The 576,716-nt window shown below is 40.4% G+C and overlaps 1 protein-coding gene, 1 non-coding gene and 1 pseudogene across 6 annotated transcripts; 2 read left to right on the forward strand and 1 right to left on the reverse strand.

Moving 5' to 3' along the window:
- The first annotated feature begins 7,410 nt into the window (after positions 1-7,410).
- On the forward strand, positions 7,411-438,412 carry CA10 (carbonic anhydrase 10). 5 transcript variants are annotated; one of them, XM_036222010.1, is made up of 10 exons: positions 7,411-7,507; positions 9,076-9,705; positions 74,793-74,867; positions 171,950-172,092; positions 337,357-337,542; positions 415,195-415,290; positions 419,663-419,735; positions 432,698-432,852; positions 435,044-435,218; positions 436,783-438,090. In XM_036222010.1, exons 2-10 carry the CDS (start codon positions 9,645-9,647, stop codon positions 436,803-436,805), a joined length of 987 nt encoding a protein of 328 aa, XP_036077903.1. In that variant the 5' UTR covers positions 7,411-7,507; positions 9,076-9,644; the 3' UTR covers positions 436,806-438,090. The 5 variants fall into 5 exon arrangements, with proteins under 5 accessions (XP_036077903.1, XP_036077902.1, XP_036077904.1 ...); XM_036222009.1 differs by lacking the exon at positions 7,411-7,507 and adding an exon at positions 7,819-8,169; XM_036222011.1 differs by lacking the exon at positions 7,411-7,507 and adding an exon at positions 7,819-8,169 and having other exon boundaries at positions 9,079-9,705.
- An 18,622-nt stretch (positions 438,413-457,034) lies between these two features.
- Positions 457,035-457,153, forward strand: LOC118604477 (annotated as a pseudogene).
- A 76,249-nt stretch (positions 457,154-533,402) lies between these two features.
- LOC118604436 lies at positions 533,403-533,504 on the reverse strand. The gene has a single exon (XR_004951743.1). It is a non-coding gene; the product is annotated as a small nucleolar RNA SNORD20 (small nucleolar RNA).
- Positions 533,505-576,716: the final 43,212 nt, after the last annotated feature.

Genomic DNA, 576,716 nt, shown 5'->3' on the forward strand with positions numbered 1-576,716 from the left:
AATGGTTAGGCTGAGATTCTTCAGTTACCTCACCTCTAGTTACCTTCACTTTGATCATTGTTTCTCCGCAGGGATCCATGCTGACTCAAGGTTGCTCCCTGCTGGTTTAAAGTGGATAGCTGGTAGCAGTTAATGGAAAGCGGCTCTCCCCATAGAGTCCAGTGGCCAGTTTGGATGAAAATCAATCTCTGAATCATTATAGACCCTACTTCTTTATATCCAATGAGCCCATCCAAGCTTTCCATCATTTGATTTTGTGCCCTTCATCTCCTTAAGAGTCATTGTAATTGATACACATTAAAGTCAATTTTCTTTGAAAATGTTATGAAACTCCGGAAAGTAAATGAGACACTTCTAAGAGTGACACTCACATTCCTCTTGATAAGGAGCCCGATTCTCTTTCTTTGGTGAACGAGGACTATTGAACACGCCAACTCAAGTAGTTATCGATTAAACTGAAGCCAAGGGTCTGAAAAATATTAGGACCACACTCCCACAATTACCACCACCTCCTTCTGAATTCACTTCAGCAAGAGGAGAAAATAGGGCTCATTCTGCTCATTTTCTTTCTAACAAAAAACCTGAAGTGAAGATGAAAGGATCCCAGTCTGTTTTCCATTTAATGGGAAGGATAGTGAGAAATAGCCACCAGGAACTCCCATTTTATTATGAGAGAAGTTAGCAACTTGAAGAGAATGCTCTTTTTTTTTTTTTTTAATAACTGATCATTTGAAATACATTTAAGATTTCATTCCCATCCATTTAAAATCCATTTTCCCAAAGAAATAATAATTTATGGGAGATTAAAATAAAATGTATTTTCAGGTATATTTTCTATGTCATTCTCCCTCCCCAGAGGAAGGACTCAGCATAAGATAATATTAGCTCATAAGGGTTTTAAATAGTCATTAAGAGAAAGTATTTGAACTAGTGAGATGAAAACCATCACTTCATTGTAAGTTCAGTGGCGTTTACCACAACCTTTATGTCTATAGTATCTAACAATGGCACGTTTATATTTTTGTGGTGAAGGCGCTAGTCTTACAACCCGCTTTGGTCTCAGCTGTTAACTCCGTCATAGGATTACTGCCGCTCATACCTCTCCTGTTCTCTTTGGCGGGAGGTTCTTTTTGATTAACTGAGTTTTCTCCTGTCTAGCAGCAATCAGAGAACATACTCAGAACTTTTGGGTTTCTTACCGTGATAACTCAATTCCTGCTTTATTAAATCCACACAGTGGTATTAGGGAGAAAAATTCTGCTGTTAAATTTGGGTAAAAATTGGAAATCCTATTTGCAGGAGAAGAAAATAAGTTAGATGTGGAGACCTCTATGGCAGGGTCCCATCCTCTGTGTTGATTTAGAAATAGGATTTCTTATAGAGCCTTCTAGTCGCGACACTTCTCGCTTATTGAACATCTTTGATAATTTGAATTAAAGGAACGTTATTTCACACAAGCATTTGATGTTTAGTACCGTTAAGTGGAGAGAAGGGAATGGATACTGGTTGCTTAAGGGTAGACTGCAGTGCTGGTACCTAGAACTGAGCGTGTGGCCAAGGAATCACTCTTTAAGCATGTGCGGAACATGCATGGACTTAAGGCACTTGAGTTTGATACATCTCATATAAGTATGAAAGACCCCACATGAGACTCTTGGCAATGTGTGTCAGTGTCAAGAGTGGAAAAGGAAGGAGGAAGAAAGACTATCAGATTTAATCTTGACCTGGGCCTCCAAATATTTGGAATGGGTCTGTCTGCCACATTCACTATTTTGCAGATTTGCCTAATAAATAAATGGGACAGATGATTCTATAATCCGGCACATAGAAAATGCTGAGTAGTGAACCAGAATGTGTTTTTCAAGGAAAAAAAAATTAAAAGAGAAACTTAATAGTTGTAATTTTAATACTAATCATTGGGGAGGCAACATGAAAAAAAATCTCGGCGAGTAATTTAAAAACCTAATGCATTAGTTGCTAATTCTGAAATTACACAAGCTGAGATGGGAACAGACTGCTGTCCTAATTAAAGCCTTTCTTTAAACTGGAAGACCGTTATGAAACTAAAATCTTCTGTATTGATCTATAACTGCTACCTACAGGTACTGCAGCTGGCTTGAGAAGAGGAAAGGATTCTTGTTTGTATAAAACCTCACTGAAAAAAATGTTTACGGTAAAAGAAATACATACTACAAAGGCGCGCGCACACACACACACACACACACACACACACACACACATGATGGGGTGGAGTAGAAAGTTCACTGGATAGCAAACAAAAAATCTGGGAAAATCATTTTCCATTAAGTCGTATGGATTTGGATAATGTATTTTCTGTGTCTCAGCTGCTGCAATGTGTTACTTGGTAACAACAAAAAGAATGATGGGGATGGGAAGCTGTTGGAGAGGGTAGGTCACTGAGAGGGTGTGTCAGCTGGCTGACATAAGAGCTGGAGCAGGGAAATGAGAGGCTCCTTGCCCCATCCCCTGTCCATTGAATGAAAGTTCCACCCACCAGTCCCACCCTCAGGTTCATCTCAAGGATGCAGCCTTGAGAGAATAAGGTGTTGAGACCATCTGGAGAGTATACATGACTGAATCCAATTAAACCTTTATTAACATTTTAAGATTCTGGCAGGTAGGTACAGAGATCTACTGGTCTTGTGACACCCCCTTCCCTCCCCGCCCCCTCCGCCAAAGACAAACCTTACATGTAATTCTCTTGCTTATTAAAAGTGCCATCTACCAATTTGGAGTGCGCCTGCCTCTTTCCTAGGTTTCTTCTTGCCCTCTGTGTATAGGGGCAAGTTTGAAAACCAACAAATGTTTAAAAATAAGTAATTAGGAAGGTTTGAGTCGAGTTCTGCCTCTGCCTCTACTTCTGTCTGTATGTGAACTTGGACACATCGTTTAACCTCACCTTGCGCCTCTATCTTCTCACCTGAAAATTAAGAGGGTTAGACTAGATGAGGTCTGAAATTGTATTAACGTGCTCTTGAAATATACTATGAAACATTTACCATGTAATCATGACAAAAATGCAAGAAAGACAAGAAATTGAAGCTAATCAATTTTTTAGCAAATTTACAGAGTGCCTGCTATTTATTCATTGCAAATAAGTCTTCCATTTGTAAGATCTTGAGTTCAGGAGGCTAGATATTTGAGACAGATTAATTTTGATGAAAAGAAGAAAGGTAAAGCACAGGTTTCACTAACTTCCAAACCAAAACCCAAATCTTTAGTATCATTTCCTAATCGTTAATATTAGTATCATTTCCTAGTCATTAATCACCTCCAAATTTAAATAGCAAAGAAGACACAGTGTTTTATAGAAACAAAATGACCACTATCTTCTTTAAAAAAAAATTCACTGTGTTGGTTACAAATTATAATATGGGTGAGAAGAAATCCTGTTTCAAAAATATAATGAGCACTGTTGGAAACTAACCTATTATCAGGTCTGATGTCAAAGACAGTAAGTTACCTGTTCTCCTGGTGATATTTGCTGTTTCACCATCTTCACATCCTATGTCCAGAGAAGTGAACTGCATCCACTCAAATATGCTAACATCTCCTCTTGGTTGGCTCATTTATAGAGAACAAGGTCTCATGCCAATGCCTCAAATAACCCATGTGAACTCACTGTTGAAAAATATAAGGTACATTACTGAATAGTATTGAAAAGTGGCAAGCTTTTTTTTTTTTCCCAATTGCTTCACAAGAAGCTCCATTGCTCTACATTCGGTATTTTGCATGTGACCCAAATGTCTACCTGCTTGTCGTAGGCAGAATAATGCCTGCTCCCTCCTTAGATCCACACTCTAATCTCTAGAAACTGTGACTGTGTCCCTTACATGGCGAAAGGGATTCTGCAGATGCAATTAAATTAAGGATTTGAGATGGGAGATTATCCTGGATTATCCAAGAGGCCCAATGTAATCACAGGGCTCAAATAAGGGAAAAAAGAGAGTTAGGGAGTCAGAGAAGGTGATGATGGAAGCAGAAATTGGAGTAAAGCCATAGCTGCAAGGGAGCCATGAGCAAAGGAATGTGGACAACTTCTCGAAGCTGGAAAGAGCAAGGAACAGATTTTCCTCTCGAGCCTGCAGATAGAATGCAGCCATCCAGACAACGATGATATTGGCCCCATAAAACTCATTTGAGACTTCCAATCTCTAGAGCTGTAAGATGAAATCTTTGTGCTATTTTATTTTAAGCCACTACATAATATAATGTTTCTCACAGCTGCAACGGGAAATGCATACACCGTGTGAGGACCTCAACCTGCCTGCTGAATCCTAGTCCCCTTTTGAGGTTCTCCCTCCTACTAACTCCTGAGGAGTCCCTGCGGGGATGAGGCATCTGTGCGCACAATCCATGTCATCACCATGGTCTTCACCATCACCCACTTCTTTCTTCCATATAGTTCTCTATTCTGCAATAGTCTGCCCTTTGTGTCACACTCTGCAGTTCGAGGTACCACCAAGAGCTTGCTCCTGTTTCTTCTACCATCTCCACATTGGTTTTAGAACTGCTGCAATCCCACTTACCATTGTAGCCCAAGGGTTGGCACAGAAATTTTCCCACAATATGTTACAATGTTTATTAGTAGTCATCTGAAGTGACAGGGGAAAGGAAAAACATTCAGAGATTAACTTTTAACTAGTTACTAGAAATGATTACTCTCGGATAACTGAATCATGTGCCATTCTTATTGGTTTCCCTTGGCATATGTTCCTGCCTTACTATAAGGCTCCTTTCTGCCTAGTTCACAGTCCACATCTTAGTGGTGGATTCCAGCTTTCTTCTTGCCATTAAACATGTGCCTGAGTAGCCTCCTTGGCCACTCATCCAGTGAAAAGGAAGTATTCCTTGCTCAGCTCCACTCTAAGGCTTGTCTTCCAAATCCTCATTTCTGTCCCAAGATCTGCCTCTCTCTAGGACTAACTGGATAATTTCTGTTACCTTCAAGAAAAATCTCCCTACTCAATAATAAGGGATCATATCCTATGTCCCCAACAGAGTAATTACATTACAACATAATAGTCCAATACCTGTAAGACAGATAAAGATACTGATATATTAGAACTACTTTATACAACAGCTTCCAAGTTAAAGAAAGAACAATTGAGAAAGAAAGCAGGTAAAGAACCCAAAGGATTTTAATATTGTTCTCTCCTGGGGAATGCATCTGTAATCCCTTGTTTTCTATGGGACAGCTGGAGTTGGCCCTCACACTTGGCTCAGCCAATATTTTCTGTTATATGTGCAACATACTTGCTCTCAGTTTGTAGTGGACAAATGTAGAGTAGAAAAGAAACAAAAGATGAAGGCCGATATAATAAAGATTCTTTGTAGTTAACACGTGTGCAAGCTCGTTAAAATATAAAAGTGCTAAAATAAATATTTTCTAGCTTCACAGTTTTTTCCCCATTTCTTTTGTTTATTTTGTGGGTTAAAAGATAAGCACTTCAAGGGTAAAGACAGAAGTTTTCTACTTCATGTTTTTACTGAGTTCCTTTCTGGATTAAGACAGAGATTTTCTTAGAAAACAGGTTAAGCCTAGAAATGACTCAAGAAAATATTGTGTTTTTTTTTCTTCTGGAAAAGTCTAACATAGAAACTCCATGTTGAGGAACTATCATGTTCAGTACTGTATTTGAAGAACAGAATTGGCACGTAGCAGGCACTCAGATTCTTTAATTAGAAACCTTTGATTACTCCTAATCCTCAGTGATCTTTTCTTTCTCCCATTTCTACAGTAGTTAAATTCTTAGTCATAAGTTTAAAACATTCTACTGTAGTTAAATTCTAAACTGCATAATCTGCAATTGCATTTCATCCTGCCTTTAATTTACTTCTAGCTGTGTCATGTGTGGACCTAGGCTCTACCTAAGTACAAAATGACCTTCTCAAGAGGATACTTTTCATTTTACAGAGCATAAGGGGAGACGTTGCAGCATGGCCTCTGAGTTTGGAATGCCTGGCTATGACCTCTACACTACTAATTAGTAGCCGTCAGAGCTTGGGCAAACTGCTACTCTGGGCCTCTGTTTTATCATCTGCAAAATATAAATAATAATATTTCTCTCAGATGGATGTTATGATGAGTAAATAATTCATGTCAGGCATTTGGCAATACCTGGCACATAGAAAACAATACATGCATGCAGTTATTGTTACTTAAACAAAAACTATCGTGAGTTGATAGTTTTTATTTTTGCGCTATTTTTAAATTGAAAGTATATGGTGGCAGAGAATGGATTAAATATTTCTGAGAGGGCCGAAGGTGAGTGTACAGGCTGAAAAGGGGGAAAAATAAGTATTATTTTACTGGCATCGGCTGTTAAGGCAAAATGTAGATGCGGATATAGTCTGTAAGCTTTTTGAAAGCAAGGATTATAGATTTTCAATTACAAAACTCCAGCATTTTGTCACAGTGCTTGACACACATAAGGCACGCACTTAATATCTGCATAATTCGTTAATAAATAAATGAGTCGTGGTATAAAAATCCAGGCACCCTGTTTCTGCTTCCAGAGAGCGCTCTCCTGCTGGCTTCAAATCTGGCTCCCAAATGCAGAAGGTAGGTCACTGTCCTTGGTTCCAAACCCTCGCTAGGTTGGAATCTGTTCATCTTTGGCAAACTGCTGTCTTCTCTCCTTTCAGAAAGTCCTCTCTTGAAGCGGACTTTCAAGGCATGGAGACAAACAGCCCCTACACGTTTCCCAAATGGGCTAATTCTCACTATCTCATATTCTTTTAATGTTCTGAGGTCTCAATGTCTTTCCTGCTGAACCTCGAGCTCTCTACATGAGAATCCTGGTCTTTCTACATCTGGGCCTAGATTTCTAATGCGTTGACCACCTGGAATCCTTGGCCATCATCTCAGAAAACAGATCCCTCGGCCACACCTCCTTCTTAAAGAGGAGGCAAGTCTGCCGGCGGTCCTTTTTTCGAATCTCTGGAGGCAGCAGGAACACGCGGCTGTGGCTCCCAAAGCCTGCCCAGCCCGGGAGGCTCCTGCTGTTCGGCTCCACTCCTTCCCACATAGCCCCCCGCCGCCCCCAGCCACTCTGCAAAAGCCCCGCCAGACTCCTGGGCAGTTGGAGGCAGTTCAAGAATCCTGGGAACGCTGCAGTGTAACTCTTTTGGCTCCAACACCACCCTCAGATGCCACACAGCGTGGAGGACTTGCTCAATTGACTGTGCGGAATAACGGCACCTTCTCCTCCCTCTCTACGCGTCTACCTTTTTTTTTTTTTTTTTTTTTTTGCAATTATTAGACCGAGACTCACACTGCAATGGGTTCTAAACATCAAAAATAAAAATGTGCAAAAAAAATCCCCTGCAGGTTACGTGTGTGTTTGCATTTGTTGTGTGTCCATCCGCGCTTGTGCAAAATCTCCAAACGTCACAGTTTGCAATCCGAACAAGCGCGCCGAAGAATCCGAGATCTTCCCAGGGATTCCCTCTTCCTGCCTCCTCTGCTTCAGCACTCCAAGAGGTAGGTCTGGGGCTTTCTCAAACCGCCGCTGCAGCTATAGAAGCGACACGTATCAGCGGCGACTTCCCCTCTTCTTTCGCTCCCAGCCCTCTCCCGAGTCCCGAGCGCAGGGTTTCCTTCCAGTTCCCCTGTTCTACAGTGCAACCGGCTGACCAGGGTAAAGTGCTTCCCTGGCCTCTAGACCAGCGGACCCGCGGGACTCGGCGCTCCAGCCTGGGCGGTGGGTGGTGCTCCCGCCGCCCCCACCTTCCCCTGGGGCCCGAGAAGCCGCGCGCTGGGCGTGTGTGCGCGCGCGCGCGCGGAATTGGTAGGGAAACGTTCTGTAGAAGCAGCCGAGTGTCGCGGGCAGAGAGCATTCTGGAGCTCAGCAAAAGCCTCCAAAGCACTTGAGCTTCCCGAAAGAAAAGAAAAGAAAAGAAAGAAAGAAAAAAACAAAACAAAACAGACTAAAGGAAAGAAAAGAAGGGAAGCCCATTCCTTTAAACCACGGGTTTCCAATAGTCTTGGATCCTCCCGGAGCTGGGCAGAGGCGCAATTGGCCGCGGCCGCCGCTCGCACCGGGAGTTGAACAGACGCTTTTTCCCCCTTTCGGGTGGAGGGAGGTGAGGGACTTGCAGGCAAGAGTTGCACCTGCTCTAGGAACCTGCAGAGAGAACTCTGGGGTAAGTAGTGTTCTGGCATTGGAGCGGAAAGGGGGAGGAGGGTGGAGGAGAGGGACGAGAGGGAGAGGGCAGGGAATGAATTATGCAAAAAAAAAAAAAAAAATCTCCGATATTCCGCAGCAGAGGGAGAGCACAGCTCAACACTCCTAGGATGAGTCCTGCCTGGGGCTCCCGCGCCGAAACGGTTGGCGCGAAGTTCTATTAGAGGAAAAGAGAAACTCCCCAAATCCCCGAGGGTGACAGAGGCAGCCGGGGCGGGGCGGAGTGCGGAGTCGCAGCCGGACTGGGGCCCAGGCGGCTGCCGCGGTGGCCCGAAGCTCCGACGCCCAACGCTCCCGTCCTCCCAATGGCCTCGAGGAGCCTCACCTCCCCACCCCGGCCTTCCGCCCCCGCCTCCGGGAGCTGGCGGCCGAGCTCCCGTGGGGACTACAGCTGCGGCCAGGACACTCACCTGGCCGAGCCTCCCCCCCTCCTCCCGCCCCCACCCGCCCTCCTCCCCTCGGAATCAGGAAGCGTCGGGATCCGTAGGCGAGGAAATAACGACCCCTGCAGTTGCATTGCGGAAAATCGCGGCGGCGGCGGCGGCGGCGGCGGCGCTAGTCGCTGGCGATGGTAGCAAGGGTTCTGGGGAGCCCAGGAAAATAGCAGAGGAACCGAAAGCGCGCGCGCGACGTGGAGAGCCCGCGGCCCCCGACGCGCCCGGGCCCCCGGCTCCCCGCCGTTCGCGCCCGGAGTCCTGAACGCGCCGCCGAGCCCGGCTCGGAGGCGGCGGGCAGCGCGCGGACTTGGGCGCAGGGAGGGTCGGCGGAGGCTCCCGGCGGCCGGCGGTTTCGGGCAATAATCCCTGCCTCTCTTTCTCTGTCTCCCTGTCTGCTGCGTCTGCTCCTCCCCCCGCCCCCCCGGAAGCAGGAGAACGGCCCCGGAGCGGAGCAGCCACCCTCTGACCATGGCTCGGTGAGGGGGGCGGACTTCGAGGGCAACTTGTCGCGGACTGCCTGGGCTCAGCCAGAGAGCTGCCAGCGGCCGGGGGCCCGGACTGCGCCGCGCGGCCCGGCGGGGGTCTATCGTCTATGTCTTCTTGGGGCGCCAGGCGGATCGGGGTCTCGTTTTCGCAGAAAGAGTCCGGCGCTGGTGGCTTCAGGTGGCTGCCGCCGCCGCTGCTAGTGCTGTTTTCGCCGCTCCGGCGAGAAGCAGAGACCGGCGAGCGGGGACACCTCCGGGGCAGCGAGGCATCGGACATGTGTCAGCACATCTGGGGCGCACATCCGTCGAGCCCGAGGGGAGATTTGCCGGAACAATTCAAACTGCGATATTGATCTTGGGGGTGACTGTGCCTGGCCGGCTGTCGGGTGGGAGTGCGAGTGTGCGCTCTCTTGGAAGTGTGTGCTCGTGTGTATGTGTGTGTGCCGTGTCGGGCTCCCCCCTTCCCCCCCTGTTTTCCCGTCGAGTGATGCACTTGGAATGAGAATCAGAGGATGGAAATAGTCTGGGAGGTGCTTTTTCTTCTTCAAGCCAATTTCATCGTCTGCATATCAGGTATGGGACGCGCTGGAGTCACGGGCGGGTTTGTGTTACGTTATAGTGTTTGGAATGTTTGGGGTTTTATTGTGTGTACGACACTCAAGTGGCCTCGCGGGGTGGGAGGGGAGGGGGTTGATAGCAAGAGACCCTTCCAGCTCTGCGGTTTGCTGCCCTCAGAATTAAAAACCTAAGCCCGAGGAAGGGATGGGCGTGTGTGTGTGTGTGTGTGTGTGTGTGTGTGTGTGTGTCGGGGGTAGTATCTGTAGGAAGTCCTGGAGTGTGTAAGGGGTGGGGAATGAGAAGAAAAAAAAAAAAAAGAGGAAGACGGGTGTTGATTTTCTACTGCTTTCTGGCTGAGAACTCTGGCGCCGAAATCTGAGCCTTGGCAAACCCCACCCCCAACCCCTGGCTTTCAAAGTTCCCAAACTCGGTGATTCCTGCTGGCAAAATGGACGCAGAGCTCTGCTCTGTTATCTAGGCACTTTCAAGAGACTGCGGGAGGATGCGGGACTGGAGAGTACCAGCAGGGCCCAGAGGGATATGGAGGTTCTCCATGCCTTCCCCAAACTCATCAGGACTGGTGGTCACGGTCTGAAACATGCTAGGTCACTCCCCTCCACCCCAAATAAAAGCAAAACCCATCTGAAACAACACATCATCATAAATATCATGTTAGATCATATTTTTTCCTAATTCCCAGTGGCAAGGGTGTGCTGGCTCAGGCTCACTGACCTCAGGCTACTTGTGCCAGTCTGTGGTTTTAGCAGCTAATGGGAATTCGATTGAGGTGAATGAGGTAGGACTTGTGCCTGCTTACACCTGTGTGTCTGTGTCTTGGGAGGGATTCTGATTTCCAAGCAGTGTCTTTGTGGATGCAGGGAGTTGGGGGTGTGTAGGGGAACTCTGAGAAAAAGCCCTAGGATCAATAGTATTCCACAGTTCGATTCAGTGCCTCCTCCCATTGACAGTGCCCCTGCACCCCCATTTCCCTTCACCTTTGTCATTTAGATACCCTGGGTAAGGCCCATTTGTAGTGCTCCCCTCTGCCTGCATTCCCTCTGCAGAATTGGGGACTCAGCCAACTTCCCATGAAGTCACCAGAAGAGGAGAGCAGGAGCCTGCCCCCATGAGCAGACACATTTGAGCAGCAGTGGGGTGCAGGGACATTACCTTCATCTTCTTGCAACCTAGCCAGTCCCCACTCTCTAAGCTAGACCTGGTTCTGGATATTGAAAACCCTTGTCTGCCCAGTTCCAAATACCACTATTTGATTTCAATGTTCTCATAAGGCAGGAATAGAAAATCTTTGGTTCAAAATCATTCTGTTTGGGGCTTGGCCACCCTCCTAAGAAAATTGCCTCTGTAATACCTTAGAGATATGTTATGCACCTGGCAGATAATAAAAAGTGCCCTAAAATCCCCTGGTGGGATCTCTTACTCTATCCTATATCTGAAGGAAAAATTCCCAAGTGACTTATAAAGGTTTATATCAGACATATGTCCAGGAATGGACTGGGTGGCATCTTACAAGGCCACATTTTATATCTTTCTCTTTTCTGCATGTCCATTTCAAACTCTCTCTTGTTCCATAATATTTCACTAGTTATAAAGCAGCTGTTCCTTATCTCCCTCCAGCATCATAAATAATTTTCAGATGAGAAAAACCATCTGAATTCTTTTAAGATTTACAAAGGGTTACCGTAATTGAGGCTCTCGATCCCCCCTTCCCCCAACATCCTCTATTTCCAGCCCCTACCCTGCATTTGGTCAGTCACCACAGGGGACCCAGCTAAGAACGGGTCTGTTTTTAGTCTCCAAAAGAGGCATTAGTGGTTTACCTGTCACAGCTATACTTGGTTTGGTGTATCAGCAACTAAATTATATAAATAGAAGCATTAGAGGGGCTTATTTCCAACCCAGGAGGGGTGCTATGGAGTACGTGGCCTTTCGCATGTATTTACTAAATAATCATCATTGCTATGTAATGAGAGGATAAACGTGTTAGTGAAATTGCTAGCTATTAGCTGAACACAGACAACTGGGTTAGCGTTCCAAATGCCTAGTTAGGATCTGCATTAATTTGCACTTTATGAAGACATTTAGGCGGAGATGCACCATTATGTACTTTAAATTTATACATCCATTAACTTAACTTTAAAAGGCCATTCTTTCTTCAGGGCCAAGCTGACCTCGGCCCTCCATAAGCAGAGCTACTCATTCAGTGATGTCTATGTATGCCACAATTCTGATTAGTAATATAATTATGACTCACAGTTTGGGAAACTTCCCCACCTCCCCAATCTGGCAGCCTTAAGAGGTACAGGAATGCAGTGCACTAAGATAGAATTATTGTGTTTCAAGGAGAGTTTAGTAGGTCTTTCATTTCTGTTTCCATGATTTGCAGTTTTAATTTACCCATGACTGAGCTTTACTAAAAGGAACATAACCTCTGATCATAGAACCAACTCAATCTTAAATTTAAAAAGAAATTAAACACAAACACCTCTCTACCATCTTTGGATAAATTGCCCCACCCAGGAAATGGGTACTAACTCCTACTGAGTTACCAGGCATCAATGTTTGATGCATTGGTAGGGTTCGTTTCATTACTGAGGAATATCAAAGTAGAAAAGACCAGCAAAAGTCTGCAGTGTAAATATTTTGCAGAATGAAAATTTTGGTAGTAGATCTGGCCTGGAGAAGGTATTTTGCCTAAATTTCAGTTCGTCACATTTGCTTTCAGGAATACTCTGATGCTTTGTAGCTTAGTGTTTTGCCCACCCTCACCCCAGCCCATCCCCCAAATTAAAAATATATGCAAGGAGTTTTCTCCCTGGGCCTGTGTAGGTGTATTCCTTAAAATACAGAGACCTGGACTTGGTATGTTTGATGGCTCTGCACTAATCATTTGGTTATGATGAAGCTGTGATACACCCCAAGGTTGTTGATCCTGCAGGGTAATTGTAAGGAACAAAATACTCTTTGTAAAATGCCTAGTGTAGTGTGTAGAATGAAGTAATCACTTGCCACAAATGGGATTGGGGATCTGCTTGGCCAGGTTTAGCTAGCTGCTGGGGAAGTAGTATGTATGCCTTTTATTTGAGAGATCATATCAATTTTAGCTACTTAAGGACAACACAGCTAGGCTGAAGAGGGAATGCCATGATCTGGGAGTTCGTGGGGCTCGACGGTAGATGCAGATCTCATTTCACTGAAAATATAAGGCAGCCAAGATCTGTGAAGAGATGAGAGAGAAAAACCAGGATGCTATTTCCCTGTGCTAGCAAGAACACCATTGCATTTTTACAAAGCAGCTCAGATCAGTGAGAGTGAATGCCCAGCAGCACCACGAGAGAATTTCCTGGTCCAAAACCAGCTGTCTGGTCTAATTTACACAATGCATCCTACTTGCCTATATGTAACTTCACTTCTTTGCCAGTTTATTCATAATAGTAACAGCAATAACAATTAAAATTATGTGGTGCTTTCACATATATTACATAACATTGCACATATTTTAACACATCAATTCTTAGAATTTGTAGGTTAATTTTATATATAAGGCAGCCAGAGCCCACAGAAGTTCAGCCTGGAGGATTCATAGCAAAGTCCAAGTCAAAACTGAGTGTATCATTTATCTTTTGCTTCAAGATTTCTCTTAAATATTTTTATTCAGTATTTTTTATTTTGATGTTCCAGTTGAAAGAATAAATTGTGTTAAATGGGTGTAAATCTTAGAGAGTTTGGAAGTGGAGATTTAGTGTGATTGTGGTCTAGGGCTAGAAATAAGTTGGTATTTGAGTTGTACATGACTCTGTCAATCAATCAGATGAGACTATTACCCAAGTTTGTCCCCAACATCTTATGATAAGCAGTCCCTACAAGCGGGGAATATTTCATACATTATTTTCCTTATCTGAAAAATAAAACAGTTTAACTTCAGCTTCTTTAAAGGTAAAAAGGGAATAATAAGTACATACCCCACGCATTTGTTATATGGATTAAATGAGATAATATATTCAGTGATTTTCTCTTAGCACAGTTTTGAAACATAGTGAGCTTGCAGTAATGTAATTCTTTCTGATGAATCTGTCATTGCACGAGTTTATGGGGCCATGATGAATAGAGCCTTTACCTTCCTTCCCTTGTTTAAAAGCAAAAACAAAATTCGCAAGAACATTTCACGGCATTGAGCGTGAATCCTACTTTCAAGGAGACCTTGGTGTAACAACTTTGAAATGTCTCTTAATTTTGTTTTTCATATAAACGAGACTGGCAGGCAGCATTAAGCATTGGTGCATAGTCATGAGTGTCACCCACTTTATTCCTGTGAGCCCACTATTGAGGTGAGGCTTGGAAGGTTTAATGAATCACCTGGGAACAATGTAGTACTTATGACCCAGGAGAGCAACAGAAGTTCCTCTGTAAATTAGGACTTGGTATAGAACCTAACTTTAAAGTGCTTTCCCAATGGCAAACTACTGATGCTATCAATATGGTTTGAAATAGAACATTTCATTATATAAATAACAGCCACACCCAAACAAAGGACACTTATCTTATGATCTTATTAGCAATATGGTTTCTCGAAATCCAGTTTCCTTATACGATGTCATATAGCCCAGTCACTGACAGATGCCATCATCATATATGAGACTCTCCGGGCAGTGAGATAAGAGTTTTCCTGAGTAATAGAAAATCCCTGGGGAGACAGGGATGGATTGCTATCTTAGGCAGTCTAAAATCTCAACTTTTCACCTCAAATAAGCATTACATATTTGGGCCTAGAGTTTAGGTCAACGAGAGATTCAGGCGCCATTAAAAGTGTATGATAGCAAGCCATTGTGGAAACAGTATGGATGTTAGAAGACCCAACCTGCCATCTAACTCTTCCTTAATTACCTGGATAACTTTGGGCAATTCTCTTAGCCTCACAGTCTCTCAGTTTCCTCATCTGTAATATGAAAATTAAATCGTCTTTGCCTATTTCAAGGAACTGTTTATCATATTATGGAGTGATCCATGCTTAAGATATAGTTATAAAATCAAAGTTGGGATACATACACAATGTAGAGTAACATAAAATAATATGAGTAATGCTTAATTGTTAAGATGCAGTTATAAAAGTAAAGTTGTGATGCATAAACTATTGTGAGATAAAACAATAAGAATAATACCTAATTATTTAATAAAGGACACAAATGCTATAGAAGAGAGAAGTCTAGATATGAGGGAAAAGGACAATATTTGATAAGTATTGGAGGTTGGGGTAGAAGAGATGGAGGGGACCACATCAACAAAAGGAGAGGACTGAGTGAGGACTGTCTCAGATGGAATAAAAGGTTCACTTTAGGAGATACTGGAAAGTTGGGATGGGCCCACTTAGGGGATCATGGAATTGAGAGAATATGGAGTGTCCTAATATATTTAATTTTTTGGTGATTTTTATTTTTTCTTATTAGGTATCTTTGCATTGATTCAATGGACTGAACTTGGTTAAAATGTGTTTGAGATTCTAACATCTCTGGATTTTAAATTTGTGTGGCACGTCTCTAACTACTGTACTTTGCATGGTTTGTAGCCTATTTGGGTTATAGACAGTTGAGTTTTCAGGTGACTTCAGCTTTCTTTTCTATAGAGTAGAGATGCTATTCCCAAAGTTGTTGATCCTACAGGGTAATTGTAAGGAACAAAACACTGTTTGTAAAATGCCTAGCATGGTGTCTGGGGTATAGTAACCCCCATCCAAATTGCACATATTATATGAGAGTTATCATGGGCTTTGGAACCAAGATAGGCCTACATGTGCATCTTAACCTTCCAGATTCACTCTCTGTGTGGTCTTGGAGAAGTTCCTTAAGTTCTCTGAGGCTCTGTAAGGTTTGAAAAAATGAAGATTGGAGAGAATGTACATGAGATCCTGCCAGAGTGCCTGGCACATGGCAGTCACTCAGTGAATTGGGGCTGCTCCCATAAAATTATCATCACCAACATTATCAATAACGATGCTGTTATTGACACTTTGCAACTGTTCCTGTAAATTCCGTTTAATTATTCAGTCATTTCTTATTTGTTCAACAAAATAGTGTTATCAGCTAACTATGTGCCAGAGATAAGAATCATAAAAATGAACACCTGGTTCTTGGTATTTGTAAGATGGTACATGTTGTGAGTTGAGGTGTGTATAAGATACTATGGGAGTATAAGAGGGGAGCAGTTAACTCTGTCATTGGTGAATGCAAGTGGGAAATGGGAAAGGCTTAGAGAGGAAGAAAAGCTTTCAAATAGACCTGGAAAGATATAAGAGATTTCATGAGAACAGAAGAAGAAAAAAAGGACATACCATGAGGCAAGAATAGTATGTTCACAGCCAAGAAGTGAAAAAATACATGAAGTAGATGGGTTGAGTTAAGTGACTGTATATAGGGCTAGAAAATAACTGGGGCTGATATGAACAAACTTGCAAGCTAAGTTCAGACCATTACTTTTAGTTATGAGGAGCTAATGTAGAGACGAGGAAACTAACATAATCATGTTCGTGTGCAATTTAATAAGATAATTCTGTGCTTTGATTGCAATAAGCAATAATTTAGAAACCCAACTTCTTGTGTTCTTGCTCACAAAATCCATTTTTTAAAAAAAGACTGGCCTAATAGATTAAGTAGGCCATTAGTGGACATTCTGAGTAAAAGACTTAAAAAAAAAAAAAAAAAAGACTATTATCCTACCTCTTAAGGACCTGATTTACCCCAGTCTTTGAGATTTGGTATTTTCATGTTAAACAAATACAAATGTCTCCAATTTTGTACTTGGGTAATAATAATAATAATAATAACAACAACAACAACAACAATAATAATAATTTAATAATAATATCATCTTTGGCATTCAGTGAAACCTAAGAGAAATGAATCATCCATGCATTCATTTGTGTTGTGAAGATTATATGCCACGCAGTAGATGCACTATGTGACGTGAAACAGACACTCGAAACACTGAAAAGCATTTTATAGCAGTTTTACCTCATATTCTATACAACTCTTATTTCCAATAGGCTGCATGTTCATTCACATGGGAGCGCATTCTCATGGTCCCTTAAATTATGTATCTGTTTTACCTCTCAATGGTCTAGTTATTAGAGAGTGAGTGTTGAGACCTAAAATGATATGGCTTCCTTTTCCCACTTAACCATTCAATATTTATGGATGATACCCTATACAGGAGGCCCTGGAGATCCAATAGGAATGAGTAAGATACTGACCTTAACCTCCAGGAATTCATAATCTACTAAGAGACTGATTTAGAAAATCTTAGTAGTTACAGCAGAATGTGATTAGTATTATAATGAAAAGAGATATAGACAGTGTTTGAGTAGAACAGAAGAAGGAAGTCTGATTCCTTCTGGAGGTGGGAGGAGTAGAAGAAGGAGAGTAAATAGTGTTAGAAGGATTTGGGATGAGTCTCGAAGGATGCTAAAGATTTGGCTTGGAAGATTTTGGCCAACCGACCAGGAGGAGTGTGATCAGGGAAGGATGATCATAGGAAACAGCATTTGCAAAGACAGGGAGATCAGATAGGAAATGATGAATTCAGGGAACTGTCAAGAGGTCACTATGGCAACAACTAGAGGGGACTGTGATGGATGAGGGGACTGTGATGGATGCTCTGAGATAGAAGAGCATTTAGAAGATGTGATTCCAATAACAGTAACACATATATAATATATAATACCTATATAATAGTAAAAACCACCCTGTGCCTCTCTGTGCAGGGAAGCCATCCTTTTAAGACCCATGAGGGTACATTTAATTTATACCTTTCTCTTCATTAGGAACAGAATAGTCAGGGTCAAAGCTCTGGCCCAGCTGTGCTCCATTTGGCCCAGATCACTAGTTATTTTCCAGTATCATTTCTAGTTCCAGGTGGCTTCCCAGAAGCTTTTGAGATAACCCAGATAGAGATTACAGAATTTATCTTCTTACTTGGTTTGTCTCTATGTATTTATGCCCTAGGAAAAAGAGCCAGGACTCTATTGTTGACCCTGGATATTGCAGTGTGACAATTATCATCTTGTTCTCTTTCATATAACTTCTTGCTGTTTTCATTTCATGTAACCTTAAACGAAATTTTGAAGGATTCCCAGCATGCAGGTGTTGGGGTGGGAAACTGTAGATGGTAAGAAATGATCTGGGATTGCCTTTCTAATAAACCCATAATTGCTCCTTATTAGCAAGATTGGACTGGTAATGGAGTAGCCAGTGTTTGGGTTTGATTGTGTTTGCATTAAACTGCTATCAGGATGGAGGTGGAGAGATTATCAGTGGTTGTGAAGGAGACAGCCTGAAAATGCCATTCCTTCCTGATCTGGGTGAGGTGGGACCTTTGTCACAGTGAATACAGAATTAATCTTTAACTTCATCCAATACTTCATGCCCAATGGCTGAGGGAGCCGGAGTAGGAAACAAATTTTGTGACTTTCAGGTGAGTTTTTCCAGAGCCAAGTCCTGCTGGCTTCACAACACATTTGGCAGCAACACTAGAGTTGGAGTAAACTCATTACCGAAGGATATGAGTCAACGTATTTCCCTTTTGCTGCCCCCTCTTCTGCCACACACACAGTTACCTTTCACTCTCAAGGAAAACAATTGTGATGGCAGCACATACTGAATGAGCATAGACCATTCCTTCTTTGTGAGGTTAGAGACAAATAAATACCTCATAGGATTCTTGAAATGAACTGATAAAGACATATAGCTACGAAAGGGTCTTTTCCCACTCCCAAGGGGTTTAATGTGTTGGCTCATTAATCCCGCACATGCTAATGCATGCCTCCTATGAGCTAGGCCCTGAGCCAGGCAGAAAGTAAAATGTGATGAGCAAAACAACAATGATCTTTGCCCTCATAGAATATGCATTTAATGATACGCAGATATTGCTTTCTTTTGCCATCGCCAACACAGTACCTGGCATTTAGTAGATGCTCAATAATGAATAATCGAGTTATATGTAAATGAATAACAAAGCGTGATTTAGAATGCCTTTCCTTCCTCAGCAGGAGACTGGGAGATAAGGTTTGGGGCTAGGAGGGAGGAGAAGTGAAGAAGACATCTCTGTTAGATGCCTCTTGCTTCTACTGCATGGGTGTCTTTGAGTATGCAGAGTCAGAGAGAACTGGACCCTTCCCCAGGAGCAACATATTTGATAGTTTTCTACTTCCTTCTCACACTCAACTCATATCTGCATTTGACAAACCAGTATTATTTGGGGGCACTTACATTTGTTTTAAAATGTATTTCAGCTCCTTTGTGTTCTATGATACCGTAATAAAAGACTTTAACTACGATGATTAAAGATCAGTGACATTGTTGTTCCTTTCTCTCTGCTGTCATCTCTGTTCCTGTAATAGGGGATGGCTTAGGACGAGGTGTTTTCTAATTAGGTTCCAGCTTGGGAAAAACCAGCACAAGAGAAAGCTCACAGCCCCTTAGTTAAGTATAGAACTAGACCAGAGGGCTAGAGGGGAAAGCCTACCTCTTTAATCGTGGTGCAGAGCAATGCAGGAAACGGTCCCTAAGGTGTTTCAGTCTTGTGTCTGAATACAGCTTCCCCCTCTAGCCCTTTTGTAACAGAGCTGTGGCGCATCTTACCAGTTCTTACCAGGGAGGAGAGTCAGGCACCTAGAAATTGAAAGAATATAGTGAGTTTGCAGTTCTTGGCTGTGCATTCTGCCTGTAATATCCTAGTTGATCTTAACAGCTGTGAGGAAACGGTCAGTTGGATGCTTTGTTGTTTGCTTATTAATTTAATTACAGAAAAAAAAAAACGAGAGGAGGTTATAGAACAAAGGCCCCTATTATTAACCTCTTACTAGATTCATGGAGATTACACTGATGGCTAGAAAATGAGGCATCTATGAGTAATAAATTTCTGTTGTATGGCCTATGTATAAATAGAACTATGTCACTGTCTTTAAGTCCTATAATACACCATAATGATATCAGCTCTAAAGTCCCAGTGGCTCAAATCCCTGTAGATGAAATATAAAGTAGTGAAGTCATTATTTTTTTTTATGTCTGTGACAGGTTCTATCATGTCTTTTTTTTCACTGCGGTGAAGTTCTTTGTGGCCTTTTAGTTTGGGTCTTTGAAGTGTTGTGTTGTAGTGGCCAAATGAGAGAGCCCTCTGCAGTTTTAGGTGCATGAATTGTTACAGCCCTTTTCTCCCCGCTCCTGCTTTTGGAACTGCTGCTATTAGAGGTTGGCTGAGCCAAGTAAAGGCTTGTAATGTGCCTTACATCTGAAGGTAAGGTGCATCGAACAAATTGATGAATGAGAGTTTTGTTTATGCATTTGCTGTTTAGACTAATCTTGTCTTCAAGTGAAATGCTCTTCCTTGATCAGAGCTTCTTGCAGACCAGAGACTAGATATGCAAATGTTTTAGTGTCATGAGCATGAGTGAGGATGGAAGTCCTTGAGTTAATTTTAATAGCAAAAATGCTACAACAGTATCAAAGGAAATTGAGGAAAACCGATTCCTCATAGACTAAATTTTATTTACCGAAATTTTCAATCGTAACTTTGTCAACCTTAAATTTTTGCCCTTAAAAAAAAAGCATTATATCGTATCTTAAGAATTCCTGCCTATTCCTTCCTACTTATGTTCGTTCAAGAAATCCTGAATTCTGCAACAGATAAATCCCACTATCTCAGTGATACAATACAATAGAAGCTTACTTTCTGCTCATATTAATTGTCCAGTGTGTGTGTGTGTGTGTGTGCGCGTGCGTGCACGTGCACGTGTTTAGAGGCTTGGTTAGGGGGAAGGAATAAAAGGGAAGGAATCCTGTTTTTGTAGTGACGTTGGCTTTTTCAAGGCTGATGGAGGCTCTACTTGTCTTAAGATATGGCTTTCAGTGTTATCCTGAGCACCTGCATCAACAAATAAATTAAAAAAAAAAAAGAAAGAATGTGGGGAGGGATCATGGGAGAGATTTTCATCTGTACATCATTTCTGGTCAGTCATATGGCCACATCTCATTGCAAAAGAACTTGGGAATTGTAGGCTAGCCTTATGCCCAGAAGCAGAGGGAAAACGATTTGGTGAATAATTAGTATCTGCCATTTTAATAATATTCATGATTTTCTTTGTAATAGTTCCACATAGTTTATTCACCTAAAATGGCATGATTCATATTTATCTTTTTTCCTATTTTTGAGCATCTGTATTTCAAATTTTTACAATTTGGGGCATGTGTTTTTATGACTATAGGTATTTATTTTTATTGAATTACTGTTTTTGAAAATAATCCCAGTATTGTGATTACTGGTAAAATGGTATGAAGTTCTTTACAGTTTTACCATATTATATTCTGAAGTAATGTATAACCTCCAGAAATAAACCCGAATCCTTTGAGGAAGTAAACGAGTACATAGAATAATGATTAAAATTTCAAAGACCTTTCAACAGTGGTCCACCTCAGAAACTATTAACAAAAACCAAATTGGTATTTAAGATGTGATTTTGCTTGTAAAGAAGTCAGATCAGAGACAGAAAACCATGGCCAAGAGCAAGCGAATTACCTGTCCTAAGTCCAGAATTTTGAGACTTTTTAAGTATTGTTCCTAGCGCGTATTTCTACAAATTATAAGGAAGAGCAAATAAGGTGGACGGCAGAAATGATCATTGGGATAGAAGTTAGAACATACTGAAGTTAGTGTAGGCTTTGCCACTACTAGCTCTGTGATGTGGGCGGGAAGCCATTTGACTGATCTGGGCCCCAGTTTCCTCTTTTTAAACAGAGATATTGGACTAGGTAATTTCTAGGTCTCTTTTCAACTTGGAAATTTTATGATGTTAAGAGACTTTTATAGAAAATTATCCAAGTTTGCTCTTGACGGTAAAGTTCTCCAGTTTTTGAAATGTTGAGACAGCACGATTAGGTCATAGGAAGAACTTGTAAGACTGTGAGTGAGCAGGAAAGTGGCAAACGGCTTTTGAAATCGGCAAGTGTACAACAAGGCATGATGAGAGAGTAACTCAAACTCTTTGTGGCACGATAACCTCATGGCTCTCTAGTAAGACTCTGGGAAAGAGTCTAGGGCTCACCATGGACTGCTCCATAAAGCATTTACTGAAAATCCTGGAGCCTGCGTATTGGCGTCTTAGAATTCAATCTCAACTCTGCTGTTACTTGTGTAACCTTGGGAAGTTATTTAAAATTTCTAATCCTTAGTGCTCTCTCTATACTAAGGTAAAAACATCTATCTTTGGAGTTAAGGGAGACAGATTTAAAAATGCAGCAAAGTGCTTGGCATACAGAATGTACTTGATAAATGGTGGGTTTTGTATCGTTATGACTGATGCTAAAAGAACAAAAGACACGTTGGGCAAAATTAAGAAGGAATGTGGCAATATCTTGTAAAACATGGGGCTTAAATGAGCCAATTCATGTGAAAGTGTTTAGCACAATGCCTGCACATAACACGTAATCAGTTGAGGTTGGTTGAATCTGATTCACCAGGGGACGATAAGATGTCTGGGGAATATTTTAAAGGTAATAAGAAAGAAGAAAATCATTTCTTTTTCATAAAGTGATCTTCAGAGGCAATTTACTGACCCCGGCCTACATTTTTATTTAATAATTAAAAAATTTTATGCCATATATTTTCATTTTACAGCTAGGATTTGGACTTATCAAGGCCTCTGATGTAGGCATATGACCTCATGTAACTCAGTAAATGCCTGGTCTTGACAATGATGGCAAACAAAATGCTGATTCATTGTTTTTCCTGCTTGATATGTTAGTAAATGTTGGCTTATTGGCCAGAGAATAAAGAATGAGGATTATGATTCAATGAATTTATCATAAAAGATATAATATTTACATGTTTTAGAACTGTCACTTACTCATTTTTACTGGAATTTGGTTACTCTGTGTTCACTACTCTGTCTTGCCAGCTTCCCCACATGATTTACCCACATGATAACCTTAACCATGTTTTTTCAACAAATTTACAACATGAAATGATAGTTTTGATTCATGTTTCATATTCACTTGAGAGAATAATTTTTTAAATGATAATTAAATAGTAGGCTATTCCTGGGATTGCTACATGGTTCCTTTTCAAATATATCTGATCTGAGAATTTCAGCAAAAGGCATAAAAGGAAAACCAACAAGAAATAGGACAGATGACAAATGCTGTACTGATGTTAAGTAAAGACAAGAAAACTGTGACCTACGTGTGTTGGTCTCTAGGGAGCCAGCTTTGGAGCTTTTCTGATCGTTTGGGTTTTTGTGGAATCCCCCGCCACTCCTCCCCACCCCCCAGTCACGCTGGTGGAGGCTGGATTACAACTGAGAATGCAGCGATTAATGGCCTGTTGTGACTAAGCCACTAAACCCCTACTCCTATTACTCTTAAATTGATTGAATTTAGAGAAGCCGAAGATAGACCCACACCAGCTAGCCTGATATTAGATCCCAGTGAATTAATGAGACCTAATAGCTCTAAGTACATGTAACCAGGAATCACAGAACCGTCATGCAACATAGTCACTTTTTACATTAAGGAATTCTTTTATTAGTTGCTTATTAAATTAGATCCCAATGTGTTGTTTCGTCATTTTTTTTAAGAAAACATTTTTACATGATTACATTTAAAAACTATAACATGAATATAACCTTACTTTAAGTTAGAGATAAAAGGAAACAGATCACCTGTAATTGCATAATCTGAATGCAAGTGTTGTTAACAATTTGTTTCCCTCTAGATTTTTATATATAAACATTTTGTTTATTTGAAATTGAATTCTAGTACCCTGTTTGAGTTGAAAGTCATGTGAGATAAATAGATGGTTTGTGTGCATTCAAGAAAGACCCACCTAAAATGTAGACAAAAACAATGTGAAAATAATTATATATGTAGATGGATAGATATGGCATTGATGAAAATCATAACCTTATGCTAATTTAGTGAGTTCAAATTAGATAAAATTTGAACAGAATTGAAATTTCTAAATCTTTAATTATGAATCTGTTGCTCTTGAAAAAAAAATAATTAGAAAGATAAAAGATGAGAAATATAATTATACTATTGGGGGTTTTTGAATAGGAAAAACATTGGAAGAGACAATTTAGAAGTGAGGTTTTTAAAAAATGATTCATTTAACTATTAAAACACAGAAATAATATTTAAATGTACTGAGAAGCCATTTAGGAGAGTGATTAAAAGCTGAAACAGACAGATCTAGGTTTGAACTCACACTCTGCCTCTTCCAAGCTGGATGGCTTTGGGTAAGTTAACTTTTGAATCTCAGTTTTCTAACCTGTAAAATGAGGATAAAAATAACCACCTTAGATTTTTTTTATGTGTTAAATGACATATGAAAGTAAAGCACTCAGTGTGTTATTATCAGGCAGATAATAACGCCTTAATAAATGCGACCCGTTAGTAACATCATATTCATAACATGTAGGATGCAGCCAGCCACATCACATTGCCTTTGTAAGGGAAGAGGATTCTTTGAGTTGCCTGCTTTGTAGAGAGCACGGTACTAGAAGTTCAGAAACTTTCAAAACCTCTAACTACGAAAAGAGTTCACACCTTCAAAACTGATGTTTAAAAGTCTATGATACTCCATAAACACCTTTGCAGCTTTGCTCCAATTTACCTGCTCACTATTCTGTGAGCACACCCCGCACATACTTACCTGTGTCTTTCTTTGCGTTGTGTCTCTCCATCTGGTTTACACATACCTGAATCATACCCATCTCCCAAGTTCAGCCAGGAGGCTCCTTCTCTGCGAATGCTGTTGACATCAGTCCAGTGAGCAGGGGTCTCTTGGTTCCCTACACGCACTTGTCTCTCACTGTCCCCAGTGCTGCTCATCATCCATCTTTCTGCCTCCATCAGATGGAAAACTCACTGCGTGCAGATTCATCTGGTCTCTCCTGTTCCCACTCCTAGCACAATGTGATGATCAATTGGGTTTTACTCCCTAATCTGTAATGACAATTTTAAGAAGCATTTGTTAATTTAAGTTATTGCCTCTTTCTCAATCCACCTAGTCCCTCTTAAAGATACTACAGCTCAAGATGGCTCCACAATTAACAGCCTGAGGGCCAATTTTGGCTTGCTGAAAATTTTCTCGGAACACAGCCCTGCTCATTCATTTATGTCTATGGCTGCTTTTCCACCACAGAGTTGAATAGTTGTAGCAGCAACTATATGGCCTGAAATGCTAAAGTATTTACTCTCTGGCTCTTTATAGAAAAATTTTGCAACCTCTAATGCAAACGATTGATTCAGATGCTTCCAACAAGGAGAATAATAAACTAGGTGCCTGGATAATCCATTTTCTTCAGTGAAAGATTGGTTAAATGTTAGATGAAATATTTTTTTTAAAAAAAAATATTGAGGCTCTAGGAACACCAGAATTATCTTGACTTTTGTGGCTCTCTTGGTAGTTTTTACCATCCCAAGGGGGTTCCTTAAGCACCTACCACAGTCAGAAACCATAAAGGAAATCTCAGCCTGTGCTGATTTGGATTTATAAAGTTCCCTTTGCTGTCAGAGGAGCTTGGCATAGCTCTGGCCTTGCCCAGGCAACATTTTTTTGGGGGGGTGGGGAGGGGAGACACTCTCCCCTAAGGGATAGTGTGTGCTGGGGATGGCAGCTTGGCAGAGAAGGAGCAAGCTTTCTGAGAGTACTGCTGCCAGCTCTTTGAAAAAATAACTTCCTCTTTTGGGAATATGAAGGTCAGGCTACATTCAGAAATAAGAACGTCACCTGAAAAGACAAGCAATTTTAGGAATGACAGCGTGAAAAATCAAACTTTTCCCCCGATGATTGAGACAGGCCAGATACATAACCCAAGCCATGATCAGTTTCTGCACTGGGATGGAGCATTTCCTCCCAAGTAACAAGCTGCAAGAGCTTTACAGAGCTCTGGGAGATGGTCGCTGTCCTCTCTGGACAGATGGGGAAATTGCAGTCAAGAGACAGTGGCTTAGCCTAGCCACAGAGGGTGTGGGTTCTGGCAAGGACCGCATGAGACAAACAGGAGCTGAATTCCCAGCCTTCTTAGACACAGCATTTGCTCTGAGAAGCCCTGAAAGCAGATTTCACAATGCTGCTCTACCGAGTCCCTTCTGAACTCTAGAGCAGGCCTTGGCAAACAGTAGCCCACCAACCAAATCCTGCCTGCTGCCTATTTTTATAAGATGGGGAGCTAAGAATTATTTTTACATTTTTAAATATTTGGGGAAAAATCAAAAGAAGAAGACTGTTTCATGACACATGAAAATTATATGGAACCAAATTTTGGTCCATCAGCGAAATGTTTTGGAAAACAGCCACACCCATTCATTTGTGTCCCGTCTGTTGTCTGTAGCTGCTTCACATTACAAGAGCGGTGTTGAGTCGTCTTATGGCTGGCCCTTCACAGAATAAACGTTGCCAACCCCTGCTCGAGAGTACATGAAATATAATAATTAAAATCAACTTTATTGAAGTATATAGAAAATGTACTCATTTAAAATCTACTGTTTGATGGGTTTGGAAAAAGGACACAGCCACGTAGCCACCTCTATAGTCACAGTATAGACCAGTTCCATCATCCCCACAATCCCCCTGTGCCCCTTCACAGTCATTTGCTCTCTGTTCTTTGAAATCAGGCAACCAGGAGTCTAATGTCTGTCAATAGCGGCAGCTTTTAATATTTGTTTCCTAGCATTTTGGCTCACTAGAGACTATGTTAAAGGAGGGTGATGGTGGGGGTAAAACATGATTTTATTCTTTCATTTGATAATTCCTAATTCATGTTAAACACCCACTCCAAACAGCCACTTAACTGTTTTAGTAGCTAACACGCACTGTGCAGAGGACTCTCCCATCTATTATCACATTTACTCATTTTACCCTAGAAGGAAGTTCTTATCCATCTTCCATTTTATTGAGAGGAGACAGAGGCACCCGGGTTAGCTTGCTGAAGGCCGCGCAGCTGAGAAGATGTCACTTAAGATTTGAACTCTGATAATATGTCTGAATCCAGAGGTTGAGCTTGGCCACCACATCACACATTATTCAGTCTTCTCTGCAAGACTCTTCGGAGGTATAATATCAACATTTTATGGAAGAAGGAATCTCAGAGAGGTTAAATGACTGGTTTAAGCCACCCAGCTAACTGCCAGAGTCAGGATTTGAACTCCTAACTGCAAGCAGAAGGCACAGAATAGAACAACTGAAAAAACATTATTTTAAAAAGTCAGTGTACCCTGTCTTACAAAGGGGTGAACTAAGAGCCAGAGCTGTAGATAATGCAGAGGTGAGAGTGGCAGTGAGTAAAAAGCAGTCTTAAGCCAAATATACTTTTACTTTTTGAACTAATGGATATTCCAAGACTACTTAATTTAATATAAACAACTAATGGCGGTAAAGTGCTTTGAGAAACCCTGAGGGGTACTCGCATGCTGACCAGCATCAATAATCAGAGTATCTCTTCCTATCCCTTCACAAACAACATTATATCTGCGTCGGTCTGTTTAGACTGAGAAGAGACAGAAAATCAAAGTCGCAGAGGAGAGCCACATAGGGCGTTCTCTTTCCGGCCTCTTCCTCACACCTGCTATTACAAAGGGTGATGTTGTTTACCAACCCCTAGTTTGATTGCACTGCAGCTCTTCAGGGCTTTTTTTACGAAGCACTCGGCACCTAAAAGGCACCCAAAAATATTGTTTGTTGTTCCAGTTTTCTAGGAGTACTCCATCAGCCTCTCTGCAGGCTCTTCTTACAAGCCAGGACAGGAGGCTATGGCCACTGGAGTCTTTAGTTGTACATAACAGAACCCTTTTAAGACTACTGTAAACAGAAAAGAAACTCATAAAGCAGTTGTGTGCTCACCAAATCCATGGTTGGGCCACAGAATCAGAATTGGAGGCTAAGCTTACAAGAATATGCTCTGAGATTGTTTTAGAAAAGACCCCTGCTCCTGCTGCTTCTGATCAGAGAGCCAGGTCCCATCATTGATGTGGACTGGTCACTAGATGCCACTGGTGTCCAGAAAGCTGGACAATTCTGCTAGCAACCTTTTCAGAAAGTGGATTCCACATCAGACTTACTTCCTTATGTTCACTTTAGAACTGAAGTCTCAGGCATCTGAGATTGTCGAAACTCAGTCCTATGAAAAGAAAAGTAAAGTTCAGGATTCTACCTGGTGGAATTGAGCACAAAAGGCAGATAATAACTCCAAATAGAGTGGAATGGCTGAATTATGCCCCCCCCCCACCTCCCAAGTTGTCCACATCCTAATCTTGGGGACCTGTGAATATATTACCTTTCAGAGTAAATGGACTTTGCAGGTGTGATTAAGTTAAGGATCTTGAGATGGGGAGATTGTCCTGGGTTATCCAAGTAGGCCCAATGGCATTATCAGGGTCCTTATGAAGAGGGATACAGGATGATCAGTCAGAAAAAGGAGATGTGACCACAGAAGCTGAGGTTGGAGTGATGTGCTCTAAAGATGGAGTTATGGGGACTGTGAGCTAAGCAATGCCAAAGGTCTCTAGTGTCTGGAAAAGGCAAGGAAACAGATTCTCCTCTGGAACCTCAAGAAGGAACACAGCACTGCTGACACCTTGATCTTAGCCCCCTAAGACTCATGTCAGACTACTGAGCCTCGGAACTATTAAGATATAAGATTTGTGTTGTTTAAAGCCAGTAGGGTAATAATTTGTTACAGCGGCAATAGGAAACTAATACATGTGAGAAAAACATTCAGAATGTGACCAGAAAGCAATGACAAATGTCCAGCATAGCAGCATCAAAGAAAAGCTAGAACTGTTGTTCTTCGTATTCAATTCAGAGGGTTTCATCTCTTCACCCTTCGAGCACATTCTGATAGAGTCTGAAGCTAGGGTGGGTGAACCAGCTGAGTAAATTGCTTGTGATTGTTCAGCTTGTTCAACTACTTTATTTATTCCATGATTTATTCAACAAATCTTCCACTCATTAAATAAATATTTGCTGGAGTTAAGTGCCAAGCACTGTGAAAGATCTTATGGTTACAAAGGAAAATGAGAGAGCAAGACTTAGAGCTAACAGTCAAGAAATTCAGAGACAGTTTAGATTTAACTGATTGTCAGTTGTCTCTATAGATCCAATCCCACCAAAAAGCCCCATTAGGGTGGTTTGGAAGAATTGGAGTGAGAATCTCCAGACGATTCCAGGAGAGGAACCCCAGCAATTTACATATAAAGGAGTAAATGTCTATTGTAGCCAACACTTTTTGAGTGCTTTCTCTGTGTTAGAGATAATGTTAAGTATTTTATATGCTTTATTTTCACATAGTTGTCATATGAAGATCTCGACAATTATTATCCTCATTTTATATACAAGAAAACTGAGGCTTAGGAAATGTGGCCAAATTTATATTGCTAGGTAAACAAGAGCTGAGACCTGAAAGGCCATCTGACTTCTGGGTAGACACGTTTTTCTAACCTGCCTTCTTGTGTGCCAAGCACTGGGTTAGGGGCTAGGGATTCACATGTATGAGAGAAAAAAATTCAGACAAGTGAACCTCAAAATTTAGTAGATAAAATTAGCTATGGGAATGTAACAGAGAATTATATAGCTTTCCAAGGTGACTGATTTTAAAGGGGGAAACCATCATTTGGATATATAATTTCTGGTCCATTTGGTTACAAACTATATTAGTTTACAGCTGAGGGAGAAACAACCCCTATGTTGCTTTCACTAACTTAGGTACAAAATACATTCTAGATTATTTCAGTTTTAAAATCATAATCCATAAGGAAGACATATATAAATTATATTCTCTCTTTTCTCATCCTTTCATTCACCCATAGCTGTTAGCAAACGTCAGTCAATGCTTTGGTATTGCTTATATTAATACCCCTTGCAGCATCTTTCCAGAAAGGGTGAGAGTTGGGGTGCAGCTCTCCAGCACCCTTTCCTAAGATAAATGCCTCCCCTTTGCAATGGCTCATCAAGCATCCACAGAAAATGTTGAGGCTGGGCTGGACTGTGAGCAAGGACATGTAGATACCACTTATCACTCCCAGGTTGAGTAGGTAGGGCGTGTAAGATCTCTTGACCACTGAGCCAAGAGCTACGTCTTACCCAAATGGCACCCAAGTGTTCTGCTCACAGGGTTCTGGGAGCTGCTATTTGCTGAGTTACCAATTCAACAGTTCTGTTGACAGATGGCATGACTTTCTCATTAAATCAGGATCCTCTCCATTCCTACGGCCCCAGGCATATTGGAAAACAGACTTGGTGGTGTTTTCTAATGCTGAATTGTCTGCAGCTCAAGAACGTGAAGATAAATATTCTACTTCATTGTGCATCCACTAACTTAGCTTTACTAGGTCTATTCCCTTCACTTTGACAGGGCACATTTAGAAAAGTGAAATGAAGTGCTTTTAGGCTCCCAACTTCTCCATCCATCACTCTTCTCTTGTGCTATACCAGCTTGGTCCTTTTCTCTGAGACTTGTGTTCACACAGTGTTTTCTATCAGTTATATACGGTATCTTGAATCAAAAAGAGACCTTCCTAGTCCAGAGTTCAGGGCTTATAACTCTGTTTTTGAAGCAATATTGTGCAAGGTTTAATTCTTTGGAGAGCTCGTTAGAGAAAAAGACAACCACCTATGCAAAGAGGGCGTCCAGAAATAAACCAGTGGCTCATCAAACATCCACAGAAAATGTAGATAATAAGTGTGATTAGAGAACAACCATGTAAACAAGTTGTGTGTTTATCCTAAGAGCAATGAGAAGCCATGCAAGGGTCTTAAGTGGAGGTGGGGTGAGGGGCAGCGGGGGTGGGAGGATGTTTACATGATCACATTTGAGTTTGAGTTTTAAGAAGACCTCTTTGGCTGCAGAGTGGAGAATTGACTGGGAGTGAAGTGGAGCGAGTGAGTCAGGTAACCTTGAGAGGGGGCAGTCAGGAGATTCTGGTGGTAGATTGAGTTAGATTTGTAGGTAACCTGATGAAGACTGTGGTGGATATGGAGAGCAATGGAGGGACTCGGGAGCTTCTAGGATATGGATCAGTGGAGTTTAGTGCATTGCGTGTGGTGGAAATGAGGAAGAATGCTGGATCAGAAGGAGAACCAAGTTTTTGGCTCATGAACTGGGTGGATGGCAGTGGCATTCATGGATCGAGGTCACAGTGGAAAAGTGGAACCATAATGCATAGCATGCATTCTACGTTGAGTCATGGAGATTGCAAGATACCTTGGAAGGTAGAGGGAGAGGTGGAGTTGGGGAGGGGGAGAAAAGGAAATACTAATGAAAGAAGCCTAGAGCAGTCTCCTCTACCCGAGAGTCTACCAGGGCATAAGACCAAACAAACCTATTATTACTATATCTAACTAGTACTGGCAGCATCAGTATTACTATTAATTGCTTCACATTCATCTAAACCCTAACTAGCTTTCAATTCTTACAAAAAACATGTTGATAGGTATCATTCATCACTCGATATAGTTGAACAGCTGAGGCTCAGATGTCAAGTAATTTAGCTGGAGTTGGAAAGCTAGCAAATGGCTGAGCTATGTTTCGAACCCAAGTATGTCTGGCTCTAAAGAATGTACTCGTAACTCGTAGGGAAAATCATCACCCCAAGGGATAAACAAATAGATGCAGGGTTAAAATGATATAAGTTAAGAATTAAGTGCTGAGATAGTCTGTAGGAGGTCATTTTAGGAATATTTCTTGGAGAAGTTGAGGTCTGCTGGTTTCAGATGAGGCTATACACACCACATCTCTGCGTGCAAGGACATTAGTTTGAAGCAGGGAGCAAATAAATGAGATTAATAACGTGCAGGGCGAAAAGGGCATTGGAGGTAACTTTTTGAAACACCATTCTGCTTTATAACCTTTGATTATGCTACTTTGCCAGTGAGATGAATACCTGGCTTGGCCCATGTGACTCTCATGGACAGGCTGAGATGCTTTTAAAGACTCACCTCCCGCCTCCTCTCTGTGCTCCAGCCACAGAGGATCTTCCCTTCTTCCCTTCTCCCATCTCTCGCTTCCTTCCTTTCTTTCCCTTTTTCTTGCTTCTATATTTCCTTCCTTCCTTCCCTTTTTCCTTTATTCATTCTTTTATTTATTCAGTGATCATAAATCGAGCTCCTATTATGCGCCAGGAACTATACTAAGTCTTGAGGGTCTGGGGACATAAAGATGAATGTCCTCAAGGAGATCATGGTGATCGCAATGCACTAAGTTTGTAATTCGTTGTGTTATACTTGAAATATACATATTACAGGTGTTGGATTGTGTGAAAACAGAGACCAGAAGAGGGTGTGGCTTTGTCTAAAGGTGGTGGACTTTGAACTTGAGTTATGAACAAGTAGAAATTTGTCAGTTATGTCAAGGAATAGGGCTTTTCTAGCAGAGTTAATAACATGTGCCTAAAAAAGCAGCCAGTAATTGGAGAATGGAAAACAGTGTTCTGCAGATGTCAGCCTGAACCATTTCTGAGATGTGACCATTATTTTCCACTGTGTCCACCGTTTGTGTTTCTTTTCCAAAATCCTGAGACCTCTTCTTCCACTGTCTTCTCTTCTGCTTTCTTTCACTCCTGTGCTGACTCTCTAGATGAAACTTTTCATTGCGGATCTCTGATTATTTCTCCCCAGCTTTGCTAACCACTTTAAAAAATAGATATTTAAAAGCGTTCTGTGGGTCTCCCACTATGTTATGGCCCTCATGCCGTGTGAATTGAAGCTCCCTGCCCAGAGGACGTGTGCCCTACTGCTGGGGTCCTGGAGGCCGGGAGGCTTGTGTGGAGATGTGCACCACGGGCTGTTCCAGCTGACAGCTTGGTGTCCACTCCCTGGGGTCAGCTACCTGCCGAGTGCCTGCCTTCGGCAAAGGGCACAGCACCAGATTGCTTGCTCACCAACAGGGTGAGCCTGGACAGGGCAGTGAGGCAGCCCCAAGCGACATGAATCAGATCCAGCCTGACACTCAGCTTTTTTTCTTTTAACCTTCGATGTCACATAATCCTTACCTGCATGCTTAGCATGCCAGTGGTTCTCAGGGCTATGCCTGAGCGGAGGGAATGCTGACTTAGTCTGCCCCACCTCGTGTATTGGGCTCTGCTCCCAGGTACCCACGCTGCTGTCTTGCTCTGGCCCCATGCCTCAGCTGAGCCGTGAAAGTTCACCTGCATCTTGGACCAAATCCCCTGTCTATGGCGTGGTCCTGAATTGGGGCCCAGTGCCTTCATTTCTGCAGGTATTACACAGGGACCTCGGATCTCTAGCCTTAGGGCCCAGTGCCCTCCCTAAATTTGATTCTACCATCCATAGTCTAAGCTGACTGGAACCCACTGGACTCAGGTTGCCAGAGCCCCAGTAAAAGATGCTGAATTCTTAAATCCACTGTGCTTTCATTTCCCATTGCTGTACCCCGTATGCAAGTCAGAAGCCTGGATATCAGATACTGTTCTTTATTCTAATTATCATGAATAATATAGCAGTTAATATGCAGCCAGTCTGCCCCTTACTGTGCTAAGCTTTGAGAAGAATTAACTCACATAGCTTTAAATGGCTCCACAAGCAAGGCATTCCATGTTACTGGGGTTCCAGCTCAGGCAGCCTTGCTCCAAAGCCCATTTTCTTAACCACAGTGCACTTTACTATCTACCTCAGTTGGAGCATGTCCTCTTTTTGTCATGCTCAGTGCTTTTCCAGCCAAACCAACTTTCAATAGCATCTTCCTCTGGGTCTGCCTCACCATTGCTCCCATAGCTCTTATGGGCAAATCTTGTTCCAGTCTGATCTCTTCCTCCGTAACTGGACAATGGCCAATTAAGTAATTGGACCATGTGCAGTTGAGTCTCAAAATGATCGTAGAGTGGACTTAAGAATTCTGAAAGGGCCATTAGTGTCAAATTGTATACCAAGCAGCCAATGAATATTTATTGTGTAATATTTCCGTGCTCAGCTGTTTTCAGTACTATAAAGGGATTCCACAGAAGAAGAGGCCTCAGTGGTTATGCCATGGACTCTAGAACCAGACTGCCCAGACTCAAATACTTGCTTCGCCACACAGTATCCTTGTGAGCTTGAGCAAGTTACCTATCCTCTCTATGCCTCAGTATTTTCTTCTGCAAAATGGGAATAATAACAGTGCCTTCCTTATAGGGTTTTTGTAAAGATTGAGTGAATTCGTTCGTGTAAAGCATTTCTGCAAAAAGTAAGTATTAAGTAATATTTGCTATGATGATGTCGATGATGGTGATTAAGGAAAATACAGCAGTATGCTTCCTATTTCAGGAAGTTTTTTTTTTTGTCTAATAAGACAGATTTTTAATCACCTAAAACAAAACGAGACCATATGTAATTAAATATTAGTTTGGGTAATGAATATCAGAAGTTTAATAAGGTTTTCAATCATTATTGTGGAAAAATGGGAAAGACAGTGTGGAAGAGGAACTTGATCATGGCTTTTGGAATGGGTACGCTGGTGAGAGGCAGAAGGGGAAGCGATGGTTTGGTTTCCTTGATGTGGGGGCTACTTCCTTCAGTAGACCACTGATGGTCCTTGTTACAGTGTCTGTTAGTTAGTTTGTTTGTTTGTTCACCTGTTAGCCAGATTTCCATCCATATAAACAAAACCCAAGATTCTAGGTCTAAGCTGAAATTTGGGGGGCTTGCATTAGTCATAGGAGTAGAGTGTGATTCTCCTTTGGGTAGCAGAGAATGGAATGGAAGGTGATTCAAGAGATAGTGTCCAGGTGTAGAGCCAGCCTAGAAACTGGATGGATAAATCAAGCTTCTACTAAGCAGCTGAGTCGGAAGGCAAAATAAAGGTATGACCCAAAAGATTGGAAGCTGGTAATAAATGTTAGAACAAGAGAGCTTGGAATGAAAGATTAAAAACAGAGCATAGAGATGGGGAGTAGCAAGCCGTGAATGGCTTCAATTGATAAATTAAGGCAAATACATTCTAATTAAGGCATCAGATCCTACATCAGTACAGTCCTAGGAGAATGGGCCATAAAGCAAGTGGTTCTTAATGACAGAGAAGGGGTTAGGAGAGATCTACGTCCAGAGGTCCGAAGTGGGAATAAGCCCAGGGCTGATGAAACAGTAGGTGATCCATGGAGGCCATCATCAGATTCAGCTCTGGGGACACTCAGTGATCCTGGATTGTATGAGAAGACGTTTTCTGAGGTTGAGTGATGAGTATGTCTTTCAAAATATATTCAAGTTTCTACTGTGTTGGAGGTACTGTACTTTTTGAAACAGTGGCGGAGACAGAGGTGACTGGGCCATACATCTTTCAGTTGAGAAGCTAACAGTCTAGAAAATAAAATAAATCCTCTTCACAGATAACTAACACAAGGTAGAAAGCAGCACCTGGTATAAAGGGGCAGAGATAAAGAGCCTTAGGAGGGCAGAGGAGGGAGCGATTGCTTGCAGTGGAGCCTGGTGGCTCACAGCCCCAGAGCTGGCATTGGAATCACCTAGCCTGGGCTTACTTTTCTGCTCCAACTACTTGATAGATGTTGTGACCCTGGGTAGTTACATGCAACCTCTTTGACTATATCGTTATCTGTAAAACGTGGATCAAAGGAGTGCCTATCTAACAGCTATTTCTAGGATTAACCGCGACCATGCATGCAAAGTGTGTGTCACTTAATAAATGATAGTTGCTATTAATTCCAATGGACTGTTTTATTAGGGTCATATCTAAGGGAAATACAGGTCCAGAGGATATCTGATATCAGAGATCTAGGGTCAGCTGAAAATGGAATAAAAGGGTAAAGTAGCATAAAGGAGGAATTAACTTCACTGTAATAGAAAAGGGAGAGTTATTGCCAGGCTGAGCTCGTTCCACACTTTCAGGATTTACCTGCTGAATGGACATATGTACGCAACTCCCAGAGAGCAAGAAGGCACCCACTTTTCCCTCCCCATCCACTTCTTCCCTAAATAGCCCAGGGATGCCTCCTAACAGGGATGGATCTCGTTGGTAAACATGTAAACAGGTATTCCATTATTGGGCAGCAAGTCTGCAGTGTCTATTAAAATTTAAATGAGGAAAAAGATGCATGTTCCTGAAGCTACAATTATACCTCTTAATGTGTACTCTGGAGAAATATGCATACATGAGCACTAGGAAGCATATCCAAAATACTCAGTTTGGCATGGTTTGAACATAAAGACATTGGAAATAACCCAAATATCCATCCATGGGAATGAGATAAACTATGATAAACTATAAAGTGTGGTGGATCCACATCATTACGATACTATGCAATCGTGATAAAGTATGAGGTAGAGTGCTTTGTCCCTGTGTGGCATGGTCTCTAGAATGTATGTTAAGAAAAACTTGCTGGACAGTATGCATAGTGTGCTATTTATATAAAAATACACAGATATGTTTGTAATTACATATCAAAAAGTCTATAAAAGATATACACTAAACTGATTATCTCGTGGTTGGAGTGAAATTTTGATGGGGGAGGTATGAGAGCAACTTGAGCCTTAACAGTTACTGTCAGGATTACTCTGAGAATGTGTTGATATTTTATTGTATAATTACAAACAAATAAACAGGTACATATGTAAGATAAAGAAGGCTGAGTGTTCACCACCATTTGCTATATCTTCATGTCACTCCTAGGGACCTTTCAAAATAGTGAATATTAAGCCCTTCTGTAGCAGATGCAATACAGAAAAGTCATAGCTTAGTTTACTTTATGTACTAACCCTTTTAAAGCTAGTTTTTAAAACTATGTTGTCATTTTTTAAAAATTTTGCAAACAGTTGCAAAATTAAATTTGGTTCCTAAATTTCATAGAGAATGATTTAATGTTCTCCCACACATTGCTGGCATGCACATATGTCCTAAATAAAAATGAGCTACACAGAAATATAAATAACATTTATGTGAGATGGACAGTCCTCTGCAGCTTGTTTTTCCAAATGGGCATGAATATACCCATTTAAAATTTACATTTAGACAAGAAAATTACCATTATCACAATAGTATAAGAAAAAATAATAATCCTAGAAGTTGATGCTTTCAAGTGCACAGCAGTAAACTCACGACTTTTCCAACCTTGCAGATATGTTAACCAAACATTCGGATGCAGACTGAAGCTGTCAGCCAGATATTTATTCATTTTCAGATGTCTAAATGACTGATGGAATTGTTCAAATTCACATATTGGCTCCTGGAGAGGGTAAATAGAGACCACATTACATCGAAATTAAAATAATAATAATAATAGCAGATACTTGCTATGTATTCTGAAATGCATTCATATCCCTGCATACCTGAACCACATAGAAACCCTGCTAGTTATTTAAATCAGATATTATTGACACAATTTTACAGACTACGACATTGAGTTTTAGAGAGATTCAGTAGGTTTGTCCAGGATAGCATGGGCACTATCGTAGCTGCTACTTTTCCTCATAGCCCTTATCACTAATATATATTACATTGTATGTTTATGTTTTTAGTTCTGATTTGACTCCTTCACTAGAATGAAAATTTTATGAGGGCATGGGCTTTGCCCGTTCTCATCATTGCCTAGAATAGTACTTAGTATATAGATAGGAAGTGCTCCATAAATAGCTATTGAGCGAATGAATAAATGAATGAATGAATAGGACCCGAGACTGAGTTAGCAACTAGTTCAGCATTCTTTCTGCCACACTAATCACCCCAAACCTTATAGAGTGGTGATTGCCAAGATGGGAAGGGGATCTCCCATAAGGAAAATCAAGGAGAATATGATCATGGCTTCTCTTCACAGGGAATATATCAAAGAAGAAGAAAATCAAGGGTGACATTGGGAGTCAGTTACAAAGTAGTTATCATGGTTAGGCGGTACCATGATGCAACCTTGACTCAAGGCAGCTTCCTGGAGAAACTGACACCTCAGCTGAGACCTCATGGAGGACTGAGTTGGAATTTTTCCAGCAAAAGGAATGAAGGAGGCTGAAGGAATTGCATGCACAAAGACTTAGAGAGAACTAGTGGTGTGGAAGCGAAAACTGAAGGATGTTCAATATGGATAGAGAATAGTGTGAGAGGCCACGATGAGTTCAGGGACAGAGAAAACTGAGGATGTGAGAGCCGGATCATAAAGAGCCTTGACAAGCTGTGTAGAATGACCTGGACTTTATCCTGAGAGCTATGGGATCCTACTGAAGTAACACAGTGTTATGGGGATAGAGGAGAGCAATCTTCACTCAGAAGATTTCATAAGTCTTTCGCAGGCTCTAGAAGGATGAATAGGAGTTCATCAGGTGAATGGGGTGGGAGGGGCATTGCAGAGGAACCCACATATGGAAAGGCTTGGAAGAATGAAGGCAGAGGATGAAGGATCCTACAAAGTCAGCATGGCTGGGGCAATGTGTGAATAATGGGAGAAGAAGCTGGAAAATTAGACAAGCTAAATTATGAGAATCTTGTATACTATGTTAAAGAATTACTGTTTTATTCCATAGGCACAGAAAGATGGGGGTGCTCCAGTATCTTTAGAACCTTTTCATGTGACTTGTTACATCACTTCCTATGTCAGGCTTAAATCAACTACATGCTCTTTACCAGGCTGAGGTCCTTGATAATATCCTGTACTCATATGAAGATGGTGATAAAGTGCTTGCTTTGGGGAAAGGAGACCTGATTCTGAATCCTGGATCTATCACTTACTGGGAGCCGGGGTCAACATACTTAACTTCTCTGCCCCCTCAGTTTTCCCATTCATAGAAGGGGACCGATAATGGCAACTCTTACTTTGCCAACTTCATGGGATTATTGTGAGGACTGGCTTAAAAAATGAGTAAGAAATTGTCCATGTTGGACTAAATCATGTGTGTGGCAGGGGGTGGAGCAAAGGAGAGGAGGATAAATGCAGAACGATAGAAGTAAGCTTGAGTGGCAGAGAGCCAGGAAGTACAGGAAGGAGCCCCAGAGTCAAAATGTAAAAAATAAGAGGATGTGATCAGAGTCAGATACCAGCTCGAACAAGAGACTAGAGAGTCCAAGTGGGACACATACAAGACAGGAACCTGTGGGACAGAGCATTGGTTGTTAGCCAACAGGTAAAAATGAATAGAGGTGCTTAATAACATAACATCTCTTAATGATTGTTCTTGACAAGATGCCTTCTTTAAAAAAGAGCCTATGGCTCTGCTCTCCTGGGAGGCTTGTATAAATCCTAAAGGCACGGTTTTTGTGTCCTGATGCCTTTTGAAATGTATTCACATGTTAAAACAATGGTGATGAAATGAGGAACTCACTCATTCATTTATTCAATAAACATTTATTGATTCTGCCCTAGGAGGGCTCTCTGCAGTATCCTGGGACACATAGGTGGTTCCTATAACTCAGGGAGCTTATCTTCTATATATTTATATTCAGGTAACCTTGAAAAGCATCTTGAAATGTCCTTTTCTTAATGAAATAATCAAGCTTCAGTCAACAGCCTTTGGCCTCTTGGCCTGCTTACCACATATTCATGAGGCTCTATTCATAAATGTTTGCTTAGAAATTGATATTTCTACCAGTCCTCCTTCAGTCTTCCCCCATAGCTGATTTGTTTTCAACATAACCATGGTTCTGCCTTGGAGTCTTCCAGCCCCAACAAGACAAGGAACTTGGTAATGAGATCTGGATTCTTCTTTGGGTTTTAAATGAAAACAGCACATAATTTTCCTAAATCATCTGTAATCCTGTTACTAGCATACCAAACTATTTTTCTTTTTACATATTTCTTAATTTTCTACAAACCTAAGTGAGAACATGGTATATCTACTGTTTAATATGTCACTTTTCTTTATATTTCATCATAATCATTTTGAGAACTTCTCCAATTTCAGAATATTTGACAAAAAGCTTGATGCCCTCAATGAAGCCGTATAGGCTAATTTGAAGTTCAAATATCTCTGCCTCTGGTCACAATTGTGTCACCTCAGCCTGGCAATCACAGGTTATCTCCTATCGATTAGAAGATAGGATTGGCAGACATAGATATCTTGGCCTATTAAAATGGAAGACAGAATGTATTAATATATTAAATGTCTAACATAAAACATTTTTCCAAATGCAGGGTCTGGTTAGAGGTGGAGGGAAATAATGTCTTAGATGGTGCAAAGATTCAGAATTACTGATTAAAAATGACCTTGTTTTTCAAAACAAGATGCATCATGAAACAGAAATGGAGAAGTTAATGTTAGATTCGGGGCTTCCTGATAACAATCTCTCTTGAATAAAAGCATGGCATTTGAACCTAATGGGAATATTTAACCTGTTTAATAATAACTAAAAACTGGCTTCTATTCCACTGTACTAATTCTGGGACTTCTAATAAAAAAGTTGAGTGGGTAGCAGTATTCTGAAAGGCTGTGTCAGAAGCCAGTATGCTTGCTCTTTCTAGTGGTAGAAGGATGATCAGTAATTTGGAGATGGACAAGGATGGAGGGTGATGTAAAAGAGGACTTTGCTTCTGGCGCACACTTTAAGGGAGAACGAAAAACCAAAAACAAAAACTCAGAAGTCGAGATAAGTAATATTCTAATGAAATATCTTAGGAAATCAAAGTTAGTGTGAAAGCCCATGATGCACACAATATCCAAAGTTTCAATAAAGATAGGATCAGCATTAGATCAGCATTTTTTTCCTTTTGTCTTACTTAGATTCCAAGATGGCTCATCGCAACACCATCGAATTTTTTTCCTATTTAAAATTCAGATATTTTGTTCATGATGGGTTTTTTTTTTTTTGCATTAACTTTAATTGGTTAAAATAGTGCATTAAAATATTAACAGCCTCGGTTTCTGAATTTGGGGGCACACCTTAAATTTTGCCTCCCTCCCACAACCCTAGTCTAGCATCTGTGGGTTCTTGATGTATATTTGACTTTACTCATTTGTATGTTTTTTGTTTGTTTGTTTGTTTGTTTTGATTCTTCCCTTTCCAATCTCTGTTAATAGCTATTTGAGTAGTTCTGACTGAGGTGTGCATGAAGGGATATTTGCTACAGAATAAAAGACATTAAGATGCGTATACCTGTGGAAGAGATTTCAGTTTGCCGGTCTCAGTGGTAAGATGATACTTGTTATATTCTGAGAGATGCACCAGAAGTGGGAGGAATAAGTAGGTAAGGCTGCTAATGACCAGCTTCTTGCCTACAGGTTCCTAGAGGTGGTTAGATGGGAGGGCAGCACAGGTGTGTACAGGGGCAAGCGTGTTGTTTGGGAGATAGATGGGCCTTTATGTAGCAAAACTCATGCTATGTGTTCTGAGTGGCAAATTGTGATAGACCTGGTGCCTTCTTCACAGTTTTGGGGAATTAATATCTGGCATTTTATTTTGCCTTGATGTTGTGTATGTGTGTGCGTGTATGTAAGACAGACAAAAATGCCTTTAATTTTTTCCCCCTTTTATGTAATTGCTAGAGGATGTTTATTGAGAGGCTGCAATTTTCTCTCCTTTCCCATGATGGTCTCTTTCTAGTGAAAATTGTGGAATGGGTTCATGGCTCTACACACCTAAGCTTTGTAGAGCAATTTATGGAACAGCCATTCAGTAGCTTTGTTCTGCATAAACACCTCGCATTGGGCCTTAGTTTGTGTCCTAAGCAGCAGTCGTATTGTTGGGGGCAGAATAGCTTATCACTTATATCTTCTCCCTATTTTAATGCTAATGAACAGTTTTACCAAAAGTAGCAGAATCTGGAGGAGCTCTGATGCCTTCTTTGTCTTCTCATTTTGTTAAACCAGCTGACCAAGAGGTGATTTAGAGAAGGCCAATCCTTTGAGAGTGCTGGAGAGAAACTCTCACTGTGTTTGTCACAGACTACTTGCCATAAGGAAAGCTCTGACAGTACTTGAGTAGATTAGATGCCAAACCACAATGCAAAGATGTAGACATCAGGAAGATTCTAGGAGGCACAGGAGGTGATGGGGGAAGATTTCAAGAGGACAATGGAAGATAGCCAGGTAGACATGGATTCATCACTTAAGCAGTGCTGCCGTAGACAAGATCCCTGGAGGCGGCAGAGCATAGCATTAGAGAGACCCAGTGTCAGGAGCGGGGCGAGGATGTAGAGACCAGATCTAGTTCTCAGAATGGCCGACATGGGTCAACACAAATGGCCTCCAACAGAAAAGCTAGAGTACTTTGAAACCAGGACCTAAAAGGTAGAAGGACAAAGTTAGAATCAAGTTACTAAAATAAGGTCCACTGGGTAGAACCAGGGCTAGAGTAAGATACACACAGGGCCAGAAACAAGATCACCACATAAATAAACTCTGACTTCTTTGTAGGGCTAGTGTTGGCTCCAGAGGAGGCAGGACTGTCCCTGTAACTGGCAAGTTTAGTAATTGAGGAATCCAAGGACAGGGTATTGTTAGGTAACTAGTCAGACATGAGCAACAGGAAACAAAGAAATAGGGGCCCAGCCTAGAGACCGCCCAAAGAACACCCCAGTGGTAGTGGAATTTGGGGTATGCACATGCATACCAGGCAAAGAGTTATATAGCAGCCAAGTGTCAATCAAAATAATCTCACTTGCCAATCACTTAAGAATGTGTTTGGAACAGCCCATCGCCGTCCAAATATAATGCAGGCATTGCCACTTCTAGGGGTCTTTGTGGTCTTTTTTGTGGTGGTTTGTTGTTACAGCGCTCAGTTACAGCTCTTTGCTGAAATCATGTGCTTCCTTGGGGTATGCTTTGTCTTTCTAAAATATACTTTTAATAAATATTTTCTAAACCTCACTGACCTGTGATTCTTCGTCAGTGAGGAAGGACCAAGGAAAAATGCTAACTACACTTCTGAGAACACATTATTAGTTGGGAAAACAAACCTGTTATTTTATCAGAGTTGTTAGGCTGGCCATTGAATATTTTAGTAGGAGACAGAAGAAGGAGATTTGAAATCTCTGCTTGAGCTTTTGACCGAAGGCTTATTCCGGGAATAAAATGAAGAAAAGAAAAAGAAAAACAGTTTTCCTTCAGCATGGCTGCTGTGGAATACCTAGAAAGTGATCTTTCTGCATTTGCAGTAAGTTGTGTTTCAAAGACATTCTAAATTTATGTATGAGAAAGGGCAGAAAGGTGTTTATGTGGTCTTTCCAGCAGGAGAGCCACTGACATATATGGGGAGAAGGAGGAGATTTGATCTTACCGTTTATAATCTTAATGTCTAACAGTTATTGATCCTCTTATATATTCTGGACACTCTTCTAGGTGCTTTGATTGTTATAAACCATTTGATCTTCACATAAACTCTATTTGGTAGGTAGTATTAATTTCCTCATGATCATAATGCTGAAGAACTTTCTCAAGGTAATGGAACTAATATGTGATGGAACCAGTATTTAATCTCAAGGAGTTTGGCTGTAGAGCAAGGATCAGCAAACATTTCCTATAAATGGCCAGATAGCAAATATTTTTGACCTTGTGTGCCAAGGTAGTCTCTGTTTAACCTACTCAGCTTTGCTATCGTAGCATAAAAACAGTGATAGAGGATATATAAATGATGGGCACGACTGTGTTTTAATAAAACTTTATTTATAAAAACAAAGGGCCAGTTTGTGCCCATACTTTGCCAGCCTCAACTCTAGAGCTTAACTGTTTATTCTTCCAAAATTAGAGCCTGCCTACCCCTTTTTCCTGTTACTATGTAAGGGATTAAATTTGTGGGTTATTCGTACCAAAGAGTGGGTATTATTGTTTCTTTTTTCCTTTCTCAAATACCTCATGGTTCTGAGAGAACTAAAATGAAATCTGATGAATCAGGGCAACAGATCCACTTGTTTCAGATACCTGAATCTTTCTAAACTCAACAACTGGTTGTTGGACATTTACTTTCTTGACCTGATGATGATGGTGGTGCTGGTGTCCAGAATGCCTGTTCCCCTTTCATGTGAGGCCTAGAGGCTGCTCACTATTAAGGTTCTCCTAGCACCTGCTGGGACTTGTTTTCTGAGTTCAATTTGGTCCCGACCAATAGAAAGAATATTGGATGGAAGTGCATAGAAAAAAAGAGCTGGCCACTCAACCTGGTTGGGCTCCTTTTTATTTGTCCCCAGTCATTAGAACAGAAGCGAAATCTCTAGAATGGTACAATTAATTCAGGAAGAGATATGGGATCAGGGGATTTGGAGGGTTTTGGACATAAGGTCAATGGTAGAAGAATTAATACTAATAATTGATCTTTGTAAAGTACCTTACAATTTACAAAATGCTTTTCCCCTGCTCCTGTTAATGACCAGCCCAGCTCTCTCCACCCCCTTCCCTGGGTGCTTGGGGATTTGTCTTAATGGTGTTTCAGAGTGTAAGACTGCTGATACAATATAATCTGAGCAGGTACTGGGACCTGAGCACATTACTTATTCATGCATTTGCTGATGGAGATGGAAATCCAAGCATGACATCAGTAGATCCAGAAGGCAATGCCTTTACATCATCTTCTGTCTCTTTAAATCTGGGTCCTTGCATGTCAAGAAGAAAAAAAGTACATCATTTAAAAGTGCATCTGTCACTTATGTGCTTGGAAACATGTCACAGTGAGTGGTGAAACATTATTAATTCTTTTTGCCTTCGAAGAATAATTCATGCACTTACAAGTATAATCTGCATCACAATGAAATATTTGGATGTAAGCGTAGGTGTAATTAACGCCAGGAAATCTCTGAAACAAGGGAAGCAAGGAAATTCACAGCTAAGTTACCTTCAGACATAATCACGGTGCCAAGGAATTTAGGGACATGCTACAGAGTTGTGTAGTCCTAGTAATTATGAGGGCCAGTGAAGGGGAGAAATGTGGAAACTGCCTCCAAGATTTTGGACCTGTAACTGAGACTCGAGCTACTCATGCTGGTTTTGCATACTCTCCATGATCAGGATCCTTTAATTTAATTCAATGTAATACTATTTATTGAGTCCCTGTCATATCAAATGCTCAGATCTAGACATGGGATTTACAAATAGAGTAAGAATAGCATCGTGGGTGCTGTTGGTGCCCTGCCCAGATCTCCCTTACATGGCTGCTCTGAATATTGGCTTCTGTCATCTCACAGCTGCCCTCTTCTCCAGAGAATTGTCCTTAGTTAAATGAGAACTGTTTGGCCATAGAGGATAAGTCCTCCTCTGTCCCCTGCGGGGGGGAAGCCTATGGCCAGTCATTGACTGACATGGAGGGCTTGGATCGGGAGAGGGCGCAGTGAGCTGGATCCATTCCAAGGTGGAACCAACTCTTCAGTGCAGTTAATACTCCAGAGCTCCCTGTGGGATCAGCTGAAGCTAGATTTAAGTTAGCTCCTCCTCCTGCCCTATTTTGCTTCTCTTGCTCCCTTGTTCCTGAGACCTCTCCTTTAATTAAATCATAGATCTTCAAATTCCCGTGTCAGATTTTACTTCTGGAGAGCCCAACTAAGACACAGTGATATATCACTTATGGCATCAATTACTAAGGGGCAAGGCATTGGCTAAACAATTTACGTATATTATCTCATTTGATCTGTACAAATAACTGTTTTACTATTGGAATCGAGGCTCAGAAAGGTTAACTAAGGGCTCAAAGTCACACAGTTAGTAGAGCCAACTTTTCAGGACAAGTCTGTCAGACTCCATAGGCGTCATTTTACCAGCTTCCTCAGTTGAGTAACACACATGATCATACACGCTCCCTACTCACAGGAGCCTATAGTTCAGTAGGTAGAGAAAGCAAATGCAAAACTATCATTAGAGAGATGTAAGAAAAGTTATGGGGATTCAGAGGAGGGAGAGCTCATATCCAGGTGAAAAGCATGACTGTAGAGATTTTTTTTCACATGGTTACACAGTGACCATGCTGTTCTCTCAATTTTTCCAGCTGGACTCATGCTGGTGTCTAGTCTGGTGTATTTTAAGCTTTGTACTTGCAGAATAGTCATATGGATGAGATCGAGGGGGTACGAGCACACATAATTATATCTTATGAGCCCCTACATCGCCTGTTGCAGATAAAACCTGTGAATATGGTACCAAAGGAGGCACAGGATGTGTTGCCTCCTGATTCCAGAGACAACAGGAACAGGGTCTCAACTTCTTTAATAGTCATGTAGGAAGGGGATCCATCTTTGATGAACCTTCTTCTGAAATTGGCTTTCTGAAAGTCATGAAACAACTTTTAGTATGCTAGTATAGTATGGTAATAATAGCAATGGAGAGAATGATAAGATTTGAGACATATCTTGAACTAGAGCTGACAGTTTTTCAAAGATATGCTCATGGTTTTGGATGTGATCTGCATGAAGCTTCCTCTTCATTATTTTCCAGCCCATAGGAATTAATAGCTGCCATTTTGTCCACAGGCCTCATAAAGAACAGTTTAATCTGTATTAATCTGTATAGCTTGCTCCCCAATTAATCAGTGAACTGGGAAGGGATTATGGCTTCCAGTGTTGTTTCCCATACAGTACATTTTAGGTGCTCAATTCACATTTTGGCTGATTGTCACATTGAATAAAACTCTTGTTTTAGAGAAATCAAGATAGACTCAAACAAAAATATTTCTTTTCCCAGATCTGTTGCTCTGGTTTTCTCTTGGTAACCCATAGTTTATTTCTCTTCTTCTCTCCTTGGAAAAGAAGATGCATCCATCTATCCATCCATCCAATATATACATACAACCTAACATACTAAGAAGGACTTACATGGTTTTCTCAGAAAACCCATTAGAGCATGATTTCAAATGTCTGAGAATAGTACTTATATCTATGTGACTTGGTCTTAATAAGTACATAATTTCTTTAGTTTCATCTACAAAATTGGCCCAATGATGCTCCTATCAATCCCCAGTGTTGTTTAAAGAAACAAATGATAGTATGCATCTCAAAGTGACTGGTAGCATAAATAGCTAATTAAATGTAAGGAAGTTATTATTTTTGTTTTTAATTGTTATTACATGGTGAATTTTCACTAGGCTAGATTCATTGTTAGGTCAATTCATTTTTACACTGATGTATGTGGCATATTCATTTTTCCCTCGTAGTGAAAAAGACATTCTTCCAAGCACTGCCTTGCTCTGACTTTCTTCAACACTCTCAGCATTTGTTTCAAGGATGTGGAGGATTGCCCTGTGCTCACCTTGCCTGAGCTAATGTCTTATTTGAACTGTAACCAGGGACTGGGGAGTCCAGCACTAACTGACGCAAGCAAAAGGTTGCCGATGACATTGCAAATCTGCTTTGTAGAAGGAAGTAGTTCAGCTTTTTTCTAAACATTTCTATGTAGGTTCTCAGGGGCAGCTGTCCTTCCTTGAACTTGAAAGGCCTCATCACTTCATCTTTTTTCAAATGATAAGAACCCGTATCTAGAGTCTAGTGTTGGATATTTTTCTCCTCTGTTTTCTAGACAATAAAAATGTTGGGTTTATTCAGACTGTCCATATGAAGATCATTTCAGTTACAGGTATGAGTAGCTATATAAGGGGATTAACCCTTGGTTTTCTAGAAAATTTTTAAAAGGGAAAGAAGAAACCATAAAGAATTTTAGCTGGAATTATCCTTCTAAGAATTTTTCTCCCTGCTATTTATATGTGCTCAGGCTTAGTATGACTTAGATCATAATATGTTGAAATTCAAAGGAACCCTAGAAATGCCATCATGTCGTTTGTTTACTTTATAGCAAGAGTAAAAGTTAGAATCAGGACTAGATCTTAGGGCACTGGGCTCCTAATCTGGGGTGCAGGCTCTACACCCCAGCAGTTGGAGAGACTGAAAAGGTTTCTGGGGCCTGCCTTACTCAGCCTTCTCTTTTCAAAGATGAGAAGACGAGCCCTTATGAACTCAAGTTTCCTGGCTCCTAACTGTATTTCTTCATAAATCAAGTACATGAAATCAGGTGATCTCCTTTCAGGAAGCAGAATACTAAAAAACAGTGCAGACATTTGGGGTTTAGTACACATGGGTCTCTCTGCTATAGTACCAATTGACCTGTAGAAAATATTTTAAAGCCCAGTACTTTTTAAAAATAGCCATAGTTTTTATAGGACCTAGTCAAAGGCAGGTATGTACTACAATTTATGGCCAGTAGAGGGCGATCACGTTAATACAATCTTTTTGAGCTGTTGGGCTTTCAATTAATGTATGGATATGAATAAATAAAACAAAGAACCAAGTTACCCTAAATACTTTAAAACAAACCCTTTAATCAATATTCTTTAAATAGGGGAAATACATTTTGCGTTTTACGCTGTAGTCATCAAGGAGCATTACAGAGTTATAGCGCAGCCCGTAACAGTTCAGTAATGAAGCCCCTGAAATCCAAGCACCTTGCTCCTACATCATTGTCAGGGCTCTGGTGGCCATCAGGTAGAAGACACAGGCATGGGACTTGCCATGTGTTTTTGTGACAGTAATAGAATTTTCATAATAACAACAAAAAAAAGCTATCCTCTGCCAGAGTGAAAGGACCTCATATCAAACGTGATGGGGAGTTAGCTCTTAATTCATTCTTCATACCTCCCTCTCCCTCCCTATTCAATTTTCAAGGACTCGGTGATAAACAAATCTACGGTGGAGGATTCCACCTCCCCGGCTCGCTCCACAGGCAGCATAAATCAGCGCCGCTGTTGATTAGAGCCGTGGGCGGGTTGGCAGCGTTTGGAAACAGAATGAACAGCCCTTTGGTCAGTGAGGTTTTCACCATCTTGAGACATGAACAGGATCAATGCGAGCGTAAAGGCAAGTACAAATTCCCTGGTAATTCATCCATTCACACATTCCGGAAGCATTTGTTGAAACCCTGTTGTGTGCCAGCCACTGTGCTAAAAGCTGCAGAAACAAACCTAAGTTAAGACGTTCAGCCTCATTTAAGAAGCCAAGTTGGATCGTTTTCTTGGATAATAATTGTGACAAAAATACTAAAGGAGTATCAAACTTTATGGAAGGTCTATGATATGTAGTTAGAACAGCTGATATGTTTTGAAAATTTACTATGTACCAGGTCTCTGCTGAACACTTTACATGCAATATTTTGTTGAAGTCTCATGATATACTTAGTCCATAGATGCTGTTTATAATCTCCTGATGCACAGAGGGGTTAAGTAACTGGCCCAAAACTGTCACTTATAGATATGAATATACAATGCTCGCCCACAATAAGGGCCATGTAAATGCTTAAAATGCTAATAATAGCTACCACTTAATGAGACTTGCTCTGTGCTAAGTGATTTTCATCTAATTGACTCTCCATAGACACTTCTGCAGTAGGCATGATTGTGATTGTCATTTTATAGGTGAGGAAGTGGTTAAGTAAGTACCTTACTTAAGGTAATGTGGTAGCACATGTAAGAGTAAGGATGGAAACCTGAGTCTGACTCGAGAGCTGGAGAGCTTCCGAGGAAGCCAGTGGATTTTTAAGCCATAGGGAGTATAAGAATCACCCGGGAGCACATTGATTGGCCCCCTTCTAGAGATTTTACCCTAATCACCAACAAAAATCACCTGGAAAGCTTTTTATATAACGCATTTGGCCCCACCCCAGATCAGTGGAACCAGGAACCCTGGAGGTGGGAGTCTTGGCTTCAGGCGAGTCCCCTCTGCAGCCAGGGGGGTGAACTACTTTCAAGGGTCTGGGGTGGGGCTCAGGAACCTGGATTTCTTACATTAAGCCCAGTGAGAAAAGTTGCCTAAGCTGTACTGTTAATTAATCTAAGCTATATTTAAGTCACTGAGAGAAAGGAAATAGTTGTCCTCAATGTATGTAGCACATGATGAATTGAAGGAATGAAATTTTAGCAGGTCAAGACTAGAGTGAGGTGCCTAGAGATCACAATTTAAGGAAGCATGTGCTCAGGTTTGTAGGATTCGGGAAGAAAGATTTAAAAAAAAAAAAAGGCGGAGGTGTGATATGGACTCTGCCCTCCTTTGTAAGGGGAGCCAAAGGAAGAATGAGCAAGTATTAAGTGCCTAATGTGTGAGCCTAATGTCATCTTATTTAATTCCATTAGACTCCTGACACAGTTATTTTATTATTATCTCCATTTTATAGAGAGTAAATGGAACCTCAATCAAGTGTGGTTATCAGCTCAAGGCCACAGCGCTTTAAGTGACAGGGCTATTTATCCACACTCATTGTTCTCACTTTCTCACTAGCATTCTTTCCCCTTCCCAACTGACCCGGTAGGCTTCCCTCCCCATCATTGCATTAGGGCCACCATTGTCAAGGTTACCAGTGATCTCTGAATTGCCAAATTTGGTGGGCAATGTTCTGTTCTTATTTACCATAACCTACAGCAGCATCAGACACAGTATGTGACTGTCTTCTTGAACTACATCTCTGAGCTCACAAGACTCCATGTCTTTATTTTTCCACTTTTTTTTTTTTTAACTGGACACTCCTCAGACTCCTTTAATCACTCATAAAGGTGGTAACTCCTATGGGTATGCCCTAGGAATTACCCACATTTTTTTCTTATGATCTGTATATAGTTAATTCCTTCGTGTCTGGGTCTAAAAAACCTCAACTTCCATGTCTGAGTGGCCCTGTCTTGCCACCCAGTCCATGGTAGCCTGCTTACCACTCTCTCACCTCTTGCTGTTATTCTTGGCATTTGGCATTCTTCTTTGTCTATTAAGGATTTTTATTGTTTGTTTGTTTTCAGTATATCTGGCTTCTGCACAATATAAGCTACATGACAGAAGGGGCTTTATCTTAGTACTGAAAATGACAAGCGTGCGTGCTCAAGAACACTTTGTAAAAATAACAAATGAAATGTTGTAATGGGGAACCTTAGTTCCCTGGAGGATCACTTTAATTGGACACTGGACCTTTAGATAGGCCAGCAGAAGCTCAGGTGCGTTGTTGGAAGCATATTAGGTAAAATTTCTCTAGAAAACGATCTGGTTCAATAGCAACCAGTTTGCAAACTCATCAGCCTCCAAATTGCTGTGGATGCAAAGTTCTGTGGTTGTAGGAAAACAGACTTGCACAGATGAAAGGTGAGAATGAGTTGACTTTAACCTCAGCCCTTCCTAAAGACACTTAGGAGACTTAGGGCAATATGTGGCCTTAGTGTGACAATTGCCGAAAAGCTGATGTGATATTGAACTGGATTGTGAGCAGTGTTGTGTCAGAACTAGAGGAATGTTAAACCCACTATATTCCAAGCTGGCAAGACCCTTGCTACTCAAAATGTGATGCTCAGACCAGCAGCATCGGCATCACCTCGCAAGGGGTCAGAAACACAGAATCTCAGGTCCCATCCCAGACCTTCTGAATCATAATTTGCATTTTAACATCTTTAAGTGTTTAATACACACATTAAAGTTTGACAAGCATAATGCTAAGACCATTTCCTCTAAGTATTATTTTGGGTGCTATAATTTATGAGGAATAAAGATGAGCCTGAAAGGAAGAGTGTAAGTGGGATGCTGGGAATACCTGAAACCAGGTCACAAATGAAGATAGCCCACGCCCGGGGGTGACAACAGGCCTGGGCACCAACCAGTCAGGACAGGGGCCAGCTGTAGCATAGGAGCAGGGTCATAGAGCCCCCCCGCTGTGCCACCCCTGTAATTAATGCAGACATGTTGAGAGGCTGTCTCTGGAAGGTGCCAGGTGATGGGGTGGGGCTTGTGGCAATGGCTACTTAAAACACATACATTTTATACAGATGTCTTAATATTTTAAGAACTGGTGTGGCAAAACAGTAAAAATCTGTGGACATCATCCTCATTCTGTCCTACTTTTGTTTATAGTATATGCCACTGTTACTAGGCTTACCATGTTATTATGTTTTAGTTGATTTTATGTCTGTCTTGCCTATTAAACCATATCTCCTCGATGGCATGACCAGGTCTTATTCCTGACCTCGGTGAGTACTTAATTAGCGTTTACTGGAATGAATGCATGCATGCATGAATGAAGGAGCAAATGTCCAAATGGATATGTAAGGCACTCATATGAAAGAAAGGTCAGACTTATTCCAGGTCATTCCAGGGTGAATGCAATACTCGGGTAGTGGATGGAAATAGCAATGCAGATTTGGGTTTCACCTTAAGGAAAAACTTCTGAAAATTAAAGATGTGAGAAAATGGATTGAGCTTCTCTGGGAGGAGGAGTCAAATTCCCTGGCACCAGAATTATTCAAATAATATAATGAACCATTTGATGTACAAACTGTATAAACAAGCCTGTGTAAAGATGAAGAAACTCAAATAACCATAAATATATGAAAAATTTGCTCAGCCTTCCTGTGATTCAAGGGAAATTAAAATCACAGTAGCATACCATTTCAAACACATCATATCAGCACACATTTTAAAATCTGATTGTACCAACTGTGAGCAAAGGATATGGTGGTTTAAATTGTTATAACCACTTTAGAAAGGTCTAATTTAATTCAACTTAGGTATACTCTACAATTCAACGATTCTGCTTTTTGGTATCCATTCTAGATTTTTTTTTTTAATGGGATATCTTAGTACAGAAACAATGAGATCTACACAAGGATAGTCACTGCAACACAATCTGAAATATCTAAAAAGGGAGGTGTGTGGAATCCAATGATTTATTAGCAGGGGAATGGACAAATCAATGACAATTTCTCCAATGGCATACTACACAGCAGTTAAAAAATGAAAGAACTGAGTCTGCAATATGAAAAAAGAGAAAATTGAGTTTTCAAGGATGGATGTGGCTGGATACGTTTTAATTAACTCTCATGACACCCCAAACAATAGTATATGGGGATATAGGTAGAAAACCAGAAGGATATAAGCAAATGAACTTCAAACACGAGGTACCTCCAGGGAAGGAGGGGATGAGGAGGAAGGATGGGGAGAAGAGCTTCAGCTCTACCTGAATTGTTCTCTTTTTATAGAGATCCTAGCACATTTAGCATCCCGTCATCTTCTCTTCCAAAAGGGTAGAGGAGACATTGGTGTCTACAATATTATTGCCTGGGCGTTTTGATGTCTTACCACACATAAAGAATTTTAAAAATTAAAAGGAACTGATTGTCATGGAAGTTGAGGGGGTGAGGCTAAGAGCATCAGTTAGATTCCGTTGGAAGCTTGTTCACTCTCTCTGAGCTGGATCCCATCTCTTTCTTCTGTGATCAGACATGCCCGGGTATCCTGGAACTTTTTCTCAAGGGGTACAGAAGGTAGACCTGAGGTTCTGAGTTCCATGGTCATTATCCAGCCAAGCCTTTTAAGGCACTTTCACAGGCTTCTTGTTGAGTCCTCCTTCCTGACAGCAGGTGGTCTGTTTTCATTAGGGGGAACACCCACCAAGCTCCAAAAAGGATATGTAGGTCAGAGAAAATGTGACAGATGGAGAGCAATGAGGTCTTCAAGCTGTGGTGGGGACACTTAGACCTGCTTCTTCACTGACCTCAGCGCATGCACCTGTATATTTGTAGCCAGGTGAATCTTACCACCGTGATTTCTTGTATTTTTCACATACATTGTCCCATGAAATAGTCACAATACCGTGAGATAAGTCATAGCATCCTGGATTTAGAGGCGTGGAGGCAGAAAGGCTCAACAAATGAAGTGGTTTGCTTAAGATCACACAGGTGACGAAGCATAGAGCCAAACTGAAGTTTTCTGGCTGAATATTTTCCTCTTTCTACCACCTTTAACTCTGAACATAGCACCTTATTCCTTTAGTACATTATCCGTGTTATGCCCTCACTTGCATCCATTGAGGTTTTGAGGTGGCAAAAGGCATGCATAGAAGATATTTGTCAAATGGAAATGGGGTTGGAGTTTGGGGAGGGAGGAGCAGAAAGAGAGGCTGGAAGTAAATATTCCAGACCCGGGCCAGGAGAGTGATTGATTTAGTCATGAATTAGTGTGCACATCCTTGCACAAGTGAGACAAGCCACGATATGTGGTCTCATTGTCTGATCGAGGGAATTTCAACAGTACGACAGGAGAGGAATGTCCTCCCTGGAACTCAATTATAAAAAGGAAGGGTCGCATAAATTCTTATATAGGAAGTTATTGTAGCTATAAGTATATTTCTATTCACCATGCTGTCCTCCTTGGGAGACAGTGTTATTTTGTTTGTTTATTGCTTTTTTTATTGAGATATAACATGCAATACACAAATATTAATTATACACACACACATTTCCATGTAATGACCACCAACATCAAAATATAGGACATTTCCAGCACCCCAATAGGTTCCAGTAGGCTCCCCACACTGCTCCTTCCCAGTCATTGAGCAGCCTCTCCATTCCTAATCCTGAGTGGCAAAATCTGTTTAGACTCATAAACATCGACTTGTTTCTCCTGTCCTTAAGCTTGACCTAAATTGTATGCTACAGAATGTTCTCTTTGTGTCTGGCTTCTTCCACTCAGTAATTTGTGAGATTCACCCCCGTTGCCACAGACATCAGTTCATTCTTTTGAATCGATGTGTAGTATAGCATTGTATGAATACACAAAAGTATATTTATTCATTCTGCTGTTGATGGGCATATTAGCTGTTTACGATCTTTATCTGTAATGAATAAAGCTGCTATCAACTTTCTCATGCATGTCTTTTGGTAGATGTGCCTACGAATTTCTTTGGTGTTTGTACTTAGGAATGAAGTTGCTGGGTCATAGAGCAAGTGGAGTTTGTAGTTTGAACTTTAGGAGATACTGCCAAACAATTTTCGAGAGCGATCGTGCCAGTTTAGACTCCCACCAGCAGCACATGAAGATACCAGTTGCTTCACATTGTTGACTGTCCTTGATATTTTCAGTTGTTTTAATTTTAGCCATTCTAGTGGGTGTTGGTGGTATTTCATTGTGGTTTAACTTGCTTGATGAGTCATGACATTGAGCAAATTTTCATTCGTTCACTGGCTCATTGGACGTCCACTTTTGTGAAGGGCCTATTCAAGTCTTTTGCCCATTTTTTTTTTTTTTTAAAGTTGGGTTACTTGTCTATTCCCTGTTCATTTGTAAGAGTATTTAATACATTCTGGATACAAGTCTTTTGCCTAAATGTATCTTCTCCTAATTCATGATTTGCATTTTTGCCCTTTTACTCTTTAGATAATCAGAAGTTCTTGATTTTAATGCAGTTCAGTTTACCAATCTTTTTTCCCCCAGTGGTTAGGACTTTTTGTGTCCTGGTAAACAAATCATGATCTTGACCCATCCCAAGATCCTGAAGATACCTTCATATCTATTTTTCTAGAAGCTTTATTGTTCAGTGTGGCATAAGTTTAAGCACATGTACTTTCTAGTTGAATCTTGGTATCAAGTCCCATCTTCCCTACTTACCAAATGCATAACCCTGATTAAATAATTCTGAGCTTCATCTTTCTAGTGTGTAAATGCGATAAAACCTAATTAATAAATTCATTGCAAGACTTAAGATGTGCATGTGAAGAATCTAGTACAAAGAAGAAGCTCAGCAAATTTACTTATCACCCTTTTCCCATTCTGTCACATAAAAGTTAGTAATACATAGGAGTATTTGTCTCTTGTACTCAAAATATTCATAAATTAAACACTTACTGAGGAGGTACTATTAGAGGAACATAGTAAAGACACCAAGACAGGCTCACTGAGTTGAACAGACAATGACAAGGAAAACGTGAAATAACAATACAAAATTTAAGTTATAATTAAAGTAATTATTATAAATTATTCACCAAAGAGACAGGATAAATAGACAAAAATTGGCATAAGTATTCAGGGAGAAGCAGTTGTTCAGGCTGCTATAGAAAAGGAGGCTTTCAGTGGATTGGTGAAAATTTAGCCAGAATGTAAGCAGCAGAATTACCTCAAATGGAGTCTACTGATGTGAGCAAGAAAACACGTGGCCCATGCAATATGTAGAAGGTACTTTGCTACTTGACTGGAGTAGAAGAATTGTTGAGATGAGGACTGGGAAATAATACTGAGAATTGTTGGTTCATTCATTTAACAGATATTTAGTAGCATCTACTGTATGCTGAGCTCTATGATGCTTGATTTTCTCATCTAAGTGCTCTCATTTAATTCCCTGATATGTTTGTGTGTGTCATATATATATATATGTGTATATATATATATACACACACACACACATATATACATATATATGATATATTAGATATGTATATACACATACATCTCTTTTAAAAGGAAATGACAGAATAATACATATCATACATATAATGCACATATGTGTATAAATGTATATACATTGGATATTACTTAGACATATGTTTATATAATTTTATTTTTTTAAAGAGATATAAATAGAAAGTGGTCGAATGCAATATTACAGACACTAAAAAGAAAGCAAGTTAAGAAGATGAGCTCCAGCATGCTACATCTTTATAGAGTGCAAGTACAGTAAAGACTAGGTCATGGCCATCTGGTCTTAGATATTAAGGAGACCTTTGGAAGGATAAGGTTAGATTGTTTTAGGAACAAATGTCAGATTGGAGGAAGTTTAAAAAGAGCTGATGGGAAGGCAGTAAAGATGGGAGGTGTGGAACGCTGATTGCTCTGCTGTCTTTCTCTTGCCCTTGGGTAGGCCAACTCACATCTTGGGCCATGGGTTTCTCAGCCCCGTAGATTAAGAAGAATAAGCCCTTCCATCACAGAGAAAGTGTCTACTCCAGTGTATCCACAGACTAAGAAAAGTGGTCCCACAGAGGGAGGCCACAGGGGCTCACTACCAAATAGCCATCTTCATCTTCCGTGAGTTGACAGGCCAGACAGACCTGGGTCCAAACTCCATCTCTACCACTTACCTGGGCACTTACCTGTGACTTTAGACAAAATCCTTCTCTGAGCCTGTTTCCCTTTCTTATGGTTGCTAAGTGGCTTGAATGAAATAATGCATATAAAGTAACAAACATAAGGTCAGGCAAAGTAGTTACCCCCAACTTTTGTTGTTTAAATTCCATAAACAAGAAGTAGGAATGCTGTACAGAGAAAGAGACAGAGACAAACACCAAGGAAAACACGGAAAAAGACACACAGAAGAATAAAGACACAAAACAGAGACACATGCAGAGAGAGATAAAGAATGAAAGAGAGAAAGGAGACCCAGGTAGAGAGGGAGGGAATGTGGGAAGGAAGGAAGGGGAGAGGGAGCGGAGAATAAAGAAGAGACACAAGTTCTTTTCACTCATCTCTGCCACAGAGAAATATGAGCGTACGTTGAGATTTATGCAGTTGTTTTAGAAGCACCAGTGTGAAGAGCATTCACCTTTCACAGGTAACATTTATCCCATTCCCCATCCACCTCTCATCTGCACCTCTTATTCAGGAAGCCTCATGAGGCTTCATTAGCTGTGCAGAGAGCAGGGTCTTCCAGGGCACATTTCACTGTGCAGCTGTCATCCTCTTAGGAAGACCTCTCGACATGGAGATGGTCTTTGGGTTTGCTATCAGTATTTAAGATTTCCTGGTAAATTGAATGCTGGCTTAACAGTGAGACCTCCCACAGTGAGGTCTGCCATCATTTAAAAGGGGCAAAGTGAAATTGAGTCCAAAACGTATATTTTCTCAGCTTAGGGCTTAAAGTAACACTCTAGGCTGCCTTCTTAATAATGGCCCTTAAGGAGGTTTCTCTGATTTGACATGTATCTTTTATGCATGAGTCAAAATGAGTAACTAAGAATGAAGGGAAATTGTTTAGCCAGCAGCATATACCCCAGAGTGTGAGAGTGAGAAATTATGCTCAGGACTGATTGTCCTTTGGATTTTCTTGCTGCTATCTGTAGGTCGGAAAATTAAATATTAATGTTGGGGGATCTCATTTTTACCACAAAGAAGAGAAGTTGTCAGGGTCTTTGCTGAAATCTGGGTCACTGGTTCTGGGAAACTCAGCACACAGTGGGATGTTTTGCCTTTTTAATTGTTAACATTTTTTTATCCTCCTCATAAAAAATAAATACATATTATAAGAAACTGTTTGAAAAGACAGAAAAATATAGTTAGAAAATTAACTTTGTAATCTTACTACCTGGAAATAACTTTGCTTAACATTTGGTTGTATTTCCTCTCACAATGCACTGTCCCTTCTCAAAATGGGGATAATTTTTTTTTATATACATTTTTTCCCTTTGTATTCTGATTTTTTTCACATAGTGTTTTTGGTGAGGATTTTTCTGTCTTCAAATAATCTTCAAAAAACATAACTTAATATTACACTGTATGGATATCCTGTGATATATTTAGCTAATGCTCTACTGTTCAATGTTAGATTATTTGTAAATTGATTAATAAGAGTGCAGTCAGCACTCATTTACATAAATCTTTGTCTTCATTGGCTTATGGTAGCCTCCCCTAAGGGATCCCTTTATCTTTTCCTCAGGGAGCCCCAGCCCATCAGGTAATCTACATAAGTCTGTGCTCTAGTTTTAAACCAGGTTCTAGTTCATCTCCAATTGGGACATGACCAGCTTTTGTCTCCATGTCCCTGAATGTTCTATGCTTCTGGTCTACCTAGAGTGCATAAATAACATTTAGGTTTGGGCAAAAAAGGTGACCAACTGTAACTTAAAGTTGCTTTATTTTTGACCCAGGAAAAAACATTTTAAAATTTTATTCACTTAGTTTTTCACATTTTATTTTAAATTTAACTTTTTAATCCATTTAGAACTTATATTGTGATAAACATATCTAACAATTTTTTTACAATTAGTCAGTTTTCTTGGTGATTGTTAAATAACCCACTTCTTTGTTGCAGATTTTGATATTGTCGTTATTATAACTTCTTAATAATTATGCTAGTGAATATTTCAGCACCATCAATGCTGTTTCATTGATCTGTCAATTATTTATCAATAATTCATCATATTATCATAGCTTTATAAAGTTTTGATATTTGAACATGTAAATCACTAGTAGTATCTTTTAAAAGTCTTATGTGTCTATTCTTCCATATAAACTTTGAAAACAGTTTAAGTTACTAGATTATTGAATTAGGTTATCATTAAAGCTATAATTTATTTAGGAAGAATTGGCATCTGCGTTCAGTCTGTCACTTCTGAAACGTGAAAGGATCTTAACCGATCTCTCTCTCACTGACTTGTTTATCTTACTCATCTCTTCTAAGGTTTTTAATTTCCCAGCTGCTTTTCAAAAACAGGTGTTTAAGTATCTAATAACATGTTTATTTACAACCACACCTGTTTTAAAATTATAGATTTTGTAAAGCATACCAGAAAACTACTAAGAATATGTCAAACATCACCTACCACTCTGAAATAGCAAATATTAACTAACATTTTGCCATATTTACTTCGGATATTTTAAAATAAATAAAATTTCAAATCTCTGTTCTTCTTCCTAATTCCATTCCCAACTCTCTCTCCTCTCAAGATATAATTACTTTCTTGAAGATAGTATGTATCCATTTGTAAAGTAACTTTACTATATATACATGTGTGCATAAAATTTATAGTTTTATTTTGTGATATGTATAATGTGTGACACAGTTAATATATTTGTGACATGTAGTTATATATCACTATATAAAACTTACAGTTATATTTTTGTTTTATAAGATATGCACATTATAAATATCATATAATTGTATACTATATATACGTTTCAAATTATTATGTTTTATAAATTACTTTTTCACTTAATATAATTTTTAGTCTATCTTGATACTTATGGACCTAATTCATTGGTTTTAACTACTGTACAGCATTCTGAAAGATAAACATGACCATTAATTGGCCTCTTCCTATAGTGATGAATGTTTAAATTGTTTCCATTATTTACTTATGATCTTTTTTGTGCCATTTTATTTTAGGAGTATCTCTAGAATGTAAAATATTTACATTTTAAAAAGTCCAATATGTGAGTCTATTCCTTAGAAAATGTTGAATTTAAACCATTTACACTTATAGTGATGACTAATATGTTTGAATTCATTTTCCCATTTTGTTTTGTTTTCTGTCTCTATGATTTTCTTTGCTTTTCCCTCACTCCCTCTCTTTTTCCTCTGTGTCTCTTTCTCCACCTGTCTCCTTTCTCCAATCTTGACTCTACTGGATTTTTTCTCCATTGCTTTTTATTTTTTTCTTAGTTGAAAATTATGCATTTCATTTGACATAATATGGTGGACAAATAATAATTTTTTCCACTTCTTTTTAGTAGTTATGGTTGTTATTCCAACCCCCAAGCATTACTGATTGTTCAGAGCTTCCAGGCAGTCTAGAGAGTAAAGCCCATGAGCTTTAGCATCAAACAGCCTTCACTTAAATCCTGTTTTTTGGCACTTAATAGCTTATGACCTGGGACAAGTTATATAATGTTCTTGAATCAATCTCCATGACTTTTTTTCTTTTATAGATTTGTTTTGATTGAAAGAAATGGCATATTTGAGGTGCCTAAAAGGGCGTCTGCCATGCAAAAGTCCCTGAATAAATGTCAGCTTTTACTTATTTGTTGCTGTTTTAATCATCCTTGTCTTATTTCTGATGAGAATGGAAATGCCTATTGATTTATTTCTCCACCTTTGACCCAAATAATTCCACTCGTAAAATGTATCTGGAAGAATTAACCGCATTTGCAGTAAGGCTTCATTCACAAGAATGTCTCTGCAGTTTTGCGAATAGTCATGATAGAATCTTCTGGCAGGAGAAGGACAGTGGTAGAGGAAGGGCGATTTGGTCCTTTCTCTGGGCACCCATCTGAAACTCTTGTCTTTACACGAGTGAATTTTAAACATTGTCTTAGCCGTTTGCTAGAGTTCTGCTTCCCACCTGCCCCCTTTTCTAACAATTCCTCTAGTCTTGGTGACCTCTTAGCTTTATTGCCATCTCAAGTCCTGTTTTACTCTGTGGTATTTGATGACCTTCTTTCTTCTCCTTTTTTTCTTTCTTTCTTTCCCTCTCTGTCTCTCTCTCTTTTTCCCATTCTTTCTTTGTCTTTCTTTCTCACTCCCTCCTTCCTTCCTTTATTTTTTTAATTATAGTTCTCTAAACTCCGACTCTATATGGGAAATAGTTATGGTAATGAAGGGCACAGACTAGGGAGCCAGACTGCCTGAGTGTAAATCTCAGCTCCACCACTTACTACCAGGGAGACCTTGGGCAAATTACTTAACATCTCTCTCTAGTCTTCAATCTCCTCTCCTATAAAATGGGGACTATCATAGTACACTAAAGAGGGTCTATGTGAGCTTAATAAGTCAATATACATAAAGGGCTCAACACGTACCTACCCATAAAAGGTATTTAAATGTTAGCTATTATAATTATTTCTTCTCTTGAATGGCTCTTGGCAGCTAAGAACACCTTGGAATCCAGCTCAATCCCCAAACCCAGTGTCAGCTCACCCTGACCTTGTGATGACACCTCCACACACCGTACACTTACGAAGGCCAGCACTTCTTCATTGAGCAGCCATGCATGACTACACTAGTGACACAAAAACATGCATATGAGTGACACAAAAACTCAGCTAAGGTCAATATTGGTATATTTCATGCAAATTTCTTTGATCTTCCAATCCTATCTTTTTGACCTTGAAAATTAGAGCACAGCGTTTGCTTCAGCAGCATACAGACTCTTTGCGTGTCTGGTTGTGCCTACCTTTTGAAATTCACGATTGCATGACCCTGGATATTCTAAAGGAAGCCGATTTGGAGAATTGTAGAGGGTTAATCTAATGATGAAAGAGCATTTGCTACTTTCTAAACAAAATATGGTCTGGGCAATCTGGCTAGGATGATGAAAGCATTTTATTGACTGAGCTCTAGATAATCCTTTGTGTATTTTTCCACTTTTGTGCTTGGTGATTTTTTTTTTTTTTTCCCAAAAGCTGAGGGTGCTGTGGCTCTTAGGAATGGCATCTGCCACAGCTGGGTGATTTAAAAAGTATTTGTTTGTACGGGCTTTTCTTTTTAATTTCTTAGTTTTGTTATTAGACATCTATATATAACATTTATAACAGACAGGATATTCTTGACATTCCCAGAAATTTGAGCAAACCTATTGTCTGAGGGAAAAAAATGTCATTTTAAAGTGCATTTACCTTTGTTCCTTTAGAAATTAATTTTTTGAAGAGGGTTTTAGAGACAGCAGACTCTCTCTTTTCATTCATAACAGCCTGTCTTTGAATGACAAGTGAGTAAACCTTGAGAGTACATCACACAGAGTTCTAGAGGTGGATGATTAAAGAAAAGGAGCTTTCTGTAACTTATAACTCTGGAACTTGTCAAACTCTGTTCTTCCACTTGGTTTTCCTAAGCAGAGAAGGCACATTCTGTTCCAGAATCCCTTTCCACAGGACAACAAGATAAAAATCTCATCATTGCAGATCTCTTTGGTGGAATTAGTGCATATATTTTTTAGAAAACCTTGACTTTGCTGACTATTGAACTGATAATCCTGAATAACTGAAGTTGGGTGTTCTCTTTAACTGACAACTTATCATTCACTGTACAACTCATTTAAATATCTTTTTATATGTGGTGGAAGAGCAGCATTTTGATCACCAGAAGCCTTATGGCACATGGCTCCTGCTGTTAACTCTTCTGCAGGTTTTCACTCTTGGCCTCAGTTTCTCCGTCTGATAAATGAGGGGGCAGAAAATAGGATTTCAAAACTCCCTTCCACATCTATAATTATATGTCATATTTTCATTTTTTTATAAACAGGCTAATTCATATTTAGAGGAAAATGAAATATAATTAGATAATTTGTTTATAAGGTAATTAGAATTCATTAGATTTAATATCTTATACTAGAACTCATTCCAGCATCCATTCTCACTGTATAGACAGGAATTGAAGGAAGCATTGGGGTCATGTTGAACATTTACAGATGGAGAGAAGTTACTCAGAGAAGGGGGAACCCTTCCCCCATGCAATCCCGTCTCCACCCAACCTCTAATACCTTCGCTAAGTTTATTTCCTTGAAATTTGCCTCTTTTCATCTAATATTTAAATAAAAGAAAAAGTGCCTGGGTCATGTTGCAAGTAATTGAGTCTCTTCTGCGGTCAAATAAATTAGCTTTATTGATTTATCAGCAGGCGAATGGTGAGGAGGATAGCAGGAGAAAGAGAGGGGAGGGGAATGATGCACATTCTTGATTTAGCTTAGAAAACACCCATACGCAGCGAGACACACATCAATAAGTGGATAATCTGGCGTGAATCTAAATGCCTAACAGGCAGATTCTTCAAAATGTCTCGAGCTCTATGTGGCTAAGACTGCTGCACGTGGGGATGACCATGAAATGTATTATTTAAACTGGGATACCTTTGAGAACAAAAGAGGGTCAACTAGGAAATCCTAGGCAAATCAGAAGTTACAGTCAGTCTGGCTGTGTATTCTTCAAAATATATCTTCTCCTTTCCTCGGTCCATCCCAGGGAAATGTGAAGCTTTCAGATCTTCATCCGTATCACTGTGAGATGTGGAAGTTTCTACAAGGCTTGCTTTCATTCTCTTCAGTCAGACACCATTGTGTAGTCCACAGCCGGACATTTCTCTGGCCTCTGTTACATTTAGGTATATTTAGGAGACTAAATTCTAGTCTGTTAAATACAGGCAGAAGTAATGAGTATTATTTCTAGGCTAATGCCATGAAGACAACTTACAAGAGAGTTTCCATGCTGTTTTCCCTTCTGGCTGGATGCACACAGCATGATGGCTCGAATTTGTATGATGCAGATAGCAGAGCCACAAGACAGAAGGAACCCGTGTCCTGAATTCGAGAGCTGTATATACAACAATCAGGAAACCCAGTTTGGGGTTTTTGCATGTGTGAGAAATAAACTTGTTCTATGCCACTGAGATTTTAGAGTTTACATTTAGCAGCAGATAAACTATCATTATCTTAATTAATACATTGTTTAAACATTAGCCCCAAATATATTAAAGATATCTCTTTTGTTCTCAGAATAGGATTTGAATACAGTGAGTACATGCTAAATATTTTTTTTGGATTGGATTGAATTGAATCTTATGGAATTAAATTGAAATGAAATACATAGCACAAAAAATGGTAAGAACTTCATCACATGTCCACAACTAGCTACAGGTGAGGTAGGGAGACAAACCTGTTTTTCCAAAAGCCAGGGATTTTCTTGTTAAAGAAAAAGGGTAAAATGGATATTGGGAGATTATTTACACTGTCTGCCACAGGAACAAAAGACAATTATTGCAGTCACTAGGTCCTGAAAAATCGTGATACTCTATTTAATGGGCTCTGAAAAGGTTGGATGGAACCTGAATGAAAAATCCAGGTGAAGAATATAAATTTCATTCTCAATGAAATAGTAGCTGAGATGGGTTGAACGATCAAGTCCTTCCTACCACAACTCTCCAGATAAGTCAAGTTCCAAACTTTACTTTCATTTCTGTTTTTTAAATAATGCAACTCTAGTTTGGCTTGTCTGCACAGCCCAGATATGCTCATCATTCACTGGCTCCACCACTTGTAAAGTATGTGCCAGCACCTGTCATATCGTGTATGATCAGTACGTCCTGAGTCAGTGAGAATCTGAAAGGACAAAAAGATGTGGAGCTGATGGCATATGAAAAAAAATTGATAAAACCACCTGGCCTTTGCCTAAGGTTAGCATCTGACCTTAAGTCCCACCATAGCTAATTGGGTCCTATTACCTGCTTTCCCATTAGCCCCACTGGGTCTTGGGCTTTCTTTAGTTAGACTTTGTCCTAACAAACAGCAGAGAGTCCATGTGAATTGCCCAAGTCAATGATTTTCTGGCTTCAAGTTTCCTGTTCTGTTTTTGCTGGTTCCTCAGTGATTATACTTTGACTGGCAAATGTCAGGAGTGCCCTCTGGTGCTGCTGGACCCTTCCCTCAGTCAGGCAGGGTAACCTTTTTCCTTCCATGAGCTGGCTCAGAGTTTATGGGAGGGAGTATGCAGATTGATGCTGCTTCAGGCCATGAATTTTTTATTTAATTTAAACCAGAATCAAGTAAAATCATGGCACAGTTTCTGAGGGGTTTTTTTTTTCTGAGCTATTTTCTACTTTTTTCTTTTTGCCAGATTCCCTTTCTGCCTCTGTACCCTCTAACCCCCAATACCAACAATAGTAATATTGAATAATAAAAGTAATGGATGTCATTTGTGGAGCCTGAAGTATTGACTTCTGTACATTATTAGCATATTTCGTTCTTTGGCTGGTCCTTAGAAGTAGTTATTCCCAATTTTCAGGTAAGGACACTGAGGTCATTTGTGTATGTGTTTTAACTGAGCATTTACAAGATGAAATAATTTGTCCTAAGTGTCACAAAATTTAGTAGTGAATTTGGAATTCAACTCAAGGTTGATGTATATTTTCCTTTATTCCACACTGCCTCTCAAAAGGTAGTAACAGTTCTGCTCGCTTCCTTTCTTTTCATTTGACTTAGCTTTGCTGATTGTAAGCTTAAGAGAGATACAAGATTTTATTCTCATTCAGAGCTACTAGTTGATTGAAAGTTTTGTGTAAAATGAGATTAATCCCACAATTGGCAACACATTGATTTTAGGAATTATCACTAGTTTATTAATTATAATTTAAAAATTGATTTATTATAAGAACACCCTTTTAGTAGTCTGAATACAACGCACACACGTTCTTCTCATTGCTATGATTTATGGGAGGCTGGATGAACCCGGGCATAGACTTGAATTTTGCGAGTCTGAAGTTTCATCCATCTGTTTTAAAACATGAATAGACTTTACTGCCAAATTGATCTATAATTAATTCATGGACAGTACATCTATACCTGATTCCAAGATGATGAATAATGGTAAAAATTGTGAAATGCAAAATGTGTCATGACTTAGATGAAATGTTCATCTCATGATTTTGTGACAGAAGATAATCATTCATTGGGCAGAGTTACAGTACTTCTCATTTAGTTGTCTATTTGTCAGAAGTCAAAATTATTTTTAAATTGATTAGCATTATTTTGTCATTATTTGTCTTGAGGTTACCCCAATATCTTCCTTACAAAAATAATCACTTCCATTACAATGGCAGTGCAAATTGCTATAATTTTTTTTACAAAGTAACTTAGCAAAACACTTATGCCTTGTTCTTCAACACTGATTTTGGCATGCTATGCTATAGAAAGGTTCTAAAAGATGAGGAGGAGGGAACGTTCTGGACTTGAATAAGTTAATTGCAATATTCAAACAACCAAATGACTAATAGAAAGAGAATAATTGAGAAATTATGACATGTTTACTAAAAGTGCTATATGTGCACATTAAAAATAAGAATGGAGAAAACAACTCAAAGTAATGTTTGATGAAAGAAGCGGAAAATGAAATTATAGCTACACCTTACAGTTACATAGATTAGAAATAATCTTTTTGTTCTTTTTCTTTTGTGTTCCACTATCGTTATTATTTAAGTTACATGGTTCTTCATAGCTAAGGACTATTTATTATGAAACTTATTTCAGAGAAAAAGAGGAGAGGAGTCTGGAGGTGGGTATTCCTATAAAAGTTATAAATAGCATTTCTAAATGGAGCTTTACATGTCTTTCTCCCTTTCCTAGATTTATTAACAAACATTAAACACTATTACATGTATTGCATCTATTATATGTATTGCAGGGCACAACATCTACCCTTGAGGTAGTTTTAATTTACTTAGGGAGGCAGGGCTATGGGAAAATGCAAATTAAAAATATGTAAAAAAAAATGTCACAGCCATGACAGGACTAAGGAGGCATGACAACTAAATGTAATGAAGGATTCTGGATAAGATCTTGGAACAGAAAGAGGACATTAGGTTAAACGTGTAGGAAATATAGATAAATTTAACATCCTACAGCTGTATTCTCTCTCCCTATGCATGTTCACATTCTTCTATGTGGCCTCTTGTAAACTCTTGGTTTTAAATATCCTGTATATGCCAAAGAGTCATAAACGTATATCTTATTTTATATCCAACTGCTTACTTGACATCTTCCCAGAAGTGCTCATGAGCTATCACAAACAGATCTCTTAACTTCATGCTTCAAAGCTACTCCTCCCCCAGTCTCCCTTGTCATATCAGTAACTATTAACGTACTCACTCAGGTCAAAAATGGTGAGAGTTATTCTTGATCCATGGTCTTTAACTCATCTAACCCATCGCCAGGTCCTATTCGCTCTTCCTCTAAAACATAGGGTCCATTCACTTCTATTTGCACCAACATTATCTTAGTTGAAGCTACCAATCATCTTTCTTCTGGACTGTTAACTAAATCATCAAGCCTCACCTGGAACCTCTCTCCCCATGAATCTACTATGGTCACTTTTAGTTTTCCTGAAAAAGTCAAACTTCTTCCTGCCTCCTCAAGGTTTTTGAATTCATCTGAAATGCTTTCACCGTTGACCTTTCTGAGGCCAGATCTTTTTTGATATTTAAATCTCAGATCAAGTCTCTTAATCTCAAAGGCCATCATCACTGCCACACAATCTAATGTGTCCTTCCTATCACTCTGTTACCTCACCTCTTAAATTACACTGCAGAATACTTTTCTTTATTTTATATTCTCCTTATAGTTTAATTCAGTTATCTGCTTCTTTTCTGTCTCTACCAGTAGAATGTAAGGTCTTAGAAAACAAGGACCTTGTATTCTCAACGCATAGAATACTGCTGACGATCACAGGCACTCAATAAATTCTCGTTGAATTAATGAAAGTGACAAATGAGGACTAGACACTAAAGTCCTGAAATTCACAGAGATGAGAAATTGCAGTGGATCTGGAACGATCAGAAGTTTCTTGAAAAGAGTGGGAATTGGTGAGGCTTTGAGAATCAGTAAATCTAGTCAAGAAGAAGGAGACAAAGAGGGAATTCCAGAAAAAAAAAAAGGTAAAGGTGTGGAGAGAGTAATAAACATGGTATACTTGGGGACAGCAGGGAGAATAGAAATTTTGTAAAGAGTATGAGATGTGAGATCAGAAAGAGTGGTAAATCCAAATTGCAGAGATTCTAGAATTAGTCACGTTAGGGACTTTCCTCCTGTTGATTTTCAGCTCCAGCTACCTTGAGCCTCTAAACCATTATCTCAATTCTAAGGCTTTCAGGTGAAAGTAATAAAGACTGCTCCACCATCAGTTATTTTCTTTCTTTAACTCCCAACACAAATATAATGTTGATGTCAGATTGCTTGGGTCTGGCCAAGTGTGTAAGGTGATTCTAGCTTATATCCATTTTCAGAGTTTGAACAGTCACTTTGTCACCCATTTAGCCAGTGCAATTCCTGATGATCTGAGTTTCTGTCTAGTTTTCATGGTAAGTTGGTGTTGTGTAGGGTAGAATTGGATTTCATCCTTGTCTCACGACTTGAGAAAAAGAGAATGTCAGAAATGTAAATTCTCTCAGGTATGCCATTTCTTCCCCCAACACTCACCGCCATACCTTTAAATGAAACACATTGAGCTAAATAAAGGCGTTTGCTATGGCTTTGATTTCTCCAGGCAGAGTGTCAGCTCCTGGTGCTCTTCCATCTGTCAAGCAAGTGTAGACCTGTCAACCAACTTGAAAACACTTTTGTCCACATTCCCGCTGACCACAAATATAGGCATCACTCCAACAAGTTTTTGGATATAGATTAAAATCTCCCAAGGGCCGTTGGAGCTGAACTGCAATTTAATATAATGTGTGACTTCATTACAGCATTTTTCATGCATTTATCCAACTTTTATTGGGCACCTCTTATACACCAAGCTTTGCATAAATAATGGGATTTCAAGAGAAGACACATTCTCTGACTTCAAGAAAGTTACAGTTTAGTGTGAAAGAATGATATGGAAACAGGTAAGTGCGGGACACTGTCTAAATGCTCAATGTAGGATAACACATAATATCAAAGGTTCCCAGAAGAGGGAGACAACTTAAAAGTCAAGCACTTGTAGAAGAGCATCATCTCTGGCAGGTCCAGTGGGTGCCAAGCAGTGCACTTAGGGAGGTTATTTACATTTCCTCCTCTGGCGAGCTATGTTCTCCTCAGTGCTCCTGCTTTCCACATAGGGGGCAGAATTGGCCCTTAAAGAGAAAATAGTGAAGTCCCGGGGATGTGGGATATGATACTTTGCATCCTGCATCTATTAAAAGCAGGACTTTTTTGCCTTCCAACATCTGGTGTTCCAATAGGCTCAGTGCCTCCTTTCTTGAGTTACCTCCTCAGGCGGGGAAAAGCAGTTTCTTAAGGGAAGAACTGTTCAGGGCTCCTACCGTCATGTTGAAACTGAGTAACCACAGCAGCACAGGTGCTCTGACTGTCTCTTTCATAGACTCGATTCCAGCTTTCCTTCTCATAAACCACCCGGCACAGGTATCATTATACCAAACCAGGGCTTGGAAGCTCAGATTTGCAATGTGCATGCTTACGATTTGGTGCCTTTTGACTGATGGTGGAGTTTATTAAGCAATGTCCCTCCTCCTCCTGGACCCTTTGTGAGGGCTCCTCTGGTCCCTCTCACACATTTCCTTCCCCATCTCACCAGGGCACTGTCAGTCATTGCTCTTAAGTTTTGTTTTCTGTCAGGTCAAGAGACCACTGTAATTCCCACATGGAGATGTTTCGCAGTTGTGTTTTCTCTGTACCTGAGTTAGTTAAGTTACATAATTCTGCCTTGTAGCTGGTGATAGGGATTGAAAAAATATCTATTGGGGCGGGGGAGTGGAGAGTTGTAAAAGTATATGTCAAAATGACATGAAGGAATTAGCATGTGAAAATATAATTACTTTATCTGTGGAAACAGGTAAGAGTCCCAAGAGTCATCTAGAGATGTGCTTTATGGACTTGTGGGAGGAATAAAAGGGCTTCTAGAAATCAGTTAGGTCTCTTATGACTGGTTTGAAAAACCCAGTGTGGAGCTGTGGTGGATGTTTATAGGAGGCCCCTCCCACTTTGGTGGTTTAGCCCAAAGGAAATGAGGTGGGGGTGGGGGACGGGGGGGGGGGCGGACATATTGAAGTTTATGTAGACTCCAGTGACCAATTCAGGAAGTGTGGAAAAGATTTCACATTACACATACTTTCTGCAGTGCTTATTGATCAGATACCATTTACATGTCATTGCATACTCATGTATTTTCAAATTCTTTCTGATTGTCTCTTAAAAGTAGTTCACATCTAAAAATTTGAGTCGGAAGCAGAACTAGATAGCAAAACCCTTTCTAGCTCTAAGACAGGAATCAGCAAACTATGGTCCTCAGGCCAAGTCCAGTCCTGTGTCTGTGTTTCCAAATAAAACTTTACTGGCACACAGCCACATCATTTATTTATGTATTGGATATGGCTGCTTTGTGCTCTAATGGCAGAGTTGAGTAGTTGGGACAGGGACAGTATGACATTCAGAGCCTACAGTATTAACTGTATGGCCATTTAGAGAAAACGTTTGCTGACTCCTGTTCTAAGACCTCATACTTTTTTAAGTGGTATCCCTTCTCTGTGCCTCAGTTTCCTCATCTGTACAGGAAGAGATAGGAGCAAGGAATTCTGTATCTCTTTCAGAATCCTGAGATCCTGAGTTTTCTTTTGAAACTCATAAGTTCTCAAACTGCCACGATGAAAAAAAGGAGAATAAAATGGAGAAATAGGTTTTCTTTACTATCAAGAGAGGGGCCCTTACTCTGTATATCTCCTCATCCACAGTGATGACAACTTTTATTTTCACCATAATTTTTTTGATCATACATCTGGACTATCTTCAGGGGCTGGTTGCATGTTAAGTAAAGAAATCCTGATCCACAGGCAAAGAGAAGCAGAGAACACAGCAGAAGTTAAGGCTACTTTCTGTTTACCAGTTTGCTCTGAGGAATTCTCCATCAGCTCTGCACTCACTGAAAATGATATGCTAATACTGAGGATCTGGTTGAGAGGAGTTAAAAATGGAAATCCAATACTTCTTTTGGTCTCAATCTCAAATAAGCCACTCCTAGGACTGTAGCAGAACCTGAATTGAGATACCTTTTAAATGTGCTGTCCTGTCTTTCAAATTGCCAAACAGTGAGAGGCCAGACTGGGCATATATGGGCATTTGAAAACATTTACACAGAATGCCTTAATTTTCTTCAAGTCTTCGAGCGTAGTTTGTAAGTGATAGCCATCAGATGGGCCCCCGCTTAGGCCGACTGATTTTGGCAGGGTGCATTTGGACCCTTCACAATGCCTGCCGAAGGAAACTAACAGAAACTCAGCAATTTTATCACATGACAGACTTGATTCAAATGGTCTGATTGTCTTGCTGCCTGCTAAAATCTTACATAAATCCACTTCTGAATAGTAGCGGAAGAAGCAATGGTTGGAGAGGAAAAGAAAGCAAAGTGTTTTTGCAACATTCTGGAGGGAACCAAGCTTTTCAAAGATACGTTTGTTAACTTGCAACATTCTTAATTACCCAGGGGCTGTTTTTTCTTCTTCCTTTTAAATGAGGTTTCTTAAATTGACTCTTCAGATAGACTGATAGGTCTTCCTTACAGGGTGTGTGTGTGTACACACACATACAAGACAGACAGGAGGGAGAGAGAACATGAATGTATCTTAGAATCTGAAAATTTAGTCATCTTACTCAGATTATTTTAGACTTAGCTTTCCTTTTTTGCCATTTTAAGAGCAAGCATCTTTGCTTTTTCTTCCTCACTTCTTTCTTCCTCACTGCTTTATCCTTTGGTGGAATTGACAGCTCCTTAAAGATACGGACAAATGGCAGGAAAAAGTAGAAAACATATCTAAATATGTAACGGGGTGGCATGTAACACTACAATTCTCATATATAGGAAAAGATGTATCTTTTATCTAGTTAGTTCAAACATTATCCTTTGATTAGTGTTTAATATAACATTTTACTCTATTTCATTTAACATATATAAGTAGTGCTATAAATAGTCCCTTTAGGTCAGTGATTGTCAAAAGGGGTACCATGGTTCCTGGAGGAGTGTTCTGGAAATGAGTGAGGGTGACTTGAGATGTGTTAATGAGAGATATCCCCAAGTCTTTGGGATTCCCCTGAGGGGCTCAGAGAATGTGCTCTGTAATATGAGTTCCAAACAACGAGACATTGTCCCATGTCCAGCAGACATTCGAGTGAGTGAAAACTGTTTTATTATTTGAGCCTACAATCGAACTTCATTTTGTATATGAAGAGAAAGTATCCCTTACATAGTATTCATAGACTCTTTTCTTTAGCAGTGCAAATACTGTGCAAATCAAGGGAAAGTGGCACTTCATTTTGTTCCAAACTTTTCCAAGAGTTGTTCAGTGTTTTGGAAAAGCAGACTACCGAGAACAAGGCCACACTTGTGGATTCTGGAATCTGCAGTACAATACAACTGTGTTATTTGTACCTCTTTCAATTCAAGATCCAACCTCTTCCTTTTATCTTCTAGTGCATCATACCCAAGTGTTTACACATTGAAATGCATAATATTTTATTACAAATTATATTCTTTGTGGTTCTCCTTTATAGTACAGTTAAAGCATTACATTGATTATATTGATTTTTTTTTTAATTAGGTGTGTAAATTAGCAGTCAACAAGCTTTTTCAGTAAAAGGGCATGTAGGAAACATTCTAGGCTTTGTATGCCAAACGGTCTCTGTTACAGCTACTCAGCCCTACTGTTGTAGTGAGAAAGCAGCCATAGACAATATGTCAGTGGTGGATGTGGCCGTGTTCCAATGTAATTTGATTGATGGAAACTAAAATTTGCATTTAATATAATTTTCACATGTCACTAGATACGATTCTTGGATTTTTAAACTATTTAAAAATGTAAAATCACTCATCTCTGGGGCAGGACAAAAACGGTCAGTGGGCCATCTTTGCTTCGCAGACAATAGTTTACCAATCCCTGTTCTAGTGTATCATGCTCCAGCATTTACACAGTGAAATATATATTGTTATCAATTACATTTTTAATGTCTTCTTTATATTATAGCTAAAGCACAGGTCGATTTTTCGCAATGAATGTGTGTGAATACCGTAAACTGAACTTTTTGTGAAACTACTCGGTAAAAAAATTTAATGTAACACAGCAATTTTTGAGTGCAGATCTTAATTGGGATGATGAAATATATGCAGTAGAGTGTGGCTTCCCCAACAGCTGGCTCTGAAAGTGAAAAGAGAAAGCTGTATTTATGGTTTAACTTGTCCAACAACAGGCATTAATCCTGACTGGATAAAATTTGGTGCGTTTTGATAAAACTCAAAAGTTCCTGATTTTGATAAGGAAAAGCAGCCCTGGCTAATCTCTGATGCAGGGCTGTTAGGTGATGTCCATGCTTTAATGCTTCTGAGCTTTCAGAAATGTGTATCTTTTCCAGGCGTGGGACATGTTCCATATCCAACAGAGCTAAGCTGAACTATCAGAGTTGTTTGTTTTTTTCCTTTCAGTAGAATGTGCTGTCTGTGAATTTGATATGATTATCATCAAGGTGGGCATTACAAAGTGTTTGTTTCACATAAAGGGCCACTGTGACTGAGTGCATTAGGTGACATCCAATCTCACAGATTTCTAAGTCTTTGGGATGCTCCTCTTGCTCCTACGATGACCATCCAATGAGTGCAGAAGGAAGATGAGGGAAAATTGGAATCATTCTGAACTTTAAATAAATGTCCTTTGTTCCACCTTCTGGGTGAACTTTGCAACCATATAACTCTTTATTTGATTTCTCTACTTGGTCAGACCTAAAGGTCTCCTGGTTGTCCTCAGATCTCTTTGTCTCTCCCTGCAGTCTCTGTTGACTCTTCACTTGGCTTTGTGGATGGACAGAACCTCTCCAGCCTCTGCTTGAAGACACTTCTTCCTTTACCTGCTGCCCTAGGGCAGATGTATTGGCTTTTTAACTTAGCTGACTTCAGGATCTTTCTCAAGGGCCATGAGTACATCCAGGCTGTATCCATGCCACATAAGATATCAAAGTGCTGGGAAATCGACTGTACTTTGATATACTTCGAAATGTGCTATATTTCCAGAGCCTTAAAATAAGTTCTTTGCCCCTCTTCTATTTTTTCTAAAGTCCCTTGGCCCCACTGTCAACTCTAGAAGAAGTGGCCCTCTCTTACACTTGTCCTGTGTCATAAACCCTTCTTCATCACTGAGCTGCAAGCCTCATAGATCTGAATGTCATTGTGGTAAAAAGTCTTCTCTACTATGGGAAGATACTTGGAGCTAAGCAATCACAGCTCATATGGAAGCTAAGGGAATTTAGCAAACCCTCTCTCTGTACAAAGCTTCGCTTTCAAGCCCATTACTTTGTGCTATTCTTTCTAACCCAGAATGATGAGTCTGAAAAAAGGAACAAGATTTAAAGAAAGGAAATGAAAGGTTTAACATTTGCTATATACTAGCCAAATTACAAGTCTAGTCGAAATTACCTTATTTTCCTCCAACGTGACTGAAAGCTGAAATATGAATACAGTTTTACTAGTAAAGGCATCAACACAAGTGTATGTGTCACCTATAATTTGAGGTATACACCCACACGTAATGGAATTGCCCCAATTCACCCATCGACTGTCTTAAATGTCAACGGTTATTCTCAGGTTATGTCAGTACAAGCTCACAGATCCCTATGACATGTTCCAGTTTTTTAGATTTTCTCCCCTTTCTCCCTATAGTGTCAAAAGCCCACATCATAATTATTTATATTTTTGTTTTCATTTTCTTAAGATCTTGGGGAAACTGGCTAATTACACCCTTCCGTCTTCTAGCTTAGCCCTTTTAGCAAACTCCCTACCTCTCCATTTCTAAGGGTTTCATGTATGTGTAGGGTTCTCGTTTAGCTTGTGAATGGGATCAGCCTCCTCTCCTCCATTCCAGTGGAGGGTGTGTGTGTGTGTGTGTGTGTAGGGGGCAGATAAGGGACAGAATTGAGTCAGAGGTAGAGATTACGGGAATTCAAGTAGGCTTAAATACACAATTACTATTTCTCTTCAATTAGAAATATTCTAAATGCTTTTCATAAAACTCTGTGACAGCATATTTACAGGTTAATAATCTATTAGGGAAAAAGGAGCAGGGAGTTTGCTATGACATTTTATAGTAAGACTTTTGGGTAGAAAACAATTATTTTATATATATATATATTCATGCTTCTTGCTTAGACAGGACACAGTACTTCTCTGCTGTTATCTTAGTCTTTCTTTCTTGTTTTTCTTTAGCTCAACAGAATTCACCAAAAATCCATGAAGGCTGGTGGGCATACAAGGAGGTGGTCCAGGGAAGCTTTGTTCCAGGTAAAACACATTTGTTTTCATTTTATTTTTAAGAAAAGAATTTGAATGAAATACAGTGTTATTTCTAGAGTTTTACATTTGCTACATGGCATGGAATGTATTGCAAAAGGCAGTATTGTCTGATTTATGTGTTGGAAAAATACTCCATCAAGAGAAAGTGTAAGTGAGTGGCAATTTAACCAAGACTGTGTTTTTCCATTTGAGCCTGAATCCCAAGGTTCTTCCACCTACAGGTGGCTCTGTCAAGGAGAGGGCGATGAAAGATTGAGGTTTGAAGCTCTGTCTACTGGAATTTGGTTAAGCGAGGAAGAGCCCTTTCTTAACATTAATGACACAGGAAGTCTGGAAAGGCTGACCATGGCAATGAGGCTTGCTGGGATGCATGCTGTCACTGATGTCACTTCAGTAGCATCTGTGGTCAGGACAAGACTTAGCAGATTGGGCCAAGCATCAGCTAAAAATAACAGACAAAGTGGGCGATGTCAGCATGGAGGGAGAGAAGCGAAGACAGGTTGGAGCCAGAAACATACCATGCCTTTAGTTTAGAAGCTAGGTGGAAAGTCTGTGTTTCTTCCCACAATTTTTATCCTAATTGTGGTCCTCATCCTGCTGCTGCATCAAGACTTTAGTGGAGAGGGAAGCAAGGGAAAGAGCAAGGATGTTAAAGAGAAGGATGGAAGGGGAGGCCGGTGAGATATTTCAAAGTATTTTAACTGCTTAGATGTGAGAGGGTCAGACATAAAACTCTCAAGTTGAGTCAATGTGAGGTCCTCACTCAGACACTGAGAACAGAGGACCCCAAGTGTTGGCTGAGGTCTTCGTAATCAGTGGCAAGGGGAGAGAGCAGTGGCCCCGGATAACCTGTTTCATCTTAGTTGTGAGATCTTCTCCTCCTGTTGTCTAATGGAGTCCATTACATCAGCTATGCAGAGCTAAGCAAGTTAGTAAACCCCTCTGAGCTTCACTTGTCTCATTTATACTGTTTGACAATAAAACATACTCTAGGAGGTTTCCAATAGGAGAAAAGCAGGCACAGTGACAGAGAGCAGGTGACCCAGAATAAAGCCAACTGACTGCCAAATAGCTGCATTAACTGATATATTAACTTGATAAATTTACTGTGGTACATTTATTCCTTGGCTCAGTGGGATAGAAACAGGAATTGTCAGGTTTCTAATAATCTTATAACAACCTAATTGACACAAGCTATGTTCATATGGCATATATAGATACATGAAATTTGATATTTACAATTGTGACTGTACCTTTCCAGTGGATTGAATGCATGTATACATTTTTCTGAGGGATCCGCTTCTCATATTCAAGCTATCCTGGAAATTACATTTATAATTGTATTCTTGTACTTTGTGATTATGAAATTAGAGCGACAAAGGGCATTTTTCCAGGTTATAAGTCTTGCTAAACTAGTAATAACCTCCCTTATGACTAAAATGCTCATGGATAATACCGGATCGGCACTGTAGAATTTTGCTTCTCTGCCCCACATTTTTTTTAATGTTTACTCCTCTGTCAATACATTGTTTATATGTGTTCAGGCCCTGTTTTGAGTTTGTTACTGCTTCTAATAACCAGAGGAAAGAATTTTTATCTTCCTTTTATGCTGATTTAAAAGTCGGGCGTTCCCTCATTTCCAGTTTTAAATGAGATAATATGTATAAAATCTGCTAGATGGGAAGCAGTAGGTGTGGAGTTCTAAGCATAGATTCTGAAGTCAAAGAGCTTTGGAGTCGAGTCTGACTTCCATGGATATTCCTACTTGTGGGACTGTCAGCAAGGTGCCTATCCACTCTCAACCCCGCCCCCCCGCCCCCCCCCCTGCCGCTCCCCACCACCCCCCGCCCCGCCCGGGGTCTTCATCTGTTGAAACAGAAGTAAGGACCAAATCAGCTTCATGAGGTTTTGTGAGGATTAAATTACGCAAGGAAGGTGAAGTGTGATGGTAATGTCTGGTGCCTGATGTGAGTCAGTACATGTCAGTTGTCCTTGGTATAAGCATCATTTTTTTTATCAGTAACTGGATATTTGATATTTACCCACTTGAGCAAAGGTAAACAGCTAAAATTTGGGAAATGTATTGATGCAAGTGAGAATCTCTCATGACACCTAGAACATGGAAGGTGCTTAGTAAATGTTCCTTGAATTTGTAAACTCAGTGGATCTCTACACTGGCCAACCGAGAGGTAATTTTATCATCCTCTTGGTTTAACAGTTCCGAAGAACATTGGCTTCCTGCTTAAAAAAGATGGGGTATCTGATTATTTCACTTTCTAAACTTTTGGGAACTCCAACGCTGTAAAAAAAAAAAAAAAAGACAGGATCATGAGACTTTTTGAGTTAAGTAATTGGACCTGAGGCTCTAACATCGGACAGACTCCAGGTAACCTACTGTATCTGAGCTTGTGCTTAGGGTAAACAATGGACACTTTATCTCTTATATTACTACGTATAAGGTTAAGAATGTTCTTTACTTTGCCACCGGGTTTTTTTTTCAGGTCATGGATGTGCGAAAGAGAAAACTTTGTATGATTAGACTACTTGGGCAAGTTGTATTGTCCCTTAAGTTCTTTACAAGAGTGTCTAGAAATAATTGTCCTTTGGCATAAATTGTGAATCTATGACTTCAACAAAGCTTGCGACTGATAGAAATATATCATTTCTGTAGCAATAGCAATTCAATAGTATTTATTTATAGAGTAGCCACCTGATGCCGAGTGCAATGTATGGGGCAGTTATTAAAGAGGTAACAATACATGGTTCTTATTCAAGGGCAAACCCACAGTCTAAAGAGGAAGGTAAGCCATAAACCCATGACTCAGTAGAACAAGGGCTCTAGCAGGGTTCATAGAACATGTAAGGGAGGCCATAAGTGTTAGAGTCTGCCTGCCTGGTGTTTAATAGCCTTTTTTGTTTACTTGTTCAAATCCATACTTTCATGCAACCCCACTCATAACCACAGTCCAACCTGTAGGCAGAACCCAATTTTGTGTGACTGTTCACCCTCCACTCAGCCCCAGAAAGCCACTCCTGGGTAATATCTACACTAGTCATGGTGATTTCAGCCTCTTTCTTGACACTGATTGATTTAGACATCATAATGACTAATTTTATTTCAACATGGCTAGTCCACAGTATCCAGAAATTTGCTCAAACATTATTCTAGATTTTCTGTGAAGATAGTTTCTAGATGAGGTTAACATTTACATCTGTAGACTTTGAGTGAAGCAGAGGACCCTCAATAATATTGGTAGGCCTTAAGAGAAAAAGACTGAGCTCTCCCAAGGAAGAGAAAATTCTGCTTCCAGAAGCCCTTGGCCTTGAGCTACATCAACACTTCCTTGCGTCTCCAGTGTGCCAGCCTACCCTGCAAATTCTAGATGTGTCAGTCTCCACAATCACATGAACCAATTCCTTAAAATAAATTTCTGTTTCTGCACGCACACACACACATTCTAGGTTCTTTTTCTCTGGAAAACCCTGACTAATACACTAATGCGGACATGAAAGTATGATTACCAGTTCTATCCATGGCTTTTGAGGGAAAGTCTGCCAAACAAATTGGGAACAAAATCCACACTGACTATGGCAGAATAGAAAGTTAGAAAGAACCCACATCTTTTGTGGTCCAGTTGAGCATTGAATTAACTATGGAACTATTGGCGTTGATTTGCTTAAGTGAGAAAACAAACCTCTTATTGTTGGAACCACTTGGAATCAGGCTTTCTGCCACTTGCAGCCCGATGCATTCTTCCAGATTCAGGTTTCTAAGTACAGGCAGAAGGGAAGGAAGTTGGAACTGGATCTTGACAATGCTGAGGATTACTCCAAGTGGAGGAGGAGAAGATGGGGAATATCAAAGTAAACAGCCCTGGTGTAGAAAGTTGACAGTGCGCTGTGGGGATGCTGAGTGCTTCTGAGTGTCTGAGGGCAGGGTACACAGTGGAGCCTAATAAGAGAGAAAGCCAGCAAGGTCGTCAGCGGCCAGGCCATGCAACTCTTTGTGTGTCATGTCCAAGAACCTAGACATAGACACAATCTCTTTAAAAATAGAGGAATTAGAAGACATTTCTGAGCTCTGGAGAAAATGAAATGTGTATTTCAAAAAGCTACCTATGGATACAATAATGAAGACAGTGTATTTCAGTGAAGATATCAGAGGCAGAAGGATCCATGAGGTGTTCTCTTTTTTCTTTTTCTTTTTTTTTTTATCATCCAGGCAACAGATGGTAAGCACCTATACTCAGACTGTGAAAACCAAACAAAAAAAAAATTGGGTTAATCATGGGGTTTGTTTAGTACCATTTAAAGTATATATCTCTTTCACACATGTATATAACACATTTATAATTTAGCATAAATATATGTATACACATTTAACACATTTCAGAAAAATTTGTGCCAAATACTATCTATTCACATTCCATTTTTCCAAAACAGTAAGGAAATTGGGCATCCTCTTAAGAGGAGGCACTGTGCTAAGAGCTGGGATTCCAAAAAGAGATGTCTTTGGACTTCTTGGAACTTCTAGTCTAGTGGGAGAGACAGTCGTTAAACATAATGAGCAGCCTCTCACCCCAGCACCTGCTTCACCTGGCAGTGTTTGGATGGGGCATATCTTTCTCCCTCTTCAGACTAGGACATCGGAATGGGGCTTGCTTCCATTTTAAAGCTTTAAATCGTAACACTCGGGATATATATATTTCCAACTTTATGAAACCCTAGAGCGGATGAAAAACTTCTTTCATTCCACCACCTCCAAAGAATCAGTCCAGATTGCTCTTGAGCTCACTAGTCCAGCAAGCTCTCTCTGGATGCCTGCTTTTAGCATGGCCAGATTTGGTCCTTGGTGTGTAAAGAAACAAAGGAGGTTCTACTGTGGCCTCAGGAAGCTGAGGATAGTGGGAGAAAGGTGGGGAAACGTGTGTCACTTTATAGTGTCTCCCAGATTGTGTAGAAGGTGTTAGGGCTACCTAGTGTAAAAGAATACAGAAGGCTTCCTAATGAAGGCAGTGCCTAAACTGAGTCCGCAAGGGCAACATGTGTGATTCTGCTAGAAACAGAGGGGAGGAAGTGATGTTTCTGAAAGGAGAACACGTTGGGCAAAGGCCCGGAGGCTGGGAAGAGAGACACTCACTGGAGCAAGAAGAGCTCAGAGGAGTTAGGGCTGTGGAAGGCAGTAAGGGCTCGATCATGGAGGGACGTACCAAGCTGGGAATTTGGATTTACCCTAAAGACATTGGGGCACCAAGGGAGGGATTGCAGCTAGAGAAGAATTCAGGATGAAGGATGAAGGAGATGTGAGAAAGACAGGTGCAGTGGGGACTGTGGGGAAGGTTCAGCTTCTAGGGACAGGAACCATGTCTCCTTTCACCTTCGAATCCTCCACATCATAGCACAAACCTTGCATACATCAGTGTTTGCTAAATTAGCTCGGATAAGAACAGAGGAATTGTTGCTCCTTGAAGCAAGGTGTATATCATTATCATTGTCATCACCACCACCATCATCATCATCACCATCACCATCATCACCATCATCACCATCATGATAACTATCACTATCATCATCATCACCACCACCATCGTCGTCGTCATCGTTGTCATCATCAAAATAAGCATATCACTATGAACTGCAGTACATTCTATAAAGAATTTTGAGAAGTCCAGCAGGAATTGTCTCGAGATCAGGGAAGACCTCCCTGCAGAAGCTGAGACTGGAAGATTAGCTGGACAGCACCAGTGAAGAATGGACTTAGAGGCATGTTCCAAGCAGAGGAGTGAGCTTGAGCAAAGGCTCAGAAGCATGCATGGGCGTGACGTGCATAAGAAGCAGAACAAAATCCACTTGGACCGAAGTGTAGAGTGACAGAGGCAAAGTGGTTTGAGAGTGGAGATGGTCAAGAACCAGATCACACTGAATGTGAGCCACCCTTAAAGTGTTTATGTAGAGATCGTAGGAATAATGGGAGGACGATAAATAGTTAGAAGGAATTTACTCTTCCTTGGGGATCTAGCAAGCACCAAGGGGTCATGAAACTGAGTTTTTAACTGTTTGAATGATTAATAGAACTCGTAGCCTCAGTTCTGATCAGGATGGGATTAGAAAGCTGCCTTGGCCACCTGCATCATCTTCTGGTGTGTTCTGAAAAATCAAGTAGAAATGGTTTACCCAGGCCAATCAATTCTCCCAACATGCAATTTCCACCCCTTCATTGTTAGGTAGTTTTAAAACCTTAAGATTGTTAGAAAACGAGGATAATTATACCTATTGGCAACTACCTGTGGTTTAGCACTGATGCCTAATTACTTCTGTTTTTCAAAATGGCTAATTTTCTTTGCTTAAGAAAGGCTCATATTAGATACTGGTGAGAAACATGAGCTCTCTTTTCTCCCAGCAGTTCTCCTAGGAAGCAAAGCAGGCTGGGTGGTGGGAGGGTACTTGCCATCTTGGACGGCCTGCCAGGGTCATTCATTTCTTTCATTCCTCCACATAGCAAATAGTGCCCGTTAATTAGAAAACTAAACAGTTTTCTATTGCTTGTCACAAAAGACCACATATTTAACAGCTTAAATTGACTCATATTTATTGTCTCGCAGTGTCGGGGAGTCTGGGCATGGCTTAGCTGGGTCCTCTGCTCGGGGTCACACAGTGCTGCAAGTCCATCTATACTCTCTCGGTCCAGCTACACTCTCATCTGAGGCCAAGCTCTTGCAGGTCCTTGGCAGAATTCAAGTCTTTGTGGTTATAGAATAAGGCCCTAGGCTCCTATAGGTTATGTCTTCTCCACAGGCTGTTCACAGCATGGCCGATTGTTTCTTCAGGGCCCATGAGGAAGTGTCTGCTTTCTCTTCCCTTCCTGGATGGTCTTGACTCTCTTTTAAAAGTTAGTCTGACTCACTGTAATCTCCCTTTCCATCGACTTAAAGTGGACTACAGAGGACCTCATTCATATCTTAAAAAATCTCTTCGTCTTTGATTTATAATCTAACCTGATCACAGAAGTGTTTCCATCATATACACAAGCCTCACCCATACAGGAGATGAGGGAATTATATAGCCTGTGTACATCAAGAGGTGGGACTCTTGAGGGCTCTCTTGGAATGGCCAACCACAGTGACCGCCATTCATTTATATAGTAAACTATGCCCTTCCTGCCTTCATATAGCAGAAAACCTTAAAGGGCTGCTAAAATGTTTGATCCAGATCGATCACAGTGTGGCATTTGAAGATGGAGTAGATGTTATTCTAGCCTAACATCTTCAAATCAAGCAGGAGAAAATAATATTCTTTGGGTTTGGAAATTGCTTTTGTTGCCTTTACTTGAAGAATATCCTCAGAAGGAAACAAATACTGTCTTCTCCCACCCCTCCTCAGATTTCTCAGCCAATGTTTTTGGATTTATAACAAAATGTAAGGGGTGAGGGAGAGGTCGGGATTTTATACATGACTCTTAGGTTTCTGGTTTGGGCAACTAGTTGGAAAGCAGAGTCGTTCTCCATTATGGAGACAGGAAAGAAGCAGGTGTCCTTAGGTGAACAGGACAAGGTATGTGGGGGCTCCTGTGGACAGCAGCCTTTAGGGGCTCATCCAGTTGCCACCCCAAATTGCTCTTCCAACCATTTCCCCGAGCCCTCATCTTCCTGGCCTTTTTATCCTCTAGCCCTAGACTCTGGGATCTCATGACTCTCCCTACTCAGGCCCATGTCCTTGTGTTTAGCGACTTCGCCTCGTGGTCTTAGAATCAGTCTCATTGTTTGCTTTCTCCCACCTTCTTGACCTCCTATCCCACTGATGGCATACTGGCTCTGCTGATACTGATGTCAAGTGTACCTCAGGAAACAGGCTTTCTCCCCTCAGGAATTCACTACACCCCAATGATCATCCCAACCCATATTCAGTCTCCCTTTGAAGGGAAGAGGATCCTACAGCCTCTAAGTTTCCCTATCCTCTAGCATCCTTTAATACACCCAGTTGAGTGCTGTATTATGCCATTGTATCAGATTCCTGTGGCTGCTATAACAAATTAACACAAATGGTGACTGAAAACAAGCTTAATATATTGTAATTCTGAAGGTCAGATATTCTAAAATCAATTCTTTCTGATGTCCCACTTTATGACATCAATTTCTTTGTTGCAAAAGTGTATAGAAAACTTTTTGTTTGAGCGTAGCATTTTAACTTCTCTAAGGGATAAAACTAGCATTTTATAGAGTCCTGTGGCATGTTGTTTGGTCAAGGGAATAACCCTCTGTCGTTGGAGTCAATCCTTACTGTGTAGGTTCTTTCTCTTTCGGTTGATTGGTTGAATTTCCTTGAGCAAGGTGTCTGTGGGTGAGCTCATCAGTCCTCTGTCCCTGGAGTTTGCTTTTGTCATTAACATTCTTCCTCTTTTGGGTCATGGAAGCAACGGAATATTGGAAAGTGCTCACTGGCTTTTCTATTCCATGAAATCTTAGGCAAGTCACTTATTATCTTAGGGTCTTGATTTCCTCCGTTATAAAATCAGGATATTGAGCTACATAGTTTTCAAAGACCCATTCTGGCTCCAGTATTCTCTGAGAGTTTGCTAATGTGATATAAAATTGATTGGGGAGATATATTTAGCAGTATGAAGAAATAGAATGTTGATTTTATTCAAAAGATATTTTTATTATCTTCTCAATACCAGGATTTGGAGATAGTGATGTGTGTCTTGCTAGTTTTCTGTTCTTTCATCTCTAAGAGAAAGCAAATGAACTTAATGGATATACTCTTCTCAGGACAGGAGGGCGATGTTACACTGACTCACCCTCAATTATAAATATCTTAGTTATATTATTTCCCAGAAATTGGGATGTGTAGAGATTAAAATTTATTCTGAGCCTGATAGGTGCCAGACACCCTGCTAGACATTGGGGACCCAAATAAGAATAAAGTAATACTCCTGGTCTTCAGGAAGTCATAGGTAAGTTTAGATGTAGACATACAAATCAGGGGTTGCAATCTAGCCTGGTAAGGGATGCGAGACTGAAATGAATGAGGAGACAAAGGAGAAGGCAACTAACTCTGCCTTTGGGATTACAGAAGTTCTGCAGATAAAAACTTCTCTTGATATAGGTCTTAAAAGATGTGTAAGAATTTTCCAGGTGGACAAGATGGAAAAGGGCATTTCTGGTGGATTAAACATAGTGGAATCTGGCCTACTGCTAAATAACAGATGGTAAACTTCTTGTCAAGCAGTAAGCACTCATGTTAATCATCTCATCTGTGACACTCCCCATTATTAGCATACTTTAAAGCTGTGTAGTGCAGAATGCACTGGACTAAAAAGATCATGCTTTTGTGTCCCACCCGATCATGTATGATGTTTCTAAATCATCTACTTTCTAAGAGCCTTGGTTTACTCATCTGTAAAATAAGGACAGTAAACCTATGTCTGAAACACTTTTGTAAAAATTAAATTATATATTAGACCTAGATGCGCCTTACCTAGGTGTGCATACAAAGGTGTGACTATTTTTCTTATTATAATTTTTCATTAGACTGTTTAATGTTGCAAGGAAGAGGCCTGTTCAACTGTACCACTACTCTGAGTTCCCAATACCTCCTTCTGATCCAAGGAGACCCTGTACACCTTTTAAAGATAACGATAGCACATTGTGCCCAAAGATACAACTTGAGCACAAGTACACATTACATCTGCATATGTGCTTCACCACAAAAAGGGTGTGTTTGGGTCAGGTTGCAGCCATTGAATGTGGGACACTCCTGTTGGATGGGCTTTTGCACCAAACCTCAGAGCTATGTGGCTCTCCTGGTGCCACACATAGTAGTCCCTGGTCCAGTCGACACAGGTGGCTCTGGACAGTCACCCACTTGGGAAATACATCTGGGGCTTCAGGACCTATCCAGTCAAGGGTGTATCAAGGGAGGCTCACTGGTCGTGGTCCACTCTGGGTGCAGGCAGGAAGGAACGCGTTGTTTATAGAGAATTTAATGACAATAACGAAACCCACCCAAAGTTCGATCTGCTTTTTATTATCCCCACGTGCTGGAAATTCTAACAATGCCAGTAATAAAATAACTCCTTTCTGAAAGCAATATTTTATTGCTCTAAGCTCTAAACAATTCCTGTGGTTGCTGTATAATCTTTAAGAGAGCACGTTTTTATTACTTATCTTTTCATAAGCGCCGTCTCCACACAATAGTTAATTGGAGAGACCTTCAGATGTTCATTTAGCCTCTAACATATGGGGACTCAGCTGTGTGTGTTCGTTCCCAGAGGACGTTCCTAAGGGTTTGGAGTTGGTGGAGTTCGCTGTCGGAGAGTCCCTGTAGTACTGCCTATTCCTGAATTTAAACAGTTAATTTAAAATAAACAGTGATAGCACTGTGATTGTAAACATGAAGAAACAGAACTTGAGTTACTTCGATTATGTCATTCCGTGTGCCTATTTGGAGTTGTTATTTGTACTTAAAATTTAAAACGCTGAAGCAGAATGTGAATTACAAGGCATAATATTTTGGCTTAGTTAGTGTAGTTTTCGGCTCATCCATGAAATATTTTATTGAACGTGAATAATGCTTCTATCATTGAGATTTTAAATTATTGTTTTAAAATAAGAAAAAAAATAATTGCTATTGAATATGGTGTGATTATTACTGAAAGTAATTATTTTTTAGAGAGGGGTTATTAAAAAATGATCTGCTCCAGACTCAAATACTCTAGTATACTGCCTGAGGTTCAGTAAATTTACGATCACTGAAAACCCATTTGAGGGGTGGGGAACCCATATGCAGGGTTCATGGCTGCCTTCTGGAGATGAAATACATGGTGTCTCTGAGTGAAGCTAACTGGGTTAACATCCACGAGTTGCCCTCCTTATCTCCTGGCTTCCCAGTCAGCTGAAAATCCATTCTTCCCTCCTCCTGGCAAAGCCTCCCTTTTGAAAAACATGCCTTGGTTAGCTTCAGAAGCAACTGATATACCTTTATTGAAAAGCAGCTTGATGAGCTGTTGGGAGGTAACTTGTAAGGGTAAATACTGCTCTTTGAGTTGTTGTGTGATAATGGGGTGTTTACAAAATACCCAGCAGGATGCTTTGCCCTCAAGTTAGACGTTTTCGTCAGGTGGAAAATAATCAAAGGCAGCAAGACCATAACCCCCAACCAGGAATCCTACTTCTTATACCTGCAAAAGGATGACAGGGTGGTGCCTGTGGACTTTGTTACTGAATATAACATTCTATAACATTCTCAAAAAGACAAACTATATAACAAAAGCTTAATGCCGCAAATATTCAGCATGGGATGCTTTGGCTTTGAAGATATGGCAATAGAAGGGAGCCACCTTGCCTCCTCCCGTCCCAGACTGGGTCTCAGGATCCCAGTGTGATGATAAGGGCTGGAAATGGGGCCTCCCGTCTCCCACCAACCCACTCCATGCCTCCGTATGACTAGACCCCAGGGCAGCTGTGATAATTTTTCCATTCCAACTCCAAATTGCCCTGGAAGCTGTCTTCTCCCCTCACGGAACACAATTAGGTCACCACTTCCTGCCAAGTACCAAACCATTGGCTTCTTTTCAGCCTGGACTCCGAACACCAATGATTCTCCTTTCAGATACTTTCTTTTCCTTTCTAGAAGACTGCACATTCCTAGATCAACAGTTTCTAGATATTAGGGCCGTTGCAGTCTTCTCACAGCTACCTGCTTTATGTAAACAACTCCAAAATCTCTGCCGCCAGTTCCAGCCTCTTCCCACTTATGTACTCATTTTCCAAGCCTTTAAACAACTCTGCCTTCCCATCATTTGAGCACTGGAGATTCACAGAGTAGAGCTAATATCATTTATAAACTCTATTATATTTTATTTCAGGCTGTATGTCTCACGCCTGGAGATTTGACTTTTTTCCCCCCAGAATGCTCTTTCTAACACGGTAGCAGTTACCTGAATCATGCCTCATTTTTTATTGTTTTATATTTATTTATACCATGCCTTTCTTCCATTTATTTTTCTTGGGAAAATATTACCCAAGTTAATAACCAGAAGAAACTGTGCCGTCATCTCCTTAGTATGAAAATATTTGTCATATATCATATTATTATATATTATATGATATGCTATAATATATCAGTATCACAATATATTTATACTTCCCAATTTCTAATTATGTATTTTGTGTTATGGCAACTACTTTTTCTTGAAGTCATTTTTCGTGGAATGCTCTAACATTCCGGTCTAATGTAGACTGCTTTCTAAACTTGCTCAGCTATCACGCTGGCTTTTTTTTAAAAAAACTCCTAGGTTATTTCTGCTCTTGTTCACATATTATGGTATACTCTTGAATTCACTTTACGATTTTCTAAATTCTTGTTTAAGCTTTTCTTTACTTTTTACAGAAAGTTGTATGGGTGATTAATTTTCTGGGTCCTCAGATGTCCAATAAAAGGTCTTTATTTTGCCCTTACACTTAAATGATAGTTTGTTTGATCATAGAACTCTAATTTCAAAATTATCTTCCTTCAGCTTTTTCTAGGTATTACCCTATTGTCAACTTGCAAATGATATCCAAGGTGAGATGTCTGATGCCTTTGTAGATAAGTGTCTTTCACCAGGCCAGGTTCCTACTAGCTTTTAGGACATAATCTTTACCCCTGAAGTTCACAGATGTCATGGAACGTATCGAAACATGTATGTCTTTTTTCATTATTTGTGCTCAGCCTGCTGAAATGCAGGTTCTAAGAGGGCAGAGATTTTTTCTGTTTTGTTCACTGACCTGTGAATAGTGCCTGACAAAAAGTAAGAGCTCACTGAATGTTATTGACTAAATAAACTAATATTCAAGTCACTTTTCATTTTAGGGAATTTTTTTATTATTATATTTCTTTATCTTCTCCCAGCTGTTCCTTCTGTTCTCACCTTCTGGACAACTTTTGGAAATTAAAGATTTATCTTCTAAACCTTTCTTTTCTTTCCATATACAATTTCCATATCTATTCCTTGGTCTAATAATTTCTATCTCTGTGTCTTTTTATATTACGTTCTAGGAGATTTTCTTATCTTCCATATTTCTACTTGGCTTTCACCAATGTCTATTCTTTTGTACAGGACTTTTAACTTTTTAAATGTAGCAATCATTTCAATTTCTAAAAACTATTTTTGTTTTTTTGATTTATCTTTTCTAAGACTACTTTCCTATTTGATCTTTCCAAACCCCTACAATGATACCGATTGGATTTTTAAAAGTTTTATCTCCTATGTTATCTCTCTTTGTTTACCTTGGTTCTCTTTCATGCTGTTGATTTCCCTCACATATCTGGTTATCCTTGGCTGTCTGCTCATGTTTTAATTGAAGGACTTAGTTGTTGAGTAGTACTATAAACTGATGTGGGTCATGTGCAGTTATGCATGTCACTTTCTATAATAAGTCTCTGCTTTAAGTGAGAGGATAAAAATGAAGTATGATGATGGGCCATCTTTTCTTCAAGGTATATGAATAGAAGATACAAAGGCAAGCTGGTGAGTCTGTCTACAAAGTCAGGAAGACTTTACGTAGGGAGTGGAGTGTGTGGTTGCATTTCGTTCTTCTGCAGAATTGCCCATTTTATTTTTCATCTCTGTCAGCTGTGTGAAGTTACCTTATGTTTGGTCAGCTTCTCTCTCTGGCCCCATGCACATACTGAGAGGGATCCCTCCCCACCAAACACACATACACAAACACTCACACATTTTGTTGCTCTCTGCTGCATTGGAAGGGCCTTCTCATGGCTTCAGCATGGGAGCAAATACAAGATGCAACCTTAGCGTAAATATGCAAAGGAGGATTAGGAAGAGCAGCTCAGTACTTCCATATACTAAGCTCTAATCATTACCATATATTTGACTTGTTCCTGGTCCTTATACTTCTGCCTGCAGGTTTGGCCTTTCTCTAGGGAGCCATCAAAATGAAAAGTTAGGAAGGAAGGTTATTACTACTGCAGGAAGTTTATTCTCTCTCTTAGTATTCATTTATTCTCTTATTATATCTGATCCTATCTGCTTCATATCTTCTGAAAACTCCTCAAAATTCCTGACCTTGCAAATGGTACTTGTTCATATTTATCAGAGTTGTTATATATTTATCCCTTTTCTAATATCTTTTCTGTAAATGTATCTAGGGAGCATGGGTAGAAGAGAGAGTAAATATGTGTGCCTTGAATGATAATGAACCAAAACCTGAGTAAGTCCTCTTTTCTCACCTAACTACTTCTTTCTCCCCAGCTCCCCCCATTATTTTAGTTGTTCAGAGAGGCAAAGTCATTGGCCATTGATTGATAAGGGTTGGTAATTGCCTGTCTTGCTTGTTTCCTCCTTCCTTCCTTCCTTCTTTCCTTCTTTCCTTCCTTCCTTCCTTCCTTCCTTCCTTCCTTCCTTCCTTCCTTCCTTCCTTCCTTCCTTCTGTGTCAAAAATATATTTTTATCAAGGAACCGGAAAAGAGCTGAGTATATAGCGGTGAGCAAACAAATGTGGTCTTGCCCTCTCAAAGCTTACAGTCTAGTAGAGGAAGTAAATCAACCAATTAACCACACAATTAAATACATGTTTACAAAGAATGATATAGTCCCTGAAGGCAATAAGAGCAGGAAGGCCTTACTGGGCAAATGTCGTATGAAGTGAGCCCTGAAGAGTAAATTGAATTTGACCAACAGACCAAATTCCAGCAAGGTAAGAAAGTTTCAACAAGATGGAGCACAAACATTTGAAGTCGGTGGGGTAAGAAAGGGCTGTTATGTTGGAGGAAGGTAGAGAAATTCAGGAAATATATTAAGGTACTGAATGACATGAAAAAATAATGAGAAGCTGACAAAAAGGGGCCTCGTAGTTCATGTAAGGAATTAAGATTAGGTAATTAAAAAGTATTAACCAGAGAAGTTGCATGCATAATATCTTTTCTAATGATATTTTAGCTATCATAGGGAGAACAGACTAGAAAAGGGCAAGAGAGGACTTAGAGAAACCAGTTAGAAAATTATTACAGAAGTATAGGTGAAAAACAATGATGACTAAAACCAGAGAGACAGGAGTGAAGATGGAGACAAGTGTCCTGATTCTGGAAATGTTTTGGACACAGTGTGGACAGGACATACTGACGTATTAAATGGAAAAGAGAATAATGAAGGATGGATCTTAAGTTTGAAGTTTAAACAACTCAGTGAATGGTGGTGCCATTATCTGAATTGGTGAACTATGAAAGATACGCATTGGAGTGGGCGAGTCTAATATTCTGTTTTTGCCATGTTCGTTTTGACGTGCTTGTGAAACGTTCAAGAGGAGGCAACGTGGTGGCAAGAGAGGTCAGAGGGGATGTATACACGTGCCTCCCGCCACCGTGTAAATGGTCTTTAAAACCACCAAGTGAACGAGATTGCCGAAAGAGAATATATAGGTTAGAAAATGAGAAAAGCCAACATTTTAGGAGATGGACAGAAATGGAAGAACTTTCACCTACTGTGACAACTCACATTAACATAGCATAGCACTACGTAGGCATTTGTGTGTGTTAACATTTACACCACACTGACTTTGTACCAGGCATGGTTCCAGGCATTTGGCAAATGTTAATTCATTTATTCCTCACAACCATCCCATGACTTAGTTATGATTATTAGCCCCATTTTACAAATAAATAAATGGAAGACATATGGAAGTTGATATTTTACTCAAGGTCACATAGCTAGTGAATGACAGAGCCAGGAGTCTAACCCAGGTGTTTGGGCTCTAGAATTCATAACCTAAGATTCTGCCACAGTACTTCTAAGCATCCCATGGTCTCACCTGGGTTTGAGGAGACCCATTTCTAAGTAAATATGGGAGATGGGAATGGAAGGCTCTGTTGGCCTCCCAACTCTTGATACTTTTTAACTCTTGACTCTTAATATCTATCGATTGCCAAAAACTCATAGCTTTTAACTCCAAAATACTTACACCTGTCATTTCATTATATCCCTTCTGCTACCATTCTAATTTCAGACTTCTAAAACATTGTGATAAACTCCAAATGGTTTTTACTGCTCCCCTACTCCAATCACTTTTCCCTATCACAGCCAGATGATTCGAAGCCCAAGCCCATCCTGTTGTCTGTTAGATTAAAACCTTCATGACCTCGTATTCTTTACATAGTAGTGTCTATACTCCCCTCCCCCGAGATCCAAAGCCACCTGTTATTTGGCCTCTATCTCTGAGCTCATCAGTCACAATTTCCAGAGTGTAGCTACTGCTGTCAGCCTGAAGTAAGTATCTATTCCCTGCGTATGTCCTCGCGTTCTCAGCTCAGCAGCATGCTCATGCCTATCAGCCCCATTGAGAGTTTCTTCCTGCTCTACCCACCCCAAAGATTCCTGTGCCTGCCTGCTGGGGACTTCCCCATCATGGTTCTCTGATTTTCACCTGGAATTGACCAAATTAACTTCCACGTTCTTAAACTTTCTTTGTACTCTTCACAATAGTCATTGCATTCTAAATAGTGTAGGAATTTGTACAGATTGTCAACTCCTTGAGGGCAAGTCATCTGTATCTTTCCAACCCCCAATAATGCCTACACTGTGCCTGACTAATGGTTGATGCTTAAAAGTATTTATGTACTAGATAAACAGATGCAGTTCTTCCCTCTCAGCTGCTTTTTCCTGTCTGATTGGTACCTGTGAGCTCTGCTCCTTTGTCTCACTTTCCAGTGGAACGATTCTGCTTCCCACATGCATTCATAACATGGAGTGATTTATGACATGTGTTTCCCAAGCATACACTAAAATCAAGGACGCTAAGTGACTGATTCCTCAGGTAAGCCTTTTGCAGATAGAATGAACTCTGGACAAGGCATTTGCTTTCTACCAGTCCGGTTTTCAGCAAAATTCTTCAGGAGAAATAAATGTTTAAAAACGTGTGTGTGTGTGTGTGTGTGTGTGTGTGTGTGTTTGTGTGTGTGTTGGTGTTGGAGGGGGGTATTGGCCTACGAATGGAAATCAAGTCCTGAAAACTCATTTATTTTCATTTAAATAAAAGCAAATGAAACTTTTTCAGGCTATTGTTTTACTAATGCAATATTTTTTCACCATAAAATATTTTTTAACTGCAATTTATTTTTAAGTTAGAGAGTTATTTTGCAATACTTATGAACTCGATATTTGGGGGTATTCGACCAGGAAAATAAATACCATATATTAAATTTAACTTTATAGTTTTAGTGATAAAAGCAAGAAACTAAATTAAATATATAGTATGATTTACTTTTTTGTATTCTCATAACTGTGTAAAAAAAACACTGGAGGAAAAACAGCAAAATAAAAAAAATGTTTATCTCTGGGTCATAGGGTTTTTTTTTTTTTGGTACATTTCTGCATTTTCTAATTTTTTAATAATTAGCAGACATTATTGTTATGTTAAAAGTTTATTAAAATATAGATTTTTTAAAAAAGAATTTTTGTGGGTAAAGGAGATAGTGCTGAGAGTTTTAATAGACCCTATATGAAATTTAGAACTTGTTAAAAATCTCAGTTTTTAAAATGTGTTTTCTTTTGTTTTTTTGGGTTTTTTTTTTGCAGTACCATTTATGGTAAAATTTTTGTATTTTAAATGTATAATTCCATGAGTTTTGACAAATGTTTACAGTCCTGTAACTAACACTGTAATCATATATAACATTTTCATCATCCTAAGAAATTTCCTTATGGCCTTTATGATTAATGGATCAATTTGTCCTACCCTTTGGTCCCTGGTAACTACTGGTCTGCTTTCTATCAATGTAATTTTACATTTTCTAGAAGTTTATACCAATGGAACTATAGACTATAAGTACATAGATTTGTGCATGATTTCTGTCCTTTAGCAAGATGTTTTTAAGGTGCATCCATGTTGTTGACTGTATCAGAGTTCATTATGTTGCTGAATAGTGATTCGTTCTGTAGGTATACCATATTCACTTACTGATGGACATTTGAGTTGTTTCCTGATTTTAGCTATTTGGAATAAAACTGCTATGAACATTTAGGTACAAGTTCATGGGTGAACATATGTTTTTATTTATTTTGATAAGAGAAGGATTACTGAATCATTTGGTAAGTGTATTTTATTTTAGTAGAAGTTGCTAAACTCTTTTCTAAAATGGCCGTACCGTTTTACATTCCACCCTCAGCGTATGAGAGTCCCAGCACCTACGCATTCTCATCAGTTCTTTTTATTTTATATCTTCTTTTCTTTTTCTTTTTCTTTATTTCTTCTTTTTACAATTTTTTATTTCATCGATTTCTTCTCCAACACTTATTTCCTTCTCTTTAGGGTCAATATGCTTTCCTCTTTCTAGTTTTTTTCTTTTTTTTCTTTTTTCTTTTTAAGGTGGAAAGTAGAAACCTCGCTTGTATTCTTCATTAGTATAAGCATTTAAAGTTACAAATTTTCCTCTAGGTCTGCCTTAGTGGCATCCCACTAATTTCAATATGTTGTGACTTAGTTTTCATTCAGTTCAACTGATTTTTTAATTTCTCTGTGACTTTTTTTTAACCCATTGGTTGTTTGTAAGTATGCTATTTAATTTCCAAATATTTTGGGATTTTCCCAGGTACATTCCCACTATTTATTTGTAGTTCATTTCTGTTGTGATCAGAAATACAACTTGTATATTTTCAGACTTCTTAAAATTTTTATGACTTGTTTTATGTGTCAGAATATGGTCAACTTGGAAAATGTTCCATGTGCACTTGAAAATAATATGTATTCTACTATTGTTTGGTAGAATGTTTTATAAACGTCATTTTGATTCTATTCGTTGAAAGTGTTCAAGATTTCCATATATTAACTGATTGTGTCATTAATTGTTATATCAGTTGTTATATCGATTATTGAAAAAAGTGTTGAAATCTCCAATTATAAATGTGGATTTGTATATTCTTTCCTTTCTATCACTTTTCACTTCGTGCATTTTGAAACTCTCTTAATAGTATATGAAAATTTATAACAGTATACATCCATTTCCTTTCTCCTGGCTTTGTACTATTGATGTCTTACATTTTATTCCTACATATGTTATAAACCCTATTATACATTGTTATTTTTACTTTAAACAGTTGTCTTTTAAAGAGACTAAAAATGAGAAAAATATTTTTTATTCGTTCACCTATTTAACTTTCCTGATGATGTTTATTCCTTTGTGTAGTCCACATTTTCATCTGCTGTCATTTCCCTCTGATTGAAGACCCTCTTTTGATATTTCTTGTAGTGCAGATCTCCTGGCAATGAATATTTTTATATTTTGTTTTTCTGAAAAATACTTTATTTAACATTTACTTATAAAACCTATTCCACTGGGTAACAAATTCTAGTTTTCAGGTCCATTTGTTTACATTTTCCTTTTGGTATTTGATATTGTTCCACTGACGTTTGTCTCACATAGTTTTAAATAAGTTCACTGTCATCCTTATCTTTGTTTCTTTATAATGTATTTTCCTCCCTCTGGCCATTTTAAATATTTTTCTCTTTATCACTAGTTGTCAGAATACAGTTATGAAGCTTCCTTATGTTCAATTGCTCATGGTTCGTTGAGCTTCTTGGACTTGTAGGTCTTCATAAAATTTGAAAAGTTATTGGCTGTCATTTGTTCATAATTTTTACCACCACCTTTCATCTACCATGACTCCTTCTGAGATTCTATAGTTACATGTATTTTAGACTGCTTGATATTATTTCACAAGTCTTTGAGATTGTGTTCAATTAAAAAATTTTTTTTTGCCTCTGTGCTTAATGTTTCATAGTTTCTACTGCTATTTCTTCAAGTTTATGGATCTTTTCTTCCACAGTGTTTAATCTTTTATTAATCTCATGAAGCATGTTTTTCATTTCACATGTTTTATTTCTCATCTCTGGATGATCCCTTTGTATATTTACTGAAGTTTCGTCTTCTCATGATGCTCATGTTTTTCTCTATTCCCTTGAACATATGGCAAATAATTGTAATAGTTGTTTTAATGTTTTTGTCTGCAAATTCTATATTTATATATTTCTGCATCTGTTCTCTAAGGTATAGGTTGTCTTTTCCTGCTTTTTCGTATGACTTGCCATTTTGAATTGATGGCAGATGCTGCAGTTTTTACATTTCTGGTGGCTGGATTTTGCTATACTCTCTTTCTAGCGATGGATTTTGTTCAAGCATGCAGTTAAGTTACTTAGAATTATATGGGTTTTTTGAAGCTTTGCCAGAAAGGTGTTCATTCTATGGCTAATTTAGCTCTACTTCTAAGATTTTACTCTTTTGTGGATTCTACCTGATACTCTGTGTATCAAATGCCTCTGTATTTCCACTTTGGATGTTGGGAATACAGACTGTGCCCAGCCCCATGTGAACTTCAGAAATTGTTGTGACTGTTTCTTTCCAGTGTTTTTCCCTGGCCGTGGGAAAACCTTAAAAAAACATTTTAAGATTAATACCCAGCCAAGGACTCAAGGGACCCCTCTGCACATCTCTGTAGATCCCACTTCTCAATAAACTGCAATATGATTTCTAGCTATGTTGGCACTCCAGAAGTTGAGCAACTTGCCCAAGGTCGTATGATTTAGGCCTTAGAATTCCCACATCCTCAACTCCATGAGGCCACCCGTTTCTGTTTGGGTCCTCCTATCCCACGTTCTTTGTCCTGAAGGTGTTTTTTAGGTGGAGATTTGGGGCACTCATATGACTAATATTGTTTGTCTTCCTTCTTTCAGGGATCACTGTCCTGCACAGCTTGTTGTCCAGTGTCTGAAATCCGTTTTTTAATGTATCGATTTCAGTTTTCTTATTGTTAAAGGCAGGAAGGTAATCTGGTCCCTGCCATTCTATAATGGCCAGAAATGAAAGTTTCTTCATCCATTCACTATTTTGATATTTACATTCAACATCTGTAGACCATAGAGAAGACCTTAAAGGCAAATCAAGAAGCAGATTACTATGACAGAAGAGGACCTGAGGGCCCAAGTACCTCTAATAAAAAAGACATCATTAGTGCAAAACAAAAATGATTGCTTTAAATAGACCAGGTACCTGATGCTGGCTCGTATTTAGAGTTCCATGGTTATAAATGAACAATGAAAGCTACACTTTCTCTCTAAAAGAGGTGGTTTTTCTAAGCTATTGATTTTAAAGGTCTCTTGAGAATAACTCAAAACTGGGGGTGGGGTGAGTAGTTGAAACTTAATACTATAAGGAACCTTTGTTATTTCCACATTATATTATTTCTGAAAGCCAGCCATCCACACTCTGCTTACACATGTTCTGTGTCTAGTCAGTACCACCTCTGGGAAGACTTATTCTAACATAGGAATGATGATTATTTAGAATCTTCTCTGTACCATTCAGCGAAATTTTCTTGTTTTTAATCTTCCTCCTATTTATCTGCTCTGTCTTCCTTGACGACTACTATTGTGGGGTCTCCTTTAAGTCTTTTTTATCTAGATTAAAGTTCTCTGGTTTTTATAGAGAGCATGGCTTTCAGACCCTTTCACCACACTAGTCATTATTCTTTGGACGAACTCTAATGTGTTACTTTTACACTTACCATGTGATTGCCAGAAATAAATACTCTAATTTAAATATAGAGTGAATGGGTCAATTGTTTCCCATGGCAAGGGAACTAGACTTTGATTAATGCAGCTTAAACAGGTATTAACTTTTTCAAATGTGGAGAGATTTAATTTCTAGGTCTGTCTGAAACTACAGGTAACTTGGAACACATTTATTTCCTGCCCCTTTGATATATGGGTGGCAGAGGTGATCACAGGAAGTCATGGTTCATCCATCTCTCTGAACGTTGGTTGGAGAGTCGTGCTAGTTTCAGACTAAAAAAAAAATCAATGTAACTTTCATTCCTCAAATTAAAGCGAGTGCCTACTGTTTAAGATGATCACTTCTCCCCTGAAATTTTTTAACATCTGCTAGCTAATCAAAGGGGCTATGAGGAATAGAAGTATTTTTAAAATCCCTGTCAACAGTGAAGAACGTAGAGTCAATCTAATATTTAGGGGAGAAAGTTGTGCCTCCTGAGTTTCAATGCTGTAATAAGGATCCTTACAGACAGAGGAAGTGGTCTAATATATGTATGTTTCTTCTCACATCATTTCAGGGGCAAGAAAGTAAAGATTTATCCAGATTCTTAGGCATTTAGCTTGGAAGAAAGTGGTGATTAAAACATATTTCACACATCAAATTGATTACCCAAGAGTAAATAATGATAAAATGGAAGAGTTGGGACTTATTTTAGGAATCATTTAAGTGAATTCATTTTACAAGTAAAGAAAGTAAGTCGAGAGAAGGAAAATTATTTCCACATGACCACATAGTTTGTGGTATACAGGCCTTCTGACCTTCCCCTCAGCCAAAATTTCTACTATAGTATTTCAGATGTTTCTTGAAAGAGACCGTCTCTTTAAAATTAATTCTATACAGGGCTCAGAGGAACACTGTGGACTTAATTGTAATCACATTAGTATGATTAAGACAAAAAGAAAAGGATAAACGAAACTTTTGTGAGAAATGTTTCAAAGAAGATAGGGTGGGAGAAAAAGTCAGGAGGGCTGGTATTAATGATCCCTGAGGTACATGTTGCTTGCTTCAGTTTTCAGAATGCTTGCAAAATATGTTGTCATATTTGCTCTTTGAGGTAAATCATCAGGCAGGACATATCTGATTTCTTTTCTTTATGAGGACCCAAAGGCTCAAAGTGGATAAGTGACTTGAACAAGGTAACTCAGCTATAAGTGACAGGGTCATGATTGAAATCTAGATTATTAAACCTTGTTCAGGATTGTTTTCACTGCAGAACTCTCTCCACACAATGATTAATTTTGATCCATCCTTTTAATTATAAATTTACCTGCTCTTGCAATACTGTTGCCCTTTACCAGATCAATTAATGGCCGCCAAGTTTCTATCCACATCTTGTTTAATTTTTAATTCGGCCTAGTCTTGTGCATTCTGATTCAATAAAAGCCCCATACAGTTCCATGGTATTGCAGAATCAGGCTCATTTCAGTGCTGCGACTCACTAGCTATGCGATTTTGGCAACAAATTAGTGGCCTCTCCAAGCTTCTGTGAGCTCATTCATGAAATGGGAATAGTAACAGTTACCTACTTCATAATATTCATGTGAGGATAAAATTTGTGATGAGGATGTGTCTAGTGGTACCTAGAGACTTCTCTTCCTTTGGTAAGCTGTCTGTATTCCCATTTGCTCTCTCCAGTTCTGTTTATCTCACTCAACTCTGCAGTTTTCTTATTTAAATTATTTAAAAATGCTTTTTAAGCACAGTACATTGTTCCCTCCATCCAGTCAATAACTATTTATTGAGCGCCTTCTGTATACTAGGCACTCAGATACAATAGATAAAACTGGATAGAATAGAGACCTAGACAAGTGTGGCCCTTCACCTTGTGCTTACATTCCACAGAAATAACAAAGATTAAAGAAGTAAATAAACAAATAAAGTATAGTTTGTGAAAAAGTACCTTTTAAGGTAATAAACAGAATGTTGGGGCAAAGGATAATGGGGGATGGGCAAGGTGAGAGGGCCTGGCATAGCATAGAAATCAAGCTTAAAGTATGATAAATTTTTCATCATTTTTCGGAAAGATAAAGGAGTTCTAGACTGAGGGAAGAGAATGACCAAAGGCATAAGGGTTTGAAAAGTCATGATTTATATGCGAAAATACAAGACTATCAGTGTGGTTAGAACGATCTTCACGGAAGGGCGTTTGGGGAGGTGAGTCTAGACTACTGTCATCAAAGGCCAGATCACAGAGGGCAAGTAAATCCTTAGGCAGAAAGTAAGAGTAAAATATTAAAATCATTATTCTTGAGGTTTTCTGTTTATTACTTTTTTTTCTTTAGAAACATGTTGGCTCTTTAATTACTGCCTATCACCTTTACCTTCTTATATGCAAATCTGTTGTTCTTTATGAAATGTCTGTGATGAAGTCCATCTAGTGTAAAGTAGATTTTGAAATCGCATCTCCTGGCTCTAAATCCAGAGATCACTGAGTGATCTCTGTTTTGCTTGATCTCTGCCCCAACCCTCTGTTTATTTCCTTAAATGGTACTTTTTCACAAACTATACTTCATTTGTTTATTTACTTCTTTAATCTCTGTCATTTCTGTGGAATGTAAGCACAAGGTGAAGGGCCACACTTGTCTAGGTCTCTATTCTATTGACTGTATCTTCTCGAAACTCTTCTCTCCTAACTGCTAGAACAATGTCTCATGAGTCTTCACTTCCACTTCTCAGTGCTGACTGTATACGCTTCGGTGTGGATCCTCTTCATATATAATATAACTGAGTCATTTAATTCACTTCTGTGGACTTGACTGCCAACTAAGGATCCAAAATTTGTATAGCTGAGATTTTTCTTGAGTTCTAGATAGTTACATTTAGACACCCCACTGATTTTTCAAAGTGACCTTATCTTTTCTTCAAAAGCTGCCTCTCTTTCTTGGTTTACCGCATCATCCATCTATATTGTTCTCCCTTCCTCCAGTTTTAATATAGACCTTAGCCCATCACTCTTCTGACTAAATTCTTCACTGGCTTTGCCTATTGCCTTCATGTGAGAAGAGACTGTTGCAGACAGACCTTCATGGTCTAGCCTTGCCTTTCTCAGTAGCCTTACCCGCACCTCGTACTCCGGGTCTATTCATGACTCTGAACGTATTGTGCTCTGACACACAACTGCACTATGACAGCAGTTGCTCATGTTCATTATCAAATGCTAATTGTATTTCAGGCACAATGTCAAAGCATTTTAAATTCATTGTCTTGTTCACACATCAGCGTATGGAGCTGGTTCTTTTAGTTGTCCCCATTTTTGAAAAAGGACACGGAGGTTTTGAGGTTAAGTAATTCACCCAGGCTTGCAGTTAATACGAGCCAGAGCCAGAATGTCTACTGTTAAGCATGATACTATGTTGTTTCTCACATGCCTTACACAGGCTATTCCCTGCCTGGAATTTCCTCTTCCCATCTGTTTATTTTGACTAGTTGACTACTATTTATCCTTTAAGATGCCTCAGGTGTCACCTCCTTCAAGAAGTCAGATACTTCTCTGTGGCCCCATTGCTTCCTATACTCCCAAAGTCACATGCTGTAATATCTGTTATCTCATTTTCTTCCACTAGACTGCCAGCCCATGTCACATTTCATTTTTTTTATAGCCAGAACCTAGCAAAGCACCCAGGATAAAGTCAGAACTCTGTATATGTTTTTAGAATAAATAAGATTATGATTGAAGCTCTAATTTTCTCACTTATTGGCTATGGAACCTCGTGAAGGAAACTGAATCAATCTCTCTGGATTTTTCTCATGTATGAAATTAAAAAATTGAATCATAACAGTTGTTCCCCAAGTGCAGTATCAGTATCAACATCACCTGGGAACTTTTCGGAAATGCATGTTCTCAAGCTCTACCCCGGATCTGCTGAATGGGAATCTCTGGAGGGTGGGGGGCCCCAAAACCTGTGTTGATGGCAAGCCCTCCAGGTGACTCTGAGGCATGGCCGTTTTTGAGAAACACTAGACTAAGAGTTGGAAAACTCTCTCCTGACGGCTACATTCCACCTGAGGCCTATTAGTCTATTATATGGATTTACTACAATTTATTTTCCATTCTGATGTTGATGAGCATTTAAATTATTTCTAATTATTCACTATTACAAACAATGCACAGTGACCATTCCATATTTATTCTTGGGCACAAATTTAGGTTTATACCAGGAATTTTATTTCTGGATTATAGGGTAAACACATCTCTAATTTTACTAGATACATGTGTAGTGTTCTCCGAATTGGTTGTAATCATATATGGGGCATTAATCCATAGCCTTATCAACATTGGTTATTATCAGGCTTTTGCGTTTTCTCAGTATAATGGGGCTGAACTGGCATCCCCTGGTTGTTTTCTTTGGCTTCACATGGGTGTGAGCCACACGATGCGATTTTATTGCTTTCATACCTTTGTGTTTGCCATTCCATTTTGCCTGGACTGTGTTCCTGTTTCTCCACTTAAGAACATCTACTTTTCCTTCACGGGCCAAATTAAAAATTCCTCTCAAACCGCTGATGCTCACCTTCCTCCAATTGCATTTTGCAGCTTTTTTGTCGTGGTGGTTGTTCCACAGCACTTATATCCTAACTAGGGTTTATTTATGTCTGTAGTCCTTGAACAGTTATTGAGTGCCCGTTTGGTTCTCCAGAGTTATCTAGTTTGACCATAACTCAATGGTGGCCTTGATGTTAACTTCATAATGGCTTTTATTGCAGCTTATTGACACTCCATGTTTGCCCGTTTTTTCCCCCTTGCAAATCTGAGATCTCCTACACCACTAATTTCTTCATTCAAAGTACTGGACTTCTAGTGGTTGCTCAGTAGATATTTGTTTCAGCTAGCCACTTTTTTGCCATCCAGAAGGATGGTTTTCAATCACTCACATTTTATTCTTTTTGAATGGACCTGACTTGGCCCAAACCAACCTTCTTGCCAGGGAGCAGTGTAAAGACCCCTTTCTCTGCAGCGGGCATATTCTATTTTCTTATTAACACTCTGCCGAGAGGAAGGCACCATAAAGTCAATAACTGAAGTAGAAGAAGGAGACTGCTTTATGTTTTGACTTCAAGTTTTATTTAAGAGTTGAGTTTCATGAAATAATTAGAATAAGCCATTGCATTTTCTGCATGTGAAAAGAGATACAAAGGCTTATGGATTAGAATTATTCTGGGAGCTATTAAGTAAACCCATGCAGAAAGGGAATTGCTCTTCAGAGAAGGTGACTTGCCAAGTGAAAATAATAGTAATAAAGTGATATCGATAGCCTTTGGTTGCCATGGAAATACTAGTTCACCTACTCCTGTTAAGTAATGTGGTTCATTTCACTATATTATGTTTAATAGAAAAATCATATACCAAGCTATATTTTTAAACTGTATTTGGGATTGAAAACATTCACTGGGTGGTAATAATAATGGGTGTGCATAGACTTATGCATTTGAGTTTGTGTATTGATATGATCTCCCTGTTGGGTTTAAAAGGCAGAACAGTCAGTGCTTTTAACTTAATCTGTTTTCACTTGTGTGTATAAGATTAGAGATGTTTGCTGTGCCCAGGGCAGCTCCTATAATTTTCAGAGTGCTTCCAATTTTAAATTCTTACCCGTCTGTTAAAACTCTGTATTGCACTGAAATTATGTTCATAGCAATAACGTCTCAAAGATTCCAAGGGACTCAGACATTCTCAATTTCTAATGTTTATCAACTTTATCAGTTTATTCCACCATTCAATTTGTGGATTGAGCAAGGTAGTACAAAGGGGAAAACTGAGACTGGGGGAGTGGGGGGTGTGGGAAGATAGAGCATTTATTGAAACCATGCTATGGCCAAGGAGCCATGTGAAGAACTTTACAATTATTATTGTCTTCAATCCTTAAGGTGTTAGAAATCTTTGATTTTTTCTTATTTTGTGACATTCAGTACTAGAAAAGGGAGATGATTTGCATATAAACCTTTGTATGATTAGTGATAGAACCCATTGTCACCACCACTATATAGTAATGAATTGATGAACATTCTATATATTTTAGAAGTGTAGAAATGTACATTAATGAATGCAGTTAAGTAAATGTGTGTGTGCTTTACATGTCCAAGAGTTGGCGTCGTGTTAACCACCTCGTTATAAGCCAAATGTTTTATTCTTTTTCTTGGTTCATTTTTTGGTATTTATCCAAGGACTGCATATACGGAGTCGAGACAAACGGAATCCATTTTGTACTCCTTTGCTTCCATGTGACCTCTCAGTTCCCATAGGACTTGAAGCAAGCTTCCTTTGTCATCCCGAACACTTTTTCTCACCTCTTCTTCTCCAGAGGGGCCGCTCCTGAGTACACACTCTTTCTCACTTTATTTCATTAATGTTATCCAACAGTTTTGCAACTCATCATGAAGACAGAAAGGTCAACAGGCCCTACTGCATGATCTTTAAAAGGATGATAATGTCAAGATAAATGTGTTCTCTTAAATCTGTTTTTAAAGGCCAGAATCATTCATGCATTTCTGGGAGAGGATAATGACATCAAGATTATTACCAGGAGCCCATTCCTGCAATCATCGGGGCCAGCTAGAATTTACTGCTCAGCTGGACAGAAGCCTCTGTCACCGAAAGCCTGTTTCCATCCTTGGTAGACTCAATTTTAGGGTGCGAAGAGCAAGTCATTACTCTCTGTGCTGTGCAATAAAGCAGTATGTACTCTATGCAAATGAGCAGATGCTCTTGCTTGACATATAAATTCTTGACTTTTAATAAAGCCTTTCTCTCTAGGAGTATTCATATAAAATGTGTGAGACAAATACACATAATATTGTGATACAATAAATTATAGAATAAATCCACTTTTTAGTTCATCCACATGGCTTTTTAATACTTGGTTATGAAATGGGACCTATGGTTAGAAGTTGTAAGTTTTTTAGAAATATTTGTGGTCAGGGTTCAACGGCTCATACTTCTCAATTTCCTTACTTCTCTTTGAAGGTTCAAATTCAAGGTGACTCTGAAGTGTTCATTGTTGACCAGACACCCTGCCAGATACTTTGTATCTCATTAATCTCCCAAAGTAATGATAAGAATGTGATTTACATGATAGGATAAGAATTTTGGGTATTTTACAGATCAAACACACATGAGGCTTTGAGAGGTTGAGCAACTTGCCCAAGGTTGTATGATTTAGGCCTTAGAATTCCCACATCCTGTGCCTTATCCACTGCTTCCATCTCAGTAGGATTGCTGTCAAGGTAAGGCAACAAGATACCCTGAATCAGTGTTGCTTATTCTAGAATAAGAAATAACACTCGAAAGTTGTTTGAATATGGTTGGATTTGTTGACCGAAGGATGTTTTGAGATCATCTCTTGAAAACTTAAGCTTGAAATGATAATCGTCTATCTCCTATGATGGTCCTACCTAAATCAGGCAAGATGGGATCCAGGAAGCCTAACTGGATCCTTCCATTTTTAAGGATGTTATAGAGGAAACATGAGAGAAGTAAAAACTTCAGAGCAACCTCAGCAATGAATAAACAAAAGGGCGCAAGTAATTTTTTAAATTAACTTACAATATCTAAAACTGAAGATGTTTAATGTTTACCAGTTAAAAACCTTAGACACTGTCATGTTTGGGCTATGGCATCACCCTCAAGAGGAATTATCTAGTTGATCTAAAGAATATAATGCAGCACGACTGGAGATGTGTGTAAAACCAGAAAAATATGTTGTCCAGGTCACCAGCTGGGAAGAGAGTTTTAGTGACAAGCTGGGGCAGCAAGGGGAGGAAGGGAGGATAAAAATTGAAACGTAAAAGTTAGCCTTAGCCTCTTCATGACCCTAAAAGTCATGTCATCAAAGCAGAAGTTTTATGAACACCCAAAGAGCTGGAATTTTATAGATGCACTTTGGAGAAATAGACAGTCTAATTCCAAGGTTATGTTCACAGTCTTTTCTTGCTAAGCACTGCCCCTTTGCACTGCAGTGGCTCACAGCACAAGTATGGTTTCCTTCTATAACCCAAGTTGTGGGTTCTAAAGCCAGCCGTGGGCAACAGCTGCCAACATTTACAAGTGATGGACTTGATAGAATCTTATTCCAGGAGAGACCCAATTCTGAAATCTCATTGGTAATTTCAGTTGTACCTTACCTTATACCAAAGGTATGTCCTTGAAAGGCTTTGTATAAGTCATTGTTTTATAATTCCAATTTTACCGAAATGCTACAATGCATGAAACATATCAAAGAAACATCTTTTTAATAAAATCCAGCATAGTTCTGGGAAAGGTATATCTGGATTGATAAAATTACCTATTGGTATACTTTTTCTGTTAATTGGGTTTGCATATAAGGAGTTCATTTGAAAGTGATAGCACACCAGTTGCCAGTTTCATTATTAATAAATACCGATGCCACATCTCTGTTTCCTTCCTTAAAAAATCAGAGGTATAAGATTTTGGCTAAATATAACCTGCATTTTGTTGATAATACCCTAATGGGTTTTTAGCACTTCTGTTAAGGAGAGCTTGTCTGGTTCTTACCTTTATTACCTCATTTGTCTTCCCATCCCTGGGAGGCGTGGAGTCAGATATTATTACTTGCATTTACAGAAGGGAAATGCTGAAAGGTCAGCCAGCATAGAACGATGGTCAGCAAGAGGGCTCCAGGGAGAACACAAGTGAGCCAACATCAGTCTAGCTCACTAGGGTTTGTTGGAGGTGTGATCCCAGAGGCCCCTGGCACAGGGGTCTCAAGGACAGTTGTTTCACCCATTCAAGTACTAACCAGCTCGACTTGCTTAGTTTCTGAGAGCAAGTGCATTTGGGATGGTTTGGCTGTAGACAAGTGAGGTTCTAGCAAGTGATTGGCCTTGTCTCCTACTTGTTCTGTTCAACTACTTATTGGAGACACTGTGTGACCTGAGGGAAATTACTCAACTTCTCTAACTCACAGCTATATTATTGGAAAACAGCAGAGAATAATATCTGCCTCAATTCCAGGAAGAGCTTATTTGCTAGGAAAGATTAGCTCTGGCTCTGATTAAGAGGGAGGGGAAGAAAGGAGTGGAAGTCTGGGTCTTGCTCTTTCTTTAGAAGATGCAAGGTCACTCCTTCATTACCTTAGGGGTTCTTTCCTACCTACATAGTCTTTTTAAAGTTCATTTCTGTGTGAGTTTCTTCTCTCCCCAATTTTATTGCAAGTTTCAACTTTCATATTATCCCATCCTAGAATTTGGAGCAGTAGGATTCAGAATATATATGCTGGTTTAAGAAGGTTGGAATGATATTCACTCTTTGTACTTAAAATTGGAAAAAGCCAGAGAAAATATGGGGTTCTATGCTCCCAGAGTACCTAGCTGGAACAGACTTCAGGAAATGACAGTTCAAGCTCACCTTTTACAGATGGGGGGGAAAAAAAAAAAAACAGAGATTCAGTGAGGGGATTCCAAGAAGAAAGCTAGGTAGTTTCATTTCCTTTCCTGGAGGAAATTTTATCCTGTCACTTGCCTTTATTTATGAAAACATAAGATCACTGGGAGGATTAAGCTAGAAAAATAGGGACTTTGGTGGGTGCCATGACTATGGGAGTTGTGTTAGAGAGGAAGGAGGGTCGCCCAAGTCTGGAAAGATAGTGGCGGTTTGGAGGAGACTCAGGGATGAATTGATTTTACTTACATGCACATTTATAGCACATCCCACTTTGTGAAGTAGGATCCTCACCTCTAGGTGACCCCTGCATCACTCTGCTCCAGTCTAGTAGAAGATTCTTGATAATTCCAAGACTGATTCTTTCACTAACGAATGGGAGCCCATATCTGCCAGAATCTTAACTTTAACCCAATTAGAGAAAGACTGTTTCTTTCTTCTCAATTTAAGAAATATTTTATTTAATTATATATATAATAAATATTTTATTTATTATATATATTTTTGTTATATTTCCTCGGCCTGTGTGTATCTCACCCCCTTTCCTGTTATCATCCCCCTTCTTTACCCACAGCTTGAAAAACAGTCATCCAACCTATTCGTCTCAACAAAGTTGCATATCACATTTTGAAAAGGCTCTTACTTTATCCATTTTTTTTCTTTACTATCAAAAACATTTTAAGATAAATGAGGACAGGAAAGGCGTTCATGAATAGAAATGGCAATGTCCTGATTTTATCTCTTACCACCTAGGTGCCTTATCCATTTGGTTTAAGTGGCAGTTAGATTTTTTTAAAAAAATTATCCCCTTTTAAAAATGCAATTTATTCGAGGCAAAAAAACCCATCCAGTCTCCTGTGAGTGAGCCTTAAGAAATTGCTTTTTATTATCAATATTTTTCAGCAAGAGCCACAAAGAGGAATGTGTCCATTCTGAAGTATGTGCTGTTTCTCCTTCGAGACCTTCCTTATTAATCATTGTGAAATTCTGAGCTACATAAACTAGCATTGAGTTTTATAAGAGCCACTACAGTGAGTGAGTTAGCTTTGTTCCCTCCCTGTTACTACTAGTTATGAGAGACAATGAGGCATGACCATAGTTGTGATGTGTCATGTGTCCCATGGATTCTGTTTGGGGTACTGGTCCCCCAGTATGGAATTGATCCCGTTCCATCAGATGGAGCCTGAGGAGCATGACCACTTTAAAGTAGAACAAATATTTTAAAAGCAAAAAATACTGGAGTCCCCTTTTTATCTTAGAGGAAAAAAAAAACCACGAAGTCAACTGTAACATGTCAGGTCTGTGTACTCTGATAGCCTCTGACTTCTTTCTGATAATAATAATAAATCATTTTCATTTCATGATCATCATCACCAGTCATCAATATGTTCAGCACAATCATCATCATCATCACCATCGCCATTATCATAGCTCTGCCTTATTAAGCAATTACTATGAACGAGACACTATTCTAAGCATTCTGCATATTTATTATTTCTGATCACTTCAAGCCTGTAAGATAATTATTCATGATTTTCAACATTTTAAGAAACCCGAAACATAGAGACAGGAAGTTATCTGCTTATAGAGGGAGACCTGAGCATCCTCTGTGGACAAAGAAGGAGCTTTTAAGGGTCTCAGAGTGCTTTCAGATATCTTCTGTCACTCTGCTTCTCTTTGGTTTGGGAATTCTGTCAATGGCTTTGCCACACCTGACTTCAACTTGTGATTTGGCAGCCCCTTCAGTACCCATGACCACATGGGTTTATAGTGAAGGTCATAGCTCCCTAGTCCTATATGAATGAGCTTTAAGGCAACTAGAGACTAGGATGGCAGATCTAAATTTTATTTAATGGGCTTGAAATTATTACTTTCTTAATTCTTTAAATTAGGCCCCCTCTTCACATATGTGACTGTGTCTAAGTAAGAATAAGCAGATTGTGTGTTCAGTCTTTGGAATTAGTACAGTGTAAGAAGTATCACCTCAGAATGGAATGTTCTTCTGGCTATTGAGGACTACCTTATATTAAGATCAATCTTTTTGCTGAGAACTAGATAGCTTGCAAAAAAATATTTTAAAAATATATCAGAAAGGGTCATAGAGTGACCAAGGTTGCCAAGACCTGAGAGGCCAAGAGCCTTAAGAACCAGAAGAACATTCCCTTCTGAGGGATTTTATTGATTTTATTGATTTGTAAGTGTTCTGGATACTAATATTATGTGATGTCAGTTTTGTGCCCAGCAAATATCTTCTCTCACTCTAAGATTTTTTACTTTGTTTAGAGAGGGAATTTAAAGTTTTAATATGTCACATTTATCTAGTCATCAAACTTTTTCTTTATAGCTCGTAAATTTTATAACTTGGTTTATTAATCTTGCCCTATTTTAATATTGTAAAGTATTCTGTACTTCTCTTCATGTTTTGTAATTTTGTAACTTTGGTGTTTTATCTACATATGTGAAAAAGAAATTCAGTTTTTTTCCACAAAGGGAGTTGACTCAGTACTATTTATTTATTAAGTAATCAGTCTTTCATTCTATGTTGATTTTTAATGCCACATTCATTATATTCGAATTTCCAAAATATATGTGCGTGTGATTGTGACTTTTCCCTCTCACCTTGGTCTAGTTGTCTGCAGTACTTATACAAGTCCCAATGTCTGGCATAATGAGTCATCATTCTTTGTACTTATCAACTTACTCTTTCATAGGAATTGCTATTTCATTAATGTAAAATATGTAACGTTGATTTTTTAAAAATAGAATCTCATACTTTTTTGTAATTTTTTTTAATTCCATTTTCATATATCATGTGGTCATGGATGTCGTAAAACTTCTATTACCTTCTATCATATTTTTCTTTGTTGTGATTTATCTTTGTTTCCTCTAGTTTTCTAGAATTCAAAATTTTTTATTTAATAGTTATCCTCAAACTTAGATCATGCATACAAGAATTAAAAAACCTAAATTTAATCAGTATAGTAGTCTATTCCTGAATATTTAAGTATTTTAGATATTGCAAAAGTAAAAGGAAGTCAGTAAAATACTATCATCAAAGACATAAGAGAAAACTAACACACTCGGGTCATGTCACATCCAAGATATATAGTCCTTGTAGTGTTACAAGTCTGTTTTACATACATTTCCATTATGAAGTGTGAAACTTGCTATCCTGTGTTATTAGAGCATTTAAATGTAGTGAAGAAGAAGGACAGGAGGAGAAGAGGAAAATATCTAAATATGCTTTTGTAAAGTAGACATTTTCTTCCTCATTTGATTTAATAAAGCATCTCATGTTTTATATATTGATTAACATAAATGAATAAATCCTTTAGCATTATTTCCTGTTATGGTGAACTATTCTACTTATGATCAGCTATAAAAGATAAATATCTAAGCCATTGAGAACATAATTTTTACAATTGCCCAAGGTGTATACACAAGAGCATACTGTCATTTTCATGACCCTGAAGACAAACTTACTTCTCTGATCAAAGCAAAAACTCAATTCTAAATTTGCAGGGCTGATCCTATTGTCTTTAAGCCCAGGAGACATTGCTGACTTAGTGAAAAATATCAATCATCATCATCATCATAAATACAATGATAAACGGTCATGATAAATGACTACAGATTATGCTCTAAATAATAGGTGCATGTTACAGTATTAGGAGCCACACATACTCTCCTGTAATCTTCACAAACATTCTTCAAGGTCCAAATTACAATTTTTAATTTTCAGGCCCAGAAATCAAGGCTCAGAAGGACTAAGTGACCTTCTTAGGTTGGTAGTTGACTGACCTAGGAAAGGAGCTTCTTGGCCCCACTGCTTGTTCATTTGTAGCATTCCACTCTGCATGCTACTTCTCATCATTTTCTACAACAAATTTACAAAACTTGGCTTTATTCCCTGATCATAGAACTTACATTACATATCTAATGGTAGAATGAATTTAGCACTTCAGTTCGATGACATCCTCTTTGCTAAATCTAATTGAAACAAGACAACATCCATTGTTCTGAAATAAAAAGATTAATAAATACCCCTTGGAGAAAATATAAAAAATCATACAGGTGGCTTAACATTTTGGTTAAAAAATGTGAATTTTGAATCATAAATGCTTCTTATCATAAATGCTCCTTTAAAATTAAACATTGCAGAGTATAAATTCAGAAGAAAAATACTCTAACAGATTTCAATTGGCCATTGCTTTAGAGATCCTCTTTTGAGGGATCAATTCTGCTTTGAAGGCAAAAGATGCAGCATTTAACGCCCACAGGATGTGTTCTCTCCACTTGACATATTAAAACAATAGTTCAGGAAACTTCATGAAGGCCTTGTGAACACAGTGATTAAATAGTGAAGAAGTGGAAAATTTAATATTTAAAATTTATCTTTATGTTTTAAATTATTTAGTTAGCAGCAAACATTCAATAAATATTTATAATTTGCTTTGCTATATATAAAACACAAATTAGATCCTAGTCTAAGAGTTTTATGGTCTTATAGAAAAGAGACTCTAAGTTCATAAATCACTGTCCTATAACATAGAAAATAATAAGTGATAAAAATAGATATATTAAGCTACTTTACAAAGGAGGAAAGAAATGATTTCCAGTTGGGAGTGTAGAGAAAGGCTCTATAATAGAGGACTGATTCTTAAAGGAGTAAGATTTAGACTCATAGTTCCTTTATGGTCTAGTATTTACATTTTTAGAGATGAGATAGACTAATATTAGTGGAAAAAGGAAGCATTTTTATCTACTCAAGAAACGTTCATCGAGTACTCTTGTGCCAGACACTGTACAGGTGCTAACATCAAAAAGATAAAGAAGCACTTCCTGTTTTCTAGGAGCCCTCAGTTCAGTGTTCAAGTGGGGGAGGGGGATACCACTAGGGAAAAGGTGAAAGAATATAGATAAAGGCTGAAAGAGGCATGAGCTGTTCTGTTTAGAGAAGGGAAGGCTAATGCAGAAGTGGAAGTAAGAAATAAGCTCAGATAGGAAGGCCACTACATTCACGTTTAAATTCAATTTTTTTTTAATTTAATAATTTCAAAAATTATATATATGTAAATTTTTTATATATATAAATTCTTTCTGTATATAAATTCTAATGACACTTGAGACTGAGTGTGTTTCAAAATTTCTTTAAGGGGGAAGTACTGGAAGATCTGAAATTTCTGATGATGTCTACTGCGGATTTCTAGTCAAGATGATGTCGCAAGTTCTTATTTTGAGCCCTCTTCTGCTTCAGACACATGACAGTAACACAAAAAATAAAAAGAGAAATTAGAAAGGCTTAGACAGAGTACTCCCTTAAATTTTTAACATACTTACTTAACCGTAGTGTAAATTATTTAGTTTTTCTACCGTTTCCTCAAAAAGACAGTTATGCACTAGACACTCTAAACTTCACAGCAATTTTTATCTAAAGCCTTACCTTTTCAATAAAAAATAGTTCTAATGATATTTTTATCTAGTTAAGAATTCTGAACATGCTCATCTTAAATTTATTTTTAGCTTCCTGTGTTATTTTCATTCCATCTGGAGTATATTCATATCTTAATTGTTGATTTTATTGAATTCCATTTTAATAACTTTCCTCTAGGGTTTTAGAACTTAGTTTGCAAAGGAATACTCTGGAAAGACGCAGTACTGAAATAAGAAATAAACAAACAAGAGATGATCAACAAAAACAAAACCAGCCTTTTGAAAAATAGACAAACCAAATTGTAGTATAAAATAAATAAGCAAGTTTGATTAAGAAATAAGAGAGACAGCACACATAAAGTATAAGTAATGAAAAAAGTAATATAACTATAGATACAGTGGAGAAAAAATCTTGGTATTTTATAGATCAGTTATTTAAAATTTTAGGAGATGGATCATTTTTTAGAAAAAAATAAAAATAATTTAACATGCTTGAAAAAAAGAACCCATAACCATTACTGAAATGTTTTTTATAGAAAACTATAGATATAAGTGGATTTATGAGTAACGTTAAACATAATTCAAACTGTATCCAAGGGTAGGGAAAATGAGGAAAGCTACCTAACTCATTGTACGAGGCTAATATAATATTAACACCAAAATAGGATAAAGGATAAAAACAGAAAAGAAAAAACTATAAGCTGTTCTCATATATGATCACATATGCAAAATATTAAATAAAACATTAGCAAGTTAAACCAGAATACAAAGAATACACTATATTTCTAAAAGAAAAGTTCATTTTTTCCCCAGGAAAGTAATGATGGGTCGACATAATAGAAATTTCTCATTGTAATTTTCTACATTGATTAAAGAAAAATATTGCATGGTCATCTCAACAGAAGCAGAAAAAGTCTCTAAATTTTAGCATTATTCATAATAAAATTCTTTTGGAGCTAGGGATCAAATAAAACTTCTTTAATCTACTGAGGGATATTCACCAAAACCCTATATCTATCACCTTACATATGGATGAAATGTGAGAGGTATTTTTAATAAAGACAGGTACATGATAAATATTCAGCGCCACTGCTGGCATTTAAATTTATTACTGGAGGTTCCAGCCATGAAAAGACAAGAGAAATAAATATACTGTAGAAGGGTTAGAAAAGAAAAAAGAATAATTGTTATTATTTGAATATGATATGATTATCTATATAGAAATTTGAAAGAGGACTTACAGCCAAACTCTTAAGAGTATTTAACAGGTTTATTGGATAGAAGATTAATATGCAAAAGTAATGAAAACATTTTTGTACATCAGCCAGAACAAAACGGATGATATAATAGGAAAAGAGGTACCATTTACAGTAATGACTATAAGGAACTCACACTCTATATATGTGTGAAAGGCCTTTAACGACAACCACCAAACATATTACTACCTAAAATTGAAGGTTCTAACAGATAGAATGAAAAGAAAAGAATCATAATGAACGTCAATGGCAAGAGAAAATATAATAGAAGCTAATTGTTCCCAGATTAATCAAATCAGTAATATTTTCATCAAAATCCCAAAACATATTTAAAGGAGGTATTTATGCATAAATACTTTACTACACTTAAAATATATGAACTAGGGATGCCCATTTCAACACTGATAAATCTCAACCAATCTTGTGTAAAAAAAGCAAGTTGCAGAATAAATAGTATATGGTTACAACTCAATAAACACTATGTGTTGCGTAGATATACAGACACACACACACACACATACACAGAGAGAGAGAGAGAGAGAGAATATAACAACAGTGATCATAAAGCGGTTTGGGGACATCAGTTACCTCCAGTGAGAGAGGGTAAAAGTAGGCTTAAAAGTGATATAAATGGATCTTTCACCACATTTCCATATTTTTTTCACAAAGAGAGATTTGTTGAAAGAATGACAGATGTCAACATTTGTTAAATCTCAGTGTGTAGAAAGATACATAGCATTTTTATATTATTCTCTGTATTTTCTCTAATATTTTTATAGCAATAATTCATAATTTTAGGTACAAGTGTACCCCATTCCTTTTTTCAGTGTACTTGGTTGAGATTTAAGGGGCAGAGAATAGAGTAAGTTATACATCATGACTTCATCCTTTCTCCTATTGAGAACTGCTTGGGTTAATACTAGAGTGGTCAAGCTGTCAACATGGAATTTTAGGTTTAGGTGGAAGCAGAAATTATATTAGGAGCTATTTCCTTCTAGAGAGACAAAGACCAGCATCTGTGATCATTTTACTGTTGATCAGGGATTTGGGAGTGTGTGCCTTCTGCATCTTTTTCTCTCTGAAACTCCTCACCTCACAGTCTACATCAGACGATGACAGTTGCAAACTGGCATTACCTCTAAGACCCACGGAAGCTCCATGTGAGGTGAAAATGTTTATACTTTAGCAGGCAGTTTTTTCCTCCTCTTTTCACCTCTAACCCTTAATTCAGTTTCCTTTTATCTTTCCTATCTCTTCATTTGTCACTCTTTTCCTTTCACATCCAAACGATGAAAGTAAACTTGACTGGTGAACCACCATTTTCCAGTTCCTCGTTGTTTTTCATGTGACTAGTCAGTATGGGTCAATAGAGTTAAGAGATCGATCCATGTTAGAGAAAGTTCTCTGAAACCAAGAATTTTTGAGGATATAAAAAGATCTATTTGGAAAGCTTATCATTACATTAATATTGCAGATCAAATCCCTACCAGCCCCCCAACAGAGCTACTCTGTCTCATGAAAGTCTGGTAAAGAGTTGTCCATCCATGAAATGGCTTAGACAAACTGCTCTCCAAAACAGTGAAATAGAGCTCTTCTAGACCAGATGCTGTACTCATCGTGTTAGCAAAGTGCCCTGAAGAGCCATAAATGTTTTATGAGCATAATGCTAAAGAGGCATAGACTAGAAACACACTACATGGCTGGTAGTGAAGCCAGTCACTTGGCTGGGGAGTGGCACAGTGGACCGTCCACCCTTTACATTTCAATGAACTGTGGAAGTTATCTATTACTCATTGCTCAGAGAATAACTCTCAAGAGGTAGATACCTAATGGAAATTAAATTTTCTTTTAAGATGCCAGTAAGTTTGTAGTTAATGGTACAGTGGTGGTGTGGAACCATAATAAGGTGTAGAGTTTATTTTGGAAGGAGAATTTATTTTTATGGCTTTATAAATGATTTTATTAGTGTATTTACTTAATCATTAACTAAGTTATTATGTTATACCATACTACATTTTCTGGGGGAAATGATGCGCTATAGAGATATTCATAACTTTGGGGATTCGTGAAGGTCAAGATTTTAATGTTTCTTGATTATATACTTCAGAATAACTTGCAAATAAACCAATGAAGTTCAAAAGCATTTAAATATTTAAGAATGTTAAGGCTTTGTTTTGTTTTTTAGACAAGTTTATGATTTGAATAAGAAAATTAAGAGCCTAGTGTTTGACCTGGCTTAGAGATGTCTGAGAATAGGTAGCAGGTTTCTTTGAGAATAGAGAAACCGTAGAGCCACAAGAGACTATTTACTGACTGAGAAACAGGGATCTGAAGAGAGGATGTGATTTTCTAGCGTTGCTCACATTATGGGTCAGAGTTGGATCAAAGAAGAAGCTAAAAATAAGTTGATATTTTAATAATTTTATACTAAAAATAGAATTTTTTCATTATTAAAAGATGAGATTTAGGTTATTTTGTAAAACAAGAACTAGAGTGATTGACAGTAAACGCTGTCTATCAGTACTTCTTTCTCGTTTTTGAGATTATCTCTGAATCTTTCCAGGCCTCAGCTTCTTTAAAAATTGGAGGAAATACTAATTATTGAAACACGTGGATTTCTTTGAAAGAAATAGTATGAAAATAGTATAAATCAGTGGCATTTCAATTAATCAAAGTTTATCATTTTATTCTAGATCTTGGCTTTCGCCTCATTTTAGTAGCCATAACTCTAGTTAATGTCTGAGGCACAAAATGGTATAGTAAAAATCTCTAATGTCAACTACTAAAAAAATACATACATGTGTCTTTTCCACATTGTTAGTTATAAATCACAGATTTGTTGGTATCAGCAAAATATTGCACTTACTTTAGAAATATACAGCTGGCTTCCTTGTTATATGGGCAGTTTTGTTTTTCTGATTCCTAAAGAGGTTAGATACTCCTCTTTGTACCTCTTGGTTTAAGAAATTATGATATGAGAAATTTGTTCTATTAACTCTTGAAATGCATGTGCATATATAAAATGCATTGTTTGCAATTGACTGCTAAAGGGTAACATAGGGAAATCATATACTTATCATGGGGATTTATTCTGGTGCTGGAAAACAAGATATTAAATTATACCATAAGAAGAAGCATAATTCAATGAATTTTTATGATCTGTAGAGATGGGCAAATTGCATTGCAAATGATAAATGAGTTTTCAGCATCAAGATCTACAAATAAATCATCATAAGTAGGTATTTTGATTTATTAATATAACTAGGAAGCAGCCCCATGGGATGCGCATGTTATTTTTGGTGGTTGCGCTGGTAAGAGATAGCTAACTTATTTATGTGTTATTATGTTCTTTTCCTATAAGGAACTACTCTGCATATTTTTAGGAAAGAGTTTATTCCCTTAGAAAGAAGTTTCCTTGCACATGAAAGTGGGAATAAATGCTAATTTGATTAGCTCAGTACCAACACATAATTCAAAGCTGATAAAATTCAACAGGGCAATTGAGAGGTCTCTTTCTCTGCCTTGTCATTAAAAAAAATCATTGCATCCAAATGCACCCATCTCCCTTATAAGTAAACTCTGGCTGTTTTATTTCCTACCCAAGTTGCAAAATTTGATATCCAATCCCAACCTCTTAAGCTTCTCCTACCCCGACATTATTGGAAGAATAATGAGCATTCATGTGTGTGTTTTCTTCATCAGCTACTATCTAAAACTATTGCCTAAAAATTATTAAACAAGAAAACAAAAGATGTCTTCTACTCATTTCTTTAACAGACACTGACTGCTTATAGGTCAGGGACTATGCTAGAGTCTGGGGCAACAGAATAAACAAAATGCAGCCACTGACTTCAAGGAGGTTATAGAAGAACGAGAGAAAGAAATATCTAAACTGGTTGTCACCATGCAGTGTGCTTAATAAAGGATAAGGTACCATGGGAACCCATAGGACAAATATGTAAACCAGAAGGCATCCTTGAGGGGCCAGGATGGTCGTCACAGTAAAAAGGGTGGTGAGAGTCGACTTCTAGGGGCAGATGATGCTCAAGCTGAATCTTGAAAGATGTAAGAAGCAAATAAGGACATCCGTGCAATGGGGGTAGCCTGTGCCATGGTCCATAGGTTAAAGGGAGTATATTCTGGGGTCAAAAAGGAGCCACATATGTCTTTGTTCAATATTCTTCTTTGCAACCCTTTAAAACTGTGAAAACCATTCTTAACTTTTGGGCCCTAGAGAAACAGGCCTCAAACTGGATTTGGGCCAGAGGACGTAGTTTCCTATTTCCTGGTGTAAACAATAAAAACAACAGCATTACTTAGACTGCTTTTGGCCTAGCGGATGAGGTAGCTTACAAAAAAGGAGTTCTTAGTACATGTTGGGTTGGTATAAACATCTTATTTCTATTAGCTTGTTCAGTCCTTGAAGCAACATTCATGAGACATACTGTACAAATCTACTATTAAGAAACTGAAGGTGGGAACACCATCCCCACCCCGTGCTGAGGCCCTTGGTCATAATGCTGTCCAGATTTTAGTCCCTATTTCCCATTTACCTGCTATGCAACATATGCAGACATTTTAACCTCTCTTAATCTTTAAACTTGAGTTTCCTAATCTCTAAATGAAAGGTATTATTGTTGCCTTTAGAGGTTTCTTTTTCCTTGTTTCTTGATGAAGATTAAATAAGCTAATGTGTGTAGGCAATGTCTAGCACATAGTATATGCTCCATGTCTATCAGCTTTATCATTCTTATATCAGCGGATCAGGTTATTGGTCCTCGTTTTATCTATCACCTGCTGTTGGTCTTTGGAAGTACTTGGTAGCCATATGACCTCGATCAAGTTGTTTATATACTTCGTGCTTATTTCTTCTTCAGTAAAGTGGGCAATAATAGCATTTCAAGATTACCCTGAGGGACCATTGAAGAGAAGTAGGAAAATTCAAATAAACATAAGAATTTAAGAAATAATAATTACCGTTTATTTACTATTATGTGCCAAGTTTCATCCTGAGGTTTCTACATCTGTTATCAATGTGTTTCTCACAGCGACTTCGTAAAGCAGGCATTTCGACAAGTGTGGGCACTAGCTGTGAAAGCACTTGAAAGAAGTAAGGTGTTAAACTGATTTCACTGAATACCAAACTCAGCAACGACACATCTGGCTCTCAACCTTCATCACATCACACACTTCACACAGGTGACTCAGGGCTTGAGGATGCCCTTGAAACATTGTTTGCATCATGAAGTCCAAGATCTGATTTCTAATAATTCTTATCTTTACAACAACATCACCTTTAAATTTAGCTCGTGAATATCCATATGCAAATGACCTACATTGTGATTTATCTGTGAATGAAAAGAAACATCCCTTCACACAATCCTGGGTTGCTGTCCACTTTCACCACGGAGCCACAAGGGACTATTTCCTGATTAAGAAATAGTGATCTGAAGGGAGGAAGTGTTTTCCTAGGATTGCTCACGTTCTGAGACAGAGTTTGATCAAAGACGCAAACCTAATAGGAGCAGTAGAGAATAAGGGATTGTAATAGAGATTGGACCTTGTGCCGTTGTGGGGCCTGGGTAAGCAGTCTGTGTGAGGCTACTACTTCTGTGTCTGGTGCTGAAGGCAGAAGTCCACCTTTAAATCAGTGGAGAAGGGAAGATGAATGTGGAGAGGGGGAAGCAGGGACAAAATGGATGGGCTAGAACTCGTGAGGACAGCCAGAAGCCATATTCATCTCTCACCTCCCCCAAGCCTTCAACTTTGGTGATGGAATTACCTGCAGGAAAAGCTGGCATTCTACCTTCACAGAGCTAAACACCTCCCGCAGGAACTGAATCTGCTGCAGGTACAGGCGCTCCGCATGCTAACAATACAAGTTTGCACATCAGCAACAACCTGCTTGAGCTACAACTGCGCCTCACACCCTGCACTAACCTTGCTCGCACAGAACACATGGCAGCTGCTTCACTTTTTCCTTCTACAACACATGCAGACTGTATCTTGAGGTCCACACTCACCTAGAACTTTGCAGCAAAAGGAATTTGGGGAAACAAAATTATAGCATTGCTAAATTGGCACAATGCATAGCCCCCATTTTCAGTAAGTGTGTGGTGATCCAGTATTTAAACTTGTTTTTCCTACCTCTTTGCCAAGAGTTTTTTTCACAAAGCTCTGCTGCTTCTGAATATCCTTCTCTGTAAACTGAAAGTAATAATGCCTTCCTCATAAAGTGATTACCACACAAAGTAAAGTTTATTCGGTACCCCAAATTATGCTTGGCATTCTAAAAAGTACTCTTTCTCTTTCTTTTTCATGTCTACTTAGGGACCAAGAAAACATAATTTATAAGAAAGAGAAATCTTTTGAAGGAGGAAAATGTATATCGTATTTTCAGTACAAATATGATTGAATTGGAACCAGCCATTATTTCAGATTATCCACTCCATTGATTCCCATTACTAGTAGGGATAATAAAGAGTCAGTGACAATTTCACCAGACCAATTTAAACCCTGGCTTTAGCTCCAGTTTATTTGGAGTGGAAGAAATGTGCTATTCCAATTCAAAGAGAGATGAAAGAGGGAGAGAGACTCATTTGATTACTCTCAGTTTATGTTCTACCTGATACCACTGGATGATTACTGAGAACTATTCTGTGACCAAAATAAGTTGATTAAAACCAGAGTTCTGCTGCTGAAGTAAAATTAAACCCTGCAATGTGATTTTAATACCAGACTCTTTCCCTGTGGTATGTTGCTTAATAGAGACCAATTGAAAAAAATATATATATATATATATATATATAGACAAATAAATATAAAAAAATTGATGAGCTGTGCAGAAATTGGGCTGGGGTGGGGGAGAGACCACAGTGAAAGAAAGTACTGTCAAAGTTGAGAGCAGTATCTTTTAACTGATAAAAAGGAAGTGGAAAGGAAGAAAAATATATCAGAGGAAGATGGGATGGTGCTGTAATTTTATGAGGTTGGTATTTTATGGGATAAGGAATTCTCTGGAACAGGCATTAAAATAAAGTTAAGTTTATCTTTGGCTGACTTCCTCCATGAAGGATCACAGGAGAGCAAGTATTTGTATTTCCTCCTTCTCTAGATGCTCTTTCTCTTGTCTCTAAATATCTATAATACCTGCAGTCTATACATGTAATTGAGCACAAAGTGACTTCACTACTTTTATTGTTTCTTCATTTTCTTGCATGGTATGTCTTTTTAACCCTTGTTCTCCAGAATACAGCCATCTAGCATAAATGAACAAAAAACATGGCAGCCATGGCCTCTGTAAAAGAACATGGATTCTGACCTTGGTCCCAGTGAAAGGAACAACTGAGCTTTTTAGCATCTCCTTTGGCCTTCTTCACCAGGCTGGGTGACCAGAGTGAACTTGGCAGATATTACAGTCAACAGGCTGTCCTCCAGTTTGCCATTTGGTGGCCATAATCCCCAAATACTTTTGTCCCTGTGGTTCCCATTGAGAAGGTGGCCTTGGATTTGCCATTCTAGGCTGATATTGCTAAACAGCTTATGTTGACCCCCTTCTGTTTTTCTGAGTGCTTTTCTCACAGAGAATAGAGTGAGACTATTTCCTTAGTGGTGTCATTCGTCATTTTTTAAAAATAATCTCTAGAGTATCGCCCTGCACTTTGAGTTCCTTAGAGCATGCTATTTTAAATATGAGAGTATTTCTCTTAGGTTGAATCAGATACCATTTAATTGTCCTCACATTACTACATGTAAAAATATTTCTTCCCCATCAAAAATCAGCATGTTTCAAGGAAGAAACCTAAAGCATATTAATTCTGTTCTACTTCAGGATGAATTTTCTGTCCTTCAGAGAGTTTGAAGAGAATTTTGCTGAGCTTGGTTGCAAATTTCAAAGTTCTTTTGTCCTTCTTCCTCTCAGGACTTCCTTGTGGGTCTTCATGCAGACAAAACTTTTGGAAACACTTCAGTACCCTGACATGTGTAGTTCTTCATCAATTATTGATTTATTCAGCAATCAGACTATAATTCTAGTAGACATGTCAACTACTGGGTTTTTTAATGCTTTTAGGTGATCTAGCATGATACAAAATGGGATTAATTCTAGTCATCCAACTCATATTTATTGAAACTCACTCTGTGCCAAGCTAGTACTTGGTAGATAATGAATGAGTAAAACAAAGATGGCCCCTTTCATGGTGAACTTTACAAAATGGTGCAGGAAAAGACAATGAACAAATAAAAAAAATATGTAATGATAAATTAGGGTTAGTGCTATAAAGGAAAAGAACCCAATTTTATGAGAAAGATGATAGCAGGGACTAACCTGGGAAGGACGTCTAGAATGATTTCTTGAAGAGTTTGAACGTAAGCTAAAATTTGAAGCATAAGCAGAAACCAATATATACAGAGAGATTAGAAGTCAGGAAGGTTAGAGTATAATTCAATCTCTGTCATTTAGATGCTCTACAGCCCAGGATGCACCTGTTGGCTGTGAGAAAGTTAGATATTCTGAGAAATGTATTTACATCCTTGGATCTGTGGGAAATAATTGAGCACCGTATAGCCACTCTCTCAGTGACATTTTTACCACATGTGAATGTTTTGTGCTTGGCTAAAGTGTGGTCCTCAGCTGTTATTTAAAAGTCAAGTTTTTGCCCTCGTGTGAAATAGCTTACAGTTGTTGGGAGAGAGGCCATCTGGTAGCCTTATGCAAGTTGGGTGCTGAAAAGGCCAACTGGGCATATTTGGATCTATTGGATAAGAATTTTTCCAAGAAAGATGGAGTCAGATAGAAAAGCATGCCAAGCAGAGACAAGAGCACGCTCAAAATTACAGACAAGTGAAAGAACATGACGTGTTGAGAGAATCAAGAAAGGTTAGGTGTAGCCTGAAGAATGATGTGGGATATGAACCCAGAGAAGTCTGTGAAGGCTAGATTGCAGAAAGTTATATGGCCGTGTGGATGAGATTGAACTCTGTCTTGTGGACACATCAGAGCTGATGGCAGTTTTGGAATCGATGCTGCTTCAGATGAATGTGATATTTTTTGGAGGGAAGACAGTAGTGGCAAAGAGATTATTGTCTTGTGGTCCAGGCAAGATATGAGGGCCTAGTTCCCTGGCAGTCGAGAAGAGATGTCGGAGACATTTTTGAAGTAGAAGTCACCATCTATGTGAAAGGGTAAAAGAGGAGATGGGTATGATGTTGAAGAGTTGGGGACAGGGTGGATGGTCACGCCATGGACAAGAGATGTGGGAGAGTCGCCTCACTTGCATTTGAGTTGCTCCCTCATCTGTGTTCTTATAGCACAAATCTTCCCCTGCAATGAACATCTGCTTATGTTGGCCTCTTGTGGTTGACTGGGAGTTCCTCAAGGGCAGAAATCCTTTATTTATCATTAAATCCCCAGCACAGCTGGCAAGGCATATTTGAGATGTTCGGTAAATAGTAACTACTATTATTATTAGACTTTCAAGTAGTTGTGTTTTAGTAAATGCATGGATGACACACTTTTGACAGTACAATGGTGAGTACTGAAGGCTCCAGAGAGAATAATGGGAAGCTGATTGAGAGAAATGGCTTTGACTCTTTAGGTGGATTTATTTCGAGGAGAAGAAAAGTGGCAGCTCCTAAGGGAAGAAGAAATGTAATATGTGAGGGGACACAATAGCTGACCTAGTTTGGTTCCGTTGCTAAAAGGCAGCCATGGGAAAGGTTTGAAAGCAAGAGTAACACAGGAAATGAGTTCTGAAAATCCAGCTATCTCAGTTGGGTCATCCTGAGTGCTGGATAGACAGAGGATCTTTGCACAAAGAATACATAACTTTTTCGGGTGTTGTAGAAATTTTGATATTAACTTCAGTTACCCTTTTCTCCATTTATATATTCTTTTTGTTAGACTCAGTTCCCTTAGTTAGGGAATGCCAGTGAATGTGAAGACTGAATATAACTTTAATGAAAATGTTAATTTGGCTTGCTAGGGGGGTTGAAATTTTTTAAGCAATTGAACAATGTCTTCTCCTAATGATCAAACTTCAATTACAAGGTAAAATATTATTTGCACAAGTGTTCTTTTTTTAAAGAAATGCTGAGGCACGTGAACGGAATTCTTAGTTGAAAATTCAACAGTCGTGTTTCAGGCATTTTATTTTCTGAATATTTTTACTTATTTGTGATAAGTGAAGCACAGCATAAATGCAATTAATAATTTTAATTAAAGAATGATATTTTTCTAATAATCCAAATGCTGAGTATTGGGTTTTATTTTTTTCTCTTAGTTATTTTGTTTGTATTAGTATTTTATGAACTTGAGAGGTAAAATGAATTACATGGTTTTACTCCCCTAAGATAGCTTTTCATATCAGTCATGAACTTGACATCAGCTTTATTCTATTTTTTTGTGTGTGACTATGCCTATTTGTTTATTTCTGTGTTGCTATCACATTCAATTCTATTTAAGCATCTTCTGTAGGTCTAAGTTTTTGCAAACCATAAGAAGATAATTGATTATGTGTCTTAGAATTCTAGATTTGGAATACGTAGGTAGGTAAGTGATAAGGAACTTCTAGGAATGTAGCTATATGAGAAATAAGATTGTCCTCTCCAACTTGAGTTATCAGATCAACTTATAGACCATCATAAGGAGAAGGAATGGCCCATAAAGTAGTGGAGACTTTATTCAGGAATCAAAAGTTGTAGATAATACACATTTACTGAGCTCTATAAGAAAGAAAAATTGGTGAGTAAGGAGGGTTTTGAAGAATAGAAATTGTGGGAGGTACAAGTTGACAATGCCTCTTTAACACTGTCCTTAGAAAGGGGTTCCTGTCCATCCCATTGAAGGACAGTTCTTAACAGACTGAACTCTACCACGGCGATGGATGCATTTAACTCTACCATGGAGATGGAGACTTGCAGGATCTGATGTCATCAGAAATTTAAATCACTCAATTTCCTTTGTTTTGAGCCCATGCTTAAGTAATCTTTGATTAAAATATAGCTTTCCCTGTAGTTTTTCTGTAAGAAGAAAATTTCCAGGTACATCAACAGAATATTTATTATAAATCAAGAACTTGATTTCTCTATCTCAATCTCATATAAATTTTGTCTGTGTAAATCAGGGACTAAAGTCTCTGTAGCATTGATAAGAAGTTTCCAGACTTGCAAAGCGAGACTCTGATCTATAGTAAATTCACCAAGGTAGCTTTCAGCCTACCTCTCTGAGAGACAGACCAACCTCATTCCTCACTATCAGTCAGAATTTTTGCAAACCTTCAATATGATGTATTCCTACAAAATGCCTTACATTGGAGTTTAAAAAATTAAAATTTAGACCAGGGCTTTAATTTGACAAGGATCACATACAAATTTGGTCTCCTGCCAGGTATATAGTCCTTTCATTATACCACGTGCCTTGTAATATATCATCTTCCTTGGAGAACTGAGGAAACAATTTAACAACTCTAATCGAAATCATAGGGGGAAACAAAAGGTCTGGATTATTTGTTAGTCTAATTCCTACTAGAGTACTGCCATGGATGATGGATGTACATGCCATTTAATTCACCTTGTGCTTTTTTTCTTTTCTTCTGATGGATTCAGTACCTAGGAAATTCCTACTCATTTTTCAAGACTCATTCTATTTGTTACTTTTAATTTCAAAGCCTTCTCAAGTAGGATTAGTCACTCCGTCTTCTGCCCTGTTCATATCTCTATTATGTACTTATCACATGATATTAAATATCTGCATACATATTTTATTGCCTATTAAGATTTGAGCTTCTCTAAAAGAATAACCACAGTTTGTTTTTCTCTGCATACCATCACCCATCACGGTATCTAGCACTTAGTAATTTCACAATAAGAGATGAGATGGATCAAAAGAAAGAGGGAAGGGAGGAAGGGCAGGAGAAAAGAAAGAATCTTCAGTGAATCATCCACAGGGAGAGGCTTCTGTTTTCTCAACAGCAGTTATTAGGATTACATGAGAAGAGGAAGGTGCAGAAAATGTAGGCAGAAACACATATGTGGCTCAAACTAATACTTTAATTTTCCAAGTTGATTCAGAAGACCCTGAATTATTTTCTCTTCCTATTGCCTATGCAGAATACAATTGTAAATTACTAGAATTTTCCTTCATGTTCCACAGTAGGTTTAAATAATAATATCCTTAGAATTGTGGAGGCACTTGGAAAGATTTTTCTCTTGGTTACACAGATGCTAATAAATAACTATTGTTTCTCCAAAGTGACCTCATGTCAGATCTGAAGGATAAATAGGTTCCAGCGGTAACTGAGATGCTGCATCAGTTGCAACAGATGGAAAAGAATCAAAGTATTTGCTCAAGAAGAGGTCCTTATGACATTCAATGTCAGAGACAACAATGGATGTTAAGCCAGCAGAGCTAATTTTATAGTGGGGAGTGAAATATTATTTAATCAGCAGTGCTTCATACATAATTCAATTAACTGCCTTCACTCATCAGTATTAACGAGAACGAGAGCATAGATTAATGTGCAAGAGTCTCATAAAGGAGCTCCCAGCCTACCTAAGTGCTGCCAAAACTTAATAAAGTCCTGCCAATCAAATTGTGGTATCTGGACCCAATGCATCAGTGCACTGATATTACAAATTATCCCGAGCACTCCTCATTGTTTCCTAATTCTTTAATTATGCTGATCTCTGCACTAAAATGTTTAATTAGCGTATGGGGGGAAACGAGTAAGATTGCCTGCCGCTTCCCCGACTATTGGTATTTAGCATCAAGTAAACAAAATAGAATTTTGTTGCAAATAATTTTAAATGGCAAGTTCTGCTTTTTTATGTCTGTAAATCTCAATAATTGAATAGGAGATAGCAACTGGGGTTATAGCAAACTTTTATCTTGAGAGGATACAGAGGACACTAGAAGACTGGATACACATCTGTCCAACGCCTGGTCATCTTTTAATTCAGCTTTCGAACTTCAGGAACCTTAATTTTGTTTCATTCTCTTCTGGAGTCAGGTATTGGAGAAGAATGAGAAACGCTAATAAACAGGTAATCAGGGCCACTTGAAAGAACTAATAGATTATCATTACACTGGATTTTTCAAGGTGAATGAATACTGCCTATGTATTATGGTCAGTTTCCTATTTTAGAGAATTTGTAAAGGCCTATGCCTAATGTGGTTTAAGACTATGCCTGAAATTAGAGAATGGACATCAGTCATTCTAGCTTTTATAGCACCCATTTAATTTATGTGTTTTGTGTGCTGGCTATATATCAGGAACTGGGCAAGCTGTACATATATAGAGGGGAGAGATGTCCCAAATCTCAAAAAGCAAAACTCTACTGGAGGAGACAGACAATGTGCAGAGAAAAATAATAATGACAGTGATGATGTTAATCGTAATGGTGATCATGGTGATGATGAGGATGATTGCCAAGTATTGAGCATTTAACTCATTGTCAGCCATGTTGGATATTTTCTTTTATTTAATTCTCATTACCCTGTAATTATGAGAGATATAGCAACTTCATTTTTCAGAAAGTAAAAATGAAGCTTACTGACTTAATGAGACAGTGATTGCCTCTGAGGAAGAAGGAAGAGAATAGGATTGAAAAGTTCACAACTGTATCTGAAATATTTATAGGTCTTTAAAAACCAGAAACTTGAATAATATGACAAAAGGTCAGCATTCATGAAATCTGAGTGGTTAAAGGCTATTTTACTTGGATTTTTTACTTCTTTTACTTCTCTGTATGTTTGAAGCGTTTTATAATAACAACACCTGATTTGCAGTAAGTGAGGTGAGGTCTGTGATAGAGGATCCTACCGTAGGATGAGAGGGTAGAGCTGGAGCAGTGTCCAAACTGTGGAGTTCATGGAAAGTTGTCCAAAGACATTAGGGATACCTCTCATCAATAAAAGGCATTGTATTTGATGCCCAAGAAGGAAGACGAAAGCGACCCAGACTCTGTTCTAGAGGTATTTACAACATAGTTGTAAGTAGAGCATTGCATGCAAATATTATTTAGCATGAAATGCATCTAAAAAATAAATGCATCTTGGAGGGGAGTGACATGGAAATGTTTGTGGTTGGTCATCGGAAGGTCTAAAATACTGATCCTATCAAGCAGAGCCCTCAAAACTCCTGTGGTTAAGTCTGAAAAGGACTGTAGGAGAATGATCGTGTGATACTATTCACTAGGTACCAGGCTCTGCAGTATATTTTTTCATATCTTTTATTCTCAGTGAATGCTATCAGAAACCCTAGGATGTAAATAAAAATGCCACATTGTTATATATGAAACCTGAGATTCATAGTAGTTAAGTATCTAATCCAAGTTTGCACAGTTAAGTAAGATTTAGAGAGTCTGAGTAACTTCCCCTAAGGACACACAATTTTTAAGTAGGAGAAAGTATATTCACCAGAGGGGAAGGGGAAGGGAGAAGGTAAATGGGATGGGAGATGGGAGAAAATTAAATCAGTTCTTTAATTAAAAAGGTTTTAAAAATTAAATTAAATTTAAAAAAAAGAAAAGGAAAGAACGTGTATTCACACCATAGTGATCTCTATACCCTTTCATAAAAGAACAGACTCTTCTCCCTCTTCGTGGGTCTGCTTGTGTTGGGACAGACAGCTAGGGCCATCCATAATGCAGGTGGTTTTACTAACTCAGGCAAGTTCTTGGAAAAACAGCTGGATGTTAGCACAACTTACCCACAACTCCATGTTCTTGAAAGCATTTCAGCCACTTCAATGTGGTCAACTGAGAAATTAAAGAGAATTAGAAGTGCCAAAGGGAGGAGGAATAAAAAATTGAACCTTTTCCAAAAGGCAGGCATGTTAAATGAGAAAATATAAGTAGAATTAGATTAACTAGATTAGAACAAAAGGCAAGAGAATCTGAAAAGAGGATCACAAATGAATGTGCAATAAAAGTTACCACCCGCATATGAAGAAAGCGGTTGTTCGGACTTGTAATTATCCAGGCATCTTACTTCTTCCTTAAATCTCCTACTTACTTTATGATCATTTCATTAGATCTCACAAGTTCTACTTGTAGAACTCAGACCTGTTAGAGCATCAGTTAGATAACATTTGTCTTTTAAGTAGTTAGGAAGAAACATTTTCTAAGCAAAAATTGGATTGGATAGCATCCATAACTGTCATAAGTATTTGCGTAACATTATGCAAATAACAGACAAAACTGGTGCTTTGACCACCACTCGCCACACAGTGATAACAGGTCGACTAGCGTCCTGAAAACAGGATGAGGGTTGCTCACAAATAATGAAACGTGCATTATATTCCAGGGCATTTGGTCCTGGAAGGACTGTGCTAGTAGAACAAGCAGAAATCTGCCCCTTCCTTCCAAAACTTTTAGTGTATTATGCAATTGTTATGGCGCAAAGATGTGTATGTCCTTGAAGAGCTGAATGTATCTCAAGTAGGAGAAACAGATATTTGTGGTTAAGACACAGGATTCTGGAGGTAGATTAGTTGGTTTAAAATCCCAGCTCCACCAGTTATGAGGTGGTCTTGGGCACATTACATAACTTTCCAGTACCTTTGTTTTCTGCTCGATAAAATGAGCATGAAAGGACTCGTAAAATATTATCACACAGTAACCAGCACATAAGTGGGATTTGGAGAATTGATAGAGATGAAGAGAGAAGAGTGGAGGAAATATTAAGGAACCACTGTAGAAATTCTAGAGGAATTTCTGGACATAGATAGTTTTGCTACTCAATGTGTGCTCTGAGGACCAGCATCATTTGACAGCTTGTTAGAAATATAGATTCTGGTTCAGTAGGTCGAGAGCAGGTACTGAGACTCTGCATTTCTTACACTTCCCTCGGTGATGCTGGTGCTGCTAGTCTCTCTATATACAACTTCACTGTCTGTTGTAGAAGCCCCTTGCCACAACTGGCTATTGAGCACTTGGAGTGAGTATGAGTTGAGATGTACTGGTAAGTGCGAAATACATACCAGATTTTAAAGACGTAGGGAAAAAAGAGGAAATAGCTCATTTGTATTTTTATATTGGTTATATGTTGAAACACTAAAACTTTGTATATACTGTATTATATAAGATGTTATTAAAACTAATTCGATCTGTTCATTATAATGTTTTTCAATGTGCCTACCAGGAAATTTAAAATTATATATGCAGCTCCTATTGTGTTTTTGGACAGTGCAGCTCCAAGACACTTTTACCCATGGGTTTCCCTATTCACATGTGCATCTCCTTAAGTATATTTACTTAGGAGCTGACCCTAGTAGAAAAGTAGACATAAAGAGTATATACTCTTGAGTTAAAATAAGAATCTGATATTTAAAAAATAATTTTTATTTTTTTATTCATTATAACCACCATGTTGTATAGTTATTGCAGTTTTGAAAGATAGAAATAGAAAAAAAAACAAAATTAAATCACCCACAAACCTATTTTATTAAAACAGCCATCATTATTCTGTTTTATATGTATTTAATATTGTATACATTTTAAAATATAGTTTTTAATCTTCTTTTATGAGAATCTTTCTTCACTGCATTCTGAAAACCATCCTATCTTTGTTTTTCCTCTAGTTCGTTGTTATTACTTTTCATTCATTTTCCTTCTTGATTTTCTTCATCTTCCCCACCTACTAGACTTGCAAGTTTAAAAGGTGTCTCAAATTTAATATATCTAACACTCAACTCTTGATTCTAGATTTCTATATCTTACCCAGAATTTTTTTTTTTTTTTTTTTACTTTTTGTAGTGGTTGTTCCTAGGGTTTGCAAAATGCATTTACAACTAATCCAAGTCCACTTTCAAATTACAAACTCTGTACCTTTTTATGGGTAGTGCAAGCTCCTCAGAGTATTTCCAATCCCATCCCTTAAAAAACATAGCTGCCATTAGATTTACTTATCCATTAGCTATAGTCACTGACTACATCATCGCTATTATTATTTGATTCAACTGTTATCTGTTAGAGTAATTGCTTATAAGCAAAATAAAATATTTTATTTTTTACCTTCATATGTTCCTCTTTAATGCTTTTTTTTTCTTTATGTAGATCTAAGTTCTGACCTATATCATTGTCCTTCTAAAGGATTCTTTTAATATTTCTTGTACAATAGATCTGCTGTTGACAGATTCCTTCGATTTTCATTTTTCTTTTAAATTTCAATTTTTATGTCTTTGTGCTTAACTTCTTTTAAATTAGCTTGGCGAATAGTTCATCTATTTTCATGTTTTTAGTATTGCTGTTACTTTTTTTTATGTAGAAAAGAGTATCATATTTAGTCCACAAATTTGCAGTTTTTCTGTCTTCTATTTTCTTATTTTCTGCTTTTGTTTGGAACATAGAAAATTCTGAATAAACATTTGTTCGATGGATTTTTAAGTAAATTTGTCTTCATGTTTTTTGTTCTTTTTGTATCTTTATAGGTTATGATTTATTAATATAGTTTTCTAAACTTTTCTCTAAATGGATTTAAACTATTTTCATAGGTCAAATATGTAACATTTCAATGATTTTATAATCTTTCATTAGAGTTTAATTTTCTTTTTGACACAAGAACTAGTAAAAAGATTTAATTTTAAAAAGCTTGTTATTGTCTCTGTTTTAACCATTTCTACATTTGTTTTTACTTATTGAAGGTGTTTGTGGCTTAAAAATATACAGTAAATTTTTGCAAATGATCCATGGGTACTCGAAGGCTATTTGCCGAGAATAGAATTATACACACACACAAACGCACATAATAGATCAACTTTTCAAATTGTTATTTAGATGCTTCATTTTCTTTCTTCACTTTACCTTTCTAATCACTCAAAAACTGAGAAAGAAGTATAAAATTCTCCTCTACTACTTTGTTTCCTTAACTTTCTCCCTACAATTTTTCTGTATTCTCCATCATTTTCCTTTAGGTATTTCAATGCAATATTCTTTAGTACATAAAAATCCAGAACAATCATGGCTCCAATTTTGACTTTACCCACGAAATTATCTTCTCTTTTCAGTTTAATGCTTTTTGCCTTAAATCAAACTTGGTCCTCTTTTCATATTGTGGCACCGACTTTCTTTTTGTTTGAATTTTGCTTTGTGTGTTTTGTCTATCACATTAGTATACACAATCATAGATGGGTAGATGTACATTTTTTGGTGAAAGGTGCAGTGCTTTTATTTAGCTAGCCATCTAATGGACCAGGAATCCATTAATGGTTGAAAAGTATTAGAAGAGGAATACTATGGGGAAAACAGGTTGAAAAGCAACAGACTAATCATGGTCAACCCTCACATAGAGACTTCAGGGTGGGAATATTTGCCAAACAGAACAGAAGCCAAGGTCCTCCTACCAAAGCAGCTGAGGAAAATCTTCCACCCCATTATGTGGCAAACTCCCCCTCCTTCTCTGAGACCCTCCCTCTCTGAGCCCTAAGCTTGTCTCGGCTTTTGATGTAATTACTTTCATCTTCACCTTCCCCATCAGTCTAGTTGAGTTGCTTTTTTGCCATAGATGATATTTTGCTTCACCTCCACATACCCTTTTTTTCTTAATCATCCTTCACCATATTCTGACCACAAAGCTCCTATAATCACAGTGGTAAGATGACCATGTAACAGACATGTCCAATAATCCAGGGGAACATGGCAATACATGTGCCCCTGAAAATTGTCCTGCAAAAGGTTCTTTTGACCTTTCACAAGGACAAGTCACCCAGACAATGATCCTACTGTTAAATGTTCTTTATTTGTTGGCATAGATTTAAAAATATATATCCATATACATACCTTTAATCATGTACCTAAATATAGTTTTTCCAGTCACGACGGTATGAATGAATAACAAATACTCATCGACTTTTGTTTCCATTGTTGAGTAACTAGACTATCTTGTTGCTGGAGAGTTCTTTGCTAAAATTTTATCTTAATTATAGTATTCTTTACATGCTGGTGTACAGTCATAGGCACTGGCTTATTTTGTTTTGCTTTTGCATAAGATTTTAAATCAATAAAAAGTAAACAAATAAAAGGTGAAATACATATGCAGTCATCTGACAAAAAAAAGAAAGAAAGAAAAACAACTAGAGAAGCTAGGATCCGTGAAAACTAATAAGACCTGCCATTCATTTTTGGAGTTATTTAAGTAGTGTATTATTGCAAATTCAAGAGACAGAGAAGAGGCACTCTAGGTGCAGATAATTCATTGACATTTCTATGGTACTTTTGATATTGCACAATATAGTGGAAGAAATCAATCAAACAAATCAGAAAGCCTGATGTGAGAGAGATTGTGTACATTAATCCCCAATTTGTTTTTAGGAGAGAAAGGAAAGTTATTCATGATGGCAGAAAGCACTCTCTGTTATGAATGTCCTAGAGAGGAATAGAGCTTGAAAAGTGCTCAGGTTTCCTGCCGCCCAGAAAGCTGACAGGGAGCACTAAACAGTGAGTAATGTGGACAGAGTTAGTTTCATGGTGGATAAACGACATACTCTATTAAGGGTGACCAGATATAAAACACGAAAGAGTTTGAAATCGAGAAAATGGAAAAAATATATCATTTCCTATAGCAAAATTGAAAGCCGACTCAAAGGTGTGAAACCAGATTAGGCTGAAGATAAAAAGCAAGATTACTGGAGGGGTCAGCTGGAAAAAAAAAAAAAAAAAAAAAAACAATCCAAAATAACTGACTACCTTGAGCTGAAAGTATCTCATGAAGTTGATGGTGTTCCAAAATTGCTTCTTCATATAGTTCATTTGGTCTTTCATCAAACAGCTCTTTAGCACCTACTGTGAGCTAGGCCACAAGGACATAAAGATTAGTATTACAAAGAGCTCGCCTAGCCTCTAGAAAAGATGGAATTGTGAGCAAATATGTTTAAAATGCCTAAAGTTGATGAGATAATGTTTTGGGGAGAGGCTGTGGTATTTGCACAGCCTGAATGAAAAGCAGGACTTTAATCAGCAGGGGAAACAGGATGGAACATTAGAAATAGACAAAAAAAGATAAAAGAGCACAGTGAGTCTCGAGTACCACGCATAGCTTGCAATGGCCTTGGCAATTACAAAGCAGTCCCAGCAAAAGTTGAACATATAAAACTGGAATCTCCTTTAGTATTTTCTCTTCTTAATGCTTTACCCGTGAAGGTCAAAATGAGTCAGGGCATTAAACCCTCTTTCTTGCAAAAAGCTCCATAACATTTGACAGAATACAGCTGAATACATGGGTAGACCCTGATCACACCAATTAAGTCAACAAAGAAACTGAACATGTTGTTCTTGATAATACTGATTAGAATCTTCTTTACTTACCTGCCACCCCAGGGGAGGTGTGTTGATGCTTACCTAGCCGCCCTAATTCTAAGTGTCTCAGGTAAAAGAGAGGAAAAGTTCAAAAGAATTTTTAGACCCTGTCAGTGAATTATAAGTTAAAATTCATGACTGGGAATCGAGCTCTGCTTCTGTTTTTAGTTTAATCCCTTGTAAAGCTGGATGGCAGTTTTCCAAGTATGCCTTAAATTCTTAATACCTTCACATGGTATGTTCTGCTTATCTGTGGAATATCTTAAGGAAAAGAGACTATAAATAAATTCAGTTGATCTTCTGAATTCAGCCCATTCCTTCTTAACATTTAAATGAGTTATTTTGTTTTAGAGCTATGTACCCAATACTCAGACGAATTTCAGTATCGTCCCAATCTGCTACTTTTATCATCATTTGATGTACATCGTGCATCTCAGCAACAGAAAAAAAAAAGAAGCAAATATCAGCTTTTATTAGTAGCCCTTTTAAAAAATGAGGTATAACCTATGTACAATAAAATGCATATACTTTAACCATAAAGTTCATTGAGTTTTGACAAATGTGAACACCTTACGTAATACATGTCCATCACGATTTATAACATTTCATCACCCTAAAAAGTTTCTTTGTGTACCTTGACAATCAATAACGTCTCTCAGGAAGTAACCAGTGCTCTGATTCCTTTCATCGCAGATTTGCCTTTTCTGCAACTTCGTACAATGTAGTAATTTAGTATGTACTCTTTTCTGTTTGGCTTTAATGTCTTAAATTCACCCATGTTGTTGCATGTAGCAATAGTTCTTTTTTATACCTGCACGATATTCCATGGTATGACTATGAAACCATTTATCAATTCTGTTGATGGTCATTTGGGGGTATTTTCAGTTTGAAATTATGATGAATAAGGCTGATAAGAAGTGAGCTATAATTCTTGTCATTTTCCCCTTGTATGTAATGTGACTTTTCTGACTGCTTTTAACATTTTACTTTCAGTACAGTAGTAAAATAACATCTCAATAGCTTAACTATGATGTACCTTTATCTGATTTTCTTTGTGTTTATTTATCTTGGGATTTGTTCGGCTTATTGCATTTGTGATTTGAAATGTTTCTTCAAATTTAGAAAATTTTTGTTATTAATTCTTTACACATATTTTTACCCGCTCTCTCTCTCTTTTCTCCTTTGGCGCTTCAATTATACACAAGATTTTCCCACAGGTCACTGAGGTTCTATTTCTTTTTCCAAGCTTTTTTTTTTTTTTTTTGAGCTTTAGTTTTTATAGTCTCTTCTATTTTGTTTTTAGGTTCACTAAGCTTTCTAATCTTTCCTATTGCATTGTCCATCTATTTTAAAGGCTGTTGAACTTTTTTTTAATTTTCGACTAGCATTTCCTTTCAGTTATTTTTTAATTTCTTTTTTTTCCTTTTTTTTTTTTTTTTTCTGAGATTCTTCATCTGTTTATTCAATCTTTTAAAAATATTGAGTATATTTATAATAGCTACTTTTAAAGTCCTTATCTGGTATTTATATTATGGTCATATCTCAGTCTTCTTTTATTGATGTTTTCCTTCCTAGTTATGTATCATATTTCCCTGCTTTATTTTCTAGTAGTTTTTAAAATTGTGTTATATATTGTGGTAATCTCATGTTTAGAATCTATTTGTTATTATCTTTCTTTAAAGGACATTGACTCTTTTTTCTGGAAACTAGTTAATTTACTGGGAATCGGCTTTATGTTGGCAAGGCTTTTTGAGGGGCTTCATTAAGATAGCTCTAAAGGATGCTTTGGGGCTAGTGTATCCCTACTCTTCACTTGTGTTTTTTATGAATTGTTAACTGAATGCTTAGGACTTTAAGTGAAATCGTCCCACTCTGACTGACCAGAACTCCAGTGTTTTCCCTCATTATGCAACCATTAAGCTCACAATTCCTCAGAAGTTATTTTATGCCAGAATTCATGAAGTCTTGCCCTGCTCGTGTCTTAGAGACTCTAAGGCCAATTTCTGGAGCCTTATTGGCAAAGCTCCCTCCTCTTCTCTACCTTGCCCTGAAGATTTCAGCCTTCTCATCATCCCTGTAGTCCAGTGTCTGCTTCCTCCCCTCTGGTTAGCCTCCATTTCTATATATGAAGGCTTGGAATGTACCTTCTGACAGAAATTCAGTGTAAATATGGAGCTCACTTTTTGTGTTTTTCTTCTCAAAGATTACAGCCTTGTGCTCTGTCCTGTCAGTATCTGAAAATATTTACTCCCAGTTGTACAGTTGTTTATGGCAGGAAATTTAGTCTGATATTCATCACTCTGGTGTATTAGGAACTGAAAATCCTTATGCTTTAGTAGATTTAGACCCTATAGAATGCTACTGCATCAACTGGTCAATTTCGCAGTGTTTTCTAACTTATTCGAACAGGCAGTATCGAGCCACATCATTCTGAAATTAGGTAAGTGGAAATTTCTCCCTTCGATTCCTTATACTTGCAGTGTGTCCTCATTTTTGTTTAGGTGGCATTTGGATGGTCCCTTGATTTAAGCAATCATATGCTATAGATGATGTCACACAAAAGAGATAAAGCTGGTCATCTTTGACTCTTTCAGTACTACTTAACATGGTTTTGTTACTGTGGGGGTTTTTGTGTATTTTTGTTTGTTTGTTTTTTCTTTGTCACTTCTTCCCTTAGTTACTTATTTTTTTCTATTGTCTTCAGAGGTGAAAAGAGTAACACTCTATGCTAGGTAATATTTTATGTTTTGGCCACCTACTTTAAGATAATAGTTTTCAGGAATGCATGGTAGTTTCACACACTCTCCATTTACTCTCTCATTACAATATCTTAAATTTGTATCCATTTATGAGTTTACTTTCTTCAGTGGATGATAACCATCTGGGGCAGGAGTCTTATTTTATTAATCTCTATATCTATAGCACTACTGCAGACCTTCAAGTATGTAGATGTTCATGAAAGTGTACTGTACAAACTTAATTTAGAATACTATTTATAATCTTGAGTATTCCAAGTTATAGAAACTACATATCAAAGATTCATGAATATCAGTAAACATAATGAGAACAAATTCTGATCACAACATTGTTTTTCATTTGGTGTCCAAAAAGTTTTAGTCTGTAGTATGAACCTCTCCAGACCAGGGAATGAATGAATGAAAGAAAGAAAGAAAGAAAGAAAGAAAGAAAGAAAGAAAGAAAGAAAGAAAGAAAGAAAGAAAGAAAGAAAGAAAGCAGGAAGGCAGGAAGGCAGGAAGGCAGGAAGGCAGGAAGGCAGGAAGGCAGGAAGGCAGGAAGGCAGGAAGGCAGGAAGGCAGGAAGGCAGGAAGGCAAAGGAAGGAAGGAGGAAGGCAGAAGGCAGGAAGGCATAAGGAGGAATGAAGGAAAAGGAGAAGGAAGGAAAAGGAAGGGAACGGGCCTTCCCAGTAAGTCATTTCCTTTCCTCCTCCTTCCCTTCTGTACCTCCTTCCTTTGCCTTCCTTCCTATCTCCTTCCTCCCTTCCTCCTTCCCTCCTTCCCTCCTTCCCTCCTTCCTCCCCTCCCCTCCCCCTTCCCCCCTTCCTCCCCTCCTCCCCTTCCTCCCCTTCACCCCCTTCCTCCCTTCCCTCCCCTCCCCCCCTCCCCTCCCCTCCCCCGCCCACAAAAAACACTACCTCCAAAGAGGAGGTCCAGAGTAAATCTCACGTCTTTTCTGAAACTTGTTCTTTTTCTGATTCCTCAAATAGCATTCTTTCCTTTTGTAACTCTAATTCCACATTTTCTATAATTTCTGATTCTACTTGGTGTCACAATTACACATGTGTATATCTTTTTCTTCCTCCAAAACTGCAAGGTATTTGAGATAAATAATTGTGTTTGGATTCTTTTTTAAAATAGCCCTCTACTTTGGTCAAAAGCACAGTCTGAAAAATTAATTAAAAATCAAGAATAAGAGAACAGTTCATAGTAACTGAGAGTTTTGATTAACCATTTATGGATAAGAAACTGTAAGCTCACAGCTGCCTATAAAATGCATATTAAATTCTAGGTTCATTTTTAGACTCTTCATCATTGGTCTGAGACTCTCCAATGAACAACTCTAGGTCCTTAGCTACTAAATCCTATATGACAAGATTCCAATGAAGTCAAAAATCTGATCTAGAACTTATTTTATAGTGTATTTTGAAATCCATATTTAGATCTCCACCCATTAACAAATTAAATCTGATTACCACGTAATGCCTGTTCAAATATGGAATTTTTAGAGCAATATTTCCCATGCAGGTCCATGATATAGTCAAGTGAATTTTCATCACTTCTTGTTCATTTTGTCTATGGCTTCCCTTCCCAGCCTCAAATCCACCTATTGTTGCTGGTTACTTCTCGACTCTTCTGTATTTCTTTTTCATTCTTGGAATGGAGGTGTTTCACCTTCCAATACAAGTATTGCTTTATTTTTAAAAGGATCTAGTCATAGAGCAAGTGAAACTTATCTGTGACTTTTGATGACCAGAATATGCAAAACAATGAATACTTTTAGAATAAAATTTGTAAAAATCTTTGAAGAATGTGCCTTAGTAACTTTGGAAAAGCCAATGAGTTAGATCATGAAAGGATTAATGCTTATTATACTTATCCTGTGTGAGTTAATACATCAAATAATTCTGAATAAGCTAAATAGTCATTTCACCATTTGAGCAGTGCTACATCTGTGCTTTCTCTCCAAAAATTATGCAGGGTAATAATAGAATCACCTTTCCTTTGTTAAAAGCCATATAGCATAAAATATAAAATATTCTGCAGTGGTAGCTTTTAATTCGTATTTTAGACTTCCCATTCTCTATTCCTCCTTTAGAAGAGGCAAAAAGATATAAATAAAACTAAAAGGATTCTTTTACTTTGTGAAGGGCTTTCTTTTTCCTCTCAATGAAATGCCTTTCTTTGGGTGATTTCCTATGTTTTTCATATGCATTTTTAATCCACACTCCTATAAAATTAAATTGAAGAATTAGACTTTATAGATACCGTAAAAGGATATTTGAGAAGATTGTACTTTAATAGGATTTAAATGAAGTAAAGATTTAGCCTGGGTACCTTGCAATTGGACAAGTTTTTGCCCAGCCTTGCATAGTATTTTTTAAATTAAAAATGCTATAAGAATTCCATTGGAAGTGCAAAACCTTCATTGGCCTGAGGTGTGTGTTTCATTTTCCCCCGGCCCACTCCCTGGGTTAGTTAGCTATTCTGTGAACTTCTGTTACTCTATCAACAGCCCATTCAGTAGCTCCGTGTGCTTTGGTCACCTCACCGCTGTTAATGCATTCAACCCTCACTGTCAGAGACCTGTGAAAGGAAGCAAAGAGAATTTAAGGGGCAGAAAGGTAGTTTCTCAGAGCATAGTTTTTCTTATTCTATTTTCATTCCTTTGTTTATACCCTTTCCTCTGCCTGGAATGGATTCATCTGCTTCTCCTATACTCATTCTCTGAGATGCACATCAAAGTTTCTTAAGGATTCATTCATTCATTTTAATTTTTGGTCTAAGCTTTATGAACACAGTAACTGGTACACAGAGCATGCTCAATAAATATCTCTCTGAGTGTAAGAATAATCATATAGGTGAGTTCAAAAAAGAACTGGGCAATTTCTTATAGTTCAAGTCTATTCTTTCACTCGGTATTCTCACGGCAGTTCAGAGAAGATATTTTAGAGGAACATTGTTCTAAAGTATCTTTATTTTAGCCTTTTGACTAATTATCTTTCTGGCTAAAAGTGAAATGACTATAGATTTTAATCATATATACCTCACAGTGGCACCTACATTTATGTTTGATTAAATAACAAGACAGTAGCCTCACTAAGCTGACCACATAAAACTGACCGTCTCACATCCTATTTTCTTTTATATTTAGTTCCAATTTTTTTCTAATGTTCCTTGAGACTTTCTCTTTGACCAAGGTGTTATTTAGAAGTGTGTTTATTTAATTTTAAAATAATTTTGGGATTTTCAGCATCTTTCTATTATTGATTTCTAGTTTTAATTTTATTATTGTCAGAGAATATGTGTTGTATTATTTCAATCGCTTTAAGTTTTTTAAGGTTGGTTTTATGACCTAAGATCTTCTCTTTCTTGGTGGACATACGACATACACTTGGAAAGTATAGTTATCCAAATGTATTGCATCTACAAAAAAATCAAAAACTGTGTCAGGCAGTGTTATAACTTCTACCTTCAACAGTCATGCATGTTAAAGAGCTTAAGAGTGGGAGGAAATGGCTATTTTATTTACCCAGGTAGTTACCATTTTTGTTGCCCTTCTTTCATTCTTGAAGTTCCACATTTCCCTTTAGTATCATTTCTCTTCTGCCCAAAGAACTTGTTTTATCATTTCTTTTAGAGTAGGTCTGCTGCTATGAATTCTATTGGCTTTTTTTTCTTTTTCTTTTTTCACCTAAGAATGTCTTTATTTCAACTTTTTTCCTGACGGATATTTTTGATAGCCATAGAATCTCGAATTAACAGCTCTTTACTTTCAAGGTCAGTAGCCTATAATAACAATAGGTTATTATACTGTCTTCCAGCTTCCATTATTTCTATTGAAATACACTGTCATTTGAATCATTCTCCTATAGGTAATGTGTTAGAGTTTTTACCTTCTGTTTTCAAGATTTTTTTCTTTATCTTTGTATTTCAGAAGTTTGATTATGATGTCACTACGTGTCCCTTTTGGGGCTTCTCTGACTCTTAAATCTGTACATTTATGACTTTCACCAAATGTGAGAATCTTCCAGCTGCATTTTTTTTCTGCAACAATCTCTTTCTCCACTCCTTTTAGGATTCTAGTGACATAAATGCAAGGCCTGTCCCACAGGTCCCTGAGACTCTGCTCTTATTTTTTCAATTTTCTCTTTTGTCTCTCTCATTCAGAAAGGATCATTTCTATTGATTTATTTTCGAGTGCAATGGCTCTTTTCTGCCCTCTCCACTCTGCTATTGATTGCGTTCAGTAAAATTTTCAGTTACATTTTTTATTTGTAAAATTTTCATTTGGTTAATCTTTATATTTTCTATTTCTTCCCTTAGAACTTCTATCTTTCCTTTATTTCAAGAGATTTTTTCTCTTACTTCACAGAGCATAGTTACAATAACTACTTTAAAAGCTTTGCTTAATAATTTCAACATATGGATCATCACAGGGATTGGTGTCAGTTGTTTTTTTTTTTTTTCCTTTGGAGAGTTGGTGAGATTTTCCTGTTTCTTTTTAAGTCTAGAATTTTGGATTATATCATGGACATTTTGAGAATTATGTTTGTTACTCTGGTCCCATTAAAATCCACTAGAGAATGTTTTCTTTTTATTTGATTTTTTTGTTTTTTTGTTTTTTGTTTTTTGGGTTTTTGTGTGTTTTTTTTTAGTTTTTTGTATTAGCAGATAGTCAACCTGGTGTGATTCTTGCCATACCTGTCTTCTGCAGGCTGTAGTTCCTATGTCAGTTTAGTTTTCAGAGCATTTCTGGTGCGATTCTGTCTGCTTTATATGTACACGACCCAGGGGTCAACACTTTGTTTTACCACAGTTAAAGTTTTGAAGCATTTGTTGTGCTACACTGGGCAATTTTAATGCATGTGCAACTCAGTGGGACTCTTTTCTCTCTACCATCTTTCTCTTCATGGCTTCTCTTCACACTCAAGTCCCGAAAGGTTCCTCTCTCATGATGTCTGTCTTAAAAGTCAGGATTTTAGGTCCTCCATGCCATTTCACACTTCCTATGACTTTGTTCACCTAGAGAGAAAAGCAATGAGAGGGAAGGGTGGAAGAAAATTCATGAAGAATTCCTCCCCCGCTCCCACATGCATACATTCTCTTTGAGCTGAGGGACCTAGTTTTCCAGTTCCTCTACTCAAAGGGAAAGAGTTTCTCCAAGATTTTTAGTTATGTGCGTAGCTGCTGCATCTACTATATACAGCTTTATGACTGCAGCTTGTCTGGGACTGAGCCAGGTGAGCAAAACATAAAACAAACAGGAAGGGAAGGGATTTCCCTTCACAGTCCCCATCTCTTCCTTCCCATTCCTTTGGAAAGAAAAATAGGGAGTAAATTTTCTTGGTGTTTTTCCTTTCTGTGCCTGATGTGTAGTTCTGGGATTTGACTGCCTTGAGTCCAAGCTGGGAGATTAGAAAAAAAATAATAATAAAATATCAGTAAACTTACCACTATATTGGTTATGCTTTCAATTTTGATTTCTTTTCCCAATTTATCTGCTATTATTTACTTTTCTGAGTCCTCAGATAGACTTCTTTATGTTTCTACTAGTAATCAGTGGGAGATGTGGAGCGGTGTATACTTACTTTGTCATAGCCTTGGAACCAAACAAAATTACACGTTACTGTTTCTTCTATTGATACTCTCATTGGGAAGAAAAAACCCCAAACATTACCTAATGAAAAGTCATTTGCCATTGTTTCAAGAAATATAAACTATATTTCAAGAAATATTAAACTATAAAGTTGATGGAAAAATAACACCCTTTTAAGCTCTATGTCGAGTGTTGTTCTTCTTGCCTTCTAAATTTTCTTTCCTGAACATACTTTGAACTATTTATTTAGTTTAATGAAAATAAACATTTCACCGAATGCTATCTAGAAAGGTGAGGAATTTGGCAGTAAATGGTCTACTTTGAACACAATTTGTAAAAGAGATCCCTGAGGAATACCCTCATGCACCCACTCAGGCATACATAACTTGGTTTCTTGCACAGGGAATTGAATCTAGGACGTATAGGTATAACTGAGGAAATCAATGCCAATTATAGATAGATGATAGATGGAAAGATAGATGATAGATGATAGATAGATGATAGATAGGTTTTAGATAGATAAATAATAGATGATAGATAAATAATAGATGATAGAGATATAGGTATACACACACATACACACAGTTATTGTCACAGGAATTATGTCTACACAGAGTTTAAGGCAATTATACTACCGGAATCCATAGATTACTCCCATTTCCAACACTATGTTTCCTTTTTGGCTATGCAAATCATTTAATGAAGTTTCCATTAAACACTTACTCCCTGTCGGCACTATGTCAGGTACTAAGGGATGGGACCGCAAAGATAAATTAGGCAAATCCCTATCTTCTAAGAGTAGAAGACACCAAGGCCCACATGAGTTACAAGGCTGTTTGTGAGGCTGTGCAGAGTGCTGTACTTTATAGGGACAGAAGCAGCCTCCTCTGGGAGCATCCACAGGGATGCAGAGGAGTGAGGATGGTTTCCTAAACAGGTGATGCTTAAGATGAGCTTTAAGGATGAGTTTGGCCACAGAGAAGTGGAGCACACAAAGAATGCCATCCAAAGCTGGGGAATAACAAAGACTTGGGGGCTGGACAATTCATGGCTCTCTAGGGGATAGGAAATGGTTCAGTGTAGCCGATGTGTGATGTACTCCATTTTGTTTTTATTCTTTTGAGCTGAGTTGTATTACGTCTCCTGCATTGTGGTTTGGGTAGTAGTGGAATTGACCAAACTATTGGAACTAGGACTTTGGTTCCAAGTAGCTGTGTTATCATGGGTGTTCCTGGAGGCAGTGATAATTTGTTATTGCTCCATGCCTTTGCTCACATGCTCCCTCCACGTGGAATGCACTTCCTATCTTACTTTTTCCCACTTACACTCAACCTCCTGCCTTCCTCCAGAGACCCAAGCTATTAATCAATCTCTCTTTTTAATTTTAATTATGTTTTCACATATTCAGGGAGTGGCTAATAGCTTCTTAAGAGCAGACACTATCATATTCATCCCAGTGTACCCAATCTTACTATCATGCCTATGAGATTGATACTCATAATAAGTAGAAAGAAAGAATGATAAATACAAATGTTTCATTGGAGCCAGAGAGAACTCTGAGTTGATATCAGGCATCTATTTTCCTGCTTGAACACCTTGTAATCACATTACTCGCCTTCTTTGCAATTTGTATAAAATCATTAAGAAATAAAATTCAAGTTCTGCTTTAATTAGTTCACAGCATAGTTGAGCTGCTCTATTCCTCTCTTTTCTGTAGAATTACTTATAGGCATATTTTAAAACTGTTTGGGGGAAACAATCATCTCTTGTGTAGCCTGGGTTATTTTTTAAGAGTTTATTATTTCAAGGGATGATTAAAGCAATCTGGGCCAGTGCTGGATACAAGAAACTAGGATTTAGAGAGATAAGACTTCAGGCACTCTTTGGACTTAATTCTACCATTTTGTGTAATACCACCACCAATATCTCCTACCTCTATTTTTGAAATTTGAAAGAGCTGAGCAGAGGCTAACGGAAGCTGTTATATATGTATTTTCCTACAAAATGTGGATAGCCTCCCCTCATCCCACTTTTTTATGTATCTAAAGAGGAAAAGGATTTTTGTCGAACTGAAAGGAACAAGAAACCTCTCGCCACTGACAAACATATTATTTTGATGTCTCTAATTTTTACTTTCTTAAGAGCTTGAATGGTGCCCTAGGGGGGGAAAGTTTAAAAGTTAATGGATCAATCCAGATCCGATTCCTGGTTTTGTTAATAAAACCAGGACTGCAGTGTACATTATGTATGTTTCTCCTTATCGACACTAAAAAATAGATGAGAAATTGAAAGGTCTAGCAATTGAATAAACAGTTGTGTATCCATAGAATATATTATTATACAGAAGATTAAATATGTAAATGAGAGCTAGAAAATCACGAACACATGAAAAAGCAAAAAATGTACAACTGGTTGATGTATACTGAGTGATGCTCTGCGTATGAAGTTTGACAACAAACAAAACAATTATGTATAACTTCTGGGATATGTACCTCTGTAGTGAACATACAAAAAGCATGCCAATTAATTATGAACACCAAATAAGGAGAGAGATTCATTCTGAGGAGGAAAAAAAGAGAGAGATCAGGGACTTTAAAACTGACGGTAACAACTTATGTCTTTTTTAAAAAAAAAAAAATCTGAAGCAAAATGGCAGAATGTTGAGAGTTGGTAAAAATGGAAGGTGAGTATATAGGTGTTTGTCACACCACTCTATATATGTTTCTATAAAACATTTTATGATTCTAAAAGTAATTAGGAGGGCGTGTGTTGTACTTTCTCTGCAATTTTTCTGTAAATCTAAAATTAGTCCGAAAGTTTTAAAAAATTCTGGTATCCGCTTACAAAAGGCTATGTTTTTAGTTCTAATCCGAAGAACCAAAGATTGAATTAGGAGGCTCTGAGCCGAGCCCCAAAGAAAGAGCGTGGGTTGGGGAGTACTTCATTCTCACTGGAAGATTCCTCAGAGAAGGGAGCTTCTGAGCTAAGCTTTGACTCTCAGGGAGAATTCTGGTTAAAGAAGGAAAGAAGAAAGGGTATGCCCAACACAGTGGCCACAAGTAATATGTTTGAGGAGTGGCAAGTGGCCAAGCGTGGCTGAGGCATGAGTTACCTGTAGTGGTGGAGCAGAAGCCTGGCGCACCATGCTGAGGGAGGTGAGCTTTACAGTGCAGACACAACGAAGGTTTTCTGGGATGACAACAGAATCCAACCTGTCTAGTGGTGTGCAGAGTGGCAGAGATGAGTTGAGGCCATTCAGAAAATCTATCAGAAGTGATGAGGCCTTGAGGTCCAGAAAGATCCAGAAGCAATAAGACTAACTAACTCCTGGCCTTCTTTGCCTCTTCCTTTTCTTCTCTCTCTCTCTCTCTCTCTCTCTCTCTCTCTCTCTCTCGATCTTGTTCTTTATTGCTTTGAAGACTTCTGCCAAAACTTCTCATTTCTTTATGAAGGCCATCAAATACTCCGCCCAGCGTTGAGGCTATTTTTAAAAATTAGATGTAGCAGATTCTATGGGAAGGTCATCAGTAATAGAGTCTCAAACTTCCTATCTCTCTTGTGAATCTTGACAGCCAGGAAAGAAGCATACATTATCGTTTACACGGACTCCCTGGAAGGAGTTAATGTTCTTCCCTCTGGAGCTGTAATGTGTTCTCTGCAGAAAGAAGCCTCATCCTACGATGTACGACTTCTTTTCATTCCTTTACAGAGGGACTACTTTGTACCTGCAAAGGGCGCTGAGGCCACCAATTTAATAATTTTGAATATCACTGTTGTGCAGTATTTTACTCATTTGCAGTTTTTCCCGTGCATCTTTGATGACCTTTCTTGCCTTCAAGAGCAAGTGGGATAAAAGCAGTCTGGTCAGGGCATGTTTTTTCAGCTGGTTTTCTCTTATCGAAAAGGAACCAGATCCTACACTCACCATGACACTGACCTGAAAGTCTGGGTCCAGGATTTTAACTTGCTCTAGGACATAGGACCGTGGCTTCCTTATCTGTAAAATAGAAACCATGATTTAGAAACCCACTTAGTCCATCCGAATCCTAGGCTGATGTGACTCTGTAACTCCTTGAGATCTGAAGATAGACCGTCATCACTTACCATGTTTTAGTACAAAGCAGTAGATGCCTCAAGTACTTGTAGGAAGTATTTGAGAGAGATGGTTGGCCCGTGAGAAGTTCTCCCAAAGCTACATTTCAAAGGAGAAGTAGAAAAACATTGAAGATGTATGCCACAAAGTTTATGAACTTAAAAAATTTTTTAATTTAGTTTTTTGCTCAGAACAATAAGAATTCACTAAAGAGCACTGAAGTTTGAATCCAAACTTGAAATAACATGTAAGCTTTATCAAGTCTGGTGGTAGCACTGCAGTTAAAAAAAAAAATCACTTATCCTTAAACCTCAGTTTCTTTTTCTGTCAAATAGAGATGCTTGATTTAGAGTTTGCAGGAAACAAATGAGATAATGGATTGGAAAACACTTTATGTGACAGAAGCTCTAAATGCTTGTAATGTGTTCACTACTAAAATTAGTTTAACTTATTAATTCAAACTTTCTTGGAAAGAGCCAGGTTCTATCTCTAGCATTCAGTTAGATTTATTTTTCAGTATCCACACCTAGCTTTCCCTTTCTTAATCCTCCTGTTTAAATGACCCTCGCAAAGCAAGCTGGTGTAGCCATGTTAAAGCAGTCACTGGGCAGGTTTTACAGATAGGACAGGTCACTGCTGCTTATCCCTCTGTAAATACATAGGAATCTCAGGTGCAGGAGGCAATTTCATGTGCTTAGGAAAGCACCAGCATCTGAGCCAGCTCTGTGTTCTGGGTCTGTGTTGCTAACTTTGCCGGAAAGCCCTGAACAAGTCACTGTCTTTCTGTTTCTCACTAAAAAAAAAGGGGGGGGGGTTTGAGCAAAGTGGTCTCTTAGCATCTTCTTGAGACCTAATTTTTTGTGTGTATGTTTTTACCGTTTGTTATGGATTATATTGTATACCACCCATCCCTGGGGGGCGGGGGGGGGGGCGGTCAACTCATGTCGAAAACCCTAACCTCAGAATGTAACCTTGTTTGCAAATGGGGTCATTACACATGTAATTAATTAAGTTAGGATGAGGTCATACTGGAGCGAGGTGGGCCTCTAATATGACTGGTTTCCTTATAAAATGGGGAATTTTGGACACAGACTTACACACTAGGAGAAGGGCATGTGAAGACGAAAGCAGAGCTAGGGATGACGCATTGAAACTAAGAATCGCCAGATTGCCAGAAAACTACCATAACCTAAGAGAGAGACATGGAACAGATTCTCCTTTATATGCCTCAGAAGGAACCAACCCTGCTGATACCTTGATCTTGGGCTTCCAGCATCTAGAACTATGAGACAATACAGTCTGTTGTTTAAATCACCCAGTTTGTAGAGAGTCAGACCACTGCTAACAGTAGGAAAATATAAATGTTTAAGTTCAAGTGAAAGAAAATTGTATCTTCCTTTGAACGTAACTATTTGTACAAGCTAATTCATTTCGCTTATAATGGAAAGCAGAGTTTTCATTTTAATAGCACTGGCAGTTATTTTCCTATTCTTCCCAGAGACTGTTTGAACATCACAATGTTTTGACTTGCAGCTCAAGAAACTTAAAACCACATGAGAAAACTCTTATTCATGCCACTATATATAGCCGGAGATGAGCATAGCATTTAAAAATGGAGCTGCATGCATGCAGAAGTTACTGTGTTTACAAAATGTCTCCTCCTGGGTGCGGGATTCAGCGGTTTCTTGCCACTTAGGTTCTTGCTCCCAAAGCAACTTCAGCAGGCTCCATGGGTTGTCTCGGAGATCAGGTTCCATTCAGAACTGTAGCAACTCTTAGCACGCAGCTGCGTTTATCGATTGATGCTGAGGGAAAAAGAACTCAGGCATGTGAAAAATGATATGGTTTATGTAAAAGTAAAGTACTGTATAATATGCATATGGTAATTCAGTGAGAAACAATTACCCATGTTCGATATCGAAGGATAAAAAAGTGTTTCTGATTTTTGTGTTTTAATTCACTTTCTGTCTAATTAGCTTTTCTGCTCTAAGGGATGTCATTGCTAAAGACAATTAAGTCCAATCTGGGCAACTAAACCCTAGAAGTATAAGTTAATTAAATAATGGAGGATTGTATACAAATTAAGTAAGTAAGCTGAGGAAACAAGATATTGAGTGATTTTCTCCCATTATGAGTAGGGACAAAGTAGGCCAGCCAAGTCTGTACTTCCTTGGGCAGTTTTTTATCTTCTTTATTGGAAAAAAAAAAAAGGAAGAAAAGATCTGAAAGCAGAAATCAGATGGAGAAGGACAAATCTGTTAACTCAGAGCCCAGAAAGGTGAACTAATAGTATCTTTCCCATGATTCGCTCAATATCTGTTGGGGCTATTATTATAGGAACCTCGTGGGAGGCAAGATCTTCCAGGAGAGTTTAATATTAAATTACATTTCTCGTGATTTAAAAATAATCAGAGTTCTGTATTAGATGGGAATTAGGCTAAATTAGTCCAAGAGTTAGTAAAATCAGACAAAGAATGATATACTGTATATTTGTAGCTTAAGCTAGTGATTTCCAAAATGAAATGTTCAAAACAATCCACAGAGATTCAGGAGGAAAATATTATTCATCTGTTTACTTGGCAACTACTTAAATACTTACTACAACAACAAAACATTGAAAAATCTTTGCCCTCAGGAATTCTACATTCTAAAGGGAGGAAATAGACGATCAACATAAATATATGGTATATTTAATGGTGATAAGTATTATATCCGGATCCTGGAACAAACAGTGGACACACCCAAATTAAGTGGAGGAGAGTTTAAGGAAGAGCTATTTGTAAAGGGCTAGGCAGTGTTTAAAAGAAATGCATAAGGAATGTTGAAACGCCCCAGGGCTACCAGTAGTGGGGAGCTATCTCCCCTAGGGTTGGGAGCCAGGACCCAAGTCAAGAGACAGCAGCAACTGTGGATGTAGAAGAAGGACACTCAGCAGGAGGGGGCCTTGGGAGAGCCGAGCAGCTGTTACCAGTCCCAGTCAGAGGCCCTGTACAGATAGTTGCTGAGAGAATAAACATCCAGGTTTCTCTCTCCTCTCGCCCTCCAGTGCCCTGCTGGTGCCTCCCATTAGGCAGATTCAGCTGGAAGCCAGTGTGCAAAGGGGCTCTTCTTCCATGCAGAAGAGCCTCAATAGCACAGAAGAGGATGAAGAAAGAGTAAGAAGTATCCCCAGGGTAAATGGAGAACACCCAGCCCGAGTGCTCTGGGAAGAAGTAGAGTAAGAAGGGGGTGAGGGTAGGGAATGGGCAGCGCAGGGAAGGATTTTAATTTTAAATTGGATGATCAGGGAAGGCCTTCTGGGAAAGTGACATTGAGCAAAGACCTGAATGAAGTAGGTGAGGGCGTGAAGCAAGGAGCATCCAGGGCAGAGACCATGAGGTAGGAACATACTTGGCAAGGTCACAGGTCAGGAAGGAGGTCAGTGTGGCAGCAAGTGAATGGGAGAGGATGCCGGCTCACAGGCACTGTCTTAGAAGGTACCCAGTACCAGTAATAATAAATATCATATGCATCTAATTTATGAATAAATATTTAATATGGGAATTACATTTTAAACTATTTTTTTAACTGGTAGGGCTATGCTATCCAAAATTTTGGCAACCATACCTTAGACTGAGTGGCTTTAAAATGTTGCAGTTAAAAGATCTTATTATAAGGGCAGGATGCACTGGAACGCCAAAGCTCTACTGGTCCAACACCCATTTTACAGATTAAGATTAACATAAAGTCTCACTATAGAACAGTGCCCTGAACACCAGTCTCTTGAATGTCCTGCTCAACATTTGCTTCCCTACATCAACTTCCCCTCCTGCTTTGTCATGTATTGAAGATCATCTGCCTTAATAAGGACGTCTATTTTGGCTTAACACCAGAGAGTGTTCGATCCTGGCCACCTTCAGAGATCTACTTCATTGATCTGCTGTAGAGCCTCACCCATACCGCTCGAAGTGGAAATTTTGACAGGGGAATCAAGCTGTAGAAACTTCAAACATATGTGCACATACTTAAACACTGTCATTTTCTGACAGGTACTTACAGCTTGATTGAAGGCAGAGGCACAGAGTTGAAATTAATTCATGAATGGGCTTGAAAATAGAAGTGTAAATGAGACCATAATTTTTGCTAAGTCTTCTTCCCAGCTGTGGACTTTAATGTCAGTTGGTTTTAGCTATATTTAGCTAAAAAGTTAAAATTTAAATGCGATAGCATGTATGACTTTGAATTACGCATATTATATAAATGTTTTGGGTTTCAGATTGTAGCAAAAGCATCAAAAACTTGCATCTTAATTGTTTTATAGTTTTTGCAATCCCAGCTAAATATGGGCAAAAAAATCATACTGTCCTGATTACATATGTTAAAGATATTTTAAGAGTTATGTTAACAGGGATAATAAAGTACTCTCTTAGAGATCATGATATCTGGTTATTTTATATGCTTTAACCATTTCCTTTATTTTTTCTCTAATTATAAAACACATGCTTGCCACTTATAAAAACGTCTGCTTTTATCACTCAATATATCACCGATATCTTTCAGGATGGTAATATTAATGTCATGTTCTTTTTAACAAATGCAGTTTACCCGTATATTTTTACATTTTTATCACATGAATGCACCTTCCAAAATATAAAGATAATATTAACAATATTGTAAAAGTCTGTGTAACTCCATTACAAGTAATAAATTATAACAGTTAGGGCCCAGTCAAGAAAATAGAAACCATGTAATTATTTCAACAGACGTAATTGTTTAATCAGAAGGTTGGAAAGGGGAAAAAAGGGACCCTGGTGTATCATAGGAATCATAATAAAGTCAATCAGCTACCACCCCACAGCTGGGAGAATAAGGAGGCGAGACTGGGACGAGAATTTAGAAGCTTAGTGGAGGGGGCCCCAGAAGTGGGGTCTCAGAGTGAGTCTGCCATTGAGGGCTCTGGAGGTCAGAGGAGGCCTCTGGGGAGTGCTGCCAGCTGGCTGGTGTTGGAATCTCAAAGCGGGTATGATGAAGCTGGTTTGGAGAGTATGGAAGGAAAGCCCCCCCAAGTGGAGCCAAATATTGCTGGAGAGTGAAGCCCCATCCCTGGGATAACGCCAACAGGAACGGGATGCAAACAGGAAGGATCCCAACAGAAACGGGATGCAAACAGGAAGGGTCCCTCCAGGGCCCCTCTAGATTTCTCAAAGGGCGGAGTCTGCAGAAGTGAGCAGATAAGGCTCAAGGGCAGGTGTTGAGGCCCAGCAGCAGTTTCACAGGCAGAGTGTAGAACAGATTAGAAGTTGCAGGAACCTCAGATGGGTGGTTGCCCCAGGCTCAAGTCTCAACATTGCTGGGATTGTTGCTGAAGTCCCAGCATTAAAAGAAATCCCATTGTGTCTAAACTCAGGGGTAATTCAATTTTCTAGCCCCTTCTACTTGAAGTTTTCAAGGCCAATTATCACTGATAACCACCAGCATACAGATGAATCTGTCATTGTGGGCCAGAGCCCCCAAGAATGAATCTAGATATGTGTGTTTACTTTAACCCAGCCCGCTCTTTTATTTTTCCCTTGAATTTCTTGACCTCTTTTAGTATCTTTGGAAAAAGTGTGTTTCATATTTTTCTGGGAGCAGACTCCTGCAATTGGAAATAAGTCATGCTATGTCATTCTGTAGGTACTTGCAAGTAGAAGTGTTTAAAAGTTCTCAGAGAGTCTGATGAATGTCATCACAGACACCTCCTGCATCATTTCATGATTACCAAGGTCTGCTAGGTACCTCTGCAAATGATATTACTGAGAGGCACTTGAAAGAAGGAGCAGAAAGTTTTTAATCAGAAAGAGGTAATGACTTAATCTGCACTGCAAAGCACTGCATTGTTAAAATATGGCTTACACCATTATACTCTAGCTCAAAAAAGGACCCCTGTCTCACATTAAGAATTCAGACTATAGTGTCATATTAAGTGAAGTTAAACATCTGTCTGTTTGCTGGGAGAATAATTTCCCTGAGTATAATGTGCCTTTACAATTGAGTAGAAATATTTGCACAGCACTAATATAGTCTACAAAGAGACCACAAGGTCATGTCTACACCAAGGAGAACATATGCTCTGTTTACAAATCTCAGGTAGGTGAACCTCTATCAGATTTCATGAGACCCTCCCATTTACTATTCTACAGAAATTTGGGCTGCTTCTTCTAGTCTTTCATCACCACATAGGTAAAGGTGGCTTAGGAGGTCAAAAGGAACTCTTCACTTTATTTTTTGCCATATGACAGTGCATCCCAAATCAAGATTTTGCATTGTAAAAAATGCCCAATGGCCTCTGTGGACTGAGGTGGATTCAATATACAGAAATTTATAAATAATTACATTCTAAGGATCATGTAGAAAAAAAATCTGTCTTATTTAAAAAAAAAGGAAGCATTCATCATTATTGTTTTACTCCATTTTTTTCGTCCTGCTTATCAATCTTTTTTAATTAGATATCTGAATTGTTCTCACTGATAGAAATGTGAGCGCGCGCACACACATATGAGAGCAAGAAGAAGTTAGCAAGAAGAGAAAGATCTATCAGTGGGGTGTGGTGGCATTCACTCAGCATTTGTGGTCAAATTCTTCATTCACTCATCAAACAATTGATATTCCATTATCACACCGTAAGCTACAAAGAATACTAGGACATAAAAATGTGGTGTCTGCCACTAGTATAAGAGAGATTCTAAGAAGTGGCAAAACAGAGACATTGGATATGACAGAATTTCGGAGACAGAAGAGAGTATGTACCACTTCATGAGGCAGAAAGGGACATTTAGGGAATTCTCAAAAGAAGATACTTGAGTCCAGCCTTGGAGAATGTGTACAATTTTAATGAATAACTGTTATCAGACAAAACTCATGGTACGATGAAGAGAAGAAAGACCCAGGACACACAGGGAATGACAAAGTTCTTATTCATTGGAGGTCGAAGTGCATGAATAAACCCCAAAGACAAGTTGCAGCTGGACAGTGAAGGGTCTTGAAAGCTGCACGTAAGGAGGCCTCAATATACTTGTAGCAACAAAGAGCCACCAAAAGTTCTCAATGCCCAGAGATGCTACAAGTGTATCTGATCAGTAGGTAGAAGTGGCTACATCCAAGGCAGAGAAAGGGAAGCAGGAAAAAACTGTAAGTTTTAAGAGTTCTTAGTGAGTGATTATTTTAGATTAGCGAGAAGATTAAAAAGATATATAAAAGGAATGGAAAGGAAGAAAAATAGGAGGGACTTCATTCTTCTTTATTTTATTTTTTTCATGAATCCTGGGTTCTTCCCCCTACTGTCCTCAAAGTTTTTTCATTTCCTCTTAAGGCTGGGTGGCCTGAGCCTTGGGACCTTTGTCAGCTGGCCTTGAGGTCAGTGTTGGTGGAAAGTTAGTTCTTCTTACCATACGCTCTTTCTTTTCTTACTCCTTTCCCCTTGGTTGGTTGGTTTTTTACCTTTTCTGTCTTCTTTTTGGGATCGTTTCGATACAGTCCTGAATTTCCGATCTAGCACGAGTTTCAAGCATTCTGCCACCCCTCTTAAGAGAGCATTTGCTTGTGTCTGGTCATAAGTGCCGGATGTGGTTCAGACCATATGGCTGTGATACCTGTAATACCTATTATCAGGAGCAGAGGAGGTGGACTGAAAAGCGAGTGAGAGAGGAAAACACAGATGACCTAGTTTTGTGGTGCGATCAAATTTGAGACCCACGGAGCCAACTGAGATTAATTATGAGCCTTTATTAGCCTGCCGGCGACTGACTCTCCCCACAAGAGAATCACCCTCGAGCCTCTAGAAGGAATAGCTTAAAAAGTCCCTAAACCCCCTCTAGCAAGCAAGCAGGTTTACAGAAGCTGAGGCTGGCCATTAACACATCTTTACACAGGATAACTACACCCTTAACATTAGCATATCTTTGCACAGAATATCTCCTAGAACTATACCCTGTTTAACATTAAACAATGGAAGTTGGCCATTTGAAAATTTTTCACCCTGAACACTAGGAAGGAAACAGGGTGGGAAGGAGGCCTAAATGACAGGTGAAAAGATGTGGAAAACCAATTTAGCAGAACTCAAAATTTTGCAGAAGGCTCTCTGCTTAAGTAGTGATTCTGATCCTTTGATGACAGTCGGAGGAAATGAGCTTGCTAATCCCTGTGTTAAATGGCAGAACTAATTGGTGTGGGGAAAGAATGAGCAGACTCCGCTTAGATGGGTTTAACTTGCACCTTCCTGAACAGCCAGGAACCCTCATGGCACAAGAGCCTCAGCCCTGCTATATGTTTTGTTCCCAGCCAAGAATGAGCCCGCATTTGCTCTAGCTGAAGTCAGTATTAAATGACGGAACCGAATGTGTGCCATCGGTTTCTGTTTTTCTTCAAAGAGACAGGAAGGCCTGGTGCTCCCCAGCAGGGGCACTCACGCCTTCTTTGATGAAGCCCCCGCTCCCCAGGGAGCTAATGCGCTGAGCCTCAGGACCTGGACCTCCTGACACTTAAAATGCAGGCTCTTTTAAACATCAATCAGCAGCTAAATCCTCCTGTTATTTGCTTCCTCCTCTTTGGTTTTTCTTGAGATTGGAATAGATTCTATAGGCAATTAGGATGAAAACCAGCCAATTAACTAAATACCCATTAATTTCTCATGTCCAAGGGCAGGGATGAAAGGGAAGAATTCCCGCTCGATACATTGAGATTCTTCATGCCTCCTGTTTGATACTTGCTAAGTATGACCACAGTTTCTCTCCTTTCTTACAAGGGGAAGGCTTAACACCTGCATTTATTCCTGGGTGTGCCTACATCATCCCCGTTGGCCCAGAAATTTGGAAAGTGGGTGCAAGGCCAACAGTATTCCTTTATCATTCCCGCACTGAAAACAGACATGATAAGAACGTTCATCTCAATTTAACAAAATATAATTCTTGGAAGTATTAAAATTTGGCCCAAATAAGCAATATTTTCTTTTTAAGTGTTTTAACTGTGAAAGTTCTACCTGCTCGTTGTAGAAAGCTTGGCACATGTAAACACAGTTGCATATAGATTAATCTTCACCTATGATTTCACTATTCAGAGATAACTTCGATCACATTTTAGTTATTTTTCCTTCCAATATACTTGTTTTATATATTCGAAACAATTTTCTATATAAAAATTTGCTGTATAGTTAAAATTTATGTTAATGACTGTACAAATATTCTTTATATGGATGTACCTAATTTACTAAACCATTCTCCTATTATTGTTGCACATTTAGAGGGTTTTCAATGCTTCATTATTATAAATTATGTTCTGGCGAACATCTTTATGCACAAATCATTTTTTGTCTTTAAATGAAGTTTATGGTTTCTAAAAAAGAAATGATAAGTGTGGACTCTCTTCTGGCGAGGCAGGGGTAGGGAGACTACTACAGAGATAAGCCATCGGTGAGTGTGGTCTGTTTGCTGTCCGTGCCTGCTGGAGGCCACACGCTGGTCAGAAAACCTCATGGCTTAATATCTGATGTGCAAATTCTCAAACCCAGAAACAAGATATTCTAGGTATATCCACAGATAGTCAGGCCCTTGGGGCTAATTGCCGTGCATTCAAATAGCACAGAACAATGAATAAGCCATTGAGACAATTTATAATGGGGAAATTGGGAAATTTCTCCCTACCATAAACAGAGCAATTCCTGCCTACCATTTAAAACAACTTTTTTTTCTTCCTTGAGATTAGAACACTTGAGAACGTTCATCCAAGCGTTGCTTGGTGGACTAGGAATTAGAACATAAGAACATAGATACAATTGAGGGTTAGAGTGAATCTTGGGGAACTATTGCGGCTCCCACTAAGAAACACTTTTCTGTGCCTCTCTCATGTGGCAGGGCCAGAAGCAAAACATGATGTTGGCTTATCTGTTTTATTCTTTCTTATTAGCCCCTTAGTTCACAAGTTATTCTTAGATCTGTCATTGGTCAGGTCACACTGCTGACCTTGTGAATCTGGGGGATCTACTTTCCCCATATACGTTAATTTTATCATCAAATTTTGATGCAAGACAGGACGAATACCCCGCCTAGCCCAGTTGGGATTCAAGTCCCACCCAGAGAGTTGGCGACAGTCCTGACTGCGTGCAAGAAAGAATTCAGGCACACGCCAGAGTTAGAGTCAAAAGGAGAGTTTATTTGAGAAGGAATAATGTGCCATAGAAAGAGATGTCACGTCCTCTCAAAGACAAAATAAGAAAGACCAAGGGAAAGTTTATCAGAGGAGTAACACTCCATAGACAGAGTGTGGTCTCCTCTCAGAGGCAGAGAATGGGGGAGACTTAGATCCCGAGTAGTCAAGGAATTCCGTTTAAATCTATTTCCCTTTCTGGGGATGGAGGTGCAGTGAGTGATAAAGGCACAGGGAAATCGTTTTTTTGGTAATCTCAGCGGGAACCTTCCTGTCTGGTTGTATGCTGATCAGCCAGGTTCCCGTGTCAGGCAGCACGTAGCAGGCTCTGAATACAGCCTGATTAAATATTTAACTCTCATACCTCTTCCCTATTTCAGTTTGTTTCCATTATTATGGTTTATGAGCAACCTGCCTTAGTACCACCTGGGCTGCCTGTTAATGATACAAATCCCTAGATCCCACAGTAGATTTATTTAATCAGAATCTCTGGTCCCTAATCAGCTCTTTTGTGATGCTCCCCATTTGATTGTTGTATGTTCCTAAAGATCAAGAATCAAGGTGAATAAGATACCATAGTGTTTAAGTGGTGCCGGTTCTGGTGCTAGACTTCCTAGTTTTGAATCTTGGCCCAACTACTTACTCTCTGTGAAACTCAATCTCCCTTGGGCTCAGTTGCCCCACCTGTTGAACAGGGATAATAGTTTCATTCACATGATAATAACAAAGGGAGGAAGCAAGAGAACCAAGATGTTAAATCAAGCTATATTCAGAGACTGCAGTATGCTGATCAGCCCTGCAGCCAGGCCGCAAGGAAACCTGCAGAACAAAGGAAGATTTCTGCTGGGATTGCTAACAACCCATTTCCCATCACGGAGAAGGGAAAACAGGAACAACAGTCTTTAAGTGCCGCCTGCACAAAATAAAATCATTTCCCATTGCTAAAACCATGGGAACCTATGGATTAAAGGCTGGGAACTGACAACTGGCCTTTCACGCTATGTATTCTTATCTTTTTAGGCTACATACTCTTATTCTTACTCACTGTATGTCCCTATCAAAGGAAATGGGTAAACAGTGTCTGTAAACTGTGACTCACAGGACCTAAGAACAACGTAGAAACTGAATTCCCCAAACACTCTCAGTGTGTGTCTCTCCGTCCCTCTCGGTGCCTTCGCTCTGTCTCTCTCACTGTCCTCGTCTCTCTCTAGCGTCTCTGTCTCTCAGGCTCTCTCACTCTCTGCCTCTGAGAGGAGACCACGCTCTATGTAAGGAGCGTTACTCCTTCTCTAATAAACTTCCCTTTGACTCTGACTTTGGCGTGTGTTTGAATTCTTTCTATGCTCCACCAAGATCCCCCTCCTCTCAGGGCAGGGCCTGAGTTTCCCCACTTAGGGGAATTTGCTCTGTCCTGCATCAAAAGGACCATTGTGAGGATTAAATGAACATTAGAACAGGGCCTAGAATGGACTTAGCACCTAATAAAGTTTAACTATTCAAACATGGCATTTGGCTGACTCTCCCGTTTATAGCTCCCTACAAAGAATGTTGACGCTCTATCTTTCCCTGTCTCCCCTTCTTTTCAAACGTTAATCTACTCCCCATTTCCTCACCCCATTTCCTCACCGAACCGATATGAACTGAGTGTCCCCCGTGTTTATAGCTTCTTGTTATGCCCCCAAATTAATGCTTCATTAAGGTTCCATTCGTGTATGTTTATAGTGATCAGTAATCCATCACCTCTGATTGCTTCCAGACTTGTGTTTTTGCGATTTGCTTCCCAGGAGATCAAAGAGAAATGTAGAGAGTTGCCTCATTCTGAGACAGGAGCGCATACATTCTCATGTTTTATGACCTGGACTCTTGCACAAGGGTTTTGTTTTGTTAACCACCACGTTGTTAATGAAATCCTGTACTGCTACATCAGGGAGTAGTGGAACTGCAAGTTTCGAGAACATGCTCTGTAAACCTTAAAGTGTTGCAAAAGTGAGGGCTTTGCTGATTTTCATGATTTCCCAATATATAGAAAAAGGCGAAAAGGCAAGAGGGGGCAGCCTTATGATGAACTGGGAGCAGAGGCTCAGACCACTTACAGAGACAATGTCGAAGAATGTGTTCATTGCTGATTAGATTTCTGAGCAGGCCTTGCTGACTGTCCTAGGCATCTGGGCCTTTAAAACTCAAATTCTCTTTTAATCTCTTGTCACCATGAACTGGTGTTTCCTCAGGGCACAACGAGTTCTTCTCTGCAAAGACCAGGGAGCCGCCAACTATAATGAGGATACTTCAGAATCTCTCTATTTCAAACAGGAGATGTCAAGCTTTAATGTCCCAAGCTGTTGATTTGAAAGAGTCTTCTAAGCAGGATCAGTCTCTAAAAGGGAGCTTTACTTAGATCGGCACGAACTTCTTTTGCTGCATTGCCCACGGATCTCCTGCGGAGGCTGCAAGTTGGAGTATGATTTGTCAAGCAGCATACTTTTCCCTTAGGAAGCCACGATAAAGGAAAAGGCAAACATCCATGCTGTCTATTTGAGCAAGCATTACGACCAAGATCTATTTATTATATTTAGTACGTGAACTTGAGTTGCCCTGCTAGGAGAGTAGAATTGAACTGAAATGCAGAGACCCAACTGACCAAGAGTGTGCTGGTCATTTGTAAAAGTGACTAATTAAGAATATGTAAAAGTTTCCAAAGCACTTGTACATTCGTTTCTCTTTGAACCTTTGTGCAGCGCAGCAGGGAAATGAGAAATGCCTTTAAAAATGGAAATGCAGGTACCAGCATAGATAGCATTCTTTTATGCTTTAAAACCACATTGACCAATGTCAGGGTCTCCTGTGATGGTTCTGTTTTACTTCTTCTTCCAATCTGATCATTCGATGTAGCCTTCAATCTACCTTTCGTGATTGGCACAAGGTTGGATCAAATATCTGCCCCAGGGCTATACTTTTGAAATCTCAGAGCATACCATGCTCATGGACACAGAAATGAATAAAATGTTTCTCTGTCTCCTCACTGTTTGACTCACAAACTTTCTTTATTCCCTTTCCTGCTGGTCAGTGCAGCTCTCCTCACTCATCTACTTTCTTCCTTTGATTTGCATCGCCAATTATTCTTTTTTATTTATTCTATTTGATAAACCAACTTTGGATTTTTGTGTTGATAAGAATGACCTCAAAACCCTACTGCAGCTGGTGTTCATACTTCAAAACCCGGATAAATAATACCAGGTCTCTGGGAGCAGGGCTTATTTCCCGCTTCATCTGGGGATAGTTATAAGATATTTAATAAACATCCTGAGTAAATGTCACAAAATAGATGCTTAATAAAATGACAGTCCTCCCCACTTTGCCTTTCCCCCCACTGGTGTATATCCCTTTTTTTATTCCTCTTTTTTTTTTGTTTGAACAACATTGACTATGAGTTTACTATATTCTAGACACTGTGCTTAAAAGTGTTGATTGAGAGACAGAAGTCTGTTTTCAGAAAAAGTCCATTGCAGCTGGGGAGACAGGAATATACAGAATAACAAGATGTGAGTGTTAATTAGAGGCGTGCCCAAGGTGCCTGGGTTGGGGCAGAGAGAAGGGGACATGTGACTCCGAGTGGAGAGTAGAGGGAATAGCAGATGAGAAAAGCATCTTAGAGGGGTCTCTTGACCTGCCTTTTGAAAGCTGAGCATGTGCTTTCTGTGTGGGCATTCTAGGCAGTGAAAGGCATATTATTGGAACTGCAAGGAGTTTCCTAGGGCTGGGCGTATGTTTGGGCACTGGGTGGTGAGGAGTGTCAAAATATCACTAAATCCATTTCACTGTCAGTGTCTTTTCAAATACAAATGCTTTTCTTTAAAGGCCCCTTAGAGAGATTTAATCTTGGTCAATCACTTCATCAATCATCTTTTATAGGCCCAGGCCCTGTAATCAGGTGCTATATTCAAGTTCTTGATCTTGAGGTGCTTGCTTTTACTTAGGAAATGATACTAATGCATTTGCAAAGCACTGAACAATGTAGCTATGCATAATTAAGTATGAAATGGTCTGGCATCTAACCAGCTCTCTAGAAATAGTAGAGGATGGCTTAATAGAGGGATTTGAATTTAAATTAAGAATGGTAGGATGTATAGGATTTGTCTTGTTTCATGAGAAAAAGCAAGAATAAAAATATGGAATCTAAAAATTCAAACTCATAAAAGTAGAGAGTAGAGTGGTAGTTGCCACAGGCTAGAGAGTAGGGGAGAGAGGACATGTCACTCGGAGGGTACACACTTTCAGTTATAAGATGAATAAGTTCTGAGGGTCTAATATGCAGCATGGTGATTATAGTTAATAATATTGTATTATATACTTGAAGTTTGCTAAGAAAGTAGATCTTAGAGTATTCCCACCACAAAACAAGATGACTCTGGATATGTTCATTAACTTGGCTGTAGTGATCAATTTACAATATATGTGTGTATACTAAATCAATCTATTGCATTCCTTAAAAAATCATGTCATACAACCTAAATATATACAAGTTTTATTTGTCAATTATACCTCATCGAAGCTGGGATGGCAGAGGGGAGAACACGCAAGTAGGAATGAACACACTGGTTTGTTCAGGGTATGGAAATGAAACAGAATGATGTGCATTTGTTCATTCCACAGATTGTATTGAAGGGCTGTAATATGGCAAACACTGGGGAGAAAATGGTATGCGAAGCATGTAGCATGGTCCAGCTTCCTCTCATCCATCCATCCACTTATCCATCTGCCCATTAAATAAATAGTTGTTGAGTGCCTACTCTGTGCCAAGCACTGGAATGGGAACCATGGATGTAATGGTGCCATCAAATCCAAACTGTAGGTCTACAAGAGAACCCAGGTCTAGGGTCATGTAATCCTGACCCTTGCCATCCCCTAAATTCTATTGTGGACCACAGATCTAACCCAACTTCCAGTCCTGACTTTTCCCTGTCTACCAAACTCTCCTGTCATTTGTGATGTTGAACTGGAGCTGGGGAACTTATCTAAAGAATTGTTGCAAAAATGAAGCCACATGGCAGTGGGAACCTGGATTAGGTTAGCAGTCACTAGGTGGGACATAAGCAAAGAGCTCACCCAAATTTGGTTGTTGATAACATTCTGAGGACGATAGACATCTACAAGGAGTAAGATAGCTGCATGTTTTCTCACCTGCTAATAAGAAGCATGCTGATTCAAAAGTCAAATAGAAAAATCAAGAGAAGTTTAATGTCTTGGAGAAGTCACTACATCATAGAAAATAAATATAGCATCTCAACAGAAAATACACTGCAGACTTATTGGATAATCTATCCCAGTCCAAAATCAAGAAAAGACCAACAGATCATTTGTATGTTTTTGTTTTCTGTTTAGTGACTGATTCTGTTGTGTTTGGGCCCCGCGTTTCAGTGATGGCATGATGATTCTTTCTCCTAATGTATCATGAAGATAACTGAGCCCTGTTACTTTTGCAAATGATAAAGAAAATGCCCTAAATGCCTGTCAAACTCAAAACAGACTGGAACAGCTGGAGGTTTCTGTTAGATTATACAAATGTGAACACAGTGAGAAGTTACAAAAGACTGAGACACCCACCGCTGGGACAGACTGTGAGGCGAGGCTCAGCTGATCGCCTCACACATCTGGGTATCCGGGTTTTCATCGTTTGCCTACTTTTGACATTTATGTAAGGGGATAATTTGGGGCACACATACAGAGAAAGCGGTAATTAGGAAGAGAGGGGGAGACGGAGATGTTCCCATACTCCAATAGATAAAGGACAGTATATTTCGGGATACCCAGATGTTTTGCGGGAATTTAAAATGTTTCACTGATGTTTAAATTTGTAGGAAATCATTGCCTGATGCTGCGTTGGTGAATTTTTTCAGAATTTCCAGAGATTGAAGCAGATCACCTACTTTCAGTGGTGTTATGCTTTTTATCTGGTGTTTAATTCTTGTGCCCCAACAAGTTTCATCATTACTGACATGTGCCTATTGAAGCCAAGAGGATGCAGCTTTAGTATAAACTTCAAGCAGGTCATGTGGTTATCCAGAGACATCATCCTGGTCATTTTTTTTTTTTTTTTTTTGAAGTTGAGTAGGTGGAAATAATTAATGGGCTGGTTTATTGACATTCATTGAGACATTCTTCTCTTTGTGGTTTCAATTACCAGCTTCAATAAACTAATTTCAAATTTTATCTGAAGCACCAGTAATTACTTGGGGCAAGAAAGATGTCTACTGAAATGCAACTGGATAATACCTACCACGATTGTTAGGCTAAATCTTAAACATAAGACAGACACACAGAGCTTAATGCCTACATGAACCAGACTGCTTTCTGACCTTCCATGTTCTCAAGAACAAGTCATCCTGATTCGCTGGCAAGTAAATTCTGAGAAAGCAACATATTGAGGAGAAAATAATGTTGGCAGCTTAGTTCATCTCAGTTCTACGCTGGGTATGAGGAATGGATAAGAGCAGAATGAGGATGGGAGTTAAACCTGGCTTCAAATCACCAGCTCAACTATGTACTAGTTAAATGTCCTTAGTTAAGTTACTCAACTCCCTGAGTTTCAGTTTCTCCTCTATAAAATGGGACTAATAAAACCCATTATTGAGGACTACAATTATGAATAATTTGATGTAAAGCTAGTCTCTTTCCAGTGTACCACCAGTGGCATAATCCATGACTCAGTCAGTAAATGGAACTGGCTGTGATAACTGTTGCTATTTTTGTCCTTTTAATTTTCACTGTCACTTAGATGGACACAAGTATCCAGTGAAGTGTATTTTCTTATGATCTTGATTTTACAAATGAGGAGACTGAAGTTCAAGAGATACCGTGTTAGGCTCAAGTCAGTGCACCAGGGTAGAGAGCAAGAGTATATATATAATACAGGAGTTAAAACTAAGGATCCGGACCAGACAGCCTGAGCCTTGAATCCTGATTTCACCAATTGCCAATTGTTTTTTGTTTGTTTGTTTAAATCTTCGGCAAGTTATTTAAAACCTCTATGCCTCAGATTCCTAGAAATCCTGTAAGAATCAGGATAATAATAAAGTCTACCTCCTTGATGATCAAATGAGCTAATGAGCAGAAAATACCTAGGGTAGTACTCAACGCGTGGTGAGCACTCAATGAATGTGACGATTATTAGGAGAACCAGGACCTGTTCTACTGGCCCTAACTGCCATGCTGTTTTTGTCCCACTGCTGTGTCTTCCAGGGAGTCAACTTTGGAGCTTCTCTGAGTGTGCTTTTTATACTTTTAGTGTTTTTTGAGGAAAGGGCATTCACTGAAGATATGAAGATGGGCCAGACAACCTCTAATGCTCCAGTGGCCCCAAGAATACTGTCTCTGTTCTAAAGTCCTAAAGTCACTAATCCTATCAGGTTTCCTCGGAGCTCAGGCATGTCTGGTTCCATAGCTGCAGCAGGGAAAGGGAGAAGGCTTTTTGATCAAGAAGCTTGATCTTGTAAATTAGCATCTGTTACTATGCTCAAAATAATGTGGCACTGACATATATAGGAACATCTATATAGGGATACTTAATATGTGATAAAAGTAATATTCGACTTGGTGAGGAAAGATGGTTTATTTAATAAATAATGCTGGCATTATTCATTTTTTTATCTGGGAAAAATCTTGGACCCTTGCGTCATACCATATACAAACTATCTTTGATAGATTCTAAAGATCAAGTGGTAGAAGATATAACAATAAAAATATTTTTTAAACATTTAAGAAAGTATTTATATAATTTATAGTTGGAGATGCAATCTTAAATAATAGAAGAAACCCAGAAACCTTATAAAGGAAAAGATCAATAAATCCAACCATACAACATTTAAAATCCCTCTATAAGCTAGATAATTGGCTAAGAGAATGTTTATATCACTGGACAAAGGGTTAATATTTCTACAGGTTAAGTGACAGATAAAGTTTATATGAAAAACACTAATAACCCAGAGAAAAATACATGAAGAAATATGATCAGAAGAGAAATGCAAATGGCTAATGAGCATATGAAAAGATACTCAACTTCAGCAGATAGTTTGAAAATGCAAATTAAATCAATGAAATTCAATTTTTCCTGTTAGGCTGCCACAAGTAAATAAATAACATCCAGTGCTATGGAGATTATAGGGAAATGGACATATCACACAGAGCTAGCCGATAGGAGTGTAAATATTCATAGATCCTGCCGATAGCTTTTAAAGTAATCTGTCACTGTGTAGTGAAATGAAGCACGTGCGTTCCTGGACTGAACAATACTACCTTGCGGAATCTTTCCTCCTGAAATGAAAGCACCGGTACGAAAAAGTATATTTGAGATTATTTATTTCAGCATTGATTTTGGTAAAATAAGATTTAAATAACCTTAATGCTTTTCACGGAGGGAATGATTGAGAAAAGTAAGGTGCCTTAAACTGTGGTAGCTCTGTAGCCTAATACATGAATGCGTAGCTAGCTCTATGAAGAACTGACGTAGAAGACATTCCTGGCATATTGTTAGTTGAAACAAAATATTTTTAAGTAGAACCTCTCTAAGTATATGTATATATATTTGGGTGTGTTTGAGCACAGTGAAAATATTGAGTGATGCCTAATGAAATGTTCACACTGACTGCCTCAGGGGTATCGCTGGGAGGAGAGAGAGAGAGAGCTGATTACCTCCTGCTCTGTACTTGTGTGTCGTTTGACACGTTACTGTACGTGCATTGCTTTGTTTTAAAAAAAAGGAACTGATCTCAAATTCTGGTCCTTTATTTACTGGCCAAGTGACCTTGGGAAGTTACATAACCTCTTTACATCTTATTTTTCTCATCTATAAAATAATGGTACTATTACCTCACAAAATTGCAGGGAGGATTCAGCAACATATGATGTGTCAAGTTCCTGGCACAGAGCTTATTAAATAGCAGGTGATCAGCAAATGAACACTCCCATTTCCTTCCTTCACCATCAACTGATATGTCTTCGGGGATGCAGGTCAGTCCCCGCATTGAAGCCAAGCAAAACAGGAGTATGACGCTGTCATACAAACATATAACTCGGCAACTTCCAAAAGCTAAATTAAGATGATTTTCTTGGGAGTTAAAACCATCGCGATTGACCCATATTGCCACTCACTCCCTCCATTCATCCAGACATCAAGAGTTATGAATCCAAGAAATAATTGCATATGGCTCATTAAAAGTATGAAATTAAGCAACCGGTCCTATGACCGAGGCCTCTGCCTGCTCTGAGACCAGGTTGGGCCGTGTGGACATCTGACAGCTGCCTCTCCTCTCCCTCCTGCCGGGGTCCTTCACCCTTGACATCCCTGGCTCGCTGCAGTGTTGGAATCACCCTGTCAGTGGCCACACCCTTCTCTAGCATCTCCTCACTCGACTCCCTCTCCAACACTCTTTGAATACCTATTTTAGAAAAAATATTATGAAAAAAGCTAGAACTTTTTTCAACATGTTCTCACTTAGTCTTCCCCAAAACTCTGTGAAGTAATGATCATCCCCATTTTACAGATGCAGAAAATAAGGCTATGGAAGTTTAGCCACCATTTCAAAGTTTCACGGTGAGGATATATATTAATACGTGATTTTCTCCTATACGGTAATAACTCTCCAAGTTGGGTTGGAGATGTCCGAAGATCCAGAGGCTTAAATTCTCCCTACATAATAGTTATTCAAATCCCAGTGATAATTGGTATCAGTTGCTAGGAACAGCATGTCTATCCATGTGAGGAAGAACTTTAGTCTTTTATGTAGCTGTAGTACTTTCCTGGCTTGCAACCTGTAGTTATATTTTCAGACCAAACTCAAGTGTCTCCTTTTCGTGTAAGGCTTTATCCCAGTACTTGAGAAAAGGGTCAGAGTCTGTTTACTCCCACCTCTGTATTTAAGCTCTAATGTGCACACACCTTGAGTATAACACTTGCCATGTTTTATTTTAAGTATTTGTTAACTTGCCTATCTTCCTACCATATGGGGCATCTTTAAGAGTGCGGTATTTTTTATGTGTTTCATTTGAAATGTTCTTTTAATTTTCTAGGCAAATGTACAAAGTCATGATGATTTGTTAAATAGGATATCTGCAACCCCTAAAAGGTCCTCGAGTGAGAGAATGGGGAGCCCTAGTTAAACACCCAGCAATGGAAGAAGAAGCCAGCAGCAAAAGAGTTATTCCAAGCCACTTCCCCCTGTGAAATAAATCTGAATTCATCAAGGGGTCAAAAGCCTGCAGCAGCGAGTATTTTAAGCATGCTCATTAATAATGGCTCAAAGTGGGGATTTATTACAGTTGAGAAAAAAGGAAAGAGACAGTAAATCAGCGTTGCTGGGGAAAAGAGCAAGAGAAAGATGTGAGTTCTTATTTAAAATGTATTCATATGCTTTATAGCCCTAAAGTAGAGATGGCTGTATTGAAGTAGAAGACTTTATTTGTAGGATTGAATTCATTGAAGATATATTTTATGCCAGTATTCATTTTCCCAACTTTCATTTGCTTTCCTTTGGTCAAAAAAGTTGAGGGCTTAGTTTATTGCTTAAAAGCAAGAATAGATTGCCTTAGCTGTCTCTTCATGAAAATATTCCTTGCTTCAAATGATGGCTTATAAAGAAAGCACTAGCTGGATCCTAAGAAAATGCTATTTTATTGGCACATATGTTGAAGAGAATAGTTTTTAAAAACATTCAATTAGTTCTGCCTTTGAGATAAAATTTAAACAAACCCAAAGCAATAGGATTAAATTCGTGTAAAAATCCAACTGTTGCTTGGGAATCAATTCTTTTCCCACTCAGACTACGCCAAGGATAATCAAGCTTGCTCTTGGCTGTATTCCAGCCAAGACAGATACATGCTTTTAACTCATAAATCAGACCATAGTACTCCCTTGCCTAAAACTCTCAGTGATTTTCTAATATGTTAGAGTAAAATGCCAACTCCTTACTGTTGTCTGCAGACCCCCAAACCATCTGGCCTCGGTTTACCTGGCTAATCTCATCTCATCTCACTTTTCTTCTCATCTGGTTCATCAGGTTCAAGTAAACTGGCTGCCTCTTTGTTCCTTGAACATATCAGGCTCTTCTCTGCCAAGATCCGCTCCTCAACTCTGCCTTGGACACCCCTTCCCCTGCCACTATTCAGGAGTGACTCCTCTCAGTCCTTCTGGGATCTACTAGTTGTCATTTACAGAGAAATTACCCCTGACCATTCTACCTGGTTATCTCCCCTTCCATGCTTTATTCTGTAATTTATTATCATATTGTCTGTATAGCATGCTTACCAAAAGTTCTAATTATACAGATACACATATATAAACTTGGGGACGAATGACCTCCCATATTCCTCACTAGACTGCAAGATCCACGAGAGCAGCAACTATACCTGCTTCATTCATCACTAAGTACCCAAAGCTGATGACAGTGCCTGGCTCATAGTAGGTCCTCAGTAAATATTCGCTGAGTGAATTCTCAGTGTCAAGCCTAATGCCTGGCACATAATAGGCTGTCACTAAACACTTTTTAATTGAGTTTGTCTTGTTCCTATAGAATTTTTATAAGCTGCATAGATTTATATAAGCTGCATAAATTAATTCCAAGTGCTGAACTCCCCTGTCCACAACAGCATGGTCTCAGCTGAGATGACAAACGACAGTTCAGGACAAATGAATAAGGAGAATGCCTAAAAGCTCAGACTGACTTTGGAGCATCTTCTCTAGGATAAAAATGTCAATGAGGCAAGTTTTAGCCTCAGTGTCAGGCTTAATTCATCTGGTTCCTTGCTCTTCTTACCTATTTCTTGTTTTGGTTAGACTTTTTTTTGTTTTTGTTTTTGTTATTAACCCTGTTGTGTTAATAAATTGAACTTGAACTTTTTTGTTTCACTGGGTTTGAACAAACAGTTCTGATAGGTTTTCCAAGGCCCACATTTTAAGCAGCGAAAATCACAGTCAGTGAGCCTCTTTCATAGTTCACTAGACCCTGAGTCAAAAGACCATTTGGGATTTGTAGCTTAGGGTAACATCAAAAACATTGTCATGGAAAATGTTTTGGCGAGATAACACATAGCTGTGATTCAGCCGTTAAGTTCCACAGTTTAGGCTCTGTGAAAATTAATTTGCAAAAAAAATCCAGGTCTGTTGTGTGTTCTAGTTTATATGTAAATTAGAAGATTGTGTGAAAAGGATGCCAGGGATGATACCACTTAAACATTTTCAGACCAGTTGTCCATGAATTAGAGTGATTCTCACTCAGTTTTACTTCATTTACATTTACTTTTTTTCTCAACAATTAGTTGTATTGGTCAAGATAGAAAAAGACACAGTATTAGCTAATAAGTCATAATATATGTTGCTTTAAAAAGATAAAGGAAGTTTAAAAGTTGAATTATTGCAACAGCCCCAGAAACTAAGAGAAAAAAATAATTCTATAATAATTGTCTAAATTTGGTAATAGAAGCAGTGCCATAGCATTCTGTAATGCCACCTCTATACCCAGGGGTGACATGGGATCAATAATATGGAGAGGACTTAAGTATTAGAATCCTGGGAATAACTGGGAGTTCTGCACAGTCCAGAGGGAGAGCTTCTTACTCTAAATCTTTCATAGAATACTGGACCCTGAGCCTTGGTTCATTATGTCCAGCCTCATTCTGCAGGTAAAACTGCAGGTTCACCCTTATGCCCCAATAAGTGTGGCCACTCCATCCTCTCCTGTTCTCGCAGCCTCCCTTCCATTGCATTTTCCTAGAACCTAGATTACACCATATTTGCAGACCTATTCCAGGAATAGGTCTGCTTTACTAGCTTTGACACCTTAATTATTGTCCCAACACTTAACACTAATTCTAAGAGTATCAACTGCCTTCATTTGGGCTAGAACCTTGCCCAGTCCAGCCAGCCCCAGGACGTGACCCCTGGAGCAGCTCTTTGTGAGCAGTCCTCCCCATCAGGTCTCCTTGGGGACCTCCTCCTGCAGATGAGACACAAACACATCCTCTCTTGCCTGAATTAAAGCCTTTTTTCTATCTAGCCAAAGTCATATGGCTTTTTTAAAATCCTAACTTTATTTGGGATGATTGACATTTAAAGCAGTTTGATTCGAAACTTTGCACTTGAAATTTAATTTAATGGAAAATAGACTCTAATGTTACTTACTCCTGATTTACCAAAAGAAAAATAGTATCGAAAGTCTTACAGTGGCCATGGCTGCAATTGACTCTGAAAGTCTACGGCTATCGTAGTCCACTCGTGTGTGGAACCTGATGGGGAGGAGGGGGTTGAGAGCAGTGGAGGTGTGGTAGCACTAGGAATCCTGAGACCTGGGACCCCGGTCTGTCCTTCCCTGTCTCTACCTGGCCTTGTGGCCTTGGGTTGAGGACTTTATCCTCTGCCTTTATGGCCTCAATTTCACGTGTGCATTTAGATCAGATGATCTCTGAGGTGGCATCTACTTCTGAAAGACTATTAATTTAAGAGTGATTTAAAATGAGCAATCCAGTGGTAAATAAACTTAGACACCCCCCTCGGGAGAGGAGCTAAAGAGGGACACAGCTGAGCAGGCACGAGTATTTCTCAGTTATTCTTCAATTGCCTGAGCAGGTGGTTAGAACCAGGCACATAGGTCTTGATAGTAGGGGTATAAAACCCGGAAACTGTTTGTCATAAAGAGCGCCATGCCCAATAAAGCCAAGGCAGATGTTCGCATAAAGTTTTTGCTCTTTGTGTTTTAGTAGAGGTACTTTTGCGGTGTGATGTTTATTATTAAGGCACAGTGGTATCTGCCTACCCATGATGCAGTCTCGTAATCCATTTATAGGGTTGGAATTATTTTTGTTAATGGTTTTCACGGGAGCAGATGAAGTTCAATGTACGCCAGCTGTAACTACAGTTATCATGCAGCTGCCTTCAAGGGAAGGCCCCCCAGACATCATAGCTGGCCTGATTGTCAAAGAGATTATTGTCTTACAGAGTATTAAAGGTAAAAAGAGACTCTGTTCATTTCCTATTGTGGCTATAACAGATATTGAAAACTTAGTGGCTTAAAACAACACAAATTTATTATCTTACAGTTCTGAAGGTGAGAAGTCCACAATGACTCTCATGGGGTTAAAATCATTTTTCAGCTGGGCAGAGCTCCTTCTGGAGGCTCTCGGGGGAGAATGTGTCACTTTGTCCGTTCCAGGTTCTGGAGGCCACCTGTATTCCTTGGCTCCTATCTCCTTCCTCCATCTTCAAAGCCAATATAATCTGTCCTCTCTGACCTCGCTCTTCATCCTTGATTTTTTTTCTGTCTCTCTGACCTTCCTATACCTCTCTCTTAAAAAAGACCCTCGTGGCTACACTGGGTCCATCTACTCATCCCAAGATCCCTAACTTAGTCATTTCTGCAAAGTACCTTTTAGCATAAAGGAAACATTCACAGGTTCTGAAGTTAAGATGTTGACATCTTCAAAGGGAAGCCATTATTCAGCCTACCACAGGGACCAAAGAGAGCAGCCAAGGCCTGAGACCAATGACTCATCTAAGGTCACAGCTAATTGTGGCAATGCCATGACTGTATCCCCAGCATCCTTACATTTGTCATGTTTATGTGTATCATTGACAAAGAGGGGTAGGAGCATATCCTGATGGAGGCTTTATTTTCATAATAAACTTGAAATGATTGAGGAATACATATAGGATTAAGTCAGTGATTTAAACAGAGCAGCTTAGAGAGACAGAAGTTTATATTTTTTAAAAATAAATTATTAATGCGAAAGCTTTCTTAAATATTATAATTTTTCTAAAGTGTGGTACCTTCTAAAGATGTTAAGTGACTTGCGGTGATAATGTAGCTTAAACAATGATGGGAAATGAGAGTGCCAAGGAAGCGCAAGTATAAGTTCTTCTTTCTAGCCTTCCTCCCACTCCCCCTCCTTCTCATTCTTCCTCTGTAACTCTGGCCATTGCTGCCATTTTGAAAATCAGTTGTGCCGGAAAGCCAATTCAAACTCTTTAGAGGAAATAGAGCCACCAGAGGCTTACTTATTGTTATGGGTTAAATCAAATCAGGTGTTTGCCTTATTTCACAGGAAAGCCCATATTATTTTGGCACTGAAGCATTCTTATAAAAATCCAGGGAAATTGTTTTTCATTCTTCTCCCACTGCTGCCCAACAGCTGCCTATGACAAATAACAGGGTCAGAGAACGTTGGAGTTAGTTGGGACTAGACATACCTTCCCACCCCATTTTTTCCCCCTGAATTATGGGTCTCTCATCTAGAATGTTTGGCAAGTGTTTGCCAGACTCCTCTCTTGCCTCAGTTTTCTCCATCCATCACATGGGCAGGAACAATAGCTGCTGTAAATGAAAGGCTAAATTAAATTTGATTTCCTCAGAGGACAGGTACATTCGAGAGGGTTATGATTTGATTGTTAGGCTCATCTCCTCTAGGATTCACTCCCTGGATCCCCTTCTACTGCTGCAGGGTTCAATGCCCTTTATCTAGAGTCTCATAACACACTCGACTTAACCTCACACACCTCCCGCCAGTGTGGTCATGGTTGTTCTGCGTATCCGCCTTCGTTGCAATTTAACCTAACCGAGGACTGGGCTCTCAATGGGAGCTCATTGTACTGCTGTTGTATGCTATGGATGGATGAGTGAATTACGGCCATTTAATCTCAGGGGCATATGGAGGACACATGGATCCGGGGCCTTAATGGAAATGCTGAGAGGGACAGGAAAAGGCTGAAAATATAGTTTCCAGTCTTCACTGATATAAAATTAGTAGGTTGGCTCCCCCTGCTCTGCTAACTTTCTTAAACAAAAGAAAGTAAGAATGGAAATTACCACTGAGATTTATCTTAATAGATGTTTTATTGTGACACTGAAGATAAGTAGACAGTTTTCTTTTGGATATTTGCAGTCAGCACTCATTGACATATTTTTTATCTGCCTATCAAATGAACAAATGCTTCAGCTGCTGGTACATTAGGTTAATGACACAGTGCTAGACTCAACAAAGACAAAGTCGAGTTGCCAAGCTCCTGTCTCGCATTGACTGGGAGTGATAAAAACAATTCCTTCCCTCAGTTTGGTCTCGACAACCCAGAGAATCACACCTTGTAAGGTTGAGTCTTACGTCATTCTTGCCAAACAGGAAAGCAGAGCATCAACTCAGGAATTGCTAAATATTTGGTGTCCTTTAGACATGTTGCAAAGGTGATATAGTTGAACTAGGCCATCTTCCCACTAAGGCATTAATGCTAAAAGTACTTATCAAAGAGGCCATAGGATGAATGGATCTGAAACAAGAAAATCTGATCATAAAGATCATGAAGGTAGGACTCAGAAATTGACTAAGATTCAGGCCAGGAAAATACCATAGAACACCCGAAAATCTCTATGGGTGGGAAACATTGGATGACTCTGAGTTTACCACTTTTGTACCATAGTTCTTTTTATGTTGTTTTCTCAACCTTCCACCCAGTCTGATTGTACAATTTCTTTTCGTTTCTAGTTCCTTCTTTCTGGGGATTGGTGAACTCAGCTTGGAATCTTTGCTCTGTGGGGAAACGACAGTCACCAGTCAACATAGAAACCAGCCACATGATTTTCGACCCCTTTCTGACTCCTCTCCGCATCAATACTGGCGGTAGGAAGGTAAGCAGCCCTGTTGCTTCCGTCATGAAGTCGAAGGGAGCAGAAAGATGCTGATTCTAAAAGCCAAGCCATCTCTGTGATGAGTTTGTCTTCTCATTTAGAAATAAATACCACAAACCTCAGGCCTACTGCCAACAAATATAATTATGTTTGAATTGTGCTTTTTCTCCCTAGCTAGCCAAACCCTCATGTTTCTAATTACTCTGTACCCCCTGGCTGTTGCCTGAGGTTCTACCCCTTGGTACCCCAAGAAGGTCAGAACACAGAATTGTCTCCCCTGCAAATCATGCTGGGAAAATCCTCCTTCCCAAAAAACCATTTTCCTTGGGCTTCTCTGAACCTGAACAAAGTGAAAATAAAATTTTTAACAAAAGTAAAATCAGATGTTCATTATCCTAGAAGGAAAAAACAAACAAAAATCACCCTAGATGATTTATAAGAATATCAATAATTAATCTTCCTAGGAGCATGTTGCTAGCTAGGAATCCTTGCTCCTGTACAGAAATGCTGAGCTGTGCTTTGTGATTCTCACACCAACATGCCTCCTCCCCTTTCTCCTCCCCCTACTCCAAAGAGCTCCTCCTTAATCTGTGGAAGGGCACGATGCCCATGGGGTCTTCTCATCGCTGGAATCTAACATTTCCCTTGCTGGTTCATTTCTATTTGGCAACCTTTTACTGTTGAGTAGATTGTTGAAGGTGGAAAAAAACACACACAGAGAAAATTATGTTTAAGGTGATTTAGCTGTTGTGAACTCAAGAGGAATGGAAAATCATTTCGTGTAAAAAATTGGGGTTAAAATTTTGGACAACTTTTGTATTGCTGGCAGCTGAGTCTCCAGGATTTGGATTCCTTGGGCTCTGCTCTGTCTTCCATTTATACAAAATATAGATGGCAATAGGATAAAATAACTGTTCACCTTACTTACCACAGTTTGTAATGAATTTGTTTCCCATTCTGATATATTAGCATGTATTTTTCCTGTCACAGAAAAAAAAATCTAATGACTCATCAAAGCGTGGTTAGAGACTTTGGCTCAGGTCACAGGGCAGGTTATCAGAGGCCTTGCATATGACTGAGACTATTTAGCTATATAATATTTGTGTGCTGTTTTAAATATGTCTTGGGAGCATTTCTTCAGAAAGGTCTGGCGTATCTGATGTAGTTTATTACTCTGATTCTATAGAAATATAACTTTTCCTAATTGTCATTCCATTTGCAGTTATATTTTTACAAACCCTCAAAGTAACTTGTTGTGGATTCTACAACAAGCAAAAAAGGAATTATTCAAATCAATTCATGAGGATGGATAGGTTCACTGACCATTATTTTAGAAGGGCAAGTTGCAGTTTTGACTAAATATTCAATTCTTTTTTTCTTGGAGAAGGTGATTGAGGGAATTATTGTTTTCTATGCAAAAGGAAAATCAGTTTTAAAAAAGCCCAGAGCAGAAAGAGGATTGGCAACTGAGTTCCAGAAATTATCCCAAAGATGACTAGCAAAGCTAAGGCACAGAGACCAAAGAAGAGATGGCCAGGAGGTAAGGGTAGAGGAGGAAGGCAGAGGCCAAATCCTGATGTCATGTAATGGAACTGGGTCTTTTCCCTAAGAGTTATAGCAAACATTTAAAGCATTTTTAGGTAAAGGGTATGTCGAGAGTGGGATGGGAAAGGAGGCAAGCTAACACAAATAATGGATATATAGTTTTTACTTTTCATTAGACCATCTTAAGGGAAAACCTTGATGTGAAAGGAGGAAAAAACACTAATTTCAAGACAGCTTCTCCCTAAAATTTATTGAGAAAGAAGGAACTGGGAGATAGCCTGGTGTTAAAAATCACTCAGATGTATGTTTTGTTTTGATGTCTTTTGTTGTTGACAGATGATTTTTTTTTTAACTCCCAATTCAGTAAAGTGCACCTGATCCAAATCAATTTTCAAACGCATTGGAGTTTGGAATTTGGAAAACATTTACTTTTGATGATGTAAATATTTATATCTGGCACGATTTGTGTTGTCAGCTATTTGAAGAGCTGAGAACCGTCTCATGGTTTCTTTCGCATTTGTGAAAGATGGAAAAGAAAATATAGCTGATGGTAGGATAAAATAACTGGTATTGAAATACCTAATCTTGATGGACAATAGCCACATCCTGCTGGCAATCTCTTTAAAGGTGGTTTTTAATGAATTGCAGACTTATTTTGGAAGTGAGGATTCGAATCACTGTCCACATTTAGTTTTGCCTTGAAAGAATGTGTTTCCAACTCAAAGGACTTAAAAAACACCCTGTAAGATGGAGAGGTTTTAGAATTTGGGCAAGGAGTCACATTTTGAAGTCTGAGATTAGCTGGTTATTTGTATGTTTAATGCGTCCCAGTCTTATGTTACATTTTTATCCATGACCATTATCCCCGCCCATGTTAAAATGTTTCTTATTTACAAACCCATGAAGCAGCTCTGCCACAGTCCCTGACTTGTGTTGCTGAGTTTATTTTAATGTGTTTGACCTGGTATAGGCTCAGCTGATGAACTAAGGGCTTTTCTTAGCATGAGTGAGGACTGAAATTCAACCTGACCATGAATACAAAGAATACTACTAGTTAGATGAGAATCAAAATGTCGTGTCTTGTATATAGTAGGGAATATTCATTTTACTTGAGTGATGAGATTTCTTTTACCATTCAAGTTGCTTCTTTTCAATGGTAGTTTTTAAGCAGTGTTTGTTTTTTCCTTAAAGGAGAGTGTTTTTTATTCAGTTGTTCATATATGACACATAGGACTTTTATGGACAAAATCCAAAAAAAAAAGTACTTTTTAAACAACACTCACTTAAGGTTGAGTTGCATGTAGATATAAGAATCTTATCTTGGAATGAGGCTCCCACCCTTGACCCTATTATATTTAATTCCCAATAGTCTAAATAGTTGGAGCAGGGGTAAAATCTTGGAGCTATTTAATCTATTTTAGATGAAACTACGAAATCAACTCAGGAGTCAAACAAGGGCAGGTGGAGATAATTCTTCCTTCCTTGTCTCAGGTCATTAAAACTTTCTTTATACAAGAAATTGGATTATGATATAACTGGTGTTTTAAACTCAGTTTAATTTTGTCTGTTTTAAAGATAGAGATTCTTGTTAGTGATTGAATTACACAGACTGACATATATTTTGACTTTCCTTCTATTTTTCTCATACCAAATGAGTGTACATGATGTGTTCATATGTTAATTTTCATGTGCTGTGCTCGTAATTAAGCTTCTTGGTAATATGAAAGTAAAAATAGAGCATAAGAATGTTACCCCACAGCAAAATATGAATAATCTCCCTTAATCATTTTGGAGTATAGTAATTCCTCTAGATATTTGCCTGGAGTATTCCTGATACAGGTAGGTCCTCGAGGGTTATGGGTTAAGAGGTGAGTTTAGCTCTCATGGAGGAGACATGGTCCACAGATAACCTCTCTGTTCTAAAATATCTGAAAGAAGAAGAAACATATTAAAATTGAGTCTAAAATCACTTGCCGATTCTACTGTTTTAACCAAAAATTAGTTTGGGCATCCTTTCTCATCTTTCAGCTCTTTTAATAAAATGGACATCTCAATAGTTTTAATGATGTGAGAATTGCTCATGATATGTTAAATGTAAAAGGTAGCATCTAAAATCAGCCACTTAGCGATCCCAATTTTATTTTAAAATTTCCCATAATATGCATAGCATAGAGGCCAGGATTAAGGGTAATATTGTTTCCTTTTTACTTTCCTAAAGTTTCTAGATTTTTGTCAACAAGCTTGCATTAATTTAATGATTGAAAAACACCTGTTGTTTTTTAACTTTTCTCTCCATTTTAGGCCAAAATATACTTAGAACTGATCACTATGGTAGATAGACTAATGCTTCCTCCTAAAGATATCCACATCCTAATCCCTAGAACCTGTAAATACCTTACACAGCAAAAGATATCTTGAAGATGTGATGAAGTTAAGGATCTTAAAATGGAAAGAGTCTCCTATATTATCCAGGTGTGCCCATTGTAATCACAGGGTCCTTATAAGGAAAAGACAGTATTTGGAGGATCAGAGTCAGAGAAGGAGATGTGACAGCAGAAGCAGAGGACACAGTGATGCGTCGCCACGAGCCACCGAATGCGGGCAGCCTCTAATGAATGCAGTTTGCTTATCTGTGTTTTGTGGTTTGAGAAATGCCTTGACTTGCCATAGTGATAATACCCTTTCTGAGAAGGAAGTGACAAAGAGTCTCTTATTTAGATTTAAACTCTAACCAACAAGGCAAATCAGCTGAGTGATGTGGAAGGGATGGTAAAACTCTGGACAAAGGGAATGTGTCACCTTAGAAAATATGGTAGCCAAGGTAAAAACAAAGAAAGTGTTCAGCATTGCCAGACGTGAATCCTAAACCTTTCAAAGGCAGATGTTTGAAATATCATAGCTAAAATGATATGATCTCATTACCTCATGGAAGATAACTCTAGAGGATTGGGAAGCTGTTAAAAATGAAATTATGGTAATACAATTACAAATGATGGTACCAAAAAAAAAAAAAAAACGGGTAAGAGTTAAGGATACAAATGTGGCTGCACAGGGAGTTTTTCATGGAATAATTCCTTCAAATGGCATATAAAAGGTGTGAGTAAAAGAGCTTATAGCCGAGGGCGAGGGCACAAGGACAAGTAAACTGTCAAAGTTGTTTCAGAGAAAATAAGGCTCAGGATGAGTTGAGACTTCCGGAATGAGAAGATCTTTTTAAAGCTACAATTAGAAGAAGCAGGAGCGTTAAGACAGTGTGCACCTCCATTTGGGGAAAGTCCGATGGCCACAGATGTTCTGCTTTGGGTTTGAACTTTAGGTTTGCCACTGACCACCTAGATACAAGAGGCCTAACCTTTCTAAGCTCTGGTTGCTTCATTTGTGAAGATCCTAATAGTACACACCTTACAGGTTCGTGCTAGAGGGAATTATATGAAATAATGTGCTTATTTTCAGGCTGTAATGCAATTAGGCCAGTGACTGGCAAAGAAGAAAATGCTCCACAATTGTTAGCTACTGTCTTAGTCTATGTGGGCTACCATCACACACAGCCGCAGACTGGGTCGCTTACAAAGAACAGAAGTTTATGTCTCACGGTTTCGGTGGCTGGGAAATCTAAAATCAAGGCACCGGTGTGGTCTGTCTCATTCTAGTGAGGGCTCACTTTCTGGTTCATAGCTGACACCCTCTGGCTGTGTCCTCACAGGGCATAAGGAGCTAGGGAGCTCTGTGTGACCTCTTATAAGGGTTCTGATTGTGGGGGCTCTGCCCTTATGACCTAATCACCTCCCAAAGGCCCCACCTTCTAATGCCATCACCTTGGGGAATAGGATTTCAACCTGTGAGTCTGGGGGAGACATAAGCATGTAGACCACAGCCACAAGCACTAGAGATGATGTTGCTGTCAGCAGAAGAATACTGCTTAACTCCCACTTGAGTTCCTCTGTCAAAGAGACGAATACTCACATTCAGATCGGTAACCTATATGCTGAGAGGTAAAGTGATTGCAGTTCTTTGGACGACAGAATTAGAATTCAGAACCACCTCACCAGGATCCCCCAATCCAAAAATGGTGAAATTCAGTAGGTGTAAAGGCAAATCTTTGCTCAGGTAGATATTCGTAAAAAGCCGCGCAGATTCAGGCTGGGCTAGATTTGCTGTAAAATCACTACATGCATAAAAGGAGAGGAAGTTAATGGATAATGTGCTCAGTGTGGGTAGATAGCTCAGGGAAGATGCCGAGAGACAAATTCAGCCTAATTCCATAGTGCTCCTGAAGGGACTGCACCCATGACAGTGAAGTCATTGTCCTCTTGTATCCTTCACAGTATCTGAGATCTGGCAGCCAGGCCCTGGGGTGATGGTCAGATTACCTAATGGAAAAGACATTGACAAATCAAAGTACCAAAGAAGAGGAACCAAGTGGTGATGAGAAGAATTAAATGTTCTGTCTTCAATTTTATTGATCTCTCTGAAAGGGAAATATTTTAAGGTGTAGTAATCATAGGTACCTTCTAATAGTACCTGTCCTGTGCAGCTTCAGACACAGAGAACTAGCCCCGGTGTTTAGAAGTGGCTTAGACCAGACTTCAATTTAAAATAAGAACTCAGGCTGTGTGAAAAGTAAGTGAGCAACCTCCATGTGTTTCAGTGAGAACCCCAGCACAGAAGGGGTTCTAACAGGTGCTGAGGGCCACTTGAGACTGAAAATAAGCTTAAGCATCAGACAAGAGCCTTGACTTAGGAACCCCCTCCCAATCTTGAAGCTCTTTGATTCTCTATAAGTCGTGGTTCTGCAGGACATGTGGAACATATTTGTTTGAGGCTCGCTCCGGAACAAAAATTTAACTAGATTGTGAACCTTTCTAAAGGAAAACTCTCTTTAAAGCGCTAGCACTGGTTCGGGAGAAATATCATTCTCTTCTCATCCTCTATCAAAATTACTCCTCGAAGTTTTGCACACAGAGTTCTTTCTCCTTTAAGATATTTCACTCTGAGTGGCTAGAATGGAGGATTCAGAGGGGGAAAAAAATGAATGTTACAAGAAAGGGCTTTGATTAAAGATAAAAATGAAAGCCAAGGTAATTGTGTTTCTGCTCAGAGTGGAGCTTTTTACAGGCAGTGGAAGTTTTTCGTACATAGCATTGAAAGTTGATAAAATATTAGCAAAATGTTAAAGACTAAGATGTTGTTTTCCAAGTCGGCAAAGGTGTTCTGTCATTGGTATCAGGTTCTCATGCACCATCGCCTAGCTCAGATGCAGGCTGAGGATTACTGCTTTCTGTCTTGACAGTTCTTGTAATGCGTCCCTCTTGACATCACCCAGAAAATAAACGCAGAATAATTAGGCAAGTCTCCCAAGGAAACACCTGGATGTTAGCTTTTGGTATTTTATAAATGTGTCTAGTTCTTTCTCATTCTTTCCCCCTCTGGTGAGAATTAGGAAAGACTTTGCTTTCCCTTTCTGCTTCTTGTTCCTTTATTCTCTCTCCCTCTCCTCATTTTCCCTCCTCTTCTCCATCTCTCTGACTTGCTCACCTTCATTTCCTTGACTCTCCCATCCATCTCTCCGATATCTCTTTCCCTTTGTGTCTTACCTCTTTGTCCCTTCTTCCTTCCTTTCTCCTGGTCCTGAGTACATATGACCGAGGAACTTGTATCCTCTCTCTTCTGCATCACAGATTCTCCCCTTTCATACGTTTTAGAAAGACTGGCAATTGTATGGTTTTGGTGGCAACATTTAAATGAAAAAAAAAAATTTAAGTTGTCAAGCACAATTTTTTATAAGAGAATATGTGGAGAATTAGCTCTATATGCTTAATGAATGTATAGGTACATGAATTCCTAGAAGGAAGATTTTCCTCCAGAAATCATAGACGTCAAGTATCTGTCAGATGGTACCATCTTGGTTTTCTGGTTACATGGTTCCGCAGATGAAACTAACAGGCATTTTACAAATTAGCTGTACTTTCAAAAACAGATAACAAAATGTCTTATTCACATACACTGCTTGCAGCTCAGCACTCTTTCCATCCATCTAAATATGGGGAAGAAGTGTAGGAGAAAAGGAAAAAACATGTAATTTTTACAGATTTCCTCTCAGCTAGCCTCATTTCTCATACATTCCAGAACAAGTGTCTCCATCACAATCAAAAAAATTAAACGGCAGAGCACCTAGGTGACACAAAAACAATCACACATCCAAAAGAAGTTTTAGACTTTGCTATTAAGAAAAACTGGCATCAGTTATGCGTTCTCTCCAGGGAGCTTCTGAAATTGGCCAGTCTGCTCCTTGTAAGCCCGATCCTTTGGCTGGATGAACCAGCAAAGCTCTCCCTATATGAACTTCAGAGACTATGAGTCCTATTAGAAGGCTTTCATTGCCTAGAAATCAGGTATCTGTGGTCTAAAAATTTTAATTAAATAAAAGTTTCCTCATCACCTCAGGAAAAAAAATGAGGTAGATTCTGTTTGAAAGACTTAAGAAAATGCAAATTGGCTTCTAATCTTTGTCTTTCTGAAATAAAAGAACTAGGTTTAAGACTTAAAAACTGGAATAAAAAACATGATTTGGGGGAGTCCAAGCATCACCACTGTGTCATTGGTGAAACTTTTCTCCTATTTAGTACATTGTCTTTTCATTTCATTAATGGGAAGAATTCTTATTTAAGTGTTAAGATTAAGATCAGTGATGTTGCTGAGATTGGGAAATAAAACGATTAGCCCAGGTAAGGGGTTAATTGAACATCTGAGCAACTATCAGACTTTTAATTTTTCTTATGAAAAGTTAACATCTTATGGATACAGATTTATTAATATAATGTGAAGGATTAAGAATAACTCAAATAATCAATTCATATCTTTCCAGTGTCTTGTATTCTTATCATTTTAGAGTGTAAATGTTCTCATCCCTGGTTCCGTAGCATGCTAGGGCCAAAACCCACACTGTAAGTACCGTTAGGATTAGCCCATTCGTCTTCCTGTTTTCCCCACCTCCCTGCCCCAGAGCTGCAGTTACGTAAGATAACTAAGTCTAGAGATTGAGTGTACAGCATGATGACTACAGGTAATAATGCTGTCGAGTACTGGGAATTTGCAGATTTCAGTAGATAGATTTCAGGTGCTCCCACAACTACCACCACCAACCAAAATAACAGGAATTATGCGAGGACATGGATATGTTAGTTTGACTGCAGTAATCATTGTATTATGTATGTATGCGTGTGTGTGTATATATATATACACACACACACACACATATATATGTATATATATATAAAATCATCATGTTTTGTGCAATAAATACACACAAATATAAATAAATAATAAATAAATAAATAAATAAATAGATAGATAAATTTTTTAAAGAGTTCGCTAGTTCAGCCTAACATACAGTAAACTCAGTGTCTCCTCAGTAAGGTGTTTCATTTTGTTTATTGTTAGCATTATCCATTTAATGTTCTGAACCAATTCTTTTCCTTTTTTTATCCACATCTTCATCATTTAATGTGACATTTAATATGAAAACAGTCAGTTCTGGCCCTTAGCCTTAAAATGCACATACTCTGACCATATGCACAAAACATTTTTATATATAATATGTGATGAAGGTTCATGATCTCATTTTTAGTAGTAAGTGAAAACATACGTATCCACACAGTTTGGTGTGTCATAGTCAATAGAAACCTATCAAATTAGTAGCATCTCACCTGCCTAAAAATATTCTTTCCCACCTTTATGTTACAAATACGTTTCGCATCACATCTGAAGAACAGAGATTTTCTTAATTAGCATTTTCCTCTGAAATATTCAGTAACATCAAGTTTGTAATGTGAAATTCACCTTGGTAGGAGTGTTTACACCACAGAAATCTGCAAGTGATGCACATCGGGGCTTCCCTACCCCAAACCCCCCTCCGCTCCCACCACCCCCCACCCCCACCCCCAGAGAGCTGGATGATAGACATTTACTAGCACATCACAGTTCTTACAGCACATGGGCAGATTCCAGGAAGAGGATGAGTCAGTTGAGGCCAACAATCATAGAGGCTAACTACCGGCCCAGAAAGGAGGATCTGGGTGGATCACAAATAGCATCTGTTACAGCTGATGTTGAAAAGAAAGTCTTAGAGTTTTTACAAATGTTTGTATTGGAAATGACACCAGTGATCATGAAGTATCACTCAAACTGAGCTGCCTGTGCCCTCTATTTGCCCCCCGCCCCAACCCAGTCACCACAAGCGAGAGGAGGGTTCGGGGCGGGGTGTGGAAGTGATTATATGGAACTTTCACTTTCTTTCATCTTAATTCCTCTTTTAACACATATTTACTTGCTTGACTCCTGAGCCAACATTTTTTCCTAAGGCAAGGTTGGCATATGGGTTCAACTTTTGCCCGATGCCTTCGGCAGTCACAAAGTAACATTTTCAACTTCTTTTTCTGTTTAAGCCACTACTACTCTAAAACCAGGAACATCTTGGGCTCTCGCACAACCGCAGCTCCCCACACCAGCTTCTTGTCAGTGATACTGTTACCAACAGTATAGTGTGCAACACTGGAAACACATATTATAAACATGTTTGAAAATCTAAAGGGAAGAAATAGGGAGAAGCTTTTAGACCTTTCCAAGTAAGTGATCCTTATTCAACACATTGCCTATTAATGATTATTTCATGGTTTCTGAATCCGAAAAGGTAAGAGTAAGAAAAAACATCTAAATAGGAGTGAGGAAATAGCCCTGTGCCAGGCAATCCTGAGTCCATGCTGTTCAATCAATTCGAAGTATTACTAGCATTTTTCTCAAGAGTGTAATGTACGACAACTGCCAAGCTTTCTTTTTGCGATTACAAAAAGGACAGATACTGGAGTGAGCCATATTTCAGCACTGCGGGGATATAAAAAATGAACTGCTAAAAACGGCCCAGGAGGAATGAATAGCAATAAGACATCAATGTCATCTGTATACTGATTTGTGATGAATTTCCAAAAGGCTTAACGGTATGATGCTATGATATATAGGGGCTTCCTGAAAGTTAATAACTGTAAGTTCCCCACTTGGAAGAGTGTAATGGGGAAAAGGAAGTGATTACATATAATATATAAATAAGTAACTTCACAAATACTGTATCGTCAACTGTTCTGTCTGTTCCATGTTGCTACCTTCCGTGATTAGATATAGAAAATTAAAAGGATCGTGAAGATGGGAGAAGGTCCAATGTTACATAGACACCCATAATGACACATTTGGTAAACCTTTTCTTTACCTTTTCATAGACTGGGACCCATATAGCTGAAAGCAAAAGTGTATATGCTGATCGTCTTTTGGAGGTGAGTTAACAAGAGCAAGGGGCCCTGGATGCAGATTCAAGAAGGGGCTGTGAAATCCGTTTGGTTGACCATATTGTCCTGGCCAATTACCACGTGGTCTGGTAGTTCCCCGCTGTGGATCGTGTGCTTAAAGCAGCAACAGATATGAGGCATAGGACCTTGAATAATGGTGACCCCTTTCGACCTGCAGTCTGGGTTCTTTTGGCCCTTTAATTTCTATGGCTGTGGCTGACAGCTTCTGGTTCACAGCAAAGTGTGTGGCATGAAGAAAGTACTCAATAAAAGTGTACTGAATGAAGAGATAAATAGATGAGTGGAAAAATGCCCAGACCCTGCCATGACAAACAGATGGGAGAAAAGGGATCCATTTATACATACATATTTTATCTCATTTAATTTCCCAAACAACCTGAGATGGTCAGTTTTATAGACCAGGAAACTAAAATGTACAGTTGTGAAATAATGTACCTAGAGTTATAGGGATGACAAAAAAAAGAGCTGAGTTTCAGCCTTAGGTTATCTGACTGTGATGTATTCCTTTCCAGAATGTTGCACTAAAGCCACAAGACAGGGGAGAAATATTTTCCATTTATATCAAAGGTTTAGGAAGAAGAGGGCATGAGATCAAAAGAGCCCTGACCTTCACCTGATTTCCTTCTCTTTGTCATAATTTGAAAGAATGAGGGAAAGTGGTAACCTACGTCGGGTTCTCGTCGTGTTTAGCCTGTTAATTGAATCTCTGCAGCCCGTTTGTTCTGGCCTCATACATATTTTATCCTTAGAGGTGGTGCTACAGGTCTGCTTTGTTATCTGGCTGCCACTCTCTTCCCTGGCAAGGTGGCAAAGTACATACTGAATGTCATTTCTGAATGGGTAGTGAATTTTCCTACATTCTTCATCAAAAAAGTGCCACGTGAAAAATAAAATGCCCAAGGTAGTTATTGTCGTCACTGCACCAGATCTGGCAGCTATAGAATCAAGGGAAAGACATAAGGTTTTAATTTTGAGGACACAAATGTGTGGTGCTTTCTCTCTGTATAGAGGGTGACACTGCTTTCTCTGTCATCTGTTTTCTCGCCCCTCTGTTCTCTCTTACTTTGCGATGAGGACATACGCCGGTGTTTCTGCATCTGCATTATTCTCCCCAAAGAACATGAATTGCATTGTGGAAACCCTGATAGACATGTTTCTAAGTTCCTCTGGCCTCAGAGCAGATCAAGAAAAACCTTCAAAGTCATGAGCCTCAAAAGACTGGCCAGCCGATGTAAATGGCCTGTCCCTGTTTCTCCTAGGCAGTCATCCTTCTAGTCATTTCATATCATGTGCATAATTTAACAGGGGTGAAGCCGACGCATCCCTGCCATTCATTTCTCAGTCTGCCCTTAGTTCTCTGTGGATCATAATGATGATAATGGATGGAAATTTTAAGTTTGTTCTTCTTCACATCCAGTGTTAAGACGGAAAGGAATTCAAAGGTGACCTTCAGTTCTTAAGTCACACTGGGAATAGGACAGTCAAATAAAGAAAAGCTTGCAATTGTGATGATATTTAGTTCAGCGTCCCCACTCAAGACCATTGCTGAGAGCTTACCTCAGCTTTCCATGGCCCTCCCTTCTGCGTGGTCTTGGTGACACATGAGTCCTGGGGGGCCGATGCCTGTGGAGTTTGGGGTCTCCAGCGGGATGCCCCAAGTGCTGCTGAAACATGGCACTATTTCTCCCATGCTGACCCTGGTAGTTCTCCAAAACAAGTAAAAGCCTTTTTCCCAACCCTGAATGGTCTGACCTTGAGGGGGCTTCAGGCTTCTTTTGAGTTTCCCAGAAGACAGCATGACTTTTCTAATTTCATGGGAGCCTCTGAAAAAAAGTTTAAAATGAGATCCCTGTGGACTTGTCTGGAAGGCATTTGAGTGACCACAGCTGATGGGCATCAGAATCACTGCTCTCACGCACCAACAAAAGAACATCTCACCCAAGACATATGCATTTAGACTCCCTTCTACCTCAGAGTAATTCACCCAGCCTTCAGTCCCCCAACTCCCCAAAATAGGCACATTTCCCTCTCCTGGCTTCTCTCGAGATTCTCATGGTCAGTTCCAAAGTCCCCTTTGCCCTTTCCTGAGAGTGCCCTGAAAGCTTTATATAAATGGATTCTTAGAAGCCAGAATCAATACCCTGGTGATTCTAGAGGAATATGCAAAACAAACTAAGGGTGCACTTAACTCATTGTGCACAAGAAATTCCTCCCCTACCATCTTGTCCACTGGGAGCAAGCCTTTCTAAGGGATGGCCTTCATTCCGCCCCTAAGCTTCTTCCTGTCCCCTGCTAGAAAGAGTGAGCACCCACTGAGTTGAGTGTTTCCTCTTGCAACTGAGGAATATTCATTCCTGGTACAGACATGTGAGCTACCTACCAAGCCCTGTGAATTTTCTTTAATGTCATTAATGTGAATGCAGCGTTATTAGACTGTACTTTGAGTTTTCAATGGATATTTTATCCTTTTGTTACCAAGGCTTTTCAAAAGGTAAAATATACATTTTACTGCATGAAGTATATAAAAGTTCTGTAAAATATGATAATGTTGCTTCACACGCTGTTCTCTTGGGTATAATATCAGGAAAATGTTTTCCTGTGACAGCCTCTTATAATAGATGAAAATATTCCTTCTCACTGCACACACAGTGCAAGGTTTGAGGCATATTATTGGAGTCAGGTAATCTGGCTCTGAAATACTGGTATTTGAAAAGCAAATTTAAGGCTTAGGACGTTTTTGTGTTATGATCATTGACACTGATGTTAGTAAACTGTTTCTCTAGCTATGAAGAAGAGAAATGGCAGGCAAGTTTTTTTTTTTTTTTTCCAATTGCCATTTGCTTTATAGTGACTGCACCATATGGAGCACAGTAAATAAACTATGAAGGTAGAGGATGCATAGAGAAAAGCAACATACTTGACTCCAACAGCCCTGAAACAGGTTACTTTATCTCCTTGAACCTGTTTCCTGACCTATGAAGTAGAGTTAAAAATTAAAGAAATGTGGTGAGGGTCATTTTGTTAGAATGCTCCCATCACTGTGCCTAGCACACAGTGTTTCCACAATTTATTTTTAATTTAACAGAAAAATAGCTGATCCTGGAAATTATGTCAACAGGGGCTACCCATGTAATAATAAGCTTGGGATTTAAAGTTGTTGTTATTTATAACAACAGTATTAGTATACTTCTTAGTACACAAAAGAAGTAAAAGATGCTACATATAACACATGGTAGATCATAAGCTTTGTAATATAAGGGAGGGAAAAAAGCATATCTTTTTTCTTCTAACCTTCTAAGTTCTCTAGCTGGGGCCTTGAAAATTAGATTGACAAAAGACAGATTAACAAGAAGTTTATTAATATGTGCATTGAGCCTGTTAACACATGGTAGTATCCAGAGATCAGTAAAAGGTGGTTAGGATTTGGGGTCTGTATAACTCACTTAGGAAAGGAAAGGCAAGGAGGAAAGAGCACTTATGGAAAAGCAAATGAAAAGATAAATGGGCCTTTAGTAGAATAATTTGGAGATACTGTTTGTGATGGTGTCTGCCTGGTGTGGTGTGGTATGGTCCCAAAGAGCAGATTACAGTGCTCCAGGGAAGGGGGTTTATGACAATTGAGTTCTTTGGGGAGGTTCTGCTTTTAGGCAGATAAGAGATTTCAGGAACTCGAATGTATTCAGCTCAAAATAATTCTCATGCCAAAGTGACATATTTTGGAGTGGCATGTCCTGGTCTCCGTCAGTGTTATCTGTACTTCTTAGTCTTCATGAAGTACAGTCCTCATGTATTTTATAATTGGGCTTATATTTAACCAGGTCTGGTGGTCCGCTTGTTTATTTCTGTGGTCACATACTATTTGGCTCAAAGTAAGTGCCCAGTAAGTGTGCACTGAAATTGTTGGTAGATGCTTGATAAATGTTTATCGCATTTACTTTGAGCTAGGATAACCAAAGTAGGATAAATAAGATTTGGGGGCTATTGTTACATCTCCTTTGGGTACCTCCAGGAAAGAACAAGTAGATCATTCAGAATTTTACTGACTGAACAAAGTATTATCAGTCGTATTGAATGATTAGTAATTAACAGTAGACCAGCAGACTTCCACATGAGTTTTCAAACTGCTATTGGTAGCTCATGACTATTTTGTTCCAGTCCTTTGAGCTTCTTCTGGATTGTCCTTTTGCATCATTCCAGCCAACATTCTCAACTCAGCCCTCCATTCACGTGTGATGGGCCAAATATACACATACAAAAAGTGCCTGTTGCAATACACAAGGGTCCGTATAAGATGTCAATGAATGGTCTGGTACTACTAGGCAGAATGAACCATATTCTCTAATATTGGCTTGCTTCCAATTTTTTCCCATTCTTTCCTGGGTCTCTGTCTGTCCCAGAGTTGGTTCCTTTGCCAGCAAGCACCAAGCACGTTTACCGAAATCTCTATAAGCCACATATCAGCACAAAGAAGTGAACAATTATTATTCGCCCATTAAATTTGGACATGCAAATTATGTCTCTGATCATTCTCTCACTTAATCTCACAACTTTGTAAAGTAGTCAAGACAGAGTATTCAAAAGCTGTTGCCACAACAATGCTATTTAACAAATAACTACAAAATCTTGATGGTATAAAACAGAAGCATGTATTTCTTGCTAATAGGTCTTCAAGTCTGCTGGAGCAGGTCTCATTCAAGCTTCTAGTCAAGGTCAGATGTGTTCTGTGGCCCAAGTTGAAGGTGACAACAACTACAGAGAGCATGTCCTTTTGGCTATCAGAAACTCCCAGACAGGCAAATGGAAATCCAAAATGCCATAGAAGTCTTAGGTATAAAATCGGCCATGGTCACTTCTACCCATATTCCATTGGCTAAATTGCAAGGGCATCTGTGACTTCTACCACATTGTCACTACTACCTGCATAGGCCTTTATTGGAGAAAATTTCACATTAAATAATCCAAAGTTAACAATGTTGTCTATTAAAAGGTGATAACCTACAGGCCAAAATTTGTTCCCTACCCCCAATTACAGACAGCTTTAAGATTCATTTTGCTTTACAAAACTCACATTTATGAGCAGTTTGGGGGGAGATATCTACCCTTTAAATTACTGCTGGCATTTTATAAAGGACATTGTGTCATTGGGTCTTTCTGAAGGAAGCCCTAGGTAAGAAATTCTTTAACACTAAGTCCTAGGGAAAACCTTACTTCCTCTGCACAATTGATGTGCTTTTTTACATCCATGAGAACTGCATAACTATGTTATCTATTTCCTTTCAAGTGTCAAGACCTTTGGAGCCAATTTTCACCTGTAGAAAAATTAGTGGGACTTTATAAACCCACTCAGTTACTCTCTGGGTCCTGCCATTCTATTCTAATTTGCTTTTAACCTGCTTTGATGTTTTTGTTGTTGTTATATATAATCTTATATGCAATGTTTCTTGTTTCTTTGTTTTTGTTTTTGTTTTTACTATAAGGCATATTAAGCCTTTTGTAGAGTTAGGCAAGTAGAAGGAAGAACAAAACAAATGATTAAACGGAGTGGTGAGTTATCCGGGAGTACCTAATTAAGAAGAGGGAAATCAACTGGCCTGTTTATCTGCTTTCTCATTTTATTAATTACCATTGGTATAAAGATATTTTGTTTAGAATCAAAATTAAACTAAATCTTTGGAGATTAAGTTTTCTTAAAGAGCTCAAGGGCAGGATCAGAGAGGATTTAATGTATTGTCTCTAAGCCTTCCCACTCCCCACCCTCCAGCCTGAACCCACAAAAGGACATGAGCTTCCCCCTCTGCAGTTAATTTATTTCACCCTGCTTCTGAGTAGTCAGTCTGGTCTAAATGGCTTCGGTCACCAGGATTTGAAAAGAAAGAACAACAGACATAAGCAGGAGCAGATGGATTAAGCAAAACAATGCAGGGTGACATTTTATTACATGTCTACAATTTCAAAAATTGAAGCAGAAAATATTCCCAGTTGAATACAGAGGGGATGAATTTGTGGTAATTTAAAAGACCTGTGCGGTGAAAATAGAGGCAGGGGTTACAAGGCGGCCTGTAGGCTGCCATGGTGTGAGGGGTCTTTCTCCACACTCTTGTTACCTTCCACGATGAGATGAGGACCTTGCACAAGAGCGAATTCTGTAAATCTCAGATGTACTGAATAGTCTGAGAGAAGAGGATGCTTATTCTGGGAAACCAAATTATAAAAAGGTGAGCCTCCAGTTTACTATTAAAGAAAGAGTTATCAAAAGAGCATCTGTAGACAAGTCCCTGAAATGGATTCGTTGTCCTTTGAATGGATAATCGGAAACTGACAGGTCCATTCTCGTGTCAACACTGTAATTTCGCTCTAATAAAAGGGGTTGCTTTTCATTTCTAATATTTTCCATGTTTCTGCAGTGTTTTGCCACATCTCAAAATAATTCAATCGAAAGAGTAGAGGACACCATGTTTCTTTCAAACTGCCAGTGTTCACCTCTGAATTTTACCTGCCTGTGTGGCTTTCATTTCCTGAAATCATGATAGGGAGCTCTGTGCGTGGTCTGTTGATAAATAAATAGTGACTAATTCTGCAGGCCTGACTTCCAGTTCCAGAGAAGTCTGAGCTCCCCTTCACTGCAATTTTGCAGAAACAGAGATTGCATCTAGTCTTATTCAGTATTGCTTTAACTGAGGAAATGAATTTTTATCTTTAACAGAGGCCAGGAAAGAGCTATCTCAGTACACCTTTCGCCTTCTGTCTCACCTGTGACTGGGAGATGGCTGCAGTTACATTAATTGTGGAAAAGCCCAGCAGGGCTACTCTGAAATATTGTGTGTGCTTGTGCATGCATTCACTTGAATTATGGCCTTACCTAAGATGTAAAGGTAACTGTATCTCTGGCTTTTGCAAAGGGCCAGATGAAGTCAAGTCAAGAAATTAGTTATGAAAGCCAAGGATATTTTATTCAGTGAGAGTAACCTGTTTCACTAATGTTCTTGCACTGATGTCATATCAGTGTAGTCAGATTTCAGATTTTGATTCTTTCTGCATTTGGACAGATGTCACAGAACATAGTCTTTCCAGTGATTTGGTAAAGTAGGGTAGTGGACACAACGCTATATACTATGAGCTGTGATGTTGAGTTTGAATCCAGTGGATGTGAAAGGAGGAGTCCTTTGGAAGATACAGCATCATTTCTTAACCAAATTGGCTTTTTACTTAGTAACTAAATTTATATTTCTCCAATAGTCTGAAATGAAGGTGGCCAATATATTCAACAATTTCTATTGGCTGCCTCTCATTTCATTTTGGTATAGAGCTAGCTAATACCAAAAGTGGCTAAAGTGGAAGTCAAGAACAGGAAGATACAGAGTTGACTTCTCTCAGAGGAAAACTCAGCTTTCTAACAAAATCTAATCTAGCAGGCAGGAGCTGTCAACATGATAAATATTCCGGTCTTTAATATCGGTTTACATTCCAGCGCAGAAGAAAAGGAGAAATTATTCACACGCTCAAAATTTGTTAAAATGATGTTGTTTGACTTCAAGTGATAAAGGTCCAAGGAAATTCAAAGTTAAGATGGAAACCTCTCAGCCTGAGCCTGATCCTGGGCTCTCCAGGGGCCTTCTGATGTGTTGATGCCGCCACAGTAATTACACTGCCATGCATGAGCTCTCCCAGGTTCACCATTTGTGAGTATGAGTTCTTCCAATTAATTTCTGTGCCTTAGCTAACTGCAAGTTTCATCTGGTACCAGGTGCATGTAGCTGCTAAGGCAGAATTTCAAATTGAACTGGATCTCAAAGTTATAGGTTGGAAGTGCCTTCGTGATAGCGTGTTTAGGGGCAGGGAGCACTGGCTTTGAAATCTTGCAGAACTGGGTCTGATACCAGCTCTGCCACTTCATTAATTTACAAACTATTTATAAAAAACGCCTACTGTGTGCAAGGAGGCTCTGGGCACACAGCTGAAAACCAGACAGATAAGGTCCTAACACTGGTAGAGCTTATATTTTAATGGAAATACAGGTCAGGTTTCCTAGGAAAGGACTCCAGGATAGACATTTGTGTGCAGGAACTTAATTGGAAAGAGCTCTCCTGCTTAACTCCTGTGAGAGAAAAGAAGGGAGACAGAGCAGAGAGAGAAGGTAGGCTGTGATGCAGTTTTGACAATGGCAGTAGGTGACCCCAGGGTAAGCTCTGAAGTTGGGAATGCCCTTCAGAATGGTCCCCCATTAGGATGAAGGGCCTCTCGCCTTTACACTGGTGCGTAGGCCAGTCACGGGCAGGGCTATCTGGGAAGGGAGCATATTCTTGGGCAGGAGGCTCTTGCCACCTCACAGGAATTCTAGGAGAGGTCTGACAGCTGAGGAGGCCCAGCACTCATAACAGTTGGGGGTGTAAGTCCTGTAGCCTTGAATGAGGCTTGGTCAGCAACCAATATTTAACACACATACACACACACATATATACAATATACATACGTTGTTTAAGAGGAATGGGGATAAAAATAAGGTGTGCGTTTTTGTTCCAGATGGAAAATATTAGGACATATTTGTACACTGATGGGAATAATTCAATTCACTGGTACTGCTAAGGAAAGACACATTACCTTTAGGTGTCAAGTCATCCTTCAAAAAAGAGAAGATGGGATTCAGTGCAAAAAAGGAGGTGCTGGCCATAGGTAGGTTAAGGGACAGCTCACCCCTATAACTGGAGGGATGAGGAACATCTGGATGTAGATAGAGCTGGCAAAGTAGGTTTGGTTATGGGAAGATGAAGTAGCTCTGTGTCTGAGTGCTTTATGTTCTTATTCAAATAATTAGTCATTAACTGGGAGTGAAGAATGAGAATGGGAAATTTGTGGAGGGTGAGAAGGTATAAAATAGGTATTCCTGAATGTGGGATCGTGACTTGACTAGAGAGTATAGAGGATATAGTTGAGAGTTATGGTTACAGATGAAAATGTGCAGTAGTTGTATGTTTTTATCCCAAATTACTCTGTAGTTAGGGGGCAGGAACAAAGTAGGCAGAAAGCTAGTTTCAACCAGCTATAGATTGTGGCAGGTAAGTTTGATGAAAGGAGAAAAGAGCAAAGAGGTTGAGTTGTTGGGTAATGGACTCACTATGGTGACGGATCGTGGATTCAAAGTAGGTAAGAAGGGAAGCAAGGGAACGACAGAACTGCTACTTACTGGCCATATAACCTTTTGATTCCTTTCCCAAAAGGGAAAAGGAAATTTGCCCAACTTAACCAAAAATCATTGCGAACTTACGCTATGCCCCATGCTTTTAGAACGATTCTCAATTAATTCTCACAAGTTGGTGAGGTCAGGTGGAATATTCCCCACCTGAGATTCAGTGCAGAGTATTTGCCCCAACACTTTAAACTCCATGTTTAAGCCCCATTTTCCACTTCTGCAGCTTTCTCTGGTTCACAGGGGAGAGTCAACTGCAATTTCTGGGACAGTGTTGGATAACCCCTTTGATTTCCAATTTGGGTAAAAATTTTCAACCACTAACTTGCTTTAATGAACAAAATGTAGAGAACTTAACTTGTATTGTTCTTATGATTGTTGAGATTCTTGTGTGTTTTATAATTTCCTATCATCCTGAATATCAGAGCCAACAAAACAGCCTCCTGAAAAGGTTGGGAACATGTAAATATAACTTTTCAATGGTTTTTAAATCTCTGTGAATATAATGAGTAAACTGAGATTTAGAGGGATTAAGTAATTCATCCAAGCATATTCAACTAAAAAGTGGCAGATCCAGGATCTGAAATCAGCTGTGAACAGAGAACTGCAATATCCGTGTGGTTTATATTACATTCAGTGCCTCCTGTGGCTGTGGGAGGCAGAGAAGTGGGAGGAGCCTAGGATAAAGGCCTCTCCATCAAACCCACCAAACATAGAAGCAAAGAGGTGTTGGGGATGAGTTGGAGGAGGGATTGAATCTCTTAGGTATAAAATTAGTAAATAACCAAACAGAAATATAACTTGCTCCATGCATGCATTAGAGAATTCCAAAAGTATATTTTTATTGTGAGATTTTTGAGGTCTTTTTTTTTTTCATTTTAGAGGTTTATCTCATTTTTTTTCTGTCCTCTGGTTAAACATCCCTAGAACATATAAAGAGCTCAGGGTACTTCATGAGCAGAGGATAGATGGGCCTGAGAGACTCTTGTCATGCTGCAGTGAACTAGTGACTATATGCAGCCCTAAAGCACTGAGGGTGGCAGCTAAGGCACCAGGAGCTGGGCCAGAGGAGAAGAAAGATGGCGAGAAAGGAGGGGGGAATGTGGATAGATGAGCCAGTTCAGGAACAAGAAAGACCTCCTCTGATGTGCCTGTAAATAATCAGCCTTATTCCTCCGCATTGGCCAAAGGACAGAGCAGATGCTACCTATGATCTGGTCGGCACGGCCCTCTCAGCTTGTAATAACTTTTTTATAGTTTACATGCATTGAAGGTGATGAACTCAGCTTAGTTTGTCTGGGACTTTCCCAGTTTGAGCACCAAAATTCCTGTATCTCAGAAATCCTCTTCATTCCAGGGCAAACCAGGGGGGTTGGTCAGTCCCCCTATGATGCATTCCATATATGCAGGAACTATACTTCTTTCAAAGAGGCTAACTCCTGATCCCCCTCTGAGTATACATATACGTGGCAGGCGGTAGATTTCCCATCTTTGTGCAGAAGATGTGCCAGCCCTACTGCACCCAGGGAGCCAAGAAAGTTTCTCCTGCTTCTGCTTATCCAAGAAAGAATTAAGGCCTTGGTAATAGAAAATAGCTCACTGTATTATTCTGTCTCCATTGTGTTTTCAGAATTCTCTTCCTGCTAGAATATTTTGAGGTCTTTTCTCTTGCTCTTGAAAACATTGTTTCCAGCATAATAGAGATGGGGTACAAGTGTTGTCTAATTAATCTTTGACACATCACCATGTTCCGCAAGGTGACTATAGCATGCTTCATGTAGGAGGGAAAAAATTAGAAAAAGTATAATCAGGTTTTCATTTCTTTTAACATGGGCATCCAGATGCCATCTGTTACCCTCAGTGGAGGAAGCTTCAGTTTAGGAGTTAATGCTTTGCTATGGATAATGTGGATATGGTTGCCATTTTCTCTCCAGGAATGTATGCCTGTCTTGTTGGGAAGAGAGGAGCAGTCCACCTTCGGTCTGCATCCATAACTGAGATAAGAAATAGTCTATGAAGTTATTACCATAAAGGTGTAAGCATTAGTTTGGCTACTTCCAGTTAGCACCTGAAAACTGTCCTATGAATGTCCATGCCTTTGAGAAAATACAGAATTTCTCAGTTTCTAGTAGAGAATAGCCAAGAAACTTTCCCTTGAATCAAAAGTATAGATCATATGTAGGTCATATGATTTTGCAGGACTAATGAACTATCCTTTGTCACATTTCTTGATTTCTGATTTAATATAGGTCTGTATACTCATTTGATTAATTATGGTCTTCCCCATTAGATAATAATCTTTGAGAATAAAGACCCCATGTTCTTTCCTACAGATCTCACAAATCTTGGCAGCAAGAAGGCATTCAGTGATTATTTATTGAATGAATGAATAAGTGAATAAATGAGGAGCAGCATGCCCTTCTTCTGAGAGCCAATGACACCTCATCATGTCCCTTTCACATTACTCCTTCCAGTGCTACTAGGTCTCATTGTCTGCTTCCTTACTATAGACTACTTACAGGCAACCACGCTGAATTCCCAGGACTTTCATAGTGCTCGGCGTACAGTGAGAGAGTGTTGTGTGAATGGCCGAATAAAAGGGTGTGATGTAATTCGTGTTCCTTGATTTTGCTGGGAGTTGTATTGTATTGAATTTACAGCAGGCATTACACGGAACCTTTACCTATCGATATTTTAGATAGCTCGTAGCCTGATGAGCTTGTCTTTCCTGCCAAGAGTAATCAGGACTCTGCACAGACAGTGGTTACTGAAGAGAGCACTGAATGAAGAGTTGAGATCAGGTTCCGTTCTTGGTTTTTTCCTAGCTCATTGCTTGGCTGTGGCAGTTAACTGTCCTCATTGTCCTTCATTTTCTGTAACATGGACATAAATAATGCCTGGTGTCCTCATCTCTTAGGGCTCTTGTGAGGAATACATGAAAAAAGATAAAAATAAAGTTACTGAGAAAAGTATAAATCATCATAGACACCTGAGGTGACTTATTTCCTTACTTTGTGATTCACCAGAGGCATCTTTACATTTCTGACAAATCTATAACTATGTTTCTCTTTTGGTGCATTCTGAAGTTGCGCATCCATGAAAGAACAGTAGGAAATGCTTTTTTACCTGATACAGAACAAAATCGAACCTAAGTTTCCTGGATACCCCAAAAGACCTTTTGAGATCAAATACTGACCAGTTATTCATCTCCAGAAAAGAAATTCCCCATTGCTAGTTTATCTTAATTAAAGTTTGTATTCTTCACATTGTTAAAGCTTATGAGATAAACAAGGAATAAAGGAAAGAAGGAAGAAAAAATTCAGAGTCCCACCGCTGAGAATCAACCAATATTACACTGTATTTCCTTCTAATATTTTTTTAATAAGTAGTTTTTCTCTTGCAAAAGATAAAACTTTATATCTTATTTTTTATTTCTCCACTTTATTATAAACTCCCAGTAACGTTGTTTTATACTGACTATATAGCTTAGCTTCATAAGATGTGAAAATAAAATGAGAGAATGAATCTATTCCTAATGATTCCCAACAAGGACTCGATAAATCTTAGCTTCTGCTGTTATCAATAATGACCATTATCATCATCATCATCATCATCATCATCATCATCATCATAATTTACTTAATGTTTTCTTACATTGGACATGTAGATGTTTCCGAAATTTTAGATATTGAGAATTAGGTCTACACTGCTAATTCCTTCCTTAATAAACTTTTCCAAAATGCTAAGGAGTTGTCATGATTATGTAAAACCTCCCCAGAAGCAAGGAATATATAATTAAAAAAATAATATGATGCTAATAATTCCTTTTCTTTTTTAGTCATTCTTTACTGGACTCACAGTAATGTGCATGAGTATAAGAGCTGAGATCTCAGAAAGCCTACGAGAATGTCTCAAGTTCTTGATGTTCGTAATTTTAGTGTCTGCTGATACTTACACCTTACAACATTCATCCTGTTAGTAGACCTTTGCTTTCTTGTCATCATTTCTAGCACTAAATAGAAGCCGACTCTGGGCTGGACCCTCACCTTACGTACAGATAGAACTGTATCTAGGCAGTTCCTGCCTGCCTGGGCCCTGTAGGACTAGTGGGCCCACAAGAGGAAGTTTTAGGGGCCAGACCGAAGCAGAGAGGGTATTCATAGAGGTGGTGTACCAGTGGTTAAGCACATGAGCTCTGGGTTCACACAGGATTCTAGTTCTGCTACCTTTTAGCTGTATGGCCTTCAGTATGTGACTTGACCTTTCTAAGCTCCATTTGCTGGTGTCTATGATGGGGATAATAGCAGTGCTTTCTTCATAGGATTGTGAGGATTTGTAACTCTAATATATGTGAAGCACTCAGTGTAATGCCTGGTAGAGAGATATAACCCTGTTGTTATCATCATCGCTCTCACTCCTTCTCCTCCCTCTCCCCTCCCTCTTCTGCCTCCTTCTCCAAGTGACCTGAGGTAGCATTTATGAGACAGAACGTCAATTACGATCAAGAAGAGGAACTGAGATTGTCGTCTGGAAAGTGTGCAATCTTAAGGGTGAGATAAGGCCAATAATAAAAAACGTGAGTAATTTTGGAGGGATAAAAGAGTAGCTCAGGTTGTGGAAAAAAGTTTAAGACCAAGTTAATGAAAAGTGTGAGACTTTTACATTGAAGGTCTGTTTTTAATCTGGCTTTTATTTAGCCCCGGACAAAAGATCTGATGGCCAAAAGGTTCACTCTTCACTGGATACTGTCAATTTGTGACTTCAAGAAAGAGAAAGAGAGAGAGTGGTGGAGAGGACTCAGAACTGACAAGACACAAATTGTTTTACCTTTGTATGGTACATATAGGTTAGAGCTAATTTCGTCTTGGTAGAATGGTACAAATAACAATTCTATTGTTCTTTAATGTGCAGTCCAGCCAGGTGTAGCATATATAAGGTGTGGTACAGACATAGACATATGCCGTCTATCTGAGGGAGGCATCTGATACGAGGGGCTTTGTACCAAATTGGCTGAGAAAGAGAAGAGTACATATGTCACTCCATTTGACAGAAACACTGATGAAAAACCATGAACAGTTTTCCTCCCACCTTCCCTCCCTGCCTCTCTCTCTCTCCTTTCTGGATAAGGAGCACAAACTATGTGTTCAGTTTCTCTGTGCATCAGAGACACCTATAGAGCCCACACCTCTCTCAATCATAATATAATCATAAATTAGCCAATTTGAAATGAATAGTTTTTGCTACTTGGTATTAACTAGAATCACTTAGGAAAAAAATCACATAAAAAGGCACGTTGCATCTCATTAGGCACAGACTTTTCTTATATTATTAAGCAGGTTCAAAATTAATTAAGATTCAAATACATAGGTGAAGTCCCCATTATAGTCAGAAGAAAGAAAAACACTTTTTGCTATGAATATAGTCTAGGCTTGATTTCATGAGAATGATTTGCCTTATGTGATTGTCAATAGTACCTTCTGTATATTTCTAGAATCCATCCATTTTTCCATATACTCCCAACTCTGTCCTAATCCAGACCGTAGTCCCTTTCCAAGGCAATTTAATAATCTTTTCACTGGTATTACCTACCCTGCCTTAGCTTCTAATTCTTCCTCCATTCTCTCTGTCCAGAGGCTTCAAAATTAGAATTTACCCCCTACCTCCAAAACGCAGTTTACAATCATTCAGAAGTTTCCCATAGTGTTTAGGATAAAGACAACATTTCTTACCATGCTCATTATCATCTCTCATTAAGTCTTTAACTATTCTTTTGTAGCAATGATGACAGTTGTAATTTTACCTTCATTTATGTGGTTATTCAAAGATACTTTTTTCCCCCATTATACTCTAAGTTTCACTGGGGCAGGAACCACATTATTTTACTCAACTCACTCTTGGCAAATAGAAACTAACAGAAAGAAAATGTTTTAAATAAATGAACACTATCCATATCCTCAAGTTGAGACTTTTAGCGGTATTTTCACTCTCTCTTGCCATTGTTTCTAGGCAAGGGCAGCCAAAGTAAATATCTGTAATTGGAGACCTGGATTCCTGATTTTTGAGCTCTTGATTTTACATCTATTACAAAATATGTGATTATGAACTTGGTGTTCTATGTGAATTTTTCTGCTACTGTGGAAGAGTGGTAAGAAAACAGATGATGTAGTCAGACCTTGTTTTAAATCTCAACTCTGCCACTCAGTAGCTCTATGACCTTAGAGAAATTTTTGGACTTATATAAGTTTCAGTTTTGTCATGCATGCCAATTGCATAGGATGGCCGTGAGGATTCATAACAATAATAAAACCCTTAGCAAAATGCCTGAAATATAATAAGCACTCATTAAAGGGTAGCTATTATCTTTGCTATTAGTATTCCCATAAGTACTATCAAATTGCTATCACTATGAGTTCTGTTATTATTATTAATTATTATTATTGTTTTCTATCTAATTCTGTGATCTGATTTCCTGATCTCTCCTAAGGAACTTATACTAAAAGTATAATAGACGGCACCACAGATTTCTCTCTTACATATCTTTACAGTGTCTGCCACCTGTGGATGACTTAATAAGTGGGTTTTTTTTTTTAATATAATAAAGATCATAATCATCTGATAGATCCAAGGGTGCAGGAAACATCTGGTGGGATTGGAATTCCAACCAATAGTGTTTGGAATGTTCTTATTTATCTCAGTTTGGAAATATTCATCCCTTCTGTGGTAGGAGCAAAGAGGGCTATTCTTAGTGACTAGAAGGTGACAAAGGTGAGAAAACAGTGCTTCCTGATTCAGGTGATAATTGCTCACAGTTTTTTCAACAGTATTATTGAATTAGTATTGAAAGGCAATTTTGTGCTCTGTGAAGTGGCAAATTTGATTTATATGCCAGGAAGGTAAAAGAACAAACATGATGTTAATGGGAGTAATTATATTTCACCCTAAAACAAGGCAAAGTAAACAGTTCACATCACTTTGGCATTAAACACACTTTCCCTTACCACCTTCTTAACAGACTGCTAAGGACAGCACATCATGAGATAGCAGAAATCTCGTTGTTGGAATTTGTAGGCCTGATTTTTTCCTAAGGAATAAATTATTGTATTTTGTTTGTTCTGCTCAGGAACAAATGTATCACTTGCTAACAGAAATGAATGAATTGCCCGTATTTACTTATAGGTAGGGCTGACTAAGCTAGAAACACTCTCCACATCTCCAAATTGTCATCATACTCTTTATCATGTCCCGATCATGGCTGTGATTTAAGAAGTGCTCCAGTCCTTGAGGAAGGAGTTTGTCGGGGCACAGCTTTGCTTCATCTGGAATGGTTCCTGACCATAATTCCTTTATTCCTTACTTTGTACAAATGAGTAGTGATTTTTTTTTTTTTTTCAAATGATGCTGCTGCTGTGGATGTTTCTGTTTGAAGAACTCAGACTTGCTAGTGTTTTCTCAATATGGAAGGACTTTGCTCTTCCTTGGAACTAAAGTGACTACATACATGGTCAGTTTCAGGAGTAGCCTTACGAATTAATCACGGTATTTATTGTGGGTAGGGTTTTTGACAGCAGTTTGCATCAATGCTTTGCATGAAACCCCAGGAGAAATTTCCGTTAGACCAAAGTGCCTGGAGAAATGATACCTTTCAGGAATCTGACAACTATTTTGCATGGTTATTATGGTTTCTGGGACTACTGTACTGGTTGCTTTCCTTCTTGCTTTGACCACTAGGATGCTCAGTCTTGGATTTATGGCCCACTTAGCCCTAGGAAATGCCCTGGATTTATATGAACTCACCTATCCTCAGTGTCTTCTTAACTACTGCGATCTTATCTTGATTAATTTATCTACTTATGTTAATTTTTTGAATTTCAAAAGTACCATTACATGTTTAGGTTAAAAAAAAAGTTGTACAAAGTTAAGCCCCGCCTTTCACTCACTAAAGAGAGTCATTGTTGATAGTCTAGCAGTATGTATCTTTTTCAACTTTTCTGTAGCCATGCTGAAATATAACATCTGTATATATATAGATATATACATACATGCATTTTTACTCAGCCATATGTGTACATTCTTCCATAGCATTTCATGAAGATCTGCTGTCTTATTTTAAGAGTTGCTTGGTGTTGTTTGGCGGGCTACACTTTATGTAGCCATTCTATTGTCAGAATTGAAGTTATCTCCAATTTTTCTCTCTTCAAATAATTGTTCAAAAATCTGAACCAGTTTATTTTTTATGTTTTTACCTTTTTAATATTTTAAATTCCTAATTCTTAATTTGTATTTTATCTTATTATTTATTACCATTTCCCACTCCCTTCCCTTTTGACAACCAATCGAACCAGTTTAAACACCAGCCAAAAAGTATCAAAATGCTTATTTCCCTACATCCTACCCAAACTACTTATTAGCAGACTTAAAATTTTTTTCCAATATAATGGACAAAAACTGTATCTCGTTTCAATATGTATTTCCCTCATCACTAGCACGACCATCTATTGCTATTTATTGGCCATTTCTTTTTCTTCCTGAGTGAGTTGCCAGTTTATATCTTTTACCCATTTCTCTGTTGACCTGTTTATTTTTTCCCCTTAATTTATAGGTTCTCTTTGTATATTATAGGTGGCAAACCTTTATTAAATAGACTGCAGGTGTTTTTCTCCTCCATTTTAATCAGTCAACGACGTCTTCTACATAAAAGGTTTAAATTCTTGTGACCAAACCTGACATTCTTTATGGCTTCCTTTTTCTGAGTTTCATATGCTGTTTTCATTTTTCCTCATTTCTAAAGAGACTGCAAGGTCAGTTCTAACTTTCTCTCTACATGAAAGGTTGTGTAAGTGAGCATTTTTTAAATGCCCAAGGATTTTGATTTTCCTTTACTTATTTTTGTTATACCTTTATTTTTAATGTCTCTCTTCATTGCACTATAGCCAGAGAACGTAACTTCGATGGGCTTGAGCTTTTATATATGTATAGAGTGTTTCTTTATGATCTAGTACATGATCAATTTCTATAAATCTTTCTCAAATAAAAAGCATACATAGTCTGGATTCTTTTCCAGAACAAAATTCAAGTTTTCTCTCTTTCTTCTTTCTTCAACCCTTCTTTCCTCCTCCAACCATCCTTTATTTCTATCTTTCCTTCCTCTCTTTTTTTACCCTTCCCTCTCTTTCCTTCTTGTTCTTTCTAAATTGTTAACTACATTATTCAAATCCTCTACATCCTTACGTTGTGCCTACCTACTTCAATTCAAAAGTCACCCAGTGTTTATATTTTTATGACTTTATGTTTTTTAAAATAAAATTATCATTTCATCATCATTTTATTTCTCTTGATATACTATTCTGAGTAGTATTAGAACACATTATTACTAGAGTGCATTATTGTTAGAACATATTATATTAGTACATACATTTTTATTAAAATAAATTATACTCTTTTTTGTATGAAATGCTTTTTATCTTCAATTCTAATCTGTTGGTTATGCCCAGGTTGTTGTTGTATTGGCATTGCCCTGATAAGTAAGTCTTTATCCATTCCTTTACTTTCAACTCATTTATGTCATTTTATTGTAGCTATTTCTCCTTAAATAAATACAGTGGTTTTATTTTGTTAGTTTTCCTGACTCTAAACTGAGAGTCCTTTAAGTACAAAAATTCAACTAATGGTCATTCATTATAATATCTGATATGTTTGCTTTTATAGCATGTTTTTCGTACTTTATCATATTTACTTGGTTATTTTTTTATATTTTACATTTACTACTTGTTAGTAGTTTAAAAGTTTCACCTTATATTTTTGTTGTGCTACTGGTTATCCTTAAACTCTTTATAAACCAATTATTTTCTTTCTCCATAAAGATGAAGCGGTACCTATAGCCACCTCACTTAAACAAAAGAAGAGTTTTATCACCAGGGATTTTATATTTTCCCTTTATTTCTGCCTAACTACCTCTTCTGTGCTATCAAAATTATCTTGAATTTTGGTTCCACATTGTTAATTTTTTACTTTGTGCCTTTTCTATTTTGTGAATACCTACTTAACAATTCCATGAAATTTCACTGCCATATTTTCAACAATTACTTAGCATTACCTATAAGTTTTATTGATGTTATTATTCATTGATATGCTGCGTATTTCTGTTTTTCAGCTTTATTTTTCTGAAGTACAACCAGAAATTTTACTTTTTTGATGTTTCGTTATCTGTAAAGGTTAAGTGAATGATAAACTTTCTGAGTTCCTATATATCTAAAAATGTCATTTCCCTCTTCCTCATACTTTAATGACAGAACATAAGCTTCCAATGTTATTTTCATAGCTTGTTTAGAGGCACTGGTCCATGGTTTTCCTGTTTTCCGAATTGTGGATGAGAAGTTTGATACTAGCAATTAAGGTCACAGGTTTCAGAAATAGACCACGGGAGTTTTAATTACATTCTACCATTTGCTAACCATATAAACTGCTTAACTTCCATGAGGCACTTTTCCTGGAGCATATATATGAGATAAGAATATGGTACAGGGTTCTTGTATGGCGAGGATTAAGGTAAAATATTTAGCACAAATAAATAATAGACTTAGTGATGAGAATGATAACAATTTCTTTATACCAACCTCATTTAATTTTTTCCTCTCTGAAAGCTTGTAGGACTTTCCTTTATCCTTGAGGATCCCAATTTTTTACTGTTTTGGCATAAAGGACTCAGTTGGCTTTCTTTTCTCTGACAACTCAAGTCTGTTTTCAACTCAGAGACATTCTTTCTATTATTTATTTGGTTATATCCTACCCTCCATCCACATATCTTTCTTTCCTTCTGAACTCTCTTCCTGGGTCTATTGGATCTGTTCTCCATGTGTACTGGCTCCCTATTGCTGCTGTAATGTCCTACCACAAACTTAGTGGCTTAAAAGAAAACACATGTATTATTTTATAGTTCTAGAGATGTGAAGTCTGAAATGGGCTTCGCTGTGATAAAATCAAGGTGTCTGCAGAGTGATATTTATTCCAGGGGCTCTAGGGGAGAAACCACTCCTTTATCTTCTCCATCTTCAAGAAGCCACCTGCATTCCTTGGTTCATGACCTCTTCCTTTATCCTCAAACTTAACAGCGTAGCATCTCTAAGTCTCTCTGTGACTTTGATACTTCTGCCTCCCCCTCTCTTATTTATAAGGGCCCTTATGATTATATTGAGCCCATTTGAAAAATTCAGGACTTTGTCCATCTCAAGATTCCTAATTTAATCACATCAGCAAAGTCTCTTTTGCCATGTAAGGTACCATAGTCACCAATTTTAAGAATCAGATATGGGCATCTTTAGAAAGGCCGTTTTTCTTCTTCCCATATCAGTCTTTTTGCATTCATTGAGTCCATCTCTTTGGCTTTTTACTCTGGTTTCTGAAAAAGTTCTTCGTCTTACTTTTCCAGATCTCAGAGATATATATACATTGTATTTGCACAGTAATATTTTTAATTTAAAAGAATTCTGATTTATTTTTTTTTAACTGGGAGGAAACTCACAATTATCTCTGAAGCTACTAATTTTACTTGCTTTGAAGTTTTTCTGTTTTCTTTATTAACTCTTTTTCCTAAGGGATATGTCTGTTTATTCATCCTATAAGTCACTTTTAAACTATTAATTTTCATTTAATATTAGTGATTAGGTTACTCGTTCATCTTTACAAACCAGGATCTGAATGAACAGAATTGGTATCTTGAATCTGACATTCTCATTGCATGTAAATATCATTGTTTCTCCAATTAGTGATATGGATTTTGATGACAGAAATGTTGGCCCTCTTTGGGAGTGGAGACTAGTGACTAGGGAGTCTTTTTTAAGGAGTTGTGGGTATTTACCCTTTTGCGGCTCACCATAGTAACCATATTTACTTGGGAGCACAGCACTGGATCTTTCTGGACCGTAGTGTCCACTCTGGGTGCCCCTTATGAATCATTTGCCCTATTTAGGGACTCTGTTCTTTTAACTGTTTCATGAGGCAAATGCCATACCAACCTTTTTCATGGCTCAGCTCTTTCAGGGCTCGTTACACCTCATCCTTCCCTTGCTCCCTAATCTTGAGATCTCTCTAGAGCTTTTCTGGAAAAACTCATATTTTCTTAGTCTCTTCTTTCCCCCATTTTGAATTGTGAGTTATTTAACTTGTTAAGATTCTTAGTCAGTGATATGTTGCCTCTGCCTTACACTGTTCAGAAATTCCCAAATATTCTGATCTGCCAATGGCAAATTCCTATTACTTTTCCAGCAATATTGTAATTTTGTTCCTATTTGCATGTACCTTGTATAATTTAATGGGCTATGAGGCAGGAGATATACAGTCAACTGTCTTGAAATGTAGAATTCTTTTATCAATTGTTTCTTTGCTGTGTATGTGTTTCTGTAAATTGTAACAACTATTTTTGAAAATGTGTAAATAAATAATAATGATATAGATAGATGGTAAATAGAGTGGTAGAAATGTTGATCTGGTAGGCTCATGAATATAGAATCTCTGATTTTTTCTGCACGACCCTATACTATTTATTTGACCATTTGCTTACTTATCATATATATATATATGTATGTATGTATGTATGTATGTGTATATATATATATATAATATATATATATATATGCTGTGCATTGGGATTTTTTGTTGTTGTTGTTTTTAATAGCCTTTCTGTTCTTCTTGATATCTATTGTTCATAGGATTTAATTTTGCATTTTAGATTCATGCAAATCCGAGCATTTAACATACATTATAGATTAACAGTTTATTGCATTCAGTAGTTAGATAAAGAATTCTGAAGGTCAGAGAATTCATTTTCATGGACCTTGGCTTCCCTGATTTCTAGATTCCGTTACCTGAAACCACAGTCTCTCTTTGCTAGTTTGATTTCTCTCTATCCCCTTGAACACTAAATTTAAGTCAAAAACTGCAGAATCCCTTTTTCAGAATCAGAACACTGATTTTGAAGCCATCGCTCAGATTTCTCCAGGAGAAATCTTCTTCCCTCCATCCCCTCCATGTGCTCTGTTTCTGCATCCAGAGAAAAAGCCATTTACTATAAGCCTGGATTTGGGCTTATGGCCTAGATTTTCCCAACATCTGTATAGACAGTTTCCCCCCCTAAAGACTCACATGGTTTTATGTTACTCTCAATCCTTTGTGGTGACTTTGTTTCCATCTTTGCATGGAGGTATTGCATATTTGTTTCTGTATTTTGATTATAGTCTTCTTACCTGCAATTTAGCATTGTAGCTTAATATTATCTATCTCTTATAATAACCATAATATTGGTGATGACAATAATAATAAGCATCATTTATTGAATGTCAACTAGGCACAAAGTGCTTTTATATACTATATCAATTTTATGAGCTTTTAATTGAAAGTGATAGAAAAGGAAACAATGGTGTCTTAAACGAGTATATTTTTGTCACATAATGAAAAGCCTGGGGGTTGACAGCTAGCTGCTAGTGCTGGTCCAGTTGTTCATTGTTATTTGTAATGAAGCTTCTAGTAGTCTCCTGGCTTTGTCCTTATTGTGGTAAGATGACTGCATTCGCTCCATAAGAAAGCTATCACCATAAGAAAGAAAAAAAGAGAAGAGGAAGGAATCTGTATCAGAAAAGTAAAAGCGGTCCTTCACTTCTGTCTGATTGGCCAGAATGGTAACACACACCAACCTGGCTGGAATTGTCTAGGAGAATTTTAAGAATGCAGGCTGAGCCAACTAACCCATGTTAACCATACGCTTGGCATACCCACAACATCTTCTTTTACACATCTCTGCCAGGTTATTCCCCTTCCCATTTTATATATAAAGATATTAAAGCTCAAAGAATTTATGTAACTAATCCAAAATTATCTCTTTCGGAAGAGGAATAGGTAGGATCTGAACCCATTTCCATCTTTCTTGGGACTCCCATTCTTTTCACTTTATTACACTCCTTCTCAGGATTGCTAAAGAAATATGGAAGGAATTAATAAATGATCGGCTTCCCAGCTTTGGTATTTATGCACATGACTCTATATAAGAGATAGTTTTGTTAAGAGCCCTACAGGCTCCCAATCCTAAGGCTCACATCTTTAGAGTCAGCTTTGAGAGATGGGAGGGAAGCTCTTAGGAGCCACCAGTGTGAGTTCAAGTCCCAGTTCCACCACTTACTAATAAATGATTATGAATCAATCACTTAATCTCTCTGTGCCCTAGAGTTCTCATTTTTCTCTTGCTACCATTCTCTCCAAGTACAGTTATATATTGCAGCCAAATTAACTGTCAAGAAACAGAGCTTCAATTCTACCATTCCCCTTCTCCAAAACTGTCAATAAAGTGGACGCTGAACTGGCTACTCAAAAGGGACTCGTACGTATCCTTCCCCTTAGCTTTCTTTACCACAGAGACAGGAAATGTCAAATACTCAAAATTTCTCAGCCTCCACTGCAGCTAGGGATGGCATGTCTTATTTCTAGTGAGATATACGTGAAAATCTTAGGAGGGACTTGACTAGCATGTCCCTTTAACTTAAGCCTTCTTCCTGCCTGTAGCACAGACATGAGGCTGGAGGTGGAACAGCCGTATTATGATCATGAGGTGGCAAAACACGAGGACAAAAGCCACCTGTGGAGAATGACAGGGCAGAGCAAATGGCTGGGTCTCCCATGGCATTGTTAAGCCACCATACCAACTCTAGACTGCTTTCCCCCTGACTTCTCTTCACAAGGAATAAACAAATCCTTTCTCATTTAGACCACTGTCCCTTAGATTTTTCAGTGATTTGCAGCTAAACACATTCTTATCTGATACAGTTTCCTACCAGGTAAAATATAATCCCCATAGATCAATATTGAAAATGCGCCAAAGTCTGGCTTCAACCTTCTTTCCATGGAGACTTTTCTTCCATTTCTTCCATTCCCAAACGTAGTAATCCATTTAGACCAAATGGCTGACTGTTGCCACCTCACGGCCAGGCTGAAGAGTGACGACCTCTTCTTCCAACAAGACCTTCTCTTGTTACCTGACTGGCATCATTTCTCATTCCTTTGAGCTTTTATAATTCTTAGTACTTTCTCTCTTGAATTATAATTGTTTAGGTATCTGTCCCATCTCCTGGTTTGTGATCTCCTAAAAGCATTATTAGCCATTTACCCCTTGTGTACACATGCGTGCATGTGCATGTACACACACACACACACACACACACACACACACACACACCCCACCTCGGTCCCCACACAGCATCTTTCCCAGGTGAGTTCTCAGTACCTTTGTAATAATGGATGCGTGGTAGTACATGTGATTGTTTTGGGTTCTTTCCTTTCGTGTTAACTACCAAAGACAATCATTAGCATTGCCCACTTCTCTGTACTGCTGTTTGAATTCTCGTTAATTGAAACAGTCTTCTTATTCAGAAGTACATCTTTCCTTAACTGTTCTTGACCTACTTATGAAAACCTGGAAAGGAGGAAAGATGGCCTTGTTTGCCAAAGGTTCTTGGTTTGCAAGACTCTTTCTACACCTTCTGCTATGCACAGAACAGAAGCAAATTTTCAATTCTTTCCTTGGCAGCCAAGTTGATCTGTGCTGCTGGGAAAGCTGTCAACCAGCTCCGAATTCAGCAATCTCTTAATAAGCAGACTGAAAGAAACTGAATACAGGAACCAAATATGAATCTTGTCCTCTATGAAGCTAAGTGCTAGTGACCCAATAAATATTTTGGATTGGTTTGGAATTGTGGTTTGAGTCCAAATTTTCAAAAAGCATTGCTTTGCTTTGAAATACTGTTCACTCATTTATTATTTAAGCATATTATTCATACCCTGACTACTTCTCAAAAGCTATAGGTACACTATAACCATTAAGCCATTTGAGTGAGGTTAAAAAGACAAAAACCCAAACAACAAAAATGGCCCAGTGGTAGAAAGACCTAAGCTCAGACCTTAAAGTTCAGCTTATTTATTTCTCCCCAATAAACCATAAATTTAGTGGGGTTTTTATTATTATTATTATTATTATTATTATTATTATTATTACAAATGAGAAAGCCGAGGATCAAAGAGGCTGAGAAAATGGGAACAGGCCTCACTCTCAGGAATTTCAGAACCCAGGACTCAAACTCAGCACCTGCAGACTCCAAGGTCTGCACTCTACTCTGCTTCCCACTGTGACAGAACTAGGATTCTACTCGCCCTGCCTGCTCTCTTCTCACGAATGAACTAAAAGACAAAACAGTGATAGGTGAGTTAGAAAAATGCATAACAACAACCACATTATTAACTAAAATGTTCTAGTCTGTGAAATTCACTGCAAAATCCTAAGCCACTGGCCTATTAATGTTAGGAGGGAGGAGATCCTAAAAGTCTTCTAGATTTGTTCCCTCCTTTTTTCCAGATGAAGAAACCATGGGAAGTGAGTTGCCCAAGATACTCAGGGTAAATGATCCATCTATGTCAGCTTCCTGTCCCAGGAATGTAACAGTTGGAAGATTTCAGTTCTCTTTCTGCCCAGGGATTGAGATAAGAAACTCTCAAAACAGGGTGTCTCCAGTGGACCCCCATCCAGTCAGAGGGATTCCACAGAAGCTTTAGCAAGCAGAGTTTCCGTCATAATGATTTGTTGCCTTTATAGTACCCTCGTTGCCATACGTGCAGGTGAAACTCCATTTGGAATTTATAGTTAAATGATCTTACGAAAATAGAAATGCTCCTGAGAGTGGGGAAGTTTAACTAGGAGGTAAGTAGGTGTGGCAGGTAGCCTCCAAAGATGGCCCTCCAGAGAACCATATTCCTCAGGAGTCACTCTCCTTAGTACTCAGATACTGGTGCACTTGATTCTCTACTGGCCTAGTGTAACTGAAAAAATAAAGTTGAAGTGACATTGCATGACTTCCAAGGCTAGGTCATAAAAAGCCTTACAACCCCCCCTTGAGTCTCTTGAAATACTTAATCTGGAGCTTTTCCTCTCAGAATCCAGCCACTGTGCCCAGGAAGCCAAAGCCACCTGGAGAGGCCATGTGTAGGTGTTCTGGTTGACAGTCCCCACTGAGCTCCCAGCCAACTTCTAAAATCAGCTGCCAGTCTCAGGAGTGACCCATCTTAACATCCAGCCCAGAGAGACTTCAGGTGATGATAGTCCCAGACTGCAGCCACATGAAGGACACTAAACTGGAGAGCCACCCAGCTAATCCCGGTCAATCTACAGTGATGATAATAATAAATCATTATTTTAAGCCACTGAGTTTTGAGATGATTTTTTAGCAATAGATAAAGGGAGCAAGTAGGAAACATCAAAAGATGATTTTTCTCTCCAGTTTCCACAAAACTCAGTGGTAAAACATAATCAATATCTACTAAGATCTAGAAGATGATAAAATTGAGATTTATTTCAACTCCCTTCCCACCTCGCCCCAGATCGTGCTGTTTCCAACGAAGTTATTCCTTTCATTCCTAAGTGAGACACTAAGGATAGAAAGATCTTGAAAAAGTAATGCAATTTTAAAATATCTAGTGAGACAGGTATTTTGACATTCGAAGGAAGAAAAAAACAATTTAGGATGCTTTAAAAGCTTTCTAATGTTTACTTTCATATTATTTCACTCCAAGCTACAGACAATAGTTCTTATTCTACTGTCTAGCTATTTGGAACAATTTACAATGACATGATGTAATCTTTAAAGATTTTAATTGAAATGTGCAGTGAAACATTTTATTTACAGGCATGTAACTTGTTATATCTGCCAAACTGGACCAAGCTAACTTTGTTTTCCGTCAATATTTTTTTCTTTTCTCTCTCCTTCCCTCTCTCTCTGTTGCTCTCGCTCTCTCTCCTTCTTCTCTTTTTCCTTTTCCTCCTTCTTCTAAATCAATGCCAAGTACCAATTATCTCCTACTGGAACAAGGGAAATGAATCTAGAAGTCTCATTTCAGGGCCCTGTCAAGTGTCATGCTAGGTGATCTTAGAAACTTTATTTCATTTAATATTCACAATAGGTCAGCCAGGTGGTGATGCTCTTCCCATTGTGCAGGTGAGGAAGCTGAGGCTGAGACAGATCTAACAACCTGCCCAGAATCACTGAGCCAGAAGTGATTGGTAAGGAAGGAATCAACACCTTATTTTTCCTTATTCCAAAGACCTGCTGTTTCCTCTATACCACCTCGCATCTGAAATCTATATCTAGTTTCATAGACTGCTAAAAAGCATACAAAATGACTCGTCATCTCAGAATCCATATCTGTCTTTGGGTGACATTGCTAACAAGCTCTCACAACTGCTATATCTCTTCCATTCCATGTCCCATTCCCTCAGGCTCCTTCCTGCGTGACCATCCTTTAAGAATAGTTCTGTTTGGAGGTAGGGGAGTATTTAGAGAAACTCCAACTTGGTCTAAATCCTTGCTATCAGTTTGACTCCTTTCTCACCCAGCTTTGTCAAGAATAGGGTGACCATGATAGCTCAAAAGAATGGTTTAGAGGTGGGTTATTTTAAGACAGGAATTCTTAGACCTTTGTATGTGTCATGTTTTCCTGGGAGCCTGGGTTCCAGGAAACCAGGGCCTACCCAAAAAATGATTCAGGGGACCTTAGATGGGAACTAAGAATTAGGGTATTTTTTAGAAGTGCTCAAGTGATTCTGACAGAGTAGTTCTAAACTCTGTACAAAGATGAGACAAATCAATTGTACCTTTTGAGTTACTTTGGGGAAGAAAGTTTTCATAGCTGGTAGCTGCAGTTTTTATAGCCACTTAGGCTTATCTGTGTCTGATACCACACTGCTGAATTTGCCCACAATGCTCAAAATACCTCTGGAAATGGCTCTAAGGGATGGGCCTTTAGAGACAATTTAGGCAGCTGGGGGAAAACACGCCCACCCACACCCCCACTTACTGGAATGGCCATGGCTGTTACACAGTTTGGGGAGACAAAGTTCCTTTTTTGGACTGTTACACAGTCTATTTTGAGTGTTTCTTTGATAATCTCTGTACTCTCTGCCCATGACTGAGGACTTTCCTGAAAGGCACTTAAAGACTTAAAAAAAACAACAAAACAAAAACAAAAAAAAAGCCTTAGAAACCTCATCTTTCCCATCATACTCATTGGTGACCATCTAATACAGATGTTCTGGGGCTCAGTGGCCAAAATTATGTCTGCTGTCACTTCAGAGTCTAAGATGGCAAATCTGCTGTGCTTCCTTCAACCTGTCAGCAGGTACTTAATACACAGCTATTGTTGTCCAAGCACTGGGTGGATTTTGGAGGTTGAAGTGAAGGAAAGATGGAAGGTTAAGGAAGGCATTGGCCCCTTCTCAGAGGGTTTCTCAGTTTAATGGAAAGATCAGGGTTGTCATGATAACAAAGCAGTACATTCATGTGATAAAATGATAAGATTTCTAAGGGGAAACCCAGAACAACTAGAAGGGGCCCAGAGAATGAAGCTGTTAACTGCATGTGGGCTCAAGGAAGGTTTGAAGGAGGTGAAAACTAAGTTGATCTTAGGCAGACACATAAGATCGTAACAGAACAATGTGTGTCATGAAGTAGAGAAAGGGCATCTTTTAGGAGATGGGTAAGAAAGAGAAAATACAGGGAGCTGTGAAAATGTTTGAGGAAGAGCCAGGAGTTCGCTTGGGTAGAAATGAGGGATGCCGAGGGAGGCGATGAGAGCTAAGAATGAAAACTTAAGTGAGGGGCGGATTGTCTAAGAGTGTGGATGCTCTATCCAGTGGTTTGGCCTTTATCCTCTTCATCATGGGGAGCAAGCAGGGAGATTTCAGTCATTCAGCAAGTCTTCATGGGGTGCATCTCACTCACTTACTGTTTTGGTCCCTGAAAGCATAATAGTGGGGGAAACAGTTGACAGACAAAAAAGCTCTGCTTTCTTAGAGCTTGCATTCTTTTGTTTGTTGAAGAGAAAGACAGCAAACAATGTAAGCACAGTATGTTGTACGTCAGATGGTTCTATGGGTTGAATGGGTAAGCCCTGGTCCCTGTGAATGTGATCTTATTTGGAAAGTCTTTACAGATGTAATCAAGTTAAGATGAGATCATACCAGATTAGGGTGAGCCTAATGCCCAGTAGCTGATGTCCTCAGAAGAAGGTCATGTGAAGACACAAAGACACAGACATACAGGGAGAAGGCCCTGTGATGTCAGAGGAAGGGATTAAAATGATGAGCCTACAAGCCAAGGAATACCAATGATTGCCGGCAATACCACAAGCTAGGAGAGAGGCATGGAACAGATTCTCCTTCAGAGCCACCAGAAGGAACCAACCCTGCCAGCACCTTGATTTCAGACTTCTGACCTCCAGAACTGTGAGACAATAAGTTTCTGTCATTTTAATCAACCCAGTTGTGGTAATTTGTTACAGCAGTCTTAAGAAACTCATACAAATGGTAATAATTATTCTGAAGAAGAAAATGCTTAGAAAGGACACTAGGAAATGCCAGGAGGTGGGAGGAGTGCTATTTTAAATGTCGTAGTAATGGAAAGCCTCACTGAGAATAAGTCATAAAGTCAAAGACCTGGGCAGGTAAAATTTTTAAGTCATTAGATATTTGGGGGAAGAGTGTTTCCAGCAGAAGAAAGGAAACAGCAAATGTAAAGATCCTGAGGAAAGGCCTTGCCTGGCCTGTTCTAGGGAAAGTTATTAGGCTAAAGGGGGCATAGGAGGTAAAGGACAATGAGGTCATAGGGATCCCAGAGGCCAGGCGATGTCAGGCCCAATAGGCCATTGTAAGGACTTTGCTTTACTCTGAGAAAGATGAGGAATTCCTGTAGGGTTGTGAGTAAAGTGATTATGTGCTTTACAGTTTAATAGAATCACTCTGAGTTGAGATTACTGAAAAGACTAAAAGACAGAGTCAGGGCAGCCAATGAAGGGGCTATTGCAACAGTCCAGGGGAGGGTGATTGTGTCTTAACCCAAGGAGGTCGCAGAAGAGTTGGCGAAATGCGTTTGTATTCTGGATGTAATTTTAAGGTAGAGTCAACAAGATTTGCTGGTGGGTTAAATATGGAATGTGGGGGAAAAAAGAGGTCAAGGATGATGCCAAGATTTTTGCTTGAGCAATTGAAGGGATGGACTTATTGTTTGTCATTTTGCAGAAGAATGAAAGATCAGGTTTGAGAGAGAATATCATGAGTTCAGTCTTCGGTATGCTGAATTTGACTTACTTATCAAACATCCAAGTAGAGATATTGAATAAGTCATAGGGCATTTGAATCTAGAATTCAGGAGAATGCTAAGCTAAAAATAAAATAGTACCGTATGTTTGACAAAGATGATATTTAAAGTCATGATTGATGGAATCACACTAGAGAAAAAGCTCAGGGACTGACCCAACATGAAGATGGGGAGGAGTTGAGGCAAAATCAGTAAAGGAGACTAAGATGGGGTTGCCAGTAAAGGAGAAGGAGAATGAGGAGAGCGTAGTGTCCTGGGAGCCAGGAGAAGGTTCTGAGGTGGAAGAAGCTGTTCATGGGTCAAGTACAATGAAGGCTGAAACTAACCTTCGAATCAATAATATGGAGGCCATTAGTGACCTTGACAAGAGAAGGAGTGATGAGCGGAAGGGGGAAAACATCATTTGTATGTGTTTATGAGAAAATGGGAAGAGATTTACAAGTGATATAGACAACTCTTGAGGATTTTTGCTATAAAGAGCAGCAGAGAAATAGATATCACTCAAGAGAGAAGAGTGATCAAAAAGGATTTTTTTTTTTTTACGTTGAGAGGAATAACAACATAGCCATAAGTTAATGAGAATGATCTAGTATAGTCATTTATATGTGTGTATATATATACACACACACATACATATACATACACATACACACAAGTTCATTAATCCTCCCTAAAAAAAAATAAAATTTAGTCCATTCAAATTACTATGGAGTAAATACGACAGTACTTCTTTAATTTCCACTTTCTCCACTCCCTTACCTGACCGCCAGGCAATGACGTACTATTAATAGTTTGGTGTGAATCCCTGCAGACCTGTACTATGCATATAAAATTTATCCTATCAGTGAAGAGTTCTACCAGCACCTAAACTTAGGTGGACCCTAGAGAATTATATATGTTAGGAGCATAGACTGTCTTTAGTAGAAGTGTCAAACTATTACTCTGATCTGGGAAAAGAGAATAAATAATGACTTCTGAGGTTTTCAAAGGAAAGCTTGCCTAGATCTCTTCATAGATTTCCTATAGAAGGAAGGAGGAGTGGAGATTTTGTGTCTCTGAGCTGGTAGAGTCTAATAGTGACTCAGTGCTCATCTGGCTGTCAGGGACCATGGAAGTTGGTTGTGTAGGAACTGAGAGTTAGGCATGGGATACCATAGTCTCTCTCAGCTGACTTTAGCTCAAAAGGTATGGAGTGCATCTCCTTCAAGTATCAAGTACAAAAGTCTAGGTCAGGGACATCATCGCAGCCAAGTATCACCATCATAGAGCACTCTTGAGGAGGACAGTCTTCATAGTGACATCTTATGAAAGCCAGCCCCATTCGACTGTAACCTTTTGGTCTGAAAGCTAGGTTGACATCCTGCCCCCAACACACACACACACACACACACACACCCCGTAATGAGGCATACAAATTATGTTTTCCCCCTTCTACTCATTACCGTTTCTCTTGTCAAGGTCACTAATGGCCTCCATATTCATGAGGCATTCATGAGGCTCTAAGATTTGTGGACAATTTGGGAGATTGGCAATTATAAGTGAGAGATTCTGGATTTCCTTGTACTAAGGCGTATGGGGACTCAAATGATCACCTTAGAGAAATTAAAAGGAATGTGGTGATGTAATACTATGAATTTATGAAAGTTTTTATCAGTTACTTTATATTTATACATGTATGTATAAAGATATACATACATTTACAAATACATATACATATGTATTAATACATACCTTTATATACATAAACATGTCTACCTATAAACATCTGTGTTCACGTATAACACAGATAATACTGTACAAGCTATATTATTGCAACTCTTGTTCTATTTTTTTTATTTTTAATCAGTAATATGTGATAGGTATCTATTTTAAAGTTAGGTCATGTAAGTTTATTCTTTCTTTTTGGCTTCTATGAAAGTTTTCCACAGTATTCAACCATGCCCCTATAGATGAGCCTTTAGAAACTTCTACTACTTTGCTATTACAAACAATATTGCATTCGGCATTTTTCAAACATGCCTTCATGAACGTGAGCAAACATTCCAATAATATATTTTCCTAGAAGTAGAATTGCCAAGCCAAAAAGTCGTGAACTTGTAATTTTAATGGATTGTACCAAATTGTCCTCCCCAGAGCTGTCTCTGCCAACAGTGTAAGGTGTTCCTCTTCCTTCTTAGCTTTGCCAATCCTGGATATTATCAGTCTTTAAAATTTTTGCCAGTCTGATCTGTGAAAAATGCTATCTCATTGTTGATTGAATTTGCATTTCCCTGATTGCTAGCGTGGATCATCACCTTTTCATATGTTTATTTGCCTTTTGTATTTTTATGTGAATGGCCTATTTATATCCGTTGCTCCTTTTTATTAGGTAGGCTGTCTCTTTCATATTGATTTTTGAGTTTGTTATACATTATGAATATTAACTATTTTTCTATTTGTGGTGATATGAATCTTTTTTTCTGTTTTATCATTTATCTTTTAAATGTGTTTATACTGACTTTTGCTAGTGTGCAGAAACTTCCGTTTTTAAGGTATAGACTCTGTAAGTCTTTTTCTTTGTGGTTTCTGGGTTTTGTCCTTGGTTAGGAAAGCCTCCTTTAGCAAAAGATTATAAAAACTTTATCCCATTAATTTAATCACTGTGGGATTTTTTTTTTTAATATTTATGTCTCTAATCCATCTCTAAATTACTTTGTCTATTTTTGATAAAGAGATCTATCTAATGTTTTCCAGTTGTTCAATTTCTGGAATAAATCATCCATCACCACGAATTTGAAATGCAATTAAGTTCCTACATGTGCTTGGATCGGTTTTATGCTTTCTTTTTTAGTTTCTCCATCGATTTAAGGCACCAATACCACAGGATTTAATTGTTGCCATCTTAGTCATTCTGTTCTCACACCTAATGGCTTTTTTATCATGTTTCTTCATGGGTCTTTTATCTACTTATTATTTTTTTTTATTACTGAAACTTAGATATGCCAGCAAGCTGGGTTTCCTATAGAAGACTAAAGCAGGGAGTTGGCAGTCAATTTGGGAACACCAGAAGTATCACAGTTAAGGAAGATTTCTGTTCTAAAATATTGTGTATTAATAGAAAACATGAGGTACAATAAGGCCAACCAATCAGGAAACAATTGCCAGATTGCCATCAGAAAGATAGTGTGTTACTCACAGGTCCCAGAGATGGAGGCTTGCCACACTGTGGGGCGGAGAGGGTAAAGGAGGGGAACACCGGAAAGCATCAGAGTTTGTTAGGAGGCAGAGGGGAGGAAGGAACTGGGGGCAAGAGCCTTTATTATGGTTTCCATGGAAAGGAACCGGGAGGCAGGGTAAACAGGTTTAGGATTAGCTAGCTTGAAAGATTTCAGCAGACGCTGAGACAGAGGAACTGCTCCTACTTGTCTGATACCTGGCCCTGAGGTATTTAGGGCAGATGAATAGTGTCTTTGAGTGTGATAGCCCAATAAAGGAGGTGGTGGTAGAGGTGTGGACTCTGAATTAATTGGCTTGCATATATAAAAAGCACACTCAAGAGCAAGTTGTTTATTATCTAGCAATTGGCTGACCTTGGGCAGGGCAGTCCCTCCCAAATCAGCAAGGCCCCAGATGTCAAAGCTTCAGATTATAGAAAATAAAACACAGTTAATACCCCTTTATTCAAGGAGTGCCACATGTCAGTGAATTTCCCTCCTAGACACGTCTCATTGCCTTTCCTTTTTGAAAGAACTGCCCTCTCAATTCAGACTTGGCCAGCTTCTTTGCATTCCACTCCTGCTCCTAGATGTTACTATCAAAGAGCCCTATGGAATTTCTCCCGGATTCTGTTGAAACAATCAGCTCTCCTCTCCACAGAGACTTTCTTTAATAGGCTTTGGGTCACTGTGTTCTATATTCTTCACTTCCTTCCAAAACTATTTGTTCTTTATTATTCAGGCATTGCTTAAAGTTTCGGTTCATTCATATTTTGCAACATTTTAATTAATTTGACTCTTCGATTTATATAACTTTTGCTCATTTTAATAATATTGGGAGATCGTGGGGAGATAAAGAAGTGCGCTCAGTATACCACCATCTTGAACAGGGATCCCATCATAGGTTTAGTCAAATGGGGGTGAACGGGGATAAAATCCATGTGTTAAATAGTCTTGGCAGTGTAAGGAAACTGAGTGGAGAAGAGAATGGAGATAGGGAGACCAGTTAGAGGGCTTGTGCAACTATTGGTAGTGTTCGACTGCCCAATTATTCTAGTTCTAGTGGTTTATCCTAAAGAAATAAGCAGAGCTACACATAAGGACATGCACTGTCAGCATAAGAAACGTCTAAACCTGTAGAGAATTTTAATGAGTTTATTTGAACCAAAATGATGACAATTTCTGAGAAGCAAAATCTCAACAGATTAAGAAAATGCTCTGAAGAATGGAAGTTTTGCAGCTTATTTTATGTATTAGAATCAAAGGAAGAGTATTAGGAGGCTTACGTGAAATCATGGTGCTAGATTTAGGGGACAGGAGAAAGCAAAGTGGGGACATCTTGGATTGGATAAAAAGTATAACAGAGAGACACATACTTCGTTTTCATTGATGGGTTCAGGATAGTGAATAATTAACATTTACCACACACAGAGATGGTATGCAAGAGAGAAGATAACCACTAGGGGTTCTGTGGTCTGTGCTCTGGTGCAATGAGTTGTGCCCTGAGGGGTCTGGAATGAAGAGATTACTCTGAAGTTTCAAGGGTATGTTATCTTAGATGCAAAAACACAATAGACAGGCTCTCTTAAGGTAGAGCTTGAACTTTGTCAAGGAAGCTACAGGCCCAGGAGTCACTACGCACCATGACCTGCTTTAAGTTAGAAATTTTTGTTCAGACCATCATATGTGGTTACTTTGGTCTCTGAGTTTGTAGGGCCCACCATGGTGGCCTTCCCTGAGCTTGTCGGGATTAGTTTGTGGCCTTTTTTCCTTCACAGTACAAAGGATATTCATCATAGCATGATGTTCAATGGAAAAGAATTGTAAGCTACCTGAAATGTCTGATAGTAGAAATGGTCACATAAGGATAACTATCTAATAAAATACTAAGCAGGTACTTAAAGTGCTATTTTTAATAATATCAAATTATGAGAAAATTCTTGTGTTATCATGGAAAAATATTAAAAGTTTACAGAGCTATATATTGTATCTTTTTAAAAAAATAATTTTAAAAAGTTAACTGGATAATTTTGGATGTCGGGATTATGGAATTTTATTGTTATAGTTTTTCTTTATATCTTATGTAATGAGTGCATATTATATTTGGAATGATAAAAAATATTATTTTAAAAACAAAAATCCTGAGCTGATGAGACCCTCACACAGGCAGCGTATTCTTTTTGTCAGTGAATAGACAGTTATAAATTCGAAAAATATTTGTTGGTTCCATATCATGCATAAAATTCTGGCAAAAGCAAAGGGTCCTCAACTCATGGAACAATGTAGTTGAGTAATCAACACAAATGTTTGGAGTATAGAAGATCGTGGGTCAAAGACTCATAGGTCTCACACACTTTGCAGATGTGGACCCTGGTGCCAGAGCTAAGATCTCTGCCTAGGATCTCTCTGCTGCGTTAAAGCCAAGTCAGGGATACACTTCAATAGTGGACAGTAACATGGAAAAGAATCCTACGGCAGCTTGTAATTCTGCCAGCTGAGTAGTGTGGATTATTGGCATTCCTAAGTAGCTAGCATGACCTCGGGAGTTTTTCTGAGTCTTACCAGAGTTCTCAGGGTCACACTTCTTCCTACCCTGTAACCAACATAATGGCTCCCAAACTTGTCTGCTCTTCAGAATTATGTAGGGAACACTTAAAAAAATGTTAAGTTCTAGGCCTCACCTTGGGTGTATTGCTTTAGAATCTCAGTGGGATTAGATCTTAGAATCAGAATTTTCAGATTTCTACCAGTAATTCTGAGGCACTATCAACTTTGGGAAACATTGTGTTTTTTCTACCACAGGTAAGTCTTTTACATTCTTGGGAAATGAGCAAGTAGACAGAAAATGTGAAAAGCTTAGCTGACTAATGAAAGACCTTCAAAGTATACAATGACCTCGAGGAGACAGGTTTGAAAATGATATTAACTTGATATTGTTAATTATCATTTGAAAGAATATATTTGTAGCATCACAGTAATGCTGCATCATTGAACCCTGGATGGTGTACTAGCACATCTCAGGGGCAAGAATCCAATGAAACGCATGCTTGCATCAGTCTATCTCTTTGCGACCAGTCCATTCTCAGGGTACCCTAAAGGGACTAAAATAGTTCTGTTAATACATTACTGAGAATAAAAATTGTGAGTTTTTAAACAAAAGAATCACCACGGGGGGAAGGGGATGGTCAGGGAAGAGTAAATATGGTTATAATAGCCACCATTTATTGAGCACTTATTTTGAGCCAAGAACTGTTCTAAATGCATTAATCCCATTTATCTCATAAATTATACCAATGAGCCTGTTACATAGGAATTTGTTACATACAGTCAGGAGAGACTAGATATGATGAGGTAACAAACAATACCAAAATTCCATTGGCTTAAAATGACAAAGGTTTAGTTCTTGTTCATCTCTTATGTCCATTTGAGGTTTGGCAGAGGACTTTCCTCTATATCATTCTCACCCCAGGACATTGGCTGATGAAGTCCCTACCATCTGGAATGTAGCTGGTTGCCAAAGCTTGGAGAAGGGAAGATAGAGAAGAGCACATTAGCTTTTATATATGTCTATCCTGAAGTGAGCCACCTCATTTCCACCTTTGGCCAAGGCAATTCGTATAGCCTAGTGCAACTTAATGGAGTCAGGAAATGAAATTTTCTCATGACAAGAGTCATAGAACTGGAAATATTGGTCAGCTGCACTAATACCTGCCATGGTATTGTGTTATTATCCATTATTTTGAGATGAAGAAACTATCCAGCTGTTCGAATGGCTAAAATTGAGGAAATCTGTGAATACAAAGCACTGACAAAAATGTGCAGCATTTTAAGCTCTCATGCATTAATGATAGGAATGCAAAATGGTACAGGCATCTTGAAAAATAGCTTAGAAGTTTCTTTTAAAGTTAAACATATACTTACCATATAGACTAGCAATCCCTCTTCTGGGTTTTTATCCTAGAGCATTGATTCTCAGCTGAAAGTGATTTTGCACTCCACTTCCAACGAACATTTGGAAGTGTGAGGAGACATTTTTGGTTGTCACATGACATCAAAGGACACTGCTTGTATTTAATGCGGTGGTCCAGCGATGCCGCTAAACATCTTGCAATGCACAAGACAGTCTCTTACAACAGGAATTATTCCACTTAAAATCCTGCTTTATAGATAATATGATGGTGGTTGAAAAATTCTACACTAGAGAAATTAAAACTTATGTTCACATAAAAACCTTTACATGAGTGTTTATATGCACATTATCCATAATAACTAAAAACAACCTCTATTGTCCTTCAATGAATACACAGATAAATACACTGTGGTATGCCCATACATTGGAATACTACTCAGCAACAAAAAATAACTACTGATATATGCAACAACATGGGTGAATCTCAAATGCACTGTACTAAGCAAAGGAAACCAGTCTCACAAAGTTATTGTATGAGTTCATCTATATGACATTCTGGAAAAGACAAGACTATAAAGGTAGAGAACAGATCAATGGTTTCCAGGAGTAACAGTGGCAGAGAGTAGAGAAAGATAGTTTGAGTACAAAGGGATGCATGAGGGAAATGTTGGAAATGATGGCGTTCTGTATCCTGATTTTGGTGATGTTTATATGAATCTACATGTATACTAAAACTCATTGAACTATATTCCCCCTTCAAATATGAGTTTTATTATATGTGAATCATTTTTAAAGTTGAAAAAATAAGTAAAAAAACACTAAGGAGGGGGTCTGAGAGACTTGTCTATGCCACAGAGCTTGGAGTGGCAGGGAAAGAAGTAGCATGAAGATCATATGACAACAGAGGCAGCATTCTTGCTCTTATATAAAGCTGCCTGCACAGGCAAGGACAGCGAGCTACAAGTATAGCTTAAATGGCTTCAAGAATCAAAGGTATTTGTTGTTCAATTGTGTCGACTGTTGAAAGTGTTAAGTTTACTCATGGCCACTTGCATACCCTTTTAATAATACCATGGCTCTTTGTCTGTCTATGAATATAAATCCAGACACAGATCAAAACTGCCCTCCCCACTTTGACTACCCTTCGCCCCACCTCATACAGGACTGCCAAAGGTAAGTGTGGAGACATGCCACCGAGAGGAAAAACCCAGTTCAAATGCATTATCCTTAGGTAAAGCAGACATTCTATTGGAGTGATAAAAGCAGACACTGAGTTTCTTGTTAGTGTTATTTCAACTCACATCTACTTTTCATTTTTCCAGATCTTCATTTTCTGATACTCCCACTATTTTTAGCTCTAATAGTGAGGAGTTGCCTAGGGTGCCAGAAACAAAACCAGGAAGAGCTGAGTATCAATGTTTTTAGCACATTTTACATTTGGAACAGGTTAAAATAAAAAATCATAATAATTAGGTCATATTCAAGAACCCTCCCCTCTCTCTCGGCTTTTTTGATACATGTGGTCAAAAGCTATTTTAATCAGCTCTGCCTAACTCCTGACATTTTAATCACTGGAATGATTACTATTGCTCAGGAAACAACTTGAAAAGGACTCGAATAAAAGAGCAGATAAATGAGAATTGAGTTTTGAGTTTTGTTGGTTGTTATAAAAAATAATTACTCCAAGGGCAGTTACTGAGATGGCAATTAAAAATAAAAGAAATTAATAAGATAATATTGGCGGTTTGGCATTACCTCCATTAGAAATGGTCATAAATGAACACAACACTAATCTCTGAATCCTATGGGAAACTTTTCCATGCAATGCTATCTTCTATCAGTTTCTGAAAGTAATGGTCTTGCCTCCCAAGTTCAGTAACTACTGTGCCATTCTGTCCATGAAGGCCACAGTCTTGTGACATTATTTAACATCCTTTGAGGATACACACACACACACACACACACACACACACATGTATGTACATGTGTGAATGTATGTTTACATATATGTGTGTGTGTATATATACACATACATACACACACATATATGTATGTAGGTATAAAAACTTGGAGCAGTGGTCTGGCTTCCCAGGGAATGAATACACATTTTCCCTGCACTCTGCACAGAAAGGTCACTAAAAAATAATGCCAATTACAAGCCATGGTGACTTGGACCTTTTTCTTCCATAGAGAAAGGAGGGCTACTGACTATGGAAATAAAAAAGATGTGTATTTGTTAAGAACCTGTTACATGCCAGGCACAATTCTAGATGTTTTAGGATCATTGTATTACATGCCTATGAAATCCTGCCCAAATCCTGTTTATCATTCAGGGTTCCATTGCGGGACGCCTGTTTGGTTACCTACAGTTGTTTAACACAGCTTGCAATGTCATTGGAACTATGGAAAGAAGACCACATGCTGAAACTCTAGGAACAACTCTGAGAACATTGTGGAAACTGAGACAACTGTTTTGTTGACCCAGTCAGAGGCTCAGGATCAAATGCCCACCCTAAAAAGCACAATTGTCTCTTGACACCCCCAAAGCTAGTCAAGAACACTGGAACTCCACTGCAGAAAAGCCCAGTGCTTCTACAATCACACTTAAACAACAGCAATAGCCAAGAAATCAAACAACAACAAAAAAAATTGGGCTATGTCTTGCATCTGCATTCCAAATCCCACATGAATGCATCTTATTGGTAGAACCTAATTCACTGCTTGAATGCTAGCTGCAAGGGAGTCTGCAAAGTGTGGTTTTGAGATTTCCAGCCTCTGCAATACTGAGAAGACCAGAAGGATGCTGAGTACCAACTACCTAATTCATTGCACCCTGTGAACTAGTTAACATTATTCTTTATATAAAGAAATGGAATCCCAGAGAAGTTAGATAACTTTAATAAGATTGTACAAGCTGAAAAGTAGTAGTACCAGCATTTGAACCTATTAAAGTCTGTCTCCAAAGTTATTGGGGCTTACTCTGTTCTAAACATTGTTTTAAGTGCCTTCAAATATCATGGCATTTAATGTTTACTATAACTCTGTAACAGAGTGTTAAGAACTCCCATTTTTCAGATGAGAAAAACAAAGTACAGAGACTTAAATAACTTGCCCCAAATTACAATGAATTAGGACTAGAACTAGCATTCTTAGACACTAAACTGCAATGCTTCTCTCTGTAACGCACTCCAGTCTTGACAGTGGATGTTTGACCAGGGCCTCCCTTTATTGATATTCATCTCTCAGCAGTTCTTGTGACATCAACATTCTATTAGTTTATGGAGTAGGGTGATAATCTTCTGAAAGCTATTTGCGTGCTCTTAGCTAAAGCTAACTGCTATGGAATATTTGGGAACTCTTATGAGTCAAATATTCAGTATGGTACTAGTAAAAATTCTAACTGGCTCTCTGAAAATAAGAGCCCTGATTTGTAGCCATTGCCAATTTTCATGGTATAAATACTCTTTACCATGATCAGTTTCAAGCTATCAATAGGATATCAACCAACTCACAAAATTCCTGAAAATTTAACAATTAGCTCTTGCAAGCCAGAATGTACCAGCTCCAGAAAAAAACTGCAAATACTCCTATTGTTCGGGACTCAGGATACCTGTGCAAAGGAACTTAAATCTTTTCCACATCTGGAGTTCTGAATGTATTAAGATATCTAAGTACTTGACAGCTCCTGATAGAAGGCAGATAGCAGGGAGAGAACAAAGAGGTTACGGGAGTGGGGGAACAGTGAACTTGGCATGATGGCATGAGCCTAGAGGGTGGGCTGGTTAATGTTTTGGGGAACAATGATTTGGGGTGCTATTCTTGAATTCCCCTGGCCTCAGGCCCCTGGGTTAACAACAAGCACATGAATGAGAGAAAATTTAATTTTTAAGGATTCGAAACACTGTGGGGGAGCCTCTACACACATGTGAGTGAATTAAAAAGCTGAAAAAACTCTATGACTAAGGTTCTAAGCCATTCTGTGGAACAGCCCCTATTCTTTTTACTAGAAGGAAGAGAAAGCATTTTCATCCCACCCAGAAAGTCATGTGAACACCAGCACTGCAGTAGAGAAATCATTCTGTAGAAAAGACTAAGTGTAACCACTAACTTTCTCTTCTCTGGATCTTTAGCATGCTATTCCTTAGCTGGAGATGGTTTTCCTACTCCCTTACTGATGAAAATTGTATGTCTCAGTCAAAATTCAGATGTCACCTTGTAGGAGACACTTTACAATCTGTACAGTTAGAGCTAATCATTCTTTCTTTCTATTTTATTGTAAAGTCATTGCCATTATCATTAATTGCCTGCATATGGTTTTTGACAGTAGATGAGCTCTTTGAGGACAGGGGTAGTAGCTCATTCGTGTATGTAATTCTGCTCCTCTGGTACCTAGCAAAGGGCCTGTCACATATGAATGCACCCTAATTAATGCTGGTGTTGCTAATACAGTGTGCCTAGAAGCAACTGGTGTTTGAGTGCACTTTACAAAAAGAAAATGGGGAGAATATTAAAGAGGAAGAAACAAAGTAGGGGAGGAAGGGGGTGGAGGATGAAGGAAGGGAAGGAAGGAGGAAAGGGAAAGGGAGAAGGAGAGGGAGGAGCATCTCTACCTCCCAACTCATTCATTGTTCTTCCTGAAGATTGGGGATACATTTTCCTACATGATATGACATTAAAAACATGGTTTTAGAGGAAGGCAAGGAATCCCTTTAGAACATCTTAAAGCTATGTACTCAAGAAACTTCTTTTTTGACCTGTGTATTCTCTCTATTATGTATAGTATTTCCTATTTATGTTTCATTCTTTCTAGGGATACTCATGTTCCCCACGACATGTGTTCATCAGAGAGATTGTCCTTGGCAAAGCCAATGATCAGAGGCTAATGCATTGGTTCAGTCACTGTGCCAGTGCCTTTTTGACAGCAAATGCTTCCACGATGCAAACACCTTAAACACTTTGTGTTTCTCCAAGCATGCCAATAACTGCTGATATATATGTGTGTTTATAGTATATATAATGTATATGGATGTATGTGGTGTTGGTATTCCATGCCTGAAAGAACAGGTGATTTATTTCATAGCTTTTATGAAGTGTTTTATTATTCTCAACGACATCACATCCATTCTCTTTGCATGCATATTTTATAGCACCTTGATGGACTTATTTGATTTGACTCAGTGTTTTGATGACAGCATGGCCACATTAACTTACACAAACCATTTATTCAAGTCACTTCAGGGTGTGATCCTGCCCTCAGGTGATTTGTAGGCTGCCAGCCCTTTTGCTATGGGCAAAATAGCAAAACATGCCCTATAAAGCCATGGCCCAAAAAAAGCTATTGATGATTCTTGGATCAGCAGGGAAGTCTCCTAGGAGGGGCTGCCAATGGTGTAAGGATATAAACAACCATTGCCAGATTGTATCACTGGCTTTAATTCCATGTGATTCTATTCTTCTGGCTTTCAACTCCTTATAGAGAGACTATAAGAGCATAGTGGTTATAGCTGAGATTCTTGAAACCTAAAAGATCATACAGCAATGGATTAATCTTAATAAATACTAATTAGAGAATGATTTGGGCAGGAAGGTCTGAGTCTTGATTTTGGATAACTCCTGACCTCTTCTCTCTCAGTCTTGGAAACGTCAGACCTCAACTTTAAAGTTTATATCCTCCTCTTTTTTGTGCCCTAGTTTTTATCTGGCTAAGGAGAATTATTTAAGATTTTAGGACAAATAATATTTATTTGTAAGGATATTACCTTCCATCCTTCTAACCATGATATCACCTCAGATGATCTCAGCTAGCTTCATTTAAAAACATTTTTAGTATAGTAGCAGTCTATGGAAGTTTGCCTGATTCCTGGAGTAACTTGTTCAGTAAAGGTCATTGTGCTGGATTTCAAGATCTGAAATACATGAATTCACTCAGCATTCTTTTAGCATGCTTTCTTGGCAGGTCTTAATAAGACTTGGACTTTGACTTTAAAACCTCTCTAACATGAGTGCCTGTCAGAATCACCAGTGGGGCTATGAAAAATACACATTTCTAGATTTGGGAATCTCTGGATCAAGAACTCAGGTGAGCACGATACCTCAAGGAGTCGTGCTGTAAGAAGCTTACGATCTTGCCAAGGATGTTAACGTGGTTCTAACAGACATCTGTGTAAAGAGTTCAATAACAAATCTGGCTGGGGTGCCTAAAGCCAGTCTTCCCCTAAGTTTTAACATCCTGGCTCTTTCTCATCCCCTGATTTTTTTTCTACGCTGTCCAATAAGCTGTTTGCACTCTTCCCCTCATCCTGAGTCAAAGTAGCTCTATCCGGGGTGCTGAAGCCTGCACTGTGGATCATATGACCATCATATGAAATACTATCAAGGGTCTGGAAGAGAGTCTCTTTTTTAAGTTCCAGGTAAGGTTTGCATTGTGTCCTTATATTCTCTTATATGAGCTTGACCTGAGGACCACACAGATAAATTTACATATCAAGAAACTGAGGCCCAAAGAGGCCTAGTAACTCAGCCTGAAGCACAAAGGGAGTTAACAGCAGGACCAACGCCAGATTCCAGGCTTCTTGATCTTGAAGCAGCTGGTCTTTCCATGACAGCGGGTTCCCTCAGATTTCCTCCCTTTACCTTCCAAGAGTCTCCCTGTGCATTTGAAATGGTGTGTGATTGGGTTCCTAGTCATCCAAGGGATACATGTGAGAATTTAAAGTTCAAGATTAAAATTTTTCATAACTTAATTCCAAGAGAGATAAACTTAAGATTATATTATTATTTTGTGTCCAGTCTTAATTAGTAGACAATAGTTCTCCTTTTTCATTAAGCTTTCTGTATTTTTCTCTTTGTATTTTACATTTAAAAACTGTTATAAGCATCAAAATCATCTTATGTCACTATGTTTTGAATGTTTTTAGAGGTACATATATCTTTTTTAAAACAATGTGTTTCTATTAAAAGTGATTAACATAACATAGGTCTTGACTTTCAATTTTTTTTATATGTGTATATATAGTGTGTTTGTAACTTTAAAAAAACAACTTTTATTAAAAGATTTAGGCTTCCTAACAAAATTAGCCTTCCTTCCTATGAGATTTTTTTGAGAGTTATCAGAAGTGTCCAGTATCAACCCTCTTGGACAAGAACTGAGGAAAGCAAATGACTATATAGACTCTCTGCCTTATCCTACAGAGTTACTCAGGGGTGTGGTTTGTAAAGGAGGGTCTTGAGGCCAAGCAGGAGTTGTCAAAACACCAAGTGGTAGGTCTGCGCAGTGCTGCACCAGGGGAAAAGGGGGAAAAAACCCCAAATCTTTAAATTGGAGATTAGAGAAGCAGCTAAATCAAGGCCACTACTATGTGGAATTTATTTAAAGGGAGGCCAGAAGATCAGGGGGCATATCAACAAAAGCCAGGGAGAGACTGGGCAAGTTTCATAGTGTGGAATAAGGTCAGTTCAGGGCTAAATCTTGTAACTTAACCACCGAGTGCTTTTTATTGGGGGCTTGGCACCCTCATAGGGGGTGGGCAGAAGACAGCAGGCTTAAAGCAGTAAGTGCCTTCTAAACAATGGGTCGTATTTTTTCCCAGAAGCAGTGCCACAATCGTGCATTTATAACCCACGATGGTAAAAATAATTTGAGCATTATGAGAAACAGTAGAAGAGATTCTAGTGCTTTGTGTAAAACCTTTAAATTCCCATTTCATTAAAAATTCCTCTCTGCAGCTGGTAGCAGAGATTACCATGGTTCACCATCTGTGCAGATTAATGTTTACTAAAAAAGAGAAAGAGGAAAGAGCAGCAGATAAGATGAATGGTTTCCCAGATAACAACAGAAAGCCAGAGCGGAATATCTCTCTGTGACTTTTTTTGTTTTGTTTTTCATCTTACACCTGCTTTAGTTGAATCTTGATAGATCTGTTTAAGGAAAAACTCAGATTTCTTTATTTTTTAAAAGACTGAATAATGTAGAAACTGTGGATCATTATTCAACTGTTTGGATTTCCATCTATGTGGAATTGATGCTTTTAGAATTTGTTGAAAATAAGTAGGCACCTTTGGCACTTCCTTTTTACGTTTTCTATTCTGGGAAGATTTTCCCTGCTACTTGCAGCTTGGGTTCATGGAGCAGAACTTCAGATTCTGCCCTGGGGGACCGCGGATTGCCAGTTGCCTCTAGGTCTGAATCTAATCAGTTACAAAAGGGCATCTCGTCTGTAGGCCAACTTCGCTTCAGTTGATCACTGGATGGTTGCCTTCCAATAACGGGTTTCTGGAGAACTAGTAAAACAACATAAATAACCTTTCCTTCTTTCCTTATTTCCTTTTTTCCTTCTTTCCCTTCCTTTCCTTCCTTCTTTCTTTCTTTCTTTCTTTCTTTCTTTCTTTCTTTCTTTCTTTCTTTCTTTCTTTCTTTCTTTTTTTGAGCACTTGCTGTGTTAGGGACACAGACTTTGTTTTATTTGTATTATCTCTTTTAATCCTCACAATCACCTAGAGAAATAAAACCTATTAACATTCCCATTTCATTGTAGAGGAGACTGGGTTTTAAAGAATTTGCTGCATGTCAAAAAAAGACAAACAAATTCATGTTAAAATTGATCTTTAAAGTCAGATCTGTCTTTTTCTGAAGCCTATGCTCTTAACCATTATGCTCTATAGTCTCATTCAATAGTTAGGTTATTTCCAATTCTATTTGGGCACTTTTAGACCCAGTCTTAATATTGAGCATCTCATTTCCTTGCAAATCATGCTTTTTCCTCTCAATATGTCACGAGTCATCATTACCAGGAGCAGAGAGCATCTTACTTAGTGCAATTACACTTGCTAATCAATTCCGCATCACTGCCCAGTGTTATAAATGTCTAGTTACCTATATTCTATTGACATGTGGCCTCATTTCTTGCTGAAATTGGCAGTAGTCTCAATTTTAGAGGCTCTCTTTCTAATAGCACCAGGGAGCCAAGGAAATATGTCAATCTTATTACCAACCCAACAGAAATAAACCATTGTAGTCATACTGGGGATTCATCAGCTGAGTATAGTCCAGGTACTTCTGAATTTTAACTCCTCAATCAAGGGGACTATTTCTGAGCAACCGTTCTTCCTGCCATCATTATCCAATTTTCCCTTTAATTTTCTAACTAACATTAAAAATATATTGAGTGTTTCTTCATGGGGTTTAAGAGCCATGAAGTAGGGCTACATTTGTACTAAGCTTTAAAAAATAAACATTATAAGCCATGCGACTATATTAGAAGACATTCTGGAATTGATTTTATGGCTGTCTGGCTGACCGTCTTGAAGGTGGTGTGATAGGCACCAAGAAATAAATGAGACAAAAAGGGTGCCCTCCTGTTACTATCTCTAAAGGAGAAGTTAGACGTCCAGGGAGTATCCTGGATGTCAGTTTAGTCCAAGCTGACAGTGATTTTCAGTGCGCACAAAGAGCAAGGACTCAAGAAGCATCACTTAGCTGCTTCTGCATTCGGTCCAGAGAAATCTAGTGGCTAGAAATATGCTGAAAGTATGGTTCAGTCTTGGAGATAGACCAAGAAGAGCCAGATGAGGAGGACACAGGAAAGAACTGGTATAAAAACTAGCTGCAAGGTTGTGGGAAGGAGGAGTGAGGATGGTTACATGGAAGGGCTATTAAGCAAAGTATGGAGACAGCGTACTAATTTCAAAGCCTCAGTGCCTCATGGGGTCTTTACTGGCTGGAGTAGGGGGGTCTTTAACCGGGAAGTCTCAGGTTAGGATTAAGGTCATTGGTTCTGGGTTCACTGGAGCAGTCAAGAATTAGCAGGACATGACAGATTTTTTTAAACATGGCCTTTTGTTTATTTGGTAACTGCCTATTTCTTTTTCTTCTCTAGTTTTGCTCCTCTCGTCTCTCTTGATAGTAAGTCTCCAGGGGCACAGTCAACATGGAGATGTGGGAAGCCAATAGCTCATTCACTGCAGCATTTTTATATCCACTTCATTCTGCCTTCTGTGAATGGCGCAAAGCAGCACATGGTCCCCACCTTATAGGCCAGCATGGTTTATTTGCAGATTTGTCCAACTTTGTCAGGGCCTGCAGTGAAGCGAATGCATCTTGCCCATTTTCTATGTTCTCCAGAACTTGGTTTAGAGACAGCCTGATGTCACAAACGGGAAGAACATGGACCATGGTGTCTCACAGGCTTGATTTTAAAGCTCACCTCTGGCACTGATGAGACATGGGACCACAGGCAAACTATTTGACCACCCCTCCACTTCCTCATTTATGAAATGAGAATAATGAATCCTCTCACAGTGTTACAGTGAGGATTAAATAAGACTACACATACAAAGAACTTACAAAAGTGTTGGTGTTGAGTGCATATTGGTTTACTTTCCCTCTTCTCTGCGGCCCTGGACATTTCCCCATGGGCCATTAGCCTGGTAAACATCTCCAGCCCACTCTGGAGGGATGATCTTGTCATTAACACATCTTGTAAAATAGTTCATTAACAGAGAGGAGTCTTAGTTGGGGGAAAAGCCCTCCTATTTAGTAAATTCCTTTATTCATTCATTCAACAAATTGTTATTGAACACCTACTACATTCCAAGCATAGATTTAGGAACTGGAGATACAGCTACAAGTTAAAATAGACAAAAATCTTTGCCTTTGTGGGCAAAGAGGGAGGAGAAAGTTAACAAATAGGCAGACTATATAGTGTGTCAGATGGTGATAAATGCCATGGAGAAAAATAAAGCAGTGAGGTGAGATGAGGAGTGCCAGGGTGCAGTGGAATGACTGGTGTCTTATCTATGCCAGTCACATCTCAGACGATGACATAGGGACCTGAAGAACTTCTATTGGGTAGAAAGGACCTAAGAGGGAAAATGCATGCTGCTCATCTGCCACCTCCATTGTCCCCTAGACCCTAGGTTCTCCAAGGCCAGAAACTTTGCCTTTTTAGCGCCAGCATCCCCAGCACACCCTCTGACACATACTGAGCACTTAATAATTGTTTTTTGATCCAAACTGCACTGCTCAGCCCCCTCTCAGGAGCCAGTGCGCCCCTTGACACTTGAAGTATCAGTCAGCGTTAACGGCTCTGCCTGCATGCCTCAGTTTGACAGGCAGTAAGCACAAAACCTGCAGGTTGCTTATTGATTTGACTAATAATAAGTAATGGAGTGGCAACTGAAGTGACATTAATATAATGTGGAGAGGAATGAACATCAGGATTGAAAGGTTCTCATGCATCAAGCCACCTCTGCTACTCAGAGAGGAATTTGATTTCCTTATGCAGTGTTTTCTGTTTCACTTCCTCAACTCTCAGCACTGTGAAATCCCATTGGAAAGGTGTGAAAGGCAAAGGCAGAGTTTTAAGGATGAACTTAAAGTCTGTTTCACAGTAGTAAAAAGTGATGATAGTGGGAAGAACTCAGTGAAAATAGGAGAAAGTAGAGAAGGAAATAAAATAAGGAATAATAAGGAATATGAAATGCCAAAAATAAATTTATCCCAGAAAATAAAGATCATTGACTAACTCCCGCTTTCCATGAGGTTAAAATAACAACCTTGTTTTGACCTGTATTACTCATTCTGTTATTTATCTGACCACCTACCATGTACTCTACTAAGTATTCAGGATGTATAATCTCTATTTCTGTGTAATAAAGAATTTAGCTGGCATTTGCCCCTGTTTCCTGAGAGGTAAGAACTAAACCCTTGGCATTTCCTTGTGATGGGAGTGTTTTGTTAGTCCTAGTGGGCCCCTTGGACCACACACCTGCACCTGATAGTTTAAGCTAATGAGGTGATTCCAGATGGGAGCTGGCCATGCCAGAAAAACCAACCCTGTGATTAGAGGGTTGAGGCTTTGATCCATCTGATATCAGCCCAACCCCAGAGAGGGAAGAGGAGCTGGAGATTGAGTACAACCAGAGAGCTAATAATTCAAGCAGTCATGCAGTCACAATAAAACCTCAATAAAAACTCTGAACACTGATGCTCAGATGAGCTTCCTTGATTGGTTGTACTTGGTGTATTGTTTCACACTGATGTGCCACAAGGGTAATGTGTCCCTGAGGATGAGGGAAGCTTCTCATTGGGAACCCTCCCAGACTTCCCTCATGCATCTCTTTGGCTGGTTTCTGATGTGCATTCTAATCACAAGTGTAATGCTTTTTTGAGTTCTGTGAGTAGTTCTAGTCAATTATCAAGCCTTGGAGAGTCTTTGAGTACCCCTGAATTTGTAGCCAGCTACTGAGAGTGGCCCAGAGACCCCAAACTTGCAGCTGTTGTCTGAAATGAGAACCATCTTGTGAAAGACTTAATGTGAAGCTTGGCTAGCTCTGGGTAGTCCCTCAAGTAGCTCAGAGTCTAGCTAAGATGATTAAAAGAAAAGTTGCATTCACAGCGCAGTGAGAAAACCGTTTCCTCGCAAATATACACTTAGTCATGGGAGAGCAAGGTAGGTGCCATCTAACGCATCAGGGATAAACAGAGGTGTTCTTCAGGACAAAGTGAAATTTGAGCTGAATTCAAGTACAAATAGTAACTGGCAAAGCAAGGCAAGGACAAAGAGAGCAGCATATGGTACAACTTTCGGAATATTTTTGTACCATCTGAATGAATTATAAAAATACTAATAATAATGATGACGGCAGTAGCAACTAAGATCTCTTGTACTATTTTTATGTGAAAGACACTTTATGTCTATTGATTTATTTAATCCCCTTGTCACTAGGGTGTTGTCAAGGTTTCTGTTTTCCAGTGACATAGCTGAGATTTAGGTATACAATTTGGCCAAAGACACACAACTACTAAGTTGGCATTCCTTTGCTTCACACTTTGGTTTCTGTTATAGACCGAATGTTTGTGTTCCCCCGAAATTCGTATGTTGAAGCCCTAACCCCCAATGTGATGGTATTTGGAGATGGGGCCTCTGGGAGGTGATTAGGGTTAGATGAGGACATGAAGGTGGAGCTCTCGTGCTGAGATTGGTGCCCTCATAGGAAGAGACACTCTCTCCATGCACACACATTGAATAAAGGCCATGTGGACACAGGCAGAGAACCCACATCAAAACCCAACCATGCTGGCATCCTGATCTCAGATCTGCATCCTCCAGAACCATAAGAAAATAAAGTTACATTGTTTAACCCACCCAGTCTGTGGTATTTTGTTATGGCAGCCCAAGCCAACTCAGACAGTTTATGAACCCAGGACTCATACATAATTATTACACTACATTTCCTTTGGAAAGAGGACCTTAGCTTCTGAAAATTATAATCAGCATATGATATCTTGTCTGCTCTAGAGTGTAATGGCACACCTGGAGGTGGGGGAAGTGTTAGGGTTCAGGCAAAAAAAAAATGGAGTCCTGTTAAGTGCTGGTTCTGTCTAAAATCTCTCCTGTCTCAATGAATAGAGCTGTAAATATCTATTGTAACATGTTCTTGCTCGCTGAACTAGTCACCAAAGAATCTTAAGAATTTCAGTGCAAGATAGGGATGTCCCGTTTGATTCTAGATTATGGTAGTCTTACAACTTAAGTTTGATTAGCTTTCCCTGTAGATAATGCTCATCTGAAAATTTCTTCAAGGAGTTAAAATTTACCTGTGTGCTTTATCCGCTCATCAGTTCTGGCTCTGTCCATGAGAGAATTAAAGAAGAAGCAGTGTTAATAGCAAGAGAATGGCTATTTTATATGGTGGACCATACAGAAAGCCTTACAGTTCTGTTTTTGGACTTTTCCTAGCTTTTCAGAGTCCATTAAAGCTTGTTTTAAGATAGTCATGCATGGTTCTGGGGCTCTTTTCAGATGCAGCCTTTAGTAATTCATTTTTCACTATGAGCCTTTGAAGTGTCTAGTCACATACATAAGTAATCTTTTATTCAACTCTTATTTTTTGTGTATGTGTTCATTGTTCACATTAGACTTCTTTTATGTAAATCAAGTCCCCCGATATGAAGAAACAAAGCAAAGCCAGATTAATTGGCTAATTTTCAAAGGCTTAGTCTACATCGATTGCAACTTTTTTTCCCATGAATTTTTTATTATGTTCTCTTTTTGCTATGCCAAGAGTCGCTTTTGAAACAACAGCATGTAAAGTTGGTATATAGAAAGTTGACCCAAATCATCTCATTTAAAAAAAATTAAAAACCACATATCGTGACCTATTTCTCGTTTTTCCAACTCAGCAGATTTAAAATATAATGGAGAAGGGGGAAAGAGAGAGCTTTTCACAGGTGTAGCTGTTGCTAATGCCTTTCTAACCTTATTCTTTGTGTCTGACCAACTTTTTTTCTCTCACATCCTCATTATTTTTCCACCTTTGCAATTTCAGCCCATGATTTAGGAAACTCAGACTAAAATCAGAGAATTAAATACCCTTGGGTTTGAAAGGAACTTTGACAACCACCCCCATTGCTGCTCGAAGCCCCCTCTACTTTAGCCCAGCAGATTCCTGCCGCTGATCGATCACCTCATCTCATGGGGAACCCACTGCTTCCCAAGGCTGTAAGCCTGTGGCTATTTCTCACTTTCATCAAATTTCTGTTTGTCTTAAGCAAAAATTACTCTTTGTCTCCCATCAGCCCTTGTGTGACCTCCTGGGCCATGTAAAACATGCCTTGTTTCTCATCTACTTCAGATCGCTGAAGGTAATTAGAAGTTAAGTTGTTCCCCTGTGCTCCCTTTAAGCCCTCTCTTCCCTGGGCTGAAAGGAATGTCAGTGGTCCCCTTTTTATTCCCGTTAATTTTGTACAGCAGAAACAGCAAAGGGAATACATCTTCAAATTTTGTTTTCCTAAACATTTAAATAGACAATAGTATCCCTTTCTGAAACAACTCTGCAGGAAACAGCACAATCACTTGTCCTGCTTTAAAAAAAAAAAAAAGTATTTACACACACATACACACACAATTACCCAGTATTTTTTGAGTATTTATAACCTGCTAGTTGCTTTATATAGTTATCTCAGTTAATATTCCCACTGGCTCTAGAAGATATAAATGTGTCTCCATGCTCCCTGCATGAAGCTTTCAGGTGATCTGGATTAATGAAATATGGAGAATTTTCAGGTATGAATAGTGACCATGGTTCCTAGATCATCTCTCAACCACCAGCTGTCCCTTACAGGCTTGCAACAGACAACCCATAGAGTATGCACTTATGTCTTTGATGAAAAAGAAATACTATTAGTTTTCACTATATAGAAAAATGGTGCATCCGTCAGAGTCCAGTGTGGAGACAGAAACCACACTAAGTATTTAAACCGAGAGCATTTAATACAAAGGATGGTTAACTAGGTATTAAATACCCGAAAAAGTAAAAGTATCATAGAGGTAATAATTACAGGGAGCAGATACTACTTCTAGGGCAGGGAAAACAATAGGAATAGTAAATCCTGTAAGTTTGGCCAATGCAGCTGAAACTCAGACGTCTGAGAAGTGAGTGTTGTTTGGCCTGTGCTAGCGTCTCCCTGCTGAGAGGACCCAAACCCCGGAGGAGCCCCAGACGGTGCTGAGGCCTCTGAGGGGTGCCATAACGCTAGTTCTACAATGTTAAGGAAACTGAAAACTGACTCGAATTGCTGTTACAAGAGGCAGCTGCTGCCACTGGAGTGCAAAAGCAGATGAGACCTGCAACATGTTGCCAGGGACCCAGAAGCCAATCCGAAGGTTAGCGCTTTCTCCTTCGGTTTCTCGGTCTCCTCTAGCGCCCCCTACTGGCAGAATCTGACATGGCCCAGCTGACAAAGCAGAAATGTGGTTTGCAGAGTCCTCGCCCCAGCGTCACAAAATGAAGTATGGAAAGCTGGATTTGAAGCTGAGAGGCAATATCTTTCTTTATACGTGGCATGGGAGATGTCTTATGTTAAAATTTCAAAGAGGACGATGTCTGTCCTTGACTTAATAGGATTTGAACGCAATACAGCTCACAAGTAGCAGAGAGTGGGGAGGATCAATCAAGCACTTAGTGTAGTATCTCTTGGTCCCATTCTCAGTCTCTTTCTTTTTTTCCCCCAAATCTAAGCCCATCAGGATGGCTCTTGCCAGGGCTTATATGTTGAGTACCCCTCAGTGATATTTTAATAGGGAGATATCTCAATAGCTGCTATCTAGTTGTTGGCATAGCATTAAAGTCTATAGTGTGTTTCCACTGCGTGGATAAAAGTCTAGGAGACAGAAGAAACCTACTTCCTGCTGGTCATCCAATATCAGGGTCACTAGACACTATCGATGACAGCGAACGTTGGGAGAAAACATCCATCCTCCAGATTATCTCTAGGAGCAGTAAGTGTGGACGGTGGTGAGCTATTCCCCACCTGCCCGTTCTTTCTCTCAGGTAGTTATTCTTGCAGATCTGCAGCATAAACTGGCAAGCCCATGTCCTTCATGGCATCAAACTACATATCTCATATTTGGCCTAAACATTGCTTACAGTCAGACTTCCAGCTGCTCAGTTTGCTAAGTGTTTCAGAGAAAGAAACCAAGAGAATGTGGCAAAGAGGTCTCTAAGACTGGTGAGGTGAGGAGAATTGCAGATCTGGCTGTGCTTGAGCCTCTCCATAATCAGCTGAGTCTAAGTAGGAAGGACTAATTTCAAAGGGTCAGTGCTGGGTCCCTTAAAAGCATCTACCATTTAAAAATTAATGCTCGATGAGTGCTAAATCCCAAGTGTCTGAAGAGACCGGAAGAGAAAGGGTTTCCAGGAATGAGATTTGGAAAGTGCATAAAGATGAAACGGGATACATCTGTAAGGAAGGAAGAAAAATGTAAAGTTCAATTTTAATAAATCAGAAGTCAGTGAGCCTTGCTCTCTCCCTGCCACACTTCCCTTTCTACAGCCATGTGGCCTGACGTGGCCTTGTACAGTGATCTCTTGCCTGTCACCATTGCACCCTATCCTTATTCAATCCAATTTATTACCTTTTGGTAATAAATGCATTTATTTTTATGTGTATCCTGGCAATCTTCAGCCACAGAAACCCTCAAAATTCTTAAAATAAAAAACCAATCAAGGACGTCCCTGCTTACTAAAAGTGATAATAAGTAACACTTATGCAGTTCCTTACAGTTTATAATGTTCTTTTGTGTTACATCCTTTAGTCGTCACAAAAACTCTGTGACATAAATACTAGTAGTCCTTCCATTTTTCAGATGAAAAAACTGACACTCAGCGTTTATGTAGCTTGTCCAAGGCGGAGCCAGGCCTTGAACCTGACTCTCCTGACTCCAATATTTATAGCCTCTCAAGTGGCTTCTGAGAAATGTGGCACAAGGAATCGTGTGCCTCACTGGGTGGGTGGGTCCCCCAAGATTATTTTCAGACCCAGCCAAAAGAATAACCTTGGACATTTTTCTAGGCCAAATAATTCCAGTAGGAGGGAAGAAGATAGATAACAAGCATGGCGACTGGGGAGGTATTGACGTACTAGTGCCGGATGCTGACCACGATATGCCACATCCTGTCTTCACTCATTCATTCACAGACGAGGCCAGGTAGGAGTGTGAATCTTGCCATGTGCTGAAACCCTTTGGTAAAGGAAAGAAAATACAGAGTTGATCATTATTCACTTCCAGTTCTCTTAAGAAAGTGATTACAGACATTATGGAGAACGGTATGGAGGGTCCTCAAAATATTAAAAGTAGAACTACCATATGATCCAATGATCTCACTTCTGGGTGTGTATCTAGAGGAAATGAAATCTGGATCTTGAAGAGATACCTGCACTGCCGTGTTCACTGCAGCATTATTCACAATAGCTAAAATACGGGAACAACTCAAGTGTCTGTCGACAGAAGAATGGATTTTAAAAATGGATAAAGACACACACACATACACACACACACAGGAATGTTATTAAACCTTAAAATGGAAGAAATTCTCCCATTTGCAGCATCAAAGATGAACTTGGAGGACATAACTAAGTAAAATAAGCCAAACACAGAAAGATAAATACTGCATGATCTCACTTATATATGGAATCTAAAATAGTCAAACTGATAGAAGCAGAGAGTGGAATGATGTTTGCCAGGGCCCAGGGAGGGAAGAGAGGAGAGGGAAATAAGAGATGTTGGTCAAACAGTACAAAGTTTCAGTTACACAGGATGAATGAGTTCTAGGGTGTGAGGTACAGCATGGTGGCCACAGTTAACGATACTGCATTGTATACTTAAAATTTACTAAGAGGATACATCGTAAATCTTCTCAATCCACACATACATATACATTAAAAATAACTATGTAGAAATGATGGATAAATTGTTTAGCTTGATTATGGTAATCTTTTCTCAATGCATATATCAAAACATCAAGTTGTATGCCTTAAATATATAGCAGTTTTATATGTCAAAGGTATCTCAATAAAATTGTTAAAAAAAATAAGTAAAGGATTACAGCAGGGGGATATGGTCATGAAATTTAATTCTGCCACAGATTCCAGAACCCTGCTCCGATGCAGATAATGATGCTAATTCAACAACAATAATAATACCTAACTTTCATTGGGCATTTACGATGTGCTTTATAGGTCTCATTTAATTCCCACTACATCCTATATGGCAGGCTCCATCATTGCTCCCATTTTGCAAATGAGAACACTGAGACTTTGAGAGGCTAAGTGACCTGTCCACACAGGGACCGAAAGGGCAGCTCTGGGATTCAAGCTTACGCTAACTCCAGCACCCATCCTCTCACTCACGTACAGCCTAGATGCGCAGCCTGTCATTAACTTCCCCTCACTAGCCACACAAATTATTTCAATATGACGTTTCTCTTCATGGTTTAGCCCAAATGTACTGGCCATAACAATTTATAGCATTCCAGCAGAGGCAGAGACCAAGACACATTAGAGCCAAGTGTTTTAATAACTTCCTGTGCTAACAGTTATAAAAAGGGAACCGTTGCTGCAGGTTCAAAGAATTAAAATACGGCAAGGTAGCAGGAGCTCTTAAAGCCAGCTTTCAGAAGCACCGTTTTGCCCTTGTAAACAACTTTTATATACCCCTTTTGGAGAGCGTGTAATGAAATGACTAACATTTCAGCTATAACTGGAGCTATTACACAGCTGAGTGTTTTGTAGCTGGAAATCTGTTCAGGAAAACACTGAATATTGGAGGAAAGGAGAGGCTGCGGGGGCTCCTTGTCTCTGCACGGGGCACATTTTCCCCACCCTCCCAGAAAGAATGGCCTGCACGGAGCAAAACAAGGTAAGAGTGCCAGGTAAATCGCACCTCACCTTTTCCGTATAAAATGAGGCTCTTATCTCCATTTTTACTTCCACTTTGAATGCCTGCATCCCCTCGCTCTTGCTCACTAAAGTGGAACGTATGGTTTTTTCTATTTTTAATCTTCCCCCAAAGAAAACTACTTAGCTGAGATTCCAGGTGCCTACCTAGAATCCAGAAATTTACATGATTTGCATTTCTGATGGAGGTTTCCAGAGAGATTTTTGATGAGTCATTTCCTTCCTCCTCTGTTTTGTGATTTACATAATAATATAGTTATCCTTGCAGGTCAGAGTTATGAATATTCAAAATAGGACAGAATGAGCCTATTGAGCCTTTTTTCCCCTGAATTCCAGAAGGTGGGACTCAAGCAGATTGAGTGTTGGGAGCTAAAGAGAAAGCCCTAAGTTTTTCATCCAATCTCAACCCTAACTGTGCTGAAAATGAGTATTTTCTAAGAGGAGACACTATACAGAATCAGAAAGATTGTTATTATGCTTGCTCCTGCAGACTAGACCTGAAATCATAAAATTACAAAAGCAGAATATTGGGCCTGTGTCATTTGCTGTCTTATCATTCAAATCATAAAGACAGACTATTATATTTTCAGCCCTTTCATATGAGAATGCGTATGGGAACAGAACGTGAGAATGTTGCTCTTCCCCCAAACCCAACAGTATTTGTTGCTAGAATAGAAGAAAGACAATGTCATGTGTGGCCCAGCCATATTACAGCAGGTATATTAGGCAAGTGTGGTTACCTGGACCCCTTTGCTGTACAGTGCCTAATGAAATGGTGTGGCCCGTGGGATTCCTAAGAGTGAGCCTTGAAGAACTATGCTAATGATGGTGCTTCTCATCCAAGGCTCTTTCTATTAAAACACAGGGTCACTTTTTCGTCTGATAAAATCAGTAGCACATGGTGAGAGGTATATACTGCAGGTGGGGAAAAGCAGCCTTAAAATCCAGTAGCCTTTTCTTTAGTCCTCATTCTACCATGCAAATTATGCCCCTTATTAGAACCTCAGTGTCCTTATTTGTAAAATGGGCATCATAATAATACACATTTAAGAAGGTTGTGGTGAGAAATAAGCGGAATCAGAACTGTAAAATGCTTGACGAGAGTAAATGCTCAGTAAACGGTGTTCATTATTATTGTCATGATGTATATGTTTTTATGGAAAGAGCAGTGGTTTTGAGTCGTTTGAAAGATAATATGTTTTTCAAGACTTGATTTAGCTAATTGTCAGGTCATTTTCCTCCTCAAAACGAATAGATTGCATTGCGTATTAGGATAAAATCAATCTATTTATCTCATCCTCAGTCTCTTACTACATATATACACACCTGAAATCCATGTCCGGGTCACCATTGTCCTGAACTGTGGATTTCGCTTCTGCAGCCCCAGTCAGCTAGAATGCCAATTCCTCTTGTGTCCACCTGTTGAACTATTTTACCAGCTGGTTCGACTCCATCCACCACTCACCACAGATCTTTTCACAAGCCCTCTAGTTGGAGTTAGGATTCCCCCTTTCTCCAAGTACCTTTTTTCTTGTACCTCTACCCCAGGCCAATTTGTAGTAAAGGAGTCTGGATACTTTCTCTCTGCCCCCTGAGCACAGAAATAGTGGCATATTCACCTTTGTATTCCTCCCAACCGTGGACCAAGTAGGCTGATTTGAGTTGAACTTTAGTGTTTATGCTGCTCCTATCACTGTTCTGAATTTTCTAGTTGTTTATTTGGGATTTGTGCGTTATGTCATTATTTTCACGCTCCTTGGCGACTTCTTACTTTACATCTATCAGTCTTTTTATATTGAGCATTTCTAGACTCCTCGTGGTCTCGTGGAAAGCATTCAGGGCTTTGGGGAATTGTTGTCATTGTTTTGCTGAAATGTCTCTCTCATCTGTTTGCATATGGATGACCCCTTAAATAACCAACATTGACACTGGGAAACTAACTAAAACGAGAGTTTAAAATGCAGAGTCTCTTCCACTGCTGCTTCATGGACGAAAGAAAAATCTCAAATCCACTAGAATTAGGTCTGCTTTAGGACGATGGTTGACTCCAACACGTTAGTGCCTTTTCACATAGAAAGCTCAGGCAGCAAAGGGCCAGGTTGGAAATGCTTAAATCATTGGAAAGCCCAGTTTCCTAATACCATCTTTAGTTTAATCCTGGCACATTCGACCTGCTATGTAGACACACACTGGTTCAGAGCTGGAAAAACCTTATTATTTCCTCCTTGGGCACTTCGTTGGCAGCCAGGGTAACTGAGGTCCAAAGGTGAACCAAGCAGCCCAAGTCCTGTAGCTAATGAAACTAGACAATCAGCCGGGGCCAGGACGAGAGGCTTCACGTGCTAAGTCCACTGCTTTTTCCTCTCTTCTGTCCTGCAGTCTCTTCCCCTTCATAGATTACTCACGTAGTCCAAATTTGGACATTTTAAGAGTTCACTGAAGGAACACCTGGGTGTGGTACTTCTGTCCCCCCGTGGTCTGGGCCCTGTCTCCTCATAAAACTCACACTCTTTGTCTCTGTACATGGCTGTGGTGGTAGTTTGGGGAGAGGAGATCCTAGAGTCTTATTAGGTTATTTGTACATAGGTATGTTACACTATATTTAGCATTTTAGCATCACTGAAATTAAGATGGACCTTATAGTCAGTGGTGTGTGATAGTTTCATTGTCAGTGTTTTTGCTTTTCTTAAATGATGGTGCATATTACAGTCTTGCCATGTGGAGTTTAAAAAGTATACGATAGTTCAAATTGTACAAAGTGCTTTCCCTATAATGATAAGAGCTAACATATATAGGATGCCCGCTGTGGGCTTAGTGAGTCACACTAATTATTTTATCCTCTCTTCATAAAACTCTTCATGCTGTCATTTCATGGAGGAGGAAACCAAGGTGAAGTGATTTTGCTGAAGTCACAAAGCTGCAGGATGCGGAGCCAAAGCCACACCCAGGGTGGTTTTAATTCACAGCCGACGCCCCTTCTGCCTGTCCTCCTGTGGAGTTCCTCTCACTACACCCCCCCAACCCCTCCACTTCATAGAGCCGAGCGGGTGGCAGGACGGGTAGCATAAGAACACAGACTCTCAGACGACCTTGAGCAAGTTCACTGACCTTTCTGTGCCTCAGTTTCCTTGTCTGTAAAATAGGATGAAAATAGCACCTCCTTATAGGCAGTTGTGAGGGTTAAGTGAGATAAATGAGTGTTTAGGGCACTTGGAATACTGACCCAGCACACACTGCGGACTTAGTGAACATGAGTGACCATGGTTGCTGAATCCTCTGTGGGCATCATCTTAAGCCTAGAACAGCCTTCCGCCCCTTCTGTCAGGTCATAAACCAGGTGCCCAGAAAACTCTGGATACCTTATACCAGGTACCCTCTCCTAAGAGAGGGGGAGGGGAACTGTGGACTGGATGCCTCTGCCTTCCAGGAACCCCAACCGTCCTGGGATGATGATCTGAGCCGAGTTTGCCTTCCTCAGATGCCACTGTCACTAGGAAGTAACTTCTCAGCCAGCTCCTCTGTTCATCCAAATTCCCCACTAAACCAGAGATTCCCATGAGACTGGAAACTGCACACATCAGTACTAACAAACCCAGGAGGTTTAGTGCCTGCTGCTTATTCGAAAACTGCATGGAAATGCGTTTCACTCTCCCCTAGAGTAACATTTTCTAGCCACAATTCTTATTGCTATCTATTGCCCAGTTTTAATTCTGTCCCCTGAATGGCCAGAGACAGTCAGACCTCACTGAAAATTAGTAATGCCCAGCAGGGGCGGAGCTGCTGCCACCCTGCACTGTGAACTCATTTACCTAAGCACCTTGGTTTCCCATTCTGGACTGTAGGTTGGCCAATGGACCTTAGGACAGATGATGAAAGAAAAGTCCCACTGAGCAAGCAGAATGTTCCCTCCGAATCCTGGTAGGGAGAGGATCCCTCTCATCCATGGTCAAGTACAGGGAACCAGAGGTTAAATATCTGTAATGTGCCCGTGGGTAGGTACAGAAACTGAGTCAGATCAACAAAGCTTGGGAAGCCAGAAGTGGACACAGAGCGAACCAGAGTGAAGAACCTAGGGGTGGAGAGTGGAGAGGAGAATAAGATGGAAAATGTGGTAGAGGTGACCTGGGCTAAGTACCATCGAAGCCAAGGGCCTCGGGTAGGGTTTAGGGACATTCCGGTGTGGACAAGCCACATCCGCTTAAAGGGCTCAGTGGAACAACACTGCAAGAAGCAGAACATGGGCACATGGAGTGGGGGAACTGACCAGAGCGGGGACAGCAGCCCAGCTTCCGGCCATGCCCCGACTGACCAGTCCATTTCTAGCCTCACACAGAACAGTCTGAGGAGCCCGGCTCTGGGCAGCAACACCGTGGCTTCCAGCATTATTAGATCGTGTCAGTATTTCACTGCCCCATTCTCTATCTAGCAGTTTCTGTGGGTTTTGTTATACAGTTAAATATCATCAGGACCTTTTTAATATTCTCTTTTTTTATTAAACAACTAATATGTTAATATTCAGGCTAATGTCTTGGAGTAACTCAGGCTCTATTGAGCTATCTATCTACTTAACCCTTTTCAATTTTTCCAAGGACATGTGATAGATAAAGTCCTCCTGTTTTCTAAATGGTTTACTTTCTTATTTAACTGAAACAGATGAAGCAGATTTGAATTTCTAAATTAAAAATTTGCATGTCATTGTTCTCTTAAGAATGAGGGATATGGGAGACATCTGAGTTATGTAAATAGTATGATGGAGGAGTAGTAAGTTTTAAAAGGAGTAATAAATAACTAAACTTGAAGAAATGCCTACTTAGCCGCAGACTTTGTACTGAGTGAACCGGACGCCTTATCTCATTTAACCTGTAAGATGAACACAGCTGTTATTCTCATTTTACATGTAGTGGAACTAAGCCTTCGAAACTTTTAATAGGTGCCCTAATACAACATAGCTCTTGGGAGGCAGACCTAGAATTTTAATCTAGATCTTTCTGATTCCAGAGCCCAAATGCCTAACCCTGAACACAATATTTAGATTCAGACCTGGATCTGAATGTTAGCTGTGAGACTCTGGGCAAGTTACTTGCCCTCTCTGATTCTGTAATCTAAAAGTTCACTATCCCTACCTTAATTTCTGTGATGACTAAATTAAATGAAATAGAAGCAAATGCCTAGTATTATAATAGTACTATAACTGGTACATACTTACAACTTAAAAGTTGTTACCCAGTTTTCTAAATAATTGAGAAAATCAACAAGGGTTTTCGTGTCTGAAATTTCTCTGGCAATTGGTCACCTCCACTCACCACTTTAGTGTGCAGACCATCGACAAACCCGATCTCCCCTGTGGTTCAGTGAGGCTGGAATCTGCTTGAGTGGAGCTGGACTGTGTCATGGATGAAGGCCAACCCATGCCCATACTGTCTGGCAAAGTGGACAGCGCGGCTGCATGACCCCAATTCTAACTCTGACCCTGGAAGGTTTAAAGGCTGCATTATGCTAGGTCCTGGGTGGATGCTGTAACCAATATATTTCTTCTACTTGATTGTGTGACCCAGAGAAGAACAGTAGATTAGAAAGTCCTTTCTAATCGGAGCCTTTATTATGTATGGATATCTGGCTAATAGCCACATAGAAAGCTCTTTGTTAATTTCTCTTAAAAGAATTCAAATTGGAACTAAGGGTGGGGAAAGAAAGTTGTTTAGTGAAATCTAAACCTTTTAACAAAGACAAATAAAAAGATATTTGCCTCAATTTCCCCCAACATGGCAGAGGAGGATAATTCGTGATTAAACATGGTCAAAGAGACTCAGAATTTTATTTGTCAGTAGCTGGTTCGGTTTAGCTCAACAAATATTTACCAATGGCCTAATATTTGCTCTGCACTGGAAATATCGTGGTAGAAAGTAGATAAGTGGAAACAATCCTCACATTCTAGAAGCTTCCAGTTGAGTCAAGAAAACTGACCCTAAAATAGGTTAGTTTAATACAGAATTTAAAATGATAAAATAATATTAAAGTAATAAAAACAATAAAATATTTCTTGAGCACTTACTACATGCCTTCTAAGTGCTTTACATGTGTTAATTCATTTCATCCTCAAATATTCCTATACATTCCTTTCGCTGCCACTTACAAGTGGGGAAACAGAGGCAAGATTGCACGGCCTGAGTGCGGCAGAGCCAATCTGAACTCAGGTTCGTCTGGCTCCATTTGTGGCTTTTTTTTTTCTCCTGTGCTGCATCCAGGAACAGGGCTGCTGTGTTGTACAGATCCAAGGGTACCGTTCACATTGCAGGTCACAGGGTGTGGAGTTGTGCAGTGTACAGGCTGTGAAGCTGTATCCAGCCTGGTAGATGATGCAGTAGGTATTAATATACTCTTTACGGAGAGGGAAGGAGATTGAGACTGGAACACCAGACATAGAGTCAAGGGAACCGCTCCTCCCAAAGCTGGCAGTACCGTGGTGTGTAAGTCCCTTGCTCACATGACGCTACCATCCTGATGCAATATCTGCTGCCTACGTGTCCTTGCTTATGTAACTCAACCTCTCTGGGTGTCAGTTCTCCCTTCTGTGAAATGGGGACAGTGGCACCTGTGTCACGGAATTGCGGAGAGGCTAAAATGAGATAATAGACGTAATGTGCTTAACAGAAGCCTCACTGCAGGTAGGATCTTAATCTGTACCCAACCTGCCTGCCACCCTATAAAGTGAATGCGACTCCGCCTGCCCTTGCCACTTGGATCCTCCTGAGATGGTGACTGTACTTGTTTGAGGCTGTGTAAGTTTGATGGATTATTCCAAGTCTATTTGACCAGCATGGGTTAAAGCAATGAACTAGTTTTCCATGTTCCTCTATTTTATATACATTATGACTTTATATATGGAACCATAAAACTCAGGACGGATTTATATATACACTATACTGCATATTTTCGTAGAAATGTTTTGCCAGGCACCTGTAATTCATTGATATATGTGAGCAGTTTTCTAAAGTTTATTTCTCATAGATCTCTCTTAAATTGCATGTGAAGTGACATTTTATGGTTTAACTTTTGTTTTCATGACACAGCCCCAATTTGCATCTCTGTTGAAACACTCAGGACTTCCCTGTTCACAGCACACGTTCCTCCTGTCCTCGAAGCATTTCTTCAGGATGCTATTGCCAAAGACCCCAGTTCGGCATCTCTCCTGGAGAAGTCAATCCATTTGTGACTGTCTTGTGGAAATGTACTTGAATTATTCAAAGCCCATATTCAACTTGCTTATAGGGCACTGGTGCAAAAAAAAAAAACCAGACTAGTTCCATTCTTTGTGTGGTCAGAGCCCTTGGCATGAAAGCTGCCGTAAAACCTCACAGCTCCTTTCCCAAATGGTTTTCTTTGCCTGGGGTTGACTCAGACTTTCTGACCTGTGATTCCATCAAGTTCCAAAACAAAGTGGAAAGGAAAGAAATGCACATCTACTGAGCCAAGCTCAAAACATTTTGCAGATCCATAATCTCACTAAAGACCTTCAAGTCTGGTGTTATTTAACCTTATTAGAGGAGATCGTTTCAGAGAGATTAAGTAAATTGACTAAGGTTGCACAGATTATAAGTGCTGGAGCCAAGTTTCAAGTTCAGATCTGTTGTCTACAAAGTCTGATTCTTCCACTGCACAAAGCCCACCAGCATCCAAGGCAAACAAAGGGATGCTGGGTGGGCAGGATGTAGGTTCATCATCTCTATCTTACTTACAGGAATTCATTATTTTGAATAGTCATTTTACGAACATTTATTTATTGTGTCTTACGTGGTAAGCACTGTGCTAGGTGCTTGCATTTGAAGTATCCTCAGCAATTTTTGAATTCTAAAAAGATTTCTCACTATCTTCTCCTGGTAGACCACTGTAAATGAGTGTTTGGCAAGGAAATAGCCCCATAGAAGTCACTGGTTTCTGCCCGAGTTCCCTGTTGTACCTATCCCATACTGTGTGCCTGGCACATACAGAGGAGGCGCTCACTGAACACTGTGAACTTAATCAGTGAATGGATGCATTCGCAACACCCCTAAAGAATATAGGACACATACCGATTTGCATGTCAGTGTACTTATTCCTCAAGCCGGTTCTGTGTCTCGCCACTGGATCCCCAGAGCCTGGCACAGCACCTGGCATAGATCAGGGGCTGCAGTGGAAGGAGAGTTAACAGCAGGCACAATTAGTCAGTCTAACATCAGAAATGTAACCAGAGTTGGGACTAGCGTGAAGGAAGTAAGGCACTAGCCTCGGGTGTACCATTTAAGGAGACACCAAAAAACACAAAAATCAAGATGTATAATATTTCAGTACAATATTTTAAATAATGAAGGTAGGACAGAGATGAAGGTAAGGCAGTGAGGTGTGTCTTCAGGTGAAAAGCCAGATCCTATCTTGGTTTAAAATTTTTATCTTTGTTATCCTAGATTTTGTTCATTCATTTTGACTTCTTAAAAACGTTGCATGAAAATATTATTTATCTTGATCACTGAGATTTTGACACCCCTTAAGTTTTGTGACCAAGGTGCCTCATTCACCTCTCCAGAGCCCTGGCCCTGTAAAAGCGACAACAGTAACTAAGATTCTTTATGTCATATTATAGAAATGGTGGTTTATGTACACGGACTCACAGACAGGCCACAAAACCTTCTCATCAGAAAAGTGCTGTTGTGATCTCCGTTTTATAGACAGGGTGGCCGAGACTTGAGGAGGCAATGCTGCCCTCCTAGAGTGTCACAAATGACTCACCGGTGTGACCAACATATTGAATTTCTCAGCCCCCCAAGGGGTACAGACCAGAGCCCAGGTTTATGAGAGCCCTAAGACTGGCCGCCTCCAGCCAGAAGCAGCCTCCTGCATTTACCCCAGGGTGCTTCCCAAATACCATGTTCCATCGACTCCCTAGATTCTAGCCATTGTAAGAAGCAGCATGATTTTATGTACCATGTCACTGCTGCCACCAAGATGACAGCAATTAGAAGGTGCTAACAATTGGAGCTTTTATAAGGCAAAAAAAAAAGGTGCCTATTTGAATGGGATAAAATTCATTATTATCATATCCCAAGTGACCATGACATTGAAAAAGATTGGGGAGACTATACAAGGGTACACTGTAATGACAGACATAAAAGGATTTTGGTGTTCTTTATGTCCCTAAATATCCAGAAGTCTATTCGCTACCCTTAACTCATTGAAAGCTGTACCATTTCTGCCCTGAGACAAACTTTAAACTCACAGAAAGGCAGAGTATTCTTACGAAGGGGACTGCTTCATTTGCACTCTGGAGAGAGTTCCCCAAGACAGAAAAGATTGCAGTATTAGTCATCTGATTATATCATTCTTGGATGGGTTAAGAATTTTATCTACTTACAAAATTATTTGGAGCCCTGGATTAAGGAGGAACGGGCTGGTGCAGTACAGCTCATCTGAGACTCAGGATCTCCTTTTCTTAGCAGCTTCCATTTAAAGTAAATCTATCATGAGCTGCAGAGCCCCTGCATGACAGCATCCGGAGTCTCATAGAATGGACCGAGGTTTATTATATAACACTAAACAGCCCATACTATTTATTCCACAATCCACTGATCCGCCTACCCTACCAGGCAATTATGAGCACACCTAATTAATTGCATTCCAAAATATTGCATTAAAATTTATTTAGACTTCAAACATACATAGTGATGCATTGATCTGAGTCAGCCATTAGGTTTTTAACCATTTTAGGGAAAGGTCACAAAACAGCTGAGCCTGTCTACCCCTTATTTATTTTTTTTAACATATCTACCAAGCACAAACACAAATCAGCCTTAGGTTTTAATATCAAGTTCACAAGCATTAGACCTGTACGATCGCTTTAAAAACTTGAAATTCTGCCTTGTGCCATATTCTATCAAAATTCCGAGTCAGCTGTGATAAGGAGTAAGTATCCTTTTTCCTGGCAGTCAGGACCGTTGAGAGGTTAACATGAAGAGGCATCATCCGGAGACAGATTGCCCGGGTTTGAATCCAGCTCTGCCTCTTACTGTGCCTCACTTTCTTTATTTGTAAAATGGGCTCATAACAGTACCTGCCTCTTCAGGTTGTTATGTGGATTTAATGAGCTAATATTTGTAAAGCACTTAGAAGATTGCGCCGCACCTGGCATGCAAGATTGGCTGTCATTCCTCGGCACAGACAGGCCCAGCATGGGATTTTCCCGCGCGGGTGTTCATCAGAGCACGTTCATCCCAGGGGTATGAACCTGTAGTACTGAGCCCGCAGTGTATGTGGATTGGTCTGTCCTCCCCTGTTCTTCCCACTCCCCGTCCTTCAACATGGAATGGGTACAATTATCACCTTGAAGGCAATTCCTGTACAAGTTCTCAGGGCAAACAAACCTGCGGGCAGAGCCTAAAATAAAAAGCATTTGGCAATCTCGCCTCATCTCCTCTTGGTTTCTGTGGAACTTTGTACATATTTCCTTACTGTTCTTACTTACCAAACGGCATGTAATGATCTTTTCCTGGTTTCGTCTGCCCGATGGACAGTGATGGGCGCTCATCTTACTCTTCTCTGTTTGCCCAGGACCGCACATTCTGTGCCCAGGGCACAGTAGGTCCTGGACAGATCTGTTAGGTCAGGCCAGGGCCAATGCCTCTCTTTGCGTCACATCCGTGTGGTAGCTGTTTTCTCTCTGCACTGTCCTCAAAGATCCCCCCTCCCTCTTTTGTACACCTGCGGGTAAAGCTGCTTGAGCAGCAGAAGCTGCCTTTGTGGGTCTTTCCGAGGAACTGGGGAGACCAGAGACCAGCCGTTTGCCACGTACACGTAACCCTTGAACATGTTCTGGAGGTAGAATGCCAGTATTGGAATCTGTATTCAAGGGCATTTTCCAGGGGGATAGGAGAAGCTCCAGATCAGTTTTTGAAATATCTGAGGTAATAAAACTAATAAATCTCATTTATGAAAGTGGCAACCACCCTTTATTTAGAATTTCACGTCGCAGAGATGATAGAGCTTTGTGAGTGACAGAGTTCTTTGGAGGAAAAGAAGCTCACTTTGTGATATATCAGAAATAGGAGATGGATAAGTAGTGGAAATGAAGTTATAGAAAATTTTAATAGCCTTGGGAGAAGAAATCCTGTTCAATTCTAAATGCGTTTTGATTGTAGTTGGATCTTTGGGAGCTTTAGAGGTGGAGAAATTAGATCTGAGGGAACAAAGGTATTAGTTGTTTGTTGCTGCATAAAAAAATATTATGCCAAGGCTCAGTGGCTTAAAACAATGAATATTTATTATCACCCAGTTTCTGTGGGTCAAATTTTGGAAGCAGCTTAGCTGGGGTTCAAGCTCAGGGCTTCTCAGATAGGTGCAGTCAGGATGCTGGCAGGGGCTACAGTCATGCAGAGGCTTGACTGGGGCCAGAAGGTCTGCTTTCAAGATGACTCACTCACATGGCCGTTGGCAGGTGGCCTCAGTTATCACCGGCGGGCCTCTCTGTGGGCTGCTTGAGTATCTTCACGACATGGCTGCTAATTGCCCCTGAAGTGAGAGATCCAAGAGAGAATGAGCAGAGAGGAAGCTGCAGTGTCTTTTGTAACATAGCCTCTAAAGTCATCCCTAAATAGTCTCCTAGAGCCACCATTAACAAGGTACCACAAACAGGGTGTCTTTAAATTATAGGTATTGATTCTCTTATACTTCTGGAGGTGAGAAGTCCAAAGCAAAGGTGTCAGCAGAGCCACGCTATCTCTACAGACTCCAGGGAAGGACTCCCTGCCTCTTCTTAGTTTCTGGTAGCTACCGGCAACACCTGGCATTCTCGGGCTTACAGGTGCACCCTTCCCGCCTCTGCCCTCACCTTAACAGCTGCCTTCCCTCTGTGCATCTGTTTTCTGATAAGGACATCAGTTATTGGATAGGAGCCACCCTAACCCATGGTACCTCATCTTACCTAATTACATCTGCAAAGACCCTGTTTCCAAATAAGATCACAGTCTGAGGTTCTGGGTGGACACGAATCTTCTTTCTTTTACTTTGTTTCTTTTTTTTTTTTCTTTTGAAGGAAGAAAATATTCAACTCAATACACCCACTATCACTTCTGTTTTATTCTATTTGTTCAAAGCAAGTCACTAACCAGCCCACACTCAAGAAGAAAGATATTAAACTCTGTCTTTTGAAAAGAGAAGTGTTCAAAAATTTGTGAACACATTTTAAAACTACCGCAAGGACAAAATAGTGCTTGCATACCAGATACCCTTTATACTGGGTTTTTCTAGTTTCATATGAGATAATGTGGCCCCGTGAAAAAAGAGCATTTACAGAAGTTCCATCTTATCTAACAAAATGGATACCAGAAAAGGCCTGTTTAAAGTGAATTCTCTTAAAATGGGGACCAAAATTTCTTTAAAAATTAATGAAAAAATATTTTGGCTTGGATTTTATAATGAAAATAAGAGTATTTTACTTAAATTAGAAAAGATTAAGTTATAGATATAACCACTGATTATTAAAATGAAGAATGAATTATGTTTTAGTTCTTCCTCTGGTTTAATTTTTCCAACAAAATCACATGATTTCACAATGTGTCCTTCACTTTAACTGTCTCAGCATAATCATTAAGAGGGTTATTTTTGCAAAATTCAAGGATTTTCTTGATATTCATCCAGTACCTTTTGTATTCATAGCATTCTCTGCTATAATGCCCACGCTGTCATTATTCTTAAAAATTTTTTCTTCCTCAAATACTACCTACTTATGTTTCTGCTACATCATCATTTGTCAGTTCCACATATGATTTCAGCAGTTCTTCAATACCTGTTATTTAACGTCATAAAATATTCTTTTTTGGGGGGGGGGGATTTGAAAGTTTACTTGATAATCAATTTACAAAGTATATTTGTAAGGCTACATTTTACAAGAATCGATGGGAGACACGTCATGATGCTGATCAAGATGCTAGTGTTAAGTGGGGGCTGATTTTGAATGGGGACTGATTTTTAAGTGGTCAATTCAATAATGAGTACGTTCATGCTATTGTGAGTTTATTTCTCTCTAAAACTTGACATCTGTGGAGACTCCAATCATGAAAACCCAGATAACGAGGACTCCCTGACTTTTTCTTCCTTCTTTCCACAAGCCCACCCCTGACCCACTAGAGATATCATTAAGATCTTTTCATTTTTAAAACAATACTGTGAAAAATAAGTAATGTTAGATAGAATTACTTTGACAAATCGTTGTAAGAATAGGATGATATATACAACTAGAGAATGTTTCTAGGACTGAGTTTTACTGAAGATGGGCCCACATCATATCAGACAACCAGGAGAAGGGACGATGGCTCAGCCCCAAAGAGCTTTCATGTGGGGGAAAAGTCAACCAGCACTGGATGATTCTGGTTTAACCTTCCCTATAACAGAGACCTGAAATTCATCTTTTAAAAATCCCTTCCAGATGAAGTCTTGAACCAATGCTGAAGGCAATTAGAATGACAAAATAAATAAGAGTCTGTCTTGTCTGAAAAAATGCAATGTTTTATTCAAAGGCTGTGTAGTTAGAGAGTCACCAGTTAGAGAAGTTTGAGCCCATTGTGTGGGGCTCACCCACATCATAACCTGTCCACCTCCCTTTAAGTGAATGGCTCCCACCCACAGCAACTCACTCTGGTCCCAACGTACCCATTTGGCATGTGCTGGATGCTTGGAATTTCTTCATTGCCTTCAAGGAACAAACTTCCCCAGCCGCTGCAGGTGTCTTCATGGTTCTTTTCTTCTGCAGCTGTTTTTATACCTTCATATTATCCTATCTCTGGGTAAATTTGAGCACCCACTTCAATATTTCCCAGCTTCAATGCATATATGATGGGTTTTCAGCAACGGATATAGTCACAGTCCTTACTCTTCACAGGTTACTTAGCAAAGCTGCGTATAAACATTCTTATTGCTTAACCTCTGGAAATAACTCATTTTGAAGCCCCCACTGCCCATTTTTCTGTGACAGAAATGAATGTTTGTCTCTCATAGGTTCATTTGTAAAAACAGAAAGCCAGCCGAAGATAGGGAATTCGGTTATATGATTCCACATACTGTAATTCTTCTCAGACTGAATTGCTTAAATTTTAATTACTTATTGATTTATTGATATGATTTTTACTAAAAGCAAAAGTGGTTTAATATGCATGAAAAATAAGTGATTAGTTCTCTGTGTTAGTGCATATATAAGTGAGAGTTTCATGCCAATGGCGACTTCTCATTTACCAGAATATGTTTCCAACAAGTACATTTAGTAGCTGCCAACCCTTTAAAACTATACTAACTGCAGGACATAGTGACGGGCAACCCCAACACCACACACATCTCAGGAGTGAGTACAGTTATCTGATGAGGCAGTGCTCAGTTACACTCATCGCGACTAATGGATACACAGGACATATTTCGATATTTCTGCAGCTCTTGCTCACAGACAGCCAGCTCTGTAAATCTCCAGGTTTTCTTTATAACTATGTCACACTATCCATAACCAGAGTCCCTTACCCAGAACAGTCTGTCTTCCTGAGCCTGGTCTTATTCTAATAGCATGCTTTGTTTTTATTTTTGTTCTTTCTTTTTTAAAGTAAAAAGTATTATGCAGAGAGTGGCTGGAGCAGACCCTTCCGGCTGCCTACTTAAAATCTGTTCTCTTTCTCTTCATTGAGGGAATGCTGGTTTTGTTCAGGTGGCCTCTCTCAGAAACATTACCTCTCAGGAGACATATCTCAAACATCTGAGAACATCGCGGTAATCTCATACCCCTTATAGGTGACTGGCTTAGAGGTCAGCACATGACCCTAGCCAGTGAGATGAGAAACTTAGAACACTTATAAAAAATGTCCCCTTGCTGCTAAAAAGAGGCACAAGGAGAAGACAGTGCCTTTACTTTCTTTCTCTAGTCATTTGCATGCCTGGATGTGATTCTTGGAACTGCTGATGAAGCAAAAGCCACAGAGGAAGTTAAGGCTACAGTAAAGTGGGGTCAGAGGCCCTATGTACCCTGCCTGGAGCCTTGCCTACCTATGGACAGCTTGCTCTGTGAGATAATAAATCTCCTTAAATTTAAGCTGGTCAAGTCCAGGTTTTCTGCTATTTGCTGCCAATGTATTTTGACATAGTAGCCAAAATAATAAATCAACCCATGCTGTGTCCTTTGCTTGTAGGGAGCTTCTGCCCTTATTTACCTGGTGATTTTGAAGACTAGCCAAGGTTCCCACTCATCAGAGTGAAATAAACCACTCCTTCATCCAATTTTTTGTGAAACCTTTTGCACACATGCTGCTATTCACCTTGTTTACTGGGGCTTCTTTATGGATTTGTATTCTGACACTCACATTGGAAGTTCCCTTACAGATGAGCCATAGCTATACCAGAAATAGTACCAGGGGCACCACTGAATAACATGTTTACCAGCAAAAAAAAGATGCATTCTTGTATACTTTGGTTTATTGGAGAATACACTGCCAGAGTTAGAGACAAAACAGTGGCATGGATATGCATGGAGATGATGAAACCGGAAAGGGGACCATGAAATCCAACTATCAGTATGGACACACAGACAAAGTCACGTAGTGTGGCAAACATAAAGGACACATGACTGAAGACTTAATGTTGGTGGGGGGTGAAGACTTGACTTACACTGCTCCAGGAAAAGGAGGGAGGAAACCCAAGACAGAATGTCCTTCCTGAAGGTGGGCAAAGGAGCTCTGTGTCCCAAGAATCTGGTTGTCACTGGGAAAGCAGGAGCCTGGCTGGCTGGATGCTTGAAATGCGGGCCATTACCATTTGTCTCTACTGCTATCACTTAGCCCTTCAGAATATTAATTCAGCTCTACTTCTGGGCAACCACATGGGTGTCATGAAGTGGTCCCAGCTCTGTTTTGTTTCTGTTCCTTGACTGATAAACTGTAAGTTTAGTCTCCCCAAAGTCTGCCTCTGCAGGCGCTTGGTTTTCATTGTTGACCCATTTTGTTTAAGATATCTGGACGAATGGCCACACATTTTTGAACTGTGCTTGTGATATTTTGCCTCCATACTCAAAACCAACTGGCCCTTTTCCTCGTGTAGTCAGTTTCTGTTGACGATGCCTTTATGATGTCTTTCCCATCTGTACCTTTCTCTGTGCTTGTGTGGTCCACGGCAGCTTTGACTCAACTGATTCAAAACTGAAATCATCCTTCCCATCATCAGGGTTAGAATTATTCTCCAAAGTTAAAAACTTTGAGCTCTAATTTCTTCCTCCTTTTATCTCTTATTTACTAGCTTTTTATTATTATAGCTACAAGAAACTTATTTATATTTATGTAACTAAGATAGATAAATGGATGGATGGATGAATGCATTGATGAATGCATTGATAGATGCATCAATAGATGATGATGATAGATAGATAGATAGATAGATAGATAGATAGATAGATAGATATAGATAGATGATAGATAGATAGATAGATAGATAGATAGATAGATAGATAGATAGATAGATAGATAGATATAGATAGATGATAGATAGATAGATAGATAGATAGATAGATAGATAGATAGATAGATAGATAGATATAGATAGATGATAGATAGATAGATAGATAGATAGATAGATAGATAGATAGATAGATAGATAGATAGATAGGATTTGGTTCAGAGTTCTAGTTGGGACAGAAATGTTCACATAATGTGATCAGAAGAGCTGCATTCTGCTTTTTGGCCCATATCAGATATCTATTGAGTTATGTCACATCACTCAGTTTACCCAGAAAGGCAGCAAGCATGAAAGAGCACGAGCTTTGGAATAAAGAGGGCTGGGTGCGCAATCCTGCGTTGGCCCTTGCTAGCCGTATGGTCTTGAACTAAAGAAATAATTAACATTTAATGGATTCTGTCCTGAGCACTGTGCTACTACCTTGCCTTCCTCACCAGTGAGGTGGATGCTATCATTTGCCCCTATAACAGGAGAAAATCCTGATGCCTGACATGATTAATCCAAGGCCACACAGTTAAGTTGTGGACCCAAGATTCACACCCAACTCTGCCAGATGCCAAAGGTGGTGTTCTTAACCCCTGCACTCTATTTATCTCCCAGATCCCAAAGTTTTGTCTACAAAAGGAGTCTATTGCTTACTTTCTCGGGTTAATAAGGAAAGTTATACAGTAGAGGTTAAGTCACTTCCCACACTGTCTGACACTGAGTAACACTTCGTCTTAATGTTAGGGATCCCATTACTCATCGACTGGTTGTGTGTTGCTAATTCCAAGAATTGATTTTCATGTGAACTCCTCTGCCAGAGCTGTATTTATATGTATCTTTTTCAGTTTTCCAATTTTCTGTTTCAGTCTTTTTTTTCCATTTAGACCCTTGGTTTACTTAAGTTACTTGATTATAGGCCAACCTCTCCCTACCAAGATCATAAACTCCTCCAGGACCCCTGTCATTGTATTTTTATACCTAATCATCAGCCAGTGCCGGGACCAGAGTCGGAATTTACCTAATATCTGATATACAATTCTGTGGGGTTTTTACATCATTCATATGTTTACTTACCTCTTCTATAAGATAGAGCCTTTTAACCATGGTAGCAAAGCAGTGATATATTTAAAGCCCATTGCTTATTGCTTCTTTTATGCAACAATGAACATATAATTAATGAAGGCCCATGAATCCCTGATTTTGTGCATTGTTGTCTCTCTCTCCAACAAACATTTTTTGAGTGCCTGCTTTATGCCAGGCACTGTGTTGAACATCAAGTTTACAAATGTTGTTAAAACAAGATCTCTGCCTTTAGGAAACATACAACTTAGTAAGAAAAAAGAAGAAGAAATAAAAACATGATAACTTTATTATTCATGGGGTTTTATAAAGAAGGCAATGGTGGTGACTGGGAAGGAGTGATCTGATCTTTGATGGGAGAAGTGGAGAAAGGACAGGCAGGGGCAGGGTCACTTGAAGGTGCCAGAGAGCTAATCCATAGATGCCCTTGAGCAGAATTGTGTATTTTCTAACCATCTACTGTCTGATAAGTACAGGGCGTGTATGTAGATATGTTTGCTATGTAAAGAGGCTAGGGTACTTGCTTTGTTAATGCAGTGTCTTATTGAATTTCTATGGAAGTTGTGATAATGCATTCCAGAAGTAATCATCAGTCTTCAAAGAAAATAAGAAACAAGGTTCTTTCGCCCTGAGTAAGAACTGCATTCAGCTCCTCGCAGCAAGTAGGCAGTCTCATCCCCTATAATTGAGTTAGTGCACAAGCCACCTCATAGGCTTTCAGGATTTCTGAAGCTACGGCACTTCTAAGAGTCGTATTTATATGGGGATTTGGAGGCAAATGGGAGTTGATTTAGAAGGTACTGGTTCCATCAGGTCTTTTCCTACAATAGAATAAATCACCTAAGACCTCAGGAATGTGCATCTAAAAGATCTAGACTAGAACCGAGACTCAGGCAAGAAAGTTAGTGGGAAATGACCTAAATTTGGAACCCAGACCCCAGGAGGCCTAATTCCACCTGTCATTAGCTTAGAAGTCTCAGAGGTACATCAGCTATCTCTCTGGGGCTTAAATTTTAAATCTATTAATAAATACTTCCTTCCCTCTGGTTAACCACTAATCTACTGTCCATGCCCATGAGTCTCTGTATCTTTGTCATGTTTGTTTGTTACTTTTAGTTTTATATCCCACATATGACTTCTCATCTTGTGGCTCTCAATTTGTTCTATCTGACTTATTTCACTTAACATGATAGTCTCAAGATTCATCCATGTTGTTGCAAATGGCAATATTTCATCTTTCCTTATGGCTGAGTCATAAGTGTTTTAAATGAGGTGATCAATTATACACTTAAAAGATAAAATGTTTTAAGATTTGCATTCTAATTTTTAAATCGGTGATGATAAATATCCCTTTAAGTATAATCTAGAAATATACAGATTATTTTATCATCCAGCTTCATTCTTGACCAGGAGAGAAGAAATAATAATTTGAAGAGCAGGTGTTATACTGTATTTCTATTAATTAATTAGCTGGTTCAGAACTCCAAAAATCTAGCTCCTTATGGACTAGACTCAAAAAATATTTTAGAAGTTGTAAGCAATGCAAAGTCTTCAATAACACTGAAATGATAATAATCATAATGATCTCTCATATAGATCTACTTGACATATATAAAATATCTTACATACTCACTTTTGATCATGTGCACATAAATGCACTGTTTGTTAAAGTGACGGTGTTGGCTGATGTTCTCAGGGTAGCATTATCTAGTGGACAAATCATGACTCTTTAGAATAAAATAGGCCTGACTTGTATCAGCTGCATGACCTTAAACAAAGTATTTCCAAACTCCCAGTCACAATATAGTCATTGGTGAAAGGATCTAGCCTTTCATACCCAACATTATAAGATATCATAGAAATGATATGAAATTTTATATAATAGAATCTGCCCCAGAGTAGAACCTCAGAAATGTTACTCTTCCCGTCCTCATCCCCACTGTACTTGGTAAAGGAGGATCCGCCTTCCATATCAGGTGTCATGATAATACTAATATAGGAGACTCACATTTTCTGGAAGCTCAGCTTGCAAATGAAAGCTATTCTGCTTTTAATGCTTTTTCCTTGAAGAATATTCCTGAAAGCTTGGATCTTCACGGCACTAACCTGAATTCTTCCGCTGACTTTTTTCCTCGTGTGTGTGTGTGTGTGTGTGTGTGTGTGTGTGTGTGTGTGAGAGAGAGAGAGAGAGAGAGAGAGAGAGAGAGAGAGAGATCTGACCTCAAACCAATATATATGTACCATTTCCTGTTAGATTATAAATGTTCATATATATAATTTATAACGTCACTTCCTAGTTCATCTCTGCAGCCTCACATCCCCTTTCCTTCATTACCCCTTTAACTTACTGCTGAATGTTTTACTCCCTGGGTAAAACCCTCCGATGAAAGGAACTAAGTATATGCAATGAGAATTAAAACGCAAGACAAGCTCCTCCTTCTTTTTCATACTCAAGGATGTTCCCCTTTGGGGAGGATTTCCTGCATCCATACCCTCCCCTGTCAATCCTCACCCCACCAGTTATCTCACTTCTCTGTGCCACCGTAGTTTATAATGTTTAGCACATATAACGTACGATTATTTTTTCATGTCCATTTCCCTCACATACTGGGATCCTTGGCTGTGGTGTCCACAACTCTGGGCACAGGTGCTCCACAAATGTTATGCTGCAAGTGAATGAATGAACTGGACCTATGCATTTGTCTCCACTCTGAGTGCTTTGCTACCTAGTGGAAATGGGCGTGGGCAGGATGCTGTGGGGGCTCACTGCAGGCTATCATGGTGACACCTGGGTTATCCGTGTGCCCTGTCCTTGTGCTGCCTCGTGCCCTCCTTTCCACCACCTGGCCATGTCTGTCTCCCTCCTGTGAGCTCTCACTGAAAAGAAGGAACCTGACTTTTTTACCTCGTCAGTTTTGACTGTGTGCTGGATCCTTGCACCTTTTTCACAAATGATTTTATGTAGAGCATCTCGCTGGATTTACAAAGGGGTTATAAGATCTTGAGAAGAAGATCCCAGAAGTAATGACATTTTTCCTTTATGGTGTGCTTCCCTCGTCAAGCAAGAATGACAGGTGAGAGAAGGCAAGCCAACCTTCAGACTACAGAAAGGATACCTGGCTTTTTGGTAGTCAACAAAGACCGTAGTGGTCCAATTTATGTTTGTTTCTCACAGTCCCTTTTAAATCAATAAATGAAAAATGTGTTGAAAACCTGCATGAGAGGTATGTTGAAGGCGACTGAGTCAAAGCCTCTTACATCTTATTTAATTTTCCTTTTCTACTTCTCCTCCCTTTTTTCCCTCCTTCTCGGATTTTGATTACCATCATCGTCAGTACTGTCATGCCTTTGTGCGTGCTCTTCCTTCCGTCCCTCTTCTATCTGGTTAATTCTTATTTACCCTTCTAGTTCAAATGTCCCAGTTTACCTTCTTCACAACCCCTCTCTGTGCTCCGAAGCCATTCTGTCTATTATACCCTTATGGCACTTAACGCTAGCATTGACCATTCTGTTGGCTAAGTAGCCGATTCCCATCTAACTCAAAGACAGGTGTTATATGTTAGATATATTTTTATATAAAATACATAAAGCACTTAAAGTACTGGCTGCAGGCAGTAAAGCTCAATAACTATGAGGAGTTATTGTTGGCAACCCCCTCCCACTGTTAAGGCTCCCTGGCACCTAGGAGGTACAAAGTGAATGCCTATTTTGTTGAATTGAAAGATAATGACAACAAAAACACCTTTCTTAGAAACCTAATTACATCTTGCCTTCTGCTAGTTTGCTTTCAGTGCCAGTGCTGGACTCGTGGTGTGGCAGAGGAGGAAAACCTGAGAGCAGATTGCAAGTAGCAGGCCGTAAATAGCTAGGATATTTAAGTACAGCCCTATTGTCAGCAGAACACGGTTCCACTTCTGAGGGGCCCCACTGTAAATCTTGACTCACAAAAGGCATGGGCCAAGAAGAAGTGACTTCTCTTCTCAATCATATTGTCCAAGGCATAACCTCAGCTCAGATTCAGACCTTCCCACTTTCTCTTCAAAGATCCTCCGTTTCTCTAGCACGTCACTCTGAGCGGCTGTTACCTCTTCCAGTGGGAAGAGCTTAGACTTTCCACAAACTGGAGCTGCTCTCATCCCAGGAATAAACACCTCCTGAGGAGCTACCTGCCAGGTGTTTACCTACAACTTTCTTGAGCAACTGGGGCACAAGACCAGATTGTTTTTGCCACATTTTTGAGAACTTTCTCACACTCTACCTATATAATAGAATGGAAGAGCAGTGGAGTGGGTGCCACTCCCAGAAGGGAGCCCCACACTGTGTCCAGCCACTTTGGCCACTGGACGCCTCTCTATGGCAGACCCTCTGACCCTCTGGCTTGTACATTTCTTCAATAAACTCTGCTTTTGCGTGGTGCTAAGATGAGTCCCCATCAATGACTGCCTTTAATTTCCTCAAGGAATCTGGAGCTCAACTAATTTAAATAACTCGCTCAAGTTCTCACAGTAAGTGGAGAAACAAGGATTCAAGGCCAAGCTTGTCTGACACCAAAGCCTTTGTGCCTTTGCTACCTGCCTCGCGAATAGCTACCCCTCCCCATGAGGATGGGAGATGATGTATTGCTAGAGGAAAGGACCCTTCTCACAGCTTGCCAGCCCAGATGCATAGACTCTGCTAGTCTGTCTGAACATGCAGTTAAAAAGGAAGTGAAATGTCAGTGGCCCAACTTTAATACGATCATATGGACAGCAAGCAAGTTCCCTTTCTTTTAAGTAATTGTACTGATGAGGTTTTTTGGGATCATGAACAGATGATCTAGAGAAAAAGGCAGCTCCATAAGGAACATCTATTCTCCTCCTGTTTTTCCATGAAAATCTGGAAAGTGCTACGTGCGATTTCACTTTATGAAACTGAAGTCTGGGATAATCTCTAAGTCTTTCTCATCCATCATATGCTTTGTTTCATAGGGAAAAAAATATGCATTAAAAAGATTTGTTCAATCTTAAACCTTCCTCTGAGCATCTAAGATCAATGTAGAGGCCGATTAAGTTGTGCTCTATAGATTTCTGCAGTCAAGTTCATCAAGGCACCCATTTCTCTTCCTCTAATGATGCTGAACCCCAAGCTCTTCTTTGAAGTGCTTTAATTTTCGCTTGGTCACTGGGAGAAGACAGTGACTTAATGAACTGCAAATAGGAAAAGAAAGTTATATAAATCATCTTCGTATACTTTTCCGTGGTCTTACCAAGCTCTTCTTTTATCATTAGGATGCCTCCAGTGGTTTCTCTATACTTGGCGGTAGAAATTAAATTATAAAGCACATTTTAGGCAATGTAGCACACCAATAAAAACATAAAATAATTAGGATAAGTAACAAAACATTAATGTCAACACGGCACAATATTATTTTACCTTGTATTACAATAACTTCCTCCCAGCTAATTCTTGTTAAATCTTTTATTGTTTTTTGTTGTTATTTTTGTTAGACTTCTGGAAAAGAGTTGTCTTCTAAAATATATATATATTTTGGGACTACTGTCTATCAAAGCAGATTTTAGAAAGTCGACTTCCAGGAAGAGACTACTGCACAACATTCTTTTTTTACTCTCCGGCAGACAGTCCTGCCTTTGAAAATGGTAAGATAATGAGTTTGAGGTTTCAACACAGCTCTGTGTTTTAAAGGTGGCATTGAAAATTAAAGTGAGTATTAATTAAAGATTAACCAAAAGTGCTAAACCTCTAGTAAATCCAGTGCTTTTTGCTCCATTCTGAATGGCCCCATTCGAAAGAATATTTCAATTTAACTAGAATTTTAATCAGCTGTCTAGAAGTTGGGAGAACAACATAGAGAAAGAAAAAGAAATAAACCTAAGGGTAAATGCTTAAAAACACATCAAAGGCTGTTGGGAAAAAAAGCTCTTAATCTGTGTCATGTTGCAGGGAAAGAATGCTGATAGGGGAAGGACAGGGTGCGTGAGTTTCTCTTGGCCTCTAGGGTAATGGCATTGCAGAAATCCACCTCTGAGAAGGGGCAGGCTGGTCTCCCAGAGAACAAGCCACTCCTGCTAATAATTCCCAAGGCGAGAAGCCTAGGTGCCCAAAGGACTTCACAGGCATCTCCCAGCAAAGGCACTAAGGGAGGGGCAAAGGAATCAAACCTGTTTGACTCCAGATCATCTAAGTCCAGTAATTCTCCCTACTGGAAGGGTAGTTTCCACCATCCCCCAACCCCAGAACCTCCCAGGTGGCTGGCGCTGCTCTGCCCCTATCTCTCACAAAATCCTGGATCTCAGAACTGAAAAGGTCCTCAGAATCATCTAGCCTTACTTCCCTGCCTTCATACAAAGCATAAATCATCTCTATAGGAGACCAGTGCTACTTGATTGCCTCTAGTGACAGGAAACTCACTTCTCACCAATGCCACTCATTCCTCTATTGCTTAGCTCATACTACGTATTCTTCCTTTGGTGGTTAAAAATTTCTCTTCAGTAGTATGATCCTTGTCTTCAATCTCTGGAGCCTGAAAATATATGTGAAATCACTGTTCCACAAGCCATGTCCTGCTGATATTTAAAGATGGCCAGCATAATGTTCTCAAGTTTTCTCCAGATTAGTGCTCATTGGGTATCAGGCAACTTCTTGTACATCTACGTACAACATTTCCTCCTAAATTGCACAGAAAGAAGTCTGTTTTTTACGCTTCAGTACAGGATTTTTTAAAGACTAGTTATTATGCAGTTCTCTGTATTTACTGCATGTTCTGAAGGGATCCACTTTTTTTTTTTTTCTTTTTACTTTGTATGAGTTGATCATACATGGTCAGCTTCCAGGTGCCAAGGTAGAGAACAAAGAGCCCAGGTAGACCTAGATGGCTAATTCTGCCCCTGCAAATTACCAATATACCCTAGGCTCCATCATCAACGTCTCTAAGCCTCTGATTCTTCAACTATGAAAAGGTGTTGTGTGAAGATTAAAAGAGATGATACGTGTGATGTTTTCTTACAATTTGTAAACATACATTTGGCAAATATCTCACCTAAAATCTAAAATCGCCAGGTTATATTCATGTGTTGTCAAGTCACCCTCCCTAGAAGGATGACGTGTAAGCACATTCCACACTAGAACTCCTCCACCTTCTAAAATCGTGATTGTTTATTAACTGCCAGAAATCGTGTGCAGCACAATGTGAAGTCCCTGTCCGGGTCACACGGGGGCGTATGACAGAGTCGGGATTCAAACTTAGATCTCTCTGACAATGAGTTCATCAGAAGGTTCTGAAACACTTGAGAGTTGCCCTGGGTGATATGGAAACCAAAATCTTCTAGGAAATCTTCCTCTTATAGGAGCCAATTCCCATTGCCAGTGCTGGTCAAGGGGAAAGCAAGCTCAGGATGTCATTGCGATAGACATCTGTTGCCTGTCCGGCAGCCACCCCCAGCCTTTCTTTCTTGATAACAGAATCTGGATTTTCCAGCTTCTGGCCATAAATCATGGTTAGTCCAAGCTTACAATGCCCATCACATTCCTCTTTGTTAGATGTTACCTTTGCAACTAGTGATAGTCTTATAACCCAGTCCTGCCTGGTCAGTAGAAAATAAGGGAGAACAAGGAGAAGATTCTAGAAAAATATTTTATCTTCGATTTTAAAAAAAGGAAGGAAAGAATTAGGGAAGTAAAGAAGGAAGTAGGGAAGGAAGAGAAGGGAGCTCCTTTTCTGCCCATTCATTTCTTTTTTACTTAGAACAACGAAGTATGATGATGGGATGTTGGGAGCCATTAACAGTCATCTTGGTCAGGGACAGTCAACCTTAGAATAAAAAAATAAACACACAAAGCTTTGGAGGATAAAGGCTGAATCCTTAATAATACTTTGAGCCTCTGCCCTGACCCTGAAATCACCTACGCCTTGTCACTTGACAGCACTGGTCAGGGTTCGGAGTTACAAATAGCAGGACCCACTATGGCTGGTATGAGTTAAAAACAATAACTTTCAAAGGATGTTTGGTGACTCACAGACTCCAGGAGGACCAGAGAGCTGGGCCAGCCATGCAATGGGAACTATTTTAGTGAAAACTTCACTGTCACAGCCATTGCTTCTCAACCTTAATGCTGCTCATGTTTGGGTGCTAGGAGCTCTGAAAAAGGAGAAGCCTCCACCACACTGATGATCAGCATACTGAGTGTCCCACACCCGACCACTTCCTCCCATTGCCTGCTTTTGAATCCAAGTCTTCCATGGGTACACTCAATTGGTAGAAATCAAGCCTCAGACTTGTGCTGTAGCTGCAAGGTAGTCTGGGAACACAAGTTTTCTGTTCTCTGTACTTGGGAAGGCAGAACGTATAATAAGAGATATGACCAAAATATAGGGAGAGTATGGGGCAGCCACAAGTGACAAATATCCACTAGACGAAGACAGTCACATACCATAATTTCTTAAGCTCGCGTCTATTTCAAGTATCCTATTTCTTGGCTTCCACCCGCCCCTCCATCAGGTGTAGAGTAAGCACAGAGGTTGCATGTTGGCCTCCTCACTGAAACAGAGTGTCAACTTTCTATGACTGGAATACCTGGAGCCCAACCCTGCAAGCTCAGGGTTGTGCAAGAGCCATTTAATGAGATGAATCCCTGGGATTTTCAGGAGTTGCAGTTTATTGGCATCAACTGGTCATAAACCTTTCATGAACAAGGATAACAGGAGTGACAAAGCATAGAAGCATAGAATTATAAGGCTGGAATGGATCTCAAGAATGATTTCTTAAAAAGCACAATGTTCTTTCTAAGTCAGGTGTGTCTTAAAGAGAGAAGAAAAACAAAGGCGTCCCCATTCTACTATGTGTGAATTTCATGCATTCTTTGGTTAAGGGACTGCTTTGAGACCCCAGCCCACTCCTTCCCTCAGTCACCCATGTGTCCTCTCTTGACTTATTGATGTCTACATCAACGCTTTCTCCCTTCGGGTCGAGGTCATTCCTGAACTTTACAACGGATTCTCAATGACCTTCTAGTAACAAACAAAGACTTGAAAATCAACATAGCCTGGACTCTGGTTCTATCTGAGCAAGGCCTTGAACAAGCCACTTGCCTCTATAATGTAGAGTTTCCTGGCTTGTAAAGTTGGAGTGATGATTATAATGACCTCACTAAACCCCTGTGAGAACTGAAATGCTCACCTGCTACTGAAGGCATCTAGCACAAAGCCTGGCACATAGAAGGCACCTAAACAGATACTAGTTCCCCTTCTCCTTCCCTTTGCTTTGTAGCCTTTCTGGGATTGCATTGGTTTGCAATTGCATCAACATCCCTCGTGACTCCTTTTCCTAAGAATTAGCATGGAGCGTTTAAATGGAGCTCTTGGCTGCTGCCTTTATTTTTATGGAGCTGACTTTGCAAGATGTCACAAGAATAATCCTTCGAACCCTTACTGAATACCTCCCCAGCACCTCGCTGTTCTTTGCAGCCCAGCCCCTGACAGTCAGCTCCACATGTACAGTGCGTGAGTTTCTTGGGTGCAGAATTGAGGCTTCAGCAATCTTATATATAATGAATGTTTACAGTCACCGAAGCTATAAACTTGGTAAAGCATTCAGACGCTTTAAAAATTAAAGAGGTGACTGCAGGGAGGCTGCAATGGGCTGTTCAGAGGACTCGGGAACACATCCATGGGGGGCAGTTTTTGAATAACAAGAATCTCTCCTGCCTACAATCTTTATTGCTGTAAAATCACTTAGGCCCTCGAGCAGGACTTTGTGTGTCATGAGAATCAGGAAGAACTGAGTGGAACCGAGGAGTGGTTCTTTAAAGGGGGCTTGTTGGGCCATGCGATAAGGCTCCGCTAGCCACCCTGGGTCCTGTAACATCAAGGCTCCCTAACATGGGGACTGCTACAGTCTCCTGTAGGGCCCCTGCTGGCTGATATTGGCACAAAGCTTGTACTGTGCTCTGAATCTGCAATTTTGCTCATTCAAAGGAATCATTAGATTCCTGGCTCAGTAGAACAGAGCTGACTGATAGGAGAGGGAGAGGAGCGTAGTCACTGAACTCCTAGTCTGAGTGAGGTGCTGGACTGGACATATATTCTTATGTTTAATTCATGAAGGAGGTAAGACCCTGAGCAGGTGCATCAATGAGGGTCCCAGCAGGAAATAAAAACAAAAATTAGGGTAATGGGGAGGGTTTGGTAAAGGGACTATGTATCTAGGTCTCTGAGGGGTGTAGAGAAACCACAGATAGAGTGCAATGCCCACCAGTGGCTGTCACTGCCCTTAGACCTGAAGGAACAAATTAAGGAGAGGGCCAGGTAGAGAAGCCTGCCTTAAAGAGAGCAGTGGTCTCAGCTGATGGACACAGCCAGCCCAATGTGACTTGGGGTGAGGGAGAGGTGGGGTAAAGGAATATCCTGGCCTAATGCCTCTTCCATGCTCTAGTCTCCTGCCAGGGCCCCTCTCTCACTAAACCCCACCAGAAGCCAGAGTAAGGACTCTGACGATGACCCTGAGGGTCAGCCTCTCAGAGCAGAGACAGGTGGAAAAGGATGGAAGCAGCATGTAGGGGTAAAACAGGGCATCCAGCACAAGCAGGGCTTGGAAGGAAGTGAGAATATGAGTTGAGCATGATTAAATCCATCCAGGGAGAATATGCCCACCTCCTGGCCTCCTCACTGCTTTAGAGCTCGTGAAGCCCTTTCATATCTTCTTTTATTTGCCGTCACAACAACCCCGCTGAGGAACACAGAGCAGGAGTCGTTGTTTGTATTTTACATGTGGAGCTGCCTTCCCCACATCCAGGCTTCAAAGGTCTGGATGGAACTCGAAGATGGAATTTCCTGGGACTAACCTGGTGCTAATTCCACCAGGTGGGTGACACACCTAGCTGATGGAGCCCGGAAGAGTCATCTCATTGAAAGGGCAGTATCGTCAGTCACGTGCTGCTACCCTCCTCAGGCCACTGCTACCAGGCAGGTCCTTATTCCTGTGCTGTTTTGCGTAATGCAAACATGAAGTCCACACAGTCGTTTGAGATCACATGTGTAGAGTAAAAGGACAATAAAGTACTTTTAGAGATGGAGGAATAAAATGCTGTGGGGCACTCTAGGAAGGATAGAGTACTTCCAGCATGTCAGCGAAGGCAATGTGGAAAGGTAGCTTTTTTCCGAGCCTTGGAAGAGGCTAGGATTAGGGCCAGCAAAAATGAGAAAGGCCCATGGGCAAGACACTACTTCTGGATATAACGCTTGTGGAATTAAGAACAAAAATAAGTATGTGCAAAAGTAAAATACAAGAAGTCCAGTAGACCTACATGTTACAAATGAGGTTTGGTATACAAAAAGCTGGGATTCTGGAGTCAGACTATCTGGGTTCAAATCCCGTCTCTGACACTCACTAGCTATGCGGCCCTGGACAAGTTACTGAGCCTCTTTGTTCCTCAGTTTCCTCATTTCTGTAGTTGATGAAACAGGTAATATAAGCACTGAGTTCCTAGAATTGTCATGAGTGTTACATGAGTTATATATGTAAAGTATCTGGAACAGAGTACATTCTAGATTAATAATTATAATATCACAAGGATGTTCCCAGAGGAACTGAAAGGAATTTTTTATTTAAAAAAATTTTTTAAGCATCAAAAGCTGATTAAACCTCACCTTTTGACATAATCCTTGATAATATATCTTTAACATTTTTTACACATTCTCTAATCCTATTCTTTTCTTCCACATGTGGATGTCGTCAGCAGACAGGTGCAGCCAGCCTCTGAGGCACAGGAAGCATTGCTTTCGGCATGCCTAATGACTCCATGTCTGTTTCAATTAGATTAGAAAACTTACGCTTCCTCTCGCTAGAGTCGGCTCTTTCATTTTTCAGTTTTCCACTCATGTCCATGAAATAATAAGGGAAATGCAACGAAACGGTGCAGCAATTGAACGACATGGCGGTGCAGACAGTGGTTCTGACGCACAGAACCGGTAGTTGGTGAGCGATGCCAACGCCCCCTTTCCCAGTGGCCCTTGGACAGAGACTATGGAAGTCTGAATGTGTAGAGACAAAACACTGGAGCAGCAGTGCATGAGAGATGTCACACCGTGGTGTATGACGAATCTCCTGTGACTTAGAGAGATCTGTAAAATACACAAAAGTGCAAGTAATTCAAGAGACAAATATGCCAAGGTCCAGGAGCATGTGAGCAAAGGCCTGGAGAGAAGAAATGCCTGAAGAATAAAAGATTCAGCACATACCTGTGACTAGAGCATGGGGCAGGGGTCAGAATAATATCTACATTTTAAATAAAGATAGATCAGAGCTGGGTTGAACCACGCTGGCTCCTGAGGCAAAAGGAAAAATCACTCACGCTGATCCTTTATTTATAATTTGGAAGTTTTGTTCACCATAGGTTTTTGGCATTAAAATTTTTGAATTTTTAAAACGGTGCATGAAATACTATTTATTTTGATTACTAGATTTTTGGGTGCCCCCCTCTTAAATTTTGCACAGAGACAAGTACTTCAATAGCCTCTCCCTAATCCTTCCTAGACTGTAGGGGGTGGGCAGGGTTGCATTAAAAGGGACGTCTTTGAAGTCAGCTGACCACAGATCAAGCCCTTGCTCAGGCTGACCATCAGCCTCATCTTGAGTAATTTACTTCTCCTTTAAGTGCTTGGTTTCTTCCTCAGTAAAAGGGTAATAAACCCTAACTTGGGTTTGTTCATCTATCCACCAACAAACATTTACTGGGCACCTATTATGTGGTTGAGGTATAGGGGACATATCAGTTATGAAAACAAAACAAAGGTCTCTGCTCTCATGACATTTTATTTTACTTTGGGAGAGTAATGCCCAATAAAAATAAATATATAATATCATCTAGCGTAAATGCTTAGAAGAAAAATAAAGTGGGGTGCCGGGGCAGGGGGTGACTGAGAGTGATAGCAGCAAAGAAGGGGAAGAAAGAAATGAGACCAGTTTCGAGAAGGGTTATCGAGGAGAATAAAGGAGATAATTATCTCTAAAGTGTAGCACAATGACGAACATAACTTTCAGCCTTAATAAATGATTGTTGTTTATCTCACTCAAATAGAAAAAGATAAGTTTGGAAAGGCAGGCTGAGCCAATGGTCATGGCTAAATTATCGCCTTTAAAGAAGAAATTCCAGGCTCCTGAACAATCCGACCACTAAATGCATAGACATAGCATTGAAATGTTAACAGCTGTCTTCATCATCTGCTTCAGCTCTGGGAGCATGGAGGTCTCTGGCCCTGAGGCCCGGAAAATGCAGTTCTCTGAAAAAAGTTTCACCCTTCTCTCCCTCCATAGTGAGCACACTTGGCCTTCACCCTTTTCCTTACAGAGAGAACAGGCGAGAAAGACCAGAATGCTGCAGAAATAAAAACAATGAGCAAACCGTAAAGCAGCCCTTGGTAACTGGTACACCAACATGGATGTGATTCCTTTCTGAGCAGCATCCAACCGTGGGCAGAAAACATCAGCAAAGGCGTCGCCCTTGACTGGGGCTGGAGCACCCACTCCAGGGTCTGGACTGCATCCACCGATGGCTCCCTGCAGGTCAGCTGCTCTGACCTGGCCCACGTGGCTCTTTGCCAGTGCTCTAGATGTGACCGTCCTGGCATTTCACCAACTCATTTCATGCTATTTGGGTTCCAGCAAAGCAGCATGTAAAGAAAGAAATGAAAGCTTCCTTTTCTTCATCTGGATTTTTTTATGCCTGTTAAAAAACAAAGAAAACAAAACAACAAAAAAAGGGAAAACAAAAGTAAAGAAAGTACTACCCAGGTTAGAAAGAGCACTGCTCGGGAAAAGGTTTTTAAACTATCTCAGTTTATAAAACCTCTAGTGAATTTCCAGGGAGCAAAAGATGTTGACAGGGGAGGGAGAAGAGAGGGGGAGGGGGAGGGAATAGGGCTGAATCCCCTCCTTAGACCACTGTGGAAGGATTCTGGACCATCTCTATCTTAAGCCACTTAAAGTTCCCCAAATACACTATGGTCTTTCATTCCTTTGGGTCTTCGCATGTAATATTTAGACCTTCCATCAAAAGCATTCTTCCCCCATTTCTGTCTAGCTGATACCTTTCAATTTTTTATAGCTCAGGGCAGGTGGCACCTTCTCCAAAAAGGACTCATGAGCCTTCCTTCTGCTCCACCAAGTCCTGTGAGATACCCCTTCTCTGTGTTTCTGGTGTACCAACTATGGGGTACCTACTATGTTCCTGGTACTGTTCTGTATACTAGTAAAACATCAATGAACCAAATAAACCATCATGGAGCTTCTCTCCTGTAGGTAAAGCACAGTAAATACTTAAAATATTGAATATATGTTCAGTGGCATCAAGTCCTTTGAAGAAAACAAAGCAAGAAGGTAATGATAATGGGAGAGTATAGGTCCTATTTTACATAGAGTGATCAAGAATTGCGTTTTTAATATGACCAGAGGCCTGAAGAAAGTGAAGGAGCAAGCCACATGTGCAAAGAGGATATTCTAGGCCAGGATTAGTGACAAGGTAGCTGCAAAAAACTCAAGTAAGTGTGTGCTTGGAGGAGTCAGGGCAAAAGGAAGGAGGAAGACCTGTGCATTGGTCTAGGAAGAGAGGGCAGCAGACGGCAAGAGGGTCACCAGGGCCAGATTGCACAGGGCCTTGTAGCCTGTTCAGGTTTTACTCTGAGTGAGATCAGAAGCCACTGGAGGATTCGGAGCAGAAGAGTGACAGGTTCTGGCTTTCGTTTATACAAGTTGTAGCTGGAGGAGGAGGGGGATGACGAGAAGTGGTCAGATCATGATGTGTTTTGAAGGCAGAGCTGATGTGATTGGCTGGTAGATGGGTCGTGGGATATAAGAGACACGGAGAAGTCAAGGATGATTCTAGGGTTTGGTAGATATTCATGATACACTGGTTTTCCCTCTTTCTACCTGTTTCATGGCACCTGACCTACTGCGTGGTGGTTGGGGATTTGCCTGTCTCTACTTCCTTCTAGACTCTGAGCTCTGTGAGGGGCAACAGCTCTGTCTTGTATGGCTTTGCACATCCAGGACCTAACACCTGATAACCAGCATTTAGTATCCAATGCCTGGCATGCATCAAGTGCACAATAAATATTTGAAGGAGGGAAGAGTTTTAGAAGGAGTCAATCAGCGACAGCCCCTCTACTTAGTAGTTTAACCTGGGAAAGGCATCCACAAGACTTGTGCTGATTTTGCTATCCAAAACGGAACATGACTCGATTATTCTACCAAAGAAACACTTCTATCACCAGCTTGGGGTCAGTGAGAATAATAAGTGATGTGCAAGTCAAGGCAATGTACATTATCTCGTGTGACCCTCATACCAGTCTGTGAGGGGGCCTGGGTGAGCAGCAGCTACTATCCACACTTTACAGATGACAACTCCAGGCTTTTCTCCTCTACTAAGGTGACTCGGTGTTAAGTAGTCTTCGGGTATAGGGAAAATTTTTCAAATACAGTTCAGGCTAAAGGAAATTAGTTTAAATTGCTGTGTCTGAGATTTCATCTAGATATGTGAAAGTATTTGCCCAATAAATAGAACTATCTGATATTTAGAAAGAATGGGCAAAATGTAATAGCTTCAAACTATGAGTTCGGCATTGTGCAAGGAACTTGGAGTGGGGAGGAGTCCCCTAGATGTATAAAACAAGATCATTACCTTCAAGAAGTTTATAACCCATGGAGTCATGTGAGGAATATTTACTGAATGCCCACTGTGTTTCAGTCAGAGGGGCCCATTATACTTACACAAGCCAATGACACATCAACGTGGGAAATGGTATTGATGAAGACCGAGAACGTCCTAAGTGCTCACAGGAGAACACAGTATTACATGGGGTTTTCAGGCTCTGAAGCGAGACTTTTTGGGTTCAGATTCTTGCTCTGCCACTTCCTGGCTGTGGGACTTGGGGAAAGTCACCGCCTGAGCCTCGTCTATAAGACAGGAATGATGCCAGTAATCATTTCATAAGGTTTTTATAATGATTAAATAAAAAATGCATATGAGAACTCAGCACAGAGTAAATGGTCAAAATGGTCAAATAAGGGTGGGGGCGGGGGGAAGGCATGGGGGAGAGAGAGAGAGAGAGAGAGAGAGAGAGAGAGAGAGAGAGAGAGAGAGAGAGAGAGAGAGAGAGAACATCCGATAGGGGGTAGGATTTGAGCAGAACTCTGAAGGCTGGATCCAGATGCAAAAAGAGAGGGGAGGGAACTTCTGTGGACAGACCCCTCAATCTAAAAGAAAAGAAGGTACAGAGGGGCACCAGGAGCCCCCCCCAGCCACCAGCCTCCTGGAGAAAGTGTGAACACAGGGCTTTGGTGGTCTTATGAAACTGCCAGAAAGTTTTTGTATTTTTAGTTTGCAAGTCTGCTAAGTGACTTCAGAAGGTGACTGCATTTAAGTTCCATTAACTTATCAGCAGTTTCTTAATGAGGCGAAATAGCCCCAAACAGCTCCCGCCCCTGCTGGGCTCTGCAGAGAGCTCTATTGTGTGGAGACCAGTGAGCCTGTGACCTCTGTCATTCCTGGGCATCGACCTTGGGTCCTAGGAGGCCACCAAATGCTGGGGACCAGCCCTGTGGTCAGAAGGAAGTTGCTCCTGAGGGAGCCTCATTTCAGGATTAAACCAAACACCGAAAGCCAACTCCTGTCAGGAGATTTAACCTCAGGAGGTTTAAGTTGTTTCTGGGTGATTTCCTCAGTACTCATACCTGCTGACATCAGAACATCATGTAAATATACATATATTTAAACTCCCATTTAGTGATATGGAGCTTAAGAGACCTAAACTCACAGTGATTTTCTAGAATGCAATTTTTCTCAATCACAAAACTGGGCAGATAGCCATGGCTACTAATGCCTTATTTCTTTGCCTCCTTTTTATGGACCTCGAGATGATATATCACCGCCTTTTTCCTTCCTCTTTTCTGTCCCACAAGTGGATGGCACTAGGAGGTGCCTGACGGAGGATGCTTACCGGGGGCTGCTAGAACAATATCTGTAATAGAGGGAGCACTGCTCGAGAGTTGTGTGTACCAGGGACTTGATTATATATGCTTTATCTACATCATCTTATTTAATCTCTCAATCCTCTGCGAAATAGATACTATTATTATCCCTGTTTTATAGGCAAGGAAACAAAGACTCTCAGAAGGGTGAGGAACAAGCCCAAAGGTCTCATTATTTGTTAGAGACAGAGACAACATTCAAACCCAGATCTTCTTTAAGCCAAAGCCGATGGGTTTAGCGTTGCACACCTACCCCAAAAGGACAGGGACATGTCAATTGTGACTTCTGTGCTTAAATAACCATCAAGAAAATGGGCACTCTGTGCAGATCCCTGCTTCGAGAGTCAACAAAGTGAGGTGGAGAGCACAGGTCCCTAGACATCAAAGACCGTAGCTCCAATCTCAGCTCATGATTTCTGGGTGACCCAAAGCAAATCATTTTGCCTCCTGGGACCCCTGTTTCCTCAACTGCTAAAGGAAGAGTTGGCTTAGAAAGATGTCTCTGATAATTACAAGCACTTTTCCATTATATGACAGCTCCCTCCCCACACTCCCTTAGCCTCTTATGATTCAGTTTCCTTCGCCGTAAACTGGTTGTGCTCATATCTTCACTGCGGCATACAGTTTGGGCAGGAAGAGTTATACCACAGGAAGAATGTGCACGAACTGCCCTTAGTGTTCTGCCCCTTGCATGTCCTCCAGCTATGAGGACGTCTGCCTACCTGATCAAAGGAAAGCAAGCCTGTGTAAGCAACAATATATTGAACTAGTTCTAGCAAATGCCAAAGGGGCTGCCAGTTCTGGCTTGGAATCCAGTCAGGCCCCTTTTGTGGCAGGGCATGCTGTGAGTGCCCCACTTGCCCCAACCCCAACCTCACAGTGGGATCTAAAGAGGATAGCATCTCCCCAGGCTCTTTACCCTAACAAAGAACATGAAACTTTTCTCTTGTCAAAACCACCTCCTAAATGGGAAAAGCAAGGTCCAGGGCAGAGGTTGGCAAACTTTTTCTTAACCAGCTAGTAACAAATTTAGACTTGTGAACCATAGGTCTCTGTCAGATACTCCACTCTGCCACAAAAGCAGCCACAGACAATACACACACAAATAGATGGGGCTGTGTTCCAATGAAACATTGTTAACAAAAACAGGTGGGTCACACAGTTTGATGATGCCTAGCTTAGGGAAAGCAGTACCACTTGGTGGTTTATAATGACCCTTCCACACACTGTCTCCCTTTGACCCCTCCTAGCCCTCCTGTGACTAGATACAATTCTTTCTAAGAAGCCAGGATTAGAGCAGTTGAAAGGCTTTGCAGGGTTAATCAGGCTTTGCAGGGCTAATGGCTGTAACAAACATCCCCGAATTTCAGTGGTTCAACACAAGAAAGGCTTATTCCTTATGCATACTAGGGCCCTGCTTGGGTCGGCAGGGCCCTTCAGGTGGGAAGGAGGGAGGGCTCTGATCCATTCGGAGAACCATGCTCTGAACCATTTGTGCCATGAACTCTTTGGCAGTCTGGTGCAGCCTGTGGACTTGTCTCTGGATAATTTTTGTAAATGAATAAAATACAGTACATAGGATTACGAAGGCAACTGATTCTGAAGTTATCAAAATGTTAAAATAAAAAAATGAATTATGATATAGTACTATATGTGCTGCTTTATTAGCACATCGTAAAATGTAAGATCTAGCAGCCACTCTGCTAACTACTATAATGACAAAGCGGTGATGAGCAAAATGATATGTCGAGATATTGATGTAACAACTTCAATGTGATATGAAAATATAGCTGATTTCTGTTGGAACAGGAGTCACAGGTACTATTAACACTGCAATGGTTTGGTGCTTGCCTTCATAATTGTAAAATGCTGACTTGCAATTAGAGGTTAGTGAAAATAAAGAGGGTGCCTTTTCCCTGCCACGTTCCAGTATCCGCCCACCTCTTAGGAACCCAAGGACCCCTTATTTATCTAGGTCAGGCCCTAGTATCCTCCACTGGAGTCTCTGCTGGCAGGTGAAGGGGTAGAGGACGGGACAGGTGGAGAGTCTCATGGACAGTTCGCAAGCGAGGCCCAGAAGGAGGTCACGTCACTTCTGTCTAGCGCCAGGTACTAAACAACAGGCTTTACCAGTATGGTCGGGGGCAGGAGGGTGGGGCTTGCTTGTTGTGTAGACTTGATCTAAGTACCCCAAAGGAGAGGAAAAGTACATGGCAGTGAACCCCAGAAGTCTCTCTCACACTGGACGGAGCCATGATTTAAACCCTGGCCTTCAGGCAAGCCGTCTGTGCTCTTTCCACTGCTCCACACTGCTCAGTAATTCGGCACACACCCAAACCACCTCACTTCCTGTAGTCCAGGGTTTTTCTACCTCAGCACTCTTGACTCATTGGGCAGGAAAATCCTTTGTTGTGGGGGCTGTCCTGTGCAACATAAGATATTCAGCAACATCTCTGGCCTTTACCCTCTAGGTGCCCATTGCTCCTAGTGGTGACAGCTGAAAATATCTCTAGATACTGTCAAATGTCTCCTAGCAGGAGGAGCTAGGGGTGGATTGGTCCTGGCTAAGGACCACTGTTTTATTCCCCTTACCTGATTCTTGGCATTTGGTATCTGGAATACTATCTCTGGAATGTTTAGAACTACTCAGAAAGAACTAACAAGCCTCCAAAAGTCATGTTTGTGTCACATGATCCTTTTAGAATTGAAAGACCCCATGAGGCAAAGAAGCTTCAATACGTCTTTCTCCAGTCTCCCACCCCTGTACCTTTGGCTGGATGTTTGAGGAAGAGTACATTCCCACACACAGCAGAAGTCTGGACCAGCCACAGAGTGGTATGCAGTCAGCTCGGTACCAGTATTTCATTGGCACCTATGACATTCACGTGCCAGAGCAGACAGGAAACTGACGCATAAAGGTAGCTAAATTTATTATGAATATAGGGCCATAATACATTTCTGCTAATAACCACATCAATTGCATGTTGACTCAGAGACAGATCAGCTCTCAGTCATACAACCTTGATTCAATCGCTTAATCCAGATGATTTCACAAAACACAAGCTCCACAGAAACCTAGTTTCACAAAATACTCACAGGTATTTAAAGAGGGAGGTTATCTTCATGGTTATATGAGTTCCAGCAAACAGTTTAAACAAAATTAAGCAGATTTCCTTCTGCAGGACTTATTAGAGACTTTAATGTACCATACACTTGTAACTTCTATAAATGGGGGATATTGCATGTTGTACTTCCCAGTCATCTTTTTTTTTTTTTTTTCATAGAATATTGCCAGGGATTAATATGCTCCCAGAAGGTAGATTATAAAATGCTTCCAGAGTCTAAGTCTCAATGTCTTCACGCTCACATTGGGTCAATAACGTCGGCTTCACCGACCTTACAGAACTATTGGGAGAAAAAATGAGTAAATGCTTAAGAAAATGCTTTGTAAACTCCGAAGAGTTATAAAAGTTTAAGAGATCATTATTAATGCATACTTATTAATAACTTACTAATGATTAACTCTTGTCTGCCTCGCTTAGATGCTGAGTTGATGAACATGATCATTGAAGTAACCGAGGCCCTAAGAGGTTAAGGTCTTGACCAAGGTTAAGCAGCTAGAAATGGAGTCACAGCACAGATTAATTAAGATGACCAATGCAGAAGCACTGTGAGCTTGCGGAAGCACTCTTTGCAACATCGGTTGCTTTTGTTGTTGGAATAATTATTGTTTTGACCATAGAGGTAAACAAGGCAGTAGGAAATCAGTGGCATAAAGCACCCAACAGTTTGGAAATAATGGGGAGAGGGTGCTGGACCGCGCTGGAACCAGGCTTGTGCTCTTCTGCAAGCTCCCTGGCCTTTTCGAACCTTTGTTTTCCAATCTACAAAGTGGGGTTTTATATAACACGTGCCTTCCAGAACGGGTGGACGAATTGGGATAGTCCATGGGGTATCAGGATTGGTATAGCAGGACTATAGGGAAGGAGTGGAGGCCATTCAGAGGAGAAAGCTTTCACTCTGACCTTGCAATTGTACATAGCTTTATGGAGAATCCTCTAAGATGACAATTCTGTGATGGGCAGGCCCATGCAGTGGACACTGGGAACAAGGGCCATGATTCTGGACCTCCAGGTAAAACATGCAAATGGCCGCGCAGTACAGCATTGACCCAAAGGTGACCTAGGGTAGAGCTACTGGGATTCTAAGGAGGGCCTAGTGATCTAGAAAGCTCCATGAAGGAGGAGGGACTTGTACTGACCCCCTCCGACTTTACATGTAAGCGTAGGCCTAGCCTCTCACACACATCGCTGGCCCTCACCAGGGCAGCCCGGGAAGTGGTCTGGGTGTGGGGCCGGCCAGGGCCTGATTGACACCAATGGATTTATGACAAGAGCGCGGCACTGACAATCGCCCATGTGAGAATACCCATAGCGAGAGTGCCATGTGACGAAGCGCCGTGTCCTGATATAATGGCACAATTACGTCTCAGCATTGATGTAGTGCTTTATCCTTTTGAAGTATCTTATGACCATTAATTACCTGGACCGTTAGTGCCAGACACCATCGTGGGAGGAAGTCTCTTCCTTCAGAGCACGGTGCTCTTGTTCCTCTCCCAGTGGTGTAATTTTTAATCTGTTATATGTGACTCTTTTTTATCTTTTCTATCCACCCTGTTGCTTTTCTATTATCTGATCTAGTCGGAGTGAATTAATGCTGCTTGGAAATTTTAAAAGTAAGTAAACTTTATGTACTTTTATTTCTAAGCCATCCTTAAAATAAATTTAAGACACACACTGTGCCTGTTCTCTTACTTGAGAAGAGTGAGCTACTTAGGCGATGGCTCTGCAGGGTCCCCTCGTCCTGAGGCATCTCACCAGTGCTTCGAGGCCAGCAGGACTCCCTGAGTTATTTTCTGCCTTTCCTTGTACTCAAGCCACAGGCCAGAAATGAGCCCGGAGACAAGCAGAACCCAGAACAGTATAAAGAGAATCAGGAAGGGGTATCTTGTGCCTAAAGACAGGCCTCTTTAGGCAAAGGAAACCCAAGGCTTTATACTTTTCATACTGGAAGGTAGGGAGGCAATTCAGATAATCAATTCCCTTCTCTGTTAGCTCTCTTGCCACCTAAATAGTTCTTAAATTTACCAACTGACCTCCTGCCCTGCTCTCAAGCTCCAACATTTGTGGATTAAGGAACCAGTGGTGTGCTGGTTTACCAACCAGCCAGAGGGAGGAGAGAAGTCTTGGTTTGTAGCGTCTGCCAATTTCCACGGTGTAAATACTCTACTATGGCAAATTTCGAGTAACAACATGGCATCACTAAACATGGGGATGGGAAGAGATGCACAGTAGTATACCATTTGGTACTATTTCCAACATACAGATAGAATAGATTCTAATCATCTCCAGAGTGGAGATAATAAGAAAATGTAATAAAAGAATTAGGAGGTAATGAGTTTTGAGGATGCAGTACTGTTGTTTCAATATAATTAAATTTATTTCATTGAAAATTTATATAATGTAATTATTAACAATTATGTGTTTAACAATAATTGCAAAATTCACAAAAATTTAACACTAGGCTCTTACAGGTGGTACAAGTGGGCTGGTAGGGGCGGGTGCCAGCGCATCATTGATCATTGCAACCTTTTAGCCGTGCCATTCATTGCCTTCCAGCCAGAGACCACGTCTGCAGTTGAACTGCGCTCCTTTCAGTGAGGGAGAATCCATAGCATGGGATATTATGAGGCATCAAGCAGTACTAGGAAGGACTTATTTTAGGATTAAGATTTGTGTTAGATGCTTTGGAGGAGGAGGGTTCAAGAAAACAAGGCTTGGATCTCAACTTCATTTCCTCAGGAAACAGGGGTGTTCTAAGACTGACTATCTTACTTCTAAAGCTGGAAAAATGAAGCAAGGTCAGAACTGTAATTGGTAAAGCCGCATCAGCCACTAAACTAGCCAAGGAAGGAGGCTGTTCGGTCATTTTTGTAGTTTGGACAGTGACCGTTTTTTGTCTGTGTTCAGGCATGATTATAGAGTGGTCTTGTCTTTGACTTGATCCATCCGTCACAGAGTGGCCTTATCTGCTGTGGCCTGTGAAAGAGTTTATGTTAATCAGGAGAACACAGAGTCCTGGCTAATAGTTCCGGACCAGCCTCTGGGAGTCAGACGCCATGCTGGGATCCTTGCCCCAGACTTGTGTCGCCCAAAAGTGTCTTTCCACACTGCCATACTTTCTAAAATCTCAGATCTGATCATGTCACATCCCCACTTGAAACCCTCCAACTGATGTCCTTTGTCCTCCAAATAAAATGGAAGCTTCCAAGTCCTGCTGGAGTCTGGTCTCTGCCTCGTTTTGAGCTTCAACTTTACACACTCCCTGTGTCACACTTTCCAGCGCCCCTCACATTGTTCTCCATGTCTCATTTGTGCTGTCCCAGTGTTCTGCAATATCTTTCCCCTCTTCGCACAGCCCTCCCACTCCTACTCTGACTCTGGAGAGAACCTACTCATCTTTTAAGGCCTATCTCAACTGCCACCTCCTACAGGAAGCCTTCCTGGACATACACTCCCCATTCTTATCCAAGCTAACAACCCTCCTTGGTGCTCCCATAAAACTGCTTCATTCAACATATATTTAGTGAATGTTTTCTTTTTCGAGGTCTGTTCCAGGCTCTAGGAATTCAGCTAGAAATAACACGACATGGTTATGTTCTATTAGAACATAAAATTTTCTTAAATTTTATGTTCTAATAGAAGGAAATAAGCAATATTTTAAAAAAAAGCTACAAAATAAGAAGCACAACCCATACTGATAAATGTTTTATATAGATTTAAGATTGGGTTCTATGGAAAAATGACTGAATTACTATTTCAGACCAGGCCTTTCTGCAGAGGTGACAGTCTGAGGCTGAACTCTGCATGAAATTTGAATGAATCCATAGCCTGTCCCATATTCTAGCTTCATTATTTGGTTAGGGGCCCATTTCCCTTACAAGGCTACGAGGTCAGAGGATCATTTTCACCCTTCAGCCTTTTTGAGATGCATCTCCACGTTTCCAAATCTTACACGAGGCCCATTGAGGTGGTCCCTTGTTCATAAAGACTTTGTCAGCTACTAAATTGTTGGTTAGTCCTGCAGCATCTGTAACCTGCATCAAAGGATGGTCTTCAATACCAGACGTCACAGGAGCAACTTAGATCCTGTGCAACTTAGATCCTAGCGCTGTCTTTCTGTGAGGTATTGGACAAGTCACTTAACTTTTCTGAAGGTTTTCCACATCTGTTCAGTAGGCAAGCTCCCTTTATATAAATGGCTATACTTTTTGCTTGAGACCTAATTTGCATATAGCTCTAAGGACTGTATCTTATTTATCTTTGTCACCCCAGCATTGAACACAGTGCCGGGCACACAATAGGTGTTTATAAATGTATGTGGAATAAACAGATGGGAATGATCATATTCACCTTCGTCAAAGACTGTTTTTAAAATCATTGATTTTGTGTATCTAATAGGAAGTAGGTCAAAATAAACTCTTAGTTTTCATTCTTATATGAACCTCTGTTTTTCCCCTATTGCTTTTGTCTCTTTTATTTGTACTGTTATATTTTTCAATTTATCTTGTTTAGTGCTATGAGAATCCTTGGACACAAAATTAGGGCTTAATAAACCTCAGAATTCTGGTTTACAATGTCATTGGTGATACGAGGCACTCAATAGCTCTGAAAAAGAGAACATTTAGAAAGTATACCTCAAAGACAGAAAATTAATTTGTTTGTCTTCAAAAATGTCATTTGAAAAATTATAAATACACTGCATACTCATTAAAGAAAATTTGGAAAATGTAGAAAAATAGAAAGAAGAACAAAATACTCTAGCTCTTCTATCTAAACATAATCACCATTGAGATTTGAGTATATATGTATTTTTAAACATGCAATTTTGCTTAATTATAACACATTACATATACTATTTTATTTGCTTTTTGCCCTTAACATATCATAAGCACTTTCCAAACTATTGTCTAATTTTAATGGCTGCATTATATTCCACCTAGCAGATACACCGTTGTTCACATAGACATTATCTATCAGTAGACATTTTTTTTCTTTCATTAGTTTCTATTATAAATAATGCTGTAGTAAATGTTTGTGTGGATAGATTCTTCTTCAAGAGCAAAACAAAACAAAAAGTTCAAGAAATAGATACAGATATAAATCTGAAATTGCTTTCAGAACTCTTTGCTAATAAAGCAAACTATATATAGTACTTCTAGAAAAATCTCTTCTAAGATCTAAACCATATCGGCTGCATTGGTATAGGTTGAAAAACTAAAAGAACATTTTAAAGATTAACTGGAAAATAACAAGCAAGTTGAGTAAATTGCCTAATCTAAGCCCCATTAGATAAGCATTTGTTGCAACATAAAATCTTGACGATTGTAATTAATTCATTTATAAACTCTCTAAGATACTTAAAACCTTCTCTCTGCTGACTGAAGACTTGAAACCTACAGGTTTTTTAAGTAGAGCTGTGGCTGGGCTGGCACATTCCCTGGGCTGATCAGCAAATTCCCTGAGCCTAGTAGTCCTTACTCCTAAGCTGGCCTTGCCTCTCAGAGTGGCTGTGAGAGGAATGGGAGATGACAGCTGGAAACTTTTTTTTTTAACTCATCAAACCCATTGAGAAATAATTTGCATTCAGCAACATGCACAGATCTTAAGAGGACAATGTGGAAGATTTTTTATAAATGTTTACACTTGTGTTACTTCCATTCGGATCAAGGCATGTGATATTTCCAGCACCCTGGGAGTCTTACTCATGTCCCTTCTCAGCCAGCAGCCCCCTAGTGTAGTTACCAATAAGACTTTGTGGCTATTTAACCTATTCTTAAACTACAGCTATTAAATTTCAGGTAAGTGACATTTTACAGTATGGACTTTTTTTCTCATCATTATATTTGTTAAGATTTGCTCATGATGTTTGTGAAGCAGTAACTCATTTCTTTTTCATTGGTATATAGTATTCCATTGTGTGCCACTACCATTTCTACCACTGATGGACATTTTTGCTATTTCTACTTTTCGGTCATTATGATTAAAGGTGGTATGGACATTTTCATATGTCTTTTGGTGAACAATAGGTAGGAGTATTTAGGCATCCTACAAATTAGTACTGAGAACAATGAACCAAGATCTATAGGACTTGAGTTCTTTTTGGAGATCTACTATTTCCCAGTTGTGTAACTTTATGCAAATCACTTCATGTCTCTGGTTCTAAATTATCTCAACAATAAAATGAATAAGGACTTTTCACCCTGAGAGTTCATGGCTTCCTGACTGAACACCTGTGTTACCTGAAGGAAAGTCATTTCATATCTCTGGGCCTTTATTTCTGTAATATAAACCAGTTGAAGCAAATGCTCCCCAGGGTCCCTTCCAGCTGTAAATTCCATGTTTGCAAAGAGTCCAATGTGGTCTGCTTCCCAGAGACAATCAGAGTTTCCACAAGGAAACACCCAAGGATGTGAAAGTTTTTTCCCAAAAATCACTATCCAATAAAGGGACTTGAAGGCAGTTGCACAGGCCTGAGTCTCAGCTGATAACTTAGATATGTATATCCATCTGCCTTGGTTTTCTCATATGTAAAATGGGGATAATGAGGTTTGACTGCCTCCCAGCCCAACCTGTTGTATGGTACCATGATCCTCAGTTTCCTCCAATAAGACCTCAGCCCCATGCAGGGAAACCCTTACTGTCTTCTTGAACCCAGCACCACCCACCAACACCCAACACAGTGCCTGGTACATTGTACATGCTCAGCAACCATTTCCTGTACGAATGAAAGTTCTATGAAAACTCTTCATTGTTATGCCAAGTTAGCTTTCATTATCAACATACATTATATTCCATGTGCTGATGGAATCAAACTTTAAGAGTTATTTCTGCCACATTGCCTATCTTGTGTGTTAAATCATGCTACTTGCTGAGGGATTTCAAAATGTGAGTCATGGTCTCGGCCCTTGAAGAGAGGCATCATTCGATTCAACAAACATTTATTTCATGAACACCTGTTACCACACCAGGCATAGCGCCAGGTGCTAGAAATAGAAGGGTAAATAACACATAATTCTTTTTTCTTTCTCATTTTTATTTGTTTGTTATATTTTATTAATTTATTTATTCAGCCAGATTTTTTCCCCCATGCAATCCACCAAAGGCATTCATACCTACAGGGAAGACAGACAAGTAAACAGATTATTAACAATCCTTTGTAATTGGTTTTTAATGGAAATGGGAATGGAGTTTTATAAGATTAAGAGCAGGGGACACTGAAAAGACTCCCAGAGAAGGTCACATTTCATCAGGCTTTGAAAACGCGTGGAAGTCAACCACTTAGAAGTAGCCTCCCAACTGACTCCCCACTTCTTTCTTTTGCCCCTCTCTGATCTAGTCTCTGCAAAGCTGCTAGGAATCTTTTAAAGGAGAATTACAGCATGCTATGCTCCTACCTCAAACCCTCAGTGATCTCCCGTTGCTCTCAGAGGAAAACCCGAGCTTCTCACCATGCCACAAAGCCGGGATTCCTGCCTCCTGCTCTGCTCTCACCCTCGCTCGCTACATGCAATGGCCTCCTTTCTGCCCCTGGGCTGAGACAGCTCTTTCCCAAGCTCTTCCCTGAGCCTTTGCCTTTGCTGTTCCCTCTGCCAGGAGAGCTCTTCTCCGCACTCCGTGTTTCATTCTCATCCTTTAGATCTAGCTTAGCCACCCTCTCCCCTCATTTACTCAGTTTAGCATTTCTCAATCCAGGCTGCACGACCTGGTGAATGAAATGTCTAGAAAAGGCACATCTATGGAAAATAGCCTAAGGCTGGAGGTGGGAATGTGGAGTTACTTCAAATGGGTAGGAGGGACCTTTCTGGGTGATGGCAGTGTTCTAAAACAGAACTGTGGGGATGATTGCACAGCTCTCTGGTTTACTAAAAATCATTGAACCGTACACTTACAATGGATGAATTTATGGAATGTGAATTATACTTTAATAAAGCTGTTTTTAAAAATTACCTGGGGAGCTTTTTAAAAATGCTGGTACTTGGATCCCACTCCGAGAAATCATGATTCAATTGATCTGGGGATGGGGACTGAGCACCTATAAATTTTCAAAGCTCTCCAGGCAGTTCTGATGTACAGACATGACTAAGAACCACTGCTCTATCTTATCACCCTCTTTATTGCCTCTGTACCTCTGTAATTATCTTATTTGCTCAATGTTTACTTGGTTATTGTATTAGTCGCACATAATAAGAGCTCCCTTAAGGGAGAGACTTTTACTGGATCACTTCTGAATCTCTAGCATCTAGCACACAGTAGATGTGTAATATGTGTTTATTAAGTAAATAAATAGAAAACTGTAGGATAGAGGGAACACCCTTGCTGAGTCACATAAACATGAAAGAACATAGCATGTTAACATGGCATGTTTGCCAAAGAGCTGCCCAGAATAGCAAACGTGTAGCTGGAACTAAGATATGTCTGTGAGAATCAGTCATTCAGTGCTAAGAGGGACCCCTGACACTATGGGTCCAGTGAGATCATAACTTAACCCTGCAAAGTGCGGGAAGACCCCACACACAGGAAATAGAGGTGTTCTATAAAGAAGTTCAGAAACACAGAACAAAGAGTTCAGGGCAAGTAACCATCTCTCTCTCCCCTTTCTAACTCTGCACACTCAGAGTAGGAGAATTTGCCATTGAGGATTTTAAAGCCTACGTCACTATTGCAAAGAGATATCTGTGTTCTCGTGTTCACTGCAGCATTATATACAATAGCTGAGACATGGAAGCAAACTAAGTATCCATCGATTAATGAATGGGTAAAGAAAATGTGGAATATTATGCAATGGAATATTATTTGGCCTTGAAAATGATGGAAATCCTGCTATTTATGACAAAATGCACAAGTCGAAGGTATTATACTAAGGGAAAGAGACAGAGAACGACACATACTGTATGATCTCAGTTATGTGAGGAATCTGAAAAAGCCCACTCATAGCAACAGAGAACAGATTGGTGAGAAGTAGGGGAAATAGGTGAAGGTGCTCAAAGGATACAAATTTCCAGTTATAAGATAAAAAAGTTTGAAGGGTGTAACGTACAGCGTGGTGACTGTAGTTAATGATACTGTATTGTATATTTGGAAGTTGTGAAGAGAGTTGATTTTAAAAGATCCCACCACACACAAAAAAAAACTGTAACTGAGAGAGTAGGTGTGTTAACTAACCTTATTGTGGTAATCATGTTGCAATACGTACATATATAAAAATCACTACTTTGTACACCTTAAACTTATACATTGTTACATGTCAATTATATCTCAATGAAGCTGGGGGAAAAATAAACCTTATGGCAAAAAAAAAAAAAAGTTAAAGAAAGTGTTCTCATCTGTAAATCTCTGCAAACCCTTATGGATTTTCTGCATTCACTAAGATAAAAACAACAGACAGATTACTAAATAATAAAATATAAAATGTGAATGGCATTGCATGTGTATTTAATTAGTAAAAATGGGCCAGAAAGTTTTCAGGCTCTCCCACCCCCATTTTCAATTAGATGTGTGGAACTTCATTTTGCATGGTTGCAGACAGTTTTCTCCTGGGAAAGCAGATTTATTTTTTCTCTTTGGATTCTCCACCCAAGTTAGAAGAGTGAAGATGGGAACTAAGGCAAAGTCTTGGTGAGGAGTGAGAGTGCTGGTAGAAATATACTTAATTAAAACACACACACACACACAGTGTCCAACTTAAGGTCAAAAGTTAACCATGAAAAGGCTGCAGGGGTAAGTTTCAAAGAAGGGAACCCAGGAGACAGAAATGAGAGTCTAGAGCTGGAGATATCTTGGAGAAACAGCATAGGGTAAGCAAGATGTAATAAAACTTGCCCAGAGCTCAATAAGAGAATGACTGCTTTTCTTTCCTGTATATGTGATTCTCATTTTGTACTCCTCATGCCAATATCCTCTAAAAAGTTCTTTATAACTTGAAAACCTATATCTGAAAAGATATTTGCACACCGATATTCCTAACAGCATTATTCACAGTGGCCAGGACATGGAAGCAGCCAAAGTGTCCTATGACAGATGATTAGCTAAAGAAGCTGTGGTACATATATACAATGGAATATTACTCAGCCATAAGAAGAGATGAAATACTGCCATTTGTGACAACATGGATGGACCTCGAGATAATCATGCTAAGCGAAATAAGCCAGACAGAAAAAGTTGAAAATCATATGATATCACTTATATGTGGGATATAAACCTAAAAAGCAACAAAGGAATAGGACAAATAAACAGAGACTCATGGTCATGGACAATGGACTAGTGGTTACCAGAGGGAAGTGGGGGAGGAGAAGGGGAGAGGTAGACAGGGTAAAGGGGGTCAAATATATGGTGACAGAAAGAAATCTAACTATGGGAAGTGAACACACAGAAAAAAAAGAAGAAAAAAGTTCTTTATGCTAGTTCATGTTACTACAGACCACTTGGGCTAAAAATTCACAGGCAGGAATGCAAGGAGAGCTAACAACAAAAGTCACCTATTGGATAGAGTTAATGAAAGCAATCCAATTGAAGGATATCTGTGACCAGTAGGGATTTTAACTTTTAGAATAGTTGATTGTCAAACAATCAACTATACAAAGAGTTATATAGCAAAACCATTGTTGGTTAGTTTCAGCAACTCCTAGTTTGTGACATCATTCTAATTTCTATGCCTGAAGAGTTTGCGTGCAGATGATTGCAAAGCTATTTAAGTTCATAAATATGTAAACTAAGAAGAGGTTCCCCAGTATAGTCCTTTGTTACTAAACATAATTATCTGATTTCTCGAAAGAGAATGCACGCTGACTTCAGATCTTCTAATAAAGGTGTGATGCAGATTTTGTCTATGTCAGTAACTAAGAATCTGCAGCTTAAACTCATACCAGGCTGAGTTAAAGGCCAAGAAGAAGTCAGTGAAAGCTGCACACATTTTGTAGTATTCTTGAAAAGTTTTCCACAAATGATAAGTCTAATAGCTGTCAATAGAAGATTAACTTTGCCTAAGTAAAACCCATTTGCTCAAGGAAAATATTATTAGCATAAGGAACCCTGGCCTATAGTTTAAGAAAGAAATTAACCAAGTTTTTGTCTTATATATCCAAGTTTTATGGTTATATGATTGCCAACCACTTTGTCAAAGGAAATAAAAGCATACCTTCTTTGAAGATGGGTGAATTATATGTCAAACCCATTCAGGTGGGATTGAGGGCTGACAGGTCGGCAGGGGCCAAGTCTGAAACGACTCAAACTCTTCTGGGGGCCAGGGATTCTCTATCTGTTAATTAGATTGTGCTGACACTTTATCTATTAATTAGATTGCGGTAAGTGGATTACCAGGCAAGCAGCATACTTACACCTAATGCTGGGAGGATACCTCCCAGAGCGTGACTAAGAAGGCAGCCCGGAAAGCAATCTGTGATACCACCAAAGGCTCCTCCCAGAGCCACACAGCCGAGCCCTTTGACCAACTTAATTGCCTCACCTCCCGCCAACTTCACACGCCTTCATATTTTGAACCAAGTGAAAAAAAAAATGGTTTATTGTGGAAATACCTCAAGCATTTTAGATTTCTAATGACATCAATAACTGTTCCCAAGAAGGTTCTCACCTGAGCCAAATCAAGAAATGAACTAACAACTCTCATCGCTTGCTAACCTTCAAAATTTTGTCAAAATTTATGAAGAGAAAACGGGAAACATTGGAAGCAGAAATGTGGACAGGTCACAAATTAAGAAGTATTAGCTAATCCTGTGTAGCAAATGCCGTCACCAATGAGTTTACATTCTTGTTCTCTTTTCTCCAGATCCATTTCTGGAAATTCGTATTTTGGATAGTCTTGACATGGGTGGAGAAATTTTGGAAAGCATGAGAATTGTTTAAAAAATCATCATAGGTAACGCTAATTTAGCATTTACTCTGTGCCGGGCAATATTCTAAAAATTTTATAAGCACTAACTCATTTATCCCCCATGACAGCTCTATGAGAGAGCTGGTTAATATGCAGAAACTGGAGACCGGAGAAGTTTAATAACTTGGTCAAGGTCACACAACCAGTAAGTGTCCACGTCGAGCTTTGCACCAGGCTGCCCCGCTCCTGGGCCCATATGCTTAACTACCATGCAATTCATATAAAATGCAAAGTGGGGGAAAAGTCTCTTTTATTATAGTTGTTTTGCCTGCTTTTTAATTCACCGACAAAAGGAAAGATGCTAGATTTCTTGCAGCACAGTAACTTACAGCTTCATTTGCGGCGAAAGTTAAAAACATTAAAAAGTAAATTTAATTAGTTCACTGGTAACTATTGTCTCACTAAATTATACTTTAAAATTTAATATACCAATCACCACTTAATTATCAATCCGAGTTGTAGAAAATAGCCTTATGCTGCTAAATTGACTAAAACGAGCGCTTAAAAATACAAATTGTGTAAGTTTCTACTTTTCCTAAAATATAGTGTTTCTTGGCTTATTCCTCCACACCATCCTTTCCCCCAATACCACCAATCGATCAATCGATCAATGGAAAGGGATAGAAAATAGAAATAAAACAAAAATTTTCCATAATTTCAGAATCTCTAAAAATCTTTCATTGTTAGATTAGATTGTACAGCCGGGAGAGAGAGACAGAAATCAGGATGAGGAGGAAAGAGGCAGTAAAGAGGAAATGAGGTGTCCAGCCAGTTCCAGGCAAGCAGAAGCAATAAGGAGTTGGCTGGGTCTGGATGCCATTTTGGAAGGGTGAAGGCTGAGGGAGGGGAGACGCATATCCTGGGAGGATGAAGGGTAGAGCTGATGCTTCAGGAACCTTGGGCAGAGTTCCCGTCCCCATCGGCTCTCAGGGCCCGTACCTCAACCCTCCTCACCCCATCCCCTGAAGACTTCCAGCTAGATTTAGTTGCCTACAAATCAGAGATTTGAGCATATCCATTTTCTGGTAGGATTTCAAATGATTTCAGGGAAAGTAAGAGAAAAACTGGTTTATACTGAGCGGGTAAATTCTCCATTTGAACCAGGAGTAGTCTGTTAATCCTTTAGCCAGAGGGATGGATGTCTGAGCATGGCTGGCAAGGTCCTGAATTAGAGGATATGAGTCTTGCTGTCTACCTTCTGCATTTCATGTCAATAAGATGGTTTTGTATAGTTATTGGTGGTGAAGGGATGGAGCATTTAAACATGGGCAGATTCGGCTGAACCTGGAAGCAGATGTAACTTGGTTCCTGGGAAGCAGGTAACACTGCAGAGGTGTGCACTGGCTGTTATTATGCCCTAATGGCCATGGAGCATGCAGGCGGTTGGGCCCTTCCTCACCACAGCTCTATGTCATCTGCATGTTAACAGGAGGTAGGGACACTCTGTGGATGCCCCTAGCCATCTGGCCATCAGGCTGAATCCATACTTAGCAACCCTCTCTCACTGTAGACTTAATCCTCAGATGCTCTTTGGCTCAAATGTAAGAAGCACTTCTGGTTTTCGGATTTCAGGAACAAGTCCTCCCTCCAAGCAGGGCCTGCATTAGACTGGGACCAAAGGCACTGGCCTGAGAAGAAAGAGTTTCCCCACACAGAAAGCATCTTCTACAACGCCAGGGATTGTTGGTGCTAGGCACTTGTGAGGACCACATGAGTAAAATGCACTAAGCCCTTTTGGACAGTGCATGGCACCAAGTGAGCAAGGTACAAGAGATTGCAATGGATATCGTTACTCCCATTTGCAAATGAGAAAATGGAGCTATGGGGAGATTAAATAGGTTGTCCCAATGTCATTTGACAAAACACAGAACCAGGATTGAAAGAAGGTGTGCCTGATTCCAAATCTTTCTCTTGCCTCATAAGAGAAATTAATGAGAAGCATTATAACTGACAGACCCAGCCTTACTTCCTGCCCCTGCTAAAAGCATAGACAGGCGTGATCAATAATAATGCAATTTTCCAGTTGAAATTCTGAAGCAGCCTCTGAATCCTCCTCATCATGGCATGCCAAGCAGCCACTTCCCATCCCTTGGATTGCAGATGGAAAATGAAGCTATTTGCCATCTCTGAATTGTGATACCCCAACCGTTAGGCATCCAGACCCTGTGGACCGTACCCTGCAATCCTTCTCCTCATAAAACTTCTTCAGTCATGGTTTATATGGATTGATCTCTGAGCAGTTGGGTTGAAATGAAGACTTCAGAATGACAGTCTCACATGTTTCGAGTACAAGCACTGCTCCGAGAATTACACACCTCAAATACCATAATCAAAGACTTTGCGGTATCACTGGGTTAGATACCTTTCTTAAAACATGGGTCATCTTGCACTAGAATGCCTTCTTCTTATCTCGGGGTAATTTTCATGACATTATACTCTAAACCTGGAGTCATTCAGAACAAAAGTCTAGCCTTAGCACAACTCTCACAGAGTAGAGAAGGCATCCACAATTCCTCTCACTGTTCTCTTTCTAGATTTCATTTCTAAGAAAGGTTGCTTCAGATCACTATTTTTTTCTTAATTGCCTTTCCCCCACAAGAACATGCTATAGCTCATGCAATGTTCGTATATGAGAGAGATAGGACTAAAGAGCTTGGGGTCCCCCCACCCCATCTGTTGTGAAAGTTAGGATGTACATCCATGCTTTAAAAAAAATGCATGAGAGTCTGCCTACGATGAAGCTATTTTCCTATCCGTCTTAGATGAGACTGCTTAAATTGCAAGAGGGAGAAAAGAATTCTCCCCAGTTCCCAAGGGGGACTGCAGATTAACTGACAACCAAAAGAGAGATGGGTAGTGCTTTTATTCATTCCACTGTCTGTCAGTCAACAGCTCTGACTGCTCATCACCCAAATAAGGGTGAACATGTGTGTGGTTTTCACTCTTCTCAGCAGAAGCTGCCACTGGAGGCCAGATGTCTCAGGCCACATGAAGCACTCTCCTTGTTTATTCCAGTCACATTCCATCAAGAGGGAGAGAAAAGATGCCTCAAGGGCATCAGAGGCAAAAATGATCTCCAGTCCCCGAGGATAAGGCAAGCTCACTCCATGCCCAGGCCTCCCTCCCTACAAAGAAACAAAAGATACTCAGGCAGACCAGAGACTCCTACGACATGGCTGCAGTGGGGATGGCAGGGCAGGTTGAACCAGGGAGGATAGATACTTCACTTGGACCCACCTGCTGAGTTTGATGGAGACTGGAAGTCAAGAGTGAATACCCAAAACACCTAGAAAAGGACTGTGGGCCTAAAATTTGAATCCGAAGATAGAAAGATTTTTCTGTTGAATAGATTTAATTTCAGATGCTACTAACATTTCTTCTTCATTGGTTCTAAAACATTTTCCCACATTTTAACATCTCTAAAATTAGAGTATATCTTATAAAGGATGATTTGTCACAGTTTACTTGGCAGGGTTTTTTCTTTCTTGGTGGTACATTAAATAATGGTGCATCTTACAATCTACAGCATTACTGATTTCCTAATGTATGTTAACATGGCCAAATATAGTGCCAGGTAGCTTTATAGTAGTTAGCTCATGTAATTCATTTTTTTGTAGAAGCTTTTTAAAGATACCATACAATACATCCATTTAAAGTGTACAATTCAGTGTTTTGTGTAGTCACAGAGTTGTGTGATCATCACCACAATCAATTTTAGTACATTTTATCATCCCATACAGACCACCTAGACCCAACAGAAGTCACCTGCATCTCACCCCAACCCATCCAGGCTAGGCAACCACTAATCTCCTTTCTAGCCCTATAAGATTTACCTATTCTGGATATTTTATATAAATGGAATCATTGTATGTGGCCCTTTGTGTCTGAATTCTTTCATTTGGCATAATGTTTTCAAGGTTCATCTGTGCTGTAGCATGGTATCAGTCTTCCTTTTTATAGATGAGTTATTCCATTGCATGGATACACTACATTTTACTTATCCATTCATCAACTGATGGACATTTGGATTGTTCTCACCCTTCGGCTCTTATGAACAATAATAACAATGTTGTAAACACTGTGTACAAGTTTTTGTGTGGACATACATGTTTACCTCTCTTGATTATATACCTGGGAGAGGGATTGCTGTGTCGAATGGTAACTCTGTGTTTAACCCTTTGAGGAACTGCCAGGCTTTTTTCCAAAGTAACTGCACTGACATACATTTCTACAAGCAGTATATGAGAGTTCAAGTTTCTACACATCCTTGTCAACATTTATAATTATCTGACTTTTTGGTGCTAGCCATCCTAGTAGATGTGAAGTGACATCTGATTGTGGTTTTGATTTGTATTTCCCTGGTGATAGTAAGCATCTCTTTATTCCACTTAATGACCATTTATATATCTTCTTCGGAGAATATTCAGTTCATTTTTTGCCACAAATTTTTACTGATACTTTACCATATTCCAGGCATGTAGGAGACTGCATTAATGGCCCCGAATCTTCACTCCTCTCTGTATCCATACCCTTTGCCAATAATTTGATAGTACTCTCTCATTTAGAGTCAGAAGTACCAACTAGCCACATGACTTGCTTTGTCCTTTGAGGTGTTAAGAGATTGTGCCCAAGCTAGCCTGCTGGAGCCATGTGGGGCTGAGTTGTCCCATCATCACAGTTAAGACTATCCTAGATCAGCCAATAGCCAGGCAACTCCCAAACATATGAGCAAACATGTTTACAAGTTTGGCAGAACTATCTAGGTGTTGTAGCTCACCACAGACACACACAGCAAATCTAGCCCAGATCACCTGAACCCCAAAGACTCATGAGCTAAATAAATGTTTATTGTTATCTGCCACTAAGGGTTGTGACGGATTGTTTTGCAGCATTATTATGGGATTAGATAACTGATACAAGGCAGTATCTTAAGCACCGAGCATAGCAAGATGAAAGGCACAGTCTCTGCCTTCCAGGGATCATACCAAATTAGGGAAGGTGGAAAAGTACCAAAGAGTGATAATACAGTTCAGTTTGTGCTGTGAAAATGAGCCGTTCTTTGACTGGGTAGCTGTCACTACCCATGTCACAGGAGGGTTTGAGAGCTTGAGTGACAAAGCTTCCTAGCTATTCCCACCAAATTTCCCACCTTGTGCATTTGACTAGCTCCCTTGATGCTCACTGAAATGCATTGTGTACCCACACTGTATTCTTCCTGGAGCCATTAAAAATGTTTGGAGATGTGCAGAGTTGGCATAAATTTTTAATTATGAATTTTGGTTGCCCAAATTAGTGTAGTAGCACAACTTTAATTAAAAGTTGCTGCTTCATATTCCTCCCAAGTTCTGCCCTGAAAAAAATGGTTTAGTATCCTTCCAAGTCTGTGTCTTAAACCTCTCTGGCTTCTCTTGCCTTTTCCTTGAGGCATTTTGGTTCAGCTATACTTTGGCTTCACATTCGTGACAATGCAGCTTTAAGCCAACTTGAAAAAAATGTCTCAAGCTGCATTAGCTTTTATGATCATGTCTTCCCTGTTGACACTTTATCAAACACTTTCACTATGCTTAGCACAGCTAGATGTGCCAAAAACCAGGATGTTAAGCTGGGTCTCTAAAGTAGATTTTTTTCTCTTTTCTTTCTTTCTTTTTCTTTTTCTTTTTCCCAAGTTTTAAGCCATCTTCTTCAAAATGGTAGGCAAACAACCTCTTATCAGGAAGATTAAAAACCAGAGGTTTTAGCTGTTGTAGGGATATAGATAGATGTTTGAGCATCTGGTGAAAGCTAACCCTCTTCCAAAAAAAAAAAAAACAAGCACAAGTGTATATATTTCACAGTATTCCTACGTTTTCAGAGGCTCATGTCTAAAGCCTCAGGGTCTCTTGAAAGCCTTGAGGACTTAGCCCAAGGGATTCATGTAGAGGGACTGTGGTCTTTCAAAGGGTGGCAGTGTTAGATTAAATAATTTTTGGTCGATAAATGTTGTTGCCTAGCTAAGTGTGCGTGTGTTGTACATATGAACGTGAGAGAAAAACGAAGGAAGTTTTAGCTATTAATAATGGCCAGCACAGTGTACATTGTGGAAAGGAGGAAAATATAAGAAATTGCATTTGCTTCTGGTCCCATGTTTGTCGGACCTTTGCCGTAGGTTCAAAGCAGCCACTTCCTCTCACAGTGCTACTGTGTCCTCTTCAATAGAAATTGTAGAGGTAGGGAGAGGATATTTGAACTATAATGAATGGCTAGTCTGTGGGTGCATGCTGGGCTGGCTACCTCCAAATCATTTAGAAAGCTCGTTCAAATATACATTTTTTTTTTTTGGCTTTACCTCTAGATATTCCGAGTCACTAGGTCAGGGGGAGGGTAAGACCCAGGAATCTGTGATTTCTAAAAGCTCCCTCAGTGGTTAGTGTGATCCTTAGGCATGATCAAGTATAAGAACCACTGGATTAAATGATCCTCAGAGTCACTTCCTGTTCCTCCACTTCATCAGTCATTGTTCGTGTGTGTGTGCACGTGCACGTGTGCTATGAATTAGGACAGAGTGGAGTTTGTAGCTTGAGCCTGGGAAGTCCACAAAACAGCAGTACTTTGCACAGTGTGGAAAAATACACATTCATTCTCATGCTGCCAGAATGCCCTCAGTAGCTCTTCCATGCCCAACAGCTGGGACTGTTCATGACAAGCTTGCCTGCCTCCCTGATGCTGGCGATGCACTCCAGAACTATGCAGAGGCCCTCTGGGTCCATCTTCCACCTGATGGACAGCTGTTCTAGCAAACACAGCTAGCAGATGGTCTGGGGGAACCTATGTATGTGGGATGCTTCTGGGGGACGGAAAAAAAGATGTCTTTAAAGATGAGGATAATGAGTGAATAATTTTTAGTGAGGTCACCATCTTCGTCTTCAGAGACACTTGTTCTATGTTCTATAGGAAAAAAAAAAGGATTAGTCAAGGATTCATGAATTTTACTTGATTTATCTAAAAAGATTGAAACCAGAGGATAGTAGGTCTTCTTGCCTATTCCATTGACTCAATCTCCTTTCTATCTTCATCATCCCAAAGGATATAGATTTCTCTGCATGGTTGCCCTAGAATATCCTCAGGACAGTGTAGCCATAGCACTTGAACCTGCAGTTTCTGAGAGTGATGAGAATATGTTGTTCCTCTTTGAAGTCTGGCTATCTATAACCTCCTCATATTTCAGCAGAAATGGCATTGGCCAGCGATAGAGGAGCTGAGCTCTGGTTAGGCTCTCTCCCTATTTTCCATGAGATCCTGGCCAAGGCACTTTCCAGTCTTCCCCTCCAAAAAAAAATAGACTTGGAACAAGAAGTTTATAAGATGCCTTCCATCTGTAATATCCAACTCCACTTTAGTGGCCTATGGAAAGGTCAAGAACCAGGTCATCAGAGAGATGGTGAGAAGAATCTGGATAAAAAATTAGCGCTCCCGTGTTTCAGTCCCACTGCTGCCGTTTACTAGAAACCTCTGTCTCTTTCCAGACTGCAGCTTCTCATTCTATAAAATAAGGTTTCTAGATAAATCCCTCTGACTACGAGGACTATTTTTAGAGCACTTTTAGGTTCACAGAGGAAGATACAGAATTTCCCGTATTCCCCTCTGCCCTGCCACATACATTATTAACATGCCCCACCAGAATGGTACATTTTTTACAGTTAATGAATCTATATTGACACACTATTATCACCCAAAGTCCATAGTTCACACTGAGGTCAACTCTAATGCTTGTTATTGTACATTCTATGAGTTTGGACGAATGTATCCATCATTACAATATCATATCCCCAGATCCTTTGTGTTCTGCCTATTCATCTCTCCCACCTCCACTTCACACCTGGAAACCACTGATCTTTTTAGTGTCTCCATAATTTCACCTTTTCTTCAGTATCAGACAGTTGGAATTATACATTATGTAGCCTTTTCAGAGTAGCTTCTTTCTAGGATTTTTTATGCCAGGAGTTTTCTTTGGATTCTCCTCCACCATCACCTACCCTCCGGATCCATTTTGGCAAAGCAGGGGGAGTTTGACACATTCAGAAGCATTAACATATGTATTCACCTGTTTCTCCCTACAACTGCTCAGTGCAGTGCTGCCCCGTGACCACCATGAGTGTGGGCGAGGGCCTTGTGAAGGACACTTTGTGCCTCTCTGGTTCAGCCCTGAACCCTGTCAGTGCTGGTCAGATCCAGGAGAGGCTATTTTTAATAAGGACACTCGGGTCCTTTACCCCCTGAAAGAAGCTTATGCCAAGAAGCACAGACCTGCATCCAAAGGCACTTTTGTTAGGTTAATATAAAATAAAACTTCAATCACCCACAATTCTTATAGCAGCCGTGTTCTAGTTAGTTGAATCTTCTGGTTGACTTTTGATGGCTAAAAGTCATTTTTGTTTCCTTTCTAAATGCTAAAAGTTTTTCCAAAATGTGTAAGTCTATTCTTCTTCTTTGGCAAGTGGAGCATGTCGGGGAGAATGGAGTCATCGTATTCCGTGAGGACGGAGTGCGTTGGTGAGAATGGCTGCAGCTCCCCTGGAGCCTCATCACATCATTCTGCATGTTGGTCCTCGCTGTTCCATCTCATGCGGAACATGGTGCCAGAGACAGCTCTGAATATGGACTGAACCCAGGAAAGTCCTCTGGAGTGCATTTTTAGAAGTCAGGAAGAGCATGAACATTTACTGAGCAGATGCTGTGTGCAGACTCTGGGCTGAGTACTCTGCATATATTACATCATCTCACCCACACAGCGAGGCCTCACATTGGCCATTTACAGGAGATGAATCTGAGTGGTAGAAAGTTAAAGGTTCTGGGAAATCCGGATCTGAACCCAGACCCTTTATGGATACCATCCTGCCTGATATGCCCTGTATGTTTTGTGATCTGTCTCTTTTTTTCCCAAAACAGAACCAGCAGTCCTGGTCTGAATAACTGAGTCATTTAATTCATTTCTAGTTAACAGTTTTCACTACAAACCCTATTTAAAGTGAGGATTTTTACATATTTTTTAAAAGTCTCAACTATCTTGCCTTGTATTAGTGGATATATCTTTGACTTTGCTGTAATGAATACATTGCCTGGGTTATACTCCTTTTTTCTTCGCCAGTTTTTTTTCTACTTTTTCACTCTTACAAATTTCTTAATTTGTCTTTGAAACTCTGACTATCTCTATTCCAGTGTTTGCCTAAAGGTCTTAATTAAATATGGGTTGAAAGAATGATGAAATTTATGACATTTAGCATATATATAATTACATCATACTTATTTGATTTTATTTGTTTGGTATCAATTTTTAAATATTAGACAATTGAATTTAAAACAGAAAAAAGAATGCTGCCTGAATGGAAGAGTATATCTTAGAGGCCAATACACCGAAATTTAATTTAAAACAATATAGCAGGATGACACCTGCTGACCCAGGAGTAAAATGACCTAATCTCCACTTCCACCTCTGCCATCAGTTAGCTATATGACCTTGAGCCAGGCATGTAACCTCTCTGACCTTAGTTTTCTACTGGTAAAATGGAGAAGGGACCCATCCCATAGCTTTCTTTCCAGCTCTTATCCCATGTCTACACATGTGGGTGCCCAGGCAGCATAGTGTCCATTTACACCCTCATTTTTGTTAGCAGTGGAACCAGAAACACACCAAAAATATGCCTTCCCCTTGTGTGACACTCAAGAAATTCAAAGTGACTGGTGTAATTAACTTTTCTCTTTGGGCCTTGCAAGACCCAAGAAAAAACCCTGGCGGAAAAGTAGGTGTTTTAATTGGCAAATCTCTGTACTGCCTAGTTCAATTCAGCCTTCTTCCAAACAACTACCCAGCATCTGTTGACTTTGCAGAGGTAGGTCCCACAGTCACTGTTGGCTGTTTGATGTATTGTGTAGAAAGAGAAAAGGACTCAGAAAAACAAATCCCACCAGATTGCGTCAGATGGCCAGAATCTGAGCATGCTCAGACGTTTGAAGGCAGATGGAGGCACAGCAGGTAGATAAATGATAACCCTACACTGAATGAACAGTTGACAAAGAAAGGTTAGAAACGAGATGGTAAAGAAAGAAAGCACAAGGAACACCAAACAGCTGTCTGAAAAACGCAAGGGGAAAAGAAATTGTCTTTCCTCCACCGCAACCATGTGAGTCTCTGCCAATTTCCCAGTCGGCAGATGTTCGCCACTTCCACTGTCCATTGTCCTAGAGACCAGTTTATCACCAAGCTACAGAAAATTTCTCTAAGCCCAGCTTCTAGTCATAAACCATTTGTTTTATCCTTCCATCTTAGCCAATAGTTTTAACTCAAGATGAAAAACCTGGCATCTTTGGGGTACCCACCCTCTCAGGGGATATTGTGATAAATCTGTACCAAATTAAAGATTTTTAAAAACTGTGGTTGCAACTTTGGTTTTATTATTCAGTTTTGTTGCAATCTATAGTTCTTGTTTTTTTTTTCCACCCAGCAGTGACTTCTGGACTTTTATGTATATGTGTCATGTGGCTAACAACTGGGAGTAGGCAAATAATCTTAGACCCTCTCCCATCACATGAAATCGCAGCCATATGGTTCTCGTAACAGATGTCTTGGTTTTTGTTTCTTTGAAATTTTCCCCCCAGATGGCCACAGATCCAAAGGAACTTTTCAGAAAATCCAGGCTCTGTAAGAAGTTCCTGGTCCAGAATTCTTTTCACCCTCTACTCTTCCCCAAATTTATTTTAAACTGTGAAGCATCATTTCCTGTTGCTTCATCAGGTGGACTCAGAACAGCATAAGATAGGAATAAACTGACCAGAGTAATGAATTTTCTCCATAGACCTCGCTAGATACAACAAAACCCTTGGAAGAAAAGCAGTTCCTTTATAGTCTGCATTCCCTTTTCTGCTTTCCTATTAACTATGGGCAACCTTAGGCAAGGTGCTTAAACCTCTGAACTGCTTCCTCGCCTGTAAAATAGGGGTGATAATACATACCAGATATTGAGTTGATCTCAATATTAAAATGGATGTGAGATGTGAGATTATGTTTAAACTACAAAGAGCTGCATGAACGTAAGATATTGTTATAATTGTAATAACAGCAGTTAGGCTAGACATTGATCATCCTTAAAGTTCATTCACACATGATTTATAGCTCCTATCTGCATAATACAGACCAGCCTCTGCATTTGAACTGTTAATTCTGGTGCTTATTTTCTTATTTTTTCCCAGATGCAATAAAAACATAATTAATAGCTACCAATTTGCTTTTGATTTGGTCAGAATTAACAACATGCTATTATGATGGCTTTGCTCATATCTAGTAACTGAGGCTGAGTTTCCACTCTAAGCTTCATTCATTACTTCACTCTTTGCTTCCTATTTAAGTAAACTGACTTCTCATAATGTAGATATCCTGACAAACATATGCCGTTACCCATCTTCTACTACTCAAGTATTTGGAAGCTATTAAATGGGATTTGATTATGTTTAGCTATGATCACATACTTTCTATCTATTATTGGATTTATCAGGCCATGGTTCAACAATTACTGAGACTCTATTATGTACAAAGCATTAGAAGGGACCTGGTAAAGGAGAAGAACAGGTTTTGAAACTTAATAGAATTGGTCTGTATTTCTTACTCCACTGTTTCCTGTTTTCATAAGTTGGAATAGGTTGCTTAACCTCTCTGTGCCTGTTTTCTCTTTTGTAAAGTATAGTAAGTAAAACTTGTCTCTAGATGGGAATTCCCATCATATCTATAAAGCATACCTGGCATAATACTTGAAATAGGAGAAGGTATACTGTAACACCTTTCCATTTATTTGTCTTTACTTTTCTCTCTCTTTCCAGCCCCACACATCATGCGTGATGTTTCTCTATATAAAGATGAATATTTATTTTCAAGAACTTACCGTTTGATAGGAGAGAGAAATACACATCAGTAATTTCAATACAAAATAGAATGAAATAGGTTCTAAAATAGAGGTTAAAACAAAGTTTCACAGCATTACAGAGGAAGTGGCTTAATCCACCAAATGGAACGACTTGACAGTGTCTTCCAAGGCTATCAGGATCTTAATAAATGGAAAAGGGAGAATATTCACTTAAGTAGTTAACCCAGAAGAGCTGATTCCACTGTGGCACTGTGAAGATTTCATTTGTGTCTGGTCATCTGAATTGGTGGTACCACAGTGCTAGTGATGCCCAGATGTAGCCTTATATCTCCTTATGGACCATGAATGGATTTTCTTAGGTTCTTGACCACGGACAACTCCCCTCATGTGAGCCAGAAAGAATGAGATTGGAATAGGCAATCTAAAAAGTCATGTCAGTATCTTCCTAGTTCAAAAGTCTAGCACATGCAAGACAAGGAGCAAAGAATCCACAGGGCAGTTAATTTAACAAATATTAGTTGAACACCTACTATGTGCCAGTCACTGTGTGTTTCAAACAAATGATTGTAGAGATGGGGTATTAATCGTACCTTTGTAAATTAAGATAGAAATATGAGAATCTGTTGTCATATTGTCACTTCATTGCATGAATTGGTTTGGAATAGAAACTCAAAATGGCAGACTATTAGGCAACATTAGGCAAGTACAGTAGATGAATCATGAATGGAGTGCCTAGCTCTTAGTCTTCCTCTACTATTTACTAGATATGTGACATCTATACTATCACCGTTACTGTGCTCACAAAGCAAAGTATATTCTAGGTACTTACATAATCTCAACTTGTTTTTCCTTAAGCTCTTAGTTCTCATTTTACAGATGTAGAAACTGAGACCATACAAAGTCAAGCGACTTGCCCAAAGACTCATGTCACATAGCTGGGAGACCCTAGACTGAAAACCTCAGTCTGTTTCACTCCAAAGTATGTTCTCTTGACCAATATGCTGTGCTGCTTCCATGCAAGTTAGCTCTTAAATAACTTTCCTTGCGGAAACATGGAGATAATATATATTAAAGTGGCAATGTATTTGAAAACACTATACAAATGTTGGTTATTACCTCAAGTGGCATTTAGTGTGTTACTGACAAACATATTAACATGTGACTGTATGACTGAGGTGCAACCTAAAGATGGTGGAACCTTTAATACTTATCCACCTACTCCTCCAACCTTTTCATGGTAACAGAATGAATTTAAGATCGAGTTTATCTTGACACATATTTAAGACAACAAGTATTTATTATGCCTACTATGTTCTCCGAATAAAGGAAATTGTCAGAGTCCCTGCTCTCAAGGTCCTCTCAGCCTAGTAGAGAAGACACACTTGCAAGCAAATAAATTGCAATTCATTTTTGGTGAACTCAGGAACAGATTTGTGTTCAAGGCAGAGAAGTAGCCAAGAAGAAAGAATGCTTCCCCAAGCTAGGATGGTGATGGAGAAGGAGGACTATCGTTATGGATTTGCCAAATGCAAGAGGTACAATCCCAGTTACCTGTCACTTATGCCAGAGATTGATTACTTGCAACTCAGAGGACAATTTTTACAACAGGAACACCATCCTGCTGGAGGCAGGAGTCAGGCCCCAGCTGCAGACACATTAAACTGTCATGTTCTTACTGAGCTCTCCCCTCTTCTTGTCACTGTGGCACAGTCATCAGGGGCCCAGCCAAGCAAGGAAATCAGAGGCCGGGACTCCTTTGGAACACCACTTTGAGCCAGAACCTGTGGCCAGCAGGCAAGGAGGTAGCTGAGAAGTCAGGCCCTGGCCAGGCTTCACCCAGCAGAGCAAGGCTGGAGCTGGCTGCTGTTGGTGCAACCTGTGGACTCACCAAAGGATCTGGAAGGTGATGGAGAGATGAGATATGTGCCTCATTCCAAGAAGAGTTGGGGCTAGGGGCATCACTGATCTTTATCCTCAGGTGAGCCATCTCCCCAGTACCTTCCAAAGCTAAGAACTAGAATCATTTGCTGGGATTCACAGGTAGGAGGTGAGTGAACCTACCATGCTAGACATTTAAGATGGAAATGGAAAATGCACCATGTGTGTTGGTATATGATTACCTGTGTATGAGCTTTCAGCGTGTGAAACAGGCATAGGGAGTTGTTACAGGCTGGGGTCGGGCAAGACTCCCCCATAGAAATGTAGAGAAACAGCCAGGTGGAATGGGAAGGAGAGGATCAAGAGTGGGCACTGCAGCCGGTTTCTGAGCAGAAGAAATAGCATGCACACGCACTCAGGGGCGAGGGCGGTGAGCTCAGGGAGCTGTGAGCCAGGTGACATGTACTGGAATATTCCATACCAGGGCAGAATCCAGGGGGAAGGTACATGCCAGGGTCAGTCTGTAGCACATAGAAGAAGTTAATGGCGAACAAAATGAACTTGTGCCTTTAAAATATGGCCTGTAATCTGTTAGCATAAAGTGAATTACAAATAAATATAGCATTATGGCGAAAGAACTGAGAACTAAATTATATGACAAGGGCTATAAATGCCATTGAATTTCAGAGGAAAGGGGAAAAGACAGGGAAAACTAGATTTCTTTAGTTGTTCTACAGTCATATAATCTATCTGGAGACATAGTTTGTCATGTAGGCTTTTTATCCCAGTTTTTCCAAGGAGGAAACTGAGGCTCAGAGAGGTAAAGTAATTTGTCCAAAATCACACAGATAATTAGCAGCAGAGCCAGGACCTGAACCTGGTCTTTTCATTTCAAGCCCCGCTGATGTGGTCAGGGCAAAGCTTCCTGGAGGAGAAATGAGGTTCTGAGGAAATGCTCCATAGTCGATTTTGTTCCGGAAAATGGAGAGATAAAAAGAGCAAGCATGGCCTTTTCTTATCAGAGAAGAATGGACCAATGCTCGATACCACCCACCATTGTTAAAAGGACGATTCCAGTCCACTGGGCCCTGATTTCAATTCACAAAAGTGTTTTCTCCAAGAAGATGCCTTGTATCAGGTCTGCTCTGCAGAGAGAATGCACTTCTGTGCTGGCTTGTCACCTGTGATTACAACATCCAGGTGCTCGCATGATAGATGGCAGCCCGTATTTTCAGGCAGCTGTTATAATGGCACTTAGCATATAAACAGAGAAAAAAAATATTTCCATTTTGCCATATGTCAAAGGAGCGATAATTCCCAAAGGCTAGAATGAGTAGTGCATTCTTTGGAACAATCTGGGTGACCATGGGGACAAAGGTCTTTTCAATTGAAGTCTCCAAGTATTTAATAAATGTCAGCTTTTCCACATTAGATTGGGTACTGAAAGAAAAAATATCGAAAGCACAGTCTGGTTGGGGAAGACAGTGCAGGAGCACCGTGCATCATAGCATGGCACAGTCTCACTCCTTAGGATCAGACGGCTGCTTCGCATCCCAGTCCTGCCACTTACTAGCTATAAAATCTGGAGCACTGATTCCCTCGTCTATAAAATAGAAGTAATAATAATACCTACCTCACTGTTGTATAACTATATTGTTATATAATACTCATATTATACAAGGTAAGAAATGATGTGCATACACTGCTGAGATAATCCCCGGCACGTAGAAAGAATTCAAAAAAATGTTAGAGATCATGATTATACGAAGAGCAAAGATCTACATGGCATAGGGATAAAGTGAGATTTAAAGGGGAGAAGAGAACGAAGGTGCCATATGCAGAAAGAAGAACAGACGCAAGGCATCTTCAAACATGAACTGAATTCTACTGTGCGCCGGGTGCTGCGGATGCGGATTTGCAAGGAGCTCACAGTCCGGTGGAGGAAGTTAACAAATAGTTTTCCATTAGGATTAATATCAATAAGGTCAGATAATAAGAGATATGTTCAACCTAGAGCCCTCAGGGAGATATCTGATTGAAGACTTCCCTCTGGACTTACGACCAAACAGCATCTCTCCTTATTAACCTGCCGGAGGAAACAAGCCACCTTGCTCGTTGAGTGTATTCTGAACCCATGGCAATTCCACATCTCCATTTCCAAATGTGTCCTATTTGTGGAGCAGTAGCAGCTAACATTTTACAGCACCTACAGCATGCCAGGAATTGTGCTAGATTTATGTCAGATAATATCCGCAAAAGTCCTTCTGGGGAGTTTCTTTTATTCCCGTTTCACAGATGCAGAAGCTGAAGCTTGGGGAAGATAAGGAACTCGCCCAAGGGTGTCTTTACCATATAAGTCCCTTTTTGATCTGCTCATTACCAAACAGACCAGATTCATCTTTTGCCAAATTTTCCTCCCAGTTCTTCCTCCCACTATGCACTAAACCTTTTGAACTACTTATTATACATATACTTAAGAGCAGGGATCAGCCAACTCCAGCCCACTGTCCAAATCAAGCTCACTGCCTAATTTTATTATAATATCACCATGCCTACTGGCTTACATATTGTCTGCTGCTGCTGCTTTTATGCTATAACAGAAGTGAGCAGTTACAACAGAAAACGTATGGCCCACAAAGCCTAAAATCTTTACCTCCTTGCTCTTCACAGACAATGTTCGCTGCCACTTACCTGCTTTAGAGTTTTCACACCTCCAGGTATGAAAGCACATGCTGTTCTTTCTGCCAAGTGTGACATTTCTTTCATCAGGACATGATGACCTTTGACTTTTGACTCAAACCCGTCTGAGGAGACTTGCCTAATTTCTCAGGGGGTTAGTTGCTTCCCCTCTCGTTACCACTGATCTATGTACGCTTCTGCTTTGCATGTCACGTTATATGTCAGCTGTTCATTTACATGTCTATGTGACCTAAAGATCAGGGACCTTATTTCATGTATCTTTCTATCTCATCATGCCACCCAAGTCCTGGAACAAATTGGGTTCTCGCTTAATATTTATCGAAACTGATTAAGGTTCTTCCTGCTCTTGGTCCTCCCTTGCAATCGTCGTCATACAATGAGAGGATCTCAGAGGCAGTGAGGTGTGCCAGAAGGAGGCACTGGCAGCCAAAAGCCAAGGTTCAGAAAATATGGCATCTCTCCTCTCATCTCTGGTCTGTCACTTCATCACCTGAGTGGCCTTGGGCAAGTCCCTGCACTTCTCTGAGCCAGCATGTCTCCATCTTCACTGTAAAGGGGTTGGACTAGATTGCAGCTGTCCCCCCTTATCTGTGGGGGATTTATTCCAAACCCCCCAATGGATGCCTGTAACCGCAGGTGGTACCGAACTCTGTGTATACTGTTTTTCTACATATACATACCTATGGTACAGCTTATTTATAAATTAGGCACAGGAGGAGATTAACAACATTCAATAACAACGAAACAATAATTATAATGCTAAAGCTGTAATGAAAGTGATGTAAATATGGTCTCTCAAAATATCTTATTGTGCTGTACTCCCCCCTTCTTGTGATGATGTGGGATGATACAGTGCCTGCGTGATGAGATGGAGTGAGGTGAATGATGTGGGCATTGTGATGAGCAGTAGGCTCATGTGAGGGGTACTTGAGCCCCAGCATGGCAGTACCATGACAGTCGCTCTGTCAGAAGAGACTGACTAGCGGGTGAGTGGTGTACACAGCATGGATGCGTTGAACAGAGGGATGATTCACATCATGCTACTCAGAGCAGCGTGCAATTTAAAACTTATGAATCGTTTCTTTTTGGAAATTTTTCCATTTAATATTTTAGGGCTGAGGTCGACTGCGAGTAACCGAAACCACAGAAAGTGAAACCGTGGGTGGGGGAGGGGAGGATTACTGTTTCTCAAATGTCCTTCCTGCCCTACAAATTCTATGAGACTCTCATATCTGTGACTAAAGGAGTCACAGTTAGAAATAAAGTTAGCCAGGAAGGCACCTAAATCACAAACTCTCCTATCTTGTTGTCTATCTCGTTTGCAAGAAGCCCAAGAAAGTTCCAGAAGTATAAATTGGGTGTCCATGACTACACTTCCAGAGCTATCTATTTTCTCTTTCTTGTTGATTTAAGGGGGGGCGGGGAGTATTAATTGGCAAACCATGATTCCCTCTTCTTGTTTTCATGCTTATTGGATTAAACCACTACTTAACATCTGCAGAGAGATCTACCCTTTAGGGTACTACACATGGAAAAGCCGAACCGGAAAACGAGTAGTAACTGTCACTCCCATGTCCCGCCATCCAGCCCCACAGATGGCATTTCGCAGACCCACTCACCTCCAGCTTTGCCTTGGAGCACATTCCCCAAATTTATCTCATGACAAAAGTCACGTGAGTTACTTTTTAAGCAACATATCTCTGAGGCCCTCCCCTGAACTCTTTGAACTGACATCATCAGGAGAGGGGCCGCGGAATCTCTGTATTCACAAGCAGTGATTCAACAAGCAGACTCGAGAATCTAGACTTAGGAACCTGATTCCAAGTGTGAAGTTCTACTGGCTCCTAAGCCACAGAGGTTCGCATCACTGTTTGGTTGAAATGGCAACTCCATTCGTCACCCAAACAAAGGGTAATGCAAGGAAAGCACTTGCTGGAGGGGAGACATTTTTCAAGACTTGCCGCAGTGCCTTCAGGTAGAGCTCATTGGCACACCTGCATATTTCCCCCAATTTCTCAGCATAACCCTCTGTGAATAATTGCAGTTTTGCTAATTGAATCCGAGAGCACCTGTTTCTTAATCAATATTAATGCATCTCATGGATGCGGAATTTGTAATGAATCATTCTGGGGGGGAATGATTTAATATTTTTTAAAGAAGCATTTGGTGTTTGTCTGCAGGCCAGAATTCTGTCTGGGAGGTGAGGGTGGGGGGCGGGAATGGGATTACTAGACAAGCAGGGAGCCCCGAGTGGCCAAGCCCACCTCTCAGCAGGACTCTCACTCTAGCCACTACCACCCACTTAGTTTCTCCCATCTTGGGAAAAGGGAAAACAGTGCCCGTAACCTACCAGGCCCCCGAACACCTGTGCCGTTGCTCCCATGTAAGCCCGTCCCTGGCTCTGAACACGTATCGGCTTTCAGTTTCCCTCAACTCCAGGTCCCACCCTTTCTGCCACTCTCTCTTGATTTTGTTGTGGATCTGAAGATGTCCAGTCCAGCCAATCGATGTATACCAGAGACTTCCGGGGGGCAGGAAGCTGCGTTTCGTAACACCAGGGACTCCTCTCTTCTCTAACTGAGAATATGGGGCTTCAGTGCTCCTGTTCCTCTAACAATTTCAGTTCAGAAATTACCTTCTCTGGGAAAACTCCCCTGCACAGCCTGACCTAAACAGCTCCTTTCTGTGATTCCCTCCATCACACCTTCCAGCACATTCTACTCTGGTTGTCTGTTTATTGACTCTCTCTGAGTCTCCTCGTAGCATAAGACCTGGGAAAATGTCGGCACTTTACAACTTCAGCTTGAAGAAATGATTGAGCACCGGGCTATTTCCTCTGTATAAAGGTGTTAGATGTGATTTTACAGCTATCAGAGCTATTATCATCTGGTCAAGGTGTGTTTTCTGCAATCTCATCTAAACCGATGGAACAAAACCCCCTAACAAAGTGTGAAATCCTGTGAGATCTTATCATCTGGATCACTTAGAGTGGCTCTGTCTTTAGAAAGCTGTCTGCAGAGTACCCATGCAATGATTTATGCCCCTGTGTCAGCCTAAAGCCTACAAGCCAGCCAGCCAAGCTTGACTTCCATAAACCTTGGGTCTGAAAGACTTTCAGCCTCTGCCACTGGTCTTCCTCCAATCCTGCAGTTGAGTTGGCAGGGGCGTGGGGGGGGGGCACCTGTGTGCCTAGTACTGGGCTTGTCTCATGGACTGAGATAGTCAGAGTTTATTAGTCCCAGAGAGACTGACCAAGGTGAACAAACACACCCAGAAGGCAATATAAATCTGAAACCTACTGTTACTGTTTTTGGGTGAGGGCGCCCTTTCCAACAAGTATGTCCTGATTATAAGACAGCTTCTCTCCAATTTCATTTGCTCTGAAAAGGTGCTCAAGGAGCCTGGACTCAGAACCAAGAGAAATATATATTTTTAAAGGATTTTTCCTACCCAACTTGAGAGAAGCCCCATAAACTAATCCTACCTCATAACAGATGAAACCCCACCAATAGCCACATTTTAAAAATGTTAACATCTGCATTTTGGCCACTGTTCCATTTTGTGCTCAGCCTGGGTACTAGTCCATAATATTTAAGGTGATTTTGTATATTTCTGATCATTTCCATTATATGTTATTTTTATTACTCAAACTCTAAACTACTGTTCCCTGTCCTCTCATCTTTCTTGATCTCTCAGTCAATTTATCCCAAAGCCAATGCCAACATCTCTATGTAGATATTTCACAGGAACTTCAAACTCAAATGTTTGAAACTAAATGGATGGTTTTATTCCCCAAACAAGGCCTCCTCCCATCTTCTATATCTCCGTAAATGCTACTGCTATTCACAAAATTATAAGTCATGGACTATAAATCACACTTAACATTTATCTCTGTCTCTCTTGGTCTCTCTCTGTCTCTCTCTCTGTGTATGTGTCTCTGTCTCTGTCTGTCTCTGTGTGTCTGTCTGTCTCTCTGTCACTCTCTGTCTCTCATTTTCCACAACCTATAAAACAGTCCAATTCACCCTTGTCCTAGCCCCCTTAGGCTTTACATCCACATGCAATAACCATCCAACTACCAGCCGCCTGGGCTTCCTCTAATTCCCAGAATGCACTCTGCCCAAGCACAGGGAAGCCTGGGGTGCCAGGAGCATTCCTCGTCCAAAGACTGACTGTAGTTGGTGTACAAATATCCCAGCTTCCCTGACTCACCATTCAGGGGGATAGCCTGTGACCCAGCTATCCAATACAGTAGCCAAAGCTGCATGTGGCCGCTGAGCACATACAAGGAAGCTAATGCAACTGAGAAACTGAAATTTCAATTTTATTTAATTTTAATTAAGACCTGACACTTGATTCAGTTATTGGAAAACTTTTAAGGACCTTTAGTACAACTCAGGTATATGAATCTACTTTTTCAACTATAACTGTTATGAAATCTAAACACAGATCAAGTATTTCCAAAGATAGTTTCTTGTGTCCAACCAAAATATGCTGAAAATGTGAAATGCACACTGGATTTTGAAGATTTAGTATTAAAAAATGCAAGTAAATCTCATCGATAATTTTTATTTTAACTACATTCTTAAAACTAATTTTACCTGTGTTTTTTGTTTTTTCAATGTGACAACTATAAAATTTTAAATTACATATGTGACCTTCCTTATATTTCTACTGGACAGTGTTGCTCTAATGCATGTGTTTTGCCAAGACCTAGCTCCAGTTACCCATGTAGCTGGATTGCTCACCGTTACTGACTTCCTTGCCTTCCCCATCTCATATTCCTTTCCCATCGTGGTGTTTCCTAAAATCACCCCCCAAACAAATTCCCATACTGGAATCTCAGGGTTTGCTTTGGGGAAGCCCAAACTAAGATACCTACACCACCTCCATTGCAACAAGACAAGCCTCCATCTCAAATATCACATTTGGATTATGGTAATGACCTCCTACCTGTGTTCCTGGCTTCTCTGTTCTTGCTCTACTCTAATCCATTCTTTACAAATCTCGACATATCACACTGTTGTTCAAAAGTCTTTTAATGCCTTCACATTGATCTTAGAAAAACAAAAAACTAGGATATCCTAAGTGTGACCCACAAGATTCTTCACGGTTGGCCGACTTTGCCAGCTCTATCATGCCATGTGTCCCAGGCCCCTTCCAGTTTTCTGTTTCCGTCACACCTGCCTCCTTTCAGGTTCCCAGGGACCAGGTGCTGGGATAGTCCTTCACCTTTTTCTACCTAAACACTTTGGCCAGCCTTCTTTTGTGCACCCCTCAGAGCCCAGTTTGTGTCCCTTGCTCAAAGAAGATAACCTTCAATTTCCAGACTAGATTATGGCAGGCCCCATTGCACATTCTCCTGTACTTCTTTGCTTAGTCCTTATTATTGTGTAATTGTATATTTAATTGTTGAATATCTTTCTCCACCATTAAAATATAGGCTTGATAAGGATTCTTTATTTTAAAACCTATGCCCTGACACATAGTAGACACCTAGTAAATATATGTAGAATAAATAGCCTCACTATTAACTATTTAATCTTGAATTTGATCATTTATTTATGTTTGAGGAGACTAATAAATAACATTCCCTTCCCCTTCCTTGCATCCTGCAAGGTTTAAATTTAGTAAGAGATAAACCCAGGAGTCAGGTAGTTGGAGACTAAAAGGTCAGCATCTTAATCTTGAAAACCATGTAGGAGAAAGTGTCTAAAGAGTGCTGAAAAGTGAATTTTAGAACATCGCCCACCCTGTTGTCCCATATTGAACTTAACCTTCCAAACCATAGGCCTGACCTTACAGGGGACAAGTCTTTCCCATGGAAGTCCCAACATGGAAAAAAAAAAAAAATCAGAGCACCCCCTCAGCAGGCAGGCGATTCTGAACAGACAGTAAGGCACAGACATTTGCAAGCCCACTTCTCTCTCTCAAACTCTCAATCAGAGAAGTCAGTCCCTCTTCTTTGGGGGAAAAGGGAGAAGGGGACAGAGGAATGAGAAGTGTTTGGTCTGGGAAGAGTCCCACCTTGTAGTCTGGAGACATGTAGAACAAGAGTCCGCCAAGGCCTGGGAATCTGCTTACACATCTGTATGAGGATGAGAAACACCATTGTTAGGAAGGTCAAGTGAATCGGGGTATGTGTAAGTGCTCTGAAAAGTGCTATGAAAATATAAGCCATTATTAAGAACCTTCGCACACATCTAGGCCAGCTGGCATCCTGTGTTCTTCCTTGCCTTTCTTTAAAAATAAATAAATAATAAAAATTATTCATTGTCTGAGAAAACTGGCCTCTGGCCATGGCCTTGAGCCTAGAAGTTAGCCTTGAATGAAGCAAGCTTTCTACCCACCCCCTCCCTCCAAACCTGTATTATAGTGTCACCTCACTCAACAGAATGGAATAGCCAAACAGGTTGATTTGCAGGCTGGGGGCGGGGGCGGGGGGGGGGGAAGAAAACTTCAATTAAAAATGTGCTAAAGTCCTTTGAAAATTCATAAGTAACAACTTAGGATCTAGTCTGGTGCTTATATTCTGACAGTCTGACAGCTTCGTTGGTTGAACGCTTTTGAAAAAGTAACTTTAAAACTTGCATAAATTACACCTTTTGTATTTTAAGTCACACAGGCATGACAACATGATTATTCATGACTTTGGAGAATGTTCGTGACAACAAGAGGACATTAATATCCTCAGCCCAGTACTAAATTAGTAAGACACCCCAAGAATCAAAGAGAACAAACAAGCAGATCCCCTTCTCCATAGAAGGAGAGAAAGATCTGTGCTTTGAAATGTGCTGGGGCCTGAGGTGTCACTTATGAAAAGACAGGTCTGGGTTTCTGGCTAGTGGCTGATAAATATGCTCAGGCAGAAGCTACTTTAGAGACAGGTCTCTCTGTTGGCAGCTGAGAGGGTTTTGATTTGCTTTGTGTTGTAAGTAGCAATTGGGCCTCCGAGCTTTCTGAAATAAGGAAGAAAAAGTATCCAAGATGCCAGAAACATACAGATGGGAAACCCAGCAGAATAACATGGAGGTGCCACCTTAAAATGATAACTATAATTCAAAAAGGGTGTATACGTGTCCAGCACTGTGCTGAAGCAGGTGAGATTGTGAGGAAGGTACTATTATTCTGATTTTATAGAAGGGAAAACTGAGGCATGGGAAGGCTCAACAGTGTTCGCACTGTCACACTGATTGTAAGAGGCAGAACCAAGACTTGGATCCAAGCAGTCTGGCTCCAGACCCAGAGGGCTCCTCCCATGATGCACCACTCTGCAGAAATCTAGCAGCTTCTCCGCCAGGCTGTGAGGATGTCTTCTCTCTGAATGTCTGCCTCATCCTTCTTCCTGCTTCTCAGGTGAAAAATATCCAGCCCAAAGTTCTTGAGTTTACATCCCTTTATCTAAGAGACCAGCCCAGACTAAATCTTCTAGTCCTGGTCCCAACCTAGTAAGAAAGGCATCTGAGCAGCCCAGCCTCAGTAAGGGATCCAGACTTGATTGAATCACCTATGCCCAGGGGTGGGAATCTGTAGCTCATACCTGGCTTCCAAGGGTTCTACACACCAAGAACATTCCCAGGGGCTCTGGCTTTACTTTGATACAAAAGTAGCCTTTGCTTATGAAAGTCGTTGCCTCCTCCCGAGTCTTGCACATCACAGAATCTGTCCCCTCCACCAGGCCATTCGGCAGACACTGACGATACACGAGGCCACAGGGTAAACCTGTGCAACCACACCACCGCCCCTTACCTTCAAAGAACTTACCGCCTGACTGCACAGATCACTCGGGTGTGTAAATAACACCGTGCCTGCTGTGCGTGAGTAGGTATATAAATTAGAGATACTACATGCTCTAAATGTTCAGAGACGGGAGAAATCACAAGCTGTTCTCCCAACATGCTCCCCAGATTATGATGTTATTGTTGGTGAGGTAGAAAAAACATGGGCTTTGGGATGAAATCTCTGCATTAAAATTTCATTTCATTCTGTGACCTCAACAAGTTACTTGACTTCTTTGAGTCTTAATGTCCTCATTTACAAAATGGAGGTAATATTTATTATCTCGCATGGCAGTTATTAGACTTAAATTGTGTAACTGTTTGTGTGTCCAGTAAGAAGAAATAACTTCTCTCTTTTTTCCCCCTCACTTCCTCCTCGCTGCTTCTATGGTAACTGTAGCCCTCACCTCACTTTAACCACCTCTTTCCCATTTGTGAATTCCTCAAGGATAGGGTCCATATTTTAGTCTTCTTTGTGGCCTTAATTATTGAAATATGAATTGTTGGAGCTATATATCAAAAACAACCAACTTTGGAAACCTTATTTTATATCATTTTTTTTACCCGTGTCACTCAGCGCTTCCATTTCATAAGCAAGTGCTCATGCTCCTGTACATGCATTTTCTTATTTCTTTGTGAGTGTTTTTATTGTGTAGGCATCATAGTAGTAGCGGTAATAGTAATAATAGCTAACAACTATTCGTTGTGACCAACTGCTAGTACCTAATGTTTGTTAAGTAATCACTGCATCAGGTACCCGTCTAAATATTTTCACACGTTATTACCTTATTTAATCTTCACAACTAACCAGTATCTACAATCGCCCTTCCCATTTTACACGTGAGGGAAGTGAGGCATAGAGAGATGAAGCAGCGTACAAGAATGAGAAAGGGGAAAAGAAGCGAGAGGAATGCTAGAACTGAAGCAGTAGGGCAGAGGACTCCCTGAGCCATCACACGGCTGGTATCGAACCCCGATTCTGCAAGAGGCGTGGCCATAGACGAGTCACTTAAACGGTGGGAGAGGCTCGGCCTCCATTCGTGAGCTGGTCTGCCAGCTCCCGCTTCAGAGCATCCTGTTTGGGAACAGGGTGGGCAAGTGAATACGATCTATAAATAGTAAGGAGCCAGAGTGACAGTAGCCAGCTCAGTGTTGGTCACGTCTCACCTCACTGGTTTCCTCCCCTCCTTGCCACTCTCCACCACCCTAGGACATACGAAAGCATCGGCACGCTGTGTGTGCTCAATCCGTGATTGCCGAATGAACCGGCAAAGAGCCAGGGCTGGCTGGCCTTCGCTTTCTTGAACGGAAGAAGAATTAGTGACAAAGTTGAGACATGGCAGAACAGCCACCCATGACAAAGGAAGCAAAGATGACATTTCAAAGAATTTCAGGGGTATGACTATTCAGTTTCATGAAAAGCCAGAGGGTCCCCAAATCCACGACAGGTATTCCAGAGAGCAGGCACTGCTGAGTATGGTACAGGAAGCGGCCTTGACCTAACTTCTAAAAGGTGCTACAATAGGGAGAAAGCCTTGCAACGGACAAGATTGGTTGATGACCAAGTTTCGTTACCTTCTTCCTGTGTGATCTGAAGCTAGTCAATTACCCTCTTTGGGCCTCAGTTTTCATATCTAAAGTAAATATAACATCAGTACCACCTCATAGGATTGCCGTGGTGATTCGGTGAGATACTGTGCTCAGCGCAGGATGCGGCACATAGGAAGCATTCGATACAGTGCAGCAAATATTGGTATTAATGTTTGTATGGGTAATATTATTTGTATTAGATTAGGATAAATATTAGTATTGATATTAATATGATTTGGGGGCCTCCAAGCTCTTGGGGGCTTTGTACCTTCTTGGCTTTGGTTGTTTTAGGGTTCTTTGTTCCTCTGTAGAGAACTGAGGATGTTATAGCCACATGTGGTGACTGCAGGTATCTATGATTTAGAGCAGATGTCCCCAAACCCCGGACCGCAGACCAGTGCTGGTCTGTGGCCTGTTAGGAACTGGGCCACACACAGCCAGAGGTGAGCGGCAGGCAAGCGAGCGAAACTTCATCTGTATTTGCAGCTGCTCCCCACCGCTAACATCACCATCTCAGCTCCCCCTCGGGTCATCAGGCATTGGACTCGCATAGGAGCACTGGTCCCTGTTGGGGAAAGCTTATTTAGAGAAGACGGAAGTCATGCTCTGAAAGCTTTTTGTTTCTGAGGTGGAAATGCAATTTTACAATGTGCGGCTACTATGCATTCCTATGTATTAAAAACAAACAAATACCCCCAAATAGCTCAGGGCAGGGGGTGGTTGAGGAACAATATCAGAAGGGCTATTTTAAAAGGGTTTAACCTTAGTCCTTTACAAGAACAATAGAGACATAGACATTTAGATTTGGGAGGAAGCCTAATAGGTTCCTTGTCTAACCCTCCGGCATCAGATCCTTCGGTAATTGGCACAAAAAAAAAAAAAAAAAAAAAGCACCACAACCCTCAAAGTAGAAACTTCATATCATCAGACTGACAGGATAGATCTGCTCCTGAAGCACAAGTGAACCCCCATATTATACACGTAATGATTTCATTGCTGCCCAAGGCAAAATCGTGACAGCACTACCATCATGGACCACAATGTCATCTCTTGTACTCCCACTTCACCTGGTCTGGGTCTGAGCAATCAATTCTTGTTGATCGACTATTTTAGGATGTGCCGGTGAGTGCCCAGGAAACCGTGTTTAACTTATCAGCCGTAATGAACGCTCTTGCTCTCCGGTCCAGTAAAAATAGATGGAAGACTAAGCGTGTATCCTTGATGCATCATACTGATCTCAGAAGATTCATTTGAGCCTGCACCCACCTCTCTTTACATGTACACTCAGAGCAGGTTCTATCTCCTTCTGGGAATCTTTCCTGAGCACTTCTTACTCCCCCGCACACACACCTCCTCCCAAACACATCCCCATGGACCGGGTCACAGGCCCCCTTTCCCACCTGTTCCATTAGCAGCACTCTTTGCAAACCTGTCACATCGCTCACATTTGGCATTTAATTATGGATTACTGCTTAGTCCCCAGCAGACTCTTTCATGTTTATATTTCTGGTCCTAGCACACTGCATGGCACGTAATAGTTTCCTAAGATTGTTGGATGATTGACCCAATTCGCCTAATAGTGGTGGAGCCCTGCCTTCAGCTCTCCCATCCCGCTAGCTTTCCCCGGGTCCTGGGATGTCATCTCAAGGGGAGCTGTCCATCCATTTAAATAGACTATGAACAAGCTAAATATTAGTCATCCAAATACTATTTTCTCATTGAATTACCTTAACAAATGGCAAAAACAGATGGCATTCAAGGCATGTTGTCATTAGAAAAGCGTAAAAAAAAATTTTTTTTTAAAGAAATGTTAAAAAGAACCTGCACATTACTGCTGATTATTCCAGGAGCAACCCCGGGAAAAAGCCAGTGTGGGGGAAAAAACCAAAAAACACTGTGCTTAGACTTTTTCCTTTCCAGTCTTGCTACGTCATCATTTTTCATCAGTGGTCCTTTCCTTTCTGTAAACGTGATGAACTCTCAAAATTGAGTTCTGAGACAAGTCTGCTCTTCTTTTATTCTAGGAGGAAAGAGAGCAAGACATAGATTGTGCCTCACTGTGTGCCAGGTACTAGCTACAGTGTAGACTCACAGCATTCTCTGCACACTCTTTAATGAGTGTTAATGAAATTTTGCTATAAAGTTAAGGCAGCAGCAGTGAAGAGGAGGTTACTGTGATCAGTTAGGATCTGATATAGTGCCAGGGAATGAAATTTAGAGTTAGGGACCCTGACCTCAACAATGTCCCTTATCCATGTGAGCCCACAACATCTTCCTTGCAAAAAAAAAAAAAGTCCCAGCCAGCAGTTCTGGCCAGCTTGCCTTATAGAAAGCTGAGCACTAAGATCAATAGAGCAATATTTTATGAAATTCAATTTATCAGAAGATTTGACACCTTAAAGATGATGGAATGTCTTATTTATTGGCAAACGTGGAAACTTAGGGAATGTTTGGCGCAGCAAATGCCGAAGCCCCAAAGTTGATTTGAAATTTCCTGTCCTTGAAAGAAGACAATGATGGAGAATTGCTTTTGAAAGCTAGATCTCAATCCCAAACCTTTACAGCCATGGTGCAAGCAAGCCAAGGTTCCAAGTCATAATGAAAGTGTCACTTTCAATGAGTTTAAGCACTGCTTCTACAAACACACACACACACACACACACACACACACACAAAAACTAGCATATCTTTGCAAGTGGGTACAGCCTACAAAATGTTAGCTTTTAAACTCTATCCCTATGTCAACCTTTTCAAAATGAAGTTGCAACAAATATCAGGTTAAAACTAAGAATCAGTAAATATAATGTGGTATCCTGAATTGGACCCTGGAACAGAGAAAGGACACAAGTGGAAAACTGATGAAATCCAAATCAAGTCTGTCGGCTAGTTCACAGTGATGTGCCAATCTTAATTTCTTAGTTGTGACAAAGGCATTGTGGTTATGTAGGATGCTAACATTAAGGAAAGCTGGGTGAAGGGTATACAGGAACTCCCCATACTACCTTGGCAACTTTTCTATAAACCTAAAATTATTCCAAAGTATAAAGTTTATTTTTAAAATTTAAAAGGATCAAATCCAGAAGTCACTGAGGAAGAGACATGAAGTACTAAAAAGAATGGGAGGCACACTTAGCTGTTCCTACACACGCGCGCGCGCACGCGCGCGTGCGCACACACACACACACACACAGAGTAGCTGTGTGAGGTGGGAAACTTTCTCAGTATATGCATATATCAAATCATCACATTGTACATTTTAAATATCTTACAATTTTGTCAATTACATCTCAATAAAGCTGGAAAAAAATTAAACGAAATAAAAAGAATGTAAAGAGACACGTAAGCCATCCAAAGGCATATTTATGGACCCTTCTCTTCTCATATTAGCCATCCCTGTGATTAAGTTCTTAACCTACCTGAACTCAGTTTTCTCACTTCTAAAAACAGATAGAATTAAACCCTCTTCATGCAATTATGATGGTGATTAAATCACAGAACATATAAAATGAACGTGTAAATAGTAAATGTTCAGTGCATGTTAGTTGAATTTGGTTAAAGGCCAAGACAAGGTAAGTGTGAAAAGCCAAAGAAGAGATTTTGTTTTAATAATGGAGAATCCTTTCCAAGGCACCTCCTGCAACTTCTGGACAACCAGAAGTCTCATTTCGAGGACAGATCAAGCTGATGAGCATTGCCAGTCATCGCCCATCAAGGACCTCTGGCAAGAGTTTGTATAAGATTAAACTTGGCGCCATCCATTTCTCACCTTAAGTAAACACGTCCTAATTAACGTGTTATCATTTAAGCCCTCTGACTCAGGGGAGAACCCCTTTTTCCCTAATTTACTTCCAAGATACTCGAATTAACAGCAACCTTACTTTCCTAGGTAAGTCTTATTATAGATAAAAATTGCTTTAAGGGAAAGAATCCTGATTCTGTTTGTAACTTATTTCTCTTATCTCTGGTGTTAAAGAAATAAAAAAAATAAGCTAAAATTAGCCACCTGACATATTCACTTATCTTCCAATCTTCCTTCCTTGGAATGGATTGCCAAGCAAATTAAATGTCAGTTAAGGAAATTACAGATCAGGGAAGTTAAGCAACCTGCCCAACACCACTCAGCTAAGAGCGGAGGAGTCAGAACTTGAGCCTGGCCTCAGGAGCTGTCCCTCTCTCCTGCTGAGTCGCCTACCCAGTCGCCTGGAGGCAAGGTGAAGAATGCTGATGGAACTCTTCTCTCCCATCTGGTTGTTTTCGTCCAAAGCAGAGCTTCCCAACATGGTTAGGCAGTGTGTCAGAGGATCATCCACTCCCACAAGGAGACTTGTGAAATTCATTCCATCTACTTCTACCTTTAAAAACAAAAAGTACCTTTCACTCTTGGATGCACATCACAGAATCGAGCAATTCCAACAAGCCTAATGATAGAGTCCTTGGTTTTAAAGGAGCTGTCTCAAGGTGGACCTCTTAAAGTGATATCCATTGGGCTGGGCCGACCTTGGCCCTAACGCCACGAAGTGCCTGGTGTCTCTTACACTGAATCAAAATGAGTTCCCATCACCCTTTTTGCTTCCGAGCCTGGGTCCTGTACCCTTTTACCACCTAGCACTCCCATTTTTCGATTGAGTCTTGTTTGCCTCACCTGAAGGACACCCTGACGTTTCATTCTGGATTTCCACTTAATACCGCTTCCCTAGTAGTGGCCTCAGTCTCTCTTTTCAGCTGTGACTTTCAGGCTCTCAGACAATCTACTCCTGAATTCTCCAGATATCCAAATGGCTGGCTGGAGCCATCTCAGCCCTCCAGACCCTACTCTCAGGTTCCTTACTTTCCTGCTGAATTGCCTGAGCCCAAGACACACTCACGTGCGCGTGCGCACACACACACAGACACACACACACACACACACACACACACACAGACTGGGAGCTGCCTGGCTTGCAAGCACTCAGCATTAAATGCCAAGTTTCAGGAATAACCAGCCTTCTTGGTTACAAGTAAATTGGAGATCACTGAATTAATGCAGTAATGGAAATATAATGAAGGAATTTATTGTCCCTGAAAGACAATATCTGCCACACAAACCCCACGAGGTATTTCCAGATAGTAAGTACAGCTCCACGCCGCTAATTCCTCTGGCCCATAATTATCTCAGGAAGACCGTGACCCTGCAGTTCTCCCTATTAAAAGTATATTTCCTTACAAAATGAACTGTGCTTTATTGAATTGCATCATTTTGATCACTGAAAATTGACATATTGGGCTCATTAGCCAGGAAGTTGGATAGTTAATTTATGAGGTTTTCTCAAAGCCTGTCCCAGACCACTCATTGAGGCAGCTAAACAGCCCACGATGAGATGGAAGAAAGTTACTCTGGCAGAGTTGTGTTATTTTTCTCTCATTACAGAGATAATGAACAGAAAACTTCCCTGGCTCGGATATTGCTTCCCGCCCCTGCTCCCCTCCCCCACCTCAAAATGATTGTGCTTTATTGCAACCTGATGCCATTCGATGGGCAAACAGTCTTATTCTGCTCATTAGCACCGCTTCTCGTTTAAAATGCTTCAACCGCTGAGATGAAACGACGATCTGAGTCTTTGCCTTTATCTTTAATATTTAAAACTGTTCGCACAACCTTTTAAAAATCAAATATTGATGCTGCTACCTGTTGTTCTTCAAAGTGGAGCAATTATATTGCAGGCCCTTCACGGCAAGGCTGTCTTTATTAGAAATCAGAATGTTCCGGAGACATTTCTTTCCTACTCCATGGCCTCCCCCTTCCTCCCAGGATGGAAAGCTGGGAGAGGTTTTGGCTCTTATTAAAGAAATGTGCTAAGGCAGCCACCAGAAAGCACCTCGTTGAGGGGGGCTGGCAAGGGATGTGTCAATGCAAGGAGCATCCTCAAAGTAGATTCCGCAGAATGGTACGGTGCCCTTGGAGCTGTATAGCCTCCTAGGCTCTCAGTCAGTTTGCCCACAGGAGGCCGCTTCCTTCAACCTCTGCAGCCTAGATTCCAGAACAGCAGTTCTGGGTAACGGAATGGTTCCACACTGCCCTCTAGTGGTTATGCCCAGAAGCTATGAGCATCATGCAGTCTTCAACTGCGTTCAGCATTATTTCGCTCGCCCAGGATGTGCTGTGTTTCAGAGACTGGGGATATTGAGGTGAACAAGACACGCAGCCTGTTCTAAAACTCCTCATAGTCCCGGGAGGGTAAAAACACATAGATAATTACAAAACACTGTATATGTGTTATTACACATGTGAAAGTTCAAAATGCCATAGAAACCCAGGGCAGCATCATCACCACACCGGTGGGATATCAAAGGACTTCAGGAAGGTGATCTGGAAGGATGAGAAGGGGTTTGCCAAGCAGAGGAAAAAGGGACTGTAACTCAAGGCCTGGTTGCGAGGGGTCTGCTGTGCCCCTGGAGGACTGGGCATGAATGGTTGGGAGACGATTATAAGAGTTTAGTTGAGATACTGTGTATCATCAGTGTTTGAGATGCACGTTTTCTTTTCACATATTAACATCTCTTTGGGATGCCTCCTACAAATAGTGGTGAGTGTCATCATAGTGGGACAGAGTCATGGTACATTTTATAGTGTGTGGCGCCTGAGATTTAGGAAATGCAGTAGAGTAAGTGCTTAGGTTAGGCAGTGGCTGGGGGATGGAGAAGAAACGACAGAGTAAATTAATGGACAGAATAAGATGAGGTAGTGGCTCTGAAGACAGAGAGAAGGGGACAGATTACAGAAGCTTTTAGGTGGAATTTTTTACAATTGTTAAATGATCATATGTCGGACAAAGAAGAGGAAAGTTCCTCTGAGAGAGGAGCAGGGGGGTGGGAGGGAGAGAGAGAGAGAGAGAGAGAGAGAGAGAGAGAGAGAAGAAAATAGTAAAAACAGGTTTTGCTTTAAATTTTTTTAAGTTTTGACCATAAAAGAAGTGGAGGAATAACATAACTGAAAGGCACCATGAGATCACCTCATTAAATAAAAGTCTGTGGTTTTCCAACGGACTAGAATGACAGCAGTGGGACAGGGAGGGGGTCTGGAAAAGGAGTGGGTGATTTTGTCCCTTGGAGTTTAAGATTGTTTTCTGCTTGTAGGAAACAGGAGCACAGCACTGCATTTAATTTGTTCTAATTCATCTGGCAAAGCTGCTCTCCTAATATCAGCTAAATCAATTGCACATGTAACTTTGGAGCCTCTCAATACTTTTGTCATGGATGTGATGGAATACCACTTGCTTCCCTGTACTGGACACCCAGACAGCTTGATTTTAGGATCCGTAACAAAGAATCCTCACTCCCCACAGCACGCACCCTCCGCCACCTTCCCTCAGCAGGCTTCTGACTATACTAACCGTGTAAGTTGGCTGTTGTAACTGTTGCTTTGAATCCATGAAATGGAACGTTGGTTGCATAAAACTGAGCCACAAATTCCTGACATTCTAGTTGATACTGTCAACTACTTACACATCTTATTGGGCTTTTCTCGGTTGTTGGTTTTATATTTTATTCTTATTAGTCAAAAAACTGAGGAGGAGGGAGAAGAGGGTGGATGTGAGGGGTGACGGGGGTGGTGGCAATACGGAGGAGACTCGAGAGTGGTCGCTCTCTGATCCTGACATGTGGCATATTGGAAGAGCCAGTGTAGCAGGACGGCATGCCAGCAGGAAATTATTTCTTTGGAAAAGTGTCCTTTTCTAACATGATTTCACATCGCAGTGGAAAGAGCGGGAGAGAGGTGCACTCAAATCCCTCTTTCGTTTCTCGTCTCTGTGACCTAGACAAGCTATTTAACCTCTCAGAGCCCAGTGTTTCTTATTTCTAACAGAGATAGGAACACACAGTACCTCACAGGCTTTGCTGAAAAGTAAATGAGATGACCTATGTAAACCACCAGCAGGGCGTCTGTCACGCGGTGAGTGACCGGTACCTTCTGTCAGTTACCTGTGCCACCCAGTCCTTGGTTGCTCATGTTCGAATCACTCTAGGAACACCACCTCATCGCTTCTGCCATTCCCTTTGCATGCCTTGTATTTTCCTTATTCCAAGCATCTCTGGACATCTACATCCTACCATCTCCAAGGCCCATTTCAAACGCCAGCTCTTCTGGGAAACATCACTGGCACTCCGGAACAGAAGTCGCCCTTCCCTCCTCAGAGCCAATATGACAGCTCAGTGTGCAGTCCACACGGGCTTTTTCTTCATGTACATTATTTCTGACTCTTATAGCTAGCTCAGTGACCTATTACCTTCGCTGAGCCTCAGTTACTTCGTCGAAATGGCGGTAATAAAACTATCTGTTTCCAGGACAGTGGCAAGGATCAAGCTGCTAATGCATGCATGGTGGCAGACACGTAGTGCTCAATAGATGCTAGTGATGTTGACGTGGTAGTAGTAGCAGTAAATCTATCTCTGACCTCTAGTCAGAAATGTAATTTCCTTGGTTGCTTGCTTCTAGAAAGGATGCATGCCATTTCTAGAAATCGATGTCTTTTTTCATGGTTACCCTTTCTTGTTAAGGGCTACACCGTGATGAATCCAATAAAATAAATGCTTCGGGGATGGAGTCCTATTTGGATTTTGGTCCTGGATAATATTTATCAGTTTGACATCTTCCATGATCCCCCAACAAATATACCTGTTAGCAAATGGTTTCCCACTTTTATGTCTCCTATCTTTCAGTTTAGCTTATGATTTTATATTCAATCGACTTCTTAGGAGGAATATGAAGAGGTCCATAATTTAGATAAAGGGGCATATTATACATTCCTAGTAAATAATACTAGGCTATGCATTACTGAGTTTCAAGGCTAGTAGACTCTACCACCCCAGGTGGCTGTCATTTTTCTGCTCCCATACATACTATATAAATCGAGAGAGAGAGAGAGAGAGAGAGAGAGAGAGAGAGAGAGAGAGAGAGAAGAAAAGGAAAGAAAAAAAAAACCTGAACAGATAGGTAATGGTCTACTTGGGTGAGAAACAGGTACAAATTACTGGCACTATATTCTTAATTTGTGCCTAGAGTGTTTAGTGCTCCACAGCATCTAGCACCCTCTGTGGCTGTCCACTTGACCCACTAATATAGCTCTGCTTGCATGAGGGAGAACAGGCTGTAAAGAAAGACTGACCAGGCTACACTGTTCAGTATGGAAGCTACTAACCACACGTGGCTATTGAGTACTTGACATGTGGTGAGTCTGAATTGGGATGTGCTCTGAATGTAAGATACAAACTGCATTTCATAGACTTATTATGAAAAAAGCATGTAAAACATCTTAGTAATTTGTATATAGATTATATGTTGAAATAGTGTTTTGGATATACTGGGTTTGGTGAAATATATTCTTTTTTTTTTTTTTTTTAACTAAAATACAATTGACGTACAATAGCCTATTAGTTTTAGGTGTACGGTATAGTGAGTCAATATTTATAGACATTGTGAAATGATTACCACAATAAGTCTGATGACCATCTCTCACATACAAAGTTATTACAATATTACTGACGGTACTCCCTATGTCATACATTACATCCCCATGACTTATTTATTTTGTAACTGGAAGTTTATACCTCTCAATCTCCTTCACCTATTTCATCTGCCCTTCTAACCCTTCCCGCCTCTAGTAACCACCAGTTTGTTGTTTCTTGCGTCTATGAGTCTATTTGTGTTTTGTTTTGTTTTGTTTTTTAGATCCCACATGTAAGTGAAATCATACAGTATGTATCCTAGTCTGATTTATTTCACTTAACAAAAAAGCTTCTAGGTCCATCCATGACTTTTCAAATGGCAAGATTTTATTGTTTCTTACAGCTGAGTAATATGCCGTTGTATATACAGTTGACCCTTGAACAATGTGAGGGTTGGGGCGCTGCCCCCCCCCCACAGTCAAAAAACCTACCTATAACTTTTGACTTTCCAAAAACTTAACTACTAGTAGCCTGCTGTTGGCCAGAAGCTTTACCAATAACATAGTCAACAAACACCTATTTTCTATGTTATATGTATTATATGCTATATTCTTATACTAAAGCAAACTAGAGAAAAGAAAATGTTATTAATAAAACCATAAGGAAACAGAAGCACATTTACTTTATTTATTATCAAAAAAAAATCCTTGGATAAATGGACTCACACAGTTCAAACCCATGTTTTTCCAGGGTCACTATATCTCACATCTTCTTTACCCATTCATCTATGTATGGAAGTATATTATTAACATTACTTTCACTGTTTTCTGTTTAAATGTAGCTACTACAAAATTTAAAATTGCAGAGGTAGTTTGCTTTCTATTTCAAGTGGACAGCTGCCCTAGACTAGCTCCTGGGTTCATATCATAATCATTGTACCTCTCAACCCAGATTTAGCATCAGATGTTATTGCCTAGAGAGCATCTTATTTTATTTTAAAAATCATTTTGTTTACTTTTAAAATCCAAACAATGCAAGAGGATACAAGATGAAAAGTGAATCTTGTACACCTGCTCCTCCTTTCCCAATTCTTCTTGGTTTTGTTGCAGGACAGGGCAAATTTCCCCAAATTCATAGGCAGGGACCAAGCCTTGTGCCGAGAGAAGTAGAGGGCCCTTTGGCAGAGACTGTAGAGAGAATTCAACACACACACCAAAGTTAGAGTCAAAAGGAAAGTTTATTGGAAAAGGGGTCACACTCCACAGATAGAGTGTGGTCTCCTCTCAGAGACAGAGAGTGAGCAGGACAGTGAGAGGGAGACAGAGTAAAGACACAGAGAGTGACCTAGAGCGTTCAGGGAATTCGGTTTATATGTCATGCTTTAGTTCACATGCCCTTTGATATGGACATCCGGTGAGGAAAGAGAAGAGTATGCAGTGTGAAAAGGTAAGAATATATAGAGCGAAAGGCCTAATAGCAGTTCCCAGCTTTTAATCCTTAGGTTCCCCATGGGTTTAGCCATAGGGAATCACTCAGTTGGTTCCTATTTCCCCTTTACAGGTGTGGGGAATGGGCTGTTAGCAATCCCAGCAGAAATCTTCCTTTGTTCTGAAAGTGTCCTCCTGGCCTGGCTGCAGGGCTGATCAGCAAATTGCAGTCTCTGACTGTGGCTTTATTAACATTTTAATTCTCTTGCCTCTTCCCTACATTAGTTTCTCAAGCCCCCCTCACCCCACCCCGCCCCGAGTCAAGCATCTCCCCAGTGTCCTATATTCCCTTCCAGAGATACCCAAGAAATGGTGCCCCACAGCCTCACCTGTCTCACTTATTTACATTACCTCCTGACCACTTTGGTATTTGAGTATGTCCCCTGCAGCTTTCGGTGGACAGGAGTCCACAGGGGCAAAGGTCACTGTGGGACAGAAACATTAAATAATTAACCAGTGTACAGAGGCATGAAGAATGAGCAAAGGGACTTGCTATCCGATTATCCCTCAAACATTTGCTATTTCTAATATCTTTGAAAAAAGAGCATCAAGGATTCTAGCATGACCTGTGGTGTTGCAGGGAGCGACACCATTGGAGGAAATTGGATGCTCAGACAACTTGTTAGAGGAAGGAGAATTTATTAGCTAGTGGAGCACATGGGGCTTAACAGCACCAAAGCACGAGCTCCCCTTGGGTAGATTTCCTTCTGTTTATATACCTCTGCATTGTCCATGCAAGGGGTGCATGATTCCTTTGTCTGAGGTTTCACGTGCACCTCATGGCTCAGGATGGGGATGGGGAGTTTCAGGTGGGGGCTGCACAGGGGAAGGAAATCCCAGACTGCTGGTCCTATCTATTACCAGATCATTTATCCTGTAGATATTACAAGAGTTTCTAGAAGGCTATTCAGAGATCTATAGTGTGTGGTTAATCTATAACTGGCTGAATCAGTCATTTCTGTAAGCCCTTCCCTTTGCATTTTTTCAGATGCCTCCTCTCCTCTCTTAGTGGGACCAGTGATACATACCCACATGGAGAAATATTAAGAGAGTGATCTATGCGCTCTGCTAATGCCTGCCTGTGTGTCGTTATGTCCTACCAGACTTCCCTTCAAAGGCCTTTTCCTCTTTGGAGATGAAATAACTAGCCATCCCTCTAGAGTGTGCAAAGAACTTATCCAGGAATAATTTATGAATCAGGGACTGAATTAAATGACTTTAAACTAGAAATAACTTTTCTAAGGTAAGTTTAATACATTAATTAGGGTGGCCTAATCTTGAATTTTCACAGTTTAGGGGAAAAGAATGGCCTGAAAATGAGTCCTGTATAGCCCACCGTATATATTTAGAAAGCTTTAATGCTATTGTCTTATTATTTCAAAGGAACTCCTTAAGGCAAGGAGGCTGGGAAAAGGATAAAGAAAACTACTCTGTGTCACTCTTCCCTCAACATTGACTATCTGTCAGATTCAGTTAAAGTGAACATCTAGGGACACGAAGAAGAAGAAGAAGAAGACAGTTTCTGTGTCCCACCTGTGACCCACACAGTCAGACTGAGGGTGGAGATAGGTCGGGCTGGGCACTGAGATGATACTTAAAGCATCATCTTGTCCATTTCTTTGCAACAAATTGAATCCAAGTATTGTTTAGGTGCTGGGGATACAGCAGGAAACAGGGAAGGTAAATCAAATAAACATGCCTATATTACCTTTTCAAAAAATAACTACAAATATACTTAAATTTATAGGAGTGTACTCAATCCAAGTTTGGTTTGAGCTATAACAGAGAGCTAAAGTGGTCTCCCATCACGGGCAATACTGCTGATCAATCAGCTGATAGCATCTTGGTTCTGGGTGCTCTACCCAGTTGGCCCAGGACTCCAGACACTTACTAAAGAATAAAACAAACAAACAAACAACCTGGATCCAGGCAACCAGCAGTGAGAGGCTTAGGAAGAAATCTGGAGGCTCTCAAAGCCCTAAGAGGTCTAAGATTTAAAGCAGAGCTTTAATCTGGAAAGGAGAATTGGAAAACTCATCCCGAAACCAAAACTGAATCACGGCGATAGACAAGGCCTGCTTATTGAGGGTTAGGAGAAGCACCGTGAAGCAGAAAGAGACCAACTTTGAAGTCAAAGTCTGCATCCAAACTCTAGCTCTTTAACTGAATAGCTATGTGACAGCAATTGAGTCGCATAACTTCTTAGTGCTGCTATCAGTTATCTTCCTTGGAAAACGTGAAGATCACACCTACCTTGCAGACTTTGTGTAGGAATTTAAAGTGTTCATAAAGCACCTAAAGAGGCACACAAGACAGATTATTACATTTTAATTTTAGTTAAATATTAAATTATTAAAATAATATTAAATTAATAAAATATGTGATTGGGAGTGGTGGCTCACTAGACAAGTCGTCCTGTAATGGAAAAACTCATTTCAGACACCACTCTCTGGGGTCTTACCACCCTGTTCAGAGATGAGGCAAGGCTGAAGTTTAGCTTGAGTACCAACAACTCTGTGTAGCAAGAATATGCCCAGCCTAATGCCGGCCACCTGCCTAACATCCCCTTGAGGTAGATGGAAGACAAAGAGCTTTCTCTTCACATAGCCCGCACCTTAGTGGACTTTCTTTCATACCTCTTCTTTGTTCCTCTTGTCATAACCACTGGCACCGATCACATTCAAGAGATGCCCTGCTGCAATGTCGCTTCCTAGTATCCCTGCAGAGTTTGCAAAGAAATTATCCATTGTTTGAAGAGTCAGTATTACCATACATAGGTTCCATTTTTATCTTAATAATAATACTAGGATTAATAGGATAATAAGTATCACATTTCATCTAATTGTTCAGTGTTGACTCCAAAATCCTAGTCTCTTTGCATAGGAGAAACAAACTGACTCAGATGGATGGGCTAGAGATGACTGGAATAAATTTAGCATTGCTAAGGAAGAAATGTCTATCCACCCTCCAGGGTTAAGAGTGGTGGGTGAGATCTTGGAAGTACTTCTCCAACCCTCCTACACAACTCCATCTATGGAAATGCAAAGCAGATAACTCTGGTCAACTTTCATTTTCTTCTTTACCCACAACTCAGCCACTTTCTTTCTAACAGCCCCAACCCAACGAACTCCAAGTACTTATCTTTCGCTTTCTTTGAAAGCTGAGTTACAAAAATTCCTTCTCCTAACATTCCATATCCTTTACCTCCACCTCTCTTGTCAGCATTTAATCCCCTCCATTTCTAATCATTTCTCTGAAATCTACATAGCATAAAACATCTGGGCAAGCACCAACAATAGCCCCATACACAAATGAATGACATCATGTAAATGGTATGTCCAGATATCTGGCTGAAGTTTTTCTTTTTTTCTATGGGTTATAGTATTTGTGTATATACACCCTTAGTACATGAGCATTTCTGTTTCTGGGTCAGCATGCTCTATACCCTCAACATGCAATAATTTAAAGGGGAAAACAGAAGGGTAAGAAGAAAGGGGAGCTGTGCTGCACAGAGTGAAGAACAGAGTCAGCTGGTTGGTGTCTAGTCTTGAGTCTGCCGCTTACTCGTACAATCCTGAACGGGTCTCTTGATCTCTCTGTGTCTCAGTTTCCTAGTTTATTGAGTAAGAGGTTGGGCTTGGTTATTTCTGAAGTCCTTTTAGCTCTAGAATTCACACACTCCCGTAATTTTGCCAGTCCATGTATATGTGACACTACAGCGAGGCCATGAATTGCAAAGCCTTAACTCCAATTGTTTCTCCTCACAGTGACCCCTCTGGAGTGCTCATGGGAGCAAGCATCCCACTGGCTTCTTGCATTCAGCCTTTACAAATCAACCCTTTGGCATCTCAAGCTACTCTGCAGGGAACCAGACTAAGTGGTGTTCTTAAATCTCTTAGGCTCACTAATGACATTCAAAGAAGACCTATTACACACCTCAGTAGAGCAGTCAGAGACACATAATGGGAAACCTCAATTGCAAAGAAAGGACACCTAATTTTATATGACATGGTTGTCGGACCTTCTTCACTAACCCCTTTAGGCAATGAGCCAACATTATGGGCTCAGCCACCCAGCCGCTAAGCCAACACTAGGATAGGCAGGTATGATCCATCTCTCAGCTCCCAACAAGTGGGGACCGGGAATTCCTCTGGTGCTCTGGGTCTAGAAACCCCTAAAAGTATTCAAGCCAGGGCTGGCCATATTAAATCCAACTTGATACATCATGGAAACACCATATTTGGGCTGTAAGAGTTTGTCCCCACACATGAAACTAATATGATATTGTATGCCCACTGTAATTGAAAAATAAAAATATTATTTCTTAAAAAAAGTGTTTATCCCAAGTCCCAGGAGTTACTTGTAAACGACGTGATTTTCTCAATATTCTTTCCAGCAACTTTTGATTTTTTTTCTCTTTCAAGAGCTGTAGAATTTGGAATCAAACAGGCCTGCACTAGAATTCTGGCTCTGCTGACTTCTAACTGTGAAGCTTTAGGTAGAGTCATTCAAGCCCTTTGAGTCTCCACCTCCTCCTCTGTAGAGCATGGGTAATAATGCCCTCGCATCTGGGCAATGCAAGGATTCAATAAAGCTACTAAGTACGAGGCCTGGGATGTACCATAATTACTGCTACTATGGTGGTTGTTAGGGTTACATCCATCAGCCCAATATGTTCCCTCAAATTATAGTAAATGACAATCTACTAAATAAGACTGTATCCTAGAGGCAAGAATGCCAGGACTCCTGTTATGAATGAATGGAGCCTGTGCCAACTTCATATGGAAAAATAAATTAAAAGACCATTATTTAATTTTTTGAAGTTTACAGGGTCACCGAGAAATGGAGTGCGGCCTTTCCATGGTGGCTTCGAAGTTGCTCTCTGAGACGGTGAGAAGACCATGAGCTTTAGGTCATAAAGACTTCTTTTGAGTTCCAGTCCCGGCACCTGCTCCCCTTGTACCTTTGAGTAGAGTTTTTAGCCTATCTGTACCTAGTTTCCTGTTCTAAAAAGTGACATGCCCTCTGACACATAATGAGTCCTCAAAACTTGTGGGTGCTCTCCATCCTACCTGTCCAAACCAACATTATGTGTTAAGAACGCAGGTGGGCCTCGTGCAGTTCAGATGACCATCTCTTCCTTTTACACAGTTGAGATTCTATTTTTGCTACTCCATTTGTAGTTTTACATTCCCATTTAAGCTGTGGGGAATTATTACTGAGTATATTACAGGAGATTTGGGTTGGACTGCCTTGAGAGAGAATGTAATGGAAACCTCGCATAAGCTCTGTATCACACCAAGCAGGTAACTGCTTATTGAGTCTTTTGGAATTTTGGAAGGTAAGATTTGTTCATGCTTAGCTGTCTGCAATAAACATCAACCCTGTAAGTGCTTTCTCCATTAAGCCAAAAGATTTTCAATATATTTATTTTCTGAATTGGGTCTTTGGAAAAAAGATATACCTTTTATTTTTTTTTTCCATCTGGAAATACAAAGTTAGAAAACATGAGGGACTTAGACCAGAATCGTCTCTGAGGTCCCATGCAGACTCAAGAATAAACCTAGCTTGTTGCACACAGAGCTTTTGACCAGAAAAGTTAAACTATTTCTTTACATTATTCTATAATTCAGATGTACAATATTTCAAACTTGCTCTCCTTTTGTATGACTGAAGTTAGGATAACAGTTTTAGAATAGCTGACTTTTTAAATTATGTTATGTAAAAAATATTTTTATGTGTAATATTACATATATCAACCTGTTATGTGTGATGTCAGCACAACCATTTGGTTCAGAGCTGTTTAAACAAGAGGTAGTAAAGAAAGCAAATGGAATTTAAGTAAAATATGATGGTTAATTTTATGTATTAACTTGGCTGGGCCATAGTGCTCCAATATTTGATCAGATATTATTCCAGATGTTTCTGTGAGAGTGTTTCTGGATGAGGTAAACATTTATATCAGTGGACTTTGAATAAAGCAGATTGTCCTACACAATGTGGGTGGGCCTCACCCAATAAATTGAAAGCCAGACTAGAACAAAAAGGCTGGCCTTCCTGAAGCAGGAAGTTGTACAGCAGGTGGCCTTTGGACTTGAGCTGTAGCATTGGCTCTTCTCTGGTCCTCCAGACTGCCAGCCTATTCTACAGATTTTAGACTGGCCAGCCTCCATTATTATCAGACCACTTCCTTAAAATAGATATCTTTCTATATGTATATAGACATCATATTGATTCTGTTTCTCTAGAGAACCCTAATACAGTAAACAATTTCATGCACCCTCAACTCTAAACCACTGTGGGGTTCCTCCACTATCAACCCATATTTGAAGAAAACCTGACATATTGCATTTTTAGGAAATCAGCTTTGCAATCTATAATTTTCAGTCCTTAAAAGCATAGGCTTTAGAGCCAGAGATATGTGTCCTAAAGCCCTGCCTCCATTGGTGGGCTGTTTGCCTTTAGGCCCAGGAAGAAGAGTGCTCTGTAGGAGGCCTTAACTCCATATATATGTTAGCCCAGTACCTCCCCATCCAAGAGGAAGCAAATGGCATGAGCCTAAGTATCATACTATGTTTGGTGCTAGGTTTAGTGAGAGAGAAATTGTGAGGGTTAATTAATTTTAGGTTCAAAACTTAGCACCATATCCGACATCATGTAAGGATTCAAACCAAGATGTCAACTATTATGAATAGGATTGTTGCTGATTTTCAAAGAATGAAAATTCTCCTTACCTTAAAAACACACTGAACAAATTTATTATCCTCTAACACAAAATGAAAGGAAAGATGAGCCCATCAGTAAGAGGCCCCAGCGTATCGTGAGCTGCTGCAAAGCAGTGTACATTCTCCGCGAAGATGTCCAGTTTTACAAAATGAACAAAGCGGGGGTAATTTTTTTGCTTTGCAAAAGAACACATTGCTTTTAGATGGTTTTGGGTTATCAAGATAGTATTGACATATAATTTTGACAGGCATCTGTTACCCATTTCCCTCAATACGTATAGCCCCACCCAGTCTTAAACCAGTGTCAATGTCTGCAGGTGAGGAACCGAGGGACTTCTCTGACCTTTAGGTTTCTCCAGGCCTCCTCCTGCAATGAACTTCATCAGCTGAGTGTCATTCCAGTTGTCTTAGATTCCTGAAAAAGAATCCCGCTGCCTCTACCCTTGCCCCTGCCCCTGCCCCAGCCTTGAATCTCCAGAGAAGAAATGAAAATCCCTGACAGATTTCCATCGGAAATGAGCTGAGATGCTTATGCTTGCTCACATCAGGATCACTAGGCTTGGAGTCAGAAAACTCAGGTCTGCTACCACTGCCAGCTGTGAGATCCTGAAAAAGTCACTGAGCATTCACCAACTGCACTTACTTCCCTCATTTGTAAAATGGGCATCGCATACATCTCTCATCTTATTTTGTAGTGGATTAAAATATAACAAAAAGGAGAACCATGAGGCAGCCAGAGGCAACCTGGATATGCCCCGCAGCTTCGACTTCTCCATTCGGCTGTTTTCTGGTCTGCATCATGCAACTTTTTTCAACGTGCTGTGCACCAAAGTAGTTCATTGGAAACACAGTAATTAGCATTACAGATGAAATGACACTGCTACAATGTTAATTACTACAGTGCAGATGTACCGTTAGATACCATACATAATGTTGTCAAGCCTTTATTTTTAAATTAAAGTGCAACAAACCATACCCTGGCTACACAGCTTTTTTTGACTAATACAAATTAATGTTATTTCGGTGTCTAGGGAAAGGGTGGGGATAAGGGGGTGTTGCATCTACTTGCAAGAACGTGTAGGCAAATGGTAGAATTTTGGATAGATCCCCCTTAACTTCCTTCCCTGACTCTGGTCTCTATATAATGGAGAAAGTGAGTTCCATGAGGGTAGGGACCATGTCCAGTTTTACTCCATACAATTCCCAGATCCTAGCACGTGTCACATACATTGACTATTTTATGAATTACTGACAAAAATAGTAAGTGAGTAAGTGAGTGAGTGAGTGAATGAACAAACGTAGAGCCAGGTAAGCAGAAGGGGTCTGGAAATGGAGTAAAAGGACTAGACGGCACATAGTTTATTCCTGATAACCCTGATTTTGAGTTCGTATCACGGTCTTCAAAAGGACCTTGAATGTTTCCCACGCCTGGGTTTTTAAAATCTGAAATGGTAGGCAAATGACTCAGCGCAATGCAGAAGTCACTTTAAATTCTTCCTTGTGACGTTTAGCAAGCAACACTACATTCTACCTGATTCTGGAAAGCAGGGAAGATCAACATGGGTCCTTCAACATCAGCTAGGCACCCAGGCAATAAGTTAAAAGTAAAGGAAGGAAGAGAACGAAAATTACATGTGTAATTCTCACAGCAACCTAGTGGGAGACATTTTCCCTCCCTTTTTTTTGTGGTAAAATATACATATGAAATTTTGCCATCCTAACCATTTATACATGTATATTTTAGTGATATTAAGTATATCCATATTGGTACACAACCATCACCATCATCCATCTCCAGAACTTTCCACGTTGCAAAACTGATTCTCTCCACCCATTAAGCAATAACCCCCTGTTTCCCCCACCCCCCAGCTCCTGGAAACTACTGTTCTACTTTCTATCTCTGTGATTTCAACTACTCCAGGTCCCTTATAAAGGTGGAATCCCTTCACATTTAAAATAATTACCGATAAGGAGAGATTTACTTCTATCATTTAGGTATTTTCATGGGGGAATTATTTTTATGTCTACAGTTAAAGAAACCGAGGTCTCAAGAATTTGACTGATCTACAAGGTCACGAAGAGGCAAATTGGGAATCTTTTGACTCAAGAGTCCTTGATTCTTCCATCAGCTACGTGCCAGTGCATTTTCCAAGTACTGGGGACATGCAGACAAGCATAGAGCGTGGCCCCTGCCTTGCTTCAGTGGGCAACAATTTTCTTGGGAACATTAGACAGACACAGATGAAAGGATTTCTAGAAGTGCAAGGAAGCCCAAGATACCTGCCCAATGAGACAGAGCATATATCCTATAAGAATTCAGAACAGCTCTACTTATGCTGCCTTGCTTACCAGAGGTGCCCATGAATATTACTGACTGAAACTCATGGTTCTGTTCCTAATGTCATTTGAAGAGAATTAGATCTGGCCTTGCTCTGTGGGATCCACTCTCCATGGCAGATGGATTTGGCACTAGATAGTAAGTATGGTAATAATGTGTACAGCATTATACCCAGAAGTTGTAATGAAATATCCCTATTCTAGTAAAAATTTTATCAATGAGGATACTCACTGGATTATTTTTTATAATAGTAAAGTAGAGAGCATGTGAAGACTTAACAATAAATTATATATTTTTATAGTGAACCATTTTGCAGCCACTTCAAAGTGATATTGCAAAAGAGCAGTTAGTTAATAACCTAGGAATATTCCTGTTAGTAAAAAAATATGTATTTATTATATGTTATTATATATTAATATATTGTATATGGTTAAATAGATATATAAAGCCATATGTGTGAAAACTATTTATTTATACACACATAATATGATCTCATTAAGACATGGATATATAGTTACGAGCATGAAGAGTATATATACCAAAATATTAGTGGTGATTATTGCTAAAGGGGAATCGTGGCTGATTTTTATATCCTTGCTGTTCTATATCTTCTTAACCATATATAATACCTGTATATTATCTTAATAATTAGAAAAAAATAAATTTTACTTAAAGATGGATGCATTGTCAAACACCAACATATCTCTAACCATTTTACTGCAAAAGAAGTCATAATCTGGGAAATGAAAAAAGACAAGTTCTCATTATTTTATTTATTTGAGACTGGAGAACAGGAGTGGGGTCTTTGACAGGGGTCATTTGATTGCAAGGACTAGATGACTTAAGAGAAAAGTAAATGTATTGGTAAAATATCTGAGAAAGTACAGCTCAGGCCTCATGAGGAAACTAACTGCAACAAGGAGATACAAAGGGCTTTTGAAGGTCAAATAGTTATTCTCTCCAATTCATTCTCTCTCTACATGGTTTTCTCTGTCACTGTTGGTACATCTGCTTCTGTGTGTGTGTGTGTGTGTGTGTGTGTGTGTGTGTGTGTGTGTGTCTCTAACTCACTCACTCACACTCTCTCTTTCTCTTTCCCTCTCTCGGGTCTGACTTTCCAGCTGCTTAGCAGGTTGACTGTCTGAGCCCCTATGACTTTACAGCTCTGATTCTCAACAGATTCTGTCCAGAGTTTCTGTCGATTGTTCCAGATTCATAGGAAAGAGAAGATGATTGACTTAGTGTGTATTAGTTAGCTTTTGCTATGTGACAAATAACCCCGAAACTTAGGGACCTACAAACAGCTAATTGCTTCACTCCCAGGAAGAAAATCCAAGTCGCTCAGCATCCAATAGCACAGAAGCCTTCCATCCAGACCCATTCAAAATCTGTCTTACGCCTTCTCTCTGCTCCTAGAGCTAAGTCAACCCAGGAGACTAACGCCTTAGAGTCACAGTTAGGAATCAGTGTTCTCAAATCAACAGTTGAGAGGTGCTAAAGTCATAGTCAGGAAAGTGAAGCTGGACATCACATTAAAAGAGGAAAGAAGGAAAAGGAATGCCAAGCAGTAGGGTTGGCAGCTTGCAGGGGCTGCAGCAAGATGGAATCAGGAATGAGGAGCAAGTCTGGGGATATGCGAAGTGGAAAGTTTGAATAGCTTACCACTGAGGCCACGAGCTCAGAGGAAGGATCAGAGTTCTCATTCTGTGCATGTCTGGTTGTAGATGCAGAGAAGGATGTAACCCAGACACATCAGACTGGGTGCTTAAGGCTTCAGATCTAAGCCTTCAGTCTCCCACAAGGGTTTGCTCCTGTTCACCCATTTTGGCTTCGCTGTCTCTCATTTGGCTTTTGTAGCATCTCATCCCTACTCACTGCTTCCTTCAGTTTCTCACATCTGAAATTTTAACTTTTACACCATCTCTCCTTTCCAAATATTTGTGGTAGGAACACAAGTTAATTTTTTAAAAGGCGCAATGTCCAAAATATTAGTCACAGTTGATGAAGTTGCCTTTGAGTGTCCACCTCAACTTTCTAAATGATATGGTTTATGTCTCACAGAAAGTACCATAGAAGCCGCGTAGGGCAGGACTGCCCTCTGGGGAGGCTGCCACTTCCTGTTCCTCATGGTGGGTTTAAACTAATGTCTTCCCATCAAGAAGCAGCAGAAGGCATTGATCTCAACACCGTGCTGGGTTTGATGGGAAAAGGAAAGAGGAAAGCCTTGCTTGACCCGTTTCCCATCGCCTTGCAGGTCAGTGGGACTATGTATAACACTGGAAGACACGTGTCCTTACGCCTGGACAAGGAGCACTTGGTCAACATATCAGGAGGGCCCATGACGTACAGCCACCGGCTGGAGGAGATACGGCTACACTTTGGGAGTGAGGATAGCCAAGGCTCAGAGCACCTCCTCAATGGACAAGCCTTCTCTGGGGAGGTAAGTGGGGCTGTTCAAGTGCTAAGGTGAAGTCTAATTAATGAGATTTGGTGCCTATTTATATACATGGTGGGATCACAGATTGAAAGATTTCTGTTGAATCTATGAAATAAGGAGGTCTTTGCCTCCTTTCTCCATCTGTCTTTTGCAATTTTACATGGAATAAGCTTTCACTGTTTTCCAGGAAAGACCTCAATGAAATGATATTTCCTTCTGAAACATCAGGGTACCTCTCTTGTGACTCATGCCCTAAAATATCTCCAGCGCTTTACTTTAAACCCAAACTCTTACCCTTCATATACATCTTTACTTACTCCTGTCTGGGCAATCAGCCTTCCATACGTCACATCTGGTAGCATAGATTTCATAATTCTCCATTCTGATAGAATGAGTCTTATTTTGCACAAAACTACAATTTACTGTGAAATAAATGTCAGGCAGCTAAGTAGTCTGCCCGAGTCTCTGCAGAATGGAAGTGTCCTCATGTGCCGCCATTAATGGTGAGTGTCACTGTGTGCCACCATCAATCTAGTCAGAACTCAGGCCACTTCAGTGAGCCAAACCAGTTTCAATGATAGGATGAGGCCTACGGTTTAAACAGAGGGCATCCGTGTAGTGACACTTGACAAGCAGGGTGTAGTTTATTTGACCTGTTTTACCTCTCTTACTTTTGAGGGTAGTTATCAATTAAGGACCAGGGGTCCTTATGTGCTAAAAATGCTGTAACTAGGTTTCTGTGTAGGAGTCCTCAGTAAGTAATGTCAAGACGGCTTTGAAATAACAGAAGAATGTATGTCATTATCAACTTGGTCTTTTTAAGTTTTTAAATCAAAATCATGTTTAAGCTCGGCATTGTTTTTAATATAGTAAAGCCATATATACACTGAGGAAGAGATACACAACCTTAATTAGTTAGTGGCCAGATTTTAATGATGATTCTAAATATGTCAACTGAGAACCTACCTAGGTACTCTATAGTTACCATGGATACAGAGATTTTCAAACAAATAAACAAAAAACACCCAGAGCTCCTACCACAGGAGCTCAAAGAGTGCTATATTCAAATCATTACAGTATAATGTCATGCTGTTATGGAGATGTACCAGGGTCATGGCCAACTCAAAAGAAGAATTGACAAATTTTATTTGAAGGGGTCAGAAGAAGTTTCACAGAGGAGGTGCCCTTTGAATTGGGCTGAGCAGATGGGCAGTGCAGAACAGTTTTAAAAGCTTCAGGCTTTGAGTCTAAGAACCTGAGTTTGTACTTCCTGCTTTGATACACACTAATTGCATGGTCTTGAGATGGTTACTTGATCCTTCGAAGGCTGAGTTCAACAGCTCACAAGGTTGTTTTGAAAAGGAAGTGGGATTCCAGATGTAAGGAGAACTAGTACTCAATAGTTGATAGACAACAAAGACAAAGCAGGAGATGAGGGACTACAAAGGCACCGAGGTATGTCAGAGTGCTGTGTATTGGGGAAGCTGCAGGTAGATTTCATCTGTGATCTATTAGCAATGGCTGCATAGAGGACACAGTTGAGCACAAATATGAGTCTCCTTCCTGAATCTGGAGGAGAAAATGCTAGGATTGATTAGGATTGTCTGCCAAAGGCATTGGAATGGAAAACTCCCAGGGGTTACTGATTCTAAACTAGAGCAAGGGAACAACTCATGAATTGAGAGTGACTGGAGCCTGCCAGTCTAGATTAGAGAATGCTCAGAATTAGATAAAGCCTTCCTTTTAAAAACACGTTATTTTAAGATTGGCGATTATTTTATTTATTCACTTCCTTGCTCATTTATTTGTTTACTGTTTTTCTATGATTTTCTCTTCCACTGTACTGTTATATTCTCGTGCCTATCACAATATTGCCTCAGAGTAAAAATGGCCTTATGAATAAATTTATCCAATGAAAGAGTAAAAATACATAGATGGTTACTTGGCTAAAATCTTTACACTATAGAATTCCTTAGAATGCTTACTTCCTCAATGTGTAATAAGGATGCTTTGTAATTTGTCCGTGAACTACAATTTTAGAGTGAAAAAATGTTTCCAAAACCCTAAGGGAAGTATATAACAATTTGATATGTTAATATATTAATCTTCCTCAACCTACCCCAGACCACAGGTATCAGACACTCCAAGGAATAGCTTGTTAAAAGCTCCCAGGAGAGTCTGATGATGAGATTCGTGAATCACTCCCTGCATCATACATTAAAGTTTCTCAATGAAGAAAGCGTTTAAACAGAACTGCAAATCAGAATTAACTGAGGATCATTGTCAAAATATTTACATTTGAGTCCTTCTCCCAAAGCAACTGAATCAGAGTGTTTAGGAATGGGGACCAAGTATGTGAATTTGTAGAAATTCTCCCAAGAGATTTTGGTTAGTGGTCCAGTGTGCCATTTTCAGCTCAAGCTCTGCTTGAATTATCCCACATTTTCAAACAATGAGGACTTAGTCAACAAAGCCATACTGTAGGAAAATTAAAAAGGGGCACTCAGCAATAACTGCTTCCTGGAAACGGCAAAGCTGGATGCTTACTAGTCTGATGGGATTTGGAGAAGAGCTTCTCAAGGAGGATAACCACACACACATCCATTGCTCTAAGGCAGGCTTGAGTATTAGCCTTAGTGTAAGTACAATCAGACCTTGCCCTGGGTAGCCCACATCAGCTGTACCACATTGCTTTTCAAGCCCCTCTGTCTCAGCATGAGTGGTCTCAGTATGACTGGTCTATAAACTGGTGTAGGTTTAGGTGCAAGAAATCAGAAAGTTGGAAGCACCAAAATAATGTCATATGAAAAGCAGATAGGTATTTCGTCTTTGAGATATTTAAAGGGCTTTAGTGAGCAAGAAGAGTTTGACATCTTCTTTGTGATGTCAGGGAAAAGAAAAGATGGAAGTTCCTGAAAGATGGAATTCAGCTAAATATTTGTTCTAACAATGAGAGCTATCAATCAATGGAATGAGTTTGCCTCTGAAAACAATGAATTCCCATCACTGGAATTATTAAGCATGGAATGCAATTTGAGGACTCTTTAAAGTGACTCATGTCCTTTTAGCTTTAATGCACCTCCTAATGCTGAAATTCTATACAATTCATGATTTTCTTATAGAAAATGCCCTCTAATCTGGTTCCACTGAGGGTTAGCCTAATCTTGTAGGGAAATATTTTATTTCTCTTCTGCACTATCTTCAAAGCCACCTTTGGTCTTTGTTTTGGCTAACCACTGAGAGGAACCAAGTAGACACTTCAAGCAACAACGCATGTGTTTATTTAGTTGACAATGAATAATCACATTGCCATCTGCCCCATCTATCATTACTGATCGTGATAAGTCAATTAATGCCAGCCATTTTCCTTGGCATAGTGCAACAGTCGTTATCTGAAGAGCTGTAGATTAATTGCAGTCTTGTCTAGTGAGGTTATTGTAATTGATGGTAATCATTTGCTTTGTTTTATAAAACTGCGTGGATGCTCAACACAGTCAGTGACTACGTTTTTATAAAAAATTATTCATGTCCTACACAGAGAACTCCTGGATGCCTTGTTGGGGGTTGGTGATAAATGAGCATATTCAGGGATTCAAATGTCTCAATTTTTTTAAGAAGGAAAAATTAACTGTTTTTAATAAGTAAGACCCTTGGCTTGCTAATCATGTCTAAGTGGTTAGATTAATGTCCAGCATAAAGTAGGGTATTTATGAAAAGAAACAAATACATTAACCAGGCAAAAGATAATATTTGAAAAGAATCATGCCTATGGATTAAGTTGCAATAGTGAGGCCAGACAAGGAGAATCTTTCTTATTTGGGGGAAATTGGAAATATTCATTTTAAAAACCTTCTCTAAGTCCTTCTTTGTAAAGGGGTAAGAAGGTGCATGAAGAACTGCACCAGCCACTTCACGGGGACCTGTGGCCGGAGCCTCCTGTTTACCTTATCCGCTCTTCTCATGAATATTGTACTTCTGCTGTACACCGAGCTCCACAGCCCATGGTCTGTTGAGAGATGCATATATTTATAGTACGATGTAATGCGGATTGTATTTGAGGATTGTTCTGGAAGGGGATTATAAAACAGCTCTCTCTGGATTGTATTAAGGAGAGAATGGATGAACCGCTGTGTGGCCTGGCACAGTTGCTGCTCCCTCCAAAGATGGGGTAGAAACATGGCAGCCTGTCAAGTCTCAATATCTTGAGTCACTGATTCTGCTCAAACACATCTGAGGGAGGAAAAAGTCCATAGTTGTTGCTATGGTGATGTAGAGTATTCGAGTCATATGTGAAATACATACACACACACATACATATGTGGCTCTGAAGCAAAATAGAGAAAACATTTATCTCAGAGCCAACTTTAGACTAAACAACAGAAAATGCAAACCTTATTCTTTTAAAAGTATCAATTATTTGCATCCTTGAGAGACTGCTTTTATTAAACAACACAAATTTGTAGGAATAACCAACTACCACCAAATTGTCCTGAAGTGTGTTAGGATACGAAAAGTGGTGAGGAGCATGTCACCGAGGACCAGTGTCCCATCAGGCATTGAGTGGCTCCAAGGGCAAGTGCTCCTGCCATTTAATTAGCACTTTGCTGAGAGGCTAGGACCTCCTAGAAGAGACGCTCTATTGGCACAATTGGAGATTTGAAGGGGAATGAGAATTGGATGTTTGGGAATAACAGGTACACAAGTAGTGCATATGGAAGAGCTACTTGAGTGCCGTAGTAAAGTTGTTCCCTCTCCCCTGAGTGCCAGCTCCATCTCTCGCCGCCCCCCACATCCAGCACAACCCCCCTGAGATAGCTTCCGCAGCCCCCTTCCCTTCTCCCAGCCAGTAAAGCACTGCCTCCTGTTCATTTCCAGAGAATCCTGTATATCCATCTACATTTCCAGAGAATCCTGTATATCCATCTATTAAAAGAGTCCACAAACTGTAGCCTATTGGCCGAATTCAGCTGAGGAGTGAGAATGGTTTATGCTTTTAAAGGATTGTTTTTTAACAAAGAAGAATAATATGCAACAGAGACCAAATGTGGCTTGCAAAGGCCAAACTGTTTACTAGCTGGCCTTTTACAGAAAAATTTTGCTGACCCCAATCTATTAAATTATCCATCACTGAAGATTTTATAACTGTTTACTCTCACTTCTGCTGGAATCATAGTTCTTTATTCATAGGGATTTTATCTTGATTATCACTATATTCCCAACATCTCATACATTGTTGGACACATGAGGGTAGAATCAACAAATCTTTGATGAATGAAAGAACAGATGATCTTGTAAACTTCTTTATGACAGAGATTTTTTGCTGTTCATCTTTGTATACCATGCACCTAGCACAGTGCCTCACACACAGTAGGTCGCTTAATAGATGTTTGTGGAATGAGTCATTCGATCATTAAATCAAGAATTCAGTCAACTATTAATGTTTCAGGAGCAAAAATCTTACAGGCTTTTTTTTTGTTCCTGGAATTTTGGTTGTATTGCATTCATTGACTACACAGGAAATATACAGCCTCATTTCAATAGAAAATGGAGTGTTTCAGTAATGGCTTCCCCAGCATCAAATTCCATTAGAAACTAGCAAAAAGGTAGAGTGGTTTAATTCACAGTACCCACTAAGACATGGTGTGGGCTTTCTCTAATAAAGGAGTATGGTTTGAGAAATGCAAAATGTATTTACAAGTCACTAACCTAGCCCTATCTTAATTGTGGTAAAGGACACAAAACAATTGAACAATTAGGTGTCACCATGGAAGAATTTTAGATCCATGGGAGGGACAAAGTACAGATTTGAATCAATGGCTGTGCAGTGCAATCCAGAATTTAGTCGCACTCATAGGGGCTGCAGAACCTCACTGCTAATACCCAGCCACTGTTTGTATGCTTTGAAAATTTTCATTCATTCATTAATTCATTCATTCACTCAGTTAACATATATTGGCTGAGTGCTTACCACATGCTACAGTGAGTAAGAAAATGAAAATCCTGCCTGTAAGGTACTTACAGTCTAGTAAGAGTAGAAAAATAATAAATAATAAATGTAAGTGAGTAAATTTTTATGGTAAGTTAGAATATGATAAATGCTATGGGAAAAGGAATAGATGAGAGTAAGGGGAATCAGAGGATGAGGAATGGAGGTAGCGAGTTACAAAGGGTAAATAGAGCAGTCAGTATAGGCCTTATTAAGAGGATGACATTTGTGAGGTTGCCGCGGGATGGCTAGGAGAAGGATATTCCAGGCAGAAGCAACAGCTGGGACCATGGCTTTGAAGAGGGAGAGAGCTGTGAGCAGTCTGGTAAGAGCGGGAGCAGCATGAACACATGTGTAAGTCACAGGGCGTGACAGTCAGAGGGGTGAGTGGGGCCAGGGGCTGCTGCAGGTCATGTCCTCTTTGCACAGACATTGTGTAGACTTCGGCTTTTGCTCTGAATGAATTCCAAAGAACAATGATGTAAGTTCTCCCAGTTAATCACTAAACACTAGCTCAGTGAGGTTGCTCTTAGTGTTATCTTTTTACCTGGAGAAACTGAGGCCCAAGATCATCCAGACAATAAATGATTAAGGTCAGACTTAGCTCAGTTCTTCTGATTCATAACTTCACTTAATACAGGCCAAGGGTTATCCATAAACCCCTTAATAATAACTTTTGACCTACTCTGGGCCCTGGCCCAGTGGGAAAATTCAGAGACCCATAGGCCTCGGGGCCTGTCTTTAAGGAGTCTATGGTCTGATATAGGATTCTGTCTTCCCAGGCTGTTAAATCACTGTAGTCACAGAGTACGTTGTGCTTCTGTGCTTTTTAATATTTTGCATACATGTGACAGCATTTGGTAGATATTGTTGAACAAAGAGATTGAATGAGTAAACGAAAATAGTTTAAGAGACTGTAGCTTTTGAGAGTGCCTAAATTATACCCAGTGTATCATAAATTCTCTTGTCATAATGGCAAACCCAATAAAGTTAATGTCAATATTAACAGAAGCTCTAGGCATTTTATGTTAAATTATTCACAAATACAGGGTAAGTGAATTCTTCAGGGTACCTGGGAAGAATATTGGAACAATTGGTAGCTGGTGTGCCGGAAAAATTTATTTAGATTCCTCATTTCAGCCCTGGAATTGCTCCCAGGATCAGACCGGAGAACTTGTCTTTGCCAACGCTAGAAGCCAAAGTTGTGTATTCCAGGAGCCAGTCCCACCCAGAGTGAGCAAATTGGCCTTCCAGAAGCAAAGCAAACAGGTCAGAAGCCCAGATGGTCGTAAGGCAGATTATGACGATACCCTATGAGCAGATGATGACTCTGATCTAAAAATAAGAAGTTTTCCCTTTGGGCATTTTTATAATTACTTCTGGGAAAAGACAGCCCAATCAAATCAGCAGCTTCTTGGACTGCCAGTTTTAGATGGACACCGTGGGGTAGCCTAAGACAGAAGACATTGCATTTGAAGACAACATGCTGGTGTCAGCTCATTATCCTGTTGACTTCATCTTGACCTTCATCATGAATGTTGACCTGGTCCCACCGGGGTGGCATTATGACAGCCACTATCCTCCACTTGACTCTGATTTCCCCCCTCTCCCCAACGCCTACTTTCATCTAAAGCAGGAAAGGCGGTATTATATTACACAGACAGTATTAAGAACCCAGGCATTAACTAGGACTTGGTCAAGGTTCATCTTTGAAACTGTCACCATGGAGATCATTATTGTTATGGCTTTACAAGTGTTGAATGGGTCTTCCTTTATTTAGTAACCAATGACACTGCAGTTAGAGGATAGGTACTGCTTTTAACACTTCTGTGAACTAGCTATACTTTTTTTAAAAAATCTATTTCCAAAGCCATTGGAATAAAGTCACTTGGAAAAGAAGGTGTAAAGTAAGAATAATCCATTCACTACTACTCTGCCCACTGTCAATGGTTCACTAGACCACATCTCCTACTTCAAGATATAGACCTGCTGTTGGAAAAAAAACAAGTCAGCTCAAAGTCTCCATCTGAAGTGTCAATGTCAGAGGCGCATTGTGATCATCTCTTCCATCCCACTTAAAGTACAAAGGAAAAATCAGACACCAGAGAGGGCAAGAGACCTGCCCTAAGTCATCAAAAGTTAGTGGCAGAATTAGGACCAGAACCCAAGTTTCCTGACTCTTAGTTTGGGATTTTTAATTTTTCTAGAAAAATTTTAAATTATGTCAAATCTCAAACTTCAAAAGGCCTTTTTAGGTCATCTGGTTTAGTTGCCCAGTAAAGTGGGTATAGCCTAATATTCAGATTTCCTGCCTTAGTGAGCAGAGCACTATGTCAAGGGCATTTAGACAGTCAGCCTCAAAAAGGTGAAGACGTTGGTATATTATTTTACAAACATGAGCAATCATGAGTCTCCATGAGAAAATGGGTCTAGAAGTCACCAGATCACCCCCAGTAAAAATTACCGCTAATGTAAGAACCGTAATTGTGCCTGATTGCAAAAAGTGTGGCCATTAACAATCGAACCACTAACATAGAAAAGGAAATGCCTTCAAGATCTTGTTTTCTCTCAATATGAAACGGCAATCACACTATTATATTAAGAACCTAATGCAATATAGTTTGACTGCCCCCTCCTGCAGACCCTCCCCAATAATCACCTAAAACAGCTCAGTAATATTAAATGTAAGTAATCTAGATAATAATATTGCAGAATTAAGCCATTATGTGTCTAGCCGCTCCATGGATGTGCTGCTATACAATTTAAAGTAAAGCTGTTTAAAACTCCCAGATTCATTTGCTCTGACATATCGATAAACTTTTGCTGAAACAAAGCTAATCATCTCAATGGTGCCGACTTAATTGCTCACCAGTTGACGGGTAATAAACAGACCTAAGGATTAAAATATGAACTAATTACTGTACTCAATTCCATTTACTTGATTTCATGTTCCATTAATTTTTTTGCATCATTTCTGGTGGAAGCCTTAGATTTATGGTCACCCCAAATGAGTTATGCCACTTAGTTGCCTGTGGGATGCTCATGTTCAGAATTGGTTGGAAAGGGCAGAGTTCTGGGCAGAAAATATTTAGCTGAAGTAGCCTAGGATATAGTAAGTGAAGGTAATTATCCATTCCCAAATACCAGCCAGAGTTAGCCTCTGTAAATCTATACCCATCTCAGCAGTTAAAGGACAATTCTAGGATTGCTCTCATGATTATTCATTGGATTAGCTTCTCAGAGGCATCCTCCGAGAATAGTAGTTTCCTTGGCGGAATGCTGCAGGGATGCAGGGGAAAGCACACCATGGGGAAAGGACATCGGCCTAGAAATCAGCCACTCAGGCCACTGGACAGAGGGCAACCTTGTGACTTAGATGATCTGGCTTCAAGATCCCATTCGGTCACTTGCTGGCTGTGTGATCTCAGTAAGGGCAGAACTGGGCAAGCCACTTAGCCACCTTTAGCTTTCTAAACTATAATATGAGGCTAATAATGCCAGTCCTGTATACACAAGAGAGTGACTGTGCAACGCAAAGAAAACACTCCTATGATTGGGCTTTTTAAGCTATAAAGTGCTGTACAAGTCAATTATTAGTCCATTGGTTCTCAAACAGAATGTGCATCAGAATCACCTGGAGGTCTTGTTTAAAATCCAGATTGCGGAGCTTCCCCTCCAGAGCTTCAGATTCACTCAGCCTAGGATGGGGCCTGAGAATCTGCAAAAAGAAAGAAAAAGTCAGTTAGCCTAAACCTTAGAGGTCATCTAGTCCAAAATCTTTACAGATAAAACATGTAAAGATAATCGTGATGTACTATTATGATTATTCCCATCAACTTTCATTTTTTGAGCATGTACCATGTGCCAGACATTGTGCCTAGTGCCTTATCACACCTAAACTTCACCAAAAACCTATGAACTAGAAATAATAGCACCATTTTACATATGAGGAAAAGAAACTTGGAGAGGTTAAAGAATATGCCTTCAGTTAAATGGTTGGTACAGGGAAGAGCTAGGATTTGAACCCAGGTCGCTGACTCTAGCTATGTGCTGAGTGACCTTAGACAAGTCACCTCACCTCATTGACTCTGCTTCTAAGTATCTGCTTAGAATGGGTAAGTCCATTCTCTCTAATCATAAGTGTCCTGTATGTTGCATGAGATGATCTTTTAGACAGCCCCCCCCCCCACACACACACACACAGACCTAGTTCTGCATAAACCTTACAAATAGCCTGTACTGTTTCTGGCTGTAAAGTGAGATAGTACCTTATTTCTTCAAGCGGCACACTCAGAACATGAAATATGACACGGCATCATTTCACGTGCCTGCTGAGGACTGCAGTTTCATTCACCTTCCACCTCCAGATGGACAGCAACTGGGAAATTACACACAGATGCACAATTGTTTTTTCTGTCACTTCTTTGAAACGTAATAAGCAAGGTATTATATATCTGTAAATTTGTGTATAAACACATCTGTTTCCCTCCGCCAAGCAAGAGAAACCATGTTCCTTAGTCTTAGAGGTAGCTTGGGTGAATACAGTGCCTTGCTTTGGATCTATTTGCTGAGTTAGGAATTTCTGGATTCAGCCTTGAAAAGGAGTCCTGCAGGAGCTAGTTGGCAAAATGAGCTTAGCCAGGTGGTTTTAAATCACACTTGCAGCCAGGAGAAGGGGGAAGGCCCAGGGATCACCAGATGCTTGTGTTAGGAGTCAGTGCCCTGCGCCAGTTTTTTCAAAGCAAATAACTGTGTCTACTTCAGGAAGGACTCATTGTGGTGGACCCAGAACAGCTGCTGTTTCTGTAAGGTCCTTGGTGGGGATCATGCATTTTCTGCCTGTTGCACCTCTAGGGCTACAACTCCTGCCCCAGGTGAGGAGTTGTGACCTACTTGGATGAGTAGTGGTTAATTACAGAGGTTAAGAATGCCACTTATTTGTTCCTATGTTTGAGTCCTGGCTCTGCCACTTATCAGCTGTGACCTCGGGCAAGTCACTCAACCTCCTTTTGTCTCAGTTTCCTCATTAATGAGACTAACAGTGATGCCCACGCTATCAGGCTATTTTCCCCCAGCTATATCAAGGTATAGTTTATATATAGTAAAATTCGGCAGTTTTAACTGTTTTCACAAATATATAGTCACGTAACTACCATTGAAACTATGATCTAGAACATTTTCATTGCCCCCTAAAGTGCCCTCATGTCCCTCAGCAGTCGACTCCCCCCAGCCCTTGCCCCCGTAAACGACTACTCTCCCATCACTATGGTTGCTTTTTCTCAAATTTCAATCAATAGAATCATAGAGTAAGCTGTCTTTTTTTTTTTAACTTTACCTATTAAATTATCATACAGTGAGATTAACTTCTTTTCCTTTGGCATACAGTTCTCTGAGTGCACAGCACGTGTATAGATTTACATAACCATCATCACAATCAGGATACAGAATGGTTTCACCCTCTCGGGTTCTTTTGAGAATTAAGAGGATCCATCTGTGTAAAGTGCTCAGAACAGTGCCTCAGTGAGTGCTCAGAAATGGTGCTTCTATCAGCAGCAAGGTGCTTCTTCGAGCTCCATGCTTTAGGGTCAGCATTTCTAGCCCCCGTCCACATCTAATGAGAACCAAGAGTGGTGTCTGTATGGGAGATGAAATTGTTATAAATCCCACCAGCCATTGTGAGTTGGTTCCAAATACCTTTACTCTAATATGATGGGTCTGGGGTCCTTCTCTGGTTGCTATTTTCTTATCGGTGTCAATACTCCCTGGAGTAGAGCTGCCTGGAGGAAGAGTCTCCCTTTTTTTTTTTTTTTTTTTTTTTTGCAAAAAGCACCATCCACTGGTCAGAGTATTTGTCCTTCTCAGAAGAGCACCTTTTTCTAACACTCCCACAGGCCCTGTACAGGCCAGACAAACCTGTGCTAACACCAACTTAGAATTGGGGGAAATTCATCCTCTTGAGCGTGTGCAAGGAAGTACACTTCCCATCCTGGCCTCCAGGAGCACCCTTCCCAGTCTCCAGATAACAACTCATTCTTGCAAAGGGCACTAACAAATAGAGCATTTTCTCATTCCCTGTGAGTCTGAGGCAAAGCCTTGAGCTGTCTAAATAGGATGCTCACATGCTCCAGTTTGCCTGGGACAGTCAAGGTTGAGACCAGTTGGTCCTGGTCTCATTATAATAGCACCTCCTTTTATTCTCAAAAGTGCCACCATTTGCTCAATGGGTCATATAATCACCCTAAGTCTAGATGACCTTAGGCAAACAATGAACCTCTCTGGATCTCCTTTCCCTCATCTAGAAAATGAAAGGCTTGGAATAGCTCAGTCAGGGCCCTTTTAACATCAAGAGGCCCATGGGAGTAAAATCTTCCCGCATAATTTTATCACCACATATAGACATTGATAGAGAGTCTCTGTGCTGTCTAAAGAGTCAGAAACATTGATCTGCAATAAAATCTTTTGGTTATAGTGGTGCCCCCAAAGATGAAGTATACCCTAAAAATGGCCACCAACATATTTCGTTTAAGGTAAAAGCTTGGGAAATTAAGTCATTTGATGTGACACCAATAACTAAAGCTGAGATTGTTCTGCTCACTTGCGTATACCACTTTGACTTGTTATGGTGCTTAAAATATTCGACTTCCTACTCATGCCCCTGTCCCCACCGCCATGCCACTGGCACACACACCTGCACACAGCCTGTCGTCACTCATTCAGCTACTTCCCAGGTCAAATGTGCCTATGGTTAATAAGGTATTTTATTAGAGACTATGGGTTCCCCTTGAACCATTTTTGCTTTGTATATTTTAATTACAATTCAAGTGATTTCTCTACACTGAGCACCCCTAGGAAGGAACCCCAGGAATTAACATCATTATCCACGTAGGCTTCGTTTCCTTTCTGGTCTTTAGAGAGCTGGAACAGCAAGACAATTCTGTCACCTTAAACGCCTCTGTAAATCCCTTTTGGTGCCGGCATTTAGCCTCCTTTGCCATCAAACAAAAAGGAGAGTGTTTCTGCTCCAAAACACAGTTGCAGGCTTTGCTTTTAAAACCTCAGGGGCATCCAAACACTCAATCCTACCGAGCACTAGTGCCGCTTCTGGAGTATTCATTTAGCTTGATTTACATTATTTTAATTTTCTTAGGGGTATCTTTACTAGCTGGAGGGTGATTTTTTTCCCTTAATTAAAGAGTAAGCTGATTCCAAAGCACACTGAACAAAACAAGCTCCTTTCATACCCTGTCTAGCTTGTCACTTTCTCCCGCTGGCCTCTCCCTTCCAAGTCTGTTTCAGCTTTTCACCACACCTGCCTTATGAAACCGAACACGAGATGGAAGAGCAGCGCGGCAGGGGCTGTCTTTCAATGGAATCAACCAGCCCTTGGTTTTAATTCATTTAATTTCCTGGAGCATATGACAGTTGAGGGGAGGGTAAGGGAGTATTATCTCTTATCTCTCCAATCGAAAAGCTATATTCAGTCAGCACATTCACAAAAGTTCATGGAGTTGAGCCAAAAACTGTTAGATGAAGGCTGCACAGATGAATAAAAAACCCGGCCATGGTCCTCTCAGAGCTTGAGTTTCCAAGAGCATCTTGTGTATGGTTTTGGTTTGGGGGGGCAAATAACAGACACTCACTCAAGCTAGGTTAAGCTACAAGGGGAATTTACTAGAAGGCCTCTGGGATATGTCACAAGACTCAGGGATGACTGGGCCAGAGAAGAAACTGGAAGCCAGAACTAAAACAAGGTCATGACTCCAGGAACTACTTCTACTCCATTTCCCGTCTCTGCCTGGCTACTTTATTCTCATTCCATCCATTAAGCTGTTCTTTTTCCAATTCTCTGTGCACGTGGAAGGCATAAATTGTCCCCCTTAAGCTCCCAAGTTTATGTCCCTTTGTATCAAGACCCTCCTGGACTGACTGGCTGGTTCTTTATCCTAATCCCAAATTCTCCAAAAAAAGAGATTTGATTTTCCTCACCTAAATCTGATATCCTCCCTAACCCAATCAACTTTGAGGAGACATAATATAGATAAACAGATCTTGGAGGACCTGTTCCTATGGTGGGGAAAGCAATTAGAAGGAGAAGGCTCTGTAAGCTCTGTGGGCACCCCAAAAATGTCTACTATGGTGGGAAAGATAATTTTTTTCTGTTTATCCTGACAAAATTCACTAACATGCTATTGACACATTTGACTCAAATCCGAGGGTCAGAGAAGACTTTCTGACATGAGCAGGCTCTTGAAAGAGAAATATGAACGTGGTGAAAATAGGGTTGATAGCATCCCAGACCAATAGGAGTGCCACTTATTAATAGGATAACTGAAGTCAATCCATAACGTGCACTCAAAGATTTAGCATCTTTAGCATCTTGTGATTGAGTGTCACAACACTCTTCTTCATCACAGGGACATCAGTGGCACATCACAACCTCGGCATTCGTCTTCCTGGCTGCTAGCACTTCCTCCTCTCTCCTTCCTTTCTGCCAATGCATAAACCAAATAAGTTGCTTAGGGGTTAGCGTAAAGCAAACATTCAAATGCCAGCACTGCCACTTATCGTGTGCTCTCTAACACGTTTTGGAGGCTCTTCCAAAATGCTAAAAATGGTAATAACAATACCAACCCTCCGAGGGTTGTTGTTTGAATAAAACAAGAGAATGCGAGATAAAGAACCTTAGCACTATATCTGGCAGAGTGGATGTCAAGAATGTTTGCTTCTAGCCCCTTTCCTCTCCATCTGTTTGCTTCTCCAGTAGTGGACTGATGAGAGGACTTGAATGAAAAAATGTCGACTTGGGGATGGATCGGGTCTAACATTGGGCCAGAATAGTCCAAAAAGGACTCCTCCCACAAAAAAAAGGGCAACATTTCTAACATAATTAATGAACCTTTAGACATGCCCTCCACTTCTTGTCTCACTATTAGTGTCTAAAACTCAGAGAATAAAAGGTAAAGAATTATTTCTATTTTTCACAATTACTCGGGCACTATTTTCACTTTCTCGGTATTAAGACTGTTGGTGTGAGCCATCCTGGGTGGCCAGTACTCCTAGCTCCCTGTTGTCAGTCAAAGACCGCCTGCCTTATCTGGGGACAGGTGATTTGTCAGTGATGATTATCTAGTATCTGTCTCTTCCAACAAACCAAGGACTTATTCTGTCTCTTCTGTTGACTTAACTTTTTTTAAGAGTCCCAGATGTAGGACACTCTCCAAAACCCTTTTGAATACTGAAGTCTAGGATATCCCCATTGGGTTAGTTCTCATTGTTAATGTTCGGAAAATGCCAACAGTTTAGAAACACATAGCTTTCTTGAGCAGAGGAGAAATTTGACCAACATTGCAGGTTATATTTAATTTTAGTGCTCGTTTTAATTATAAGAAAAGTTCAATTACAGTGGACCTTAGTATTGAAGATGCATTTTTTTTCATACTGGCATGTATTCAACTTACTTTTTAAAAGGAAAAAGACTGTTTGCTTGAGTTAATAGCTGGGGATCAAGATTAAATTTGCAAAACCAACTACTTCCTTAGCTAAAGAGTGGTTCGCTTCACTGCCTTGCTGCAAACCCACGTTAATCCCTTTAACCTTGCTTAAGTCCCTCTTGATTTGCTGGCCAGATTTACAAAACAGTTCTACTAGGAAATAATGGCCAACAAGTTCAGAAAGAGAATCTGACCCAGGAGAACATATCCCTACATCAGAAGGCTTGACAAAGTCAGTCCAGTGTATCTAATAACTTTCTCATCAAGGAAACAAAAGAATGACTAATCCAAAATAATGAATGATCTCCAAACTCTGTGTAATGAATTATATTTATTCCTCACAGATACATATTTGAGTTTCTGCTGTGTGAATTTCTTTGCCAGCTTCTAGGTTCAAATATGAATAATACATACTCTATGTCCTCAGGGAGCTTCTTTTCTAGTAAGGAGACACTTAGAGTGTTTCCTGCTGAGTTCTGTGCTATGAGAAGGCACTGCCTGCAGTGGGAATACCGAGAGGAAATCCTGTTATTCTCTGCACTAAAGCCGCTGGCATGGATTATAAACACACTTAGATTTTGTGGTCTTAACCTTTGGCTCTACTGCTGGTACTAGCCTTGGGCAAGTTATTTACCAATCTCTGCCTCAGTTTCCCCATCTGTAAAATAGGACTACACCTCACTGACACTCTGTCCTGATTCATGGGCCTTTTGAGAGAGATGTCTATGTAAGATTTCTTTGCCCTTATCTGACCATCCACATAGATTCATTTACCTTTTGTGTTTTCTGAAAAGAAATCTCTACATCATTTGATAAAACAGAGATTTAGGAGGTTTAGCAGAAATGGCATGATACACTACAACACGTGCTGGCTAAAGTACTCAGTTCTCCTTTCCGGTCTTTCCAGGCATAGCTTCTCTATCATCACTGCATAGCTACTAACAGGTCAGGTTTACCTATCCCACTCCAGAGAGGTCTGCAGGGGATGGATCTTTGCTGGGCGGGCAAGAGGTGCCCCAAAAAGATGACTGTAAAAGAAGCTTTAGAAATCCTGGATTATATTTCTTTTAGAAATACTGGAAACTTCCTCTCAAAATGTCAGTTTCTCCCCAAAATAGCTTTTTCATGCATAAGCTGGTAGCGAACATGATGTGGATGCCTCTACAGTCACCAGCAAATGAAGCAAGAGTATGACAATTCACTATTGCCTGAACCGTAGGCAGTGTCGGAAGCAAGGAAAGAGGGTTGATTGCTTGCAAACTTTGAAGATATAATAGTCAGAAAAGGAAAACAGCAGTAAGGAGGTGGGAATTAAAGAGTCACAGTTGCTTGCTATCTTGTTATGCAGGCCTAGTTAGCTAAAGAAAGTGCCCAAGGCATGATTATATACCGAGGTCTTTCCTCTACCCAAGTATTGACAGGGCACCTACTTATTTGCTGGGTCTGGGGAGGGAGGGAGGGAAGGAGGGAGGGAGGAAGGGAGAGAACGCGTGTGCGTGTGCGTGTGCGTGTGTGTGTGTGTGTGTGTTGCAAGTTAAAGGTAATGCAGAAAAAGAGAGCAGGTTAAGCAACTTGAAGGTGCACCAGGGAAGACATGCTGCTATTTTTAGTAGAAGGTCAAGGTAGGCATCACTGAAAAAAATGACATTTGAACAAAACCTTAAAGAAGGTGAGGAGCCTGGCCATGAGTGTAAGTAGACAAAGAGAATTTCCTCAGAAGGAGCCGGCAGAGCCAAGTCAGTGCCTGAATATAAACTTCAGCTAGTGCATTTGAGGGACAGTGAAGTGGTCAATGGGGTAGAGCAGAAGGAGCATGAGGTCAGAGGCAGGGGCAGTGGCGGGGGTGGGGGGTGGTGAGGGAGGGTAGATCATGCTGGTTTTGTGGGCCAATGTGAGGACTTTGGCTTTCCTGCTGGATGGGAAGGGAGTCATTAGAGGGCAGCGACATGCTGTGATAATGCTAGGCTGGTTCCTACATGAGAAGTTGTTCCCTCTTTCCCCTGACCCTTTCATGTCTGACTCCTTATTCAGATCTCAGCTGAAATTGTCCCTAACCACTCAGTCATTTACAATCACGTCACCCTGTTTTAATCATCTGTTCAGCATTTATCATTCACCGATAATTTTTCTTATTTAGCCATCAACTTGAATATTTTATGTCTCCTTTCACCAAGAAGCAAGTCTGCTAATTCTCCTCCTTTTGAGTGTGGGCAGAACTTAGTAACTTTCTTCCAAAGAGTGGAGAATGGAAAGGGGAAAATAGTAATTCTAGAGAGGAGAAACCTAAACCAACCAATCAAAGTTTTAACATCACCAGGGAGCCACGTGCATATCAGGTACCCTGATATTATGTGATGAGAAGGGCACTTTACCTTTGTAATAAGGATCTAAAAATTCATAATCCCAGTATAATCATGAGAACATCAGACAAACCCGAGTTGAGGGACATTCCACAAAATATCTGATAAGCACCCTTAAAAAGTGTTAAGATCATTAAAACATGGAACTAGACAATACAGAAAATCAATGAAACCAAGAGCTGGTTCTTTAAAAAGATAAACAAAATTGATAAGCCTTAGCTAGACTCACCACGAAAAAAAGAGAGAATACTCAAATAAAATCAGAAGTGAAAGGGAAACATCACAACTGATACCACAGAAACGCAAAGGATTATCAGAGAGTACTATGAATAATTATGTACCAACAAGTTGGTTGACCTAAAAGAAATGAATAAATTTCTAGAAACATATAACCTACTGACACCGAATCGTGAACAGACTAATTACTAGTAAGGATATTGAATCAGTTTCAAAAACCTCCCAACAAACAAAAGTCCAGGATCGGATAGCTTCATTGGTGAATTAATACCAATCCTTCTCAAAGTCTTCCAAAAATCAGAGGAGGAGGGAACTCTTCCAAACTCATTTTATGAGGTCAGCATTAACCCCAATGCCAAAACCAGACAACGATGCCACAAGAAAATAAAATTCCAGGTCAATATCCCTGATGCACATAGATGCAAAATCTTCAACAGAATATCAGCAAACCAAATTCAACAATACAGCAAAAGAATCATACACATGACCAAGTATGGTTTATTACTGTGATGCAAGAATGGTTCAATATACACAAATTAATAAATGTGATACACCACAGTAACAATAAAATATAAAAATCCCACGATCATCTCAATAGATTTGGAAAAAGCATATTTAAAATCAATTTATGATTTAAAAAAAAACTTTCAACAGAGTGGTTGTAGAGGAAATGTACCTCAACATAATAATAAAGGCCATACATGACCAGCCCACAGCTAACATCATACTCACTGGTCAAAAGCTGCCTTTCCTCTAAGATCAGAAACAAGACAAGTGTATCCACTTTCACCACTTCTATTCAGCATAATATCAAAAGTCCTAGCCAGAGCGAATAGGTAAGAAAAAGAGATCAAAGGCATCCAAATTGGAAATGAAGAAGTAAAACTCACTACTCACAGATGACATGCTATAAAAAGAAAACCCTAAAGATTCCATTAAAAAATAAAAAGAAAAAACCATTAGTACTAAGAAACAAATGCAGTACAAAACAAAAATCTGTTTCATATAAAATATTCTAATAACAACTCCCTCTTACCTATTTAAGAATGCTTTTTGCGCTCCATTAATCACTGGTTTAACCACTTTAAAATATCATAAAATTAAAAATAATAATTAATGTATACACTAATAACTATCAGAAAGAAAAAAAAGAAAGCTATCTCATTTAAAGTTGCATCAAAAAAGCATAAAATAGCTAGGAATAAATTTAACAAAGGAGGTTAAAGACCTCTGTATTGAAAACTACAAGACATTAATGAAAAAAAATTGAAGGCACAAATAGAAAAATATTCTGTGTTCATGGGTGGAAGAATAAATATTGTTAAAATGTCCATAGTACCTAAAGGAACCTACAGGTTCAAAGCAATCCCTAAGAAAATTCCAATAGCATTTTTCAAAGACATAAAATAATTCTAAAATTTGTATGCAACCACAAAAATTCTTTGAATAGCCAAAGCAATCTTGAGAAAGAAGAACAAAATTGGAAGCATCACACGTCCTTATTTTCAAACTATATTAAAAAGCTATAGTGATTAAAACAGTATGGCATTGGCATAAAAACAGACACTTGAAACAATGTAACAGAATAAAGAGCCCAGAAATAAACCCACACACAGATTTTCAATGAATTTGTGACAAAAGAGCCAAGAATGTACAGTGGGGAAAGGACAGCCCCTTCAATAAAGTGTGTTGGGAAAGCTGAACAGCCGCATACAAAAAGATGGAATTTATCCACTATCAAAAACCGTATACAAAAAATAACTCGATGAATTAAAGACGAGAACTTAATTTAAGACCTGAAACCATAAAACTCTTAGAAGAAATGTAAGTGGTAAACTCCTTGTCGTGGGTTTTGGCAATGATTTTTTGGATCTGACTCCAAAAACAAAGGCATCAAAAGCAAAAGTAAATAAGTGGGACTACATCATACTAAAAAGCTCTGCACAACACAGCAAAGGAAACTATCAACAAAATGAAAATGTAACTCACAGAATGTGATAAATATTTGCAAATCATATATTTAATAAGGGAATAATAGCCAAAACATATAAAGAACTCATACAACTCAATAGCAAAAACACAAACTATTCAATTAAAAAATGGGCAGAAGATCTGAATAGACATTTTTCCAAAGAAGACATTGGATGGCCAACAGGTACATAAAAAGATGATCAACATCATTAATCATCAGGGAAATGCAAATCAAAACTGCAAAGAAATACCACTTTACCCTGTAAGAATGGCTATTAACAAAAAGATAAAGAAATAACAAGTATTGGTGAGGAAGTGGAGAAAAAGGAACCCCTGTGCACTGTTGGTGGGATTATAAAAGGGTACAGCCACTGTAGAAAACAATATGGAAGTTCCTCAAAATATTAAAAATAGAACTATCATAAGATTCAGCAATTCCAGTTTGGGGTATGCATCCAAAGGAAATGAAAACACTAACTCAAAAAGATACCTGCACACCGTTGTTCTTTGTAAGATTATTTACAATAGGCAAGAAATGGCATCAACCTAAGTGTCCATCAATGGATGAATGGGTAAAGAAATAGTGGTCTATATATATACAATGGAATATTGTTCAGCCATAAGAAAGAATGAAATCTTGCCATTTGCGACAACATAGATGGATCTAGAGGGTAAAATAAGTCAGAGACAGAAAAATGCTGTTTGTTTTCACTTTTTGTGGAATCCTAACACAAAAATTAAAAACAAGCTCATAGATACAGAGAAAAGATTGCAAAGATTGGCAGTGCCAGAGATCAGGGTTGGGGTGTAGAAATGTGTAAAGGGGGTATAAATTAATTTTAAATTTTTTAAAAAGATGTTCATTAAATCTCAAATACTTTTTTTATTAATTAGAAAATTAACCACCGTATAGCATGTACACCAGAGGTTGAGAATTTAAAATTTGTGAATAATTATATTTTCACACTTTAAAAAGTAATTATTTACATACAAGGTTAGAACATTTGTTACTACTAAAAATTGAAAAGCAGCTTGCAGTTTCTCAGAATTTTCTGTTAAGAAAAAAAGTGTTAAGATTACTGAAAACAAGGAAATACTGAAGAACTATCACAGATTAGAGGAGACTGAGGAGAGATGCAACTAAATGAATGTGGGACCCTGGATTGATCCTGGAACACAGAAAGGTCCATAGCAGAAAAATTGGTAGAATCTGAATATAGTTTCTAGTATCATTAATAGTGTTATGCCAGTGTTAATTTTTCATTTTTGCTATAACTACCATGGTTATGTAAGATGTTACCAAGGGAAGATGAGTGAGAGGTATGTAAACACTTCGTACTGTCTTTACAACTCTTCTGTAAATCTAATATTATTTTAAAGAAAAACGAGTGTTTGTTTTTTTTTTAAGGGAAAACTCTTCAATATCAGACACATTGTCTTCATTTTCACTGCTGTGTTTCTAATGTCTAGAATGGTAGTAGGCACTCAATAAATATTCCATAAGTAAATAAGATGAACACTTTGTCAACTCAATAATGATAACTTGAAAGATAAATGTAGTAATTAAAGTGTTTGCCAAGGGCAAAGTACGTTGCAAGTAGCTCTTTACAATATAAGGGAATATCATTATCATCTCATTTTGATTTTAAAATGATAAAGACTGCCCACTTTTCGGGCATAGCTGCAAAAAGTAACAGCTTAGCCAGGACCACTAGAAGCCATCGTATGTGATCAAGCTATTACTGGGCATCACTGACCTGTAGCCAACTCTGTTCATAAAGATTTTCCAACTCAAAGACTAGGAGACAAGAGAAACTTCATTTAAAAGAAAAAAAAAAATCATTATCGTCATGACATCTTATTAATCTGAGTTCATTAAAAATGTGTGGGATACCCCCTCCCACTCCTCATCTGATTATTACTTGGAAAGCACTTGCCAAAGACAAGGGGAAGACCTTTCTTTCCGAAGATTTGAAAATGAAAGCAAGAGAGTATGTCCTCTACCCTCCCCCACCCCACCCCTAAATGCCAGCTGCCCTGTGAAAGGTGTCCTTAAAAGACTCTGGCGGAAGATAGTCCATTGATGAGGACCCTCGGCTTCTTGAAATGCAAGCTCTCTTCCCCCAAAAGAGTGTGGGGTCCCAGGGAGAAGGCTGAAGAAGCTTAGCAAATGGCTGAAGAGAGGGTGGTGTTGAGACAAGGCTGCGATTGATACATGTCACACATCTATGATATCCATTCATCCATCCATCCACCTGCCCAACCATATATTCAACAAACAGTAAAGCAGCTGATGCAGCAGACAGACCACTCCCTGAGAAACAGAAGACATGGGTTCCAATCCCACCAAACGATTTCATAAATTGGGGTGATTCATTTCCTCCTTCTGAGCCTCTCACTTATCAAATGAAGGCAATTCTCTGGAAAAATCTCTAAATCTTTTTCTGGCTCATTCCCAGTGCATACTAAATATTTCTCAGCAGTCCATGCTAGGCTTGTCGCTGTAACTGGGAACTATATATATATATATGATATTCTCCGTGCTTTCCAAAAGCTACCAGTATAGCCAGGAAAAAAAAATTAAAAAGGCATACATTGGAACGTTAAGTAATACTACGAGTCACTAAATGGTTACATATAGACAAATAATTCTATAAAATTATTCTGAAAGTAGGCCAGGGTATTTTCTGGAGTAGTCTAGGTCAGCGTCTTATATAAAGTGGGACTTTGGCTGGCCTCAAAGGGTGCATTAGATTTACATAAACAGAAAACAGAAAAGCAGCTTTCCATCCACTTCTCTGAAAACAACATGTTCCTTTACATCTCCCTGCCTTTGCGTAGCAGTTCGCTGAATTCCCCTGGCCTGCTTGTCTGCCTATCAAATCCTACTTCTCCTTCAGGATTCATTTAAGATGCTCACCTCCTTTCTGAAGGCTTCTCTGTGCCCCTGCCCCACCAGCACCGCCACTCTCGCTCTCGGACAAGTTATCGGCTCCTTGGGGATCCTACAGAATATGTAAATGTGATCTTACTGCACATCACATATTTTTTTACATATAGAGGGTCTTTCCATTCCCAAGATTGCTCAAGATCCCTGTCCTTCTTGTCTATCTCTAAGGACACAATGCACAGGAAAAGGTAGGCATTCTATAAATGATGTGTGAATGAAAGAACGAATAAATGAATAAATGAATGAATGAATAAACAAATACATGAAGAAAGAATAGGAACAAGCTCTGAACCCGATATAGCTGACCATCGGCTTCTACCTTCAACTCAAACCCGAGGGACAGGCACGTAGGATGAATCGAGAAAAAAGACAGAGAAGTTGCAAGAGAAAAAGGATACATCTCAGTAAGCAAAAATACCCCCTTCAGTGCTAAGGATGGAAAAAAAAAAAAACCAATATCATCCTTCGCCCATCAGCAGCGAGTGGCTGCTGGGTACCTCCCACGTACATGCCCATTCCCACTTGCTACGGAGGCGTGGAAACAGGCTGGAGGGCTATAGTACTGGCCTTGCTGTGCTGGTGAAACCTTGACATTTAGAGAAGCTCAAAAGGGAGTTTGCATTGAATTAAAGTTTAATCTAGAGCAACAGGAAACCCAAGAAGCTGATTGACTGGTCCTTTCTCTCGTGGGTTAGTTAGACGCTATTTTCAAAGGGCCTGGCATGCTCATGTATCCTTGGCCTATCCAGGTGAGAACAGAGAGGAGCACACCAGCTGGCCAGATGTGTCCTGTCTCACGCAGAAGCCACTGCAATCTCCACACAGAGCAGGGCCTTTGGAGTCTAGGAAACCTAGAATCGAGTTCCGTTCTTGCCACGTAGTAACTGTGTGGCCTTGGATAAGGTCTTCATCTCTTTGAATCTCAGCCTGACCGTTTATAAAATGGAATATAACTCCTTCCTTGCTGGCTTGTCATGAAGACCGGAGATGATGACTATGAAGTTGCTCATACCGGTGCCGGCTCCTGATAGACACTTAATGGTGGAAACTGTTACCATTAATACCAGCTGTTACTATGCCCTTTATCTTCAACCAGTATTTACTGAGTGACCAGTAGGTTCACACCAATGCGCTAGGCCCTTGGGAGGTACAGAAATGTTGAAGAGGAATTTCACAAGAAGAAATTTTCTCTGGGTCTTCTGGGATAGGCCTGGTTTACTTTTATTCTCAGATGAAGAAGGGAAATAGTCTCTCTTACATTGTATTTTCAATTGCAAACCTTTATCCCTTGAGAGAGCAGCTAATTATTTTTCTGCATTACGCAGGCATCTTAATAATATTCTGAGAAGACAAAATAAAAAGAAGGAAAAACTTACCCATAATCCTTCACCCCAAGACATCAAACTGTTTTTTATTTGGGCCGAGGTCAGGGTGAGTGAAATTTCATTAGGTAAAGACAAAAGTGGGCAATGGCATTTTACTCAGATGCAACTGGGCCTCTTTTACCTCATCCAGAAAATGGGGATGTTAGCCCATCCTGCGTTTTTGTTGGCGACAGCATTGTTTACAGAGAAAAACCTCATCCTCAGTGCTCGTATTACTTAAAATTGCATACCCCAACTAGACCCTCCTAAGCATGGAAAACACTTTCTTTAAGTAGAAAATAAGTGGGCAGCCCCAGATAATCTCGACACATCTCCCACCCCAGAGATGTCCTTTATTGTGGCAATATTTTGACATTGTGTCAATTGAGAGTGGGTGTGTGTGCCACTCTGCAAGGGCAGCCGTGTGAAGTACACTTCCTGGAAGCTCTTTCTTTCATTTAGAGCGGCTGTTTACAAAATCTCTCACACTTTTGAATTCCATCCACCAAAACCTCATTCCTCTCCAGCCCCATCAAAATTCCAACTCCCAGGCCACCTCATACTCCTGATAACGATTTGCCAGGCCTGTCCATCTGCTGCTGCTGTGCCCCAGGCCACACAGCCCTGAAGCACCGTTGGGAGCCAGGATGCAGGGCAGGGGATGTCCGAGCCATCAGCCTCTCACGCAGGTGCCCAGGGCAATGCCGTGCACCCTGCAGGCACCCAGTAGACACTGGCTGGCTGGTTGCGGTGGTGCCCAGCTACTGAGTGCCAGGCTTTTTATCTGTACTCAGAAATGTGAAAACAGATGGGGAAGAGGGCAGAGGGGGAAAATAGCCTCACAACCGAAGCCCAAATAGCATTGCACCAGCATACTCATCAGACATAAAAGATTCAGATTTCAACAAAAGATAAAAGGGTCAGCAAGCATTCCATATGAATGGCAAGTAGGTTAAAAAAAAAAAAAAAAAAGATTTCAATCTGATACTGCTTTTCTCACATCAAAGGGAAGATGAACTGAGTTTCAAAAAACTTCCCCAGAGACCTAATATGTATGTATACTCTGTGTGTATGTGTGTGTGTGTGTGTGTGTGTGTGTGTATAATTTGAAATTATAACTAGTTGCTTCACTAAAATGTATGTCTTCACCATAGATGAGGCCCACAGGATTGCTCAATTGATGCCACGTTTGGTCCTGCATGGTCCTTCCAGGAAACTTACTTATCGCCACACCACATCCTAGGTACCATCAGTACTTAATGGCCTTCCAAGTCCTAGGTTCTGAACCTCTATTTCTCATACTAATTCCATCTTGCTCTTGAACCTCTTGGCTTCAGCTTCATAGCTCATCTTCCAGTTTCACTCCCAGCCTCACCCTTGGACTTGACACTCAGTATTAATTTTTCAGCTATGACCTGGATCCTGCTTGTTACAATTCAGGCTCTTCCAACAACATGTTCTGGGATAGCTTGAATAAATACATGCCCAGGTTTGACTCATCCCTGGCATTCTCTTTCCACCAGGCCATCTGATGGACAACTTTCCTATCTGACCTAGACTTATAATTGGGAACCAGGCACCATCTTGAAAGGCTCATTGATAAAGCTGAGTTAGTATTGTTGGTCAAACTATATATTTTTTTCAATCAACTAGCTGCTCTTTGTCTTAATAGGAGGAGAACTTCATGTGGAGCCTATATTTCATGGATGGTGGTTTAGGCAGGGTGAGGTAGGTATAAGTTCTTTGTTATAAAGAAAATCTCCATTTGAGACCTAACTGATATAACCAAGGAAGAAAGCACCAAACTAAGAATCAGGACAATCAGGTTTTAATCCCAGCTCTACCAATGACCACGTGGCCTTGGGCAAGTCACTTCATGATCCAGGCTTCATTTTCCCATCATAAAATGAAGGAATTGTGTCACGGGATCTCCAAGACACCCTCCAGGTTTAATATGCTTTGATTCTTTTATTACAAGTCTGTCTCTCTGAGATTCCATTTTCTCATTTGGAAAATAGTGATAATATGTCTAGTCCAAACTTCCTCCCAGGGCTACAGTGAGTGTCAAATAAGAAAATGTATGAAAGTCTATGGCATGCTGTTAATTTTTGTAAAGGGGCAGGGAGATGGGAAGCCCCGAAGCCAACCCACAGCCTAAGGTTCAGTAGAGTCACTTATATGAACTGTGACTGTGAGTATGCATTCCTTTTCCTTGTTTCTTCAATTAAACTTTTAAACCATACAAAATAGACCTGTATTAAAAAGGACACCTGGGTCTGTCCTCTTGAATATATGCTTGTTGGGGCAAAATGTCACACATGCAGGGTTGGAATGGACCTTGATGTTGGAGCAAAAAGTTGAACTAGCAGAATCAGGCCAAATCACTATAGGGTTTGGGAAGGACATGGGTGAGAATGAGCATTTCTATAGGTTCTATTGTATTCTGATCGCTCTGGGTGCATTATCATTAGCTCAGTCTTTGAAATAATGCTGTGAAGGTATAGTTGATTACAGTAGTTGTTATAAATATTACTATTATTACTAATATTAGAATCATTTCAATGATGGAAAACTGGAGTTCAGAGATCACATACCTATTATATTCCAGAGCTGAGACTAAACTCCTGTCTGGTCTCAAAGCCCACCTCATTGCCTCCTTAAAAGCTGGAAACCCTAAGTTCATCTCCATCTGTATATACTTAATCCCTTAAATCATGAAGGAAAGATGTCTGCTGATGGGTCATAACCTTTCTTAGATAGAGGTAGCTCTTCTCTGGATTTAGAAACATGCAAGGAACACTTCCTGAGACCTACTATATCCCAATCCTGTACCAGGGTTACAGAGGTAAATACAATGTGGACCTTGCCTTCAGATCCCCAGTGACTCAACTTCCCAGTCTGTTCTTCAGCAATAGGCTGAGTCTGGATGTCAGCTAAGTTCAGTGGTGAGTGATGTAGCTATTGCACAAGCTTCATGAGGACACGCTGAAAAGAAACAGAGGGGGAGCCATCTGGGAGTTTAAAATTTCATGCCTTCATGGCTCAATTTGCAGGCAATGTCATGCATCATTTATGTGGGGGTTTTGGTGGCATTTATTTTATTCAAAGCCCATTTATTCTGGACTTTTTCCATTGCAATGTGAGATTTTATGATTCATCAAATTCTCCATAATGTAGTTTTGCACACATGCTCACATGTAGTATGCTCAGACAAGTTCTCGGAAGGGAATAAGCGACTGGAGTGAGGTCGAAGGGAAAGGTATGGACATTCTGGAAAGTGCTCACTACTTCTAGTTGGCAGTCCCATGGAATAAAAGGAGGTGCAGAAGGCTTCCCTAGGGAAGTAGGTTTCCAAAGATGGCAGCAGCCTATCTCATCGACTACTCAAGAAACACTGTAATTCGTTTCTCCATGTCCACATCCTACTTAAGACTTCCTTGCCTGCATAATCAAAGCTTGAAAGATCATAAATTGACCATAAATTGATGGGCAAATGCTCAGCCCACCATGAAACTGGTGAACCTTGAGCTTTCTGTCAAACGTAAAACCAGTTCTTCAGCAAGCAGCAGGCTGTAAGATTGAAGGGCATGCATATTTGATATTCAATTTCATATTAAATCCAACATTTATTGAGGCCTACCATTTAGTGGGGGAGACAAATATGTGCTTCAGTAACTCCCCTACATGATAACATGGAGGGAACTGTGCGAAGAGAGGCAAGATGTCACACCACCTTGAGAAGATAGCTGTTGTCATCCACATTTTACAAGTAAGGGAAGTAAAAGGACACGTAACTTGCCCAAGTTCATACATTTAGTAAGTGGTGAGATAGTACTTAAACCATGGTACTGACACACCTGAGGGGACAGCCTTGCTATTTGCTCCAGTTAGGGTTCAATCCTGGAGGACTGAGGGGGAGAAGACAGGGACAGAGAAGGGAGTTAAGGGATGGACTTTGACAAAGACCCCATTGCACCCCCAGGGAGCTCCAGAGGGAGGAAGGGAAATATGTTTTCTAATGGAAATCACAATACTTGGTCTTTTGTATACTTTGCCTTATTTACCTGTCATACCACCCTATGAGAAGACAGCTGTTGTCATCCACATTTTACACATCAGGAAAATAAAAGGATATGTAACTTACCCAGCATTACACAAATTGCAAGCGATAGAACTGGAAGTCAAACCCAGTTTTCTTTGATTGTAAAATCTATACTCATTCCCCTATGGGACCCTGCCTCCTTGAGGCAGAGGTGGATGGTAGCACATAGTAGCCCACCCCATCTCTCGAACCGACAAGCAACCCAAAGTAAACTTTGTGGAGGCCTAAGAGACTGTTGCCAGTGTTGATGCCAGCACAAGTACATACATATGCAGAGAGAGAGAGAGACAGACAGACAGAGAGACAGAGAGAGAGACAGAGAGAGAGAGAGAGAAACTGGCATCTCTTTCCTGAGGAACACCATGGTCCTCCATACTAGAGTACTCAGTGTTCCTTGGTTATAGGCAATAGAAAGCCACACTAGCTAATTTAAGGATTAAACTTAATTTTTTGAAATGATACGAGGTGACTCATAGAATCAAGGGCTACAAAAAAGTCAAGAACATCGGGTCGGCACCAGGGATCTTAGACTTACTCTTTTTCTGTACTGCTGTCAAATTGACTTGTCTTCAGTCATCTTCCATCCATATTTCACTCCTTCGATAATTCAGATTCCTAGGAGATTGAATCTGGCCTAACTTTTGAGGTCATGGCCCCACTTGGAGCAGGGTACCAGGATTGTCACTTCCCCAGTGGCCATGTGGAATGAGGTAGGGGCAGTTCTCCAAAGGGCAAGGACTCTAGTCTTTGGTCCTTGACTTAAGTGATAGTTAGAGAGCTATCTTCAGCAGAAGAACTGAAATTTATATTTTTTCGGATCCTGCTCTTCTCATTTAATTTACCATCACCAATGTCCTCAGGTGTTTCTTGTCCCCATCTTTGATGGATTCAGTCATTGTAGGCTTCTAATTGCCCTCTTACAACTGCGTTTTAGACATCTATTCCCTCGCTTTGGTCATGACCAACTCGAGAAAAAGCCCATCATAGGCTCTTTCCTCCTTCTGACCATGCCTGAAGTCCATCCATTGGTTCGGTCCCTTAGTTAACAACAAGAACAATGCTCAGACTAGTCAATGAGCTTGAGAGAAGGTCATTTTGAGTGGCACCTCGCAATTCCTCAGGAGCTCTAAAATAGGCAAACACTTCCTTGAAAAGTCACCTAGTTAGATAAGTGTAGTCCTCGTGTTTTCAAATAACTAAAACCAGACCTATGATTTATTGTTTGGCTGAGACCTACAGTGACCTTCCATTCTGGACCTACGAACAGGGCAGGAAAGGAGAGTCTGGAGGTCAAGGTAGATCGCCAGACAACTGGAACACCAGAGTGCCTGCCTACTGTGTCCTTTCCTGACGAGCCCATTCATTTTCCCTTTGCTTTCTGGGCAGGTGGTAGGGAGTGCTTGTTTTTGGCAAAACCCATAAAGAGGAAGTCGACCCACATTGTCTGAGAGGGCATAGCAAGTGTTGCGTATAGAGACCTTGCAAATGGCCGACGAATGAGAGACTCATGTTTTGCTTGCAACTTACAATTTCTGTGGTTAAAAGAAGTTCAGAGCCTGAGATGCAAACTATGTTGGGAGATAAAACAATGAGATGCTCACTCTAGGTCTGCCTTGCTTTATGTAGTAGCTTTACTCCTTAAAGTATGTTCTACAGATCAGTGTTAATCCATGGTGCCGGCAAGGTTCCAGTATCGCTTTATCTCTACAGACTACATTTTTATTATTAGAGGCTTTGAATCCTTTGGCTTTAATTCCTAGACTTCAGCCTCTCTGCCAAAGGAACACATTTTATGAGAAAAGGTCAGATTACTAAGCATTTTCATGTGCCATTTCTCTTAATCGTCACCAGAGCCCTGTGAGGTTGTATTTTCTCTATTTTAAAGATTGGCTACACAAGGTCCAAAGCCACATACCTAATAAGAAGCTATGCTAAGGCACCAACCCATATCTCCTGAAAAGACTGAACCTCAGGTAGCATATTATTGTTTTAACTCCAGCGAGTGTTTGTGAAATGTTTGGAAAGACATGAAAACTGTTCCATCTCCAGTTGACACTGTAAGTGATCTGTTCACCATCGAACACACATTTGTTGACTGATCCATTAATATGTTCAGAGATGAGCAAGACAGTGTCTGGAGCCTAGAGTAGTCCCCACTTCAGAATGGACTTGTGCATCAACGTTCAGCCCTGCCCTTACCTAAGATCACACAACAAATTCTATGAGGCAGATGTTCCTTGGTCCAGTAAAGGGGAACCCCCTGCCCAGATCCCATCTGGTAGCCGCCGTAGCCATTCCTCAGTAGCTATGACTTTGTCCTATCACTCCTAAAAGTGCCCTTTTTCCTGGGGAATTGCCTCCTGCAATTGCCCAGGAGACCACGACCCAAACACTCTCACCCACTCCCAGCAGAAGCCTATAGCCAATGACTGATATATAAGGGGAGGGGGGCACTCAGGTGGGACTAATTTCCTTGTGTAATTTGTACTCCAGCACTTCCCTAATGTCCCCAACTGAAGCAATCTCCAGCTGAGTCAGCATCCTTGTTTAGATATTTGCTCCTGTTCTTTCCTGCTTTTCTCTCTCCCTTTGTCTGGGGAACACAGCCTCAGTAAATCACTTGAACTAGAGTCTCCATCTCAGGCTTTGTCTAAGAGTATCCAACTGAAGACATCTAGCTTGACTTTACTTGTAACAGAAGAGTTAAAAAATAGACATCTTTGAAAGGAATTCATGCACCACTTTTTCACTCATTCAGATCGAAGGTTCTAAAATTAAACAAAATCAGCATCATTTTATTTATATGGAGGGTAAGGAAACTGTGGTCTCATAATATTCAAGACTATTTAAAAACCACATGATCTTTGCCAGTTTCTCAATAGTTTATCCCTAAACCAGTTCTTTGTGAGAACATCACATTCACTGACAGGAGTCATGCATCTTTGCTTTTGAGTAATGGTGTTAAGTGTGAGCTGCATTGAAAATTAATGCACTGCCTGATCATTTCCACAGAGTCTTTGGAGAGGTTGATGTTGAGCTTGTTGGATAATTATCTGTTTTTTAAAAATCTAAGCATCCTTTTATACGTCGCGATTTCTGTTTGCGAGTTTAGCTTCAAGTTTACTGAACCATTTAATTAACTTAAGTGTTTAAACTTCTAGAGGTGTTGATTGATTCTAATCAGTATTTTCTGCTACCCTAATTGAAAGCCTTCTCTCATGGACTATTGTCAGTGAAGCAAAAAATAAAAAATAAAGCAAAATGTTATTTAGTCTTTGGCATAATCTAACAGAAATTTAGTTCGGCCCGTAAGTGCATGAACTTCGGGAGGACAGAATGGAGCCAATTTCTGTTTCGTTTGAAGCTGGAGAGCCAGCCCCAGGAAGGAGCTGATGCAGCGGGCACAGGAAGGACACTCTTCCAACCTCTCACCGAGACTCAGACTTCAAGCCATGCTCTTTCGAGTTTGGCAGATTTCACTTTTCATGGAAACTCAGCGGGGGGATGTTTTGCAGGGACGCTTGCCACCCAGAGAAAGCAATTTTCTCTTTTAACAGCTCTTCTTTTCCCAGAAAAGCAAAAAGTTACCACCAACCTCCCACTCCCTATGGTAGCACCCCAGGCAAATACAAACCTAAGCCCTAGGACAGGAGCTGTTGGGACATTGACGAGGTCTTTCTGTTGGTAGGGAGCATGGAAGCTGGACTTCTACATTCTAGATGTTCAGACAGCCTGGGGGTTGTGTTTATCTGCTCTTTAGAGCTCCCCTGGATGGAGCATGAGGGAACAGGTATGTCAAACAGCTTTGCGGAGCACCTGCCACCTGCAGGTACCTGAGACACACACCCCAAGACTACTCCCTAACTTTGGTTTTTGAACGCCAGGTCTCCTGTTGCCTTCAAAAAGATTCTCTGGCAAGCTGCCCTCAGTGTCTCCTGAGACGATTCTGTTCTAGTTGACTTCTATGCGGCACAAAATAATGTATTATGGATATTGCATTTTTCTGCTAAGAAAATGTCGGCTGCTAAACTAGATCAAACCACCCTCCAGTTCTTCAGTGCTGACTCATTTTAATTATTGAACTTCTCTCCCTGGAAAGTACGTTCTGTGCTGTTTGCTGAGAAACTGGCAGTTTTAACACAATTTGGAAACTTTTCATAGATTGATCACCCCAAGAAAACAGGCGGCTGATCACCAGAGAAATTCTGCAGTTAAGATTAGTTTGCTATCTGATGACACTTATGAAGTGAATGTGTGGGGTTTCCTCCCTACCATCCTCCCTGTCTCCCTGGCTATTTTCAAAACAATACCCTTGTCTGGATGTAGCCAGAAACATATTTTTCCTGTGTACTTCTAGCATCCAGTTCTAGAACTAACATAAGCTTACCAGTTCACCTTGGCCAATATAATTCCTGCCTCCTACTCTAATTCTACACCTGACCTCCCTCTGCTTCAGTTACCCTCTTCTAGCCACACCCACCTTCTTTCTACCTTGGGAACACGTGAGGCTTTTCGTTACCTCAGGGCCATTCCAGCTAGTAAGTTTTTCTTCTATTCTACACCTCTGGTTTGCAACTTTGGAATTGGAATGACCAGACATTGGAATGACCTTGGGTCCCATTTCTAGGTCAATTAAATTAGAACCTCTGGAGATGGCATCCACCATCAGTATTTTTTCAAAGCTCTCTAGAACCATCACCTTGTATCTTCTTGTACCTGAATGAGCTTCTGTCCTTAGAGTCCAAGTTACTATTTTTTTCCTCTTTAATTCCCGTCCCCCTGCCCACCACTTCTACCCCTGACCTATCAATGTTGCCATTTCCCCTTAAGAACTGGATCTCTGAAGGCAGAGCGTCTCCTCCCACATGCTCAAGGCATGCACCTGGGCCTGAGACCCCTGGTGCACTTGGGGGGCTTGGCACACCCAGGGGACCTGGCGCACCTGGGATATGGTCCACAGCTCCACCTGGGGTGCGAACCCAGGACCTTCAGTGTGTAAAGCAGATGTGCTAACCACTACACTGTGGAGCCACCCCCCCCCCAAGTTACTATTTTTGATAGCGTATTTCACTTGATAAGAGCCCCATTCAGTACCCCTGGGGAAAATATACTTCTCTACAGACAACCATCATTTTCTACTGTTAGTCTTTCAGAAGGGATTCTATCTTTCTGTTTAAGGACAGGAACATAAGAAACAAGTATATATATTCATCTGCTTTCCCTCTCTGCCCAGTACACAAAATACATAGTGACTAAGATGGTAAACATCAGCCTGCTTCTTCTTACCCGACTTGCTTATTTATGCATGTGAGCAAGTATATTTCTGCTTTAGGGAACTGAGAGATATTTCTGGTGACCTGAGAGAGTTAATTCACCTTCAGGGGGTTAAACATCCAAATATTTATACCATATCAGAGTCTGACTCATTCTCCACTATTGCGAAAATGTGTCACAGTGCCTGAAGATCGAGCTGGGCATAAGGGCCATCTAAGGTCCAGGACTGACTCCACATTGCAGGGAATTCAGAAGCTTATTGTAGTAGAGTCCACCTATTAAAAAAAAAAAAAAAAAGAGGCTCAGGGAGCCTGACTCACACCAACCACATAATCTGGGACAGTATCTGAGTATACACAGAAGGGATCCACCTCCCGAGACTGCACCGACCACTCAAGCACCTAGCATGTTGCTTCTATGAGGATCTAGCCACTGAAGCTACAATAGGGAACAACAGCAACAACAACAAAGAACAAAAGCTCCTTCATAATGGAACTTAGTGGAGAAGACAGACAACAGACAAATAGGTAAAGTATATAGTACATCCAGTGGCATGGGGAAAATAAAGTAGGAGATGGATTATAAGGTAAAGTGCCCGGCATAGTATGGGATTGCAATATTAAATAAGGTGGTCAGGGGAGCCTTACTGGGAATATGATATGTGAACAAAGATCTGAAGTAGATGGGGATGCTGGCTGGCAGGCTTCCAGGTGGAGGGGCTTCCAGCCCTCAGGTGGGAACGTGCCTGGTGTGTGGCAAGGAGGCTACTATAGCTGGAAGCCATGTGTTTGGGGAGAGTGGCAAGCACCAGAAAGATTGGCTGGGCCTGATCACAAAGGTTTGAGAAAGTGAGCTCTGGATTTGGGTTTCATTAGAAGCGTGATGAAGACCATGAGATGTTTTCAAGCAGAGGAGGGGCACGATCCAATTTAGATTTTAATAGGCTTGTTCAGAGTCAGAGATAGAGGCAGAGGCAGGGAGACCAGTGTGGAGGCCGCCGCAATCATCCGGGTGAGACATGCTAGCAGCTTAAACTAGAGTAGTAGCAGCAGAAGAGTAGAGAAAACAATTGGATTCTGGTTCCATTTTGAACGTAGAGCCAGCTCACAGCTGTTGGACATGGTACACTGTGAAGAGAAGAGACGAGTCAAGGTCTGGGGGCCGTGAAGGGAAACAGTGCCCATAGGGTCCACTCAGGAATCAGATGCAGACCAGATGGACCCATAAATGAGCACAGAATCATGGCGAAGGGAACCACTGATCTCATAGGTAACAGCTTTCAGTTAGAGTATCAGATACATGCCAGGCAGTACATTAAGAACTGAGCCTATGTAACTCCATTCCCTCTTCCAACAGCCAATGATATACATACCATTGTCCTCATAGCGAGGAAATTGAGGCTTAGAGCAAAGCGACCTGCCCAGTGCTGGAACCACGACTGCAATGAGAACTGTTTGGCTTCCAGACATTCTCTCAACCACTGTGCTACCCAGAATCACATTCAAAATAGTTTTTAACCAAGCTCAAGAAAATCACGAATTGTTCATCTACCTCTAAGGCTTTTCAAACGATAAAATCAATTTTTTAGACTGAGAACACCCTCTGCTTTGACAAGTGATGGAGACCACTGGTCAAGTTCTGACTCTCTATCCTGCTATTTGCATCTTTTTCTACCCTCTGCCAGCAACTCACCAGTGGCTTCATAGTCGGTGATGTGTCACAGGTTTTTGAATCGCAGCTGATGATACATCCATTCTGGTTCAGAGGAATCCTCTCCCTTAAGATTGGAGAGATACTCTTAATCATTTGATGGGGACTCAAGAGTAACTTACTCTTATCTATAGCAAGTTTACAGCATATGGTGGCTTTCTTTGGAGGCACATTTTTTTTTTCCGGTGAATTAACCCAATATAGATATCATTTCCTGGCCTCATTTCTAGAGGTGGAGAAATTTGTACTTGTCAGCCTATGACACTAACCATATTCCCTCCATTGTTCAGGAAAATGAGTATTGAGTATCCCTCATGTGTCAGGCACTGTTTTAGTGAGTGCAGTAGTGAGCAAACTAGACAGTTTCTGCTTTCATGAGGCTGATAGGCTGGTGGGGGAACCAAACATTAAACCAAGGGACCCCTTTGTTAGGGTTTAGGGCAGGGATAGGTTTGTGTCTTAAAGAGAAGAAACATGTTCTATGCATGTATATAAGAAAAGAGCCAGGTCTTGCCTGGGTGATGAGAGAAAATGTCCCCGAAGAAATGGTAAATAGGCTGCTATCTGAAGGATAAGTGATTCTCCGTGGATGGAAGATGAGGGAAGACAATTGGTCCAGACAGAGGCCTTGCAAAAACTATGATGAGTTTAAGGAAGTAAGTCAAGGCTTGATGCAAAATGAGACAAAGAATTAAGAAAAGCCACAAATGCCTCCTAAGAATGTTGATCTTCAGCCTAAGAGGGACAAGAATCTACCCTTCGAGGGCTTAATGAAAAGAGAAACATGATAGACTTGCCTTAGAAAGGACCACTCTGCCTACATTATAGAAGATAAATTAGGGAGGCTAGCTGGACAGAAGAGACCACTTATTGTAATATCTGCAGTCATAAATGATCTATTTCACACTGAATTTGCTTGGACATAGAATCTTAGCCTGTCTGACTTGGAAGAGATCCTAAAGAGCACTTCTTTAGTCCAGCTGCATTATGTTATGGTTGAGAAATAGGCATAGACAGAAGTGACTTGTCCAAGACCACTCGGCCACTTAAATTGCAGGGTCAACACTCAAACCTGGGTCTTCTGACTTAGAACCTTGTACTTACAACGATTATTTTAGTTATCTGTATTTGCATGAAGACTGAGCTCTCTCAAAGTATTAATTGTGTTGTATTTAGTACTGTATCTCAATGTTTGACAGGAGTAAGTACTCAATATATGTTGAATGGATGAACAGAGTGGGTGGACAGATGGATGGATGGATGGACAGACAGACTTATGGGCATGGAAAACAGATGGATAAGTGGATTTGGCAGGATGCTGTTTATTCTAGACTCTATACATTTCCATAACATCAGTTGAAAGAAAAATCATTTTTAATGAGAACTATACATCACAACCTTCCATCCCCAAAAGCATGTCTTCTAGTCATGTCAACCACTCTTGGGCCACAACATCGTCTGACCCCACAGGCCACCCTTCCTTACTCAAAACTGTGCCCAGGCAGCCTGGGTCCCTGAGAGAAACTGATGAACCCACTCCAGTTGTTTAAGATGGCAGGTAGCCTGTGATCACCTAGGCCATTGCGCTGATTCCTTATTTTTTCTGGAAAGGAGCCTGGCTTGCTAAATGTCCAAATTGAATTTTAAAAACTTTAATTAGGTCACCATAAAGATTTGTCTCTTTTAATGGCAGAAAGCCCAGTTTTCTAGGTGTTTCCTCGGGAGCTGTTTCTTTTTCACCCCCGCTACTCCTGTTAAGCCCACACCCCATTAAGGGAGGGCTGAAGGAAATGCTGCAGAAATATTAGCCTGAACAACAGTAAGCATGGGGGTGCTCAGAAGCATGGGACTCGGGGCTGCTGCCAAAACACATCCTTGACATTTATCCTCTCATTAATCTTCACGACAATATTGAGGCCTTGTCTCAATTTCATAGACCAAGAGGGTAAGACTGGAGGGTCTAACAGGCTTACCCACCACAGGGCCAATAGCCAGACTCAGATCTACTAGGGACATTTTCCGTTTTCTTTCCATGATAATGATATATTCCAAATGGGCTGACTTCCTATTTGTGGATACTTAGAATATGATATTGTGACTAATGAACAAAGAGAATTTACTTGTCATTGGCCAAAATTTATCGATCACCTACTATATACAGAGTATCTTACCAGAAGGTTATCTCAAACCAATTGAATATTCCTCTTTAATCTCAGAATACTAAACTAGGGACCTCATTCCAGTACTTAGTCAGACACTTTTTGCACATATGACCTGGAAAGAGACCTTTAACCTTCCTAAGTCTTGGTTTTCTCCTCTACCAGATGGGCACAGCAATCTGTATATGACAAATTCCCAACAGGATGCATATGGCATACTCAAAGTTGGAAAATTTGAGGAAAATGTGTTACGAAAGTATAATTTACGATGGTGTGAGTGTGCAGGTCCACTGGGGCTAATACACTAACCCAGAGAAAGAACATCCTGTTTGTTACTAACCCAAGGTCCAAAGGGACAAAGGCAGGAAGAAGTTACCAAAAGCTAAAAAGAGAGAAATTCTTGTGAGGTTGGCAGCCCTGAGAGGGGTGGTGACCTCTGAGACACAGCCAGCCTGAGACAACCTCCCAGGGAAGGACCCAGGGACATTAGGATCTGATCTCCCTGGCCTCTCCCCTCTGATTTCCTTCCAGGGCTGCCAGAGGGCACAGGAGTCAGTCAGACAGAGCACAAGTTAGTGTCCCCAGGCACAAGAGAGAGGGGAGGAGAAGGAGCCTGGAGGCACAAGTGGGAACCAGCAGCACACAGCACCTGCACCAAAGTGACCTTATGAAAATGAAATGAGTCCATGGAGGGCAGGGTTCTCTGTAACATAGAGAACGCCGACTAGTTAAAAAGTTATTTACTAACCTGGAAGTAAGAGCTGTCACCAGCCCTCGATAAACTATTTAGTGTGCCACCAAGAGGGGGATGAGAGTGATCTAAAAGAAGAGGCAGAGTAGGACCTGTTTTGCTTCTCGTCACACTGAATGATGAAGAGCAGGGTTTCAAGGCAGTGTCATTCCAAGGACTTTGAACCTGAGCATCCTAGCTTGAATCTGGATCTACTACTTACCAGCTGAGTCATCACGACGAGTCCCTTAAACTTTCTCTCTCTGCCTCTGTCCTCATCTGGAATGCAAAGACCATCATGCTTCCCTTGCAGGGTGCTGTAAGGTCTAAAGAGGAGAGAAAGGGATACTCATAATGCCTTGATCTTGGTAGGTGCTTGAAAAAAATATATTACGGAGTGAGTGAGTGAATGAATGGATGATATCTAGGATTCCTTCTGGCTCTCAGATGATAGGAGTCTGATTTTTCAGACTGGATGGCAGGTTCTAAGGAAGAATTTCTGATATCTGGGCAAGGTACTAAGCTGAGGTTGAGAACTAGGGCGGGATGGGTGGTTGGAGGTGAGCATGCTGACTACAAGGTCTGCAGAAAGAAGGGATTCTTAGTGGAGACAACACATCTAAGAACTCCACCTCGAGTCTGTAGGCTGCGGCAGCCTCTGTGTAGACAGAATTTGAATATAAGCTAGAAACCTTGAAAGAATAACCAATTTGTCAAACTAGGATTCTTCTGGCAATACATTAAAAATGACTGTGAAAATTACTTTCTTGGCCACTTCTCAAATACGGGTGGATAATTGAGAATTAACTATTATGAGACTTTCATTTGAGAATATAAATAACATTTAAAGGATGAAGAACTTGAGGGAAGGAAGCTGAGAATTGTTGAATATCTTGGCATCCAACAAATCCATATAGGTCCCAGTCTTCACAGAGATTATCTAGCAGAGGGAAACACAATAAACAAGAAACATAATAAAAAGTAAATCATATAGTGTTGTGTATTGAATCGTGTCTTTCAAAAGATGTGTTTAGTCCTAACTCCTAGTGCCCGCAAATGTAACCTTATTTGAAAAAAAGGTCATTGCAGATGTGATCATTCAAGTTAAGATGAGCTCATATGATTGCTGGATCATAATCCAGTGAATGGCATCCTTATAAGAAGGGGGAAATTTGGACACAGACACAAGCAGAAGATAGCCGTGAGAAGACGAGCAGAGACTGGCGTTATCCTGCCAAAAGCCAAGGAAGGCCAGGCTGCCAGCAGCCACTAGAACCCAGGAGAGAGGCATGGGACAGATTCTCCATGACAAGGAACTAACCCTACCGACACCCTGGGTTCTGACTTCTAGCCAGCAGAACTGTGGGGGAGTAAGTTTCTGTTGCTTTAGGCTGTAAGTTTGTGGTAATTTGTTACGGTGGCCCTGGGAAACTCATACATCTGGTATGTTGGAAGATGGTAAGCACTACAGAGACACATAATACACGGAACAGGGAGAGAGGCTAAGGACGGAAGGAGGAGGGTTGGCAGGCAAGGGAGGTCTGGAGAAACCGGGACAGGCATCATCGAGAAGGGGAGATGTGAGCAAAGCTTAAAAGCACAGAGGGAGTGAGCCAAGCAGAGATGGGGGGAGAACGTGGCAGGCAGAGGAAGCAGGTGCCATGGTGGCCCTGAGGTGGAGTATGTCATGTCTGAGGAGCACCAAGGAGGCCAGTGTGGCAGGAGTATGAGCAAGCAGAGGGCAAGACGGCACTTAAGTTAGTAAAGCCAGACCCCGGGGAACCTTGTCAGCCATTGCCAAGATTCCCACTCTTCCTGGAAAGTGGGGTAGAGAGCTATGAGAGGGTTTTGAGTTGTGCAATACTCGGTCTCAAGGAGGATTTAAAACGCTCATTTTGGCTGCTACATTGGGAACAGATGGAAGCAGGGCAAGGACAGAAGCAGGGAGGCCTGTTCAGGGGATGCTACAGCAACCCGACTAAGGCACCTCCTTGACAGGGACCTTCACCACTTTCCCCAAGGACACCCTGCTGGGGAGTGGGCAGAGCTGGGAGTCCAGGCCTGGGTCTGTCCACAGCATCACACAGCCTACAGACTCTCCACCTGCAGGCTAGGCTGCTGGCCACAGCCTTGATGCAGACTTACTCTGAGACCTTGCAAAGAAGGAAGGGAAGTACCTTACATGCCCTCCTGGGTTTCATTGCCCTCGACTCTAAAGTCTACCTCATATGAATGCTGCAAGAATCAAATGAGGGAACAGCTGTGGAAGCGTTTTTGAAAAAGCATAATGCACTAGATAAATGCAAGTGATTGTAATTAATACTAATAACAGTCACCCCTCTTCGCCCTGCAACCATCATCCTATAAATACTACCAAAACAACATCTTCATGAAGAGACGATTCCCATGTGGGGATGAAGCTGGTGAACACATCTGCTGGAGAGAGTTTTTCATGTAATAGATTTCATTGTAACAAGATCAGTGATGCCCCGTTACCATGGGCCATCTGTCGGGATGTGAAAGTAGCCTTGTCATGCAGAACTGGACCTTCGGAGGGAACAGCAGTCTGTCAGCACACAATAATTTAAAGCATTAGATTCTTCTATAATGCTATTCTTAACATTTATTTCTAACAGTGACTGGCTTTGTTTTTGGTGCTCTGGAGGAATGCATTGACTGAAACTGAGAAAAAATTGGGTGTGGGGTCAGGGGACACCTGCTGGCAGACAGGTGTGTGCAGGAATTAGGAGGCAGGGGACTGGGCACATCTCTGGTTAAAGGAAGAGGGAAGAGGTTGGTTCAAAGAAAGCTTGAGCAAAGACAAGGGGGAAGCCAAGACTGCAGAGAGCACGAGTTGGCGTCTCTTTGTCAGGTGCTGGTCCTAAATTAAAACGAAAAGGGACTGTCCTGCCCAGCGACCTTGAAAGACTTGGAGCACCATCTGTTTTGCTTCAGGGTCCAGGAGAGCCATCAGCCATCTTAGCAGCAGGCAGGGGAGAGGAACCTTTTGTACCGATTCTGGGGAGAACGCAACAGCGGTCAGAGCTGATGGCAGAGCAACAGTAGCAGCAGCTGGGACTAGAAAGTGGGCAACGGAAAAGCGGAAGCAGGGCCTGTAGGCTGCGGAGGGAGGCAGGGAAGTGGCGTCCCATGGAGGGCTCCAGCAGAAGGGGAGGCCACCTCCACGTGACTTTAAGTATCTGATGCCACCACAAGTCTGGAGCAGGAGAACAGAGGCAGATATCACCCAGGCCTCTGCGGGGTATCCTGAATGGCTGGGGAGGACGTGAGAATGGCAGGGGAGTGAGGGAGAGACCTGGCAGCTGTGCCGGGGCGGGCATTAAAATTATTTGTAACCCTAGGATGAAGACAACTGGAGGTATCCAGGTTTCAGTAGTAGCCAATGTTATTGGTGCCAAGCACTACGCTGAGTAATTTCATTCATGTATTTGTTCATTCATTCATTCATTCATTCATTCAGTAGGTATATTTACAGTGTGCCAGACTCTCCTCTGGTTGCCAGGGACACATAAGTGTGTAAAACACAAAGATCTATGCAGCTTACATTCTGACAATAGGAGATAGATAATAAGTAATAAAGAAATACTGACAATTCCTGACTTAGAACGGTTCGACTTAGGACTCTTCAACACTACAACAGTGCAAAAGTGATACATATTCACTACAAACCACACATCGAATTTTGAACTTTTCTTGGGCTATTGATATGCAGTACAATATCCTCTCGTGATGCTGGGCAGAGGCAGTGAGCCACAGCTCCCAGCCACACGATCGCGAGGGTAATCGACTGATACTCTACAGTGTATTCATTGTGTTGGGTGACTTTGTCCAAGCAAGAGCCGATGTAAGTGTTCTGAGCACATTTAAGCCAGTCTAGGCTAAGCTATGATGTTCAGTAACTTAGGTGTATTAAATACATTTTTGACATATAATATTTTCAACTAATGATAGGTTTATCAAAGGTTTATTGTTTGCTTGTAAGAAGAAGGTAATTGCTATGGTAAGAATACGAAACAAAGAGGTCTCAGGAGTGGCTGGACAAGAGTGCAGAACAAATTAAGGTAGTCGAGACAGACCTCATGGAGGAGAGGACATGCAAGCCAACACTTGAAAGGGTGAACCATGTGGGTATCTGAAGGGGAAATATTTGAACAAAGGGAAGAGCTGGTGCAGAGGTCCTGAGGTAGACACTTGCCTGATGAATTTGGAGAATAATCAGGAAGTCAGTGCAGCTGGAGAGGAGCATGCGCTGAAGGGTATCATATAGAATATGAGCTCAGAGAGGAATGAGAGGTCCAGATCAGGTAAGATTCTATATAAATCTTCATAATGAAATTGACATAGATGTTACCATCCCTATTTTACAGATGAGAAGACTGAGGTCCAGAGAGTTTAATTTGCCTGCCTGTATATAGCACAAAGGTGATGGGTACCCTATCTCTAACATAATGCATTATCGCCTCTTAAGAGATCCCAGTTGTATACCTACACATGTGCATTGATTAAAGTCAAAATCACGTGGTTTAGTGAACTATGCTCTCTGGCCAATACACATAGACACCAATATACTCACACTTTTAGATCAAATTTTGAGATCCTTCTTTCATTTTTAAGCTCTTCTGTTAGTTGGAATTTTTTTCTCAGCTGAACATGACTCAGGCCAATATGTAAACAAGGGGATATTCCCTGCACCATGAGGCATATGGAGGGTGGGGACAGCTCAGAATGTACAAGATGTCACCTGTGTAATGGAAATTATCTTTGGCAATCATCAGGTCACATAAAATGAAAAGTTGACCAGCACACAACCAAATGTGACATCATTTCCTGTCTGATTAACCTCATTACTTCAAATTGTATTTACCTCAAAGTAGAAATAAGTGCACACAGATCATCCACCTTTCTCCTTTGCTGTTCATATGACAAATGATATTCGGTAACATATTTATTCATTCGTTCATTCAAAGATTATTAAGAGCGCTCTGATACCAAGAAAAGAGAATGGCCTTTGGAGCTGAACAGCCCTGAGCTGGAATCCTGGCTGCCCCTGCCACACTGAGACTTTACATGAAGTTATTCAGCCTCCCTAAGCTTGAGGTCTTTTATTCATAAATGGGAATTTAATAAAATCCCTGCTTTTTAAAGTCCCCAGCATAGTGTGTTATATGGCAGATAATAAATGGCTGCTGTTATTTTGATTGCATGCCTCTTTTGTTCCAAAAATTCAAATGGATACTGAGGAAGCCAACAAAAGGGATCCTGGGTCCCCATCTGCAAGAGGCTCACTCTACCTAGAAGGAATATGATGGTGTAGTTAAGAGCACAGCCTCAGGTGCTGAAATGCTTAGGTATGAATTATGGCTCTACCACACGCTTAACCTATCTGCCTCAGTTTCCTCTTTTATAAAACAGAAATAATATGAGTACTTGTCTCATAGGGTTTTTGTAATAATTACATGAATCAATATACATAAAAGTGTTAAAACAGTCCCTGGGGTATAGAAAGAACCAAATAAGTTTTTGCTATGATTGTACCTATAGAGGAGATAGATATGTAAATAACTAATTATGATACAAGATAAGTGCTATAATAGAGACAAGGATAAAGAGATGAAGGAGGAAGGGATCAGTATGATGGCCAAGAAAAACATCACAAAGGATAAGATACTTGTACTAGGTTTGTAAGGGATAGTTCTGCAGGTGAATGGGGGAAGGGATATAGTTCAGGCAGAGAAAACAGTACTGAAAATTCATGAATGCATGTATAATAGAAAACAAGAATAGTGATAACAAATAATACATATGACTAATAAGAATAGTTCCAAACACAAGTGTCATCTCATTTAATCTTCACAGCAACCTAAGAGGTAGAGATGAATTATTCCCATTTCATAGTTAATAAAGGCGAAGCTTAGAGAGATTCGGTGATAAAACTGGTCATGGTACAAACCATGGTTCAGAACAATTTAGAGCAATGCTGAGGTCTCCAGACTCTTAGATTTTTATTAATCGGTCCATTGCTGCATAACAAATTATCCCAAAACTTAGTAGCTTAAACAATAGACATGTATTATATCATACAGTTTCCATGGGCAAGAAATCTGGAAGTGGCTTAGCTAGGTGGTTCTGGCTAAAGGTATCCCAAGATGCTGCAGTCAGATGTTAGCTGGGGCTGCAGTCATCTGAAGGTTAGACTGGGGTGAAGGATCCTATTCCAAGATGGTGCACTCATACAGATAGTGGGTTGGCACTGGGTGATGGCTGGAGGCCTCAGTTCCTCACTACACACACTTCTCCATAGAGCTATTTGAGTGACCTCACAACACTGCAGTTCTTTCCCCAGAGTGAGTGATCCAAGAGAGTATACAAAGGAAACTGCGATATGTTAGCACATAGCCTTGGAAATTACACACTGTCATTTATTCAATATCCTTTCGGTTTCACAGTCCAACCCTATTCGACCTGAGAATAGGGCTTCAAAAAGTCAGGATATTAGCTTAGATTTTATTCTGCATGGAATGGAAGCCATCAGAGGTTTTTAAGCAGGAATGAGACATAGCTTGATTTAAATTTGAAATTCACTTTGGCTACCAGGAGGAGAATGGATTAGAGAGAAGCCAAATGTAAGCAGAATTGCAACAGTCCAGGTTAAACATGATGTTGGATGTTTTCCAGTTAGTGTTGAAGAATTCGCTGTAAAATAGATGTAGGTACTGAGAAAAATAAAAAGCTAGATTCAAGCTCAGGACTTGAGTGGATGAGGAAGATTGGGAAGGGCCCAGTGTGGAGTCAGGGTAATCAAGTTCGTTTGCCCATGGTATTTTGAGACACCAATTATACATCCAAGGGAGGGGTTAAGTGGGCAATTGGGCAAAGTTGTCTAAAGCAATGAATCTCAAATATGGCTGCACATTGGAGTCTAGGGCATGGTCTGGATATTGGGATTTTTTTTCAATGTCCCACAGGTAATTCTAACGTGTAGGAAACTTTGGCATCCATTCACCTAGAGCTCTAGAAAAGATCAGTTGAAGATTTAACGTTGAGCATCGTTAGGGTGTAGATGATACTTAGAGCCAAGGAACCGATTGAGAGTCTCTGGAGAGATGGTGAGACAGGAGAAGAGAAGGCCAAGGTCCAAGCCCTGCGCTCTGCGCCCCCACCCCACCCCCAAACCTTGAAGCATCGCAATGTTCAGAGGCTGAGCAGAGTTGCTGGGAAAAAAAAGCCTGAAAAGCAGCAACCATCTCCTAACTCATAGAATGGACATCAGGCCAATTTTATTTCTCTTTCTGGAGCATCGGGTGCCTATAGGCAGGTGTCAACCTCTTTATTCTCCTCCCTCCAACTTTCCTGAAGTTCTTCTCCTGCAATAGAGACTAGCCTCTTGGGCCTTTCTCTCTGTCAACTGTTGGGCTAAAGCTCAGACCATTCCTATTCTCTGGTCAGTGTAATGCAAACCAATTCATTTAGCAGCTGTTCCTCCTTCTGATGGTTTGTTCCAAGACATATTATTCCACATTTGTCTGCATTAAACTGCATTTTATCACCCATTATCCCAAGTCCTTCAATGATCTGGGCTCCTCTGCGTTTGATTGCAAAGCTTAGTGATTTGTGGTGCCTGCAAAAGCTGTCATTTGCAGATTTGAAATCCTTCTTGCGGGGCCATTAGGTGGGTTATTAGCATCAATAACGCGGCTGTGCAGAGGCCGGAAGAGACAGGAGGGACTAGTAGGGGTTTTGTTTGTTTTCTTTGCCTGAAAGACACAGTGACACCCTAGCCCGCCCTCCTCCCCGCCCTCCATTCAGGTCCTCCTCTCCTGTCCCGACACTGACATTAAGAGTGTCTCCAGTGATTGGCAGACTCCATCTCTGACTCTTCACGTCATTCTCCCTGGCATCTGCAGCCTCCAGAAATCTCAATAATTTAATAAACCACTCACACCAGCCTGACTCTGGCTATCTCTAATCAAGCTAGATGAGTTTTCCAACCATCTCTGGCCTAATTGTAAGGGACATTTCTGGAGATCAAACATATATTTGCATTTCCAGCTTTCAAGTCTCCATGCAACTGCGTCTAATAAACAATTTGTCACTCCTGACACTGGCCTATGATTCACCTTTGACCTGCACGTGAGACCTAAAAAGATGTTTAAGAGGATGTCTAATTTTGCAGTCAGGAATTCAAGGACAAAGATGAGGTTCAGAAAAGGGTCCCCCTGCCCCCATTCCTCTATGTCCATTCCCAGGTGCCTGGATGTCTCTTTCTCTGCTACTTTTAATGAGATTTTATTTCAGCGTTTTCAGCTTACCCTTTTTAATATTCTAAGGCATCATAAATCCAGATTCTTAGAGGCCCGAGAAATAATTAATCAAAGAACCCATTAATTTTTTTCACAAACACTTAGAGAGCACCTGCTCTGCGCCAGGTAGAAGGCCCTGATAGCAAGGGACACAGGTATGACTGAGTTTCCAGTCACGTGGTGAGCCAGTAATGTTAATGAGGACCACTGAGCTTCGAAGGTATTTTTTTAGATTCTGCTTTCCCAAAGCCTACCCCCACGTGCTCCTCTCCTCCCCAGATCCCCCAGCCGTAGAGGCTATTCTTTTTGACCCAGGCAACGCTGGCCCCCACTTGGGGGCCTTTGGGAATGAGTGGTCATGTACTGGGTGGTCACAGTGACTCAAGAGAGAAGTGGACATTTAGTCCCTGCAGGATGCTAGCTGCCCTGAAATGCCCAGGACCAGCCTTCACTAATGTGTCAACAGAACCCCACTGAAAGAGGGGGTACATTAGTTTCCTACAGGTGCTCTAACACACTACCATAAACTTAGCGACTTAACACTAATTTATTATCTTACAGTTCTGGAGGCCAGAAATCCAAAATGGATTTCTCTAGGCTAAAATGAGGGTCCTGTCGGGGGCAGCTACGCTCCTTCTGGAGGCTCTAAGAGGAAGGATCTGTCTTCAGAGACAACAATGGCCTGTTGAGCCTCTCATGTTGGATCACTCCAATCTCTGTCTACAATGCCACATCTCCTCTATTCTCCTCCCTCCTTCATCTGCAAAAACCCTCCGATTCAATTGAGCTCCCCCAGATAATCCAAGATCCTACTTAATCATACCTGCAGAGTTCCTTTTTGTAAGGTAACATATTCACAGATTCTGGAGATCAGAGCATGGACATCTTTGGGGCCATTATTCTGGCTGCAACAGCGGGGTACAAATGTTTGTGTCCGAAGGTGCACTGACGCCTTCAGCCACTAGAGGGTGACCTCACATGATCCCTGCAACACAACTGTCTATTAACACCGTGGCCTGGTTAATATTGTTATCAAAATTATTCCCATGGAGCTTTTACTGTCATATCAGGAGTTTCAGAATGCGCGTACAGATGCCTTTCAAAGGTTGCCCACGCTGAGTCACAGCCTTTGATGGGGAGCCCTGTTCACGCTTTATTAATCTGTCAATACGTGTGAATTCCTTGTTCTCACATTGACCACACAATAGGAAATGATCCAAAGGTGAGAAGGAAAGTTCAAACCTTGACAAAAGCTTTGTGCAAAACAGAAGCTGGTTACACAGCTAATTGGAATCGACTTCATCAAGACTCCATAATATTAACATCTCACCAATGGCTTTACCATCTGCAAAACTCCTTCAAGTCCATCATCTCATTCGATCCACACAATGAATCCGGAGGCATTTGGAGCAATTATTATTTTTATCACCATTTTACAGATGAAAAAACTGTGACCAGCAGAGCTTTAGAAACTCGACCAAGGTCACAAAGCTAATAAACTGCCATCCTGCAACTCGAGTTCTTGGACTCCAATCGCAGGTTTTGTTCTCTCCACCACACTGACTCCTAAAGCCCTAAGGAGCAGATATGCAAAGCAGAGACCGGTTTTAAGCCCATCTTGTCTGAGTCTTAATTGGACCTGTCATTTCTGAGGCAGCATGAAGCCATGAAAAGGGTTTAGAATTAGTGGTCAGGCAAAGCCCGGTTTCCACATCTACAACTTAGGAGTGACAAGTTATAGTTCACCGCAGTGCTTTCCAAACCAGCCCGATCACTGGAAACCCCAGAGGTGATGGCGAAGAATACGGATTTTCCTGTTTCCCCAGAGAGGCAGATACAGAAGGTCTGAGGGTGGGACACAAATCTCTGGATTTATAATAAGCTTGTTTGGTGGTTCTTAGAAGCAGATAAGTTTGGAAGTCATTGTTCTACAGGATTTTGGGTGTGAATTAAATGAGACGATGTATGTATCAGGCACCTGGCACAAAATAGTCTTTTATAAATGTTGAGTTTCCTCTCTTTTCCTCTCTTTTATCAGGAGGTATTCTGTCTTTTCATCTTTACTTTCGATTATTGCTGTTAAGAGTACAAGCTCCAATTTGCAATGACAAAGTTCCAGAGCTTTCTCATAGAGAATACAGTCTTGGGTGGGTAGAGGTGGTAAAGCTCTTGGATAGTGGCAGTTACTGATCATTTAAGGGAGAATCCACCAAATTTATTCCCTTGAACAATTGTATTTCACCATCCCCTTCCACCTTTATCTAGAGAGCAGAAATAACTAGCCCAACGCATTTATTTTACTTATCTACTGATTTTTAAAACTCACCTTTTGCTTTGAGCTCTGAGTACATTACATTTATATAAACGGTACACCCCACCTAATCAGTCTTGTCACCACACAATATCCCCTGAGATAAATCTGGCCTCCCCACAGTGGCAAAGCGAACTTTTATTTTGCCAGCAGATTTAGCCTCTGCGTTGGCCCCCCTTTCAGAATGAGCACCAGAATAAACCCACCCAGCCTCCCATCTGATCCGTTCGGCTGCCCAAACATATGTTTTCCAGAATTCCAATGGCAGGCCCTGCCCGGGAAATGAATGGCTGCTTGCTGGCCAACCTTTCAAGAACCTTCTTCTCCAGATGGGACTCTGCAAAACAGGTTGTCACTGCCTGGAGAACAGGGGCCATGCCTTGTTTCTGCCTGTCCCCAGGACCTAGGGCAGTGCTTGCAGACACTTTGAGTGAAAACACAGTATGTTGTGGTATTTATAGAGTTTGGAGGTTTGTAGTCAGAATTTTTGCTTATGCAAAAAATAAAAAAGGCAATTCCACATTTCTCCCTTCATCCCAAACAACCACCACTTATTTTTCTCTCACTCGAAAGCAGTGGTTCTCAACCGAAGGCAATTTTGCCTCCCAGGGGACATTTGGCAATGTCTGGAGACAGTTTTGGTTGTCATGACCAGGGGATGCTGCTGGCATTGTATGTAGATGTCAGGGATGTGCTGAACATCTTACAATGCACAGGGCAATCCCACAACAAAGAATAGCCAGCCCGAAATGTCAATAATTCCTTACACTAATCAATGCCGTACTTGGCTAAAATTGGTTTCCCTCTTACTTGCCAGCTGGCCCCTAATAGCAGCACCATTGGGAGTGGGAATCAGCTTGTGTTCCTCGACGCAAAGAGAGAAAGAAACACATTTACTGGGCACCACCAAGGGCCCCAGCATTGTGCCTGCCCCACAGACTATCTTAATCAACCCCTACAAAAATCCTTCACCATACCCATTTTGCAGATCAGAAAACGAAGCTTAAGAAAATTTAAATAACTTACTAGGAAGAGACAATGCTGAAATCATACCCAACTCTTCCCAATTCCAGATCCAGCCATCTAACCACTGTAGATTAAGGCTGAAGAGTGGCTGTGGATAAACCCACCACCCAAATCGTATCTGTCATAGGCACTATAAATATCCCCTAAAACATAGATTCTCTTTGGAGTCGTATATTACCCTGGCATTCTAGCTCTCCTGGGATCTTGGGACAAAAAGCAGAAGCTTCTCAGTCTAACTGCCAAGCATTAGCATCAATATACCCTCTCGCCTGGTGTCCATTCGTCAGGATCCAAGCAGGTTGCACTCCCTTCGCCTGGCCTTTCATTCCTTCATCCATGGCCATTCTGCACCACGGAAGACTCTCCAGCCTGACTCTGTTAATGGCGGTGCTGTTGGCATTTAGGAGAAACCATTCAATGTGTCCCAAAACTCCAGTCCCCTGCATCTTACTCCAAATCCTTTTAGCATCCCTGACCCCTGCATGCTGAATGTCAGTAGATGTTCCCCAGTTGTCATGGCAGCCTATCCTAACACATTTCCAAACACTCCCTGGGGGGAGTGCTGTGACTCCCCAACTTTGAGAACCAGTGGGTCCCAAATCTTCACTCACATTTAATTAACGCGATGCCATTGTTGCTCACAGATACGCAGGTCGTTCACCATACACTTGCCCAGCTGGTGCCATCTTCCCAGAGTTGGGAATGGTTTTGTGTGTGTGTGTCGGACCATTTCTCTTTTCTATTCAGAGGGAAGTTTTAAAGATGCTTCCATATTGGCAGTCCTGACAGTGGCCTGGTTTGTTCTTGGTTTTAACACTGAGCTATGCATTCACATCCTCTGTTCTTCCTACTTCCAATACTTTGTACATACTGGATTTCCTTCTTCCCCAGATCTTACCTACTGGTCATGACACTCAAATGGCCTCCTTCCATGAAGTCTCCCCTGATTATTTTAGCAGGAAGTGGTCCCTCTCCTTAAACTCCTTCTTGTTTTATACCAGGGATAGACAAAATTCTTCTGTAAAGGGCCAGAGGGTAAATATTTTAGGTTTGGCAGGCCATATGGTTTCAGCTGCAACTATTGAACTCTGCCTTTGTAGTGAGAAAGCAATCATAGACAATATAAAAGGAATAGGTATGTCTGTGTTCCAATGAAACAGTATTTACGGACACTAAAATTTGAATTTTTTATAATTCTCAGATGTAATGAAATAGCATTCTTTTTTTTTTTTCATTGAAAAATGCATAACCATCCTTAGTTCACGGGCCATCCAAAAACAAGCAGCAAGCTGTATGTGGCCCGCAGGCTGTCTGTCATCTGCTAAATCCTGCGTATATCATCACTCTCTTACTGTGGTGACCACATCTTACCTCCTTGTTATACCCAGTGGGGTCCTCAGACCACCAACCTGGATTTCTCAGTACTTTGAGAAATACAGACTTTTGGGCCCTGCCCCAGACATACCGAATCAGAATCTGTATTTTAATAAGATCCCCCAAGTGATTCAAGTGCACAGTATAGTCCGGGGCCCTCGGTTCATGCACTGCTCCAGCTCATTTAATAATTGTTTGTGTCCCTATCTCCTCACCCCTCAATGAATTAGAGTAAATTCCTCAGGGTGGAGAATGGCTGTGTCATATAAATCTTTGATCTTTATAGTACACACACAAAAAAGGAATGCAGTTGTTTTTGAGTGGATAAATTAATATACGAATTAATGGATTAGGAAAGCTTAATTCACCCACCAACCCATACCTCTTAGCCTGCAGGCAGTCCTTTCTCTCTTTCCCTTCACTCCTTTATTATTACTCTTTCCCAAGAGTTTAGTTTCCTATTTACTGGCTAATCCATTAGGGCAGGAGAGGGCTTACTGCACCTAAGATTTTGCTTTGCTAATTAAGATAAAGAGAGAGACGGGAACTTGGAGGAGACTTCAGATCATTTCAAATTGCTTAATAGAGAAGAACTGCCAATATTATGCCCCTGAATCTGTCTCTTGGGAGGGCTTGCTTGCATCTTTTTCCTTTTTTTCCTCTTGGCTGCATTAAACCATTCCTATGGCCCTGTCTTAGGAGTTCACCTGTCTTAGAAGCAGCTGAGTTGTTAACAACTTTCATAGCTCCTGATTTTTACCTGGAGTCCCTAGACCAGCAAGGCCAAGTTTATGACCTCGTGCACTCTTGCTGAAGAGCCACTCCTCCTTCACCTGAGTGCCCCACATGGACTGAGGGATTTTCAGTTATGGCAATAAGTAAAGAAATAAAAAGTCTTTTTAAATGGTTGTTCTTTCAGGAATACCTAAATCAACCATTCAGTCTCAACCTTTAATCTTTTATTATTCTATAAACATATCTATGTGATCTTTTAAAATTTATTTTTAATTTTAGTACATCGACAATGCTGTGCAACCGCCACCTTTATCCAGTTTCAAAACATTTTCATCACCTCCCCCCCCAACAAAAACATATCTATTAAATAGTTGCTTCCTATTTTCACCTCCCCTGATCCTCTGGCTACCACCAATCTGCTTTCTGTCTATGGACTTACCTATTCCGGATATTTCGTATACATGGAATCATACAATGTATGACCCTTTGTGTCTGGCTTCTTTCACTTACCATGTTTTCGAGGTTCACCCCTCGAAATGGCCAGGATGTATCAGTATTTTAGTTCTTTTTATGGCTCACTGATATTCCATTGTATGGGCATAGCACGATTTGTTTATCCATTCATCCAATGATGGACATTTGGATTGTTTCCACCTTCTGTCTGTTGTGAATAGTGTCTCTATAAATATACAGGTACAAGTTTTTGTTTAAATGCCTATTTTCAACTTTTTCAGAGCTATACCTAAAAGCGGAATTGCTGGGTCATATGTTAATTGTATGCTTAACTTTTTGAGAAACCACCAAGCTGCTTTCCTATATTTTTTGTTGGTTTATTTGCCTATATTTTTAAATGGAGCACTTACCCTGTACCAGGCACTGAGTTTGAGTTCGCAGCAGCGTGCACTTGGACAAAATCACCTAGAGACAGGAGGAAGCAGGAGGGCTAAAGTTCTCCAAGAAGTCTTTAGGGATCGGTGACAGTTCCTCTCCTGCCCTCTCTACCCCACCTGAACTGTGCACCTCTTTCCATATATTTTATTATTATTGTTATTGTTATTGTTGTTATTATTATTATTAAAAGGGAAGGAGAAGGGGGAGGCAGAAACACCATAGAGAGTTCCCACATACATCGTCAGCAAGGGTTAATAACAATTATAACCACTATTTATTGGACGAATATTATTCCATGCAGTAGATATAACTACCCTATTTTATAGGCTAGGCATAGAAGACTAGGAGAATTAAGAAACATTCAAGTTCAAGTGGCAGAACCAGAACTTGAACCCTGGTCTAACCGCAAACTGCAACGACTATTGCATCGCCACTTCTTGAGCAGCAGAAATGTGAAGGGCTTAACACAAGCACCAAAAATCACTTGTCGAGGACGCCCTTGACTGTCAAGATGCTACAGAGGGCTAATCCTTGCCAGTTGACTCCACTGTAGACCCAGTGACCACACTTGCAGGTTGGCAGGGACACTGAGGAACAGCACAGTCTCAGAAATGACTAACGAGACCCTAGATTAGTTCTCTATGGACCAGTTGAGAGCCATTGACATGTCATGTGGTCAAGGTGAGTCTCCATGCAGGACTGCCCAGAACCGTTATTGTAGGTGAAGCAGAGTACACACAATCGCTCAAATTGAGGAGCGTGACACATGATTTATTTTATATAAATTAGAGCAGACTCAAAACTGTCCCTAATGCAGTATCTCTCTCACTCACTCTGCTGCTGATAGGACTTCTAATGGGAAAGTAAAAAGGGCGGCTGGCTGTAAGGCTGCACCTAGGTCCCTCTCAGAGCTTCTTAAACTTGAGAAATTATCAGAATTACCTGGACAGCTTCTTGAAAACAGATTCCCAGGCCTCACCCACAGAGATGCTGATACAGTAAGTGGGGCCTTAGGTTCTGCATTTCTAACGAGCTTCTAGATGATGGCCACACTGGAAGCACCAGCTCAGGGCAGACGGTTCAGGTGGGAAACAGCAACAGAGAAAGATAACGGGGGCAGAGATGGCTGGGACTACTTCAGCCTCTCTGGTCTCCTCTTGCCTCTAAATGTGTACAGTCCAAGTGCCTCGTCCTGCGAACTCTTTAACTCCATGCCTGGCATAGGTAAACTCTCAATGTGATATGGTAGGAAAATAGCTTGGCGGTTCCTCAAAAGGTTAAACAAACCATTACCACATGCCCCACAAATTCCACTTCTAGGTATATTATATCCAAAAGAATTGAAAATACGTACTTAAACAAACTCTCTTACACACACGTTCGTAGCACTGGCTAATTTTATCCGTTCTGAAACTCCCAATAACCAGCCATTACTGACTTACCGTTAATACTTAGGGCAGCTACAAATGATTGCAGGGCTTTATGTCCCTGCGAGATTATCTGTGGGTCTTTCTCAAAAAGCAGAGTATTCCCACGGGAGTGTGTACCACATATGAAGGTCATACATGTGTCTGGGTGAGAGAAAATTTTAGAACCACCGGCCCAGACAATGGGGAGATTTAAAGAGTCGCAGATCCCACTCATTTGGCACACTCATTAGGTCACACGGGAATCATGATAATTATGCTAATTACTTCTGCAGACCCCATGGGAGGTCAAAGGGACCAAGCTCACAACAGGGAAGTCGGCCAGGTGTTCCCCATCCCAGCAGCCACCTCCACAGTGGTGTCCTCTGTAAAACTATGCTCTCCTACCTCCCCCTCTTCAGTGCTCATCATTTATGAAGGAACTTCAGCCTTCTCGGGGGCAAAAGGCTGTGAGCTAAAGATGAAACGGGAGTCATGTTAATTCCATGTTATTGACAGCAGAGCAATTTTCTTACAGGAAATAACTAGTTACCTTAATCATCTTAAGTAGTTATTAGCAGCAGCCAGCCTTAAAAGGATGGTTATGCTTATCACAATACACGCACAAAGAAAATGAAGACATGAATAAAGAGACCTTAAACAGATTTCTGGCAAATTCCTTCTGGGTAGTATTAAATGGTATTAATCTTTTTAACTGACTTCAATCCTGAGACCACAGCCGTGTGATAAAATGTTAAGTGAACTGCTGGAAATAGAGGTGGGCCCCCCAGATTTATTGTGCCAATTTAGTAACAGCAGAAATGTGTACTGCTGCTGTGAGGAAGGCCATAGAAAAGAAAGAATGACAGGTAGATGTATGGATTAATTAATAAAATGCAGATAATAGCATCTTTCCCAATATTAATACTTCTTCTGAGGCTGCTCTGTCTCTGGGAAAGAAAACAGCTACAATTATATTGTTGTTTCATCCCACCCCACACCCTAAGATAATGACCAGAATTTGGAAAATGAATAAAACTCAGACAGCTTATCTGGACCACAGCCACACAGTAGGAAAGAAAAAGTAACTGCAAAAGAAGAATAAAGTGCTCGTCCAAGGGTTTTACAGTTTCAAGACATGTCGAGTCGTGGTTTTTTTTTTTTTTTTTTTTTTCCTTCCTAACTAAAAGGACCCTTTTTCTTCCCTGTGGTGGTTGTACTTTGTGAGAGGAATTAACTTGATCAGTTTGGGGAAATCGCCCATATCAGCAAAGTGTATGTAGTGCCTATGATGCAACAGGGCTTGTGCGAGATTCTGGGAAATGACTTCCATAGGCCACAGTCCTGCCTTCCAGCAGCTCCCGTTCTCCTGGGGAGATGCTCCGATGAACAATAATTGCCATGTGGTGTGGTAAAGGCCTTAACAAAGGTTTGTTGTAGATCCGATGGTGGCACAGAGGCACACACGGGCAATTCCTCCTGGGGGGAGAAGCCTTAGTTGGGTTTTGAAGGATGAGTAAGAGTTCGCCAGATGGACACAGGGCTGAAGGACATTTCAGGTAGAGGGAAAGGCATATTCAAAGGTACAGATGTGCCAACAGTCGGGTCTGTCCAGGAAGCCGCAGTGGCTAGGCGTGACCGGCATGGGTGGGAAGGTGAAAGGTGAAAGGTGAAGCCGGGGGTCATAAAGGGACTATCAATCAGGTGAATCCAAAAGAGCCTGGATGTTTCTCAAAGAAGAGCTGCCACAGAAGGGTTCCCTAAGCAGGGGAGTAAAATATTTAAACTGCTAACCTAAAAATAAAAGCCCTTTTAAAATGAGAGGCAACAGGCATTTATTGAGATCAATAAGAATAGCTATTTGGGAATCATTAATTCAGGCAAAAGCCCAAATAATGTTCCCATTAGGAGAGAAAGGTAATAGATATTTATGAGAAGGGGAAGGAGAACAATTATGTCAGTAAAAGGAAGGTATTTCTATTAGTGCAGACAATAGAACATAGTGATGTTTAATTCCGAACAGTGCTTTTAAATTTCGGGCCAGTAGCCGTCTGTTCAGTAGTCGTAATATCGGATTTCTTGTTAGTTTTGCAAACAGTCCTTTGGGAAACAAGGTTGCTTAGGCTCAGTCCCAAGGTTATTTTGCCTTCTTTGGAACATTTCAAGGTACGAGCTATAAGATGCGCAGTTCCTCTAGCCTGGCAGCTCCGGCTCCATTTTAAAGTGGCTCCATTTAAGTTATTGCTCACAAAGCTTAGAGTTGTCACAATGACCAGCACATGGAGGCTGAATTTGAGGAACATGAGGTTGGAAGCAGCAAGGCCAATGAGGACTTCAAAATAATTCAGGCAAGGCCCTGAACTGAAGTAGTGGCACTAGGAATAAAGAGGATGGAGACAGTCGCTAGACAGGACTTGGCGACTAATGGACTCCCAGGAATAAGAAAAACAAAAGAGTCTTCCTAGGCGCCCAAGTTTATAAATGCAGCGCTGGGTGGATGATGACATTGTGAAAGGGGCTGCAAGAGGACGCAGATCCGGAGGGAAGTTCTTGTAGCGGGTCATGAGCGTGGCTTGGGATAGGCTGAGATTTGGAGCATAAAATTCCCTGCGAGTACTCAGACATCTCCCTTGCCTAGACACGATGATTCTCCACAGCCAGTGAGGCAGCTGTGGGATTGCCTCAGGCTAGCCCTGTGTCTCTGCCATCTGGGACTTGAGGCAGCCTACTTTCCAAATGCGGAAGAGGGAGAATGAGTACGGAAGGCTCCCGGGCTAGAACTGGGAGGCTGCGTTTGCTCACCCTTGCTCTACCCAGCTTTACGTCTTGGATCTAGAAAGTAAAGGAAAGCCCTTTCTGGCACCTATCAACTCGACAAGCCTTAAGGCCACAGCCTGTTCAACTCACAATGACCAGCAAGAGAGGTCTGTGTTTCGTGTCAGCCCAAGATAGAGTTGAGTCTCTGTCTCTGTTGCCTCAGGACAATCTCAATTGTAGAAGTTCCCCTTCCAGGCCTCCTCCCTTGTAAAGCTCACTGGAACTCCCCACTGGAAAACAGCCAGTCCCTGGAGAACTTATTGTAGCGATTGTGGAACAAGATGAGAGACTAGGGATCCGGCCTGTTGGAATTCATTTCTGTTCGATTCAGCTCCACCTGGCAGGGCTGGGCAAATAGACCAGGCATGGGAATCAGGACTGAGCTTTTTTTCTGAATTCCTTCAGGCCTTCCTGAGGCCATGGAGAGGACTCTGGAAATAATGCAGGCAATCTGGGGGCTACTTTCATTTTAACTTCTGCTTAAGAGCCTGGCTCTGGAATTAGGCTCCAGGGTTCAAATTTTAGCTGTTCGGTTTATTAGCAAAATGAGATATTGGGCAAGCTACTTCATTTCTTTAAGCCTTGGTTCCCCATCACCTCTAGAAAATGAGGATGATGAAAATGTTATTACCTAACTGCATAGGGGATTCAGTAGGAGGATCAAATAAGATAATGCTTGTAAAACACTTAATACCTTGCCAGGCATATAGAAGGAGGCCAATAAATGTTAGCTGTATTACCATAATAACTGAAGGCAACCACCCCTCACTCAGGTGTTAGTTACTTATATGTAAAACAATGACTTAAACAATGCACTGCTAATGAACCTTACAGCTCTGACTTGCAGCGATCCCATGGTATTGAACCATCTTTGTGGTGGCTGTGGTGTGTGTTTAAGTAAATATGTTTGGGAGGAAAGAGGTAATATAAGTGAGATAAAATGGTAAGTTAATATTCTTGAGTGCCTAGTGCATGTCTGGCATGTGCTGGGTATTTTACATGCATTAATTTATATAAACCTTTGCTAATAAGTTGAACAAGTGGAGAAATGAGTAGTATTATTCCTGTCTTAAAGATGAGGAAAATCAAGTTCAGAGCAGTTAACTTGCTGGCCCTAAGTCACAGAGTTAATGCCAGGGCTAACATCAGATTTCTAACTCTTTCTACTACTTAGAGGCTATGGGGAAATTGCTACAAGCACACAAAAGTTGTCATGTAAAGCAGAGTAAAATCCACATTGTAAGTACTACAAGTATTCAAAAGGAAGTGGAGAACAAAGTCAGACAGGGAAATCCAGAAAACCAGCATGGAAGAGATGGCAAATAGGAGGGGCTTTCTATGGGCAGAAGTGACGGCTAACCACAACGGCCACTCCAGGCGGAAAGAGACAGCATGTGCAAAGGCAAATCATGTGAAACTATGAGGCATTTGTGAGGTGCAGCAAGATGCTCCTCAGATAGTAGGTTCTACTTAATGGAGAAATGGACAATAGAAGGCTGGAAAAGTCAGTATCCAATTGCAGAGGGCCCTGAGGGCCAACCAAGGGCAGGAAGGCCTGAAGGTGGGTGGAAGGAGACAGCATAAGCCCTTGGGGAAAGTCCACAGGCTGGCCCCTGGCTGGAACTTGCCTGGGAGGGGTTAGTGGTATGTCTGGAGTAGCTTCTACCTGGAAGAGACAGAGCCTAAGACTCACAGCTGACCAACACACAGAGCCAGCTCCCTCCAACCTTAGAGGACAGGATCCCCAGCAGTAGGAGCTGAGGCTGGAGGATGTGGACGGAGCATGATGGAGAATAGACCCTTGTGCCTTTTTTCCACAGCCGACACTAAGTAAAACACTCTAGTGCGAGAGTCCTTCATTCCACAGGAATTCAGTTCTGCAGCCAGCCCCTCAAAGTCTGGTTGACCATCCCGAGTCCCAAAGCAATGACATCCATTTGGGAGCTATATAGCTTCGTAGCTAACATATCATCTTGGACATTAGGCACCATACTTGTTCTATCCATTGATAGCTTTGTTACTTAGACACATTACTTAACATTGCTATGGCTCAGTTTCCTTATCTATAAATTCAAGGTGACAATAGGTTCTTGTGCATGAGGTTCTTGTGAAGATATGAGATGATACATGTTGAACTGGCCAGCACAGTCCTGGCTCACACTGCAAGCTCAGTGATGTTCTCTACTGTTGTTTTTATTGTTCATTGTGGATGTAAGAGATAAACACATGGAACCTTGAAGTAGTATGGACAGTTCAGATAGAGCTAGAGAAAGGCAGAGGTGGAAAGGAGCTTGGAGGTCATTCAACCCCTCTGCCAGGGCCCAAAAAGGAAGGTGACCTCCCCACATTCATACATGAGTTGGTGTCTCAGAGGTTCAGGGAAGAAAAATGAACATGGACCAGAATGATGAGGTGGCACTGAGCAGATGGGGCAATCACACTTATCCTAGGATAGCCATGACTCGTGGCTCTGCCTTTTACTAGCTGGGTGACTTTAAGCAAGTCATGAGCTCAGTTTCCACATTTGTTAAGTGGGGACAACAATTCCTGCCAGTATATCTGTTACAAGAGTTGAATGAGATGAGTCTGTAGGCATTCAGGACCCTGCTGGCCTGTGGAATACTGTCAGTATATGGTAGCTCTTTAATTCTTTTTAATTGAAGATCATACAAGATAAGATGAAGGGAAAAAAGTAAGGAGGGTTTGTCAGATGAAAGAAGCAGCTTGAACAAAAGTCTAGACATGGGAAGTAGGCTGTGTTTGGAAAACCAGAGACCTGGATTCAAGTCTAGGATCTATTATTTACCAGCCGAATGATTTTGGGTCCTCGGTTTTTCCTATCTGAAAGTGGGTTTCAACACTTCCTGGCCCAATTCACAGCAGGGCTATCGACGAAAGGCACCTGAAGATGCATTGTAAGTTATAAAGGTCTCCATGTATGAATTGGTTTGCTCCCTCCCTGGACTGGGAACTTCTTGAGGCCAAGACTGGGTCTCCATCTTGGAATTGCCACCCCTGGTGCAATTCCTGACACAGAGTAGGTGCTACCTCTCTGTGGGCATGAACCACACTGTCCCCACTCACCCTTGGAAATGCCCCCATGCTCTGACTATACGAGGGACTAAGACCTTGCCCTCTGACTGACCCAGTTCTATTGGAATCCACCTTTGTCCTGGCAAATGACAGAGGTTCCAGATGGAGCCATGAATTGGGCTAAACCCTTCAGTAAAAGGTCAGGCCTGTCATACAGTGGATGGGAGGGAAAGAATGAATATGTGGTCTGCCCCAGAGAGATTCGGCCAGTGGTTTCCAAGTAAAGCCACAGTGCTCTCACACGCAAAAAGATACTCTTGGTGTGGATGTTGAAGTCTTAATATAGACTGCCCACATGCCAGTTCCCAAATGCTGTCAGCAAAATGCCTTCTCTGTTTCCCTTCCAGAGTATATTTTGGGAGCCTGGGACAAGGGCACCATCTGGGCTCCCCTGTCATACAATCAGGGTGATTCAGCTTTTCCTTCTTCTGTCTCCTTTTCCCTACTGTCAGTCCAGACCCACCCTTCACTAACCTGATCAAATAATCCTTATGTAAGACAAAATACCCTAGAAAAAGAAGGAACTAGCTTCATCCTGCAAAGAATTGGCATTAAATGGCAATCAAACCACATGGGGGGCAGCCAGAAGGGTGTTGCAAGCCAGAATCACTTTCACTTGACTCCTGAGTCATGGCAGACTTCATGAAGATATATAGCACAGATGTGTAGCATGAGAATCCCATCATTGCCTCCAATATCCATATCCCTATACACCCCACAGGGGTTGTTTGAAAATGTATGGGAGGCATTTGGGATTGTCACCATAATTGGGTATACTACAAGTAATTCGTGGAAGGGATACAATGGTTCTAAAGTCCCTGCAATGCGTGGGATAGTCATACACAAGGAAGACTTATCTAGACCTGATTGTCCACAATTTCCTAATTAACAAACACTGGGTTGGGTGCTGGATTCTGAGACTATTAACTTACCCAGTAGCCCAGTCATGGGCCTTCATAATCCCTTTCTCCTGTTCAGTGTGGTGTGTATTGACTGTCCTCTGGCTTTCATCTTCTGTTTAAACTGCAGTAATAGCCGGAACCAACATGGCCATCCCCGGGTCATTTAAATTAGTTCTTGAATTATTGCTTTTGTATTTTTCCACATAGGGCTTCCTTTCCACTGGGGCTTTCTTGACATTTTTTGCCATTTATTTTCCAATAATTAGATGACCTGTATCTTATTTCTTTGAATAAGCTAATACTTTTCCGTGTTTGCCAAAAGTTGTTTTGTACTCATTACTCATCTTTAGTAATCCTCCTCAATATTTTTCCTGACTTTTTGAAAGCATGTTTGAGGGTTTCCCATTCCCTGTGATCTGGATCCATATATTCTTTCTCATTCTTTTTTTAAGAAGTAATATTAGTAAAAAATTTTGCAATGTCTTTTATGATGAAAACATGTAGGCAGATATTCAGATTGCTCGTCAAGCACCGTGACGTGAGGTATGTTACTGAATTTGGGTGATCTGATCCCAGGGTTTGCAATGCATGGCTCACTGAGAATATAAGCGAGTTCTGGAAGGGCAAGAATAGGAGAAAGTTATCAGGCAGTTGGCAATGTGATTCTTGGAAGAGTAAGACACCGTAGTGAGAAAATGTTCTCTAGGAAAGAATCTCTCTAGTTATAGACTTCTCTCTGTAGTTTTTGGTGGAGTGATCTGTGCAAAAAGCAAATCTGATGTTATCACCACCTCTTACCCCTTTCTAAACACCCCCTTTTTCATCTTAAAACTTTTGATGACTTTTCATTGTTCTTGAGATAAAGGTAAAGTTCTTACCAGGAGATCTTCCTTCTTTTCATCACTTCATGCCCAGTGCAGTGCCTGATACATAGTAGGCACAAATAAGTGTTTATGGAATTATAAATGAATGAAGGCATGGGAGTCCATTCTCAGGTTTGAGATATTTTGTTTTGTTTGGGTTTGAATTGGTTTGGCCTAAACACTAGCAAATAGTGAAACTAGAGGTCACAGGCAGGAGGGCCAGAAACTGACCTACACAAGTGTATTCTTCGCTTGCGGTCCCTACCTAGCTACCTTCTATGCAGCCTGCCTGGCCCCTGAAGTCATTCCATTTGCAACTCCAGGCTTAAACATGCTACCCATGGAAACCCATTTATATATTCGGTTTTAATTCGGTGTAATTTAGTTGACTTTTGGAAACTCAGGAGGCAACACTCCATAACTCCCACCAATGTGTGTTCATTTTTTAGAAGAATCACAAAACCCTTGCGATCTCCATGTTTTCCAGGTAAAGACCTCATGATCTAAAAGGGAACAGGGACTCAATCAACTATTGAGTAGCAGAACTGTTCTTTAAAATCCAGTCTCCTGGATAGCCAGCTTGGGGATCTTTCTACTACTCATCCCCAGAGTCAATCCACTGTGGATGGATGTGTATGTAATGGCTTTGAAAGTATGTATTTCTAGTTATTAACTATCACACTTTATGCAATTAATGTGTACAAAATCAAACCTAGTTTTATGATTGTTTCATCCAAATTGTTCTGCAGCTTGATTTACAAGAGGACAGAAAACCCTCCTCCATTTTCTAATAGATGCTACGTTCCTATTTCCATTAATATGACAGTTAGAAGAGTACTCATCAAAGTGACCCTTCTGAATTAACACCAACTGAATAAGAGGATTTACAAGCAGTTTGTGAGGATTTAATCTTTCCTTCCTCAATGATGAGTATTTACGGCCTCTAAGAAAGTAGATGTGGCTGACAGAATCGTACATTGTAAAAGTCTTAATAGAGTTACTTGCTGATAGAGTTGGAGTCTGAGAAAAATGAGGGCAGTTCCTCTTGGTCCAGTGGTTCCTCTGCTCCAGTCTAAGAACCTGGAGCGACAGGTTCTGCCTCTGCGGTTTGCCTAATTTAACCTGTTATTGCCTCCAGCGGAATCTTACAATTTGCCTGAGTTGGGGTTTTTTTCTTCTAAGGAGGTCATCTGAGTAGCTTCCCACCCCAGATACTACCACCAGGGATACTTGTAGGAATTATTTATTGGCATTCCTAAAAAGATTGAATATTAAATACTCCAATTTTCAGGAGGAGATAAAAGGAAAATATATGTATATATTTCATTATACATATTTGTCATTATTGTTTATAAAGTATTTTTATGCATGCCTTTTTTCATTCAAGTATTTAAGAATTTAGAATATGCCATGCCTTGAACTACATGCTGGAACTACAACTGGATATATATCAATTATCTTTTCAAATCCTTCCCCAGCCTGGAAGGCACAAGGAATTGACCTCATGTTACAGATCAAGAAACTGAGACAGTAACACATTAGGTAATTACCTGAGGCCACAAAGCTAGGAAGGAACAAAGCATGGACTTAGTACTAGAACTTGAAATTATAAGGCCTTCACACAACTCAGTACTATACAACTGTCTCTTATTAAAACAGAGAAGTCGGTTTCAACTCTGTTTCTCCATGATTTGAGCTTTGCTATATCCAGGGATCAAACGGGAAGTGTAGCTAAGAAAAGCCTCAGTCAAGCCGTGGCATGCACTGACTGCCGGGCACCTATTCGTGCTCACTGCCCCTGGATATTTGACAAATCACATTTCTCTTCAGTTTAGTTATATCTCAAAGGAGGAGGCCATAAACATTTACAAATAACTATAAGGAGATAGAAACCTTACACCATGATCCCCTGAAACATTATTTACATTGTGCTCTGGGTTCCGTGTTGCATTGTGGGTGTCAGCCCCTAGCAATGGAGAACGAAGGCTTTTCCAGCCTCCCATGGACATTCTACAGCTCAGATCATCACATGATCATTTGGAGGCTGCCTTCCTTGTTCACTGGCAGAGATTAGGCCTCAGGCAATGACATCTCTGGCATCGGGTTGAAGCACTGGATTCGTTTTTGGTTTTTCTTTTTTTAAGTACAATTCAAAACTGAAGTCATCTTAATCTGGATAATATCTTAACCTGTCTAAGAGATGCAGGAACTACTCATCACATCAGTTAGGTCAGGAGAATCAATCGTAAAGGCCATATTCTTCAGCTGAAATGAGAAATAATTCCACTAAAATCGGTGATAATCGGTACAGATATGACGTAAATATGGGCGGCCCCTACTGAGATGTTTGTGGTGCTTTTTTCCCCACTTCATTCAGCCAAATTACACTTGAAGATTTTTTTCCCATGTCGACTTACTCTTAATTCCTGACATGAACCCTACTTGATCATAATAAAATAATAAAATAAAAATAAAATCCAAAATATATAAAATAAAAATATAAAATAAAAAAATAATAAAAATAACTTTTAATATAACAGTGTTTTCCATTAGCTAATATTCATTTAGGCTTCTTGCAGATATGATTCTAGGAGACACTGGCCTATCTGCCCCTTAAAAATCTCCAGAAAATTCTTATGAACCCTTGACCAAGCTTTTTCGTGGGTAGTAAAGGTAGGAAAAAAAGATTCTTGCCTTAACCAAAAGAACTGTATAACATTACATCTTTACAATAATTTAGAACAAAGTGAGCCTTCATTAATACTTTTTTTGTGTGGGCTTTAGATTTACTTATTCAATAAACACTTAACGGAAGTGACCTGAACATTCTAGAATAGTGGCGTTCACCCAGAGGACAGGATCTTCCGCAGAGATGATCAAGAGGCTAAGAGAAGCAGGGCGCAGTTAGTCTGAGGCGACGTGTTCAGTACTTCTACTATTTTTATACTATGAACTGCAGAAAGAAAAGACTGGAAAAATCTTAGCAGTCAGATGACAATAAGATAAAGTAAGACGCAACAATGGGTGATAAATGGATCTTGTCCTTAAGAAATATGGCCTAAAAGTGTTCATAGCCTAGCCCTGCTATTATCCGTGGAACTGAACAAGTCACTCATCATTCTGGGTCTCTCATTTCCTGTGTCTGAGCCAGACATGTCTAATAATAATAATCACACTCCCATGTAACGAGTGCTTGCTCTGTGCCAGCAACTGTATCTGAATCCTACTTCATCTCATCTATATACTTTAGCTCATTCACGTATTTTAGCTCTTTTAATCATCCCAACAGAAGTTTGAGGGATTATGTTGTAGTCACAATTTTGCGAGTTGAGACTCAAAGAGACTTGAAGGATTCGAACCCAGGATGTTTGAACTCCAGAGCCCATGAAAAGTCTTTATCTGAGCCCTTCACACCACGGTGAGTGTAAGGTAATGAGAATACAAGCGAGAAGTAGGTAAATGCAAAGAATGAGGACAAGAGCAAAAGTCTGGGTTGCAGGACACCAGGAAGAGCATGAATTAAAAACAGCCAAGGTTCAAAAAGGACCTGCAGACCTCACCTTTAAATCCTGGCAGGTAGCAGCTGCCACTTAGAAGTTACTTCCAGGAAGATCTGGACCTCATTATAGGAGGCACATCCTGCTCTGGTTTTCAGCTTCTTTCATGAGGAATGGAAGGGATACAGACACTTTGGGAAAAGAATCATAGAAGGAAATTTTGGATTCTAGAAACAGCTATTTCAGAATGTTTCAGGCGGCGGGGAAAAGCATCAGGGAACATCCTAACTTAGTAGTTGTTGATGAAGGTGTGAGAAATATGTCCCCTCAAAAGAGAGACCTCTCTAGAAGATTCTTGGAGTACGGTTTGTTTTGTGACAACAAATCTCAAGTCCAGAAACCAATAAGGTGAAAAGTATGTTCAATCTTGGTGTCATGAAAGGAAAAAGAAGGAAACTTTGATGATCACCTTTTATACGTGTGGTCCTATCACCCAATTTATTTTGTTTGTTTGATTATACCCTGCCTAATTCCTGAAAGACCATAGTGGATCATCTCATTTCATTCTCACGGATGATCCTTAGATTCATCCTCATATTCCATATAGAGAGACTAAGGCACAGAGGGGCTAAGAAACTAGCCAGAGGCTACTTAGACAAAAGAGTTACCTAACTAGGTTCCAAGCCTTGCCTTCTCCAGACTCATCCCACACCCCAAAACATATCACTCTACACCTGTGCAAATTGCCATACAACTTGGTGAAAAACTCCATGTTTAAAATCCAAGTTTTGTTATCTTCTAAGGAAAAAATACCATATTTTATTCTGGTTTTATAGATCTTACTGAGATAGCAGGACCACATTTGGGGGTCTTTGGTCAATGAAGTTGTAGGCACTTCTTTTTTATTTTTAGCTATAATTGCATTCCATGTCTTAAAATGCAGGAAGTCATCAGTCACCAGGCAAACCAGTGATAATTGCCAAACCTTAGGGTGAGAATGTGGTGGCTGATAAATATCAAACTGCATTCTTCTGTGCAGACTGTGTGCTCCTGCACTTAAAGACAAACTTGTTAATGGCTTTCTATAAATAAGTTCCAGCTTATAATTGTTGTTCCAGCAACAGCTGCTGAAATGTGATCTCCCCTCAAATATAAAACACCTTTTCTTTTCCCTACTTTCTTGTGGAAAGAAACATTTGTACACGTGAAAGCAAAATGGGCCAGGCTCACTGTTTGGCTGTGACCTTGGAAGAGTTGCTTAACCTCTCTGTGCCTTTTTTTTTTTTTTTTTTTTTTGCCTGTTTCAAGAACAAATGGGGGTAATATGGGTGAGCTCCTCAAGGATATGGAATATGTAACATTTATCTCTGGACTCCTGGGGTTTGGCATAGGATGGATGCTTGGAACTCATGCTTTGCCTGGAATTAAACTCATTTGCCTTTAAAAAGTTTAAAGGCCTATAAATATGTGAAATAGTAGTCACTATCATTTAAAGGATAGGAGAGATTAATACTTAGATCCTTTCAACATGTATTTCTTCCTGTTTCTTTAAGAACACTTTCTGGAAAATGAATGCCCCTGAAGTTTTTAATTCATCTCTCAAATTTAAATTAGCAATGCTGGCAAACTGTAGCCTGCCACTTGTTTTTGTAAAGAAAGCTTTATTGGAACTCAGCCACACCTATTCTTTTCTATTTTGTCTATGGCTGTTCTCATACAAAAAGAGTCGAACAGTCGTGAGAGACTATATAGCCCACATAGCTGAAAATATGTACTATGTGATATAGTATGAGCCATTGAGGACACATTTCTCTTTAAAAGCTCTTACCTCATCCAGTGCCTGGAACATAGTAGGTGCTCCATCCATGTCTTAACAGGACAAGATAAATTGGAAAGTGATCCAGGTTGTGAATTGGTAATACCTTCCTCAACTTTCTTTGGGAGAACATACTCAAAGTGAGGACCCAGAAGAGGGGCTGCATATACCTAACCCCTATTCCCACAGGAGCTAAAGGCTCTAGTGTCTACTGCTTACATAATAATTATACATAACAAAGACAATAATAGCTAATTAGTGATTGATGCCAGTCCCTGGGCTAAATGCTTTATATATTCTGTCTCATAAAGTCATCCCCACAGTTCTGTGACATAGTTAGTATTATTATCCCTATTTATAGATGAGAAGCCTGCCTTGCTCAAGGGTACCCAGTGGTGAAGCCAGGGTTTGCAATACAGGTAGCCTAGTGTGACACTAGTTCCTAGATTCCCATTAGAGACACTCTTTAGGATTCCAGGCTGTTCCTTAACCAGCTCAGCCAAGCACCTTGTTCTCCCTATCTCTTGGAACATGGCATTTTTATCTTATCGTTGGCAACCTATATCGCTCATTCATTCATTTAAAAATTATTTCTACCTTGCTACTGTTAATATGTGTCAGGTACTGTGCTGAGTACTGGGGACATCATGGGGCCAATCAGAAAGTTTTTGCCTGGATGATACTTAAAGGCTATTAAAAGTGATGGACATTAATCCATCACACGATGAACGTTAAAGTAAAACTGGGATTTTTTTTTACAGGATGCCATGAGAGTGGCTTATAAGGATCTCTCTCAAGAGGTGACTGTTGAGCTCAGATCTAAAGGAGTTCATAAATAAGAGTCAGGCACAGAGGGGAGGGAAAGGTGTTTTAAGCAAAAGGAACAGCGTGCGCATGGGCTCTAGGGAGAGAGGAAGCAGAGTGTGCACGGGAGACTGAAAGAAGGTCTCTTTGGCCAGAGCACATAGAGGAAGGAGACTTGGTTGGAAACGTCAAGGGCTACACCAGCTTGAATTCAGATTTGGTCTCTGTCTTATTAAAGTCAATGGGAAGCCACTGAGGTGTTTTAGCAGCAGTAAGGTGGGGGCGTTATTCCTCCAAACGCCATGTGTGGTCCTGGTACAAAGCTGCTCTTTCCTGAGTTCACTAAGGGGCTTCTGCTAATGCAGCATTACGCTGAGAAAGATGACCTAAGGTGTATACATTGGAGTCTGAAAACACAGCTGGCCGCCCTGCCAAGGCGTGAGGGGTAAGCAAGCAGCAACCTGGCATGCACTGGGAGTCACCTCACGGCTGCAGGGTAAAGACTGTATTTGAGACCTTGATGCCAGAAGCTGCTTCCAGCCTCAATGATGACAAGAACAGCTTGCTATCAACTTGGAACCTTGCTTGCAGCAGGTCAGCTCATTTGGTAAAGATGAGTACTTATATATTAACTTGAAAGTTAAGTTACTTATCACCAAAGACCAACCTTATCAGGCTCCTCACTTCAGTTATGGGACACAGAAAAAGTTTTGCTTTGATCCTAAGAGAATTCTAGGCATAAACACAATTCTCCATTACCCTTAGAATGGAATCCAGACCCCATAGGTTGGTTGGCCTGCCAAGATCTCTGTGGTCTGGTTCTACCTCCCTGTTTGACTTCAACTCAGAATGCTCTTCCTCACTTAGTAGTTGCTCAGTAAACACTTGTTGAGTGAATGAATGTAAGAATGACTATATGATCTTGGCCAAGACATAGCTCCTGTCTGATCTTGGCTTCTTCATTTTAAAAGAAGTGGTCGGCCTTGGTTTTCTTTAAAGTCCCTTCCAAGATAAAGACTATGAAATACAGAATTAGGATTCATTCAGAAAACACTTGCCAACATCTCCTCCAAGCCAAGTCCCATGACAGGTACTGGGGAGATATGATGATAGATAGCCCTTCCCTTGAGATGTTTATTCAAAAGCAGAGACAGGCACAAAGAGAATAGTTTCGAGATAATGTGCTGCAGGAGTGTGAACTACATAGTCATAGGAACTAGGCACGATCTCAACTCTTACCACTTTCTTGAGCAAATAATCTCTCAGTGGCCCACTTGCCCCCTGACTCAAATGGAGGTAATGGCACTAATTCATGGAATTCTGAGAGAAGTGAATGAGATGATGTTATTGCTGTCATTGTCTCTGGTACAAAGAAGTGCTTGGCAAATGTTGGTGACGATCCTCAAAAATAGATGATGATGATTAACATCAACAATAATACTCAGCACCCATGTGACTGCACCAGTTACATATGGCTTACATATTTTCATATCACTCCGTACCCAATCTGTTCTGGTTTTAAAATATTTTGGACTTGACCTCTGAATGAAAGCAACATGAGAGCAGAGATGCTCACTGATGCTCAGTGTCAGTGGTTCGTGGAAGATGCTCTGGGGAAGCTGAGGCCAGAACTGAGCTTCATAGTAAAGAAGGGTAGGCAAGGCCCCCTCTGTCCTCCAAAAGTACCTAGTGGGATGCTTCAAAAATGCACATAGGATCAATTGATTTTTTTCCTTAAAACCAGTGATTGTTGCACTTGAAATAAAATCCTAACCTTCTCATCATGGTCTAAAAAGCCCTGCATGAGCTGGTTACGTCTTAGCCACCTTCACCCTTCTCCAGCCATACTCAGCCATTGGTCCTTACCTCAGACTCTGTGCACTGGCTGTGCTCCCTGCCAGCAATGCAACTCCATCCAGTCTTCCCAATCTTCGCATACCTGGCTTTTCTTCATCATCAGAACTCAGCTCCAATGTCACCTTGGCAGAGAGGCCTTCACCAACTACACTACTTGACGTCCTTCTTACTTGCACCCCACCCTCATCTTTTTTTTCACTACCACCATTTACTCTGCAAGCCAAGATCTTGTGTGTTGCCTTTACAGCTCTTGCTGCTGCCCAAAATTATCCCAGAAGGGCAAGGACTTTATCAGTCTTGTTCCAACTGGTCTCAGCACATGGTTGGTCCTGGAGGATTTTTTGAATGAGCAAATTCCATGTCCCTCTAAAGAATTGAGGTGAGGCAGTATGTTTCAAGAAAAGAACACAAAGTGTAAGCTAGTGCCACATAACGAAGTCACACCAGGTCACGGAGAACTTTGATACAGAGAATGCACTGGAACATGGTATCTGCCACATGTGAGTGTCATGAAAAGAATAACAATAACTTATTTCTTTCTCTAAGACAGCCATTTCTCAGTCTTCCAGTTCCAGAAAGCTTCTCTAGGAGGACACCTATTAATAAAAAATCAAGGTTATAGAATTTCAGTAATCCAGGTTTAGCTCTTTCACATGGTAATTCCAACTAGACTCTCAGAACCCCTCAAGGTGTCTCTTTAATGAATAGCTAAGCTTGGTGTTTAATTAACATGTCATCATTAGCCCCCGAAGAGTTTGCTCTTGTAAGCAGTTTCAACATTGTTCCTGCAGTCTTAGTTACCTAGTGCACTTGATCAGAAGGTCAAACATTCAATAATTGATCCCCTATTTCATGTCAGACACTCAGATTACCTTAAGTAAGCACCCCCTCCCCAAAATGGGTCTCAGTTAAATTAAAGCTTAATGCTTATCCAAATTATTCAAAAATTCTGACTTTGGAAGGTTTGAGTTTCAAAATATTACCTATAACTGACAAGAAGTAATCCACAGACATCACTTTCAGTACCTGCATGCCAATCATATACTCTCTTCCTAGCAGGACAAGACCTATATGTGGCTGCTCCCCGAGCCTCAATTAATGGCAAGACAAGAAGCAGACCCCAACCCCAAGGCCACCCACACTCATGCACATTGTGAGTGGTTAAGGTATTGGATTAGCACCACTGTGCCTGGCTGGAGAGGAATAAAGGCAACAGCAATGGGAACTATAATTGCCCATGACAAAGACCTGGGAGGCAGGTGGAGGGGGAGCAGTGCTTTATCACAGTTAAGCCCTGCTGCTGGTGCTTGAACTGGTACAGGTCACCCTCTTGCCTTTGATGCCAAAATTGTGCTATGACAGGTGGGAACAAGAAGTCTGACCACTGCCAAGCTGCCTCGTAGGGTTTTCTGGTGGTTCTGGTTGTTCTGTGGCCTGGGGGATCACTTGATGCCTATTCACCACAAACATATGCCCATTCTAACTACGAAGTCCTATGGACTCGATCTCTGCCTTAACAGCCACCATCTGAAATTATACCCTCCCTACCTCCAGTCTCTCCTTGTTCCAACCTCCCTCTTACAGTCCATACCGATTATCTCATTCTCTGCTCAAAACCCTTTCTTAGCTCATATTCTAGGCCTCCTGTGATCTGGACTAAGCCTGGCTTCCAACATACATCATCCAGGAACCCCTTAAGCCAAAGAAACTGAACCAGAAAAGGGGTAAACAGCCAGATAAAACAGGGCTGTGCTAGCTAACTGACAGTATTTGCTAAACCAGTACTTCTCAACTACTGCTAATATGCACTCAGATCACTAAGAATTTATTAAAATGCAGATCTGGATTCGAGAGGTCTAAGGTAGGGCTCGAGATTCTGCATTTCTAACAGGCTCCCAGATGTGGCTGTTGCCGGTCCCTGCACTGCTCACTGAGTAGCAAAGCACTATGTCGTCTTTTGAACACCTAATTTGTGTAGGATGTGAGTGGGAGGATGGTTGTATTCAAAATAGCTTAATTTTAATATGATGTTAACTCTATTAAAATCACCATTTTTGTAGATCAAAAAGTCAATTTCACATAGTTCAACCTAATACAAGAGGCACTCTATCAATCAATTCCTAATATAAACCAAAGTGTATAATATCAGAATCCTAGCCAACTGACCTTGGAACAAAGAGGAAACAAGACTAAGATCAAGATTCTAAATGTGTTAACTTGAGTTTAGAGCAGAGCACATCGCACCCCTATACTTGCCAACCCATTTCCCACAGCCCCTGGTTCCTACAGAATCTCACTTCCTATGGGGCACCCAAGAGACTACTTCCTGCCTTTTTCAGTCTTGTAAGCTGGAGAGAAGGATCACTCCACTGGACTCCCTTCTACTTCCTATTCTCCAAGGCGTGGTTCTCAGAACATGATGAAGTTTCAAGGCATGCCTTGAAGCACTGGCACATCCCCAGGTGTCTTTGTAAGTCAGCTGGTGGGATGATCTTACCAGGTGGCAGGATGTGTTTTGATTCAAAGATGCTTACTCAACACTGAAGGGAGGTGTGACAAGTCCCTCACAGCTCCTGGTTCTACATGGCTACACTTCACCTGCAGAAAGTCCTGGCTGCATGTGTGCGTGAGAAGAAGGGAGGGAGGGAAGGAGGTGATTGACAAGCAGAGGTCTGACAAACATGCCGAGCCTGAGTCCTGCACAGGCAGAGCATATTCACCAGCCCCTGCCTGTGGTTGCCCTTCTGATGGCAGAGTAGCTGCTGTATAACCATCTGCCACCATTGGCAAAATTCACAAGAAGTGAAAAAGCAATGAGCCAATAGGATATTTGAAGAACAGGATTTGTGCATGCTCCTTTCATGAGAAGCTCTACTGACTCAAGATGTTCAGGATATTCTTAGATTCAGGGCACCATCCACCTGAATGGGGCACTAATAGGATATCAATGCAAATTGATTATGTTACACTGGTTCTCCACTCCAGTTGTCTTCTACCTGGAGCGCTCTTAACAAATACCAATTCCCTGTTCCCACCCCCAAATCAATTAAATTGAAATTGGTGGATAGTCATAGATGGGTTTTAAAAGCATCCAGATAATCTGGATGCACAGTGAAGGTTACAAACCAGGTGGTTTTTTCAAAGATTAAGGACAAGCACTTTTTTTGATCATTGACTTTCTCAACTTCTAAAACTTTACCTTCTTTTTCTAAAATGCAATACTGTGTATTGTTAAAAATGAACACTCTTCTTATACTTTCAGAGTCACAAGTCACTTTTACATGCACTTTCTTATTAGATTCTAACATCACTACGGAAAGTCATATGCTGAGTTTGCTGTGTCATTAGTTATAAGAGATGGGGAAAAAAAAGAAACAACTTGAAAGCCAGTGAGAAGATGGTTAAATATATTATGGGCCTTTCACCTCATGGCGAATTCTACAGCTGTGAGAAAGGCTTTGGTAGATCGATACACACTGACTTTGAAAGAGAGCCACAAACTACTTTTAAGTTAAAAAAATATATAGGATCATGATTACAAATAATTTTATTTCTATTGTTTCCTTTTTTACATTTTTAAAAAATTTTTAACCACTTTATTAAGATATCTCTGACATGTAAAAAATTGTATTTATTCAGGTATACAACTTGATGTTTTGACATGTAAATACAATGAAAACATCATAATCAAGATAAATAACATATCCATCACTTCCACATGGTTACCATTCTGTGTGTGTTAAGGTTTAAGATTTATCTTCTTAGTAAATTTCAAGTATACGGTACAATACTGTTAACTATCATCATCATGCCGTATATTAGACCCCAGAACTCATTCATTTTGCATAACCGAAACTTCATACCATTTTTTCCCCCAACCTAACCACTGACACCCACCATTCCACTCTGTGCTTTTATATGTTTGACTCTTTTAATTATAAGTGAGATCATGCATATTTGTCTTTCTGTGTCTGGCTTATTTCACTGAGCATAATGTTCTTTTGGTTCATCTATATTGTCACAAACAGCAGGGTTTCTTTCCTTTTTTAAAAGCTGAATAATATTCCATTATATACATACACTTCATCTTCTTTATCCATTCATCCGTCACTGGACACAGGTTGTTTCCGTATCTTGACTATTGTGAATAATGTCGTAGTGGATATGGAAGTACAGATACCTCTTTCAAATCTAGATTTCATTTCCTTTGGATAAATATCCAGAAGTGGGATCGCTGGATCATATTACGGTCGTTCTATTTTTAATTTTTTGAGGAACATCCACTCTTTTCCATAATGGCTGTATCAGTTTACATTCCCACCCACAGTGTGGGAGGGTTCCCTTTTCTCCATATCCTGACCAATACTTGATTGTTATCTTTTGTCTTTTTGATAACGGTCATTCTAACAAGTATGAGGCAATATCTCATTGTGGTTTGGATTTGCATTTCCCTGATAATTAATGATATTGAGCACTTGTTCATGTATCTATTGGCCATTTGTATGTCTCCTTTTGAGAAATGTCTATCCGGGTCCTTTGCTCATTTTTAAATCAGGTATTTATTACTTTATTTGTTTGTTTGTTTGTTTGTTTAGCTATAGAGTTGTATGAATCCCTTATACATGTTGGATATTAACCCCTTTTCAGACATATGGTTGGCAGATATTTTCTCCCATTCTGTAGGGTCCCTCTTCACTCTTTTGGTTGTTTCCTTTTCTGTGCAGATGCTTATTTTGGTGCAATCTCACGTGACAATTTTTGTTTTTATTACCTGTGTCATGAACAAAAAACAATCATTGCTAAGACCAATGTCAAGACTTTTCTCCTATGTTTTCTTCTAGTACTTTCACAGTTTTAAGTCTTACATATAAGTTTTTAATATATTTTGAGTTGATTTTTGTATATGGCATGAGATGAGGGTCCAATTCCATTCTTCTGTATGTAGATATTCAGTTTTCCTAACATTAATTATTGAAGAAACTATCCTTTTCCCATTATGTGTCCTTGGCACCCTTGACAAAGATTGGTTGATGATAAATGTGTGGATTTTTTTCTTGGCTCTCTAGTCTGTTCCATTGATCTACACATCTGTTTTTATGCCAGCACCATACTGTTTTGGTTACTATAACTTTATAATATGTTTTAGAAACAGGAACTGTGATGCCTCTAGCTTAGCTCTTCTTGCTCAAGATTGATTTAGCTATCTACAGTCTTTCATGGTTCCATACAAACTTTAGGATTGTTTATTCTATTTCTTTAAAGAATGTCATTAGAATCTTGATAGGCATTGCATCATAGATCACTTCGTGTTGTATGGGCATTTTAACAATATTAAGTCTTACAAGCCATGATGTTAGATGTCTTTCATTTATTTGTGTCTTTTTTAATTTCCTTCATCAGTGTATTTTAGTTTTCAGTGTGCAAGTCTTCACTTCTTTGGCTAAGTTTATTCCTAAATATTTTATTCTTCCTTTCTTCCTTCCTTCCTTCCTTCCTTCCTTCCTTCCTTCCTTCCTTCCTTCCTTCCTTTCTTTCTTTCTTTCTTTCTTTCTTTCTTTTTTTCTTTTATCTTTTTTTTTTCGGCTATTGTAAATGGGATTGTGTTCTTAATTTCCTTTTGGGATAATTCATTGTTAGCATATAGAAATGCTGCCAACTTTTGTATGTTCATTTTGAATCTTGCAACTTTACTAAATTCATTTATTAGTTCTAAGTTTTTTATTGTTGAGTCTTCAGTGTGTTCTATATATATGATCAAAGATAATTATACTTCTTTCTTTCCAATTTGGAAGCCTTTTAATTCTCTTTCTGGTGTGATTGCTCTAGCAGTACTGTGTTGAAGAGAAGTGGGCACCTGGCCTTGTACTGGATATTAGAAGAAAAGTTTTCAGTTCTTCCCCATTGATTATGAGATTAGCTGTGGGTTTTCACATGTATATCCTCTATTGTGTTGAAGTTCCTTCTATAGCTGTTTTTTATAATTTTTATTATGAATGAATTTTGTCAGATGCTTTTTCTGAGTTTATTTGAGGTGATCACACAGTGTTTATCTTTCAGTCTGTCAATGTGGTATCTCAAATTGATTGTTTTATATATGTTGAATCATCTTTGCACCCCAGACATAAATCCCCATTGGTCATGGCATACAATCCTTTTAATCCAGGTTGATAGTATTCTATTGAATATTTTTGCATCTGTTTTCATTACAGCTGTAGTTTCCTTTTTGTGAAGCGTCTTTGTCTAGCTTTGGAAACAGGATGATTCTGGCCTCATAAAATGAGTTTGAAAGTGTTCCTTCTTCTTTTTGGAAAATTTTAGGAAGAACTGATATGGATTCTTCTCTGAATGTTTGGTAAAAGTCACCTGTAGAGCTATTTGGTCCAGGGCTTTTCTTTGTGGGCAGCTTTTGGTTACTACTTGAATCTCATTTGTTTTCATCTGTTCAAGTTTCTGTCTTTTCTTGATTCAGTCTCAGTAGGTCGTACATTTCTAGGAATTTACCTATATATTGTTTTTTTTTTAACTCTATGTTTGTGTCTGTGTGTATGATATCTAAGCACAAAAAATCTAGAAAATATATTGTAAACTGTTAATAGTCATATTTCTTGGAATCGGATTAGACAGAGGCAGGGGAGCGAGACTACGACATTTTTTTACTTCTCTGTTTTTTATTTTGTTACAAAAATTATGCTTCCATACTGATTTTAAAAATCTATTTTAAAACCATACTCCTAAATTGGTATCTAAGAAGAAATAATCATACTCATTTTTCAGAGGAAGCAGTTAAGTCTCCGTGAGGTGGGGGCAACTTTGTCATGTGGCTCAAAATTGGTAGGGCATTAGTGTGAATATATATGTATGCTATGTTTCACAATTTTTTAAAAGAGTTCTTTTTAAATGAGTAACAGAGGCAAAACCTATTTCACTGGAGCTCAGGTCCAGGACTCCTTTTGCTACCCACCCTGCCTGTTGCACAAAGACTCAACAGGCAGACTGCTGATCTCCGTTGAATGAGGAGATAGTTGAGTCTTGCACAGATGACCCAGGGAGGCTGGTGCATTGGAGCCTAATCGGCTCTGTCTCCATCAGGACAGCTGCTTCTTGCAGGCTGGCCAGTCTCCTCTCAGAGTCACTGGGCTGCCTCAGGACCTAACAATTCCCTGCTTGCCCAGAGGCCAGGGGGAAGGTTTACTCCTGCCAGTGGCAGCTGTGGGTGCAGCCCTGGCCAGCACCTCGGCCCCTGCAGGGCAGTTCCACTCTTAATAAGGGAAATTTGCTTTACACACACTTTAGGGGAAATGTCCTGAGATGGAGCCAGAGCCAGATGGGCACTGAGCTTATGAAAGGCATGATTGTTACCAGAAAATATTTGCAAATATGTTTGGGCATTTTTGTGTATGTGTATATGCATACATTTTAAATGTGCACACGCATGCACACGTGCACACACACATGTACGCACACAAAAATCTCTTCAATTACAAGATTGTCTTTCTAATTGTTCTACAATTTACTTTGCAGTTTACCTTTATGTAGGATGGATATGCCGTGCCTCGCACAATTTAATGCTAGATTGTTGTTCTTATTGTTGTTTTTCCCTCCTGCCAGGTGCAGCTCATCCACTATAACCATGAGTTATATACAAATGTTACAGAAGCTGCAAAGAGCCCAAATGGATTGGTGGTAGTTTCTATATTTATAAAAGTAAGTGTCTTGCATTCCTTTATTCTCTCTTCTTGCCATTCCCGCCACAATCAGAATATCCATTTATAGTCCTGTTAGATTTTAGAAATAACAACAAGGGTGGTGTCTGTGCCCAAGAAAAGCCGCAGGGTGATGACTTTTATATCCATGAGATTTATGAATAATGAAGTCCCTCTCAGTGAGATGCAAAGACGGTGGGTTCCATTTCAGAGCATCAGGGCTGAGGATGCAGCAGCTTCTGTCCTAGAGAGAAAAATGGTGCTGGATCCAAGGAGACTTCAGGTCCCACCTCATGCAGAAGAATCAGAAGGATCTAATAGAAGGGGAGAGGGTGACTCACTTATACCCCATAAGATTAAAGCCTTAACCATAAGTTGCCCCTTGGAAAAAAAAGATACAAGAAAAATGTGAGACGTTCCTCCCCTCCAGGTACTGCACTAAACAGCTCCTTCCAGCTTCTCCACAACCGCTCTGAGTATTATCTTCCCCTCTCCCTTTCTCTCATAAGCATCCCCTCCTGGGGAAAATTAAGCAAAGATAACCAGTGCTGGCTTTGTGACACCCTAGGGAGGCTCCACATCTTCCTACTAGACAACAACAACAACAAATCTCCAACCAAGGCAATTCTAATTTGTTAAAAGGTAATTACCTTTAACATTTTTGACAGATGGAGAGTGAAATACATATGCAAATTTAAAGGAAGATGGAAAAAAAAGAAACCATCTTTCTAATTGGAAAAGAAAGGGGGGGAAAGGCAATGTGTGGCATTTCCAGAGGTCGGCAGTCACTGTGCTAACCCCGTGGGAATTTTTGGCCAGATTATTAGAGGAAGTGCCCCAATGGGAACTTGGAATCTGATGAAGATGATCAATAGAAATCAAGCATTTGCCACTAGGGGGTTTGAACAGAGTTCTCGTGATGACATCATCATTGCTCAGAAAAATGGGTATGGGCCACCCCAGGCACTACTCCCTCTCCCTCCTAGAAAGTATCACCCCTTACAGTAGGCGCTTTGCCTTGCCTGGTCATCCTTCTCAAGAATCTATTCTCTCCCTCACCTCGGTCTGGTCAGAGCTATATTGTTGGTTAGAGGAATCTATGACATGTTGCTGCCCCTGGCCACCAATGCCAAACTCTTCTAGCTTGTGATGAGAAAAAATAGGAAGGGATTTGCACTCAGGTAAGCATATTCTTAGGCGACCATGCCTTCATAGTCCCTGATGTGACATCCCAAAGCAGTTGGTCCTGCCAGACCCTGCTCTTTACCTCTTGGCATCATCCCAGGCCCTGTTATAATATGCAGTACATTTCTGAATGTCAGGTACTGACGTAAGTACTTTACATACATTATATATCATTTAACCCTAATAAATCTATGGGGTAGACATTAGTGTCCCTATCCTCGAGATGAGAAAATGTTTCAGAGACTCTTGGGCATTCTACCCAAGTTCACGTAGCTTGTAACAGCCCAAGTCTTGCTTGATGGTAACACTAATGACCTTGTTCATACTCCATGCCCCGCCCCACTGCAGAGCTGGGAGAGCACAACGCAGATGAAGAGGAGAGAAAACAAAACCATCTCCCCCACAGCCTCATGCTGCCCGCAAGCACTGGACAAATTCTACATCTTTCATCCAGCCCCCGTTATGACATTGATAACCGCTCAGTGCCTTCAACCTCAGGCCTACAGATATGTCACTATATTGGGTCATACGTGTCCAGGTGCTCACCACTCCCCCGTGGCTTCCATGAGTAACTGCCATGGCAACATGGGCTGCCCAGCAACTCCTGTCCTTTGGTGGGTGCCTCAGCCTCAGCCCCTGACTTTGACTCACTACTGAGTCAGTGAATGTCATCCTGGAAGTACAGGCACATTGCTGCTGACAGGGTGATTGATACCCCAGGAAGTCAGCCTCCTCAATAGCAAACTGCTGATGTGTCTCACAGACTCTTACAAAAACACTTACTCCACCGATATTACCGACGTGGATCCTGGCTGCCGCCCTACGGGTTGTGGGGAGGAATTTATGCCCCCAACCCTGAGGTCAGTGAAAGGACAGTGATGAGTTTCTATATCTTCTCAGGCCAATTTGCCCCTTAGTTTGTCTATTCTTTCTGGCTAGATCTCAAAATAAGTCACAACATTTCTTTTCCCCACATAATCGACTTTCAGGCATTCCACAGTGAGTTACCCAAGCTGTGACTTGTCATTCACTCATACCAAAGCACCAACAGAGTGTGAGACACAGGCCGGCCCTGTTCTAGGCACTGGAACCTAGAAATGAAATGAAGAAAGCCCTTGGTCTCTAAGGGCGCACAGCCTCTGATAGGCGTCCCTTCCTTCTGATCCTTCTACCCCCACCCCCCACCCACCCTGCCCAGCCCCCTGCAGGGTGGCCAGGAACAGAAAATGAGAGGCCTATACATCCAGGTCAGCTGAGCCCTAGAGATGTCTGTTGCCCTGGCGAAAAGCTGAGCGGTAGAAGCATTGGAGCTGTTGGCTAAAATAAGAGACTTGTTTATCTGTGGGTTTTATTTATCTCCGCCCCCTCCTAATCTCCCATCCTTCCCATGACCACAGGGAACTGAGATTTGGCTGTAATTGCTGCTCAATCACACACCATTAACTTCCCACTTAAGCTCACTTATACCAAGTACATATTTTATCCTCTCACCCACGCAACCAACACACTGGAGCCCACAAATCATCTGTGTGCACTCTGGAAAATTTTCAATTATTTTTAATCAACTCAAAAGGGTCCAGTCCCAACGTTAGCACTGCCCAGACTCACCGAGTACCAGGAGCCCGAGGCACTCAATTAAGGGACATGGCAGATTCCTTACCTGCTGCGACATTATATTGTGGCTCTCCTCCTTCCATGGGGTACATTGGCACACAGAGGTGGCTTCAAGCTACCTTTTAGATGGCTGAAGAGGATAGCGAAGTAGAAGTTGTATTTGGCACTAAAGGTTCTGGGGCACAGCAGTGTCCGAGTTGGGACTTTTCTCTGGTTGTGGGTGGGCTTTTATAATCTCCATGGAGCATTGTCACTCACCAAGCTCCTTTGGTGTATGTCTCACCACAACATGCCCAGGAAACTGTGGGAAAGGAGACACAGATGGCAGGGAAATAAACAGTCTGTGCTTTCTCCAAACTAAAAATTACCTGTTGCTTATCTAATAATAATAATCATCTGCTGCAATTTTTCCAACCCTCGGAATAAATCAATTTTAAAATGTTGATGTGTCACAACATCCGATTAGCACCCGAGGCGTAAATTACAGAGCAGAACTGAGCCGAGAAAGGTAGTAGAGAAATGGCTAGGATGAACAATGGTACCTTAAAAAGGCTGAGTCTCTAAAATGGTGGTTCCCTGGCTTAAGCCCCTTAAAGCTTGACTCGTTCTCTCAAAAAAGAAATTTGGAGACCTAAGGGCATGAGCATAAATGGGAACTTATCCCTGAACACCTAGTACAATGTTTGGCCCATAAAGGGCACCTGGTAAATATTTATTGGGAGTATGGATGCATAGATGAATGGATGGGTGGGTGGATGGATGGATGGATGGATGGATGGATGGAAGAATGGATAGATGAGATGATTGCTTGGCAAGACTTATGATAAATTCAATTCATGCAATAATAAGCAGTGATATAAGTTTCTATAATACTTCTTAGAGATTTGTTTTTACTTCCTGATACCCTGTTATGGGTACTCTTTCTCTCTCATTTTCTACTTAGATTACTGCCCCCTTCCTAACATGTCACTCCCTACCCTCTGTTTAAAACCCTTTGATGGTTCCCCATCCCCATGGAATAAAGTTTAAATGCCATAACATGACATTCAAAGCATGAAATGAGCTAGCCCCTGTCTACCCCTCTGGCCTCACCTCCCATTCTTCCTCTATACTTAGCTCCGACTATACTGAAACACTTGCCCGAGCATGCCTAGTCCTCCCATGTCGATGTATGTGCAGATCCTCTGTACATAATCCTTTTCCTTACCCTTCCTTCTTTGCAACACTCTACCACCAAAGTACTTTGCTAACTTCTCCCCATCTTTCAAGACTCATCACACGCCCTGGCTCTCCAGATTCCCCAAGAAGGTGGTCCTCCCCTAACATCATCACACCTATGACTATCATAGCACTGTTCATACCATATTATAACCATTTGTTTACTTACCTGTCTTCTTTCTCTACACTGGGGTTCCTGGGGAACAGAGTCTGTATGTTTGATCTGAATTTCCAGCCATCATAGTGTCTGGTATGTGGTTTACCCTTAGGAATATGATGAATAAGCAAATGCGTGGAGGTAACATTTATCCTGGAATAGTACTGCCCAGTTATTAATATTTTCTTTTCTCCCCTAGGTTTCTGATTCATCAAACCCATTTCTTAATCGAATGCTGAACAGAGATACTATCACAAGAATAACATATAAAAGTAAGTACGATTCAATATCCTATATAACAACTATTCTATAAAGATTAGTCCTTTATGAAGGAAGGCAGAAAGCCAAAACTGATGATCTCCAAGGGCCCCTTTCAGCTTCATGATCCTTTAATTCTGTAGGAAGCCACTCTGGAGAGTCAGGGTTGGCTAAGAAGCAGCTCATTTCAAACAGAAATCCCTGGAGTGTCTTTGTCATCCACGCCTGCCTAAGGCAATAATGATTATTATGATGACGGTCATCATTATCCCATGGATTGATAATGAGCTGGGGGACTCTACTAGCTGACAAACTCAACCATGTCAGCTGGCCATGTTTGGGCCTTTGCCAATTATGTGGTGGAAAAAGCATTCACCAGGTAGTTGGGTTACAACCAAAGCACTTACAGAGGCTGTCTGGTCAGATCTCCCTCTCTGCATTGCTGGGTCTCCCTTTCAGTTGGAGGCAAGATGACATCTTTCTTCATCCTCAAGTATGACCTACTGATCTAGAGGACTCTGTTCAGTGTCTTGGGTTTCCCAAGTGTGTTATCCCTAGAATCTTTAAGCGGAAAAGCAAAAACAGTACAAAATTGAAGACAAAAGAGGGAAAAGGTGCTACTGTCATTTACAGAAATCCCAGAAGTTGCAGGATTTGGCAAAAGTTATGTGAAATAGCACACACTAAGAGATCAAAGAAGTCAGCACACACACAAAAATTACCTAATTAGGAGTGAGCAGGAAAGTGGGATCCAAGTCCTGATTTCATCCTTAAGCAAGGACAAAATTTTGACTGTTCCTCATCTGTAAAGTGAGGATGTTGAACTTAAGGTTTCTAAGGTCCTTCTGGGTCTAGGATTCTGAATCAAGCAATAGGTAAGTGATGATTTTTGCAAAAGTTAAAAGCAGTGTGCAAACATTCTAACACCCCACACCCCCTTGATGTGTCCTCCAGCAAGTGAGGAGCTTCAGCTGTGCCTGCTGCTTCTGCTTCCCATGGTAACAGGGAAAAGACAGAGTCAATGTTTATAGATCTCACCTTGGACTGCTGGAGGGAGAGTATGGGGAACCCTTTCCTGGTTCATTTATTCATTCATTTAGCAAACATTTCCTGCACACTCGCCCCATGACAGACAACTAGCAAGCCTACTGGAATAAAAACACGGGCCAGGCACCAGCTCTCCCCACAGGTACCCACTGCCAAATTACTCTCATATGAAGAGGGTGGGGGTGGGAACAGTAGGAGTGATGAATGAACCTGGAGAATTGCATTCCACCTAGATGGACATCACCTAGAAGAGTGAATTAAATAGTCTCCAGAGCCACCCCGCCCTTCATCCACGTGCCTGTAGAGTCCTAAGTGCACACCTAGATTGCTCGGCGAAGGAAGACGTTTCTGCTTCGTGTGCGAATAGCACATTTGATAACTGCCTGCGAAAGATTATTAGCCTTTTAACTTTTTGATTTAAAAAAGCATGAAAATTAAATAAAATGTTTTCAAATAATCTTGAATTTGCAGCTTTGAGACTGTGAAAAGCTGTGAAATCGCATATTAAGCCCCAACATACGATCTAACAGATTACCGGCTGCAGAGTCCATCTTTAGTGGAACTTTTGTCCCCACCCTACCCCCAGCACTGGTCTGATTAATTAGATTAAGTGATGTGGCTGTGACTGAAGAAGAACACACCCACGTGGTCTGCTGTGGGAAGCTGTCCTCAGGAACAGGTCCTGATTCTGGTGCAAATAGGGGCTGGAGAGCCAGGGCGATGGATCTTGCTGGGACCAGTGATGGATGGCTGTTTTGTGGCTAAGAGAAACTTCAACTTTATCTATTTCAAATGAGGTGTTCCTGCGGACTGCTACCCCTATCGTGTCTGTGGGAACAGAGAAGGCACACTCTGACCACAGCTGAAGTGGACAGCAATGTTAAAACCTTCATTCATCTGTTCACTAGCTCCATGAATGTTATTGAGTGGCTCCTGAGTGCCAGGATATACAGAGAGCAATAGAATACGTTTCCTGTCCATGAGGTCCTCACTCTCTAGTTGGGGAGACAGGCATATCATAGCATATTATAAGGATTTGCGTTACAAGTTCAATGTTAAAAATATGAAGAGAATTCTTTTGGATCACAGAAAATCTTCTTAGAATTACATGGCAATGTTGCACAAAGCGGGATGTCGTTCAAATAAGGACTGAATAGATGAATAACTGGGAAAGAAAGAAAAGAGGAAGGAAGGAAGGAAGAAAGAAAGGAAGGAAGGAAGGAAGGAAGGAAGGAAGGAAGGAAGGAAGGAAGGAAGGAAGGAGAAAGGGAGAAAGGGAGAATATTCTAAACCTTGAGAATAGCATCCAAAGCAAAGAGAACATTAACATGACTATGATGAGTTCAAAGGGATGAACTCTGTCTTCATCAGCTCTTCATCTAACTGTATATTCAATAAACATTGGCGACAACCTGAATTTATGGAGGAATGAATAGCAGAGGAGATGGCAGGAAAGATGGCCTGGAGCCAGATCTTTAAGGGTCTTGATGCCATACCGAGGAGTATACGCAGAAGATGTGTCTAAAGAAATGCCCTCAACGTTTCTTGAGACACCCTTCTAGAAATGCAAGTAGAAGAGAACAAGAGTCCCTCCTCCTCCTGTCCCTCATAATCTATCTGTCAGGAGCAAGGGAAACAAAAAGAGAACTTAAGGAAGATAAAGAGACCCCCATGGGGAGAGGTTACTGCTTTAGGACCCCTAATCACAGGTATTTTGTGCTCTTACACTCACTGGGGAATAATAGAAGTGTTCCCGGTCGCACATTTATCACAGACCTGAAGGAATGACACCAAAGAGATAATGATGGCTACATGTGGGAATGGCCTAGACACTGCTATGCCCAGAACACTGTGGCTGAAGGAACTGATTTGCTCAGCAGGAAAGCACCAGCACTCTTCCCTTCAGCTAAACTCCCTGAGGCAGACGGCCTGTGGAAGGCTGGCCAGGCGGCAAGCAGGGGAGTTTCTGAAACAGAAGTCATTCGCTGGGATGCAGCCAGTGGGTGGGAAATACAAGCCTGCAAGTCTCTCCAGAGGCTCTGCAGAATGCAGCAGGTGATGCTGGCCTCAGCCCATGGATTCCAATCCAGAGGAAGACAACGCCACCTGCTCAGCGGCACCTATCAGGGTACCCTGCTTTCATACTTCTAAGACAAATAAATCAATTCCCCTCACTGCCACCCCACCACACTTCCCAGGGACACCTGACTTCAACCCCCACCCACTCTCTCAACCAGCCCATTCGGCTGCTGCAACACAGAATTACAGCCCGGCATAGTTCCAATTTATCCCATCGCTTAGATGTGGTACCCCATCTACAACTGAGTGAGCGTTAGGAATATGGAAGTGATGCTAACTGAGCACTTTCCGTACTCCAGACCCTGTGCCAAGAGCTTTTTACATGCAGCACCTTACATAGTGCTCACAAAGCACCTACCTTTCAAATAGGTACGATTGCTATCCCAGTTTGCAGATGAGGAAACCAAGGCTCCAAGAATGAAGTCATTTGACTAGTAAGTGGCTATTAAGTTAGCAACTCTGCATAATAAGCAATCATTCAGTGATAAGCGCTGCTGTGTCTGTGGGTTGGTTGTGATAGCTCTGCTGCCAGCTACAGGTCTACAGGCCAGCTAGGGCAGCTTGGCTCCACAAGGCTGTTATTTTTCATAAAATTTTTTGGTGTGTTTGTCTCTTAATTCTAACTTGGGTTCAGTCTGAAGGGCCATCTTTTTGCTTTTTCCATTCATTTCCACTCAGAAAGGACATAAACTAACCACAGAACCTATAGGCACTTTGAAAGTTCAGGGTCATACCATCCTAAGCTCTCTGCAACTCCTGTCTGTGCAGGATTTCCACTAGTGGAAATCAGTGTCATCCAGAGGGACACGGTGGCACTGCCGTTACTGGCACTCATCATAACCGGAGAAGTCATGGAGTCAGTCTTTCCCTGATGAGGAGGCCATCATAATGAGAATCAATCTAAGACTTTGAGCAGAGAGCGACATGATCACTGACAAAAGGATCACCCCATTCGCTCGATTGAGAATAGACTAGAGACAGGCAAGGATAAAAGTTGGGAGATGGTTGCAGCAATCCAAGCGATGTGACAGTGTGGATCATGACCAGGCTGGCGTGGGGGAGGTGGAGAGAAATGATTTGGTATATTTTGAAGAGGTTTCTTTATAGATCAGATGTGTGATGTGAGTGAGAGAATTCAAGGATGACTGTAAGGTTTTTAGCCTGAGCAACTGGAAGGAAGACATTTCCATCAACTGAGATGGGAAGACTGTGGATGAAGCATATTTGTGGGTGGGAAGGGAATTAGAAGTTTCAAACATGTTAAGCTTGAGATCTACGGGGCATCCAAGAAGAGGTGTAGAGTAAGCAGTTGGATATGAGTCTGGATTCCAGGAGAGAGAACCAAAGATATAAATGTGGAAGTCATTGAGATCCAGATGGCATTTAAACTTGGGTGAAATCATGGGAGTGAGAATAAATAGAGAAGAGAGGCGGACATGTCCTCACTTTTGAGAGTAGCTCAAATCCTCATGACTTAGGATTGCAAATCATTCTAAAGATATCTTTTAAATCCCACCCTGGAAGAGGCTCTCGTGTGTCTGTCTCATCCACTAGCTGAGGAGGTGTGAGGAGGCAAGAGCAATAATGGGAGCATGGGGCGAAATCACCACAGAATGGCAGCTCACAGGGACACAGTCCATTTGCTTGGTTTGACCACCGCTTAGATGACTTGGGGCAAAAAAGGACTTGTGCAAAATTACTTTATTGAGCCCGTTAAGAAACCAACACCAGGGAATCCATAAAAGGAAGAAAGGAGAATCTTGCCAAAAGACTGAGAATTTTGGAAGCCAGATATCAAGCTGGTGAAATCCGCCATACTATGGGAAACAATGTGTTCTAGTGAAAAGAGCTGGAACCAAGTGGACTTGGGCTCCTGGCCACCACTTCCTTTGCTGTGTGGCTTCAAGCAAGTTTCTTAATATCTCTGAGGTTGAGATTTCCTCATCAGTAAAATGAGTATATTAACACCAGTAGTGAGAGGGTTTGGGCAAGGATTAAGCAAGATAATGAGTCAGGTTCCCCAGGCAAGGACAGGTATAAACTAGGTGCCTAATTTCGTGTGTTCCTAAATTGTCCTAAACTTTGAGGGTTATTAAATTCAGCTTCCTGAAGGGTTGGTGGTAGGTCACTAATGATGCCAAATAAAAAATATGTTTAAGATAAAGACAGAACAGGGCACACAGGCAACAGTGTGCTTGCTTTAAACAAAGCACAGTTCCCACGTGTGAATTCACATAGTGGGCGGTCACGGCCTGGGACGATGCCACAACCTTCTGTGGAAGTTTACATTTTATACGTCTACGCAAATTTTATAGAACTCTCACTAAGCCACACCAACAGTGGAAAAGACCAGCCTGAGTTCATCTCAGGCCGATTTTAGAAAGTCTTCTAAAGAAAATCCATTTCATTAAAGTTAAATTCCCCCGCAACAGATTGAGGGTCAAGACTGAAATCATGACATTAAAGAGTGGATTTTCTGAATGGATTTTCGGGAGGAAATATTGATAATTTACTCAAAGTATTCTAATTTTTTTTAATGTAGTGTTTTGGAATAATGCCAATATCTCTCCATTGTCCCCATGTTAATTAATTAGCAGGCACAGAGCCCCTTTATAAAAGGTAACATTCTTATCATTTTAGTATCCATGTGACTTTATTGAGCTAGCATTTTTTTTTTTATTTTATGATATTTTAAAGTGATGAAACCAGTGACTAATGGAGTGCAAAGAGCAATCTTAAATGGGTAAGAGGGAGTGGTTATTAGAACATTACATATGAATGAACTCTTTCTTCCAATGTTCTAGGACACTGTACCATTTTAGTAGCTTCTTCTCTTTCTGTTTCCCATACTCCATTCATTCCATAGATAGTAAATAAATACAATGGTGAACTTTGGTCCAGTAATAATCCAAAATATCACAGATTCAAAATTTGAAGGGATCTGGCTATTGTCTTAATATATTTCCTCCAAGGAAATAAAGACATGACTGAAGGCGTTTGGAGGAGAGATTTTAAACATGATATTTTGACACACAATGCGAGTTCCTTTTAAAACATCTTTTTTCAGTCTTGCCTGTTAATAACTTTGCTTTAGCCTCCCACCCCCATCCCAGCTAAAAGACGAGTGTGTAGGCAAGGGCAGACCAACTTGTAACTGCCTTATAATTCTCAGTTCTCAGAAAGTATTCTGTGCTCCTGCTCCTCGGAGGTACACTGTGTTAAATGTGATGAAATATCGCTGGGGATTTTAAGCATATTGCTCCCGGTGCCTTTCCTATGCTTAATTGAACTTGTACTTTCATTTCAAAGGAATGGCTTTGGAAATGTTTTCACAGAATGCGCAATGCAGCACACCCCTTCTTGTGTTGCAATCAAAGTAGTAACTCAAGTCAGCGAGGGACAGAAAAGCTGTGGCCTACCTCATGAATTCAATACTCGAAGGCTCTTTTTTTCATTTATTGTTTGTGTAAAACAAAAAATCATATTACTTTCTGCTTTAATAATTGCCTTTTTTCATTTCAGTTGAATGTGCCTCAGATTATAAGAGGAAATGTCATTCTATTTGAGAAAGCTGCCAAATAGCTCCATATTGATCAGAAGCAAGTCTAGTATTGATCTCTGGAACTGCCAAGCCATTTTTTCATTGGCATCATTCTCTTTGAATGGGAACTTCATAAGCAGGAAGCCGGGCAACATTAAATGTCATCAGTGGTCCACATAAGTAAGCACAATGCATTTAACAGAGGCAGCCACTGAAGCCCAGACTAAGGGAAGGGGCTCCACACTGTGTGGTTCTAGGTAGTTCATCGCAGTGTATTTCTCTTAGACAAAAAAAGAAAAAGAAAAATTATAAAGTCAACTTGGGAATTGTGTCCATGACTAAAATCTCAGCATAACAGAAATGATAAGACAGCAAGAGTTTGTCATAAAATCAAGAGCACAGCTGTCAACTTCTACGGTCATTAGAAAGAATAAAATTGGGCTATAAATGTTGCATAAATATTCTATACTTATTGATTATCCATGGGGTCTTCCTGTATTATAAAGATATAGCCAACACAAAAAATTACAATACTATCATACCAAAAATTTGTCCTACTCAAGATAAATTTGTCTACATAAACTTATTTCTGTTGAAGGGTGTTTTGGGGTTTCTAGGCTTTTTTTGGCATGAAGATGACTTTAGAAATATCCAGAATAGTCCAGTGCCCCAAAATAAGAGGTTACATGACTTAGCCATGAAGGAAGAGTAAGTTACTGGCAAAGCCACAATTAGAACTTAAACCTGAATTGAGACTCTCGCTTGAAGTACAGGGCTTTGTCCTCTATACACTATATTCTCCTTAGATAGATGATAGATAATGGTACATGATAGATGATATAGAGATAGGTAGGAAGATGATGATGATGATAGATGGATGGATGGATGGATGGATGGATGGATGGATAGATAGATGATAGATAGAGATAGATAGATAGATAGATAGATAGATAGATAGATAGATAGATAGATAGATAGATGATACATACATACATACATACATACATAGATAAAAAGATAGAATAGACAGATAGAAAACCTCTCTATAAAACTATCCGTGAAAGTTTATTTCAAATTCTGCCATCACTTCTTCTCAGGAAACACCCTTAAAGCAAGCAGAGGCTTGCATGATCATCCCATTGGCCTCAGAGCTTCACCCTACATCTGAATCTCTGCTTGTAAACAGCTCTGACCTCCGCTAGATCTTTGTCACCCTTACTAATGTGTAGAACCATGAGAGCTGGGAGAGCAGAATCCACTTTCCAGTGCATTGGTTCTTAGGCTCCTTTTGGTTTACAGTGCCAAACCAATATTTTCTGCTGGCTGCTGCATGGACTAGATAGTCTATGGGTAATAATTAGTTCCTGGCCTGATCAGCCATGGACGACATCCCAGTGGTCCTTGGCACTAGGGCTAAAAACTGCTGGATTTGCCCACATTTTCTTGTGTTCCATTGCTTTTGTCCTGCCAAATACACCAAGAAAGTCTCCTTAGAAAAGAAGATGCAAAAACGTAGCATGTGGTTCTCAAATTCCAACCCATAAAAGATAGAACACTGATTTAATGGCAAGCTTTGAGGCAGAGTGGTGAGTCTGGTGAGTCGTGAAGACAAACATGACGTGTTAAATGCACAACAATTTCGGTAATGTAAATATGAGGGTTCAGGTGTGTTTGGCGTAAAAACACAGTAATGTCACATGGAGATGGGAAGCAGTCTCAGTGTCATCTTAGATCTTGGGGTGTGATATAGAGGGGTGATGGTGGGCAGCATGCATTTAAGTTAGTGGTACAGACTGGAGCCTGGGAGAATTTTCCCTATTGCCTGACAATGTTGCCTCTTACTCCCTTGGTTTATGCTCAGCACCACCAGCAGGTGGAGCTGCTGGACAGAAATCATTTCATTCATTCATTCAACCATTGTTTATTGAGCACCCACTCTGTGGTGGACTGCGTGCTGAGGCTTAGGGATTCAGAGAAAAAAAAGGCTCACAACTCAGTGAAGACATTAAGAAAGGTAAGTAGTTAGCAAGCTAGTTCAGTAAATACAGTGAATAAGTTACGGGCGACCCAGCTGAGTGGAACCAGGGGGCCTCGGGGAGGTCAAGCAGTGGTTATCCTGGAGAAGCTAGGTGAGGACATCCCAGGACGTAAGGAGTGATAGCAATGCTCCCCAGCATTACTAAGTTCTTACTACAGATCGGGCCCTGTGCCAATTAATGAAAAAACATGATTTCATTTGTTCCTCCTCTCTGAGGCAAGTACTCTGTCTTAGTTCAAGGTACTATAACAAAGTACCATATAAACAACAGAAATTTACTTCGCAGGGTTCTGGAGCCTGAAAATCCAAGATCAGGGTGCCAGCATGGTTGTGTTCTGGTGAGAACCCCCTTCTGGTGTGCAGAATTCTTGCTGTGTTCTCACATGACAGAAAGAGGATAAGAGAGCTCTCTGGAGTCGTTGCTATAAGGACACTAATCCCATTCTTGGGGACTCCGGTCTCATGACCTGATCACTCCCAAAGGCCCTGCTTCCTAATACCATCACACTGTGGGTTAGGACTTCAACATGTGAATTGGGGACAGGGGACACACAGTCTACTGCCTACTCCAATCATCTGCATTCTGTAGACATGGAAACTGAGATGCAGATAGTTCCATGCATATCCAAGGTGACCCAGATGGTGAGCCGCAGAGTCAGCCCTCACACTCAGGTCTGAGTCCAAAGCTCACACTCTTCACACTGGGTTCTTCCAAGTTCTATAGTGTGAGGAAATAAAAAGGGCAAAAGGTGAAGTATGAGTATTAGTGAGAGTCACGGAAATAACCAAGTTAGTGAATAAGGATCACCTTCTCTGATGACTGTTGCATCTCACAGGAGATGAAGATCAAACAGTGTTTTGGAAGCATGTCGTTATCCTGCTGTGTGGATTGAAACCATGAATATCATGGCATTTTGCCTCTTGCTTTTAGCCTGCCCCACCCTACCCCCCCCCACCCCACACACACACCAATCCTCTTCTCAAATATGCATGAAACACAAAGGCTGGTTATAGTTTCAAAGAAATATAAATGTTCTTTTTCTTTCCTCCAGGCATGCCTGGAAGGCCTCTCATTCTATTGCCTCCTTCCACTTCCTCCTTCCCTCCCTCCTTTCAACCACTCCACATAAAATAAGACACAATAATGGCAGCATGCTAGAGTACCCAGTGTGCTCCAAGTGCAAGCTTGGTTAAACAAATCACATTGACCTTCCATAAAGATGTGCCAAATGCTTCCTTCTCTTACTCAATATGTTAATCTTCATGCCAAAGCACCGTCAACGTAGCATCATTAAGTGCAAATCTGATCACGCTGCTCCCCTGCTTAAAACCTTTCCGTGGCTCCGCATTGCACACAGGATGAAGACCAAACTTCTAACAGCGCAGAGAAGGACCTTCCGGGTGTGGCCTGTTCTGACCCTCCAGCCTCATTTCTCACGTACACTCTAGCTGTCCCCGGGTGTGCACTGCTCTGTATGTCCTTAGCTCTTTCTCTAGCATGACTATCCAGTGCCCTTGACAGCCACAACCCTGCCAGATACTCACTGATTACCTCCTGTCATTCAAGATGCAGTTCAGGTCAGCTCAGTGAATCCTCTCCCGAGTACCACCCTTAAGCAGAACCGACAACCTCTCGATGTACACAGTGCAGATGCACATCACTGTCTGCTGTTCCTTGCTGCCTTCACTTAATTACATCCTGCTCGCCAGTACCTAGCTCAGTGCCTGACACATACTAGGGGTCTAAGAAACAGAAACCAATGATGAATACTGAACATAAGCTTGTTGTGTTGGCACCCGATCTAATTTCCAAGGACCATCACATCAGTGTGTGCTCTGGGCATCGTGACTTTGTCATGGAAGCATCTAATCACCCAGGCCAGAGTGCAGATCCAGCCCAGTCATGTTCCAATCACTGCATCTTTCCTGGGCTTGTGCTGATTCCCTGATGTTGTTATGAAAAGGTATAAATATTTTAATGGAAAGTGAAAGAAAGTCCTTTGTCCTATGATTGGTCTCCAAATCCAGGTTGGCCATTCTCTTTTATGGGTATTAATGTTGTCAGAGCCCTGGAGAGATTCAGCTACCCCATCAGTGTAGTCAGAGGCCAGGAGGGGCTGTTTGGGATGGAGCAGACAAAGGGTGCTTCTGTTTACAGCATTCTGAACCACTGGCTCGGTTATTTGTTCTTAATTGACAAGTGAAGGAGCACTCGAGTTGAGGTTCTCTTGGCAAAGATGGCCCTTTCTTGTCAGAGGAATTTGAGTGAGAATTTTCTGAAGGAAGAGATGGGAGAGAAAGTGGGCCTTTGCCCAGGAAAATGGATTAGCAGCCTTAATGCTCAGCATCAGTTGGTGAGTACAGGCCAGGCCAGGATGCCCTTATCACCACCTGATATTACAGTCTGTATGTGTATATATATATATATATATATATATATATATATATAGCCATTTGTTGTCTGTCTCTTCAACTAGAATGAGGGCAGGCACTACATCTATCTTGCACACTATCTTGTACACTTGTACAGCTTAGCCCTGTGCCCAGAACAAAGAGGTACTTAGTGAATATTTGTTGAATGAATGAATGAATGCATGGTCTGGAGGTCAGGGTTTCAGTTTCCACTCTGTAGTTACCATCTCGCTCTGTGACCTTGGGCAGATTACTCTGCCTCTCTGACCTTCAGTGTTGTTTCAGTGAAGATGTTATTATCTGCCTGAACAATCTCGTTAGGTCAGTATGGGGTTCCAGCTATATGTGAAAGTTTTTTTTACCATTAATTGTGCACACTGCTAAACTTGGAAGATTGTACTAATCACTAAAGAGTTAGTTTTTTTCCCACTAGGAGGTGTACACATGGATTAGAGAACGCACATGAATCCAGGGAGACTGGAGGAGCCAGTCTCGGCCAACCAGGCTTTGGGTCCTTGTCTTGTGTCCTTCAGGCCCCCTGGATGGGCCACAGCAGTGGATGCTCATGGCAAACTGGGACATGTAAGACCTCTGGAGACATAGATCTGGGGCAATGGAATCCATGAACGTAGATGGGCTACCCTGTGAAAAGGGTCTGGAGTGAGAAAAAAAAAAAAAGCCTTAGACTGATCCTCAGGTAATGCCAACACTGAGAGAAGCAGGTAGAAAATCAGGAGCCACCAACAGAACTCAAGAAGATAGCCAGGAAAATGTGGTGATTTAGAAGCCAGGAGAGGAGAGCAAAGGTATGCAAAAAAGGATTGTAGGGAGAAATGGAGAGTGGAGTGAGAGGTTCATTGCAATTTTTTAAGATTTGAAAACTCCAGTACATTACAATGTCATAAAAATACAACCAATGCATTGAATAAAAAAAAAATCAGAAGGAAATACAGAAAAATATTAATGGCAGTTGTTTTAGATGATCTGAGTTATTTTCTTTTTTCACTCTTTTTTCCATATAGTCTGAGATGTACTGATATCTCTAATAATTAAAAAATCATATTCAATAATAAAAGATATATTAGTGTGAATACCTCAGATAGGTGTCAGAAAAAAGGCTACCTGCATGGGCCTGACAAAGAGGAGATCCACAAAAATGAAATTAGTTGTTAAACTTAACTGTTGAATCTCATGGTGGCATTTGGCCTGATTTATTTTTCTTTCTAAAATAATTGTATTTTTTTAATTAAGCAATGCTAATAAATAAGAATTGTGACCAGGCTTTGTTTCCACAGGTCCTAAAGCCTTTAATTGTGCATTTCATTGACTACAGTGCTATGGGTCTGGGTCTCAATGACCATAACCAAGCATTTGGCTCTTTCTGTGTCCTTGTGGTAGACTACATTTCTGTCCACCAATAGTCAGTGCCCCATCCTGCAGGGAGAATGTGGTTCCTCTCATCTGTGATGTCAACCTTGGGCATGTGCCTACTTTGGATATCAAAATGTGTACAAAAGTAACATACCACTTCCGGGATGGGAGCTTCAATGGCCCACATATGTTTGACCATGCTTCTTCTGTTGCTTGTTGTAACTCACAAGGGTCCAGATAGCAGCCACTCTGAGAGTCTAGGTCCCAGAATGTGGACAATGGTGACATGGAGGAAGTCCTCAGCCAACCTAGAATTGGACATGTATGTGAGCAAGAAATAAACCTTTGTTTTTAAAAATAATTGTGCTTTGTTACTGCAGCCTATCCTGACAGAATTCTTCTGGAATCCGAAAAGGGAAAAATAATCAGCAATACTAGGACCTTTTCAAGAAACCTAAATCTCAAGTCTTTCTTATTTCCTCCTCTAGATGATGCATATTTACTACAGGGACTTAATATAGAGGAACTATATCCAGAGACCTCTAGTTTCATTACTTATGATGGGTCGATGACTATCCCACCCTGCTATGAGACAGCAAGTTGGATAATAATGAACAAACCTGTCTATATAACAAGGATGCAGGTGAGCTTCTCTGTGGCCTTTTAGTGAATGGGGAAGATGATGTGAAGAATGTCTGGGTTTGCGTAGTGCCTAGTGTATCAGTTTGCTAGGACTGCTTTACAAATTAACACAAATGTGGTGGCTTAAATAACGGGAATGTATGTCCTCGCAGTTCTAGAGGCTATAAGTCCAAGATCAAGGTGGTAGCAGGATTGGTTCCTTCTGAGGAAATAAGGAAGAGTCTGTTCCATGCCTCTCCCCTGGTTTCTGGAAATCTTTGGTCTCCCTTGGCTTGTAGAAGCATCACCTCCATTCTGCCTTCTTCTTCTCAAGGTGTTCTCCCCCTGTGCCTGTGTCTCTTTGTTCAAATCCCCCTTTTTCTAAGGACTCCAGTCATGTTGGATTAGGGCCCACCCCAGTAACCTCTTCTTAGCTAATCACATCTCTAATGACTCTATTTTCAAATAAGGTCACATTCTGAAGTACTGGGGACTCTAACTTATGAATTATGGGCGTACATAACTCGGTTCATCACACCTATGTTTAAAGAATCAGCATTTGAAAAGTCTTAGTATGAACTAACTGAAGAAGCCTTTAACCTGTCTTTACAAGAAAGGACAGCAGGGTTAGTTCCCAAATTGTCCTACAGAGATAGCATTCAAAAAGCAAACGAACAAAAGGGATAATATGGTCAAATATGTTTGAAAAACTGGTTTAAGAAAAGAGTTAGATTTCATTGTTGGGAGACTTCTTGGGCCTTTAAAATGATAATATGTATGTCGGCCTTCAAAAGGAAGCAATATGATCTGTAGCATTTCACAAACATATTTGAATATGGAATTTTTCAGAGCATCTCACAGTATTCCCAGTAAAGTTGACTAGAATTCCTCAGAGATAGATGAGAACAAGGAGATCTGGCCTTTGAGGCCAGCTTTGTAAATGTCTCATTATATACTCCTGGGGCCGTCACCTCCCTTTTTGTGAAATAAATACTGCCCTTTATGATGGGGCATGGGGAGGGCAGTAAATTACATGAATCTGTTCCAGCTCTGATGTTCTTTGATTGTGAGATTCTATAAAAACTCATAGAAAAGATAAGCAAAGGAAGCAGAATCCATTCTCCTTTACAGAAGATACACAGTTGACCCTCGACCAACATAGATCCACTATATGCAGATTTTTTTCAATAATTACCTGTACTGTTTTCAGTCTGTGGCTGGAAATCTGAAGAAGCAGAAGGCGGACTGTATGCATTGTTCTACATCATTTCATCCAGGGAGCTTAAGCTTCCATGGATTTTGGTATTTGCAGGGGGTCCTGTAACCAATCCCCCATAGATAACAAGGGATAAACTAAGTTTTGAGGGGAGTGAAAAGTTATATGCAGATTTTCAGCTGCACAGAGAATTGGTACCTCATACCCACACATCGTTCAAGGGTCAACTGTACATGCAACTCAACAACAATGTGAACAACTTGAAGACCCTGATCCCATCTGTATTGATTAGGACTCTTGATGACAAGCAACTCCCTCCCAATAACTTAGAAAAAGGATTTGTTCAAGAGATGCTGGGGCGGCACCTTATAGAATTTAAGGTCAGAAATTGATGAGAGGAATTTGCTGGAATCAGAACCCCAGAAGCCCTTTATTACTGCTTTCTTCTGCACCTGCTGGAGACTCTTTCTTCCCTCCTGCTGGAGACTCTTCTTATGCTTCTCGTCCCAGGGTGGAACAATGCCACAGATGTTTCAGTCTAGCTCCTGGTCCTGATTTCACAGCAAAGAAACCAAACTAATCCAGCTTAGTTTTGCTCTGATCCCTGGACCAATCATTGTAGTCTGGATAATACCCATGTGAGAGGATAATTCCCGGAATTGTTGGGAATTATTGAACTATGAGGTGTAAGAGAAAGAGACCCTGGAGGACACCTAGTTGGATTTCCTCCTTTAACAGATGGCATATTTGAGGATAAAAGAAAGTAATTGACTTGTTCAGAGGCATCCATGAGCTATTGAGCTAGAAGCAAAGCCTCCTCCATGCACGGAGGCATCTGTGAGCTCCAGCACAACTAAACCCATGGAACCAGGGTCTCTGACGGGCTCATGTGCCCGTTCCCAGACAGCCTGGCTCGGCCACAGTCTACACAGTTTTATTTCTTTCCTAGTGCATCGAAGAGGATGGGTGGATGTCACAGCTGTTTCTCTCTCCTCAGATGCATTCCTTACGCCTGCTCAGCCAGAATCAGCCATCTCAGATCTTTCTGAGCATGAGTGACAACTTCAGGCCTGTCCAGCCTCTCAACAACCGCTGTATCCGCACCAACATCAACTTCAGTTTACAAGGGAAGGACTGTCCAAACAACCGAGCCCAGAAGCTTCAGTATAGAGGTGGGTGCATGGCTCAGAGGGCAGTGGACCCAAGTTAGAGCTCGGTCCTCTTGCTGAGACCTGTTCTTAAAGGCCCACCGTTATCTCCCACTGTAGGAATCGTGATTATAAATGACCTTCTATTTGCATGCCGTCTTTCTGTTGATAAAGCCAATATAGATAGAGGTAGATATCAAACTTTAAATCCCTTCTGGTTCAGACAAAAGAAGCTTTTTATTGCCATCTTACAGAAGAGCCCAGAAAGGTAGATTTTTTCAAGGTTACATGTTAGAACAGGACAGCCAAAAGCATTAGAGCTTTTAGTTATGTACACAGTGGACCCTTTTCCCCTAGAAAGTGGGCAGGTGCTCTGGATGCCAGCTCACTGGGCTCCAGCAAGGTAATGTATGTGAAAGCATCTTTTTCCAGTGCTATGTCCCTAGAAATTACAATTATTCTTACTACAGGGGACATTCCACATGACTCCCACCTTTAACCCTCAGGTCCACACCCAGCCCTCTTTCTTCCCTTCTACACACTAAGTATCTGTTAATTAGGTGGTAAACCCTCAACACAGAAAGGAAGATGGAGACCGAACAGTGTCGTGGAGGACACCCAAGTTCTGGGCCTGGTTCTGTCACTAAAAGACCATGCAAACCCAGCCAAGGCATTTATACCTCTGGACCTGGTTTCTTTCATGACAGTCCCTACACCATCTACTTCCAGACTTGTCATGAGGAATGAATGAAAGCCTGGATGGGGAAGCCCTTTGCAGTGATAATGTGGGGGCTGCAAAGGGTACCAGGCAGCTTCCTGAAACTGCTACCACTGCTACCCTGTCATCCCCCATTTCATCTCTCCTGCTTCCCCCACATTTCCTTCTTTCTTTTTTTCTCTCTTAGACACACACAGAGTGCCAACACTATAATTTTCTATTCCCTTCCAGCCAGAACTACCAGACATATAAATACTCAACTCATTCATTGAGCCTTCTCTTTATGCAACACCTATTTATTGTGCACCTACTATGTGCCAGGCACTTAGCTTGGAGATGAGGGTACAGTGTGATGAAGACAGATATGACACCATTCATACAGAGCTTACAGTCTACAGCAAGGGTCAGCAAACTTTCAGTTAAGGGCCAAATGATAAATATTCTAGGCTTTGTGAGCTTTTTAGTCTCTATCAAACTCTGATGTTGTAATGTGACGAAGGTCGTAGATAATATGCAAATGAATGGGTGTGGCTGTGATCCAATAAAACTTCATTCACAAAAACATCGCACGCTGAATTTGGCATATAGGTTGTCATTTGCCCACCCCTGGTCTAGAGCAGAACTTTCTGTGATAATAAAAGTGTTTGGTATCTGCATTATCCAGTAGCTACCAGTCACATGTGGCTATTGAACATTTGAAGTGTGACTAGTACAATGATCCAACTAAAGTTTTTACAAGTAAGCAAGCATGTGTAAAACTGCCCCTTTCTCTTTGAAGTAAGCCCTCTAAACTCTGTGAAAATTAATTCAATTATGCCTTGTTTTGTGTTGTGTATGTGTGTGTATGTTTTTCTTTTTCTCTCTTTCCAGTAAATGAATGGCTCCTCAAGTAGGGAACTAGGCCAAGAAGAATCCCATCTCAGTGAAAATGCTACAACTGTGAATTGGCATAACCTAGAATGTCCCCTTCTTTCTTCTCTCTCCTTCCCTCCCTCAAGCCTCATTCACTCTGGATTGGCCCTTTCTTCATGAAAAGGGTCTACAAAACCATGGCAAGGAACATATCTCTTGCACACACTCACAAATTCACACACACACACACACACACACACACACACACACACCTACACACACTCACACACACATACACTCACACAGCCTCCAAGATGGGAAGTCAAGTTTCAGAAACAGAAAGCTCATTCATAAGAGGTCTTAGAAGAAAATAACCAGTTACAATTACAATTTTGATACTATTTTCCTGAACTAATAAACCTACTCAATGAGACTTTTCAGCCTTTGTACATACAAAATTCTTCCAAAAGAGAGAGAGGAGAAAACACAGCTCCAACAGCATCAAGCGGACTTTGTTCTTTGCATCAAGTAATCTTGGAGAGTGTCCTAGGATCATTTTAGGGCGCTGGTGACAGATAAACTAGGACAAAGTTGTTCAAGGACACTCATTTCTAGATTATGATTCTTCTGTTTACTCAACAATTTAAAAAAAAAGGACAGACATCGAAGAGATACACATTGTATATATATATCACTGCAGACTATAAAGAAATTGAATTATTTCCCCTTTGTCACATATCCGTAGTAGGATTTGCCAAGATCAGAATTGATCCATTTGCTGTTTCTTGTTTTCTAAAGGTCATACATTGTGTTTGGTTATTGTTAACAGCTCAATAAATGTGTTTTAACGAGTTCATTTTATTTTATTTTATTTTATTTTTGCTTTGGTCTGTTCTCCTTCCTTACAGGCTAAGCCCTGGCTCCATGCAACTGCATTCTTTGATTTCACTTGTTCCTTCATCTACACGTTTTGTTCATTTGCAGCCAGTTTTACTGAGTTTGTGGCAATCAGGAATGCATTTGCTAAGCAAGTATAACTTTAATTCCACTCCATGGCTCGATCATTCATACGAGGTGAGCTTTCAGCCTGAGATAGCAGGCGGCAGATTTCTTGCGTTTCAAAACTGTCATTCTCCCCATCCCCCCTGTGATGCTCCCTTGAAGGAATGCATTTTGCCTTGTAAATTCCTGGGAAAGGGGTGTCTTTTCTCTCCAGGTGCAGCTGGATCTCACAAAGTACAAACGAATGCCTTTCTTTTCTTGTTTATAATGGTCACTCACTGTGTTTGGTTACTGTCAAGAAATCAATAAATGTGTTTAACAAGTTACCCAGTACCCACGTCTGAATTTATTGAGGAGGAGGACACTCCCTGCTGAAGTCTCTGAGTCTTGCTGCATCCACAGGCAATTGCATTATGGCCGGCAGGGCAGCCAGAGCCGCCAGAACAGCCTATCCGGCCATTCCCAGAGTCAGGTAATTAATACCCTGTTGAGAAAACATATAGGCTTAGTTGCTGGAAGGGAAGACATGGATGTTCGTACGGTGGCCAAATTAAAAATAGCTTTTGTCTCATTTTTATCACAAGTGGGAAAGCACCAGCATGTAAGGTCCATGCAAATAGGAATGTTCACAAGCATATGGAAGACTTCAGCCAAGTGATTAGGTATACTGATGATGAAAAAAAAAAAAACAGTTGATATTTCATATTTGAAATAATACACTGAATTTGAATTTTTTTTTTCACTTTTTGCACCAATGTTAGGTGATAGGCTTAGCTGTAATGACATATGTGCCTATTTCTGAGTAATCACATTTTTCCAGACGACCAAATCTGTTCGCAAAAGTTTAGGGTGGGAAGGTGGCAGCCTTTCTTTGTGTGGCTTGCTGCTTCCTCTCTGAGTCAGAATCTTCCTTAGCCTCCAAAAGCAGGCAGCCGAATAACGGTTGAAGAATACTGATGGCAAGTCAACAGGCCTGGCTTCAGATCTTCACTCTGCCATTTGCCTGCTTGCAATGTGATCTTGGGAAAGCTGCTTTACTTCTCTGATCTGTGTTGGGGATGCTAATAACTATCTCCATGAGTTGTGATGCTTAAATGCTATATAGCTACTTAAAGCAGCTAGCACAAGACCTACAATAAATGTTCTGTAAATGGTGCCTATACAGCATGTATGTGGCCTACCTATCAGGGGTAATCCAGACCACATACTATGGTTCCATCTACAGGGAAGGGTTAGCACCCATCACAACAGGGGAATCAAATTAATAGCAAATGGTTACAGTAGGTACCAGCAGACAGCACACAAATAAATGTCTTAAGTGTGTCAGGACAGAGAAGAAGGCACATGATGAGGATAAAAGGTGAGAGGTTGGGTTTCTAGGCTCTGTTCTGTTACCAGCATTCTCTGTGACTTGGGACAGTGTCCTTATCTAGATATGACTTGGGCATGACGACCTCCCACGGCCTGTCTACTCTATCATTCCCTAACTCTGTCTCTCACTCAGTTCTCAGTCCAGGGAGAAGAGAGGAAAATGCAGGCTCTGCTCCCCGGGAATGGGCAGAATTTCACTCTGGCCAAACAGAACTCGAAATGGAGTGAACCGGCCTGTGTTCCACCACTTGGGCCAGTCCCAAATGCCCCTTCTCCCCACTCATTGGGTTTTCCAAACTGCAACATGGAAATAAGGGTACTTTGCCCTCAAACCACATGGAAGTAAAAAAAGTTAGCTAGATTTTTACCACTCTAAAAAAGAAGATATTAACCAATGTTACCCCAATATACTTAATTTAAAAAATAATAATAAATCTATTTCTACCAGTAATTAATTAATTAATTAATTAATTAATTAAAAAGAAGTTTGAAAGTATCAAAAAATCCCTGAGAGTTGGCCTGGTGAAGCCAATCGAGGGTCAAACATTACAGTTATACATTTGAAGTCCACAATTGCTGGGAAGGGGTGGGCAGCAGCATGGCTGTGCTCCGCAGTGTGTGCCGACCTGCTGGTTTTGCCCACAGAGTCACGGGCTTACGTGGGCATCCTTTCTCCTGGGAAGGATAACTAGAACATGTGGGGACATACATGCTGAGCCTCAGTTCCCTCCTCACTGAAATGGGGAAGGGAGGTAACTACACACAGAAGAGAGTTCTGGGCAAATCGCATGAGTTAAAAGCATGGTGTGGAGATCCCAGCCCTGCTCCCGGGGACAAATTTTGTGGTTTCCAAGACAATTTAGGGCCTTGTTTCCAGCTCCCTCAATAGCAGTTTGGTTTCCAAGGCAATGTCAGAACCACCACAACTCACTGCACTAAATGTGTCTGGAATGTGAGAGTAACATGGAGTTTGGGAAGGAGAGCACACTCAGTCACAGCCCATAGGCACCCACATAGGGCTGAGAGGTCTGACCGATGATCATCAATCAATCAACCAGAGGGTGGGCTCTTACCCTGCTGGGGGCCAGAGCATTCGTAATTCATGAGAGTATTCCAGTTTTCCTGTTCCAAAAAGCCTACAAGTAGGATCTCCAGGAGCACAAACACCTTAACATCATTCACCAACTACTGCCATTGGACACGAGAAAAGATCTGCCAAGACCGCAGCTGAGGAAACGTACTAATAAAGTCCACCATGGGTTGCACATTTCCTGTGGGTGAAACCCTGTGCTAAGCAGCTTATCAATATCATTTCATTTCACCCACACAGTCACCCAGGGGGGAATCGCCATTGCTGCCCCATATTAGAAGTGCAGAAACTGGACTTCTTCAGATTGGGTGACATGCTCAGGGTCACATAGCTCGTAAGTGGTAAAACCAGGCCCTGCTCTTTTGAGCTGGTGGTTCAGGAAGTGTGGCCCTATCCGTGTCAATGAGAAACTGGATAGAAATGCAAATCCTGAGACTGCACTGCAGACCTACTAACTATCTGGGGGTGGAGTCCAGCCATCTGCAGTTTAACAAGTCCTCCAGGTGATTCTGATGCATACTCAAGTGTGAGCACCACTGTAAATCAAATGTTCATTCTTACTACCTCTTCTTACTCCAGAGGTTCCCAAACTTCGCTACACATTAGTATCTCCTGGAATGTGTTTTAAATCCCAGTGACAAGGCTGTACTTAATACCACCAAAGTCAGAATGTCGGGATGCAACCAAGTGTTTTATAAGAATTCCCAGACAATTCCAACGTGCAGCAAAGCTGGGAACCACATTCTTATCTGAAGGACCTTCTCAGAGGAGGAATCACCTGTAAGGTGGTTCCATGGCAGCTAGAGGCCAGTGTTATTTAACAGATCTTCTCTTTTTAGAATCACATCCTGATCTCGGTTCATGTAACTAATTTGGGTGGTCTCAAAATGTTCCCCAGCCCCCATTATCCTTTCCCAAATCTTCAAATAACAGGTCTAGACTTTAAATAACCAATGTTGTCTTTCAAATAAAAGAAGCACTCAGATCACCCTTCAGCATTTTCCAGTTCATCCTCACTGGTGAAATACAACACACCTTTAAAGAAACTGAGCTCAAATGCCACCTCAGACTTCCCTGATCTCCCCAGGGAAAATTATTTCTTCCTTGCCCTAAGCTCACACAGCACATTGACTTTATCTCTGATTAACATTTACTTTATTAGGGTCTGTATTAGAAATATAGGTAAATATAGAAATATATAAGTGTTATATACATAGGACTGTATTTGGTTCAATATTTTCCTGTCTGTACATGCCAATTTGAAATTCCCTGAAGACAGAGATCATTCCTGCATTCATCTTTGTGTGTGTCTCTCTCTCCTATGAGCAGAAAAAGAGTAAGAAATTGTATCATAATGCTTCACAAATAGTAGGTACTCAAAAAAAGTTTGCCGATACATAAAATTTTCCTATGGGAAAATTCAGAGTTGTAGAAGCTACAGGTATGTACCAGGCACATTGCTGGTATATATTTTACATTTGGTGCTCATAGCAGTTCTGCCAAGTAGTTCTTGGCTTAATTTTCTAGATAAAGTTCATCAGAGAGGCAAAGACACTCAAGATCACACAGTTGCTGAGTATGAGTCAGGAAGCTGCAGGAAAAGCTGATACTAGAGAAGTCTCTGATGGACATGTTATTAACTGGAGCTGGAATGGCAGAATTCTTTCCATTGGGGCTGTGGTCATTTAGTCCTTTATAGTGGACCTCCAATACAGGGGCCCTGCCAATGGTTCCTAACCCCAAGCAAAGGCAGTAGATGAGTCCAGGTCATCAGTAGATTTTTAAAGCCACAGATGATTTCACTTTGCCATTGGCACTGAGAACCATTCTTAACATTTGCTGCCCGTGGAAGCTACCTAGGGGAGCTTGTAAATGTACCAAGCATTGGTAGTTCCGAAAGCTCCCCAGGTGAACCTAATATCAGCCAAGGCACAGACCCATTGTTCTATCCCAAGATATTTGCCAAATATATGGAGGTTACCTTATAGGCTACTTGTCCCCTGAAGAGATGCTCGAATAGAAAGGTAGAATGGAGAGTTGATGAGAGAAAAGAACAATGGCCTTAGAGGCCCATGATGCTTGGTTCTGACACATGAATCCAGAGAGTTGTGTCATCAGACTTGAGAGTTGACAAGGAGGCTCAAACCTCATACTCAGTCCACCTCTAGACCTCAGGGCTCACACTCAGTGGGAATTCCAAGGATAATAAATGGTCCACTTCAGGCAAGATTTAAGAGGGCTAAATTAGAGCCAGATTGTCACGGCATCCCCCTGTGGCCTGAGCTGAGGACACCCGAGTGAGTGGCAGCTGTGTCCCTGTCACCGATGAGGTATGATCTCTGCCTCCTGGACGTTGGGTGCCTCATGAGTGAAACAGATATAATCATTTCTTTTCTCATATCCTGGAAGTTGTGAAAACAAAACCAGCAAAGAGGTGAGAAAAAGCTCGGGGGAAGTATTAAATAAGTGTCAGGTAATGTGAACAGAAGGGGACATAAATGCTTCCACTGTGACGAATATAAATGCACTGCTAGAAAATGTGCACAGCTAGGAATCCTGGTGGATACTGATTTGACAGCCATTGAGTGAGTGAGGCCTGCTGTGTGCTGGCCACAAACCCTGTCCTCAAACAACCCAGTATAGAATGGAAGATGAGGCTCAATGTACTTTGAGATTCATCTCCCTGAGTCAGAAATGGTGAGTTAAAAGGAAAAGACCACCTAGGGAATATATAGAGGTTACCTTAAAGGCTACTTACCCCCTTTTTGTTGTGAAAACAAAAGCGAGTAGCCTAAAAGGTAACTTCTATATATTTGTAGGAGGGAGAAATTGATTCCAATAGCAGCTTCTGGGAAAGAAGGCTTCCCAGAGGAAGTGTTTTTTGAACTGATGAAGCAAGTGTGGTTGGGCGAATAGCGAAGGAGTCAGCATTCCAGAGAGGAGGCAGCTTGAGGGAACAGTGGTGCTGGGTGTGTTTCAAAATGGCAAAGTGGTCAGTGTGGCTAAAATAGGACAGAGTCCCCAAGATCACCTGAGGATGTCAGTCAAATCTTACCTGCAGGAGTTTTGCTGGGTTCTTGCAGAGACAAGGGCTGATACAACACTCACTCCAAGTCACTTCATGAACTAGACACTGAGATCTTAGCACCAGCTAGGCAGCTGGCTCTGGTCCAAGAACAGTGGGGAAAACTGAAGGATAATCGTGGTTCCTGCCCTCAAGAAACTTAAAATCTAGTTGGAGGAGACCATGAATGAACAAGGAACTCTTGCAATTTTTGTGAATAGGAATGTTTTACACTCGACTAGTTTTGAAACTGTCAAGTAGGCAAGTTGGACGAGTACGGTTGTACAGTCTGCACACTGCACAAAAGTGCTGAGGAGAGGGTGACTGAGGACATCTTTTTGCAATTCATCAGCCTGGAGGGAATGAATGACTTCTTGCAATTCACACAAAGACAGTGCTTATGCTAGCTGAAGGCTGCAACTTTAAGAATGATAGAGATTCAAAAATGAAGTACATTTTGATTGAAAAGCTCAGTGCAGAGCTTTAGTGAAAGAAGAAGGATTTGAATTAGACCTGCCAGGTGGCAGGATTGCAAGGTGGGAGGCAGAGAGGTATTCCAGGTAGGCAGAACAGCTGGGACTAAGATCTGGGGCTAGAACACCCTGGCTGGTGCTGTAGACATGATGAGGCTTAGTACAGATCAGATGAAAATGGACCAAGGAAAAAATCATCTGGGTTTGGTACCAGGTGGCCAGAGAGGGTGGAAATGCACAAACCAGAGGAGAACGTGCTCCTGGGTCTGGCTAGTGTGGTCAGATCTGAGCTCTACAATTTACTCACTGGTGATGCTTATGCCTCTGAATCTAAGATTCCCCATCTATAAAAAAATAAAGGAAATTCTCTTTTCAAGCAAATTCATAGAAATAAAATGGATAGAGAGCTACCTACCTCATAGGGTTGTAGAGGAGTTATCTTAGTGTAAGAGGTAATAAGGAGCCATTGTCATCAATATGACAAGAAGGGGGAAAATTATGAGTCAACTGGTAGCTTTGAGCAAGGGCACCTCCCGTGGAGAAAAGTTAGTTATATGAGATCTGGGAATATACCTGGGTGACAGACCCAGGGGGTCCGTGGATGGAGGAAGGAGGCTGCTTTAGATTCCTACTGATCAGACAGTAAGTAGCCCAATGCCTAGCTCTTCTAAAGCTTCTTCCTGTTTCAGAGACCCAAGTCCTCCAGGGTTCCAAGACTCTCTGTGTTAAAGGGAAAGCCCAATAATTCGGTCACCTTGCCCAGGAAGAAACTTCAGCCAAAGGCTGCTCCAGGAAATAGATGACAGACCCTAAAAGAAATGGGGGTTAAAAAGAAGCTTTTAGGAAAGAAGTACTGGAAGGAGAGAGCAACGGTGGTTGCTGATATTCCCTACGCAGTGTATGTGCTTTACAGGTACCCATCCACATCATCATCACGATCCTCCTATAAGGTAGGAACTGTTGTTATGGACACCATTTTACAGAAGGGAGAACAGGTGCAGAGCGGTCAAGCCCTTTGCCCAATATTACTCAACTAGTAAGTAGCAGTGAAGAGAGCCCTCATGCCTCACCTCTCTGTCATGGCGCCTCACAGAAACCACACGAGTAAGAAGCACTTAGCAGAGATAAATTAAAATAAGTAACTTATATATGCCCCAAAGAATTGAAAACAGAGACTCAAACATGTACATTCATAGCAGCACTATTCACAATAGCCAAAAGGTAGATACAGCCCAATTGTCCACCAATGAATAAATAGATAAACAGAACATGGTATATCCATACAATGGAATGATGGAATATTATGCATTCATTAAAAAGAATGAAGTAATGATACATGATACAATGTGGATGAACCTTGAAAATATTACGTAAATGAAAGAGCCTAGACACAAAAGGCTACATATTATATGATTTTGTTTATATGAAATATCCAGAATAAATACATCCATAGAGACGGAACATAGATTTTTGGTTGCCATAGGCTGAGGGATGGCGGAACAGGGAGCAACTGCTTAACAGATACGGTGCCTCCTTTTGGGGTGATTGACAGGTTTTGAAACTGGGTAGAGATGGTGGTTGTGCAACTTTGTGAATGTACTAAACACCTGAACTGTTTACCTTAAAATGGTTAACTTTATGTTATGGGAATTTCATTTCAATTTGAAAATAATAATAGTAAGTAGCCAAAGTTTAGGACAGGCAAGGTTAGGGATGAAAATACCTGCTTGAGTGGGGAGGAAATTATAGAAATGTCTAGAAGATATAATTAGCCTCTGACTGTGCACTTGGTTGGTGGTAAAACATGGTAGACAGCAATGTCTGTTAGTCATCAAATACTTCCCATGCGCCTGGCATTGTGCTGATTACTGGCATTATTTTATCCAATCCTCCAACAGTCTTCTGTGATTTAAAAAAAAAAAAAAAAGTATTGTCCCCAAGCATAGTGAGCCAAATAGAGGCTCAGAATGTGTAAATAACTTGCACAATAGCCTATTTTTAGTAAGTGGTGGAGCCAAGATTCAAATGTAGGTCCCTCTCCACACTACACCTTATGACAGCCTTCCCTCTACCCCTGAAACTTCAAAGCCTGCTGCATACCAGGGTTACTTTGGGACTGGAGAGATCACTAAGGCTGACACCCAGCAACACTGTCCCCCCAGCTTGCCACCATCCTTCAGGAAAAGAGGAGAGTCTATCCTCCCCAGTAGCCCATACAGAGAGCAGTTCGAGCTAGGAGTGGGCAGCTTGGCCGTGCCATTTCCAATTTTCTTTCCAAATCAGATATGGACAGGAGTCTTTGGAGCTCAGAGCTAGTGAGTTAAAACAACTGTCAACCCAGTGAGGCCATATTCTACACTCTTGCTACAGAATTATTCAGAAGACAAGTTTGCGTGACAAAGATGCAAACACAATTATGCTGAAGCCCAGCGTGAGAGTGAACCGACTCCTTTCTGCAATGTCCAAAGGGTGAAAATAACTGAGGATCTTTCCAACACCCAAGCTGAAGAAGAGGATGAAAAATAGATAATAAATCTTTTCTAGAGGAAACTGGGCACTGACAAGGAAAAAGCAATGGAAAACAGCCCAATTCTAGGAACTCAGTCAGCTTAACCCTCATTCATGTGGCAAAAAACCAGCATTGGGGAGAATTGATGACACTAAAGAAAGGGACCAGGATAGCAGAATTTGCTGGGAAAAGGATAAATCTGGAGACCTTGGGTACCAGAAACCTCAAGAAGTAACTGGTACAACACCCTACCCTACCCTGCCAAAAAACAAACAAAAACAAAAACAAAAACAAAAAAAACCCCACACTTCAGCCCATGTTTAAGATCAAATAAAGGAATGTAGCTAGTTGCATTCTCCTTGGACACATTCTATAAATTGGTAACTTTTTGAGAAAAAAAAAAGAATTAAGGTCATAGGAAGATATTGATAATTTTTTATCTATGATGAAAATACTAGCAGAAGCAATGTGAAGGTAAGACTGGATTTGGGTGGAGAAATTTGTCAAAATCAGGAACTTTTTAAGTACCAGTTCCTCAGCTACCAGAGGCACAGAGCCAGCCCCCAAACTTGGTTCTCTTTATGTTGAAATGTGGCTATATTGCGGGTTACTTAGAAAACTGAGCAGACACGATTCCAGAAGATCTGCTTAGAGACTGACCACTTTCTAAAAGAACTTCAATTATCAGTAGAATGTGGACTTAGGTCATGGGTTCCAGCCCAGCATTATAGCTCAGTAGCCAGATGACCTGGGCATGGCACTTTACCTCTGAGCTTATCTTCTCATCTAAGAAAGCAGGGTATGGTCTTTATTCTCTTTAAAAATTTTTTTTTTCAATGAGAACGCACATGTTCCATACGATGCTGGGCAAGGCTTTCTGAATGCTCGCAGCTCATTTACTCTGGGTCCCCTCTGCATTAACAGATAATGCCTTTCTTCATGTTGCCTTGTTCTTCTTCATATGCCATTTTGCAAGTTCCATGTTATTTTTCATCTGAGGGTCACCTCTCTCCTCCGGATTATTAGTAACTTGATGGTTTCTCAGCTGCACGGTGATAGGAATTCTTTCATTTCTTTGAGCCACAATATTTTCTTATACAAAACAAGGATAACGAATACTAAATAATATCTCTCATGATTTTGAAAGGATTAAGTGAATTAACATGTGTGAAAATGCCTAGTATATAAAGAACGCCTATAAGAAATGTCATTTTTATCTTTTTCTAAGAGTGGAACCCCCAAAATAAAGATAATATCTCCTTCCACATACTGGTAGATATTTTCCCTCTGAATATCTCTCTTTCAAGGTATATTAGGCATACATTCAGGGCGTCATCCATAGGTGTAGATGAAGAGGTGACTAGCCAGTGATGAGGAGGATTAAGGTATATTAGTGAGGTTAATGCAAACTAGATGCTATAACAATCAACTCCAAAATCTCAGTGGCTTAACATAATAAAGATTTATGTCTCTCCTGTATTGTAGTTCAATGTCATTGTCAAGTCTCTTTGGTAACCCTTCTCCAAGCAGTGGGTGACTCAGGGGTCCAGGTTCCTTCCACTCAGGCTAGGCCTGAAAGTGTCATACATCATTTCTGCCCATATCCTATTGGCCAGAACCCAGCCTCAAGACCCCACTGTAACTGGAAGGGAAACTGGGAAACACAGTCTTCCCGTGTGACCAGAGGAATGTGGGAATGGTTCGGTAAGTATATGGCAGTCCTTCTAACACAATCTGGAAGGAATTGCAGAGAGGAGCACTAGCCTACCCTACCTGTTGCCTTTAGAAACATCAGCAACTCTGTCTCCTGTGACATGAGCCTACACAGAAACCGCTCTGCTCTTGAAGAGCTTTGCCTGCCCTTGGTCTGATTGGGGCTCGTCCTGGGAGAAAGCTGGGTCCCCTGGATAGGTGAGAATTTCACTCACTTCCAGGTTGACCTAGCCTTCTACTTGTGCCCTGGCAGAGGGAGACTTGACTCACCTCCTAAGGGGAGGGGCGCAAGGGAAAGCAAATGTCTCTGCAGGAACACACACTATTACCAGGGATACCTTATACAGAAGCATTTATTTAAAACTATTTCAGATTTGTTTTCTCTTTCAGCAACCCATCTTCTTTCTGCTACTATGGCCGGCCCTTGAGAAAGAGGAGGGCAAAACCAATTCAGGAACATAAAAGACAGTGTGTAGGGAAAGATATCATCTAACAACAACAACAAAGGTTTTCCTCTAGGAGTGGACATGAAGAGAAAGCACTTCAGACACTGGTGTCCTGAGCCTTCTCCATAAACAAGTCCCAAGACAGAAGTTCCTCATTTCCCCAGGGTACTATAGATCTTTTGCCCTTTCAGACCTATTCTTCACCCCACTGAGCTTCACAAGGCTGACCTGTAGACCCATTAGCAGGCTCCCTGGCTCTCTCACTGCCATTTGGGTCCAGCAATGGGTCATTTCACAAGCAGGAGAATGGAGGATGAGAGGACAATGAGACGAAGGTATTTATGCCCACAGCTCTCCATAGGCAGCAGGCAACAGTGTCTGGATTCTCTGTTGAAGCCCGTAGCTTCAGTGATCAGCCGTCTCCTGCAGCTACAAGTCCCAGAGGACAGCTGTTCCCTCCCCTTGGGCCACGTTTCAATCGTCCATGATCTAAGTCTCCACCATGATCCCTTGGCTAAGGTGTTTACATTTTGCGTGCTGGGTCCATCTTGTCTGGGTAGCCACTGGCCTCCCAAGGAGGGCAGTTCTGTGCCATCGCAGGTCCGAAGGATGAAGGAATTGGGTCTGGATCTCAAGGCTGAAAGACTCAATGCCACATGGACCCTCACTGCAGTCTCAGGTCCAGGAGGCCGTGAGATACTCTACAAAAAGCCCTGAGTTCTAGACCCATTTAGGTAACAATTTCACAAATGCGAGCAGGTTTCCTGGCTTCTCTGAGCCTCATTTTCCTCATCTGTAAGTAGGTGATACCATTCCTATCATGAGCAATGTAGATAGAGTACAGTGCTAGCCACAGAGGAACCTTTAATATATGTCAACTTCTTCCCTCCCTCCCATCCCCCTCCCACTTTTCCTGCCTCCCTCCCCTCCTCCCCCTTAAATTCTTCACCCATATAAGAAAGGAGGAATTTTTTTTAAATCAGATTTGAAACAACAACCTTAATTAAGCATCTACTATGTGCAAGCAACTCCACCACATGCTGTGGAAGACACAGGCTACATGAGACCCATGCCTGCTTCCAGGGGTGTTAGGATTCTGGCAAGGGAGAAAAACAGGTTCCTAGAACCTGCATCCCAAACAGGTGGTGGTAAGTGGAGGACTAAACAAAATGCCAAGGAGGCACAGGGGAAGGAGCAATTAATGGGACTTGGGAAGTGGAAAAACACATCCTGAAGGAGAACGGTTCTGCAGTTCGGGGGTTTTCTATGAAACAGTCGGGACTGTTAATTGCCTATTCACACCAAGTACCTCATTTTATACAGCAACCTGTCACTGTACAAGCAGCCTGGGCCTGACGTCCAATTCTGCCCTGGGCAAAACACTCTTCAGAGTGTAAATGACATTTTCTTATGGTTTTGTCCAAAAAATAAAAAAGAATGGGGGAAAAAAAAAAAAGGAGTGGATGACAATGCTCCACACTCAGGGCTTCTGACTGCAGTGGTGACAGAGGCAGGTTGCTGAGGAAGCCTAGTTTCTCCTGCAGCCTCAAGCGGTGTTACCTGCATTGACCCCTCCCCTGACCCACCACTTCTGGCCTTCGCCCTCAGGGTTCCCCATTGCCCTCAGAATTAAGATGAAATTCAAGCCCCTGAGGCTGGTTCCTGAGGCCCTTCATTAGCCCACCCCACCTACCTCGCCACCCCAGGGCACTGGACTCTCTTTCACCCTATGCTCCAGTCACACGAGTTACTTGTCAGGCCTTGAACAAATGACAATAATTCAAGTGGTGTGTGCTCTCCCCACTGCTTGGAATACCCTTCTCCAACTTGTCTACCTCTCATCTACTTATTTAAACTAATTTTAAGTACCACTTCCTCCCAGAAGTCTCCATGACTTTATCATCTGAGCCACCTCCCCCGTGTGTGTGCATGTCTGTACGACAGACACTTTTGCACAGTACTGAAATTGTTTTGCTCTTCTGTCACTGACTAGACGACAGCCTCCTTTGAGGCAAGCACCATGTCTTATTTGTAATCCGAGCACCAAGCATAATAGTTGGCACATAGTAGGTGTCCAGTTAATATGGAATGAATGAATTGGAAACAACGAATAAGTGAATGCTGAGAAAAGCAATTCAGACATCAAGCCAGAGATACATTCATTCATACAACAAACCAGTCATGTAAACTTCAAGACTGAGGTGAGTGAGCATTTGGGGTCACGTGCAAACATGGGACGATGAAGGGGGACACCACTTTGGAAAGAGGGAATGGAGCGGCCCCTTAACAATCACTGGAAATCAAGCTTCTTTTTAGACAGAGGAAAGAGCCATAGCGAACCCTCACTGCAGTCTTGTGCCATAAGTACAATTACAGTCTCCATTTTACACATCAGGCAACCATTGCCTGCTTGCGCAGGGCCCCACAGCTAGAGAGTAGTAGTCAGGATTCACCCCCAGGCAACTTGACTGTAGAGCGAAGTGCTCAACCCCTGCACAACAGCCTCCTGACTCAGTGACACCACCATCAGTTCATCATCACTCCCCAGGTACCAAAAAACCTGGCTCAGTTTCCATCTTGCCTTAAAATATGTGATGCCACCTGAACTCACATTCAGTGCCCGACACCTGACCTGCAGAGTCTGTGTTTCCTGTGATCCAAAAAGTCAAACTGAAGGGCCTCTGGTGGCGGCTTTGGGGAAGAATGCCTCAGACGGAAGCATGGGCCGGAGTGACACTTGGAGGGGAGTAAGTGGGCCTGCTGAGGGCAGGGAGGGGCTCAAGAGGAAAGAGACACACATAGGTGAACCAGAATGCAGGCTACTCAGAAAAATGTTTCAGAGGCCCAGGCCCAGGCTGGGCATTTTAGAAAGTAAAGTTCCCCAAACCACATAGAATACAGTCCCCAAATCTTCTCTTTATCTATCCACATGGCATAAGTTTGAATAAGAAATCCACTAATTGTTTATTATTTCTCAGAGAAAATATCATCTAGGAGCTGTCAGCTTATGTCTCAGGAAAGCCTGAGCTAAAAATACCCGCGGAATTCTTAGACTCATAGACTCCTTGAATATTAGAGCTAGAGTAATAAAAATAATAATAGAAGCTGCAGTTACCACCATGCCAGGCCCTGGGATGAGTACTTGATACATAGTCATCTAAATGTCCCTGCAAAGAAGGTAATATCATCCTGATTTTTACGGCTGAACAATCTCGTGACTGGAAAAATTAATTAACTTGCATAAGGTCAACCAGTTGGTGTCCAGGCTGGGAGTGTAACTCATGTGGGTCTAAGCCTTTTCCCTTATACTAGAATCAGCCTGCCACCAATTTTTGTAAATAAAGATTTATTGGAACACAGCCATGCTCGTTGATCTGTGCCCGCTATTGTGCTCCAAGGCCAAGCTGAGCAGTTGCCATGGAGACCATCTGGCCTACAAAGCCTAAAATATTTTTACTCTCAGTATGTTTACAGGAAAAGTTTACCAACTCATGCTTTAGACTTAGTTGCTTTGGAGACATTTTTATCCAATCTTTATTTTTTAAGATTTTCAAAGTGATGCCCAGATATGCAAAGTGATTTATCTGTGGCCACGTTAGCTCTCCCTTTTTATCTCACTATTTTCATTCAATAAATATTTACTTTCTTTGATGTGCTGTTAACTCTGAGGAACAGGAATTGGTTTCATCCCTGAGGAACTAAAAATATAGTTGCAGAAAATACAGTACCTACAAGAAAAATTTTGAGGACAAGTTTGTACACTCTACACACTGCCCCCATGCATCTCTCCAAGCCACCTCCAACCACCCTCACCGTCCCTCACTACACGCTGGCCTTCCTTCTGTTCCCCAGCAGGTGGTTAAAGATTGACAATGAGCCAGGAAATAAATCCTGGCATTAGAAATCAGGAAGTCACAACAACTGGACCCAGGTAAGAAATCCAGGTGAATGGTTCAGATGGAGGCTGTGAGCAGTGTCGGGGCGACTCAGAAACCTAGGACCGCAGCAGACATCTCAAGTCAGGGATTTGACAGATGTGCTGCCCTCTCTCTAAATAAGATGCTTTGGCTCCACTTTTAACGGGACACTAGGCTGCTTTTTCAGTAACATGGGTAGAGAGAACTCAGTAAACAACATTTTCTCATTTGGTTGTAATTTCCGAGTGCCTTATCTGATGTGCGATGCCTCTCTGGGTTTCTCCGCTTAGAGAGCTAAGGAAATTGTATGAGAATTGGTTGGATGACTGCACTAGCTAATACTGGCACTTACCTGCTGAAAATCAAAACTGATCACAGTGAGGCGAGATGCAAAGACATCAGAGACAGAGGAGGGTCTTCCCCTCAGAGGGGTTGTAATCCAAAAGGAGAGAAAGGACACGTACAGAGAAGCAACGTGATAGAACGTGCTGGGAGTTAGAAAACTAACTTGCAGATCTGTTCCTTCAGAGCAGCCCCTCACAGGCAGCGAGGCCCCGAGTGATTGGAAGACACTCTCAGACCCTAGGCACCCTCATCGCCAACCTGGGGATAATCTTACTTTGACATGGGATTGAGGATTATGAGATTATTGTCAGTACGAAGAGTTACTAACCTGCATTTGTTTAGCACTTCACAATTTACAGATCACGTTGCATTTGGTGTTGTAATAAACAGAAAAAGTTTTGTGGAAACACCTACCTCATGCTCTTTTCGTTACTACAAAGGACTATACAAAATTTACTTGCCATGAGTCCCCTGCTTGATCCTAAGGGTCTGGTGCCCAGGAACTGATGCACTTGGCCTTTTGGGGGAGGCTCATTTTTCTGGAGGAAAATTACAACCACGCATATTATCTTACATAGGATTTTGAGCAAGTTACTGTTTTTGGAATTTCAGTTTTCTCACCCATTAAATAAGGCTACTACCACTTAGGCTATTGTGCTATCAAGAATGGGTCCCTGAATCGAAGAAAAGGGATACAGGAGAGAAATAAGCTAATAATACCCCTTAACCAAAGACAAGCAATTCCTGAGTTAGACCGGAAGTCATAATATTTGTTTTCACCTATGACGAAGTTCCAGTTCAAGAACCAGTGGTGGGCTAGGACAACCCACAGCAGTTCACAGAGAGCTGATTATTAAACACTGGGAATTTTACAAGCTACTTCTTAAACCATTGTGACTTGAAATTGATCGTGGTCATAGTGTTTACCCCATGGAAATTGGCAAATACTACAAGGTAGGGTTTGTTTGTGAAAAGAAAAAGAACTCACTGTTTCTCCTCTCAACACTTTACTGTTTTTCTATGACACTCTACTCACAGAATACTTTACTTCTGGCCACCAAATGAGTGGGGGTTTTCCCATGCCAAGCAATTCTCAGACACCGAGGAGGTGTCCTACAGTTTAACTCAGTTCTGACACTATCTACAGGAGTTAGCGTCAGATCCCACAGGTTAAGGGCTTAGTTCTACAAGACTGCTCCCACTTCAGACGCTAATCACTAGTCCAGGTTGTCACTCAAGTCTCTGAGGGACTGGTAATATAGATCACAGGTTCCCACAACCCCTTTCTCAGGTTCCATAATTTGCTAGAGCGGTTCACAGAACTCAGAGAAATGGTTTACCTACCAGATAGATAACTGGTTTTTACAAAAGGATACACTCAGGAACAGCCAGATGGAAGAGGTGCATAGGGCGAGGTAGGGGGAAAGCGGCATGGAGCTTCTTTGCCCTCTGCACACACCAGTCTTCCCAGCACCTCCGTGTTTTCACCAACCTGGAAGCTCTTTGAATCCCTTCAGCTTAGGGTCTTTACCGAGGCTTCGTTACATGGGCATGGCTGATTAAATCACTGGCCACTGACTAATTCAACCTCCAGCCCTACTTCCCTCCCCAGAAGTTGTGGGTTGGGGCTGAATATTCCAAATCTCTGATCACAAGCTCGGTTTACTGGCAACCGGCCCCCCATTTCTAGGGGCTTTTCAAACGTCACCTCATTGTAATGTCAGGCATGGTTGAAAGGGGCCTTGTTACGAATAACAAAAGATGTTCCTTTTATTGTTATCACTCTATCACTTAGGAAATTGCAAGAGTTTGAGAAGCTCTGTGTCAGGAACAGGATGAAGAACAACTATTTCTTCTTTTAAACATCACTATCACAGTTTGTTTTGTTGTGTTTGTTTTTCCCAGAGTTCTAGTTCACCAGCCTACCGCTGGCAATGTGAACAGCTGGACAAGAGCAGCAGGGTCACTGGTCAGTTCCAAGAATTCCACTTCCCAGGGATAGAGTGAATATAGGGAAACGTGCATCTGAACAAACTCGATCATATGGTATTTTAGATTTGAGAGGGGCCGTTTTCCCTTCCTTAAGACACAGTCCTTACATTTTTCTCCCACTCCAACAACACACACGTCACAGGTAAGACGCATTCCTCTAGGAGTCCCACCTGGGCTCAGTCAGATTTCTCATCACCTATCTCTTATCTTCCACTGAAGAAAGCACATCAATGCCTTGAGTGGGAGTGGTGTATTACAGGTGTAATCTTATGGCTGTTCTCTCTTTACTAAATAAACAACTTGCAAATATTACTACTTTGTTATTACCAACATATTGGTTGTGACAAACCTCGCCAAGGAATAAAGACCACGCTGTTAAGAATCACCACACTAGGCATATCATATTTGCCTTCTGACCTGTGTTCAATCCGGTTTCCTCATTTTTCAACCTGACTTTAAAGCTGCTCATATCATTCTCTGAATCGATTTGGAGAAAGAGGGAAAAAGTCATCTGAGTTGGCACTCATGATTGCACACTCAGATGTTTACATAAGAAATCAGCCATTCATTTATCCTTTCAATAAACACATACCAAATGCCAGTCCGGTCCCTATCCTCCAACTGCCGCCAGGGGCATCTATCAGAAATGCATGTCTGATCTCCTTTCTTCTCTCCGTAAACCCTTCAATAACTCGATTGCCTGCAGAATGAATTTAAACTTGGGCCCGACACACAGGGCGTTCACAGTCTGGCACCATCATGTCTCTAACAGCCCCTTTGTAGTTTCTGGAATGAAATAGGTACCCTTGCAACTTTTAGACCATTCCTCAGTCCATGAGTAAATACTCCAGATCTCCTAAGTTCAGATAGCAAGAGAATAGTTCTAATCCTGGTGTCTGTCCTGCACTTCTAATGTGAAATGGGCTCCTTGCTCAATCCTCACTCCTTAGATGAGGGTCAGGAGGTTCCCCTTTAGGTGTGGCTGCACAAGTATTGGGCTCCAGCTAATTTGGCCCAGCATTCCCCCTGGATCAGGTGGGTCCGTTCATATTTGGTTGTCAAACAAAAGCAAGGGCTTCTCTTCTTTTCTAAGAGAGATGGAGTTTATCGAAGGGAAACTCTTTGATGCAAATAATAATGCTATCTGCGTGTAACTAGCTGTTCTGATTCTCCTCCAGTCGCCCTACAGGGGATCTCCCTTGAGCGCCAGAAATCATCTCTTTCAGGAAAAACAAGAAATCCACGTGGGGCCTCCATTTCTTATTGAGTTGCAGACCTCTTTCCTGGCTGAGCAACTCCAAAGGGCCCTCCTGTAGCTTTGTTCTAATAGTTTCTGTTCGGTGAGCACAGTTCTGCCAGGTCTATTCATGGCCCATTGGCTGACTTGGGCTAGTTCGGGTATCATAGGCTGAGCCTCTCTTGGTCTTGAACAAGGTCTATGGCAGATAAGGAATTAGGAGATAGAGGAGGTGTGCTCTGAGTCATAGAGCAAGCACACAGGGGACAAGCTTGTGAAGCCGACACTGGCTTCTTCTGTTTCTTGGAGAAAAGAGGAAGGAAGTAAAGATATGCCTAAGAATGCATGATAATTGTGTCCGTAATGTGACACAGCCACACAGAAAGCCTGTGTACCATCTTCTTCCTGATCGCTCGGTCCCATTTGCATTCCTCAATATTACAGCATTTTAATTCTTGTTCTGTAACTGTGTTTTTACTTATCTGTGAACTTCCTGAGGGTAGGGATGAGTCCAAATTCTAATTTCTTAGCCTAAGCATTTGTCATAGTGACTGAAACTCTATAGCTATCCAGTTAACGTTACTGTATTAATGAATGAATAATTATTGTACCTTCCTTTGACTGCGTGACAGTTCTGTGTCGAGCCCTGTGCTAAGATCTTTACATACTTTGCATAATTTAATCATCACAACAGCACTATGAAGTTGAAGTTATTATGCATATTTTATTGCTGGTGAAACTAGGAATAAATGAAGTTAAATGAATTCCCTAAAATCATATGGCTGGTAAATGGCAGATTCGAAAATAACGCCACAGTGTGCCTGAATCCGAAGTCTACTACTCTGACCCATTACTCTATATCACCCCCTACCCACTACATACCCCACCTCGAACCAAAGTCAGGTCCACAGCTAGGAGGGTAGGTAATGTCATGAAATGGTCTTTATAGAATAAAAAGCATGACTACACATTTATCATGAAAAATATACTGTACCTAAAAATAGGGTATTTTCAGCTATTATAAATGATGTTAAGATAAATAGTCATGGATAAGAAGAATATTTAAATATATTATTAAGTAAAAAATAGCTATTTTAAAACAATATGCCCCGTCTACAGCCATGCCACCCTGAACAAGCCCGATCCTATCTGATCTCAGAAGCTAAGCATGGTCGGGCCTGGTTAGTACTTGGATGGGAGACCACCTAGGAAGACCAGGTGTTGTAGGTGTAAAGAATAAAAAATAAAAAATGAGGGATTATAAGCTAATAAGGTTCTTGCAATCTGTGAGGTCGACCAAGGGTTGTATCGTCTAAAAAAATTAAAAATAAATAAAAATAAAAACAATCTGCCCTATCATCTATGTATAATTATGACAGAAAAAATCTAGAAGACAACATACACTGAGGTATTATAATAATTATCAGGGGTCTTATGAATTTTCTCCTCTTTTAGTTTATTTGTATTTTCTAATGTACCTAGGTATGAACCACCTTGACAGTCAGGGAACAAATATTGTTACACATCAGTTCATCACTCAAAGATTCCCATATTAGCAAAATGTTTATTTTCTCATTCCTGGGCTTGACTTTCCTACATGGTCCGAAAAGACTTACAGAGTTCTGTTTCCAACTGTGAGGCGGAGAGAGTGGAGAACCCCTGCGAGCACTGGTCAGTTTGCATTGTCCCTAATGCTAAAACTCGGGCCTGCACAGCTTTAAGCTTCCTCATTGGTCTTCTCCCTGACCCCGATCCTCGACCTGGCCAAGCACATTCTTTGAAGAAGGTCGATCCCCTCTCTTCACAGAACCTTTTCTGGGGTACTCCACCTGTAGGCCTGGGCTTGGTCACTAATCAGACTCTCATCTCTCAAGAGTGCCTCTTGGAAGTCTGGCTGTTTTTCCAATCAGTCCTTTTCCCTGGGGACCACTGCAACGCATCTGGGAGTGTCCACCAACCTTGAATCTCAAAAGGAAGCACCTAGAGCCTTGATCCCTTTCCTCCCAACGGCTCCTTGGGCCCTATGCAAATGAATCTGCTTTCTCCAAAACACTAGACAAGCATATCAAAGTTTATCCCTAAGGGACAGCTTCTTCAGGTGGCAAAAGGCCCTCTTGTATCTTTTACCCAAGATGAAAAGTAGCCACTAAATCTTCTATTTGTATAACCAGGTTAAGTTACTCTTCCCCGAGAAAGAGATTTACTCCAAGTCAGCTTGCTTCCAAACAAGGAAGATGCAACTTATAAACAGCAACATCTAAAAAATCTGACAGTCACCACTTACAGTAAGTTTTCTACAAAGGGCATGCATTGCTTCTTTAATAAGAATGGGCTCCTCAGAGTTTATTCATGGGGAGATTATAGCCACAAAGAGAATTCAACAACCAAAAGTAATTTTTTAAAAAAAATCATTTACCTGAATTACTCAAAAAACATAAATGAGATCCAAATACGTAGTCCAGAAAGACTTTAAAAAAGAACTCTCTTTCTACACCTAGCCACAGCTGGCCATCATCACCTGGCCCAGCACTGATTTTTTTTCTCTCGCCTTCTTCTCTCCTTACCACAAATTCTGCTTACTTGATTCTCCAGAAAAAAAAAAAAAAAAAAAATCAAAAATTAAGCAGAAATTTGTAGGATTTATTTTGGTGGTCTGGAGAAGGCTGAAAATGCTCCTATGTTATATATATATATATATTTATGATATATTTACTTATATATTTATATATCTATATATATGAAAGTCCCCTCAATAACATTTTATAAAAATATGTATATAATTTTATATATATAAAATATTATTTGGAGGGCTCTCTTGTCTAACTGAGCAAAGTCACCCACACAATATTGTGCAAAATTAGACAGCAATACCAAAGCTACCACTGCTGGGAGCAGGTGGAGGGTGAGGCTGCTTAATGGAATTGCATGGGAAGCATAACGTTGCACGGTTGTCATCGCATGCGTGCAGCACATGGGGGAACCCACTTTCGGCTCAGATCTCAATCAGCAAGTGTCTCTTCTCATTCAAGGCGATAACAACCTTCTTCCTTTTGCACAGTATGGGGACTATTGCCACCATCCTGAGCATTCTGGTGAAAAAAAAAAAAGTCAAAATTAGAAAATATGAGGATTTCCCACTGACAGGAACACAGAGAGCCAACATTTGTGCTCGTTGGATTTTATTAAAGGGTTGCCTTCCATAGAAATCAATGAAAAATGACTAAATCCTTAAAATTTGTACAATTTGTTCTTAGAGCCTACAGTAAGAAGCCAATGTGGGAATCACAGATGATACTTAAAACCTATAGAAGGGTCCACTTTAGGCCAGAACTGACAGCTATCACCAGCCCCTTTCAGAGGAGGAGTTATAGACAGATGCCTATTTATCTTTCCTATTTATTTGTGACAAGTGTATATGGTAAATGATTATTATTTAAGAATGAAGCTCCAGACAGTCTTCACCAACCCTTCCCATGTACTACTTTGGAGCAACTGGTATACTCCAGTGTCTTATCAACTGGTATCTGTTCTAATTGAACAGGGCTGATAGAGACCCACTGTTAGTTTTTTGGGTTTATTATTATTACTCCTGATATGGATATCAGCCAGGATCAGTTAAGATTATAGTAAGGAAAACTAAGAGAAATAAGATCATTTATAGAATTCTTTGTTAATGAAATGTATCATAATATAGTTTAACTACCCATTATATAAACTCACTTGTTTGATTATTTTTAAAAATGTCAAAGGTGAGATAGAAATGCTTGCTGTATCATAGGTGTGGTTTCGGTCACCTACCTCCTCGCCTTAAGCCATTATCTAAATCTGTATGTGGCATAAACTGGTATCTGCCTTCCTAATATCTGTTCTTCCCTTTTTCCTATATATTATTGAGAACAGTAATGTGCCAAGCTCAAATACTGCATTTCCTGAAGATGGGGGTAGCTAGTTAGTTGCACATAAATGAAAGTCATTTGGTAGCGTTTCCAAGAAAGTTATTACAGGACTTCCTTTTTGTTTTTAGGCCTTCCTCTAATTTGGTGCTTGGAATGTGCATATGATGGCTGGAGCCACCATGGCCACACTGACACCGTGAAGAGATTTTGAAGATGAAAGTCATATACTGAGACAAGTGGGACAGAAAGATAGCAGGAGCCTAAGTCCCTGTTGACATCATGAAGCTACCAAAGCAGCTCCAGACAACTGATTGAGAGGAAAATAAATGCCAATATGAAAATCCCTTTATTTGAATTTTCTGTTACATGAGGACTTCATTATTATTTATATATCACATTATCCTTTAGATATTAAATGATAACAGTTCCCTTAAGTTATAAATCCTTCTACCAACTGGTAATTGACAATTAGAGAGGTTAAATATATGGTATGGAATGTTAAATTTAATAATAATAATAATCTCATTTTGCAGATAAGAACATTGAAATCCAAAGACATGAACTGACTTACCCAAGTTCACCCAGCTCCTGAGCAAAATATTGAGAGTTAAAGCTAAATCGTCAGTCTCCCAGCTCAGGTTACCTACAACCTACAACAGGGCCAACTTCCTGCAGTAAGCCTGAATAAATGTCCCTCTATCAATGCCCAGAACAGCACATGTCTTTTTGCAATGAACTCCTATTTCCCTGCCACTATCTCCCTCACAAAGTGAGTGTCACAGGATAGAACGCACTTTTAGGTAAATAACAAATGCACAAATATGCAAGGCATGGTAAGAAGCTAGAAGGTAAAATTACTCTAAAACAAAGGTTAACAAACTAAGATCCCCAGGCTTAATCCAGCCCACTGCCGGTTTTGTAAATAAAGTTTTATTGGGACACAGACATGCACTGCAACAGCAGAGTTGAGTAGATGCCAAACAGACTTTATGGTCTGAGAAACTGAAATTTTTATTATGTAGTTTTTAAAGAAAAAGTTTGCTAACCCCTGATATAAAAGTATAAGTATACATCTCCCCTTGGTGATGCTCATCAACAATGACTATCCAAAAACCCCCACAAGCTTCAGAGGCGGCCAGGGAAGGCCACATGGTCCCTCCCTCCAACTCGAGGAGGCACAAGCAGGGAAGATGCACACATACACACACATCACCTCTCAGCTGGTAACATTCAGACAGTGCCTGCATAGTTAATGTTTGTAGTTTCCACCCCGTCCCCCCACCTTCTAATAAGAGAAAAACGCAGACTGCTAAACTGCAACCAAAGGTCAATGAGACAGTTTAGTGACCGTGACAGGTCAAGTTATGAGAGAAATGCTGTCGGAATAATCTGCAGGATTCCAATCAATCAAACAGTGTGGATAAGGAACAATGGGACATCTGAAGAGCTGGAAAGGTCAGGGAAGACTAGGCAGATGATATTAAAAAGGAAATAAGGGAAATTGGAAGAAGCAGAGTATTTATAAGTGGGGCAGGAGAGACAGATGGACTGTCACGGAGGGTAAATTGCTCTGAGAGAGGATGAGAAATGTGCCAAGAGCCGAGAGGAAAATCAAATCCTGGACCCACCACATGAGGTGGGGGAAGGAATAATAAAGACAAGTGTGCAAGCAAAATGATGTACAAATGATATTTTTTTCCCCAGAAATAGACTAATAAAATGCAGATGAAACCCATCAAATTGAGAAATGCTTTTCATCACTTGAAATGCCGCAGAAGCCAGTTAGAAAGGGCTTTGAATTCTGGCTCCATCACTTATTAGAACATCCATATCAAAATAAATTTTACTAAGAAATTCTATAACTGATCATGCTTGCCTAGCTTGGCACACTAGAGGCACCCGAATCTTGACTGACTCTGGTATTTATATCCAGGGTAATATTCAAAATATCTAATGATAGCTATGGCATGGGTCCTGACCAATTAGATCAGATGCCTGCTGGTAAGCCATATAGGTGTGTACCAGCTGAGTATTAACCCTGACACACAGCAATGCCTAGGGTGGGTTTACAAAGAATGATTCAAGAATAAGAACTACTTACTACATATATGTGTATCAAATGAACTGGAAGGAGACATGAATCTGGTACCAGTCTATGCCTCTTTCCCAGGAAGCACCGGTGATAACTCTCAGTGTTAGCCTGGGATGGATCCGTCTTCTTTCAGGTTTTGGAGATCTTCTCCATCATTTTCTAAGGCGGCCTCTTAACACAGGCCCTAATAACTAATTTCCCCTGCTCAAAGAGGAGTCTCTAAGGATTTACTCATTTTAAATCAATTTCTATGCAAGGCAAGTCTTCGTTCAGATGTAATTTGACAAGCCTAAAATGTTGGTTGTGTTTTTATCAATGAGAAATCTTCATCTTTATTTCTCTGACTCTTTTTTGACAGTCCCTACACTGTGACAATGGAAGAGGGTTTTCATTGCCTTGAATGGAAAGAAATATTTGCTGATTGAGATCTGAGCTGAAAATGGATAGAAAGTATGTCACTTAACCTTTCTGAGAAGAGACTCACCTATGATTTCCTCACCTATGATTGTAGCAGAATGAAGAGATTATTTTAGCAACTGATACATGTCTGAGTCTGAACTTCCTAGGTGAAAAATATTCTTCCACGCACCCACCAAAGAATGCCTGTATCTCTCACCTTACCCATGAGAAAAACAACCAAACAAAATTAACAATGTGGGTTTAGGTTGATGCAGTAGTGTGAAAAGAACACAGTCTGAGATCCAGGGCCAGAGGCCCAGGCTTAAGTCTCTATTACGGTGTTAACTGGGCATGTGCCCTTAAGCTGACCATGTTTCCTCTCTGGGTCACAGTTTGCCCACCTGTAAAACTGAAAGTTCAAATCTAGAACCATGTTTTCTCTGGGGCTCCAGTGAGATGCTTCAGGTGCTACGGAGAATGAGGTTGAATACTGGGGATCCTGTCGCCCCCTCATCAGCAATCACCTCCACCTGAACAACTTGCCATCATCTGTTTTATATAGTATTTGGTCACATCACATTTCAGTTGATAAAAGGGGCACATTATTTAAGGACATAAAAAGTTGTAAAAACTCCCATTACTATACTATGGTTCCGTAACGAGGGTTTTTTTAATTGTTTAAAAACTCTTTTGTCAGATAAAAGCATAATACTGGAAATAAAAATCAAAAGAAGTCCACGGGGAAAACATGGAAAATTATGGTAGGGTACTTGATACTAAATACTGAAATATGGTGTTTAATGGAGAACAATGAAAAGTAAAAGTTTTCTCACTTCAGAATGGGAGTGGATAGCTGGGGCAATCGTTGGATTGATACAATTTATAATAAATTGCCTGTGTTCCCTGTCTTTTTGGAAACATTTATTCTGAAATCCATGTTACCCTCTTTACCTGTCTTAAGCCTGGGCCAAACCACCAGAAAGCACATAGCTTGCCTGAAAAGGTAGAGTATTCATTTTCTACTGCTGCTGCAATAAATTACTGCCAATTTAGTGGCTTGAAAGAATGCAGATTTTATTATCTTGCAGTTTTAGAGGTCAGAGTCTGAAAAGAGTCTCTTCAGGCTAAAATCAAGATTTTTTTTCTAGAGGCTCTAGGGGATAATTTGTTCTTTTGCCCTTTCCAGTTTCTAAAGGCTACCCATATTCCTTGGCTCACAGTCCCTTCTATCTTCAAAGCCAACAATGGCCATTCGGGTCTCTCTCACATACGTCACTCTGACCTGACTCTCCAGCCTTCTTCTTTCCCTTACGTGGACACAATCATTACATTGGTTTCACCCAGATAATCCAGGATAACCTCCCCATCCAAGGTCAGCTGACTGGCAACTTTAATTCCCCCTTGCCATATAGCATGTCATAGTCACAGATTCTGGAAATTAGAGCATAAACATCTTAGAGGAAGGGAGGGAAGACATCATTTTGCCTACCACAGGCAGTTTACATGGAAGGAGGTCTCAGGACCTGCCAGAGTAGGAGGTAAATGGAAGGTGATGGACACGGGGAGGGTCATCACCAGGACACCTGCAAGCGCTCATGTCAGAGTCGAAGGATGAATGTAAATTAAAGTCTCAGAAGATTGAGGCAAAGAGCTGAGCACTCTGGTCCAGAAAGTTGGTGTCCGAGCCGGAAGAATTTGTCGGAGAAGAGAATGAAGAGGTGGCATTTTCTGATCAGCCATAAGGCACTGACCAGAGTAAAGAGAGGTGTGGGCAGCAAATCAGGGAGATGCAGAACTGGTGCTGGCAAACCCGAGTTTTAAAAATACCAACAATGGTTTCTGTGGCTGCCTTTTCTTGAGTGCTTATGATGTGTCAAATATAATAGTGAGCACTTTATAATCATTCAGATTTGGTTTTATAACAGCTTTATGAGATAACTAGTCTTGACCCCATTTTCAAGATGAGAAAGTAAAGCTTAGAGAGAGGGAGTGACTTGCCCAAGGACACTCAAGTTTGGGGGCTGGCATTCTAAGCCAGGTTTGTCTAACTCCAAAATACATTAAAGCTCTGACAGCTCTCACCATACACAGCTTTTACCACAGAATTGATATATTTTGCCAGACTGAGGAAAGGAACTTAAAACAACTTAGTAACTCCAAATATTTAATTTAAAATGAGTTGTGGAACCAAAAATAAATTTAAAATAATTTTAAACATTCTCCACTTGTAACTTTTTTAAAGAATATTTAATCACACTTTCCAGTATCCAATAATTGCACTGTGCAAGTTACCTTAGGCTACGTGTTTGGACAATGTTTTCCCAACTGACAACAAGTTTACAAATGTCAGCTACACTTCCATTGTAAAAGCTCAGCCCCAGGAGTGTTGTGTTTGGTGTTTGGACCCTGTCCCAGCACTGCGGAAGTGGAGACCAAGCCTCCACCCCGAGGTGTCATCCCTTTTTTTCTGTTCACTTCTCTTTCATCCCAAAAGCTGTCCATTCTTCCCTCCAGGTGTCTGAACATGAGGCACAGTATTCATCTCACTTCACCTGCTAGGGCAAAAAGGGCCGATAATTTAATTTTGTTTTTCAGAGTTTATTGGATGAATTCAAATTGACATCGATTCACTTCCAGTAGAAAATTCACCTATAGAATGCCTTGACATTTGAGGCAAAGGCAGCCTTTCTTCTGATCTCAAAAGCAAAAAAAAAAAAAAAAAATTTCACCACCAGCAACAACAAAAATACCTTTCAAGACTGAATTGTAGACCCTCCACTCGCAGAGCCCCATTCAGGCTCTGACATTATCTGTCCTTGACAATGTTACACAGGCACTGGGTGTGCATGGTGAGAATCCTGGTTCACCAAGGAAATAAGGTATTCTCTCAAATGGCAGTCCCCACATATCTGGCCAACAATACCTAGTCAGGTCACAACAGTTAGAGGTAATACACAAGTAGAGCAAGCTTTCCAAAATGAAGCCAGATTATATCACTTTTCTTCAATTGTTCAATGATCCTCCATTACCTATGAGACTCATTCCAAACTATTCAGCCAAGTCTGGAAGCTTCTAAGACAAAGGTAGAAAGTAATTAAGAGAAGATAGCTGCCTTGAATTGGTTTCAGAAGCAGGTAAGGCTTAAATAACATATAAAATAAATAAAGAGTAATGCTTTTCTTCTTAAACAGCAGCAGAGATTGTCTGAAGCTGATGATCCAGAAGCCAAGTGAAAAGACCCTGGAGAGGAAAGGTAGATAATAGCCTACCTTCAATCACAAAAGAGGGGTAATGTTTAGATAAGAAGGGCAGACTGTAGTAAAACAGCCTTCAGAGAAAGTGTATGAATGACAAAAGATATCTATTTATAAGCAGAAACTAGAAATTAGTGTCTTCTTTATGAAAAAAAAAAAAAGAAAGAAAGGCTTTGTAGAAATGCACGGGTGAGTGTGAAGGCAGACATTTCATTATAAGTTACTACAAACAGTACCCTGAAGTACTCGCATTATTTCTAAGAGGGCCTATGGTTTTACCTAAGGCCAGCATTTTACTCCTTAGATGATGCTCCTGATGTGACATTCATTTATTCAACAAATATTTATTAATCACCTATTAAGTGCCAAGCACTGTTTGTCCGGACACTAGGAATATACGAGCAAATAAAATAAAATAAGGTTCCGATGAAGAAAGGAGGCAGAGAGTAAGCAAATAATCGACTAACTAAGTTTTAGGGAGTGACAAGTACTGCATGGAAAATAAATCAGGATGATGAGGAGGAGATCGAGAAAAACCTCTCTGTCAAGGCGATCTTTGCACTGAATGACAAAGGGTTATTTATGCAAGTGAAAAGCTGGGAACAATGTTTTAAGCAGAAGGAAACACAAGTTTAAAGGTTCTGAGGAACCGGTCTGGGTGTTGTTCAAAGAACAGAAAAAAATAAGAGGTGGCTGGAGGAGAAATAAGAGAGAATGAATGCACGGAGAAGAGGACAGAAAAGTAGGAAGAGGACAGAGTGTCAGGTCTAGGAGGCCAAAAAAGGAGTTTGAATTTTATTTCACATGCAACGGGAAGTCATTTGAGGGTTAAAACATGAAAGTAAGATAATCTTGATGTTTTTAACATCAAGTTTTAAATTTTTCAGTAGAATAGCAATCTAAGACAAATATTCTTGAAGAAAGATCCTGATGCCCACAAAAAGCAGAACTTTCCCCAGAGAGAGACTAAAATAACAGTTTCGAGAATATGTGCATGAAACCCAAATAAATGCCAGAGTCCCCATAGCCCAGCATCAGCGAGATTCACTTATTCGTTTGTTTTTTTGTTAGGTCATTCAACATTTATTGGAAATTCTGTTCTAAATGCTGGATCTATAGCAGTAAAAAAATTTTCAATGTCTTTTCTGATGGATCTTCCATTTTAAGAGAAAATGAGTTAGCAAACAAGTACTATGAAGAAATATAAAATGAAGGGAAAGATTGAAGAATATCTGGAAAAGATATTTTATATTTCCCATTTTCCAGAGGGAAAGAACTCCAAAGGAACCGGAGATTTAAGCGTAGAGCTAAATGAAGCCATGTGGATATCCGGGGGAAGAACATTCCCATCAAGGGAATAATAGCCGCACTGCCATGTCCCACAAGCAACAAAGACACGAGTGAGGCTGAAACGGTACAGTGAGGAGGGGTAGTGGGAGAGGTGGTCAGAGAGCAGCTTCACTTCATCAAAAGACCACATTTTTCTCACCACTGCTCTGAAGGGTCAACGCATAAATCCAGCATCCACAAATGGCATGAGTCCATTTGGGGGCCCTCTAGTCTCTTCTATTGGTCCATTTATCCGACCTTGTGTTACTATTACTGCATCAATAAATATATAGTCAAGGGATGGAAATCCCACCAGTAATTAGGATAGGGGAAATTTCATATTAATAATTATTAACTAGTAAAATTTAGGTAACTACTAACAGAGTCAAAAGAGAACTCTAAAGAAGGCAGATAGAAAAATGTAAAAACTAGCTACCATCCGTAAGGCTGAGGCAGCACCCAAACTTGGAACAAACTTGGAAAGGGAGTTCTTCTACCTAGGCTGAGATTGAGACCTATAGTTCCTTAAGACTTGTGAATTGACTAATGAAATAGTGGAGTTTACTGAGAGCCCATTTGAGATTTATGGTCATGAAATACAAGTCAGATAGTCAATACACTTACGATTTTTCTTCAGCTGCAGTCAGCTCTTTGGGCGTAGATACATTGTAGGAGGAGAGATTTCAATTGGGATGGTGTTTTTCTGGTTAAGTGGGAGTAAGAAAGCTGAAGTGGGAGTCAGAAAGCTGAGGATTTATGCCCAGGGTCGAAGTGATGGACCATGAAATTTAAGTTGCATAAGAGAGAAAGTGAGGATATGAGAAGGATAATGGACAGTGAAAAGTGCTGAAGCTGACAGATTGAGGGTCCTGGTAAAGCCAAAGAATTATTAGAGTCAGGTACTCGAGGGAGTGAGCTGCAACTACAGGAGATGGCTGCCTGGAAGCACAAAGCTTCAAGCTGAGTTACTGTCATGAGTAGTGCAGGCTCTGTAGAGCTTTTTGCAATGACGGAGATGTTCTTTGTCTACGTAGTCCAATATGACAGCCATAAGCCAAAAACTGCTGTTGGACTCTTACATGGGTAGTGCTACTAAGGGAATATTTTTTTTTACTTTGTTTAATGAAATTCAAATTCACATAACCACCTGTGGCAAGCAGCTACTATTTTAGACAGTGCAGGTCTAGTGTATGCCTATGGGGATTGTGGCTGAGTGCAGTGAAGGAAAAAAATCATTGAAAGGGGAAGTGCTCAAGGAACTGGGAGGTCAGGGAGTTAGAGGAATCATCCATGTGGATTTCAAGAAAATACCAATAACGATGGCAGGACTAGGGATGGAAAGAAAGATGCAAAATAAGGTTCTATTTTCAATGAATGAGTTTAACCATAAAGACTGAAGTTGACTGGAGTTAGGAAGGGTAGTGGGTGGTATGGACTGAAGGAGCTGGCTTCTTTTGGGATGAGGGAGCAACAGTGGTCTATAAGTAGTAAGGAGAAGCAGAGGAGGACACCTAACCTTATCTCTCCGGTGGTAGGTGGAAAGTGAGGAAAAGAAACAGCCACCAAACAGTGGTCTCAGGGGAGAGTCGGTTTTTAGTTAAAGCAACAAGAAGAAGGCATGCTCCAATGAGAACTTGAGAAGACTGAGAATTCAGAGCTGTGAGTTCTCAAGGGAAGAGTAGAAGGGTCTGAGGAGTCAGGAGGGTGATACATTGGGTCAGACTTGGGATGTACAGACTCATATGGGAATGGGGGTCCAGGTGATAAAGGATCACCTGAGAGGCTTGAAAGTGAGGCTTGTGCTCCTCCCATCCCAAATCCTGTAAAGAGGATTGTCAAAGCCAGAAGAGAAAAAGTTGTACCATGATGTGATGTCTTCAAGAAAATACAGATCGGGAACCAAAAGATATCCTAACTCTTACATACATCTTTTGGGAAAAATAAAATAAAAAACCAGTTTATAACTTGGGAAAACACAAATAAAGGTATAATGCAATATGCTTTGTGGTCACTTAGAGCAATGGCTTTCAATCATTTCTGACAAACTCACAATAAGAAATAACTTAGGTAAGAAATAATAGAATATAAGAAATTCTACACTCATATACATACAGTGAAACACAGCCTTTAACAAATCTGCCCTTACTGTCTGCCATGCACTCTGTTTATTTCCTTATTTATTCTTTTTCATTAAAAACACAATATGCGGTTCACAAGCCATTAAACCGATTTCATGACTCTACATAATTTGAGAAACAATGGCTTATGGGGAGGTGGTTAATCAGGTCTGGTTACATTTTTTTTCTTGGAAATGGTCTCTTGGACAGTTGGGAGGGATGAGGCAGGGAGCTCATTTATGGGGGTAAAGAAGGGTGAGAGAGGGCATGGTCTTAACAGGTGCATAGAGAGTTCTGTAGCTCCCCACATCTCGAATCCTGTAAATAGGATTATTGAAGCCAGAAGTGTTAGGGGCGCCACAACCTAAACGGGCCCTTAAGGGTTAAGGATAAAACGTGCTGGGCTTAGGCCTCACAAGAACAGAAGATAAAGAAGACAAACAGCAGCCCTTGACACCAACATTCCAGAGACTGGCCGACCACAGACATCCTGTTTGATAACTCTGAGAGCTTCTTTTATCTTTGCTTATCAGCACATGACCAGTACCCCCCTTTCATCTTCTTTCCTTCCACTGCCCCTTCCCCACAGCACCAGCTGAAGATCAATTATATTGTGACAAGTCCCTTTTGCCTGCCCCCCTTTGTTCTTGCTGTATAAATATAGCTGCTTTGCAAAATAAAATTGGAGGCTTGATCAGAATACTGTCTTGCCTCCACTCTTTTCTCTCGTCCGTGTTACCCCTCTTTTCTTTAGGTTGGGTTCTCCTCGGTTCTCCCACCAAATAACCGGTCCCGCGGGCGGGGCAGGTGGCGCCCAACGTGGGGCCCGAGTGCAGAACCCTTACCCAGGCGGACTACGAAATAACAGAGGCTGCAGCTCGTTAAGGAGAAGTTTTTCAGAGAAGAAGTTTTTCAGGGAAGACTGCCTTTCACCGCTCATGGAAGGTCCTCGTCTTCGGCTCACCGGAGATCGCCGTCTTCGGTGAGTGTTCATCCGCCTTAGTTTAGTTTCGGCACGGACTGCTAGGATCATAAGTAACAAATTTTAAACGGAGAAAAGAGTTGAGCATAAACTCCCTCTGTCTTCTCTTGGTCCTCTTGTCTTTTCCTTTTTTTTTCAAAGGATTTGGGACTTTTCTCTCTAGCCCGCTTCTCGGCACAAGCCGTCCACCCCTGAGGTTAGAGGCTGCTTTTTCTGAGTTGGGAAAATACAGTGTGTCAGTCGACTTTAAGGCAGAAGTCGTCCACTCAGAGGGCATCCCGGTCGTAGACCTCTCCCTCCGCCCTGGAGAGAGCTGTAGGTCTGCGATTCGCCTCTTGAGAGCCGTGTTGGCGGATTATACCAACCGACTGCCCACGTCGAGACCTCTGGTATAATCCCTCCTCTGCCGCCTCTGTAAAAGAGCCTTGTCTATGCCCAAAGGCACAGCCGGCGGGACGTCCGTAGGCAACGCACCCCAGGGGGTCCGTGTTAGCGGATTGTACTAACCGGCTGCCCACGCGGGAGAGAAGTTAAGTTCCCTTCTCCTCCTTTTTGCCTTGATACCTATGTTCACTTCCTCAGTTCCTATCCCTCTTTCTTTTTAGATAAATAAAACAAAGAAAAATGGGACAAACCTTGTCCAGAGAAGCACAATTCATAAAAGACTTAAAATGCTCATTCAAGGAGCGAGGAATCCGAGTAAAAAAGAAGGATTTAGTCAAATTTTTTCTCTTCATTGATGAAGTCTGTCCCTGGTTCATAGTAAATGGCCCCCGCCCTGGAATGGGCCCCCGCCCTCGAACGGGCCCCCGCCCTGAGACATGGGCTCCCAGCTCTCTAAAGAAGCGGTCTTTATTCGAGACCTAAAAGAATCTCTTAGGGAAAGAGGAGTTAGAGTTAAGAAAAAGGATCTCATTAAGTTTTTTCTTTTTATAGACAAGGTTTGCCCTTGGTTCATTGTTAATGGACCTGAAATTCACCCTAAAAAATGGCAGAAAGTAGGTCGTGACTTAAACGATAAGCTCCACAGGGAGGGGCCCAATGCGGTCCCTGCCACCTCCGCGGAGGCTAAACAGAGAAGGTTCCCTTCTGCACTCCTCGCCCAGACCACTAGCGCTGCGCTTGGGGCCTGGAGGGCACTCCCTATTTCAGGGGCTGCGACTACTCCTCTTACAAAAATCACTCAGGGACCACAAGAAGATTATAGCGAATTTGTCAGTAGGCTCCTAGAGGCGGCGGAAAGAACCCTCGGGGGCGAAGCCTCTAATGACAGGCTCGTTAAACAATTGGCCTACGAAAATGCCAATGCCTCTTGCCGCGCGGTGCTGCGCGGAAAGACGCGAGATAAAACCCTTGATGAAATGTTGCGCATGTGCCGTGACGTTGATCCCTTCACCTCTAAAATGTCCCAAGCCATGCATCTGGCCATAGACCCCCTTGCCTCCAAGGTATCTCAGGCTGTTAATCTCGCGGCGGGAGTCAGCCTTAAAACTCTTTGGAAAGGACCCTGACACTATAACCCTCCCGTATAATACAGCTCAGGTACAATGGCTAATTCAAAACGATGATGACTGGGCGATTAGTTGCACTTCCTTCCAAGGAACAATTGATAATCATTATCCTGCTGACAGATTAATTCAGTTCTTACAGAAAACCCCCATTGTTTTTCCCCGGAGAACCAAAGCCACTCCCATTGCGGGAGCCACGCTAGTGTTTTCTGACGGCTCCTCTTCAGGCATAGCAGCCTTTAGTATTAATGGACAGGTTACCCGTATACAGACAGCCTTTCAATCTGCACAGCTTGTTGAACTAACAGCAATAATTACAGTCTTTGAACTCCTAAGCGAGGTTCCTTTCAATCTTTATACTGACAGCGCCTATGTAGCTGTCTCTGTACCCCTACTTGAAACAGTCCCCTACATACGTCCCTCCACAAATGCTTCCCCCTTGTTTTCCAAATTACAAAAACTAATCATTAATCGCAATGCTCCGTTTTTTATTGGACACATTCGCGCTCATTCAGGCTTACCTGGGCCTCTCACAGAGGGAAATAATATAGTAGACCAGGCCACCCAATTGATTGCTGCCGCCCAGGAAGACACCCCCTTTGTTGCTGCACAACGAGCTCACGCTCTACATCACCTCAACGCACGTACCCTTCGCCTCAAATTTTCCATAACCAGAGAACAGGCCCGCCAGATTGTCCGTCAATGCAAGGGTTGTCTGACACTTTTACCTGAACCTCACCTGGGAGTAAACCCCCGGGGAATAGTTCCTGGAGAACTCTGGCAAATGGATGTTACTCATCACCCTCCCTTTGGAAAACTTAAATATATCCATGTCTCTATAGACACCTATAGTGGGTTCATTTATGCCACCCCCCAAACCGGGGAGGCCACCAAACATGTTATTCAACATGTCATAGCTCTTTTGGCCGTCATCCCCCAGCCAAAAGTTTTTAAAACTGATAATGGGCCAGGCTACACTAGCGCCTCCTTCCGACAATTCTGCGCGCAGCTCGGAATAAAACACATCACGGGTATTCCCTATAACCCCCAAGGACAGGGCATTGTTGAGAGAGCTCATCAAACGCTAAAAAATATGCTCTTTAAAATACAGTCCGGAAATACTGCCCTTTATAACACAAGAGCCAGCCCTAAAACCCTAATAAATCATGCCCTATTTGTCCTTAACTTCCTAACCTTAGATGCCTGCGGCAAAACAGCTGCTGATCGTCTCTGGCACCCGGCCACCGCTTCTGATTATACACAAGCACTTTGGAAAGATCCCCTCACCAATAAATGGCAGGGCCCTGACCCTGTCCTTATCTGGGGAAAGGGACACGCTTGCATCTATGATAATCAGGCTCAAAACGCCCGGTGGTTACCTGACCGGCTACTAAAACTCTATAATCCGTCCAGGGATCCACAGCCCTGAGACCTCGCTTCCCCTCTGTTCTCTTACAGATAATCGCCTCGTCCTCCGGAGATGCATTGCAGAGGATAGTCTCCAGCCCCTCTCCTCCTCACGGGAATTTTGCTCTTCCTCCTGTTTCTCGTCCTCCTCTGCACTGACTCTAATATTCCCCTTACCCACAGATTAGGATTGCTGTTCTTTACACTTTTCTTCTTAGGAGCGTGTACTCTTTGCACCTGCATATAATAATGTACCTACTCCTGCTTTGCGGACTTTTTGCCTCCGTCCATACTCATCAAATATTTAATTACACATGGCAAATCATTAACGAGGCGGGCGATGTTGCCCTTTCTACGTCCTCTTTGGCGGCCACCACACCTTGGAATTCACTCACCCCAGACCTTTGTCGCCTAGCTGCAGGGGCGTCCCAGACTGGGGACTCCCAGACACTTACCTCCCCCTCTCCCTACGGGGACGACATAAGGGACAGAGAAATGTCTACCTTCACCTTTGATAGACCAAGGGAAGGTATGGGCATCGAGATGGGTGCAGATGCAAAGCTACTGCAAGGGAAGACCCACTAGAGGGTCCCCTCTGTCCTTCCCTGAGAACATACCTGGTTTGCATAGAGGTTGGTATCCAAATCACAATCTAAAACCGGCTCTGCCTCTCCTCCCCAAAAGATACCAAGAGCCAACAATAGATGGGCGTATATAGCCCACGGGAGGAACCAGGTCAATGTTCCCCCACTCGGTTAAGGCCCGCCTTTCTAAAAACAGAAAGGGAGGAGATGTTAGGGGCGCCACAACCTAAACGGGCCCTTAAGGGTTAAGGATAAAACGTGCTGGGCTTAGGCCTCACAAGAACAGAAGATAAAGAAGACAAACAGCAGCCCTTGACACCAACATTCCAGAGATTGGCCGACCACAGACATCCTGTTTGATAACTCTGAGAGCTTCTTTTATCTTTGCTTATCAGCACATGACCAGTACCCCCTTTCATCTTCTTTCCTTCCACTGCCCCTTCCCCACAGCACCAGCTGAAGATCAATTATATTGTGACAAGTCCCTTTTGCCTGCCCCCCTTTGTTCTTGCTGTATAAATATAGCTGCTTTGCAAAATAAAATTGGAGGCTTGATCAGAATACTGTCTTGCCTCCACTCTTTTCTCTCGTCCGTGTTACCCCTCTTTTCTTTAGGTTGGGTTCTCCTCGGTTCTCCCACCAAATAACCGGTCCCGCGGGCGGGACACAGAAGAGGAAAAGCTGTGTCATGATGTGATATCTTCAAGAAAATATGGATCAGCAACCAAAAGACACTCTAACTCTTACATACGTCTTTTGGGAAAAGAAACTAAAAAACCAATTTATAAACCACAGCATTACTTCTTAACACTTCTTAAAATCTACTTTCTCTTAATCATCTTAATTTCCATTCCTCTCACAAGCCACAGCTACCCTGGAACCCTCCTCCTCTCTAACCTCTCGCTCATCAAAACTCAACTTCAATAGTTCTGAAATCTGGCTATTCAGCTGAACTACCAAGACAGTTTTATAAAAATGACAATGTCCATCTTGGGAGCTAGCTGGGGGAAAGAATGGCGGTGGAATGAAGAGAAGGAGCCGAACAGAGAACATTGAAGTTTACCTAGCAGAGGATGAGGTGGAAGAGATTCTACAAATACCAATCAATGCATCATTTTTTGCTGCTATATAAAATTAAAGAAGGAAGAAACAGAATTTGGGTGTATAAATAAGCGGGAAAAAAATTCCCAGTTAGCCACTATATTGGTTTTGTATAGAATATGGAAAGACTAACATATATTTCCTTTGAGTCATTTGCACCCTGGTTAGAAATCTTCCCCTTTAACCATAGGGCTGCCTGGGCCTGGACCACACAAAAGAGCCATCTGGGAGTATTCAAATGTGCACACGTTTTGTAAGGGAACTTTTAGCAATACAAAGTTCCTTCTGATTTAAATTTAGCACTAACAAATAATGAACTTGTATTTTTGAGGTCTGGGGAACTCTGCTATTTTAGAAGAGCTGCAGGATGTACATAAATTGATCAATAGTTGGATTGTTCCCAAAGTAGCTTGGCAACAAAGTAGCTTGCTTTATGGAGCAAAGACTTTCCACAAAAAAAAAAAAAAAAAAAAAAAAAAAAAAAAAAAAAAAAAAATTGTATTATTCTCATCAGAAATCAACAGTTTTCTCTAGCATTTTCTACCCTTGGAGGAGGCAAGTGAGGAAAACAGAATGGGAATGGACAGGAAATCCGAAATTAAGCACACACAGGGTTTCATAATGCCCCTCTGCAAAAGGAGGATAAATGTTCAGAAAAGTAAGGAAACCTGTCCTAAAATGAGCACTTCTACCTAAAGCTCCAAAATAAACATCTAATGATGGATGCAGAGGAGAAAAAAAAGAGAGAGAAATGTGTTCAAGCAATCTTTCTTTAAACTTCCCCAAAGCAAAAATATTTCAAGTTGAAATTACTACTGCCACTTGGAGACTGGTACATTTTTGCCTGTTTCTGACAAATGTCTCCTTCTTGAATTGTGAAGAAAAATTCATATTTTCTTCTCAATTAAGATAAAATTTTCCCCATGACTTTTCATGTGAGAAGCACAGGGCAAAAGGACAACGCTCATGCCATGACTCACCCATACTCCAAGTTTCACAAGGAGAGGCCAAAATTTACAAATCCATGCACAATTATAAGTTCTGCCCAGGGTTCTTATTCATCCATATCAGTTTGTTCTATGTAATCTGTTCAGTTTAGTGGTCAGTCTAACTTCAGAGTGCAATTGAATAGGCCCAGTAACCCTCCATTGGTAACTAAGTCCAAAAGACCCTTAGTCCCAGCCTCATGGGTCTATCGGACAGGAAAGGACTGCATTTGGACTAAAATCAGAAGACAATATGGCAGTGGCCAAGACAAGGTCTCCAGCCTTGGTGTTGGTGCCATCTTTGTTTCCCTGGCTGGGCACCTAGAGCCCATGGAGAGAGAAACCCAGCAAGACTAAGAACTATACATGGCCATTGTCATGTTTCCCCCTTGCCATTCTGTGGGTTGGCAGGGTGGTAGGGCTCGGCAGAAATGACTTGTCTCTGTTCCATGTGGTGTCAGCTGGGCTCACTCCTCTGTGGTCAGTTGGCAGGTTGGCTGGTGGCTGGCTGATCCAGATGGCTTCACTCACACATCTGGCAGTGGTCTGGGGCTTTCAGCCAGTGTGCCACGACTCTCCCTTGCATGGCTTCTCTTCCTCCAGTAATTAAACCTGGCCTTTTACATAATGGCAGATGCACGGCAAAAGGATGACAGTGTTAGCTGCAAAGCTCCTTAAGTCCAGGCCTGAGGAGTCTTAAAACGTCATTTCCACAGCATTCTATTGGTAATAGTCACAAGGCCACCACAGATTCAGAATATAGACAGAGGGACTCCATCTCTGGAATGAGAGGGGCAACAAAGTCACATTGCAAAGGGAGGAGACAAGGGGGTGTGACTCGTTGGGGGCTATTATTCTAATAAACTACCACAGTCCTCCCTCTGGCCCCAATGATTTATACAAAGTACATGAAATACATCGCTTCCTAAGACTCCCAAGGCCTTATATAGTCACAGGTTTAAAGTCCATGTTCTTGTATCTGGTTCCGATATGGTCAAGACTGCTTAAGTGCAGCTCTTCTTGATCCATAGATAATTCTAGGTGTTGGCAGGTTGGGTTCAGCTGGGATGGCTCCTCCCTGCCAGTTGGGTTCACTTATGTTTTTATGGTCAAGTGGTGAGTCAGCTGGGGGTCAGATGACCCCGAATGGCCACTCATATGTCTGGCAGTTGAATGCAACTCCTGACTAGAATGTCTACTTTCTCTTTTATGTGACTTCTCATCCTCCAGTGGTTAGACCACTGATGATAAAATTTACATGATGATAAAAGCATTCAAAGTTGGATTTAATGAGTATCTTAAACTATCATCATTATTACATTTAAAACTTATCATAGAAGCATACCTGTATATATTTGTCTGAGGCCAAGATCACCAGAAACAGTCCCTGAGAAAAAGATTTGAATGTAAGTAATGTGTTTGGAATGTGGTCCCAGGAAGCACTGGTTAAGAATATGCAAAAATGAGACAGAGAAAGGACAAAAGCCAATAAAGGATGTATTATCAAACAGGCTCCCACACTGACTATCTAAAGCTTAATCCATTTGGGAGACTCTAAGACGCAATGTGGAACCCACCTCAGAGTTACCCCCTCGGGGAGTGAGGAAGCAGGGGTATTCACCTCTTGATTCCCATCTTTCATTGGCCAACAGCTACTCCCAGGGCCTTTAAACCCCAGCACTTCTGGCCCGCCCCAATTGTAGGCTGAGAAAACCCACATGCAGAGAGTTATCAGAAGATCTCAGCTCAGAAATTTGTTGTATCTCAAAAGCTTATATGCATAGTATGTGTTTTGAAACTTAGAATATATATATTTTTTATTCTTTAATTAAAAATAAATTTTAAAATGTATATAAATATGTTCAATATATTTAGGAGACGTTCTTAACTTTAGTTCCATCAGTGGGCTCCCCGCTCAAGCTTTAGGCACTATGTTGGGTGTACAGTTTTCTGCAGAGAGCTTCCACAGCTTACATAAGATGCACAAAGTATTCATGACCTTAAATGGGTTACGGAATGCAGCAGCGCATGGCGCTAAGAGCAGTGGGTTTAAGTCTCAACTTAACCACTTGCTGTATAACCTTGAGCAAATTTTTTGACTTCTGTGTCTTATGTCCTCATCTTCAAAAAGAGTGAAACAATAGTACCAATTAAAGAGGATTATTGTGAGAATTAAGCTAATAAATATAACCCAACCTGGCACCAAGATAATACAAGTGCAGCTGACAGTAACCTGAGTGCCGAGAAACACTTGGGGCAATCCAAATTCCCTCCTCTGATCAGCAAATATTGTGGAAATTCCCGTGGGTTTTAGTTGTATGTTATTGCTCCAATATCTCAAACTATCCCTTCTCCGACAACATATTGAGAAGACCTAGACAAATGTTGCCTCCTCTGAAATGTTTGCTTTTCTCAATTTTCTAACTTTCCAAGACTTTTAAGTGAGCGATCTTAAAATTGGCAGGACACCTAACAGTTGCCTTGCTCCTGAATCTCATCTCTGAGCTTGACTCTACATTGTTCCTTTGATCTAGAACTTCTCTGCTTAAATTCACTAGACCATCATCACCAGACTATTGTTGCAGTATTAGGTAGGTTGTCTACTGCATGATGGCCCCTTTAAGTGGACCCAGACCAGTCTCGTCAACATGTACTTTGGCTATGTAAAAAAGAAATTCAATCTAAGATTCCCCACTCCAGAACCAGTCCAAGCAATGTCTTACTCATTAATTCCAACTTGCTCCTCCCCATTTTCTTCCCCTGTCATTTTCTGATCCCCATTTTATTTCTAATCTTGGGCCCAAGATTAGTGACCTTTCCTTAACTACCCACTTTAGACCTGCCAGATCTCTGCACAACCTTGGTTCTTTGTTATCTAATCCCATTTGGGGACAAAGTAATGGGCCTATTTCCTGTTCACTTCCACCTTGAGAGAAAAGAATTATACATGGTCAATTGTGTCACAAGTTAGAGTCTAACCCAGTTCTCTTTACACAATTAGCTCATGCACTTGCCATCTGATGCCCATCCATGGGGTTAGGCTGAGCTGTCCACAGAGTAATATGTAGTATCATTTGTTCCAAGCATTTGCCAAATAGGAAGCTTATTATCAGTGATAAGTTTACATGAAAACTGTATACCAACAGGAAAAGTCTTAAAAGCACACCAGAGAACAAAGCCAGTGTTGAACACAAGGCACTAAAAAGTGAACATTTCAAGTAGAAGAGAAACTTGACAATAAAAAAGGCAGACACCAGGAATGTCACAAGTTGGAGAAAGGTGCATATGGAGTAGTTTTATGTCTTATTCTATGACAGTGGACATCTGCAAGCATTTTCTAAGTCCAGGTTAACCCTTAAAAATACATCAGGCCAACACGGTCCTTGCTCACAATCAAACATCTCCACTAAAGAACCTACCTTCTGCATTCATCTTTTCTAAAGCAACTCTGCCTGTCAGAGTCAGCATGATACGAGGGATGCGAACTCATAATTGGGAGATATTTAATTTCTTCTCTGTTGTTTAACCACTAAGATATTGGCCAAGTTTCCTCTCATTTTTCCAAAGATCTTCTAGTCAAATTCTCATCAAGAGGCAGCAAACAGAATTCTGCTGCCACAATGGTCGGCTCCATGAAACTCAATCATCTCCTCTAGTGGAGGAAACACAGCAGCAGAGGCAGAGGTGTTTAATTCTGGGCTTTTTGTTTTGTCTTGGTTTTATTTCTCACTTCTTTACCCAAGTAAGAAGCAATCTTCAGAGGTTGGTTTGGTTCCAGAAACCAAGTATAACATAAAAACATAAATATAAAAACCACCTCCTTTAGTGCAAATAGAAACCAAAATGTGTTGCGACACCTTCTACCTGCCTACAGTTGCAAAGAAAGTGCAGGTCTGAAATCACATAAAATGCTAATGTCTATACATAGGAATGTGTGCAGAGGAGGAAAAAATAGAAATCTATGGTACAGAAATTAGACAACCCTTTGACTAGATAGCCAAAACTTTCATCATCAAGGGCCAGATGAACATTGGGTGCCTTCACATGTGTTACCTTGAGACAGACACAGTACCACTTATACAATGTTGAAGCCAGGATGTATAATCTAACCACGAGGAAACATCAGACGAACCCCGAAATGAGGAGCTACACACAAGAACAGGTTCGTACCTTCAAAATGTCATAAATGACAAAGAAAGGCTGCAAAATGTTTCAGATTAAAGGAGACTAAAGAGATGTGGCAACTAAACGAAATACTTGATCCTACATTTTTTCCTATACTAGAGGAAAAAGGGAAATGCTATAAAGGGTATTATTGAGTCAATTGACAAAATTGGAATATGCATGGTAGATTAGATAACATATTGTATTGATGTTAAATTACTGAAGTTGATATGTAAAAGAATATTTCTATTCTTAGGAGATAAGCATTGAAGTATTTACAGGTAAAGGGCATGACGTACGCAAACTAGTATAAAATGGTTCAGAAAAAACTGTGTGTGTGAAGGGGGGCAGGGAGAGAAGTAAAGGGAGAGGGAGCGAATGCACAATTATAAAACAAATTGGGTAAAATGTTAACAATAGGTAATCTAGAAAAAGGTACATAGATGGTCTTTGTGCTGTTCTATTTCCTGCAGCTATTCTATTTTCTTGCAGCTTTTCTGTAAGTCTATTTCCAAATAAAATGAGGACGTTTTCTGGTTTTGTTTGCTTGGTTGGCTTTTTCATGGATGCTTATAGAGTCATGTTGCTTCATTTACCCTGAATTTCACATGCAAGAGCCTTGGAAATGTTCTTTTAAGATGAACCAAAGCAATAATAGCTCAGGAAATTCCATCATCAGTGAAAATTAGTAAACATCAGAGAAAACAGCAAGAGCTTACTCTCCTCTGCCTCTTTTGTCAACCAAATATCTTTATTAACCCAAACATCCAAGCACACATATAGAACAAGGTATCACCCTGTCCTCAGAGATTTTTAGTTGGCTCATTCCTCTATACATGCCTGGTGAGAGGGTCTAATGACCTCCCCAAGATATCTGAAAACACTAAATTTCCTCATTCAAGTATCACTTAGAGGGTAATCAATTATCCCAATTTATCTGGAATTAAGGGATTTAATGGGACACTGATTTTCAGGGCTAAAAGTGTGACCATCAGTCAACTTCTATGATGGTCCTGAGTTCTGGCTCCAGATGAAAATCTGGTTTCGAGCAGAGACTCATAGATATGGACAATAGACTAGCGGTTACCAGTGGGTAGAGGGGATGTAGATGGGGTAAAAAGGGTCAAATATGTGGTGACAGAAAGAAATCTAACTATGGGCAGTGAACTCACAATGCAATATATGTATATGACTTACTGTTGAATTGTACACCTGAAACTTACTGGATTTTGTTAACCAATGTCACCATACAAAAATAAATAATAATAATAATAATAATAATAATAATAATAATAATAATATAAAGATGGAAAAAAATCTGGTTTCACTCCTGTCACCTATAGCATCTCTATTTTTTCTGTCCTTCACTAAGTTAGATCTGGAACTCAGCCCCTTTCCTGTGTTGACACCCACCATTTGCCCCAACATGAAAACTCCTCTCTTGTATGTGAGGCAGTAATGAATATGCCTGAGGATTAGAGGCAGTAAGAAGTTTCCTGTTTATGTGATCATATTACAGCATCTTCAACATGTATATTCCACTATATAATTCTCCAAGCACTCCTACATACGTCACCTCCTATCGTCACTGGCAGACAGGACAGGTGTATGATACCCATTTAGCAAAATGAAAACCTGAAGTTCAAATGGTTGATGTGACTCATAAGAAACAACCGAAAACATAGGTCTTTTGACTCTAAGCCCAGGACTCTACTGCCATTCATATTAACTCTTTATGAACTAAAATGTCCAATTAGCCAAAAATAATAATAATAATAATTCCTCAGCCTGTGGTATATCAGATGCTTTGCCTAAGATGACAAAGCAGATCTGGGTGGATGAGATGACATTCCTTTTGAAAATGCTTGTATTGCAGGTGAAGACTGGTGCTACTCTACAAGAGCCTTTGCCTTCAGACCATGGACTACCTAGGCCCCGGACAGCCAATGATTATTCTATGCTGCCCGAGAAGAGCATTAGAGGCCGTCTATGGCAGGCTTTGTCTCCATTTTGAAGCTCCCTTGCCTTTGTGGGCGCATCTGTCACCTCTGCTCTCTCGGTGTTCTTGGCTCTCGCCTCTGCCCCACCTTCCACTTTTCATGCAGTATTATAGTTTGAGCAATGTCCCTTTTTAATTTCACCTCCTGTAAAGCCATCCTAACTGGTTCTTCACATGCTATTTTGTATCAATAACCCTTTATTGTTCAGCTTTATCAGCCATTCCTCCACCTCCAATTCATTCATGTAAATGAGCCTCCTGGTTTTTTTTACCTGATCATATGTCCTCTCTACCACCTAACCAGGACTACCCTATACTTCATCCTAATGGCTTCTGTCTTAGCCTCTTTCTTCCTGGGCTTGCTTAGAACACAAGACAACATCACTCTGGCACATCTCATTCCTGAGTCCTTTTCTCAAGATTGAGTTTAGTGGGAATGATGACCAAACAGCATAGAGTTCTGGAGTCAGAGCTATATTTTGTTGGATCTCTCAAAGCTAACAGTTATTGGGGACAGCAGTTAAGCTAAGGGATAGCCAAGGATTAAAACCAAAACAATGTAATTCGTTGTTAGGTCTACGGCAGAGCTTCTCAATCCAGCCCTGGTGACATACTGAGTTAAATTATTACGGGGGTAGGGGGAGAGTTCTGTGCATTAAAGGGTGTTTATCAGCAACTCCATCCTCTGCCCACTAGATGCCAGTAGCACTCCCTCCAAATTGTAACAACCAGAAATGTCTCCAGACATTGCCAAAAGTCCCCTGGATGGGGAGAAGCAAAATCATCCCCTGCTGAGGCCCATTGGCCCAAGCTGTGAGCACAAGGTGGAGAAAGAGAGAGAAAGTCATAAGGTTAGGGTCAGGGAGATGAAAGACAGAGAAGAAAATGAATTACAAAGTTGGATTAAGTAAGAGTGAGACCTTTTACCACTATGAGGAGAGGGATGCTCCATGTTCACTCACCTGGGGGCTGGTCATGAACTGTATACACATGGTTTAAAGGAACAGCATCTAGGTGACCCCATATTTGCCTAAGAAGGTTCTCTCTGTTAGCCTAGAGTACCCGCAGACCGGTACGCAGTACGTTAGGGGGTCAGCTCCGGGGCTGGGCAGCTGCCCAACATGCTGAATTGAGAAGAAACCTGCTATAAGTGGTTTAACACAAGAGAGCGGATTGTTCCCAGGTGACCAGAAGTCCAGAGGACGATGGTCCAGGGCTGGTGCAGCCACTGGACGAGGTCAACAGGGGCGGCTCCTCTCACTTCCAGCTCCACTGCACTTGATATGTGGCTTTCCTCCTTGTGGTTACAAGTTAACTATACATATTTTACATTTTCTTTAATTTTAAAAAATAGCAAATAATTTAGTTACTTTAAAAAAGTAAACAATAAGAGAAGTATAGAAAATAAAGCTTAAAAATGGCTTCGAGTCCAATCACTATTGTTATTTGGTGACTATCGTTTCCAATGACCATGCCTTTATACAGGTAAAAGGATGGATGGATAGGCGGATGGATAGGCAGGCAGATAGACAGAGTAGATAAATAGATAAATGGATAATCAGAATGAGGCTATATTATACATGCTATTTTTAGTTAAAAGATGAACTAAAAAGCAAGGAACAGAGGAAGGCTATATCATCTGAGTTCTTGTAGGCTCTAAAATGTTTGTATGTGGCCTTTAATCTATGACCTCTATATCTGGAGAAATCTTAGCTGAGTATAAAATTCTGGGATCATCCATGCTTTCCCTCAGATCTCTATAGATAATTCTTCTTGGTTTTCTGCCTCCCCTCTACTAGGAACTATGTGGTTCCATCTTAACTTCCCTTGGCTACTAGCAACTTAGCTCCTGGGTGTTTTTTTGGTTTTTTCTTTTTTTACATTTCAATCACCAAGACATAGTTCCCTGAATATGTGTGACCTGAGGGACGTAAGAGTTAAAGAGACAGGTCCTAAGGACCAGAGGAGTACTTGAGTGGTATGTCCTAAAGTAACAATTAGGGTATTCAGGTTAGAAAAAGATTAATATGGAAAAGAATACACCAAGGGAGAAAGAAGAAAGAGTAAGGGAAGGTACAACAAAACTGGATGTAGGCAATTTCAGGTTAAGGGTTGGGTCATCAGATCTAGAGGGGAAAGATAGATATAGAAATAGATATAGATATAGATATAGATATAGATATAGATATAGATATAGATATAGATATAGATATTTAGTTATTTAGTTATTTGTATTTATTTATTTATATATTTTTATATGTGTGTTTATATATATACACATGTGTGTATACATATATATGTATATGTGTGTATATATATATAAATACATACACATATACATACACACACACACATACACACACACACACAATTGCTTCTATATGGACTGGCGCTGGGCTGGGCATCAGCGTACCAAGTTAAAAACAGTAGAGTTTCTGACCTCAAAGAGCTCACAGTTAGACTCATCAGAATATTGAAAAGAGTTTGTACCTACCCCTGGGATTCAGATGAGCCCAAGTAAGCAAAGCAAATTGTTGGGATTTTAAAATAAGGATCCAAAAAAAATCTCCTGACATAGAGTTTATCCTATGGATATAGAGCCAGGAAAAAAAAAGCCAGGACTAGTAAAGGATCCTTGGATTACTGAAAAAGAGGGGCAAGTTGAGAGTCAGCATGATCCGTTTGCAAATCCAACTGGAAACCCAGCACCGTCGCTGCCCAAATTGTGTAGAAGTCCTATAGAGGATTTGCTTTCTTAGGTTGTATGTTTGTTTGTTTGTTTGTTTGTTTTAACAATGACTATGTATTTCTTTTATAGTTAAAAAGAAGTGTGTACTTGGGAAAAATTCCAACCTAAATCAGTTGTATTTAACACATAGGTATTTTTTTTATTTCTTTCTGTGCACAAGACACTGTGCAGGTGTTATAACAGATCCAGAGTTCTTCATCCAAAAAGAAGGAAAATATGTACGTCACTAACTATAATGTAAAACTCTTTAAAGAAATCTTTACACATCACAGTTAAGGGGGAAAAAAGAGCAATCCAGGAGGGCCTTAAACTCTCATCCTGTACAATCTCTAAAATCCTTTCCTCCAGCAGATTCTGGGAAGATAGCACCCCCTCTTGGCAAGTGAAATCCACTGCCTTGTGTTATGGACCCCCTCATTCTGCTGATAATGATACTTACACAGGTTAATCCTTTGACTGCCCAAGTTGTTGATGCAGCATTTCTATGTTTCCACGGCAATGAGGAAGGGAAAGCCTTCTCTCTACCAGGATTAAGACACTTTTGTCACAAGAATGGGACCTCATTGTGTCTGTTCTTCACTAAGGAACCCAACACAAGTTTCCTCTGAAGCTAGTGTCACCATCTCTGCCACACCCAAAGTCTCTTTCCTTATTCATAATCAATTTGTGTATCAAGACAGGAGACTCACTTTCAAGGAGAAATTGTAAAGTCATCCAAGAATATAGTGATATAGTGTGTCCTCCTCCCTCTCTTTGCTAGAGAGACTTGACTCTGGTTTCCCAAGATTCAACCAACAGTTTCAAAGTACTCTACTTTAATATCCCAAATGTCTATGAAATCCCCAGGTAAGCAGTACTGGCAGCATGCTCTACTGGAGCCAAAACTCCCACTAAAACAAACGTATTAGCCTTCTCTCTCAAAACCACACTGCACTAAAAGAGTTATAAATGGAAAAATTTTTAAATTAATTTATAGTTCATTATTAAGAATTATATAAAGAAGTAGTGAGAGGCATTTTCAAATCAAACGTCAGAAGAGGCAATAGTCAAGTCAGAGGCCAGGAGAACTGGCAGCAAGTTGTTATGAGCTGTGTTGCCACACGTGGTTCAGGAGCATGGCTGTGTGACCTGGGGCAGGCCCAGCCGTCTAAAGGGCCAGTACAGAGCTAGAGAGGAATAGGCTCGCTGGTGCGCCAAGGCCATGGATGTGATAGTTAAGAGTTCCTAGTTCCACATGAAATGAATCCTCTTCATGCCTGTGCTTACACAGAACTTTGTTTGAGAACCGCCCTGACAGAGGGGAGGGTTGGGAAGGAGTTGGGGCAGGGGCCCTTTAGATGAACTGGAAGACTCCGAAGTTTGCCTTGATTAATGCTAATCGAATTCTAATTGAAACCATCCATCTAGGACCCAAGTGCACCTGAAAGAAACTTCGAGTTCTGGAAACAACACCCCAGAGAGTTTGCAAGCATTCATCTCATCACCCAATCTACTAAGTATATTGTTTGTCTATTAAACTTCGATATACCTTTGGAGACCCCATACACTGCCCTGCTAAAGACAAAAAGAGCTTAGCCTCTATTTTGGGCTCCCCTACAAAGCTGGGTTTTGACCTGCTAAAACTATTACAGTTCATTTAGCATCATTGCCATGCACCACGCTAATTAGAATTTGGGGACTCTTGAAATCACTGGATTATGCAGTATTTCCTCCCAAGTGTTTCTGCATTGTGGTCCAAATCCTTATGAAATTTGTATTCAATGAATTAAGAGGGAACAGGAAAAGCATGTAGGGTCCAGAGAACAGTTAGAGGGGAGCAGGTACCTTACATTACATTGTAGCGTAAACAGGCTCTTCAAATAGCCTTTGGTCATTCATTCCACATTTCTGAGCCCCTACTACGTGCAAGGTGTTAATTATTCCAGAACCTGAGGATACAGCCTCTCAAATATATATATTCTAGTGGGGGGGGGGGGAATATCAAACAAGTGAACATGAATAAATGAAATACTCTCAGACCCTCAAGTGAAGAAAATAAAGTAGGGTACTAAGGTAAAGACGAAATTGGAATAAAAGCAGGTTAGGCAGAGGTGATGGAAAAGGCTTTTCTAATGAGGTGATATTTGGGTTAAGAGCTGATGGGGAAAGGATCTATGAAAAGATCTGAGGGAAGATTATCCTAGAGGGGGCCTAGCAAATATAAATAAATAGGCAAGAAAGAACTTGGTATATGGAAGGGTCAGAAAGAAAGCCACTGTGCATTAAAAAGGACAAAATATCAGCCATAACAAGAGATGAAATACTGCCATTTGAGACGACATGAATGGACCTTGAGATAATCATGCTAAGTGAAATGAGCCAGACAGAAAAAGTTGAAAATCACATGCTATCATTTATATGTGGGATATAAACCTAAAAGCAACAAATGAACAGGACAAACAGAGACTCACGGACATGGACAATGGACTAGTGGTTACCAGAGGATGTAGGAAGGGGGAGGTAGATGAGGTAAAGGGGTCAAATATGTGGTGATAGAAAGAAATCTAACTACAGGCGATGAACACACACACACACGCACGTACCTTACTGTTAAAATGTACAGCTGAAACTTACTGGATTTGGTAACCAATGTCGCCATAAATTTTTAAATTAAAAATTAAAAAAATAAACTTAAAATTAAAAATAAATAAATTAAAATAAAAAAGACAAAATAGAGACAGGTGAGACTAGAGAGGCTGGCAGGAGCCAGGCTTATAGGGTCTTGTGGGCCATAGACAGAATTTGTACGCGCTTGTGTGTGTGCATGTGCGTGCACGCGCATGCACATGGGCACACGTGCATACACACTAGAACCGAGTCTCTCACTACTTTTCAGATCCTAAACTAAAAATTCACTCTCCAGAAAATCTTCCCTGAAATCCCTTTCCAACCCAGTTTCTCATTAAACCTCCTCTGTATCTTTTGGTAAAGAGAGGGTGGTACTATTTACCTGGCAGGAGAGTCATTGGTATTAAAGATGAAATATGAAAGAGGTTGGCACTTGAGGTGCTTATTACTGCATTATTATTATTATTGTTATTATTATTACTCTGGCCTTTATTACTATTACCGTTATTAGTACGACATCAATTGCTAGTCTTTCTCGGATATGGTTTTATTCGTCCTGCTCCCTTCACCCTAAGATACATGGACCACAACAAAAAAGAAAAACAATGCAGATAGTGCTCATTTGTACACAAGTAACCAAATCCTTGCTATAGCCTGCAATCTTGTAAAGCTCATTCATAATGCAAAGGTACAACGAATTCCATCCACATCACAGCTTTCCATTTTCCCTAGCTCATTGCTCGGAGTCACACATTATAAATTGCCTTTTATGTTATCTCTCTCTTCCAGTAAACCCTTCCTCTAATCCTTTTACCCTGCCAGAGCCCAGACTCTGGGCTGCCCATAGCAGCTCACCAGCAACTGGATGAGCTGCTCTTTGTAAAGCTATCGATCCCTATAAACTACTTTATTAGTGGTCATTATTACTCTGTTTCTAATCACTCCTTTAATTAAAGTTTTATCATCCACATTAAAGAGGGTATGTGGCTTTAAATAGGCTGGATGGTTTTCCTTCAACCATAAAGCACTCCCATGAAATAGGCCAATAGACTCTTGGTTTCAAGGACTTTCTGAAGCTCATCTCCTTTCAGAATACAGGTGTGTATTTATGAATGAGAAGAGGGGCATAATGCATGGGCAGACTTCCCACCTAGGCAGCCTTTGTCTCCCTGACTGGGGAACTCCCAGACAGGAAGTGCCAAACTCTATGATAACAACATCAGGACTCACTCATCACCATCCTGGAGGGACCCACTTAACTTGAATGGTCTATAAATTCAAAAGGGGATATTAATCAAGACTCCAAAATTTCCTGCAAGTCCCATTCTTTATAATACCCACTTTAGCTAAACCATCTCCCTTATGAGAGTTACCCACTCATTCATGGACCAAAAGAATAAACAGAAGCAATTGCTTCTCTAACTGAACCTAGATCCAACTAAAATCACTTGCTGATGAATCTACCCCGACAGAAAACTGAGTTCTTTAAGGGGAGGGACATGTCTTGGTTGATTTTGCATCTGCAACACCAAACCAAGTGCCTAGAACACAATGGGTCCTCAAAGGGTCTGAGGTGAGGTTGTCGACTTTTCCAGGAGGAAAAGCCTTCAATGGAGGGTTAAATAAAATTCACAAAGGTACAGCCCTAAGGGGTCTCTTTCCTTTTTATTTCTCCAAGAGTAAGTGGGAGAGTTTGTTCAAAACAGCATTTTCATAATCACCAAAAGGATGAAGTAATCCAAATGTCCAACGAGGGATGAATGGATAAACAAAATGTGATATGCGCGTACAGTGGAATATTATTCAGCTTTAAAAAGGAAGGAAATTCTGACATAAACTACATCAAGGATGAACTTTGAGGATGTTATGCTAAGTAAAGTGAGCCAGTCATAAAAGGACAAATATTGTATAATCCACATACATGAGGCACAGAGTAGTCAAACTCGCAGAGACAGGAAGTAGAGTGGTAGTTTCTAGGGGCTGCAGAAGAAGAACATAGAGTCACTGTTCAATGAGTGCGGGAAGATGAAAAGTTCTTGAGATGGATGGTGTGATGGTTGCACAATAATGTGAACATGCTTAATGCCACAGGAAAAATGATTAGAAAAGTGAATTTTATATTATGTATATTTTACCAGAACAAACCAAAAAAGTGCAAGAGTATTTTTTATACTTCAGGGGCTGGGAGATAGAATGTTTCACAGTTAGCCAGATCTTTTGAAAATCTCCCAGGGAACCGGGAAGTCGAACCAACCACAATATATTGCAAATTGCACTCATTCTTGCACTCGATGAACACTGAGTGCCTACTATGTGTTAAGAACTACAACTACAAAGATAAACTGCACACTATGTGCAATGGGTGTGCTTCAGGGAGGCTGCACTCCCAAAGCTGCCAGTCCCTCCAGGGTTCACGTGTTGTGTTCTCTTCAGTTCCTACCCCACAGAGCTACTCAGGGTCCATCCAGATGCTTTGTCAATGGGCCTGAAGCCACTTTGCTTCCCAAATCCTGTAAGATCCTAGTAAAAAATAGTCCCCTCACCTTGAACATACAGCTCTTCTCCTTCTAGAAGGCTCTGAACAGGTCCATGGGGTCACCTTGAGGACAAACACCATCTATCTCCCCCATGGAGCTAGGGACTGGCCTTGGATGCAAATGTCAAAAGGGGACCAAAACACTCAGTAATTGAGATAAACATTTTAATGCAATATTTTAAAAATAAAAATTAATGCAAAAAATAACAAAATGAACAAAATATCAAAATTTTAACCAAAGACGAGGTCTGTAACAGTGCCATGCCAAGCCACCTGAAAGCCCGAGGCAGCGAAAACAAATCAGGAATACTGATCCTGTTGTTTTTTAAAATTTCGATATTTTGTTTATCATGATTTTTTGCATCGATTTTTATGTTTTCAAATATTACATAACAGTGTTATTTATCTTGATTACTGAGGTCTTTGGTGGCCCTTTAAATCTAATTTAAATGTACCTAGATCAGGGCAGGGTCTCAAACAGTGCTGTCAAACTCAACTTAATTCCTTCGAAAGCTCCTGGGAGAATATACAAACAAGTACATCCGCTCACACATTGCTCTCTCATTTGCCTCATGGTAAATTTCATGGCAGCTCTACAGTTTTCTTTTTACTTCCCCCCGCCCCGCCCCAATTCAGACTTCTTCGAGAGGTTAAGCTGCATTTTAATCAAATGCATTTCCCTTGCAACCAGTTCCTCACATCTTCTCTATCAAGCAGGTCACAGACTCCCGCCTGTAATTACCCCTTGTTCTCAGCTTTGCCATCTAAGCCTTCACTGTGGAGTTTGTCTCCCACGGGTAATTTTCAGCTATTCTGTGAGCTCAAACCAATCCCTACCCCAACCCAACAACCTCTCATAAGCACTTCACTGTTCACTATTTTATTTCTTTAATTGGATTTTAATTTGTCTCACTAAACCCAGATTTACTTGAAAATTCCTCAGCCCATGTTGAAATCGCAAACTGAAATGACACCCACCTCTCAGAAGGAAGAGGAACCAGAACACAGTCCAGGAAAGTTACAAAGGGCAGAAACAAGATCGAAAAAATAAAAAGGGTCAGACATGAACCTGTGTTCAATTCTGGACTATTACTGCACTAGGAAAATGTTTCAGAAAGCCCGCCTCACCTACTGATAATCGAGGGGGTCTCTGGGTTTGCCTTGGCTGGCCCAGGTACAATAATCAGTCAACATTCCCATTGAACATTGTCATGATGAGAAAATACTTTCCATTACAGTGGTGGGGGAAGGGATATTCGAAGAAGGTGGTCAAAAGGTACAAACTTTCAGTTATAAGTTAAATAAGTCCTAGGGATAGAATGTGAAACATGATGACTACAGTTAAAATTGTTGTATGATAATACAAAAGTTGTTAAGAGAGTGAATCCTAAGATTCTTTTCCCTTTTTAAATATCTATATGAGTTGATGGATACTAACTAATCTTATTGTGGTAATAATTTCACAATATACGTAAGTCAAATCATTATGCTATACACCTTCAACTTATACGTTGTGTTACGTCAATTACATCTCAATAAACCCAGAAAAAAATACTTTTCCTTACAAAATAGCCTTGATCGCCAGGTGCTACCACCACCATGCTGGCAGGTAGACATCCACCAAGATAAGCTTTCTCGAAAAGTAAGCAGAGGGGCACACATCCTCCTACAGCAATATGGCCCACTCAGTGTTTCTGAGGTGGGGTTCTCCAGAAGCAGTGCTGAGATGCAGTTTGGGGTGAAAGTTGTTTATTAGGGATCAACACCTGCAAAGAAAGGGAGGAGGGAGCAGAACTGGGCAGAAGAAGACATCAAACTGCAGTATAAGTGAGGATCAAGTACTTCCTGTTGGAGTGTCCGTGTCAGGCCAAAATGTCCAGGTCTTAGATGTCTCTTCTGCAGTGGCAGACCCTGAAGCTGCTGACAGCTAGAGGCAAGCCCTTCCTCAAAGGGGGACCTAAGTGATGCACCACTGTGTTTACCACACAATGGAATTAGTCATCAGTTTTAAGAGTTATTGCATTGGGTTTGGTATGATTCAGGGTCAAATAGAAGCGAATAGGGATTTAAACTCCTGCAATATCCCTGCCTTTTATAGAGATCTATTATAGAGTCAGAGACTATGGGCAAATGGGAGATGAGCTTCAGAGAGTGTAGGTGAGCAGGATGGGGGACTAGGGACTTCCAGTCTGAGAAAGTTAATTTCTTAAGCAGTACTGAATGGACGTCTTGCCTGGATAGATCTAGTCATGAACTCACCATTTGTACCAAAGAAAATTAAGTTCTAAGGACTTCTGCTGTCATGGTCAGGTCATGATTTCCCTGATCAGTGGTTCAGTCAAGTCCAGGTCCAAAATATATTTGAGAAAGTCCTCAAGATAAACAGTGGGATCCCTGTGCCCAAAGATCATGCTGCTTCCTGTTCCAAAGCTATTGAAAGTTCCAAATGGCATGACTGGGTATTAGAAGGTCAAATCATCTTCAGTGCTATTTTACATTAACTCCCTCTCCAATCCAGATTAAGTTGTAGAAGTCCTAGCAGTTCAACCTAGTCCCCCATCCTGCTCACCTACACCTGGACCCAAGGGAATCATTGGAAAGAAAGCTCCTTAGGTTGGCGATATCATTAAGGTATCAGGATCCTAAGATGGACAGGTACCTCTATTTTTCCTTTTAATCAAGAGCCAACACCTCCAAGTATTCCGTATTCTGGTGTGTAGAGGTAGTACATAGAGTAGTGTGGTAGCAGCCTTAATTTTCAAATGTATAAAGGGCTTCTCAGAAATGGAAAGATCATTGGTATGAAATTAGGAACTGCTCAAGAAGAAGATCACCACATCATGAGGGTTGAAATTGCTAACATGGTTCATGAGGGGAGGATACAGGAAGTCTCTGTAAAGGAGGCTACAGGTTATAGGAGATAGATTTCCCACCATTCAGTCTCCTGGAGAAATGATTTGTAGGAGCCACCTGGATGGCTCCCCCAAATACCACCCTGCTAGCCTTGGTGTCCACAAATTACCCAATGGTATGAGGAAGCTCCAAGTTGGCTATAATCACCCAGCTCCCTCCAGGAGAGAGATAGAAGATGAGGATAGAGCACAGACATAGGCGAGTCAATTGAGATGAGAGCAGTCATCTGTCCATGTAGTTTTTTTTCTTCTTCTACTTTAGTACCAAGCTTTCCAGGGATAGCAAATGAAATATGACGAACAGTTCTTTGGGAGAGCGTGGCAGAGCAGGGACCTAGGGGCAGTAAGTTCAAAGCAAAATGTCTGACTCTCCCTACCTCATCCTGTGGACATGGGCTCTAGACTAGCCATGTGCTAAGATTCTGCAAGCCTGGAATTCTTCACCCGAAGCTCTAGGAAATCCAGGAATGTGCAATGCCTAAAATCTTGCAATAAAGCCAAGCTCTGAAAAACAGGAAGAGTTCAAACTTCTTCATAAACTACCACTAGGGAGGTGCTTCCTTAACATAATAAACCAAGAGAAGCCAACATCATTTTTATCAGTGAAACACTAAAGACATTCCCATTAAAGTGAGGAATGAAATGAGGATGTCCACTATGACCAGCATTATTTGTCTTTATTATTTATTTTTATTATTTGCGTAACTCTATTCAGTGATAGAAAAACACACACACACAAAATAAAAGAAAACAGTATAAATAGTAGAGGAAAAGAGAAACATGATGATTTACCCGGAAATCCCAAAAGAATTAACTGAAAATTTTTTGATCTGATAAAAGTTTAGCAAACTGGCTAATTACACAATAAAACCCACTATAAGAAAGGATTCATGATGGTTTTAAAGATTATGTCCACAATATTTTGATACTTCTCCCAAGAGGTGAAGTTTAATTCCACTCCCCTTGTCTTCCAGCTTGGGTACTTGGGTTTTCTCTCTGTCTGTCTCTGTCTGTCTCTTCATTTCTCTCCCCCCTCTCTCCTTCCCCCACTCTGGCAGCCTAAGGAACCGTTCATGTGGCAAGGAACTAAGACTCGCTCTTGTCGGCAGCCACCTGAGAGCACTTGACAGCAGCTCCACCTCCTGTTGAATCTTGAGATGACCACCCCAGTAAACAGCTAGACTTGCAACCTCATGAAAGTGTCTCCTGACCCACAGAAACTGTGGGATAATAAATGTTTTAAGATGCTATATTTGGGGCAATCTGTCATGCAGCAATTGATAACTAATACAGGATTCTTTGCCACTCAAGCAATCAAGGGTCTCAGTTTGAGTGGTGCTGATCAGAGTAATGGATAGACAGACAGTTGGCATAAACCTGAAAATACTAGTTTGGGTCACATTAAAAAGGCCAGGAGCTACCCAAGAATATATCTGGAAGAAGAGATTGGAGAGAGAGGGAAGTACAGTTGGCATGATGGGTGAGATAGATAAAGACGAATTTGGCATGTTTCGCTGTGTGCCATGCCATGTAATTGTGCTCCCCATGCACAATTCTGTAAGATTTCAAGAAAGATTATAACTGTTTTTCAAGAATTTTGAATGTTGCCCTTGAGTTCTGCTCAAACTGGTGCTGCTGAGACCTGCTGCTGTGGCAGTTTACCTGTATTTGCATATCAATGATGCCAATAGTAACCAATTAGAAATGTAATTAGATAAGGGGGAGAGAATATTCCATTTACAATATTAACCAAAGATTACAAAACGTCTAAGAATACAGAAAATATGCAGGATTTATATGACATAAATGATAAATTGTTACTATAGGACAATCAAACAAATTTGAATAAAGGACAGTTATTCATTCCATCAACAAACCCTCAATTGAAAAGTCAGGTCTTATGACAAACAGAGACTCATAGACACAAACAGTATATTAGTGGTTACCGGTTGGAAGAGGTGTCGGGGGGACACAGATAGGTGTAAAAGGGGCCAAATATTTTGTGACGGAAATCTAACTTTGGGTGGTGAACACACAGTACAGTATATATGACATTGTTGAATTGTACACTTAAAATTTTTATTTTATTAATCGATGTCACCCCAATAATTCTTTTTTGCAATGGGTATGACTGATGGGGAGAGTCGTTTCCACTCAAGCCTGGCTTCTAACAAAATGAGAAGAAAAAGCCCCAAGACAAAGATTTTAAACAGAGTCCTCTCCTTGCAACTCAAAGTGTGGTCCACAGTCACCCCAACAATTTTAATTTTAAAAAGTCAAGGTCTTACAGAAAATAAAGGTGACATTGACAAAGGTAAAGCAATTTAAAGGGTATATGTGGTTTAACTACTAATATACATTTTAAAACACAATGAGCAAAAACTGGAGAAGTTATCTCCTTCCAAAATAAGCCATACATGTTGGCCTTAGAACTTTTCTTTTATAGAAAAACATTAAAAAAAAAAAAGTTTGAAGAAACACTGCCGTGGCATCATAGTATTTCTGAGGCACATTATTTTCAAAATACTATATTTCACACATAGTTATGTTTTCAATGTCTTTTTTAGATTTAAACATAATGCCTTTTTACTTGTAATCTCTCTTATTTCACAAATTCCCAAAAAATTAGCACGATACTAAAGGTAAATTTTCCGAGACCTTATACCATATCCGTATATTGAGAATTAGAGTATAACCTAATTTCTGAACTACCCCCACTGACCAGTTTGTGAGGCCTATGAAGAGAAGCAATGATTGTTGGCATGTTCACTTAAAGACATTGTTTTAACTATTAATTTAAATTTTTATGTTATACAAATATGAAATTAAGCAACTCAAAACTCAAGTAGGAAAAATTATAGATATCATGCATATATGCCCATGTAACTCTCCAGTGACAGTGGGTACTATCATTATTCCCATTTTACAAACAAGGAAACTGAGGCCAAGGGCACCATTGAATACAGTGCAAACCAGTGGCCGAGCTGGGAATCAATCCCCACAGGCTGACTCCGACCTTCTTAATCTCAATGTTCAATAGCAGAGAACCAGTTGCAGCCCTTAAAAATAATATACAAGAGTAGTTTAAAAATTGGCTTTTAGAAGCAACAAGGGGGCAGTTCTCCAGTCCTGACTCAGACTAGAGCTTGCCTACTGAAAACAAAACAATCTTGTAACTTTGTCCATTGGAAAAATCGCTAATGTTAATGAATACGTCTGTGTCCTTGGCCTTTTTTGCAGAACCTTCATCTCATTTCCAACTTAATGAGAATCTGACCCTCCTCAGAGGATATACCCCACTTCGTACCAAACTGGATTTGGACTTTTGCTAGATCCCCCTGCCACCTTCTCATTTTCCTCTGAAACTCACACCATTTGGCTCAACTAGCACAAATCTCTTCTCATCTGACCAACCGGCAATGTCTTAGTCACTTTCCCTCATTCCCTGAAGGTACCAGTTCTAGCTCCTGGTCTTTTGCTTCACCTCAGCAGGAGATTTCAGCCTGCGTATAAATGATGCATTTCAACACTCCAGCCTTGAGCTTAGGGTAAGGGTAGGTCCCCTGGCTCAGTATTAGGAGCAGCACTATGTTGGAGAAAGAATCCAAGGGATGGAGCTTGAGAAGACTAGCCACTAGAATGTGAATAAAAGTTAAATGAGGCTAGAAAAGTTAGCGTGCTTTCCCAGTAATAGCAAGCTCTCATGTACTCTCTTTGGATCTACACTCTATAAAGCAGTCATGACAAGGGTTACTATCTTCATGTTACCGCGGGAGGAAAGTGGGGCTCAGAGAAATCGCTGCCCAAGGTCACAAGCTAGTAAGTGTCTCAGCCAAGAGAGTAGCTGGGTCTTCTGGCTCTATATCTCAGCGCTTTGCCCCCTATACCTCAGCTGTCTCTTCTTTGTCCTACTCTATATAATATGGGATGGACACATCATTTCTTACCAAAGATATCCTAGATGCCAGCTGAGACGTCCCTGCCTCTTGAGATCTAAGTGAGAGAGGTTGCCTAACCACTTGTATAAGTCAGCTAAAGTGACCACAACAGAATACCATAGACTGGGTAGCTTAAAAAACAGAGATTTATTTCTCAAAGTTCTGGAAAGTAGAAATTCAAGATCAAGGTGCCAGCAAGGTTGGTTTCTGAGCATTGGTTTCTAAGGCCTCTCTCCTTGACTTGTAGATGGCCGCCTGCTAACTCTGTCCCCACAAGGCCCTCTCTCTGCACACTGATCCCTGGTGTCTCTTTATCTTCTTATAAGAACACCAACTCCAATTGGATTAGGGCCTCACCTTTATGACCTCATTTAACATAATCACCTGTTTCAGGGCCCTGTCTTCAAACACTGTCACATTTTTAAGGTACTGGCAGTTAGAACTTGAACATACTAATTGGGGAGGACACAATTCAGTCTATAACACCCCTCGTTCCATAGAAGAGTAAAGCTCTCCTCAACATGACGTGGGTTCTTGATGGCGGAAAAGTGGTGGGAACAGGGAGGGGAACTGCACTTTTCTGGCTCCAAACTTGTGCTTTCGCCAAATTAAATCATTTTATTACTCTTGTCTCCATCTAGCAACTGGTCCTCACTCTCTAGGACTGCTGTATTCTTCTCATTCCATTAGGCAGAGCTTTGCAGCTTCTCCCAGCTCCTAACAACTAACTACCTCTGCTCCAGACTCGACATTGTATAACCAGGAGAAAGCCCTTGGGGGCTTAGCAGGATGGACAGCCTTCAGTTGAACCAGCTCCACCTTCCTTGGACTCCAGTTGCAATTTTAAATAGCATTTGTGTCTTCATTACTCAAACAAATCCTAATGATGTTGATATTAGTGAAGATGAATTTTTAACAACATGGGACAGAAATGATGAAGTTGCTAAATAAAGGATGAGGTCAGAGTCACTAAAATGCTTGAAGAGTGTCAGCTGGGATGTACAGGGATGTATGAGTGACTTAGGAATATAAAGTAGAAGCATCTGGGAGAGAAATTAAGTGCCACAAGCTACAGTCCTAGGTGAGCATTTAGCTACAATCAATGATACAATTTAGTTCTGAAGCCACTGCTTATGTCTAGAGGGGAAATATGACCTTGGGGAGAGACACTTAGCCAGAGAGAGAGAAACTGAGAAAGAAAAAGAAGTTACCAGACAGCTGCCTCCCCTAATTAACCACTGAAACCCAAAGGAAATAAATTTTGACTCATTACGTTCAGTGACTTATAAACAGAAAAATTATTGGAGTAAAAAAAAAAAAAAAGTAAAGGATTTACTTATAAAGAAGACATACAGGAATTCCTTATAGTGCACAGAAACATGAGTTCCCATTCTTAGCCTCCATAACAGCAACTAGCATTTATTGAGCACTCCCAACTTTGTGCATTGGAACCAACCCAAACTTCCGTTAACAGGAGAATAAATAAACAAACCATGCTGTACCCATACATTGGAATATTACTCAGCAATAAAAGGACTCAACTACTAATACACGCAGCAACTTGGATGAATCTCAAAAGTATTGTGCTGAATGAAAGATGGAATAATATGTGATGCCATTTATTTCACCTTCTCAGAAGGACAAACTACAGTGACAGAGAACAAGTCACTGGCTGCCAGGGGTTAGGAGTGGGAGAGGGTGTGATGATGAAGAGGCAGCTAAAGAAACTTGTCTGTATTTATATCATAATAGTAGTGACCGAAATCTGTATGTGTATTAAAACTCATAGAAGAGTATACTCTCAAAAGGTCAATCTTACTGTACATTAATTAAACATTTTCTTAAATTATCAACATAAAAATTCAAATACACACACAATATATGTATAATGTGATTCACCCAACGTTTTTCTAATCTCTAGGGTTCCTCGGGGATGTTCCAAGGGCTAGCATAGAGGCATGGGGGAGCCCCATCACACAGGACCTCTCACACCCATTCAACCAGAATGCTCCACATGATCCATTTTGTGTATTTAAATTTCAAGGAACATTTCATTTTAAAAAAAAATTCTGGACTCATTGATATAATAAAACCTAATAACTGTTAACCATTTATCAAGAGCTCACTATGCAAAGCACTGTGCAAAATGCTTTGTTTTGTATCCATCAACTCATTTATTCCTCCATGTAATTTCATGAGATATGAATTATCTTATTTTGGAGATGAGGAAAGTTGAGGCTTAGAGAAATTACTTGACTGACCCATAGTCATCCAAATAGTGGGTAGCAAAAAATAGATTTGAACTGTGGCCATACCTCTGAGATCCCCTGCTACTACTGGGAGTGTAACCGACCCAACAGCCCTGATGCCAGGCTCTGAAATCCATCGCCACTTTCACAGAAAGTGACATGTGCCACAGGCTGAGGCTAGTCAATGACTGTGTGTGGCAGGCTGGGTCTTGGGAGATGTGGCACTCCTCTCAGGGTGACTTTGACTTAAAATTCCCCATCACCCTTGTTGAAACATTCTTAGAATTGTGCTGCAGCTTTTGTCCTCCTTCCTTCCATCCCTTCCTCCTTTCCTCCCTTTCTCCTTTCCTTTATTCCTTCTTCCCCTCTCTCCCACTTAGGGGTCAGACATGCACCAGAGTCTGATGGCTCTACCAGCCTTCTCTGGCTCCCTTCCCATTTTCCCATCAGTGCTTCTCCAGTAAATTTCTTGCATGTCTTGGTGTCTGCTTCTTGAAGGACCCAGATTAACATACCTTACTCCAGAAGCAAAGTTCTTACAAACTTTGCAACAAGAGAAGGGTTCAAGCCTTAGAGATGATAAAACCTAATGTACAGGATTGTTGTAAGATGAATCATCATCAGAACCCCTCACCTGGCTAATAGTAGATACTCAATAGTTACTGGGTGAATTAAATAGAGTTTGTATGACCATTAGCTAGGAGGGACTTAATGACAACTTATTCCCTGCTGGTGGTTAAAGAGAACAGAGAGGGAACAGAAAGAAGATTCCCTCCAGGCATCTGGCAGTCCCCACCTGGTGTCCACACTACCAGCCTCTTCCTCCCTCCACACTCAGCCAGACACAGATAGGCCTGGCTGCCTCTTTTCACTCCCATCAGCTTTTTATACGAAGAAGAGTTTTCATGCTGACATCCCAGATGGCCCCCCTACCCTGTGAAAGTCACTTCCATGGGCTGAAAAATCTCTCTCTGAAAGAATTACTCTCATAAAGTGCTGTGAATTGGATGCTGACCTGGAGCCGACCACAGGAATTTTTCAATACCCACCTTTATATATAAAATTTGTAACCTTTCTCTTCTCATTGAAACTAGGTGGTATTGATTGAGCAGAAAATTCAGGGGAGTGTGTTTGGGGCTTAATAGGGGTGAGCCTGTGGTAATCGTGGCTACCCACAGTTCAATTAAGATTCCTAACCAAAAGGAGAAAATAAAATCAGAATCAATACTTCCACAGGCACGTGGTTTAAGAATTTTGTGGTAATTTGAGCAGAGCTTCCTTCAGCCACAAGCAGCTCCAGTTCTCACCATGGGCCTGTTTCTCCATCATTTGTCAATTGGAGGGCAAAGAAGGGGGAACTGAAGGGGGGAATAGATGGAAGGCGATTCCAGGTGAGAGACAAGAAATTCATCCCAGCAACAGCAAGAAAAAGAAGGCAGAACTAAGAACCAGCCAGAGAGCAAAATAAATGCCTCCATATAACAACAGAGCACCACGTCTTCCCAGTCAACAGTGGGCAATAATGAATTCTTGTCTCCACAACTTGTAAAAAGATTTGAAAGTGTCAGGTCTGGAAGTGTTCAGAAGATTCTTGGTTTGAAAATAAAGCTGAGGCTTAGAGAGACAAAGCAACTTGCCTAAGAACTTGAAAAAACAGATGAAGAATGGACTAAAATTCAGTTTATTATTTTACACCACTGCATACAGGTTATCTTTTTCTTAAGATAAACAATCTCCCTTCTTGTGGGTTTCCCTCTTCCCTGCCTCTATAGTTCTTTACAAAACTCTACTTTTAACTATCTTTAAGTTTTCCAAGGCTTTCAAACCCAAGAGTTTGTCCGGCATTTTTAAAAAAATTATTGAGATGACAGTGATTAATAAAAATCAAGTAACTTTCAAGCGTACAATTCAACAGAATGTTGTATATATATTGCATTGTATGTTCACCATCCAAAGTTAGATTTCCTTCCATCACCAAATATTTGATCCTTTTTATCCCTACCTTCCCCTTCCCCCCTCCCTCTGCTGCATATATGTACCCCATCTTCTTTATCTAATCATCAAACTGTTATAGGACAGTTCGGTTTCTTCCATGCCCTAGTCACCATGAATAATGCTGCTATAACCCTCGGGGTGCATCTATCTTTGTGGATAAATGTCTTCAGGTTTGTTGGGTAAATACCCAGAAGAGGGATTGCTGGATCATGTGGTAATTCAATTCTTAGCTTCTTGAGGAACCTCCATACTATTTTCCATAATGGTTCTACCAACTTGCATTTCCACCAGCAGTATATGAAGGTTCCTTTTTTTCTCACAACCTCTCCAACACTTGCTATTACTTGTCCTGTTGATGACAGCCATTCTAACAGGTGTGAGATGGTATCTCATTGCAGTTTTGATTTGCATTTCCCTAATAGCTAGTAAAGCTAAACATCTTTACATATGTATGTTGGAGTTTGTCCACCTTTTACTTCCACTGTGTAGTGACTCTTATGGGTTGACAGGTGGAACCTCACAGTACTGGGAGAATCCTATAGGCAATGCCTAACAGGTAGAAGTAGTATAGAGTACAGTGAGACAGAGATGGGACTTGTTGTTAAGGGACAATCTTTCTTAGGTTGACCCAGCTCCAATCAGAACTTTTGTATTGTACCCTGAGTTACCCTCTCCACTGAACCATTGTATCCTCTTCTGATAACATATGACTAAAACTCCTCAAGGGATGAGATCCCCTCCCATTCATCCTGTTCTGATTATGCAGTCTTGTGTACAGATGGGGACTGATGAGTCGATCCTTCGCTAATGAAAAATAACCAACTCTTCAGGACAACATTATCTCCTCCCACTCTTGAGTCTTTTCTCTGCAGTCCCATTTCTGGATCATCTGAAGTATCTAGAATCCAGCACAAAGCTTATCACTTGGTAGGAGACACTCGGAGTGCACAATGAACGCACGAACAAGTGAGCGAATCAACAAAGGAATGTAGTGCTGCTCAAGCGGTGACTTCAAAGATCGGGGTTCTCTATGATGAAACAGGGTAGAGTCTGGGAATCCCTATGACTGCTTTCAAAAGTAATCACATTTATAAATACAAAAAGAAAGACTGAAAGAGCATACATTTTGGAGCTAAATAAACCTCGGTCTGAAATCCAATTTATCAACAACCAGTCACGTGAATGAAGTTAAATTATTTACCTCTCTGTGCTCCAAGATATCATCTTTAAGATGAGAATAGCAGCACATACTTCATGCAGTTGTCATGTACTAAATGTGTTAGTGTGTGTAATTAAATAGGGAAGAATAATATATTTAAAGCCATTTAGATAAATGAAGTCATAACTGGAGAGAAAAATCCATGAGCTGGCAGGAGGCTAAGTGAAAAGTAACCTGGCTTAACCACAAACCTTATAATGGTTACCAAAAAAATAGCCATTAAAATAGGGAAATCTAATAGTAAATTCAAGGTGGCTTACATTATTGTGCTATAACTATTTTCCTATTCCTCAACCTTCAGTAATGTCTTCTGCCCAAACAGAAAAGCCCTTTGCAACTGGAGGAGACCATGCAGAGAACTGTACCACATCTAGGTTGATATGGTACCTCACAAGGAGCAAGATGATCCAAACATCAATGTTTTCAGCAGAAAAATGAACTCAGAACAAGAGCAGACCATGAGAACTTAAGCACCCAGGAAATTTGCATAAATTAGGGGAAGAGCTTTGGACTTCCCATAGTTCATAGAATGACATTTTGGATTAATCCTGTCTAGATCTTAAATGAGCTGGAAGAATCAACTGACTCGAGTTACACGTAAAATACCAGACATTCTAAATCATTAATAATTAGTTTCTTTCCCCTTCTTTTTAAGAAACTGCTAATGGATTATGTCTCTTGAATGGCTCGTTCTACTCTGAGATCTGGAAATTTGGAATAAATGGAAAACAAGGAAATAAGTGGACAATTACTACAGAGAAAAGCACTGTCTGTTCCACTTGGCTGCACATGTCCAGCAAATGAAAGCATCAATTTTGTCCATCAATTTCCAGTAACACAACATTTTTAAAACCCAGATAGCTCTCAAGTAACTGAGCTAAAGCCTTGTATCTATCCTTTTGCAAAAACTGCTTAGAAACAAGTAAAATGCTTACTTAACTAACGACAGGGAAGGAATGACATAAAAAAATAGAAAATGCTCATTTCTTTGAGGGCTAGTTTATGTTCTGGAAACCCTGAAGCTACTCTCATGTAACTGAAATTACACAAACCATGTGATGATCTGAAGTCCAGTGGGTACTGCTGTGGGGACCTGTGGTTTCTGAGGAACCCTTGCAACTGTGTTTGATGTGAAGAGTTCTCTGTACAACCTTTTGTACCCTTAAATGTCACTAGTGAGAGTGCTCGCTTTGGTAGCACATATACTAAAATGTCACTAGCAAGAGCTGGCTTCTCTCTGGAGATGAAAGTGACAAAAGTTTTCTTAGCAGTCCACTTCCTCTCCCCCTTGTGCCAGCACCAGCACCACCACCACCACCAACAACAACAACCCTGAATTTCCAACTGATGGAGAAAAGGTCACCAATGGAGAGATTTTCCTCCCCTGTCCATGTGAGCTAGACAATATGATCTTGCTCCTAAGAAGGTGTCCAGACCAACTTCTCCCTACTCATGCTCCATTCATCAATTTCACAAATATTTATTGATTGAGTACCTTCTATGTTCCAGGAATTGTAGTAGTATATAAGGATACAACAGCAATTAAAAAATAAGATACTGTTCCACCTGTGATGAAACTTAATAGAGAAAAATGAAAGACTTCATGTGTGAGAGAGCCCCTACTGAGCTGTGAAATGGGATGTGTTTTATCACTGCTGGTAAGACACATCTACTACTGTGCACACATGACTTTCCATATAGGACCACTATTTTGTAGTGGAAATATTTTATTCTCACTCCTCTGGAAGGCAGCATTAAGAGAATACAGGCTTTTCTTTCATGGAAGCCATGCCCCCATATGCAAGCAATGCCAACATTTTGTGGATCTGACTAAGTACATTCATGAGACGTGGTTGTCCTTTCCCAATGCCTAGAATATATCAAGCACAGAAAGGGGTGCATGCACATGTAGTCTTACTGAATCTTCACAACAGCACTGTGAGTTTCTGCTGTGATCACATTTGAAAGGTGAGGAAATTCAGATTATGAACATATAAGTAAATTTGTTGAAGATCACACAGAAAATAATTAGTAATGATAACTCAAAGAGAAATTAAGAAAATAATCCCATTTACAATTGTATTAAAAAGAATTAAATCACTAGGAATAAATTTAACAAAGGAGATGAAAAAGCTATACACCAAAAACTATTGCTGGGGAAAAAACTGAAGATGACATAAATAAAAAAAAATATTCCATGCTCATGGACTAGAAGAATTAATATTGTGAAAATGTTCATATTACTCAAAGTAATCAACAGATTCAATGCAATCCCTACCAAAATTCCAAAGGCATTTTTTAGATAAATAGAACAAACAATCTTAAAATTCTTATAGTGCTTCAAATACTCCCAAATAGCCAAAACAATCTTGAAAAAGAAAAACAAAACTGGAAGCATCACACTTTCTAATTTCAAACTATATCACAAAACTATAGTAATCAAAACAGTATGGTATTGGCATAAAAATACATATAGACCAATGAAATAGAAAAGAGAGCCCAGAAATAAATCCAAGCAAATATGGTAAGTTAATTTATGACAAAGGCATAAATTAGGCAGAAAAGGAAAGCCTCTTCTGCATGTGGAACAGCCACATGCAAAAGAATGAAACTGAACTACTATTTTATACCATGCACAAATATTAACTCAAAATAGATTAAAGACATAAATGTAAGACATGAAACCATAAAATTCCTAGAAGAAAACATAGGTGGTAAGCTCCTTCATATTGGTTTTGGGGAGTTTTTGGATCTGACTCCAAAAATGAAGACAACAAAAGAAAACACAAACAAGTGGGACTACATCAAACTAAAAAGCTTTTGCTTCCGCACAGCGAAGGAAACCATCAACAAAATGAAAAAGCAATCTACTGAATGGGAGAAAATATTTGCAAATCATATATCTGATAAGGATTTAATATCAAAATGTATAAAGAACTCATATGACTCAATAGCTTAAAAAGAAAGTGTCTATTCAGAGGAGCTGAATTGACATTTTTCCCAAGAAGAGCTACAGATGGCCAACAGGTACATGAAAAGGTTCTCAACAATCATTAATCATTAGGAAAATGCACATCAAAACCACAGTGACATAGTACCTCACGCTTGTTAGAATGGCTATTATCAAAAAGACAAAAAAATAGCAAGTGTTGGTGAGGAAGTGGAGAAAAGGGAACTCTGTGCACTGTTGGTGAGAATGTAAATTGGTGCAGCCACTATGAATGACGGTATGGAAGTTCCTCAAAAAATTAAAAATAGAACTACCATACAAGCCAGCGATTCCCCTTCTGGATATTTACCCAAAAGAAACAATAATACTAACTCGAAAAGATATATGTACCTCCATGTTCATTGCAGCATCATTTACAATAGCCAAGACATAGAAGCAACTTAAGTGTCCATCAATGGACAAATGAATAAAGAAAATGTGGTATATATACACAGTAGAATGATATTCTGCCATAAGAAAAAAAGAAATCCTGCCATTTGCGACAACGTGAATGGGCCTTGAGGGCATTGTGCTCAGTGAAATAAGTCACACGGAGAAAGACAAACACCATATAATCTTACTTACACATGAAATACAAAAAAGAGAGAGACTGAAGGGACAAGGAATGTAAACAGCTGTTACCTACTAGGCTATTAACAATAAATCTCAGTCCAAACTACTAAAAAGTCAGTCTTCTGCTGCTCTTCTCTTGGGAGGGGCCTTGACAGGACTGAGAGAAAGGAGAAAGGAACTCAGAATGAGATGAAAAGCCACTGCATCTATTCTATTCCCTACGTTAATGTTTGTTGAAAGGCACTTCACCTATGGGGAGAGAAAGGATATCTCCAACCCAGGGTGAGGCCAGTTCAATCACAACTATTCTTTATTGAGTATCTGTTATGTTCTGAGCTCTTTACTTACAGTATTATCTTAATCGCCACAATATCTGTGAAAGTTAGATAATATTAGCTCTAGTTTTAAATAAAGTTGTAATTTTAGAATAGTTTTAGATTTATAGAAAAGTTACAAAAATAGTGCGGATATTTTCAGTATCCCCCTCACCCAGTTTTCCCCACTGTTAATTACTCATATTACTAGGGTACATTTGTCAAAACTAAGCAACTGGCATTAGGTTACTATTAATCAAATTCAAGACTTTATTTGGATTTCGCCGGTTTTTCTATTAACACCTTTGTCTTAGTCAATTCGTCTGCTATAATAAAAATACCATAAACTGGGGAGCTTAAACAACAGAAATTTATTCCTCTCAGTTCTGAAGATTGGGAAGTTCAAGATCAAGGCATGGGCAGAGTCAGTGTTTGGTGAAAGCCCACTTTCTGGTTCATAGACAGCTGTCTTCTCACAGGAGAAGGGCAAGGGAGCTCTCTGGAGTCTCTTTTATAAGGGTATGAAAAAAAATCATGAGGGGACGGAGGTGTTAACTGTCCTTATTGTTGTATTCATCTTGTGTTAATCATGTATACATGTATGTAATCATCACATTGTATACCTTAAGCTTACATACATGTCAATAATATCTCAATGAAGTTATAAAAAATTAAATAAAACTTCTTCCTTGATTAATAGGCTATTGATAGTTTCCACTTTTTCTTGGGTCAATTATAGTAATTTATATTCTCTCAGAAAATCATGTTTATCTTTGAATTTCAAATTTGTTACAATGTGGTAGAATTTTATATCCTATGTTAATACATTATTATACCCTATTTCTATTTCCTTGTTTTGTGTGATTATGTTTTCTAATTGTTAATTTGAGCTGCTAGTAACTTGTCTATTATATGGCGAATGTTTTTAAAACTCTGCTATAATTTTTGTTTGCTAACATTAGGTATATTTTGTTTTTCTAATTATTAAATTTAATACTTGTATGCAGTTTATTCTGCCTCTAAAAACATGTATTTAAAAGAATACATTTTCTCTGAATACAATTTTAGCCATATCTTATAAATTTTGATATCTAATGTCCTCAATGTCATTATTGGCTAATTAGACTCTAATTGTACTTCTTATATTCTCCTTGACCTAAGAATTATTTAAGTGAAGGTTTTTTTTATTTGTTATGCTTGTTTATAATTTTCAAGTGGTTGGGTTTTAATTTCAACTTTTATTTATTAATAGAGAATATGGTCTGTGCAATTTCCTTATTTTGGAATCTGAAAGAGTTTTATAGCTCAGTTTTTAACCATCCTTTCGACCCTGTTAAAGTGAAGAGAGATAAATTTAGATTTTCTGCAGAATTCCGGAGATCCAGCAGACTGAGGGAAGGAGCTGACGCTGTAAGATACCATAGCAGAAGTTTTATCTCTATGTTTGTGATTTTCTTTGCCATGTTGGTATGGCCGCCAAGAGTTGGCTGAGGAGTGCCCCCATGTTTTGCCTGACAGAGACATCTGTGCCAAGAACAATCTGTGATTACGTACTAGGCTGGCACAGGACAACTAATGGACTTATTCTTTCAGGATCCAGCTATGACTCTCTAACTACCTGCAATCCACACCCTTGCCTCCCACTGGCATCCCTTAGAAGTAAAGAGTATAGCTGAATTCCGAAGAAGTCTCCTCACCTCCCGGGCAAGCTGGTTTTAAGCACGTAAGGAGTATTGAATCCCATTAGGCCTTCTTTTGATCCATATTTAGCAGAAAGTCTATGGTTTCTCGCATGAATAGTGGCTATAAGCATTCCGAGCATCTAATGCAAATTTTTCCTTCCTTCTACCCCCTTGGCCATTTCCATCATTCTCCAATGGCAGGAACTAGATCCAGGCACTAAAGTCACTAATTTGCTTAGAAGACCCCCTTACCTTTTTTCTTTCTAACTTTCTTTTTCTGCTACTCAGAACAATAGTCTATTGGCAAAGTTTCTCCTTAAGGTATAGGTTAATATTTCCTCTCCAGACATTACTCACAATGTAAGGATATGAAACTGAAGTCATATTCTAACACTGTTACAGAATGCGCCCTGCCTAAGAGCCCGATTTTACTGAGCATCAGTATCACCCTCCACTTCTACCAGAACAGCAGATGTCCCTTAGTTACCAGAGTTCACTGTCAATAATGTCTTAAGTCCGAAAATAAATCCAACTTTAGGCAGCTAACCAAATTTGTGACTCTGAAACTATGGCAACAGAAAGTCCTATTACCTCTGTGTCCCAATTAAAAGTGTACTGGTGGCTGTAATTGGGGTGTTTGGTCTCCAAAATTAATACATCAAAGTAATCATGTAAGCCTCAAAAGTCACCATCACACAAATTGATATTTTCAATGCAGATAGCTAATGAGTGGCAAGACCAGGGAGCATGTGTGATTGAAATTTCAGAGAATAACTGGATAAATTCACTTTTGGATCCTTTTCTTCATGCCCCACTCCACCCACCCAAGGTTTGACAACCAGTTGAATGTTGGGGTGGGGGTAGAAAAAATGATAAAAGATTTCAAGTCTGGATGTTCAAGAGGACAGAGGGGCTTGTAATATAAATAGAGAGAAAATACAAAGTAAGTTTCATGGAAAGAATGATGTTTTGTGAGAAATGTGTTCAATTCTACTCTATTAGGACAGCCAGATGTCTAGCATTAAATCAAGATACATAATGTTTGAATTTCCTGCCTGGTTAAAAAGAAAAAAAGAATTAATTCAAAATATATATTTTTTTATTATTATACTTCCATATTTGTTTTATCTTTGTTTCTGATTAATTCTTAATCAGTGATATCATGGAACAGCTCAGCTTCTAGTTTCTCCGTTAAGTATGAAATGATCTATAAACAAACACTTAAAAAGACATAATTGAAAGGGAACCTGTGATCCTTTGATAATGTGAAAAATCCTCTAGTAATATGAATAATTTTACCCTCTAATAATGTTTGCTAATATATTCAGTCTGTTTAATAATGTATACATAGTAACATCCTTATATATGTAATTATGTATATATATTTGGATGTATTTATTTAGAAAATATATATGATACAGAAAGGAATCTATCATATATCTTATTAACCAGTGTCACCCCAATAAAGTTAACAAATTTTAAAAAATAAATTGATTAAAATTAAAATAGCTCCTTCTATCCTTTCTAAAGAGAAAGTTGGAAGGCTATAGTGGTTCTAAGATGGCATAACTGATCCACTACAGCAAGGCCCTTGGGCTGCATGTGACCAGCACATTTGTGTCTAGGGTGAGAGATCACTCGTGGAAATCAAAGATGAGATGATCTCCAAAAGGAACAAGAAATACTGAAGTGCCATCACCCCTGCACACAGACCATCAGGAAAACTTCTAAAAGGAAAGTAGAAAAAAAGGGAAGAAGTGAGAAGGAAAGAGTAAGAAAAGCTTAGGGTAACATGTGCAGTCTTGCTCAGACACATAACACTATGGGGTCCGTGGTGTTTTTTCTCCTCCCACTTCCCCCATTTATGAACCTCACCCTCACTTAACTAAACCCAAAGAACTGGATAAAGGAGGAGTGCTCTATTTGTAACATGTAAGAGGGACCCATTGCCCTATGCATCAGGGACCTATTTTACTAGTTACATGATTGTGGGAAAACCCTGTTCAGTCCAGGGAAATTTCATCCTCTCCCTCTCTTTCAGCTCTGCCTACACATCCTTTCACTGTATCAGATTAATTGCCTCTGGTTGGCTGATAAATTGGGCTTTGAAATGTATCTATGACTTTATACCATCCCCTAAATATTTTAGATATTTAATAATAGAAAATCCTGGCCTCTATTGGAAATAATTCTCCAAGGAGGACAGCAAATAAAAAAATAAAACATGCCCCTTTCCCATGTAAATTGCACAGGCTAGACCCAGATCTGTTGAAGAGTCTAAGAGATTGTTGATGTTTCTGAAAGGAGAGAGAATGCTCAGACCTCTAAAAGGTCATTAGAGAAGGAAAAATAATGAAAATTTCATCTGAATACAAAGTGCTTCTTCACTTTTTTCTGGACCCATATTTTACATCTCACATTGATATTCAAACACAAAAGTTTTATAAGAATTCACATGAGAAAATAAGAACAGCACAAAGCCTGGACGTTTTCACTTTCGGTTTTAACTGCATAAAAATGCTCCTAAATCTTTGAAATATTAGCCAAGTTAAAAAGCAAATTATAAACTGGGAAAAATTATAAATCATATTACAGATAAAGGCATAATCCTTTTACTATGTAAAGAGCACCTGCAAAATCAATAAGAAAAAGACCCAATAAACCAACAGAAATTTTAAAAGCTGGTAAAGAATAAGAACATGAACATTCACTGACTAGGTAGTACAAATGGATAACAAGCATATGAAAATGCTCAAATATGACAACTCACTTGTGCTGGGAATGACCTAAGACACAGATACTTTCCCTTCCTAAGCTCAACTTTTTCTCCCAAAAGTAAATTTTGATATGCACAGTCATTTACCAGCCTACATACTCTGCCTTCAAATCACATGTGGAAATATGAGCTAGAAGTTGCACAGAGAAGGTAACTGCTTATTTGGTGTGATTTCAGGCTTATTGAGAAGGCTCAATAAAATGCTTCCCATGTCACCCTCCAATGTCTGAACTCTCATCATAAAAGACCTGTTTATTTGGCTTATAGACTTCCCTGACAAAAGCAAATAGACTTGAGATAAATAGCTCCTAAGCCTTCTGATTATTCCTTAGCATGAAAAGCAATAATAGCAACATCATATTCTTGTATTGTGCTTTGCCATTTACAATACACTATCACAACAAGATCTATCTGATCTTGTCAATAACTCTGTAGAGTAAGAGAAGAGAATTTGATTTTGATTTTATAGATACTTCTTCAGTGATGGGGCCACTACTGAAGCCCAGGTTTTCCGATTCCCAATCCCCAACATTTTCCAGCACTCTACACTTTTGGTATGTAAATCCGTAAGGTCCTTTCATGAGATGGCATTCTAGTAGGAGGAGTGGAGTGCAAGCATAAGGCCATGTACCCCTGGTGTTGCTAGGAATGAAAGAAGGTGGAAAAAAAAGTGCCACCACAGAGAAAACGATCCTGGAGCAGTGGTCAGCTGTACTAAAGACACATTAAACTTGACTCACAATTTCATTTGCTGATCTGAAAATAGACATGGACGTTTCCAACCCTGTCTCACCTCCAGAGAATACTATGAAGAGAAAATAAACATCTCGATGTTTCCCAAAGAGAGATCTCTGGAAATTTCTAAGCATCTACTGATTGCAAGCATCTGAGTTCACTCAGATTCTCACCATTGTAGCCGATTCACTCTTTACTCTGCCCACTGAGTTTTAACTTCAACAATTGCATTTTTCATCTCTACAAGTTCTCTTTGGTATCCCACTTCATTCTTTTCCTATATTCTCACTTCTTTCTATTATAACGTTGATGATTTTTTTAGTATACTCATTTCATGGTCTCCATCTAGTAACTCTGTGATTGAAAGCTCGTGGGCCTCCAAGCCTGCTGTATGCTTTGCCTGATGACTCTTAGATGCGGCCGGTGATTTCCTTGGGCATTTTGAAATTTTGCAGGTTTTCGAACTCAATTTTAGTGGGGCTCGTCTTTGGAAATACCGAGTAGCCTGAGTTAAGGGTCTATCCAGCTTTCTAAGGTAGTTTTTATGTGCTTTTATAGTCATTCCAAGGGTATTGCCTGCCTATAACCAGTGATATGTTCATTTTTCAGCTTAGTGGCTCCCAAGAACACACAGGTAGTATGACTTACAACACCAAACTTGTACAAAGAGTTTGTTATGAAGGAACATTGTCACAAATTCTTAAGAGGAAATTTACCCCCCACTCAGAACAGAAGAAGAAACAAATTTTACTACAGTATCTGTGCCAGTGGATGGACTTTTCTCTAACATAATTTCTCCAAAGGCATAGCCTTTCAAGTGCCCCCAGATTTCTTCACTGGTCTCAGTTTCAACTCGTGTTGCACAAGGGCTTCATCGCCCATCTTTATGTAAGCTTACTGACCAGAAAGAGTAAATTTGCACCTCCCAAGATTGCTTGACCACCAGTCTTCATCTTCAGTTCCCTCTGTTTTTAGCTCTCGGGTATCCCCGCCCCCTTACTTCTGAGGCATTTAAAATATGTTGTTATTCTACTCAGCATTTCTAAGTATTTTCTACTGGGAAGGTTTTTAGACTACTTAGACTATTTGGAACTACTAGTCACATTAGATATATTATTCAATTTAATCCTAATCCCATTCCAGCAAGATAGATAACCATTAGTCCCATTTCACAAATGAGAAAATTGAGACTCACAGAAGTTAAATAATTTTCTCAACATCACAGAACTAATCCTGACCTTTAAGACTGTGTTTTTTCCCCTATATCATATTATCTCTCTGAAGAGTTAAACTATTTCCTCTACTGTGTCTGAAAGAAAGCCAGAGCTTGTGAAGAGTTTATACTGAAGAGTCCTTTGAATATTCTCCTTGAAGAATATTCTTTTAAAAAGTAGTTTCTGGCAACATTCTAATATTAATTATAAGGGTGAATGGTAAGCCAAAATTATGAAGGCTGAATATGGCTCGACATCATCTTTGGGGAAAACATAAAGAGTCATTGAATAGGCTAGTGTCTGAGCATACTGAGAGTGTGAGAGAGGCAGATCTCCTCTCCCCAGGTAGCCAGCATCATTTTATCCAAGGATGGGTCATCAGGAGGTCTGAAGAACTGACTCTGTCTGAAATCTGCAGGAGAAAGTGTGTACAGGGGAGGTTAATGTCCATGCTGTGGAATCATGGAACCAATGAAAACCTGGATCATTGGGTTAGAAACTGGTCCAAGGCCAAACACAAAATATAGTCATAACTGGCACCTTCCCAAGTAGAAAAGGCTATTAGTGGAATCACATTAATCACAATGATTAATGCTGAAACCCAAGCTTTTTATTATATAAAAAGCTCAGAAAAGTATATTGACGGGGAAATACAAGAGTTTCAATTTTGTGGAAAATAGGGAATCAAAGAGGGACAGTAAATATTCCGGGTGTGATTTGAAACCCAGAAACTTGGATTAGTCACAGAAATAAGGCTTAAAAGTCGCTATGCAAAGAAGTTTGCCAGAAAGCAAATTTGCCCACAGATGGCCCATCAGGACACAGTTGGGTAGCCCCTGAGTGCTGCAAGGGCAGCCAGACCAAGGGATAGGGCATGGGGGAGGAAGAATGAACACGAGCTCAGAATAAGGATCTTGCCATCCAACAAAGTCCACCTGCCAAAGGCTGTGCCCAGGATCGGTTATCTCAGAACTCCTCAGCCTTTAGCATTTCCCATCGCAGATCAGTGGAGCAGAGAGATAGTGCTGACCAGGTGCAAGGTGTAAGGCTAAGAAGAAATTGCAACAAACAGTGCTAAATCAAAATAAGAATACATAGTCCAAAGCCTCGCCCCTGAATCCAAATCAAGCTAGATAAAGTTGGTCACTGATGAAGGAGATGCAGAAGAATGAGGCCATTTAAAAAGTAGAAAAAAGTTGACCCTGAAGAAAATCTCTAAACTGGAATCAGATACTCAGAAGCCTTTTGATGGCCTGACCATTTCCACTGATAGACTTCTCAAACTGAGAACAGAGAACAGAGTATTAAATAATCTTTCCTTCCTTATATTTTGTTATAAAAATCCTAGGAGAAGAGAGGCAGGTCATATGTCCTTTTAAGTTAATTTACAACACAGCTATTTCCAAAAAGATCTAAAGTAAGTCACAGTATTAAAGCACATGCACAAGGCAATTAAGTAAAGATGCTTGACCAAGTCTGGCTTGCTCTTCATCAAACACATTTCCTCTTCTTCCTGGGCATCAACTAGACCACATTTCCAAGCCTCCTTTGCAATGAGGTATGACCTCCCTTACAAATAGAAATACCTGAGTTCTAGCCAATAAAATATGAGCAGAAGTTTATGTGCCATTTCTAGGACAGACCCATAAACACCTCCCAAGCATAACCATCTATACTCTTTCTTCATCTTCTGGTTAAATGCGGAGAACTCTGAAGCCCCAAAGGCAAATGACTCTCAGTCCCTGATCTCCATTTGTGGGAGAATGCCCTAATGATTAAGAATACCATGGCAAAGGAGAATTAAGGTTGCAATGGAGTTGAGGTTGTTAATCAGTTGACCTCGAGGTGGAGAGATTATCCTGGATTATCCAGTGCATTAAATGAAATCACTAGAGTGAGTGAAAGGGGGAGGCAGAAAAGAAAGAATAAAAGATGGCATCTTGAGAAAGAGTCAGCCCTATGTTGCTGGCTTCAAAGGTGGAGGAAGGGGCCACAAGCCAAAGAATGTGGGTGGTCTCTACAAGTTGGAAAAGGCAAGAAATGGGTTTCTCCCCTACAACCTCCAGAAAAAAATGCAGACTTGCCACACATTGAGTTTAGCCCAGTGATTTTGGTGTTCTGGCACCCAGAGCTGTAAGGTAATATATTCATGGTGTTTTAGACCACTAAGTTTGTGATAACTTGGTACAAAAGTAAGAGTAAACAAATACAACATCCAACCAAGGTAGTAGAGAGAGTGCCTAAGGTCACAATCCCACAGGCCTACATTCACTCTCCAACCAGCTCTATTTTGTGCCCATGTACTTCTCTTATTCAACTCCTCATTTCATATGACTTCTGTGTTTTTTTAGCCCATTCCTCTATACTCTTGCTCTGGGCCACTGTCTAAATGGGAGCCTACCACACTATATACCAGTTCTTGGCGTGTCTTCTACCTTGAGCGTGGGTAGTTTTCTAACCATGAATATAATGAATATGATACTCTTAGGAATGGCTGGCCTAGTCTGGCCACTGAGTATCATGCAGGCATCCACCACAGTGTGACCTAATTCTACCCAGTTCACTCCGGGCATCCATAGCTAGGGGCGTGGCCTCCTCATCCCAACATAAGGTCTCCTCAGTTCATCACTCCTCTAGTAGTTGCATTTCTTCCACTGAAGAACTCAGGAAACTCTGATTCCTGGACATTATGCATGGACCCTGTTGAACTGGAAAACTGTCTGAGGCCTAGTCATACAGATACTTCCCTCAGCCATTTCTAATCTACATCACTCCCACAACCAGCACCAGGCTATCAGGCACCATAGTGAAAGTGGAGCATCACTAAGAGTCTTAAATTTTTCTCAGGATATGGCTTGAGAAACGTAGAATAAGACAGGAGTTTCCTGCATTAGGTTTTCCCAAACCTCTCCGGGTGTTTCTACCATTCCTCTCTCTACTCTCAATTCTTTCCTCCCACACCAGAAAGGATTCTGTCTTCCTCTTCCATCTAGCTAAAGGGAACTGCCTAGAAGGAAGGTCTTTCAACTGACCCTCTTACATCTATACCTAGCTGGATTATAAGATCCCTAATAACAAGAATTCATCTTCTTGTCTTCAGTACCTACCCATATGTCTGACAGGCAGTAGGCACTGATGTATATTTTGTGAAATAAACTGAAGTATAATGAATTGAGGGAAGGCAATAATGGCTTGGGAGCCAGAGTGCAAGAGGAGAGTCACAGTCTCAAGATAATGGTGTGTGTGTGTGTGTGTGTGTGTGTGTGTGTGTAATGCAAGCTAAGAGGGCTGTAGCTTATATTTCCTGCCTTGTATAAATTTCCCAAAAGAACCTGTGAATTCCGCTTGCTGCTATCTCTTTTTTCCTGCAGACCTCAAGGCATCAGTCCGCATTCACTCATAGAGGTCCAGGCTTAAAACCCTAAACTGTGTTCATTATGATTCAAACACCTCTGGGTATGAGTGAAAGGTTGATATGGCAAACCTTCCAAGGTTCAGTATGCAGAAAGCACTAAGGAGACTCCTAGGACATAATCTATCCCAAGGGAAGAAAGAGTTGAGGTAAACAAGTCTGAGACAATAATGGCTCAGGAAGGGAGGGGCAATTTTGAGTATAGCATAATGGCTGCCTTTCAGCTCATTATCTAGTCAAGTCCTTGTGGATTCATGCCAGAAGCCAAGATGAAGGACACTGCACACTGCATCAAAGAATGATTTTAAAAGGGAATCTTTTTCATATATATATAATGAAGTTGATTCTCTAGAAATTGAAAGAAAGTTTGGGTTCTATGTAGGGTGATTATATTTTTCAGTTTTCCCAGGACAGTCCCAGTTTATACCTATTTTCTCAGCGTGTAACCCTCTTCCCTCTTCTAGCTTACTTTTGAAGTATACCAGTTCAGATAATAAATTATACAGCCACCCTAGTTCTAAGGACCTTTTGAGATAAACCTAGATAACTCACACACTCAATCTCTAGCACATAATATACTTGTGTTTATAAAGGGAGCCTCTTATTGAAAAACACTGTTGGAGAGGATGCAGAGAAAAAGGAACCCTCATACAATGCTGGTGGGACTGCAAATTAGTACAGCCACTATGGAAAACAGTATGGAGATTCCTCAAAAAAACTAAGAATTGATCTACCATATGACCCAGCAATCACTCTACTGGGTATTTACCCCAAAGACTTGAAAATCCATATCCAAAAAGATATTTGCTCACTGATATTCATAGTAGCATTATTCACAGTGGCCAGGACATGGAAGCAATCAAAGTGTCCTACAATAGACGATTGGCTAAAGAAGCTGTGGTACATATATACAATGGAATATTCATCAGCCATAAGAAAAGATGCAATACTGCCATTTGTGACAACTTGGATGGACTTCGAGATGATCATGCTAAGCAAAATAAACCAGACTGAAAAAGTAGAAGACCACATGATATCACTTATATGTGGGATATAAATCTAAAAGCAACAAATGAACAGAACAGACAGAGACTCATGGACATAGACAATGGACTAGTGGTTACCAGAGGGTAGGGGGTGGGGGAGGAGGGAAGAAGTAGACAGGGCAAAGGAGGTCAGATATAGGAGGGGACGAGGAGGGTAAAGTTGGTAAAGGGGATCAAATACATGGTGGCTGAAGGAAACTGGACTTTGGGTGATAATCACACAATAGAACGTATAGATGTACACCTGAAAATTATATAATTGTATTAACCAATGTTACCTCAATAAACATAATAAAAAATTAAAAAAATAAAATGTAACATAAAAAATAAAAATAAAAACTTATTATTTATTGTGAAAAAATTAAAAAATAAAACATCTAGAGACCTAGAAAAAAAAAAGAGGAAAAAAGAAAACACTGTAAAACGAGAACAAGCAAAGAGAACATGACTCCATTTTATGAAACTAAGAGTTATCTGTCACTTGGAACCACAATAGATTAATCCAGAAAGCAGAGAAAGGAGTGGTAAACGACTTAGCAGGGGCGAAGTAAAACCTAAGTGTCTTCAGAGAAATAACCCACGGAGAGGTAATTTACCCTGAAGAACCCAAGAAAAATTAAGGAACTAAGATTACCAAGTGCCTCAAAGGCAAGAGTGGAACCATCACTGTGTGCTGCAAAGCAGTTTCCCTCCTCCATCCCATTGGGAGATAGAGTACAGATTCTGTGGATGAGTCGAACCAGACTGGCTCCATCTCAGGGATGCCAGGCACAGAGGAGAGCATACATGGGGTGTCAAACTCAAATCAAGAAGAATCAACTGAACATTATATATTGAAGATGGGACCTCCACACCTTTTCCCTATTCCAGCCTTAGAACACTGACATTTAGCCTTATATTTCTCAAGAAGATTTAAGAAAACAAACAAGTATGTATGTAGAAAAATGAACTGAGTAAAATTTTATAGAACTAAAGGAAGATATAGGAAGATTTAGCTAGATATTCCTGGGAACAAAAGAGTAAAAATAAAAATAAATGAGATCATTAGTAATTCTAGGAATAACAACTTGTTCCAGTAGAAAATAAAATAGTACACTCAATTCAGGAGTGGGCAGTATTAAAAAGTTATACTCAAAAAAAGTACATATAGTTATATAGTGCTCTAATTATATTGTAAGTGTAAAGAGAGAGAAAGCGGCAGTAGAGAATTAAAATTCTCATCTCCCCATAATAGGAAGGCAATAAATAAAGTCTAAAAGTGATTAATCAAGAGAAAGCAGTATATCCATATTGTTTAGAAATATAAAGGATTAAAAGTTAAAAGATGTTGCTTCCGGAGAGACGGAGGAGAGCTGTTCAGCAAGGGACAGCTGGGCATTTTTTAAATGTCTTAAAAACTAGGACTTCTTTGTAGGCTCTTTTTCTTCTATCTAGTGATTTTTTAAAAAAATAAATAAATAAATTATGTAAGATGACAGCAGCCTAAGACACGAATGACACTAATGACACGAAGTGAAAGGCATTATTGCCATTTCAAAGTCATTGCTGAAGCACAAAACAGACCCAATAGCCTGAACGGTCAGTACCAAGGATATTTTTTTTAATCATTTTTGCTACTAGATACTGTTTGAATAGCCTCCCTGAGGTTAGGGAAGTTTCCATCCTTCCTTTCTCAGCTTTCTTTGCCACCAGGGCATGAGCATGACAATTCAGTGTGGAAGAAAATATATCTCCACTATAGGGAAGAAAACTCCAAAATACAATCTCTCCCTCTCCCTCTCCCTCACCCTCTCCCTGTTCCTCACTCTCTCTCCATAAAGTAGACAATAAGTCTCTCAATATTTGAAGAGGTGACTTCATATGGAGCTTTAATTACATCTAACAGCCAAACATGTGAATGAAGTAAGCATGGACGCCCTCCCTGGTGCAGGATTTCATTCACTTCGACCTCGCCATCAGTGTCCATTTTTGGAAATGGGAGTGAATCAAGCGCTGCCAGAGGCCTGGTGAGAACTCCCAAGGAGAATTCAGATGAGCAGCTGCTCCATCACCTCCCTCAACTGTGGGCTCATGAGTGCTCTCGCATCCACTTGATAAAGTGCCAATGTAATTGAAACCCACAAGCATCTGGAGGGTCACTTAGGGTATCTAACCCCCTGCCGGGACAAGTGGGGTTGGGGGGTGGGGCTCCACTCAGGCTGGAACAGGCTGATGAGTGAGAGGGCGAGCCTGATCCATGTGGTTAATGCAGAATAAAAGGAAATGGGAAAGCATGCCAATGACATTCGGAAACATGGAATCTTCCAAATCGCCGGTTCTAAGGAAGCAGGCAGAGAAGCCAGAACAGAATCAAGGCTTAGGGGTCTCTATCCAAACACAGGCCAGATTCAGCAGGCAGGCTCAGAAGTCAGTGTCTACAGAAATCCCCTGGGCACACACCAGGGCAGAGGGGAGGAAAGTTTTTACATAACCCCTGAGATCTCACTCTTGAATAGGGAGAGGGTCATTGAAGGTACTGAGTCACACAGGGGAACAGAGTTGCTGAAGAGGTAGCTGGCATCATTGTCATTACAAGTTGATTGAGTGCCAAAGCCCATATGGACCATGACGAAGTAGGTGGAAAGCAAAAGCCTGTGATCCAGGGCAAAATAAGGGCACTGAGTAAATGCATGCTAGATTTACCACCGAAAAGGTGTTTGAAAATTGATTTTTGGTAAGCTAAAACTTTTGGTAAGTATGTTAACAATATGTAATTTTTTGACGCAATGATTTTTAAAGGAACTTCTTATAATGTAAACAATCCTTGGACTGTGCATAACTTTAGACTTCCGGATATTTGAATTTCAAACAAGTATACAAATAGGAAAGACAGCTTCCAGTATTTATACCTTGCTGTTGGGAGGGCATATGTAATGGCTAGGCCTCCCAGACAGGAAAGAAATAAAAACCTAACTGAAATAGAATTCTGCAAGAGGAGGGAGGTCCTCTAATATGGTCTTTATGGGGGTCAGAATCTTCACTGCAATAATCATTTTGGAATCACTCAGCGTGGTTATCCTCATAAAATACCTAAAGAGATTTTTTTAACTTGAAACTTTGTGAAGGTGACAAAATAATTTCCTGAGAACATCTAAGTTCCTTCTCCATGGTGAAGACACCATTGGGTTACTCTGCTTGTCAATGCACAACAAACAACAGAGAATTTGCAGATGTTTCTTCTTCTGAGATCCCATTTCCTACATACTACGAAGCTGGTAACAACCATCAACCAGCAGGTTCAAAAGTGTCCATACCTGCCCTGAATCCTTTTGCTTATATTTTAGATTGCTCTTGGCAAATGTTCCTATTTAATTATCCTTTGCTTTTGCAGCCATTCAAAATACAAATACTAACTACAGAAGACTTTTGCCATCTACAAGCCTTTTGGATTTAACATTGACAGTTTTGATCGTTCTTGAATGGCATGAAAAGTCCATGGCCTGTACTTTTCGCAGTGTTTTTAAGACACAGATTTCATTCCTATATTTTGCAGGATCAATGGTCTGAACCAAGTCAGCAACTTGGCCAGTAAATAATCCTAACCAAATCTATGAATCAGCATCTCAACACGGTTCAGTCACTCTCTCCTTCATTGTCATATGCACCCTAACTTTAATGAACTGACAAAAGTTTTGTTTCTGCATGAAAAGGAGCTCCCAAAAGATAGTCAGCTGCTGGTGCTGACAATAAAAATGAAGGAAAAGTGAAGACTTCTGAGAACATAATGTTTCTTTCCAGATAACCGAAACACTAGATACATTCGGGGTAGAATGTCAAATTTGGCAGTATCTATAATCTGAAGGATTCCATCATGCCTCCTATATAAAAACAATAAAGACAATTTGTAAAAGTGCTCCAGGATTTGTTATACACAGTGTAAAAATTGCTCATTGAGTGAGCAATAAATCGTTTTTATAAGAGTCACTTAAATTTTTCAGTTATACAATGGGGAAAAAGTATATGCTCTAATGGTGGGGATTCTTGTTGCTCTTGAGACATACCTTGAATAGCAAAAACATATTTCAAACATCAGTTCTATTAGGTCTTTATTAACTGGCAGCTGCAAATGGTTTTGGTTTCCCCAGCCTGCTCTGCCACATGGTGGCCATGTCTGTGATGTGGCAGTTCTCAGTCTCTCCAACCTACAGACTCTGTGCTGATGTAGCTCTTGCCAGTGATCACCTTCATTTATCCAGATCCTGAGAACTATCATAATTGACCCAGGCTTCTATAACTAATACCATAGACCGAGTGGCTTAAACAACAGAAATTTACTTCTCATAGTTCTGGGGGCTGGAAGTCAAATATCAAGGTGTCAGCATGGTTGGGTTTTGGTGAGAGCTTTTTCTTGACTTATATATGGCTGCCTTCTTGCTATATCCTCATTTGGAGGGCAAAAATGTCATCTTTCATGTCTCTTCTTATAAGAGCACTAATACCACTCACGAGGGCCCAACCTTCATGATCTAATCCCCTACTAAAGTCTCCACCTCCAAATACCATCACTTTGGAGATTAGTGATTCAACATATGCATTTTGGAGAAACACAACATTCACTTCGTAATAGGGAGGATGGTCCCTGGGTGAGCAGTCTCTTCCTGCCAGGAGTTCATTCTGAAAATAGCTCCCTGTTGAGGCAGAAAGATCCATATCTTGGCACTTCCTGGCTAACACTGCAGAGTTCCCAGAATTAATAATAACTATTATCACATCACTTACTAATTTTTCTTTTGTGCTAAGTCCTTAAAAAATAAACAACATAGCTCTTTATCATCTTGGAAAGCATATCTCTATAATATCAGCCATTGACCATCTGTGTACACATGCATGCATTATTAGCTGAGGAAGGTAAAATCTGCAAACTTAATGAGCTAACCTTAACTCCATGAGATCCAGCAAACTGCATAGATTTTCATCTCTCTTCAGAGGAAACTTTTTTCTCCTTTTCACCATTTCACACTGGGCAGAGGTTCACTAGTTCTGTTGTCTCTGATGTCAGGCATGCTTAATATATATGACACCTGGGGCCAATTATTGTGTAGCAATCCTCTTTCCCCTACACGAAAAAAAAAATTATTTCCAGAATAATCATAAAATAAAACAAATAACAGTAATGGCCAGGAAAATACAGACAATGATTGATAAGTTACTTCTATTGAATTTCATATATATAAAATCATGTCGATAAAATTAATAATAATAATAATTTTACAGGGCAAAAAAGGAAAAAAGTAACAAATGAAAGCTTTCTAATCATTTGTACTCCCTTCCCCAATCTGCGTGCCCCCAAGGCTTAGAAAAGAGGCCAACGGGCTGCAAAGAAGCGTGGAGGTGAACAGCTATCTTGTTAAGATCATGAGATGACTCTCTTTGATCACATCATTCTTGGTTCAGTTATAGAGAGTAGTTTAGGTCGTCACATTTTTATCCCCCTTAGCCTTTTTGCTCTCCTCTGTAGCCGCTGATATGTTCAAATCTGTTTTAGTAAACATGTGCCCAAGATTTCAACTGGGACAACAGTTTGTCCTTCTGGATCTTGCCTGCTTTTTGGCCAAATTAGTTCAGCTTTATGTCTGGTTCTCTAATTACTGAGCATAATTTCCTAACAACATAGAATGGCTTATTAAATGTTCCCATAATGTGCTAGTAATCATTGTGGCTGTTTTATTTTTTTTTTAAATATGTTTATGCATAGAATTCAGTCCTCAAGTCAGAAAATGTGTGCACAATAATGTTTATGGGGAACACAGCATCTTGGTCCATCCTTTTGGCTTCCCTCTCAGTCTGGGTCTTTGACTTTGCATATTTTACACAATTGTCGATACCTCTATTTCATATGCATTTCAATTAGTCTCTTGCTAATTCGTTTCTTCAACAAATATTTACTGAGTCCTACTCTTTGCTAATCACAGGGAATATAAGTGTGAACCAAACACAGTTCCTGACTTCAAGGAACTTAATGTCTAGTAAAGATCCAGACGATAGTTAATTATAATAAAGGGACCCTCGATGAAGCCTTGACTCTTTGCCACAAGACAGTACTTATTCTGTCTGTGAATCTGGTAAATATTCACTAGAAGATCAAAAGACTCATTAATTTATACCAATTACGATGGAAAAGTGAATGGATGTCTGTGAGTTCCATAGTCTTTCTTTTGTGAATGTTGTTTGTAAAATCTCTATTAGAGAGTTTAGAAATACCAACTCTAAGTATCCCAAAGGAGAAAGAAAAAGCAGTATTTGGATATTATTGCCATTCGTCTTGAGTATCAAACAAGCAGTTTATATGAAAAAGAAGAAGTAGAGACTTGGTCATATCTGCAGAGCTTGATGGTGGATTGTCTTCCTTCTATGTGTCGCTCATAAAGCAGACTGGGCTAGGGTACACTACAGCTCTGTACAGATACTGAAAACAGTTCAAAAAGAAAGATCTCACACATAGAGAGCTGATAATTTACTGTTGCCCAGTTCTGATTATTATTTAATGTTATCTTAAGTAGAAAGTGAAAGAAGTGTTGTAAAACACTAATGATGGATGTCTATATCTTAGAGTTCTGAACCACTGACTCATTGCCTTATCTCAGTAATCAATTAACTCGAGGCCTGTAAAATAAAAGAGAATGTCCACTGATCTTTGGCCAAAATTTTTCCCAATACAGTGGGTAGACTGTAGAAAGCTGCAAGAGACCGTTTCTTTTACCATAACAATGAGAAAACACTCTTGAGAACCATCAAAAAGCTGTGAATGCAAAGAAGTCTGAGTGAATTAAATTTCAGTGAAGGGCAAGTCCTTACAAGATGAGTCAAAACTGACAATCACTTTCGTCTCTATAGGCATCTAACAAGTCAAGGCAGGACAAGAGAGAATCAGATTTGCCAGAGATGGGGTAAGAAAAAAAAGAGCTAAATGACCATATGTAAGCTAAATGAGCATATTGGAATATGGAGAACTATAATAAGCTAGTTCTCAATGCCAGCCAATTTTCCATGGGAATTTTGCATGGGAAGTGGTGGTATATGAGCAAGGGCTTGGCTGCAAAGCAGGAAAAGATCTTCTACAAACTCAGAGTGTTTAGATACTAGTGCTCTGTTGGAGGGAGGACACTTGATCCCTGTCAACACATGTGAGAGGAGACCTGAAGTTAATTAAGCACAAAATGAGCCCCAACCCAGCTCAACTCCCAGATAGAAGAGATGAAGTCTTGCCCTAGCTACTTGATGGGAAAAAAAGAGCAATCCCTTTCCAAGGGAAAGTATTATCGGACTTTACTATTTTCTTTTATATAACGTGGCCCATAATAAGTAGGAAAATTGATCAACACAACTAGACCCACAGATGATGAGGTATTAGAATAAGCAGAAAATATCTTTTTTAAAACTATTGCACATATAGTTAATGAATTAGAAGAAAATATCAACAAATTGGGTGAAAATATGGAGAATTTCCACAAACAGAAATCAAAAATCAACCAAACTAAAAAATAAAATATATAGATTAAAGAACTCATAGGATGATCTTCAAAATAGACCACAGACAGCAGAAGATAGGATTAGTGAATTTAAAGGCAGGTCAACAGAAATCAAGCTGAAGCATAGAATAAAAATAAAATAATATGAGAATGGGGTCAAGGGGTGGGAAATCGTTCAAAAACCTCTACGACAATTTATTATGTAATTAGAATCCCAGAGAGAAAAGAGAGAATGCTTGAATATTCAAAATGTTTAAAGAGATAATAGCCAAGAATTTTTCAAAATTGGTTAAAGATATCAACCTACAAATTCAAGAAGCTCTAAAGACCTTAAGTAAGGTAAGTACAAAGAAATCTACACCTAGTATTTTGTAGTTAAAATGCTAAAATCAGATAAGGAGAAAATCTTAAAAGCAGCAGAGAAGGAAAAACACATATTACATTCAGGGATATAATAAGAACAATAAACAACTTCTCATTAGAAACAGAGGAAGCCAGAGAACAATGGAATTACAAATTTTAAGTGCTTTTTTAAAAAAATAAATAAATAAAAGGAGGGGGGCTATAAACTTGAATTCTATATTCAGCAAAAATATGCTTCACAAATGAAGGACAAATAAAATTTCCACTTCCAAAAAGATGGAGTAGATTCATTTTCCCTATTTCTCCTGGTAAGTACATCTAAAAATACTATACATTATATATAAAACAAATAGAAGGTTCTGATGAAAGATGGAAAAAGCCTGACCAGCTAGGGACCTCAAGACCCAAGGGATGGCACAGTAATGAGTTCCCTGTGGTCTCTTTTTGTCTCGTATATCCCAAACTTAGAACCAAAAACCTAGCAACCCAGAAATACCAACAGACACAAACAACAAAAACCCTAGCAAAACCATGACCTCTCCCCAAAGGAAAGGGGCCACCTAGCATACAGAAACCTTGCAGACAATAACCATTCTACTTTAACCAACACCACAGAAAAAAACTGTGAGCCCATTCCACTCATATCAGGAAAAGCCAAGTGGAGAGCCTGGACTTCCACCCTCTTGAGGTTGGAACAGAACACTCCAATGCCCCTGTCAGGGCAGGGTCAGAGAAGTCCGAGTAGGGAGCCAAAACCTTCATCCCTGACAAATAGGAAAAGGCTTACCCCCACCACAGTGTCAGTGGGACCATGTAAGAAGCCTGGATTCTATCCTTACTCAGCAGTAACGAAGAGCCCTCCCATCAGATGTCAACAAAGATTAGGTATAGGACTTGGCATTATACCTCCACCTGCCAATATGAGGTGGCATCATCCCTTCCCCTTGCCAGAGCAGTATCAGAGAAAGCCAGTTAAAATGGAGGGTTTAAATAAGATCCAGAGTATTTGAACATAATATGAAAATGTCCATGTTCTAATAGAAAAATTACTTATACCAAGAACCAGAAATACTCAAACTGAATGAAAAAAAAATCAAGAGCCCAATGTCAAGATGACAGTGATGTTAGAATATAATCTGACAATGATTTCAATGCAGCTATGATTTTAAAAATATTATCAATGGTAATTATGCACACTCCTGAAACAAATAGGAAAAAAAATGAAAGCCTTAGCAAAGAAATAGAAAGTCTCAGCAAAGTAATAGAAGATGTAAAGAAGACCCCAATGAAACTGAAGAAGATGATAATGAAAATATAAAGCTCAGTCAATGAGATCAGGAGGAAAACAGAGAGAATAAAGAATCAATGAACACTAAGATAAGATAGAACAATGACCATTACACAATCTGAGTAACAGAGAAAAAACACTGAAAAAAAAATGAACCTCAGAGACTTACAGGACTATAACAAAAGATCTAATCCTCGTGTTATTGGAGTCCTGGAAAGAGATAAGAAAGAAGGCAGGGCTGAAATCATAGATGAAAACATTTCAGATTTTTCAAGAGACATAAACCTGCCAATTCAAGATACTGAGTGAATCCAAAATAGGAAAAACCCTAAGAAATCCACTCTAAGACATATCTTAAACTTCTGAAAACTAAAGACAAAGAAGAAATCTTGAAGCAGGCAGAAAAAATCACCTTGCTTATAGAGAAAACCCATTCAAATGACAGCAGGTTTTTCATGAGAAGAAGGGTTATTTTTGGACATGTTAACTGAAAAGAGACATAATAGAATTCCTGGGGTGATGGAAATATTCTCTATCTTGATCTGGGTGGTGATCACACAGTAAAAATTCATATAGTTGTACACTTAAAATATGTGGGGTTTTTTGGTATGTGTATTTTTTCCTTAATAAAGTACTGTTTTTAAAAAAACAGGTTGTTAAATGTTGGTTTGGAACAAGAAGAGACATGGGGAAAAGTAGTTATAGCAGACTCTGTAGTGTGACCTGGGATGGTTGTCTCACAACCTCCTGTCCCACCACTCAGCCTACTGGTAGGAAAACAAAGTAACACTGTCTGTTCTAATAAGTTTGGCTGTGTTTCGAACAGGTCCCTTGCCATATTATGATGGTCAGACTGGAGAGGTCAGCGCCCCCTTTAACAACTTCTTTCTGTGATATAACTCCAGCCTTTATCAGAGCTAACTACTGTTTTCAGAGCTTAGTAACTAACCCAGAGATTCTAAACAGGATTCTCAACTCTAGTACACATTTGACCTATCTGGGAAGTTTTTTTAAAAATACCAGTAGTCAGACCTCATCACAGACCAAGTAAAATAGAACCCTTGGGATGCGTCAAAGTGCAGGACTTTTCTTTTCTTTTCTTTCTTTCTTTTTTGGCTTGTTTGTTTGTTTTAAATACTGAAATGCAGAAAAATTTTATTTAAAAACCTTTTTTTTAAAATAAACTGCTTCGTGTACAGCTTCTAAAACTGAACATTAATTGATACAAACATGCAGGTATACATTTTAATGTTTTTATTTTCAAGTTCACTTAACAAATGTTGGCCTCCTTACTTCATTTTTCAGAAAAGATGTTTTCTTCATGCCTGCATTAATTTTCTTATTATTTTAATTGCTGGACTATCAGACATCTCTCTCAGGGTAAGACTTAATACAAGCATCCAGCTGGCTACACTGCAGGATATGTTTGCAAGTCAGGCAGTCTCTGGTTTTATGTGGACACATTCCTGGGACGTGAAGTGCTGTAAAGTTCTTGACAGCCCCAGCTCTCCTCAGACCTTCCCTGTAGAGCCTAACATCAAGTTTAATGTCTCTGCCCTGGCCCCAGTGTACTGGAGGTAAGCTCTGAGTTCCTACATTCACCCAAGATAACAGCTTTTCTTTTTTATCTCTCCTTCTCAACTCGAGCCCTAATTCAAGCCCGCTCTCTTTGGCTAGGGCTTTGACATCTGCCTTGCATTTATAAACCTCCACCCTGGAAGCTAAACCCTAGTCTCTGTGCACCTCTTCACTAGCTCAAAACATGCTGTGAAGGGATGTAAAAGTGTGCACCTTACTCTCTTGAATATCCTTGGTCATCTTCTGCTTTCATCCCCATAATCGAAACCCAAACTAGGTTCTCTGAATTCCAACACATTTCGATACAGGGGGTGGGATCTCTAAGGCACCCTTACGGAATCTATTCACTGTACTTTTGTCAGTGCCCTTGGCCTCTGTCCCCCTTCCTCTTTTATTAAGACATATTTGACATATATTTTATGTAAGTTAACAGTGTACAATGTGATGATTTTATATACATATATATTGCAAAATTATTACCACAGTAAGGTGAGTTAACACAATTATCACCTCATATAGTTTCCTTTTTTGTGTGTGGTGAGAACATTTAGATGTAATCTTTTATGTACTTTCATAGATACAATAAGGTGTTGTATATTACATCCCCAGAACTTATCTTAAAACTGGAAGTTTGTACCCATTGACCACCATCACCCATTTCCTCCACCTCCCCTCCTCCCAGTCCTTGGCAAGCACCAATCTACGCTTCGTTTCTATGAGTTTGGCGGTTTGAGATTCCACATATAATTGAAATCACACCATACTTATCTTTCTCTGTCAGATTTATTTCACTTAGCATAATGTCCTCAACATTCGCCTACATTATTGCAAATGGTAGGATTTCTTTATTTTTCATGGGTGAATGATATTCCTGTGTGTGTGTGTGTTTTATATTTTATTTTTCCACTTATCCGTCAACAAACACTTAAGTTTTTCTGTGTCTTGGCTGTTGCAAATAATGCTACAATGAACATGGGGGAATATTTCCTTGATTTAGTGACTTCATTTCCTTTGGCTACCTACCCAGAAGTGGAATTGGTGAATCATATGATAGTTTTAGTTTTAATTTTTTGAGAAACCTCCATATTGGTATCCATAGTGGTTACACCCATTTACATTCACACCAACAGTGCACAAGGGTTCCACTTTCTCCACATCTTTACCAACACTTATTTCTTGTATTTTTTTTTATTATAGCCATCCTAACGAGCATGAGGTTTTGATTTGCATTTCCCTGATGATTAGTGATGTTGAGCACCTTTCCATGTGTGGATTGGCCATTTGTATATCTTTTTGGAAAAATGTCTCTTTGGGTCATTTACTCACTTTTTTCTTTTGCACATTTTTAACTGGATTATTTGAGTTTTTGCTATTGAGTTGTATGAGTTCCATATATATTTGGATATATTTGGATAGGTGAATTGCAAATATTTTCTCCCATTCCATAGGTTGCCTTTTAATTTTGCTGATTGTTTCTTTTGCTGTGCAAAAGTTTTTAATATATACATAAACCCGCTTGTTTGTTGTTGCTTTTGTTGCTTGTGCTTCTGGTGCAAGCCACTGGCTGAAGTAGTCTGCCAGCAGAACTGCTGTCCCAGGGATTATTCTATTACTTTATCTTTTTCAAAAAGTTCAAAAATCATTGCTGAGACCAATGTCAAGGAGTTTTTCCCTGTGTTTTCTTCTGGGAGTTATATAATTTCAGTTATGTTAAGTCTTTAATCCATTTCAAGTCAATTTTTGGAAGTGAAGTGAGATAGAGGTATAATTTTATTCTTTTGCATGTCAATGTCCAGTTTTCCCGACACCATCTATTGAAGAGACTATTTTCCCATTGAATAATTTTGGCTCCTTTGTCAAATATTAGTTAACAGTATATCCACAGATTTATGTCTAGGTTTTCCCTTTTATAAGTCTCCTTTGATGGTGCCATATTTTCCTGATTCTTTATGATCCACGTAGCCTTGTTTTGGTGTCCATGTGTTTGAAGGAGCAAACACCTCTTCTAGTCTTTACAGAGTAGTTTTGACATGTAAAGTCCTCCTGCCAGTTCTCCAGGCTGATGGGATTAGCTCTGGAACTACCATCATGCTGCACTGGGTCCAAGTTACGAGGCTGTTGTTGCTGGGTCTTCAGTGGGGTCTGTAGTTGGCAGGCTTTTTACCAGAGGCTCAGCGAGGCAATAAATCCTTTCTGGTCTTGGGTGGATGGCACTGGCTCCAGTACCTTGCTCAGTAGGATAGTTCTGGAATAAGGGTCCACTTCAGGTCCACAATTGGGTTCTCAGACAACTCACTTATTACCAAGAGCATGAACAAGTATGACTCCCACCAGGTCCCTGGGAGGGCTCCTGCCAGTCACCGGGAAGGTCCCTGGGTGGGGAGGAATAGCCCTGGACTGTGGCAGAGAGGGGCTGGAACTATGTACCAGGGCTGTTTCAGGGTCCAAAGTCATGAATGAAGTATACAGACCTGTCTTTGGAGGCACAGATGAGCATGTCTCCCACCAGGTTCACGGGCAGGCTGGACTGCTCCCTGACTGGCTGGAAGGGTGAGAGCTGATTTTAGGTCCTTTCAGAATCTCCTGAGGCTCAGACAGGAGACTCAGATCTCTGCACCACCAGGACTGCTCACAACTGTCGCTGGGAGGGGTGGGAACTGAGTATCTGGTTCTTTGAGAATCTTCAGGGTTGCAGACAGGAGGGTCCCCCACCGAGTCCCTGGGACGGCAGGTCTGCTGGCAGACTACTTCAGCCAGTGTCTTATTCTCTTCAGCCCTAACTTTCTGCCCTTCCCCAGGATCCAAGTTCCTGAGGTTCCAGCCTCAAAGACCCTATCAGACTCTTAGAAATTCTGAGTTCTTCAGATGGAAGGAAATGGTATTATTCTATTACTTTATCTTTTTCAAAAACAAAAACCAAAACGATGTACATTGATCACACATATAAACAACAATAGGATTTTGGACAGGAAAGAATTGTTTTGCCCTAGAGTGGCAAACAGTTTTCGTCTCTAGTAACCTTCATCAGTTAGCAGGGGCCACCTAGAGAGATACCTTGAGAAGAATTCTGAGGCTGTCTCTACGCTCTGCTAGAAATCTTACTTTGTTCTATGAGTAACATCTGCCATGGACAAGGAGCAAGAGTAGCAAGACGTATGTCAAATATCTGCAGGTACTGATTCTATTTCACGTGAGCAGCAAAGTCAGGCCTAAAACCCAGGTTTCCTGGCACCCAGTTGTTTACATATCCACTTAAAGAACATGCGAGAAACATACGTCTGAGTTTATCAAATAGAAATTGGGTAGTACCTGTTACATTAGAGAACACTTCTTTGCCTTAAAATGTTTTAACATGGGGAATTTCAAGTGTTTAGTACATTTAAGAGCTGGTTTGCAGATTGTTAGCTACTTGACAGTGAAACCTGGGAGCAGATTAAGAGCTCTCACTAAATGACTATCAGAGAGAAATTAGGCTAAAATCGAAGTTCAGAGATGATCATGTACTCTAGTGGTGAACTAAGACATCATTTAGAAGAATTCCATTTACCCTGAGCTTTTCAGAATCATGGCTCCTGAAGGGATAAATATAGGCTTAAATTGCAAGGGGGAAAAAAGAGACATAATATTTTCTTTTTAGGACTTCATAAGGATGAAAATTATTCTTTTTGGTATACATGACTTATGAAGTTACACATTAATTTTAAAAAGAAAGAAAAAGAAGAGTTTTAAAGTGTAAATACCCTTTGAGCCAGCGATTTTGCTGGAGTTGATGGACAAGCCAGAAGTCGCATGAAAAGACTTAGTACACCCATCTCCTGAGAGAAGAAACCTCCACGCAACTTTCCTAATTGTAGCCAAGGTGTAATGAGACATGATGAAATAAATTGTAAATCAAGGGAGGACCTCCAGAGACTAGGACTTGATAGATGTGAGTTTCTAGGAAGGAGTTAGAGGAAAGAGAGAGGGGGGAATTTTGGCCCTCGAGACTCAATGGCGGACTCCTCCACTGGTCACCGAGCTCTGCTGGGCTGGCAGCGGCCACAGACTCCTGGCTGGTGAGGTAGACCTTCTCAGGGGAAGTGAAGTGAAAGGAGATCTTCCTGAGGAAGAAAGGTGGTCTGCTGCCGGTGGACTTGCTGGTTACCTATCTTCCAGGTTGATTTGATGGCATGTGGTGATCTGAGGTCCTCCAGCATTGTACTGCTTGACTCAAGCTTACGAGCCAGGATTTAGGTAACAGGATCTCACTCTTGCCCCCAGTGAGGACTCAGAACCAGCTGCCTACCCATGGTCAAATTCATATCTCATCATTACCTTTTGAGTCTACAACATAATCTATGTAGCCCCAGCATCCTAGAAGAATAAGATCTCCAAAAATAAATGAGCAGAGGGTTCTACTTCCATTGCAGCAAGTGCAGCAAATTAATATTTTTTATGATCCAAGATACAACCTTACACCTATAAACTTCAGGCATTGAAACTACATTGGCTTTTCCATGTATACAAGGCTCACTGAATTTTTTAATCTACTGTTTTTTAATAAAAGATGGCAAAACAAAATTATATCAATAATTCTTGCAGACTGGAACTATATATCTATGTCAAGCGACTGCCTTTGGCAATTTTTTTTTTAACTGCATAATTACAAACCTGCAAGATGTGTGGTATATAATGAAGTCGCTGGTGTAACCTTAACTGGCTCCATGCTAATAGGTGTCTCTCTCGTTTTGCAAATTATAACCTGCAAAGTGATGACATGCCTGGAAAGCAGTGATGGGAATTCATGAAGCTTAGCACCAAGAGTCAGAAAACACCCATAAGAAGCCATCCCAGGCAGATTTATGATGCCATTAGACAATACGCATATGGCATTAATTATACCCTCTGAGTTTTGCTAGATTGCAGCCCCAGACAGTGTGACAGGCAGTAACACCCCAACCACGATGTCTCTCAGCCACTTACCGGTGACATCTTGACGTCTTTGTCAAACACAACCTGTGTACTAAAAGCTCCCAGGTCTGGGCCCAGAGGATGAAGACTCTAAATGTCCCATCCTGCCTCCATCTGGCAGGCAGCCAGGTGAAGTTAAGCTAATGAAGAGAAAACAGGACCCCTCCTGAAAAGAGATATCTCAAGATTGAAGGGGAGATTGACAGAATGACTGAGAATCTGGAAATAAGACTAGAGAAGAAGGGAGAAGGAGTTGGAATTTTTTTAGCTAAGGCAAGAGAGAGCTAGAGATGGGAGCAAGGAAAGAGGTGGGCGAGAGGATGTTAACATTCGTCTTTATGTATTGAATTACTGATCCTCATGAATAAAACTTCCAGCCCTCTCTTTATCCTTAAACCATGATATAACATCCCACCAAAAGGCCAGCCAAAGCCCCTTGCACAACCCAGCCACAGAAACTCATTACTTCCCAAGACAGCCCATTTTGTCTTTGGACAGCTCTGATGACTAGCAAGTTCATCTTCCTTCAGCACCAAAACGTGTCTCCCTATAACTAACAGTTACTAAAGGAAACACAGAATGACCACCCCTCCTTTGAGTGACAGCCTTTGTATAAGCTATCGTATCCCACAGACTACTCTTTCTCAATATGGCATAGATCTGTCTGTCTCTGACCCACCAGGATATTATCATCGAAAGCAGAAAAGAGAAAAATTGTAAATGAAGACATGTAAAAAATAAACACATAAAAGAACTAATTGATAATAAGAAACTGTTAAAGGATAATTTCCCTTGCCACCCCCCACCCAAAATGTAAAAACATGACTCTCCTATGGAAATAAAATAAACACATGTTAAAGGTTGCATTTAACTCATTATCAAATGGAGGAATTGGATGTTACACCCAGTTTGAAAAACAAACCAAAGCAGAAACACATTTAAAGATGAAGACTATTAAAATGAATATGCAAATAGAAACAAAACTGGTTTTTTTCACAGTAGGGGAAGGAAGTCAATGAAATCTCTATGTGGAGAAGACAAAATTTGCCTATCTATAGGCAAGAATTATTTTGTATTTTTTTCCTTGGGATTTTATCAATTATTTCTCAGATAATCAATCATCATATCCATGTTTTGCATTTTTATCAATTATCTACAAGTTGCAGAGATTAAAAAAGCTCAAAGACAGTAAAAAAATGTATTACCTTTCTAGGGCTGCCTTAACCAAAGCACCACAAACTGGATGGCTTAAACAGAAACGTATTGTCTCACAGTTCTGAAGGCTAGAAGTCCAAGATCAAGGTGTTAGCAGGGCTGTCACCTTCTGACACCTGTGAGAGAGAATCTGTTCCTTGCCTCTCACCCAGTTTCTTTTGTTGGTTTCCTGGCAATCTTCAATGTTCCCTGGCTTGTAGATGCATCATCCTGATCTGCCTTCATGTTCACATGGTACTCTCCTTGTGTGTGTGTCTTTGTCCAAATTTCCCTTTTTATAAAGATACCAGTCATATTGGATCTGAGATTTATCCTACTCTAGTATGACCTCATCTTAATTTATTACATCTGCAAAGACCCTTTTCCCAAACAAGAACACTGCTGGGAGTTAGGGCTTCCATGTATGCATGAGGGTGGGGAGCACACAATTCAACCCAAAACTGGTTCAAAGACTCCATAGAATCAGAATAAAATAATCTAAATGGATGTTCTGAACAATATGTAATTTTCCACTGAAACACAACTTTTTCCTTACAGAGCCATGTAGAAAACTTTGGTGAAACAATTTCAGGAAATACTGGAAAAGTGATATCCGGAGGTCTGGATGTTTAGAACTTCCCCCCAGTTCCTTTGAAAATGTGTCAAAAGAGTGTAAATTCTGTCCTACTGATTGATATTCTCTAATAAGGTAATGGGAAGAAAGTCACAACTCAAAAGGGCTAAGGGCTACAAATTTACCCGCTTGCCTAAAAATCTTGTCCAACTCACTTCTAATGGAAGCTGATTGGACTGGGTTTTTAAAAAACTCTCTGTTACAGTAACAATAATTTACTAATATAGCATTTTCTAATGCAATCCTCATGACCTTTGAGGTAAGTAGTTTGGTCCCCAGTTTATAAATGAGAGAGCTGAAGTTCAGAGGATTTAAATGAATTCCCTAGAGTCAAAAAGCTATACACAGGATGTATGGCAAGCACCTTTACCCGGCTTCATCTTCTTATCGTCCTGCCCTTCTCTCCCCTTTGTCCAAATTTCCTTATCAATTATTTAAACTGTTGATTAGTATTTGTTTCTCATGCCATGTCCAAACGCTCTGTTGAAATGGAGCAAGGAATAAATAAATTAAGTCATACAACCAGGACTGAATGCAGCACTTCTGCCTGCATGAGCACAGATTCTAAGATAATGGGCTTTGCTGCCCAGAAACCACCACCACCCCTGCCCTAGGCCTGCCTGCCCCTCTCTGCCTGTCTCTCTCTCTGTCTCTCTCTCTCTGTCTCTCTCTGTCTCTCTGTCTCTGTCTGTCTCTGTCTCTCCGTCTCTCTCTGTCTCTCTCTGTCTCTCTCTCTGTCTCTTTGTCTCTCTCTCTGTCTCTGTCTGTCTCTGTTTCTCTGTCTCTGCCTGTCTCTCTCTCTGTCTCTCTCTCTGTCTCTCTCTCTGTCTCTCTCTCTGTCTCTCTGTCTGTCTCTCTCTCTCTCTCTCTCTCTCGTGAACAGGGATGGTGGGCAAAACTGGTGCTCAGAACTCTGGAAAAAACTGACAAGAGCCCCAGATTCTACATATCACACAGGTAGTCAGCATTTAACAAATAACATCTATATCCGATCATGCTGACTTGGTATTACCAGCAGGGGAAAAAAAAAAGAGATGAGTGCAGGACCAGATCCTTTCACTCAGGCCTCTTCTTGGATCTCAGAAGCGCTGACAAGAGCTGGAGGAAATCTTGGGAACTGTCCAGCCCCACCTCTTCTAGTTACTACCTGAGACTCAGAGAAGTTAAGCAATTTGCCTCATGTCACACAGTTGGAGCCAGAACACAGATCTCCTGACCCCAGGCCAGAGACTTTTCCAAAGCACCCTAAAGGGCTTGGTTTGATTTTAAAACACCCACTCTTTCTCCTCCTAGTGATTTTTAATCCCTGTCAAGTTATCTTATATTTGTTTGCTGTGGGTTTTGTATTATTGGGGCTTTTTACAGTAAAATAAGGGAAAATCTTTATTTGAGGACTTCTTTTGAAATTCCATGATAGTTCTTAAGATTGAAGAATTTCATGCAGAAGTTTTTAACCACATGAAAAAATGCCAGCACTCCTCCCTAGCCCTACTGACTTTGAACCTTAAGGATGGGGTCCAACACCTATATATATATTTTAAGCCCTGCAGGGGATTCCGAAGGTGGGAAACCACAGCTCCAGGTTGTTTTAAAACCAGGTTTGGAAACAGTTCTCTCATGGGGCACATTCATTCAGCTCACCATTTGACAAAGAAACAAGCACCTATAAGCAGTAGGAAAGTCAGAGGAGAATGCACACACATAATCTATCTCCTCCTTTCACTACAAAAAACACAGAAATATTAGATATAATATTTTTAAAATATAAAGATAGATAGTTATAAGATAACCGAGTTAATTATTTTATGTTTATACAATGGAATGGTATGCAGCAATAAAAAATAATAAATTACTGAGATAAGTATCAATATAGGTGACTCTCAAAATCGCTATGTTGAACAAAAGAAGCCAGATACAAGAGTTCCTGTTGTATGATTGCATTTATGCCAAGTTCAAGAATAGATAGAACTAATCTATGGTGATAGAAATTAGGTTAACTCTTAGGGAAGATGGTACTCACTAGAGAGGGATTTTCTGGGGTGAGAGAAATCTTCTGTCTTGATCTCGGGGTTGCATCTTAAGTACACATAACATTTTGTCTTTTACTATACATAATTATGCCTCAATAAAGCCTCGTTAACATGAAAAAGCAAAAAAAAAAAATGGTTTGAGCTGTGCTCAAAAACAAGAGTAAAGCAAAGGGCTGGAAAGATATCAAATTCAAAACAGTAACTGCCGGTAGGAAGAGAAGGAATGGGCCTGTGTACAGAGGTGAATGGAAGATTACCTTTGTCTACAAAATGTTCTTTTTTCTATGAAAAGCAAATAGGACAAAACAACTTTTAATTTTATTAGACTACAGGTATTTGTTAAATTATACTCTTTACTTTTCTCCTGTTGTTTTTTGTTTTTTAAAAAGAAGAAAAAATAAGTGTGAAAGCGAAACCAAGGTCACAGAGCAATGAGCAGGAGGCACATCTTCTGTCACTAAGTTGAGCCATCTTTACACTCTCCAAAGCTAATGACTAGGGGAGCTCTTCCTCAAACATGTGCATGCAAGAAACTTTTCAGTGAAAGGACATGTGTATTCCTTGATGTCATGCCTCATAATGTTTGCATTTTATACTCAGTTTGGGCATTAATGGACTCCTTTTAGTCACTCAGATGGAAAGTTGAACCACGACTTCCCCTCTGAGGAATGTTTTAGATCTTAGTTTCCTCGACTACAAAATGAATTATAAATTCCCTTCATTCATTCAGTCAGTTGGTCCATTATTTTCTGGAGTTTTTCCTAATTGTCAAGCTCTAACTCCATGTCCCTTGCAAATCTGATGTCCATGGACAAATTTATTCAATCATTTATTCATTACATATTTATTGAGCATCCCCTCAATGCCAAGCTCTATGCCAGGCATGAACCAAGACAGATAAGAGAGGAGCTGTGGGCACTGCTGACACACAGGCCAGGAGGCATTTGAACTGGATAAGAACTCATCCAGTTCCGCCCTGCCTTCACACAGGTGAGGAAACAAGAGGTTCCACCAAGGGATGTGACTAACCCAAAACCAGGTAGCTGGTTAGAGGCAAATCCAAAGCAAAAACCTGATCTAGCGGACTCCAGACCAGGACTATTTCTACCCCAGCATCCTGCCAAAAGAATTTAGGGGTCTTGCAGTGTAGGCCTGCTATTTTGTTGTGATTTCTGGATGGCTCTCCTCTTTCCCATGGCTCACTGCATTGGAACTACAAGTTAAAGACCTATTTCCTTGATAAAGTAAACTCAAAGAATCGTGTTTGTTTTTTTGCTGTTTCTCATCAGTATCTACAATACCAGGCACATACAGGCATTCCATAAACATTAGCTGCATAAATGAATGAATGATCAGTCTGACTCCAAAAAATTTCTTCTACAGCAGTTATTCAAATAGAGAAAAAAGAAGGTAATAAAATAGAATAGATGAGAGGGCATCATGGGCGAGTGCTATTCCTTATAACTTTTGTGAGTCACGATATAAAATATATTTCTTCCTATGAGTCTCAGTCAAAGAAGTTTGAGAGTCCTCTGCTAGAAAATGGAGATGTTTTAATTAGAAACAGAAAATACAGGAAGATGGAGACATTTCAGGCTGAGATGATGAATTGAATTTATAACATGTTGTTTCTGAAGTGCAGATGAAGATGCCCAGCGGCCAATTGAGCCTGAGAGTCTAATAACAGAGAGATGTCAAGCAGGTCTACCCCAGTGAAGGTGATAGCAGTTCAAGAGGACAACAGAATAAATATCAAGGCAGTGCATATTTAAATGCTGTTAATTTCACAGTTGATAATAGCTGCAAGAGCCAGAGTGGGGAAGGGCCAGCTTGACTAGGGTAGAGAGGTAAGCCTAAAGGAGAGCTAGCATTTGGGGCAGCTAAGAAAGGTGAGAGAGAGCAAGCCAGGCAGGAAGAAGAGAAGATGCCCAGAGGCAGAAAAACTTAGTATTCGTAACAGTGAGGAAACCAGCTCTGCTGGTGCAGAGAATTCAGGAAGAGAATAATGCTGGACAATGATTACTATTTGTAAATTACTCCAGTGGAGTTTGATGTTTATGGGCCTGGTTTTGTGGCAAGAACACTAGGAAGAATGAGGAAACCTAATCCTTTAAACCCGTTTGGGCAGCTCCAGTTAAGTCCCAGGCTCTGTACTAGCCCATTGGTGCTCAGCCTTGACTACAGATTAGAATTACTTGGGGAGTGTATTAGGCAGCTCAGGCTGCATGACAAAGTACCATAGACCAGTGGCTTATGCAACAGAAAGTTATTTTTACACAATTCTGGACACTGGAATTCAGATCAATAGTGTCAACAGTGTTGGTTGCTTTGGAGGCCTTTCCCCTTGGCTTGTAGAATGCTTTCTTCTTCTGATGTCTTCGTATGGTCTTAAATGTTTATGGTCCATGTCTTAAACTCCTCTTCTTATAGGGCTTTTTTTTTAAAGCCCTTCTTCAAAATACAAGAACATTCTGAGGTACTGGGGGTTAGAACTTCAACATATGAATTTTGAGAGGACATAATTCAGGCTATAACAGGGAGTTTTAAAAAATATATCAGCTCTGGATGTCCACCAATAATCTGATTTAGTTGGCCTGGGTGACCTGGCATTGGCACTTTTCTAAAGCTCCCACGTAATTCTAATGGGTGTCCATCACTAAGAATCATTAACTAGGCCCTTAGTGGATATTTTAGGCCCAGTTCAAGCAATGAAGAAAGAAAAGAAAGAAAGAAAGCAAGAAAGCAAGCAAACAAGCAAGCAAGAGAAGGAAGGAAGGAAGGAAGGAAGGAAGGAAGGAAGGAAGGAAGGAAGGAAGGAAGGAAGGACCATATTATCCCAGCTATAAAATGAACCAGCTGAACAAAATAATCTTTAAGTCCCTTTTAAGCACTGAAGTTTCATAGCCCAGAGAAAAGAAAATAGTTCATAGCCTAATTCTTCTTTTTCATCCTAGACATTGCTAACTTTCACAGCATCCTGATAAGAAATGGCACATCTGGGGTTCAAGAATAAATGTAAAGAAACTCAGAAAAGTTACCGGAAGATCAACTTCTAACCAATGAGGTGTTCCCCAGTAATACGGATAGGCAGGATGCTCATGGCGTTCTGCCCAAATGCTTTTGCAGCTAAAAGCTATCTGGAAACCATCAAGGGGCCCTGTCATTAGCATCTCCACACGGCTGCAGTGGGACTCCTCTGAGAGCAAATTTGCACAAAGAATGTGGTATGCTAATTAAAATGGAATTCTGTGTGGACGGTTCACTTGTGGATTAGTTAAATGCAATTAGCATCTGGGGCAGAAAGTGTACTATGGAAAGAAGCTGAACTGGGTACTTTTGGGGGTGGAATGAAAGAGTTAGGCTTTGTCTAGTGTGCTTAAGGGAGTTGACTTTGCAGTCTCCTTGGGGGCTCTGCCACAGTGAGACGAAATCCACAAAAGCAGGCTGGGAGAATCCCAAACACTAGGCTGTATGACAGTTTTACTGGGTTCTTAAGCTTACCCATCCTTCTTCCCACTTCCTGTCATTAGAAGCTCACTATAATAAAAACAAATTGATATATGGTATATTCATTTTTAGCCAGTTGATAATATGAAACATCAAATAGCATGTTCCTAGAAAACCCTTAAAAAAGAACATTCTCTAAAAAGGGGGAGGAGGCAGGTCCCAAGGTGCTAGATACAGTGGACATGGTTCCCATGAGACAAAGCATTGGAGAGTATGTGTGAATTGGGAGAACTGATTTTTCTTTCCTCTGCCCAAAGGCAAGATAAATAGACTGGAAATTAGAAACAAGAGTTGGTGGGAGATGAAGCAAGTTAGAAAGAATATGGTGGCTGAGAGTCCTCCAGTTATGAGAAGAAAACAAAGGAAAATGAGAGGATGTCCCAGAAGTTAAGACATATCTGTAAATGCGTGGACTAACGTGCTTTTTCTTGGCTGACATTAGAAATCAAATGTCTCACTGAAGCCACGCATAGCACAAGACATGGGCAGGACAGTAAAGAGATGGCTGCAGGTGTTCCAGACAGGAAAAGGCAAAGAATGCCCCCTGGTCCTTGCAGATTGCATCTGACACGGAGGAAACCCAGAAGGTCCCCTGCGCCCTGTGGCGGATGGAGAGAGCATCACAAAAGCTGAGCCTTGGTTGGGCCAGTTGACCAGGGATTTCCATGACAAGGGGAAAGATAACCCCGAAGTAGAAGGCATGAAGGGCAGTCTGTCCCAGCCCAAGAACACCCATTTCTATCCAGAACAAAGTCTGAAGTCTTCCCTAAAGAGATTGCTAGTGTATAGGTCAGGGCCAGTCAGGAGAAACAAAACGCACCAGTTATTTGTACAAGAGAGAATTTACTATAAAGTTAACTAGGTAACTGGAAACGCCAAAAGGGAATTATGAGGCATCATGGAAGTAGCAACTTCAGAAAGAATTCCAACCCCTTATGGCTGAGAGAACAGGAAAGAGATGGAGGCAACTTGGGCATATTGCAACCACAGCATCCTGACTAACAAATCTCTCCATCTGTGAACTGATGCTATCTTCTCCCACCTGTCACTGATTCTCACCTCTTGGGACCTACAATTAATCTCTCTCTCTCTCTCTCTCTCTCTCTCTCTCTCTCTCTCTCTCTCTCTCTCTCTTTCTCCCTTCCTCCCTCCCTCCCTCCCTCTCTCCCCCTCTCACTCCCTCCCTTCACATCCACATTTAAATACACTCAAGTCTATTTATCTTTAAAAATCCTCCCTCTTTCTAGTATACCCCTCCAAGGACTCCCTCACCTCTCTCCTCTGGTCTTCTTCCTCACACTTCTGGTTCTCACATCCTATTAAATCCTCAACACACTCAAAAGTCCCACCATTTACCTAATATGGCTCTTGAAGAGTCTCCTCAGAAGAGACTTGCCTCCTCTTGACATTCATAGCATCTTGCACCCCTCACAGAGTTCTACTTATTGCCTGTTTCCCCCCGCTAGACTAGAAGCTTCCTGAAAGCAGGGACTTTCTATCTTGTTCACATCAGAATTTCTAGCACCTAGCATAGTGCATTACTCAATGACTGATTATTGGTAAACAATATTTAGAGAAAATTTTTAAATCATGAATCTCATTGCTTTGCAAAAAGTCATTAGAATTTATGTTATTCCTTTGAAGTTTTTTCTCATTCATATTTTCATCACTGTGCATAGCTGATCAATTTTTTTAATATATTAACTTTTTTTGCCATTTTTCATCATCCGAATGTTGAATTCTAAGATCTTATCCCTGAATGATTTCATTAAGAGTAAGTTTAATAAAAACAGTCAGTCTATGAAATGGTAAGGGCCACTTGTATGAAATTGTATATTTGTTCATTAATTGTGTCCTACATTGATATAACTGTTGCATTCAAATAAAGAATTCTCAACCCCCTGACTTTTCAGGAATTTCTATTAAACCTGTTTACCAGCTAGTTCCATTAAGAAGCCTCAGGGACAGAGCCGGTGTGATTAATACAGAGGTATCGTTCTCTGTCAAGATCAGATGCCACGGACCAGATCTTAAAAAGCACAGGGCAAACCTGGTTCCTGCTGAGACCACAGTCTTTTTGACCATGTCCAACAGAGAGTTCAGCTTCTCTTCCCCCCCCCCCCTTGAACATCATGTAGACATGAATGGGAAGTAAAGAAGTTCATGTAGCAGCTTGTGATTTCTCTCATAAATCACAAGCATGAGTGGCAGCCTTTGGTCTCACAATTTTAAAGTTTGTTATGTTCTGACTCATGTAGTCAAGAAAGACATCAGCACAATCTCTATTTTGATGTATAAGGGATGACAACCCTGACTGATGCCCATTTTTAGCATCCCATTTCTGAAAGCCTAAATGTGCCCTTTCTCCTTCCACACGTGGTAAATTCACGCTAGCTCAGGAGACACCTTTCCAAGTAAGATGTCAAGCTTTATCTAAGGGCAGTTCTCTTTAGGCCAGTGGTTGTTGCCAATGGCTCAGCTGGCTGCTCTGCACATGCAGAATTCTTCAGTGTTACTGAGGCTAGGATCCCCTTCTCAATAGCTGTGGCTCCTGTTCTACGGTAGCTTAAAAAGTAGACAAAAACCAATCTGGCTACTATTTACCAAAGGGGCTTTGTCATTTTCATGATGCCAAAGGGTCTGAAAAAAAAGTTAATACAGTCTCTAGGCCTTTTAAAAATTGCTCATTTGTTGATTGAGACTATATTTGCTTAATCCAAGATGGCCACTATCAATTCTTTTGCTCCCATATGCACATGCCATCCTTCTATCGAGAGATAGGGCCTATTTCTGGGGGCAGAAATCAATAGGAAATTTTCCCTGGGCATTAGCTCCTTGGCAAAGCTTTCTTTAGGTTGTCCAAGCTGATGTGAGCTTTCTCCACCTGTTACCCGCGGTTGCTTGTGCATTCCTCCATGGCAGCCCTTACCCTGTCATGTGTAAGTACTCTATACCTATCAGATTGCAAGGCCCTTCAGAGTTCCCAGAACAAAGTCTGGTAGGTAGTGGGAAGTATAGTGCAGTGATTAATTCCAAGAGTTTTGAAGACATTCAATACCAGGTTTAAATCTCAACTCCCTACTTAATTAGATGTGTGACTTCGGGCAAGTTTCTTCACTTCTTTGCTTGCAAAAGAAGGTAAGAATATCTATCTCATAGTGTTGTGTGAGCATTAAAATGAGATAATGTGTGTAAAGCAGTCAGCACAGGGTCTGACGAAGCAAAGCCTTCTGTAAATGGTAGCTATCATTAATATTAGGCACTCAGCAAATGTTAAAAAACAAATGTCATCAAAAACACAAACTCTCACCTGCTCTACTGAGATGGCTCCTTCTTTTATTCCTCTTCTATAATCTCCTTCAATCAATAACTTTTCACCTTAGCTGCATGATATAATTACCTGGGGAGCTTTAAAATTTCTGATGCCCTGGCCACTTTCCAGGTCAATGAAATCTATCCATGCATTTCATCAATTACCTGCATTCTTGTGTTTCATTTAAATGATGATCAGAGATAGAAATCTTAGCAAAAAGGCCCAGCTCTTAGAAATCTTAGCAGAAAGGCCCAAAGGAAAAGATTTCTGGAATGGTCACGGAGTCAGATTTGAATTTGAATCCTGGTTCTGCTATATGTTTTGCCCAGATTCACATAATCTCCCCAAGCTTCCATTTCTTGTGTATAAAATAGAATAATAAAATAATATTATAGGGTTGACCTGCAGATTAAATGAGATAAGTATTGAATGGGTCTGTCACTCTGTCTCCCACACAGGAGGCTTTTAACATATGGTCTCTCCTACGCCACTCTCTAAGTGTGTCAGCAATGAGATCTCAGTGAAGGGGAGTCCCACCTACTCTTTGACCAAACTCCTTGTTCAAACCCAAGTTTACATCCCATGGCTTTGGTTCATCTCTCTTGGCTGTACCAGCCAGTCTTCCCTCTGCTTCAGTAGCAGATGTCTGGTCCTGTGGCCAGCTCCCCAACAGGAAAGCCAACCTTCATCTTCTGAGCCATAACCAGGGCAGAGCAAAGAAGCCCATCTTTATATCCTATCTACACATACATATGAAGTGGGAAAATCTGCCAGGGGCTTCATTACTCGCAGAACAGTCTTATTTTAACCCTGTGTCACCTCCCTTCATGCTCACCCTCCCCAATCCTCTAAGTTCAGTAACTTAATGGGAAGGAGTCGAGCCAACAGGAAACAGAGCTGCCTGTCAATTTGCAATAAATGCCATGAAATCTCACTTCAAGAACAAATCCAGGAGCCCTGCCTACAAGTCATGCCTACTGATGAAGCTGCCTCCCTCCCCAACTGCAGCACTGATGCCTTCCCTGAGACCAGAGGTGGAGGCCGAGAAAGCACACAAATTCTGTGGAGTGCATGTGATGTTGGCCTGTCTGCTCAGCCCTTTCTTTGTGAGAAATCACTGGGGCCAATCAAGTACTCCAGGAGGTCTTGAGCAACTTACTTAACTGCCCTATGCCTCAAATCCTCTTTTGTAAAGTGGAGGTAATAATAGAATCTTACCATATAAAGTGGTTGTGAGGATTAAATGAGTGAATCTATAAAGTGTTTAGGACAGTAGCTGGGACACGGTAAGTGCTACATAACTGTGCATTGTTTTTATTATTATTATCATTCTCAGTCTCTGTTCCTAGTTATTTGGGGGCCCCAGAAACAGATGAGATCCAACACAGTACCATGATATGTCCAAGCTTTCATGATTGTAATAATAATCAGATTCAATGCTTACTGAGAACTTACTATGTATATTGTTTAGTCTTTACAACCATTTTATGTGGCTGGTATTAATACAATAATTTCCCCTTATCTGCAGGGGACACATTCCAAGACCCCCAGAGGATGCCTAAAACCACAGATAGCACCAAACTCTATGTATACTATTTTTTTCCTATACATGCATATCTATGATTAAGTTTAATTTATAAATTAGACAGGAAAGAGAGTAACAACAACTAATAATAACATGGAACAAGTATAATAATACGCTGTAATAAAAGTAAATATAGTCTCTTTCTCTCTCTCCCCACCCCCCCCCCCAACCTTCTCTTTGGCATATCTGAATTGCCAGCATTACTATTCTTGTGTTTTAGGGTCATTTTTAAATAAAATAAAGGTTACTTGAACACAAGACTGCAATACTGCAACGGTCAATCTGATAACCAAGATGGCTACTACATGACTAATGGGCATGGATATACTGGACAAACAAATGATTCACATCCAGGGGGGGACAGACACTATATAGAATGGCACTGCAATTTAAAACTTATGAGTTGTTTATTTCTGGAATTTTTCATTTATTTTTGAACCATAGTTGACTGCAGGGAACGAAAACTTTGGAAAGTAAAACTGCAGATGAAAGAGGACTGCTCGATAGCCTGTCTCCCTTACCAGAATGCAAGCTCTAGGAGGTACAGAATCTTACCTTATCTTAATGGCTGTTGCATTACCAGGTGCACATAGTAGGCACTCAGCACAGTCTTGTTGTGTGAAGAAATGACTGGAATAGACACTTCTCAGGTGGTCCCCAGGATCTCTTCTCTCAGTATGTGTGTCCTTATGCAATTTCTCCTTCCTGAGTGTGGGCTGAACTGAGTGACTCAGTTCTAACAAACAGGATATGACAGAAGTGATGGCAGGTTGCTTCCAAGATTAGGTTACAAAAAGACTGTTTGGGGAGTGCTTTCTGACTCTTTTTAGAATCAACGGCCACCATGTGGTGAGGACACTTGGGGCAGCTTATGGAGGAGCTCAAAGAGTGAGAAACTGTTTGGGACTGAAATGTCCCCCACCCCCCGCCTCAAAACTCATGGGCTGAAGCTCCAACGCTCAACAGCACTGTATCTGGAGATAAGGCCTTTAAAGAGATCATCAAGGTTAAATGAAGACTTAGAGGTGGAGCTGTCACCCAATGTGGCTGCTCTCTTTATAAGAAGAGATGGGAGCACCAGGTGAGCACAGAGCAAAGGTCATATGAGGACACAGAAAGAAGGCTGCCATCTGCGAGCCAAGGAGAGAGACCTCAAAGGAAACCAGACCTTGATCTTGGACTTCCAGTCTGCAGAACTGTGAGAAAATTAATTTCTATTGTTTAAGCCATTCAGCCTGTTGTGTTTCATTATGGCAGCCCTAAGACGAAGACATGAACCAATGACACATGAGTGATCTTGAAAGCAGATTCTCCAGCCCCAGTTGAGCCTTGAGATGACTGCGGTCTTGTCCCACAGCTTGATGACAACCTCTTGTGAGAGACTCAAAATGAAAGGCACCCAACTAAGCCAGGCCTAGATTCCTGACCAACAGAAACTAAGAGATAATAAATGTTTGTTGTTTTAAGCCACTAAGTTTTGGTATAATTTGTCACTGCAGCAATAGGTAACCAATACAATGAATGAACAATTCTCTGAGTCAGATAAAGACAGTGTTGTTATTATTCCCTATTTATGGGTGATGAAGTTAAGATTCAAAGATACCAGTGCCTTGTCTAAGGTCAAATGGCCTGGGAGACCCTCTCAAGGGAGAGTAGAAAAAGCCAAAGATAAATTTGCCCCCTGTAAGGGTTTTGCCTTGGTCTACCCTGCCAGGCCTGTCTAGCTAGAGGCATCAGGATATGGACAACATTCCTGAAATACTTTAGAGTGTCATCTTAATGGTCTCCTTGGAGTCTTTGCTGCCAGAGTTAAAAGAGAACTGGTATTTTAACAAGGTCCACCTTGGTAACCTTACTACATGCAGTAATGAGGTCCCTTGGAAGTGGTCTAAGGGAATTGCCTCCCTCACACCAAACTGTGTGCTTTGAGGGTCATCATCAAAAGAACTAAAATGTGGAGGTTCTTATCAGAAATTATAACGGCAAAAACTTTAAAAATGTTTGCTGTATTCTAGGCACTGTTCTAAGCATTTTATTATATTCGTTTAATTCTGACACAATTCTTCTATACCTCATTTTATAGATGAGGAAACTGAGGCACCAAAGACTTGAGCAATTTGCCCAAATTCATACAGCTAGCAAGTGATTGAACCAAAATTTAAAACCAGACATTTTACCTCCAGAGTTAAAGCTTTGACATATTTTTCTCTAGGACTTTAGATTTTTTTTTTTTTAACACCTTCAATGCAATAGTAACTTGCTGGCAAGTCTCTTTATCTCATAGGCCTTCTAGTTTTAAAATATCAAAGTGAAAAATAATCATAGCACATGAGGGATAGCTCGTCGTGCCCCATGAAAAACTTTTTAGGGGCTCCCTGCTGCCCCTAGTGTGACTTATGAGGCCCTCCAGGCTCTGACTCTAGCCCAAGCCTGTGACTCCTCCATTTATGCAGCTACAGTTCCTCTCTGCTATAACCCAGGCAGCCAGCCCCTGTGTCTCCATGCCTTTGCACAGGCTCTGCCAGAGAGACTGCCCTCACTCATCTCTCTTCCTGCTAAACACTCCTCAGCCTCCACCTCTTCTGGGAAGTCTCGCTGTCACCTTCACACCAGTCAGGAGTCTTAGCCCTGTCCCCACTGCACCACAAACACCTCCTGGCCCAATACTTGTGTCTTACCTCTTCTCTCCCCCTCCCCCAGACAATGATTTCCGAAAAGCACAAACAGCTTATTTGTTTATATTATCAGCAATTAGCACAGCACTTGGCACCTATTACATACCAGTTTGTGAATGAACACAAATTCTCCAGAGAACCTAGCAACATCTTCGGTTACTCACCCCAACAGTCTCCACTAGACAGTCCTGGAGTACAGGGCCATACAAGTCACACTGGAAGGCTCTTGGGGGACATTCTGGGTTAGCCAATACCCTCAGTAAACAGGTAAAAAACGAGTTCAGAGAAAAGAATTAACTTGTCTCAAATAATCAAGGCCAGCTGTGGGAGCATGTCTGAGCCCTCCAAATCTTAAAATATTTTTATTAGCTTCCTATTGACATTGTGACAAATTATCACAAAATTAGTAGCTTAAAAACAACACAAATTTTTACCTTACAATTCTGGAGATAAGAAGTCAGAAAAGAATCTGTGGGCTACACTCAAGGTGTCTATAGGAGTGGATCCCTTCTGGAGGCTCTAGGGAGAACTGGTTCCCTCACCTTTACCAGCTACTAGAGGCACTGCATCCCTTGACCTGTGACCCCTTCCTTCTTCAGAACCAGCACTGTAGCATCTTCAAACATCCCTCCTCTCTGATCTCTGCTTCTGTCCTCTCCTCTCCTTCCTCCCTTTTTCTCTTACAAGGACCTCGATGACAATCTAAGATAATTGCCTCATCTGAAGATTCTTATTCACATCTGCAAAATTGCTTTTACCACGTAAAGAAAATATTCACAGATTCTCGGGATTTGAATGGAGCCACCATTCTGTCTACACAGCATCCTAATGTTTCTAATGTAAAAACAGATTCATGATCTGACAGCATCTTCTATGAGCAGAATGGCAAAACAAACAAACAAACAAAAACTCTTCATTAATGTTCAAACGTATTTTATTCTTTTTCAATTTCCAAATGTCTACTTCTGAAGAACTGATGGAAGAAGTGGTTCCCAAGATATTTATATAAAATATAATATTATGTATGAATAACTATAGTATAATCCTCTATAATGCTCATATTTTAGGCATAAATTCCTTATATTTTATTCCTTCTGACTGATTCCACACTGAGCTGGGAATATCTAATTTGCAAAGAGGAGTGAAAGGAAGTAATGTTTAGTGATTACCACCAATTGCCAGATACTCTGGGTCTTATTTAATATAAACCTCACAATAGCCTTTCTGAGCTGGCTCTATTATCTCTCATTTCATAGATGAAGAAACTGACTCAAAGAAATGAGGTAGCCTACGTAACTCTAGAACCAGTAAGTGGAAGAATGGTTCGAAATCTGTCTTTATTTTGCTCTAGAACTCATACTCAGCCTTGCTGCTTCTTCCAAAATTTCAACTTTCTTTTAGCTGCCAGGTTGATTGATGTGGTGAATGGGGCAGGGTGGGTACCAAGAGAGACAGAAAGAGACCATCAGGATGAATAAGTTTGGTTGGAAATTTCCATGAGCAAGCAACTTTGGGGGAACCCTTTTGGAGGCAATAGATACCTTCCACCAAAATCCGCAGTGAGGTCCAGAAGACTGCTGGTTGCTAGGCAACTCCTTGCCAACCACACTCCATGCCAGTCTAATTAGCAGATGTCACCTAGATTCCAACAGTTGCTAGGTAACTCTCCAACTGGGGCCTTTCCCCTCCCCTCAAACCAATACTGATCCAAAAGGAAAAGGAAGGTGCTTATAAAAATCCACTGAAGATATATCTATATATAAAATCCCCTGTGGCTTCACTTTATCCATTAAGAGTAAGCAAATCCAGGAAATATAATTCAGTGACATTAATACTATAAAAAGAGTTCCATGAGACAGTAAATTGATTCTTCAGGGACAAGAGAATTTGGGGACGAGAAAAGGCCAGAGACCAGCAGAACTGTCTGTAGGAATCACTTCAGATTAGAACTCTTATCAGAGATTCCGAAGGAATTAATCCTTTGAGCGATCTGAGAGGGAGGAACGAGGACTGATATTTATGGGGTACCTGTTATTACTGAGCAATGGGTTAGAAGTTAAAGACAGGACGGTCTAACTAAATTCTGTGCATGATCTTCCCACTACTCCCTGCACAGTGCTATCGCCACAGGATGACAAGTATTATCGTTCATTCAGTATAATCTCAGTATTAACACAGACTACCTACAGCAAAAATGCAAGCTAGAAAACATGACCTCCGTTCTCCTGTTCATTGCAAGGGATTCAACACTACTTTAAGACAGTGATTCTCCAACTTTTTGGTTCCGGACCCCCTTACACTTTTAAAAATTAATGCAGACTCCAAAAAGCTTTTGGAGAATCTATTCTGTATCTATTCCTACTTATCATATTAGAAATTAAAACTGAGAAATACTTCAAATATCTATATATTAATTAATCTTGAAAATAATACAACAATAAACCCATTGCATGGTTCACATCAATGATTTGTTTTCATGTGAAAATAAATAACTACTTTCAAAACAATACGTGGTGAGAAGAGTGGCGCTGTTTTACGTTTTCGTGGACCTCTTGATGTCTGGCTTCCTAGAAGAGCTGGGTTCTCACACCCGCTTCTGCATTCAGTCAGTAGCACTGTCACATGGCGGACAGCCCGTGGAACATTTCATTCTCCTTCTCCACTCCCGAGAGAATGAGAGTGAAATAAGCAAATAACATCCTCTATAATCATGAAAATAGTTTTGACCTTGAGTACCCTCTGAAAGGGTCTCAGAGAACCCCAGAGACCTTCAAACCACACTCAGAAATATTGCCTTAAGGCACAGTAATTTGAATGCCCAGAATGTATTCAGAGTTTGACTGTGTTCCTTCTGCTTTGCTAACCAATTGTTTAAGAATACTCCACACCTTTCTTGCCTGTAGCATTTTATGGACCCTTAGAACCCCGAACCACCCCTTTGGTATATAATCTTTGCAATGCTACCTGTGAAAAATAAGATACCGATATTGGCTCCAGACTGTCTGGAAGGGTTAGAAATATCAAAATTACTAGTTTCTGTCATCCCAGTAGCCATTCCCCTCACCTCTTCTGGCAACTGGTGCAGAAAGAAGCATGAGACCTCCTGGCTTCTGTGATTGGCAGAAGGAATGGGCATCAGATCCAGACAGGCCAATCAGGACACCTTCCTGAATGTTTTCATGCTAGCTTGCAATTTCTTCTTCTCCTGAGGGATTAACATGTTATACTGACTCATCAACTGCATGCTAGTACTTTAGTGTCATCCATCCCACCCTCCCACCCCAACCCCACACTTACGATTTCACATGTTGTGGATTCTGTCAGATGATTTCTATTGGCACTTTTAACACTGAGATTCTGCTCCCACTTTTCTTGCTGAATCCCTCATTGTCCTTGTGAAATCCCACCTTGACTGTACTGCCCATCAGAGTCCATGATGATGAATTACTCTCCATAGCCTGGAACACCGATGCTCCTTTCTCTTCTCCCTCTTACCCTCCCATTTGCCCAAATTCCTCTTCAGGGGACTCAAGTCTCCTCTACTTTCACAGCAGGGGTGAAGCAGCCCAGGATGTTCTACCACTATGCGATGAAGAACACCCATTCCAACACCCATTTTTACTGACATCGTGATCTGCTATGCTAGGGCATATCTTGTCTCTTTGCATAGGCTATTCCCTCTGCCTGGGATTTAGTTCAACTCACTTTAGCAAACACTTACTTAGCATCTACTTTGTCCCACACAGTGTGCTGAGAATACAGAAGCGTAAAGAACAGTCCCCACCCTCAAAGAGTTTACACTAGTAAAGATGATGAGACATAACCAATAACTACAATAAGAACTAGCTACTAAGATTGATGTTTCACATAGGACTGCTGCCATACAGATTATAGGACAGCCACCCAAAACTGGCTTAAGTGGAAAGGAGGGTTATGGGTTCTCTTGATGAATCTAATAGGACATCAAGAGCAGCTTTGTGCTGTTTTTCTTCATTTTCCTTCCCCATTCCATTCTCTGCCATTCTCTAGACTAGTCAGCATCTGGGAGGTGGACCTGGGTGTGATCTCAGACAGGGGTCCCTTCAGGGCTAAAGGTATCAATAGCTTCCCACTGTTGCTCATCCATGGGCACTTCACTATGGGGTCTCAGTTCCTTTAATTCTCCCCCTCATCCCTAAATAGTCCTGACATTTACCTCTTCTCATTTAAGCCCTTTCAAGTATTTCATCTCCCCTCACAAGGGCAAGGTGGCTATTGGCATATAGAGTGTCCCATCCTCACATCGGCAAGGTTCGAGGCAGCAGAAAGAGAGCACTTCCTATTATCCCTACAGCACTCACTAAATCCTGGTCATGTGTCCACCCCTGAACCAATTGCTAAGGTTTGAAGAATTCAGTGGTCTGATTGGCCAGGTGTGGTCAAATGATCCACCTCAAAGCCAGCAGCAGAGACATCTTCACCCCCAAGTAGTGGCCTGAAAGTGAAGGAGGAGGGGTGTCCTAAAGGAAATTCTGGGTGCTGTTACCAAAGAAAGAAGGAATGGGCCTGAGCAGTCTCCAAAGAATTTCCGCTTCGACATGTCACAAGAGAAAGAACCGTATGAAAGGCTAGGGGAGTTAGAGATGAGAGAGGTCACCAGTGGCAAGAATTGTCTCTCTGTTGACTACCTTTGCCAGGAAGCTCTTGTCTCACTTTTACTTCAAGGGTAATTCTCAGGAATATCTTGCTCACTACCACTCACCAAGAGGGAGCCAGCCTTAGCATGCTTCTCTACGGTTCTCTGGACTGTAGACTTGTCCCAGGACAGTTAGAAGAACATATCTGCTGCCATTTTGTTTCAAGATAATAAGCTACCCCCAAAAGTTACAGTTGAAGTGCGTGCCAAACCTCATTTGAGTCAGTGACTTCTTTTGAAATTAACATAATGTACATGGACCTGTGTGAACTTCCAAGTAATAACTTATGACAAATACCCCTTTATTCAGTTTAATGCAGCAAATATACTGCGTGCTGAGGTGGAAGTATTTTGGAGAAATTGAAAAGCACCATAAAATAGCAGGGATAATTAAGGCTGTGTATAAGGCATTGTCCTGGCCTCTGTCCACCTGCTTAGCCCTTTAAGGGAGCAAGCCCATCTCCTCTGTCATGCAGCCAGTACAATCAAAGACTGATCCTTCACATCTGCTGTCCTAACCCCAGAACTGTCTGCTCCACCTACACCACATCCGAACCTGCTCCAAATGCCAAGCTCTTGTGGTCTCATTGCTCTTTCTTTCTTCCCTTTTCAGAACTGAAACCTTCCTGGATATATCCTTGCCTCTGCTCCCACATTGTAACAGCTCCTCAGGCTACACTGTCTCAGTCCATGTGATACAAGGCTGCCCTCTGATCCAGAATGGTCAAACAGTCCCTTCAAGGTGCTGTGAGTTTTAGTGTCTTTCTGACTCTTAAGAAAGTAGACAACTCTGAAAAATACACTTCCCAGGGCACTTACTCTGCCAAGTGGTGGGAGAGGGTGATAAAATACTGTGAGGCTCTAGAAAGAGCAACTTGGTTTGGCACACCTGTACATCAGTGCACTCAGAGTCTGAAACAGTGGCTAATAATCTTGTAGTCAATTAAATCTGATCCTTCTATGGCCAATTTGTTGCCCTTCTGTGCCTTTTTCCCCCCCTCAAATTGGATCTCTATATCAGTGGTCAAGTAGCAGACAGCAAAAGCGAAAACTTACCTGTTTGCAAATTCAAGCACTATCCCCAGCTGTGTGATCTCAAGCGATTCACTTAACGCCTCTGGGCCTCAGTAGTAAAATGGGTATAACAATTCTGCCTGCTCACCTTGCAGATGTCTAAGGATTTAGTGAGACAGTTAAAATATGCCAATGTGATCAAAGCCCTGTGAATGTAAGCTATTATTATTGTTTTATTATCATTACTATTAATAAAATTCAAAGGGACCTACATTCTGTTTTCCTCCCCTTCCCATCACCACACAGCATCCCTCAAATCAGCCACCTACTGCACCCAATGCAGCCACCTACTGCACCCAAGCCCAAGTTCCTCGCTGACCACCAGGAAACTACTTTCCTCGTATGTCTTTCTTTAAAAGAATCATTACTCAGAGCTCATTTCTCCATAGAAACCCAGAGAATAAATAGAAACAGCAGGTTTTCAGTGGTTTCCACTCTGACTGCTTCAATTAAATAAACCCCACACAACTCTTTCATGAGCATGTGGATAGAGAAGCCAGAGATGTCTCAATGACCTCATGCCATGGTTCGTTTAGACCTTCCAATTATTTTCAGCCAATATCTCATCCCCTTGGCTGCTATTGTTATAAGTAACCTGTACCGATGTCTGTGTGAAGAGATGTGGTTGGGGCAAATCTGCTATAACCTTAACATCTCTTTCAAGGGCTGAAATTATAAATACGCTTTCCAAATCATGAAATTCTTTATCAAGTACTTTTCTCCTTTCTCCCAGTGGGCTCTCTCTCTCTCTCTCTCCAATAAATAGCTTTCCTCTGTTAGCAGATCTTTGGACTTATAAAAAGGTAAGTGGTAAAGAAATAGAAAATAGGAACACTTAGTTCAGATAAGAATGTACCAAAGATAGCATGTACATTCAGAGCCCCATGGCTGTGAGGGCACGAGTCAATGTTCCATATAGAGAATCCCCAAGTCTTTCCCCATGAAGGCTTTCTTCAAAAACAGAGATGCAGACAGCAAGCTCTCTTATTTCACCAGAAAAAGCCAGGTGGCATCTCAAAGATGGGGCGTGGCTGGCGGCCAGGGGAAGAGGTTTAATTGCATGAGGTAATGATGTTGAAGAAAACAAGGAGGGAAACCTCGGCTGTGGTGTCAGGGGAGAGATAGGGAGGAAAGGGTGAGGATATGGTGCCAGTTCTGCATTTGGTTCAACCTTGAGTATAAAATAGAATACCAGTAGCTAAATACCAGGGAATATGCAGCAGCAGTATAGACCAGATCTACCAGCTAACATGGAAACATTTCTAAAGCAGATTGCTAAAAGAAAAGAGCTGCTTGCAGTTTGTCTACAGTGTTCTATACATGCGAACACACACACACACACACACACACACACACACACTTGACACCCAAAACAAAAATAAACAAACTAAAAAGTTTCCACACAGCAAAGAAACCATCAACAAAATAGAAGTACAACTACTTATGGAATAGGAGAAAATCACACATCTGACAAAAGGCTAATAATCAAAATATATAAAGAATTCATACAACTGAACAGTAAAAATAAATTCAGTTAAAAATGGGCAAAGGAGACAGTCTTTTCAATAATAAATGGTGTTGGGAAAATTGGACAGATACATGCAAAAAAAGAAGCTGGACAACCCTCTTACATCATATACAAGAATAGATTCAAACTGGATTAAAGATTTAAATGTAAGGCCCAAAACCATAAAACTTTTAGAAGAAAACATAAGCAGTAAACTCTCTGATATTACTAACAAGAATTTCTTTTCAGATATATCTTCTTGGGCAAAGAAAACAAAAGAAAAAACAAACAATGGGACCACATCAAACTAAAAAGTTTTTGTACAGCAAAGGAAACCATCAACAAAACAAAAAGATAACCAACTGTTTGGGAGAAGATATTCACTAATGATACATTTGATGAGGGGTTAATATCCAAAATTTATAAAGAACTTATACAACTCAACAACAACAACAACAAAAACAGTCCAATTAAAAAATGGGCAGAAGACCTGAACAGATACTTCTCCAAAAAGGAAATACAGATGGCTAACAGACATATGAAAAGATGCTCAAGGTCACTAATCATCAGAGAAATGCAAATTAAAACCATAATGAGATATCACCTCACACCTGTCAGAATGGCTATCATCAGTAAATCAAAAAACAGCAAGTGTTGGCAAGGATGCAGAGAAAAGGGAACCCTCATACGTTGTTGGTGGGATTGCAAATTGGTATAGCTGCTAGGAAAACAGTATGGAGGTTCCTCAAAAAATTAAAAATGGATATACCTTTTGACCCAGCAATTGCACTTCTAGGTATTAATCCAAAGAAAACCAAAATAATAATTCATAAAGATCTATGCATTCCAATATTCATGGCAGCACCATTTACAATAGCTAAGATATGAAAGCAACCTAAATGCCCATCAATAGATGATTGGATAAAGAAATTATGGTTCATATATACAATGGAATATTAGTCAGCCATTAACAAAATGAAATCCTACCATTTGCAACAACATGGATGGACCTAGAGGTTAACACGTTGAGTGAAATAAGTCTGACAGAAAAAAGATAGATACCATATGATTTCACTTATATGCAGTATCTAAGGAACAAAAAGAACAAACTAATCAATAACATACTCACTAATATAGTGGACAATTCAGTGACGAACAGAGGGGAAGGGAGTTGGGAGGCTGAGAGAATGGGGTGAAGGGTTAAAGAAGTACAAATTAATAGTTGATAGTTGGGCACAGGGAACATGGAAGAAGGAACGCAGTTAGCATTAATATGATGGCTAAGTGGAGGGCCAGGGGAGGGAGGAAGCAATTGGGGGGATCATTTTATGAACATTATAGATGTCTAACCAACGTACTGTATACTTGAAATGAATTTAAATAAATAAATTTATTTTTTTTTAAATGGACAAAGGAGCTGAATAGATATTTTTTAAAGAAGATATGCAAATGGCCAACAGGTACAAGAAAAAGCACTCAATATCACTAATCATCAGGGAAATATAAATCAAAACCACATTGAGATATCACCTCACAGCTATTAGAATGACTGTCAGTGTTGGTGAGTGTGTGGAGAAAGGGAACACCTGTGAGAATGTAAATTAGTGCAGCCACAATGGACTACGGTATGGAGGTTTCTCAAAAAATTAAAAATAAAACTACCGTAGGACCCAGCAATCCCACTTCTGAGTATATATCCAAAGGAAATAAAAACACTATCTTGCAGAACTATCTACATCCCCATGTTTATTGCAGCATTATTTACAACAGCCAAGATGGACAACCTAAGTGTCCATTGATGGATGAATGGATAAAAAAGATGTAAAATATAGATATATAGATATAGATATAGAGAGAAATATATGAATATTATTTAGCCATAAAAAATAAGGAAATCCTGTCATTTGTGAAAACATGAATGAACCTTGAGGGCATTCTGCTAAGTGCAATAAGTCAGAAAGAGAAAGACAAATACTATATAATCTCATTTATATGTGGAATCAAAAAAAACTAAACTCATATAAACAGAGAACAGATTGGTGGTTGCCAGAGACCAGAGGTTTGAGGGTAGGGAAAATGAATGACATTTGTCAAGATACAAACTTCCAGTTACAAGTCTTGGGGATGTAATGTACATCATGGTAAATATAGTTAACAATATTGTATATTTGAAAGTTCCCGAAACGGTAGATCTTTAAAGTTCTGATCACAATAAAAAAAAATTTTGTAACTAGGTGAGGAGATGGATGTTAACCAAATCTATTGTGGTGATTATTTCTCTTTCTCTTTCTCTTTTTCTCTCTCTCCCTCTCTTCATTCTTCCCTCCCTCCCTCAAATTATTATGTTGACTAACCATCCCTGATACTCCCAGGTTATGTTACATGAGAAATATGTCAATTATGTCTCAATAAAACTTTAAATAAAAAAAGAGACTCTCTTAAATTGATCATGCAAAACCACACACACACGCAAAATAAAGCGTGTTTTCATAGAAATATATGTATGTACATGCATAGAAGAAGGTCTGAAAGATTAAACACCAAACTATTAATAGCAAATATCTTCCAGGAGGAGACTGGGTTTAGGTTGGGAGAAAGACTTCAAGTCCCACTACTTGGGAACTTCTGCATTAGGCTCATTCTGATTTTCCCCATCTGCACATGCGAAGTCTTCGACCTCTTCTGTAAATGTAGAACATCTTTCTTTTTATAAGTGAAGATGATGTTCTCTGCTCCCTAATGCACACTTGGGTGCACGTGCATCCTGCTAGTTGTTGATTCTCAGACCCCACCATCTCTGTACATCATCCTAAAGTGTTATTTTATTTAACCTAAACACTGAAATTGAGTCTGACTTTTGAAATCCATCAACTTAGAATCACTTTACTGCCTACAACATCTTCCAAAGACCATTACTCCCAACTAAATTTACCCTACTCTTGCCTCCGTCAACCAGGTGAGTCCCTGCTAAACAGATACTCGTCACTTAGGCCCAAGGTGAGTGTTCAGTACTTATCTATGTTCCTGCCTCTGTGGCCACATCAGCGTGTCTCTGCATCCTGGCTACACCTACTGTGCTCAGGTCACACGCAACTTCCACCGGGATTATTTCAAGAGACTCCTAAGTGGTCTGCCTACACATCACTCCAGGGTGAGCTGACTAAACCACAGACTCGTCACCATTACCACTTGAATCCCTTCAGTGACTCTGGTCTCCTGAAGTGGCAGTAGGCAACTTCAGTGTACACCAGAATCACTTGGGAGTTTCTCTAGAATGCAGATTTCTGGGAGCCTCCTCTGAAGGCTCTGATTCAGACCTTGAATTTTTAACAAGTACCTAGATGATTCCAATGCAGAATATGGGAATCGAACCTTGAAAAGCACTACCTTGGGCAAACGGCAGCCCTAGTTCCTTGGAATGGTAATCGGATTCCTCACACAAACTGATTCTTACCTCTCCAGCCTCACCTTGCACCTCTCCACACCTCACACATTTCCTTTCAGCAACACAGACCAGCTTCTTGTCTCCCACTCACTGTTTGCCCTTCAAAGTTATTGTTCTCAGCTGTGCCCATAAAGCACTCCTTGCTCATCTGCCAACATGCTTCATCTGGCTAATGCTTACACATCTTTCAAAACCCACTCAGGCATGACCTCCCTCAGGAAACCTGCCCTGACACTCCTAGGTTATGTTACATGCCACCATCTCATCCATCTAATACCCGAGCTTTGTCAGACAAAGATTTTACTCCATTTCCTAGATTTTCTAGATATCCTGGATTCTGAGATACTTGCAGGAAGGTCATGTCTTATTCATCTCCCAAAAGCCCCAGGAGCTACCACAGACACTGGCACACTGTAGGGAGTTAGTTACACTGGTGCATTGCAGACGGTAACACTGGCAAACTATAGACAGTTACCCATTGTACTGTTGACAGTACAATGTAAGTAGTTACACAGGTACACCATAGGTAGCTTGACCGGTGCACCGTAGGCAGTTTGCTGATGGTTGGATAGATCACAGCAAAGGAATGCTTTTTAGTTCACACCTCTCTGAAACTATAAAAGCAAGTTGGTCAAGTGATTATACATATGAACTCACCCCTCTTCGATACCCTTTAATTAAGGGATGTCGCTGCCCAACTCAAGACTTGATCTTTTTTCCAACCCTACAGAAACAGAAAAAGGCTATGACTCAATGTTTTCTAGCATAAGCATGGTTCCCCAAATTCAATATCCAAGATGCCATCCACCAAGCTCATGCCACTTACACTCCTCCTGAGACAGTGGATTTTTGTCTAGACCCATCAGTGAAGTGGACAGCATCACACCGGGTGCAGGCCTTATTGACCCAACAACCTTCCTTTGCCACCATTCCATCCCCTGACCACATTCTTACTTCCAAATGACTTTTTAATTCTTATAAATACTCATAAAGATCCTACTCCCCTCAGGGGGCAAAAGTAAACAACAAACTCTTCCCTCCCTCCTTCCTTGCAATATGGGTCTATAGGTCCTTGATGAGTGACTCCATGAGTGTTCATCTCATTCCTGGAGAATTTTTGCTAATCATCATAATCCTGTTCGGCTCACAAGTGTTTAACTTGCTGTTATACAATGGGCATCTCTGAAAGGACAAGGGTAATGCATTTCCCAAACTTACTTGACAGAATATCTCATAGGATTGCTGTTCTCAGAAATACATTTTGGTCAATGCTGCTTGAGAAACTACTCTTATCTTCTGATGTGGATAGTTACAAGTGTCCCAGTTATTTAAACACATTGTCTCAAGATCCAGTGCTTCATCCCATTTCAAAGGCAAACTATGAATTTGGAGTAGAGAAAAGAATGACCTCATTGAATTGGGATACCATTTCTCTGAAACTTCTGAAGGAATAGAGACACTCAGAAAAGATGAAAACTAGGAGGTATCCTGGAGATTGTATTGTCCAGCACTCATTTTTCCTTACATATCATTCAGGCTTAATTCATTTGGATCAACTTAACTGCACTGCTAGTTCTTGAGCCAAAAAGGGCAATTGTTTACCCTCTTACATTTTCAAAGCTTTCCCAAAGGTCAAATTAAAGGCATGTGACATCCGATTTGTCTCTCAAGTCCTGGGGTCAGGAGCAAACATTCCTGAGCTTGGCACATGATGGGTCACAATATTTGCAGATCATCACATAAAGAGTCCACAATTACGAGAGAGAACAGTTTGCAAGGCAAGTGCTGTGTCAGGAACAGATTTCTGCTGCAGCATCTGCAGGCACCACCAGAATGTCTAGCTGGTCATGTGCTCCTTCTAAAAAAAATGAACCATCCATCACTGACTGATGATTCAGTTCTTAAACCAACCAGGCAATAAATATTTGCCGAGCATCCCCCATTGTGGATCAGTATAAAGTAAATTCTCTGATCAATAAATATATTAATGTATTGAATGCAACACATCTTCATACGATAAATAGTTCCTGAGGATATGTCATTTTAAACATAGAAGATGAATAAAACTAGGCTCCTGCCTGTGAAGAGCTCATGGTCCCATAGGAGTGACAGACTGGAAAACAAATAATTACAATGAACTATGATACAATAATAAATGCCCTTTGACATTTTCTTTATCTCATAAGCCTCAAGTTTCTCACCTTTGAACTGGGGTTTATTACCTGCTTATTGTATCTGCTTCATAGAATTCGTGTGAGGGTCATAAAGGTTAATGTAGATGAAGAGCTCATAACAAGGTCTGGCACACAGAAAAATCTGATCAATGTTAACAACAGACAAAGTCCTGTGGAAGTAAAGAAAGGGATTGGGACTCTTGTGGGACTAGAAAAAAGGTCCTCAAGAGTGGCGATGGAAGCACAAGAAGATGCTCACATTCCCAGAGAAGCAGGGGAAGGAGAGTCTAAGCATAGGAAATAGCAAAGACAAAAATGCAAAAAGATTTGAATTACAGAGAGAATTCTATCTGTTCATTGAATCCATTTCTTCATTCTCTTGGGCACACAGCTAACCTACATTTCCTAGCCTCCCTTGAAGTCAACTGGGGTCACATCATTGAGTTATAGCCCATGGAACAGTGCCAGAGTGAAATAAGGTCTGACTCCCAACACTTCCACACACTTTCATCCTCTCATCTGCTTCAGGATGAGCTTGTAGAAATGGAAGAAGCCTGGATCCCTGAGTCATTGCTGGCAGGAGAGCTGCCCAGGAAAGCCACTGAACCAAGAATATCACATTGGAGTCTATATAAAAATAATGTAAAATTTTACTGTGTTAAGGCACTGAGATTTCAGGGTTTATTTGTTACCTCGGCAGAGCCTAGCATTACTTACCCTGATTAATACAATATGAAACCTCATGTTGGGCTTGAACTATAACTAGGCATTATTTGCTGAAACTTAGATTTGTGGGAGAAAAGCCTGGAAAGATAAGTGGGAATCAATTTACGAAGGACCCTAAATGCCTCACTAAGGACTTTGTTCTATAGGCAATTGAAAATTATTAAAGGGTTTTAATTAGAATAGCAGAATCAAATGTGTGCTTTCAAAAAAAACATCCTGCAAACAAGGAGGAAAGAGAACTGGGTGGAGGTGAGGCTAGAGGTGGAAATCAGTTGTTAAAGACCATTAGGTTGCAAGTCTTTGAAGGAAAAGACTATCACGCTCAGCATTGTATCCCAGGGCTTAGCCCAGTACATGGCACATGGCAGGTACTCAGTACAACAGAATGGATGGATGGATGGATGGATGGATGGATGGATGGATGGATGGACAGATGTTACTATAATAATCCTAGTGAGGCCTGAACAAGGATTGTGGCAGTGGATGCAGAGGAAAGTACAGACTGAAGGTTTATTTAAGGAGTCAGAGTAGACAGGATTGGGGGACCAACTGGCTATAGATAATGATGGATTTCCAAGAAACCTCAAATTCCAGGTCCTGAAGTCAGATCCCAGAGGCAGGGAAAACAAATAGTAGAAGATAGTCCTGTTGCCAGCCAGGTTTTCAGAAGGACCATCTTGAGACCTGGACTTCTGCCAGACATTCAACACATATTTTCTTATAATCTCTACAAACAGCTTTGCATCCCCTGCAGAGACAAAGGAATTAAAAGGAGCAGATTTATCGATTTTCTAATATTTCCTGGCTAGTCTTTTGGGGCTATTGCCAGGTCTGCTAAAGGATTTTTTTTTTTTTCTCCCTTAGTTCTACTCCCTTTGTTTCCTGGAAGCCAGTGTTTTCTCCCCAATCTTCTTCTTCACTTTCCTGATTCTGCAATCCCCCACTCAGAAACTCCCCCCACCTAAGAAGGCAATGACACTCTACCCCAGGGATCTGCAAACTTTCTCGATAAAGGGCCAGATAGTAGATACGTCAGGCTCTGTGGGCCATGCAAGCTCAGCTCGGCTGTTGAGCCATAGACAATATGTAAATGAATGAACATGGCTGTCTTCCAATAAACTTTACTTACAAAAGCAGGTAGTGGGCTGGAGTTGACCCATGGGCCATAGTTTGCAATCCTTGCTCCAGACTGATCCAAGAGAATGCTGGAGTGGAAGCCAGAGGAGGCAATGAGCAGTGGTCTGGTTGTACTGTGACAACATGAGCAGAGCACATAATCTCTCTGGATCCCAGATCAGATGATATTGTTGTCTGTTATTCTCACCCTCCCTGACATTACAGACAAACAAGAACCTCTAACTGCTGGTACATGCCAATGAGGTATCAGAAATTTCACATTCCATATTTCATGTGTTCCCCAGAGGAACTCTGTAATATATTGTTATGCCCCCTTTTCAGACAAGAAGGTCAAGTCTCAGAGAGGTTAAGTAAGCAGCTCAACACACATTGCTAAGAAATGACATAGGTAAGTTATGACTATAGGTCCACCTACTTCCAAGTTCAGGCTCTTTCCAGCATATCCACTCTCTTCCAAGGAGAGATGTTGCTGGGAAAAGGCCAGGTGACTGGCTCTGGCCGGAGAGGGCCTCAGCCTCACCTCCACAGCCCTGGATCTGGTCCTCAGCCTGCGGGCCAGAGCTGATTAACCAATCATTTCTGGACAGACTCCCATTAACCAAGCTTATGAAGGACTAATTACAAATCAGAATGCCAAAATACCTGTTTCTCATGGGGACACCATCCTTCTCTTTTGTAACTAGAATGTTCTATTTCCTAAACCAGCACAAAATCCCTCCGGATATCAGGACACACAAGTTCAAATTTAAAAACCCAGTAAGAATGGAGTTAGAGCCAGGGGAGTTGGGAAGCCAAGATCAAGCCTAGCTCACGATCCATCTCTGGACACAACAGGGCCTAGAATTTACACAGCCTTGAGTTCAGGTGTCGGTGACCAGGACATTGCTGTACTCTGCATTTTTTAGTCTCTCCCTGTTCCTCATTTTCCTCAGCTTGACTCTAAATACCTGCCTTTGTTCTCTCTTCCTTAATAAATGTTTACCTTTTTCCAAATATAGGTTCATTATAGAAAACTTCAAATATATAATAAATAAAAAAGTTTTAAATCATCCACAATCCCTCCACCCTGTGATAACTAGAGTCAATATTTTGGAATTTAAACATCTAACCTTTTCTTTATACATGGTACATATATGCATATACATACATAAATATGTGCTTTTATAAGAACAAGATCGTGTTGTACATACTTTCTGGTGACTTTCTCTTCACTAAGTAATATATAGTAACCAACTTTTCATGTTGCCAAATACCCTTCTTGGTCATTCATTTAATGGTTGCCAGGTAGCCCTTTATTAGGATGTACTATAATTCATTTAACCAGTTCCCCTACTGTTAAACTCATTCTTCTTTTCGTTACTTTACTATCTACCAATTTGACTATAGCTTATCCTGGGAACCACTGGGTCTCTTAATCCCTTGGCTTATTTTTATTAGTCATGCTCTCTGCCTCCCCTATCGTAACCCAGTACTCCCTCACAGTATGCTCTGAGCTCTAAATGAGATGTGTGCATTGAAGCCCTTTGTGTGATGTACATCAGGGTCCTCCAGGAATGGCTGATTGAACCTGCATAGGGGAAACCACAGGAGGCGGAGATTAGCAGCTGGGATGAAAGTGCCCTGGAATGGGGGTGGGGAATGAGCCTGAGTGCTGTCCCTGGCCTCCCCCTGCCAAGGAGCTCCAGAAAACCACCCTAGTGAACAAGGAAGTGGGATTGTGCAGGGAGAGGCCAAGGTACATGGGTACCCAGTGCTCTCAATTGGGACAGTCACAGCTGCTTCCGAGCCGACTGCAGCTGCCCTTGAAAACATGTACGCACAGGCACATGTGCTCACGTGCATACGCAAGCCAGAATGTGCTGAGAATAAGAAGCCCCTCAATGTCAACCTCAAAGTGACAGTGTCCCCTTCTTCCTGTGGCTGCTGGCAGAACAGTGAGAACCCAGGCTGTGGATTCAGAGTGTCTAGGTTTGAATTCCCAGATCAAATCCTATCATGTGTGGCCTTGGGGACACTGCTTAACTTCGACATGTCTGTTTCCTCGCCTATAAATTAGTGAGCGAATAATATCTACCTTGCAAGACAGTCTGAGGGACATGAAATAATGTATGTTGTTGACATATGAGCCATTATTAAACTTAGAAAGCACATAGTAAAGGTTTAGCAGGCATGAGCTATTTTATTATTATTATTATTGCTGTTATTGTTGTTTATAGAGGTTAAGCGGTATTTCAGAGCCAGCTAACGGGCAAGAACCTGGGTCTTGGTAAATTCCAGCTTCCCCAGGTCCGTAACAACTCCATTATCACAGCCATAAACCACTGGGGGCACCTTCAGCATGCTGGCTGATATAATACCATACTCTGGGTGACAGAGGCCAGCCCATAAATAAATCAGACCAAGCTTCAAAGCCAGGATACTCAGACTCCTAAAATTTAGTGGTATGCTTCTCATCACAGCTTACATCACTTTCCTATCAGCAGGATCCCAGAGGCTATGAGTTTTCCGTCACCACTTGCTGGTCTAATTAAAAAAGGAGGTAGTAAAGATATGATGGAAGGAAGGGAGGGCGCAAGGGGGGAAAAGGGAATGATGTTATTGATGGTGGATGTGTCCTAGGGATGGACAGACCTCAAGACAACCACTACCACAGCCTTTAAAAGGTTCAGACCTGTCGCTGTTCATGTCTTCTGCAATCTGAAAAAACTAACAGACCCTGGGCACAGCGTGAGAGATGCAAGTCAGACCTAGGCCATAACTTTATGGCTAGAACAACAGTTCAAACACTAGGCCGAGGAGTCAAAGTTACATTAGCATACCTTTCCCAAAGAATATCATTGAAAAGAAAAACAGACTGGTTCTCATTGTTTCAGGTCATTCATTCCCGGATAGGGGAGGAGAGGGTGAGACGAGGAAGAGAAGTCAGTGAACAAAATGTCAGGCGTAACTGCTCGTCACTTTCTCACTTTGCTCAGAGATCAATTACATAACAAGTTTATGTGCTCTAAAGTCAATCATGACATTAATTCCAAAATGAGATTTACTTCTTCTCCTGAGTTGAAAGTCCTGTATTGACATACGTCTGCTACTTGGCACCCTTCTTGTAAATTAATGCCTCTCTCCATCAGAGTTTGCATGGTGATGAGAGCAGGTGGTTTTTCGTAGCAGAGTCAGGCTCCAGCTGCATGGTTTAAAATTAAATTCCGGGTGCAGCTTGATCCCAAGCAGTTCACTTGCTCCAGGCTGATGACACCCCACCACCCACCCCCAGGGAAGGTGCTCGATGAGATGCTCCCTCACATTCTTCTTCCCACGCTCACCCCTTCTTGAATGGGGGTCCTTGGTAAAGCAGAAAAAGAAGCACTTTGCTAGGATAATAATGCCCCCGGGCTGTTCTGTAAGAAACTTTGCATGATAACAAAGTAAAAGTTTTCGGTCTTGTGGAGATTTCACTCTGATGACCCAGCAGAACCCAGAGCACTAAGGTTTGGGGCAGTAATGAGGCCCTTCAGGATGGAGCCAGGACTCTGGCAGGGAGAAGCAAGAGCCTAAACAGACCAACAGGCTCCCGGAGGGGGAAACAGAGAAGAAGGAGGGTGGTTAGAGAGAGAAGAGCCTCCCAGGCATTCAGCAACGAGAGTTCAATGTCAACTGAGCTAAGAAACAGCTTTCGCTCTCTGGACTAAGTGTGCTTTTGGAGGGTCGTCTGTGGGTAAGTCTGTCTTTCTGCAGTAGTCTACATCACCACACTGCTGTGGACGCCATGGGCATTACCAAGGGTTTCATTCTGTGCTGTGACTGTCTGCCTTTCTCCAATGGCCCACTGAGAGCCAAAGAAGAAGAGCAAGATCATAATAAGAACAGCAAACAGGGATGAAGTGCTTGCTGCATGTCAGGAGCTGGTCTAAGCACTTTATACATATTTGCTCAGCTAATCTTCTCAACAGCCTTTGAGGGGCATAGCTATTATCCTCATTTTACAGACGAGGAGATGAGGACAAAGAGGAGCAGAGAGGTTAAAGAATTTGATCAAGGCCACACAGCTAGGCATTGAGGAAAGCTTAAATTCAAACTCAGGCCCTCTGGCTCCAAGGAAAGACCAGAGGTCAGGATCAAAGCTGAGGACTAGAGCTATGGCCATGTCAAGGACAAAAGAGAAAGAAGGTCAGGGGCAAAGTGAATAATGAAGGAGGACTTCAGTGATTGCCTAGAACATTCTCTGGCATTCAGGACTTGTTTGGGAGGTATAAAGAGCATGGAGCATGGTGTGTGGATGATTCTACCTGGTTTAGTGGACCAAAAGTACTAGACAAACTGGGTAACCAGCACCCATTACATTATGGAGTGAGACACCCACTGCTCCTGCATGTGGCCTTTTTCCCCTGTCAGACCTTTTCACTATATTAACCAGGAGGAGCCCGTCAAATATTAATTCAGAGCCTCCCAGAATCTGGGCACGGTCCTAGGCGCCAGGGGCATATGGCAATGAATGAGACAGGGCCCCACCCTTAAGGCGCTTACACTCAAATGGGCCTGGAAGCATCAGAAACAGAGTGAGCAAATGAGATGAACATATCCAAAGGGACACTTTGAAAGTAAAAGTCAAAATACACTCTGGGAACTAAGCAAGCTTATCACAGCCCTTCTGTCCCAATCTTCAGGGAACATCAGCATTAAGAAAACCAATTTGATGATTTTAGGAAATTTTCTTGCATAATTTGGTATAATAAGTCTTTTAGAATTTAGCTGAACACCAATAACTTGTTCCAATAAACTCAATCATTCATTTGTGTCTTCCTTCATGAGTTCCATATTTTAAGTGATAGTATTTGAAGGCCCTTTGCATATTATGGTGCCTTCCCCAAATGATATCTGAAGTTCGTGATAATTTTCAGTGACATCTATATGAATGTGCATGCCATATATTAAGTGTTCAACAAGCAATTATGGAGAGCCTGCTCAGTAGAGGGCGTGCAACAGTGAAGATGACAAAGACTTTACCCACTGTGGTTTGTGGTCCAGTTGGGACACAGTAAGGAGCAGTTCTAGTACCACATGAAATGTGACACTGAGTGGACAAGTACCCAGTACTAAGGAGGACTTGGACTTGAGTAAAAAGGAAATCTGCATGAAGGAAGTAACATCTGAGCCGAGACCTGCAGAAGGGATAGAAGCAGGCAATCAAATACCCAAATAAAAAAACATGCTATCGTTCTGGAAAAAACAAACACTCCAGATTCAAAAAACCCTAGGTTTAAATCCTAGCTTACCAGATGGGTGTTGTTGGACAAATTCCTTCATTTACCTGAGCCTTTACTTCCCGATTCGATATGAGCATCGTAGCATTTACTGCGCAGGTTCAATTTAAGGATTACTTGTAAATTGCATAGCACAGTGCCCGGCACATGGTAAGTGCTTAATAAATGGAAACCATTGTTTTTATGTTAGTGGGAAGTCAATAAACATTCATTCCTTTCAACAGAACAGGAGTAACCCTGAGCTGAGAGGCATGAGGCAGCCAGGGAAAATAAAGTAAAAACATTGCCATATTTCCTCATTAAAACCTGGCTTTGCTTTGGAAATGGGAAGATTTTTCCTCCCTCTTCTCCCATACATGGTGATTAACTAACCTGCTGCAAAGTGAGAGAAATGCCACTTTCCCCTCCAATAAATAATAAGGTGAAATTTTCCTACACGCTCCAGGCCACCCCTGGTCTCATCTTCGTAAGCCAGCAGGAAACCTCTCCTGAGTGCTGAGGGTGGCTGTAATTGAATCATTTGGCATGAAATTGGGGAATGCACCATAATAAATCAGACCAACTCCTACATCCTCAAAAAAGCAGGCACCTAAGAAACCCTGGTGCCAGATCTAGCTGGGAGGGCCCACCCACTGGGGCCACAGGAAAGGTTATGGCACTTCTGCACAGTTGGTAAAAATATACTTCCTGACAATGTTGAAAGGAAGAATGTTGAGAAGTCATCCCCCCATCTTCTGACTCCAGGTAGCCCTGTATTAACCTGCTGGGCACAGATCAAGCCTATGATGTGTTCAAAGATGTACTTAGGAAAGAAGATTCCTCAGGCAGCAAATTTAGATAATGAGAAATGCAGAGGCTCTGAGTCTGACAGCCTCTGAACTAAAGTTTTTTCCATCTCTTACAAGCTGTGTGTACTTGGGCAACTTACTCAGCCTCACTGAGTTTCCTTGTTTGTACAAATGAGAATTATGAGAATACTACTGTATTAGTGTCCTATTGGTGCTGTAACAAATTGCCACAAATTTAGTGACTTAACACAGATTTAAAGTAGTAGAGATCAGAAGTCTGAACTCCAATTCAGTGGGCTAAAGTCAAGATGTCAGCAGGACTGGTTCTTTCTGGAAACTATGAAGAAAGGATCCATTTCTTTGTTTCTTTCAGCATTTAGTGGTCGCCTGTATTCCTTGGCTTATGGCTCCTCCTCCATCTTCAAAGCACATCACTCGAACCTCTGCTTCATCACATTGCCTTCTCCTTGACTGTGACCCTCCTGCCTCTCTTATAAGGACCCGTGTGATTACATTGGGCTCACCTGGATAATCCAGAATAATCTTCATCTCAAGACTTTCAACTTAATCACATCTTTAAAGTCTCTTTCTTGATATAAAATTACATTCACAGGTTCTGAGTATTAGGATGTGGGCATTTAGGGAGAGGTAGCATTATTCGGCCTACCACAACCATCAAAGAACAAAAGGAGATATTCAGGTAAAGCACCTAACACAGTTTCTGGGACCCCAGAGACCCTGGGTATCTTTCCATTCTTTTCTCTTCCCTGCTCCCCACAGGACATTTGTGTCCAGAGAGACTATCACACAGCAGGCCCTGGCTGGCATACATGGTACACTCTGGCTCTAAGGCAGACTCTTTGGCCCACCTGGAAGATGTATATCTTTATGGTGAGATTCCGACTATTCATGCCCCTACAATGAATCACCTCTGGCCAGCAGAGGCTTTTCTTCTGGTCAGGGGTCATTTGCTTGAAAGCAAGGGAAACCCACTCGAACTAGATGAAGTCATTGTTGGACAAAACTAAGCGGTTGAGCATCCAGGAACAGGAAGCTGGACTGAGGGTACGGCCACAGCTCTCTCTCTGGACCATGCACTCTTGCATCTCTGCTTCCCTCTGCACATGCTCGCAAAGACCAGCTTCCAGGCAAGGCTCTAGAGCCTCTCCCTCATACCTTCAGCTTACCCGTGTGTCTGGCTAACCTTGGCACCAACTCTGGTCCCAATGTTGTGTGACTGTTCCTTGCCCAATATCATCTCATCTAACTAGTCTCTATAGCCTTTTATTCAATTTATCAATAGAAATAACGGATTGGCTCAATGCACCATAGATCCCTGTCTTAGTCAGTTTGGGCTGAAGTAGCAAAGTACCATAGACTGGGTGGCTTCTAACAATAGAAATTTCTTTCTTCCAGTTCTGGAGGTGGAAAGTTCTGGGTTGCAGACTCAACTAACTACTCGCTGTACCCTCACATGGCAGAAAGAGAGAGAGGAAGCAAACTTTCACATAACCCTTATGTGGACACTAATCCCATTCGTGAAGACTCCACTCTCATGCCCTCATCCAATCCTAATTACCTCCCAAAGGCTCTACCTTCTAGTATTATCACACTCGGGGTAGGGTTTCAACATATGAATTTTGGGAAGAACACAAACATTCTATCCATAATAATCTCTCTGAGTTGGGTGTACACCCCTGGCTCAATCGGCTGAGGGTACTTAAGGGTCTGAGATCACACAGCATAAACCTAGGTTTTGGAGGGAGGGGTGGAGCAATTCTGAAAAAAGGCAATCTGAGCTGGACCCTCACTCTAAAACATATGTGCTTGACAACTATCTGTCTCTGAAAGGGACACAAAACTCTGCTAATATTCAGAAGCAATCATTAGTTCTATTAGTGCTTGGAATACTCAATAATAATGAATAATAAACTGCCTAATAATTAAGAATAAAATCTCTATGAATTGCTAATCACAAATTCTCACTTCCTTGCCCTACGGCTAACAGCCTCGTATAGTAAAAGACACCAACGGGGCATGAAGCTAATGCTGCCAGCTCCTAAGAGTAAAGCTGTCCATTTCCTCCAAAGGGCCATAAAGATCAAAACCTGCATGAGAGTTCCCAATCTTAGGACTTTAGGAATGTCCTTCTATATTTTAGACCTAAGGCCATCGTTGTCCAATAAGACAAGTAACCTAACCCCTGCTGTCTAAGCTTTCAGTGATTAATGCAAAAGTTACCCATTTAAGGACTTATGGAGTTGAGTCTTGACCTTAAAAAGTCAAAAATTAAAAGACAGGCAGAGAAAGAGAAAGAATCTGATCAATGAAAGACCTCAGCTACACCCCAGCATCATGAGGGCTGGAGTCACCATGTCCTGGGGGTATCATTAGTTTCATTTATCTTGTGAGCTTCATGACCAGATTACTTCTCCCAAAAGGGAGATGGGACATTTCTATACAGGTAAGCCTTCCCCACTGCCCACACTCATGGAAAGGTATCTAAGTAAAGGTAGCTTGCTCTCACCCAGGCCCCTCTAGCCCTCAACTCTCTCGAACACACTGGAGAAATGGAAGTAGTTTAGGCTACTCTCAGTGGGAACAACTAGACTCCTGTCCATCAAGGAGGAGAAGGGGGACCCTTCCAGGCCAGAGGTGACAGGGTCCTGTCTCTCTGCTGAGACCAACATAAAAAAAAAAAAAACACAGATAAATGAGAGTGGGATGCGTGCTGTGTATGTTTATCAGCCTGTTTCCAATTCTGTGTCTGAAATCAAACAGCCAAGGATCTGCATGCTTTGAATTTTAATCTGTCCCTTTAGGGCAGTCACAGGTTACGAATACAGAGAACAAGTTCTGGGTACAGTGAGCCAGCTATATACATATATTTATTCCTTGTGCTTCCCTTTACCAAGGCCTCAGCATAGAGGCCCTCCTGCTCTTATTTTAGCCAAAATTCTTGAGCCAACAAAAGAGAGAGGGAAAAGCTGGGTAGGGAAGGGAGGAAGGAAGTGTGTGTGAAGGGAGGGATGAAGGGAGGGAGAGAGGGAGATTTTTATTTTCGTCCAATAAAGACCACCTGACCATGCTCTGGAGGTTACAAGTTAACTGATAAAATCTCATTTCCTCTCTCCAAACATTATCTGCTCTGACATCTAAGTCCCCAGATGAGTGAGTTAGGAAAGGACGTTGTTTATCACTAGAGCTTGGCCACCAAAAAAGTAGATCTTCAGTTTTCAAAACTCTTCTCTATGGTGGAAAAAAGAAACCAAATATTGTTCTACGGGGTTTCAGAATTGAAATGGAAGTGAAAATAAATATCAAAAAATAATATATTAGAACTTTGTCAGTAGCCATTGATCTTAGATATTGTGAATTTATGTATTCCTTTTATGTTGCCTTATGTTATACATTTTAATATCTTTGGCCATTCTGTGCATTCTGAAAAGTTATATGCTGTCTGTAGATGTGAGAGACAGAGTTCTAAATTATGAAGAGAGAAAAACAGACACATTTTCTGAGTAGGAAAGATGACACCACAAGCAGCTCACAAAGTCCCTATAAATCAAAGCACCTAACACTCAACTTGGCCATGAGGAGATCTGACTCTCAGCCAAGTCTAAGTCGACATACTTGACAAGTGTATAATAAATGGCTGATTGAGACTTTATCTTATCTAACTTGCAAATATGAGAAGAGAAAGAAATTGAGATAAGTTTTTTCAAGGTGGATGGGTTTTATTTTTGCAGAATCAAAGGGCAGTGCTGCTTTCTCTTCCCATTTCAGACTCCATTCAAAACATCCGTTTAAATCTAATTTAAGGGTCCTCTTGCATATTGCATGGGTGTTTCAGAAATTATGGGTGATCAGCCACCATACAACTCAGAAAATGTGAAACTGTAGGGTTTTTTTAAATTTAATATCTGCTTTGGTAAGTGGGTTAACCTATTGAGGAAGCCCACAAACCTCATGTCAATTATGCTTCCTCTAGGATTAGCAAAGAAAAAAAAGACTCAACCTTCTCTGGAGGGAAATCTTTGGCCATGAGCCATTTATGCAAACACAATTGTAGGAAAGAACTCTAATTTGCACACAGACATTTATCCTTGTACCTTTCCCACGTTAAATTGGTCTCAATGCTAAATGGAACCTTGAAGCACTAGTTCATTGATTTCTTTCTCTGTTGCCTTCAAGGACAAAATTTCCTAGAAACGGGGTTTCTAGGAGACTTAACTCTGCAAAGTACTTGGAGGAAACTGAGAACCATAAATATTCTTCCCAAGGATGGACAATAGGGCATTTTTCTGGAGCTTAAGGGAAACCGAAAGCTGTATCCAGCAGCCTAAAATTCTAAAAATATATTTGACCCAGCTCTAATGTCCTTCTTTCAGCCTCTCCTTTCTCTTTTTCAGATGGAAAAACTGACCATCCTTCGAAGCCTAGCCACAGTGACCCTTCCTCTCTACAGCATTATTGACGTATTGGTCAGATGAAGGTAACCTCAGAGAAGTTGTCCATGAGGATGGGTGATTAATAGTCTAGAAAATGGCAATAGAGAACGAGAGGAAGGCCAATAGGCACTTTATATCCATTGAACAGAACCACCAGACTTCATCTGCCCTTGCCCACTTGCGCACGTGTTCCTAAGGGCCAAAATGATATTTCCAGGACCTTCCACAGAGATGGGGACATAATCAGCACTCAGAAAACTGTTAAATGGATGAGTGATGGAGGGTCATCTACCCTTAAACACAAAGAAAGGTGGGCATTGGTGTTCTCTAAATTAGGAGCCATTGAGCATGACAGAATCCAGAGGGATTCGAAAGTCAGGAATCCCTAAAAAGGTGCTGATTGACTCCATGACTCAGCCATAAATCCTTTGTCATGAGCTACTCTTTGGCACCTAAAGTGGTTTTTACCCAGTTCCCAGAAATTCGGTCTTCTTTATTTTCTCTCTTACTAGTGCCTACCCTCAGCATTATGCTCAAAATTGTGCACTCAAACTAACTAAACCAAATAGACCTACCACAATACAACTATTACAGTTGAAGATGGGACCATTAAGATCTGAGAGTAGGCTGACCTTGACTGGCCTTACTATTGAAAAATCACCAGATGCTGGTGAGTGAGCATGTATAACCTTCTTTTTCCCATCCCCTGGTGTACACCAAAGGCTTTGTGTATCTCCAGTCTGAACCCAGTGCTCTGGACTTCCAGCCTTCTAGCACCATGGGAGGAGGTGGACTTTGAAAGTGAGAAAAACTAAAAGAAAAGAATGCTGGTTTCATGGTCCCCACAATCCTCACAAGAACTGTCAAAAGTGGTGGGGAGATGAGCAGAAAGAACAAGAGCCTATTACAGCTCGGCCGTCAGAATAGTTCCCTCCACCTCGTGAAGGTTCTTCCTAGCTCTTTCTTCCGTGCTGAGCATCTGTTCCTTCCACAGTCACTGCCCTGCTCCATATGTGCACCACGCAATCATTCTTAGCAACTCCTTCCCTCCAGTGCTTCGGCCAGAAAAAATGTGGGGCTTCTGCGATGTGTCAGCTTATCGAGGCTGAACTCAGTTTCCCAAATTTCTTTCCTCATGCGCTTCCAGTTAGGGTGGAGTGTAAGAGAGGCTCCTATGGAAGATAGGGACAGAGGGAAGCAGCAGCTTTACTGTGCTTTCCTAGTTGGAAGGTTGGGACAGAGCCACAAGCTGTTTTTGTAACTCAACAGGTTGCTGCTTATCTGATGACTTACCTCATTGGCACCGGGGCAGCTGTGGTGTCTGCAACTGCCCCGACCTTCTCCTGGGCCCTCCTGGGTCAGCATTGTATCCAGCTCAGTGATGAAGGACTACAGGGTGCCCACAGCATCACGGTTGGGCACAGTAAGAACTGACACAGGTTCGAGTCTGCCCTCACGGGTCCTTGCTCATACTCATGGGCATCAGTTTGTCTAGACTCTCTCCAGCTTTAAATTCATCTTCCCTTCCTGAGATCCTGTCCTGAGAACTGCTAGCTCCAGCATAAGATTTCAAACACAAAGACAACATCCTAGCAGAGACTGTTTAACTTGCACAACTGAGAAAGTTCTAATCCTATGATTCTGCTTCTCTGATTGAACCCTGCATTGTTTATATTTTTATTGTCTGTATATTATGATGGTTTGGCATCTTAAAAACCTTTTAGGCTGGGGAAAGACTGTCACTCTTCGGGCTAGTCAATTCTTAGAGATAGCAGAGGACTCAGCTGAGAGCAAGCCTTTGATATAAAAACTAATGAATCCAGAGACGTACCTCTTTATCTGACACGTACACCCCAGGAGACAATATTCTTCTGCCTTGGTCATCCCAGGGCCAGGTGCCAGGCAACTAGGGATCACCCTTATAGCCCGAAGCCCACAAAAATTATTAAACTATCCAATCCTAAGCTTCTTTGCCTTTTCCATGGAAACTCCAATAAGGTCCAGGGCGTTGGTTCTCCCCTTGATCCTCCCCTTTGCCTCCTGACAGACGTTGGTGCTTCCCAATGTGGCCTTGGGTGACATGTTGTGCCTCCTGTTCCTGGGAACTGTGAGTATAACAAACTTTGATTTCCTGAGCCTCTTCTGTATCTCCTCATAGGGTCCCACCTGACTGACCATGACATGAAAGAACACAGAACAAACTTTGACTGGCACTTTATAGATGCCGGAAGATACTTCTCTTTTCCAATGGTTCTGCATGCCCTAGAGCAGGACCATTGTGTTTTCCACTATCCCTGCAACATGATAAGGCTTAATCTACCTCTCCCTACTGGATGTTATCTTTAGTTGCCCCAAACTCTTCCATCCCCACTTCTGAATTATATCCAATCTGTGGCCAATAAAAGGACCAAATATTTCTCTACAAATGTGCCCCCAAGCTGGGGACATGATAGTCTTTTGATCTTGGAGCTAATCAGGAATACCGTCTTGCTTTGTGTGTCTTGGAAGACATCCCTCTACAGGAAAAGAGAATGTAACCTAAATGAAGCAAAGCAGAGAGAGGGAGAGATAAGAGAGACACCAAGAGACAGAGAGAGAGAAACAGACCCAGTCCCTGGGACCCTTCCTTCATACAGGTGCCACCCTGTATACTTAAAAAAATAAACCAGCTCCAGCCCTTCCCCTAGACACCCGTCACATGCTCCGGATTTTTATCATGAGATCAGTCATGTCAAACTACAGACACTGGTGCAGGGTTCTGCCTTGTCTCCTCTGTGGCCTATTTTGTTTCCCGAGAGCACCACTTTTAGAAGACTGTTTCCTAAACCGCAAATGCCTCAGTACTGCAAAGGACTCCACCATCCACAAAGAGAGGGAATGCAGATGTCGCAGGCTGAATCATGTGCTCCCCCTCCCCCAAATGCCTATGTTGAAGCCCTAACACTTTGTACCTGAGAACAAGACTGTATTAGAAGACAGGGCTTTGCAGAGGCGATTGACTTAAAATGAAGCCTTTAGAGTGGGCCCTAATCCAATGTGACAGGTGTTCTTATGGAAGAGGAAATTTGGATAGGCAGGGTCACCAGGGAGGCACACACACAGAGGAAAGACCATGTGAAGGCAGACACAGGGAGAAGGTGGCCGTGTGAAAGTCAAGGGGAGAGGCCTCAGAAGAAATCAACCCTGCCAACAACTTGATCTCAGCCTTCCAGCCTCCAGAACTATGAGAAAATAAATTTCTGTTGTTGAAGCCACCCGGTTTGTGGCATTGTGTAATGGCAGCCGGAGCAGACTAACACACTGACCACACACCTCCTGGAAGAGTTAAAATGTACACTAATAGGGTAAAGGCTCCATGATGTCCTGCCAAGAGGTGACTGTTTACCTTTAAAATGCGCTTCTGCAACTCCTGTATTTATTCCCTGCACAGAAGTGCCATTATCCAGACTGACTGCAGAGAAAAGACCATCTGGATATCAGTAAAAATTATGTTCTTGCTCTTCAGAAATAAAGAGGTGGATAGATATTGTCAAAACCATCACTCAAATTATAAAAAAGGAGGTATGTCGTAAAAATGGAGACGGCTTCATGGTGCAATGATAAATGCACCAAAGTTAAAAGTGAAGTTTAGATTCCATCTCTGCTCTTAACCGACTCAGCGACCTTGGCCACGTCTCTTTCCTCCCCTGACCTCAACGTCCCCATTTGTTAAGTGAGAGGACTGGCTAGATGATCTCTTTAGCTAGATTTTGCCTGAGTCATCAAATGCTGGTGTGCCAAGGTATCTAGGTATTCCTCGAGTTAACTTGTCAAGGTCTCCTCCTTTTGGTGTCTAGCATTCAAGTTGGAGTTTTCTTGTGGTTGCCATTGTAAATTTGAAAGCACACCTCATAACTAAGTGCCCAAGTCCTCCCTGATGTATCCAGTGTTGCTGATCTTTAATTTTTCTAATCTTTAACTACTACAGCCAAATGACACTTTTGTAAATTACCAGGGTGCCCTACCTCCGTACATTTCCTTTATCCTTTGTTCACAAATCTGAGCATTCATTCTATGCTAAACATCTTAGGGAAGGGATCCCGCAGAAAAATACAAAGAATAAGGAAATCAACTCTTGGCTTTTGAACTGAAAATCCTAAGTCTTGAGTGGGTTTAGGGCACAGAAGATA

The sequence above is a fragment of the Rousettus aegyptiacus genome, unplaced genomic scaffold, assembly GCF_014176215.1.
Source record: "Rousettus aegyptiacus isolate mRouAeg1 unplaced genomic scaffold, mRouAeg1.p scaffold_m13_p_6, whole genome shotgun sequence".
NCBI classification, from domain to species: Eukaryota; Metazoa; Chordata; class Mammalia; order Chiroptera; family Pteropodidae; genus Rousettus; species Rousettus aegyptiacus.

Coding starts and splice junctions, on each gene's coding strand:
- CA10 (XM_036222012.1), top strand. CDS start 66,913: ATGAATCTACTATGGTCACTTTTAGTTTTCCTGAAAAAGTCAAACTTC. Junction 66,977..74,792: donor CTTCTTCCTGCCTCCTCAAG/GTTTTTGAATTC, acceptor GTTTTTCTTTAG/CTCAACAGAATTCACCAAAA. Junction 415,291..419,662: donor TAGTTTCTATATTTATAAAA/GTAAGTGTCTTG, acceptor TTTCTCCCCTAG/GTTTCTGATTCATCAAACCC.